Source organism: Natator depressus, chromosome 3 (assembly GCF_965152275.1).
Source record: "Natator depressus isolate rNatDep1 chromosome 3, rNatDep2.hap1, whole genome shotgun sequence".
Classification (NCBI taxonomy): domain Eukaryota; kingdom Metazoa; phylum Chordata; order Testudines; family Cheloniidae; genus Natator; species Natator depressus.
In genome coordinates this window covers 14059597-14636312 of record NC_134236.1, presented here as the reverse complement: position 1 = coordinate 14636312, position 576716 = coordinate 14059597, and the positions used below count along the sequence as shown (strand labels likewise).

The following is a 576716-nucleotide window of genomic DNA, read 5'->3' as shown; positions in this document are numbered from 1 at the left end:
GTTATGCCACTTGATTTCTCTGGGCCTGAACGCCCCTTGTGGAACATGAGGGATAATAATACTGCCTTCCTCCCACCCTTTTTCTTTTCATAGTCATAGATCTGAAGGCCAGAAGGGATCATTATGCTCATCTACTCCGACCTGCTGCATAACACCTGACATGGAATTTCCCCACCCAGTGATTCCTTCACGAAGTCCATAACTTTGTTGTTCAGAGCATATCTTGTAGAAAGAAACACCCGATCCTGATTAAAAGATCTCAGTTGATGTTGAATCCACCGCATCTCTTGGTGATTTGTTCCGATGGCTAATGTACCCGCAGTGCAAAACACTTGTCCCTTGTTTCTTACCTCTTTAGCTTTGGGACAGGTACAGTCACTCTTCTTCTTACAATGTGTATGCAGAGTAGTGTGACTGCCTAGCACAACAGAGTCGCGATCTCAGATGGTGTGTTTGGTGCAACGATCATAAAAATAAATAAATAATGAGTCAAAAAAATTACTAAATAAAACCAGGCGTTTTATCAATAATTATTTATATTGGGATAGCACCAAAAGGCCCCACTCAGGGATCCTGTGTGCTAGGTGCTATATTCCTGTGTCTTTTTTTGAGCCTCTCAAAATCCTTTATAAATATTAACTAAGCCGCACAACACCCCTCCATGGTAGCATTACTGAGTCCTTTTTACAGGTTGGTAGACTGAGGCAGAGTGATGGTAAGACAAATATTTTCAAATGTGGTTGCCTACAGTTAATCATTTATGTAAAAAAATGTTCAAACCTGGGTGCCTAAAATTAGATTAGATTTTTAGAGGTGCTGAGTGTTATAACCTGGCCCAGTTCCCTCTGTGGTAAGTGGGCCCAGCCACTGGGTCCCCTGTGTTTCTAACCCATCTGGGTAAAATCTAGGAATTGCTTTACCACAGTCACTTTATTCTTAAAGCACTAAAGAGTTGCAGATATTTGCAAAATAGCAAAAGTCCTGAGACATGCCTACCCCCTCCATATCTGATCTCACCCCTGTCTGTGAGTCTGAGACTAGGCAAAGTCCCTCCAGCTGACTTTCTCTCCAGCCCAGTATTCTTGTATGTGGTAACAGAAGGCCCTCCTCACAGAGACACTCCCCAGCTCTTAAGTCCCTCTCCCTTTGGCCCTGTGCCCTGCTGAGAAGCTGCAGATCCACTACCAACCATGCTGGTACCCCTGTGTAGAAAACCCATTGTTCCATGGCTGAGCCAGCAGTTGAGAGACAATCCAGGTTGATGGCCCCAGAGTGTTCTGTGATAGCTTCTCAGTGACAGTCCTTCAACTAAGTGTCACCCTCTCCTTGGAAGGGTGGCCGGCTGGAATACATCATAATAGCCTGGCCATAGGCCTGCTTAGACATGAGTTCAGCACATACCACAAAATAGATGCCCTCATGCAAAGTGGAAGCTACAGGACAAAAGGGAATTCACTATTTGACCCAGACATAGCCCAGCCTGTCACAGCGTACGCCTGCTGTTCCATGGAAACCAGCTGGAGTTGTGGATGTTCAGCGTCTCTGAAAATCAGGCTGATTTCATTTAGGCACCGAAATATGGATTTAGGTGCTTCATGTCAGGCACCCAAGTTTGAAAATTTGTAACCTAATTACTTTGGCCAAGGGAAACCATGCTGGGGTGGAATTAGAACTCCAGCTGTGTGGGAAACATTCTTCCCATTCAGTGAATAGTTTCAAGCTATCAAAAAATGTTCCCATCCTGAATCAGGGCAAAACCTCAAAATCTCCAAACTGTTCACAAACCAGACCCCAATCAGTTCAAGTCAATTGAAACATTTTGTTTTGAAACTTCAGAATGTTGCCTTGTAATTTGAACCTTTTTATTTTATTTTTTAAAAACTCTAATTAGCTAAACTGTCTAAATAAACAGCTCCTTTGAACTGGAAAACAGGAATTTTTTTCATTTCGGAACCATCAAAAAGGAATATTTCAACAGTTTCTATATGTTTTTCCAACATTTGTTTCAAGTTGAAAAATCAATCGAGTAACAGTTTTGTTTTTGACAACTTGGTATTTTTCAATGAAAAAAGGTTTTATCAAAAAATTCCCAAGCATCTCTGCTCTTGACTTTCAGTCTTTTCACTGTTAACCTCTAAGGCTATGTCTGCACTTAAATCACTACAGCAGGAAAGCTGCAGTAGTTTCTTCCATCAACCTAGTGCTGTCTACACTACAGGTTAGGTCAGCTTAACTACCTTGCTCTGGGGTATGGATTTTTCACGCCTTTGAGCAACGTAGCTGGGTCGATCTGACTTTTTAGCGTAGACCTGGCCTAAATATCACTCCCTCCATTAAACCTATGCATTTTAGGGGTTTCCATCACCATAATATCTATGCACGCTCCATAAATACTTAGGTCCATATTGCAAAATCCTTATGCAATGCAGGAGTTTTCTAATCTTCTCCCTTCCGTGGTAGAGAAGGATCTGCTTGGGATATCCTTGTCAATATTTGGAAGGGGTTTTTCCCATCATGCTCACTCTCTGTATATCTTTCTCCCTCCAGCCCTTTCATTAATTTGGCTGTGGTGGTAAATCTTTCTCTTGCAGTGTACCCTGAAAGTGGTCGGAGCCCAGATTCATCAGACCTCCTCCACTGAAAGCTTGTTTCATAGCCAAGCCCCTTCAACCGAGACCACTTTGTCACATGCTTCTGCCTGTCACAAAAAGTGGCCTTTACTCCTGAGATCTCAGTTGTAGGGTTGCTTTTGCGTGGGAGGGAAAAATTAGAAACCATCATCATGTCTCACATGATTTCAAGGGTAGCAAAAGATCAGGCACATCAACAGGAATCTCTGTTGAAGTGGCATTTTGTCTTGGGAAATGCAATTTGTGACTGTGAGCTAGACTGTCCCAGCCCTTACAGAGGGGTAAGAGAAGTAAGGCCCCCATTACTTCCCCACTCCCTTTATGACTATGTTGTGGAGAGAACACGATTCCCCCGCTGCAAGCAGGTAGAAAGGGAGCAGAGCCTGGTGGGGGAGTGGGAGGAGTCAAAGCTCTGGCCCCTTACTTGCCATGCAGAGTAAATGGCCAGAAGCTCAGAGGGGAATAAGTTCCCCTACGGGAAGAAGTGAAGCAATTTATTTGCCTCCCAGAGCAAGGGAAGTGGGCTGGATTGTGACTCTGAGTCACACTCTGTTCCCTGCCGCACTCCTGGGGCAGCACAGCTACATGCCATCCCTTACTCAAGGCAAACTGTGAAGTCCCCATCTAGCTCTGTGTGCGGGAGGAAGGCCGTCTCGCGCGTGTGATTGAAAACACAGCCGCCTAATCAGTACCACAACCTCTCTCTATTGAACCATTTCCAAACAATCATCGCTTGGCACTGAGCTTTTCTTGTGTTTCTGCCTCTTCCCTTTGCCCCGGCCTCCGCTGCTGGGATGAAGCTGCCAGCTCTCCAGTGACCCAGCTGAGCTGAGCTAGCCTATGATTGTGAGGGTTACCTGAATGCCCTTGACATACCAGGACATAGTCCTGGCATTATTCCCACAGTGCTTTTCCTTTCCTTCTGCATTCCCTGTCTGTTTTCTTAAGCACCTCCCTCTTTCCTTCTCCTCCAGGGTGCTGACTGTCCTTCTGTGATTCCACCTCTTCTTGGGTCTAACCCTGCTCCCATGAACCCAATGGCTAAAAATCCCTAGTTTCTTCTTTCCTTCCTGTTTAATCCATCTCTCTCTTTCCTTCTCTCTCACTTCTTTCCCTTTTACTTACTGTCCCTTTCTCCCTCCATCAAGATGTGTGTTTGTGTCTCTTTCTGTCTTTCTCAATATTTCCTGGCACCGTCTCCTGAACCGGTTTCATTTCTTATCTCAATATATTCTTAGGCTGTGTGTTCAACAATTATCTAGACTGGAACGTGCAATCGGAAGAAATAAAATAATATCCAGACATTGGAGTTAATTACTAACACAAACGGATGTTTACTAATATACATCGAAGGAACGGGCATCATTGTAGGAAAATATTAGCAGCCCCTAGAGGCATTTATTCCCCCACCTTATTTTTAAATGAGCTCAGGGAGGATTAAAGTCCTAATTAAACACATACTTTTTTCTGTATTTAGTTTTCACAAACTGCATCCTTTTAATGTAAAACTGTCATTCTAGCATTACTCATATGCCCAGAAGAATCTGATAATTGACAACAGTTTATAATAACAGTGGGCCAGAATAATTCATAAAGCATGGAGTTCAATAAACAGGGTGTGTGTTCCTTAATAATATAGTTAGTTTTGAGAGATCATATTCGCTTACTGGCTTTTTTTTTGGTAAGTCATGATCATCAGTACTGTGATTATTTATTTATGTATATTATGGTAGTGCCTAGAAACCCTAGTTACAGACCAGGACACCCTTGTGCCAGGTGCTGTAGAAACACAGACTAGAAAGATGGCGCTTACCCGGAACATCTTAAAGCTTTGTTCTCCAGTAGGTGAACTGAAATGGTACTTGATGCTGTCCATCTGCTCAGGGATGAATGACTGATTATTTATTAATTATTACTATTACTGTTTGCATTGTCGTAGTGCCTAAAGGTTTTTTTCAAGGATCAGGGCCCCATTGTGCTAGGATCCGTTCACACAGCTAATACAAAATTACCTGTCCCAATAGAAGGTTACTAGAGAGCTGGTCCATAAATGATTGTTGCTTCCATTAAAAACTGGGATGAAAACAAAAAACAAAAGTGAAATTCTTCTTGTAAAGTTTTCAGTTTGAATACATTTCAGCTAAAAGCTGATATTTCTCCTCTTTTGGCCAAAATGGTTTGGATTATGGTGGCAAAAAAGAAGATACTTTTGGATGAGATTTTTTTTCAGTTTTTGGTTGCCAACCTCCTCCCTAACCCCCCAAAAATCTTTTTTTTTTTTTGACAAAAACCTGAAAACATTTGCTGAGAACTGACATTTCCCATTGAAATGTCTATTTTCACAACAACAACAAAAACACCCCAAAACCAAAACAACCCCCACTACCTTTTTGTTGAAAAAAATTTTCAAATGAAAAATTTGAACTTTGTCTAGTTGCTGGCCCTGTGTAGAGTTTCTAATCCTTTGTATTGAAAGGGGCTATATAAATGTAAACTGTTAGTATTGTTACCCCTTTTGACCTGAGCAGTTATCTAATGTCTGGGGTTCTTGTGTGTTGTTTTCGTTAGGAAGAGAATCGATGATGAAGTCAGGTGTTTCTTTGAGGCAATCCTGTTTATTTACAAAAACTGCATACAAAGTCCCTGACCACAGTTTGAATCAAAGAGCAGGAGACAGTTTCTTTGCTCACAGTTCCAAAAACTCTTTCCATCCAGCACTCTGCCCCAAAAGCTCTCTCTCTTAGCTTTCTCTGAGGGTCAGACTACGAGCACATCTCTGGCTGTCTTGGCTTTCTGCTGCCTTCTCTGTCTGCTTCTGTGGTGTTTCTGGTTTCAGAGTAGCAGCCGTGTTAGTCTGTATCCGCAAAAAGAAAAGGAGGACTTGTGGCACCTTAGAGACTAACAAATTTATTTGAGCATAAGCTTTCGTGAGCTACAGCTCACTTCATGGGATGCATCCGATGAAGTGAGCTGTAGCTCACAAAAGCTTATGCTCAAATAAATTTGTGAGTCTCTAAGGTGCCACAAGCACTCCTTTTCTTTTTCTGGTGTTTCTGGCTCTGTCTGTTCACACACACACAAATACACACACCCCTCCACCAAAAAAAAAAAACAACAAAAAACCCCAGCCCTCTGTTTGCATTCAGCACCCAGTGAAACCCCCTTCATCCACATAGGTCCAAACTGACCTTGTTTATGGCCTGTGGTTTGGGTGGTGGCTCTTTTAGTTTCAGCTATCTTTCTCCAAAGGGAGCTTAATTGCTTCCTACATTTATTCAGAATGAAAGGAAGCTGTTATGCTCACCTGCTTTAACGGGATTTCACCCAACCCTCAACATAACAATATATTGATCATTGTGAAACCCACCCTGTAGGGTACTGATTGAAAACAGACGGATTGTAATGGGGCAAAGCCTGGGGACCTTCTCTTTGTCCCATTGCCTGATTCTGCTGTGGGCCACAGTAGAGAGCCTACACCTGCACCTTCCTGCAGAATGCAGAGTGCCATCTCTCCTCCATCCGCAGCTGGCAAAGACCTGAAGCAGAGATATTGTGCAAGGATAGGCACAGCAGGCATATTTAAAAGGTCAGGACATGGGTAGAGGATGCCTCCTAGGTAGCCTTTTGGTCTAATTTAGTCATCAAGTGTATCCAGTGAAGTCAGTGCAGTTACTTCAGATTGACACTGGTATAAGGGCCTGGTCCAAACCCACTGACGTCATTGGAAAGACTCTGAGGGTATGTCTACACTGCATTGGAAACCAAGGTCTGTGGGACCCAGGCTTGTGGATTATTGTTTCCAAGCCCGTGCTTGAGAAGCCACCGCATTGTAAACCTAGGTTACCATTGCTGGACCTGCCTCACCACCATGCTAACATGCTCATACTGCACTACACAGACCATCTGACTCAGATCTTTGGCTTCAGCTGAGTCCATGATGCAGAACGACAAGGTTTGGACCTGAGTCTCAGCAGGACTCGGGTTCCGACCCATCCTCCCAGCATGGTCCTGGGACCCAGGTCCTGAGTGCTTGCTGACCCTAGTCAGACTGATTTGTTTGTGGACAGAATGAGGTCTTGGGCTCAAACCTGAGTTAGAGCCCAGACGCGGGGTGCAGTGCAGACATACATACCCTCATTGACTTTGGATCAGTCCCTAACCAAAAGCACAATTCTGATCTCAGAGAATAGATAGGGAGCTGATTGACTTTTAACCTAACCCAAGGAGTGGGGAGAAGTAAATTCAAACACCTTTCTCTGGAAATTCCTTGCTGCCATCCCTCTCCCATTTCAAACACAGGACTTGCTCCTCGGGCACCCTAGCAAAGTATCCAGCATGCCCCCTAGCTTTCACACAAGCAGAAGTGTGGAATTACTAAAGGATTCAGGCTCCAAAGAATAAAATCATTCAAAAAATCCCTTCCGTTCTCTACTAATCCTTTAAAAATTCACCTGTTCCTCTCAGATTAAGCCACCTGAGTGACTAACTCAAAGCAACAATCCGAATGAAAAGCACTCAACCAGTGTGGACTAGGTTTTCACAGGTTGTAAATTACTGCAGCTCCATTGATTCAATGGAAGTTGGCTGATTTACCCAACTAAGGATCTGGAAGTCTGTGTCTGGTATGGAAACCCAAGGGGCATCATTTTGCTTGTTGTGATGCCGCTGCAAATCCGCTGACTTCAGCAGAATTAAGTCAGGATTTACACTGTGCACACTGAGATCAGAATCTGGCCCTGGAAGTGGGATTTGCTTCACGCTCCAACTTCATTTGATCCACCAACATCATCTACATTTCTTAAGATATTAGAGGAAATGAAAAGAACAGATCCTTTGTTGCTCTTAAATATAACTGCTAATGGTAACGTATAAGCACGGCTGTGCCAAGAGTCAAGGGATAAAACTATTGTGATGTAACAGGGAAGTTATTTTTAATCTACTTAATATTTGTGGTTTATTCCTGTGGTTGCAAGACATGGTCCATGTATGGCTGAGTTTTCACTTTGTTTCCTTAATGAGTGCCTCTTTTATCGTCATCTGAATTGAGCAGTTCTCTAAGCACATACTTTGTTCTAAAAGGTGAACAAATAACTGCCATGCTGAATGAAACCATAACCAACGGGTGTTTTTGTCACTACTAGTAGTATTTATTATAACTACTGAAGTATTGTAAACCACAGTTCAGCGGGTATAAGTCTGCTTCTTTCCCTGATCCACAGAGGATATGAATCTGTGACACTTAGCTAAAGGACTTAGGCCCACACCCTCCAAGGTATTTAGGGCCTACCTTCCACTGATTTCAAGGGGAGTTAGGTCTCTAAATATGTCTGAGGCCCTGTGTGTTAGCCCTTTGGCTCAAGCTGTAACTAACCATATGTTTAGTTCTGGAAGTCTTTGTTTTAGTCTCCAGTTGATGTCTCCTAAACTAGTACTTGGAGGCCCCAGTCAGGATCAGGGCTGTGTTATGGAGGGCATCAATGGCTGCCCCAAAGAGTTACTGTCAAAGGATCTGGTCTTGCCACTGAATACATGTAAGTGGCTCTGTGTGCTCAGGCATTTAGGTGCCTAGAGGGATTTTCAAAAGCACCTATGCATCTAACTCCCTTTGATTTCAATGTTAGGCATCTATATGCTTTGGAAAAATGGCTTTAGGTGCCTAATTAATTTTAAAAATCTTGACCTGATGCTCCTCTTATGCTGACAGCATTACAGGTTTGGAGGACAAAATGACAAGCAACATATGAACAGGAGAGAGGAATGCAGTCAAAAACTTGTTACCTCTTCTTTCTGTACCACTGTCCTATTTCTGGCTCCAGCACCAACCCTCTGCCAAGCAGTAGCAGTATTCTCAGACTTAGAAGGCTCACTTCCTAGGGGAAGATAAATCAGTGATGTGGAATTTTGGGTATACACTAAGTGTAACTTGCTTTCTTTACACATAGACACCAGTCCTGGAACAGAGGTGGTCACAAACAGTGCATAGACAATCCCTTCTTCAGAAATCTCAGGTCACACACCAATGCACCAGTTTCCAAGAAGCTACTCTGCCACAAGAACTGACTCTAGCTTGAGAGATTAAGGCAGAAAGTAAATGCTCTTGCTGCCTGCCACAACTTCTCTTGAAGGACCCTTGTATAACCAAACTAGCAACAATGCAGCCTCTCTTCAAAAACTGAACACTTGCTGGCATGCTAAGAAAAAGAACTCCTAAAACTATGTGTTTCAGCACCATCTGGTGACTCTTGTAAGAACGTTATATATCATCTTATATATATTATATTCATGTTTATATACATTTTAATTTAAGCAAACAAATCAATGCACATCGGCTACTCCGAGTGCCTTCTCCTATCCTTAATTAGCGGGTTACATGCATCGTTGTAATGGAAATAAGTGGATCTTGAGGAGTGGAGCAGAGGGAAATGCCCACAGAAGTTCCAGGATGTCATTCTATGCAGAGGGGGCAGCAATAGAGAAGGCACATGGGAGAAATGCCCAAGTGATCAGACTAGGCTAATATAATTGACAGAGAAGAGGAGACACAGGGCATGTCTACACTTTGAGCTGGAGGTGCTCCAGGAGACATACCCATGCTAGCTCTCATAGAGCTAGCAGGCTAAAAATAGAATGTAGCCACAGTGGCATGAGCAGCTAGCCACCCTGAGTATGTGCATGTTCAAGATGCTAGGCACATATGCAGTCAGCTAGCTCCACTCGATTTGAGCATGCTATCTCAAACAGAGCTCGTGTGGGTATGTCTCCTTCAGCTAGAATTTACCCACACACCCCCAACTCAAAAGTGTAGACACAAGCAGAGTGATGCGGTAAGAGGAAGAGCAGTGAAACAGGGGTAAAGGTACCTCCTCCGTAAAACACTCTGAGATCTACGATGAACCGCACTATGTAAGAGCCAGGTATTAGTAATAGTAGATTTAAACAAGCTCTAAGCATGCACACTAATGTATAGACTGGGGTCAGGATGTACAGGGAGACTTTGGCAAACCAGTAAAGTGCCTGAAACCACTATGGCTTATTGCTAAAAGCAGCCACGTCAGCAGGCTTAGCTTAACCAAGGCAGGAGGGGAGGGGGCTCTTTGGGTGCCACAGAGAGGGCAGCTTGACCCCCCGCCATCCTTCCTGATAAGAATTGTGTTGAAGTGGCTGATACATGCATTTTAGAAGAGCAGGATGTGCCCCAGGAATGTCTATTAGGGCTCCAAGGCTGCAAACTCCGGAAAAACCCACACCTGGTTAATCAATAATCAGAAGGAACCTTTTGCTGGACCACTGAAGCTGCTTGTAACAAGTTTTCTTTAAGGGATATGTTTAATGTATAAATAAGGGGGGAAAGTTTGAGGTAGAGGGACTCTTTTTGGACTCTCCCTCTGGATACATCTTGCAGTCCCCACCGGCAGATGGAGATTTGGCCACCAGAAGCCTGCCGCTGTGCCACTCGAAAGCCACACTCAGCTTTGGTAATTATCAAGGGTTGGGGGTGTTTTACTAACCTTTTGTGGCCATGTGCAAATGCTTGAGACTAAGTAAAGTTTAGCTTTAAATGAAAGCACTCTTGTGTTGTCCTGTTTGTGACAGCCATCGATCGGTCGGACGGCCGAGTCTCCCCTGATTTATTTCCTTACACCACCTCGCACAGTGTAAAAGTTACCAAGAGCTTTGGGTTGAAAGAACCCCGGATAACAAGGAGACCTTGTTTCTAGTCCCAGCTTTGCCATCTGATGTGTGACCTTGGGCAAGTCACTTTTCTCTGAGCCTCTGTTTTCCCTCCCACCCTTTGTCTATCTTGTCTGTTTCCATGGTAAGCTCTTTGGGGGCAGTGACGTGTTTTTCTAGTACTTAGCATGATGGTACCTACCTGATCTCACTTTGGGCCATTAGTTGCTATGCAAATAATTACCTGTATTATTATTATTATTATTTATTATTATTAAGTCAAAGAACAGGAGCCTTTCCACTGACTTAATGGGCATTGGATCTGGCTCTTAAACTTGATCTATTCATTTGATTCTGTCTTCAGTACATCCTTCCTTATGTTAATCCTGACGGTTGATCCGTCCTGTTATCGAGCTACCACAGGCTTTAAGAAATCACCACACACACACACACACACACACACACACACTACTTCTCTCTCCCACCTTACGATAATCTTTACCATTGACAGGATTTCACACACGTTTTTCTGTGCGGCAGCCTCCAACAGTGGTGGATGTCCGGCATGCTGTGAAGGCTTTTCCCTGCCTTTCATGGTGGAACACAATCAATCTGTCCTATTCTGATGATGGGCTGTTGTCCCTTTCAGTTCCTGCTGCACAATCTCAATGCATGCCACAGCTCCCCTGAATGAGCCTGTTGTCTGAAGGCGAGAGACAATGGGCCTTATTTAATGAGATTAGTTACAATAGGAAAACCAGCTTAAAAAAATGAGGCAGTTATAGCAATAGAACAGACTGTTAAACCATTCTTTGATGCAAGTTTGGCACCAGCCGTACCTTTTCCTGGAAACTTGCCAACATCTTTCACAGTTGAGGGTTTAGTCGTTGATTTTTTTTTTTTTTTGGTTACAGTTTCCGCTCCACTTTACAGTGGCATGGCCTATGGTGTAATTCATTTCCGTTGTGAAAATGCTCTAGTATATTAACACTTCTGCTTGCTTGTAACTTGATAAATGACAAAGTATTTGCTTTAATTTACTCTTAGCAGTTGTGTGGGTCTGTGGGGCTTTTATACATATATAGGTTTATTGCAAGCCATGTCACCATTAAAAATGGACTCTGTATTCTTGGGATAGAAGCCTACAGACACTGCACTGGCAAATGGTTAGTGCTAGGAAAACAACCTCAAATGTAGCTGTCACACATCACACTAATGCATCACCGGTCTTTTCTCCAAGTGCATGTCCACAGTGCACAAGCTGAGCTGTGCTCTACTATGGTTAATTGACAGAGCAAGGGACGTCTGTGTTTTTGCTAGCATAGGTTAGGCAACACAACTCTATAAAGGGGAAGGGATGCAAATTGGGGTAAGTAAAGAACACGCGAGAGATCTTCTGACCAACTGGAATTAATTCAAATCAGCAGGGCTGGATGCTATTCACCCGAGGGTACTGATGGAATTAGCTGAAGAAATCTAGGAGCCACTGGCAATAATATTTCCACACTCATGCATGACAGGAGCAGTCCCGAAGACTGGAGAAAGACTAATATAGGGCTCATCTTTAAAAAGGGGGGAAAGGAGAAACCAGGGAACTACAAACCAGTCAACCCTGACTTTGATACCTGGGAAGATACTAGAGCAAAGTATAAAACATTCAATTTGCGAATACCTGGAGGATGAAGGGGTGAGCACTGGCAGCCACCAAGGATTTACCAAGAACAAATCATGCCAAACCAGCTTGATTTCCTTCTTTGACAGGATAACTGATTTAGTGGATAGGAGGAATATGGGGGCCATAATATACCTAGACTTCAGCAAGGCTTTTGACACAGTCCCACATGACATTCTCATAAGTAAGCTGGAGAAATGCGGGCTCAGCAGAACTACCATTAAGTGGATACATATTTGGTTAAACAACCACAAACAAAGAGGAACTATTCATGGAATGCTGTCAGATTGGAGGGAGGTCTCGAGTGGGGTTCCACGGGGATCTGTTCTGGGTCTGGTGTTGTTTAACATCTTTGTGAATTACCTGGATGTAGATAGAGAGGATACTTATCAAGTTTGCAGATGAGACAGCGGTGGGGAGGGTTACCAATACACTGGAGGCCAGAGCTAAAACTCAGAGGGAACTTGATAAATTGGAGAACGGGGCTATAGACAACAAAATGAAATTCAACAAAGACCAGTGTCAGGTGCTTCACTTTAGGGAAGAAAAACCAACTGCACAAATACAGAATGGGGGGAAACTGGCTTGGTAGCCGCACTGCTGAGAAGGATCTGGGTGTGGGGGTGAATCACAACCTCAATAGGAGTCAGCAATGCAATGCTGTTGTAAAACAAGCAAATGCAATTTTAGATTGCATTAACAGAGATATAACATGCAAGCCACAGGAGGTGATAGTACTGCTCTGTTCAGTGCTGGTTAGGCCTCAGCTGGAGTACTGTATCCAATTTTGGTCACCAATGTGTAGAAAGGATGCAGAGAATTTGGAAGGGATCCAGAGGTGAGCAACAAAGATGATCAAAGGGATGGAATGAAAGCCATATGAGAAAAGGCTGAAGGAACTGGCTATGTTTAGTTTGGCAAAGAGGAGATTAAGGGGGGATATGATGGCGGCCTTCAGATACTTGAAAGCCTGCCGTAAAAAAGATGGAGAAAAGTTGTTCTCTTTTTCCACAGAGGGCAGGACAAGAGGCAGTGGGTTCAAACTACAGCATAGCAGAGTTAGATTAAATCTCAAGAAAAACTTCCTAACTGTAAGAACAGCCGGACAATGGAACAGACTGCCTGGGGAGGTTGTAGAAGCTTCTTCACTGGAGGTTTTCAAAAGGAGGCTGGAGAGCCAGCTGTCTTGGTGGTTTAGACACAACAAATCCTGCACCTTGGCAGGGGGTTAGACTAGATGACCCTTGCTATCCCTTCTAACCCTATGATTCTATTAATGTAACTTATTAAATGCTCGTGTTATAGATTAGAGTAAGAATAGGTAGTAAATTACATGCAAAAATTATGTTAAAAGTATGTTAAGGTTGCAAAGTCAAAAGGTTGGAAATGCCACAATTAAGAGTATTCATGCAACCTTAATTCACCCCCTTATTCATAATCATTATAACAGTCTTTATTTACATGACCACATGCTTCTTTTTCCATAAGCTCTCTGTCTGCATAGTTTTTTTTAATGTAATTTCCTAGGTTTTTTAAAACAGAAAACAGCAAAAAACAAAAAATTCATAACATGAAACTAATATTGCTCCTCAACATGGGTTATCATCAGGACTGGAACCTTTAGATCCTCAGCCCAGAACTCTTATCACTTGAGCTAATGGAATAACTGGCAGAAGATAATAGCTTGCTACTGCTATGTGGACCAGCAACTAGAAGGGGGTGAGAGAGAGAATCAGGATTTCTGGATTCAATACCAGGTTTGGAAGGGAGTGTTTCTAGTGGTTATAAACCCTTCTCCCTCTATACCTCTCCCCCAGCATCTCCCAGTCCTCTCTGTTCCTATTCCCCGTCAGCTCCTACTTCTATCAATCGCCGTGACTCGCCTTCCCTCAAATTCCTACATAGTTCTCTACTGCCCCTGTTCTCCCCAAGCCCTCAAGTTCCTGTATCAGTCCCACCCTCTTCCTATCCCCATACCTCTGCTCATGCCCTTGTCTCTAATTTTGCTCCTATCTCAGCATCCCCCCATGAGCTCCTGTCCCTGATCCCTAAACCTTATGTTCCTAACTTCTCTGCATTCCAGTTAGGCCACATGCTCTGTCTCTCCCACACCAGCAGTGGAGTCACTGGAGCAAAGGAACTCTATTCTGGTGCCCAACACCACAAAAAAACCCTGGTAGCTGTGAGGAGCAATTGCAAGCAAAGTCCTGTTCAGCTCCGCAGCCTGCCGGTGGACCATGCTCAGTTGTTCTGAGGGGATGTCATATGCAGTCCTGTGGGTGCAAAGGATCTGTGAAAGGCTGGAGCATATTCACTTCAGAACGAATCTTAGGAGAATTTAGCTAGCAAACTAACAATTCCCTACTGAGCATGTGTGAATTGCAATTCTTCAGAGGCTCACAACTTGACCAGATTTGGGCAGATTTCCACAGGAATAGCAAAAGGCACATCCCTGACACCAGTGCTTTGATTAAACCCTCTCCTTCAAAGCAGGGAGGCAACAAAGCTTCTCAAAGAAATGAATCCTTAATTTCATTCTTGGAAACAGAACAAGGAGCAATGGTCTCAAGTTGCAGTGGGGGAGGTCTAGGTTGGATATTAAGAAACACTATTTCACTAGGAAGGTGGCGGAGCACTGGAATGGGTTACCTAGGGAGCCCTAATCTTCTATGATTCTATGAAACAGTTGAACTGCTTTAACAGAAAGAAAGAAAGAAAGAAAGAAAGAAAGAAAGAAAGAAAGAAAGAAAGAAAGCCTGAGGCAGACACTAAGCAGAGAAAATTTCAGCCCAAATGGTGAAAGTTGTAAGCAATTGAAAACAGGGTCCTATAATGCTAGGCAACCTTACTATAGGAATTAGTACCAGCTCTGCCTATAAGAAAAAACACAAAGTAGTAAGGACCTAATTCTTTACCTTTATGTGCTCACATTAAATAGTGCCTGACCTTGCAGCTATCCCCATTGATTACAGTGGGACTACACTCTAAGTAAGATATTGCTCCATGTGAGTAAAGGTGGCAGAATCTGCCCCTAAATAAGAAAATCGTCTTGTTTTGAGGAACTGTGTTATAACATGGTAGCCTACCCGATCCTGTCATAATATGCTTCTCCTTGCTTGCGTAGATGACAACAAACTACATGATGGTTCTGTAACATGATAACAACACAGCTTGATCCTAGCTATAAAGGCAAGAAAAACAGTCAGGGAGACTGAATGTTAGAATATGATTTGCTCATTGTGGTAAAACTATGTTGTGAAGGGAGTTCACCAAAAACAAACAAAAAAACAGCCTTGAAATGTCTTCATTTTTAAAAACAATGATCTCTGTTACAGAAATAATAGTTTAGTCCGATGGTTGATAAAATTACAATATTAATGGCAATTTTAACCTATTTTTCTCAGTCTGTTTAATATTTCTTTGTGAATGTAGGGCTCACTGAAAGGGCAGTATTGACAGCCCTGGTGAATGATGTCTTCATTTTATCCACTAAAAAGATGCAGGGCAAACAATGACAGGTTTCAGAGTAGCAGCCGTGTTAGTCTGCATCCGCAAAAAGAACAGGAGTACTTGTGGCACCTTAGAGACTAACAAATTTATTTGAGCATAAGCTTGCTCTAAGGTGCCACAAGTGCTCCTTTTCTTTTTAGGACAAACAATGGTACCTTCATTCTGAACCAAAGGTCTAACTTTAAAAGGGGAAGGGGAGGTTCTGTCTCCATGTCAACAGATACTGGTATGAAATGGTAACATCATTCTGTCACTACTGACCTTACTGGATATGGATGATGGTCTCTCTATCCTATTGCTTATCCCCTAATCATGTATCCCTAATCAATAGTGGATGTTTTTTCTAAAAGATATGCTCTAGGCATTATTTGGGGGCTGTTGTGAAGGCCAAGACTATAACAGGGGTCAAAAAAGAACTAGATAAGTTAATGGAGGATAGGTCCATCAATGGCTATTAGCCAAGATGGTCAGGAATGCAACCCCATGGTCTATGTGTCCTTAAGACTCTGACTATCACATGCTAGGACTGGATGACAGGGGGTGGATCTCTTGAGGATTGCCTGGTTCTCTTCATTCCCTTCAAAGCAGCTGGCATTGGCCACTGTCAGAAGATAGGATACAGGGCTAGATGGACCATTGATCTGACCCAGTATGGCCATTATTATGTTCTTATGAAGTTCTGTGGCCGGTATTATACAGGAAGTCAGACTAGATTAACACAATGGCCTTTTCTGGCCTTGGAATCTATGAATCCATTACTCTATGAAACATGAAATACACTTACACATATATTTTATCAGCTTATTGTTCTATGCTATTTATTTAAATTGTTAGCTATAGAACGGGAAAAGATATACAAAGTAATGGATAAATTTGCCAGTAACATAAACATATGATTTATATTTACTTAGATTGCAAGCTCTTTGAAGCAGGGATCATCTTTTTGTGATGTGTTTGTCCAGCACCTAGCACCCCGGTTCATGACTGGGGTTCCGGGTTGCTTCCACAATTAAATAAAGGATGTTCAGTTCTGTTTGTTATACTATCTGGGTAGGACTTTCAAAAGCACCTCAGTTCCCAGTGATTTTCAGTGGGACATGTTCTTAACTCCCCTAGTTTGTGAAAACTCCTTCCTCTACAATGTAACATTTTCAATAATTAAAAACATAAATGGCCAAGATTATACATGTAACTCTGCTCAGTCCAGGTGCAAGAGGAATGGATGTGGCCTAGGATACAGGAATGGACATGGATAAAAACCCCTCTCCAAAGCCAGGTTTGGAACTGAGCTCCTAGATTGAGCACATCTCGCTAAGAGGGCAAATCCAAACATCACAAGTTCTGCATTCAAATTTGGTGGAAATGAGACCATTGCATCTGCTTTTGTGGTGGATATTAGAAGACATGCTGCACTGATCAGAGCAGGGCATCAGTGTGGTCCATTGGTACGAGAAGGGAAACTTAGTGTCAATTCAGGATGGTAGATAAAAAACAGTTATTAAATAGCGATTATGATAAGAAATGACTATTTAAAAATATTTAAAAATAACCACAGGGATTCAATAACAAATGACTTAAAACATCTGGAAATGAGGTGATACCTAGAACTGGTTTAAACAATTTAAATTTCAATGCATTTATTTATCTAATATATTTAAAATGTTACATTTTTTTGAGCAACTGTAATAATAACAGTTGAACAAGGCTGACTATTCCATAGTGGTGAAGGGCCTGTGCACCTTTTAGGATCTCAGAATAGGACTTAAGTAATGCACGGACTTCATGATGGCCCTCTGCACAGTGATGACTTTCACCCTCCGTGCAGTTTGGTAAGTGATGTATCATCACTGCAGACTCTGTATTTCTCTGAAGACACATGAGGGAGCGGAAATGTGGAGTTTATAGGATCACGCCATAAGGACTTTATTTCTATGTAATAAATTTGTTCATTTTTATTTTGTATTTCCCTTTATTGTTTTATAGCATTTATTGCTGGCAGTTTTATGACGTGCACATCAAAGCTGAGTTTGCATTACAGAAAGGCCCTGTTGTTTTCTTCAATGCAAATAAAGCACATACACACACAAATCAGGGCTTTTTTCTCAGTGCTCGGTCAGGAGAATTGCACAGTTCACAGCCCACCACTGACATCTCATGTGGCCATAGACAGGAGAATTCTTCTGTGCTGCACGGTGCTAAGTCTACACCAGGGATTGGCAACCTTTGGCACGCAGCCCATCAGGGAAATCCACTGGTGGGCCGGGACAGTTTGTTTATCTGCAGCATCTGTAATTTCTGTATGAAAGCATAACTTCCATTTGATCTATAACATATCTTTTAGAAAGTTATCTCATCTTGATTTAGACTTCAAGTGATGGAGAATCCACCACATCCCATCTCTAGGTAATCTGTTCCAATGATTAATTTATTTCACTGTTAAAAATTTGCACTTTATTTCTAGTCTGAATTTCTCCAGCTTCACCTTCCAACCATTGGATATCATTATGCCTTTTCCTAGTAGATTAAAGAGTGGTCTATTATCAGAAATATGTTTCTCATGTCGGTACTTCTAGAGCATGATCAACTCACCGCTTAACCTTCTTTTGGATAAACTAAATAAATTGAGCTTCTTTAGTCTCTTACTTGAAGGTATGTATCCAAGACCTTGAATTATTCTTGTAGATCTTTTCTGAGTCCTTTCCAATTTTGCAACAACCTTTTTGAAATGTGGCTGCCAGAATTGGACCCAGTGTTCCAGTAATGGTATCCCTAATGCAGTATTTAAGAGTAATACCCTCTCCCTTCCTCAGCTTATACAACCAATGGTCATATTTGCCCTCTTAACCACAGCATCACACTCTAAACTCATGTTTAATTAGTTATCTATCATGACACCCAAGTTCTTTTCAGAGACTCATTGCTTTCCAGGTTACAGACTTCCACCTTCAAAGTCTGAGCTACATCTTTTATTCCTTGTAGCTGGCTGTGTTAAAATGTATGTTGTTCAAATTAGTCCATCGTATCAAATAGTCCAGGTTGGTCTATATAACTGACTTGTCCCCGTCATTATTTACCACTCCATCAAATTCAGTGTAATCCGCAAATTTTACCAGCAGTGAATTTATTATTTTCTTCTGGATCATTGATAAAGATATTGAACAGCATCCTGCCAATAACAGATCCCTGCAGGACATTGGATGATGATTCCCAATTTACAAATTTTTTTTGCAATCCATCAGTCTTTAAACCATTTAATCTGGGCTGCATTGACTTTGCATAATTCTTTCTTCTTCTTTTTTTTAAAATAAGAATGTTGTCTGGGACTAGATCAAATGCCTTACAGAAGTATGTCAATACAGTTACCCCATCAACCAAACCTGTGATCTCATAAAAGAATCAAGTTTGTTTGATGAGACATTTTTTTTATAAAACTGTGTTGATTGTCATTAATTATCCTACCATCTTTTAATTTTTTTAATGATTACATCTCATATCAGCCTTTCCATGATTTTGCCCGGGACTGATGGCAATCCCAACTATCCAATAGTTTCCCTAGTCATCTGTTTTACTCATTTTAAATGTTAGCTTTTTTACAGTCTTCTTTAACTTCTCATGTGACAAGATTTGTTATAAATCAACATAAATAACTCAGAGAGATTCTCAGCCAATTCTTTTAATACTCTGGGTGCAAGTCATCCAGTCCTGCAAATTTAGCAGTTGCTGGGATGCTGTTTGTTCCTGATATATTTAAAACTTCCTTCTTATTGTCCTTAACCCTACTGACTGAAGATTTTTTCATTATTACCTTTAGCTTCCCTTATCAATGGTTCAATGCTACTTTGTGCTCTTTTCTATCAGCTTCCCCATATTTCCATTTGTTACATTTTTTAGTTATTTATTATGTTTTTTTTAAGACTTAAGGATGCGTTACCTTACTCACATGAGCAGTCCCATTGATGTTAATGGGATCTATCAAATCCTTAAAGTTATGCATCTGCAAATGTGTTTGCAGTATCGGGGCCTAAGTGTGCACCATCATACCCAGTAATTTGTGGCTGAGCTAGAGCAAGGGTTTTCAGCATGGGGGTCTTTAACAGGTTTCAAGGCATTTAACTGTTTTCTCTTTTTTTATGTCTAGATGAGAGGGGGATCCCAAAATTTTTCTGCTGTAACATGAAGTCATAGTATGGGAAAGGTTGAGAACCACTGAACTAGTGTGTAACTTTTAGAAAGACATCTAGTCTTAATTTAAAGAATCCAAGAGTCTGATCCATCTTGACAGAAGTGAATGGGAGTCTTTTCATTAGGGGTTGGGTCGAGCCCCAAGTGATGATGAATTTACCACTTTCTTTGTTTAAGCTGATCCAATGATTAACTAGCCTCCGTGTTAAAAAGTTGCATCTTATTTCCAATTTTGATTTTTTTCCAGCTTCCTATATGGAATTAATATAACTGACAGATGCAAAGCTTCCCTCCTCGGGACTGGTCTGGCGGTATTAGCCCTGGGTGCTGTTCCCCCTCCCAATCCACACTGTGTCCACCACAGCCAGTAAGGTACATTTTGTACATCCAGCTCTGCTTGAGTGTCACTAGTCTGGTCCTCAGACGTTCCTGTTAACTTCTGGAAATGGCTCACCTTGATTATCACTACAAAAGGTTCCCCCCCTCCCTTGCTGGTAATAGCTCATCTTAAGTGATCACTCTCCTTACAGTGTGTGTGATAACATCCATTTTTTCATGTTCTGTATGTATATAAATCTCCTCACTGTATTTTCCACTGAATGCATCCGATGAAGTGAGCTGTAGCTCACAAAAGTTTATGCTCAAATAAATTGGTTAGTCTCTAAGGTGCCACTAGTACTCCTTTTCTTTTTGCGAATACAGACTAACACGGCTGTTACTGTGAAAACTCCTCATAAGAACTCTTACTCCAAAAGGCATCAGGGTTACAATGTACTCTGAAAAGGAGTAATGTATTTCCTCAATATCTGCAAAATATTAATACAAAAATATATTTTTTAAAAAATACAAACCCATGCAGTTAGACCCATGCACTTCCCCCTACTGAGGCAGGGCTAGGCTGTGTGATCATGTGCATGCACCCTGAGTAACCCCATGCACTTAAAATAGGTAAAATGCTGAAACAATTATTTTAAAGAAACAAAAAACATTTTGATGCCAAGTCAGGACAGCTGCACTAAAGTAAACAGCCAGCGCCACTAGTCTGCTGCCTGAAAGACCATTATGGAAATGAGTCCCAATAAATTATTTGCTTTGACTTTTCTCATCCTATACAAAGTAACTGTTCATCATCCAACTAATAAAAAGAGAGAGGGATTTAGAAAGACTTAAATAGCCGGTAATTAACTTTCTATTTCCTGTTATAAAAATTGAACATTACTAAAGGACTGAGTCATTTTGTATCATTTTCAAGGGAGGAATTGTCATTTCTGTCAATGGTCCTCCCATAATTTGGTGCATAATTTTAGAATCTGAATGTATGGGATTGGCGTCATCACATGAAACTAAGAGGATGTAGGAAATGGGAGTGGAAAACAAAAATGCTCCCAATTTTGTTTGGAACGAAGGGAGCAGTCCAGAGAAAAAGTAAAACCAAAATGTGCAAGCAGGATAATTCTTCCAGGAGGCGACTATCCTCAGCAAGCATTGCCAGGCAGGCAAATCATTAATAACAACAACAAGGGTGCATTCATTGTTAGGTGGCAACATAACTATGTGGCTCCGCACTGTGCTGGGAGAAGGAATTAGGTTGAAAAAGCCATTTCTAATATTTCCCCCTTTAGTGGTAGGAGCCATCTGAAATTAATGAGTCTTAAATTGCATCACACTGCCAGACATAAATATCCCAATACCGAAGGGGCCCATTACCATTAACATCAGAAATGATCAACAAATAAAATTGTTAATGCCACACTATTTACTGGACAAATTGACTATGCTCTGAGAGAGGCTTGTGATTCTGTCTTCTGTTCAATTTCATTTCACGGCAAGATGCACTAATGCACCTTGTTAACTACAGCTGTGGCCGCTTTTCATATCAATACCTAATTAAAATGGGAAAGTGTTGGAATTTAACGTCATCACAATTTTTTGTTTTAGTTTTTGTCTCATTGATCTTTTCCAGACCGACAGGGGGAAACCATTGATTATTATTATAAGCGGGGAAAAAAGCAAAGTCAAAGATTTGGTCATCAGGGGGAAGAAAGAATAAGGATTTTAGCCAAGTGCATATACAGGTTCGTGGTCAATATTTATTTTCATGAATTTTTTTCATCAAAAATGGCCTTCTTTAAAAAAATTTTGAGAAAAAGTGTCAACATCAAACTTTTCCACTTTTCACTAAATTGTCTGCAGTGGGTTTTTCCCCCCGAATTGTTATAAAAATACTTCATTTACCAAAAACCTTGCTGTCAGTAATGGAAAATGAAAAATGTAGAAAATAATTTTGTTAAAATGTAGAGAAATTTTTTGGTAAAAACAATGGAAAATAGGTCCATTTTCAAAACCTATAAAATGGCAACGACTTTGAATTTTTTTGGTGACATTGTTTTCCTGGGTTTTCTATTAGCTCTATTTACATCTATAGAGTTATTTAAATTGTAAAGAATTTACCTAGATTGTAAGTTCTTCGGGGCAGAGACGATCCTTTTGCTCTGTGTTTGTCCAGTGCCTCGCACAACGGAGCCCTGGTCCATCAGTAGGGCTCCTAGGTCTAACGCGAACCTCATCATCAAAGCACCACAGCAATCGGTGTGAGCCAATCAAATAGCTGCATACTGAAAATTAAACTTGGGGGGAAATAAACTTTGGTGTCTTCTAGTCCATTTCCTTCTGACTGCTGTTTTTTTCCCCTTCTGTACAGTATTGCATAGCATTTCTGTGATGCCTTGGAGAGTGTGTCTAAAGCACCTGTGACTGCAGCCCGTGTAGACATAACCAAGCAATCTTTGGTCTACTTAGCTCAAATAACAATAACGGTGAAGCTGTGGCAGCATGGATAGCAGCATGCGCTGTACAAGCCCACCTGGGACTCTGGATATGTACTCCCAAAGGAATGGGATGCTCAATTTACATTAACTTTCAGTGGGATTCAGGCACTCTAGCAACCTTTTGCCATTCCCACCCCAAATATCTGTGCTTTCCCTTGTACTGTGAGGCCCTGTTACTTGACTATCTAATTGTATTAACAAGTGGGAATCCAGTCAAGAGAACAAAAATCTACTCCTCTGTAATAGCCAAGCAGAAATCCTGCTTTTCTCAGGCCTTTGCATCAGTATTACACACAATCTTTGAGTAATGACAGGTTTCAGAGTAGCAGCCGTGTTAGTCTGTATCCGCAAAAAGAAAAGGAGGACTTGTGGCACCTTAGAGACTAACACATTTATTTGAGTATAAGCTTTCGTGAGCTACAGCTCACTTCATCGGATGCATTCAGTGGAAAATACAGTGAGGAGATTTATATACACACAGAACATGAAACAATGGGTGTTACCATACACACTGTAAGGAGAGTGATCAGGTAAGGTGAGCTATTATCAGCAGGAGAGTGGGGGCGGGGGGGAAACATTTTGTAGTGATAATCAAGGTGGGCCATTTCCAGCAGTTGACAAGAACATCTGAGGAACAGTGGGGGGGGGGGGAGGGAATAAACATGGGGAAATAGTTTTACTTTGTGTAATGATCCATCCACTCCCAGTCTTTATTCAAGCCTAAGTTAATTGTATCCAGTTTGCAAATTAATTCCAATTCAGCAGTCTCTCGTTGGAGTCTGTTTTTGAAGTTTTTTTGTTGAAGAATTGCCACTTTTAGGTCTGTAATCGAGTGACCAAAGAGATTGAAGTGTTCTCCGACTGGTTTTTGAATGTTATAATTCTTGACGTCTGATTTGTGTCCATTGATTCTTTTACATAGAGTCTGTCCAGTTTGGCCAATGTACATGGCAAAGGGGCATTGCTGGCACATGATGGCATATATCACATTGGTAGATGTGCAGGTGAACGAGCCTCTGATAGTGTGGCTGATGTGATTAGGCCCTATGATGGTGTCCCCTGAATAGATATGTGGACACAGTTGACAACGGGCTTTGTTGCAAGGATAGGTTCCTGGGTTAGTGGTTCTGTTGTGTGGTATGTGGTTGCTGGAGAGTATTTGCTTCAGGTTGGGGGGCTGTCTGTAAGGAAGGACTGACCTGTCTCCCAAGATCTGTGAGAGTGATGGGTCGTCCTTCAGGATAGATTGCAGATCCTTGATGATGCGTTGGAGAGGTTTTAGTTGGGGTCTGAAGGTGACAACTAGTGGCGTTCTGTTATTGTCTTTGTTGGACCTGTCCTGTAGTAGGTGACTTCTGGGTACTCTTCTGGCTCTGTCAATCTGTTTCTTCACTTCAGCACGTGGGTACTGTAGTTGTAAGAATGCTTGATAGAGATCTTGTAGGTGTTTGTCTCTGTCTGAGGGGTTGGAGCAAATGTGGTTGTATCGTAGAGCTTGGCTGTAGACAATGGATTGTGTGGTGTGGTCTGGATGAAAGCTGGAGGCATGTAGGTAGGCATAACGGTCAGTAGGTTTCCGGTATAGGGTGGTGTTTATATGACCATCGCTTATTAGCACCGTAGTGTCCAGGAAGTGGATCTCTTGTGTGGACTGGTCCAGGCTGAGGTTGATGGTGGGATGGAAATTGTTGAAATCCTGGTGGAATTCCTCAAGGGCTTCTTTTCCATGGGTCCAGATGATGAAGATGTCATCAATATAGCGCAAGTAGAGTAGGGGCATTAGGGGACGAGAGTTGAGGAAGCGTTGTTCTAAGTCAGCCATAAAAATGTTGGCATACTGTGGGGCCATGTGGGTACCCATAGCAGTGCCACTGATTTGAAGGTATACATTGTCCCCAAATGTGAAATAGTTATGGGTGAAGACAAAGTCACAAAGTTCAGCCACCGGGTTTGCAGTGATATTATTGGGGATACTGTTCCTGATGGCTTGTAGTCCATCCTTGTGTAGAATGTTGGTGTAGAGGGCTTCTACATCCATAGTGGCCAGGATGGTGTTATCAAGAAGATCACCGATGGATTGTAGTTTCCTCAGGAAGTCAGTGGTGTCTCGAAGATAGCTGGGAGTGCTGGGAGTGTAGGGCCTGAGGAAGGAGTCTACATAGCCAGACAATCCTGCTATCAGGGTGCCAATGCCTGAGATGATGGGGCGCCCAGGATTTCCAGGTTTATGGATCTTGGGTAGCAGATAGAATACCCCTGGTCAGGGTTCCAGGGGTGTGTCTGTGCGGATTTGTTCTTGTGCTTTTTCAGGGAGTTTCTTGAGCAAATGGTGTAGTTTCTTTTGGTAGCCCTCAGTGGGATCAAAGGGTAATGGCTTGTAGAAAGTGGTGTTGGAGAGCTGCCTAGCAGCCTCTAGTTCATATTCCGACCTATTCATGATGACAACAGCACCTCCTTTGTCAGCCTTTTTGATTATGATGTCAGAGTTGTTTCTGAGGCTGTGGATGGCATTGTGTTCTGGACGGCTGAGGTTATGGGGCAAGTGATGCTGCTTTTTCACAATTTCAGCCCGTGCATGTCAGCGGAAGCACTCTATGTAGAAGTCCAGTCTGTTGTTTCGACCTTCAGGAGGAGTCCACCCAGAGTCCTTCTTTTTGTAGTCTTGGTAGGAAGGTCTCTGTGGGTTAGTATGTTGTTCAGAGGTGTGTTGGAAATATTCCTTGAGTCGGAGACATCAAAAATAGGATTCCAGGTCACCACTGAACTGTATCATGTTCGTGGGGGTGGAGGGGCAGAAGGAGAGGCTCTGAGATAGGACAGAATCTTCTGCTGGGCTAAGAGTATAGTTGGATAGATTAACAATATTGCTAGGTGGGTTAAGGGAACCACTGTTGTGGCCCCTTGTGGCATGTAGTAGTTTAGTGTCCTTTTTCTTTTGTAGAGAAGCAAAGTGTGTGTTGTAAATGGCTTTCTAGTTTTTGTAAAGTCCAGCCACGAGGAACTTTGTGTGGAAGGTTGGTTTTTTATGAGAGTATCCAGTATTGAGAGCTCATTCTTAATCTTTCCCTGTTTGCTGTAGAGGATGTTGATTGAGAGCATGTGGCACAAGCTGTCAGCATAGTCAGTGTGGTATGTAGATTGTAATGGATTTTTTACCTTCAGTCTTTTTGGTATGATGTTCATCTGTTTGCATTTGGAAAGGAAGATGATGTCTGTCTGTATCTGTACGAGTTTTTTCATGAAGTTGATAGGTTTCCACTCCATATGGCTAAATTCAGTGCCTTGCATAATGACAGGTTTCAGAGTAGCTGCCGTGTTAGTCTGTATCCGCAAAAAGAAAAGGAGTACTTGTGGCACCTTAGAGACTAACAAATTTATTTGAGCATAAGCTTTCGTGAGCTACAGCTCACTTCATTGGATGCATTCAGTGGAAAATACAGTGGGGTGATTTATATACACAGAGAACATGAAACAATGCCTGTTACCATACACACTGTAACGAGAGTGATCAGGTAAGGTGAGAAACCTCTCCAACACATCATCAAGGATCTACCACCTATCCTAAAGGATGACCCATCACTCTCACAGATCTTGGGAGACAGGCCAGTCCTTCCTTATAGACAGCCCCCCAACCTGAAGCAAATACTCTCCAGCAACCACACAGCACACAACAGAACCACTAACCCAGGAACCTATACTTGCAACAAAGCCCGTTGCCAACTGTGTCCACATATCTATTCAGGGGACACCATCATAGGGCCTAATCACATCAGCCACACTATCAGAGGCTCGTTCACCTGCACATCTACCAATGTGATATATGCCATCATGTGCCAGCAATGCCCCTTTGCCATGTACATTGGCCAAACTGGACAGACTCTATGTAAAAGAATCAATGGACACAAATCAGACGTCAAGAATTATAACATTCAAAAACCAGTCGGAGAACACTTCAATCTCTTTGGTCACTCGATTACAGACCTAAAAGTGGCAATTCTTCAACAAAAAAACTTCAAAAACAGACTCCAACGAGAGACTGCTGAATTGGAATTAATTTGCAAACTGGATACAATTAACTTAGGCCTGAATAAAGACTGGGAGTGGATGGATCATTACACAAAGTAAAATTATTTCCCCATGTTTATTCCCTCCCCCCCCACACACTGTTCCTCAGATGTTCTTGTCAACTGCTGGAAATGGCCCACCTTGATTATCACTACAAAATGTTTCCCCCCCGCCCCCACTCTCCTGCTGATAATAGCTCACCTTACCTGATCACTCTCCTTACAGTGTGTATGGTAACACCCATTGTTTCATGTTCTGTGTGTATATAAATCTCCCCACTGTATTTTCCATTGAACGCATCCGATGAAGTGAGCTGTAGCTCATGAAAGCTTATGCTCAAATAAATGTGTTAGTCTCTAAGGTGCCACAAGTCCTCCTAATCTTCAAGTAAGAAACTCAAGATCCTTTTGTCTCAGCAGGAAGCTGAAGGAAATAGAGATCATCTAGTTGTGCTAGACCCTCTTCTACCCTGTAGAAACCAAGAAAGTACCAAGCGATTTACTTCTAATAGAGGAATCAAGAGAGACTAATATATACATATAGTTTTGATTGAAAAGATATAGTTAAGAAAACAACCCAGATGAAAAGATAGGAGAGGGATTTGGACAAAGATACTGATCTGGATGAATGGGTCTCTACAGGAGAAATATATCTTCAATTTGTGTAGCTCATAAATAATTTTTTATTAATAATTACTGTATAGCTGGCGTCTGACTTCAGCTAAAATCCATCATATTTTTTGCTATTAGGAAGGCATTTTATTAGAGGCATAACAGGCAAATGGAAGCATACATTTGGTGGTTGTGTCCAGGAATTAGACAGTTCGGGAAAGAAATTATTAGAGAGATTAATTTTAGAACAAAATGCCAGCTTCCTAGAGATCCACTGACCTGCTTAATTAATGCTCCAGTAAAGTACCTAAATTTTAAACAGAACAACAAATTAATTTCTTTTTTATTGTTAGCAGCAGGACTTTGTATTGCTCATTACTGGACAAATGTGACATCTCCTCTGATGGAATCATGTCCTTGTACTGGAAAAGCTTTCACACCAAGTACTTATACAAGAGAAGCACCAAAGAGAAGATACAGGTATTTAAAAATTTGGTCACTCTTTTTAGTGCACTCATAGGAAGAGGGCTCCCTACCCAGCAGGCCAGAATCATTAGCCAGGTTCTTTGACTATTAAACTGATCCTGAATGAGTAATAAGTAAAGTACAATGTAATATGTTAATATTTTATTGTAACTGTGCCTTAATAAATAGCTTGAGAGAGAGAGAGAGAGAGAGAGAGAGAGAGACTTGCAGTGGTAAGAGACCCAGGCCCAGATTCTCAAAGGTATTTAGGGGTCTAACTCTCATAGATTTCAATGATAGATAGGCAGCTTTGAGCATCTGGGCCGAAAGAACTACAGCCAGAGGTGAAAGGATAGCTTAACAGTACACTTTAAATGGAGTGGCATGACCCCCCAAAAGCATCGCACCAATGACTGATTAAAGGCACAAAGATTCCCTTTTGCATCCTGAAAGCCCACCTGTAATATTAATAATAATAATAATTGCATTTTTCTAGTACATTCTCCACTCCACTTTTAAATTACTCGAAGAAAAGGGGTTCCATTACTCTGCTTGTGAGACTAGTTCACAATCAAATAGCTCAAAGTCATAACAAAAGGCTGTAGCAAAGCAGGGAATAGAATCACCAGGCTGAGTCCCCAGAGGGTGTAAATTAGCATAGTTTAGTTCAAGTCAATGGAGTAATGGCTATTTGCACCAGCTGAGGATCTGGCCCAAGGTCTCCTAACTACCTTTGTTTTAATCACACCCTCATCCTTTCTCGATGGAGCATGATACGTAGTGCTGCACAACAAATTACAACACGCAGCTATTGTTACTGGCTCCTCCAGTAATGATTGCAATTAGTTGCGGAGCAATTTTATTCCTGACTTATATATGACATTGGCACACTGTGCAAGAACCTTGTGGTCCAGTGACTAGAACAGGATGCGGGAGGTGAGAATTCTATTGCTGATTCTGCCACTGACCTGCTAGGTGAACTCAGGAATGTCATTAGATGCATGTCATTAGATAAAATCAGAAATGCTCTTGCTGGAAGGTTGCAATGTAACACTGCTTTATTTCTGAAAATCCAGAACACTAATACGTGAGAACCAAAATCAGAAAGAGACAAAGCAGGCTGCTCCCTAAGGCAGCAAGGACAACTCAACACATCCTGTTGCAGGCTGGATCTTTGCAGACTGACTGCACAAGATCCAAATTGCACACTTTCCTACAGAGTTAGCCTACAAGCACGACCGGGAAGCCCCTTACATTTAGAGTCATAGCTTTAACACAGTTTTGAATACAACAAAACTTCACCCTTCTGTGTCCCCTCCAGCCCTTGCCTATTTTTGAACGTAAACTCCTTGAGGCAGGGACTGTGTATTACTGTTTGTATAGCACCTAGCACAATGGGGCCCTGATCCTGGTGGGCGACTACAGATGCTACTGTAACACAATCATAAATATTAATTCTGCCTCATAACACCAGTTATGTAGCTCTGACGTTTTTCAGCCCCATTTTTCAGAGAGTTTAAGTGACTTGCCCTAGGTCACGCAGCAAGCCAGAATCAAAGTCAGGAATAGGACCCCAGAATGCCTAGTCTCCAGCTTTAACTACACTGCCTCTGTTTACTGGCTAGTTTCCATCTCTCCAATTGAACGAGCTCTCCCCATTTGATTAGAAATTCTGATATTTTTCTCATCTTTACTTTTGTTTGATGAAAATTTCAAGTAAGAAACTAGATATGAAATGCTATATATATATATAGTGCTTAATTCCTGGCAATTAAGCCTGGTGATAATGGGTTTTGTGCATTAGTCATAATCACTTTTTAAGCAGCAAAGCCCATTACTGCTGTAGTGTGTGTCTCAGATGCCCTCCAGATTTGAGTAATTTTGGGTAATGCAGCTGTGTGTGGTAAAAAGATTTTACAATGTCTATAAAATTTTGCCTCATGACACGTTCAGCAGTGTATCTGTGGCACTGTATAGCAGTTTCAGTACTGTTCATTAAATACCAGATACCGTTATATATTGTACGGTTCTTAAACAAGAGCCATCACCAGAGACTGAGGAGGGTGGGGCAGGGGCTGGCACAGGCGGGGTTGGAATCTGGAGGGAGTGCTGTGTTCGTGAGGAGCTGAACGGCTTCTGAGCAGCTAATTCAGTTTCTCCTTTTTACCATTCCCCTGGTTTGGAATGTATAAGGTTGGCTCATCCCTTCTCCCCCCCCCCAGAGCGATAATACGTTGCTGCTACTGGCATACAGCTTTATTACACAGCGAACCAGCTGAGAGGATGCTTGCAGAATTCAAAGATGGCTGCATTATATGCCAAATATGTGTCACATAAACATTAGGAAAAGACAGCTGGCCTGATGCTGGCCCCTGTCATAAGACCAGGGTATAACCCTGACAGGGGTAACCCTAACTCATGACATGTGGCTGGGGTCAAGCAATAAAGATCAATCTCTCACCAGTGTTCCTGCCTCTAACACCTTTACTACTTGGTGAGCCGAGTCTGAAGGAGGCGTACAAAGGGGTTGGGGGCCCTGGCTAGTTCCTTGCCTCCCAATGTCCTGTACCTACAATGGCCTAGAGGCTGTGGAGCACTTGCAGCATCTTTTACAGATGTAGGAAGAGATGCTGCTTAACCCACTTTTCCCAACACCTTCTGCCTCTGGCTTTCCACCAACCTGTGTCCTCTATAGGAAGAATGCCTGTCTTAGTTCAGCCACTGTAGTTTAGGCACAGTATTTGACTGACCTGGCTGGTTTTTTTTTATGGATTAGCCAGTTGCCAGAAAAATAATTTAATCTGCCCGGGATTTTTTTTTACATGGGTCTAAAGATTTGCATTATTATCATAATACCCTGGGATAGCTAATGTTAGACATTTCTGTGTCCAGCTAAAGATGCTGCAGTGTTCCCACTTCCACAGTTTAAGTAAGACAAGGCTGTTATCAATCTTATCTAGATGTATGATCTCACAATAAGGGGCTGTTGAAGGGGCGAGGGTTGCAGAGTTGTTTGGGGTTGAGGGTTGGAGTTGCAGCAGGCTTGCCTTGTGGTGGTGGTGGGAGGTGAAAACCCTACTCTAGCTCCAATGCCAGTCCAGCACAGTCAATGCTCTCAAAGTTATACTTTACTTCACAGTAAGGACTGCAAGTTGTGGGGGAGAGGTGGTTTGTGTCCTTTTGTTCTTTGTTATAATGAGAGCTGGACAAACAATGCAAATCATTCTCCATAAAGCTGCTTGAATTTTTAACTGAATTTGCGTCATGCGCCTTTTGTCCCCCCTTCCCACAAACATTTGAGTGCATCAGTGGAAATGGCTACCACTTGAGGAATGAGAATGGCAAAATCGCATGAGTGAGCTTTCATAGGCCCAGATTTTTAAATTCGCACATGCCAGGCTTCACATTGGCAGGGCTTCAGTCAGAGATTCCTAAGACATGAGTCTCCACTGCCCTGCTCCCTGTGTTGTCATTTACTCATGTGCGATGTAGGTGTGAAATGCTACCATAGGGCTCAATCTTGAGTCACTCAATACAGCCAGACAGGGCAGTATTGGGTCATCCAGTGTTCCCTCACACCTCTGTGCAGGCTGCCCGCATCACCAGTCTATATACAGGAAGGAAGAACATCCACCCCTAGACAGCTATTCCACCTCCTGTGCAGCTGGGTGGGGAATGGGTGGAGTCTTGGCTCCATCCCCACAATGCACTGGCCAGGATAGCTGAGCTAATGCAGTGAGAGAAGTAAGTTGGGCAGGAAAAAGGGACTGGTGCAACTTACTTTGCCTATAGAGGAAGAGGGAAGCAGTGACAGAATAATGACTCTGTTCCTGGACAGTGAAGCTATGTGCTGCCCCTTACTTAGGCTGGATCCCCATGTGCAGCCAACCCATACTGGTCTGGCAGTGTTTTACAACCATTTTGTACAGGTGTCAGTGACAATGTAAAGTGCAAAGCCATCACGAATCAGCCCTCAAGCAACTTATCTGACTGACCACAACTAAGCAGCGCAATTCAAACTTTGAATGTTGGGGCCTACTCTAGAGCCTAAAATACTTTTAAAGCATATCTGTTGGATAAATTCAGACAATAATGAATCTGAAGAACTCATGGGCTATTCATGCAATATCCCTCCTGTTCTCTTCCTGGGGCACACAATATTTTAATGTCCAGAGGGATGTACTACCTGAGTCTAATCCAGGTTATTGGACTCAACACAGGGGTAAATGGATTGGCATTAGTGGCCTGTGATGTACAGGAGATCAGACAGGTTGATCTGATGGTCTCTCCTGCCTTTAAACTCTAAGCAGCCACACTCAAACAGGCTTAAGTGGGTCCACCCAGGAAGAACTATGTGGACAGAGGGCTTTGCGGAGCATTATTTTGGGTAGCTGTGTATGGGGGAGGGAGCGAAGCAGGAGAGAGAGAGAGAGAGGTACACAAGAGAAGTACCACAGAAGCAGGACACTCCAGCAGAGCCTGAACAAGCACAAATGCATGATCCTGAGGAAAAGCCACCAGAGAGAGCTTTTGTGGAGGGCTGACTGGCAGAGGTTTGATGGTATGAGCAGGGAAAGGGTCTCTGGTGTGTTTGATTCCTCCTGTGTTCAGGAAAACGGGACTTTGTATATTCTTGTAAATAAACAGAATCGCACGGAAGACATCTGACTCCATCATCAATTTTGTCTCCTAACTGGAACAACCTGCAACACTCTGAATTTTGGTTAGGCTGCTCAGCGTAAAAGAGCTAACAGTCATAGTGGAAGGTAGAGTTTACAAAGACAACATTCCCAAGGACATGATTTACAAGTGTTTGAAACTGGAGAAGCAGTTGTCTCTTTCTAGTCTCATACCCCTTAGTGAAAAGAGATGGCTAAACACCAGCCATGCCATGATCCACTGAAATGCCACGAGTACCATGTCTTTAGCGATCTCTCAGCATCATGTCCTAGATAAGCCCACAGGCACAATTATTGAAAATAAATGTATTGCAATCATACTTCATTAGTTTCAATTAAACTGGGACTGAAACATCTTCCCTGATAAATTTTGCCTCCATAAAACTGATCACATCCTTCAGATCAGATTCCTACTGAACTGGAAACACAAGAAGGACCTTGTTTCTGTCATATCGCTCTGCCATTGTGGCTCATCACCATTCTGGAGGGAAAACCTCAAGGGATGAGAAGACTGTCCAGTCTCCATAACTCTGGAATCCAAGATCTCTTTGCTGGCTGCTAAAAAGGGGTGTCTATCAGAGCTGACTGGAAATGTTACAGTAGAACGATTTTCCATTGGAAAATGCTGATTCCTCAATATCAAAATATTCCATGGGAACGTATCAATCTCAATTAAACCTGCCAGCTTGCCCGTCCCCAGGCTCTGCCCGCTTGGTGGGCCATTGCAGAGCCAGGCCACCCCTGCAGCGCTCTGGGTCCCTTTTGTCCCTATTTGGGATTAAGGTTTTTTCAAAGATTTGAAATTTTTCATGGGAAGGAAAGACTGTTTTCCGACCAAATCTTAGTGCCTTTAGTTGTTGTTGCTTCTGCTGTTAACAGTTGTAACAATGATGGTTTCATGATCCGAACTAGAAGGTCATACAAGACACTGATTAATTTCACATACAATAGGTCCATCAAAGAACCATCTCTGTTCTGTTACCACTCATCTGTGCAGGATTTCAGGAGGTTGCTTATAAGTGCCTGAGAGAGACAGAGAGAGAGAGAGAGAGAAATTTCTATACAGCTGGGCAGAAAATCATATTTTCTGTCTTGGAAAAATGTTTGACATTAGAAAAAATCAATATTTTGATTTAGTTGGGGATTGGTCCTGCTTTGAGCAGGGAGTTGGACTAGATGACCTCCTGAGGTCCCTTCCAACCCTGATATTCTATGATTCTATGAAGAAGTCAAAAACTCAATCATTTTGGCAAAACAACATACCTCCAAAATTAATTTTGGGGTCAGTCAAAATCTTTCCATTTAGATCATTTAAAAATGTTTCATTTTTATTTTGACTTTTTTTTATTGTAATTAGGTCAAATGTTTAAACAACAAGACATTTTGGACCATAAAACCAGAATTTTTTGTTTCGAAAAATGTCAAAATGGGACATTTTGACAATCTTGAAACTTTTTTTCAAAACTTTTTTGAGTTGAGAAATTCATTGAAATCAGTCCTTTCCCACAACAGCTTTGGCTTCAACAAACTGATGCTTTTTAATGATAAAGAGTTCACTGGTAAATTCCTGACCTCTCCAGATTTCTAATCATCCCATTTCCATGCAGTGACACATCCTTTTTCAAAAAATATCCTGACTTGCTACTGTGGTTACTATGGAGTATTGCAAAGGCATAAAATCACTGGGCTGCAGGTCGATACTCCCAGCTGCCCCAACATACTGTCCTGAGGCCCAGCCTTGCCCAGCCTCCACCCTCTTGCATTAGGGGGCTCTCCTGAAGATGATTCAGGACTGGGTCTGAATATGATGTATTGCCCCCTTGCATCAGTCCTATTCTCCTTGGGCAGGACTTACCCTGGCCCTATGGCTCCTTTGTGCTGGCCTAGTCAATGCAAAGGTTCCATAGGACAATGGTGAATTAAACACACAGGGTGGGATCTGCCTAACTCCCATTGGGAATTTGTAACTCCCACACACAATGAATGAAGCTCACCGTTTTTTGACCTCACTATTAGGACACAGGCCCAGGTACCTAAACTCCTGTGACGGCTTGGGCCACAGTGTCTCATTTTAAGGGAGCTCCCAGTAATCAGAGTCACAAGGGTAGTTTGTGATGCCTCTGTTCCTTAGCAGCATTTGCTGACCATCACAATAGCATATGCCACGCTGTCCACACCTTGGCAATATCAGCCTTTCCTCATTTACTTTTGTTTACAAATTACTCCTAATTTTGTTCTTCAAAGCTAGTTAAGAACAAATGCTGGTAGGATTGATGGGGAACTAACTGCATGATTAAGTAATTACATTTTTAAAGCTTGCCTTACACCACATCTAATGATTTTTTCACAAGTAGCAGAAACTTGAGGTAATGAATGGGAAATGTTGACATGTACTTAATTTTTTCTAAGTCTTTTATCATGCTGGGGCTGGCTCCCTAGAGTGGATATAATACTTGAAGGAAGGAATTCCATCAGATGGTCTCAATATCCATTGTACAGCGTGCTGAACTCCGGTGTGCAATTTTTTATTTGATTTGTTTCATGATCAAAATACGTCATTATCTGGTGACTAGATAGCAAATAAATTCAGGCAAGGGTCTTCCATTATTCACACCACTGTAGCAGCTAGGGGCCTCAATCGAGATTGGAGTACAATTGTATTAGGCACAGTCTAAATACTTAGGACCTGATCAAAAGCACAATGAAGTCAATGGAAATACTCCCATTGATTTCACTGGACTCTGGATTAGGCCCCTCATGAGAGACAGTCCCTGCCCTGAAGCACTTACAGTCTAAATAGGGAAGATAGACAAAAGGCGGGAGGGAAAACAGGGACAGAGAGAGGTTAAGTAACTCACCCAAGGTCACTCAACAGGCCAGTGGTCCGCGCATGAACTGGACCTATTTCTGGTCCTTTTGATACACGTAGCAAATCAGATGCTGTAACTAAACCAACAGAATAAGTCATACAATTTTAGGCCATGTCATATGAATACTTTCCACCGGGCATAATAATTACTACTGTGGGTAGTCAGTCAGGCATAATTATTGCCGTAGGTAGTCTCTTGACGCAGAGGGACTACTCCTTGTAGTAAGCACTAGCACTGTGTCCCGATGTAAGCGTCTATAGGGTCAGATCCTTAATGAAGTGATTCACCTCAGATTATTCACCAAACAGTATTTTGATGGCTAGAATAGATTTCTGCCGGGTACTCATGGCATGACATTAGCCAACTTTTCATTACAAGAGAATCCTCATTTTTCTCAGGTGACAAAAGGTATTCCTTGAATTTCAGGATATTGCCTTACTTTTGTGGAGATGAAATTTGAGGGACAACTCCAAAATTTAAATATTATTCTGATTTTAATCCATAGCACCAACCACAGCTAAATCTGTTATCATCATTTTCTCTCTAGATTCACAAATTTTAAGACCAGCAGGGACCATTGTGATCATCTAGTCTGACTTCCTGGATAACACAGGCCAGATAATTTCACAAAGTGGATCCTGCATCATGCTCATAACTTCTGGTTGAGCTAGACCATATCTTTAAGAAAAACCTCCAGACTTGATTTAAAGACTCCAGGTGATGAAGTTTTTACCACATCCCTTGGTAATCTCTTCCAGTGGTAAATTACTGTCATTGTTAAAAATGTGCACCTTATTTCCAGTTTGACCTTTGCTGACTCCAGCAACAAGACACTGGAGCTCATTATGTTACCTGATGGATAAGTAGCAGTTTTATGGTAAATGCTCCATAAAAATGACTAACTGAGGAACTCTTTACGATCCTGATGAAATCCAGGAACCTAGGCATCCTGTTGTTTTCCTAGATACTAATAATCAAGCAATACAAAATACTTGCAAGAATGTCATCCTGACATCTTTAGAGAGGAAAGGGCAGTAAAGCAACACACCAAGTAGCAACGCAGTCCAACTCCGTGAGCTTTGGCTCTGGTCTTAGTATCTAGTCAGGAGTTCTTCGCTGGAAGTAGCATTGCCTTTATATTCTGTTGCTAAATGTTGAATGGAACATTCTCAACCAGTGGACCTGAAATGTTTAACAAGGGAAGGAGGGTGGGATGACATTTTAAAGCATGGAAGAGGTTTATCTATAGAGCTGGTTACAAATATTTAATTTTGAAATTTCAGTGAACATTTCAATGAAAAATGGAGGGCTGGCTAAATTAATGAAATGTTCATTATTTCTCCCCTCCCCCCTTTTATTTGATCAGCATGAATTCCAGCTCTCTATGGCTTTATGGTACTCATCACCTTAGTATCTGAGCTCCTATCTCCACTTATTGCCTAAGACTTCAAGAAGAAGTGAGCATGCTTTTGCCAGCAATGCCCCTCTGCCATGTACATTGGCCAAACTGGACAGCCTCTATGTAAAAGCATAAATGGACACAAATCAGACGTCAAGAATTATAACATTCAAAAACCAGTCGGAGAACACTTCAATCTCTTTGGTCACTCGATTACAGACCTAAAAGTGGCAATTCTTCAACAAAAAAATTTCAAAAACAGACTCCAACGAGAGACTGCTGAATTGGAATTAATTTGCAAACTGGATACAATTAACTTAGGTTTGAATAAAGACTGGGAGTGGATGGGTCATTACACAAAGTAAAACTATTTCCCCTTGTTTATTTCCCCCCCTACGGTTCTTGTTAACTGCTGGAAATGGCCCACCTTGATTATCACTACAAAAGGTTCCCCCCGCCCCTGCTCTCCTGCTGGTAATAGCTCACCTTTTCTGATCATTCTTGTTTCAGTCTGTATGGTAACATCCATGGTTTCATGTTCTCTGTGTATATAAAATCTCCCCACTGTATTTTCCACCGTATGCATCCGATGAAGTGAGCTGTAGCTCACGAAAGCTTATGATCAAATAAATTTGTTAGTCACAAGGACTCCTTTTCTTTTTGCGGATACAGACTAACACGGCTGCTACTCTGAACCCTGTTATGCTTTTTTTGAGATCTCAGCATGTTAAAATCAGATCTGCCTCGGAATTATTATTTATTTTATAAATGCAATCTAAAGGCTCCAAACAAGACTGGGACCCTATTGTACAGGAACTGAACAACATATGGTAAGAGAGAGTTTCTGTCGCGAACATCTTACAGACTAAAGGTAGGAGAAGAAACAGAAATAAAGTGACTCATGTAAGGTCAGTGGAATAACCAGGAATAGAACCCATGACTCCTACCTCCCCATTTAGTGCCTACTGTACACCACTAGCCCGTACTACCTTAGAAAGTATTGCTCTTGTTACTGAAGAGAAGAGACATTTGCTTGCCTAACCTTGCATCGGTGAAGAGTAATTAGCCGTTGTAAAACAGCAGCAGTTGCTGACAGCAATCATGGGGGGCATTTACTTGATGTTGTTGATGAAGGATTAAAAATAATCTAAACCTTAAAATACCCTACACAAAAGCACTGTTGTAGCTAGAAAAAAAAAGAACAAAAATGAAGAAGAAGCTTCTATCCCAGTGGTATTGAAACAAAATGCAAAATTGCTTTGAATGTCAACTGAAAAATTTATTCCTGTGTGCTTTTAGAATTCACCTCTTCCTACCAGCTACTCTTTCTAACACAAAGGACAACTAAATTGACATCAAGTAAAGTTAGTATTCCACTGTCATTTCTCTGGACATCATCTGTGACAGCTGCGCTTGCGGTGATTCAGTCCCTCGCACGTCACTGTTTTCATGTCAGCTCTCCATTTCACGTCGCAGAAATCCCTTCTGTCAGCTCCCATTCAGTTTGATAGGTCAGGCTTACACCTGCAAACTGGGGCAGTGCTTATCTGACAGGGTCTGTCACAGCGCAGCAGTCACCACGCTCGGTGAAACAGCAACTTCTCTCAACAGCAAGTTTGTGAGGATGACTTTTAGGGTTTGTTTGTTCCCCCCGCCCTGTGCCAGCTCTGTGCCAGTGACAAACACTGGGAACTACAGGAGAAATGACAACTTTGATCAGTGGGGAGAAACCAGAGATGTTTCTGGCACAGTCAGGGCAGGGTGATGGCTTGTTTTTCCTTCCTTGGTCTGTGCCAAATCCCTTCCAAGATATCACGGCCACTATCAGATGCTCCTTGGGTGGAGTGCAATTCATGCATTGTTTAGATTCATGCCCCACATTTCTAAGACGGCAAACACCTATGAGGTCATCTGGTCCATCCACTTCTGAAAACATAGGATTGTTCCCTATATACGCTATTGGCATGTCCTCCAGTGCTCTGTCTACTCAGATGTAATTGAAATGTCTTTAGCAAGAGGCCTTCCACCACTCCCACAGAACTCACTGTTAGGAAATGTTTCCCATGACTCAGCCTAAATTTTCCTTTTCTTATTTTCCTCCAACAGTTAGTGATACCCACCTATACCAGCCTAAGCAGTGGAGAGGTGCTAGACTGGGAGTCAGGAAACCTAGGTTCTTCTCGAGTCCTGCTATGTAAACTTTGATGAGTCACTTTTGTCTCCCTTCTTACCCTTTGTCTTGTAAACTCTTTTTGTGCAAGGGACTGTCTCTTACTATGTGTATGTACAGCATCTCGCATAATGGATTGTCTTGGTTGTGGTTTTTCTAGATGCTGGTGTAAAAGAAATGATAATCAGAGCTCTCTGGGAAATGGAATACCTTCCCATGAAAAAATTCATGTTTTTAAAAAAAAGTTAATCCTGATTCAGGATGAAAAGTCAAAAAAGTGACTTTTTCTGCAGAATGGGATTGCCAGAAGAATTCTGTTTTGAGAGAACTGAAATGGAAGTTTTCAGCTTGCTGGCCTGGTAGCCTCTTGTCAGTTTCAGTCTCTCCACAGGCAGAAAGTGAAACTGATAAGAGCCTTCTAGGCAAGCTGCTGGAGGCTGAGTACAGAGGCTTTCTTCCTTCCTGCTCCCCGACCCTCCCCCTAGAACTTGGCTCTCTGGCTACCTGCAGAAAGGGACATGGGTCAGAGGCAGTCATGGAGAGAGAGATCATTTTGTTTTTCCCAGTGGGAAAAAAATCGTATTTAGATTTTCTCATGGAAAATTTCACTTTTGTGAAAAGAGCCTTTCCCATCAAAAAATCATACCAACAGAAAGTTCATGATCAGTTCTAATAATAATTAGTAAATAACCAATTCCCCTTTGCCTTGGTGTCTGTACTCTCAGATGTGGTGCTATACATTATTTATTTCCTTGTTGCACACTTGAATAATTTAATCTTTCCTCATTTCATGACTGATTAAGCTAAGGAAGACAAAGCAGAGGAGTCTACACACCTCTGAGCTTTGGACATTACCATTTACCTTCTTAGATCACAATGGCAGGCCTACCATTTTTGCTCAATATGCCATACTGGAGCAGGCACGGATGGTGCTGAAGATAATGAATCCCAAACTTCACCCTCACTGCATTAGCAACATCACCACTAGGGTGACTCATGTTACGGTGAGGTTTGTGTAGCGAGATTAAGACATGAGAACAATATGATGACACAATATCAGGATGCCTTAACTCATTCATGAGGACATTATCTCAAAAAGCCCAAGATTAAAATGGTGGGAGAATACTAGACTTCATAGAATCATAGAATATCAGGGTTGGAAGGGACCTCAGGAGATCATCTAGTCCAACCCCCTGCTCAAAGCAGGACCAATCCCCAATTTTTGCCCCAGATCCCTAAATGGCCCTCTCAAGGATTGAACTCACAACCCTGGGTTTAGCAGGCCAATGCTAGGGCTTCAGAAATACTAAAACACTAGGATTCTCTCTGCCTGAGCACACCAGTGAACTGACCCCCTCCCTGACGCTGCACAGAAGCAGGTTACAATTACAATCTCTGCCATCTCTGTGTGCAAGGCACCTGAAAGGAGATGGCGGAGGAGGAGGTGTACAAAGGAGTCAGATCTGTGGCCCTTTCCTCTCGGTGTCTCTGGTAGTAGAGGTGGATGGCTGCATAGCACAAGGGGAGTAGCAATGCATACACTCCCCCTGCACCGATGGAAGCTCTGGGAGGGATTTTGCTGGGGTGGGGTGGGATTCCTATACTCCACCCTAAGGTGGGCTGGATTCTTGTGCCCCAAATTCAGACATGGCATGACTGAGAAGGGATGGACAGACAAAAAGAGGGGAGCAGTCCTAAGGTCACATAGTTACTCAGTAACACGTCCACATGTATTTATGGATCTGTTATGTTTTTCTTTGCTTAGTTATCCCGCACTTCCTTGTTGCTACCAAGAGGCTCAATCCTGTAATTTCCATAAACGTCAACTAGAACTGAGGGCACCCACTGGGGGTGCTTATCACATTGCAGTATCAGACCCAATGTTTTCACAGGTAGAGTCCAACTCATTAAAGACAAGAGGTCTATTAAAACTTTGAGGAACCCTTGCATGGCCAGGTAAAAGGGATGAAATGGATCAATACCAAAGGTCAGGGTGGGGGGGGGAGAGGAAAGTTGGTCTTGTGATTAAGCTACTAAACTGTTCCTTACGAGTCCTGAGTTCAACTCCTAGCTCCGCTACAGGGTGTCTGTGTGATGCTGGGCAGGTCCCTAAGGCCCTGATTCAGCAAAGTGCTTGATGATGTGTTGAGCTTTAATGGGGTTTAAGCACATGCTAGAATGCTTAAGCCTTAATATCTTTGTGCTTCTGTTCCCCAGCTGACAAACAGTAATAATATTGCTTTTTCTACCACCTCGTATCCATTTTTAGATTGTAAGTTCTTTGGGGCAGGGACTCTCTCTTAGGGTACATCTCCGCTACAGCTGGGAGGTGTAATCTCCAACTCAGGCAGCCATACATGCACTAGCTCTGATCAAGCTAGCATGCTAAAAACAGCAGGGTGGCCTCAGCAGCGTGGGTTATGAACCAGCCAAGTTCAGGCCCATCTGAGATCTTAGGTATGTTCGCCAGCAGCTAGCTCGAGTTGCCACCCATGCTGCTGTGATCACGCTACCTATTTTCAGAACTAGGCCATGTACATCTACTGGGAATTACACCTCCTAGCTGCAGTGGAGATGTACCGTTTGGGTACACCTTCATGGCAGAGTTAACTCAGGTGATCGTCACTGTTGTCCGATGTTTGGCCGCGCCTGTGTTTTTCAGCATGCTGCTGTCCCAGCTCTGCGCAGGTCGTGGAGATAACAGACTTTGAACTGCCCAGTAAATCCACAGACTCAGTTTTCAGTGAAGGAACGTGGCCAGGTTTATTGCCAACAAAGCAGAATATTGGTGCCCTATACTTGCTACAAGTGCACTCAGTGCATGTATGCCCACGACAATGGACTCACTCAGTGAACGGCGGGACTTTCCATTCTCCCCTCGGCCAGACAGAGACACTCCCTCTGAGACTCCATTTTATACATCAATACAAACAAGTTACTTATTGCCCCTCTGATGTAGTTAGTTGACACTCTCTTACGTAGCCGGTTACCACCCATCACCTTGTACAGCTCTATCCATCACACTGTCATCCTGACCTTATCTTTAGGATGGGTCAGCTTGTTCCTGTTCTCTTTAGGGAATGCGCTGGTGTCAAGGTGTTCTGGTACCACCCTTCTGGAATGTACTTTAGGAATGCGTGCTTTTGCAATATCAGCCCTGTTCTTGGCAGATTCTGTGAGCAGGGCCTGCTTTTAGCTCACAGCCTGATTTTGCTTTATATCAGCAAAGTTTTGACCACTACTTTAGCCCAAGCCTCATACCAGGCCTCTGATACAAGGGTTTATGTTTCAGGCCCTCTTACTACTGCAGTCACCAATGTCTGAACATCTGGGTTAGCCTAGATCTGGTGTGAGCTGCCACACTTCAAAGCCCAACTCGAGTTACTGGGTCTTCACTAGTATTGCACTCATTTGTGTGGGTTGTCGCTAGGATTTCCGGGGGCACATCCTATGAATCTTTGTGCTGCTGTATACTACAGTGCTGTATGATTCTTTCCCAGTGAACTGTAGAGGAACCTGTCTGTCCTGGGTACATGGGGGGTGGGGATTGTTGGAAGGCATTGAAGGACTATTAGCACTCAAATGGTTTAGCATGTGTCCTCACTGAAAAGTGGGCAGGTTGCCAGCCCAAGTGAAAGCTGCACCCGGGCTTTATCTTGTAGCCCCAGAAAAGACCAGCTAGCTTGGATTGAAAGCACCACTAAATTTGGGTGAGATAATTTTGCGTGTGGATCGAAGAGGGCTTAGGGAGCAATGCCCAAGTAAGAGTCCAGACTAACTCAGCATTGAAGACATACCCTTACCATGTGTTTGTATAATACCTAGCACACTTGGACCCCAATCTTGGCTGGAGTCTCTAGACACTGGGGGGATTTAGGCACCTAACTGCCACTTTAGTTACCTAAATCCCAGAATCAGGCACCATTGGGATTCACAAAGTCCCTGTTAGGTTCCTAAAGTCACTTGGTGCCCTATAGGTTCCTAAACTCCAAGCCCTATAGGTTCCTAAACTCACTTGGGGCCAACATTTTTGCAGTTTAAGTTCCCTCAGCCCTTACGTTTCTGCTTCAGGGCATGTGCACTGTAGCCTCACGCCTGGCTTCCAGATGCCTAGGCCTCAGAGCAATGCACAAACCAGGAGAAGATAGGAGGATAGAAAGCTGGTTAGATCATCAAGCTCAGTGGGTAGTGATCAATGGCTCGATGTCTAGTTGGCAGCCGGTATCAAGCGGAGTGCCCCAGGGGTCTGTCCTGGGGCCGGTTTTCTTCAACATCTTCATTAATGATCTGGATGATGGGATGGACTGCACCTTCAGCAAGTTCACTGATGACACTAAGCTGGGGGGAGAGGCAGATATGCTGGAGGGTAGGCATAGGGTCCAGAGCGACCTAGACAAATTGGAGGATTGGGCCAAAAGAAATCTGATGAGGTTCAACAAGGACAAGTGCAGAGTCCTGAACTTAGGACGGAAGAATCCCATGCACTGCTACAGGCTGGGGATCGACTGGCTAAGTGGTAGTTCTGCAGAAAAGGCCCTGGGGATTACAGTAGACAAGAGGCTGGATATGAGTCAGCAATGTGCCCTTGTTGCCAAGAAGGCTAACGACATATTGGGCTGCATTAGTAGGAGCATTGCCAGCAGATCGAGGGAAGTGATTATTCCCCTCTATTCGGCACTGGTGAGGCCACATCTGGAGTATTGCATCCAGTTTTGGTCCCCCACTACAGAAAGGATGTGGACAAATTGGAGAGAGTCTAGGGGAGGGCAACGAAAATGATTAGGGGGCTGGGGCACATGATTTATGAGGAGAGTCTGAGGGAACTTGGCTTATTTAGTCTGCAGAAGAGAAGAGTGAGGGGGGATTTGATAGCAGCCTTCAACTACCTGAAGGGGGGTTCCAAAGAGGATGGATCTAGACTGTTTTCAGTGGTAGCAGATGACAGGACAAGGAGTAATGGTCTCAAGTTGCAGTGGGGGAGGTTTAGGTTGGATATTAGGACAAACCTTTTCACTAGGAGGGTGGTGAAGCACTGGAATGTGTTACCTAGGGAGGTGGTGGAATCTCCTTCCTTTGAGGTTTTTAAGGTCAGGATTGACAAAGCCCTGGCTGGGATGATTTAGTTGGGGATGGGTCCTGCTTTGAGCAGGGGATTGGACTAGATGACCTCCTGAGGTCTCTTCCAACCCTAATCGTCTATGATTCTATGATCCTCCACCTAAGTCACCTGCAGAGCCTGATCCTGTAAGCATACTCAGAGTTTGCCTACTACATCAGTCCCCTATAGCAGTGATTTTGAACGAAGAGTCCAGGGCTCACTTGGGGGACCGCAAAGAGGTTTCAGGGGGTCCACCAAGCAGGGACAGCATTAAACTTGCCGGGGCTCCAACGCCTGCCACCCAGGACTGAAGCCAAAGACTGAGCAACCTAGCTTCCAGGGCCCCCTGTGATGTGGGACCCCAGGCATTTGCCCTGCTCACTACCCCATAATGCCAACCCTGGTTTTTATATGCAGAAAAACAGTTGTTGTAGCACAGGTGGGTTGTGGAGTTTTTATAGTAGGTTGGGGGGGCCTCAGAAAGAAAAAGGTTGACTGCCGCTGCCCTATAGGCAAGCTCACCCACAATGGTGGGGTGGGAGGAAGGAGGCAGACCTCCCTCATAATTCTAAACCCAGTTGTTAGGGTATGCAGCTGGGATGTGGGAGACCCCTGTTCAAGTCCCCCCTTTACCTGCAGGGGCAAAGGGATTTGAACAGGGGACAGTCACTTCTTAAGAGAATGCTCTAACCACTGGGCTGCAGGATAGTACGACACGGGCCTTTCTCAGTCTTTCTTGTTGAAGCTGTTCCACTCTGTATGAATAATGTAAAAAGTCATTGGAGTATGGGATCCTGGATCACCCACCACCCTGGTGATTGCACTAACCACCAGGCTACACAGTCAGACAGTCTGTCTTTCTTCTCTCTCCCTCTCCTCCTCACAATCACTATTTTAAATTATTGTTTCACCATGGAACAGCTTCAACAGGAGATATTGAGGGAGCTCCATATCCTTCCCATAGCTCAGTAGTTAGGGTGCTCGGCTGAGAGGTGGTAATTTCCTTCCGCCCCTCAGGTGAGAGAGGATACTTTCCGCAGGCGTCTCCCACATGCCAGAGAAGCACGCTACCCACCGGGCTAAAACTCATGAGGGAGGTTCCCCTTGGGTTCTTGCTAAACCAGTGCAGGCGCCTAACCCCAAGAGAGGGTTTGTAGCTGAGAATCCCAAGCAGAGGGAGGCACCACCCTTCAGCCCAGATTTAAACAAGTATCGCCAAAAGGGGGGCGGGGCTTGGCATCTCTCATTGGCTACCTTAGGCGAGGAGCTGCTTAGCTGGCTGTCTTTTGTAAATCCCATCCTGGGGCACCTGTCTCTCTTCATTCAGCCTACAGGGAAACTAAGTGCCGGTCTCAGGCTTTGTGAATGGTAGTGATTTTCCAGTTAGGTGTGTTCATGCTGAGCGTTACCACACCGACGTTTCTTTGCGAATCTAGCTGTAGAGCAACAAAAGCAAGAGCAGCTAGAAAGAAAAGGGGGAAGAAGAAAAAAACACTCCAGCTAAGGAAGCGATACACAAGGGGCAGGGGGAACTCCTAGCATTTGGCTTTCTCCAGGAACTTTAGCTTCTAAATAGGAGATCATTCATTTGGCTTTCACCCACCCAATTTTCCATTTCAGTGTATAATTTATTTATTGAGCATTACACTGATTATCCATACTTAGCCTAATGAACAAATAGCTCTAAAGTCCAATATATTTGGCTGAGGCAAGCCTCCGGACTTTTTCTTTTCCTTTTCAGTCTTTTTTTTCTTTTCCTTTTATTCTGAATGGTTAGGGTGATTATAGGGCGTGTAAGATCTTTAAAGGATTGGCAGGAGGCACAACACTCAAATCCTTTATCCAGAGGCTAGAGGAAGTGTGAGTTGCCAACATGCAGTTCCTCCATTGTCCCACCAGTGTCCTGGATTAACAGAGGAACCATGCTTTCTTTCCACTGAGAGAAAATCAGATTCTTTGCTTCTGAGGGCCCCTTTTCAGGAAACACATGTGTCTGTCCATCCCGCTTTAGGAAATCAGTTATGTACATGTTTAACTTTAAGCATGTGCCTATGTCTGGTTGACTTCAACAGCAGGTAAGTATGTGCTTAGGTGAACTCCGGAATAGGGATGGTCTCCTGAATGGGGAACTAAATCAGAAAACAGGCTGCTAGTTAGTCTTTCTGGATAGTGAGGGTAAGGTGCGCTTTAGACAATGAATCAAGATGTTGAAAGGAAAGTAATCTAGTTTTATAAATCAATGTAATCTCATCGGGGAACACAAACATATTTCTTAATCACAACTGTTTGGTTATTGGATGGTGTCACTACAGGGCTCAGTTTAATGTGACTCTGTAATATTTTTTGGTCTTTTACAAGTCACAGAGGAAGGATGGTTCAGTCGTTAGGGAACTAGTCTAGGACTTCAGAGACCTGTGTTCAAGTCTCTGCTTTACCCTAAACTGCCTGTGTGACCTTGTGGCAGTCCCTGAACCCCTCTGATTCCCCCATTCATAAACACCTCCTTCTTTCACAAGGGTGGTGTGAGGATGACTACATCACAGATTGTGAGGTGCTCAAATACTACGGTAATGGGTGCCAGATGCTATTGTACAGGGAGTCTCAAACACTGCTCATCACCATCATACCTGAGCGCCTTCCTGTTGTGCATTAAGCAATGTGACCATTTTCTCTCACTCTCTCCCCAGAGAGAGAAACATGATCTATTTGTAATTTAGTAGATACTTTTACTATCTATATCATACTTGCACAGAGAGTATTAATAAAGCTTAACCTCTCTGAGAAGCCACACACATTTCTTAACCAGCGTAATATTGAGATGTGTGTGAGAAAGTCTATGGATGCAGAGGTTAAAAGAAACATCAATATCATCAATTTAGACCCCTTACACTCACCTATGCATTTAGCTGCAGTCTACAGAATAATTTAAGATCCATCAGCATAAAAACTGACATATGCAGAAGTCACTGTTTAAAAGTCCCCTTTTGCCAGCAGTTACCCCACTCCAGGTTGGTATCTACCTACTCTTTCCCTCTATAGCTATCTACCTTATCATGTCCTCATGACTGCAGTATCTGATCACCTCACAAATATTCATGAATATATTGCTACAACATTTTTATTAGGGAAGAAAGTAACATTACCCCCTTTTGTAGATGGGGAACTAATGCATGGAGAGATTAAGTGACTCGCCATATGTCACAAGGGAAGTTTGAAACAGAGCCAAAGAATTGAAACCAAATCTCTATTACAGAGCTTCAACGACCAGATTATCCTTCCTACATATATTTAGAGTAACTGTTAGCTAATACTGTCCATTGATTGGATTCAACTGTACAGTACAGGTAAGATACAGAAATTGGTATTTGCACCATCAGTATTATTTCTCTGCAACCAGTAACCTTTAATCCTTGAAGCAGTGCAGGACTCATAGCCTCTTGTAATCTACCTGTCTATCTTAGATGTTGATATGGCCCCCATAACCATAGCACCTGAGAACCTCATAGTCTGTAATGTATTTATCCTCACCAGAACCCTGTGAAGCAGAGCAGTGCTATTGTGGTAAAGGGAAGAGGTGTTGCATTATCCATGAAAAATATATCCACTTGATCTGAGGTCGAGAAGGTGGTCAGAGGCAGACCTGTTGAAAGTCCCTGGGTAAAGCTAAAAGGAGGAAAAATAGGGGTGATGTCTTGGTGGGGGATACTATAAACCACCAAATCAGGACAAGGAGATGGATGAGGCATTTCTAAAACAAATAATAGAAATATCCAGAACACAAGACACAGCAGTAATGGGGGACTTTAACCACCCAGACATCTGTTGAAAAAGTAATACAGTAAAATACATTTCCAATAAGTTTTTGGAATGTATTGGAACAACTTTTTGTTTCAGAAAGTGGAGGAAATAAGCAGAGGAAAAGCTATTTTAGACTTGTTTCTAACCCACAGGGAGGAATTGGTTATGAATCTGACGGTAGAAGGCAATTTAGGTGAAAGTGATCATGAAATTAAAGGTTTAAAGAGTCTAAGGAAATGAAGGAATGAGAGCAGCAGAATAAGGACAATGGACTTCAAAAAAGCAGACTTCAATAAACTCAAAAAAAAAGGTAGGTAAGGTCCTATAGGAAAAAAATCAAAGGGATAAAGTTGTTGAGGAAATCTGGCAGTTCTTCCAGGAGACAATATTTAAGGCACAGCTGCAAACTATCCTATGATGAGAAGGAAAGATAGGAAAAGTAGTAACAGACCAATATGGCTCCATCAGGAGCTCTTTAATGACCTGAAAATCAAAAAGGAATCCTACAAAAAATGGAGACATGGACAAATTACTAAGGATGGGTACAAAATAATAATAAAAGCATGTAGGGACAAAATAAAAAAGCTAAGACACAAAATGAATTACACCTAGCAAGGGACATAAAAGGCAATAAGAAGAGGTTCTGTAATTACATTAGGAGCAAAGACAGATGAAGGAAAGTGGAGGTCCTCTACCTAGAGGAGAAGGAAAGCTAATAACAGATGACACCAAGAAAGCTGAGGTGTTTAATGCCTATTTTGCTTCAGTCTTCATTAAAAAGGTTAGTGATGACTAGAGACTCAACACAAATAATATTAATAACATGGGGGAAGGAACACAAGCTAAAATAGGGAAAGAACAGGATAATAATATTTAGATGTGTTCATGTCAGCAAGGCCTGATGAAATTCATCCTAGGATGCGTAAAGAACTAACTCAAGCAATCTCAGAACCATTAGCAATTATCTTCGAGAATTCATGGAGGATGGGTGAGGTCCCAGAGGACTGAAGAAGGGCAAACATAGTAACTACCTTTAAAAAGAAGAACAAAGAGGACCCCAGAAATTATAGACCAGTCAGCCTAACTTTGATATCTGGAAAGATACTGGAACAATTCTGGATTGTATTAACAGGAGTGCTGTATGGGAGGTAGCCTTCTCAACCTATTCAGCACTGGTGAGGCTCCCACTGGAGTAAAGCGTACAGTTCTGGGCACCACACTTTAAGTAAGATGTGGACAAATTGGAGAGAGTCCAGATGACTGGGTTAAAAAATGTGAGTATGTTTAGTCTTGAGAAAAGACTTAGTAGAGAACCTGAAAACAGTTTTCAAATATGCTAAGGGCCATTAAAAGAGGACAGTGATCAATTGTTCTCAATCTCCACTGGAGGTAGGACAAGGAATAAGGGGTTTAATCTGCAGCTAGGGAGATTAGGTTATATATTAGGAAAAACTTTGTATCTATGAGGGTAGTTAAGCTCTGGAATAGGCTTCTAAGGGAGGTTGTGGAATCCCCACGATTGGAGGTTTTTAAAAATACATTGGACAAACACCTGTCAGTGAAGATCTAGCTTTACTTGGTCCTGCCTCAACTCGGGGGGCTAGATGTGGTGATTTCTCAAGGTCCCTTCCAGCCCTACTGTTTTTTATATATATATTTTTTTAATTAATTTTCCCAAATACAAAAAATATACCAAAATACCAGCTTCATCGCAATATGCAAAATAAGTAATGAGGGTTAGGATAAAAGGAGGGGAAAAGACATCTCTCTCTTCAGGGTCTATATTAATCACAAACCTCTAAAAAGTCAGCCAAAAATTGCTTTGTATTTTTATGGCTTTCCCCTTCATTGGAATGCCAGTCATGCGTTTGCTGTGAGGTCAGCCGTATCACTGAGCCAGACATCAATGTGTGGTGGGGACAACTTTTCTATTTTTGTGGGATTCGTTTTTTAATGCTCACTAGAACCACACGGCCTTATTACGAGGTAAACTCCACGTATCAGGCCTATATCCAAGAACAATCTGAAGGGGGAAGGCTCCAAAGCCCTATGTGTCTATGATCGTCCTCTTTCACAGACGAGGAATCAAGGCGTAGAGAGACTACACAACCTACCCAACATTATATAGGAAGCCCCCAAAGTGGAGAATTGAACCATGTCTTTCAATTGCTACCCTAGCACCCTAGCCACTGGACCTCCCAAACTTGTGGGTTCAGGTTTTACCTGACTCATTCTGGGATCTCTCTCGATCTCTCTCTTCCCGCCCCCATAGACTTCCCTAAGCACTTTTGTTTAAAGCTAAGTGCTTTTTTGCACTTTGCATGCTCTTAATGGCTCTCCATTGCAACACACTCTGGTTTCTTGGCAGTCTCTCGACTCCTTTCCTAACCTAGTCAGCTGTATTGTCCTTCAGTGCATATGTGTCAACTGGTGTGTTCCCGTGAAAGGAGACAGGTGGTGCCCGGGCTGACCCAGGAGAAGGACTTCCTGTTGTCCTGGTGCTGCTCATCTTAAAAGCCCATTGTTGCCGGGACCCTATACCCGAGAGCCAGGGTCTCATTCCGCTTGCAAGCAGGAACCGTGCCATTGTAACAGATGGGCTCCAGTGCAGACAGCCAAGAAAACATGTATATTCATTAAAAAAAAAATGGGGACTGAGGGCATGAATACCAGCCAAGAACATCAGTATCTCTCTGTGTCTTCTCTTGAGTGTACACATCTATCGTTAAAGGGGTGTGTGGGCTCTGAGCTGAATTCATTTTTTAAAAAAAAGCATAAAATAAAATGCCTGGACGCATAAAGGGAGATTTGGGGGCATCTTGAAAGGGTGTCTGGATGCATAAAGGGAGATTTGGGGGCATCTTGAAAGGGGCACAGTGCCCTGGGAGAGGCAAGCAATAGTCTCAGAACACCTCTGGGCCAGCAAAGAGAGCGGGGTGCAACTAATGATCTTCCACCTCATAGACTCATAGACTTTAAGGTCAGAAGGGACCGTTATGATCATCTAGTCTGACCTCCTGCACAACGCAGGCCACAGAATCTCACCCACCCAGTCCTGTAACAAACCCCTGACCTATGTCTGAGCTATTGAAGTCCTCAAATTGTGGTTTAAAGTGACCCGGGCCCCACGCTGCAGAGGAAGGCGAACCCCCCCTCCCCGCCCCCAGGGCCTCTGCCAATCTGCCCTGGAGGAAAATTCCTTCCTGACCCCAAATATGGCGATCAGCTAAACTCTGACCATGTGGGCAAGACTCACCAGCCAGACACCCAGGAAAGAATTCTCTGTAGTAACTCAGATCCCACCCTATCTAGTGTCCCATCTCAGGCCATTGGGTATATTTACCGCTAATAGTCAAAGATCAATTAATTGCCAAAATTAGGCTATCCCATCATACCATCCCCTCCATAAACTTATCAAGCTTAGTCTTGAAGCCAGATATGTCTCCCCCACCTCTCCCCTTGACATGGAAATTAGGGTGGATACTAAGCAGTGTCCCTTCAGGGCTGGTTGAGGAATTGGGTATGATGATCAACCTTTCGGTATTAGGACCAGCAGAGAAACAGGTTGTTATCTGCTCCCTGATAGCCAGGCGAGTGAAAGGAGACAGTTCAATTCTTTGAATAACAGTTTGGTCTCTCTGCCATTGGCCCAGCCGGTAATGTCTTAGAACCCAGCCAGGCTGTAGAGATTTTTCAGGAGGCAAGTAATAGGAAAAGAAAATCTGTCCTACTGCCACCACACAAGGACAGTGATGGGGCAACACTTCTGCCAGCACCTGGACTAGAACTTTCTCTTAATGGTACTTACTCTTGATTAAAGTCCCCCCAGAGCATGCCTTTAGTGTCCTTCAGGTCACAACAGCTACTGAGGGGCAGAGTAGTCCAGTGGACACAAGCTGGGTTCTAGCCCTCATTCTATCAGTGACTTGCTGCATGAGCTTTGGCGAGTCACTTGATCTCTCTGTGTTTCTGCTCCCCTCCCAGACTTTGCCTATTTCAACCATAAGCTCTTCATGGGAAGGGCTCTCTCCCTTATGTGTATGTACAACACCTAGTACAATGAGGCTCCAGTCTCAGTGGGGGTCTCTAGACATTAGCATAATATAAATAATGATCATCATAAAAGGCTTACTCATTTAGGGCTAGCTTTTTGGCAGTTAATTACTGCCTCTTAATGAGCACCAGGGACAAAAGCAATGATGACTGCGTTTAGCCCACTAGAAAAACTCCTGGTGGAACCCCTGAACATGGCTGTGAAAGAAAGGTTATTAATTACACTATCACCTCTAGAAAGGTGCAACAGAATGTAACAGTTTCTAGAGGACCCGGTGGGTCCCAGAGAAATGTTATCTACCTTAGGTAGCTATATGACTCCAATTTCTGTAGTATCAGAGCACATTCACAGTCTTTAGTGTATTTAGCCTCACAGCATCCCTCTGTGATAGGGAAATATTATTATACTCATTTTACAGGTGAGGAACTGAGGCACAAAGAGACCAAGAACCAGATTTTTCAAGGTTTTTGAGCACCCAAATATACAACTAGGTGCCTAGTGTGATTTTCAAAAGCTCTTAGGGGGCCTAAATCCCAATGAATGCTTTTGAAAATCCCACTAGGCACCAAGCTCACACTGGAAATCTGTGATGGAAGGGAAGGGAACAGAGCCCGGTCTCCTGAGGCCCAGGCCAAACCCTATTCTATGTAATAGGGCTCTACAGAGATTATTCAAAAAGCCTATTGAATGTAAAAGAGCCTAGCCTTTCCATAGACCTTCAAAACCGTCACAGAAAATTCTAAAAGGAGGGTCGCACAGAATTCACTATTCAATGCTATGGGATTCTAACACCAGGCTATTCTTTATTTATGATAACGAACTTATGACTTAACACTGACAGAGCATTTTTTTCTTCCAGGCACAATAAAAACAGGAAGGGCCTGATCCAAAACCTGCTGAAGTCAATGGAAAGATTTCTGTAGACTTCAAAAGGTGCTTTGGATCAAGCCCTAAGTAATCTGATGCTAGTGGACAGTATCCATAATGTCCAGCCCACCCTGAACTCTCTCTTGTTTATTCCTGAGCTCTCCCCATTACATTATATGTTGAGCTCAGTTAACCTGTATCCCCGGCTATTGACCAAATTGGATTCAAAGCAGCTGTGATCTGAGCACAGAAATACAGACATATAAAAAGTCTGGTGAAGTTTTGATGCAAGAGGCTTAATAGGTGAGAGAGGAAAAGGAGTGGGTCGGGGGGGCAGAGTAGTGTTTTTGTTTTGCTTCTCCTGAAGCTACCGTGGATGTGCAGGAGTGCTAAGTTCCTAATAGTACAGGTGAAGCCTGCTAGCTTCTCCAAGTGCTTGATCCCTAACCTGTGTGCAGCCACATTAATGCAAACTTTTGTTCTTTTCCAGCCAGGACGGAATCCTGTTATTCTTCCCGGTGCCAAAAGTTAACGCTCTCTCCCTGCTGTGCGACAGCTTTTATTGTCGTTGTTATTCCCCACCTCCTGCCATCTCCTCCCCTTCCTAAACCAAGAAAAAAAAATCCAAATTTGGATTCTGCCCTCTCTAATTACAAATCACCACTTGTGGTAAAATTATTGAAAAACAGATGAGCATTTCATTCCAGCAATAGCCTTAAAACAAGCAGCAGTTCCAACTGCCAATGTGATGGATAGACACAATGCAGGGCAGATGAGGGATTAATTAGGTCTGTCCTTGCACATTGCCAGGGGAGCACTTCTGTAGAGGTGATTGAAAACTAGAGAGAGTGGCATTAGTCTTCATTGTTGGTTAAAGGCAACAAAAATAAAGATGCAATTGAGTTGACAAAGCTTCAAGGTATGTGGCTGAGTCATTTGGAGGTGTCAAAATGATCAAACTGTAATTAATTAGCTAAAGTGCTATATTTAATTCTTCAACTTTAATGAAGATTTTCTGCAGCTGAAAACCAAATGGCAGCACCATCCATTTCTGCAGCGAAGGGGTGCGGGGTGGGGGAGAGGTTGGTTGGGTTATGCTGAAGTTTTCTGTTGCCTTTATAATCAAACCCATGTTCTTAATCTTATTGTCACTTTCTTTTCGGCTGTAGAAGCACAGTGCTCTACTATGCGTTTGTATTAAGGATGCAAGTGCAAGGCTACAAACCCTCACATAACTCACAAGCCACATGCTTATTATTTGAAGGAAAGAACCAGAATACAGTCAATGAACCCTTTATACTTCCTAATATATTCTGGTCTTACTGGCCCGAAGGTGCAGTAAGTGATAAGATACCTTGATGACAGCTATCTTAACGATAGCCCTTGGGAAGGGGGAGGGGAGGGAGTGACTTGCTCCAAAAAGCAGAAGACTCAAGGGTAACAAATAGAAAGGCTGTGTTGGTTATGTCACTGGATTGGCACTTGCAGATGCTTGGTTCAGTTCCCAGGTCTCCCAGAGGCTGTGTGACTTCAAGCAAGTTACTAAGGGCTTGTTCAAACTTGAAAGTTAAGTTAGGGTGTGAACTTAATAGCCATGACAGGCAAGACAATAGCCATTAAACATCTCTAAGATACAGCCTTCTCCGTCCATCCACACCACTAAAACTCTTGTCCAGGCTCACATCAACACACATCTCTAATACTGCAACATCCTTCTCTCTGGCATTAACAAAGAGAGAGGAAGGACAGGCCAGTGGTTAGGCTAGTAGCTAGGCAGTCAGGAGATTTGGGTTCAAGCCCCTGTTTTGCATGTGCCCTTGGGCCATTTTTGAAATGGGAACAACAGCACTTCCCTACCTTACCATGGTATTGTAAGGACAAATGTTTGTGCAGTGCTCAGGTATTAAGATATACTCCAGAAATTATTCTGGAGAAGTTCTATGGCCTAAGGGTCAGGTGACTAAAGGATCACAATGGAATCTGTAAGAGGCAATCTTGCTCCACTCACATACATTCAGAATGAGGCTTCGAAGATCATTTTCTTAGCCTGCCACATTGACTGTGTCACCGCTCTCTTTGAATCCCTCTACTGGCTCCCTCTTCACTATCTTATCAACCATAAGCTACTTATCTTCACTTGCAAGGACCTTCGCGCCCTATCCCCACTGCTACCTACCCTCGCTTGTTCAACGGTGCCGGCCTTCATTGCCCACTGGTTAGGTTTTTAAACAAGCACGTTTGTGCTTTCTCCCACACTGCCCCTCTGGCTTGGGAGGATCTCCCTATAATCATCCACAAACCACCTCATGAGCCTCCTTCAAATGACTCCTTAAAACTCCCCTTTGCTGGGATGCCTACAAACAGCATGACAACAATTAGCTGTACAGAAAGCACTGCCTATCATGCGACCCAATATTGTCTCATTGTTTCCTTGTACTGCCCAGTCTGTCTGTATACGTTTGTGGTCTCATGCCTAGGGCCCTACCAAATTCACGGCTATGAAAAAAGCGTCACAGAAATCTGGTCCACCCCCGTGAAATCTGGTCTATTGTGTGCTTTTACCCTAGAGCAGTGGTTCCCAAACTTGTCCCCCCACTTGTGCAGGGAAAGCCCCTGCCGGGTCGGGCCGGATTGTTTACCTGCCGCATCCACAGGCTCGGCCGATCGCGGCTCCCACTGGCCATGGTTCGCTGCTCCAGGCCAATGGGAGCTGCTGGAAGCGGCGGCCAGTACGTCCCTCGGCCCACGCTGCTTCCCGCAGCTCCCATTGGCCCGGAGCAGCGAACCGCAGCCACTGGGAGCCGCGATCGGCCGAATCTGCGGACACAGCAGGTAAACAAACCGGCCTGGTCTGCCAGGGGCTTTCCCTGCGCAAGCGGCAGACCAAGTTTGGGAAGCACTGACCTATACTACACAGATTTAACAGGGGAGACCAGCCTTTCTCAAATTGGGGGTCCTGACCCAAAAGGGAGTTGCGGGGGGGGTCACAAGGTTATTTTAGGGGGGTTGTGGTATTGCCACCCTTACTTCTGCTCTGCCTTCAGCTCCGGGCAGCCGGAGAGGAGCGGCTGTTGACCGGGAGCCCAGCTCTGAAGGCAGTGCCTCGCCAGCAGCAGCGCAGAAGTAAGGGTGGTAAAACCAGACCGTGCCACCCTTACTTCTGTGCAGCTGCTGGCGGAGGCCCTGCCTTCCGAGCTGGGCTCCCAGCCAACAGCCGCCGCTCTCCAGCGGCCCAGCTCCGAAGGCAGCGCTGCTGCCTGTAGCAGTGGGGAAGTAAGAGTAGCAGTACCACAACCACCCCTGCAATAACCTTGTGACCCCCCTGCCCCTTCACACCTCCTTTTTGGGTCAGGATCCCTACAATTACGACACTGTGAAATTTCAGACTGAAATAGCTGAAGACATGACATTTACGATGTTTAAAATCTTATGGCCCCGAACTTGACCAAAATGGACCGTGAATTTGGTAGGGGCCTACTCATGCCTTATAATTAGAGTGCAAGCTCTTTGGGGAAGGCCTTAGCACAATGGGGCCCTGGTTCATGACTGGGGCTCCTAAGCGCTGGGATAATATAATCAGTCATCGCCACCCTGAATAACTCCACCTGTGGAATACCCTTATCCATTCCCCCTTGGTATCATAGGAATAACACTTCCTTTGTCTGTCTTGCCTATTGAGATGATAAGCTCCTCAGGGCAAAGACTATCTCTTACTACATGTACGTACCATGCCTAGCTGTAGGGCCCCTCAGTGTTTCTGTATACAAATAATTAATTAATAACAACACTAAGCAAAAGCTACATAGTGCCTCAAAGGCAAAGGATAGCGTTGTGAGTTAGGGCTGTTTTAGACGCCCTTGGCATTGTTGTAAATAACTACACCAGTACAGTGTGTGGCAACTGAGAGTTAGGCCCAAGCTCCTATTATGAAAGTTGGGTAGATGGAACTTTAAAGCTACTGCTCACCAAGAAACCCAGAGTAGGAATTTTCCCTGGCTGGAATGACTGCCCAATGCACATGAAGCATACGCTCAGCGATGCACTTCTGATATCCTCAAACCCACATCAACCCTGGGTGGTGCTACCTTCTCCCACAGAGGAACCCTACTAAAGTAACGGACAAGCAAGGGTCTTAGCAGGAAGACCAGGGTACTTATTTTTTTAGCTACAGTTCAAAAATGTAAGCAACGGTTTATCGATATTCTTACCATATAGCTGTTACCTCCACTTTAAGCCAGTTAAAACACCCTTGTTATTCCATTCAGTCAGCCCAGGTCTGTTTCCTGTGCAGTTGTCATCTCATTAATATATTACACCACTTCAAACTTTATTAGTATATTTGCAGTGCCTTTTTATTTTATTTTTTTATTGGCTAATGGGTTGCCTCCTTGCACTCCATTGTATTTCTCAGTCTTGCAGAGCGCAGACTATAAAACGGGCAAACATGATCCCATCTGGAAGCCATTAAAGATCAATGGAGGCGGAATCTCAAAAAGAAAAAAAGTCCCACTATCAAAACAAACGTGAACAAAAAGCCATCAGCTTCTGTTTTCAAATCCCAGAGTGCTAAAGCTCATCACACTTCCACCGTGACATGCAGCACCATGGGTTTGTTAACAACAGGAATGGCTAATCTAGTTTGAAAGGAGCATAAATATGATTAAAGCCCACCATCCCCTTGCTTCTTTGGGAAACTGGAAACTTTTTCCACTGTGCGAGGTATTTTTCAGAACGTGCCTTTAACGGGGCGAAAATAACTGCTTCTGTGCCAGGAATATGAGTTACAATGACAGGTCCTGAGCCCACTCCCAGTGACGTCTTCGGCAAAACTTCCATTGACTTCATTGTGGCAAGATCAGGTCCTTACTGAAGAGCCTCTAATAAAGACTTAAGAGTAGAATTTTTCAAAAGTGACTAAGGGTTTGTCTACCCAGCACGTTACTGCATGGCATGAATCTACAGTGCACCAGCATGCCATGCGGTAATATCCCACATGGACCCTGTTAAAGCACATTGGAAGTCCTAGAATGTGTCTTGATGTCAGTGCGTTGGACCAGGGCCGACACGGAACGTTACTGTGGGGCAAGCTGGTGTGCGGTAAATTCACACCTTGCCTTGTCATGCAGTAACAGTGTAGACAAGTCCATAGGGCCAGATTTTTAAAGTGATGCAAAACTGGCACTATCTGCATCCTTAGGCACTTAAATACCTTTAAAAATCTGACCTGAAAGAGCCCTAGTCTCATCGAAAATTGATGGGCCTTGGGCTCCCGTTATGTCATTTTTTGAAAATAAGGTGTAGGCTCCTAAGTCACTTAGGAGCTTTTGAAAATGTTACCCTTAATTTAGCTTTAAGTAGAGTTGTTTCTCCATGATATTAAATACCCAGGTAATCATCTGGATCCTGCTATTTCAGTTTATTCCATGAGTTGGAAAGAAGAAGTCAGAAAGAATAGTAAAAGCAAAATGGAATAGATAAGTGATGAATATTTAAGCTAAGATTTTGAAAACTGACTCACAATTCTGAGTTGCCTTAGAGGGGCCTGATTTTCTGAGAGTTCTGAGTACTGGCCTTTTGAGAACCAGTCCTTAATATTGTTTTTTTGGTTCCCAACTTAGGCACTTCGGAAAAATTTGCCCTTATCATGTACGTACCCGGCCTTCTAGGAAATGTAGCACTCATTCTTAAGCCAGTATTGACTCAGTCAGTGGAAGTTTGCACGAGTAGAAACTGATTAAAGTCCTGGAGAGAAGAAGGATGCTCTGGTGTTTAAGGCACTCAGGATATCTGGGTTCAGTTTTTAGGCTTCTTGTGTGACCTTGGGTAAGTCACATAAGGACAACCAATGTTTAAAGGTATTTAGGTACTTAAAGATGCAGATAGGTGCTTAATTGGATTTTCAAGAGCTTCAAAAGTTAGGCACCTTTGAAAAATGCCATTGTGTGCTTCTCTCCATCTTTAGGTACCTAAATGGCCTTGGCTTGAAATAACTTGCCTAAATTCACCAGCAGGCTAACCTCAGAGCTAGAACCCACATCTCCAAAGTACTCACTGAGTTTTCTATCCACTAGGCCACAGCTTGGCAGAACTTTGGGTTGCTGCTGCTCATATTGTTCCTCTTCTGATTCTGGTTGCGCATTGTGTGCAAATGGCTGGGTGGTGTTTATTGAGCTGTGATATTCAGGAGGTCAGACTAGATGACCACATGGTCCCTTCTGGTCTTGAACTCTATGGCAGGTCTACAGGCAGATTTTGTCAGCATTTGATTCACCATGGGGAAGAAAAGAACATTCCAGACATTGCCGCTCATCTTCTCCAGGGATGCCTTGGCATATCTGTGAGCCCTGCTGGAATTTTCAAACTTAAAATTTAACATCTTCCCCAAAAATTCCATGAAAACAACCAGCCTACACAGATAAGCCTACAGTTTGATCTTAACCCCCTTAAAAGATTAACTACCAGCAGTGAAGTAGGAAAGACAAAACCCTTAGCTCCTAATGAATCCAGTTGGACGCAAAAGGGACGCAAGTACCACACATAAGGGACAATGCAGATTTAATACATTCCAAAGTGACTAGCAGAGACCCAACCCATAACATTAATTAACAGTGATAATAACCACCCAAGAACTGTAGGAATTCTGATGAGCATGGCACGACAGAATTACATACAGCAGTGTTCTACTGGAAGACAAAAATGGGTGATTCTTAATTCTACAACAGCACCTAGATACCAAAGTGATGGGCACTTTAGGCAGAAAAAGACGGATATCCATCAGATTTTGTGGCAGGCTGCTTGATAGCTCAAGTCACCAGATTCTCCAAGTGAAAGGAAATATTTGAGAGCATTAATGCTCTGCCAGCACCAGAAGAAGCAATGCACAGTTTAAAAATACTGCCCCTCAATGGGAGAAAATGTATTTTTATTAAGGGACCAGAATTGTGCTATGCTTGTTGGAATTTTTGCTTGTGCACAGGAATTTAGCTCCAGGTCTATGTCTGTCACTAAAATTGACAACTGCCTATGGCTCTGTACAATTGAAACGTAGATCTTAAATTTCACATCATTATCCAAATAAAATACATCTGCCAAGGGGGACTGGTATTATACAATCCTGGTTAGAGAACTGTGATACCAGGTGTCTGATTAACATATTGAGAGGAATATAAGCATTTCTCACCTATTTTCCAGAGGGAGACTAACTGGGGAGCTTGTGGGAAAGAGACTAATTGAACATGTTCTCTCTGCTAAGTACGTAGATGCCCAGAAATGTGTCTGATCCATGCAAGCAGGTTTCCCCTTGTATATTACATTTGCTTTATAGGACATTTGGGAGGAAAATCATGAAACCAGTTTTAGCCCCCTCCGTTCCTAAAGAAAAAAAAAATTAGCCAAAGTTTCATGTTGTGCAGTGTGTACATAGCCACACACAGCTTTCATATTGCTGCTTAAACTAATACATGGAAGGAGACTGTGTCTTAAAGACAAATGGTAAAGATGCGTTTGGAGACAAGAAGGACCAGGTGCTCAGCTGACATCAATGGAACGCAGACCAACTGAAGATCTGGCCTGAACTATTTAAGACTGCAGAATAGTAACAGGGTATGTGTGTATGAACGTACACATTATAAACTGAGAAAGGCTGAAGCAAGGTTCAAAAACCAGAATCAAACCTTAGTGGTGTTTGGGTTCAGGCTATTAGAGAAAAAGTAGCCAGCCAATCATGAAGTTCACTATCAAATCTGGATCAGAATTTCTTACAGCCTTGGAGGTCTTCGGGCCTGAACTATTGGTCCTCTAATTGTAAATAAACACCTGTTAAAACCAAGGGAAAATCTATTTCTCCTTCACTTATCCTGACAAGGCCTGAGAAATACAGCAGCATGACTAAGTTTCCTTCAGAAAGGCCTTTCTTATCCATCTACACAGCTAAAACTCTCATCAAGGCCTTCATTTTGATTACTGCATAATCCTCCTTTCTGGCATTGGCAAATGACGTTTTGCTCCACTTGCATCTGTTTAAAATGCTGCTGCAAAGTATTTTCTGTCTCGACACTTCATACATCCCTTTTGTGCCTTCTCCTTGTCCACCACATAAAACTACCGGCCTCGCTTTTTAAGGCCCTTTATGGCGCCTAGACCTGCTCCACCTATTGTCTCTAATATACTACAGAGCTACTGACTTTCACCTCTGCTCCACCAATGCTATCAGTTTTCATTATCGTTTAATGTCAGATTTCCCAACAAGCACCTTTGCACTTTTACCCATACAATTCCTTATGCATGTACCAACAAGGGGTCAAATTCTGCTCTCAGTAGAAGAGATCACTGACTCATTGACTTCAGTAGAGTTATTCCTGATTTACTCTTGTAATGGAGAACAGAATTTGGCCCATGGACTCTCTCTCTCACACACATACACACACACGAATCCTGGTTTCAATCTGTGAAGGAAGGATGGAATGGGTTTAAAAGCTGGAGGATGGCACTGTACATTTGTCAAGGTTCCTTCCCCACTCTGATCTCTAGGGTACAGATGTGGGGACCTGCATGAAAAACCCCCCAAGCTTATTTTTACCAGCTTAGGTTAAAACTTCCCCAAGGTACAAACTATTTTACCTTTTGCCCTTGGACTTTTTTGCTGCCACCACCAAGCATCTTCTCCCCACCCCCCACCCCCCCAAATCCTCTCAAACCCTACACCCCATTTCCTGGGGAAGGCTTGATAAACATCCTCACCAATTGGTACAGGTGAGCACAGACCCAAACCCTTGGATCTTAAGAACAATGAAAAAGCAATCAGGTTCTTAAAAGAAGAATTTTAATTGAGGAAAAAGTAAAAGAATCACCTCTGTAAAATCAGGATGGTAAATACCTTACAGGGTAATCAGATTCAAAACATAGAGAATCCCTCTAGGCAAAATCTTAAGTAACAAAAAGACACAAAAACAGGAACATACATGCCATTCAGCACAACTTATTTTATCAGCCATTTAAACAAAACAGAATCTAACACATATCTAACTAGATTGCTTATTAGCCCTTTACAGGAGTTCTGACCTGCATTCCTGCTCTGGTCCTGGCAAAATCAACACACAGACTGAGAGAACCTTTGTTTCTCCCCCGCTCCAGCTTTGAAAGTATCTTGTCTCCTCATTGGTCATTTTGGTCAGGTGCCAGCGAGGTTACCCTAGCTTCTTAACCCTTTACTGGTGAAAGGGTTTTTCCTCTGGCCAGGAGGGATTTAAAGGTGTTTACCCTTCCCTTTATATTTATGACAACATTAAAGACACCACTACTAGTTTTAGAGTTATTGCTTACCACTTCAGAATCTTGAATGCATATGGATCAATGTGCTAGAAAAGTTCAGGACGGGATATTGGTGGGAGTCTGCTACAGACCTCCTGAATCACAGCAGAAAAGAGGATGAGCTACTACTTATGCACCTTTCAGAGTAACAGCCGTGTTAGTCTGTATTCGCAAAAAGAAAAGGAGTACTTGTGGCACCTTCTCTAAGTACTCCTTTTCTTTTTACTTATGCATCTGGCTTCAATGCATAGACACATACACAAAAACCCAGTGTTATGGAGGAGTTCAGCCTGGGAAATAAATGCTGGAGGTCTCATGCAGACAGTAGAAAACATCATTCGAGATTTTAAAAATTACAGACAATAAGTTTCTAACACAAAAGATATGGCACCCAACATGAAGCAACTCTATTGTGGACCTATTTTAGATGAATTAATCACTGACCTGGAAGTTAATGGTTGCCTGCGGAGTAGTGATCATAACTTGATAGGCAAAGAGAGGACAGTCCCCACCTGCTGGAGATTCAAAAGGGCTAATGTCCCAAAACTGAGGAAAATGATGGGCTAGATTGACAAAGGAACTTAGGTGTGGCAATGCTCAGTAGCACCACGCCTTGCATTAAAGTGCCTACAGAATCCCTGGGCTCCACAAAGCCTGAATTAGGCACCCAGGCTTCCTCTACAATGAATGGAGAGATGCAGGCATTTTAGCATGGACTTCACAAAAGCCAGCATGCTAGGCAACTCCCCAACTATGGTAGCCAGTGGGAGATGCCAAGGCCAGGGGTGTGTCCTAAATCGCACCCCTCTCAAGGAATTCAGCACCTAAGTCTGGGCTGGAGGAAGACTTCCCTCTGCTTGGGATTCTCAGCTGTAAACCTTCTCTTGCCAATAGGCCCCCATGCCATTTTTTCAGGAAGTGAGGAAGAACTCCCTGAAAACATTTAGCCCAGTGGCTAGGGTACTCAGCTTAGATGTAGGCAGCCCGCCTCCATTCAAGTTCCCCCTCCACCCAAGGGGTGGGGGATGGGATTTGAACCAGCTTGTGCCCCTTTTCAGGCAAGTGCCCTAGCCGCCTGGACTATGGTATATTTTAACATGGGGCACTCTCAAGCTTTCCTTTTGAAGTTGTTCCACTTTGAGTAAATAATTAAGGAATCATTGGGCCAGGTAGCAAGAAAGAGAATTCCTCTATAGCTTGGTGGTTAGAACACTCTCCCAGGACTGAGGAGAACCAGGGTCCAATTCCCCTGTTCCAAAGAGTCTTTAATTATTTATCCACAGTGTGGAACAGCTCCAACAGGCAGCAGACAGAGAGAGCCCCACATTAGAATATCTGATAGCCAAGTAGTTAGGGCACTCACCTGAGAGGCTGGATCCCTCTTCAAATACCTTCAGGCAAGGAGGGGAGTGGGCTTGAATCCACATCCCAGGTGAGTACCCTAATCATTGGGCTAAAAGTTATCAGGAAGGTCATCCTCTTCCTCTGATGTTTTGTATGAGCTCCAAGCACACTTACCAGATTGGGGCCTGCAGATGAGGTAGGCAGAGGAATGACTACTACCCCTGTTTCATATGTCTCACCGTGTCTCAGGTATCTGGATGCCTAGTGTGGAACCGGAGTGCACATCCCCCGAGGCAGAAACAGATGCCTCAGAAACTTTTACTGAAAATAAATTAATCATTGAGTGATTTTAGGTACCTTGCAGAGTTCAGCAGCAGCTGAGCTGTGGTTTTGTGAATACCACTGGTGTGGTGCCTGACCTTGGGATTTAGACACCTAAAATGGCAGCTAGACACCTAAGGCCCTTTGTGAATGTCACCCTATGAGTGAAATTGATTGGGAGGGGAAAAATAGACAAGAAATGTGAATGAAAATTGGGAGTTGTTTAAGAAGAGTTTATTAGATGGACAAAAAGCCACAATTCCACAATCAAGAAAGAGGGCAACTTTGGGTCAAATCCCATCATGGTGAAGAGTGGAAGAGAAGGCTGCAATTAGAAATAATAATTTAAAGGAAAAAACCCACAACATATAACAAAGAGAAAAAGGGGAAATCAATCAATATTAATTAGAATTTATGATGTGTAGAAAATTGATAAGGAAAGCTAAATATATAAGGGAAAACTCTCCCGATGGCGGGGCTAAGGAAAATAAGAAGTTTTTTAAGTATATCAGGAACAAAAGAAATCCTCACAGTGGTATAGGCCCTCTATCTGTTAACAATGATGCAGAAAAGGCAGATGTGCTCAATAAATATTTCTGTTCTGTATTTGAAAAGAATCAGGATGTTGTACTTATGTCACATGAGAAAGATGAACTATTTTCCTATCTATTAATAACTAAGAAGGACGTTAAACAGCAACTAATAGAGATAAACATTTTAAAAATCAGGAGGGTCGTAAAACTTGCACCCAAGGATCCTAAAAGAGTTTGCTAAGGCGATATCTGACCCGCTGATGTTAATTTTTAATCAATCTTGGAATACTCAGGTGTAACAGGGTGTGCTGAGGGACATCAGAAGCTCATAACATAACTCAGCACCCTGGCATGCTAATACCCACCAGTGTATATTAGCTGGGACCTAAATGAAAGAAAGGTAGCTGACAGAGGGTGTCAATTAACTGAGTTGAGCTACAGCTAAAGGGCTAATTGAAGGGAAAGTAACCTCAGCAGCTGGGATTCTGTAAGCAGACTGGAAGAAAGTGCTGCGGGAGAGCAGGGAGACTGAAAGAAGGCAGAGGTAGGCAGGACTGGTTGCTGTTAGTACTGTTCCCTTCGCCAGAGGCAAGCGGGGAAGCTGGCTATGGAATGTAAATACTACAGGCTGTGGCCTGCTGAAAGAATATAATAAAGCACCGTGGTGGTGAAGGAGACCTGGAGTGGCTGTGGTCTGTGATTAAGGCCTGAAAGGACTCTCAGGGGGACACAAGGAAATTTCAGAAGACTGGAAGAGTGCTAATGTTGTGCCAATATTCAAGAAGGGCAAGCAGGATGACCTGTGTAACTATAGGCCGGTTAGCCTGACACCAATCGCCAGCAAAATAATGGAAAAGCTGATAAGGGATTTCATTGCTAATTAAAGGATGGAAATATAATTAATACCAGGCAGCATGGTATTATGGAAAATAGGTCTTGTCAAACAAACCTGATTTCAGTCTATGATGAGATTACATGTTTGGTTGACAGACGTAACTGCATCACTGTAACATTACCTAGACTTTTACTATTACTTATACCTTTTGCCAGGCGTTTGCCTTAGTATTGCACAACATTTTGATTTAAAAATAAGCATTATGCAATATTAACAGAGCGCACAATAAATGATCAAATAACTGGCTAATTGACAGATCTCATAAAGAAGTCGTAAATGGAATCATCATCGTATGGAGGTGTTTCTACTAGGGTTCCACAGGGACAAGTTTCAGGCCAAATATTATTTAACACTTTCTTCGGTGACCTGGAAGTAAATATAAACTATTGCTGATAACATTTGCAGATGACACACAGATTGGAGAAGTGGTAAACTGAGCACTGGGCAGTCGTACACAACAATCTGGATTAATTGGTAGGCTGAGCCCATTCAAATGCAAAGTTGTACATCTAGGGAGAAAGAATTCAGGCCACATTGACAGAACAGGGGACTGTGTCACAGAAAATGACTCTAAAAAAATATTTAGGGGTCAGAATAGACAAGCATAGATTCCAAGGCCAGAAAGGGTCAGTGTGATCATTTAGTCTGACCTCCTGAATAAAGTAGCTATAGGATTTCCCCAAAATAATTTCTAGAGCAGATCTTTTAGAAAAAAACATCCAGTCTTGATTTAAAAATAGTCAGTGATGGAGAATCCACCACAACCCTTGGGAAATTTTCCAATGGTTAATTACTCTCACTGTTAAGCATTTATACCTTATTTCCAGTCTGAATTTGTCTAGCTTCAACTTCCAGCCCTTGGATTGTGTTATACATTTCTCTGCTTGAATGAAGAGCCCATTATTAAACATTTGTTCCCCATGTAGGTAGTTATAGACTGTAATCAAGTCACTCCTAAAACTTCTCTTTGTTAAGCTAAATAGATTGAGGTCCTGGAGTCTATCACTACAAGGCATGTTTTCTAATCCTTTATCCATTTTTCTGGCTCTTCTCTGAATCTTCTCCAGTTTACAACATCCTTTTTAAATTGTGGACACAAGAACTGAACACAGTAAACTCAGCATGAGTTCCCAGAGCCATGGTGGGGCAAAAGGGCGAATACGATTCTTGGATGTATAAACAAAGTAGTGATTTGGAGTAAAAAGGTGATTTTACCTCTGTATATGGCATTGGTGAGACTGATGCTGGAACACTGCATACAGTTATTGTTTCCCCATTTTAAAAGGATGTTGAAAAATTGGAGAGAGTGCCGAGAAGAGCTGCATTTTCTTTAAGTGAAAGACTTAAAGAGCTCAAACCATTTAGCTTATCAAAAAGAAGATTTGAGAGGTGACCTGATTAAGGTGTCTAAGTAGGGGAGAACATACCAGGTACTAGAGGGCTCTTCAGTCTCGTGGAGAAAGGTATAACAAAAGCCAATGGCTGTAAGTTAATACCAAACAAATTCAAATTAGAAATACAGGAACTCCTCACTTAAAGTCGTCCCGGTTAACGTTGTTTCGTTGTTACGTTGCTGATCAATTAGGGAACATGCTCGTTTAAAGTTGCGCAATGCTCCCTTATAACCTCGTTTGGCAGCCGCTTGCATTGTCCACTGCTTGCAGGAAGCGCAGCCCGGTGGAGCGAGCTGGTGGGGACTTGGAACTATGGTGGACCGGCAGCCCCCCCAGCAGCTCCCCGCTCCCCTAAGTTCTCTGTGGGGCAGCCGCCCAGCAGTCTGTCAATTGCTGGCAGTTCAGCTGCCCCCCCCCCCCCGCCATGTGCTGCTCCTGCCCTCTGCCTTGGAGCTGCTCCCCAAGCCTCGTGCTTGCTGTGCAGGCGGGGGGGGGGGATAGAGGGGGTTAATGTCAGGGTGTCTCCCTTCCCCCTGCTCCTGCATCCCGCTTACCCCATCTTCCATAGAGCAGGGGGGGACACAGACAGTCCTGGAGGCAGCAGCTGAGGTGGGTCTCAGCTTGCTGATCTAATTAACAAGGCAGTGTACTTAAGACAAGGATCAGCATACTTAAAGGGGAAATGCACATCTCTCTCTCTCACACACACACACACACACACACACAGGGTGTGTGTCTCTGTCTGCTATGCTGTCTCCCCTCCCTTCATTCCTTCTGCCTTGTAGAGTGTGAGGCTACATTAACAAGGAGTTAACCCTTGAGGGCTAGTTCACCATTTAGCAGTAAGGCATTCCCTGGAAAATATCCCACCCTCTGACTTCACCACCTCAACCAAGCTTCACAACCATCATTGCTGTGTACCAGCATTAAATTGTTTGTTTAAAACTTATACTGTGTGTGTATATATAATAAAATAGTCTTTTGTCTGGTGAAAAAAATTTCCCTGGAACCTAACCCCCCCTCCATTTACATTAATTTTTATGGGGAAATTGGATTTGCTTAACACTGTTTCGCTTGAAGTCGCATTTTTCAGGAACAGAACTACAACGTTAAGTGAGGAGTTCCTGTAAGGCACAATATTTTTAACAGAGATGGTAATGGAGTATTTGTGCAAATGACCAAGGGAAGTGATGGATTCTCCGTCTCTGGGTGCCTTCACATCCAGACTGGGTGCACTTCTGCAAGATATGCTTTAGCCAAAACAAGTTATTGGGGTCATTGGGTAACTGGGTGAAATGTAATGTCCTGTATTAGACAAGAGGTCAAACTAGGTAAATGAATGGTGGTCCCTTCTAGCCTTAACAATCTATGAAATACCTAAGGGTCAGATCCTCTGCTGTATTAGGGAAGCTTTTTGATGCTCCGCCACCAGAAAGCTGCTGGAAAATAAGGTGAGCCAGCCCAGGAGAAGCTCCTTAGCGCAGAGGGATCCTCCACTGGCACTGAGCAGCTGTAAGAGTAGTAATGCCATCCTTCTTCCCTGTAGCCAAAAATTGGAGAGAGAAATGGGAGTGGGCAGGATGGTCTTGTAAATGAGTGGTTCTCAGCTAGGGGTCTGGGGCCCATTGGGGGGGCCACAAGCAGGCTTCAGGGGATTCGCCAAGCAGGCCAGCATTAGACTCACGGGGCCCAGAGCAGAAAGCCGAAGCCCCACTGCATGGGTCTGAAGCTCGGAGCCCTGAGCCCCGTCATCTGGGGTTGGAGTCGAAGCCTGATCAATGTAGCTTCATGGGGGCCTCCTGTGGTGCGGGGCTCCAGGCAATGGCCCTGTTTGCTACCCCCTAATGCCAGCCCTGACTTTTATATGCAGAAAAACAGTCGTTGTGGCACACGTGGGCCATGGAGTGTTTATAGCATGTTGAAGGGGGCCTCAGAAAGAAAAAGGTCGAGAACCTGTGTTGTAAATTAACCTATAAGTCTGGGTCTCCAATTATTTGGATTGAGTTCTCAGCTCTGCCACAGGTTTGTTGCGTGAGCTTGGGCAAATTGTGCAATGTCTCTGGGTCCTCATCTGTAAAATGGGGATAAGAATCCCGCCATATCTATTGAGATTGGAAACTCTTCCAGGCATGGACTGCCCCTTACTACATGTCTGCATAGCCCTAGTCTCATTTGGGGGTGCTAGGCACTCATAATTTAGATAGTCCCTGCATCCCAGGGATTCCAGAACACTTGGCTCCATTTACATTAGTTTGCAGGCTGCGCTAACTTGTGCAGAGGACTCCAGCAGCATAAATGTTTCTTGCAACCAACTTTGCACTTTTGGGGTATGCCATATGTTAAAGGGCTTTCCCATCACCCTCTCCCCTGGTTCTTGTCACGCAGACAGAAAGCAGAAGACCAGAAGTCCGAAGTGCAGACAATGCCGTGTTTATTGGGGTTAGCTTCCAGCAAACGTGTCCCAAACTCTGACGCCGCAAAGCCTTGTTTCCCAGTGTTCATCTCCCCCCTCCTCAGCAGGCATAATTATAGCTGAAATACATGCCCACAGCCCCACCCTTTACAACTTATGGTCATGTTCCGTTTTGGGGGGTCGTCGGGCTGGGGTCTTCATTCCCACCCCTTTTGTACCCCATGGGAAGGGTAAGGAGTGAGGTTGTACTCTGGTCAGGGGCAGGCATTTCTCTGGTCTTTTAGTGTTTTACCTTCCCCCCCCAATCCCTCTTTGCCCCTCCTTACTGGTTGCTTGACCTTGCTTTGAAATAAGCAGTTGAGGCAGTCTTCAAGTGTGCTCTCACATATTACATTCCCACCATGCTCAGTAATACGTTAACTGCTCTTATCTGTTCCCATTATACTAACAAGCCCATTTGGTTTAGGCAAAAGCAACATTTACAATGTCTGTCTTTGTTTTTAGTAAGAATTGTTTGGTCACACATACTAGTAAAAATGTATTTATATCCAAAACCAAACAGGCAAGCAAAATTCAAAATACTGTCTGAGGCGAAACTACAGGCCTGGATCCTTCATTAACACTAATACTCCTAACACCATATCCTGTGAACTCACACCTACAACTTGTGTGCCTAATTTAAGGACCTCCATTGATGGGCTAAAATATTAGCCCTTTTAAGCCAAATAGCTGGTGTTTGGTGTGCTCTGCAGAGGGATCTGGTCAATAGTGGTTTGATTTTTCTGTCAGCCATCTGGCCAGCAGCACCTCCATGTGTGGAACAGTCAGAGTTGGGGGGAAATGAAAGGGGACAGAGGGCCAAAGAAGGAAAATATTCCACCAGGATTTGTCCCCCTTTCTATAACTATTTCTTCTCGTGAACAGCCATTTCCACAGAGAGCTTGCTTTGGTTTCAGCTGGATGAACATAGACAGTATCATAATGCTCAGCAAATTATTTTGATCTTTTTATCTCTCTAATAGCTTTTTAGTTTTTCAACAGCTCATTCAGTAAAGACAAACCAGGAACTATTCCCTTCTTGACATTATTTTCAACCAGAGAATTATTTCAGACACATGGGACTGAACTGTGGTCAGAAATCTTCATTTGAAGACACAAAAGCAATTCTTCTGCGCTTTGTATTCATCATTAGGGGTAGGTATGTGAACTCGACTTCCTGTGCAGCTCCTCCACGTGACAGTGAAATGTGATCAGAGGCTAATGCATGCAACACAAATTTGTAAGTGTTGAGATCTAATTAACTCATCTATGTTTTGTATTTGTTTTAGGAGAATTCAGTGGCAATATTATTATTGTTTATTAATTGTATTGCCCACCATGGACCAGGACACCATTGTGATAGGTGCAGAACAAAGAGAACAAAAAGTCCCCACCCCTAAAGAACTGACAGTCCAACTAGTTACAATGTTTCATGAGATCTACACCCAATGTTCCAAAATTTGACTAGTTTCTCTCTCCCCCATCCTCTGGAATCACGACCACAGGCCTAAACTCTCACCTCTCTACTTACCTGCAGTGTTTTAAATAGTCATAAACTATGTTGAGAGAAAAGGAGTACTTGTGGCACCTTAGAGACTAACAAATTTATTTGAGCATAAGCTTTTGTGAATGCATCCGTTGAAGTGAGCTGTAGCTCACGAAAGCTTATGCTCAAATAAATTTGTCAGTCTCTAAGGTGCCACAAGTACTCCTTTTCTTTTTGCGAATACAGACTAACACGGATGCTACTCTGAAACCTGTCATTATGTTGAGAGAGTTATACAGAATATACAACAGCGACCCTGGGATTGCTTGGTGATTGTTAATGGTATGTTGACAACATAATGATATTAGATCTTTTATAGCATTTTGATCTATAGATCACAAAGTGCATTGCAACGGATGATTGTTCCCATTTTATGCATGAGGAAACAAAAGCCTTGAAATTCTCTAAGGCGACAGAGCAGGTCAGTGGTGGAGCCAAGACGAAAACCCAGGTACCCTGCCCAAGGCATATTCCATTGGACTACACTGACTCTGTAATGCTGTTGATCTTCTATTTCACAGCTTTTGCCCCAAATAGCTTTGCAACCTTTTCAAACTAATACACAAACTCCACTCAGGGAACATTTCACCACTGTCATGTTGCCTTCTGTGAGGTGACGTGGTAGCTGTTTAACAGCACACAGAAATGCTTCACCAGAGCTCGGGATAGGCAGCAGAAAAGAGAACCTGTATCAAATAATGGAAAAACAGATTTGCTAATATATTCCTGGATAAATGGGTCAACTTCACTTCACTACTATTTACGGGGTCATATAATGGGTTATTCACAAATGTTCAGATGACTGATGTGTATTGGTAAAAACAATCACAAATTATTAAAGCATCACAAATTTTAGCACAGATGATTATTCATCTGCAAGTCTTATTTACTATGCACTGTAGTCATGTTTTAAAAGATTCAGTCATCCAACCAGGGAGCAGAAATTTTAATTCTATGTGACATAAATGACCAATCACACACCATGAACAGTCAAAGCGAACATTTTGCAAAAAAAAAAAAAAAAACTGCTGGAAACAAAAAGTTGTTTGGTCTAGATCTTTGGTAAATATTAAAAAAAAAAGATGTTTACAGAAATGAGGATCAATTCACAAATGATTTCTGAACAGAAAAGAAATGGGGGGAAGAGATTAAATTCACAACCGATATTGTTTACATTAAATAATTCAACAAAGAATCATAGAAACCTAGGGCTGGAAGGCACCAAAAGAGGTCACCTAGTGCATGCCCCACCCACACTGAGGCTGGATTAAGTACTGTATGCCCTAGACAATCCCTGATAGGTGTTTGTCTAAACTGTTCTTAAAAACAGTGCTCTGAGGAGCATCCAGTTGAAACTCCAGGGAGAATTTGGGTAGGTGGGATGTTGCACTGTGTATCTTTTGTTTTAAAAGGAAAAGGAATGTGCTCACAAGTTTGAGATTCAGACAATGAACCCCTTATCTCCACTGGTGAGCACTTACTCACACAAGTAGTCCCAACAGGCTACAGCCTCAACGTGTAAATCTGAGCAGCTCCATTGAAGTCAGCGGGATTACAAGTATGCAGATTTACTCCAACCGAGAATCTAGCCCTTTGACTTCAGTGGAAGTGCTCACAGTGCCAGATGCTCTTCAGAGTGAATAAGGGTATCACAATCTGGTGCACATGGCGTGAAACAGAGGAAAAATCAACAAGCATCATCTTTCTTCTTTACCTTCAGGAAAAAAATGAGTCACAAGAAACCTGAATTTAGATGTATGTAGCCCAGGAAGATGGCAATAAAGACAAAAGATATGAGCAAGAGACAGAGCACGTATTGAAATATTGTGCCCTATTTGCTGAATGCAGTCTTTGTGCAGAGCGAGGGATCAGAAAGAGGGGAAGCTGAAGTACTCTGTTTATCCAGAAGTAAAACATGGGATAGGTCAAGCAATCACAATGCAGTCCCCTCTCCCTTTCTCTGCATCTCAGCTTTGACCTGAAAAGACAAGCCTCTAATGTGCTGAAAGCCTTTGAGGGTCTCTCACTGAGCAGGGAAGTGGCAGTTTCCAATTTTTCAGAACCCACCACTGAACAAAAAATACCAATTATTCACCCATTTTTACTTAAGAACTTGCTGAAACAGGGTCTAAAGTAATAAACCTGTGTGCACCTGAGAGAAAAGTTCCAGTGGTGTTTTACATGAACATTTTCCGTATTTCACTTCTAGTGATTTTGTTTCCCGCAGGTTTCAGTTTTCTGTGAAATTGGCTTTTTTCTACTTAGAAGAAGAAAATCAAACTGAGTTTTGAAGCCACTTTTCCAGTCAGCAACAAGCTCATGTTCCCTAGGAAAGAGCTTGTTTTCGTGAAGCATCACAGATTCTGGAGCAGAATTGTGCCCATTTTTGAGCTCACAACAAAATTTCAAACAGTATAACCTTTCAGTGACAAAATTTCGCACAGCTCAGTAAAGCTGGCTGAGGCCATCAGCCTTGTTTCTCTTCAGGATGTTTACAGTTATCTTTTCTGACAACATGGATTTTCTTTCTTTCTTGTCTGATCAAAACTCATTTTCCATCTGACCTTGGAATTACGGGCGAATATCCCTTTCATTGACAATGTAAAAAGCCCTGATATTTTTGAACACTAGTATGTAGACAGAATGGAAGTGACAGGTGAACCTCAAAAGTTTCAGAAGTTCTCTTTGGATAAGCATTCAAAATGATGGCTTCATGTCCGACCCTTGGCCCAAATCAAGCAATGAGTTCACCAAGGTAAACACTTGTGCCCATGGGGAGATTAACTGCAGGACTGGGGACATGATTTGAATTATCCAAACCTCTTTTGTCGGCACATTTGGTATAGAAATCTCAACAGATCATGTGTTTTTTCGGTGGCATTGTATTTCAGCATTTCTGGTTCTAGCTCTGATGGAAACAGGAGATATAAAGATTACAGCTAATGAAAGTCAGACTCATAGAAATGTATGGCTGTAAGGGACCTTGAGAGATCTTCTATTTCAACTTCCCCATGGTGAGGTAGGACCAAGTATACTTCAGCCATCCCTCATAGATGTTTGTCTAATCTGTTCATAAAAATCTCCAAGGATGGGGATTCCACAATCTCCCCTTAGAAGCCTATTCGAATACTTAACTATCCTTATAGTCAGGAAGCATTTCCTAATATCTAATATAAATCTCCCTTGCTGCACATTAAGCTCATTACTTCTTTCCTACCCTCAGTGGACACAGAGATCAATTGATCACCATTCTCTTTATAACAGCCCTTAACACAGGGATCGGCAATCTTTGGCACGCAGCCCGCCAGGGTAAGCCCCCTGGTGGACCAGGCCTGTCTGGTAATCATGAGCTGGAACCTGAAGCAGCTCTGGTAGATTAGAATGGGAGGCATGCAGCAGTGGTGAATGGGGCCCAGTACAGAGACCCATCTTTGAAGATAGAACTTAGAATATCCATAGTAAAATCGCAAATTACCAGTACTGGTAGGAGTGTGAGTGGTTGAGAACAACTCTACCATTATACATGCTACACCATCTGGATTTACTTGTTTCTCTACCAAAGTTAAGCAAAGTTGTAAAAGAAAAATTGAACAAAGATTTTTTTAGGACTAGATCATCAGCTAGGGTAACTTGGTATAGTTTCTCTGATCTCCCTGGAATGACACCGATTTACACCAACTGAAAGTCTCACCCTTCCTGTTACTGTAAACATGGGCCTGAACCAAAACCCCAGATCCAAACAGCCCTGGATCCAGATATGAATTTTATGTCACCAGCCTCTCTCTTTAATAGGGACATGGGAAGCTCATTTTTCAAAGCAGATGACAAAGAGGTGGCACCTAGTTACTCACCTGCCATCCCATGCATTCAGATCCCTTCTCAAGACTCACTTCTTCTTCAATGCTTGCGAGAAGAGAAGCAAAATAAACATGCCAAAACAATAAATCCCGATTGGATGCACCTTTGTACAGGGGCTGCCTTCCTTTCTGTCTCATGCAGCACTGAGCGCATTCTCGGCTCTTTAAAAAAATTCAATAAATATGATGTCCAAAACCTGCATTTGGATGCTTACATTAACTGTCATAAAAGATGAAAATTATGTACCTACATGGGCATCTGAGCATACAGAGGAAGGATTTCCCTTCTAAGGCATCTACATTTGAAATATTGTGTCCAATATTATATTTCAGTGGGTCAGATCCTGATTGACAACAGGCCAAAGGCACGATCCTTGGGACCACAGCTATTTTAAAAAAAGAACGGAAACACCCCTTGGAGCAACAAAACTAATTAAACGTATCAGAAGGGTAGCCGTGTTAGTCTGGATCTGTGAAAGCGGTAAAGAGTCCTGTGACACCTGATAGGCTAATGGACGTATTGGAGCATAAGCTTTCGTGGGTGAGTACCCACTTCTTCAGATGCATTAAACATAGACCTCCTTCTCCCATGCCCCCCTCAAAGAAAAGCCCCTGAAACTACACTAGCATAACCCTGAAATTTCACTGACATAAAATGATTCACTCTAAGATTTCTGTAATGCTCGCATCCATGTTAGAACAAACGCACACGCAGATGATGAACTTAAAGCACAAAGACTTGAAATATTTAGGGTCTGATCCTTCTCCAACTGATGGAAGCTCAGGCACCAACTCCAATGGGAGCAGGATCAGGCCCTTTCATTATCTTGCAACCAGCTGATAATTAGTACCTTTCCTAACCACTCTGTCAGATGAGCAGTGTGTCTAGGGTGGGGGAATGGAATCTATTATGTTGCGTGGCCTTCTGTCTGGTAGATCTTTTAAGCAGATTGAAGTGGAGCAGCAGTCACACATAACAGCCTCAGGTAAGTTAGCATAGTCCTCCTGTGGGGTTATCAAACAGACAGGCCTTTCAGGCAGAGCAAAGCCTTCCACTGGGGAACTTCCTCCTAAGTGCTTGCGCTGCATCTCCAGGATTATCCCCACCACACTAACATATCATCTGGCTTTAAACTTCACCCCCTCTGGCAAAGTATATACTAAAAATTCTATTCCCCTCACCCCCCTTCTTATCCTTCAGCTCTGTCTCCCGATCCTGTTTCCTAGCAGCACTGGCTGAGGTCTGCACCTCACTGCCAAGCACCAGGCTAGATTAGCTGCAAGCCAATAGCTGGGGGTCAGGATTAAGAGGCCGGCATGCACTTTAATACAAGCTGCCTATAATTAATGGCATTATTAATAGCTTGACTGAAAAATTCATTAAAAAATCCATTAAAAATAAATACCCTTTTACAAAAGGCATTGCCTTGGGTAAGAAAAACAGAAAAAAAGATAAAGGAAAATTGATTGGTGGTTTTCAGTTCACAGAAAGACAGACCATAGTTCAAGCTGATTAAAATTGAACATTTTAGATTAAGCACCCTTGCCAAAATATTCTCTGTAGTTACCCAATATGAAAATATTATGAGATGTCATATATTACATTTTTTATATAAGAAGTTCTTGGGAATAAGACACCCACACGAGTGCACTTATACTTGTAGGTAACTTCCTTCTAGAGATGTTTTCTCCCTCAGGAACAGCGGGAATCCTCCCAAATCAGAGGTTAACTGTAAGCGATAAACTCTGGGACTCTACTGCAGAGAGACTTTTCAAAACCTGCTTAGCTTCCTGCCAGCACATTTCTTCACCTCTCTGTTTCCAAGCCTCATTGTTGCATCTGCCGGAAAAACCTTTCACACGGAAACCAGATTCTTTTCGATGAGTGGGTGTGAGTTTTGTTTCAGGCTGAATCTCCCGGAGTTCTCGTTTTCAGCCGATGGGTGCTGAGTGTATGGCTATTCACGTGGCATGTGAACAAGAGGGGGGAAAGATACAGAAAGGCATGATTCTTATTTACACGAAGGCCCCTTTGTACTGCTAGGGTGGTGCCAAGGGGTCTTGATGTAAATGAAAATTGGGCCCATAAATGGCCATGACCTTCCAAATCCTCCTTTCCTGAAATGAATCTACACTGCAGGCTTCCCTGCACGGCTCAGCACATATGCCTCATGTCTGGTCCTGAAGGAGCAGGAAATGTAACAGTGTTTTGCCCCTTTTAAAAGGACATTTATGTACAGTTCAACACTGTATTAAGACCAGCCCTTTGGGTTTACATGTACAAGTTCTAGTTCATCAGCCTCCTAGCTTTACTTGTCATTGAATAGTAATTACTCCATTCAAAATAGAATTATTTGTGGATTAAGGAACATAGGCACCTCCGGATGGGGTCAGGCTCAAGGTCCATCTACTTCAGTATCCTGTCACTGACAATGGTCCATACCAAATGTTTCAGTGTAAGAAATCCTCTGCAGAAGGCCATTATGGGATAAAGTACCCCAATAGCCAGAGGTTGGTTTAAGATCAGCCAAATTCCCATAGGCTTTAAGAGGAAGGAAGACTGAATTCCCCATGATTCCTACTGCCTAAGTAAAGGCTGAGCATAAACGGAGCCAGGACCTCAGGGTTTAAACTTGGGGAGAGGAAACTTATTTTGCAAACCTTTGGTGATTCACTCATCATTGCTATTCCACAGTAGAGATTACCACTGCCAGATTATAACACAGAAAACTCAGTTTTCATCACTGTTATGCTGGAGATGCAGAGGGTGACTCATGTGTAACAGTCTTGGTTGCTGCTCTGATGTGTTGGACGTCCGAGCTGGAGTATCAGTGAACTCCCTCACACTTCATCCTGAAAAGGCAGAAATATTACTCCTTGGCTCCAAATTCCTTCTTGGCTCTTTGTGCTGCCAGCTGTTACATTTAATGGCAATCAAACTGTTTATGCCTCCAAATTAAAAGGATCCTGGAGGCTATATTAGATCCCGCCCTATCTCTTGAGAAAGACAGTGAGCTGGGGTTAGATCGCCTTTGTGCTGTCTAATGAAGATTGCTATATTGTTTTCATGGCTACAGCAGTGTTTTCACTCCTAACCACATGGAACAAATGGCAGAATCTCATGCCAGGATCAGAATGTCCCAGAAGATACTAAAGGGGATTGGTGTTGTACAATCCCTGGGTCAGTCCTGTGCTCATTATCAAGTTTCTCTTCTGCTTCATGCAATGCCACTCTTACATAGGTTTAGGAAAGTGTGAGAACCAGTATCTTCAATCCTTCTTTTCCACCAGCAAGATCCCATCACTCTCCTGATTAGGATATGTATTACAGTAGCACCCCTTTGTATAGGGCAATGTAAAGACTTAATCTTCCACTCTAAGTAGGCCAAGCCAAGATTATTCCTTTTTCACCAATGTGGATCTGAGACACAGAGAGATTAAACGATTTGACCAAGGTCATATGGCATTCTGTGGCAGAGCTTGGAATTGAGCACAGATGTTCAGCATCTCCGGCCAGGGCCTTAGCCACAAGACTACCTATTCACTGCCAGTCACGCTTTATTGCATGACTAGCTAGCCATGCTAGCTCTCTTTCCTAACAAAACTAAATCAATCAAATTAAATTGGTCCAACATAAACTCCACTTGGCCCAGAGAATGTAAATGATAGTTTCTTACTGATCAGGAAAGGTTGGCTCATATATACCAGTCAACCATGCTAAAATATTTGATTTGGCTGCACTACATTGCCCTTCAAATATAATGATTTTGAAAAAAATCTCTCTCTCTCCCCATTAATCACACATGATGCACGCTTGGTCCTTCAGGTGTTACTGCCCTCTCCCTACATCTTTGTGTATGCCTCCATATCATATACTAATGTAAAATGTAGGACTGGAAGGGTCATTGAGTCTATCCCCTTCCTAGAATCACAGAATCATAGAATATCAGGGTTGGAAGGGACCTCAGGAGGTCATCTAGTCCAACCCCCTACTCAAAGCAGGACCAATCCCCAACTAAATCATCCCAACCAGGGCTTTGCCAAGCCTAACCTTAAAAACCTCTAAGGAAGGAGATTCCACCACCTCCCTAGGTAATCCTTTCCAGTGCTTCACCAGCCTCCTAGTGAAAAAGTTTTTCCTAATATCCAACCTAAACCTCCCCCAAGTTGCCGGTGTCCTCCTGACTCCGGCAACCCCATCACATAATCACAGATATCTCTCTGATGTATTCTTTGGCTATTCCTGGCTTAGCTCGTGATCACTTATAGAACAGAGGTGGTTGAAACTCAGAATTTTCTTTCTGCAGGTTAATTCCAACATCTCAAAATTCAATTTCTTTCCAAATCAGAACAAAACATTTAGACATTTCCCACCAAACTGATAGTTTTAACATTTTTTGTTTCAGTTCAATCAAATTTTTTGGTTTTGATTTTGACTTTGTTTATTGTGTACTGTAATTTATAATGTAAGATAAAATAAGCTTCAAAATGCAAAGTTGTTTTGAAATAAAAATTTGAAACATTCTGTTTGATAAGGAAAAAGGGAACATTTTGACCTTATTGAAACACTTCATTTCAAATTCCCCCCCAAAAAAACACTTTATTAAAATCAACACATTTGTGGGGAAACCTTTGATTGGGATCACACATCATTTTCTGATGGAAAGGAAAACATTCTGCTGGACATTTTTTTCAGAGTTCTTGCGGACGTCAGTAGCCAGAAGATACAATTCAAAGGTCCAGGTCAGTGGGCTAGGGAGGCAAAGTGGCAAGGCAGGGTCAGGTGAGATAGTCTAAACAGCAACCAGCAGGCGATGGTCTGTTGCTCAGACAGCTTCCTCTTTCTGTTGGGACCTTTGTATAGTCCAGATACCCAATAAGAGTTATGCTTGTCTATCAAGTCAGGGGCCTGGGGCACGATTGCTGTGAGTCTGTAGGCCTTTAGCACTAAGGCTGGTGGCCAGTGTGCTCCTATGGCACTGCTAACATTGCTAGCTATGGCACTGCTAGGGTTGGGTTCACTCCCAGGGCCCTGATACAATCAAAGGCTGTTAGTGGAGATGCAAAAAGAGGAAGTTTGTAATACTCTTAAACCTGTAGCAACAGAATCACAGGTTTATAGAAGACAGAGGTACAGTGCAAATATACCAAGGTACTGCAAGGATATATCCCATCTCCCAAAACTAAGTGCTTAAAATCTGACAAGAAAGCTTAGTCACACAAGCCTTTCAGACCAACAGGATTGGGATTAATTTGACTAAACATCCGAAATGTTGGAAGCGTCTCTAAATTTTGCAGGTTCACCCCCATCATTTCGGAAACTCTAGATTTTGATTAAATTTTAGCCATTTACATGTATAGTATGTGCCACATGGTATTACGTTTACGATCTTACCTTTGCCTTCCTTCCTCTAGCTGATCCCATAACAATTTACAAACTCTGACTAAGGCTACCTCTCCGCTTCAGGGAAGGGGTGTAAGTCCCCTGCTCGTGTACCCATATTCACACTAGTGTAGCGTGTAAACAGCAGCGTAGCTGCAGTAACACTGGTAGTGGTAGTGGAGACATGGCTGAGCCGTGCTCGGTACAAACCTGCCTGAAACAGGGGGTGGAGCATAGCTGGAGTTTAACAGAGCACGTTAAGGCAACACAACATTTCAGAGCAGAAAATGAAGGATTTTGTATTTATCTGAAACTACAAGAGTAATTTGAAGTCAGCAGAATAAAATGAGTTGGAATTTGGCAAAGATGCCACTACTCTAGTGAAAAGGGGCAAAGGACCTTTATAGGATCACAAGGAATCCAGAGCGTGGTTTTCCATGACATCCAAAAGATGGCAGCTCCAACAGCAGAGGCCCGGAGCACCATGTTGAGGCAATAGTTCAGTGCTGACGTTTAGGGAAGATTCCCACCATTGAATTCACCGAAACCCCTGCTTATAGCCTCTGGATTTTCCCACACAGTCTTCCAATCTTGGTTAATCAGACATTAACGATCTCTCTTGAATTTCGTTTTGTAGTTGATACTGTTCCAGAAAAATATGCTAAGGAGCTTTATCTGCAAAGGGACTTGGGACGGACTGCACGGCGTTCAGTGTACAGTAATATTAGAATAGATCCAAAAGGAATAGCACAGCTACCATAAAATAGGTGTGTCATTCCCATCGTAGATTTTAAGGCTTGCTATAAGGCTTGCTTTATATTTTCCGAGAGTTTTGTGTTATCGTGATATAAGAAAACTCTCTGATCCTCTACAACAGGGATCGGCAACCTTTGGCATGCGGCCCATGAGGGAAATCTGCTGGCGAGCCAGGAGGGTTAGTTTACCTGCAGCGTCCACAGGTTCGGCCGAGCGCAGTTCCCAGTGGCCGCAGTTCGCCATTCCAGGCCAATGGGGCTGCGGGAAGTAGTGGCCAGCACATCCCTCAGCCTGCGCCACTTCCCGCACACTCCATTGTCCTTCCCCTTGCCAGTACAAGGGGATCAGAGGGTCTCAGAACACGGTAATGGACCAGCATAAGAACCAGAATAGAATAGAGTTGTGCAAGATTATCCACTAGGGCAGTGACTCTCAACTTCCTACGTACCAGGACACTTTTTTCCAAATCAGGACCCTCCCCGTCCCATTTAGCAATCTAGGAAGGGCAAAGTCATCATGACCCCAACACCTGTTTGTGTCCCCCAGGTTGAGACCCAACACTCGAGAGTATTCTCCAGCGAGTGAGTTAAAGTATCCAGAATTGGGAGGTTCCACTGTTGCCTTTGGGAGTCTATTTCACTACATCATCGAATGACTTACAATTAGAAATGGAGCAGTTGCCATGCTACCATCCAGTCCAATGTCCTTTCCCTGATAGTGCTGTCTTCCAGTCGAACTTTATTATCCCAAGTGACAGGGCATCCACCACTTCCCATGGGAGACTATTGCACACTTTAATAGCTATCTGGTAGAACACTGTTCCTGCCATTCAGCTTTGGCTTTTCTCTTTCTTAATTTCATCCCAGTGCTTCTCAAGAAAGATCCTTGCAAACCTTTAAATACTTACTGGCCAACCTTGACATTTACATGCTTCAAATATTTACAGATTCTTATCATGTCCCCTCCCCTTTAATCAACCATGCACCAAGCTATTCCAATCTTTCCTAATAAATCAGCCCTTCCCATCATTGATCATTTTGTTATTCTTTCCAGAACTCCTTCCAATTTGTCAGCCTCTTTCCATTAATGTGGTACCCAGAAATGACTGCATATTCCAGATGCAGTGACCAGAGCTGACTATAGAAAGATTATTGTATTACCTTCTTCCTCTTTGACATGAAGTGTCTGTGAGGGCAGCCCCAAATCACATTGGCTTTGGTGCCCTATCACATTGCAGACTCATGCCTAATTTGCTATCTATTCATATGTCTCTCCATATCTCTTTGAGGTATTGTTCTGGATTACAAAAGGGAGAACCATAGCATGGGGTGGCTTAAGTGACTTACTCAGTGACACTACATGCATATGACAGAGCTAGGGACTGACCCTAACTCAGGTCTTCTGAGTCCCAGTCAGCTGCCAAATCCCTTTGAACAGACTTCCCACTTGCTGGACAAGTTTTCATGCAGGCTGGTGGCTTTCTGAATGTTGTTTTTCCCATGCATAAAGTGTGGCATGAGAGAAAGCTCAAGGGTGTTTATGTGGAAAGAAGGCCTTCAAAGCTGCCATTGTTGGTATGGGTCGACCTTACACTAAGAACTTAGATTCAGTCCAAGACCTGATAGTTGTGTGAATACCCCATTTTCTGTCATTAGCCAGAACTGCAGGTGTGGGGGGAGAAAGAAACATGCTCTGTGTAATTCCTGGGCTGGTAAATGGGAGTAAGAATTGGAGATACCCAGGCTATTGCACAACTAGGTCCAAGATATTTGGAGGTTCCTGTACAGTTATGTTACCTTTGTGACATTTCTAATTAGAATGGAAAATTCATCAAAATAACTTTTTATATATATAAAGTATATATATATGTATATATATATATATATATATATATATATATATATATATATAACATACTTTTATTTGAAGCCAAACATCCCTTTCAGCTATCCTCCCTTCCACTTTGTAATCTACTCTGCTCATCCCAGCACCAGCCAGTGAGACACATCAGTCTAACGGCATGTGTGCTATTCTGTATGCAAAAGATATCCATGAGTATTAACTAAGTTTGCAAGAGGAATTAGGATCAGTAATAAATGCTTTAGCAAAGAGGCTTTTGGGAATAAAAATGTGTCTTCAGGCAAAATTCTCATAAACTAGACATCATCTTTGATTTACAGTTTATAGTATTTTCTTCACTATATCCAATATCCCAGGCTTAAGGGCTCCTGCTCTGTTTGTTGTGATTGACTGCTCAAGGTGGGAGGGCAGCTCCCTCCTGAAGTTTCGTCAATGGAATGATGAACTTGGGAAAATATGGAACATTTTCAGCTTCAGTTTACACAAGCCAGGTTACTTGTGCTGAATTTCCCCTGGACCCACTCACCAATAAGGAACCCCAAATAGAGAACCGTCACAAATGTATTGCCACTAACTGATCAGATGGTCAAGCCCCATGATTTCACACCAGGTGTGAAATATGGGCACACATACAAATGATGGACAGAAAGTACAATGTACTGTTAGGCTGCCCGTCTACCTAAAAATACCAGTCTGCCTTGTGTGTGACTTTTCTGGGCTTCTGGGGGAGTTTTGCCCGAAAAACAACTTCAAGATGTAGCCAGTGTTTCTCATCCAACATTATAGATTTTAAGGCCCGAAGGGACCACTGTGATCATCTTGTCTGATTTCCATTCTGGCCTTAAAGTGTACTAGGACCCCAGATACTGAAGGATTGTCCCCTACAGGAGATTCTCTTCTGCTTTGTCCAGCCCAGTTTTAAATGACCCAGTTACTGAAACTCCCACCACTTCCAATGAGAGACTATTTCATTGTCACTATCAGGATTCTTTCCCTCCTTAACAATCAGCCTTATATGTTCCCACAGTTGCCAACTTTCACGTGGTAAATAATCACCCCAACTTTCACAGTAAGTCAAAAATCAAGCTAAAACACGGCCAAAACAAGCCAGTCCTTAAGAACCCCAACACTTGATGTGACTAGATTCCCCCCCGGCGAGCAGTCTGGGACTGTGGTGGTCCCGCTGTGCATCCCCTGACTCTCCCCTCCCCCCAACTTGCCCCTTGCCCCTATTTGCTGGGAGCTGATAAAGAAAAAAAAGAAGCAACAAGCTACAATAAGCAACCAGCTACAAGCCAAACAAGCAACAAGCCAAAAACTAGCCAACAAGCAACTCAAAAGCCAATTAAGCCCCAAACAAGCCCAATTTCTGCATTTTTTTATGGGTTTGGCATGTCTGTATGTTCCTCTATTTAATTTCATTCCATTGCTCAAAGTAATATCCCCACCCTAAATAATTCTTCTGCCTCCATGGCATTTAAACTCTTTAAGTAACTTTGGGCTCTTTTAGCGTTCCCCTTTAGTCATCACTTAGCCAAGCTGTATTAGTTCTTCAGCTCTGTCCTTGTAAGTCAGTCCCTCCACAGTCTCCTAATTGTATTTTAGTTTTGCTCATCTCTGATGCATTGGAAGCACTTCAATTCCTTTTGGGTATTAACCTCTCCAGAACCAAGAAGAACATGGGTTTGATCCAAAGCCCTCTGACGGAGATGGAAGACTCCTATTGACTTCAATGGACTTTGGATCAGGCCTTATATCAGGTGTGGTCCCTATTTCTGAGTGATATATGAAAATGAATTAGCTCTTCTCTGGGCAGTGACTCAATGGCTCTGAAAATATCACATTGGCTTTCTTTGCTGTCTTCACATATCGCCAGCTCATTTGCAACCCTTGCTCACCACGTACTTTCTCCCACTGTGTATTTGTTTCTGGGTTATATTCCACAGAAACTTTAGCTTGGATTATCCTAACTGAATTTTAATTTTTGTATTTCTTGCCAATATTTCTAATGTCTCTGGGTCCCTTTATATTATTTCTCTGTCCTCTTAGCTGACACTGATGGAACCCCTTCCATACCTGGCATGGTGCTGCGAGGAAGGGTTTTCTAATGCTTCAAAATCCTCATTTCCAGCAGATGCTAATTTAATATCTGCTGCAGATTTAATTGTAACATGCTGTTTCCAGTAACCCTCTTCCAGATCATTAATGAGAACTTTAAATAAGTGCTGGTATTACACTGTTCCCTGGGGTATCCAAACCGACCTCCCTATGGCACCTCAATAGACCTCCCTCTAATACAATGCACTGCTGGTTTTCATTATCTCCTTGCTGTTGACTTTCACTTAATATTTGGTCTATGTGCTAATGTTGCTTGTAATACAGGCCCATATGAATTAATTTGTTGAATAAGATTTTATATTACACTGTATCTGATTCTTTATATATGTACATGTATTCAATATGTAATATGTAAACTTACATCATTTGCATCCTCTCCATTGTATATACAGTAGGATGCATATAATAAAAGTATATGAAATAATGGATAGTCTAAAGAAGGTAGATTAGGAATTTCTGTTCTCCCTGTCTCATAACACTAGAATAATGGGGCATCTGATGAAATAAAAAGGTGACCAGTTCAAACCAATAAAAGGAATTTTTTCACAACTCACAATTAGACTGTGGAATTCATTGCCATGGGAAGTTGTTGAGGCCAAGAACTTAGCAAGTTTCAAATAGGGACTGGACATTTCTCTGACTAAATTACTAAACTGAACATCCACAGTTGTAATTGTAACATTAACTAAATTCTGGAAGGGATATTAAATCTCAGGATTTGGGGTGTAACCCATAACTATTAAATAACAGGATGAGACCAAATGTGAGGGGCAGATTATCCCACAATTGTTAATGTCAGGATCTGATCCCTTCCTCTGATGTATGTGATACTGGCCACTGTTGGAGATAGGGTCCTGGACTAGATGTACCCGGGGTCTGATCCAGTCTGGCAATTTCTATATCCCTACAACACATAAACACTGTTGTGTGTCAATTACAATTGATCTATACGTAACCTATCTGACACACAACCTCTAGAGCAAGGAGATGAAATGATAAGGCTACCACCAGTATGCACCTTATACTCCCCCCACCCACAGACACACCCGTCACTAGCAGCACAACCACCATACACCACTGACAATGCACCACAACCTTTATTCTGCCCCAAAGGGACGCCAGCCTCTCCCAAACACCCACAAAGAAACCAGACTGCCCTGGACCCCATCTAGTTCAGTGACCTTTTCAGAAAGAAACCCCCACACACCCAAGGACCCTCCTCCCATCTGGTTAGGACTCCCCTCCTTCCTAGTGTAAGCCAGGGAATGAGCTCTCCTCTGACATCTATTGATGCATTGGAAGAAGGGTCCGTCTGGAGCACACCGTATTTGCATTCACACACCTCCTTTGCCTAGGTGATCAGCAGACTTCTCTACTTTGCCAAAGTGATCAATGTTGGCTATATTTGGGTTAAATTCACTTATGTCTGGGATGCAGGGGTAATGAAATGTTATCCTTATTGTGTGTCTAAAGGGCAGGAGAACTGTACCAAATATGCCCTAACCGAGGGGCGTCTTTTTGCATTGCCTTAAGTATTGCCCTCTTCGAGGCACCTGGCGTGGTGGATAGTTTTCCTAGATTTCTGGGTGGGAGCACCAGACAGTTCTGTTTTGTAATGTTAAGAGGAATCCCTAGATACTCCACCCATCCCTTGTGGCTGCTGACGCCACCTAGCAGAAGGGTTACATTAGCAATATGAGAAGGGCAAAAGAATCACAACCTTAGGGGGCGGTTGACTCCTAGGTTCAGAAACTCTAGTTCATCCCCCTCCTCACCAGTGCAGGATTGTCCCATCCTGTGCTTTTTTCCAGTCTCGCTTTCAATGTCCTAAGCAAGCTTCCACCTGTTCAACTGGGAGCCTACTCCACAAGCCTAATAGATTATGCCATTAGGAAGATAATAGAAGGTCTTAGGATATAGATATTCAGGCCTGTCTGCAAAGGCCTGTATTTTAAGAATTTAGGGGTATTCTTATCACTTGGCTAGTTCTAGAGGTATAAAAGAAAGAATCAAAATCACTGTCTGCTGGTGTAAGGGCCTTCTCTTACTGTGACAGTCTGAGGCCCTGTGCTTAGGCTAAGGCCTTTGGCTAAGCAGCAGAGGCAGCCATAAGCTAGGAAGCGAACGGTCACATCCTCACATTCCAAACTAGTCACATTGAAATAAGGTGCTATTGGGCTGTTAGGAATACAATCCTGTCCTGAATACAATCCTGTCCTGATAATGCCTATCACCTCCAGAGAAAGGGAAGTGCCTAGAAAATGTAAAAGGAAACAGCATCCTGTCTGGCAAGAACTCACTTATCAATACTGGGATGTGAAATCCTCACTTCTGTATTGTTTTGTCATTATAGTTCCCACTTCGTTATTGTTTGTCTGTATAATCTCTGTCTGGTTCTGTGATTGTTCCTGTCTGCTGTATAATTAATTTTGCTGGGTGTAAACTAATTAAGGTGGTGGGATATAATTGGTTACATAATCATGTTACAATATGTTAGGATTGGTTAGTTAAATTTCAGGAAAATGATTGGTTAAGGTATAGCTAAGCAGAACTCAAGTTTTACTATATAATCTGTAGTCAATGAGGAAGTGAGTGGGCCTTGGTGGGAGGGGGTGTGTGTGTGTGTGAGGGAGAGATGGGAACAGGGAATGGGGGTAAGGAAATTGGAACCATGTTTTGCTAAAGGGGGAAATGGGAACAGGGAATGGGAGTAAGGAAATTGGAATAATGTTTGGCTAAGGGCAGGAATGGGAACAGGGACACAGGTGTAAAGCTCTGTGGTGTCAGAGCTGGGAAGGAGGATACTAAGGAAGGAAACTGGAATCATGCTTGCTGGAAGTTCACCCCAATAAACATCGAATGGTTTGCACCTTTGGACTTCGGGTATTGTTGCTCTCTGTTCATGCGAGAAGGACCAGGGAAGTGAGTGGGTGAAGGAATAAGCCCCCTAACAGAAGGTAACTTTCATTGCACATTGAGTGTTTTACCTAGCAGCAACAAACCATTTTCTGATGTAACAAACCTTGCTGTGGCATAATAAATCTTTAAGCTAACCACAACTCTAAGTTCCATTTAAATAACTCAGATAGCAATGACGACGAAGACGGAGCAACGATAAATAATGAGAAAGATGCTGGTCAATAAGGGCTTCACTTCCTGCAGTCACAAGAAAATCATCCTTCTATGTAGGTACAGCTCCACCCTTCATCTCTGTAGTATCGGAGGACCAGATCCTCAACTGTATTTGATTTCAAAGGGAGGTAAGCATCTAAATACTTTTGAGGATTTGAGCCTGAGAACCTCACCATCATTAGATACATGCTAGATCTCATGATTCGAGGGGAAGGAAGGAGTGAGGGCAACGGAATAAGGAAAACGGATTTCAAACAAGCAAACTTTAATAAATTCAGAGACCTGCGGGATAAGGTCCCCTGGGAAGAAAATTTAAGGGAAAAAAGATTTCAGGAGAGCCAGGAGTTTCTCACAGAGACCATACTAAAGGCACAACAGCAAGCTGTCCTGATGCAAAAGAAAGATAGAAAGAATAGGAGGAGGACAATGCAACTCCATCAGAGCTCTTTAATGACGTGAAAATCAAAAAGGAATCCTACAAAAAGTGGGAACATGGACATATTGCTAAGGAGGAGTATAAAAGAAGAATACAAGACTGTAGGGACAAAATCAGAAAGGCTAGGCATAAAATGAGTAACTCCTAGCAAGGGCCATAAAAGGCAATAAGAAGAGATTCTATAAATATTTTAGGAGCAAGAGAAAGATCCAGGAAAGTGTCGTTCAGCTTCGTGGGGAAGGAGTGCTAATAAGGGATGACATCAAGAAGGCTGAGGTGTTTAATGCCTATTTTGTTTCAGTGTTGACTAAAAATGTAAATTGTGACCAGATATTTAAGACAATGAATATGAACAACAAAAGGGAAGGATCACAATCCAAAATAGGGAACGAACAGTTTAAAGAATATTTAGATAAGTGGCATATACTCATGTTGGCAGGGCCTGATGAAATTCACCATAGGGCACATAAGAAACTAGCTGAAGCAATGTTGGAACCATTAGCAATGATCTTTAAGAACTCATGGAAAACACAGGTGGGCCCAGAGGACTGGAGAATGGCTAACTTAGTACCTATCTTTAAAAAGGGTAACAAAGAGGACCCCAGAAATTATAGACCAGTCAGCCTAACTTCAATACATATAAAGATATTGGAACAAAATAGTAAACAATCAATTTGTAAGCACCCACAGGATAACAGGGTGATAAGTAATAGCCAACATGGATTTGTCAAGGACAAATCATGCCAAACCAACCTAATTTTCTTCTTTGACAGACTAACTGGCCTAGTGAATATGTGGGGGGGGCGGGGGGATGATATATGTGATATATCTTAGTCTGCAGAAGAGAAGAGTGAAGGGGGATTTAATAGCAGCCTTCAATTACCTGAAGGAGAGTTCCAAAAAGGATGGAGCTAGGCTGTTCTCAGTGGTGGCAGATGACAGAACAAGGAGTAATGGTCTCAAGTTGCAGTGTGGGAGGTCTAGGTTGGATATTAGGAAACATTATTTCACTAGGAGGGTGGTGAAGCACTGGAATGGGTTACCTAGGGAGGTGGTGGAATCTCCATCCTTAGAGGTTTTTAAGGCCCGGCTTGACAAAGCCCTGGCTGGGATGATTTAGTTGGTGTTGGTCCTGCTTTGAGTAGGGAATTGGACTAGATGACCTCCTGAGGTCCCTTCCAACCCTAATCTTCTATGATTCTATATCTTGATTTTAATGAGGCCTTTTATGCAGGTCCATGTGACAGTCTGATAAGCAGACTAGGAAAATATGTCTAAATTAAATGACTCTAAGGTGGGTGCAAAACTGGTTGAAAGACTATAATCAAAGAGTAGTTATCAGTGATTCGCTGTCAGCTTGGGAGGATATATCTAGTAGCATCATGCAAGGATCTATCTTGCTTCTGATATTGTTCAATATTTTCATTAATGACTTGGATAACGGAGTGAAGAGTATGCTTATACAATTTGTGGATGACACTGAGCCGGGAGGGGCTGCAAGCACTTTGGAGGATCGGATTAGAATTCAAAATGACCTTGACAAGTTGGAGAATTGGTCTGAATTCAAACAAGATGAAATTCAATAAAGAGAAATACAAACTACTACTCTGAAATAGAAAAAAATCAAATGCACAGGAACAAAATGAGGAATATCTGACTAGGCAGTAATATTGTTGAACAGGACCTCGGGGTTATAATGGATCACAATTTGACTATGAGTCAACAATGTGATGCAGTTGCAAAAAAGACTGGTATCATCCTGGGGGGTATTAACAGGAGTGATATATGTAAGACATGGAATGTAATTGTCCCACTCTACTTCACACTAATGAGGTCTCAGCCAATTTCTAGTCTAGTTCTGTGTACCACACTTTAAGAAAGATGTGGGCAAATCGGAGAGATTTTGGCTTTTTGTCCTGATTCCGGGGACAACCATTTCCTGGCCATTTCCTGACCAGACAAATTTACACTCCTTGGGCTAACTTCAAGACCCGATATAAGCAAGCTATTGAAGTTAGTAGAGATGTAACTGATTGTACCAACTCTGTTTTTTCACTCCTTGAGTTTCAGGTTTGAATGAACCCAACAACCCAAAGTGAAACTCAGTTGAAAGGACCAAGTTGCATCAGAGAATTTTGCCTAGCTGAGAAAAGGCCAGTGAAACTTGGGGCCAAATTCACTCAAAGAAGGACCCAGGTTTCCTTGAAAGTGCTGTGAACCTTAACAGATCTTTCAATGACTCTGAGCTAAGGAAGCCTGAATCTGAGCAAGTTTCTTGAACATTTTGCACTGTTCAGATAGAGCTCCTCTACAGCCATCCTGTGTGGTTTACACTGGGGAAAAGCATTGCTGAGTGGCACCATACCAGGGAAAATCTGGTTGGAATTGCTCATCAGGGGCCACCTTTCCCTCCTGGAGTCCCCCTAGATTGTTCCAGGCTTCATATGGGTGGCACAATCTGGAAGCAAGGCTCCTGGAACCCTCCCTCATATCCCAATGCAATGGCAAAGCACATCCTAGCCCATTATTAGCAGTCAGTACTCTGGGTGCTTTCATGACTTTTTTCTGCCTTTTACTGGAGAATCAGATATTAGCCATTGTCAGAAGACCAATCAAGTATGTTCCAGTGCAATATGGCAAATCTTCTGCTTCTACATTCCTACGTTAAATGGTCACATTTTAAAAATGGCATAATGGGTCTGATATTCTAAGCATCCCATACATGTAAGTCCCATTGACTTAGGGCTTGCATCTGCACAAAGTTTTCTGGTGTATCTAGCTGCTTAGTAGCTAGTAAAATAAATAAAGCCAGGAAGCTGCAGCTCTGTTTAACTTCAGAGAAATGCTTAGCTCTGACAGCTCATTAAAGAAAGCACCATCTTTAAAGGAACTGATGCAAAAGAGAACATATGAAATCTAACCCTCAGGTGGATTTGGCAAGGCAGAGCAATGCCAAATGTCCTTTATGGATCACACTAAGAATGTGTGAGCAGGAGTAAATGCCAGGTCAGGTGTACCATGTCTATGGCCTGTGATGTGCTTGCAATAAATGGCTCCAGGATTATGCATATCAACTGATTAAACATGGAATAAAACATGTCAGGCTGACTTCATTGAACTAAAGCAAAACTACCATAGAGGAACATTAGGATACAGTATGTCAGACAAACTATAGAAGAAAGAAATAATATATTACATTTATATACATTAAAATATATCATATATACATGTGTATATACAATAGAACCCCTATTTTAAAAACTAGGAGTTCATAAAACCCTGAAGTTTATCAAATCAAAAATGCCAAAATGAGAATAGGCCTTGTGCATAAACTACAGTATGGTGCACTACATTGCTTTCTTCTTCAAACCAATGCAATTTCCAATGCATTGAAGGCATCAGAATAGGAAGGGATGGATGTTGAGTTGTTCTTCATCATCATCACGTTTGTTATGTGCTTTTTCTTCTGTTGGGAAAAATGGTTGGTATAATTGGTCATTCACAAGATTGGTGTTCATAAAAATGGAGGTTCTACTGTGGTGCCTTTCTAACTAATATCTCCATTAATCTGATACGTGACAAGGCAAGACACATCGGGTGAGATTGTCAGAGGTGTCTAAATTACTTAGGAGTAGAGCTGGGCAAAAGTTTTGAGCTGAAGCTCTCTTTGGCCAAAAAAAACCCCACCAAAATATGCAGATTCAGTGGCACCAAAACATTTTGTGAATTTGTGTTGGTTTCATCAAATTGTTTGCTTGGAAAAAAAATCTGGGGAAAAAAATGAAATGTTTTGATTTTTTTGGTTTGAAAACAAAATTTAGATTCAAAATGTCCTTGAATTTTATTTTTTAACAATTCAAAAATGACCAAAATCAAAACAAAACATTCTGATTTTGTGAAAACAAAACATTTTGTTTGACACAAAATGAATTTCTTTTGGACTTTTCAATTGGCCAAATATTTTTAAAAATTTCATTATCAGTGTGGCCCGATTTTTTCCCCCCAAGACTGCCAATGAACTGAAAAATATATCATTCACCCAGCTCTACTTAGGATCAAAAGTCACAGTGACTTTCAGCAGGATTTGTGCTCATAAATCAGTCGGATGCTTTTGAAAATCTTACCTTCACTTTTATGTGCTTCATTTTTCCCCTGCCTTCAAATGAGAATAATTCAATTTAGCCTCCTTTTAAAAGCACTTTGAGATGTGTGTACGAAGAGTGCTGTACAAGAGTTAAGACATAGTAGAGATAATAATATCTATCCTGTACTCATCACTGTGGTTTGTGAGTGTCTTTCATCCTGAAATATCCCAAACCTCATTGCAAAGGATGTGACATGTCAGAATACCACTGAAATACAGCCACATATGTGGCTGGCATGTGGCGGCTGTTTAACAGTGTTCAGCAATATTACACATCAGTGCAGGTCTCAAGGACTGATCTCTGGGTTTATTTCAATTTAACTTTATTTCTTTCTATGTGACCTTGGGCAAGTCACTTAATCGGCCCTGTGCCTCTGTTTGCCATCTGTTAAAAAGAATAACAGAATAGTACTTCCTTCCCTCACAGGGTGAGAAGATCTATGTTAATCATAGAAATGTAAGGTTTGAAGGGACCTAGAGAGGTCATGAGTCCAGCCCACTGCACTAAGGCAGGACCTAGCCTGCTGCTTTGAAGCCTATTTTCCTTATTCTGCTACTCTCATTTCTTCCTTTTGGAATCTATGAGGGATCACAGGCTTCAAATCCAGGCTCAGAGGCAGCACGCACACCATAACTGCCACCCAAGTAACCAGGAAAGGGTTAGCTTGCAGAGGACCCTGAACCCAACTGGCTGAGGAGTGCTATATAAACCAGGAAGTAACAACAGAAGGTTGTTTGAGCAAGTAAAGGAATCACTGGCTGGCTCCTACTATGGACCCGACCCCTCCTGCTTACCTGACTCTTGAGGCCTGCGTTCCTCTCCTCTTATCCCAGAGTCCCGTCTACGTCCTGTTCCTGCTGTCCTGCCCAACTCCAAGTCTCTGCTCTTCTCCTTACCCTGAAGCTGTCTCAGACTCCGACCCATGGCTTGGCACCTGATGCTGTCTTCTGTTTTGACTCTTGTGTCTGACCACTAGGACTGACCACCCATGTCCCGGACATTGCAGAATCATGAAATCTATCACTTTCACCCAAATTTCCTTCAATATGCCAGTGGGGTCAGAGGAAACCTTTAGATTCCAGTCTTGCAGCAAGTAGGAGCATCACCTCAGAGAGGAATTTTGATTCTGAGTCCTCTGTTTGCTCCAGGACTAATAATTAACTCCTTCCTCTCTGGGCATCACATGCCCACCCAACTCACTGGCTAGCATGCAGGGAGGGCAGCCAAGACCCCACCCACACCTTGGCCAGTTGCCTGTAGAGCTGAAGAATGGGCACAGGACTCCGGTTCTTCTACAGCAGGCAGGAAACAGTTTTCTTGTCCCATGAGAATTTTGGAGATTTGAAAAATGTCTAACCTTCTCAAATCAGGACAAAATGTCAAACTCTCAAAAATTTTCACAAACTGGAAATCCCCCCCCCCCAAAAGGTCAAATCAGGTCAATTAAACATTTTCATTTTGCTAATCTTAAAACATTTTGTTTCAGTTTTGACCGGTTTAGTCTATTTTACCTTGTTCTGACTTAACATTTTTCTAATCAAAAAACCCTTTGGACCTGAAAACCAGACCCTTTTCATTTAGAAAATGGGATGTTTTGACAATTTCAAAACTTTTGTGTTCCATCTTTTTTTGCAAAATGTGAAATGTGTCAAAATCAACCCTTCCCGACGAAGTTTTGGTTCTGACAAATCAGCATTTTCCTACCCAAAAAAAACAAAAAATTCCCAATGGGTTGTATATTCTTCCCTGCCCTGCTCCTAGACCAGGGGTGGCCAACCTGAGCCTGAGAAGGAGCCAGAATTTACCAATGTACATAGCCAAAAAGCCACAGTAATACATCAGCAGCTTCTTCCCTCCCCCCCTCCCAGCTTCTCCCCTCCCCCGCTCCCAGCGCCTCCCACTCACCGGCACCCCGCTGATCAGTGCCTCCCCCTTCCTTCCTGCACCTCCTGATCAGCTGTTTTGTGGCATGTAGGAGGCTTGGAGGGGGAGGGGGAAGGAACGAGGGCACAGCAGGCTCAGGGGAGGGGGAAGGAAGGGGTGGAGTGGGGGCAGGGCCTGTGGCAGAGCCAGAGTGAGCACAGTGAGCAGTGAGCACGCCCTGGCCCATTGGAAAGTTGGCACCAGTAGCTCCAGCCCCGGAGTCGGTGCCTATCCAAGGAGCTGCATATTAACTTCTGAAGAGCCACATGGGGCTCCGGAGCCACAGATTGGCCACCCCTGCCCTAGATCTCTTATTCCCCTGCATCACCACATTGGGTCAGATCACAGGCGTGCTCTGTGTTTGCAAACATGAAATCCAAAATCCTGCAAACACATTCTTAACTATACTCCTGTGAGTAGGTCCATTAGCTTCGATGGAACAGCGCACAGGAATAAAGTTTAGCATGTGCCTCTGGATCGGAGCCTTAGTTCCAAATCCTGTTCCCATTAAAATGAAGTGGAATTTTTCTATTCCCTTGGATGCAGCCAGGATCTGACGCTAGATGCACGTATTTATTCCCTTTCAATGGACTTGATCAAAAGCCGTTTGAAGCCAATGGGAGTTTTTCCATTGATGTCGATAGGCTTTGGATCATATGCTTTGTGCAGCGGTAACTAGTGAAAAAAAATCAACACTTATGTGCCTTTTTCCCAAATAAGTATTGGAAATATCATAAATGCCACAGGAAATCTAATGACCAGGGTCCAGCAAATGCTGTTATATTATTTTTTCCCCTGGTGAGCACTGCATGATCTTTAATTTATACATGATCATGTTAAAAACTCAATACATATTTTTTAAAACTATTAGTGGATTACAGTGAAAACAGTATTATTTGATTATAAAACAAAAGTTGAGTGACACCAAACCTATCCGTCCACATGCCCATCTGCTTGCTCCCATCAGCGCATTTGCACAGAGAAGGACAAAGGGCTTGTTTTTGATCAGTCAGGATCAGCTGCAGTGCACGTGCCACTTGCTCTCTAATTCTGTATTGTTCTCCCATGAACTGCGGCGGCCCCGAGCAGCAGGAGATGGGGACACATGTAGCAACTCTCACCCTCTGGCCCAGATACCAAACCCTTAATTGTTCCACCACAAACCCTTCTCGGAGCCCAGGCTTTGCAGTTCTGATCATTCTACCCATACTCATCTTTAGTTTGCATTCCTGTCCCTTTTAGCAATCAATGCCCCTCCTTCAAGAGGAGAAAACATTCACATGCTAAAATCTGAGCAACAACAGCGTGGCAAAACAGCATCGTTTTATCAGAAGGGTAGTAGTAATGTGGAACAAGGCAGACAATTGTTTCTGGGTAGCAAGGAGCTGCTGTATATACTCAGCATATTTGTGAAGTGATTTACATACATGATTGTCCATGAAGGAGAGGTATCCACTCGCTTGACCTTAGTAACTCAGGAGCAGATAGGTCACAACTTAAAGCTTACACCTATAAATACATAAAATACTAGCATAATACATAATACAAGCACTATAAACTTACTTGATAGACTCTCCTGCTTCTGTGTTTTAGTGGTACTGAAGCTGGACTAGCAACTTCCATTTCTATCCATCTCTGTTGAATGTAGAATGCCAGACTTTGCTGTTATACCAGCTTGAGTCCAATGAGGTCAGTGGAGTTATTCCACATTTACACTGTTGTCTCTGAGAGCAGAATCTGCCCTTCTTACTTAAACTGCCTTGTCATAGGGTGGCTGGGTTTTTTTGTTGGGTTTTATTTTGTCTTTTAAATGTTTTAGGGTGGCGGGGGCGGAAATCCAAATAGCTCTGTCTTCTCCTTGTGGGCATTTTAGGCATGATTACAATAATTTATTTTAAGCCATCAGATAGTGATTTGCTACTGAATCTATTCAAATAGGTGTAAATTCCCTTACGGAGCTCCAGTCTCCTGAGTTAGCAGGGCCCCGAGCTGTTTATGGGTGTCAGCATTAGGAATGTATTCGACTGCCTGCCTGAAGTAAACTGCAGCTATCTTTCCAATGGACACCTGATTCCTTTTGCTTTTTGTTTTGCCGGATCTCCAAGCAGGCTTGCATGCATCATGACAAAATACAGCGCTGCTCAGCTATGCAGCAGAAAACAAGACTTTTCAATCCACGACTGAGACGTTTTGCAAAGCATAGCTCCCTTATTGTGTGCAATGGTAAGCAATAACTGCAGCAGAATCTTACAGCTAGATTGTGCCCGACCCCTGACTGCAGGAGCGAAGGAGGCAATGAGGACTCCCTCCCTTGTATAAACCAGGATAAGTCCTGGTTACAGTTACAGCCCTGGTGATTCAAGGGAACTGAAGGGAGCTGTGTTTGAGATGACTCCAGTCAACTCCAAGAGTATCTCAACAGAAAGGGGTCAGGGAGAAAGGGGGTCAGGTGGAGCCATGGCTTCCACCCCACCTCACCGCTGACACACACACGTTGTACAACAGAGCTGGAAACCAGTATGCTGGACCTTTTAAAAGAGTGTAACCAAATTATCACCATCCCTGCTCAGCATTAATGAGGAGCCTATATTATACCTCGTTCTGAAAATAAAGATGAACTGATCAGAGAACTAAAAGATAATAGTTGCACAGGTGCAAGTGGTCATGACCTACTTTTATTTATGTGCAAACAGAATGTAGTCCCAATCAATAATTGTGTACACACACACACACACTGTGAAAAGGCCAGTTTCCCAAAGGTAAAATAATTGTAAGGAAAATTGAGTGAGCAAAAAAAGTTAAACACAAGAATGTGAATGCTAATTGTGAATTGTTTAGAAATGTGATTTGGGGGCATCTAATAAAGCAAATCAGCACTGAAGAAGGAGGGTCTCTTTGGGTAAAAATCCATTTCAGTTAAGGGGGAGGTGAAAGCAGCAATCTAGCTGTCTACATCTAAATCTGTATCTATATACCATAAATGGAAAAAAGGGGGAGCTGATAGGAAATGCAGACAATAGATAAGGTAAGCTAAAGGTATCAAAGAAAAATAAGTAGCCAATATGGTTAAGGACAATAAGAAAGAATTCCTTAATTATATTATGAACAAAAAAAAATCCTAGTAATGGTAGAGGTCCAGTACTAGACAGGAATGATTAAACCTCTCAATTGAGATGTAGAAAAGGCAGAGATGTTCAACAAATATTTCTGTTCTTTTCTGGGAAAGATGCGAGATGATGTACTCACTTCTTAATAATGAAATGCTTTCTAGTCCATCAGAAACTATGGAGGATGTTAAACAGCAACTATTAAAGTTAAACATTTTTAAACCTGCAGGATCAGATAACTAGCACCAAAGAGTATTAAAAGAATTAGTGGTGGAGTGATCTGAGCCATTGGTATTGACTTTTAACAAATCATGGGCTACTGGGAAGTTCCAGAAGACTGGAAAAAAACCTATTGTCATGCCAATATCTAAAAAGGGGAAATCAGAGCACCTGGGTAAATTGTAGGCCGTTTAGGCTGATGCTGATCCCAGGCAAACTCATTGAAAGTCTGATATGGGACACAGTCAGTAAAGAATTAAAAGATGACCGCATAATTAATGCAAATCAACATGGTATTATGGAAAATAGGGTCTTCTCAAACTTCTGAAATCACAAGTTTTGTTGATTAAAGGTAACTGCATTGACATAATATACTTAGACTTCTTTTGGATATGAGACTTAGTCTTGCCTGGCATTTGGGTAAAAAATTACTGGAGAGTCAATTCATCCCATATTAAATGGATTAAAAACTGGTTAACTCAGAGATCTCAAAAAGTAATTGTACACTGGGAATCATCATCCTATGGAGGTCTCTAGTGGGATCCCACAGGGATCTGTTCTTGGCCCTATGCTATTCAATATCTTTTTGAGTGATCTGGATCAGAACATACAAATATTGCTAATAAAATTTCCAGATGTCACAAAATTGGTAGAGTGGTAAATAATTATGAGAACAGGTCAGTGATACAGACTGATGTGTATTCCTTGGTAAGGTTAACTCATTTGAGAACATGTGTGTCAATACACACATATGCAAAGTCATGCATGTAGAAACAAAAAAAACAGGCCATATTTACAAGCTAGGGACTGTATCCTGAGGTGCAGCGACACAGAAAAGGATTTAGGAGTAACAGTAGATACAGCTGAACATGAGTTCCCAGTGTGATGCTGTAGCTAGGGGAGCTAATGTGATCCTTAGTTGTATAAGCAGGAAAACATCAAGCAGGAGCAGGGAAGTGCCGTATATGGGATTAGTGTGATAATTTGTGGGAAACTGTGTCCAGTTCTGATGGCTACACTTCAACAGAGATGTTGAAAAATTAAGAAGAGTGCAATAAAGAGCTGCAAGAAGGATTTAAGATCTAGAAAAGATGCCTGATAGCTTAAGAAGCTGAATCTATTTAGAGAAAGCTGAGGTAATTTGATCATGGTCTACAAGTGCCTACCAGAGAAAGAGATTTCTGATAGTGGGTGGCTCTTTAAACTAGTAGGAAAGGGCACAATGAGATCCAGTAGCTGGAAGCTGAAGCTAGATAAATTCAGACTAGAAATAAGGTGCGACTTTTTTTAACAGCGAAGGTAATTAACCACTGGGACAGATTACCTAGGGATGGGAGATGGTGGATTTTCCATCACTAGAAGTGTAAATCAAGACATGATATCTTTCTAAAAGATATTTGGTAACTCAAACAGGAGTCATGGGTCTGACGCAGAGTTTACTGAGTGGTAATCTTAGCTCTGTGTTATGCAGGGGCTCAGACTAGATGACTTCTGTCCTTAAAATCGAACAGATTCTGTTAATGACATAGGTGCTTGAACTAGGGTGTGGGGGGTGCTGCTGCACCCCTGAGCTTGAAGTGGATTCCTTTATATACAGTATTTACAGTTTGGTTTAATGGCTCTCAGCACCCTCACTGTAAAAATTATTCCAGCACCCCTGGTTAACAGTGTCTTTTGGGGAATCACACTGATGGCTAGATTAAGGCAAAGGCACTGTAGGCTTATGCCTAGGGCTCTGGATCCTGGAGTCACGTGATTGCATTGCAATTTGAACTTAATTTTTTAAAAGTAAATTACTAGCACTTATGGTTATAGAGAAAAGCTTGAAAAATTGGCACTAGTGTAACCAAACATAGAGACACCTGCCTGAGTAAGCAGAGATACTGCCAAATAGTGGGGCCACCCATGCTGACTGCCTCCCACTGCTGCTCCTGCTACTTCAAAGGAGACAGGGACACCTTCTATATCTCCTGGGAAGGCAAATATGGCTCCAGGCTGATGCTCCTGCTTCTCTGGGAGAGAAGGGGTCTTTCTGTAATTGACACTCCCAGAGGAATAAGCCATGCGAGAGTCTGAGTCATGTTTGTCTAGGACCCCAGTGTGATGCCAAGGTCCTGGTGACCCAGTGGAACACTGACAAACACGTAGCTGGAATCAGTCTGGCTCACCTGTGTGTTAGGATTGTTAAAATAGGTATTAGAATTATAAGACTATGTTGAAGTTAGACTTTATTGAATCCTTGTGAGTTGCTGCATGCACTAATCTCAGTTATAACCACCATATCCCCTAAGGTAAGGTAATATTTGAGTGACCCAATTGTAAGCCTCTGTGACTATGTAAATCACCAGACAGGAGAGAGACATTAACTAGTATGAAGCGCTGATCTGCAACACAAGATGTTACATCCTGACAAACCAACACCAGGTGGCCTGTTATGGGATGTTAAAGGGAACAAAAGACTTTGTTACTCTGCTCTTCCCCTCCATGAAGATGGGTCATGCATGTGGATTCCTCCTGTCAGCTGAGTTTTGCAGCTTGGAGCACATGGCAGGAGGGGGACAAAAACTCCATAGAGAAGGAACTGATTATCTCTAAGCTGCTTGGACTCTGGGAGGCAAAGTTCATTAGGCATAAGCAAGAGGTTTCCAGTGCTTAGCATGAGGATGTAGAGAGCTTGTTTTATTATAGAAGCTTCTATTATCTTTTGAAATTTAAGATTGTAACTCATTTATGCAGTTTACCTGCTTTAACCTTGTAAATAACTTTCTTGTTTCCTCTTCCTGTTAATAAATCTGTACATAGTTTATTATAGGATTGGCTACAAGCATTGTCTTGGACATGAGATCTATGGCACAATTGACCTGGGATAAGTGAGTGTTCCTTTGGGACTGGGACTAACCTGAATAGTGCTGTGATTCTTGGGGGTAAAGGACCATCTATGACAAAGATAGGCTCACCTGGACGGCAAGATAGATCGGAGTACCCAAAGGGGCAGTCGGTGACTCCATGGTTAGGCTGTTATAGCGCCTGAGGAGTTTACACTTGATACTTGGTTGGCGAAATCTAAGTATAGAACTCATAACCAGTTTGGGGTTTGTGCCCTGCATCCTAACAGTCTGCCCTGAAGTTGATACTCACGAGTCACTGCAGGCAGTTTGACACCCAGATTCCCTTAAATCTGACACTCCCCCCACCTTAGCAGTGCACTTCTGCCCCTTGCAATGGGCTCCATGCTAAAGTTTGCTGGTCTCAATCAGGATAAAGGCAAGAGCATCATTATGGGCAGCTCAATATAAGCCTCTGCTCAGAGTGCACCAGCACTGACGAAAAGCAAATGAAACGTTAGGATCCATAAGGAATAGGCTAGATGGTAATACTGAAAATATGATAATGTTATTAAATAAATCAATAGCATGAATCAATAATATGTCTGGTTCTGGTAACCATATCTCAAAGAGAACAGAGGAAAACAGAAGGGGTATAGAGACCAGGCGAAGAATATGGTTAGAGACATGGAAGGAATTTGGTATGAGAATAAGGAAAGTAAATCAGATACACACATGCACACACACACAGCGTTATATTTTGTAAGCTTTTAAAAAAATGCTAAGAGATATAACCCTCATGCTATAAAATATAAGCAAACCATCAACTGGAAGGAGATAAGTGTTTTCCCACTTGGGAGTTTCCCATGTCTTCTGAAACATCTGGTATTGGCCAATGTCAGAGATATTGGATGACATGAATTTCTGGTCTGATCTGGTCTGGCAATGGCTATGCTCCTAACTGTAATTACAATTTTACTTACTTAATCCCTATTAACTGTATTTTTAGCATCCAATTCTGAAACCCTCGCTCACGAGGTGTAGCAGGTACCTCTGCAAGTAGCCTCATTAAAGTCAAGCGAGTAAGTGTTAATTAACGTATGGAGAATTTGCCCAGTTCATTATTCATTGAATAATTTGTACAAAGTGAGATCAGAGCTGCTGTTTAAATCTCTGCTTAGAAGTGGGGAGAGATTCTGTGTGTGTGTGTGTGTGTGTGTGTGTGTGTTTGAAAGAAAGAGAGAGAGAGAATACGTGTGTGGGGGGGTGAGGTTATGGGATAGTGAAGTATGAATTAATGAGATTCTGCCATCATTGCATATGTTGAGAAAAAATGTAAAACTTGGTTGTATTCACTATGTGGTTTCAATCTTGGTAGGAGGTGGAAATAAATCGCTTGCTGTGGGAGCAGACTGAGTGTAGTTACAAGTGCCCTTTGGAGTTTGAAAACCATCATCTTTTATCTACTTGTTTTTTAGAGCTACTAATAAGGACTACAGAGAGCACATCTACAGGGTTGTTCTGCATAGCTGGTAGCTAGATAAAGACACATGGGTTAGGGAATCCGGGTCAAAAAGGAGAAAACAGTACAGACTGCCAGGACATGCACTGAGGAAGGTTCATAGCTGCAGGCAGTCAATGGTAAGAGGTTTCTAGGGGAAGAAATATGAATTGATCATTTCCAGACTTGTCAGTTTGTAGATAGTTTTACAGGGAAATGATAGAGCCATTTCTCCACTGGACAAGAATAAAAATAGAGATTTCTTTAATAGAAGAAACAAGAATTTCTAGCAGTGCAGTTACCGATACATACATAGTCCTTCACAGGACATTTTAGATACTGAGTGAAAAATATTTAAGGGACACTGTCAGATTAAAAATATTATATTAAAAATATACTTTCCTCACCCAGGGTCTGGTCCTACAAACAGGCTTACACTTATATGAGTAGCTCCATTGAAACCACTCATGGTGGTAAGCACTACACTCAATAATAAGGCCCCAGTCCTGCAAGGAGCAATGTACAGTAAACATAGGCATCTGAAGGCTGCTAGCCGCATTCGTAATTCCGCACCACCATGTTGAAATGAATAAATATTTAAATTACACAGCCAAAGTATCACAGTTTCCTCCCACCCTGATCCTCCCGACTTTTCTTTCCTGTATTCGGCCTTAGTTTTCTTTCATGTTTCGATTTTTTGCATCATTCCATAATGTGACCTAGACATTTGTGGGCAAATCATGCTCACCTTAGATGCATTACTTTACCAATGGAGCCCCGTAAAGTTAAACTCTCCTCCATGAGCTCCAAGAAACTAATGAAAACCAACCTTTTCAGTGAAGCATATCATCTACTGTTTTGTCAGTTTAGGACCCCAGTTATGCAAAGATCTACCCTCATACTTAACTTTATGCATGTGAACAGTCTGATTGGCTTCAGTGGCACTAGTTGTGAGCTTAAAGTTAAGCAGGTGCTTAACTTTTTGTGGAATCATGGCCTAAATAATCAAGGAAAATAGAAGAAGTGTTAGTATCTCATTTTTTAATAGGGGAAGTTAAGACAGAGAGAGCATGTGACTTGTCTATGGTTACACAGTGAGTCTGTGGTACATAAGGGAATTAAACCCACATTTCTTTAGTTCAAAGCCATTGCGTTGGCCACAAGACCAGCCTTTTGCTCCACTTAGAGTTAGATAGGCTTTGCTGCTAAGACCATTGTGTTGTTTGAGTATTTAACCTCCAATGACTATCCTACAGCTTCACCACACTCTCTTATTTGTGCTTGTTGCCTTCACTTAAGACCTTTGCAGCAGGGAAGTGTTGTCAGTTCAGCAATGACCTACCATTCTACAGCTCTGAGTAGATTTAAGATGCTGTACAAGGAAAGAACAACAATAATATGCCTTAAATATTTTTTTTCTTTACGCTCATCCAAAATGGGTGTCTTGCATGCTCACCGAGTGACCGTAATGGTCAATCAGTCATAAAGAGCTGGATTGCCACAGTCCTTGCTTGGCTGCACAGAGGGGTGAGGGGAAGTAAATCCCAGACTTCCCACTGTGAAGAAGTGAGTGGGGAGGGGGAGGAGAATGGGAGGAGCCAGGGCTCCGCCTACCAGCTCACCTACCAGATGTAGCTAGCCAAATGCATGGTGGGGAGTAAAATATCCCACAAAATGGGAGAAGATTTTAAGGCCAGAAGGACCACTGTGATTGTCTAGTCTGCCTCCTGCATAACACAGACCTTAGGACTTCCCTGCATTTTAATTTCTGCTTCAAGCCCAAGAGGTGTGTTTGAATGCGAGCCGATCTTTTCGAAAGACATCCAGTCCAGATTTTAAAATTGGCAATGATGGAGAACCCACCATAACCCTCGGTAAATTGTTCCAGTGGATAATTACTCTTATTGTTAAACATTTGCATCTTATTGCTGATCTGAAAGAGTCTAGCTTCAGCTTCCAGCCATTGGTTCTTGATATACACTTCTCTGCTAGACAGAAGAGTCATCTGATAGCAAATGTTTCTTCCCCACGTACGTACTTATAGACTGTGATCAAGTCACCCCTTAGGTGTGGCTATGAGTCATAACTGGAAGAGTGCAGAAACAAGCTGCCCCTCATGCAGGGCAGATTATAAGAGTATGATCTAGTCCAAATCCCCATCATTGGATGTTTTTAAGGACAGGTTAGACAAACATCAGCTGGGTTGGTCTCCATATACTTGGTCCTGCCTCAGCACAGGGAGCTGGACTAGATGCCTCTTGAGGTCCTTTCCAGTCCTGCAGTTTTATGAAATTCAGTGTTGATAAATGCAAATTAATGCACATTGGAAAATATAATCCCAACTATACAAATAAAATAATGAGGTCTAAATTAGCTGTTACCACTCAAGAAAGAGATCTTGGAGTCATTTTGGATAGTTTTCTGAAAACATCCACTCAATGTGCAGTGGCAGTCAAAAAAACTAACAGAATGTTGGGAATCATTAGGAAAGGGACAGATAATAAGACAAAAAATATCATATTACCACTATATAAATCCATGGTGCGCCTTCATCTTGAATATTGCATGCAGATGTGGTCGCCCCACCTCAAAAAAGATAAATTGGAATTGGAGAAGGTACAGAAAAGGGCAACAAAAATTATTAGGGGTGTTGAACGGCTTCCATATGACGAGAGATTAGTAAGACTGGGACTTTTCCGTTTGGAAAAGAGACGATTGGGGATATATGATAGAGATCTATAAAAGCATGACCGATGTGCAGAAAGTATATAAGGAAGTGTTATTTACTCCTCATCATAACACAAGAACTAGGGGTCACCAAATGAAATTAATAGGCAGCAGGTTTAAAACAAATAAAAAGCAGTATTTCTTCACACAACACGCAGTCAACCTGTGGAACTCTTTGCCAGAGGATGTTGAGAAGGCCGAGAAAATAGCAGGGTTAAAAAAAGAACTAGATAAATTCATGCAGGATTGGTCCCTCAATGGCTATTAGCCAGGATGGGCAGGGATGGTGTTCCTAGCCTCTGTTTGCCAGAAGCTGGGAATGGACAACAGGTGATGGATCACTTGATGATTACCTGTTCTGTTCATTCCCTCTGGGGCATCTGGCATTTGCCATTGTCAGAAGACAAGATACTGGGCTAGATGGACCTTTGGTCTGACCCAGTATGGCTGTTCTTATGTTCTTATGATGTCTATGATTCAATTAAAGGTGGAGGGCATGTTCTGTGGTATGGAAGAAAGTTCATAGAGGTAACAACTGAATGCATGAAGGAGCTGCCACTTTCTAGAATTTGAGGGAATCCCTAATGATATAAAGCAAATAAATAAACCAAGGGAAGGCCAGCTGAGATCAGTGAGGAGTCCTCCTTGTCTTCCAAAGCCGCCGATTGATTAACCATGTTATCCAATGTCATGCATAACAATACAGCTTTGTTTTGTATACAGAGTGCTGGAACAATGTGTATAGCAGGGATGCTGAGAGCAGTTGAACCAGACTGTAAACCCTGTATATAATGGAAACCACTTCAAGCCAGGGGATGCTGCAGCACCGTCCTTCCATACAAAGAGGTAGTACCTAATGCTGCAACTCAGTCAGTTACGTCAGTGATGCTTACTAATGTGAGTAAACCTGTCCACTTTGAGTGAGGATTTCTTATGCCAGTAAGGGCTGCCAGGCCAGGCCAATAGTTAATAAAATTACAAAGATAAAATTAGAAATGAAAGCAGAGGAAATTAAGGCAAAGCAGAAGAGAAATGGATTCAGATGAGGCTGGAAATGAAAACAGAGTCAGTAAGGCAGAGAGGTACAGAGAGGTTATTCCAGACGGCAGGAGCTGTAGGAAGAAGGGTTTTAAGTGGCATGACACAGAGAAGGAGGGACACCAGTCAAATGGAGGAAGGGGTCAGGTTGTGTAGAGCAACAAAGGTCTGATTCTGTGTCCCCCTACCTTCCAGATGTTTCCACGTCTATGGGGTTACTTCTGATTTACACTGGTGTAAAGTGACATGAGAATTTGGCTCACTAGATTCTTTCCTACTCATTCTAAACACAATGGAAGTGGTTTGTGCTGGTACATATATAACAATGAATCATTCTACCTTTGAAACATAGAATCACAGAAATTTCGGACTGGAAGAGACCTCAGTAGGTCACCTAGTCCAATTCCCTTCACTGAGGAAGCACTAAGTATTATCTAGACCATCCCTGACCAGTGTTTATTTAACCAGTTCTTAAAACCATCCAATGACGGAGATTTCACAACCTCCCTAGGTAATTTGTTCCAGTGCTTAACTACCTTGACAGTTAGGAAGTTTTTCGTGAAGTCCAACCTAAATCGCTCTTGCTGCAATTTAAGCCCATTGCTTCTTGTCCCGTCCTCAGTGGATAAAGAGAACAATTTTATCACCCTCCTCTTTATAACAACCTTTTACAAAGTTGAACACTGTTGTCATGTTCCCCCTCATTCTTTTCTTCTGCAGACTAAACAAACATCCTAGAACATTTATACCATTCATAAAAATACAGTTACAAATATTACTTGAATTATTTGTATGGAAACTCTGCCGCAACTTTTCTAGGGAGCACCTACCATCACTCCATAATAAGAAGCATGCAGATTGTGTGTCCACTTGGAAATATTTTCCAGAGGCTACTTTTGTTTTCTTGCCAGAACTATGGAGACAGCAACAGTGCTAAAAAGTGAACTTTATCGTGAGATCACTCACTGCACAAGAGGTTTTCTGTTTCCTTTTCCCAGTACCGATTTTTTTTCCTTTAAGATTTTTCCTATTAACAAACATGCTATTTTTTAAAGCACAGAATGGTTAAACCTTTCCCTGTAAAAGGCGGTGGGAAAGTATCATTTGATCATCTAATGACCTCTGGTGGATGAATCTAATTGGCTTACAGACACATTTTGTTACATACTGTTTTTAATTTGCAGTTGATCTAAAGATATACCATCCTTGACAAATTTTCCCTTGGTGGTCTCAGAGACCCTTTCCTCCCCACATTTTGCATAACACACTCAAAGCAGTATGACAGTAGACCAGTACCCTACTGCATATCCTGTAAAAGACTTTTTTCCATGTCCCTCTACCCACACTTTTATACCACGTGCACAAACTGAGAATCTGAGTACCTGATCATCCTTCTGTACTAAAACTATTTCTGAAAATACAGTAGGTTAGACTTTCTCCCAAACAAAACTTTGGCTTGCATGTAACAATGCCTGATCTCTTAATTTGCCTACAGGAGGAAATGTAGGAATACACTACAAGAAGAGAGAGACTTAAGGTGATAGAACTAAACCTGGGAGTAATATTGTTTTTAAAAGCAGGATTTAGGCTGAATAGCAGAGAAAAGTACAAATAGTGCAGCCTTAGATTGTCGAATAAGAATATGATGAACCCCTTCCCCAAATTAGACTGAAGTGCTAGAAAATATTCAGTAGCAAACACTCCTGCATTGACAGGGAGGTACATAAGATCCCTCTGTTCCCCCACTACCTGCAAGCCTAAGTCAGCTGATGCTTTATTGCTTAAGGGCCAGATTGTGATCTCAGCTATAATGGTTCAAATCTAGAGCAACTCCATGGAAATCAGCAGATTTACACCAGTGTAACAGATTACAGTCTGGCCCTATGAGTCTATGATTAGTTACAGATCAGCACAGCAAGGACCGAGTGAGTTAACAATGCAGAACAGTTACAACACTGTATAACAAAGAAAACCTCCTCTGAACTACAGATTTGTGAACCATGTCATTAGTCAACTGGGAAAGAATTAATAAAAAAGTCCCATTGCTTTCTGTTCGCTAAATATATAAAAACACTGTGGATGCTTTTTGGTCCTCCCAGATGTTCTTTACTGTATGTGAGGCAGCAGTCATTAAAAATATAAATCTGGACCTGATTCTCATTTACACCACTCTGGCAGTGTAAAGGGGCTATAAATTGGGTATAAATGTAAATTACACCTAGTTTGGGGTCCTTTTACACTGCCGGAACATTTAGTGTAAATGAGAATCAGGGCTAATTGATGAATACAATTCTATTGTTATAGGCAGTGTTGTTGTAGACATCTTGGTCCCGGGATATCAGAGAGACAAGGTGGGTGAGGTAATACCTTCTATTGGACCAACTTCTGTTGATGAGAGAAACAAATTTTCACTCTTACACAGAGCTTTTCTTCAGCTCTTCGTGAAGAAGAGCTCTCTGTAAGCTCGAAAGCTCGTCTCTCTCACCAACCGACGCTGGTCCAGTGAAAGATATTACCTCACCCACTTTGTCTCTCTAATACAATTCTAGACAATTTGGTTAACCTACTCTAATAGTCGTGTTTTCCCATTCTCTCTGCACATGCTTGTTTCTGCCAAATATATTTGATTGCCAGCACATAGTCATCTTTACACAAGATATTCTAATAGGGTGAAATTCACTCAGGTGTAATGCAGGACTCCTATACAAGCCTTTCCACTCCATTTACAGACCATGATGGGGCTGTGTCAGAGGGTAGGTTTGAACAGCAAAAGCTGGGAACAGCTTAGCCTACTCAACATATATTGAATCCAGCTAACCTGGGTAACAATAAAGGTGAAGACAGTTCAGAGGGGACTTCAGCACGGGTAGCACAAGCCCAGCAATGGACCCTGAGAACATACATATCTCCCAAGCCCGCTCTGAAACCCAAATCTTTGCTGGATTCAAGCTAGCTCAGGCAGGCTCACCCGCACTCAGCTTTTGCAGTGTAAATGTACCCAGAGAGCGTGGAAGTGTTACTGCTGCAAAAAGGGGACTAAACACCCTTTGCAAGCTGCATGGTAGGTCTCCATGCTGGTGCAGAGGAGGCCGTAATACGTAGGCCAGGGAAATCACATTGAGGACTAGATAATGATCCTCAAAACACCCGCAGAAGAGTTGCAAATTCCATTCCTCCACTTCGTTTCCAGCATATGCCTGAATTACCAGAATTTCACACCTAAAGAATTTCCCCCTAGCCTGTATCCTATACACTTTTCTCATTCTATCCCCTTTTATATGTTACATAGACACTGCTGAAAATCATTCTATCTAGATGTGGTTCAACATCCTGCACTGAGAAAATCCACCCCCTCACCCCAATCTGCATTACTTTCATTCTTCCAGCCTCTGCTCTTTGTCTTTATCCTGGCATTGAATCCTGGTGAGAGTTTGAGAGACTCCCTTGGACAGAAAGCAAAATCCTCCAGCAGCTCCAGAAACCTAGAAGCCTCAGCACAGACGAAATGGGACATCCCTTCCCCGGCACTCTTACTAGCCGCCGCTGAATCAATGAAGGTCATTATGTGATTCGCCCAAGAAGTCAAGGGGTCAGGAATGAGCAGCTTTGTTGGGGAGTTGCTCTAGCACGACGTTATGGATTTTAACAAAGGAAACAGAGTCGAATTGTGAGAACCCATATGATTTTATTTAAGGCAAGGTAAAGTCATTGTAACCGTTGCCATTGAAAATGAACTTTGGAACACTTATGGGCACCCCTCTAGCCAGTTTTTCTTTTTGGGGTTAACATATTGGGCGAGGGGGGGAAGTGATGCCAAGATACAGCTCCCAGAGGCCCTGAATTATAAGGAAAAGATGATCCCACAGGTGACAGCATGTTGATTGCTTAGAAGGTTGATTCCCTCATATCACTTAAGAACATTTGCACCTTGGATACATGTCCCCTCATCACTGACCGCCCAGGGCTGAAGCTGAGTCATTATGCACCCTAGCTTACTTCTAGTCTATGCTCATGGGGATTGATCATCCCCATGGCCACACAGCCATGTATGGGCATCCGTGGAGTAATCCCACCCTTCCTTTAAATCCCCTGTCTGGCTTCCCTAGACCTTAGCTACAGCAGTCATAAGTAGGTGGGCACTCTGCTCTCCCAGAGCAGGCAGGCAGAAGGGGAGGAGTTTTGGCTGGTCAGTACTGGGGGAGGGAGGAGGCCAGCAGCTAATTATTTCCACCCTCACTTCCCCCCATGCAAGGAGGGAGTAATTCCTCTCAGAGGCACAGCTCCTTCCCAGTGCCACTCTTGGACTAAAAGCAGAAGTAAAATCTAGGCCAGGGTTTCCCACTCCAAACCGCACCACCGTCCCATCTGAGGGGGGATGATGTTCCTGATGGACGGCTGATGGCAACAGAGGGCAGGTATGCTGCCCACCTGGCAGAGGAAAGTCTGCAAGGGGAAGAAGCTATACCAATGGAAAGTGGCTGCAATCTCTATTGCACAATGGCAGGGACCAGAGAGGGCATAGCTTAAACTGCTGATTGGATGGCCCCCTCCAGCGGTGCCTATCCTGTGGAGTGCCAGTGGGAGTCAAAGTTTCTGCTCTCTGTCCAGAGGGAGTATATGACTGGTCAGTGTGTGTTCTGTGTCCCACTCTGGGTCTGATCCACAGGAGATGGGAGTCTGTTCCCCAGCCACAAAGCCTGGCTCTTTAATCCTTGTATTTGGCTCTGGAGGTCCCTGAATCAATCCCTGGTGCTGATCACAATGACAGCGCTTATTGGTACCTTGTCCTCTCCCTGTTGGTTTTGACGTGCTTGTTGTCTCTCATTAGCTACTCATTCATAGTCCGATGAAGTGAGCTGTAACTCACGAAAGCTTATGCTCAAATAAATTTGTTAGTCTCTAAGGTGCCACAAGCCCTCCTTTTCTATTAGCTACTTAGTTTGTTAGCTCTTTGGGGAGGATCTTTTCTTTATATGTGTGTACAGCGCCTAGCACAATGGGAGCCCTGATCCCTGATTGGGACCTCTAGTTGCTCCTGCAATGCAAATAATAACTAAATTATATCTGTTCGCACCCACACATAACTATGAGTGTGAAACTGTCCCCAATATTCCAGAAAATTGTTGGTACAAAAATAGAGGCTGGGTTTTAAAAACGCTGGTCCTCAATTCATATGAGGGAAACTAAGAAAAAAGACAATGAGCTCATTAATGTAAGAGTGTTGTAAATCACTTTTGCTTTCACAGCCTTGTCTACATGGGACAATTTTTGCAGGATAACCCTAGATGTGAATTTAGAGTGATATAGCAATGCCACAGTAACCCCCTGTGCGGACACACCTATAAGCGTGGCCATTATTTGGTTTAGCCCATGATGCTTGAGAAGGGGTTTGTCCACAGGGCTTGTCCACACTGGAAATGCTACCGTGGCACCTCCCTGAGAGACAATAGCACTGTCTACACTAGGGCTATGTCTACACTACCCCCTATGTGGCAAAACTTAGATCCATCAGGGGGTGAATATTTCACACACACACACACACACACACACGCGCGCGCGCACACACACACACACACAAAAATGACAGTAGTTACACTGACATAACTGCTAGTGTGCCCAGTGCTATGTTGGTGGAAGAGCTTCTCCCCCAACATAGCTTATGGCACTCGTGGGGGTGGTTTTTTTATGCCGACGTAAGAGTGTCTTTACCACACGCGCTGTAGCTATGCCGCTGAAGCACTGTAAGTGTAGACATGACCTAGGACTCAGGTCAGCTTAATTATGCTGCTCGGGGGTGTGGACTTTTCACACCCCTGACCAACAGAGTTAAACCCACCTAATTTTCTAGTGTAGACCAGGTCTGTAGAACTATATCAGTATTAGGGGCAAAACTTTCCCACATAGACAAGCCCTCAGTCCATTACAAACCAATGTAAGCAAAACAGATTTAAGACAGTTTGCTAAACTGGTTTCTAAAGCCATGTTTACACTGTCACATATGTCAGCAAAAATTATGTCACTCAGGGGTGTGAGAAAAACTCACGCCCTTAGCAACATCCGAGGGTGCTAAAGGAGTTGGCGGATGTGATTGCAGAGCCATTGGCCGTTATCTCTGAAAACTCATGGCAATCCAGGGAGGTCCCGGATGACTGGAAAAAGGCTAATGTAGTGCCCGTCTTTTAAAAAGGGAAGGAAGAGGACAGTCAGCGTCACCTCAGTTGCTGGAAAAATCATGGAACAGGTCCTCAAAGAATAAATTTTGAAGCCTTTCAAGGAGAGGAAAGTGATCAGGAACAGTCAGCATGGATTCACCAAGGGCAAGTCATGTCTGACTAACCTAATTGCCTTCTATCATGAGATAACTGGCTCTGTGGATGAGGGGAAAGCAATGGACGTGTTATTCCTTGATTTTAGCAAAGCTTTTGTCACGGTCTCCCACAGTATTCTTGCCAGCAAGTTAAAGAAGTATGGGCTGGATGATGGACTATAAGGTGGATAGAAAGCTGGCTAGATCGTCGGGCTCAAAGGGTAGCAATAAAGGGCTCCATGTCTAGTTGGCAGCCGGTATCAAGTGGAGTGCCCCAAGGGTCAGTCCTGGGGCCGGTTTTGTTCAATATTTTCATTAATGATCTTGAAGATGGCGTGGATTGCACCCTCAGCAAGTTTGCAGATGACACTAAACTGGGAGGAGTGGTAGATACACTGGAGGATAGGGATAGGATACAGAGGGACCTAGACAAATTAGAGGATTGGGCCCAAAGAAATCTGATGAGGTTCAACAAGGACAAGGGCAGAGTCCTGCACTTAGGACAGAAGAATCCCATGCACCGCTACAGACTAGGGACCGAATGCAGTTCTGCAGTTCTGCAGAAAAGGACCTAGGGGTTACAGTGGACGAGAAGCTGGATATAAGTCAACAGTGTGCCCTTGTTGCCAAGAAGGCCAATGGCATTTTGGGCTGTATAAGTAGGAGCATTGCCAGCAGATCGAGGGACGTGATCGTTCTCCTTTATTCAGCATTTGTGAGGCCTCATCTGGAGTACCGTATCCAGTTTTGGGCCCCACACTACAAGAAGAATGTGGAAAAATTGGAAAGAATCCAGCAGAGGGCAACCAAAATGATTAGGGGGCTGGAGCACATGATTTAAGAGGAGAGGCTGAGGGAACTGGGATTGTTTAGTTTGCAGAAGAGAAGAATGAGGGGGGATTTGATAGCTGTTTTCAACTACCTGAAAGGGAGTTCCAAAGAGGATGGATCTAGACTGTTCTCAGTGGTAGCAGATGACAGAACAAGGAGCAAATGGTCTCATGTTGCGGTGGACGAGGTTTAGGTTGGATATTAGGAAAGCTTTGATCGTTAGGAGGGTGGTGAAGCACTGGAATGGGTTACCTAGGGAGGTGGTGGAGTCTCCTTCCTTAGAGGTTTTTAGGTCATGCTTGACAAAGCCCTGGCTGGGATGATTTAGTTGGGGATTGGTCCTGCTTTGAGCAGGGGGTTAGACTAGATGACCTCCTGAGGTCCCTTCAAACCCTGATATTCTATGATTCTATGACATTAGCTTCACTGGCATAAGTGGTAGTGTGCCCAGCGCTGTGTTGGCAGGAAGTTCTCCCACCGACATAGCTACCACCATTTGTGGAGGTGGTTTTATTATGTCAACAGGAGAGCTCTCTCCTGTCAGCATAGAGCATCTACACGAGCGATCGGCACAGCTGCATCGGTACAGCTGTGCCACAGTAAGCTCACTAGTGTCGATATGGCCTAAGCTGATTTAATTGAATAACTGACAAAACTACGGCTAGACAAGGTCTCATTTACACTAAAGTCTCTTTACACCACTTGGACAGTATAAATGGGCCTTCAAGTGAGTGAAAGTTAAGGCCCCTTTACCCTGCCAGAACAACGTAAAAAGTGTTAGCACCAGATCTATAAAGGTATTTAGGTACCCAAAAATGCAGATAGGTGTTGGGCAAAATTTGCAAAAGGACCTAGGTGCCTAACTCCCATGGGAGATGGGAGTTAGGTACCTGAAATCCCATGTGGTGCCTATCTGCGCCTTTAGGCACCTAAATCCCTTTACAGATCTGGCCACTAGTGTAAATGAGAATCAGACCCATCAGATTTTAGCCTCTGCTCCCATTGTTATCCAGAATTTGTTTTTGTTGCAAGCATTCTGTTGTAATAAGACAGGGAAATGAAGGAAAAGTTTAAAGGAATCAGAGGTCAATTTAATCTCTGCCACCAAGCAAACATATATATTGTTCTGTTCTTTTGTTTTCTTGTTTCATTTTTTAAAATTCCTGTAATTATGTGCAATTACCTATTATGTCGGAAATTGGTTCTCGAAGACACAGAACCTGATTATTTTTAACTGTACAAAATATGCAATTTAAAAAGTGAGCAGTTTGAGTGTGGAGAAAAATGAGGCTACAGCTGTAGGATTTTGTTATGCTTTTAGTACCAAATCACAAAACCCATTAAATTATTTATCCTACAGGCAGGCCTTGTGCTGCAAACGTTGAGTACAATTGCATAGCCTAGGAAAAGAAACGCGTGCATTTTAATTGCCACTGATTTGAACAATCCCTTCATTTCATCAGTCTTTTTTTTAATGCAAGAAATCAAAAAGGTGTATTTTTAAAATGTGGGTATGAATCACTATTTTTTTAAGATCCCAGTGACTGTGCTTGAAGCCATGTATATATGTACCTAAACCAAACCAGTTTTACATACAACACACGCTTCCATTATCACCATGTTACATACAAAACCAGACGAACAGCAACATACAATTTGATTCTAGGTCAAAAAATGGAATGTTGTTCCTGGATGTGAGAGTTTTTTCCGAAAAAATCCCCACAGCCACACTCTTTGCTCATGTTTGAAATACCTTGGCTTTGTCATAGGCTATAATTCAAACTACTGAGTCATAAAATTAAACTGTTTTGCTGTGAACAAATTGTTTAAATGCTACTTTACACCAGCTATTGGAAATCTCTAAATAAGCTGTAGGCAGGCGGCTGTTATACTTTGGGTGTGGGGGAATCTTTCTTTGCCTGAGTGTGTGTAGTTCTCTCCCGTTAACTCCAGTAAGATTACTGCAGGCTCATCATGGGATACACTTTTGTGTCTCTGGAATTATATTGTGTTGCATATTTAGGACTTTTTAATCTCAAACTTATCTGACAATAAAAATACAAATATTTCAAATTAGGAAATAACCTTTTACTCTCTCTGTGTGGGTTACTGCTATTGATTTAGTGTGCCTTTTGTGTTTATTGTGTGCATGCTGCTCTACGTGTGCATTTAGTGTGTGCTTGTGTTTCCCTATGTGTGTGCTAGTGGTGTGCTTTTAATATGCGGTTGTGTTTATGAGGTGTGTATGTGTGTGCAGTTACGCCTGTGCACATTTTCCTGTGTGATTGCTTTCGCATTTACGTGCATAAAGAGGGTGTTTGTATACACACATTCAGACACTTCCTTGGAATGAAAATTACAATACACAAAATCCTAGAGAAGAAAGTCTGCAAAACCAAACTTTAAATGCTGACAACCCCAAGTGCCTAATTTTAGCATGAACAACCAAGGGGCCAGTTCTGCCCCACAAAAATCACTGCAAGTTTTGCCATTGATTGCAATGGCAGCCTGAGCAGGCTCAAATATCACATTGTAATCGGATTATTTAGGTCAGAGTTTTACATTGAGCAATGGCGCTGCAAAAGTTCCTTCCATTTCAGAAGATTCGATGAGGTTGGCAGTGGAAAAGACCACATGAGCTAGCAAGAGCCATTCCATCAGTGTCATACTCCAGTATTTGACAAAATTAGATAACTAAACAGCGACAAAAAGATTTAGCTTAATTTCACCTTGCTCTGAAGAATCTGGCTATGCTTATGAAACATTTATTTTTTCTTTCACTCAATAGCATGTTTGTCTGAGATCCAAGGTAGTAAGGAAGCTATTTGGAGGGTTAAAAACAGGTTAAAACGGAGCTCTGAGCTTTGCTCTTTCTCCTTTCAAAGGGTTAAACAAAAACCAAAAAAAAAAAAAAATGGGGACTGGGGATGGGGGAGGGAAGAGAAGAGAAAAAATAAAAGGTTAGTGTTTTCTCTCCATTAAAGAGAGTATTCTGTTCTGAAACCAAATTGGTCATGCATTCCTATGGCGTTTCCTGGCAGAGGGGAAACTAACTGCAGCACCTGCCTGTCTATTGTGTGCAGGGGCTGGGCCGGTCTGAATCAGGCTTTCCTCTTGCTGGGCAGAATCTGTCACTTATTACACAGTTTGCTCATGGGCCCGAGAAGGGTCTCGGGAAGCTAAGAAGAGAGTTTCCTTAGTTAGCTCCATATGAGCTTTGTATTGAATGGAAAGGAAAGTTGTTGTTTCAATCTTTTTAACTAAGTGCCAAAGCCCTGCTCAGCTGGAGCTGGGTTCTGAAGAGCAAATGGTCAACATTTTGGGGCCATTTTTTACAGGGGACATTTTTGTTAATTTAACTTCCTCAAAATCTTTCATTTTCTGATGAAAATTTCCCCTCGTCTCTGATTTCTGCTTCTCGTTTTGAGTTACTGGGGTTTGTACCCCTCCACAACCAGAGCCAATATTGATTGGTCAGCTTAGTCATGCTGGCCTCTTCAGTGCTCTGCTTTTCCCTCTTGAAAAAAAAAGTCACATTTTCATAGACAAAAGTGATGGAAACCTGAATATTTTTGTCAAAAATGACATTTTTCAGAAAAAAATCCTTTTGCTTAAGCCTCATTTTTCAATGAACCTCCCCCTGCATCCATAAAAGTTCCTCTGACCGCTGTTGATTTCCTGGTGTGACGGTTTTCAAAATTCAAACATTTTCTCAAAACTAGAAAATCTTCTGTTTTTAAACTAAAATATTCCATTTTCAAATGGTTAAAAATGAAAAAAAAAATCTGCAGAACAGTTTAAGAAATTAAAAAATAAAATTGTGTCTGTTATTAAACCCAGTGGAACAAAATCAGTTTCGAAAATTAAAAATGTCATCATAATTTTGCTTTTTTTAGCCAGTCCTACAAAGAAGGGAAGAATCTTCCCCCAAGCCTTACCCTGGGCTGGAGCCCCTTTGTAGCCACTACTCCAACCTCAGGTTGTTACTACACAGCCCTAGCATCCTCCCTCTACGGTAGGGGAAAGGCTGCAGAGAAGAAGCTATTAAGCAGCCACACTTTTGTGGCTGGAAGTTCCACAGAGATGGGCAGTGTGCCATGTAGTTGGTGGGCACTCCTCCTTCCCCCATTGGTTTCAGTGGAGTTGGGTTGGCAACCAACCTGGCACAGTGGTATCACAATTGCACTGCTGCATAGCGGCATTTTGCATCTTCAGAAATGGGTAGACAAAGTCACTTTCTAAACTGCTGCGCGGCGCACACTGCCCATCCTGATCTGAGTTGATTTGAATGGGAAAGATAACTAATGTGGCCTGATAACTAGAGCACAAGACTGGGCCTTAGTTCTATTTCTAGCTCTGCCACTAGATGGCCTAGGCCGTTCACTTCACCTCCCTGTACTTCCGTTTCCCCATTTGTAAAATGGGGATAATAATTCTTACCTCCCTTGCAAAGTGCTTTGAGATCTACTGATGAAAAATACTATATAAGAACTAGGTATTGTGCTGAACAAGAAAAGCTGCCTTGAGTTTGTACAGCACCTAGCACGGTGAGGTCCTGGTCTGTGACTAGGGTTCCTAGCAGCTATGGCAATAGAAATAATAAAGAATAACAGTAATTAAAGCAGGCTACTGGCAATTAGGACTCCTGTGTTCTGTTCCCAGCTTTGCCAGTGTCTCTCCCACCCTTTCTTTGCCTCAGTTTACCCTTCCATAAAACAGACCTGTAGTATTATCCCTATCTCACAAGGATGCTGAAAGCCTTGATTGATGAAATGTTTGTAAAATACTTTGAGAAAAGTTCTGAGGAAATATTATCCTGTGTACCTTTGCAAGAGGACTGAGCGCGTTAGAATATTTGTTTGTGGAAATTAAGTGGCAGGCCAGCAAGTCAGCTGCAAGTGGATCCTATTAGCCCTATAATAACATATGTCAATAATCATGAATTCTGAAAGGATTCGCCCAGCGTCACAGCTGTGTTTTTCTATTTGGCACAGAATATCCGTTCAGCAGGTTTCTATCACGGAATTCCTCATTCCTAATGGTGGAGGAATATAGGCATTGAAGAGGGATGCTGTCTCCAGATGTGACATCCTCATGCACCACTAAATTTTCTGGCATGCTTAAACTAGTTAAAAAAAAAGTACAATAAAAATTCAATAACAGGTTGTTTAAGAGTAAAACACATTTGGAACAGCCTCTGTAACATGCTACTTAAGGGATTATCTGTGGCCTTTCATCTACTCACCTTTTCTTGTTTGTTTCATTGAAGAAATACTTTCTAAGCACACACACAAACCCCACCAAGGTTATTTAATGCTCATAACATTTCGGGTGCACTTTCTCTGATTAAATCCAGTTGCGTATGTTTAGGTGCTGCCATCCCGCCGGCTATCTGTTTAGATTAATGAAAAGTGCTCTTTGTAACCAAATCCCCTTTCCTCGGGGTAACCCATTCTCAGTCTCCAGAACCATTTTTGGGAGCGTACTAGACAGAAAGACAGACAGTCCTTAAATAATGTGGTCCTTGCTGCTCAGATTGATGTCTGTGAACAGATGTTAATTATAAGTAAAGCAATAGGAGAAATGCAGATGGTATAGAAAATGTCTGTTCAGATTCAATCTGTGTGTTTCTTTTTAAACTCAATACTGATTTCATTGAAATGCTAGGTCTGTAAGAAGCCATTGCAAGGCTTTAAACAGAGCACCCCTACCCCCTTGTGGCATAATGGCATTTCTGGAATAGAAATAAACCCTTATGAAAATTATTCTCACTGGTGATCAAAAGCACCTGAATCAGACTCGGGAGCTGCACGGGAGGATTGTCGCTCTCAGAGTCCCAGGCCTCAAGGTTTAATGCAGGAGGCTTGGCAGCAACATCAAGTTCTCAGTGCAGCTGTTCAGGGCATGTTGTAGATGGAGGGTTTGGCCCTGAGCTAAATGGATTAAAACAACAAGAACACTATGAACAAAGCTGAAGAGCCAGAGCGTTGATTTATTTCATAGATTCATTCATTCATAGATCGCAAGGCCACCAGGGATCACTGTGATCGTCTAGTCCAGGGGTCCGGCAACCTTTGGCACGCAGCCCATCAGGGTAATCCGCTGGCGGGCCGTGAGACATTTTGTTTACATTGACCGTCCACAGGCACAGCCCCTTGCAGCTCCCAGTGGCCACGGTTCACTGTTCCCGGCCAATAGGAGCTGCGGGAAGCAGCACAGGCTGCAGGGACGTGCTGGCCGCCGCTTCCCATAGCTCCCGTTGGCCAGGAACAGCGAACCCCAGCCACTGGGAGCTGCGGGGGGCCGTGCCTGCAGACATTCAACATAAACAAAATGTCTCGCGGCCCGCCAGCAGATTACCCTGATGGGCCGCGTGCCACAGGTTGCCGACACCAGATCCGATCTGATGTCCTGTACCACCCAAGCTATAGAACTTCCCCCAGATAATTCCTGGAGTCTATCTTTTAGAAAAACATCCAATCTTGATTGAAAAATTGCCAGTGATAGAGAATCCATCACAGCTCTTAATAAATTGTTCCAGTGGTTAATTACCTTCACTGTCAAAAACGTACGCCATATTTGCAGTCTGAATTTGTCTAGCTTCAACTTCCAGACATTGGGTCATGTTATATCTTTCTCTGCTAGACTGCAGAGCCCATTATTAAATATTTGTTGCCCACATAGATACTTGCAGACTGTGATCAAGCCACCCCTCAGCCTTCCTTTTGTTAAGATAAATAGAGCTCTTTGATTCTATCACTTTAAGGCATGTTTTCTTACCCTGTAATCATTCTCATCACTCTTCTCTGAACCCTTGCCAGTTTATCAACATCCTTCTCGAATGGTGGAAACCAAAACTGGATATGGCATTACAGCAGCAGTCACACCAGAGCCCAAAACAGAGGTAACATAAATTCTCTCCTCCTTCTCATTCCCCTGTTTATGCATCCCAGGATCACATTAGTTCTTTTGGCCAGAGCATCACACTGGGAGCTCATTTTCAGCTGATTCTCCACCACAACTCCCAAATCTTTTTCAGAGTCACTGCTTCTCAGGATAGAGAGCCCCATTTTGCAAGTATGGCCTACAAGCTTTGTTCCTAGATGTGTATCCATTTAAATTTAGAGGTATTAAAACACATACTGTTTTTTTGCACCCAGTTTACAAGCAATTCAGCTTGCTGTGTATCCGTGACCTGTCCTCTTCATTATTTACCACTCCGCCAATTTTTATGTCATCTGCAAACTGTATCAGTGATGATTTTATGTTTTCTTCCAAGTCATTGATAAAAATGTTTAATCGTGTAGGGCCAAGAACCGATCCCTGCAGGTCTCTACTGGAAACACACCACCTTGATAATGATTCTGGTTTACAGTTACATTTTGAGGCCTATCAGTTAGTCCATTTTTAACCTATTTAATTTGTGCTGTGTAAATTGCATATCATTCTAGCTTGTTAATCAAAATGTCATACAGAACTGAGTCAAACGCCGTGCAGAAGTGTTTTACGTCAACACCATTACTTTTTTCAACCAAACTTGTCATCTCACCCATAGGCGTGTCATCTCATCCAGGGCTGGAGCACTCACTGGCAGCCAAGCTCCCCACCCCACCCCACCCCACCTCACCTCACCTCCTCCTCCCCTTAGCGCGCCGTGTCCCTGCTCCTCCACCTACCTCCCAGCACTTGCTACTGCCAAACAGCTGTTTTGCGGCGTAAGAAGATCTGGGAGGGAGGGGGAGAAGTGGGAATGTGGCACGCTCAGGGGAGGAGGCGGGGAAGAGGCGGGGCCGGGGCGGGGATTTGGGGAAGGAATCAGAACAGGGGCAGGGACGGGGTGGAGTTGGGGCGGGGACTTTGGGGAAGGCATTGGAGGGGGGTGGGGCACGGATGGAGTCAGGGCAGAGCCGGAGGCAGATGGGGGGTCGAGCACTCCCTGGCACCAGTAGAAGTCGGCGCCTATGATCTCACCAACGACGGTATCAAGTTCGTTCTGCTGATTCCCTGTGCGTAGAAGAGGGAATCCTGATGCCTTGTGGTATAGTGTGCACAATGATCCCAGGGCATGATGTTTGTTGGAAAGGTTTGAGTGTCAACTGACTAAGGGCATCTCCATGTTGGATTTTTTCCAGCTTGACACACTTGAGTCCTGATTTGCACTGATCAGCCACAAACCCCAGGGGCTACAAATGGCCTTATAGCTGGGTGCTGTGAACTTTTGAAAATGAGGCCCAAAGCATATCAGCCTTAAGGCACCCAAAGTCACTGGCCTCTTTTGAATAGACTAGTTGAAGATTTTGGCTCATGCTCTTCTCCTCATTAAGGAACACTCGTTAATTGCTTCACAATTCAGTCAGTTTGATTTAAACATCACCGAACTCAATCACAACCTCAACCAGTGGCTGGTGGTGCTGGCAGTCTGCAATTCCCCAATGTTGTCAGCTCTCATGATTTTATGAATCACGAAAATCTCAGCTTTTCTTTTTAAGTAAGTTTCTAGCCCTCACAGTTGCAGAGAGAAGCATGAAAACATGACCCTTGAATAATCTAATGGCCTGGAAACCAAAAGATGAACCCAAAATGAACCAAAGTGAACCCAAACTGTAGTAGTTTTAAAAAATCTTGGCCTTTGCAAGCCAATTTCATGATTTGTTTGAGGCCTGACTCATGATGTTTGAATTCTCGGACTCAGCAATATTGTGATCTGCCAGGCCCCACTTCTGGAGATGGAGGATGACTTTTGGCCTCTTTAGCCATGTCCCCACATTCTTATGTGTCAATAGCAGTGTCTTCACACATGGCCCATAAGTCCAATTGCTCAGGGGGAACCATATCAAGAGCTTTTCTATACCTGAAGTATCTCAGCTCTGACGTCCAATATCTTAGCATCTTCCAGGGCTAACAGCAAGTTCTAAGTCCCACTGGAAATAGCAGAATCTCCACAAATGCCAGGGAAAATAAAATATATCAGAAGATCAGGTGAAATGTTCTTCTTTCCCTTCTTATGGTAACTAGCATGTGACACTGTCTCTCATGAGCAGAGTCATTTTTACTTGGTCAAGTAAAGGATTCTTATATCCCTCTGCCACCAGGATGAGATTAGTTTCCCTCTCTGTGTATTATATATCAGGCTAAATATGTCTGGGGTGCGGATTCTTTTTCACAGCAAAGCTACATCTAGGGATTGGATTGTAACGGGGGTTAGGAATGAAGCGGAGGTTCTGGGCTTGCTGAACAAGTTAATAGCAGAGCTGGGGGTTAGACAGGAAGATACTGGAAATTGGGCATAATGTTCCAAAGGTGGATGAACATTTGACAAAATTTTGAGGAGAAAAAAAAATCAGGAAAAGAATTTTGATACAATTTTTTAACCAGCTATAAAGAGAGTCAAAATTTGTGAACGTAATCTTTTTTTTTTTTGAGGGGTGGGAGGAAGGGTTGCTGTAGGGGCTTACTGGAGCTAGAAGATGCCAATGGAAGGCTGCCATGACAAGATGGATTGCCGGAAGGAGTGTCGCTTCTTTGGGGGGGGAGCACGTGTTTTCCCACTAATCAGCATTTGCTTCCATTTTATTTCTATGTAGGTATGTTTCATTGCCCATGAGGGCCATGTTGCCAAGGATCATCACACTGCCTGGTTTCTCATGCTTTGAGCATCATTATGCCCATTTTACAGATGGAGACACTGAGGCACTGCACGGTGAAGTGACTTGCCCAAAGTCACCCAGCAGGCTAGTCACAGGGCCATGAATAGAACACACCACCATAAGCAGGGAGTAGAGTACAGAGCCAAGGAGACAGGGTGGGTGGAGTTGAGACATCCAGGTAGGGGGGTTTGTACCTTATTCCTTTAGTTGTTTCCCCTTTCCTCATTGTACGTTCACACTACAAGCTCGGGGTGCAATTGGCCTACTTGTGTACACATACTCCAGCTAGCTCTCATTGAGCTAGTGTGAGTATAAATAGTATAAATAGCTGCAGTAGAATGAGTAGCAGCAGCAGGGGCCTGACTGAGCAGTGCTGAGTACTTAAGCACTCATTTCCAGTGGATTTGTACTTGGCACAGCTCAGCCATGCCTCAGCTGCCACTGCCCATGCGACCGTAGCTAAACTGCTATTTATACTTGCGCTAGCTTGATGAGTGCTTGTGCGAGTCTGTGTACAAGAGCAGGGGAATCACACCTCTAGCTTGAAGTGTCGACGCAGCCTCAGACTGCCAGACTCAAATATCAATTAGCTGGAGCTTCTGGCTTAGAGCCTGAGGTAACTTCTCATCTTTCCTGCAGTGGTGGCAATTGGCTACAAGAGGATTCTCTCTTTCAGTGGTGGCAGGAAGGAGGTACGATAGTCAATCTGAGGTTCCCACAGACTTTCTTCTCTTCACATGTGCGTGGGAGCCAGGTAGATGGAATAGCACAAGGCGAGAGCTGGGTACTTTCGCCTCAAAACAGCCACGGCAGGTGGACGGCTGTGACCAGCTAACTTGTTTTAAAACACGGCTTGCCCTGTTGACACCAGATGAAAAGGTCTCTTTAAAAATGTGTTAGCTGCCATGTTTTAAACCACATGCTACCTTGCTGGTCTAGGCTTCGGGCCTGTTTACACACAAAAACCATGCCACTGTGTAGATCAGTATAGATACCACCACCATCGCATGGAGGGATGCAGCTACACCAGCATAGCAGTGCTTCTACCAGGGTAGCCGTATAGAAAAAAGGAATAAAGGCACCTTTATACTGACATAACACCTTCCACACTAGGGGTTGTACCAACTGAACTATCTCTATAGAAAACCACACTCCTAATTATTGACTCAGGATAAGAATGTTGTGCCAAGCAGGGCCTTCGTCCCTTGAGGGCTGTGTCCCAGAACCCCTTGCACTGGCAATTTGAGTCCCAGGGCTATAAGCATCCCAATATATGTGATGGTCTTTGTCACAATTTCAGGGTAAATGCACCTGTATCCTCCCCCCACCCCACCTCCGCTCTATGGTCTACCCCAGGAGTGCCCAATCAAGCGTCAGGTTTCCATCCATCTCCTGTCTTTGGTCAGGGACCCTTGTCTCACTCCCTTCTGACCAGGGGTTTTAAGGCTGCACAGTCCCCTGCCTTAGACTGGCTTACTTTCTCTCTGAGAGCTATGAACAGTGTACTGCTAACAGTTACACGTTACCACCCAGCTCTTTCTGAGCAAGCACATTTCTTTTTAAGGTAAAAGCATTACAGAGAAAACATAATGCAAACAACACATTTACACACACTGATCATACCAGACATCACCCATCTTCCACATGTGGAGTCTGATAGGCCAACATCTGCAAGGGATGGAGCCTGCCCTTGGACAGAGAGTCATTTGCTGGATAAGAAAGAAGGCCCTGTGCTAGTTCATGCCTTTATATGCCACAAGCCCTTTCTTTGTCTGTTGGCTTCTGAAAATCCAGTTTGAACCTGTACCTGTGACCCTCCCAAGGTGATGGTACCTCTCTGCAAGTGTTTACAACCTACATGATTCACCTTATTCATCCACCACTGTCCTTGGTTCCTGGCAGAGCTGTGATCACCCTCCTGCCTAGAGTTGCATACAATCCCTGGCCCACCATGATATTTAAATTTAAGTTTTGTGTAGTGAGCTATAATTAAGTTCTAGTTTCAGGAGCTTTATGTGCTATGAGGAACAGCTAACTTGAACTGGCTCATAGTTCATAAAATTCACTTTTGTCTTTCAATAGAGCCTAGAAGCCATAATCATGGATCAAGACCCTATTGTGCTAGGTGCTGTACAAACACAGAATAAAAAACAGTCTCTGCCCCACGTAGCTTACAATCAAACATTATTGATGTATAACACAAATGCAACTTGTCATTGCTGTCCTGAACTCATAATGTCTATTCTCCCATCAGTGGTCTATCTCTCATTAATGTGACTGCGTAGAGCTGGTTGAAAGTTCAAATTTCAAGATTTTTTAAAGGAAAAATATTGACACTAGTCACAAAATGTTATCTGTGTGTCTTGCCCAAGTACAATAGGGTCCCCCAAGATAGTACATGGGATTGCAGTATCTGTCACAGTCCTGTTAACAATTCATTGAATGCAATTCCTTTTCCATTGTCCTTTTGATGTTACTTCTCAAGTGCACTTGCCCACTAGTCATCGTTCACTGCAAACATTTCAGCCATTAAATCAGGGAGCCCCAAACAATACCATGTGACTTAGGTGACCAGTCATACACCATCAACAAAAATGAGTACCCAAAGCAAAATTCTATGAGGAGCCTAAAGTTCAACCACACTATTCAGTTAAATCCTTATGAAGAATCAATGCATCTGAAGAAGCCCAGCTTGGTTCATGCATGGTTAGCAAACAGAAAAAGGGGGTAATTTCTTTCAATGATATGTTCAGCTCTAGTTAATAATGTCCCTGTGTGTAGCATTGTTCCGCACAACAGCTCCTGTATCCCACTTCAGAGATGGCTGAATTGCACTGATGGACAATTTGATTATTTAATACAAAGTCTTTAGGAGGGAATGTGGGATAGAAATGGAAGACATTTTTGTCTGCTGGAATATTCAAGAATAAAGTACGCCCAGGAGAGTGTGAATCAATCTAATATTTCCAACATTACTTGAGAACACATTTTCAATTGATTTCCAAATCTCTCTAGGGGTAGTTTCCTAAATTAAACTTAATGATGCTGTGTGTCAGTTGAGATCTATTAGATCTAAAAGACACGGGAAAATATGTGAAAACGATGGGTTTCGTGCCTGCACTGTTTATAAAGTTTAAACATAATTTTTCCAATTAAGTATTTTTTTTCTCCTCAGCAATGCAGAAACATTTAATAACCAGTGAAAAAGATAATGGGAAATCCCACTGACATATTCATAAGGATCTGTGCTTTTGGTTATTATGACACTTTGCTGTTGTAAATAGCATCTCATACAGCTATTGATTCACAACATGGCCTGCAGTTATACCACCTTGTGCGATGAAGCTGCCAGATCCTGCAGCTGAGCAGGACTGGACTGGTTTGATAGGAGATATTTATGCTGCGGGTAGCGATGTGAACGATTCAGTAGGGTGCTGCTGTCTCCTCTGTTTTGATGAGCCACTGGGTAGTGAATGGCCTGTGCTGGCAGAGAGGAAGCTATGAAAAGTCTAGATTGTAAACTCTCTGGTGCAGGAACTGTTTCTCACTATGGGCACGTCTACACTGCACTCTCCTTTTGGCAGCGTGTAAAGTACATATACTTTGCCAAGCCTTTCCCCGCTGCCTCCCTCTTGCCAGAGCCTTTCATTGGCACAACTACCTACACACCTCAGTGTGGACACAATCTGCTTTTCACTGCGGCGTGTAGTTCCACATATCCTACGCTCTGACACAGGAGGTGTGCAATGTAAATATAGCCTGCATGTGTTTGTACAGTGCTTGGTGCAATGGGCCCTTCATCTTGGTCAGGGCCTTTAATAATAAGATCCTGAAGCATGTTGCAAAGGAGGCAAGCACCATTATCCCCATTTTACAGATGGGAAGACTGGGAGATGAAATGATTTGGTCAAAATCACCTAGCAGTACAACCAGGACTTGTACCCAGGTTGTCGGAGTCCCCGTCCAATGCTCTTTTCATTAAACAACACTGCGTCCTCCACCAGGTGGGAGGAAAGATGCCCTGTAAATTTTCACTAGCAGAGAGCTGTTGGGGACACTGGTGTGCTGGCCAGCATACAGCTGTGTACGTACACATCTCTCTGCCTTTCAACATTCTCCATGTTGTATAAAAGCAGCCTCATTTCCTCACTTGCTTGAGTATACATTTCCTAGCAGAACTGGGAATGGGTGACAGGGGATGGATCACTTGATGATTACCTGTTCTTTTCATTCCCTCTGAAGCACTGGCATTGGCCACTGTCAGAAGACAGGATACTGGACTAGATGGACAATTGATCTGACCCAGTATGGTCGTTCTTATGTTATTAACTAGATTAAGATTATAAAAAAAAGCTAATAAGAGGTATAAACTCTTTTAGGGCATAAGCCACTCACTAGCTGATAAGGAAGCCTCACTCCTGTCTCAGAAGTATCTGGTACTGGCCTCAGGATATTGGGGTAGATGGACCTCTGTCTGCTCCAGTATAACAATCATCCCGGACCATTGGAAAAAGGCAAATAAAGTGCCCATATTTTAAAAAGGGAAGAAAGAGAACCCGGGGAACTATAGACCGGTCAGCCTCACTTCAGTCCCTGGCAAAATCATGGAGCAGGTCCTCAAGGAATCCATTTTGAAGCACTTGGAGGAGAGGAAGGTGATCAGGAACAGTCAACATGGATTCACCAATGGCAAATCATGCCTGACCAACCTGATTGCCTTCTGTGATGAGATAACTGGCTCTGTGGATATGGGGAAAGTGGTGAATGTGATATATCTTGACTTTAGCAAAGCTTTTGATACAGTCTCCCACAGTATTCCTGCCAGCAAGTTAAAGAAGTATGGATTGGATGAATGGACTATAAGGTGGATAGAAAGCTGGCTAGATTGTCAGGCTCAATGGGTAGTGATCAACTGCTCGATGTCTAGTTGGCAGCTGGTATCAAGCGGAGTGCCCCAAGGGTTGGTCCTGTGGCAGGTTTTGTTCAATACCTTTATGAATTATCTGGATGATGGGATGGATTGCACCCTCAGCAAGTTCACATATGACACTAAGCTGGGGGGAGATGTAGAAACACTGGAGGGTAGGGATAGGGTCCAGAGTGACCTAGACAAATTGGAGGACTGGACCAAAAGAAATCTGATGAGGTTCAACAAGGACAAGTGCAGAGTCCTTCACTTAGGAAGGAAGAATCCCATGCACCGCTATAGGCTGGGGAACGACAAGCTAAGCAGCAGTTCTGCAGAAAAGGACCTGGGGTTTACAGTGGATGAGAAGCTGGATATGAGTCAGCACTGTGCCCTTGTTGCCAAGAAGGCTAACAGCATATTGGGAGGCATTAGTAGGAGTATTCCCAGCAGATCAAGGGAAGTGATTATTCTCCTCTATTCGGCACTGATGAGGCCACACCTGGGGTATTGTGTCCAGTTTTTGTCCCCATACTACAGAAGGGTTGTGGACAAATTGGAGAGAGTCCAGGGGAGGGCAACGAAAATGATTAGGGGGCTGGGGCACATGACTTACGAGGAGAGGCTGAGGGAACTGGGCTAATTTAGTCTGCAGAATAGAAGAGTGAGGGGGGATTTGATAGCAGCCTTTAACTACCTGAAGGGGGGTTCCAAAGAGGATGGAGCTCGGCTGTTCTCAGTGGTGGCAGATGACAGAACAAGAAGCAATGGTCTCAAGTTGCAGTGGGGGAGGTCTAGGTTGGATATTAGGAAAAACTATTTCACTAGGAGGGTGGCGAAGCACTGGAATGGGTTACCTAGTGGGGTGGTGGAATCTCCATCCTTAGAGGTTTTTAAGGCCCGGCTTGACAAAGTCCTGGCTGGGATGATTTAGTTCGTGTTGGTCCTGCTTTGAGCAGGCGGTTGGACTAGATGACTTCCTGCGGTCCCTTCCAACTCTAATCTTCTATGATTCTATGTAGCTCTTCCAGTTGTTTTTCTTCCTCTTTTGCTCTCTTTTCTTCCTCATCTCCTTTAGCTCTTTTTTCTTCCTCTTTATTTACTGTACTTCTGACTGGAAGGGATAAAATATCACTTTGTGAGACTGAATAACTTCATAAACATACATTATATTCCAAAACCTTGACCCATTTAAAAATGAGGGGTGCCCAATAATTGAGGCATCCAAGATCACTAGTAACTTTTGAAAAATTAGGCCATTAGGTAGACCAAAGTTTTGTCTAGTGAAATATAATCAAGTTCTAGTTTCAGGAGCTTTATGTGCTATGAGGGACAGCTAACTTGAACTGGCTCATAGTTCATACAATTCACTTTTCTCCTTCAATAAAGCCTAGAAGCCCTAATCATAGATCAAGACCCTATTGTGCTAGGTGCTGTACAAACACAGAATGAAAAAGTCTCTGGCCCACATAGCTTACAAATGAACATTATTGACGTATAACACAAATGTAACTTGTTATTGCTGTCCTGAACTCATGATGTCTATTCTCCCATCAGTGGTATAGCTCTCATTAATGTGACTGTGTAGAGCTGGTTGAAAGTTCAAATTTCAAGATTTTTCTAAAGGAAAAATATTGACAGTATTCAGAAAATATTATCTGTGTGTCTTGCCCCAGTATAGAGCTTGTTGGAAAGCTTGGGACTTCAGGATTTGTACAATACTAACATTTCAAAATTGGAAAAAATTGATTGAAAAATATCATATTTCTTCCCTTTTTTGGACATCTCAATTAATGGGGATTATATATATGAATTAACGGGAGAATAACTTCCTCCAAGGTTCCACTGTAACTGGAAGTGTTCTATTATTCTCATCTAGTAGTAATCCTGGGTTGGTTTTGTTGTTCATTTGTTTTTAACGGATTGAGATAGATCATCACCTTGAGAAGTGAAGATCTAGAGTGCGGGGGCAACAAAATTTAAGCCATTAGAAAAGACAAAATCAGTCACGTGTCACCCACTGATCAATGTGTACAATGTCTTCCCACCAGTGCCCCACCTGAACTGTAGCAGCTGGGAGTCTGTGACAGCTCCCATCTACAGAGCCCGGCTTTTTAGGTCCAGTTGTATAGACTTATGCTTTCAGCTCGGGAGGTTCCTGGTTCAAACGCAGTGTTAGCCAAGATGGCGACCATCATAAACGGGATACAGCAGGCAACTCTACCACTAGCTCTTGATGACTGGGAGCTGTTGTTATATACCACTGAATTATGGAGCCTAGGTCACTCCCTAGGGTCTCAGGCACATCTCTCTCTGGTGGACATAGCCCCTCTCCATGATTCCAGGTGGTTCCCCACATCCTGCTCTCTGGGAAAAGCTGCTTGCTCCCTATGATTTGCAAGAGCTTCTCATGCATCACCCACTGCTGCTGGCTTCCTGCCACTCCTGGTCCCAAAATGAGCCTGTGCACCATCCATAGCAGATGGCTTCCCGCTCTGCCTGAGAACATGCAGGTCCCACATGTTGCCTGTCCCTGATTCTAACTAAACCCTCTGTTCTCATCACAGAGTGCAGCTGACCACAATGCCAAGCAGCTGTCAGGCACCATTCACCGCAAGAGGCTGCCTCCATCATTCCCCATAAACGGTCCATTTCAGGAGGCAGGCTACTTGCTGGACTACAGCAATAGCAAGTAAAACGCACAATACACATTACGGCTGGCTGGTCTCTTCTGTTACAAATAGAGCAGGGTGGCCAACCAATAATTAAAGAAAAAAATCAGTTCAGGTCAATCAAAATATTTCATTGCAATCGTTATAAATCATTTCATTTTGAGGTTGACCTTTTTATTCCTATCTTTCTTTTTACCAGAAATTAAATTTCTAAAGGAAAAGTTGTTTCAAACTTAAAAACGAAACTTTTCATTTAAAAATGTCACAAACTTTCGAAACAGGAAATTCGTCCAAACCTGCCCTTTCTCACCAAAATTGTTGTTTCCACAAATTGGCCTTTATCGACAGAAAAGCATTTCATCAAAAAATCCCAACCGGTACTAGTTAAAAAAATTAATTAATTAAAAATAAATTAGTTAAATAAATAAATTGGTTAGTCTCTAAGGTGCCACAAGTCCTCCTTTTCTTTTTGCGAATACAGACTAACACGGCTGCTACTCTGAAACCGGTACTAGTTAAGAGCATAAAATGGGGGATTTCAGCCTTGAAATCCACCACCACTCCACCTGTGCATTGCTCTCTGGGAAGGGTTTGTGCATCCAGACCCATTTTGCCAGGCAGAAGATCCACAGAACAACAAAAACTGTTTGTAGACCACAATCAACAATAATATTGTGTTCAAAGGCCCTAAGGAAGGTCTTATTACATTCAGAAAAGTTTTCTTGAGAAACACAAAGTGGCTGGCTCGAGTGCTGTGCAGCAGTCATCCACCGAGAAACCAAATTAGCACTAATTATATTATGGCGTGCTGTTGTGCGATCAGTGTGACTTCACTGAAGGAAATGGGCATCGGTGTCACTAGGTGGCATAGTTCTGACACATTTACAGATCATTAGCCAGCGCTAATATCATTTCGCAGTGCGCGTGGCTGGAGGAGGAGGGGGGTCCCCTTTAACATCACTCAGCTGTATGTGATCTGTGAGTGTAAACTGCTTATCGGCTCCCGATGGGTACGAGCTGCATGCTGAGCTTTTTCACCCGGGCTTGAAATTAACAACAACAAGCGGCTGCGCACCTCGCTGGAATGGCATTTAAATCCAGAGAGAACGAGGGGAGTAATAAGAGGAGGGCCCCCATCCTGAAGGCACTTATGCACATGGGCAAATTTAAGCCCTTGAATAACCCCTTTGAAGCCCTGGGTAATGGTCTGTAAAGGTAAGCAGGGCTGCAAGCGGTTGTAGGATCAGGGCCTCATTTGGGACCATCCTTGCTCAGCAACAGGTTAGTGCTTCTCTGGGAGATGTAGGCAGCATGATGGATAAAGCAATAGGGAGCAGATTTACAAGCAGTTAGAAAATGTATCTAAAATGGGGTTCATAATTACCACTTGACAGCAGGGAACACAGCCCCAGTCAATGGAACCAGTACTCATTGACACCAGGGATGATCTTGGCCCTGTTTCTCCATTGTGCACAAAGGGTCTTCCCTTATAATAACGTATGCTCGTTCTTATCACAATACTTAGCATTTCAGCCACATTACTGTTTCCAAAGGGCCTTACAGATCTCTGGGGAAATCCAGGCTCCTCTGAAGTCAATGGCAAAGCTCCTAATGGCTTCCATGGAGCAAGATTGCCCACCATTCACTTTCCCCGCCACATCCCCAGTGCAGTACGTCAGTTTTAATGTTCTCATCATAATGGTCTTACTTTATTGGCTGGAGAGGCAGAAATGCTAAATATTTAAGCCCAGATTCTTAAGTCCAGACAAGCTGCCCTTGGCACAAGAAGAGAGGTGGGGAGAGACACAGGTTCCAGAACCAGACGTGGAAACACCAGAATCTCCGAGGGCTCCTCGGATTTTTGGCAGCTGAGGATGGCTGGGACATGAGGAAATCCTACCCCGGGAGTTGGAAGGTGGAGAGGTGCAAAGCTGCTACTGTAGCCCTCTGCAAGAATTCCCCCTTCACCTGCCTGGTCCTGGATGGGCTGGATCCACTGGGCTTTTGGTAGCTTTGTGGTGCTCCAGCCATGGAAAGTAGCCGGAGAAGAGTTGAAAATTGGACCCTTCAAGCACAAAGCTGAGCTACAGGATTCTTTGAATTCTAACTCAGGATGTGAGGATGCAAAGGGAGCTGGTTGGGGGGCAGACTCAGCAGGAAACTAGCAAGAAATGAGAGCTCTGATGCAGTCAGTCGTCTGCTCCGAGACCTCTGAAAGCGAGGACCTGAATCTTGAATTTGACATGACAAGCAAGGAGAACCCTGTGCAGGGGGCCACAAAGTGGCATGGTGTGGTTAGAAGAGCAAAGGAGACGTTATTTTTTGTGACAGCAGCTGGAATATATTGAAGCAAAGAGAGATCAGAAGAGAAAGGCCGGAGAGAAAAGGAGGTTCCAGTAGGAGGTTCCAGGCAAGAAATGACCAGGGCATGGGCACCCCCCTGGGAGGGAGAGGAGAATGGGGTTTAGAGAGATTGCAAAGAATGATGCGGGAAGAGGAAGAGAAGGCAAGAGGGAGGTCAAAGGAGCACCATTGCCCAGGGGCTAATGCACTGTCCTGGGATGAGACTTGGGTTTTATTCCTAGCTCTATCACTGATCTATTGTGTGACCTTGGTCAAGTCGCTTCCCCTCTCTGCATCGCTGTTTCCAACTCTTGTCTACCTCAATCAATAATACTCAACCATCTTACTCAAGGAGCAGCATTATTAATTATTACTTATTATTTTTATTATTATTATGTATTTGTGTTGCAGAAGCACCTAGGAGACCAAGTCACGGAGCAGGGCCCCACTACGCTAGGTGCTGTACAGACAGAACAAAATGGCCCCTGCCCCAAAGAGCTTACAATCTCAGTATCAAAGACAAGATGCAAAGAGAAGGGATGCCATGCTCAAAGTGGTGGGTTAGGGAAATGATCTTTCCAACAGCCTGCTGAATGGGTCCAAGCGGGGCAAGATTGCAATTGTCAAGACCGTAAAGAAGGATGCGGCAGTAACAGCTGTGAGATGAAAACCTAGACAAGCGTTTTAGTGGTGCGGATGAATAGGAAAGCATGTATTGTGTGAAGCGTAATGTTTGAACATGGAAGGTGCTGTATAAAAGCTAAGTATTATTAGTTTGTAAAATGGGACCCAGATCTTGGTTGGGACCTCCAGGTACTAGTGTAAGGCAGATAAGGTTACATTAGATTAAATGAGTAGATTAGATTACATTAGATTAGACTAGATTAGATTGATAGATCTTGGATATATGTCCATCTCTGACAGGATGCTTATAGGAAACTTCCTGCATGATATTGTCATGCTTGAGGAATGACTTGAATATAATTAAAATTATTTATTATTTCTACATATATATTTTAACATAAAACTGTACATTCCTCGCTCCCCTGGTGCTTTGTTTACACACTTGTCTGTCTTTCGAGCTAGGCACTCCCTCAAGCACGGACTCTTTCTCCTCAGTTTGAAAAGCAGCGAGCACACTCCCGGAATGAAGGCATAATATATGTGTTTAGACCATTCAAAAGTGGAGGGGAGAGGAAACTATCCTAGCTGTCAAATCACTGCGATCACACTTTACTTAAGGGCAGCTTTCAGTGGTGTATAAAGGGTTAATAAATGATTAATAGACATTATAAGTCTGCTCCAGACATGAGAAATGTTAGTTATAGATGGTTATAAGATGCTATAGAGGGTTATTAGCCATCTAGCGACCTGTTGGACTCTATAACTGCATCACCCTTTATTAAAGCATTTATTCACCGTTTTAACCCTTTATAAACGATGCACCTTTAATATAAAGGATGACCCATCTATCCCGACATTCTTTACATTCCAGAACTGTCTGGCAGCAAAGGGGATATTTATCAGCAGTACTGCTACCGTTGGGGACCACAATTTTACCTCCAACCGCAAGGAAAGCATTTCAGTGCTGTTGGGCTCTAGTCCAAGACTGACAGCACAGCAGAAACTTTTGAACAGATCTATTTTTGTTCAATAACTTTCCTGGAGATGGTTGATGGACGTTAAAGAGCGGATGACTCAAAACTGCCACCTTATTTTGAAGGTTCCCTGATAACAATTGCATGCTCCAGGCTCTTATCCAATTAAAAAGAATTGCTGTCTAAGATTTGGTGTGTAATGACCATCATCTTCACCATCACCAGGGACTAAATTTAGGACTTTTAGTGATAAGAGGATAAGCCTCAGCAGCTTCAGCTAAAGGACTTAATCCCGCAGCTCTTGTCTGTCGTGGACTCATTACTTCTGTGGACCAGGCCCCAAAAGGGACACAAACACTGAGTTACACAGACAGTGTTTACAGATCTTGGGACATCCTTTGGAGACATAGGGGCACTTTCGTACAGATACACTGTTCCTCCACATTGCCTCCCAGACAGTGCTCCATCAGCATGGCTCAGGCTGCTGAAACACGCCTTGTTCATGGACAACAGGGAAGTGGCCAGCAAGAAGCAGGGAGGAACACTTTCCTTTCTACATGGCCTCACGTCCCAAGTGCTATTTTATAGAGAGACTAAGAGCTTGTCTACATGGCACCGCAGCCTGGCAGATGGGGATGTGAGTTGTAAGATGCCATGCTCTAACTGTCCCGTTGCAGGTTAATTCATGGGTAAATTAAAAGGTACCTCGTTCACATAGTCCTGTTTGAAACAGAACTACATCAGCATAAACTAGGTATCTCATAAAAAGAAAAGGAGGACTTGTGGCACCTTAAAAACTAACCAATTTATTTGAGCATAAGCTTTCGTGAGCTACAGCTCACTTCATCGGATGCATCGATGAAGTGAGCTGTAGCTCACGAAAGCCTATGCTCAAATAAATTGGTTAGTCTCTAAGGTGCCACAAGTCCTCCTTTTCTTTTTGCGAATACAGACTAACATGGCTGCTACTCTGAAACTAGGTATCTCATAGTTCACACAAGCAGGGTCTATATGGGGCAGATAGAGCAAAACACGGTGAAGTGTAGTACAGTTCACACCCTCATAGACTGAACTGTGACGCTGTGTAGACAAGCCGTAAGTGATTTGCTCAAGCCCACGCAGGAAGTTTGTAGTGGAGCAGGAAATTGAATCTCTATCTCCCAAATCCCAGTCGAGCACCCTTACCACTGGAACGATCAACCTTTCTCCTTACCAATTATACACAAATCAGCCCAGCAAACCTTTCCTGGATTTTGAACTGAATCTTTCTGGAAGTTTGAGAAAGTATTTTTTTAACTGGCTTTGGTGGCATTTCTGCAGTTGCAGGCACTGTGTGGAGAAGCAACACAACGTAACAGACAGACTATTCTGCTCAAACTTCATAGCTAGAATGAAGTTCACCCCTGGGCAGAGGAGGCCAGCACACGGTCCCACGTAGGTTTTACATGGGACTGAAATAAATGTATAGTTCTTATGCTGGTCTACTGCACAAGGGTAAATTAGTGTTGCCAACGCTTATGATTTTACAGTAACTCTCATGAAAGGTGGTGTTTTACTTAAACCCCCAGCTCCTGGAGTCATGTGATAGTTGAGAATGTCACCTTTCATTAAACATAAAATTTCACGCCTTCCTGGTTGGGAAGCAAAATTCAGAAACATGACCACTGGAGCCTTAACCACCGGAAAGCAATTAGAAAGAACTCCCTCATGCACCCCAGTTTATATTTTTAAAAATCTCATAATTTTTAAGCCAATCTCATGATTTGCAAGCACTTGAAGTTGGGGACAGGGACTGTCTTTTTGTTGTGTGTTTGCACAGCACAATGGGGGCCTGTTATGTTTCATTGCATACATCCATAGACATTAGATAAAAAAACAAAATACTCTTGCTGGAAGGTCACAACATAATAATACTTAGTTTCTTAGAATTCAGAACAATAACACACAAGAGCCCAAAATCAGAGTGAGAGAAAGGAGGCTGCTCCCTAAAAACCAGAGAGGCACAACTCATTCCACCTTACTCGAGGCTGGCTGGCTGCTGACTGACACTCCTAAGCCCAGATCCCATGCTTCCCTACAGAGCCCTCTAGGCTGCAAGCAGGACCAGGACAAAACACTGAGCAATTCAAGTGATAGCTCTACTATTTTAATACAGTTTTCCATACACCACAGGGTCCAGGTCCATGAGGCTCCTAGATACTACTGCACTACAAATATTAAATAAATATAATAGATTAGTTGTGAGTGGAGGGTGGGAGGAGAGAGAGCTGAGATCAGAATCCTCCTTCCTCCAAGGTTCAGAAATCATTTCCAGGCCCTTATACTTCACAACAGTCTTGAGCTTTCATTGACCTGACGTACAACTAGCTGCATCCTCACTCTCATTCCCTTTCTCTGTTTTCCTTATTAGTTTCTCCTTAATGAAAATGAAAGAGAGAGCGGGAGAGAGTGTTAAGAAAAAGGGGTTGGACTAAAAATAGTTACTGAAGCCAGGATATATTACAGCAAACTGCTTTTGCCTCTGGTTGTTAGTGGAGTTTCCTTTGTTGTCTTCTTTGATTGTTTCATTTATATGGCAGGTTAGACAGCAACAGACTCCTGTTATTGCCTTTCTGAGTGGTGGGTTTTTTTAAGGCTCAGAACCCCTCAGGGCAGTCACTCCCCAACCACAGCTGGTGACAGGAGGAGGGTTTTTTTTGTGTTCGATACTTAGAGCTGACTGGCGGGAAGATTAACAGCAACGCTATTAAGTGGGATACACTGTCTCCATTTTTAAATTGCTTGGGTCTTTAATAAAAGAAAGAGAGAGAGAGAGAGAGAAATCTAGACGGTGTAACATCTTCTGGATGTTCACATTCCATTGTGCCAGATGCTAAATTACTTTCTTTTTTCCCCCACACACTTTCCATGCCTTCATAAGTACATTCTGGTGCTTAATGCTATCTCTCAGTGCTCAGAACGAGTCCTTTAATCAAATTGCAATGGTGGTCCGTTAAAAGGGGAAGATTAGTGGGCCCAGGGTTCTGCAGTACAGTATGTCTGCGTGAATCAGAAATTCTCAGTCCTCAGGCTGTTTTAGAAAGTTCTTCCAGGAAACTTTGCATCATTAGTGACTTTCTTGCTTTCTATTAGTCTTTCAGCTAATACCATCAGAGCAGGAAGCTGGGCTGAGCAGATTTATAAAATGGAGGAGGGAAAATAGGGTTGCCAGGTGTCTGGTTTTCAACCAGAACGCCCGGTTGAACAGGGACCCACGCGGCTCCGGTCAGCACCGCTGATTGAGCCGTTAAAAGTCCATTTGGCATGGGGCTGGCAGGCTCCCTACATGGTTCTGCACGGCTTCCTGGAAGCGGTGACATGTCCCTCGGCTCCCGGACAGAGGAGTGGCCAAGGGCCTCCACGCACTGCCCCCGCCCCGAGCACCAGCTCTGCCACTCCCATTGGCTGGGAACTGTGGCCAATTGGAGCTGCCGGGGCAGGGTCTGTGAGCGGAAGCAGCATGTGGAGCCACCTGGCTGCCCCTATGCCTAGGAGCTGAAGGACACGTCGCCTCTTCCAGGGAGTCACCCGAGGTAAGTGCCGCCTGGAGCTCGCACCCCGAATCCCCTCCTGCACCCCATCCCTCTGCCCCAGCCCTGAGCCCCCTCCCACACCCAAACTACCTCCCGGAGCCCACACCCCAAACCCCCTCCTGCACCCCAACCCCCTACCCCAGACCTGAGCTCCCTCCCACACCCAAAATACCCCCTGGAGCCCACACCCTGAACTCCCTCCTGCACCCCATCCCTCTGCCCCAGCCCTGAGCCCCCTCCCACACCCAAACTACCTCCCGGAGCCCGCACCCCAAACCCCCTCCTGCACCCAAACCCCCTACCCCAGACCTGAGCCCCCTCCCACACCCAAACTACCTCCCAGGGCCCACTCCCTGAACCCCCTCCCATGCCCCTACTCCTGCCCCAGCCTGATGAATATGAGCGAGTAAGTGAGGGTGGAGGAGAGCGAGCACAGAGGGAGGGGAGATGGAGGGAGCAGGGGGCGAGGCCTTGGGGAAGTGCTGGGGGGAAGGGGCGGGGCAAGGGCGTTTGGTTTTGTGCCACTCGAAAGTTGGCAACTCTAGGGGAAAATAAGAGGCAAAACTTCTTCAGTGAAGGAGATGATATTATCCCAGGAATATGTTTGGCAGTAGCTCAAAAGTATAGAATCAGAATATAGACAGGATTTCAAATGTCAGGCCCAAGTCGCCCCTTTCTCACTCCTGGGCAAAGTAGGCATGATTCTCTTTTACCCTGCTCCTCATGTAGTCCTATATGCCAGTGCGAAGTGAGTATAAATAGCAGCAGTTCCAATCTGCTAGCATGTTATACCCACTTTGTTCAGGCCTCACTGGAAGAGAGGAAGGATGGTCCTTTGGTTGAGGTACTGGTTGAAGAGGGTGGCGCAAGTCCCTGCTCTGCCACAGACTTCCTGTGTGACCACAGGCGGGTCACTTATTCTCCTCGCAGCTAAGTTCCCCATCTATAAGAAGGGGGTGTTAGTATTTCTCATACTCACAGGGGTGTTGTGAGGATAAATACATCAAAGAACGTGAGAGACGCTCCGATACTATGGTGATGGGAGGGGCCACATAGGTACCTAATTAAAATAAAACCTGATTTGCATTTTCACTGCTCTGGCAGTGTAAAGGAGCCTTGGAGTAGACATAAATGCAATTTACATTCACTATGAGACTGCTTTGCACTCCTAGAGTGGGCCTGCTGCCTTAGCATAACAGAGAATTAGGCCCACAAGGTGCAAGGCTGTGGGGAATGGGCCCCCTGCTGGTAGTGGGTAGCATACCATTCCCTCTGTCCAAATCTTTGCAGCTGTCCCCCATCTGGTAGAACAAGCCTACTTTCTGTTCTTTGATACCATCGACCCTCTCTGACATCAGTGAGGCAGGTGACCCTAACCGCAGCTCCGGCCATTGCAGGAAGGCATTAGAGATGCAGACTGTGCTCCTAGCTTTCCTAGCCCAGCCAGCTGCCAGGTAAGAGGGAAAGAACTTGCCTCTAGCAGCAGATAGCCTTACCTGCAAGTTTGTTCGCGTGCTAGGTTTGTCAACCCTCCAGGATTGTTCTGGAGTCTCCAGGAATTAAAGGTTAATCTTTAATTAAAGATTATATCATGTGATGAAACCTCCAGGAATACATTCAACCAAAACTGGCAGCCCTAATGTGTGCATGTGTTTCATGGATGACCGGAGAACTGGGGGGGGGGGGGGGAAGAAACAGGGTTCAAATTTTTCACCCCATATTTTTGTCAAAATTCAAGATGTACCCTGGACTGCTAAGTTCCCATTTAGGCTCCTAAATAAGAGTGGCCTGATTTTTTCAGATCTTTAAGTGCCCATGTTTGAAAAGTTTGGCCTTGGTCTACGTGATGTTAGCAACTATTGGCTAACCATTATTCTCAGCACATAGCTGGCCATCTAAATCGCATGGTATTGTTTGTGCTCACTGATTGGATGACAAAACTCTAGCATGATGAGGCAAGCACTCCTATCACCAGTAGAGGATAGCTATATTCCGGGATAGCTGTGAAAACAAGTATTCGCACAAAGAGTAGCCTTTTGCCAAATGTTCATGACTATGGGTTTTTGACTGCATACCAAAAAACCCATTCCCATGAATGAACAGCAACAAAAACCTGATGGAGTCAAATTCCTGTTCAGAATTCCAATAAGCATTTGCAAACACTATTTTATTGTGTTGGCCCAGCTGTACATATGAGAACAGTGAAACAAATACTAGGCCAGATTCTGATCTCATTTGTCCGATTAGCTCCATTGCCCACAGAGGAATTACTCCTGATTTACATCAGTATAATTGATATAGAAATCTGGCCCACCGGCAGTATTTCTGTGTTAACGCGTAACCATTTAGCTCTCTTTTTTTGGTGGGAGGGGGAAATACATTCAAAGCAAAAGCAAATATATTCATGTACCATTATTATTGAGAATTCAAATGCATGGAAGTTATAATATTCAGACATGGTTCCCAGAGCAGCTGTCATTCAGCCACCATGCACATATATATGAATGTATGAATTTAACTGTATATATGGCAATATAAAATGCAGTAATACGTGCAGGCAAAGCAATATTAAATGTGAGGTTCCCCAGTTATGGTGGTTTTGGGAATTATAACTTTGAATTTCCTGATTTTGCTATGGTTTCGTTTTTGAATCATTGGAGACTGGATTGGGAACCTATTTAATTTTGGTACATATATGGCCCCCATTACTGTAGTATCTGACAGGTTTCAGAGTAACAGCCGTGTTAGTCTGTATTCGCAAAAAGAAAAGGAGGACTTGTGGCACCTTAGAGACTAACCAATTTATTTGAGCATACTGTATGCATCCGATGAAGTGAGCTGTAGCTCACGAAAGCTTATGCTCAAATAAATTGGTTAGTCTCTAAGGTGCCACAAGTACTCCTTTTCTTTTTGTAGTATCTGTGTGCATCACCCTGTTTAATATAGTGGCAAGATGGGTCAGGTAATATCTTTTATTGGACCAATTTCTGTTGCTGAAAGAGACAAGCTTTCAAGCTATACAGAGCTCTTCTTCAGGTCTGGAAAAAGTACACAGAGTCTCACAGCTAAATAGAAGGTGGAACAGATTGTTTAGCATAAGTAGTTAACACATATTCAAAGGTATTCACTAAATGCCCCAATAACGACTGTGCAGGTGACACCAGACAATCACTATGCTCTTGAATGGACTCACATAGGAAAATGATGAAAGGCTAAAGCACTCTATCAGCTGTGGGTGAACACTTTTCACAAAGCACTCACTCTACACCTGACCTATCAGTCCGCATCCTCAAAGGAAACTTGCACAACACTTTCCAAAGATGAGCCTGGGAGCTTAAATTCATAACTCTGCTAGACACTACAAATCATGGTCTTAATACAGACACTGGCTTTCTGGCTTATTACAACAATCTGTAACCCATTAATCCCCCTATTTGTCCTATGACTACAGGGGTATTAATGGGACACAACTTTGAATAGTCCCTTTGAATGTATGCTAAGCAATCTGTTTGATCTTGTATTTAGCTGTGACACTCTCAGTACGTTTCCCAGACCTGAAGAAGAGCTGCGTATAACTCGAAAGCTTGTCTCTCTTGCCAAAAGAAGTTGATCCAATAAAAAATATTACCTCACCAACCTTGACTCTCTACATATTCTAAGGGACCATTCAAGGTGAGGTGGCCCCTGCAGACATAGGACAAAAATGGGGCGGTTAGTGAGTTACAGATTTTTACAATAAACCATAAATCCAGTGTCTTTGTTAACACCGTGATTTTTAGTATCTAGCAGAGTTATGAATATAAGTTCCCAGGCTCGTCTTGTGAAGGTGTTGTGCAGGTTTCCTTTCAGGATGAGGACTGAGAAGTCAGGTATGAAATGATGGTTTTGTGAAAAGTGTTCACCCACAGGGGATATGTTCATCCTCTCAAACCCCCTGTAGCAAAATGTCAGTATCCCTATTTTACAACTGGGGAAGTAGGACACAGGGAATCTGGGGGGAAAACAGGAAAATGGACCCAGTTTTTCTGACTAGCATCCTAACCACTGGGCCATCCTGCATCTCTTAGCAATGGCCGATAGAGTCATTCAGCTTTAGGTGCCAGCTCCTAACCTACCCATGTTGGTAGAGACTGTGATGTGAAATGAATTGCGTGGTGTGAGACCATGCACAAGGACCACAATAGCAAATGGTACTTTTGCTGGCATTCCAAAAAGAGAGGTCATGGTCTGAGAGGGCTCAGAGAAGGAACTCTCCCTCATAGCCCTAGAAACCAAACCTTGATCTCTGGGCAATGCATGAGGGCAGACGAGTATTAGCACTGCGGCTGCCTGTACTGTACTTATTCAGGGCTAGACAGAGCCACGAAGGCACTGGGCCCTGCGAGGAGGTGGCGTGGAACCTCCCCATACCAAGGGCAGCACCAGGAAACGTTCTGCGTTAGAGAAACAAAACGCCTCCCTCGTATGCCGCAGCTGTACATCTGCTATTGCACCCATTCATGGCTGGACAACTCTGCTCTGCAGGAGAGCCTGACGAGATGAGGCAGAGTCATGACTCCATCAAAAGCACACCTCTTCTAGCCCCTTTTGGCGTACCCCAATGTGAGCAGCTAGTGGGCAGCCCTTAGAACTCAGGGACTGCCGTTTCAGCTGGCCCTTAGTTGAGGTATACAATGGCTGAGAAAGCTACCTATGCCCTTCCCGCCCCTTTCCACTGTGCACCTGCTTAAGAGCCAGGCAGAATTTGGCCCTATGTAAATACATAGAGAACATCACTTTCCCAACAAATTTCATGGCACCTAAGATGGTCTGGTAGTTAGGATGCCAGTGAAGCAATCTAGGAGACCTGTGTTTGACTCTTGTCTCTATCACTCACATCCTGTATGATTGGGAGTGTGGAAATTAGTCACCCTATATCTCACTTATAAAACAGCGATAATAGCGTGGTCTTTCTGTATGTACTATAGAGTACCCTCAACAGACACACTCCCGAATGATTTCAAAAGCAAAGTGGCAGCATGTCTATTTCAGAGTGACAAATGGCTGCTAATGTTTCTCATAGAAATGCTTGTGTAGCTTCACTGAAACTAATTTATAAAACCTTAACTACTGTAGCTAATTTAACTCCCCAATTTCAGACAATACACTGAATTAAAAACTGCACTTTAATGTATGTCAGTTTGTCTAGCTGCTGACAACCAGAACGTGGAGAATAATGGAAGCATAGCTATTGCTTACTCTATTCAAAATGTTTGTGGAATTCATCAAATGAATTATTTGATTAATTTATTCATGAATTATTTGACCAGCTTTATAAATAGGGCAAGTAATGGGGAAAACGGAAGTTGAATGTTTTGATAATTGTTTCAATTACTCATTTTGAACAAATTATTCAACAAATATTATTTTGGTCAGAAATACTGAGAGGCAGGATTGTCCAGTGGGTACGCTACCAACCTGGGACTTGGGTTCAGTTCCCTTCGCTGCAACAGACTTCCTGTGTGACCTGAGCCTGCTCATTTAGTCCAGGTGTGTGCCTCAGTTTTCCCATCTGTAACATGGGGAGAATAACACTGTGTTGTTAGCATAACTGCATTCAAAACTGTGAGTTGTTCAGAAAAGATGGCAATGGAGGCCATATAACTACTTTCGGTATCTAGCTGCAGTACAGATTTTGCAGTGTGTAGCTGCACCTATTTAACATCATTTTATTTATTCTTTGAAAAGAGTTTGGCCCAGATTCAGGGCCACTTAAGCAGTTGTTTGACTTTCAAGTCAATGACATTTACACATGTGCATAAGTGATTTTCTGAACAGGGGCTTAGACTAGGCATTTTTTACTTCATCTCTTCCAAACCTTAGTCTCGTTCAGTGATCCTGGCATGTTCTTATCTTTTCCCACATTAGCAGCCTGAAACCCAAGTCCTGCAAACTGCACCATGAAGGAAGAGCCCTGCACCTGTACAGAGGCCAATGGAGTTAAGGCGGGTACGACAGCAACTTGCAGAATTAGAACCTCAATGGTACATGCACCAATGACCTCTTCACAGATCCCCGTGCAGCCAATAACCTCCTACTCCGTTTCCCTGCTTTCTCCAATTTCCTCCCACCCCTAACTGTCAGATTAATTCGGTGTCCAGCCTCCATCCTGGACATCGTCTTGGCTCTTAGGGTATGTTTACACTGAAGCACGAGTGTGATTCTCAGCTCGGGTAGACAGACATACTACACAGGCTCAAGCTAGTGCATTAAAAATAACAGTGTGGATGTTGCAGCAGATGCGGTGGTTCAGACTAGCAGCCCAATCTCGGACTCAAAGTGTCAGGCAGGCTTGGACTGGGGTGGCTAGCATGAGCCACCAGCAGTATGGCAATGTCCACACTGCCATTTTTAGCATGCAAGCTCAAGCCTCACTAATATGAGTCTGTCTACCCAAGCTGGGAATCCCAGCTGCAGTGTAGACATACCCTTAGGTGCCTGCCCTGCTCCCTTTCAATTGTGTGCAGTCTAACATGCAAGGGAGGTTGGACCTTCGCTATCTGGAAGCTTGATGAACTGGCTGCAGTGAAAGTTTGCAGCAGCCCAAGATGAATGACACTAGATTTATGTATTTGTACAGCACTTGGTACAAGGGAGCCCTGATCCTTATTGGGAACAACTGTAATACAAATAATTACCAGGAATAACAAGGGTGACGGGCACACAATTGAAAGGGAGGAGAATGACCAGCCTGTTCTGCAACAGATTTGGAGCTGTTGTGTAAATCATTTCTGAATATTGTGTGTTGCCCAAGTTATCGGGGTGCTTACTGTATGAATACATTGGCTTAACTCAAAAGGGATCTACCTGAAATGCAGGCAGGAAGGAGAAGAATAATTCAAGATCATCATCCACCTATCAGCAAACTCTTCAGAGACTAAGTTGCTAAGGGACGATGCCAGAACTGTTAGCTTTGATGATTTTGTCTCCACGTCTCCAGCCAGCCTACAAAACTGAGTAGACCAGGACCTATGAAACACAGCGGAACAAAGAACTGAAGTAGAATTTAGAAAGGACTCTTTGAGGAGAACAAGAGGGAAAACCAGATAAAAATGAAACTCAGACACAGGAGCCCCCTGAGAGTGCGGGAGTGTCTGAAGAAGTTAGGCCCGTCTGGGTCACCATCATGGGATGGGAAGACTCTATGTAAGATAGACGTGTGTAGACTGTTTTAGAAACCTCTTTCCTCTAAAAGCTTTGCTCCTGTCGCTAAATAAACAATACTTTGGTCACAGACTCCTGAAGGGAAGAACCGCAGGTGTCCGAACTCAGTGGGACATGCAGGGTAAGCATGGTTTACACACAGGACACAGTAGCCAAGGGCCTGGCCTAGGAGTGTGAGAATTGCAGAAGTCCACCCCAGGATAGAGAAAAGCAGCAGGCTGACACGTGAAGGGGGCACTCAGAGAGACCACAGATGGGCCAGAGGTGAGGGAGCCCTGCAAGCGTGACAGGTTCAGAGAGACACCTCAACACAGAATTCAATATTAAGGGCCCCCGTAGGCCAACCTTTATATTATGGACTACTTATTGACCCAAGCTGTCCCGTTGAAGTCAATGGGACTCACATGAGAAGACAGAACTTGCTAATGTGAGCAGCTATGGGACAATCGAACCCATTGGTGGGGAGGGACTTTATGGTGAGGACTGACAAGTTAGGGGAGGGAGGGTAGCTGGTCCTAGAGACATACTATGGATGAAGCAGTACTCGAGAACCACTTTTCCCAGGAGGCCCTATCCCCTCAAGTCAGTGGTGTGATTCCTGTTAGCCTCTGAGGAAGTTACATGGGCATATAGAGGGTGAAACAGCTGCCCAACATGGCAAAAGTCTAGCCCCAAGAGGCGTGAACGCAGAGTCCTGCGTTGGGCACAGAGCCACACCATGCTGGGGGGGCGCAGTGGGTGGAGTTCAGTTCAAGACAGCCCTTGGAGCTTTTGGGTTCACAGTCATGATGCACTCGCTACAGAATCCCTTTGTGGGTTGCAGCAAACCCCCACACACAAAGAGCTGGCCACCTCCATTAGCCAGATGGAGGGCTGGAATCATGACTCTGCCTCCAACCCCCCCATGCAGACCCCTTTTGGGGCAAACTGCACCCTTGGAAACAGGGACAGATCAGCCCCAGACTACTGTAAATGCAAAGAGTGTCTAGCAACTCTGTCTAGCCACACAAGGGGTGGGCAACTCTCCTTATGCCTCAGAGAGGTCTATCTAAGGCACACTGCCTCCTAGGCATCCCCTGGGTAGTGTCCCAAGCATCCCTGAGGCTGTGCCTAAAGGCACAATCTAGCCCTTCCTGGTGATTTAACACTTTAAAGATGTAGAGTGCTAAATGAGTGCCATGTATTATTATTATGTAGGAGAATGATACAAAATGACTTAAAATAAAAACAAAGGCAGAGCACTCTTGGAAGAGTCACTTCTCAGAGGTATAGAAAGAATCCCGTCAAGCCCAGCCTTGTTTAGAGTGACAGAAGTTGAGAGTAATATCGGCAAGAAACACACTCCCACCCTTTAAACCAGATTCCAGCCTCTCTCTTCTTTCTCATTGCAAAGCCTTTGTCCCCTAGCCAGCAGCCTGCCTGCAGGCTACATCCAGCTTTCTAATAAAGCAGCCTCTTTGTCAATGACAGTAATGATTATCTCCTACAGCTGCCCGTGGTGTTGCATTTTGTAACACAATTTGGCCTCCTTTGGCCCCAGTTAGTTCTATTTAACATACTGCAGGGGTTCACTGTTTGATCTCTAATTGATATAATTGACTGGGAATAATCAGGGCGGCTTTACGGATTTTTATTGATAGCTAATTTTCCTTCATCCATTGTTTAATTTGATAAGAGTATAACCTAATTTATTGCCACTCCAATAGGGATCCATTACCCTTTTGACAAATGCTTCTGGGGCCTACTTGTCAGCAACTGATTTGAAAGAGCTGTTAAGCCTACAGAGCCCATCATTAGTTAATGGCAGTTTAGAAAGCTAATGGCATTATAAATTAAGATCAATAAGTACATGGAAATTACAGTTGTTCACCAAGACATCGCTATATTATTAAACAAACATAATCCTATACCTTTGCTTAGTACACATGCAGGGAGGTTCTGAATTACTTGCAGAGCCAGATAAAGCCAGGTGATTAGCAAAAGAAGAGCCCCTCCCCTGTACTGGAATTGCAAGACTAATTCCTTAAGGATCCTCACAGGCATAGAAAGAAGCCAGCGCTGCTTTATTTTCCTGTATAAGCAACCCGAGGCCTCACAACACACTTGCAGAAAACAATACCCCTCTTGCTTCATCGTGTGTTTGATCTGATCCAACAACACTTTCAAACGCATAATGCAAATCAGCAAAGGAGAGGCTCCTGGATTTATTACATGGATAAAGAAAAGCAAACATGGTCTCTCGGTAATCTCACACTGCATCTTCTTAATTCCTCACAAGGCTTGGCTGGCATTGAGTGATGTGTTATCACTGTGCATCTATCAGGGTAATGGAGAGGGAGGATAGGGCAAAGGACTGGGAGTCAGGAGACCTGGATTCAACTCTTGGCTCCGCCACTGACCTGCTGTGTGACCTTGGGCAAGTCACTTCATTTCTCTGTTCCTCTTTTCACCCTTCTCTGTATTGTCTATTTAGACTGGGAGCTCTCTCATTCTGTGTTGGTGCAGTGCCTAGCACAATGGGGCTTCCACCTCTGCCGTGTCCTCTGGGGCTTCTTGTAATATAAATAATAATAATGAAAATAATACTGTGGCATTCTGGCATCCATATGCATTTGTAGGCTTGATCCTGCACTCATGGAATTCAGTGACAAAGCTCCCATTAACTTCAATAGTGCATGATCAGGCCCTTAACTGTGATCAAATGCTAATCCCTTCAGTTACTGACAAAATGTTTTATTTCTATTTAATACTAAGGGTTAGAGTTTATGGGTTATAGCTGGTGTAAACCCGGAGAAACTCCAGTGAAGTCAATAGAGCTTTGCCAGTTTACATCATATGAGCGTCTGGCAGTTCAGTGGAGATAACTTACTTCAATGGAATTACTCCAGATTTACACCAATGGAAGTGAGAGCAGAATCACATCCAATATATAGACAAAGGATATTATTATTTTGGATTCACTGGTTATTGCATCCATTTCTACCTGCCGTACAGCAAGTATTTCCAAGCAGTGAATGTTGTGAACACCAAGGAAGGGGGACACTTGAAGGAAATAAGAGATCTGACACTATGTTCCATTCTGAGTACCTCACTATTAGGATTCATAGATTCGCATATTCCGAGGCCAGATGGGACAATTGTGATCATCTCGACTCCTAACACAAGCCCTAGAACTTCCCAAAAATAATTCCTAGAGCAGATCTTTTAGAAAAAAAACATCCAATCTTGATTTAAAAACTGCCAGTGATGGAGAATCCACCACAACCCTTAAGAAGTTGTTCCAATGGCTAATTACTCTATTAAATATTCACGCCTTATTTCCAGTCTGAATTTGTCTAATTTCAACTTCCAGCCAGTGGAAGGAGGACATGGATACACTGGAAGGAATCTAGGGAATAGAAACAAATGATTAGGAAGCTGTGGGGATTGATCTGAGAGGAAAAATAAAAGAACTAAGGATGGATCTACAGATCTTCGAAAGAAGGGAGAGGTTTTTATTAGGATGGTTCCATGGAATATAACTAGGAGCAATGGGCTGAAATTGAGAGAAACTGTGACTAGATATCAGAGAAGTCTTTCAAATAGGGTCATTTGTCAAGTGTCAGGATAGTCTCCCAAGGGGGTGATGGGAGACCTATCAGGTCATCTCAAAACATTTTTGCCATGTGGGGCTGAAATGACACAACAGCAGCTGATGGAGTTTAAGTGCCACTGAATCTGAACCCACATCCCTCCCTGGTTTCTCTTTGAACAGGAATCCCAACAGTACCTCTCCTGCTCATTCCTAACCATCTTTGGATGAAAACAATGGGCCACATTCACCCCTGATGGTAGCCCCAATGGAGCCCAGTAGAGTTCCCCAGGTATGGATTTGGCTCACTCTCTGTTCCTTGTCTGTTTTTCTCCTTCTAAAGTTGCACTTCTGGTTTTGACATAGCAACCAGTTTATTATTCCCACACTACCACTTAATTACCGAAAACAGGCTTAAAAGCCCCAATTCTCTTTTCATACCAGTTTAATTCTAGTGTAACACCCCTGGCTTCAATGGATCTACTCTGAAATTACCTGAGTGTAAAGGAGAGCAGAATCAGGTTCATGGCACCCACATTCACTGGTCTCTGAATCCATTGCTGCCTCCCAACCCCTGTCAAAATCTAGCACTACGCAAAAAGAAGCAACCCAGATATTAGCAATGACATACTGAGATCTTTCTGATTCTGTAATACCATTTTTAAGACACTCAGGATAAGACGAACTATTAAACTTGTCAACAGTTTGTCTGTCATGACAGTAAATTTGGCTGATTTCTAGATAACCAGTTTATTGGGTTGAGAGACTATTGGGATTTTTAGTTGCTTCCGTAATGAAATAACATATCTTCAGCCAGAAGTTATTTACGGTGGCCATATTCATCTATCAGTAGGCATAAAATATTCTGATACTGCAGGCTACATTCAAGTTTATTATTTCCAACAAAGTTTTGTCTCTCCGATTATTATTTATTGTACGTGCTATGTTAACACTAAAGAGCCCAAGCTGATACTGGGTCACTGTTGTGCCGAGCACTGGACAAACACCCAGTGAGAGACCCAGCCTCAAGGCCGACAAAGGGCAGACGGGATAAATAGAGGCACAGAAAGGTGAAGTGATTTAGCAAAGTTCAGCCAGCAGAGCAGTGGCAGAGGCAGAAATAGACCCAACATCTCCTCCAGCTGGAATCTAAATAGCCAGATGAAAAATAAAATATGGTAGGTGTGGTGTCATATCTGCTGTCAGGTGAAAAAAAATGAGTTTTTACTGCTTTGAATTCACAGTCCTGCAAAACCAGCACAGCAATGGGAGCACAAACCCAGTGTAACAGTGGCTTGCACAAGATCAACAGAATTCTGACCTACATGCCAAAGTTTGCTCTCTCCTACATCTGTGCAACCCCAGTGGACCAAATTCAGCTCCTATACCGGTGTGAAAACAGAGCAACTTCAGCGGCGTTAAAACTGCGTGAAGTGGTATAAAGTAAGAGGAGTAACTGTTTTTAACTGCTGAATTGTGTCCATTCACATGCTCAAAATGATAATAATGAGGTCTCAACTGCTCTTCAGCTCTCCTGTATTTACTACCTGTAGATTTACCAGAAGCTAATTTAACAAGTTGAAAAATTAAATCGATCCCAAAGTCTTTAGTTGCACCATTCCAAGTCAGGAGTAACTTAGGCAAACTCCATGGGCCTGATACTCCTCTCACTTATCTCAGTGAGAATAAGGAATAACTCTATTGAGGTCAGTGGGCCAGATCCTCAGCTGGTGTAAATGGGCAAAGCATCATTGGCTTCAGTGGAAGTACAACCATTTACACCAGCTGAGGACCTGGCCCATCAACTTCAATAGATTTAGTCCAGATTTACACTTTAGAAGAACTACGCACATTTACACCAGCTGGGGATCTGGCCCAGTGGAGCTATCCTCTGGCAAAACCAGGGAGAGTAAAATTAGGCCTTCCAGTAATTATTTCTTCACTTAAATTGCTTCCTGACACGGTGCAGATTTGTCCTACGCTGCTTGAAAATTGAAATAATCACTGAATTCATATTACTCCACCACCACCTTAACAGAGAAAAGCACTCACACAACACCAGTACTGTTGCAAAGAGAAATTTAGGGTGGAATTCACAAAGGCCAGATCCTCAGATGGCATAAATTAGCTCTCCATCATTGACATGAAAAGCCACAGGAGCACCACCCACTTACACCAGCTGAGGATCTGTCGAAAAGACACCAAAAAAATCTATTACCCTTCCAACCATTAATGGAATAGCACGAAACCAAGAGACAAGAGGACGAGAGTGGGGGAAGAGAAACTAACCAGGCAGCTTGCTTGGAATAAAGCTGGCAAGATTACGAGACACATGTACAATTCTCCACGGTCCCTAAAGTCTCTTGCGAAAAGGTAGAAATGAACTAATTTATTAGTAAAATCACATCAGGGGCAGTAATTTCATGTTAGTGAATTTACATGTAATAACATTAGGTTTCCAGCCCTCGGTATCACCACCGTGTGGCCCTGCCGGATGATGAATGAGCTGCCTAAAGAAAGATGATGGTTTGATTGTTTTCACAGCAAACAGATCAGCATTTTAATTTCTTGCCTCTGTGTTTATTGCTTATTTGGGCCCGTGCTCCGCTTGTAAAAACTTGGCTAAATGGAAATGAATAAATGTAATTACTGCAGGTGACAGTGGAAATCTGTGTGGGTTTTTCATATTGCCTTTGCCAACATTAATCTAATCACTGGAGAATATGTGTCACTGCACAAACACACTGACAGAAAGCAGAGGCCTCAGTGAGTGCCAAAGATACAGCAGCTGTGAAGAGTTCCAGCTGATGGGGGTCTCTCTGTGCACTGGCATATACATGCTTCCTACAGATACTACATAGTATGCCCAGTACAAAAAGAAAGGATTGCATATTACAGGGTGCTCGAACTGAAGGGAGGCATCACTGTTGTTTGTATCTGCCAAACCTCTGCATTATTCTCTTTTAAACCTCTCCCTAGAAACCACAGCACTCACAAAACACTTGACAATGGCTAGGCAGCTGGTGTGCTGCAAATGCTACTTATTACACTAGCCAGTTAGCTACTTATTACACTAGCTTGTCTCACTGTTACCTTGTGCTCCCCTCCATCTGTCGTAACCACCTGCTGTCTTCTTTTTATACTTTGATTGTAAGCTCTTTGGGGCAGGGGCTGTCTTTTCATCATACATGTGTACCGCCCCTACCCAGCACCTGACCCTGACTGAACCCGCTAAGTGCTACCAGAATACACATACATATTAGATAATAATAATTACATTACCTAGAGGTCTTCTTGCCAAGATCATGGCTCAGTTGTGCTAGGCACTGTGCAAAGTGATAGTAAGAGAGATGCCCTGCCTCAAAGAGCTTGTAATCTAAAGAAACAAGACAGACAAAGGGTGCAGGGGGGAGAAGGGGGAAGTACTATCCCCACTTGACAGATGGAAAATTGAGGAACAGAATGATTAAGGGCCAGAGCCACAAAGGAAATCAATGGAACTTTGGAGCCTAAGGATCTTTGAGGAGCTGTGCCTAAGTGACTTGACAAAGGTCACACAGGAAGTGTGTGGCAGAGCTGAGAAGTCAAATCAGACCTCCTGAGTCCCTGTCTAGCACCTTAACCACGAGACCATCTTGGATCTCCAAAGAATAATGTGTTATGGCCATTTTTCATCCCCAACACTTTTCTGTTGTTGATTTCCATTATTGTAGGTGGTGCATCTTGAAGTCTTTATGGAGACCACACTCCAACTGGTGCAGGGAGAATAGGAATTTTGTCTTGGTAAGAATGGAATCAAGAGTTAGTGAAAATTTCAGGACATACCATTTGTTGGGAGCTGACAGTCAGTGATGCCAGCACGAGAGGTGGCATCTAGGCCAACACCTGGGATTGAATGGGGGACCTCCAAAGCAAAAAAGATGAACTGCTTCAACTTGAACTAATGATCCAAGCCCACAAGGTGGCAGCTACAACAGACTCACATTCTCTGTGGATTGGGCACAGCGAGTAACACTGTTCTATTTTATACCAGCTCTTATAACACGCTCGTCAGTGTAGTTGTGAGTGCCTTCCCGTAGCACATTAAGCAACATGGCTAACACTGTATCTGTCATGTGTGTTTTGTTCTCTCTCATCCCCTATACAGGAAGAGAACTGAGCATGCAGGTAGGGTTTGGGGATTGTTTGGGGGAGGGAGTTTAGCTGTACATGCTGCTCTGTGTTCATAATAGAGAAGGCAGGTCAAAGAAACATGCCTCCCACGTGGAGCGGAAGGTGGGGACATCTGCAATACACATGACACACACTGACCAGGAGCTGTCGTGGGGGATGGAGAGGAACAGGATGGCAATAGCATGAGGTCTGTGCCTGCATTGTGGGGAGCAACCCCACGATAGTAAAAAGTTAGAGGCACATAGTACTCCCCAGTAGTTGCACCCATGTTGACAATCTTCCCAGCTTTCCACAAACTCCCAAGAAGCTTACAGTTTAGTCGAGACAAAATAAAGAGAGAGATGGAGTCAACAATCATATCTGATCCAAAGCCATCGCAGTTGGATTGGGGGATTCAAGGGGTCCATAATGCACTGTGTAGCCTTAATAACATCTCAGTTACGTGCTCGAATCTAGACAACGTGAGTAGTGATCAAAGACAGCATCCTACAAACCCTGACTCAGAGATGGCTGGCTTGCAACCAGCTAAGCCATAGATTGCAAGAGGAAGAAGCATAAAATTAATCTAATAGGTCTTTGGCATCTCTAATGTCTCTGGTTCATTAACCTGTCTCTTATTCCCTGAACTGCACTGTTTCATGGAGGTGAGGAAAGGAAGGAGATGGCTGTACTGCTTCTGACTTTAGAAGATAAGAACCGAGTAGAAACACGGAGCTTTGTTTTACTTTTTTAAATTAAAGTTTGGTTAGAAAGATTCTTGTGTGTCTCCAGAAATGATTGAATTTTGATGAAGTGCTTAGAGGTGCAATATGTGCTCGATAATTTTCCAGAGCATTTGATGGAGAGAGAGAGCGGGGAGCTTTTTCATGACACAATCAGTATTAACCCAAGGTTTGTAAAACAGAAAAAAAAAAAAAAAAAACCACCCAAGTTTTTAGTTGGGGAAATTGGTTTCCGTTTAACAAAATGACTTTGCAGCCTTCTTATAACGTTTAGATTCTGGCAAACTATACTCACTTTGTTTTCAGCATATGGCTTTTCAGACAAAAGTTGCTTATTATTTTTTATTACAGTAGCACCTAGAGCCCTCAGCTGAGATCAGACCCCCAGAGTGCTCAGTGCTATAAATGCACATGGTGAGATTCCGTGCCCGAAAGAGCTTACCATCCAAATAGACAAGACAGAGAAAGGACGTGTTTATCCCCATTTGACAGATGGGGAACTGAAACACAGAGAGATTAAATGATTTGTCCATGTTCACACAGGAAAGTCAATGGCAGAGCTGGGAACTGAATCCAGATCTGAGGCCAGTGCTCTACCTGTAAAGCCATTGTTCTCCATGGCATCAAGGCTCTGCACAGTTCTGTCCTGGCCTTCAGCTCTTCTTTCATCTCCCCTACTGCACCTTGTGCTCTGCCAATACGGCATGCCCTACCACCTCCTCTCACAAGTGGGCATGCTTTTTCTTGTGCCATGCTTGGAATCCAGTCCAGCCTATACCCTTACTCATCACTTTCTTATCCCTCCTCAGAGCTTATTTCATTCAGTCAGCCTTCCACAGCTCATGTCTACTCCTAACCAGATCTTCAGCTGGTGTAAATTACCATAGGTACAGTGAAGTTATGAGAGCTACTTTGATTTACACAAACTAAGGATCTGGTCCCTAATCTACACCTCAGCATTGTTCCTTCAAATTAGGCTATGTTAACTGATAATACAAGTAAGTAAATAACCAAACAAGAAACTATCAAGTTGTGTCTATGAATAGCGGTATGGGAAAACTCCTTATGTGAGGGTAGGTTGAAAAGATGGTGTTTTTAACTTAGAGAGCAGACGAGTAAGAGGGGATATGATGGAGGGACAGAACATAACAATCAGTGTTGAAACGGTAGATCAGAACACTCCTATTTAGTCTCTGTCTAAGAACAAGGCGGCATGCCATTAAATTTAAGACTAATAAAAGGAAATGTTCTTTTACATAGTGTGTGATTAACCTGTGGAACTCATTGCCACAAGATGGTCAGTGAGGCAAAGTGCAGATTCAGAAAAGCATCATTCATTTATATTGATTTAATGAGAACATCCAAAGTTACAATAGATTATATGAAAATACATAAGGGCTATGGACCCTGAGGCTTCAGAGAATAAGGCAAACTGCTTCCTGATGAGGGTTAGGAACAAACTTTCCTTGTGAGTGTGTTACTCCATAAATGTCCACTTGAGTGGACTCAGACTGAGAGCGTCTCACATTGAGTTATCTTGAGTTCAGGTTGTTTGGTTGGTTTTTTAGTCACTACGGCCTACTTTGTTGTCGACATTGGCACATCAAAGTTTTTTAAAAAAATCAATTTGGGGGTTTTGAATTTTTAAATAAAATTATTGAAGATGTGAAACAAAAAGTGGCTTTGAACTGAAAAACTGGAACTTTTCATTTAGAAAATGTCAAAGTGAAAGGGGGTTTTTTTGTTTTGTTTTTTTGGCTTGTGTTTTCAACATGAAGCATTTGGCAACGCCAACATGAATTTGCAACGTGTTTCATGGTTGTCAAATTTGCATTTTTTTGCCAAAAATGTTTTGGCTGAAAAATTAGGTCTAACTCCACTAGGGAGCATAAAACCCATTACCTTTCAATGGGGAATGACAGACTAACTTGCCTAAGTGTTGTGTTTTTTTGACAGTGCTACCCTGAATTCTCTCTCTCTCTCTCATACACACACACACACGTGTAATACTGAACGTCAGCTCAGTTTAGGTAGTATTTTGGTGTCATTCTTTAAAAAGAAGAATCATAAAAGACCTTTTAGCAAAACTTAATACAAATAGAAACATTTTACAGACAACATTCATCCTCAGAAAGAAAACAATTATTTCTGGATTGAGGCTAGGTCTATGCTGCATAGATTGTGGCACCATAGCCCCCTAGTGTAGACACAGCATATGCTGACAGAAGGAGTTTTTCTGCTGATTTAGGAATACTGCTTCCCTGAGCAGCATGAGCTACGCTGACAGATGCACTCTTCTGACGCCATAGCTGCATCGACACTGAGGATTTGTCGGTATAGCTATGTCCGTCAGAGGATGGTGTTTTCATGCTAGGGTGACCAGATGTCCTGATATTATAGAGACTGTCCCCATTTTTGGCTCTCTTTCTTATATAGGCTCCCATTACCCCCCACCCCAGTCCCGATTTTTCACATTTGCTGTCTGGTCACCCTATTTCACGCTCCTGACTGACAGACCTATGCCAAAATAAGTTTTAAATGTAGATCAAGCCTCAAATGTGCCCCCAGAGAGCTGTGAATTGCAACCTGCCAACATTGTAACAGTGCTTGAGAACCCCCCAACAGAGAAACCACTAGACAAAAAGTAAAGAGAAAAGGAGTACTTGTGGCACCTTAGAGACTAACCAATTTATTTGAGCATGAGCTTTCATGAGCTACAGCTTCCGATGAAGTGAGCTGTAACTCACGAACGCTTATGCTCAAATAAATTAGTTAGTCTCTAAGGTGCCACAAGTCCTCCTTTTCTGTTTGCGGATACAGACTAACACAGCTGCTACTCTGAAACTAGACAAAAAGTGAAATTCACCACTGTAGTTTTATCACCTAAAATGAGTGAAGTGCAGAAGACACACCCTCGTGAACATATCGAGAGTAGAAAGTACACTGGGTTTTTAAAGTTTTAATCATCTAGTTATTGAGGTTTTTCAAATTAATTTTGCTATGACAATGTCCTTTTGAAATAAATTCGTACTTCTACAACTGTGGCACCAATATCTTTGTTTTTGAATCATGGATGTTTTAAAATCAAATTTTCCTCTGAATTTTTAGTTTTTTGGGACTTTTCCCCCTCCTCTAGAGATAAATGATACAGTAAATTTGGAAAGTGCTTTGCCTATCCAATTTTAATTTTCTAGTATTAAAATTAAGTTGTTTTTGCAAAAGTATGTGAAGAAACGTATTCTTCTGTTAACAAAAAAAAAAAAAAAAAACGTTTGCTTGGAATAAATCTGGGCAATGGGCTTAAAAAAACAACTGAAAGTAATGTGCTCAGTATTTGTTACCAGTGGCCAAAAATGTGTTTTAATGCATTGAACTTCTGGTCATTCTCCCAGTTTGGACCAGCTGGTTTCAATAACAAAGGAGAAGCTCCTGATAGAATGAATCATTGGCACGGGATAGAAACTTTGTCATGGGAAAGTGGTTTCTACTTCTGAAGTGCTTCACAAAAAATAATTCATTCATTAGGATATCCCGTTAATGATGACGTGTAATAATATCTGGGATAAGCCTGCATGTGTTGTCTTGTTTACGCCTTTGCCTTGATGATTTGATATCTGTTTGAGCCTCAAAAATATATGTATATATTTTAAAGGAAATATTATGCGTGCTTCATAGAGCCACTTTGGATGAACAAGGGGTAACTAATACTGCTTAGATCAGTATGAACAGAACGCTGTAAATCACATTCTAGAGAGGGGTTGGTTAGAGCAAATACACTACCATTCTATACAAGTTCCTCTTATCTACTTATTAACTTCTTTCAAAATCTAGATAGTAAAGCAGGAGCTGATTGTGGGAAATGGCACATTTTTATTGAGTGTCCTGTTGGTGGCAGTAGTGGAGTTATAGTACATTTATTACACCAACACAATTAAGCTACTCTTTGACCCAGGTAGAGCCACAACATGCTGTTTAGCAGAGAGTCAATCGCCAGTGAAAATCTTCCAAAGCATGGGAGTTTGTTGGGGATTCAACAGTTAAGCTTACATCGGAGAGCAAGAAATGGGAGGGAATGTGAAGCATCAATGATCACTGATCCCCATAAAATGAGAATCTATATGGGGACCAACAAAGCTGGCTCAGGAGAAGGTAAAGTTAAGTACTCTGCATGCTGATCTCATCTGTGACTCTGTATGTGGGTGGGTGAGTGGCTGTGTGAGAGGGTATGTGTGTGATGGAGAGAGAGAGAGAAAGAGTTAAAGAAGAGGGGGTGTGGATTAAGCCTCAGTGTTTTAAAGTAATTTGTTTGTCATAAGCCTTAGAGAAAGGAATAGAGGGAGGGAGCGAAAAAGACAGATGAGGAGGAAGGACATGGTCTGAAAAGATCAGAAATCCATTCCTCTCTAAGTGCTTTCTTAGAAATAACTTTTTAATATATGGTTTCAGAGTAGCAGCCGTGTTAGTCTGTATTCGCAAAAAGAAAAGGAGTACTTGTGGCACCTTAGAGACTAACCAATTTATTTGAGCAAAAGCTTTCGTGAGCTACAGCTCACTGCATTTTCCACTTTATGCATCCGATGAAGTGAGCTGTAGCTCACAAAAGCTTATGCTCAAATAAATTGGTTAGTCTCTAAGGTGCCACAAGTCCTCCTTTTCTTTTTAATATATCTGTACTGATAAAAAATTATATCTGGCAGGGGGAATAAAATCACAGAACAAATTCAGAGCAAGAGCACATTTAAGTACTTTGCTTTGTTCCTAGATGTCTGTGGGGGAAGGAGGGGTTGTGGGATATTTTTCAGTGTGCTTCTATTTTTCCAAGAGTTACTAGTGACTTTGAATGCCTCTGTTTTTCAGTGCCCAAACTGAAGGGGCCTGGTTTTCATAAAGTGCCGAGTACCCGCCTTCTGGAAATCAAGCCCCTTTAAGATGCCCCAAGTTGGGCACCCAAAAATTAAACCTCTTGAAATCATTCATCACTTCTGAAAACCTAGCTAGTGTGAGCCTTGTAGAATTAACAGTCTTAATTATGGGAGAAAGAGAGGGGAAGGGTGCTGGTCCCTCAACAGGAGAGATCCGAAACCAGGATTCTTTTCCCACAGAAAATTTTGATGAAAACAAACAAAAAAAGTCATTTTCATCAAAATTTTTCATAGAAAATTTTGGCATTTCAGCAAAAAACTAAAATCAAACCACAAACTTCATTTTTTGGCTGCATGTTTTCAGCTGTTGACTATTCAGTGTTTTGAGAAACGAACTGAAAATTTTTGAGAAAAGCAGGTACTTTCTGTGAAAAAAAATCATTTTTGTCAAAAATCCAATTTTTCCTAAAAAAAAAAAAAAAAAAAAAGTTTTGATGGACAATTTTCATGCAGCCCTACCCATCAGCTCTGTGTTAAGGTCCTGGCTATGAACTGGAGAGAAGAACTCTCTTAAATCCAGACCGCAAAGAAAAAAATGAAGTGAGGGACCCTGTTCAATCCTTCTTCAAGAATGATCCTTGCCGGTGAAAAAGGAAGGAAGAGAGGCAGAGATCGGAGTTAGAAGGAAGATAAACTCTGTGTAAGAAAAAGGGGTTCTCCAAGGCAATATCCCATTCTTGGGGAGGGAGCGTGGTCTAATGGTTATAGCAGGAGTCTGGAACTCCTGGTTTCTAATTGATTTCTGTGCCTCAGTTTCTTCATCTGTAAAATAGGGATGATGTTACTCAGCTACCTTGGTAAAGTGCTCCAAAATCAATGGGTGAAGAGAGCCAGAAAGTATTATTACTCGCATCAGTTTAATCAGAGGTGACATTAGCTTTTGAGGGAACATCTACACTGGCAGGAAAGGTGTGATTGGGCATACCATGCTAGCTTTAATCTAGCTAGGATGGGTAACTATAGTAGTGAAGATGCGGTGGCACAGATTAGCACTAGCAACCAGAGTACAAGCCTGCCAGGGAGCCTGAGTACTTATTCTGGTTACTGGCCCATGCTGAGGCCAGTGTGGCCACATCTACACTATTATAGTTACCCATGTTAGCTAGATTGAAGCTTGCATGGCTAAGCCTACCCATCCGACACTCACACCTTCCCTTGCAGTGTAGCCATACACCCTGGACCCCACCGGTGAGGCATGGGAGGAGCCGGGAGGTGGTGGGGATGGAGGGAGGGGGAGCAGCCATTCTCTGCTGCATCATACCCCGAATGCTACAGGCGAGTTAATGGTGGCCCTGTGAGAATTCTGTGGTCCTGTGCAGCTCCCAAAGGCAGGACAGATACTGCACAGAGGAAAGGTATGGGCCCTGCCCCCATCTAATTTGTTGTTACACATGATCCAAGGGCAAACAGTAAGGAGGGCTGGAGGTAAAAAGGATGAGGCTTACTGCCACACCGTGCTGCAGGTCCCCAGAGTAGGTCTGTGCACTGCATGGTGATTCAGTTAAGGAATTAGTGCAGTTAAGAAACATAAAGCTGTAAGACAGGTAGCTGGTTCCAAAAATAAAAAGCCAGGGTTCTGGGTGGCAGAGAAGGCCCTGGGGGCACAGCCGCAGGAGCTGTGCATTCAAGTCACAAAGGTTCAGATAGGAGTCAGTGCATGGTTCTTCATGGTTGGTCTTGGCCTTTGCAGGTGTCCCAAGAGCTAGGCGGATCCAGTGGCTCTTGGACAATTAGTCCCTTACTGCATCTGAAGGGAAATGGGACAATCTCTCCCCCCACGCGCGCGCGCACACACACACACACATGCCTCCTCAATATAAGAATAAAGAGGAAACTTTACAGGCTTGAGATCTGGGTTGTGGGACTGGGACTTGAGATCTGGGTTGGGTTCATAGCTCTGCAGTACAAACTGTGTATGACCTTAAGCAAATCCCTTAATCTCTCTGTGCCTCAGTTCCCCTCTAATCATTTAGGGACAGACAGCACCTCTCAGATGGGGGGAAAGGGTCCATCATCCAGCCACAATGGCAGAGGGAAACATCTTGCTGGCATATCTGCTCCTCAGAAGCACCCTGTCCCCTGTCCAGCACAGGGAGCATGTCAGGGGAAAGAAGGAGTGTGGTGGAGCAATTACGGACCTTGCACCAGAAGCATAATTTAGAGCAGCCAGCCACTGTCTAAATCACCTCAGGGCTGGGGCCAGCTCTGAGACTCCATGATGCCTCCCCCGGCATGGATTTGAGCTCTGGCACAGGAGAGAACCTAGTCTCTTTGAAGAAATCTCTTGCTATGGAGGACCAGTGCCTGGCTTTTATGGGTCTGAGTTGATTCTCTGAAGAGGAGAACGGAGCTGTGAAGGGAGATCAGAGCTATGAAGGGAGAACGGGGAAGCGCATTGCACAAGTGAGTTGTAGAGACTTGTGCTTGAAAGCAGGCACTGCAGGGTGTATAACCTTACTTTGCTTAAACAAACGCTCTCAAAGGCAAAGATTTTTTTTATATATATATATATTTTTTTTTTACTTTTCCAGGGAGCCTAGAGCTTCCATAAGCAGCTGGCAAATCTGTGTTTTCTCTGTGACATTCAGCAGTAAAGCTCCTTGAAAGAAAAAGGAAGAGGAAACAACAACAACAACAACAAAAACCAGAAGAAACCTCATGATTCCCAAGTGACTGAACTGAAGTAAACAGAGTCAATGTGGAAACCAGTGTTGATTCCTGCCCTTGGATTCTCACTCACTTTGACCCCACGAATAGCAGCGACATTCCAGAGGGCAGGGCATGAGAGGCAAGAGGAGGCCATGTGAGATGCGTGTAGCAATGTGTCTGTTATAAACATCATGCCCTGAAGCTAATATCACAAACCACGTGCTAGTATTTCCACTCAGCTGCCATTAAGACCTTAGTAGTGGTTGATCTTATTTGTTCCCTCTTTATAAGAGCTGTAGGAAGTCACCAGCTTACAGGAGTGCGCACAATTGTTTTCTCAGTGCATATAACTGCACCCAGTTAGGAGAGTACACATCCATGGTAGTGACGGACTCAAACCAAACACCCATATCCAAACACCTGCACCAAGCAATGTGAGGGCCTGTAACGCAAATGAACCCCATCTTTACAAAGGGAAGAATCCAAAACCCAGTTCTGAAAACCTGTGAGTTTTTGGGTGTTGGAAATCTGGATCAAATCTCACAGTCCATGCCAATCTCTAAGCAGTTTAACATATAGGACAGAGTCTGATTAGTCCCTCCACTGTAACTCTGGAGTGACTCCATTGTGGTTACTGCACTAGTGTAACTGCGATCAGAACTGGGCCCACATTGTGGTAAGTGACAATGAATGACATGCTAAGGTACCAATTCTATTTGCAAAGTAGCTAATGCAGAAACTTGCAGAATATTTGAACTAATCATTTTAACTCTGGTAAATTCAAGAGTGGTGGTTTTGGTTTTTTTTAAGTTTCAATACCATGAGCATGGGTGTAAGTGACTATGCATGTGGGTGGGAATTGCATTTTACATTGATCAGTGACAGGCTGCATGCAGAAGGTTGGGAGGAGCACTGTAAAACTGGATGTTTATTATCTCCAGATTATCTGAGATCTGATATATTTAGAAAGAACCCTTTTTAATTTATATTTAAATGAATTCTCTAGCCTTTGACTACATTTTGTTTACATGCTAGTGTTGCCAATTCTTGGGATTTTCATTGCGAGTCTCATAGGGATTTGATGTGTTTTTCTTAAATGATATGAGCCAAATGTCAGGGGGAAGTGAGTTCCACACTGGGTCACCATAGCAAAGATTCACTAGCCTGCTGACTTCAGGTGAGATAGTGCAACCCCTATGCACTGGGTGGTAGGTGAGCAAAAAAACTGCCAGGCAAAGACTCCAGGAGGTGTTTGTGAATAGAATCACTACTAGTCCCATTCTGAGCTTTATAAATAGGCTTGGAAGGATTCGATTTTTATCTGTCACTGTCGATAAGCGTAGATTTCATTTTACACACACAAACTGAGGAAAAAATATTTCCAACCATAATAAATAGAAATCTACAGATACGTAAAGTAAGAAAAATGCTACTGAGAACGTATTAGAGTGTGATTTAAGACTATTTTACTTTGTATGTTATGACATGAGACATTGGCAATTCGTGTTTTAACGGTTATGAAGCTTTAACTCTTTGAATCTCAATGCCTACTGTCATTAACTAAGTATGGTCTGACCCCCCCCCCACATAACTTCCTGCAATTGTGAAAATTTAAATAGAAAAAAATACTATAAAATAAAACACTGATATATACCATCAAAGTTAGAAAAAATAAAACAAATTGAATTTATAAACCATTAAATGGAATACACCACTTAATAGGTAGCCAATATAAAAAGCCAAAGCAGGCTGATGACGATCACAATAGCTCATGTCCATGAGCAATGTGCTGCCGGTTGGGGTCGGTAGTACTGTGTCCAGAACATTTACCTATAATATGTTTTCATGTGTCTATATCTATTTTTTAAAACTCCCACCTATTCTTCATCACTTGATCATAATTTGTGTTACAGTTGTGTCTAGAGATCACAGCTATGATTGGAGCTCTGTTTTACTGGGCACCATGCAGACACCTGGTAAGAGACAATATTTTCCCCCAAGGAGCTTTTAGTCTAATAGACAAGACAAAGAATGAGACAAAAAGTATTCTTGTCCCCATTCTACAGATGGGGAATTGAATTACAGTGAGATTAATCCAACAAAATTCACCCAGCCCTGTGGCAGAGCCAGGAGTTAAACCCAGCGCGGTTGAGTCCCTATCAGTGTCTTAACCAGAGGACAATCCTTCCTCTAAAACATCTGCTTTTAGTCCAATTTTTTTTAAAGTATTCTGAAATGTGTAGGCTTTTTTAAATTTAAATTGAATTCAGCAATGTTTTATTAAACTACCATGGGTTCAGCTCCTGTTGCTACAGTTTCAAGCTGAAAAGACTGAAAATGACCTCTTTTGCTTTACTTATTGTGCCCGCAAGGGCTGGGGGGGAGATACCAGTGAAAGGAGGACACTCAGGCTTAAGAATAGTAAACTATGCTTTATTGAAGGAAGGAAGAACTTACGCTCCAATCTGCGCGGGGAGCCCCTAGGACGCGTGGAGGGGCTGCAGGGGACTCTGGCTGTTCGGGACAGCTGACCAGGCAGGACTCCGCCGGGGGGGAGTCCTCTGCGGCGCTACATTCTCCACGCTTATCTCGGGGTTACATGGGGTCACAGCTGGTTACATTCTTATATATATAATTTATGCTTATTACATAAACTGACTCATTTACAGGCAAAAATATGCTGAGCTATGCTACAATATCTTTTGGCAGGGTCTGTCGGACAAAGTTCATTGAAACTGCCTGCATTCTCCGCTTACATCCAGTCACATACTCAGTCCACCACTTAGCTCCTCGCCAATCTTCCGCAACCTTGCCCCTACACTTATAAACCCAATACACATTCACCACTCCTGAATACTTGTCAGTCTTATACTTCTGTAATCTTACAATTTAAATCTATTTAATATACATTGATTATCTATGAAATAGCAATTTAATTGACCATAATACCAAATAACACAGTGAAAAATGGATGCTAAAATGAATTAATTGGCTACAAATAGAACAAAAATATTAATTTGCCTTGGAAGAGGAATTCTTAAATTTCTGGAGCTGGAGAACGTGGAAGCCCTGATTCTGGGGTACTCTGCCTGGCAGGCTGCCCCAGAGCTGGGAAGTTTGAAAACACTGGCTTTGAGTAGCAGAGCAGCCATGCAGCTGGGAATGATTTTCTGACAGAAAACTCAGAATTTTTCCAGCAACATTGACATTTTCTCATGGAAAATTTTAGGGTTTTTTTTTTTTGTCAAAAAGCAAACTGTTTTGATTTGGATATGCTGTTGCCTTATGGAGTTATAATTTTGCTGCCTTGTCTCCTATGAGCCAAGCTCCATGACCAGACTTCTCCCATCATGCACCATGACCAGGGATTCCCATGTGCACCGCCTCCTTTCTCCAAGAGAGAAGAACATGAGAGACTTAGTTCGACCAGGGAGCCCGACCTATAGAAGAGAATGGGAGTATTAGGCACCCAAACTACAATTCCCATGAAGCATCGCAGCAGCACTTCCAAATCAACATTTTAAGTTTTCAAATTTTGACCAAAAAATGGAAATTTTCTGCAGAGGAAAAAAAATTCTTACAAGCTTTACCTACAACGTATATGAAAGCTTCAACGAGCTGGTCAAGGCAACCAATCATTCTTCTGTCTTAAACAAGCAGCTAAATGTATGAAAGGAGCTTCATCTGTCCCATTAGCCATCAGCTGCCTATCGCCCTAGGCAAAGAGAACATACTGGGGGGGGGGTTGTTCTATTTTCTTTTTCAGTTGGCTAGTTCCGTTTGAGTCAGTGGCTCAGATTAATTACTAGACGATAAATAACAAAGCATAATAAGAAGCGAGGCAGGGGTGAATCTGATTAGATAAATGAGAACCAACCCAGATTTTCTCCCCAAACTCAGACGCGGGTTTTTAATGAAGTTTGAAAAAGTAGAGTTAACTTTCTTTCACTTTTGCTCACCTGTTGGATTTCTGGGCTCAGCCCTCTGAGACACTAGCCAATCTCGATGCCAAAGGCAACAAAACAGAAAGGATTGTCCCCAGTGCACTATCCTAGGACTTAGATGACACAGGTTTGAGTCCCTGCTCTGCCACAAATCACTTAATCTTTCTGTGCCTGTGAAATGGGGATGATAGTACTTCCTTACCTCATAGGAGCAAGTATTGTGAGAATGAAGACTGTGAGGCACTCAGGTGCTAATGAGGGGCATGTAAGCATGTTAGATAGATAGGAGACATTCATTTCTTTTCAAGCTGAAGTCTATTATATACTCAAGGAAGCAGGGAGTCTCTGGGATTTCAGTGAAATTATTATTTCATATTTGTATTACCATAGGGCTTGGAGACTGCCCCCAAAACATTTGCAATCTAATTAGATGACAAGAGACAATACGTGGATACCAACAGTTGGGGGACCACAAAGAAACAATGAGACAGTATAAATCAGCATTACAGGCCATGGTCTCAGCACACCAGGAGCCCCACTGATGTCAATTTTTTTGTAGGCATCATGGCAAAGGAGAACTTTAAGGAGGGATTTGGAGGAGGACAATGAGGTGGTTTTCATGTACAGGGAATGCTTCCCATGTGTGTGTGTGGGGGGGGGGGCGGGCGTCATTTAATAACTACATCGACAATATAACAGATTAAACTGGCTGCAGAAGCTTACCCAGAGGTCCCCTGGAGTCTGCCTGTCTCCAGTTCTCTCCCGAGCTCAGCTCCTCTGAGGTACCCTCTCCACAAGAATGTTCTGGCTGAGATTAAAAGTAGAAGCACAACATTACCCCCAACATGGCTTTCCTCATATTTTTTTACTGGCCTGCCCCAGAACAGAAAATACCAAAAATCTCTCTGGAAAGCCCATCTCTTGTACAACATCCATCTGATTTTACAGATTCAAGCAGTTTGGATGGTTCCCTTAATGTTTGCCTCCTTAACAATATGAAAGGGAAAACACAGTAGGCACTTACCAGCCAAAAGAGTAGTAGATACAGCTGCTAGTGGTAAAATGGCTACTTAAGGGTAGCAGCTGATTGGTTTTGCCAAATTTCAAGGGCCAACACCAGAAAGGCATTCTGGGGAAAATGTCCAATGTAAGACAACACGGTGCAGGGAGGAATTAGTAAGACATCACTAAGGAAGATGTTTTTATAGAGAAGAGGTTGTTTTGGTCTTTCAACAATTAGTGTTGCCAACTTGTATGACTTAATTGTGAGTCTGATGGCATTTAGTGATTTTTCTTAAAAGACTCAGCTCCTGGAATCATGTGATTAGATGAGAATCCTAGCTTGCTTTCAAATGAAAGTTTCTAGCTCTTTTAAATGCTGAGTCAAGTTTCAAAAAGTGACGCCACCTCCCCCGCTGCCCGCACAAATCAAACACTGGAAGGAAGGGACCGTTACATGATTCTCGATCACTTGAGGTTGGCAATAATGCACCACAATACACCATTAGGATCAAAATCTGAATTGTGGGCACTTATGGAACCAAACCTTTTGAGTTTCCTCTAATAAACTTCCTACTCCCTCTTAGGGGCCCTGCAGCTGCTTTTGCCCTAAAACTGCTCTTTTGTTTTACAGTTACAGGGGGAGATGTGGGAGAGACCAAATTCCCTTTGTCCTTGTCTCCCTCTTCCTTTACCCACTGCCTGAAAAAACTAAATAGACAGAAAATATCTAATGATCTACAAACCCTAAAAATAAAAGGAAAAATGGAATTAAGGACATGTTTTTTTCCACCGCTCTCCCTTGATCATTTTTCTTATGTTTTGCATCCTCTTCCCCAATTCTTCCTCTGTCTTTTGTCATGTTAGGCCCTGATCCAGCTAAGATAACCCTGGGCCTGAGCAGAGCTTCACTGAGGTTCTATGTGAGTGTGAGTGTTAGCCCGTGTAAACCTTTTTGCAGGATCAGGGTCTGTGGTCTGTGACAGCTTCAAGGCAAGGACTATGTCATACTCTGTCTGTATAGCACTTAGCTTGTTTTGAGTATGTAACTCACACATCTCCTGGGTGTGGTGCTCTGTTCCCTCTAGCGGCACCGAGACCACTTAGAAATGAGTCTGCTACAGCCCTAGCTAAGAGCCATGTGGCTTTTAGCTCATGCAGTAGAGGTTCATGCATTTAGCTCCAGAGATCCCAGGTTCGATCCCACCCGCTGACGACCAGGGTCTGTCAGTGTTGCAGGTACAATCACAATATTGAGAATAAACTATCAAACGTGACTTCATCATAGAGTTTGGCTTCAGATCTAAATCTAAACCACCTTCCCCCCCAAACAAAGCTGGAGACATTCTGCATATTGATTCAGATGCATCACTAAAGAGAATAACTCAAGACATACAATGCAGAGTGAGATACCAACAAAGGGTTGCACTCTGCTGGTCCACTTCAAGCCATTTCTAATTAAGACACACTTAAAAAAAAAACTATTCTTAATTTAGCTTGTAACCTAAATGCCAACAAATGAGATGCTGCTGACATTGTTACAGCATCTGCAGAGATACTATCAAGATAATTCATGATCTTGGCTGTGAAACCTCATAGTAGAACCACTCTCCATTTTAATCCATGTGCCCAGATTTCTGGAAGCCTTTAATTAACATGCAGTGGAGCAAATTCAGGTAAGTGTAAATGGGTGTCCTTCCTGTTGAAAAAAGAAAAGGCGTACTTGTGGCACCTTAGAGACTAACAAAGTTTCTGAGAGAACTTTAGCTGTGATGTAAATGGTGATGTCAGATGTATGCGATGAAGTGAGCTGTAGCTCACGAAAGCGTATGCTCAAATAAATTTGTTAGTCTCTAAGGTGCCACAAGTCCTCTTTTTCTTTTTTCAGATGTGAGTGAGTCACAAGAGGTGTACATTAACTGGTGTAATTGCACAGACCTGGAATTCAGTAGGAGTGCAAAGTGAGTGTATTTTACACACCAAGGGGGAAGAATGGGAGAAATAAGGGACAGCAGGAAAGAACTAAAAGAGGGTGCAACTTACCACCACACCATTCACAGCACTTCTGGGGCCAAACACGGCCCTGGTGTAAGTGAGTACAACTTCCATTGATTACCAAACAATGCACATTACACAGAGTGCTAAATCGGTGCAAGTAACACTACTTTGCAACTTTCACCTGATTTCTGATCAATTTCCACCCAATATGTAGCTTATACCACCACTGAGTCAGGCCCTAAATTTCACTATTAAATTAAAAAGCAAGCAGGTTTATTGCCCACCTGTAACAAGTTAAAAATCTGATAAGCCTATACAATGCTGAATCCCTCCTGAGTCCCTCCTGACAGTGCAGACTTTCAGAGGAGATAGAAAATTAAGGTCCAGACTTTGTGGTCATTAAAGATTCCCCTGGCTGCAGTCCGTTTTGCTAAGACTAAGGGTGTTAATCCTAGAGTTTTAGCCAAATTCCAACCCATTAACAAGCCACTAGATGTTAACAACTGAGCGAGTAAGGAGTCACTTAATAAACTAACAAACAATGAGCCTGATGTCGCTCCCAATGGGAAAATTGTCCAGTGGGAGGAAGACTGGGGCTGGTATTTGAGGAGACCTGAGTGTCTCTGGATTAAGTTTAGAAGTGTGAGCAACAAGAGTGATGTAGTGATGGGAGTCTGCTATAGACCACCGGATCAGGGGGATGAGGTGGATGAGGCTTTCTTCCGGCAACTCGCAGAAGCTACTAGATCACACGCCCTGGTTCTCATGGGTGACTTTAATTTTCCTGATATCTGCTGGGAGAGCAATACAGCGGTGCATAGACAATCCAGGAAGTTTTTGGAAAGCGTAGGGGACAATTTCCTGGTGCAAGTGCTAGACGAGCCAACTACGGGGGGAGCTTTTCTTGACCTGCTGCTCACAAACAGGGAAGAATTAGTGGGGGAAGCAAAAGTGGATGGGAATCTGGGAGGCAGTGACCATGAGATGGTCAAGTTCAGGATCCTGACACAGGGAAGAAAGGTAAGCAGCAGGATACGGACCCTGGACTTCAGGAAAGCAGACTTCGACTCCCTCAGGGAGCGGATGGGTAGGATCCCCTGGGGGACTAACATGAAGGGGAAAGGAGTCCAGGAGAGCTGGCTGTATTTCAAAGAATCCCTGTTGAGGTTACAGGGACAAACCATCCCGATGAGTCGAAAGAATAGTAAATATGGCAGGCGACCAGCTTGGCTTAATGGTGAAATCCTAGCGGATCTTAAACATAAAAAAGAAGCTTACAAGAAGTGGAAGGTTGGACATATGACCAGGGAAGAGTATAAAAATATTGCTCGGGCATGTAGGAATGAAATCAGGAGGGCCAAATCGCACCTGGAGCTGCAGCTAGCAAGAGATGTCAAGAGTAACAAGAAGGGTTTCTTCAGGTATGTTGGCAACAAGAAGAAAGCCAAGGAAAGTGTGGGCCCCTTACTGAATGAGGGAGGCAACCTAGTGACAGAGGATGTGGAAAAAGCTAATGTGCTCAATGCTTTTTTTGCCTCTGTCTTCACTAACAAGGACAGCTCCCAGACTGCTGCGCTGGGCATCGCAACATGGGGAGTAGATGGCCAGCCCTCTGTGGAGAAAGAGGTGGTTAGGGACTATTTAGAAAAGCTGGACGTGCACAAGTCCATGGGGCCGGACGAGTTGCATCAGAGAGTGCTAAAGGAATTGGCGGATGTGATTGCAGAGCCATTGGCCATTATCTTTGAAAACTCGTAGAGAACGGGGGAAGTCCCGGATGACTGGAAAAAGGCTAATGTAGTGCCAATCTTTAAAAAAGGGAAGAAGGAGGATCCTGGGAACTACAGGCCGGTCAGCCTCACCTCAGTCCCCGGAAAAATCATGGAGCAGGTCCTCAAGGAATCAGTCCTGAAGCACTTACACGAGAGTAAAGTGATCAGGAACAGTCAGCATGGATTCACCAAGGGAAGGTCATGCCTGACTAATCTAATCGCCTTCTATGATGAGATTACTGATTCTGTGGATGAAGGGAAAGCAGTGGATGTATTGTTTCTTGACTTTAGCAAAGCTTTTGACACGGTTTCCCACAGTATTCTTGTCAGCAAGTTAAAGAAGTATGGGCTGGATGAATGTACTATAAGGTGGGTAGAAAGTTGGCTAGATTGTCGGGCTCAACGGGTAGTGATCAATGGCTCCATGTCTAGTTGGCAGCCGGTGTCAAGTGGAGTGCCCCAGGGGTCGGTCCTGGGACCGGTTTTGTTCAATATCTTCATAAATGATCTGGAGGATGGTGTGGATTGCACTCTTAGCAAATTTGCGGATGATACTAAACTGGGAGGAGTGGTAGATACGTTGGAGGGCAGAGATAGGATACAGAGGGACCTAGACAAATTGGAGGATTGGGCCAAAATAAACCTGATGAGGTTCAATAAGGATAAGTGCAGGGTGCTGCACTTAGGACGGAAGAACCCAATGCACCGCTACAGACTAGGGACCGAATGGCTAGGCAGCAGTTCTGCGGAAAAGGACCTAGGGGTTACAGTGGACGAGAAGCTGGATATGAGTCAGCAGTGTGCCCTTGTTGCCAAGAAGGCCAATGGCATTTTGGGATGTATAAGTAGGGGCATAGCGAGCAGATCGAGGGACGTGATCGTTCCCCTCTATTCGACATTGGTGAGGCCTCATGCGGAGTACTGTGTCCAGTTTTGGGCCCCACACTACAAGAAGGATGTGGATAAATTGGAGAGAGTCCAGCGAAGGGCAACAAAAATGATTAGGGGTCTGGAACACATGACTTATGAGGAGAGGCTGAGGGAACTGGGATTGTTTAGTCTGCAGAAGAGAAGAATGAGGGGGGATTTGATAGCTGCTTTCAACTACCTGAGAGGTGGTTCCAAAGAGGATGGTTCTAGACTATTCTCAGTGGTAGAAGATGACAGGACAAGGAGTAATGGTCTCAAGTTGCAGTGGGGGAGGTTTAGGTTGGATATTAGGAAAAACTTTTTCACTAGGAGGGTGGTGAAACACTGGAATGCGTTGCCTAGGGAGGTGGTGGAATCTCCTTCCTTGGAAGTTTTTAAGGTCAGGCTTGACAAAGCCCTGGCTGGGGTGATTTAATTGGGGATTGGTCCTGCTTTGAGCAGGGGGTTGGACTGGATGACCTCCTGAGGTCCCTTCCAACCCTGATATTCTATGATTCTATGATTCTATGAGAGTAAAAATTAGGCCTCATGGTGACTTGAAATATGATCATGAAAGCTTGCGCCATGGAACCTTTATCTGAGGATTGCAAAGACTTTTACATATGTTAATGAATTAATTTAGGCTCACAGCACCCCTGTCAGCTAAGGACCTGATGGTGGTAGTGTTATTTAATTTCTGGATCAGACCCAGAAGTTGAAGAGGTTTCAGATCTGATGTTCCAACTTGTTTAGTAGAGGTCGATGCAAGTTGAGAACTAGGGATCAAAATGCAAACGCTCCCAAAGGCTAAGTTGGGATCCAGAGCTTGAATTCATGACCATTTCTACAGAACACTAGAGGCCCAGAACAGAAAAGATGGTTGAGAAGTGAAAGGTCCCCTTCCCCCCTCAAATAAAAGTCATTGAAATTATTCTGGTTTTCACAGAAAAACAAAAATGGTAAATGATGTTTTATGTGTGTGAGAAATATTTAATCAAAAAGCCATTTTTCTTCAGAAATAAAGTTTAGATGCAAAGTTGTCATCCAGTGGTTGTCTTAACCACTCATTGGAACATCCCACACAGGTTTACACACACACTTAACTTGATGCACTGTCAGCTCCTAAGAGCTAGGCGCCTAAATACTTTTGAGGACCTGGGCCCTCATGTGCATAAGTCCTTCCCGGAATATGGCCTAAATTTGGAGGTTGGTTCTGAAGAATTAAAATTGGGCTGACAGAGATTGGCAACACCAGAGCCCCCTGATCTCTTTTTTGCCCATTTCATCCAACCCACATAGCCATTAATAGGTAACGAGTTTAGTTGATGGTGAACATTTTTATGATGGCCCCCACAATATTTTAGTGTCCACTTCGTCCCAGTGATATCTTTTCACTGGGCCTTTGTGACATTTTCTTGTTGTCTATTATTATTTGTTTGGGCCCAAACCAAATCCCAGACCCAAACAGCCTCAAATCACAGGTGCTAGGGCTTGATCCTGGAAGTGTTACACACTACCGTGAGATGCTTAGCACTAGAACTGGTTGAAAATTGTCAAGTGGGATTTTTTCTTCATTGAAAAATTGCCATTCTTTTTTGAAAAGGGAAATTTTCATAATTTTTTAAGAATTCTTTTGTCTAAAAAAAAATTGTGTTTTTGTCTTTTCAGGGTTGTTTTTCCTTTCCCCCCTACTTTTTCTCCCCTCTTTTCAGTGGCACAGTATGAAAAAAGAGGAAAAGAAAGCTTGGGTCAATGAGGAACAATATTTAAAAACTGAAATCTGGCAGTTTTTAAAAATGTAAATTTTCAAAACGGGACATTTTTCTCTTAGAATGTCCCTGGAAGTGTTTGGATGAATCATTCCTTTTTGAAACCCGTGGAACAACAACAACAAAATCATTCTGACTTTTTTTTTTAAATTTGATGTGAAAAATCGTTATCATTTTCTGGACAGCTCTGCTGAAACCCCTCAGCCCCAGCCAGCTTCTGTGGGAGCTGGCACATTCCACAGAACAGCTCAGCAGCATGTGGCAGGATTGAACCCTATGTCAGTAAGTTAGCCATCCCCTCTGTTTTTTTATGTCGGTTTTCTTAGGATATTATAAAATCACAAATATGGCAGAGGGACTTGGGCGCTGAGGGGCCAGTACCTCGAATAACATAGTTGTTGAAACTGACTAATGTTTAAATTGGCAATGCCCTTTCAATCTTCGTATCTGTGATGCACTACCTTGCTTAATGAGCTTGCAGACCCTTACACACACAAGTAGCTATACACATACAGTAGGCTGTATTGAAGTCAATGGAACCATTACTTATTATTATGAATTATTATTATTTATTACCATAGCACCTAGGCGTGCCCACTACTGGACCAGGAGCCCATTGTGCTGTACAAACACAGAACAAAAGAACAGTCCGTGCCCCCAAAAGCACCTAATCTAGATAGAAGACAAGAGACAACAGAGGGAGACAGACAGTCAGGTCAGTACAAGGAAGAATAATGGTCAGCATGACAGGCAGGGATCTCAGCACACCAACCGCCCAACCATTGTCAACTCATGTGACTCAGTTTACTCATGTCTGTAAGGGTTTGTGAGACCAGAGCCTTGCTTTATTATTATTACTGCATTAAACTGTAAGTAACCTATATATGTGTATGCTACACTGTTTGAGCGCCTGATTCGATCCCTCTCAGCAAAATCCATTGTCATCTTGATTAAATAAATTAAACCCAATGGGAGCAGTTAGGGGTCCTTTGTTAGAAGGAAATAGAACATGATTATTCCATAGGAAAACCATGGCTGGAATCCAAGCCTCCTATAAATCAGATTTTTTTTCCCTATGTGCATTTGTTTATTTAATGAATCCAATGCTGGTGAGAAGTGCCAGATTGATGGCTTTGGGGACCAGAGTCTTCTATTTAGCCACAGAAATTACCCAGCAGAGACAGGAGCACTGTAAACTATGCCCACACTACATAACCATGTCTTACCCTTGACCTGAAAGGACCATCTGAGAAGGTAGCTCAGTTTCCTGGCCTTTATATTCTGACTCTCTCGCTAGGACTGCCAGCATGGGAGGGTGTCAATTAGAGCTTATTTTAACAGACAACATGGGCATACTGTTAAGAGGTTCATTTAGGAGCTGAAGCTTAATTATAAAGCTTATTGGCCTTGAAATCTCACAAGTACAGACTCTCTCATAAGGTTACTTTTGGCATGACTGGAAATACAGCCCCTCTCTCATTTTTGGTTCTTTTTCTTATGAGCCTGGCTTAGACTGGGAAGGGCTGAGGCTAATGGAAATGAAAAAAGAAAAACCAAAAGGGAGAAGTTAACTGCAGGTTTTTTTTAAAACCACAATCCTTAAGGTTTATTCTTATCCAATCTGATTCATGCCTCTCTAATTGTTATTCCTTCCAAGAACTGACATGATCCCAAAGACGCCATTGGTTACTTAGACAACATCCGTCACCACTGTCTGGCTTGATCTCATTGCATCATCACTGTAATTTTGGGCAATAAAAATATTATGCAATTTCCTTCAAAAGATCAGAAACTTCACCTTTAAGAGGTGTCGTAGTTTGACTTTGGATTCCCTCTTGCTCATATGTAGAACTTGATATATGAGGGCATAAGGATCTGACTTTTGATGTTTCAGGACCTTATTGTGCTCAGCATTGTAGGTAACACCCATCTGCTGTCCTCTAGAGCAGACTGAAAATGCAAAAGACATTTTCATGAACATTTGTTCTAAATTCCTTTCTTTCAAAAATGTAATGATTGTGTTGTTGTTGTTGCTGAAGTTAAAAAAAATTCAAACTAGCTCCAGAGGTGGTTTAAAAACAGGCCCCAGAATTCGTGAAAAGTGCATATCGCTGAATTTTAACCTTTGGTTGAAAAATGTCATGGACAAATTGAATGTTGGACAACGCTGACTAGCTCTACTGTGCCGAGGGGAACAGAACTGTGGAAGTCTCTAGGAAAGCAGTGAAGGGACCCCCTGGGATGAAGGGAAAGGAGGATACAAAAAATATTTCAACGTCCCTGCTGTAGAGCTGCCAACTGCCATCCCTGCAAACTACACATATGGCCAATTTGCCACATGGGTAAAGGGAGTAGGCAGAAAGAACATGAGGATGGCATGTTCCCCCGGACATGGTCTCAGAACCATTTTATGTAGAGGAATTAGTTAATGCTACTTTAATTGTTCCTCTCACTCTCACCACCAGAGGAAGGAGCCACGGAGTGCAGCCAGCCATGGGGGAACCTAGAACAACACAGCATATTTGCTACTACTATTTCAGAGGAGGAGCATGAGGGATAACCTTCCTGTATGTTGACCTGAAACTCCTCAGGGTTATTATTACATGTTCACATGGATCCTCAAGTTATACAGTAAATGCAGGGCTCACCATCTGCATTAGAGGCCCCACTCAGGGGGTTTTGAACCAGAGCCTCTGAGATGTTAGCAGCCTCTTCTACTTGAGCTGAAGGGCTAATGCTCATTAGTGAGAAGCAGAAGAGTCATAAACAGCGTTTTTTGAGTTGTGCCAGGATGCTCTGGAACACAATTCCAGCGCTTTTTTGGGGAGCCAGAATGGTGTCCAGTGTGTCTGATCATGGTAAAGGAAATCAGTGATTATTCATATTAAAAATATTGGCCTTTTCAGAGTGCTGCATTACGCCCAGTGTTCCGAGACTTCTTCTTTTAGGACTCACGCACTGGTCATAATCCGCTTCTGCTCTAGCAGGAGAAAGACATTCACTTTCCCAATATGGATTATACCCACATGGAATTTCTGTCAGCCTCAAGGAGGCTGCTTTGAAAACAGTGCCCCAAATGCCACGCAGGCTATGAGATAAACGCTCCCCATATATGCCTTTTCAGGAAACGTGGAGACCTGACTGATCTCAGATTTCCAAGCATGCATCAATTTCCAACATCCAATGCTCTTTGTACCAAGGCGTATGGGGATCTAGCTATCTAGAGCTCCACTGATAATCCTATTCTGCGTGGTATCTGTGGAATCTTGTTATTAGAATGGCAAAATCATAGTTGCTACACTGTCCCCATCTTAATGTTCTTCTTTATTGGCTCTGTCAGGAGCATCTTCCATTTTAATATTTGATAAATATAAAGAGACAAGAATGCTTTAAAATACTGCCTCTACCGCTCGCAAACCAAACCTGTGCATCCTCCTCAAATTAATATCACGCCCCCCCCACCATGCCCCCCAAAAGAGAAATCAATTTTAAAAGACAGCAAATCTATGTTGTTGTTTATTATTATTATTATTATACCCTCAGGAGTGAAAAGTTGAGGAATTGCTAATAATCATTTGGCTCGAAAGACAATGTTTGGGATGGTTTTGTACCCATGCTGCAGCTTTAATTTTCATCTGTTCTAACATTTTTGTCATTAAAACTGCATGAATATCTTTTTTAAAAAGCCATAATACCTCCTCTCTGCTAGGCAGAATTTCCTGTGTTGGAGATTTCTGCATTGTCTGACCCCATTTCAGTCAATTTTCCATATCCTGCCTGTCTCGTATCCACTGAGGGAACACACTGATGCTGTGTTTATGCTAATTTTATGCTCTCTGAGTTGTGTCTGTTATTCAAAGCAGTTATTGCCAGTAATCTTATTTCTGCTGGAGCCCCCAGGGCAGACTAGGCCTCAAAATCGGGCCTGCAGACGGAGTCAGAGCCATCATAGCCTGCTGGTAAATGGCAGTTCTTTCCCGCAGAATCTGATATCAGTTACTTCGCAAACACAGTAATAAAATGAAACAAATCAGATTTTCAAGTAAATAAACCAGACTTCAATGGCAGCGACAATGGTCAGGACAACAGGATTTTAATAAGTGATACTGTACACGGGGAAAATATAAACATACCACATCTCCTTCCCCCGCACCACCAAAAACAGCTGCCTTAACTCCCATTAAGAAACAAACAAACAAAAAACCTACCCCTGGATCTCATCAAATCTGCTATCTAGTTTAGATGACAAGAGCTTTCACTGATGGTATGTATGGAAATTCCATTGAAATGGTATTCACAATGGACCAGGTAGCTGTGACATTACAAAGAGTGGGCAAAGAGATGGTTATTGTTTTTCTCCCTTACCATATCTACAGAAAATCAGGAGAGAATTTGTGCACTGAGGCACTGGTTGACAGTTTCCAGTAAGAGGAAGAAGTTGATGATCCTTTCTCTCACCAGGTCACTGACCTAGTATTTAGAAGAGCTGGGTTCCATTCATGGCTTTACCATGGTCTTTCTGTGTGACCCTGGGCAAGTCGCCCGACTACAGAAGGGATGTGGACAACTTGGAGAGAGTCCAGCGGAGGGCAACGAAAAGGATTAGGGGGCTGGGGCACATGACTTACAAGGAGAGGCTGAGGGAATGGGTTAGTCTGTAGAAAAGAAGAGTGAGGGGGGATTTGATACCAGCGTTCAGCTACCTGAAGGGGGTTCCAAAGAGGATGGAGCTCGGCTGTTCTCAGTGATGGCAGATGGCAGAACAAAAAGCAATGGTCTCACGTTGCAGTGCGGGAAGTCTAGGTTGGATATTAGGAAACACTATTTCACTAGGAGGGTGGTGAAGCACTGGAATGGGTTACCTAGGGAGGTGGTGGAATCTCCATCCTTAGAGGTTTTTAAGGCCCGGCTTGACAAAGCCTTGGCTGGGATGATTTAGTTGGTGTTGGTCCTGCTTTGAGCAGGGGGTTGGACTAGATGACCTCCTGAGGTCTCTTCCAACCCTAATATTCTATGATTCTATGAAGTCATTTAGGATCAGGTTCTCAAGCATTCATCACCCATAAAGGAGCTCATGATTTCAGAAGACCACATCTCCTATCTAGGCATCTACGCAAATGCCAGATACACAAAAGCAGAGATGGTCAGGAAACATATTTTGTTCTAGCAGGAAAAAAATGGTGAAAGTGAGTCTCTTCATTTTTGCAGAAGTTTTTCTTCAAAATTTTGCCGAAAAACTAATAACTGAACATATTTGGGTTTGGGCCCGAATTCTTCAGTTTTCAGTTGCAAAAAACTCCCCCGAAATTGTACCAAAAAATAACAAAATGATCTGATGGTTCTTTCTGGCCTTGAAGGCTATGAAACATTTCCCATGGAAATTTTTGGTTCGCCCCAAAATGCCGTTTTCATTTTAAATCAAAAAAGTGTTTCAAATGAAAAATGTCAATCAGCGGTATTCAAATGTGTTCAGTGAATTGTGATGTGTATGGCCATGTTTTCAATTTACTGGACTGTTTGAAAACCTTGGGGATTTATTTTGGTGCCTACGTGGAAGCTGAGGTCTTCTGAAAATTCAAGCCTTATTCCCATTTCGGGTGGGGAACTGAGGCACAGAAAGACCAATGATACTTCCTTTCTCTTGCCCCTTGTCTGTCTTGTCTAGTTAATTATACACTCTCCAGGGAAGGCACTGTTTCCTACGACCTGTATGTATAGCACCTATAACAATGGAGCTCTGATCTTGACCAGTAGTCTCTCCTTAAGTCATGCTTCTGATGTGAAGCCTGAAAACTCTAGCTTTTCTCCTGGAGTAACAGCATCCTAAGAGAAATTCTGTGAGAAACCACAAGATGCTCTGATTTCCAGCTAGATCACCCACATTATCTTATTGGTATAGCCTTTGTTCTCCTTTTTTCCTTCTCTCCAGTGCTTGTCACCATCTCTTGTCACGTCTCGACTAAACATCGAATCCAGACAACTGAAGTCAGTGGGAATCTTTGTATCGACTTCATTTGGATTTGGATCAGGTCCTTTCATTTAAATTGGGGCTGAGATACTCAGGTGATGCTGCCTTCAATCACACTGGTATAATTGAAATCAGTAGAGTTACTCTGAATTTACACCAGCGTAACTGAGTGCAGAATTTGACTCATTTTCCGTAAAGCATCACAGACACACCAACTCTGGTTTTATCTCAAATTCTTGGCTTTCACTGATCCCATGCAGTCTGGTTTTAGACCTCGGTATGGTGCAAGAGAGCACTGATCTGATTGGTGGCTTATCTTCTTTTAGTGATGATTAAAAGACCTGGGGTAAAATCCTGGCCTTATTACAGTTGTTGGAAGTTTTCCCACTGGCTTCAGTAGGGCCAGGATTTCACTCCTGCTCTGCAAGCTGATTCTTTTGGTGATCAGCTGCCTTGAGACCATGAGGTATTGCTGACAAGATTGGGGATCTAGGCAGGGAGATCATGCTTCAATGGGTCCGTTCTTTTCTCATATGGTGATTGCTCATCTGTCCTGTGGGCTCTGCTGTAAGGGCACCTCAAGTTTCCTCTCTTCAATATGACTATGAAGCCAACAGGGTAGATAACAAGATGGTTTGAGCTGCCATGCCATCCATAAGATCACAACATTCAGCTCTACATTGCTCTTTCATCAGACCCTGTCCAGGGGTGAAAGTAGGATGGGATGGGATGGGATGGGATGGCGTACCGGTAAGAAGCTGGTACCAGCCCGTGTGCAGCCGATGTTAAAGCACTGCTGTGCAAAGGACCCTCCTTAAAGCACTGCCACGGCAGCGCTTTAACATCGTTACCCCTTTTGTCCCCCCGAGGTGGCTGACAGGGGGCGGCAAAAAGGGCAGCTGCCCCGGGGCCGGCGATTTAAAAGGGCGCAGGGCTCCTGGCCACTGCTACCACAGCAGCGGCCGGAGCCCCGGGCCCTTTTAAATCGCCGCTGGAGCCCCAGGCAGTGCAGGCCAGGCCATGAGCTGGCTGTGGGAGGCTGACCCCCCAGTCCCACCCCTTCCACCTGAGGCCCCGCCCCATCCACCCGAGGCCCCGTACCGGTAAGTATTTAATATTACTTTCACCCCTGACCCTGTAAAAAGGAGTACCAGGCCCTTTGAGGCCCCCCTGCTGGAGGCTTCACGGTCCTACCATATTCCACCCCAGAAAAGGAGCAGTGAAAGTAGGTTCTCCATGCCTGCCTAGAAAGCCTTCAGGAAGCAGCCAAGTAGAGCCCAGCAGGCTCAATTAAAAGGAGCTGCAGGACCTGAGAAGACCTGTTGCTGGTGGGGACCAGAGGAGCAAGGAAGATGCTCCTTGCTGGAGCTCAAGGGAGAACCAGAAGATGGGTTCTGGGGACATTGGCATTCTGTGAGGAAGAACTTCAGCCCTGAGGCAAGGGTGAAGAGGAAGGGGCTATATGGGAAACGACCCAGGGAATAGCAGTAGCATTTATTAAAGGAAGCAGCACATGGCTGCTATATGTAGGGTCCCTGGGTCGGGACTCGGAGTACTGGGTGAGGCAGGGTCTCCCCACCAGCCACTCTCAGGGTGGCCTACGCCCCGAGAAGGGGATAAGGCTTGTTTAGAAGCCCAAGTGAAGGGCAGGACTTAACGGGACACTAGAGAACTGCTAAAGGCGAAGAGTCTCCATGGAGGAAGTCCTGGGGGCACTGCCCTATAACGGTGTAGGGACAGACTTAAAGGTAGCCCAGAAGGGGCTGAGAATTGAGCCCAGACACAGGGCTGCAGACATGAACATGAGCACAGTGATAACCCTTGTTGGACCTTTGTTACCCTGGAATGGGTTTCTTCATGCATGTGACTTAGAGGGCTGAGTCGCTGAAGACCCACCTGATGAGGGACACAGCCAACAGAGGGCGCCGTCAAAAGGAAAGAATGCAGGTTCATAGCCAGCCAACAGGGAGGTGTGCAGGAGAGGTGAGTGGCCTCCATCACAGGCTCCAACAGTGTAACCTCTCGGCCTACTCAATATGTAGCCAAGACTGGGGCTTGGATGGGAGCTGGTGATGGCTGAAGTTGACTCATAATCAGGCAGTGGTGGTGGTGCATGGGTGATGGGACAGCCCACAAGAGACAGCAGATCTGTGTTCTGTCTCTGTGTGGAGCTATGCCTTCCTTCTCTCAAAAAACCCACATGCTAGGTCTCCTATATTGATCCTAAGCTGCTTTTGAATGGTCCAAATAACAGCAGCAGCCATCAGAGCTTCACTGGCACTAGAAATGGTTGATTTTTCTTTTTTTTTTTTTAACCAAAACACACACACACACACACACACGGTGGAAAATTTTACGATGTTTCAACAAAACCTGGAAACGGAAAACAAGTATTTTTAATAAAATGTTTTGGGATTTCTTTACAAAAACTTTTTTCCCTCTCAGCTCATGGTTAAAAATATATATAGTTTGGGGGTGTTGAGCACCAAAATTATTTTAACTGAAAACCAAATTTGTTTCCAAGCAATGTTTTCAAAACAAACCAAAAACAAACAGAAAACCTCTCCCCAAAAAACAACCCCAAAACCCCCAACCAACAAAAAAACAAAAACCCCAAAACCAAGCAACAACAAAAACAGTTTCTGGTACCAGGTTTTCATCAAAAAATTTAAATATTTGACTCATATTTTAAATGAAAAAATTCAGAATTTACTGTGGTAAAAAAACTGGTATTTTTCAATCCTTTTGAATATAAATATGGGACATAGCATACAATGTCCCTGTAGTCCAATATCCCATCTCCCCCAGTGGCTAGTGCTAGAAGAAGGTGTAAAATCCCACATAACAAACATTTATGCAATGATATTCCTGTAGTAAAAGTTTCTCCCTAATCCATGTAGTCCTTTGGGAGCCACTGCCAATTGGAGCAAGGTAGAGCAGCCACCAGACCAAAGGCTGGGCAAGGCCGGAGCTGGGCAGAGAGTTAGGGAGCCATTACCTGCTCCCTAATGACCTCTTCACAGCAGAGAAGCTTGCCTGAGGTAACCAGAAATGAGCACAGTATTCAAGGAGAAGGCATGCTCTTCGCCAGTTTCCAACACACCCGAACATCTTTGCTATTTTCATTACCACTGTGCATGGAGCAGAGATTTCCACAACAATGCACCAGTTCTCTTCCAAAGAGGTGAATTTCAGTCATCATGATGTCGAGGTAATTCAGATTGGTCCTTCCATTATACATTATATGCTCAACATTACATTTAGTGCATTCTCCAATCAACTAGATTTCTTAGATCTCTCTGAAGTTCCCGACATTCTTCTCTAGCCTGGACTAAACTAAGTAACTGTGTCATTTGCACATTTTATCACCTCACTGCTCCAGATAATTAATAAAGATATTCAATAATACCAGTCCTAATACTAATTATTTGCAAACCCACTATGAACTTATTTCCTTGTGGGAAAAAAATAGGCCATTTATTCTTCTTCCTTTTCTACTTCTCAGCCCGTTGCTGCTCCTTGACCACATTTTATCCTCGCCTTATGTGCAATTGGAGTTACGTATTGAGGCAGCAAGCCCATGCCTGCAGAGCCTACACTGCTAGTTTTAGCAAGCCGGCTCAGGTATGCATATGTGTGCAACAATCACATCTCCAGATTGCAGCTTAGGCGTACCCTGAATGGAGGGAGAAGGGGGCTGCAGGATCAGCCCCTTGCTCACGTGAATCGAGCAACCATTATATTATTTCCCCTTTTTTGTCAAAAGTTTAGCCCCCTCCCCCACCCAAATCATGAAAAAAAATCAAATCCAAAATGTTTTCAACGGGAGGTGAAATTTTCAAAAGGCCAGAGTGACTTAGGAGCCTAACTACCGTATTTCAGAAATAAGATTTAATTTTTAAGAACCTGACCTATATTACTGATAACCCCATGGACTCGGTCAGTCCTGCTCCCACTGAAATCAATGACAAAACTCCCATTGCCTGTGACAGGAGCAGAATCAGGCCCCTTAACTTTATTGAGCCTGATTCTTAGTGTAAATAAGGCCCCTTTACACTACTCTGACAGTGAAAAGGAGTCTTAATGTGGGTGTAAATGTAATTTACACTTTAAAAGGGGCGTTAGTTTACATGAGAACCTGGACCAGTGTATGCACATTTATTTTAAAAATCTAATTTATTTTACAGCATTTATGACATAGAATTTGAAAAAGAAACATGCTTTTTGGCTCATATTTACTTTTATTAAACTTTTTTAAAAATTGTATGTCCTACATTTTAGTCGTATACTATTCGACAATGCTGTATAGTAGGTTGTGTCCATTAACAGAAAACTACACTCTTATATTAGAAAAAGTTGTTGAATTTTTTATCTCAAAATCCAAGGAAGTAAAGAAGAAGCTATCCACTTTTTCACATATTCATGTAATACATTTTTTTGGGGGGTGGGGGTAAGACAGTTCAGCTGAGACTTTGCATTGCCTCCTCCAACGAGCAAACTACAATTGCCAGTAGTGTGTGAATCTGCTAACATTCAAAGCTAATAAACCCCAGCACAAAGGCTTCTGGGAATTGCCGTTTCTTTCAGTGGCTGACTGAAAGGGGGTCCAAAAAGCAGACAACCTGTATACCGAATGGCGTTATTTTGTGGGTGGGGATGCAGCCAGGTCATGATGAAAGCTTTAGCAAAGATCTGGTGAAGGAGAGCATCTACTGGTGCAGATTGTGTATGCAAATGAGGGGCCCCATGTAAATTTTGTATCTAAGCAGGATCCTATCAGTATATATGTATGCTAGTGCATGGTCCTTATACCCTTCTGAAAATAGCTCTGCCCTCAGGGCTTGCAGGCTCCTTATTCATCTAGCAATCCTCTCTTCCTCACACTCTTCTCTTGGCTACAGGCTTCCCCTTCCTCCAGTCAGCTTCCTTTTCCCCAAACTCATAATCATGCTCTTATTTTCCCACCTCTCTGACCATGTCCCTCCCCTATTCACATATTGTTACTATTACAAAAGTGCTTTGGGTCCTAACCGTGATGGCCTCACGACCTTGTTAGCAGCTTTATGTACACATCGTAAGAGACAATGCTGCCCCCAGAACATTTACCGTCTAAGTAAACAAGACAGACAAAGGGTGGGAGAACCAGAATATTATCCCCATTTTACAGATGAGGAGAGGGACACCCACAGGATAAAAATTTTCAGAAGTACCTAAAGCCTGGTCTACACTTAAAACATGCACCCAGGGTTCTGTTGGTTAGAGGGTGTGATTTATTTCATCAGCATAGCTATGCTGTGTAAGTCCTAATGTTTACATTAGGACTTACACAGCATAGCTGTATAAGTCCTATAGTTAGGACTTATACAGCTTTAGGACTTTTTTTTGTAAGTCCTATAGTTAGGACTTACAAAAAAAAAAAAGTCCTTTTGCGAGTATAGCTTATTTTGGTCAGGAAACCAGTGTGGGCTGTGTCTGCATTCAGAGAGATTTCAAGTAGAACTATACAGTAATAGCAAACCTTTTCTAGTGACAAGGCCTAAATCACTTTAAAGCCTCAGTCCCGAAGTGATTTGTAGCTCGATTTGCACCAAGATTTAGGCACCTATGAAGATGAATATAAGTGGCTAGAGGGATTTTCAAAAGCATTTAACTACCACTGAAATCGTGGGATTTTCAAAATTGCCTATCGGTCTCATTAGGTGCCTAAACACCTTTACAAATCTGGCCAGTGGCCCCTGCCCTGAGGAGTTTACAATCAATGGGAACAGCACAGGAAGCCCCTCAGAGCAGTTTCCTGGGGTCTGTTTCTGCTTTCACTTACATCGGTGTTGCTTTAGTAAAGCCTTCATTACTTCAGTGGCGTTACTCCTGATTTCTGCTGGTGCAAGAGGAGAATCGGACCGCTTCTTGCTGGCCATATACAAAGAGCCATTGCCAAGTAATTGTGCTACAGAAATACTAATAAGAGATGGGCCTAAGCAAACCTCTGGGATATGGTCACACCTGATTTGGGAAAATTGGTTTCCCACAGCAAGACAGGCAGATGTCCTGACCATTAGTTAGACCATGGTGCCTCCCTGAAGGAAAATGGGATTTTTCAAAAGCACCAGAGTGGCCTAGGAGCACAAATCCCATGAATAGGTGATCTAGGCATTTGTGAAAATCCCATCCCTATTTCTTTCAAATCAGAAAATTAACCCTATCATTTCAAAGTAACAGCGGTCTCTTTGCCCATTGCTACACAGTATCTTGCTACATCAACTTACAGATGCTAGTTTATTGTAATAGGAACAGTTAAGATATACCAACTACAATGTATTCTCTTGCGTTTTATCACAGTGGTGCAAACGAAGGCTTTTGCAGGAATCACGGTGGGTGGGACAACAATCTACATAACTCAGCAACAGAATAGGTAGCTTTGACACTTTCCAAAGATGAGGCTGATTTCTTAAGTCTTAATATGAATTCCACATCCCAGAGATATCGAGTAAGAGCAAAAAGAAAAGGAGTACTTCTGGCATCTTAGAGACTAACAAATTTATTTGAGCATATGCTTTCGTGAGCTACAGCTCACTTCAGTAAGAGCAGTCCATCTTCCAGAGCGTTTTTCTCTTCCTTGCATTGTGCATGTTACATTGTTACCTGAAGCTTCCCCATAACCACACAATCAGGATAAATGGGTTGGGTTGTTTTTACATTGCAAATATCATTAAGGGAAGAGAAAATTTTCAGCCTCACCCATTTTCCTGCATTCTCCAATGTGCAGTCTAGATATGTATTCTTGGGTTACCTATGCCTCTGAGAACTACAGTTCTCTCCACCAGATGTCCATCAGCAGGTTGCTGCATGCTTCCCATGAAAAATCATACGGATTATAACAGCCAGCCGGTGTTCAACTGCTCTTTATAATCAGATAACTGTGGACACTCATTCAATAACTGAAAAATACTCCAAACAAATGAGAAAACCAATCTGACTTCATACCTGTTTGTTTGGTTTTTTTAAAGATACAAAGCGCTCATTTTAAGAGTGCCAGGAATTTGTTTTCACTAAACTTAATGAAGATTGATTTTCCCACTTCCCCCACCCCCCAAAAATTGCTAAGTATTTGTCCTAATCTGGATGCTGTTTAGAGGGTTTACAAATATTTTTCTTTTAATTTTGCTGGAGGTGCAAAGTTCCAGGTGGCTCAGATTAATGGCTTGCTGCAAACAAGGTTAATCATCTGCTTTACTGTAATGAAGCAGAAATATGTATGTATAGACACATACACACCCCATAGATACCTCAGCATATATACACACACTTTATTTTATATATATATACACACACACAGAGTATATATACACACATATACTATCTGAAATCCCAAATACTGTGTTCAAACATCTCTCCCTCACATATAGGCTTGGGAAGAATTTAGTGCTAAATAAATGCTGCCTCAAACCAGGCAAGATAAAACATAAATCATTGCATTAAAAACCTCTAACAAGTCTATCTGCTTTTTGAAATGACTGGGAGATGAAAGAGAGGAGTCTCATTTAAGAAGGCCCAGCGGAACAGTTCTGCATTTATATAGCTGTTATCAAAAGCAATTCATTTGGAGATCAAATAGACTGACAGATAGGACAAGCTGGGGATCACTGCTGCCTTCAGGCAGCCAAAAGCTAGGATGGTTTCCCAGTACCATCACTAATATTGGGTCTAGTCAATGCTCATGTCTATTACAGCTTGCAGTGACTGCCAGCTGAATGTTAATGTATGCTTCTTTAGACTATTATTCAGTGCCAATTTGCAGCTGAGGGAGCAAATAGTGAGCGTTCCTTGGTCAGCTTTTTTGAAGGTATCTCCTCCTTTGTGCTGAATGTGTGTCTGATTAATATTTACATTTTTTTTTTAAAAAAAGGGTAACAGCACTGACAACAGAAGACAATGGAGCCTTTCCTGTGTCCTGTGAGCAATGTGCTATTCTACTGAGATTAATAGCACCCAATTTGTCCAGGTGTTCAAGATGCACTATTTTGTATTTACAGTAAGACTCTAACACTGTTTGTTCACTCTAAATCAGGAGACAAATGCAATATATTGTAACAAATCCATGGCTGCCTGAGCCTTCACAGCTGCTTGCTCAGAATTCCACACCCTAAGAGGGACCAAGGTCCTTTTTTCTCCAAAATCACAGCCCCTCTTCTCCCCATGACTTCTTGAGCAAAAGAAAATTTTCTTTTGGCTCTTAGCAGTACAGGACCCAGGACACACTGCTGAGCAGTTCTGATTCCATCCAGCAGAGGGCAGTGGGACACGTGCACGCTAGTCCAGTTCCAGATGATTGAGCCCACCAAGGGAGCGGGTATCCACTTGTCTCTCTTCTGTTGTTGGTTCAGGAGGAAAAATGCTCCTCAGATGAATAAGAAAAGAGATGGAACCAGAGGTTGTGGCAGATAGCAATGGGGAGCTTTCAAATTATGGGGGAGACAGAGGAACTCTCTCAGGAAAATAATTGTAATTCCTTCGTTTTGTTTGTTATGCTAGTTTTTAAACTCTTCATGATCAGGTGAGGGCATCATAATGCAGGGTGCTGGAGGCATAATCAGTGGTGGACCACGAGGTGAAAAATGGGGAGTTGCAGGGGGGAAGCAAAGGTCCAACAGGAAGAAGGGGTGAGTGGAGGCTGCAGGTGGGAGGAAATGATGGAACATCATGATGAGTAGAAATGGCAGAGGATCGGGCAGGGATCGGCAACCTTTGGCATGTGGCCCATCAGGGAAATCCACTGGCAGGCCAGGACGGTTTGTTTACCTGCAGTGTCCACAGGTTCGGCCAATAGCAGCTTCCGCTGGCCGCGGTTCGCCATCTCTGGCCAGTGGGGACCGCGGGAAGCGGCGTGGGCTGAGGGATGTGCTGGCCGCCACATCCCGCAGCCCCCATTGGCCTGGAACAGCAAACCACGGCTAGTGGGAGCTGCGATCGGCCGAACCTGTGGACGCTGCAGGTAAACAAACCATCCTGGCCTGCCACCGGATTTCCCTGACAGGCCACGTGCCAAAGGTTGCCAATCCCTGGCCTAGAAGGTAAGGAGGACTTAGGCCCTGACTCAGTAAAGCACTTAGGTCAGGTCCTTAAAGGTATTTAGGTGCCTAACTCTCAATGATTGCAAGAGGAGTTAGGGGCCTAAAAACCTTTGAGGACCTGGGGCTTCAGCCTCAAATAACTTAGAGTCCTATAGCACCATCCCTTTACTACATCTCTCTCTCTCTCTCTCTCTCTCTCTCCAGTTCTCTGCTTGGCCTATTTTTTGGTGGTGAAAACAAATTGGCCTGTAGGTAATTTTGTGTACCTGCTGACCCAGGAAGGGTACCAATAGGTGAGAATAGCAAGGATACCGGGTTGTATCAGTTGTTCTCCCCGTGCATTCAGCTCTCTGGTAAAGAAATTCAGTGCCGCATGTGGACGTCAAACAAGAATGGATGAAATACTAATTATGGTAAGACTTTTTTTTAAAAAAAAAGCTATCTGCCCACATGAGACTCCGAGTCTTCAAGCAAGTCTCCTGTGGAACAAAAGTAAGTTTTCAGATTTGAATAATTTCCCTGCAACGCAGATAAATCTTCCATTTCTATGTTCTCCCTCCATCACTCTTCCCCCCCCCCCCACCAGCCCCGTTTTGCAAACAAGAAAAGAAACACTATGAGCCATTTCGCTGGATAACCATGCAAATGAAACAGAAGATTTAAATGTCTTAGCAAGGAGATCAGAGACACAGTTTGAAACAGCTCTAAGGGGCATTAGAGTTATTATAAGGTAATTGGGATGGGTGCATTACGTGGGTTGGTGACTTCATTACTAATATTCCGGGCCAGATCCTCAAATGCTGTAAATCGGCATAGCTCCATGGGAAAGTTGGTCCGCTTTACAGCAGCTCAGGATCCATCCCTTTGTCCTTAATATGAATGTTGACAATGATTTTGTAGAACATTGTAATTTAGTTTATTTTTGTCCTTGTGTATATGAATCCAAATAGCATTTTGGAGTTAGGGATTAGGATGTGAATTATTTTTTTGTTAAAGACACCACATCTATTTCTCTTGGGGATTTTGAGGTTGAATGTGATCACTTGCCCTAGAGACAAAAATAACAGGCCTCGACTGTATAATTTTGACATTGTCAGACCATTAATGAAATAGAAAGTAAAGCTCCTGTATCTTATATCTATAACTTATTTATTGAACTCTTGCTGTTCAAAATCAGCACATCCAAACAGAGATTCTCAGCCATCACACAATAGAAATAAATAAAAATCAATAGACAGCAATCTAATTACCAATTGAAAATTCATGAACGCACATCACCACCTCATACAATAAACTCAACGAGGCACATGGCCCAGTCTATACCTATTCTCCCTTATCTTCAGAACTGGCATTTGCATCAAAGATTAAAGGATTGGCCTACACCAAAAGACAGAGACCTGGCTCTGTGTGGGTGTGTGTTTTTTGTTTTTACCAGTAAGATCCAATAGCAGACAATAGAAAAAACTATGAAAATGAAACACTTTGGCTAAAAACTGCCCCCGTCCCAAAAAAAAAAAAAGCCAAACCTTTTCTTTTTCTTCAGTTTTAAGCCAAAAAAATGTGGTTTTCAAGTGTTAAATTTTCTGCTGCGAGATTAAATGTTTGAAGAAAGCAGACACTTTCTGCAAAGTTATTCATTTCGTCAATAAGCCAATTTCCTGGTAAAAAAATAAAATAAATAAATAAATGAAAGTATTGAAAATTTTCATCCAGTCTCAGTTACTGACTCAGTTGGAGACTAAGTTCCAGAAATCCGCTAAATTCCTCCAGGGGTTACTAGGAGACCTGTTTGCAAGTGTCGTCAGTAATAATTTTGGGGTGGCAGGGAAGATGGGGATTAAAAATACAAAAAATTCCAAAGCCTCCACCCTGCATGGGCACGTAGATGCTTTAGTTGAGGGATGACCTTGTGGTTAAACCACAGAGCTTAGACTTGGGATTCTTTGGTTCTATCTCTGACTGTTCCACAACCTTCGTGTATGTCCTTGGGCAAGTCTCCTCATCTTGGTTTGCTTTTGATGCTTGGGGGAATGTTGTGAGGCATAGTTCATCAACGATTACGAAGCACTTTGAGATCCTTGGATGGAAGCACTCTAGAAGAGCAGGGCTTTTTGTTAGCACTGCGATGCTACAGTGGTTAACCCCAAGAGAACAGTAGCATTGGTTCATATGGAGGGGGCAGGCAGCAGAGATCTGGTGTGGGGACTGGGGCTTGCATTTCATCCATACAACACGTTATTGTGCCATCGACATCACCTCATGGGGATTGGCTTGAAAGACTTTGGGAAGGGTCATGGGTAGGGATGTGTGGTTGGGGTGGACACTGAGGGTACCGCTATGCGAGGCCACTGGCCAAAACCCATCCAGAGGGGAAACTAGCCAAGGATGGCACTACATACTGCACACCGGACATGGGACTGTGGTGAAGCTGCTGCGTGGGCTGAAGACCAGGATTTCACCTCCCTGTGTCCCAGCTGGACTCCCCTGCACAAGGCCCACTGCAAGTGGATGTACTTTCTGAACAGGATTATACAACCGTTCATATAACGGTCCAGTCCCCTGTGATAGCAGGAGACTGGACTCAGCAACCGAGGACGTCCCTTCCAGTCCTCTGTCCTTATGATTTGGCCGATACTATGACACAGAAGTGGAATCATATCACAGTGGAATGTCTTCAGATTTTTTTTTTTTTTGGTCTTCTTCATGCAACCCAGCCTCCCGTTCCCCATCCCAGTAAGAGGTTGTTCAAGACAGGGTAAGTCTGCCTTGTAGCTTTTCACAGTTTTGGGAGATGGGGCCTGAGTGTGCTCTGCATTGTGTGTCAGTGTGTATTCACCTCAGACCCGACTCACTCAAACAAACCAGCAGGGGCAAAGTTTTCTGCTGTAAGGAAACCGAGAACAGGGTTCTAGACCAGCAGCCTCCTCTCTGCTTGCCTCATGCTCACCACTTCAGTGCTACAGCTTCCTTTGCGGGGTGAGCAGAGGGTATTTTCTGGAAGGAAGGATGTTCTCCCAACATGCAGCAGCTTGTAGTTTAAAACTTGCAGCTACCACTGCTGCTGCTGAAGGACAGGGGAGGTTGGGCTACATTAGCAATCAACACACATCAGTAAACCCTTTAATGAGCACGTGTGTGTATGGAAAATGCCCATGGTTTTAGGATTCTGCTATTGACCCTGGTTAACAAACACTTTTCTGACATGCCAATTTCAGGCTGCAGCCATAATGCATTTTGACTTACTTACATAGATTTTCTATGGCGTCCTCTGCAGGTATCATACGCACCATTTTCCAGTAGAATTATGTGGGTATGAAATTCATTAAAAAAAAAAAACCTGACATCCCTAGAGTGCAAGTAGAAATCCTGCATTATACAACCCAAGATGCTACACCAATAAATAAAGCTTGAGATGATGCATATTTGCCCCGTTGAACCAAATACAACAGCTGATGTCCAGGGAATTATGTATATGATGCTCTTAAGGGGCAGACTTGATCATCTGCTTGATTTTTTTTCATCTGAAACATACATGTGAGCTAAGATCAAGAGTATCATCAGCTTATATCAGCTACATTCTTTAGCGGTGGTGGGCAGTTGATTCTGTACTATTCAGGTTATTGTAATGTGCCCATCTCATTATGTGCTCTCTGAGAATCTTATATACATCATCCTGCTAAAGCAGAGGAGCGATTTGATGAACTAATGTAGGCAGCCCCCCTCTGCCCCAATTCTAACTACCAATCATCCTGAACCACAGTTGAATGTTTTCAGAATAAAGTCAGGTCTAAATTGTAAACGGGTGCTGTAAAAATGCAGAACAAAATGATGGTCCCTGCCCCAAAGAGCTTTTCATATAAGTATAAAACAAGAGGCAGATAGATACAGGCAGGAGGGGAATGCAAGGAAATTGGTCAGCGTGGCAGGCAAGAGCATGCTAGTGAATGAGAGGCGATAGGTAGGGTTGGGATAAGCTGTGTAAAGCCTTGACCATGAAGACAAGCAGCTTATGTCTGATATGATAGAGAAGAGGGAGGCAAAGAGAAGGGTGACATGTTAAAAGCAATGGACTAGGAAAATGCTCTTTGCAGTAACATTATGAGTGGGGAAAGATTGCATATATCAAGCCCAAAGGCTTGGATGTTGCAGTAATGGAGATGATGAGTGTTTTAGCTAGTGCTTTTTAGCTAGTGCTTCCTTTTCACCTGCACATCGGAACTCTTGGTGCTTAGCCAAAACCAACCTGATAGAAGGGGACATTTATCACATTGTAAGTCAGGCGTAACTCCACTGAAGCCCACGGAGTTGCCAGTATAAAATCTGTGTAATTAACCTCAGAATCAGGTCTTTGTCTTTTGAGGTCCAGCCATCAGTAATTTCTTCCTTCTGTAGTTGGCCAGTCTGTATTTTAAGGCTGAACATATGCCTGTGTTAGTCATTGTACCATGCAGTTCATTAAGGTGTTGTACCAGTGCATGTAAAAATGAACACCAGAACCCTTTCTCTTGTCCCCAAGGCTGTATTCAAATCCAACACCAGTTCATAAGCAGCCAGTGGCAGACACAATATGAAGCTGAGAGAGAGGTGGCCTAGTACAATGCTTCTCACGCTTTTTCATGGTGTGGAGTATCTTTTAGAACAGAGATTCTGTCCAGGTCAACTCCTGTTCCAGGATACCAATCCCACTTTCGCCTCTTCCTAGTGACAGATGAAGTGCTGGCTGCATTCATAACTACTATTATTATTACTCAGATTGTAAACTCTTTGGGGCAGGGACAATCATTTTCTTCTGCGTTTGTATGGGACCTGCTACAATGTGGTCCTGGTCCCTGACTGGGGCTCCTAGGTGCTACCACACTATGATTTATAAATAGTGGTAATTAAGGAGACAAAATGACCATAACTCCCTTTAAGGCCGCTGAAGTCACTGCCAGATCTCTAAGTGACTTGTCCCAGGTCACGTAATCTCTCTGTGCATCAGTTCTCCATCTGGAAAAGGGGATGAGAATCCTTCCTTTGTCTGTCTTGTCCATCTAGAGCAGGGATTGTCTCATCCTCTGTGTGTATACAACACCTAGTACAACGTGGCCCCAAGCTTGGCAGAGGCCTTTAGGTGTCACTGTAATACAAATTAATAATAATAGCAGCGCTAAGTATTTCACCGTCAAATCTTTGTAGCCAAAGGGGCGTTATTGTGGGCAGACCCAGAGGACTCTAAGGCATGAATGAAGAGACTTTGTGACAGGTAAATGTTCCTAGTTTCAAGTTCAAGCACCAATTGTGGATTTCTCTCCAAAAAACTACTGCAGTCTGGAAGGCCAGTGAAGTTATTTTATGCTTTGCTCTCTCAAAATCAAGACTGTCCTGTCTAGAAATCCAAGGAGGTCTTTCTCAGTCTTTATAGCAATAATTCTTTCATACAGCCAATGTTATTAGTCACAATGAGCAATCGGTTCTGTATTAGAATAGTAAAGAAGCCCACTGGCAGCGTGAAATGACTGATCTGCTGGGTGGAGATATCTAGAGCTCTGAGTCCCAATAGCCCTGTAGCTTGAGGCATGGGAGAATTTAAGTTGGCGAGGTGGAGGAGGGAATAGTGATATTAGGGGATCCGGTAATTCCTGTGATTTGACAGCACTTCAGCACAGAAGATACCTTTTTAATCTTGGCGCTTTGAAAAGGCAACAAACTTGGCTGCATATGTTGTTGTTATTTATGTGAAGTAGCGCCTAGTGGCCCTGATCTTGGTGGAGACTACATTGTGCTAGGCACTCAACCAGCACATAGTCAGAGATGGTCTCTGCTCTGAAGAGCTTACAGTCTAAAAAGAAACAACAAACAAGGGATGGAGAAAGGGAGTATCTTTCCCATTTTATTCATGGGGAACCAATACACAGAGAGATGAAATGACTCACCCAAGGTGAGTCTGTGAGAGTGGAATTGACCTGAGATCTTCTGAGTCCCCATCCAGGGCCTTAACTGCAAAAGCATCCTTCCTCGCCCTGTATTTATTATTGGTATAGTCTACCACACTTTTTTGTGTGGAAGGCATCTAGGACAGAGAACTTAGCACAGGGAGACAGGAGAACTAGGTGCTTTTTGCTTATTCCTTTGCCACGGATTCCCTTTGGTGACCTTTGAGTTACTTAACTTTTCTGTGCCTCTGTTTCCTCTTCTGTTATCTGGGGATAACTGTCCCGTGGGATGGGAATTCTGGAATTTCATTTTGGAAACTGTCAAAACAGCATTTCCGTTCGACCTTTTCAAATCATTGCCACTGCTCCCTGAGTTGGGAAGCCAGGTAGCTCAGGGAGCTTAGGATGTGAGTGTGACAGTTCTCAGGATACCCAGGAGTGAGCCTCAACTTGTTAACTGCTGTCTCCAGCTCCTTAGCACCCCCAGCCTGTCCGCCATTCAAGCCCTCTCCTCCAGGCCATCCCAGCCCTGTCTTTGCCTTGAACGGTAACAATACAAGCACCACAGTCCCACTGAAGTGTTCCCCTGTGTTATCCAGCCCAATACTGGCTACTCTTAGCAATCCCAGATCCTCTGGTCCCACAGCAACAGCATAGCCCTGTTTCCCAGTTTTACCTTACCTCATCGCTCCTGCAAAACGCAAAGCACTTGAGAGCACTCAGAATAAAACCAAAGAATGTTTATTCAGAAAGAGTAGAGGTTCCACTAGAAACAAGAGAGTGGTTACAAAATAAAACAAAATCATACAATGCGAATTAGGGGCCTATACTCATTAATAGTGACCTTTCCTATCTAACAATGTATATCGCCCCCAACCCCCTCCCAGAAAGTTCAGTCTGTTGCAGAGCTGGCTGGCTTCTCAGGAACCAGGATCCAAGCTTTCATGAAACACCCCTGCTTAAGTAGCTGTCTCCTCAGTGAATGGATGCAGAGTGTCTTTCTCCACCCTGTGATGCATTGAATCAGCCTTTTCTCTTTTCCCAGGCAGGGTCCTCCCCTCACTGTCCTGTCATTTCTTTTCACTTCCAAGTGGTTTTGAAGTTTATAGTTTGTCATTGATGGTTTTCCATTGACTTTTCTGGAGTGGTACAAAGGTAGACCACTGAGCAGTACATTTTGTAATTGGCTCGCCAGGGAGGGTGACAGTGCCCCCACAGCTTGAATGGGTCACCACTGAGACATGATTTACTGGTGATTCATTTTGACTCCAAGACCATAAGACATGATATTCAATATAGTTACATTGTCCCTAAAATGTTACGCATACACACATCTCGCAACGACTATGAGTCCTGATAAGTTACAAGCTCTCAGTGGAGACCGTGCATGCTACCCTTCATGAATAAATACCATGAAAGTGGTGAAATGAGTTTGTCAGGTCAGAGACAGGAGTGGCTTGTAAAGAACAGTGAAGACTTTGCAAGTTGGCACCACTGTGTCACTCCAAGGTTCCTAGGGCTTCCATGCTGCCCAGGAATACGAACCCTGGAAGCCCTGAGAGCCCGTCTCTGGGGAAGTCCACCTGGCGGTCTACTGATAGAAAAATCTAAATTCGCAGAAACAGCAAAGTCGGAATAGAGATCCTCCTTTTCTGAAAACACAGGCTTGAACACTGCAGCTAAAGGTTATGATGATAGTATAAAGCTTCTGACACACAGCTGAGCATTTTCGATTCCATCCAGTAGGTAGCAGCATTGCATACACCAATTCATTACAGTAATTATAATGCTATTTCAAATTAAAAGTATCAGAATCATCTCTGGACCTGCTACTAAGCCCCATGATGGACATCTAGAAAGTCCTGACGGACAAGACTTAAATGGGAGTTGCCATTTAAACTGAAGCTAATCATCATTGTTGGGTCTGAAAACAAGAAGAAAGCACAAGGCAGAACAGAATGAAGTGTAGTATTCTTTCCCTGAAATGCACATCTTTTTCTTTGGGATTAAAACAAGGTTTGCATTTCAAATTTTCATTTACTAAACAGAAAAATATTTTACTAGGAGGCCATAGTATTAAGGAGAAATTATTCTACATTTGCCCTCAGGCCTGGCAAAGACAGGATTTGATTTGCTATGTTAGGCTGGAATCTGGATTGATACAAAGAGATGAGAGGAGTGTTTAATAAAATTTACATTTCATTTTCTCACTTGACACCAGTCTCCTGTCAGTCACCAAGAGGAGGAAATACGACAAATAACTTTTGTCAGCACCTAGGCATGAAAAGACAGTAGTGGGAGGGGGAGCAAGAGTTGGGGGTGGTGGTTAGTATAATTTGTATTGTATATTGTATATATGTGTCATCTTCACTGTAGTCTGAAATTGACAAAGTGCATGGTAGGAAAAGCACATTCATCCAATCACACACAATCCAGTCACGGGGATGGACAAAATGACCTACTGGGAAATGAATCAGATAACCCAGGCCCCAGTCCTTCCAAGCATTTCAGCATGTGCTTCAAAGCTGGCATGTAATCATTCATATGCTTAAAGTTAAGTACGTGCTTAAATGGTTTTGTGGATCAGAGCCCTAATGAATGGTGAAATTTATCACAGAATAAGATGCAGTACTGGACAAGCAATTCCAGTAATAGGTAGTAATTTGCTTGGATGGGTGCATCACTAATATGAACACTGTTCGGGACTGGGCATGATTTTCTGAAGCGCTGACAACACATTGACTTCAGCTGGAATTGTGAGGACTTGGTCCTTCCGAAAGCCAGCCCTTCTCTCTGCCGGCAGCCTGGACGAAGGAGAGGTGCCCGAGAAAACTTCCACTACCAGGGGGCAGCTGGTTTCTTTCACTACTTCCTTCAGCAAGCAACGCTCTGGGTTTGAAAAGGAAAGTGTTGGCGGGAAATTCAGATTGCTTTGAAAACAATTGGATTATTTTGACTAAAAAATTGCCCCCACCCCAAAAATGTTTCAGTTTTCAAAACAGAAAACAAACATTTTTCCATTTCTGTTTTTTCCCCTCATTCATTGTTTTTTTGCTCCTTTTTCTCCCTCTTCTCTCTTCCCCCACCCCCCCAGTGGCAAGATGAAAAAAGGAGGAGGGGGGAATAACAAACCACAAAATAAAAACCAGAAACATTTCATTTCCCAAAACTGTTCAGCCTTTTTGTTTTGATTTGGGACTAGGTTTACACTGGCACTGAATATCCGTCGTTCCACCTGACGGGTACCTCTCCCCTGCCTGTGAAAGTGTGATTGTAGCTCGGGGAGGTATACTTGTGGTAGCTTGCTTTAAACCTAACTAGTTCAGGTAACAATAGCAGACATGGCAACACGGACTAGCAACCAGAGTACATACCCAGCTTCTCCTGAGGGCTTGACCTTCGGTGGCTAACCCATGCCGGAGTCCAAAACCATCAGGAAGCCTGGGTACGTACTCTGGTTGCTAGCCTGTACTGCCATGTCTACGCTGCTATGGCTACCCACTCTAGCTAGATTAAAGCTCACATGGGCATGCCAACCCATGCTACAGTCACGCCTTCACTTGCAGTGTAGACGTACCAGAAGTGTTACTTCTCATTTAAGACCCAATCCAGTGAGGATTTAGGTGTGTGCTTCATTTTACACCTAATGGAACTACCCACAATGAATCTTTGCAGGATCAGGGTCTTTGACTACAAGCCTGTCTCTGATTTGCCTGTAAAATACCATGCATACCCCTAGCACTGTGGAAATAACAAATAATCATAACAAATAGTTTTATTTGTAACAAAAAAGGGCAATGAAAGGGTTTATAATCTCACTGATGCTGTTGGGAGAAGGGGGAGTTGAAATTTTGTTTTAGGAACATGATTCTTTCAACCCAGACTGCAATTAATTTCACTACATCCCCAGTTATCTCCACTCCCTAACCAGCCTTGTCATTTTAATTTTTCACAGGCTCTCTTTTTTCCCCCCTCTCTCCACGTGTCTGTGCCTGTATCTTGGTGAAGTCTCATCAACTCTGGCCCAAAGCCGTAGGCTAATTTGTCTGGAACACGGCTCCCTCTCCGCCTCAGAAGTCAGGGGAGAAGGGAAAACCCACTGCCACGTAAGAAAACTTGCTCACGGCAGCATCTAGGGCTTCTCACTGGCCAGGCATTTGGGGCTAAAGTAACACACCAGTTCAGCTACCTTATCGGTTGCAACAGTGTCAGCGTTCAAGTGCTAGTGGGCACAGGACTCCAGGTAGCTGCTGGCATTTTTATTCTCCATGGGTGGAATCCTGGCCCCACTGAAGCCCGTGGACATTTTGCTATTGACTTCAGTGGGGCCAGGATTTTAGCCCATGTCTTCCAACCTTGCTCAGAGCAGGCTGTGGTGCTTAAGGCTGGGATTGTCAAAGGAGCTAACTGCCCAACTCCCGTTAGAATTCAATGGCAGGGGGTGTCTAGCTCTCCTAAGCTTAAATTTCCAAAAGAGCCTAAAACCTTGCTGGCACTTTGTCTACACGAGGGCTGCAAGAGAGGGAAAGTCCTAGTATAGAGAAGGCCTTTGGCTCTGATAATGGAATTCCCTGTACTTGAGCTACTTGAGCCTCACTTCAGAATCTTCCATCAACTTGACCCTTCCCCTCCAGACCCAACACCTCAACTTGGGCAACCCAATCACCTCCCAGCTCTCTCCTCTGGTCAGGCTGGCTTTTGTTTTCCTACTCAACGGAAAACTTAACTCTTCCCCGCTTCTCTCTTCCTCTGCCCACATCTTCCTCCTTCCCAGGCTTCATGAGTGGGCTGGTTTCTCCTCAGTGCTTTGGTCTTGCCTCCTCCGACTCACTCCTGCATCTGCTCCAATCTGGCATCTGTCCTCTCCATTCCACCAAGACTGCCCTCCCAGAAGTCTCTAATGATGTTTCCTCTTCCTTCCAAGTCTAAGGTTCTCCCTCTATTCTCATTTTCCATGATGCCTTTGACACCATGGCGGGTGCTTTTCTTGAGACTCCTTTTTCTTTTGGCTGCTGTGACTTTGTCCTTTTCTGGTTCTCTTTCTCCTTCGTTCACCATTCTTTCAGCATTCCCTTCGGTGGAACCTCTTCCTTCCCACCTCCCTTCTCCATTGATGCTCCTCATGGGTCTCTCCTTTTTCCCTGCATTTCCCCCCGTACACTCACTCACACCAAAAATTAATGGGGCAAAAGGCAAGCACAGAAAGTGGATCTGTTTGCACAGAATTCAGTGGTACTTTTATTTATGTGCACAGTGCTAAGATAACATAAGGGCATATCATAAATGCAGATACCACAGATTGTGAGTCAATGAGAGGAAGCATGATCTTATCCATCTATGCTAAGTACTTGTATAGCCCCCATCACCATAGTATCTAAGTGACTCAGATTGTAATAAATGTATCCTCACAATACTCCCATGGAGGCAGGGCAGGGCTATTATACCTGTTTTACAGCTGAGGAACTGAGGCACAGAGAAACTATGTGACTTGCGCAAGATTACGCACAGGAAGTCTGGGGCAGAGCAGGAATTCCATCTGGATCTCCCACAACCCAGACTAGTACTTGAACCATTGGACCATCCTTCCTCCTCGAAGTAAGGCCCTGGGCTAAGACTCAAGATATTTGGGTTCATTTCCAAGCTCTGCCACAGACTTCCTGTGTGACTTTGGATACATCTATTAATCTCTCAGTTCTTCCCTTGTAAAGCTGGGATGCCTGGGAGCTACCTTGATTTACACCAGCTGAGAATCTGTCCTGATGAAACTATGAACCTGGGGTGGTGCAGGAGTGAGTGTTGGTGAGTCTACATGTGACTGACTGTTCTCTGACCCAATCCTGAACCAGCGCCCCAACATGATCATAAGGAGGCCATGGTGCTTTGGTAAAGGTCTTCTTTCAGAGGAGACATACAGGAGGGGCCAGGACCACGTGTGGGCCTTTCTGTAAAAATAGGGGCCAGCTCTAGAATCCTAGATGACCTGGACTGACCCTGGGCAGAGTTAGCACCTGCTTCTAGCTCAGTTGCTTCCATTCGCTCTATTTCCTTTATGGCTAGTGACCATCAAAGTCCAGTAGCAACCTGGGCACTCTTAAGCCTCTTCTAGTCTCACCTAGTGAAAATAATACAATGTGAGGGTGTGCATGGCCGCGCATTGGGGATCCATCTAGTGAGATCTCTGCTAGCCAGCACCCTCTCATGGATGTTAAAGGTGTAACAGCATCTCTGCCTCAGTTTCTTCCCCCCCCCACACACAGTCCACCAACAGTTGCTTGGTCATGTTCCGAGCGGCTTCTTCTTCTAACTCCCGCCGACAGGTCACTTATAGTTTCTCCCCTTCCAGGCCAATAGCCTCTGATAGACCAGGAGTCCAATGACCCTAGCAAAGGGTTGAGAATCCCAAGCCTCTGCGGTGTCTTTGTTAGAATACAGATATTCAGGCCTGCCTGTAAAGGCCTATAATTCAAGAACTTCGGTGTATTTTTTTCACTTAGTTAGTTATAGAGGTATAAAACAAAGAATTAAAATCACAAGTCCGCCTCTGTCTGGGCCTTCTCTCTAGGATAATCTGAGGCCCTGTTCTTAGGCTAAGGCCTTTGGCTAAGCAGCAGGGGCAGCCATAAGCTGGGAAGCGACATTCCAAACTAGTCATACTGAAATAAGGTGCTATTGGGCTGCTAGGAAGACGATCCTGTTCTGATAGCGCCCATCACCACCAGATAAAGAAAATGGTTAAAGAAAACTTAGTTTAATAGCAAGAAATCTGTCTGGCAAGAAATCACTTATCAATGGTTGTGGTTGTGAAACCCTCATTTCTGTATTGTTTTACCTTTATGGCCCCCACTTTTCTATTGTTAATCTGTCTGGTTCTCTAATTGCTTCTGTCTGCTGTATAATTAATTTTGCTAGGTTAATTAGGTAGTGGGATATAATTGGTTAGAGAATTATGTTACAATATGTTAGGATTGGCTAGATAAGATTTCAGAAAAATGATTGGTTAAGGTATAGCTGAGACTATTACGCTATAAACTGGGGTCAAACAGGAAGTGGGTGGGAAAATTGGAATCATGCTTGCTGGAAATTAACCCCAATAAACATTGCATTGCCTGTGCTTCGGCCTTCTGGTCTTTTGCTGCTTGCTGTCGGCATGACAAGAACCAGGGAAGTGGGAGGGTGGAGGGAAAGCCCTCTAACAGTCCTGATCCCCTTAGTCTTAGGGGTTTTACTATCTCCTTTGCAGGAGAGGATAGAGGAACCCAGGCCCACGCACTCTTCTGTGATCCAGCCCAGGGAACCTGCATTAAGCAGCTGGGACAGTTCCTCACAATCCCTTACTGCTTCCTACCTTTCCTCTCCTGTAGACCTGTTCCAGACTCACATTCTCTGATTCTCCATGCCTGGAAGTCCAGCTGTCTGGTGCTGAAGGCATCTCCTCTGAATGGTCCCTCCCTCCTCTCCTCTGCAGCCTTCAGATCCCCCAGCTGTTCCTGGACCAGCAGTTAGCCAATGCTGAGGAGATGTAGCTAGCCTTCCTGTTAACCCCTTAGTGGCCATGGTAGAATGGGGTCTATGTGCACAATGACAGAATTCTTTCATGGCTAAGGTGATCGGGTTTGAATCCAGCTGAGACTGGCAGTGACAGTACTGAAGGTTGTTACCCTCTGATGGCTTTTCAATAGGCTATATGAAATGTGCTGGCAGGCAGCTGGCATTTAGTCTTAGCGGACAAGCCGCTGACTGAGGGGACATGGTGAATGAATCATTCTCTCACTACCAGAGAGGGTCCCTGTGGAGCAGGACAGAGGCAGAGTAGAAGGGCTGATGTGGGAAAGTGTAACTCACTGGCCACTGCGTGCTCTGAGTAACCTTCTGCGCCCAGTCCACAGAGCAGCAGACTGATCCAAAACCTCACTCTTGAGAAAGAGCTCTACACACTGATGCTTTCATCATGATTCAATCCCTACTGTGCCAGGCAAAATGGCTGCGGTCACATAACTTGGGCCTTGTCTGGAATTTGAACTGCTGTGAATCTCAGATGCTTGGGATGAGCTGCCTCTGCCTACTGGTCAGCATCCCTGAAGCTGGCTCTTTAGCATAAGCTGGAGACTCTTGTGTTTTCAGTTCTAGAGGTCCCCACTTTAATCCCTGGTGTTGGCCCAAATGGCAACCATGACACAAGCACATGCTGGACCTGTTCTATAGATGAATGGAAATAACATCTTGTGCTTGCAGAGCACCCTTCACCCAAGGATCCTGTGGTGCCATAATAAAGTCTCCCCACCCTCTTTTGAGGGAGGCAAGTATTAACACTCCCCATTTTACAGCTCAGTAAAGAGAGGGACAGAGAACTCCAGTGACCCATTGTAGAGAGTCACTCAGGAGGAGAAACCAGAAGAGGGGTCTGAGAAGAGCCATGAGAATGATGAAAGGATTGGAAAACCTGCCGTATCATGATAGATTCAAGGAGCTCAATCTATTTAACAAAGAGAAGGTTAAGGGGTGACTTGAACACAGTCTGTAAGTGTCAACATGGGGAACTAATATTTGATAATAGGCTATTTAATCTATAAGACAAAAGTATAACAAAGATCCAATGGCTGGAAGTTGAAGTGAGACAAGTCCAGATGGGAAAAAAGGCGTAATTTTTTTTAACAGTGAGCGTATTAATCATTGGAACAACGTATCAAGAAATGTGGTAGATTTTTCATCACTGGCAACTTTTAAATCAAGATGTTTTTTTCTAAAAGATATACTCTACTTCAAAAAGGAACTTATTTCATGGAAGTCCTATGACCTGTGTTATAAAGGAGGTCAGACTAGATGATCACAATGGTACCTTCTAGGCTTAGAATCTATGAATCAGACCAGCCTCCCAGTTCATTATTATTATTATTAACAATAATGGCAATGGTCACGATGTGCTAGGCATTTCCAAACATTCAGGAAGGGAAGGCTGCTGACCTGAAGGGGTCATAGGGTAAGGACCTAATTCAGCAGAGCACCTTCTGAGTTTTAAGCAATTGCTTAGATCCATCTCTATTCAGGAAAGTACTTAGGCATATGCTTAAGCCATAATGAAGTGGTACATATGCACCTACTTTTCTGACTAGGGATGGATTTAAGTACTTTGCAAAATCAGGGACTAAGGAGAGCGGGAAAACAAACGATAGACAGATCAGATTTATTGCTTTAACCACTAAGAACATGTCTTCACTGTAAACTATCCTAAAATGTTTGCAAGTGTCCAGTGCTAATATGCTTTTTCTGACCACACCAGTAGAAGAAGAGTCTCAGGTTCCCATGTTCCATTGGATTTCCTCCCAGAAAATGTTTCATGTTGATGGTACCACAGCTCATCCTTTCCCTTACACATCTCCTCAAGATCCCACAGCCGTCTCCTGCCTCTCTCTGTTCACATTCTGGGGAACAGGCTCCACTCCTCCCATCTCTTTTCCGTGGGTGCAAGCAAACTGCTGCTGATGGGTATCCTTCCAGTCACAGAACTCCTTGGGACCACGCTGCTGAAGTTCCAGAGAACCCCACAGAGCTGTTCTTCCATGTAATGGATGGCTGCTGTCATGTTTCCTAGCCACGGATAAGTTCTTTCTACTCGTCCTTTTATGTTCAACAGGACTTATCTTCTGCATTGACCTGGCTTTAACTGTCTGTTGGTGCAACTCCTTTATCTGTCTCGTTGTGTTTCCTGGTACTCCATTTGCTTCTATATCTGAAAGAGAAAATCCCTTTACTCTTTACCTTACCAGTAGGTCCCTGTCTTTTTCTTCCCTTCCTGTTTATGTCTCTGCCCCATTCTAGAGCCTTTTGCTAACTGAAGTGTGGTGGTCACTGGAAAACGACTGTTAAAGGAGAAATTGCACTTTAATTAGTAGACTCTATAACAATTTTTAAAGATATATTGCATATCTATTAGTCATCTATTAACCCCTTATAAGCAAGTTGTAAAAATATATTGATATAAAACATACCAGCAATTAAATATCTCCACACTTAACACAAAATTATTCATATGACAACAGTTTTCCTCACATTTTATATGAAGGTGCCATTCACAGATAGATTATAAAAGGTTAATCATTGATTAACAGATGTTTCAATATGTGGGATAAAGATTGGTATGGAGTTCAACAGGCTAATAGGTTGCTTATGACCACCCGTAACACATAGTATTCATGTCTTTAGCATGCAGCTATTAATAATGTATTAACCCTTTGTGCGCCATTTCTAAATGGAAGTTTACTATAAAGCATGACCCTTTTCCCCCTGCAGTGTTTGGAACTCAGACAAAGCAGCACGGGGGACATGAAAAAGAAAATGATTGAAAAACAAAAGTAATGTTGACTGAAAACACAAATGTGAAACCGGGTATCATTGATTTTTATTATCCAAAGCGGAAAATGCAAAAAGTAAGCATTCTTAATAACCTGAAGCATTATCAGGCACAGAGGTAAAGCAACTGGTTTTGTGACAACATATGACTTTTGAGCTGACATTGTCTTCTAAAGCTCCAATTCTGCATTGGGGTGCATGCAGGCAGGCTGCTTCTTACTCTTATTTTGAGTACTTTATACAGTTGCTAAAATCTTTGCAAAATAAATAAACAAACAATCCAGGTATATGCTTCTGATGCAGATCTAGGCCATGTCTACACGACCCGCTAAATCGGCACTGTTGTGATCGATGCAGCGGTGTTGATTTAGCGGGTCTGGTGAAGACACGCTAAATCAATGGGAGAGCGCTCTCCCGTCATCGTCCGTACTCCACCTCCCTGAGAGGCGGAAGCTATGTCAACGGAAGAGCGTCTCCCGTCGACATAGCGTGGTGTAGACACCGCCGTAAGTCAAGCTAAGTTACCTCGACTTCAGTTTCGTAACGTACATAACTGAGCTAGTGTAACTTAGATCGATTTACAGCGTTAGAATAGACCAGTCCCTAGTCTCATTTCACCTGCCCCAGGTGACATCTGCTTATTTTACTGATAAAGCCATGCCACCACTTTCCTTAACACTGCCGAGCTAGCACGGCTACGGATTCAATCCCACCTAATGTACCACTGGCAGCAAACTCCATCTGCAGAGTCTTTGTAACTGGTGATGATGGAAGACGCAGGAAGAGCCCAGCATGCTTTTCACATCCCAGGTGACAGGCAGAGTCTTGCAGTCCTTCCTCCAGTAAAGCTCCTGCTGAAGTCAATAGCAACTTTGCTGGAGTAGGTGCTGTAAGAGTGGACCCTGCGTTTGCAGGGCTGGCAGGAAGAAAAATCATTGTTTTATTTTGTAAACTGAGAAAACGTGATCCTGATGCCACGAGGTGAGCCAGTAGGGCTAGGGAAAGGGCACTGGGCTAGGAGTTAGAAGAAGCTGTTTCTAGTCCAAGCTCTGCCCCTGACCACGGGCAACTCATTTGTGTGGCCTTGGGCAAATCACTTCATCTGACTGTGCATCTGGCTCCCCTCCCTGTGCATCTGGCTCCCCTCTCCCCTTTGGTTTATTGAGGTTGCAACGTGCATGGGACAGGGACTGCCCTTCTCTATATGTTTATACAGTGCCTAGCACAATGAGGTCCCTATCTTTGTTGGAGCTTCTAGGTGAATGCATCCGATGAAGTGAGCTGTAGCTCACGAAAGCTCATGCTCAAATAAATTGGTTAGTCTCTAAGGTGCCACAAGTCCTCCTGTTCTTTTTGTGAATACAGACGAACACGGCTGCTACTCCGAAACCTGTCATATCCTGTTGCATTGCTTTCAGCATGCTTATAACCTTTGCAGCACAGCATTAACACAGTGATTGCAATCGACTCTCATGTTTCAGGATGCCAACCAGGAACCTGCAAGGGTCAGGAAGGACTTTTAACCCTGCTGCACAGTTGCCAGATGTATTCAGAAGGGGAAGGGGAGTTAGCCTTCCTCTGAAGCATCAGAGACTGGCCACAGCTGGAGATGGGACACCAAGCAAGGTGGGCCAATGCTCTGAGGCGGTACAGAACGTCGCCTTAGATGCCTGGCTGGTGGGTCTTGAACATGTGCTCAAGGTCTAAATGGTTGCTTGATTTGGGGTTGGGAAGGAATTTTCCCTCAGGTTAGATTGTCAGGGACCAGCGGTGATGCATGTGGGGGGGGTCACGTGCCCCCCAGATTTCTCAGTATGCCTCTTGCCAGGAAGCCCAGCAGTAAGGAGGCAGTGCCTCCCCTGGGTGGTGGTACTCCCTTTGTGTCCATGTGGCATGGGGAAAAAGGAAGCAGCAGGGCGGCTGGCTGTGGGCTGAGCTCCTAACCCCCATCCCTCCGGGCTACACCGGGCTGCTTCTCTTTCCCTGCTGCTGGAGTCCCAGCACTTCCCACTGTCTGCTTTGTAGACTGCTCGCGGAGGTGAGTCAAGGGGACATCTTCAAGACTGGGAAGGTGAGCTGCAATGGGGTGCTCAGCGCCAGGTAGCTCTGGTGGATCCCCATCCAGCCTGAGAGTCCTGGGGGTGAGTGAGGGAAGAAGGCTGTGGGGAAAGGGGGAGAGTGGGAAAGGGGTGGTGGTAGGGGTGCACTGAAACAGCAGCAGCCGCCAATATGCCTGTAAGGAAGAATGCAATTTAGGGTGTCATAACATAGGGTCCAAGAAAAAATGACTGATCATTCTCCAGCCTCTTGTTAACTGAGATGATCCAGTCCCAAGCACCATCCCACCCAGGTGCCACCCACCCTGGCGGCGAATGGGGGACGGTGCATCCCAACTGGGTTGCCCCTTTTGTTGGTCTTGTTTTGAACCCTTGCTAAATCGATTGGGGATAGTTCAGGCAGGGGGGGAGGGGGGGCTGCGAGCTCTGAAGGGGCTGGCCAGTCACAAGACAAAGACCAGGAGGAGGAGGTAATTGCTGGTGTATGTTGTCTACCTACCGATCCAGTTTCAGGGGGCGGAGGCAGAGGCAACACATGGGGCGGTCACGTGTCCCCACACAACCTTTCAATAGTGCCCCTCCCCACTATCCACAGTTACCTGGCAGGGACCCTGGGGACTCTTTTGCCTTCCTCTGTAGCATGAGGCAAGGATTGTCCGCTGGGATCATCTGGGCATATCCCACCCTGCCAGCGCATGGGCGTCGGGCTTGGTGGAGCCTTGGGCTCTCCTGGGCTTAGGCCTGTGGCACACAAGGGTTTAGGTTCCTGAGGACTGAAACGCTTTTTCTAACTGAAGTCGTTGGGCTCCCCATATAGGGGCATCCGGGTGAAATGTAGTGGCCTGCAATATACAGGTCGGACTCTGATGCACTTTAACCAGCATGATATATCCTTAGCAAAACAACCAGCCTACAGCACGTGCATTTAGTGCCCCCTCGGGTGTAGGCCCCATCCATGTTAGGAAAACGTGCTCGGTTATAACGGCATTGGTGAAGTTCCCCTGGCACAGACACCAAATGAAGATGTGCGACGCTGACACAAAGCGAATTAAGCCACAATAGTATAGAGGGCATTGGTCAGGGCCTTAGGCAGTCTAGTTCTGGCTCTGCCATAGACCTTCTGTGTGACCTTGGGCAAGTCACTTAATCTGCCCTGTGTCTCCGCTCTCTGTCGGGAAGATGGGGACACTGGTGCTTCCCTATCTCCCAGGGCTCTAGTGAGGATGAAATCTAGTTACAATGAAGGAAGCCATAGAAGTACATAAATAGAGAAGTGTAAGACCTGGTACAGAGAGAAAACATTAGGGGTCCTTAGTGATATAGTGGTGACACTGGTGCATGTTCTCTTCATATAGTTAAGTCCTTATGCTGTATTTGATTTATATCAAGTTCTTTTCAGACTGGCGATGTCCTTATCTCTTTTATGGCAAACAGGTCTTGTCAAGCAAACCTGATCTCATTTTTTGAGGGGATTACAAGTTTAGTTCATAAAGGTAATTGCGTAGATGGAATAGGACTTACATTTTTTTGTAAGATTTAGTACCGCATGACATTCTGATTAAAAAATGACCATTATACCCTATCACTAAAGCACATGATAAATTGATTAAGAACTGGTGAATTGACAGATCTCCAAATATAGTTACCAACAGGGAATTGCCATCAAATGGGGTGTTTCTAGAGGGTTCTGCAGGGATTGGTACGAACCCCAACACTGTCCAACACTTTCATCAATAAATGGGAATAAATTTAAAATCAGTGCTGATAAAATTTGTGGGTGACACAAAGTTTGGTGGAGTCGTACATAATCACAAGGATAGGGCAGTCACACAGAGCAAGCTGAATTGCCTGCAAGGGGGAATCATTCAGACAATGCATTTTCTTTTAATACAGCCCAATGGAAAGTTACACATCTAGGAACAAGGAATGCAGGCCATACTTAGGCCAGAGGAGTGCATCCTTGGAAAAAGTGATTCTAAAAAGGATTTAGGGATCATAGTGGACCTAGTTTCCAGTGCAATGGTGTTGCAAAGTGGCTAATGAAATCCTTGGATGTATAAACAGCGGAGTAGTGAATAGGAGCAGGGAGATGATTTTACTGCTCTATTTGGCATTGCTGAATTGGATAGTGGAATAATGCATGCCGCTCTTGTGCGCAACTTAAAAAAACATGTTGAGAAATTGGAGTGGGTGCAGAAAAGAACCATAAAAATGATTCAAGGGCTGGAGAAATGCCTTCCAGTGAGAGACTTAAAAGAACTCAGTCTGTTTAACTTCTCAAAAAGAAGACTGAGAGGTGACTTTGATTACAGTTCATAGGTAACTTCATGGGGAGAAATATTGGGCACTAAAGGGCTCTTCAATCTAGCAGAGAAAGGTAAATAAAGAGAAACTGGCTGGAAGCTGAAGCAAGACACATTTAAATTAGAAATAAGGCATAATATTTTAGCAGTGAGAGAAGGGAAGTGACGATTCTGCATCTCTTGATGTCTTCAGGTCAGGAAATTGTGCTTTGGTCAAACACAAGTTATTGGGCACAATACAGGGGTAAGGGTGAAATTTAACGGCCTGTGTTATACAGGAGGTCAGACCAGATGATCTACTGGTCCCCTTTGGCCTAGAATCTATTGGTATACACACCATCATCATCACTATTGTTGCACTGCGTAAGGCCCCAGTACCATTGTGTTGGGCCCTGTACAAATATATAACAAAGAGATGGTCTCTACCCATAAGATCTTGTAATCTTGAGTTGTATTCATTGTTAGGATATAGATATTCAGGCCTGTCTGTAAAGGCCTATACTCTAAGAATTTAGGTGTATTCTTATCACTTAGCTAGTTATAGAGGTATAAAAAGAATCAAAATCACTGTCTGCTGGTGTAAGGTCCTTCTCTTACTATGACAGTCTGAGGCCCTGTGCTTAGGCTAAGGCCTTTGGCTAAGCAGCAGAGGCAGCCATAAGCTGGGAAGCGACTGGTCACATCCTCACATTGCAAACTAGTCACATTGAAAGAAGGTGCTATTGGGCTGTTAGGAATACAATCCTGTCCTGATAATGCCTATGCTTCCAGAGAAAGGGAAGTGCCTAGAAGATGTAAAAGGAAACTTAGTTTGATAGCATCCTGTCTGGCAAGAACGCACTTATCAATAGCTGGGATGTGAAATCCTCATTTCTTTGTTATTCTATCACTGTAGTCCCCATTTCCCTATTGTTCGTCTGTATAATCTCTGTCTGGTTCTGTGATTGTTTCTGTCTGCTGTATAATTAATTTTGCTGGGTGTAAACTAATTAAGGTGGTGGGATATAATTGGTTAAATAATCATGTTACAATATGTTAGGATTGGTTAGTTAAATTTCAGTAAAATGATTGGTTAAGGTATAGCTAAGCAGAACTCACGTTTTACTATATAGTCTGCAGTCAATCAGGAATTTTCAGATAGCAGCCGTGTTAGTCTGTATTCGCAAAAAGCAAAGGAGTACTTGTGGCACCTTAGAGACTAACAAGTGTGTGTGTGTGTGTGTGTGTGTGTGTGAAATGGGAACAGGGAATGGGGGTGGGGAAATTGGAATCATGTTTAGCTAAGGGCAGGAATGGGAACAGGGCCACAGGTAAGGCTCTGTAGTGTCAGAGCTGGGAGGGGGGACACTAAGGAAGCAAACTGGAATCATGCTTGCTGGAAGTTCACCCCAATAAACATTGAATTGTTTGCACCTTTGGAGTTCGGATATTGTTGCTCTCTGTTCATGCGAGAAGGACCAGGGAAGTAAGTGGGTGAAGGAATAAGCCCCCTAACATTCATTATCACAGAAATAATAATAAAGATCCCAAAAATCTCATTGGATTAGAAATATGGGATTTTTTCACAGGGAAAAAAACGTAAGGCAGAAACTAAACAAAAATGACTGTAGCTTTGATTGTCTCTCGCTCCAAAACCAACATTATTTTAAATAAGGGGAAATCAAACATTAGGCATTTCAAGTCACACACATTAAATTCGCATAAGATATCGTTATCCTTGTTTAGGTTTGAAAATATCAGGGAATCTCTTTGTCTTGCAACAATTCCTAAAAGACGGTAAGTGGCTGGATTTCCTTTTTCTGACAAAAATCTCTCCATGAATTATTTACACGATGGCTCCAGTCAACACTGTATCTGTCAGCCTCCCCAGCTGAAATGAAAGTTCACTATGTAAAGGGGCCAAGGGAATATGGCAGCCTCCCACTGCGAGTTTATAGACAGAACTAAGTCAGCACACATTATGTGTCAGAGCCGACATCAGACGGAATCAGATCCTTTGATCTCAGACCTCCACAGGAAGCTTAGATCTCAGACAAATTAGATAAAAAATGAATTTATATGTATCCTAAGGCACACAGATGAATGCTGTATTTTGGAGAAGTATGGCAAATATCAAAACATATAAACTGCAGCATTTCCTCTCTCTCTCCCTCTGTTCTGCTTTTGTGATGGACGCTAATTAAAATATGAAGACGAAACTCAAACTAGCCTCTTATGCAATCCACAAAATTTAGGGGAGGAGGTGGAAAAAATGCCAGTGACCGAATACATGTGTGGTTCACTCAGGGTTCCAGGATGGGCTGAGAAATGGACTCCGATCTTTGCTCTTAGCAGGCGACAGCTGGAGGAGCCCATCCAAGTTTGTAAAGGTGGAAGCCAATACTTTCTGCTGTTTGGTGGAGCCCGGTGCCAGCTGCACGGCCCTAAATGTCTCTGCTTTGGCTGTGACCTCAGAGGGAGTTGTGTTTGATCAGTAAATCATTATGAGAAAAGATTACCCCACCCCACAAAAATGCTAGAGGAGCAAAACAAGGAAAAACAAGGGAATGGGACTGCTTTTTGACTTGTGGTTTTATATAGCTGGTCAAAACATTCAACTGTGAAAAGGCCTACAGAAAAGCGACAGCAGTGAACGGGTCTGGCGTGGACAGCTTAAATGTGCCCTGACTCACTCAGAAGTATGCAAAATGCATATTAGAGTAATCATCCCCAAATTAACTTACCTTGGTAACAATGGCTTTCATCCTGAAAGTTCCTAGAGTGCTTTATGATTAGTGTATACTAGCTATGCATATGTTCTATTATTTCTAATCACTTATGTTGCAGTAGCATCCAGAAGCCTGAAACAGGCTGGGGCCCGCTTGTGCGAAACTGACATTGGCAAAACGGACACTGAATTGAATGGGGTCAAGATTTCACCCATAAATTCTATAGACACTTAAAAGTTGAACCACACATTTACTCTCCTGTAAATTTTCAGTTCAGAGAGAGAATTCATACAGTAAATAGCAGTCCCTGTCCCAGTCTAAATGACAAAGGGTGAAATCACGGCTATGGCTGGGCAAATTACTGATATTTTTAGCTCACTGGCAATGTTGAAAAAAGGTCACAAAAATCTGTTTTGGGTCAGGCTGAAAATAAATTTTAAAAAAAATCAGCAAATTGAAAAGCTGAGAAAAATTTTTGTTTTGGCTCAAACAAAATCTTTCATTTTGATTTTGACCATTTCAAAATGTTTTTGAATTAAAAAAAAATAAAAGTAAAGGAAATATTTTAAAAACTCAAAACGTTTTGTCAACGTTGAAATCAAATGTTGAAGGTTGCATACGTTGTTTTTGTTTTCTAAACAAACAATTTGGTGAAACCAACACATATTTGTGAAACATGTCAGTGTCACTGAATCTTCATTTTTCACCCCAAAAAAGTTTTGGTAAAAATTTTTTTGCCCTGCCCTTATCCTGGACCCATAAACTAGCTGTGTGCACAATTCCTAGCCGATCAGCAGTAGCATCAGTCAGTAATCTCCAACATCCAGCTATTGGTAAATCTGTTAAAAACACCCTTGTGACTTAGAAGCCTACATCCCAGATTCAAAAGCAATTTCGGGCATGTCCACACTTCATCTGGGGATGTAATTCCCAGCACAGAGACGTACTCACTCTAGCTCTGATCAAACTAGTATTGTAAAAACAGACTGCAGCGGCGGTGGCTCGAGCAGCGGGAAGGACCAGCCACCCCGAATATATACCCATCCGAGGTGCTAGGCACGTACTCCCACTGCTAGCCCCTCCCACTGCTTGCATGGCTGCAGCTACACTTCTGTTTTTAGCACGCGAGGTTGATCAGAGCTCATGCAGTTATGTATCCTCGATCAGGGAATTATATTTCCAGCCGGAAGTGTAGAGGTACCTGTAGGCACTTAGGAGCCCAAGTCCCATTTTAGTGATTTTAATGAGATTTAGGAACTTAAGGGCTAGATTCACAAAAGACACTTAGGCCCTGCAATGGCTCAGCACTGCAGCACTTAAGTTTTAGGCACCTTGCTACCGAGTGGCATTCAGAACCCCGGTTTAGGGGCCCAAGCTCCCTACACAATGCGTGGGGAGAGATACACATCTGAGAGCGGGATTCACAGAAGCCAGCGTACTGAGTGGGGAGCCATCTAAACCAACTAATAGAAAATGCTGAGCAGAGGGGTGTAGCCTAAGCACCATCCCTCAAAGGGAACTGGGATTGTAATCTTTTTGGGGCAGGGATTGTCACAATGTTTATAACTTGTAAGTGCTGAGCACATTGACAGTGCTAAAGAGAGAATAAATAATACTGATATTCAGATCCAGGCTGACCTTTTTCAGGCAGGTTTATTTTTGACTTGTAAATGGAACAGATTTGGTCTGGATTATTTGAGAGGGACTAAACTTACAATGGTGATGGGAGTCATCAAAATATCAAGATAGAAGGAACCCCACAATGTCATTGTTACAGTTACCATTTTGCCAAGAGTCTCACTTCAAAAGTGACCCCTTGCAATTGATTTTCTGGAACACGGTGCCCATCAGGACTATCTGTTGCCAATATAGGCTGATTCTGTCACTCACATGTCAGTTTTGCCAATAACATAAACAGATATGATCTGAAAACACATGCAACACACTGTTTGAGCAAATAAAGCATTTTAACATGGCCTTTTTTCTGACTATAACCATATTTAAGCAATGTTTTCTCTTCAATTTTGGAAGAGAAGCTTGGAAACTGAGGATTTAAAAAAAAACAAACATCTTGGCTTCATTGAAATCAGTGGCAAAAACTGACATTGGGTGAAATCCTGACACCGCTCAATTCATAAATTCTATAGACATTTAAAAATTGAATCACACATTTACTCTCCTGTACATTTTTCAGTTCAGAGAGAGAATTCATTTGTAGTAATCAGCTCTATTAATGGTGCAAGTGATTCATCTATCTATCTAGGCCAGATCCTTAACTGGCAAAATTACAACTTCAGTCTACACAAGCTCATAGCTTGTAAGGTGCGTGAAGATCTTTTTGGTTGAAAGGGGCTTTAGAAATGTGAGTCATTCTCATTCTGCAGGCTCACCTCCTTCCATCCCAGCAATGTCTCTTTTGTTCTCTTCCCGGGCACGGTGCAGATCGGCACGAATTGAACGCTGCTGTGGCGGGATCTGGGAGGATTTCATATTGCTCTTTGCTTGTGGTACCTTAGCCTGTTCAATCTTTGTTTCTGTATTGAAATAAACAGTCACATTATTCTCAGTCCATCCATGGCTCAGAGCCAGATATAGTTTTACTTTAAGAAACAATCTATTGCTGGTGAATTGGCATCTAATCTTGTGTGCGTTCTCTCTGCCCAAAAGGGGGAGGCTTATTTTATGATTACACTTCATTGCATTTTACCTCTAGGGATCACATTTCTTCACTTCAGCAAAACTCTGTCTTCAGATCCTCACAGTATACACTGGGCATCATTAGAAACTCAGGCTGGTCACGGCCAAGGCTACTACACAGTGCAACTCAGGAGTGAGGCATTCAACCATTTTTGTGCTTCCCCATTCCTGAGCTATTTGCATACTGGAGTAGTTCCCCAGCATAGGTTAGCACACTTTGAAGGCTGCTCTAAATTACGCCATCTGACTATGACAGCATCTGGGGACTGCTGGCATTCAGAAAAGTCCTGGCCATGCTCTGTTTCTCTCCAGCCATTCCTCTTACACTGGCAACTCTCCACCCGAGGATATTTCTGCTCTGGGGCACTCCTCCTGAAGCTATGCCAGTTTTAGGGCCACAAGGTAGAAAGCATCCTTATGTTACAACCTGGGCCTTTATATTTGCCACACCACAGTGAGTTGCCGCATTATTTCCTATTATAAATACAGGGAAATACAGGGGCCAAGATTAAAAAAAATAGGAGCCTAAAATTAGGTTTCTAAATCCTGATTTAGACACCTAGGTAAGTGGCCTGGAATTTCAAAGGTGCTGAGCTCCCACTGACTTCAGTACTATTGCACCAGTACAAGGGAGAGGAGAATATGGCCTGATCTGATTTTTAAAATTCTCCAGTTTGGATAAAAAGAAAGCTGCAACATGCAATTAAGCTGTGGAGTGCTCTGCTTGGATGTCCTGTGCTTAAGGCACTGGACTAAGATTCAGGAGACCTGCGTTCAATTCCTGGCTATGCTCCCTGCATGACATCTTGGAAATACGACTTTCCAAAGTGCTCAGCAGTTCCCCCTGAAAACAGTGTTGACAATTTTGGCACCGTTGAAAACCTGGCTATTACTCTCTGTGTGCCTCAGCTGCCCATCTGGAGAGTAGGGATAATAATGCTTCCTTTGTCAGTGATTGTCAACTCTTTGGGGCAAGGACTAGGTGTCTTATTATGTGTATGCACAGTGCCTAGCACAATGAGACCACGATTTCTGCTGGAGTCAGCTGAGTTCCATTGAGTCAGGCCCAATGTGTACAAGAGATATGAACAATGTCAATAATACCAGCCCAGCCTGCCTTACCATTGTTACGGAACTCTTTAAGGGTTACTCTTTAGACACCAGTGAAATGGAAGAGACTCTGCAGATGGAGAGCTCTCCTGGGGATTCCCACTTACTGCTACTTTGGCTTTTCTTGGACCAGCAGAATAAAAGAAGACCCAGAACTAGCACCGAAGCCACTGAGCCCAACACAGCAGCAAGGACCGTGATGGATTTCTCTCCCATGGGGATAGGGAAGATGGTAAATGGCTGGGACTCGACAGTGAAGTCAGCACCTGAGAGAGGAAAATGTCAGATTATTACAACACGTGTTTTATAGCCAGAACACCTGGTTATGGCCACTAACACAGGAACTGATGTCTGAAAATACATTCATGAAAGGGCCTAAATCACAGCCCAATGAAGTCAATGGGAGTTTTTCCATTGACTTCCACAGGCCCTGTAACAGGCCCAAACAGAACATGTAACCAAACCTTTCTTGAACTGACAAAGCTGCTAGACGAAAGGCATGAACTATTGCTATCGGTTCCCGCCCAGCTGACGGAGTGCCGATCATCGGAAATTTGAAATTGTTCTCGGATATCAGACTTAAAGCCATGATCCAGCAAAAGGCACTTTGAGAATGTCTTCAACAGAACTATTCACATTCTTAAAGTTGAGCACGTGCTCTGCTGGACTGGGCCTAAAGAGCTGTCAATCTTCTTCACAGTGTTGATTAAAACGTTATAAACAAGCAGTAGGACTATCATTACTATTACTAGTGCAACTATTAACTGTCACATTTTGTACACAATGTATGTAACACCCTTTGTTCAAAGATACCAGATCATTCTATAAGCTGATTAGGAACCACTTCACCCACCACTTAAATGCAGCATTCCTTTGGAGTGTACAATGACGCAGCACAATAATATAAAACAGAATGTGAAGATCACTTTATCCAGTGTATTTTATTACACATATTGAATCTATTTCCCCATGTTAAGTATCCTCACACCTTCTTGTCAACTGTCTAAGTGGGCCATCTTGATTATCACTACGAAAGTTTTTTTCTCCTGCTGATCATAGGTCATCTTAACTAATTAGCCTCTTACTCCACCTTTTCATGTTCTCTGTACATCTATCTATCTATCTATCTTCTTGCTATATGTTCCATTCTATGCATCCGATGAAGTGGGCTGTAGCCCACGAAAGCTCATGCTCCAATAAATTTGTTAGTCTCTTAGGTACCACAAGAACTCCTGTTTTTTATCCAGTTGAAACTACACAAGCAAAACTGGGTGGGCAGAATGCAATCTCTTGGCTGAAATTTAGCCAGATCACCTGGGCCAACAAACAAACCCCTGTTATAACCTGATTTTGTCATCAATCCCAAATCTGCAACTCTATTGACTTTAATGGAGGTTTATTTAATGTACTTGTCTGAGTTGTATTTTCAATACAAATGTCTAAGAGGCTTATTTGCTGATTTATTTAAAACACACACACACACAAACATTGGCAAGTGGGGACATGAAGGCAGGTGTAGTACCTGAAACTACTTTTATTTGAACTTGACTAGATTTCAACTTGCCCTTGTCCCTTTAAACAAACTCAGGCTCCATCAGAACAATGTGGCAAGCAAATTGCAACTGACCAGAAGTGGCCTACAGACGTTTACACACAGGGACTTTTAGCAACAGCGGATCAAGGTTTCTCAAGGTACATCTACACTACAATTAAAAACTCATGGCTGGTCCATACCAGCTGACTCAGGCTCACAGGGCTGAGGCTAAGGGGCTGCTTAATTGCGATGTAGCTATTCGGCCCAGGGTCTAGGCCGCTGCAAAGTGGGAGGATCCCAGAGCTTGGGCTGCAGCCTGAGCCTGAATGTCTACATCAGAATTAAACAGCCCGTTAGCCTCAGCCCCATGAGCCTGAATCATCGGGCAGGGGCCAGCCATGGATGATTGAAGTATAGACATCTAGGACTCAAATGAAACCAGAATTTAAGGGCTGGATCCAACTCCTATTGAAGTCAACAGTAAGATTCTCATGGACTTAAAAGGGAGTTGGATCAAGCTCATATAGACCCATATCACTACAGGGAATGATACCCAGAAGCAAACAGCAAGCCTATGCAACACTGGGTATGTCTGCTCAGCAATCACAGAGGTGACTGCAGTGGCTGGCATACTCATGCTAGCTTTAATCTAGTTAGCATGGCTAAAAGTAACAGTGAAGACACAGTGGGGCAGGCTTCAGCATGGGCTGTACAAGCATCTGGGGATATACTTGCATTGCCAGCCTGCACTGAAGCCATACGACTACACCTTCACTGGTATTTTAGCTCTGCTAGTTAGATTAAAGCTAATGCATGTATGTTAGCCTGTGCCGCGATCGCACCTCTGACTGCAGTGCAGACATACTTGCCCGTGGAAATAATCTGCTCTCTCCAACCAATGCCACTATTCAGCTGGGGCCTCCACATTCAGCACCAGCAGCATCTTCAAGGATCGCCCCATCTAGGAATCCAAAAGGGAGGTCACAGGGGCATGAACAATTACGGCAGGCTGCGCATGCAAAACTAATGACAGAATTTGATCCCAAGTGCCTGGGAAATTTTGTTTTTTGTTAGTTTATCATAGATGCCAAGAAAGCATATGCTATAAATGTCCAGCATGCAGTACCCTCTCCAACAGGGTTCCCACTTGAGAATGCTGAAGGAGATTTAAAACGCAGAATTATCTATGTTACTCAGAGTGTATTTTTTATGATGCATGTTAAAAATGTACAGTATTCTGATTTAAATTAGTCAAAGATCATGCAAAATGAAACAGCTTTTCATGCTATGTCTGAAAAGATCTCTCAGCACAGTCCTTATTAGCTAAAAGTGTAACAAAAGGGATCCAGGTTTGACCTTCATTCAGCGGGAAGATCTTCTAACTTCACTGCAGTAGCTTTTGCAGTGAATTTGCAACATATCACACTTCCAGTTTATGGTCCAGAGCCTGTTGGGAGCTGAGTTCCTCCTGATGCCAGTGGGAGTGCAGGCAGTGGGAGCTGAGGGTCCTCAGGAACTTGCAGGAATGTACCCCATAGCAGAGCACAAATGCTCACAGTTTAAGGGGACATAGGTGAGTATTTTATGCACCACAATTTAGTCTTTCTAAACCTGGGGCCATTACACACCTGAGATATGTAGACACTAATTTGTGATTTCTTAACATTTCAGTGAAATATTCCAGGCTGCCATAGAGCTGGATTAAGGCAATCCAAGGTCCTGGCCACACCATCACATGGGCTCCCCATGGTTCTGCCTCTACACCGTGGCCTGAGACCCTCTGAGCAGAAACTCTTCCCTCAGGACCAACCAGGGTGCAACTGCTTCAGTGGGCGGACGGGGCCATCTGCACTCTCCTCTTCCTGCCACGAGCACTGAGTCCTCTGCTAGATGGTGTTGGCAAGCCCCCTGCCCTGCAGAAGAGTGGGTCTTGGAGTTAACACTGCACCGAGAGGGATGGGGCAGTTCAGAGCTCTTGTTTCAGGCTCTCTGCAATCTCAGACCGACAACACTGTGTTGGCTTCACTCAAGTCAGGTTTCCAAGCTTCTCTTCACAACCATCATGACAAGAGACTTACTTTAAAAAAAAAAAAAGGCTCAGATTCTGATATAATCACATGACTCCAGATTGTGGGGTCCTAGGCCCAGACTTGTAGGGCCTAAGCCTGAATCAGGCCTTTGACTGCCAGTCTCGCTCCCTGACTGTTGTGTTCCAGTACATTGGGGGGTGAAACCAGTGCTTTGAGATATGCATACACATCGATCTCATTCCTTTCTGTGTTGCCTCTGGTATGCTTTTAAAGACTTTTCCGTGACTAAGGTAAAGCAAGAACAATGTGGAGATATATAATGGTCCTTACCTGGAGGTGAAATAACAGTGAAAATGAGGTACCAGTTGGAGCCTGAATTGGAGATTGCCAGGTTCGTAAAGCTAGCCCGTCCATCTCGAACCTCTACTCTGGTGTGCCCTGAACAGCAATACACAAGGACACTGGGAGTTAACAACCTTCTGCTGAACATCACCAAAAGCAAGCTCCTAGGTTGCAAAGAAAACTCTACAGGCCAGATCTTCAACTTTTGCAAATCTGCACAGTTTCTACAACTTTAAGAGCGCTACCCCAATATACACTAGCTGAGGGGGTGGCATCATGATCTCTGACACAAGTAAGAGACGCACATTGTAAAATTCAGAACCAGGTCCGACCTGCCCCAGAGTTCAGAGCAGACCAGGTCTAGGGTTATGGCTTAGCTCGCTATAGATAGGGCCTACCTATGAAGCTCCATTTCAGGGAGACAGGAAGTATGGGCTATTGATTAAGGTGTTAGGCTGGGGCCAGGAAGACCTGAATTCAATGTCCTGCATTACTACAGATTTCCTGTGTGACCTTGGAAAAGTCACTTAATTCCCCATCTATAAAATGGGGACAACAGCACTGCCCTACTTTGCAAGAATGGTGTAAGAATAAATCCACTGAAGACAGTGAAGTACTACGGTAGTGGGGGACAGGTAAGTACCTTAGACAGATCCAGAACCTCATTTTCCCAGAACTGGGGGCTGCGTGTATGCAATGATTTGGTTTGATCCAGCTCTAGTGTTAACATATCTGAATCTGAGAAGAATGATGCCACAGGCACTGGAGCTCTTAGGGGATTTTTAGTGGGATGTTGATTGTTATCCAAGCCAAAGAGACAGCCTCCAAGAAGCAGCAGCAGTTTATTGTTTTAACCCCTTTCCTGCTTCAGCCTCTCAGCTGTACCTGACATATGAGGAAGCTCTATAGGTCTGTTTTGCCCTACCTGCGGGGTAAGTGAGTGGTATACAACTTTGAGTTAAGGAGGGGATTTCTGATGTGCAAAAAACAACCACGTAAGCTAATTCATTACAGCCAGACAACTGCAACAACCACTGGGGCAGAACATTTCTTCCATTTTCTGCAGTACATTTTGGCCAGAAAACTAATTGTGCATAACTAGTGTAGCATGGAAGAGAGCCCCTTGCACACAGGCTATTAAACAGTCATCAGATGGCCGTGGCTTTTGATTATTCCAAGTGCTGCCTTCCTTTCAGAAGCCTTGGAATGACTCAGGCCATGAAGTTTCAATGGGATGGTTGTCATATGATCAAACAAACAAGTGGATCTGTCTCAGGTAGAAACTTGTAAGACAAAAAATCGCTGTGAAATGATTTAAGACTAAACCTTGATTCTCCTGAGGCCTTCCACCTTGTGTTGTTATTTATACCTATGCAATATGGGTGTCCATTCTGACCCAGTAAGGTTTTACACCCAAATTTGCATTCACTATGATTTCTATCTCAGCGGGGTCATTTAAAAGATAGCCTGTTGCAGTATCAAGGGTATCTTCATTTTATTTTCTGAGCCTTTGAGTACCAGCCAAATCTTGGGCTTTGTGGAATGCTGGTCAAGTCTTGAGCTTCATGCAGGCTCATGGAATGAAAGTGGCAAAGTTCTCAAAGTTTGACAAACTTTCTAAATATTGATTCAGCTGAGGGTTAGAAATCAGAACGTCCTTAGGATGCTGGACTCAAACCAGAGATCACAAATAAAAACTCCCTTACTTGCTGAAAGCCTATATGCCATAAGTACTTTCTTTATGAAACAAGTGCATTATAGCTGTGATAACTTTGTATAACCATAAGACAACACAATATACCAGGTGAAGGTGCCTTGTTTGTTCACTTCTGGTAATTTTATTACTCTGGGGATGGGGACAGATCTTTACAACCATCTCTTGGACTCATCTTCAACAGGAAAGTTCATGCACACCACAAATTGACAGTACTGTTAAAGGGATGCAGGAAGGTTTTAAATTATGGGCCAGATTAGGATATCCTTTCTCCTACTTAGTCATTCATACTTCACAACACAAGTAGCCCAGCGGATTTCAATGGAACTATTCATGGTACAAAGTACTATTCAGTATGAACAAGGGATTCATAGTCTGGGCTTCAGCTAGTAAGAATCCTAATTCTAGTAATGTACACTTGTCAAGTATCAGGGGTCTCAGCCTTAAGCATTTCAGGTACATAATGCAGGCAAAACCCAGTACCAGCGCTGCCCACCTCACTTAGGACTTCTTTGAGAAGCCAATGCCCAGCAGCAAAGAGATTATTGAAATGGTACAATCACTGGTCAGAAGATAAACTTGGCAAGGGTTGTGGAACAATGAGGGTCCGATCCAGCCCAGGGAAGCTGCAGAATGTTGGGTGTGGAAAGAGAAAATGAACAGCAGTGGGAGTGCTGGGCAACTCCATGGCAGCCCAGCGACTGCTGCCTAGCAATCTCGGACAAGTCACTTCCCCTCTCAGTGGCTGTTTCCCCTGCTACCCACTGTCTGTCCTGTTCACTTAGATTGCCGGCTTTCTGCAGAAAGAACTGTCTCGTCATCTGTGTATATGCAGCACCTAGCACCAGGATCGGCAACTTTGGCACACGGCCCATCAGGAAAATCCGCTGGCGGGCCAGGACAGTTTGTTTACCTGCAGCGTCTGCAGGTTTGGCCGATTGCAGATCCCAATGGCCGTGGTTTGCCATTCCAGGCCAATGGAGGCCGTGGGAAGAGGCGCGGGCCGAGGGATGTGCTGGCCGCCGCTTCCCGCAGCCCCCATTGGCCTGGAATGGTGAACCATGGCCAGTGGGAGCTGCGATTGGCCGAACCTGCGGACGCTGCAGGTAAACAAACCGTCCTGGCCCGCCAGCGGATTTCCCTGATGGGCCACGTGCCAAAGGTTGCCGATCCCTGACTTAGCACAATGGAACCCAGATCTCAGCTGAGGACTCTAGCTGACACTGTAATATAAATGCTAATAATTAGTAACTTAGTCAGTGAATAGTCCCAATGATTTCAATAAGAATCTGGACCTTAACCTAGCAGTATGGATTTCCCTCATTGCCAGTGTCCGTTCTATTTATCTAGGTATTTATACGGCCCTCATGACCACACTATCTGCCTTGACTACCTATAGTGTTTTTGACTCTACCATTTAGCTCACTGTAACACCAGTTTTATAGAGGATCCTTTCAGCTGCATTCTAATGTTTTACAATTGTTATTCTGAGTCTACGATGAAGCCTTGAGTACTGTACTGTACTTCTCAACACAGACTATCTCAGCTTTCGGGCACATATGCTTCAAATCTCAGATTATTTTATATATATATATAGGAGTCTTCACAAAGATCTCTCAGGCAAGCTGGTATTTAACGCAGAAGCAAGCTAATTTGGAGCTAAACTACTTTACATGAGGCAGTTTGACTGCTGTCAGATGAAGCAGGCTCAATGCGCTAGACGGATCCATTTCGATTAAATGCTGCTTTCATATGCTTCAAAAGACGAGCGCAATAAGGACGTTTGTCAAAGGAAAAACTGCAGCAAACTATTACATGCAGAACATCTGTACAGCACAATTCATTCTTTGCTGGAGTTTATTGACTATTAATTTGATGCATGTATCTTTTAAAGAATGTAAAGTGCATTTCTTTTCGGTGACTATTCTTTTTTTGAGTCTTTTACTTCCATTTGTTTTTAATTTCTCTCTTTTTTTCCCCTTCACGATTTTTTTCGTTTCGAGTTGCAAAACGGGGAGGGGAAAAAAGTTGTTCTTTCCAAACGAACAGCAGATTTTTATAAAGCTTATTCAAAAGTCACGTGAAACAGAGAAGTGTGACACAGGGGATCTGAGGATTTCACTTCTAGGCTATTGGTTTCAATCCAGCCTAGATCGGTAGTGACTGAACCTTGTCGTCATTTGGCGGTTGTTCTGTGGACACCTGACAAAACCAACCCCACAACTGACACTGTGGATCATATCCTCAGCTGCTGTAAACAGCCATAACAACTTTGATTTCCATGAAGCTAAGCTAAACTGAGGAAATGGCCAGGCTTTTGACAATCTCAGCAGGTAGGCCAAGAAATTAATAGATTCATAGATTTTTTTTAAGGCCCAAATGGATCCTTGTGATCATCAATTACCATTTTTGTACATAGCACAGGTCACTGAATTTCACCCAGTGATCCTAGCATCTAGCCCAGTAACTGGTGATTGAACTAGATCCTGGAAACTGCCTGCCCCTTACCCTTTCCTGGAAATGGTCTTGGCAAGTCGAAGTTCAGGCACATTCAACCTGATTGTAAACCCAAAACCTTCCCATGGTAGGAACCCTGACTTTTCACCAGGGACATTGCTTGTTTGCCTTTTGAATTTGAGCTGGAAAAAGACGGTTTCAGCCAAGCTGAACAGAAGTCAAAATGTTTTGTTTTTACCAGACTCCATTTTTTTTAACTTTTCCATCTGCTGAAATTTTGTGAAAAATTTCATTTTTGACTCAACAGAAATGATTTTCTTTTCATTTTTCAGAATTGCCAGAGAACCAAAAAAAAAATCCATTTGCCCAGCTCTATTTTGAACCTCGCTCAGTTCAGTAAAGCTAGCATGGTCAATTTTATGCTGTGTTTATAAGCAGCTTCTCTTTCATGGTTTCATGCACCACACTGTGATGTCTGGGTTTCCAACTCAGCACAGTACTTAAGCTGGGGCCTAAATGTAAGCACGTGAGTAGTGAGCCTTAATAAGCCCAGAGGGAATATTCACTTAAAGTTAAACATGTGCTTACGTATTTTGCTAAATCAGGGCCAGAAGGGGAATGTTTAAATCTCCCACTAAAACATTTTCTCATTGGAATATACTACATTCAAAACAAAAACAGGTAGATATTTCTATTCATATTAGGCCAAATACTCTGCTGGTATAAAATTGATGTCACTCCATTGACTTTAATAGAGCTATGCCAACTAACACCAGCTCTGGGCTATATGGATTTATAATTCTCCATCCGTTCTCTTTTTTCCCCAGGACCTATATTTTGGGTCTTCTCTACTGGACAGTGTTTCTAAGTTGACAGGGCACGGAAACACATTCTAAAGCTGTTTTTCTCCTAACACCCATGTGAGCAGCCCATCACATTTCTTCAAACCCAGCCTTCTCTTTTTAGCTCAATGATGAGCCTTAAACCTGATTCTTTCTTCAAAAGAAACTCCTCAAATTATAGCCATCACTTCTAGTGGAGGCTTCCACCATAGCATATCCAAAACATATCCAAACCTTTCAACACAGCCTCTGAAGAGCCCTTGAGACAGGCTGTCATGACCCATGGCTCTGAGGGCAGACCTAATGTCTCAACTCTCCGACCCTGCGAAGAAGAAAAGAAAGGAATAAAAGGTTTGTTCAGTTTTTTTCCCAGAAAAATGGGAATCCTTTTATTTCTAAGGCAACTTTCATCTGTTAATCCCTAGCAGCAAGAACAGCATGTATTTACATACTACGTGTTACAAATCACATCATACAAAGTATTGTATTTACTACAGATGAGCCTAAACCTAGAATTGCCAACTCTCACTGTTTTATTGTGAGTCTTGCATTATTTGGTGCTTCCCACAAAGCCTCAGTTTCTAAATGAATGTGATTAGAAGAAAATCTCAGCTTTAATTTTTAAAAAAAGGACATTTTTAGCTTTCCTGGTTACAGGGAAAAACTCAAAAATGTGAACCCTAAAGAGTATGACACCATAAGACAAATAAAAAGGACCCCAAAATATTTTTTTTAAATGTCATGATTTTAAATCTAAGCTCGTGATTTTGGGGAGCCCAACTCATGATTTTTGAATGCCTGGGGATGGCAATGCTGTAAACCATGGAGTCCAGTTCTGGATCCAGACACAAACTTCCCCAAAACCTGTTTGGATTTGGTATCACAGTTCAGGACACACCTGATCTGCAATGTTCATATCCAGGTCTATGTAGATATTTGCCTACGATTTTCCCAAGTCAGGGTAAAGGGGACTGATTCATAATAGAAGCTAACTGCAAAGTAGCAACAGGAAAATAGGGAGATGTGGGATTCCCGCTAACTCCAACATACAGTTCAGTGTTGCCAACTCTAGTGATTTCATCATGAGGCCCACAGTATTTCATGTTTTTCTTTATGCCTCAGCTTCAGGGGTCAAGAGATTGCATGCGAATCTCAGCTTCAAAAAAGGAAATTTTTAGTCCTCATAGTTGAGAAGAAAGGCTTGAAAACATCACCTGCCTATACCCCAAAGAAAAAGAACCCAACATTTATTATTAAAAAATAAATCCTGCATTTCTAAGCCAATCTGATGAGTTTCGAATGCGTGGGGTTGACAATACTGCCCAGAAGTAATAGAATCATACCCCTGTAGGGAGGCAAATCACTACCTGCTTATCCAAAAAAATAATTTGTGGCTGAACAGGAAGCTCCTTCTCCATTTCTCCATCAGAGGGCTGTACCAGGACAGAGATATTATAGGGCCTCACATACAGGCAACCTCCAGGACGTAGACTGCTTCCGTTTCTTCCTCATGCAAAGCAACATGGAAAAAAAAGCACCATATTATTAAGGATGATTTTAAAACACCTGATTCCAACCCCTGAGGCAATTCCCTAGATACCCCTTCTAACTAGATATTGCTCTCCATTCGCAGAACTTCATGCTGTTTTCAGTCCAGGTGGAATGCTCAGTGTTTCATACCAATTTGAATTAACACTGCTAATAAGATTTAATAAGACACTGTCAAGTTCCCAGTAAGTTTCTTTAATATTACAGTAGGACTTTGAGACTCCAGGTGAGACCAGGGCCCCATTGTGCAAGGTACTGCACATACCCATAGTAAGAAACTATCCCTACCCCAAGGAGATTACAATGTAAACAAAGGATTCCCAATTTATCATCCTTAGTTTACAGATGGGGAACTGAGGCACACAAAGTTTAGTAGATTTGTCCTAGGTTCACACAGAATTGTGCAACTGAGGTAGGAATCAAACCCATAAGGCACTCAAATGCGATTCAGGAGCCCTGAATTCTGTTCCCAGTTCTACCACAGGCCTGCTGGGGGACCTTGGGCAAGTAACGTCACATCTCTGGGCCTCTGCTTTCCCTAGCAGTAAAATGGAGCTACTGATGCTGACCTCCTTTATGAAGTGCGTTGAGATGTAGGACTGAAAAGCTCTATACATTATCTCCTGAGTCCCAGTCCACTGCCTTAACCATAAGACCATCCTTCCTGCACATTCAAAAACATGGACTCTACAAAAACCATCCTGACTGGCAAGGTGCATTCATAGAATCATAGAATATCAGGGTTGGAAGGGACCTCAGGAGGTCATCTAGTCCAACCCCCTGCTCAAAGCAGGACCAATCCCCAACTAAATCATTCCATTGAGTATCCCTGAGGTCTTCTAAAAACAGACACTTGCCTTCTCCAGCATAAGGACAATATGTAAGGCTGCAGATCTGTATTGCACTCCTTTATTCTGAGACAGGGTGGATGAGGTAAGATCTTTTATTGGACCAACTTCTGTTGGTGACAGAGACAAGCTTTCTAGCTTAGACAAAGTTCTTCTGTGTAAGCTTGTCTCTTTCACCAACAGAAGTTGGTCCAATAAAAGATCTTACCTCACCCACCCTCTCTCTCTAATATCCTGGGTCCAACACGGCTGCAACTAAACTGTACATTCCTTTCTCCAGTGATTTTGTGCTTCTGCCACTTGTATCAAGGTATGTTAATGTGCAGAGATACACAGACACCCCTTTAAAAAGCCATTGTTATTCCAAGAGTGAAATTTAAATTCAAACATCCTGAGAGAAGGCTTCTGCAGTTGAATAAAGAAACAACACTTTATTCTGAGCCCATATCATTTCATTCCCTTCTCAGTGATTCATGTCATTTAGCATCTTCTTTTTACATACATATATACCTCTAATCTACCATTGCAGTGAAGGGAGGCGACTGGGGGGTTGACATTGTCTTGCAATGAAACTAGGAAAGCTATTCATTCAGCTCTCTAGTGTTTGCTTAAAAGTGGTTACAAACAAAAGATTTATTGAGGACCAATTCGCTTTGGTTTAACTCAATTTCTTCAGACTGTTTCTTTGCATTACAAAGCAGAGCTCCCCTGGGCAAACTGCATTTCAGCTTAATGCAAAGACTGGGCCAAGCCACAAAGCTACTAATAGTGGCCAAAGTTTTCAGGGGCAGTGGCAAGTGGTAGTCTAATGCATCGGGCCTCAGAGACCTGGGTGCTATTCTTGGCACTGACCTGATGTATAATCTTGGGCAAATCGTCCTCTGTGCCTCCATTTCCCTTTCAACCCTTTATCAATTTATCTTGGAAGTTCTGTGTGGCAGGGACGGTCTCTATTGTATATACAGTGCCTTGCACAATGGGGTCCCGATCTCAGTTGGGGCACTACTATAATGTTCATAATTACGATTTTCGTGGCTCAAATTGAGACACTTCACAGGGGAGGAATTTTCAGAGAGTGGGTGCCTGGCACGTTCTGAAAACCAGGCCCCTTTAATAAGCCCCCAAGTTGGGTAGCCAGCAATTGACAAGCTACTCGTAAACACCAGTGACTTTTAGAACTCGGTGAGAGGCAGGGTGGTGTATAGGGGACAGCATACTGGTTGGGGAGTCAGGACAAGTAATGACAAAGCTTTTATAGTTTCAAGGAACAGCCTCCTAAAACATAGTGTTGGGAGCAGCCATTGACACGTCCCGATGGCAGTAACACTCCTTCTGTGGATTCATTATTAGGAAAAAATCACCCATAGCTTTTTTTTAAAAAAAATATGGGTGGGTGATTAGGACCCAAACAACCCAGCAGAGATTGACATTATGTGCAGTGTGCTCAACCCTGATTCTTGCTGGGCTGGGGCCCTGAGTATGTGGCACAATGAATTTACATTCCTGCAAGGGATGTCTAGGACAGAGGGACAGCAGCCTGCTGCTCCCCTGGTGATTTGTGCCAGAAGGAAAATAGGCTCGCCAGCCATTCCTCTGCATCCCTTCCTCACGGCTAGCCTGCTGCTCCATACAAACTCCAACCGGTGGTGGAGTGGGCAAAGCTGCCTCTCCCAGTCTGATCAGTGCTGAGGGAAGAGCATGTTTTCCTGTCACAGGTGCTGGCAGGGAAGCCCGGTGCTGGCAGGGAAGTGGGCTGGTTTGGCATTCCCTGCTGACAAGGATTAACAGGAAAGCAGGTTAACCTGTCAGTCCCCTGAAGATCTCCATGGGGTGCATGGGCAAGATGGCTCTGCCCATGAAGTCCTGGCCAGTGGAGAAGCCCATGCCAGGTTCTGAAAGATATTACTCCACAGGGAGTGGTAGCACAGAACATACTGAGGCCTGTCGGAGAGCAGATGTCTCTTACGCAGAAGCAGGGAACTTAAGTGTGGCAGAAGGAAACTGGAATAAGCGGGGCACGTAGAAGGATGCATCATAAGAACTGAGGCGGTAAAGGGAGAAACTGGACTGCGCTGACAGAAAGAAATTAAGATGCTCTCGTAGTCACTGATCCTGCACCATTGAAGTCAATGAGTTGGCAATTGACTTCAAGGGGGAAAAGGTTCAGACCTGTAGACCTGATCCAAAGCTGACTGAAATCAATGGGCATTTTTCAATTGACTACAGTGGGCTTTGGATCAGGCCCAGGGGCAGGGAAGACAGGACAGGAAATTAAGAAGCATTCAGAAGTAACAGAGGAGATGGGGAAGCATTTGCGAGATCAGTGATATGTGGGGTGCAGCACATGTAGAACCCTAGTGTTTTCTGTTTGGAGTGAAACAACTGCAGGTGTGGGGAAAGGACATGGATGGGGAAGGAGGTGCATAATTCGGGTTGCCAATTTTGGTTAGAGGTATTCCTGGAGGTCTCATCATATCACATAATCTTTAATTAAAGATTAATCTTTAATTCCTGGAAGCTCCAGGACAATCTTGGAGGGTTGGCAACCCTATGCATAACAAAGGCAGGAGGAGACATGCAGACTACCCCTGATTCAGAGTCACATAATATGGCTCCTATCATTCAGCAAGAATGATGGGACAGTGGGCGCGTGGGCTCTCAGAGCAGCCTGGGGACAGGATAGGACCCCTCCCTAGTACACGGGTGCAGCCAATCAAGACTATGACAAAACAACCTTCCTAGATATACACACACTCAAACACACACAGAGCACAAAGCTGAAGAAAGAAATTCAGCTTGGAAGCAGGCTTCAGCTTTAGGTTTCTTTGGTTTTGTTGGCAGCAAAACAAAAGAGGTCTTTAAAAATAACATCAATAATGTCCTTTTATAAAGGCTGGGCAGTTGATTGAAGTGTGGTGTCGTGGTCAGAACATGACCCTGGGAGCCAGGCGTTCTGATTTGCCTCCCTCTTTGACACAGGGCAAGTCACTTAGGCCAGACTTCTAAAACTTGGGCCCCTCAATCCATACGCTAATTCTGCAGGGAGCATGTGCTGACAGTGAGCTATGAAAGAAGCCATGTGTCCCATGCCCTGGAGGTTAGAGTCTGTGAGGGCAGGGAGCTAAGCAGAGGAGATCTAATAGTTCAGGGGACTAAAGAGGAGGGGCAGGATGACAGTGTGAATTGGAATAATAAACAAGTGACTCCGTTAGCCTTTCTGAACCAAACTGGACTAAAAGAGGCAACTCCAATGACGAATTGTTTTGGGTTTCTCTACTTCGAAAGCAATGGAAACGTTCTGTTACAAACTGGGCATGTGGGGCAATCCAGTGTATGAGAAAGGATTGGATAAGCGAGACAGATTCAAGAACATGGATTAACTTGTGGTTCCCAGTCTTCTCAGGCAATTTATTTTTCTACAAATAAATCAAAAATAGCACCTGAAGACCCCAACTAACATCTGTGCCCTATCGTGCTGGGTGTTGTACATACACATTGTCAGAGACAATCCAAGCCTATGATCTAAACAGATGAAGGAAGTATATTACCCCTGTTTTACAACTAGAGCAAGGTCGCATACTTAAGAAGCCTGTTTCAGAGCCAGTGGCTGAACCCAGATCTCTCAAATCCCAGACCATAAGGCCAGCCTTCCCCTCTTGTCCAAGTGTTCCCAGTTGACTATCATGAGGCCCCAGCTGACCTGAGGACTGGAAGAGCGCAGCTCCCCATCGCAGGTGAACATCTGCAAACTGAGTGGTAAGCCGACAGCAGCAGTGCAGCAGGACTCAGCAGAGGGGAGTTAGCAGCTTTTCAGCGCCACGTGTTCTGCGGCAAGAGTGCTGCTTTTCTTTAAACAGGCACTCCGTGTTATTCAAGGGCATGCACCCTGCAGAGCAGGTAGGAGCTGAATGTTCCAAAACTTTAGGGCGGGGAGTTTAGAGCACCAGTAACAAACATCCTGAAAGCTCCCTGGTCACATCCATTATTAACTGGGAACCAACGGAAGTACCCCATTCATCATGCCGCCGACTAGTGGCTAGGAACTAAGTCAAGCTTCTTCCCTAACACACTCCTTAAGTTTACTGTTGGAGAAACATCTTTTATTAAATGTAAACAGCACCACGCCGAAGGTCGGAGTCTTGATGGTGCAGCGTATCCCAAGGTAATACCACTTTAAGCTCCATATAAACTCTTAAACAGTTTCTATCCTAAAACCAGACCGTAGGTGGTACAGGTTTTTACGATATGTTATAATAGTGCAATAAATCTGTTAGCTTAAAATCGAATCTCCGTGGCCTTTTAGAGAAATCATCATTAAATGCAAGGCCCTGTTAATGATGCCATCCCAGTGAAATTGTTTAATCTGCTAGGGGGGTGAAAGGTCACCAAATGAATTTTTTATAATACATCAACTTGACACGCAATAGGGAAAACTGTAATAGATAAAAGCAAAGGAAAAGGGCACTGTCTTCTTCTGATAGGTCAATAGCAGCCAAGAGAGTCACTCATCCACTTTTCCTTCACTACTGTGCTCCTTTTCCATTTAATATGGACACCCAATTAATACCTCAGCACCATAGACAACCTCATTTTAGGTGAATTATAGCAATTTCTTCCCCCTTCTCCGAAATGAAAGTGATCACAATACATCATAGCATTGTGCGAATTAACGTTAATTGATTTGAGTTACCAAGCACTGATGGGCCACTTCTATAACCTGGGCCTTATTGGGAGCTGGAAGGGATGGAGGGAAGATTAGATTGCACTGTCCGTTGCTTTGACGACGGCAGTCACCTGACGGCTTGTTAGACAGTTGTAAGGTTCTACTGCAGGCCCCAGTGGGGTCGTCAGTAAACTGGAGTGATGTCCAAACATCATTACACGCTGCTCCAATATTAAAGCAAAGGGATTAGCACCTTATTGCAAGCAACCTGGATTTGTCACTGCGCTGTCGTTATCCAATTTCCAGCTGATAATGTGACTGTGGCCTGCGGGCGTGAAGTCCTACAGCCAAACTAGGGTATACAGAAAAGGAACCCAAGTCCCCAGCACCCAAAAACATTTAACCCCTAACTCGCCAGCTTTCTACAAACAAGGCATGTGGCAAAAAAAATTTAATGGTACATTAAGCAACACTCAGAACAAAGTGAAATGGGGAAGCTACAATATTTAGGGCCTGATTCTTCCCTCACTCACACCGATTTGACTAGTCTCACTCCATGGAAGTGAATGGTTCAGCATGGGAGCAACTCCAATGTAGAGGAGGAGAAAATCAGCCCCTCCGAGCTGAGGCTGTCATGGTGCCACCACTTAGCTCAGCTGTACGCACGTGGGGACTGTAGAACATGGAGATCATTGTACGAGTTGCCATGAGAATCAACGATGACACTCCCTTCCTTTCCAAAAGCTATGTCTCCCACTCATTGTTAAGGGGAAACCTGGTCTGTGAGCAGCTTATGTAAAATAGGTTATAGTAGGAGACAGATCCCTTTTCAAATACCATAGAAAAGTGACACATGGTTTTAATCACCTGTGGTTTAATCCCTGAGCACGAGTGGCATTCATAACTCCTAAAGGAGTTGCTTCTTGCTTCTCAGGATCAGGCCCATTCATTTTAAAATGGGAGTTAGTAACAGACAATCCCTCCTCCCCCCCACACACACACTTGAGGAGCTGTACTGGTGTCATCAACTATCAGAGTGCAGCTTTATTGATCATATCTCCCCAATGGAGTTAGAACCCCACTTTTTCCCATACAGATCGGTCTGGTGTTATATGTGAGACGGAATTGACCCTCCCTCTCCTAGCTCCTTCCCATCCACTCCGCCCCTCCCCCTTACCTTCTCCTCCTCCTCTGCTTGCTCTGCTGCTACCCCTTCTGGTCCATCTCTCTTATTCCCTTCTCTCCCTTCTCTCCCTTTCTTTCCCCTTCCCACCCTTGCCCTAGCAGCTGATCTGGAATCAGCTGGCTCTTGGAGAGCTATTGCCTTAGCAGCTGCTGTTTCAGCAGCAGTTGCAGCCGGGGTACGACTTTAATTCTCATCCCCTGACTCTTGTAATTCACAGGTGTCACCCTGGAGTGTGATCAGTGCATTTCCATAGCTGCCAGGCATGGTATGACACTCTGAGTAAGGACGGCTTTTTAGATAGGTTTACTATGTACAGTAGATATTAAACAGAGGGAAGCTTCAAATAAGGCTCAGTCTGAGGATGGCTCAGGGGATTGGTAATGGGTAAAAGACCCTTTAACTCCTAAGTCACTGGAATGAATCCAGGAATAGTGGGACAGAAAACTACAGAATAAAGATAATGGGACCTCAAGAAGGCAGACTTAAGCAAACTCAGACCATGGGAAGCAAGTCTAGGGGAAAAAACAAGTTCAGGAGAGTTTGTAGTGTTTTAAAGAGACATTATTAAGGGCACAAGAGCGACCTATGCCAATGCATAAAAAGATAGGAAGTATGGTAAGAAACCACCCTGGCTTAACCAGGAGAACTTCAACAACCTGAAGCTCAAAAATGAGTCAGACGAAAAGTGTGAACTAGGTCAAATGATGAAGGATGAATAAAAAACAAAAACCAAAAAAATAAACTGATGCTTTATGATTGATGATTTAACTGGGAATTGGTCCTGCTTCGAGCAGGGGGTTGGACTAGATGACCTTCTGGGGTCCCTTCCAACCCTGATATTCTATGATTCTATGATACCCCACAAGCACGTAGGGACAAAATTAGAAAGGCCTAGGCACAAAATGAGATTAAACCAGCAAGGGACATAAAGGGTACCAAGAAAACAGCAATGAAAGAGTCTGAGCCCAGTGAGCAAGAGTCAGTTAGCATAGCCCCATTTTGTTTAGTCTGGAGAGAGAAGACTGAGAGGGAACATGATAACAATCTTTAAGTACTTTAAAAGTTGTTATAAAGAGGAGAGTGATAAATTGTTCTTCTTATCCACATGAACAGGACAAAAAGTACTGGGCTTAAATTGCAGCAAGGGAGATTTAGGTTAGACATCAGGAAAAACATCCCAACTGTAAGGGGAGTTGAGCACTAGAACAAATTACCTTGGGAGATTGTGGAATCTCCTCATTGGAGGTTTTTAAGAACAGGTTAGACAAACACCTATTGGGGATTATCTAGATCGAGATAATACTTAATCCTGTCCCAGTGCAGGGGACTGGATTATATGACCTATTGAGGTCCCTTCCAGTCCTACATTTCTATGATTCTGATTCTAGCCCAGGTTAGCAGCGGCCAGCAATTGTTGTCATCTGATGGCTGTTCCGTGATGATATGAAACTGAGTCAATGTTTTATAGACAGTGTTTTACACAGAAGTTTGGAAACTTAGAAGACAAGTATGTTTTCCTTCAAGGAACAAAGGCCCAGATCCTGAAAAGTATTTAGGTGACCCAATAATATCAGTGGAAGTTAGGCACCTAAATACCCTGGAAGCCCTGGTCTAAAGTAAAGGAAGGAGTAAATCATTTTGGGCAGGATTTTCCAAGGCACTTAAGGGATTTAGGCACCCAAATCCACTATCATCTGTATGTTGGTAATGCCCAGAAACCACAGCCATGGGTCAGAGTCCCATTGAGCTAGGTGCTGTACACATACATAGGAGGAAAAGAGAGTCCCTGCCCCAAAGAGATTACAGGCTAAATCAAAGTTCAGTGTGAGATGGACACCTAATTCTCTAAGGCTCCTCTGAGAAGCCCAGACTCTCATCCTGAACACTTCAGTGCTCAGCAATACCAGTGTCTGTGAAACGTGCTCCCTTGATGCTACTTGAGGAGTCCCAACGTTTCCTTTCACTGGATGGATCATTCCTAGAGAACAGCTGCCAGCTGAGCATCCAGGAAAAGGGGAGACGTTTTCTTCTGCCCGGGTCAATTTCCATGCTTAGTTGACTTTGAAAATGCAGCTAGCTCCAGTGGCCACGTGTACCAGTAAAGCCAGAAGGACTGAGCACAAACAGGACAACTGGATCTCATCTGAATGACCCAAAGAGCCCCTCAATGACAACTGGCAAAGGGTTTACTGTTCTGTAACAGCAACTCCTGACAGGCCTGACAAACTCACTACACCTAGCATGTTGCTTTCATAGTGTTTATCCATAAAGAATGTCATGTGAGGTATTCAGTACAAGCTGGGGTTTCAGCCAGACAAAGGATGTATGTTCACCTGTCTCCCTCAGTTCACATGTAAATTAAAAGCATTGTAAACCAACACGATGGTAGCCCAATTTGCATTAGAAAGCAACATGAGGATGTGAAGTCAACTTGGAGCCAGCACACCCCGGACTACGCCACCAGGGATCATCTTGACTCTGGGGACAAACAATGATGGTGGGGAATATAAGGGGGAGGCAAAAAGACACCACTTGATCCTGCCCCTGAGGAAGGAATTAGGCTCTGTGATAAGATTAATGAAAATGGGATCTCCGTCAGCCCTGGTTGGAAAAGAAATGTGTGGTGAGATAAGACTGCTTTTAGGCAGACAGTTAGCCTGTTAAAGTTAAGTTTAGTCTCTAGAAAGCATGTACCGATTTTATTTTATATGTAACCTTCCTCTTTCCATTATCCTTATGTAACCCACGCACCTCTAGGGTATACTGTTCTGTCCCATTGCGGGGGGATGAGGAGGCGGAGAGAGAGAGAGACAGGGAGAGGGAGGGAGAGAGAGAGAGTGAACGAGAGCGCGCGCACGCACGCCATTGGACTTTTAGCTCATGTGGTAGAGGCTCATACACTAAGCTCTAGCGGCCCTGGGTTCTATCCTGCCCGCTGACGACCAGGGTCTGTCGGCATTACACTTACTCACTATTTCTCAAATCTTAATCGTTGTCAATAAACTTATGATTGTTTTCACTATAAATATAACTCAGTGCTGTGGTGTTATACAAGAACTGATCCTCAGTTGAATCAGACAAACTGGTGTGTACACTCTGCCCTTGGTGATAGAAAACCTGGTATTTCTGTGAGTAACCAGTGACAAGGGCTGGATGTCACAAGGGAATGCTTCAAAGGGGGCTTGGGGACTGGAGTGCGCCTATTGTTAACCTGCAACGCAAAGTGATATTGTGGGATGCAGCAACCAGATCTTTCACTCCAGTCTAATTCCATCACCAGCCCTAGCCTCCTGAAAGGGGCGGGGAGGAATGAGGGTAGGGCCACGTTCTTTCTGCAGACCACACTGGGCAGCAGAGTTGGGACAGCACATGGGGGAGCGCACACCCCTCCTTTCCAAGGCTGTGGCAGGAGCACCCCGAATCAGGTACGCTATCTCTAGGAGCCCCTCCTAGGGCAGTGGGACTCCACTCCCCCCCTGGCCACATGCAGTGGCTTCAATCCACAATCTAACCCTAAATATTTTAACGACCTTTTCCCTCCATACAGTCACTTTGATGAAAGGCACTAAAATGACAGCGCTGGAGCCCACAGTCCTCCACGCATCCATAGACCTAGTGCAGCATGGGCAGCAGCAGGACAAGCATCCCCTACGCTGCCCCCACCACTGTGCCCCTGATCTGTGAAGACCAGCTTTAGTGGGGAGAGGAGGGTGATGGTTCAGGTGTGGCGGCCACTCTGTCCTTGGCTTTTCTGCTGAAAATGCCATCAAGGAAGCCAGTGAACATGGGGGGGGGGGGGGAAGAACATGGACGCTTGTCCAATAAACACTGGGCTGAGACCCCCTCCAATTCATTTCACACACAGCCCATGAGATGGTCACAGCTTTCAGTCATCACAGAACTGGGATGGATCTGAAAGGCTCCATATTTATTACAGCCGCTGAGCCATAACTTGAAGGTTTATTTTTTAAACTGTAACATTACTTCTATGGCTACTACGCCATTTGCCACAGCAATGTACTCTCTCTCTCCGTCTCTCTTCCATATTATAGGAATCACCTATAGTTAAGATTGAATGACACCTTCCATTATAAGACACTGTTTTCAGTTCCTTGTAACTTCACCAAACCAATGGTCTGTGCTGAAATTTCTCAGTCCGTGTGACAAAATTCTTACCGTTGTTTGGTTGACGTGCTATGTCATCTCTGAGCTTTGAAGCAGGGACCTAAATTTGTCCAGGGAGTTGCCTTAATGTCAGGGATTATGCCTTTTGCTGTCCTCATGAAAATTTGACCAAGCTGAACCCAGTTATGAGCCTGACTCCATCTGCGCTGAGCATGCTGTTGCTCAGGGCTGCAGAGGCTCCGCAGGAATTCCCCTGCAATTGCTCCTCCTGGCTATCGGAGGGTACTGTGGTGCCAGGCACCAGAACAGGGGGTAAGGTTACTGTCTCTCCCGCACTCTCCAGGCTCCCACTGCTGACACCCAGACAGTGTAGAGGAGAAGCAGAAAGCAGCTGGAGTCAAATGCACAGGGGTAAGAAGCTGGGCCTTGGGGGTGGTAAGAGAGGAGACTGGGGCAAGGGGCAGGAGGGTTGGGGGAGACTGGGATGAAGAAGCAAGGGGGAGGATTCGAAGCAGGAAGGGCTGGGATGAGAAGCCAGGCCAAAGGGGACTGGGATGGGGAGTCAGGGGCAGGGGTGGGACTGGGATGGGGAGGAGGCTGAGGCTGGGAGTTGCCTGAGGAGCCATGGGGATTAGGGAGGGAAACTGAGTTGTCAAACCAAGGTGGGGGGACTGGGATGAAGAGCTGAGGGGCGTGGGAGGGGCTGGCAGAGCCACGGGCAGAAGGGGGAGGTTTGGGTGGGGACACAAGTCGAAAGGTCTGTTAACCATTAACAGCAGACACTAAGCAGACACTCCCCTGAGAACTTAGAACGGAACCTCAGATTGCTGAGTCTCAGTATTCCTTCACTGTCAGCAAATAACTGAGAAACCCACTGGAAAAACGTGTGTCTCATCTCCCTCTAGTGGCTGGCCCTCATACAGGATGATAACCTACCACTGCTATCAGTAACGCCACTAGCTCAAGTGGTTCTAAACCTGCTAATGAACTATGTGGGAGTCCTGGTGGGTCCATATGATGGACTTTCCATTTTTGAAAAAAGCCTAAGAAATTACACACAGTAGGAATATAAAATATTAAATGGCTAACCAATAAGTATTAGTCTTACCGTTAATATATTGTAGCTAATGTTTAAAACAGATTGGCAGCAGCTCCAATCCCGGGCCTGATTGTACAGGACCGGACGGCAGCCCCGGACCCTGATCCCCACTGTGTGGAGCCAGGCGACGGCCCGCGACTTGGATCCCTGCCACATGGGGGCAGGCAGCAGACTCCGACCTCTGTGGTGCGGGGCCAGGCGGCAGCCCCCAACCTGGAACCCCTCCAGGCGGGGCCAGGAGGCAGACCCCTATCCCCGCTGGGCATGGCTCTGCAGCAGCACCAGCCCCAGCCCCCTGACATGTGGGGCCGGGCGGCAGTCCCCGGACCCGGACCCCTGGTATGCAGGGCTGGGCAGCCGCCCCGACTGGATCCCTGCTGCATGGGGCTGGGTGGCAGACCCCAACCCCTGGTGGGCAGGGCTGAGCAGCAGCCCCTGGCCTGGATCCCACCATGCAGGGCCGAGCTGCAGACCCTGACCCCTGCCACATGGTTCTGGCAGGAGACCCCGACCCCCCACAGGGGGTGGGCAGCAGCCCTGATCCCAGACCCTGACCCCTGTCATGTTAATAATTAATTCACAATGTGCAGATGCATTACGACACAGGCTTTAACTACATACTATTATTTCCACAGAACCCCTGCCTCATTCAGTGCCAAGGATTCATTGAATGAGCAGCTCTGCAATATTTTGCTTTATCCACTTTGCTCAATGAGTGGCCCCAGGCCTTATTTATTGTGCACTATGCAAACCCTGCTCTGAAGACAGAATAATTTATTTCCATGTGTGTGCACACATGCGCACACACACACACACACACACACTCTTGGTATACAAATATATTACTATTGTGCTTTCTCTGTCTTCCATGTAGCTATTAGCTGTCATCTCCCTCTCTCCTTGGTGAATCAGGAAGCAGCAGAATGAACTGACCCACATGCATCCAATGAAGTGAGCTGTAGCTCACGAAAGCTTATGCTCAAATAAATGTGTTAGTCTCTAAGGTGCCACAAGTACTCCTATTCCTTTTGCGGATACAGACTAACATGGCTGCTACTCTGAAACCTGACCCTAAAAAAGCAGTCAAATTGAAACCACATAAAGAAACAAGACAAATTATTTAAAAAAGGTCTTGTCAGTATGATAAACAGTTCTGCTGTTGTAACCCACACACCTCCTGGGTGTGGTGTTCTGTCCCATCGAGTGGCACTGAGACCACTCAGAGAGAGAGATTAATGAGTCTCCTCTACAGCCTTAACTAAGAGCCAGTTGGCTTTTAGCTCATGCGGTAGAAGCTCATGCACTAAGCTCCAGAGGACCCCGGTTCAATGCTGATGACCAGGGTCTGTTGGCGTTACACTGTTATGCAGAGCTGTTGCTGCTAGGGTCCCCAGGGCTTCCTTTAGCCATTTCCTTGTGGGTTGTGAACAGGGAGTCCCAATCTCTGTTGCCCAAAGCTTTGCGAAGCAGGGAGAACTGGGGGTCTGGCATTGCAGGGCTGTTGGCCATGTGCTAGTGTAGGCTGTTAAATCTGCCCTAGAGATCTCTGAATCTCATTTGTTTCTGCAGAACACAGGTGTGGAAGAAAATTTCCCCCGTTGTGTGGAAAAATACACAATCTCTCATTATCCCAACCCCATTATCTCTGCCTGTGCTGGTGTGTACTGTCTAGACTCTAATGAGGGACAGACAGAGGGGATATTACATGTCCCAACAGGAAATATCTGATTTAATTTTACAGGTTAGCCAGGGCCTTATTATATCACAAGTGTCAAAGCCACAAGTGATGCCATAAAGTCTAAGACTGATGGGGAGTAATAAATAACACTACAGAGGAACCCAAGTAGTGAAGGACAAATACTTTCCTTAAGTTTGATGGTGTTTGTGTAACCCACTGGTGAGTGTGTGTCACAGATCCCCCTCTGTAGGATCAGGCCCTAAATTAGGGCCTGTCCCTGAAGATCCTTATTATTGGATCTTACTATTGAGTAGTTCCACTGATGTCACTGAAATTGCCTATGGGAGTTAATACTGCTCCCACTAGTAAGTGTTTGCAGGAATGAGCTTTTAGACATAAACCTGAGAGGAAAATCTTACAGACTTTAAAAGAAAATAATATCCTTTCTATATGTGTTCTGAGTCATCCTGTAGAATTTAGTGAATCATCCTATAGAATTTAATAGTGAATTAAATCCTTGATCTATAGGCTGGTTTAAAAAAAAAACCAGTAACAAACACCTATAAAAAGGATCTCATTTTGTATAAAATTGTATAGGTTTTTAGAGTAATTTCTATAGAATCCTATCACATTTATATAGATTCCTACTAGTTAAAGCCCTGTTGCTTTCTACAGGTTCTATAGGGCTTGCACAGTGAGGGGTGGCAGTACAGAAACAGAATGGGGAGAGGATATGGGAGATACAGAAATGTATCATCATCTAATATGCTTTACCCTTAAATACACACCCTCAGAGATCTTCTTTGTTTCCGTTGCTGGTGGGTTATTTCAATGAAATATTACAATGGGCAAGCTGTGCCGCCCCAGGAGCACCCAGCCAAAGGAATTGTGATGCAGAGAGTTATAATTTCTTCTCTGCTCCACAGGGGGAATAATCTGTGTCAGACCATTACAAGGCCCAGATTACACCTTTCCTGCCCCTGGCTCAGTTCCATTGGCTGGTGTTTGGAAAGGAGAACAGCTGAGGTTCTGTTCCCCTCTCCCTACCCATGTGTGTGGCGGGGCAGGGGTGGGACTAGTGCCCACGCAGGGCCTGCTCTCCCTTCACACACACAGACAGGTGGTGTGGGTGGCATGCACATTGCAGTAACAGATGGGCTCTGTCTATTACAGCCCCAGCTAAAGACCCCTCAAGCTACAGTAGCTCATGCTTTTAGCTCTGGAGACCCCTGGTTCAGTCCTCAGTATGTCGCCCAAAATGGCAGCCATGACGTTTACGCGTGGGTATCCTTCAGACTTGCATTATGTTGGCGCTGTTCTTTCCACCCTGAGCAAACACAGCTAATCGGTCTCCTCCCAAGGCTCTATTCTACTCATGGCAGTCATGATAAGCACATGTATCTGTGTTTGCATCATCAGGGCCTAAATTTCTAAGCTTTTCAGGACAGGAGCCTGTCATTTTTTCCTCTATTACACACCGTACCCATCTCTGGCACTGTGTCAATACATGAATACCATGCATATGTTTAATAGATTATAAGGCTGGAAGGGACCATTATGATCATCTAGTCTGGCCTCCTGCAGAATGCAGGTCAGAGCATTTCACCTGGCAGCTTCTGCATCCAGACCAACTGCTTCTGGTTGGACTAGGGCATATTTTTAAGAAAGACATCAAGTCTTGATTTAAGACCTCTGAGTGATGGAGAATTTAATACCTCTCATGGTAAGCTGTTCCAGTGATTAAATACCCTCATTTAAACTATTAACGTCTTAAAATAATAAATAATCATAAATGAGCTTTGAAGGATACATACAAGCAACTCACTTACCCGGCACTGCCCCCTGGTGGCGATGACAAAGCAGACTGTGTCACCATTAAAGTATCAATTGGTAACTCCAGGGCTCGCTGAAGATCCCCAGTCTGCTGAGCGTTGATAACAGTGCTGGCCAAGCTCTTCAACCTGTCGCTCGACAAGGAGGGAACAAGCTTATTTCTGAAAAGGCCTGGTGGGTCTCCAATTTCAATGATCAACACTCTTAATGGGGTAGCTGCACGAGATGACTGCAGAACCCAAATGCTGGCTGCTCCTCTACGGGTTTTCTCCCAGCCAGCCCTGCTACAAAAGGCTGTGCAAGATGTCATGGGAGGGCAGTGACGCCTCCTCTTGCCGACATTGTCTGAGATAACCTTTAACGTGCTCTCGCTTCCTGATGCACTCTGAACTATTCTGACATGAACGTGTCCAATCTTCAAGAAATCAGCCAGGCGATGGACCACCCTTCTTTGACCCTCCTCTCCAATGGTCTCAGCAATGGTAAAAGCAGCGTGAAGGGAATAGCTGGTGTATATTTCTATGGGATCATCTCCATGAAGGAGGACGTAGAGAAGGTTGTTCTCAAAGCTGAAGGAGTGGGCGCCTGCCATGGCATTAGTTAAGAAAGCGCTGGAAGAAGATGAGGCTAGTGGAATGTAATTCCCATTCATGAAAACATGAAGGCTACGGGGTTCATCGTAGAAGATGGCTATGAGAAGTCTGGTAGAGTTTTGACCACTGATGAGGCGGAGTCTTAAGCTCGGAGGTGTTAGACCAGCGAAGCAAACCTTAGTCAGCTTGTTGGATGGCAAGATCGAATAGAAAGCCCTTGGATGTTCTGAAGGACAGCAAGATACATGTGAAACTGCATTACTGAAAGCCTCCACAAAACTGCCAGTCACCGATACCACTGGAGATGACCTCCTTCCGTCTGCTTCAGTGTCCAAGCTTTCTAGGATCACGAGTGCATGGTCTGTGTCTTTGCAGAAGTAGCCTTGCGTAGAGGGCTTGTAGATGCACTTTGTGTCTTCTCTGTAAATGCCTGTTTAACAACAAATAAATAAATAAAGGGGTGGGCTGATCTGCCATTTCTACACGCTGTGCTGTACCTGCTTATTTGCATGGTACACCTTTCTGTGTGATGCTGGTACGTGTGATGATGCAAGGAGCTGTTTCTCTCAGATGTCCTGGTTAGCAGGGCAGCAAACTTTGCCATGAATTTGGTATTCTTTGTGAAGCTCCTTTACGTTTGACATGAATAACAACCTTGTTTTCTCCTCTCCCCTCCCCAGCAATCCTTTCAACTGAGGTGGATTGTGTCACAAACATAGCCCATAGTAAGGGGAAGTTCATTGCTGTGCAATTCCAGGAGCATCCAAGGGAAGGAACTGTGGTTCCTGTTCCCTCTCTGCTACAGGGAGGTAGTAATTTGGAACTGCAGTAAATTATTACTCTCTTCCTCCCTGCTCTTGCACAAGGTAGCTGTGCATGTTGCCACGTGCTCTGGAGATGGGGTATGCAGTGACCTTTACTGAAGTACACCTGGATCCAACACTGTACCCTGCACTGGGCATAAAGATGGGAGTCTTCTTCCCCTTGGTATCCCTGTGTAAATGTGCAGTCTGAGCTACAATCTAGCCCACTGCGTTCAGCTTCCCGGCTTCTGGCTTTGGGGACTGGTCCGGCTTTGAGCACGGGGTTGGACTAGATGACCTCCTGAGGTCCCTTCCAACCCTGATAGTCTATGACACTACGATTCTCAGCAACATTACAAAGTTGGGAGGAAATAAGCTACTTATTAAGGAAAAAAAAAGTTTGTTAGAGGCATAAAATAAGAGGCTGAAAAAACTGGGGCAATTTAGCCTTAAATAAGATCTTCATTAAAGTATACAAAGAATGGAACAATGAAACCAACAGAGTGCTCCTCTTCACCTTCCACCACAGTATGAGAATGAGGCGACACCTGCTGCCAGGCCACAGGTCAAATGAAGAAAAGGAAATGGCACTTTGTGGTGTGAAAAGTAGCACTCCAGAACTCAGGGCTGCAGGATATCATGAATCCTAATCAAGTGGGGATTACCATATATCTTCATGTAGAAGCCACCCTTGATTCATTTAGTGGCTGCTTTAGGCCCTGATGCTGCAAACCCTTACATAAATCAGTGGGACATGACTCAAGTAAAGTTACTCAGACACAGGAGTGTTTTCCGGACTGGGCCCTCGCGGTGCACGCCATAGAGGAAAATGATGAAATTACATCGACATCAGCCTTGATTTAATGTGGTCAGGAGACAAGGTGAAAGTGAAATTAGAATCAGGCCCTCTGCATGGGAGCAGCTATTTTTAGATATCCATCCACCACCTTCTTTTCCAGGCTCATCAGCACAGGCGCTTTACCAACAACGTGTGGGGGGAGGGGGAGAACAGCAGCTTCACCGAGACAGCAGAAATAGAAGAGCTGCACAAAAACGTTTTTTTTTTTGTTTCCATCCCAGAGCGCAAGGAACATGCACTGTAGAGCTGGCAACCCATAAATCCTGACAGATCTCATCATTCACTCTCCTGGAAACAGCCGAGTCATCCCCCTCCTCCCTGGTGCCATTTCACTTGTCTACGAATAGGCCTTGCTTGTATTTTGTCATCCCCAAGACTTTCCCTTTGCTCTGCTCCTTTCCTGTGCGAGCTGGTTTGTGGCGTCTCGATTGGGTCCCCGCAAACGCCCTCCCTTCCTTTCTTCCAAATGGCCTTATCTGCCAGTCACAATTGCTGTGGCCTGCAATTTCGATCACTTTTAAATGAAACCCATGCTGGCCTTGGTAATCATAATGTCATTTACAATTTACCACAAAACACGTTTATTCAGTTAGTAGCACATTGGAGAAAGAGAACTCCATATGAACTCGCTGCTGACGGCCTAATCTGATTATTTCCTCATGAAAATCCAAGCAGGGGTGCTTGTAAAAGGGGGCTGAAAGGAGAAGGGAAAAGTGAGGCCTGGTCACAGCTGACTCTCATAATCAATGCGAATAGATAAGTGACACAGCGTGTCAAGGGCAGCAGCTAATCCGCCCTGGGGCTTTGCTCTAAAAAAGGCCAGAATGGACAAGACTTAATAAATACTGAGTGACCACTGAATATTGAGCTGACGTGCTATTTACATTGGAAATGAACAATAACAGTGATAAATTCCAGAAGCCCTCCTTCTTAATGGCTGATATTAGATATAGTGTGTGTGTGAGAAAGTGACAGACAGAAGTATGTGTTTCAGAGTAGCAGCCGTGTTAGTCTGTATCCGCAAAAAGAAAAGGAGGACTTGTGGCACCTTAGAGACTAACCAATTTATTTGAGCATAAGCTTTCGTGAGCTACAGCTCACTTCATCGGATGCATTCAGTGGAAAATACAGTGGGGAGATTTATATCCACAGAGAACATGAAACAATGCGTGTTACCATACACACTGTAACGAGAGTGATCAGGTAAGGTGAGCTATTACCAGCAGAAAGAAAAGGAGTACTTGTGGCACCTTAGAGTATTCCTTTTCTTTTTGCGAATACAGACTAACACAGCTGCTACTCTGAAACCTGTCTATTACCAGCAGGAGAACCGGGGGGGGGGGGGGGGGGACCTTTTGTAGTGATAATCAAGGTGGGCCATTTCCAGCAGTTGACAAGAAGTCTGAGGAACAGCAGAGGGGGGGGAATAAACATGGGGAAATGAAGTATGTGTGTGTGTGTCTGTATGTTATATAGAGAGAAGTCTGTGTGTGAGAGAGGGACAGTGGACACGTGTGTTTGTGCGCATGTGTGAAATACAGAGAAATCGGGGGGGTGGGGGGGTGCTTGCGTTGCCTATCTATTCACTTTATATCAGGCAGCAGATTCCCCTTCTGCAGATTCACAAACCATCGAATCATGTTGCTTATTGTATTTATTTATTTTAAACACTCAGGTTGCTTCCCGGGCTACTGACAAATATTAACTTTGTGTCAATATTTGTTCTTCCTGTCGTGAAATGAGGATTTTCCACCTCATTTCACATTGGAAAAGAAAAATACGCCAAGGGGGGTCCTCTTTGCTTAGGGAAGGAAAAAAACCCAACATCTCGTATCTGTTATTTAGAAAAATGAATTCAGGAGAGAAGGGGGTTTTGGTTTTGTTCCTTTTTTTAAAAAGAGTATTTTTAAAATAGATGTTTTGACTTGAAGGCACATTGAGTCCTTTGCAGCTCTCCTGTCCTTCCTCCATCTCCCAGTGCCAAAAAAATAAAATATGAAAAAAATTCTATATTTAAAATGGAATGAAATACAACAACATTAATGATTTTTCCCTTTGGGTTACCACCACCATTTCCTTCAAGAAGTTTTACCCATTTTGTGATAGATTTCACAATTCAGAGTACGAAGAAAATATAGGAGATTTTTGACCAAAACAAAAAAGGTGGCTTCAGGTGTTTTTTGTTTTTTTTTAAAATCAAAATACAATAAAACGCCTGCAAATTTATTTCTGGCTGACTAAATTTGCCCCGTATTATTTTCTAATTTAACTGCAATTATGGCTATGCAAATATAATGTGACAAAGTTCCTCCTCTGCCTGGGTGGGTCCTGTGCTTATTGGCGGATTTGCTCGCCTCGGAGGTTCACAGCAGCCCTCGGTTTGGCCACTTTTGTGGCTCAAATCTGCCGTTCACTCAGTTAGCCTCATCACTGGCCAGCAGGCAGAAAGGAAGAAGAACAATCCCCGCAGTCTCTGCTGATCCACCTAGTGGATCGGGGAACAGGCCAGAGACCTTCCCCTCTGGTGGTACCCACAGTCCAGTTCGACTCCCCCGGTAACAAGTAGGGAGTTGGGGGGATGGAGGGAATCCAGGCCCGCCCTCTACTCCGGGTTCCAGTCAGGGCCCTGTGGATTGCAGCTGTCTACAGTGGCTCCTGGAACAGCTGCGTGACAGCTACAGCTACAACTCCCTGGGCTACTTCCCTATGGCCTCCCCCCAGCACCTTCTTTATCCTCACCACAGGACCTTCCTCCTGATGTCTGATAATACTTGTACTTCTCAGTCTTCCAGTAGTACGCCTTCTCACTCTCAGCTTCTTGCGCCTCTTGCTCCCAGCTCCTCACACCACAAACTGAAGTGAGCTCCTTTTTAAACCCAGGTGCCCTGATTAGCCTGCCTTAATTGATTCTAGCAGCTTCTTGATTGGCTGCAGGTGTTCTAATCAGCCTGTCTGCCTTAATTGTTTCCAGAAAGTTCCTGATTCTGGCACCTTCCCTGTTACCTTACCCAGGGAAAAGGGACCTACTTAACCTGGGGCTAATATATCTGCCTTCTATCACTCTCCTGTCCCCCCCCACCCTCGACTGACCCCCTTCAGCAAGCTCCCAGCTTTGTCCGTTGCTACCTGCCCCATTTTGCCCCTTGAAGCCTTTTTTGCCCTCCCTTTTACCCCAGCACCTCGCTAGCTTCAGTTTGTTTGCCTGCCCCGCCCTTTTCCCTAAAAAAAAAAATCACTCTCCTGTAGCCATCTGGCCTGACCCTGTCACAATAAAAAGGAGTGCGGGATGGGATAGATGCCATGCTGCAGATATTGTGACTCACTAGCCTTGGGCAGCCCAGCACACATCTTTGCTGAAGAGGAAATATTTCTCAAAACTAGCTGGCCCCTTTTGACCTGCTGATGTCCAATATTGAGACAAAAAGCCCAAAGTTAGGACCACAGAAATGTAACAGGACAGGGAAGTGAAATTAATGGGGGGTTAATATTTTTTTGTTGCATAGAAACATAAATGATAGCCTCCTTTTCTTTATTCTGAATTTTCACTATCAGTAATTTACAAATTTAGGTACTGATCCTTCATTCTGATCCACACAGGCAGACTTTTATGCCTATCCAGAGTCCCACTGAAGCTAATGGCTACTGATCTTGTAAATCCATACCCAGGCAGGTGACTTTACTTATGTGAGTAATCCCATTGGCTTCAATGGAAGCATAAATTAGGCCAGTGCTGAGCCCTTTTAGAAAATCCCACTGTGTGTGTGTGTGTGTGCGCACGCGCGCGTGCATGGGAATCTTTGTGTGCATAAGGATGTGTGATCATGTGAACTTGGGTATGCCTGTTATTTGAATATACTAGAGTGACTAAATCACGGATCTGCAACCTTTGGCACGCAGCCCATCAGGGAAATCTGCTGGCGGGCTGGGATGGTTTGTTTACCTGCAGCGTCCGCAGTTTCGGCCGATCGCAGCTCCCACTGGCCGTGGTTCGCTGTTCCACGCCAATGGGGGCTGCAGGAAGCAGCATGGGCTGAGGGATGTGCTGGCTGCCACTTCTTGCAGCTCCCATTGGTCTGGATCAGCGAACCGCAGCCAGTAGGAGCTGCGATTGGCCGAACCTGCAGACGCTGCAGGTAAACAAACCGCGGATTTCCCCGATAGGCCAGATGCCAAAGGCTGCCAATCCCTGGCCTAAATGATTGTGCAAGTGTATGTATTAATGCATAATTGAGCGTGTGAGCATGAGTGAATGCATGTAATACACACACAGTCTTGCGCACACAAACACAAAATTATGTATTAACACAAGTACAAGTATTTATATACTATCTATGGTATTTATGCGACTCCCAGCACCACAGTATCTGATCACTTCACACTCTAATTGATATATCCTCACAACACCCTTGTGAGGTCAGGAAGTTTTTTTTTATCCCCATTTCACAGAGAGATTAACTTGCCCAAGGTCACACAGAAAGTGTGTGGCAGCGTAGGGAGGTGACCCTTACTTTCCCAAGACCTAGCCTAATGCCCTTACCACTGGACCACCCTTCCTCTCTAGTGAATTAATGAATACAAATATAATAATTGCTTTGGTCTGTTAATACTATATATTTTGTTTTTAAATGGGTGCATGCAATGATCTAGGCACACACATTATTATTTATGTTTTGCATTATTATTTGCATTATTCATATTATTAATTATGTTTGACAGCAACACCTAAAGTCCTTGAACCCATTGTGCTGGGCACTGTACAAAGAGGATAAGCAAACCACCTAAATTAAGGATAACAACAAATGTTACCAATAAACTGGCAACAAATTATAAACTTTCCTAGTTCCCAGTAACCCATCCAGATATATAAATTGCTCCCCACTTTGACCTAATCATACCCAGCCTAACTCACACTGTCCCAGAAAGCCTGGGAGAAGGGTGAGTCTGGACGTTCAACACATTTCAGAAGATGGGGCTTACAAAACAACAACAACAAAGAAATATTGCAAGAACACTGCGGCTGTTCCTTCATGCTACAGGACTCTTCCCTCATGCCATAGACTGAAATAGCACAGTGGGTCTGCATTTCACCTCCATGGCCAGCCCATGGGCTTGAAGAGTAGATTGTATGCTCGTTGGGGCAGGGATTATCTTTTTGTTCTATGTGTGTACAGCGCCTAGCACATCTGGGTCCTCGTCCATAACTGGACTTCATAGATGCTCCCAAAAAGAACAGGAGGACTTGTGGCACCTTAGAGATTAACAAATTTATTTGAGCATAAGCTTTCGTGAGCTACAGCCACAGCTCACTTCATCGGATGCTCCCGTAATGCAAACAGTAATAAGTATTCCATTCCCCCAATCCTGCTTGTTTTGCCACATACATCTCAAATAGTTGGGCATTCTGTGGGGACAGGGGAAATTTCAGCTGCAGAAAAAGATGCTAAAGAGGGAAAAATTCAAACAGAACCATCTTACTGCCTAAACTATCCTACCTTCGAAAAACAACCCTACAGTGAAAAGAACAGTGCGTTCCTCTTGTCTCTACCAATGCCTTTTCCCATTTGGTCTCCCCTCAAGTTATTCCCTCTTTCTCTTTAGCTGTATTTAAAGCCCAGAAGGATTTTTTCCCCTCCTCCTCACCAATAACCTTGTCTACTGAGCGTCAGACAAACGGATATCCATGGCTTAATTTAAAGGCAGGGGGCAGCAAACAGCATTCTTTATAAATACAATTCCAATCTCTGGCTCTCTCACCAAGGAATGATAAACCCATCACCTCTGCTGGAAAGCAGAGCGGTAATTTCATCAGATGCCAGACCTCAAAATGAATGCAGTTGTGCCATTCACTGCTCTGAGCAGTGGATATAATGAGATTTGAATGGGAAGTCCCGGACACAATAAATCTGTGCCATATGTGACCATTTCCTGTGTCAGTTCCTTTCTCACAAGGAGTGGAGGCTTCCCACCCCCCACCCCCTTGCTTTCCCTTTCATGACCCCACACCAGGACTCTGAAATCTTTCATGGCTGCTTATGGGCCTCAGGCCTTTCCACAGCAGTTGCATAAATAAATGAGGTTGACAGCAAACATCATAACAGTTGGTAGTAATGTGTGCTCACCACAAGTGCCTGTACTGCTCACTGGAGAAATGAGAGAGGAAAGGGCTTGTTTTGTTACCACAAACAAAACTATGTTCTCTGACAAGTGGTGAAAGTATTAGACAAATAAACCTGAACTCTATTAAGACCATTGTTGCCAGCTTTTATTATGAACTGAAAGGTTCTCAGCTTCTCTCTCCCTGCTTGGCCTGCAGTTCTTGCAAAGATAAATTGTCCTTTTCTTTTGCAAAAATAAAGTTTGGAAATAAAATGATCACTCCAAACTAAAATTGGAGGATCATTCCACTTGATTATTATTACTGTTTTCTAATTAGAAGAGTTTCTTGATCATGGGAACTAACTCCAGTGAAGGGTGAATTTCTCAGAAAAGGACTTTAATATCATGATTTTCCATGAAAGCTGAAGTACAAGCAAAACCTTTAATACAAACACCTGCAGCCTTTGGGGATGTCCAGGTTCGAGCTGGCTGGAAAAGGCCAATTGTTTTTGAGGGATACTTTGAAAAGCAATATTTTTTTCAAAAATTTCCCACAACCTCTTTTGGGTGTTTCGAAAACCAAATTTTTTTCAGTAACCAAATATTGGTTAATTTACCATTTTTCGCTGGGAACAGGAATTTTTTGCCCCAAACAAGACATTTTTAATTAAAAAAAAAGTATTGAGACAAAAAGTTTCATCTAGCTCTAGTTCACATCCATAACTGAACTTCCGTTTACAGATCTGAGTTTGCTGGCGTATAATGATTTGTTATGGACTCAATTTTCAAAAGTGACTATTAATTCTGGATGTCTCCATTTTTGGGTACCCACTTTAAATATTTTAAAAGGCCTAGTTTTCAGGAAATGATGAGCACCTGCCCATTGAAAATCAGGCCTTTTTAAGGAAGAAGAGGCTCAAGGAAAGAAACAGAGGTACCCACAATCACTAGTCATTTTTCAAATATGTAAGGCCTATTTGTATTGTGGTAGCTCATAGAGACTCCAATCAGGGATCAGTAGATGTAGATGTGTAGATGTAGTAGATGTGTGGTTTTATTTTTATTTTTTTTTTAACCTTAAAATGTTTCTCAGTTGTTTTGTCAAAATTGTTATTTTCCATGGGAAAATGTCAATTTCAACATAATTTTTCAATATGCCAATCAGGAGAGTCAAAATTTAAAAAAGTCATTTTGAATCAATATTTTGAAACAAAACATATTTTGTTTCAACAAGTCTATTTAAAACAACACCTTTTGCTTCAAAATGTTGATTAAAACCAAACAATATTTCAAAATGTCAAGTTGTTTTCCATTTTGACGTTTCCAATTCAAACTTTTTGAGGCGGGGTGTGCATAGGGACTTAGGGGAAGGGGTGGAGTGGGGCAAGGCCTAGGGCGGAGCTAGGAGGGAGCACCCCTGGGCACATTAGAAAGTCAGCACCTATTCCCTGGTGCCCTGGTGTGAAGGATGCTAGGGGTTTCAGGGTGAACCAGGAGAAGGTATTTACATCTAAATCTTAAGAGGGCCCTGCCCTACTGGTAACAGAAGTCACCAGCATTGGCAACCTCAAAATGCTCATGTCTAAAAATCATGAGCCCGCCTGTCATAAATATAAAGGGAAGGGTAAACCCCTTTAAAATCCCTCCTGGCCAGAGGAAATCTCCTCTCACCTGTAAAGGGTTAAGAAGCTAAAGGTAACCTCGCTGGCACCTGACCAAAATGACCAATGAGGAGACAAGATACTTTCAAAAGCTGGGAGGAGGGAGAGAAACAAAGGGTCTGTGTGTCTGTCTATATTCTGTCTTTGCCGGGGATAGACCAGGAATGGAGTCTTAGAACTTTTAGTAAGTAATCTAGCTAGGTACGTGTTAGATTATGATTTCTTTAAATGGCTGAGAAAAGAATTGTGCTGAATAGAATAACTATTTCTGTCTGTGTATCTTTTTTGTAACTTAAGGTTTTGCCTAGAGGGGTTCTCTATGTTTTGAATCTAATTACCCTGTAAGGTATCTACCATCCTGATTTTACAGGGGGGATTTCTTATTTCTAATTACTTCTATTTTTATTAAAAGTCTTCTTGTAAGAAAACTGAATGCTTTTTCATTGTTCTCAGATCCAAGGGTTTGGGTCTGTGGTCACCTACGCAATTTGGTGAGGCTTTTTATCCAACATTTCCCAGGAAAGGGGGGTGCAAGTGTTGGGAGGATTGTTCATTGTTCTTAGAATCCAAGGGTCTGGGTCTGTAGTCACCTAGGCAAATTGGTGAGGCTTTTTACCAAACCTTGTCCAGAAAGTGGGGTGCAAGGTTTTGGGAAGTATTTTGGGGGGAAAGACGTGTCCAAACAGCTCTTCCCCAGTAACCAGTATTTGTTTGGTGGTGGTAGCGGCCAATCCAAGGACAAAGGGTGGAATATTTTGTACCTTGGGGAAGTTTTGACCTAAGCTGGTAAAGATAAGCTTAGGAGGTTTTTCACGCAGGTCCCCACATCTGTACCCTAGAGTTCAGAGTGGGGGAGGAACCTTGACACCGCCCAAATCATGAGATTGGCTTAACTATAATGAGATTTAACAACAAAATAAAATAAGTAAGTGCTCCTTCTGATTTGCCTTCTGATTTTTGACATTTGAGGTTACACTCAGGTCACGTTTTCAAGCTTTTCTCTGCAACCAGAAGGCAGAATGAAAACTGAGATTCTCCAATGGCATGCCTCCAGGAACTGGGGCTTTATGAAACACACCAAAAATTGTGAGAGTTGGCCACTCTAAATGAACGTCTCAGACATTCTGTCACCAGCTGCCTTGTCTCACTTCCTTTTCCCTTGCATAGTGGAGTTATACCGAGCACTGTGACTTTAAAGATACAGTCCCACCAATTAAGGACCCAGTTATGCAACTCTTACTCATGTTGAGTAGCACTCACTTACATGAGTAGTCCCAGTGAAGTCGATGGGATGATTCCCATAAGTGCTACTCCATGTGACTATGGAGCGCGGAATCGGGATCTAAGGGGGTTTCAATCACTACAAGTGCAGGCAGCATAAAATGACATCTTGATGGTACTGACCTTTAGAGCAAAGGAAAGCAGGGATCTTAAGTTTCATAACTAGAAGTGGGCCTGAACCAAAGCCCAGGCTTTGAACACTCCTTGGATTACAGAGGGGAGTTGGAACCTGAGCCTGGATCAGATTCAGATACAAAGGACACTGTATAAGAACCTAGTAGGTAGATAGCTAAATCTGTAGAACTATAGAGGTAAATGATGCTACTGGCATTGAAGGAAGCAGGGGTGCTGGAACAATTTGTATAGTGGGGGTGCTGAGAGCCATTGAACCAAACTGTAAAGCCTATATATGATGTAAACCACCTCAAGTCAAGGGGTGCAGTCTCACCCCCAGCACCACTAATTCCAGCACCTATGAGAAGCCTTGGAACACTCCTGATATAATTTAATAATATTCTTTGTGTGGTAGGGAAAGTCAGCAAAGAGAAACAAAGAGCATGTTCAACTAGAAAATATTAAAGAGACCCCTACTCCTCAGGTCTAGCAGGGTGTCTAACTCAATGTCTGAATCCTCCAGTCCAAATAATTTCAGCTAAAGCTGGGTCTCAACCAACCCCCTGATTCTGAAGACCTTAAGCCCCTGGAAAAGTTCAGCCCTGGAACCAGACTTTGCCACTGGCCGCTACTGCTGCAATGGGCTGAACCAAAATCCTAGATCCAAACCCTGCTTCCCATTGGCAAACTTTAGGACAGACCCAGAACCAAACTAGGCAGCTCTTTATATCCATGCAAAACTAACCACATTCACATGAACTTATCAAGAGCAATATTTCTTATGGTTCTTATGTACTGATTGACACAAATGTCCTCTCTACTTCAGAGAAGTGTTAAGGATGGTTGCAGTAGGGAGTGGGCATCTCAGGGGAATGGAAATGGGATATGGAAAAAGCCTCTGACATCTAGACCACCTTGCTACTCTCTGATAAATGTTCAGTGGCCTGCATCAGATAAATTGTAGAGGGGGATTTATTCACTTCCAAGTGGAGAGGTATCCCCGTCACCGAACCCTAGTACCACAATTAACACTCATCAGGATCTTTGGGCCAGATTGTGGCCAGCGCCTCCATGCATATGCAAGGAGGAGAAAGAGCAAAGATGGTCCTGTTCTAGTGCACTCCAGGCAGAGGGTGACAACAACTGCTGACCACACCATTCGTACAAGGACTGCTTCCTGCTTGTGCCCTGTAGGAGACAGTCACACAACAAGGAACACAGAAGGACAGGCAGGAGATGAGGTCATGATCCCAACCCTTCCACACCTGCCAGTGGAGCTGGCCAGAGAGCAGATGATTAAGGGGTTAGCTTGAGTGCCTGGGCACTTCCCCCATAGCAGGGAAGCTCTGCACCATCCGGAACACTGAGCATCATCTAAAAGTAAACAATACAAATACATCACATAACTAGGCACAACTGAGCCCTTTATAAAAAGTCCTACTGAAGAAGCAGAGGACAGAACGGGAATGACAACAACTAGAGCTAGCCCCTCCAGAATAAGACTGAAGCCAATTGGCAGGGCAGCATGAGAAAGCTTGCTCTGACACTGCTCAGGTTGCGCCTTTCCTATGGCCGGATCAAGGACTTCAGTCTCCAGTGACTGTCATTTCAGAATCTTGCACCAGCCCTAAATCAGTGCCCTCCCCACCTCATTTTAAAGATGCCTGTGTGATGCCATGTCCAGTTTATTTAACACCTTCATTCATGATCAAGTTGGGGTGGGGAGGGGATAACAACCAGCCGTGTGAGTGAAATCTGCAGATGGCATGAAATTGGGATATGGTGCAAACATTCATGAGGAAGGAGAACTAATGCAGGAGAGACAGCCCTTATGGAGGTGAGAACTAGGGGCAGAAAATTACAACTTGGGCAAAAATGCAATCCAACATATCTGCGTAAAAGTAAAATGAAAAGCAGAGAGAGTATTCAGTGAGAAGGATATATCGGGATAACTACAGTGCTGAGTGTCTGAAACACCTGCATTTAACCTTTAGAAACTTTGTATGCTGGATCTGAGCAGCAGCTCCTGGAAAATCCAAGGGTCTGTTCAGCTAGATATACCAGGACCAAAACTCAACCCTGGTGTAAACCCAGTGAAGTCCTTGAAGGGTGAACTTGTTCAAACCAGGGCCACAATCCAGAAAACTCTTATGCACATAACTTTATGCACATGAATGCCTGTTTTCAGGATTGGGGCCTAAATAACTTCAAGCATCACTACTGCACATAGAGGATATAATACTTTGCTTAGATAATGGGACTAAGCTAGGGCTTGATCCTTCTCCTGGTGAAGTCAACTGAATGACTCCACTGGAGAAGGACTGACCTTACAGTTGTTTGAGGATCACCAAGCACCATAATAAGATGTCACTTTATGTCTTCAAAGAACAGTACATATGTTAATTAGTTAAGACTAATACTAAGGAACATAGGACATAGGACTAAAAGGGGTCTCCTGGGTCATCAAATCCAGTCCCCAGTTATCGCAGGTATATAATCAAAGTAGATGACAACATATATCTGGATTATGGTACCCAATTAATCTGAGGGACAGACAGGTTAGTCACACAGAAAGTTTGCAGAAGAGCAGGGCAAATTACTAAAGAATCTTGTTGCCCTTCCTCTAACTACTAGATCGCACTCCCTTTTAATTTTATTCTAGGCTTACTAGTGGGAAGCTTGAAATTTCAGACAACCCAGGAAGTTATTTTGGGTAGGGAGAATATATTTAAAACACATTGTGCCTAATGTTGTCTTTCTACAATTGAGAAGTAATTAGGAAAGACGTGAAATAAAGAGAGAAGCAAGAGGCAAAATGAAATATGAAGTGGCTAGAAGTAGCTCATTCTCTAATGTATTTTTTTCCAGTTTATTATTGTAAAAGCCCAGAGCAAAAGAATAGCTTTGAAGAAGTCTTTTGTTAATAGTGGTGAGGCTGGTTTTTCATTTTTCTTAACTTTTTATTTATTAACTGTGTTGCACAAGGCACCTCCCTAACGGATGGCTAAGTTTGGGTTACGTGGGTTTGTTTAGTCTGAAAATACCCCAGCCTGCAATGGGAAAGTTGAGTAACAGCCCATTGTATGGGGGTTGCAGGCTTTCAAAAACAAGGTCCATTTGTCCTCAAGTTCTCTGGGATCCAAAACACTCAGTTCGACCCTGGCATAGGAGAGGGTATAGGGCACACCACACATCAGAAGTTACACAGACAACCTCTTCCTTTATACACATTTACACATCACATTGCATTTCCTATACATTAAATCACACATTTTTGGAATGGCTTGTTCACTCTGCAGGAACCAATCTCTGGACAGCATGCTCTGTCCATGTGCTGTTCATGTGGAACCTGATCTTTACATTCCGAGTTTATCTTTTCCATAGTCCCTGGCATCAGGGTGCTGCTGCTTACCTTAGCTAGCTAGCACAGACATCCTGACTCCAGCATACTGTTTGTCAAGTCCCTATTTACAACTTAACCTTCCATTCATCTTCCCAATTACGCCCGCTAAGAAATGAAGCAGATTATTTATGTCAAGCCAGGCCTACACTGAGGTTTTTGGTTAGTTGGTTGAAATGCATCCCTGGGGGAAGGCATATCCTCAGCTAGTGTAAATGGTTGAAGTTACAGCCATTTGCACCAGCTGAGTTCCTGGCCTCATCTAAGGACGTGGTGAAGCAACAGCCTCAACACAGTGGGTTATGTCCTGTCAGGATTTTATCCTGCAAGGTGCCAAGCAACGCCCAAAGGATGTTGAGAGTGCTCAGCACCTTGGCAGATTTTGCTGTAAGTGAGTGGACATCTAACTTCAGGAGTCCAGCGCAGCCAGGTCTAGGTTCAGTTTCATACCTGTACTCTGGTTGTTAAACACAGGCATTGCCAGACTGGATCAGACCCATACTCCATCTGTTCTAGTCTCCTCTACCTGACAGTGGCTAGCACCAGCTACTTCAGAGGCAGGTGCAAGACACCCCCTCGTGTACAGTTCTGGAATAACATGCCTCAAGGCAAAGTTTCCTTCTAAACCCCAATAGTCAGAGATGCCTGAGAATTAATAAGCCTTCCTTCAAGAGACTCTTAGTTTTGGGGGATATTTTAGTATTTACTATAACTCTACATGTTGTTAACCAAATAAATGTCCACTCCCTTTTTGAACCATGTTAAGCCCTTCATTTCAAGGATATCTTGTGGCAGTGAGTTCTACATGCACGCCAGAGTAGGCAGATTAGTATGTTTTTAAAAGTATTTTAGTGGCTTTAGTACTAATGGAAGGAAAGTGCCAGGTTGACAGTTCCGGAAACTGAAAGTCAACAGGCAGAGCAGTGCAAGGTTGCCTCATACTGCCTGGTTCCTTTGTCTTGACTATATCCTGCAGCACTGCCTTCATGCATAAGAGGCTATTACAGGATCCATTCTCCATTAATGCCAACTTTGGTGGTGTTTTTGTGATATGGACACCAGAATAAAACCATTTATTATGTTATAAGGAATGGCCAACGTAGATTTGTCAAGAACAAGTCATGCCAAACCAACCTAATTTCCCTCTTTGACATGGTTACTGGCCTACCAAATGGGGAGAAGCAATAGACTGATATATCTTGATTTTTAGTAAGGCTTCTGACACAGTCCCACCTGACATTCCCATAAACAAACTAGTGAAATGTGATCAAAATGAAATACCTATAAGATGGGGGAACAGTGGGTTGAAAGACTGTAGTTATCAATAATTCACTGTTAGATTGGAAAGGCATATGTAGTAGGGTCCCACAGAGATCAGTCCTTGGTCCAGTACTGTTCAATATTTTCATTAATGATCAAGAGCAGCAGTTCTCAAACTTTAGTACTGGTGACCCCTTTCACACTGCAAGCCTGAGTGTGACGCCCCCTTCTAAATTAAAAACACATTTTATTTATATTTAACACTATTATAAACGTTGGAGGTGAAGTTGGGTTTGGAGGTGGAGGCTGACAGCTCCTGACCCCCCATGTAATAATCTCGTGACCTCCTAAGGGGTCACGACCCCCAGTTTAAGGACCCCTGACCTAGAGAATGGAGTAAATAGTATGCTTATAAAATGTGCAGATGACTCCAAGATGGGAGGGCTTGCAAGCACTCTGGAGCTTAGAGTTCAAAATGACCTTCACAAATTGGAGAAATGATCTACAATCAACAAGATGAAAGTCAATAAAGACCAGGGCAAAGTACTTCTCTTAGGAAAGAAAAAACAAAAGTACAACTACAAAATGGAGAATTATTGGCTAGGCCGTAGTACTGCTGAAAAGGATCTGGGGATTATAATTGATCATAAATTGAATATGAGTCAACAGTGTGATGCAGTTGTGAAAAAAGGCTAATATTATTCTTGAATATTGCATGGAAGATGCAGGAGGTAATTATCCTGCTCTGCTTGGCACTATAGAGGCCTCAGCTGGAGTACTGTGTTCAATTCCGGGCACCACACTTTAGAGAGAGTCCAGAGGAAAGCAACACATGTGAGAAGGTTTAGAAAACCTCACCTGTGAGGAAAGGTTAAAAAAACTAGGCACATTTAGTCTTTTGAAAAGATTGAGAACAAATCTTCAAATGTGTTAAGGGCTGTTATTAAAAGGGCGGGGACCAAATGTTCTCCATGTCCACTGAAAGTAGGACAACAAATAATGGTCTTAATGTGCAGCAAATAGGTGAGATATTAGGAAAAACTTTCTAACTATAAGGGTAGTTGGGCTCTGGAATAGGCTTCCCAGGGAATCCTCATCACTGGAGGATTTTAAGAACAGGTTGGACAAATACTTGTCAGAGATGACCTAGGTTTACTTGGTCCTGCTGCAGCGCAGGGGGCTGGACTTGATGACTTCTTGAGGTCCCTTCCCGCCCTACATTTCTATGATTCTATGTATCATGTGTATTCCAACAGTATCTGGGAGCACCATTTTGGTAGGTCCAGACACCTAGTCAAAGATGATCTGGACCAATAGTATCTAGATATGCTAAAATTTTGCATTATCCCTTCCAGATATCTTTGTGGGTTCCAGTTCCATCATGTCTGGACCTTAGAGAAAATTCTGGCTACTGCATTTACTAGTGGATTCCATGGGAAGAGCTTTCAGGCTTCAACCAAACCCTCTTCCCAAGAGCGAGTCCATATCAGGTCAACCACATATTTTCAGGTGTTTGAAAAGAACTTGGATTCACTCACGTTTTATTTTTCCCCAAGGCTGGAGGAGAATTAATACTTTTGGCAGAGCTGCATCCTGTAACCGCAATACCCCAGCAGAAGGATGTGACATGGAAAGGAGCCCAGTTCTGCCAGAAGACACTGGGGGTGGAGGAACATGTGGGAATCTTTCCATTTCTCTCACTCAGTATGGCCTGAATGGAACAAGCACTCAGACACAGAGGCCTCAGAAGTAAGTATCTGAATTTAATAAAGTTCTCTGGAAGGGGAAGGAAGTGGAGAAAAAAAGATCACAGAGATGAGAGACAGAGATAGGAAGAGAGGAAAAGAAAGACAATTACAGTGGATCAGTGAATGCTGCATCCTCTCAGGGTCAACAGGGATGTTTATTTAAAAGGTAGGAGAGCAAATTCTTAGGGAAGGAATAGAATTTGAGGAAAATAATATTACTTTTAGCAGATATGCACTAGCACAAGGCTTGTGATGTAACAATGCCTTTGAAAGAAAAAGGGAAATACAAAATATAGTCAATTAAAAGGGACAAAATAAAAATATGAAGCAGCTTGATTCCATTCTCCTTTCTACGAGTGTCAATCAGAAGTGAATCTATCGCACTTATACCCAAGGTAAAAACAGTGTGAGAACTGAATCAGACCCAAGTTTTTAAAAACAAATCCTTCTCTGTGTAACTATTAACTCCACAGAGGATGGAGCTAGGCTGTTCTCAGTGGTGGCAGATGACAGAACAAGGAGCAATGGTCTCAAGTTGCAGTGGGGGAGGTCTAGGTTGGATATTAGGAAACACTATGTCACTTGGAGGGTGGTGAAGCACTGGAATGCATTACCTAGGGAGGTGGTGGAATCTCCTTCCTTAGAGGTTTTTAAGGCCAGGCTTGACAAAGCCCTGACTGGGATGATTTAGTTGGGGATTGGTCCTGCTTTGAGCAGGGGGTTGGACTAGATGACCTCCTGAGGTCCCTTCCAACCCTGAGATTCTATAAGTCTATGATTATTAAACTGAAGGGTTTAGACATGTCTCTTCAGCACTTCTGCAGCTTCTTTACCATTTTCACTTGGACAATAAAATTAGGCTGGGGGCTCAATGTTTTCTCCCACTGAAGTCAATTAAGGGAGAGGACTGGGCGCATCTGACAAGATTCCCAGTCCGAACTTTTTTTATTGCAGTCCTGCTGATTAAAATGCTGATGAAGTTGTTCTGAGTTTTCCTTTACACTTTATACTAAACGTATTGATGTATTTTGCACAATGTGTAATTGCTTCTATTGCACGTGCGCCTAGAGCCTATGGGGAGCTGAAATTGAAATAAATAAGCAAACAAAAATAATGAACTAGAAAATCTCTGGTGGCATGGTAGATGGGCTATACAGCATTTTCACTAGCTAGAAGCTGAATGCAGGATTGCTATGATTGGTGATGATAGAGAAATTCATAGATTTTAAGGACAGAAAAGGGACCATTATAATCATTTGTCTGACTTCGTGCATAGCACAGGCCAGAGAACGTCACTCAATAGACAGACACACAGTACATGCGCACCCAGACGGGACCATATGTTCGGCTGGTGTAAATTGGCATAGCCCTTCAGTGGAGAAATATCTATTTAAACCAGCTGAGGATCTATCCCAAAGAGTATATATACACAGGTTTCAGAGTAGTAGCCATGTTAGTCTATATCAGCAAAAACAACGAGGAGTCCTTGTGGCACCTTAGAGACTAACAAATTTATTTGGGCATAAGCTTTCGTGGGCTAAAACCCACTTCCTCAGATGCATGGGGTGAAAAATACAGTAAGCAGTCTATATATTACATATTATATTATATTATTACGTATATAATATTACATATTATATTATTTTCATGTGCTGTAACATATAGACTGCTTATTGTATTTTTTACTCCATGCATCTGATGAAGTGGGTTTTAGCCCACGAAAGCTTATGCCCAAATAAATTTGTTAGTCTGTAACGTGCCACAAGGACTCCTCGTTGTTTTTATATATACACAGACTCTCTCTCTCTCTCTAACTAGCACACACACACACACACACACACGTTCTATACAGTTAATTTAGGCAGACTAACCACAGAATACATTTCAGTAACACCAATTAGATGCGCACTAATTTCTTCCCTGTGAAATAGCAGTGAGTAATTAATCAGAATTTTGATCACAACTCAGTTGGTAATTCAAATTGCATTTGCCATTTCCCCAGCAAATATGGAATCATTATCTTTTGCATGATTTCTCTCTTCCTAATCACCCAGGGTGCTAGAAGCAAAACATTTCCAAGAACCAGATATTGTCTCTATCAACCAGCAACCTTAATACCTTTGGACTGGGGGTTAGTGGGTTCAGTCCGTGGCTGTGTTTTATTTCAAGCTTCATCATAATTCTAAAGTGAACACTTAGTGGCAGGCTGGCTACTTGCCCGGGGGAGGGGGAATTCTGCCTTGTAAAATTATGAGAGAGATGAGAGCTAGCAACTCACGCCATTAAAAACCTTCTGGGAGGGAACTCAAGACATCTGACCTTTGCACAATCATCCAGCTTGCCTCTAAGGGGCATACGAGCATTGATCAGATCTGTATCATCCAGGCATACAATGCACCTTTGAGGTGCCTCAACCACTGTCCCATGATAGATGTTAAAATTCATCTCTGCATTAGCGAGTGGCCAGTAAGGAAGCCTCAGGATTCCATGTTTAATAATAATAGCTCTTCTATTGTCTTTGCTGATCATGAGAAAGGAGAGGTTTCTATTTAACCCCAAAGAGTTTCTATCACAAGCTTGGAAATTCAAGGAGATTATGATTGTTCACTTTCTAGTGGTGAGTGTTTAGGGGCTCCAATTGTGCTAGGCCCTGCGCAGGCAGAGAGTAAAAGAGTCCTTGCCTCAAAGAACTTAAATTCTAAATATATCAGAATGATAAAGGAAGTGCATTTTACTGTGTGGAAACTGAGGCAGAGAGAGAGTAAGTGACTTGACCCAGGTAACAAAGGACATCTTTGACATAGCTGGCAACAGCCCTCAGATCTCCTTAGTTCCAGTCTGGGTCCCTACCCTCTTTCAATGTCAGGAGCAAAGGCCTTCAAGGATCCTGCAGAACTAGAGGCAAGGTTAAAAATCAGACCCTGGATATCATTACAGCCCAGCAGGTAAGTGTTTTCCAGGGCGGAGCCAAAAGGCACAAGGCCAGACCAGTGAACAAACATCAAATTTAGGGTACTGATTCCACCTCGCTTACAAGCAAGTAGAGTGGCCCCTGCTGCATGCCCAGAATACTGGACATTCCAGTACTCCTGGGATCGGCATGGGCTCGCCCCCGCCTTCCCCTGGCAGCATGACCTGCGCAAGGTCACAACAGTGGGGGCAGAGCGGCGCACTCTTCCTAATGACGTGACCCATCCATGACACTGGCTCTACCCCATCCAGTTTTGTCTCAGTACCAGACAGGAGACGAAAACATAGAACAAGAGGACTGTCCAGTTTAAAACCAGGTGAATGGCATGTTAACAGGCAAGGCTTTCTCTCTGGAGCCTGTTAAGCCATAGCTGGATCAGGTGAAGGGGGCTGCCTGAGGGTAAGGGACAGGCCCCAAAAGGCCTGGGCTCAGAGTCCCCCTGGGTGTGACCAGTCTGACCCACCAATGGGATTTATCATTCTGGTCCTTTACCTCACGCCCCTCATGCTTTTAGATTCAGAGGCTCCCTGGTTCAATCACTAGGGGCATCAACATCAGTATTTCTGAGACTCCCTCAGCATCTCGCATCTTCCCCAGCCCTGCCATTCTCCCAGTCTGCTTTAATTACCGGACGTTCAGAAAGGAGAACTGAAAGGCATGGCTCAGCTATTTCACTTGCTTTCATTGTGTTTTTTATTAATGTTCCTGTTTCTATTACGTATTCAAGGGATCAATAAGAAGGGTTTGAATGAGATTGTAGCCAGTAAAAGTTCCCTCTCCTGCAAGGTGTTAAGCTTGTGTTAGCTGGTGAGTACCCTCAACTTCCACTGACACCAACTGGAGTTGAGGACACACGGCACATCAAGGGATGGAGCCATAAGCAAAGCAGAGTTCATACTGGAGCTGGATTATCCCTGAGTTGGTAGCAAATCCTTATCATTATCCTTATTACACCATGTTTTTGTTTTGGATTCACAGAGGACAGAATAATGAAAACAGAATGAAGATCTGAATCACCATGGAGACATATCTCCATCAGGGGCCAGGGGGAGCAAGGACAACATGCCAGATATGCTTTCTATTAAACAACTGAAGCGACGGTATTAACCCTGACATTGCTGGGTGTCTAGTCCAGCTTCCGTGCTATGGCAGAACACAGCAGTGATGCTCCCTTGATGTGCTGCCAGAAGGCTGCTACTTTAAAGGAGATACATCTGTAATGCCACAAAGGACTCTATTGGCTAAGGCTGTAGCAGGCACATCAAGTTCATTCTGTGGCCCGGCCATCAAAAGAAGGGGACAGAGCACTCCAGATTAGTGGGCGTGGTTACACATCTGTACTATGAAACAGCACATTTGAAGTACCAGATGTGTCTGGCAGCAGGTAATGGGCGAGCCGCTACTTCTCACCAGTTACAGATGGAAAATATCTATCTATCCCTTCCAATACAGAAGTTACCTAGCCCAGAGGTTCTTAGCCATTCCATTCTGTAGTCTCCTTGGTAAGAGAGATTCACTCATGGACCTATAACCTCAGTCCCCTGTTGTTGGGTTCTCAGAATGGCACATTCCGCTGACCCCCAGAACAGGATCTGTGCACCACTGCTGGACCATGGAGCTTTGCTGGAGGGGCACTGATCTACTGTATCTCCACACCAAGTCAGTGTGTACATAGCCCCCCTAGGTGGGGGGTCTCATGCTAAATGGAACCAGGAAGTTCCCAGTTGTCTTTAAAGAGGAGTGTCCAACCACCGACTGCACTTGAAGGAACCCAGGACCACTGGAGGCACAGCAGAGTTAAGGGCAAGCTGGATTCCTACCAGGTTTGTCCAACCGAGGGAACCTAGTTACACAATCCACTAACTCCCTTGGCAGAAATCTGTCTTTGTGAAGCAGGAATCCGAAGCCCCTTTTATCATACTACAGGCACAATTATCTGACAACTATGTTGTCTCTGTGTACACAGCCACCGATGCAGCACAACACAACAGCAGGCATGTAGCCAAAAGCCTGAAGAGACCTGTATGCACCCAAAAGCGAGGGAATGGAATCTACAGGAAAGCAGGTTGCAACACAGGATACGCCTTTCGTTCGATCACCACCAAGCTACCTCAGCTAGAACACAGATGCTAGCCCAGGGGCAGGCAAACTTTTTGGCCTGAGGGCTGCGTCAGGTTTTGGAAATTGTATGGAGGACCAGTTAGGGGAGGGGGGCGTGGCCTGGCCTCCACCCCCGATCCACCCCTCCCCGCTTCTGGCCCCCTGATGCCCCCCCCCCCAGGCTCCTGCCTCATCCAACCCCCCTTGTTCCCTGATGGCCCCACTGGGACCCCTGCCCCCATTCAACCCCTCTGTTCCTTGTCCTTTGACTGCCCCAAACCCTATCCACTCCCCCACCCCCTGACCACCACCCAAACTCCCCTGCCCTCTATCCAATCCCCCCGCCCCCTGCTCCCTGCCCCCTTATCGCGCTGCCTGGAGCACCGGTGGCTGGTCGCGCTATAGCCATGCTGCCCAGCTGGAGCCAGCCACGCACCGTGCAGCACAGAGCACCGGGTCAGGCCGGGCCCTGCAGCTGCACTGCCCCAGGAGCTCGCAGCCCCGCCGCCCAGAGCATTGCGCCGGCAGTGCAGTGAGCTGAGGCTGCGGGGGAGAGGCCGGGGGCTAGCCTCCCGGGCCAGGAGCTCAGGGGCCAGGCAGGAGGGTCCCGCGGGCCGGATGTGGCCCACGGGCCGTAGTTTGCCCACTTCTGTGCTAGGAGCTAATGCTAAAACAACCAATCTTTGGAGTCCAGGCACACTTAAGGACTGGTCAGACAGCGACAATGCAGATCTATGAAGACAATGAGTTACTTCTAAAATCAGAAACAGCAGGCAAATAAATAAATAAATAAATAACAGGATCAACCGCTTTAAAACCAGAGACAGCAGGATGGAATCAGACTACTACAAAGAGGAGAGACGACAATACAATCAAATATACAGCGTAAACTGATTGACAGTCCTGAAAGGACAGTTTTTTCCACTTTCACTACTGCCTTTGGAGATTGGTACTATGACCCTTGCTGTGATTGGCCAGATTTTTTTTAAAAGGGCAATCACACTTTTTTTCAAGTTCAATTTCTACCTGCAAAAAATTAATGGCTGAAACAAATCCCACCACTTAGACAGCTAACACCTGATTTGTACCCACCTACCCATGTAAGTGGTGTGATTTGCATCCACATTAATTGGATGCAGTAGGAGAACCCACAAATGAAGGGGACCAAGGACAAATGCCTTTAAATATCTAGCTTTCTATGAATATAGTTTGGTGAAGTTTCATTTTTTTACACTTGGAGCTTCCTATTTTGTTATGCAACACTTGAAAACAGTCAGTTTCCACGGTTTAAAGAGATTAAGTGGACAGAGTTGCTTTTTCTTCCCATCTGGAACATGGAGAATTCTGCAAATCTTTCTAAATGGGTAAAACCAGAATTCTGACATTTATGTCAACATGTTTATCAGGTTTGCAGAGCAGGGCACAGGACAAAGCTGCTATCACATGTGCCATACTGGCCCTATTATCTCAGGCCATGAACCTGGGTGGAGGGAAGGGAGGAGCTGATTAATATATCACCTCCCTCAGCTTCTGCAACAGATGACATTCAATATGGGCCTGATCCAAGGCAATGGCAATTCAGTGTAGTCTTAAGATTTCCATCAGTAGATCTCAAAGCGTTTTACAAGCTTCATTAACCTCCTTTTACAGATGGGGAAACTGAGTCACAGAGGGAGATGAAGAAATTTGCTCAAGGTCACACACAGGAGGCCAGTGGTCAAGCCAGGAATAGAACCTACATTTGCAGAGGCCCAGTCCACAGTTCTCTCCACTAGGCAACACTGCTGTTTCCCCTGTGATCACTTAGGTTTGGTCCCAATGAGATTTTAGGGGCCTGCACATGTAGGGTTGCCAGGTGTCTGGATTTTGATTGGAACGCCTGGTCAAAAAGGGATCTTGGCGGCTTCGGTCAGCACCGCTGACCAGGCCATAAAAGTCCAGTTGGCCACCTGCAGCAGGGCAGGCAGGGTGCCTATCTGGCTCTGCGTGGCTCCCAGGAAACTATTGGCGTCTCCCTCTGGTTCACAGGCTGAGGGGAGGCCGGGGGAGCTGTGGGTGCGGCGCCTGTGGGCGGAGGCAGCGCACAGAGCCCCCATGGCCACACCTCCGCCTAGGAGCCGAGGGACATGTCGCCACTTACAGGGAGCCCCCCGAGGTAAGTACCACACAGAGCCCACACCCCGAACCTCCTTCCACACCCCAGCCCCCTGCCCCAGCCTGGAGTCCCCTCCCGCACCCAAGCTCCCTCCTGAAGCCTGCACCCCACACTCCCTCCTGAGCCCCCTCCCACACCCAAACTCCCTCCCAGAGCCTGCCCCCCGTCCCCCAACCCCCTGTCCCAGTCTGGAGCCCCCTCCCGCACCCTGAACCTCTAATTTCTGGCCCCACCCCAGAGCCCGCATCCCCAGCCAGAGCCCTCGCTCCCTGCCCCAGCCCGGTGAAAATGAGTGAGTGAGTGAGGGTGGGGGAGAGTGAGCAACAGAGGGAAGAGGGATGGAGTGAGCAGGGGCAGGGCCTTGGGGAAGGGGCGGGGCAAGGGTGTTCGGTTTTGTGCGATTAGAAAGTTGGCAACCCTATGCGCATGTGCAGTAAGGCAGCCTGCTGGATTATGTTGCAGCGGTAGTGATCCCCCTCATCACACAGGGGGCTGAAGTATTCATTGGCCCAGCCTCTCACTTATGCACACAAATCATTGTGGGTCGTATAGTACAAGTTTTAGTGTCAGTGGCCTGACAATTGGTCCACTGGTGAATGTGGAGTGAGATGTCCTTTGCAGGTACCACCCTAAGCCAATAAATGTGAACACCAGCAATGACTGCTGTCATTTTGTCAGTTTGGCTTTAAACAGGAAGGACAGATGGTGGTATGTTGGAATTTACTTTTGGCAAGGCAGTTAAGAGGGACACAAGCATGCAGTGTCCCTACACAACAGCCATCACTAGACACAGGATCAAAAGAGCAAGCAGGGTGTAAGGGAGAAATTATCTGCATAGCTGTGTGCACAAAGAGCAACTTTGTTAGACAAATCCAGGTTGGATAGAAGCCATAGATTTTTAACAGTGAGGGCAATTAACCATTGGAATGATTTACCAAGGGTCATGGTAGATTCTCCACCGCTAGCAATTTTAAAATCAAGATTGGATGTTTTTTTTCTAAAGTTATGCTCCAGGAATTATTTTGCAGAAGTTCTCTGGCCTTTGTTATACACAGGCTTGGAAGGATTGGATGTTTCTTAGTAAATTTTGGTAAAGGTTGATTTCACCGTATGCGCACAAACCAATGAAAAAATATTTCCATTGATAATTCTCGGAATATACAGACAGGCAAAGTCAGCAAAATGGTGCTTGAGAACTTCTTAGGGTTTTGTTTAAGAATATTTACTTTGCATTTTTTTTTATGTGATGTTCGACAATTTGTGTTTTTACTGTTATAAAATGTTAACTTTTTGAATCTCACTGTCTATAAATAATTATTGTCTGAACCCACCCACATTGTCTGACCCTCCCATACTTTCCAACTGTGGAAATTTAAATCAATAAAAATAAAAAAGTAAAATAAAATTGATATCTGTCAAAATTATGAAGAAAATGGAATTCTGCCAAGCCTAGTTATCCACGAGGTCAGATAAGATGATCACAATGGTCCCTTCCAGCCCTAGAATCTATGAAAAACTGCAGAAGTAGAAGCAGAGATCAACTCTCACTGGTTACCCCCTGCAGAAATCCCTCTAGGGATGCTCCACAGATGGGTCAGGCTCTATGGACCCGAGAGGACATGTGCTGTTTGCAGCACTGTCCCTCAGCCACAGTGTGGACAGAGCAACCAAAGCCAACATTCACTTGCACAAGGTCCCCCTCCACCCTAGGGAACAGCAGAAGAGTGGGAGGACGGAGACAGGAAGGCTGGGGCTGTTGGGGTAGCTTGGTTGCAACCAGTTCCATGGCTCCCAAAGCAACACACCATCTTAGCAACTCACTGCTATACTGTTGTGTGTAAGGATGCTGCATGAGCTGGGGTCGGGGTTGTCTATAGAAAGACATCTAGGCCTTGTTATCTTCCTGCAGTGTGACTCGGAAGTGATCTATGCACCTGCAAAGGGGCTCGAGAGTCAGCATGCCCTGTTTCCTGAACTTACGGCATGAGGGGTACAGACAGCTTCAGGCTGCCTGACACTGGATCGCAATTCAGTCACAAAGAGCACTTTGCCTGGAGGGCCATCCAGCTGAATTAGAAAAAAAGAGCCATTAATTAACTTGACTTAAGCAAGGCTGATGCAGGGCAATGTGACCTTTTCTCTATGTCATATGCCACGTGGATTTCAGCCTCAGTATGATGCTTTGTCACCAGCAATCCCCATTTTTTAGATCACTGGTTTGCAGGGGGTTGTTGAGAGTGTGAGATGAGGGACGAAGGGCGGACAGAGAAAGGTGGATATATGACGTGCACACATCAAAGAAAGCAGAACCCGGTGTTACACTATACTACTGTCCTAGGCCACTTTTTAAAATCCTGGCCTTAGTAACTAGCATACTACGTGCAAAACTCAGAAAGTTCTTGATGCAGCAACTTCATCATTCTAGTCAGTGCACTTACGATGAAGTCTAATTGCATGTTATATTTCAAACCAATCCACACACCATCTGGGATGGAGCCTCTGCAGCACACCTTAAGAACTGCTGCATTAGATCCGGGAAATATTCCCCTACCTCAAAGTCATCTTGATTCTGAGGTTCTCTGTAAAGACTCCATTCTGACCCTGAGGGTGAAATCCTAGCCCCATTTTCTTCAAGGGAGCCAGGACTCCACCATCAGAATCCCGTCTCCTTGGTCTCCATAGCAAAAAAAACAAAACAAAACAAGAAAAAAGAATTTTAACATTTGTCAAATTCCACAGGACACAAAATGGGCACAAAAAGAAATGATCCTTTCAAAATTCTAGGAGAGCATTAATTGACGTAGAACAAAAAACGGCAACAAAATACTTTTAAAAGACTTTAAAAAGTAAGCCACCATGGCTTAAATTTAGAAGGCCTCACTTGAAACTTCCCTCAACTTTTATCTCATTGAAAACACTCCTTTCTTCCTAAATAAACATGATGTGATCAACAGTAGACCTCAAGAAAATCCTTTTGCATCTTGTTATCCCGCAGTTTAGATTAGGGCTTTTATAACTTGCCTGCGTAACTCAACCACAGGATCAGCTCTGTTACCCGCTGCTGTAACTTTTCAGTGCTAATATATTATTTCTGTAACATGAAGACCAAAGACAGAACACAACATTCTCTAGTAGTTGTGACTTAATTTCAATTTCCCCTTCCAATGCTTGAACTTCTGGGGCATTAACTATTCAGACTGTTTGTCAATTTCTCTTTTACTGGACTCAGTTATGCTCCTTGCAAAACGGAATCACACTAGAAGGAGGAAGAAAAGCACCAAGCAAGCATTAATCCCTGGAGTAATTACATCTCGGTAAGGCCAAAGGCCTTCCAGAGGCATTGGGGGGCTGGATGCCTCACACTTGCTAAAACTGTACAACAGGCCTAGCTAGCTCTCCCCACCACGCAGTCCTTCAGGAGAGCAGCAGGGAGGAGCCATGCCCCTGTCTTGCCAAAGCACTCCTGTCCGGTGATGCTAGCCCGCAGCAGCCACTTCATCAATGCAGTTTCCTATGCCTGCAGCCAGATGATGAGTGATTTCTGCTAGGGTGGGGAAGAGATCCCTGTGCTGAGGCTCATCAACTCGTCCATAATATGTCCTAAGAGAGAAATGGCTCTGCCACTGACCTGCTGTGTGTCCTTGGGCAAGTCACTCCAACTCTCTGTGCTTTTGTTTTCTTTCCCACCCTTTGTTTGTCTTGGCTATTTAGACTGTAGGCAACATGCAGCAGGGACCATCTCTCACTAGTGTTTGCAGTGCCTAGCACAATGGGCCTCCACTCCCACTGGGGCCTTCTAGATGTTACTGTAACACAGGTAATAAATAATAACAAACCCACATGCATGCAAATTTTTCTTTTTACATTCCTATTTATTTTGGAACAGTATCCAATAAGATCCCAATGCTCTGTCGGACTTTCACTTGTGCTATCCAAAAGACAGGATCCACCATATATATATATTTTTTTCCAGGATCCACCATCCGCCAAGTGTATATTTTATTTATTTTTCTGCCTTCAAGGCTTTTTCCTCACTTCTGACCTTTATACAACACCATTAATGTTTTCAATTAACTGGATGTATCTTGCTATATCTACTTATGGCAGATGGCTAGCTGAGATGTTGCCAGAAGGCATTCAGATACTATGGTGATGGGCAGCAGTATGAAATCCTAAGATAGAACTATCTATTTCACTTTTATTTTTGTTTGCAGTGTTGCTGCAGCCAGGTTGGTCCCAGGATATTAGAGAGACAAAGTGGGTGAGGTAATATCTTTTATTGGACCAATTTCTGTTGGTGAAAGAGACAAGCTTTCAAGCTACAGAGCTCTTCTTCTTCTTCAAGAACACAGTTGCGTTTAACAAGACCTCTTAGCTCTTCTTCGAGAGCTCTGTATCAGCTCAAAAGTGTCTCTCTCTCGCCAGCAGAACTTGGTCCAAAACAACATATTACTTCACCCATCTTGTCTCACTTTTATTTTTAGCAGTTCCAGAGTCTTGAGCAGTTCCCAGCCACTTTCCACACCCCCGCTCTTTAAGAGCCTTTTTCATTATGTTGCCAAACTTGGGGCTGGGACTTTCACAGAGGACTTTTCACATGTCTGGTGCCCAGCTCCCACAGAATGTCTACCATGGCACCGAACTCGCATAGAAGCTTTTGAAAATCCCAGCCAAGGTGCTAAAGTTAGGCAGCTAACTTAATATGCAACTAAATAAAAGAAACCTGCTTTTCAAAGGTGCTTAGCAATCCCAGATCCTGCTGGAGTCAGTGCAACGACAGTCGTATACTCCTAAACAGCCTAAAAACAAATTGACTGTAAAAATAAACATTTACAAATTCAACATTAAAAAATGAGAAAATAAAAAGCCTGGACAATGAGAATATCACCAGTGTTCGCTTTCCATGTCAATATGCATTTCTCTTTAAGAGTTTCCATTGCCCTTTAAGCGATTCTATTATTCACACATAACATTTCTAATCATTCTTTCAAGCATTGCTATGTAATTTACCAATGTTTAATGAATGCCAGAATAAGCACTAGAGGGAAACTGCACATAACTGGACAGTAACCCAATGGGTTTAACAAGGCCTCCAAACTTTTCTTTTTTGAATATAATCTTTATTCAAATGTTTTCTCCTTTGATGAGGGATAATGGCTTTTTTATTAGTAGTATTACTGACTTTTTCCCACACCACCTTTTCTATAACCCACCGTGTCATAACTTCTGAATCTTCTAGGGACACAATGAAAAGTTATTAGTTATATATATATATATATATATATATATATATATATATATATATATATATCTTTGGATATCCTATAAGTATGTTCCGTTAAAGAAACCAAAGTAAACAAATTAGCCTGTATATTACTTTCCACTGAATCAGAGCCATATTTTATTCTATTTACTACATGCAGACATGGTAAAATTGTTAGAGAAAACCTGATTCACACGTATTTCTGAGAATAAGAATGACTAGTTGAATCTGCTCTAATGTGGGGCTCAGTATTTGTTTTCAATAAAAATTTGCAGTGTTAGCCACTGTCATTTCCAATGTCTAGAGAAAATATACATTGTTTTGCTCGTGTTAAAAAAATCTGGTGAATTTTTCTTTGGAGCAACAACTTATAGGGGTGGCTTTTTTTTTTCCAGATGTGTGCCTTTTGCTGTCCCTGTGGAAATCCACCCCAATTTGGTCAAGTTATAAGCCTCTGAAAAATTGCAGTTTGCACATGCTTAGTAGAGATTTCAGGGATTTTAGCAGCTAAATTCTGCAAAAATTCCCTCCGCACAGGGCATGCTGAAGACAAGGGCTGAGCAGGGCTTTCCCTGCAATTACAGCTCCGAACTATTGCTGGGGGTGGCTTGGGGTGGTAGAGAGAACTGACAGCAGGAAGCCTGCTTCTCATGTGCCCAGACAGTGTGGAGAAGGAAGTGTCCTGATTCAAAAGTAGAGGGCCCAAGAGCCAGATCATGCATGAAAAGTTTGATTTCAGTGACTTTCCTCACATTACACAGGAACTCTGTGGCACAGGTAAGGATAGAATCCAACTGCATGAAACCTTAATTCTGGCATTTCCTAACTTGAGAGAGAGAGAATGAGAGAGTGTGTATATAAAAATTATAATCTAAACAGACAAGCAGGCAAAGAGTGGGAGAAAGGATGGGTTATCCCCCTTTTACAGATGGTGAATTAAGGAACAGAAAGATCAAAGCCCAGATTTTTAAAGGTACTTAGGCATTGCTGAGATCACCGTCACAACATCTAACTGACGGAAGAGCCTAAGTCCCATAGGCAGTTGATGGGATTTATACTCCTACGTGCCTAGATACCTTTTGAAAAAGATATTATATTTAGATTCCTAAATCAGTTAGGTATTGTGACTCTGAGTGCAGCAATGCTTAAATACTCAAAAAATCTGAGCCTAAGTGACTTGCCCCAAACCACCAACTGAATCTGTGGTGGAGCCAGGAATCAAACCCTGACCTCCTGAGTTCCCCTTGAGTGCCATCATCACAAAACTACCCTCCTGCATTGTTTAACATTTAATTCCTCAGAAATCAACACCTCCACTTACTTAATTCTGTGTTGCTGTTTGTTAATCTCTCTCTGGTACTAAGATGCAGAGAGCTGTATGTAATTGTCTAGGTGTGGTCTCACCAGCCAGGGATGATCACTTAGCTGCGTTTCTAAACTACCATTTTTCTACAGGACCAGAGCACCCTCTGTCTCAACCTCCTTTTCGCATTGTCCTTCTACAGGAAAGCACTCGTGTGCACAACAACTTAAAGATGCTTTTATCTGAAACATCCATGAAGGAAATCCTGGGTCTCTGATGAACCTGGCTTCCTCAATTTCCTGTTTGCAGCACAGCTGTCTGCATTGAATGGGTCTTGGGGACATTTTTGGGGAAATATTTGTCTACCTCTGTTCGAAGCCAGACTCCTTGAGTTAGAAAACAAGGATTTACACACACACACACACACACACACACACACACACAAAATCATAGTGGAAACAAAACGAATGAAAAGAAAACAAACCAATAAAGAACCTATCCTATCATAACATTTGAGGTTCTGGTCTTTGCTGGCTTTGGAGTGGGTTCAAAATAAATGAAGGAAATGTGCATTTCATTAAATGCTAATATTTGGAAGACAAGGGGGGGAAATGATGAAATGCTTCCAAATGCAGTCGCAAGGACACTGCACGCAAAAACAGATTCCCAGTTCTCCTTTATTTGTAATACTGCTACCTGGGAATTAATGCATGACATGGAAAGGAAGGAGGCAATTGCTATACACGTTTGTACCAAATTTTCCAGTGCCTTGCCTCATTTTTCAGCAGTTACAGTCAAATCTTTCTATAAGGACCAATTTGAGCAATCAGTGTTTTGATCTTTTGCCCAACCAGACACTGAATGTGGATCAAAGGAACAGCAAACTTCCCAAATCAGACGTGTGAGAGAAGCAAAATCTCTACCATATAAGGAAAAAATAGACCAGGGACCAGCAACCTTTGGGACACGGTCCGTCAGGGCAAGCCGCTGGTGGGCCGGGACGGTTTGTGTATCTGCAGCGTCCGCACGTTTGGCCGATCGCAGCTCCCACTGGCCGAAGTTCACCACTCCAGGCCAATGGGGGCTGCGAGAAGCGGCGCGGGTGGAGGCATGTGACCAAGGGATGGGATGGGACCAAGGGGTTTGGAGTGTGGGAGTTCCCGGCCAATGGGAGCTGCAGGGGTGGCACTTGGGGTGGGGGCAGTGTGCGGAGCCCCCTGGCTGCCCCTGCGCATAGGAGCAAGAGGCAGGACATGCCGCTGCTTCTGGGAGCCGCGCAGAGCTGCAGCACGCACGCATGGAGTGGTCCTTGACCCCGCTCCCTGGCTGCAGCACGGGAGCAAGGCAAGCCTCAGACCCTGCTTGGCAACCCTACTAGCACCCGTAGAGTAGAGATTGGCCTTAGAGTCTAATCACTCAGCCCACAGTCTCTACTCAGGCAAAATTCCCCTCTGACTTCAATGACACTTTGTCTTGAATAAAGACTGGGCAGAGTACACAGGATGATACCCTTAATGGGATCATCACATGCAAACACACATGCAAATGCAAAAAGATTCACCAGAACTGAAGTTCACAACACTCGAATAGGTTGTTTTTTAATGATCTAAATCATTATCTTTATGACAAACAGTCATTTCTGAGCTTCGGTTCAGCTAGTTAAACTCTTTGTTAAAATAGCCTCAAGTCAGTGAGCCCTGATTCTCATTTACGCTAAGGGCTTATCTACACATGGAGCTGAAGTTTTTCAGGAACAGCTGTAACTGGAAAAAACTCCATGTGTGGACACTCTTGGGCCATGTCTACACTACGGACACAATGGCAGCATAGCTCCAGTGCTGGCTGCTGTAAACCCACAGTGTAAAGGCGGACTAAAGCAACAAAAGGGCTTTTTCTGTCACTGTAGGAACTCCACCTCCCCAAATGATGGTAGCCAGGTTGACGGAAGCATTCTTCCATCGACTGGACTGTGTCTACACATGGCATTAGGTCAGCCTAGGAATGGCAACCAGGGGTGTGGATTTTTCACATCCCTGAGCGCCGGAGCTATGTCAACCTAAATTTTATGTGCAGACCAGGCCTAATTCTGGAATAAGAAAATCCACATATGGAGTTAATCGGGAATAGCTCTTCTGAACAGCAACATGTGTGGACAAGATTTAAGGCCCCTTTAGTGTAAAGTGGGACAAATTTACATTTACACACACTTGAAGGCCCTTTTACACTGGTAGAGCAGTAAACACGAATCAAGCTTGATGGAGTTGCAAAGTGATGTAAATCAGCACAGAATCTGGACCTGCATCTCTTTAGAAACAAAGCTTCTTTTAAACAAGTCATTCTTATTGATTAGCTGCTTCTGACCAGTATTATTTATTCTTTGTATTGCAGCAGCTCCCAGAGGCCTAACCTGAGATCAGGACCCTATTGTCTTAGATGCTGTCCAAATAGGTAGTGGGAGACAGTCTCTGCCCTGAAGAGGTCATACGCTAAGGACTGGAGTGGCACTTTATACAATCAGCCCAACTCAGGGGCAGGGCATCGTCACAAGAGCATGGGCAGCGACCCAATTGGGGCTCAGAGCTCATCCTCCCCTCTTTGCTCTATGGGGGAAATAAACTGCACCAGCCATTTCCCCAGCCAGCATACTGAGGTTGAAGGGTGGTAATGTGGAGCCACGGCTCTATTCACTTCTTACCCCTGGCTGTCCACCTTCACAGCGGGAGCAGCCAGGGCTAGCCCTAGACCAAATAGTGCCCCAGGCGAGAAGCATCTTTAGGACTCCCTTTCCATTTGTTAAACTTTCAAATATCGTATTTTTATTGCATTTGTAGCCTATTTCATGACTTTGATGCACTATGTGCATGCATGATTTACCCCTGTCATATAAGATGATAAATTTGCACGCTAGGATCTGTAAATCTGTATTTACCCATGCCATATACAAGCAAATACAAAAAAAATTGTTCCTCTAAGCTTATAGAAACTATTTAATTTTAAGAATAACTGAAATGTACTAACGTCAAGAAATTGAACTGTGCACCAACCTTGGGTGGACCAGTATTAAACAGTGTTACAGTAGGCACCAGCCTTAGAATGTTAACCCTAGTCCTTTAGCTCAAAAGGTCACTTTTCTCGCCTTCGCCCTGGCAAACTGAAGCACAGCGAAGGCATGGCTGACAACATTTTAGGAGGTTCAAGGAAAATGTAGTTCTCAAAAAGTCTGGAAGGTTCCATGAGATTCTACAAAGGTCCAGAACATTCTAGGAGGTTAGTGAAAAATGAATCCATATACAGAATACCTGAAATGTTTTACTTCAAACATCCTATTTTCCCTTTTCTCCCTAACAACAAAAACAGCACCCTGATCCCGGAGCCCCCCAGCCTAGCTGGTCAGTTGGCTCTCCTGCCCTAAATCCGGCCCTAGGAGCAGCAGCCTGGTGGTGGGCCATCTTCCCCCAACCTGCAGAGAGTCTGATGATATGTGGAGTCCATGCATATGTGGGGTCCCCATGTGGGGGTCCCCATATTCTTCCACATGGACACACTGCTGAGCATACAACTGCGTGCCTAATAACGTGTCTTTCAAATGTTACTATTTCAGGAAGAAGGAAAAAGCCCAGCATTGCTCTATCAGTCATTTCCAGCAAGCAGATCCTCTGATATCTTAAGTGTCATGGAGAAAGAAAGCAAAGGCCTGACCCTACAAATCTTCTATTCAGATTACTCTTATGGAAATCAATGTATGTAGAGACAGCTTGCAGTATCAGGCCTCAAACTGGTGAACTAGGCAACAAAATGCAGACAGCAGCCAAAGATCAATTGTATCCAATTAAGCTAAACTAATAAACATATGACATAGTCTTGCTGAGTTTGATATTCAGTGAAATTATAATAATAAAAGCCTGGGTGTACAAACCAATCACACAAATGAAAAGCCATTACTTCATCATAAAAACATTACCAGCACAACTGAAAGGACATGAGCTAAGCTCAAGTGATGTAACTTTCATAGCCTTGCCTTCAATTAACATGGCTGATGCAATGTACGAATGGCCCCCAAAGTAAAGGAAGGCGCTTGTCACTGCTCACCCCCCTTTTTTCTGTTTCAAACATATGCCAGGCTGGTAGGCCTCCATGCATTTTAATTACTTGGAAATTGGCCCTCCACATGTGAGAGCCCCAGGGCAGCTAGCCACAAGGGACTTTAGTTCTTTCTACTTTTACGAACTAATTTTTTAAATAAATATTAGGCCATGATTTGTTGCTAACTGGCATTTCCCCCCTCCATGTTCCTTCAAAGAGTTGTGACAACAAAAATATGTCCTCTTATTTTTGTTTTCCAGTTATTTTCTTGCATGTGAAATGCTGCTATCAATGGGTTGATTAAAAAATCAATCCACCACATGTCCTATCTCAGGAGACGTTAGCTGCTGGGTTACAACTTCTTATGGATTTTGGACCAAATTCTGATATCAGTTTCAGCAGTGTAAATCCAGAGTAGCTCTACTGACTTTACTGGACTCGCTCCGGATAGACACAGGTATAACTGAGATCAGGATCTGACCTGAAACATTTCTGAATTAACCAAGATCATTAGGGCTGATTGAAAATATCCTATCAAAACTATTTTTTCAACAGAAAATTGGAGTTTTGACTAAAATTTACATTTTCACAGGGTCTGCTTTCAGCGGAAAATTTCAGCTTTTCCTCAAAAAACTCAAAACCAAAACATTTTTGGCCATAAGCTTTTGAGTTTTTTCTTTTTTTCTTTTTTCCTTTTTAATGAAAACAAAAATTTCTCTGGAAAATGTTGACAAAAGTGATTTGCTTTCATTCTCAGCAAAATTTTCCATGGGACAAAAATCCCCTTCTTCCAAACAACTCTAAAGATTATGTGGAATTGAAGTGGATTAGTTAAACCATATTAAATCCCTGTGGGGAGCTGTTATTTGGAATTAAAGTGGCCTGAATTCGGTTTAGGGAAAGTCTACATTTAAAACACTGCACCGCTTTAGCACTTTAATGTAAGCCAATGGGAGAGAGCTCTCCTGTCAGCAAAGTTAATCCACCTCACCGAGAGGTGGAAGCTATGCTGGTGGGAGAAGCTCTCCCATTGGTTTAGCACTGTCTACACGTGGGGGGCGGGAAGGGGGAAAGAGAGGGATTAGGTCAATATAACTGTGGATTTTTCACACCCCTAAGTGATGTAGTTATACCGATATAGATCTGTAGTGTAGACCAGACCTGAGTTTAATTCACTTTGGAAGTGAACTAAACTATACCAAATTAAGGGCACTTTCATTCTAAATGAAGGTGTTCACACAGGAGTTTAAAGCGGTTTAACTAATCAACATCAAAGTGACACCTTTAGTTAATTTTAATTTTCCTGAATGTCACCGTGTAGACAAGCTCTCACAATGGGATCCTGCTGGATGCAGAGCTCTTTTGAAAACCTATATCCTATTGTGGGTGCTCTTTACTTGGGAATCTGGCTAACAGGGGGTGAACCAAAGCCCACTGAATTCGACAGAAAAAGTCTCATTGATGTCAATGGGCTCTGGATCAGGTCCACAGAGAAAGAGAGTGAGAGAGAGTGTGTTGGTGTTTATGCCTGCTTCTCTTTCATATGGAATTAATGGTGGTTTAATGGGGTATGAAAGGATGTTTTACTGGAAACAATAAGGAACAATTGTCTAGCTCACGTTTCATTTCACAGGTCATTATTGCATTAAGAAGTAAATCGACCAAGTCCGGTAAATAACAGTCTGTGTATTGCCGAGAGCTCCAAACCAACAATCTTAGTCACCAACTAATATCTTTGTCATTTTTAACCCTTGCAGGGATCTGCCAGAGGCTAAACAATTACAATCTTCACCCACCCCTAGCAGGTAAACATTATTCATTTGACTTCTCATCCCCTTTTCCTGCAAGCCCCATGAGGCTGGGGTTTTGCATTGTTGTTTTATTAGCCAACCTAGCCAACACCGTGCGTCTGGTGGCCTTGAAAAACAACACATATTTTAGAGACTGCTGCAGGCGTCTTTAAACCGGCTGCTTCCTCTGCAAAATTAATTGTTGCAAAGTGCACTGTTTCCCTTATAAAGCTCTGCAAACTAATAGTCAGCAGTTTGGATGGATTGTGGATATGCCTCAAAGATCTAGGGAAATTAATACAATTATGCTTTGAGATGCAGGTCACATTTGTATTATAATTGCAGGAACATAAGGATCTAGTTTCTCTTTGATGTCTGTGTGCAGCTCCCACAAATGCTTGAGAGGCAGCATGGCCTAGTGGATAGAGAGTCAGGATTGCTGAGGTCTATTCTTGGCTCTGCCACTGACCTGCCATGTGAGCGTGGCCAAGTCATTTCACCTCCCTGCCTCTGCTTCTCCTCCCACTCTTTGTCTTGTCTATTGAGATTGTAAGCTTTCTGGGGATGAGACTGCCATGTGTCCGCACAGTGCCTAGTAAAGGAGCCCTGATCTGGGTTGGGGTCTCTAGGTACTGCTGTGATTGAAATAATAATAAGACAACACTTGCAATAATAAAGACATGGCTGTTTGTAAGAGGGTTTGAGGACAGGTAAGGGGAACTACTCAAAGAGGTGAGGGGGAAGTTTCCAGATTAGGAGTCTCCCTCCACCCTGCTTCCCACCTGCTGCAAAACCTCCTCATCCCCACACACCACTTAAAACAGCCATGTAGACATTCTTGCTCAGGTTGGAGCCCAGGCTCTGAGACCCATACGTCTTGTCAGGCCAGGTAGGAACAAGCCCCATGAGCCTGAGTCAATTGATCCAGGCTCTAAGGTTTGCAGCCATGGTTTTTCGTTTGGTTGGGTTTTTTGTTTTTGTTTTTTTTGTTTGTTTTTTGCAGTGTAGTCATATCCTGAGTATGTGGGATCGGGGAGAGAATCTTTACAAACTAACTAATTACCCCTGTAGCTATTCTCTATCTTGTGTAGCGAGAGCCCCATCACCAGAATACTGGGGAAATTCCAGAAGACTGGAAGAAAGCTAATGTGTGCCAACTTTTAAAAAGAGTAAAGGTGATGACTCAAGTAGTCCCTAGGCCTGTCAACCTGACATTGATCCTGGGCAAGTTAACGGAGCATTTGACATGGGACTCAATTAATAATGAACGAGAGGAGGGTAATGTAACTAACACCAAACAACATGGGTTTATGGAAAACAGACTTTTTCAAACTAATTTGATATCTTCTTTGATAATTTTTTTACAAGTTTGGTTGATAAAGGTAATATTGTTGACATAATATACTTTGGCCCTGTCTACAATTACAAGCGTCCTGATACAGCTGTGCTGCTGTAAAAGCACTTGTGTAGCCGCATTATGCCAATGGGAAGAGCTCTTCCCTTGACATAATAAAACCAGCTCAATGAGGGGCGATAGCTAGGTCGGCGGGAGAACGTTTTCCGCCGACATACCACTGTGCATCACTCAGGGGCGTATTTTTTTCACCTCCCTGAGTGACAAAAGTTTTGCCAACATAAGCAGAAACCCCATGAATTAGCATCTATTGGGAGGGGAGCAGGAAGAGAAGAGAAAGGAGTATGATACATAGGCAGAGCTCTTCCCTTCTGTTTGTAGCCTCCCCTTAGCATGCAGACCCATGCTGACACTGTATGCCTCTGTCCCCATTTAATGGCTGGGCCACCTAACAAGGATTATTGTCCCATCTTAATGGAGCTGGTCCTATGGCTCAAGCAGTAGAGACTCCTGACTTTAGTCCCCAGGTTCCATGATCCACCAGGGCTGTTGTTAGACAAGCAAAAGCAATTCATCTCCCTTAGCTCACAATAGCAGGACACAGATATTTAAACCTTGTCCTCACTAGAGAACAAAGCGTACTAGCTATCAGTCATCTTCAAAGCTTGTTCTTAACATGAGTTCTGTTGGGATCTCAACCAGGGTTCTGTCAGAAATCATATGTTCATGACAATTACAGAAAACCATGGCAACCTTTCTGATCACAGCAGGTAAGTATTTTTTTAAGTAACTTTACAATTTCCCTTTAATTCTCTCCACTGCTATTTTCAGCACTGAAAAGCCACATCTTCCATGTGTCATTTGTTAAAACAAAAGGAAGTTTCTGTCTGGAAAAAAAAAACTGTGTTAGTGGAAAATACTCAAAATTTGGGGCTGATATTGTAGCTTTTTCAGTCCTTACAGATCCAGCAAACAGATGATTTTTCTCAAATTTAATACAGCTGCAGTATATGATCATGCATAGCCAGTATTTGTTTTGTATATTTGGAATATACTAAAAGAGCCACTGTCAGATTAAAAATAATATTTTTCAAACACAAAATATCTTCACCTGTGGCACAAACAACAAACCTGATTACTAACACTGAAAGATTAAAAAGAAGTTAACCGACGTTTGACAATTATGCTAATGTTTTACATTTCTCTCAGACTGGAGAACAAAAACAGAGTGGGTAGTTTCACTTTTGTTTATAAAAGTCAATTTCTCTGTCAGGTTCTCATGCATTAACACAATGCTACAATGTCTGGGTAGCACGCACTGCAGGGAAATGTCTATTTGTTTAATAAAAATACTGCCCTCATTAGATGTTTATTTAAATATAGAAACCCCTCCCCCAGTTTTTTTGGTTTGGTCTTAGATTTTGGGTAGCCGTATGTTTTCAGAAACTGGACTAGCAGCCCACTTTGAATCAAAATCCTGGCTCCAAATACCCATGAACGTCGGACTGTTTAAAATATAGAGGCTTGTCTACATGGCAAGTTACTGGGTGGCAAGCCAAGGTGTGAATCTGCAGCACACCTGCTCGTTGAGCAGTAACGTCCCAGGTCGAGACTGTACCTCATCCTGAAAATTATGGAATATAGTGTCCACGTGGGAGGTTATTCTGCAGCAAACTGGTGTGCTGTAAAAAGAAAAGGAGTACTTGTGGCACCTTAGAGACTAACCAATTTATTTGAGCATAAGCTTTCGTGAGTTACAGCTCACGAAAGCTTATGCTCAAATAAATTGGTTAGTCTCTAAGGTGACACAAGTCCTCCTTTTCTGTTTGCGAATACAGACTAACACGGCTGTTACTCTGAAACCTGTGGTGTGCTATAGATTCACACCTGCCTTGCCACACAATAACTCACCGTGTAGACATGGCCTGGATCTTAAGTTTGCATTTTAGTTCATTTTAAAGAACGCTAACACCCAAAGTAGCCTTGGGAAAATGGCCCCTACATTCAGAGATTTTGGACCCCAATCTTGCAAGCGGTTCAATGGAAAGTGAGTATTATTTTTTGAGAGGTTTATTATTTCAATAATTCCAGCAGTTTTAATTTTGTCATTTTTTGAGAGCAGGTTTATTATTTCAATAATTCCAGCAGTTTTAATTTTGTCCAAGTCAAAAATACTGAAGTAGAAGCCTTTCTTGGAATATGCAGGAATTTCTGTTTCTGGTTCTGGGAATCACAGAGCCATGTGAAAAAATAAAAATCAAACAAACATGTTTCCTGAACTTTTCTGAATCTCAAATGTAGTTTGGGTCTCATTCAGTTTGTAGTTTGCTTGTTCCTTATTTATTTAACACTTTTATTAATTTTCATTGCAAGTAACTCAAGCTATGTGCTATCTCTATCCTAACATCAAGTGGTTCATTCTACAGTGAGTCAAAATCTTTTAATTGAAGATTTTCTTCAACAAAACATGACTTTTTTAACGTCATTGAAATTTTTGCAAAATTTCCATTTTCTGCATTATTATTTTTTGATGATTTTAGGTTTTGAATGAAAACTCAAAAAAGCCCTACAAACATTTTTGATGGGAAACAAAAACAAAAACTAAACAGAAAATAAAAACACACTTTTTGACCGGCTCTAACTAATACAAGCTTACTTTTGAACTAGTCTGTGCAGGGCTCTATAGCTTTTAAACTAGGGGACTGGCTGTCAGGACTCCTGGTGTTTATGCAGGGATTCAATGCATGACCTTAGGCAAATCACAGCTTCTGTGCCTCATTCTGTACAATGGGTGTAAGAATACATGACTACCCCACAGGGATACTATAAATCCAACATGAATCAAAGTTTGTAAAATGTGTGGAGAATCTTTGAGGTTGTGCAAGGTTTTATTATTGCAATGTAGAAAACAAGTGTAATTTTTCTGAAGAAATTGATGGGGTTTATTAATGATGAGAAGAAAAAGGTAAAGAATAGCTGAAGCCCTTAAGGTCCTGATCGAGCAAATACTTACACACATGTGAGGGAGCTACTTAGGTGAGTAAAGTTACATCCATGTTTGTAGGATCAGGAGCTGAAACAGTTAAACTACTCGGAATATGCAAAGAAATTGCTCCCATGCAGCCATATGGATTTTTAAGCATCTCTTTACAAACCCAGCATGGAAGGCATTCTGGATACTCTGAATAATAAATAATAATAATTTAATGACATGGTGGCGGATTACTCTGCGTGCTGAATTTGGAGCCATGCTAAAGGGCAGAAATGAGGAACAGTAAGAGCTCCCTTTCGGATGTACAAAAGCACACCGAGGGCGGTCTCCTTCACTGCTCAGATGAGAACACTCAAAGGCACATATCCCGAAGATTCTAATATTTTCTGGGACTCCACTGAGCCTTTATGCTTTCATACCCTGACATCTGGAATGCTCCAAGTCTAATGTTTAACCATAAATATCTGCTGAGATTAAAGAGCCGTAGAGTAAGTTTCAATCTTTTGGGCCTATAATTGCTTGGGAAAAGAGAATGGTATTTTCCCCTCTAGCTAAAGAGAAAGAGAAAAAGACCTCTGCAAGCACAGATATTGGCAGACAAATTTTCTGACAACCATTTCCTTTCTCTGTTCCCCACCCCACCCCCTCATTTCTCCGTCTATAACACCATCTCACTGTCATTCCAAGGAGGAGAATGAAGAAAGTTTAAAAAAAAGTTTCTCAAGAGCTAGCCAAGAACATAAAGCCAAGAACAATTTTGAAGCCAGGCAGACAGCATACCCTGCTCACCACTGGTATTTGTTCTGTCATTCATCTTTGTGTCAGGTCGCTCTCACAGCCAGCAAGTGTGTGTTCACACTACTTTCATCAGTCTATTTTATTTCAAGTTCAAAAAGGCCCAGAGTGTGTCTTCAAATAACAAGAAGAAATAGAGCTAGAAGGATGGTCCAGTAGACAGGGTATTAGCCTGGGACTCGGGAAACCCACATTCAATTCCCTGCTCTGCCACAGACTTCCTGCATGACCATAGGCAAGTCACTTAGTCTCTCTGGGCCTCGGTGTCACATCTGTAAAAGGGAGCTAACAGCATTTCCCTACCTTACTGGGGTGTTATGAGGACAAATGGATTAAAGATTGGGAGGTGCCTAGATACGTTGGTAATGGAAGTCGTATAACTACCATGGATAGATGGCACTTTGGACACACACAATAATTAGATACACAAACTACATCGTGCCTGTTGTACAATCGCAAGACGTCTGTCGCAGAGCAGGGAACTGAATATAGGTCTTATGAATCCCAGGCTAGTGCCCTAGCTGTTTGACCACAGTTCCTTCTTCCTACATGTCAAATGGTGCTATGTAAGTTGAAGGTTTTGGTTAATGTCTGTGTACTATTTGTACATTATTAGCCAATGATACTGTTATTTATTGTTTCTATTAAGGCAGCGCCTAGAGCCTCGCCATGGATCAGGGCCCCGTTATGCTAGGTGCTGTAGAAACACAGAACAAAGAGATGGTTCCCATCCCAAAGATCTTATAGTCTGAGTGGATGCAACAAATGGGATGGGACAGCACAAGTAAACAATGAGATCCATGCCATGCCCTGCATTTCAAATATTTGAAGTTACTGAATGGATTAAATAAGAAATAGCATTAACCTCCCTTTGAGCCGTTCAATTGTATGTCTGATAAAGAGAACCCACCCACTCGGAGCCTATAGGGCTATTGCAGGAGGGGTGGGGGGAATATCTGGGTTGCATTCGTTGGGTCTCCTGACCTTGAAGGGTAAAGGAAGGGTATTTTGCCTTTAGCTTTCCTTTTACGGTGAGTAGGATCTTTGGGGCACATCAGGAACAAAGCTGCCTCCGGTCTCAGTTGCCTAGTAACCCAATGAGCTTTGCAATCACTAAGTGACTGTGCTCCCTGATTGGTCAGAAGAGCCAACAGACCATCATTTAAGCCCTGCAGCAACAGCACCACTGTGGCTGCTCAATGCAGTCCAGGCCTGCAGATGCACCAGACATGTTTCCTGTCCAGTCCTTGCTCCACCCCTTGCCAGCTCTGCTCCAGCCCTACAGCCTGCCTGCCTTTGAACTCCTGACTCCTAGTTCTGACCACTGGCTTGTCTCCAGTTCTGCCATCTGATTCTGTTCCGACCACTATTCCAGACTCCAGCTCTGACCACTAGGTCGTACCACCTGCATCTCAGTGTGTGACAGGCAAAGGCTGGGGCCAACATCTTCAAACTGGACACCTCAAATTGGAAGGTTCTGAAAAATTATGGCTGAAGGAGAAATTCAGAGGATGCAGAGGGCTAGCAAAGGTGTGTGCCACACTGCATGTGGGAAAGCACATATCCCTAAGCTGAGAGTGGGAGGGATGCTGCATATTACCTGATGATGCTAGCTCCTCTGGTTTGTGCTTTGAGCTGTAAACATAGGGTTAAAAGCTTCAGGGGAGCAGTATGGGCTGAAAGCCACTGGAGGTGAGCAGAATAACTGGGTGTTAGTTAAGTAACAGGTGAATATTAGTAGGAGGCACAGGGGGTGGTGATTAACTGAACAGTGTTAACTGCTGAGCTCTGCAATCTGGAATCAAGAGAGATAGAATTCCAAGAGCCAAATTCTATTCTTGGTTACACAAGCATAAATCTGGAATAACCCCATTTACTTCAGTGGAATCAATCCATCCTTATACTAGTATAACTGAGGTAGCATTTGGCCCAATGGGAGTTTTGTGGCCATGACCAAGGTCTGGATTTGACCGTAACTGTCTCATGTAGAAGCCTCCATTACATTGTCCAAAGTATTCTGTGTTACAGAGAACTATTAATTCACCTCCAAATGAACCTGTGCCTTTCTAAATGTCAGCCTGAAGACAAAGGGAATTGCAGTTTTGAAAGAGAAAGACTCAGGAATTAGGACTGGAATTGTGAAGGGAAAAAAAATGCCACTCACATTTGGACAGTGAGAAGAAAACACCACAATTCTGTTCACGCCTGGGAGGCAGGCAGCATTTACCATATGTTGTCAACTTCATTACATAAGGAGACAAACCCCGTGGAGGGCAGGTTGCACCATTAGTGCAGTGGGGTTTCCTGGCATTTATAACTACTATGTGCCTGAGTGTCTTTAAAAATGGTACAAATCTTAAAACTATGGGAACTATGTGCACACGCATGCTTTAATAAGCTGGTGCTAAATGGCAATAGATGCAGCAGCGTCTACTGAGAGATTAGCATTGGCTTGTGATTCATAACCAGGGCAGAGAAAGTGGGGTGGGGGAAGAGCATGTTTATGCCTAGACAATGTATTAATCAGCCTTCTAAGCAGCCAGTGAGGGAGGGATCCTTAGAGGAAAGCCTTTACTGGGTACACATTAGACATTTTGTTTAAAGATTAAAGTTCTTCTTGTGTTTAATCAGTTTTAGAGCAGGACAGAAAATGGGATTAATTACAGTCCCTCGCACGAGCCTCCCATACTGCCGGAGTCACAAATGATGCGACTTTTCTGCAAAATGGCTGCCATCAGCAGCAGGCTCGGGAAATGCTCATTGTAATTAAAGAGTTTATTTGGAATCACAGAGCAGAGTTTTAATCAGGATGAGAATGGAGCCTTGCTGTGTGAACTTTCAGAACGTGGTTACTGAGCAAGATGGGTCTTTTTAAACAAGAGAAAGTGCTCTCTAAACTGCTGGCCTGGATTTTCAGCCGGATACTCTCCTCAGCAGGAAATGAATAAAAATCCTCACTGGGACAATTATTATTATTATTTTGCACTCTCATTCAAGGATCCCAAAGTACTTTGCAGATGGGTAATATAATCACCCTTGTTTTACAGAGAGATCCGTTAAAGCACAGAGGGGCAAGTGCCTCACCCCGCAGAGGGTCAGACTCCCAAGCCCTTCCTTTGATCAATATATAAAGCAGCCTCCTTTAACGAAAAGTGCTGTGGAATCTAAGCCCACAAGGTGTTCAGGATCCCAGAGGATGACAACCCACCGGTATATCTCTGGTGGGTATACTGGTTAGTCTGGTATAGACTGGTTAGTCAATGCACTACCCAAGGTTTAGCAAGTGTTTTCAGATACTGCACAATCTTCATGTGCTGCTTACCAGCATGCAGACAGGACTCTGTCCATTCAAACTCAGACTTTGGGAAAACTGACACGGGTGGCTGTAGGCCCAGGGCACTTCCATCCAGATCCTTGAAGAGAGCCTTTCTTGAGCCTTCACATCTCATCTCAAGATATGCAAAGTCCTTGGATCCATTGCTGCTGATGGAGAGGAAAAGGAGTATTATTGCTGGGAAGACAGCAAGAGAAATCACATTGTACTGGCCTTCTGAAGTTATTTTCATCACTGGAAAATGCATTTTTTTTACATACACAAATTACCACAACGTTCATGTGAATTAATCTGCTTGTTAAAAAAGGGCGAAAAGGGAAATAAGGAATAACTGGTGAAATCTGATGACATCGAGCGGGTCTGACTTGCTCTGTCACCATGAAATTCTGCAGCAAAGTTTGTTTTCATCAGGGATGAGACAATCCACAAAAATGAGATCTGGATCCCAATCTCCCAAATGCTGGCAGTGATCAGACTCAGAAGCCTGCTTCTGCCCTCTAGGATATAGCTCATTCCCATTCACCTCTCTGTGGGAGGGGCAATAGCCCCTCAGGGGTTTGGCTCAGTTCATTGGACATAAAGACTAGCGACAACATTTGTATCCAGATCCAAGCATCCTCATAAATCTCAGGGATATTCTGATTTTGCTTCATCAAACAGTTCAACACTGCGGAGAACCATAGTGCCTCAGGAGCCACTCATCAGTATCCACAGGCTTGTAACGCCTGTATCATTCGTAGCAGGATGAAAATGGCTATGCCACGCAGTTCTAGCTACAGACCAAGAAATGCCCAGATCTTTTTACCTGTAGGTTCAGCTCTTCAGAACTGAATTAAACCATGCTTACATACATACATAAAGGTGACAGAATTCTACGGTAATGGCTCCAAACTAGAGTTTGGAGAGACTAACAAAAACTGAGAGTAGGCCCAAGCTGGTTTTGGATGTCCTTATGAAATGAATCCCAGCAAACTTGGGCTGAGTTTCAGGAGAGCGTGGGCCAAGCTTTGAGCGCACCTGTTGTTGGGAGGAAATCTTACGAAGGATAATGGCTCAAGAAGGAGCCAGGGAAATCCTGGTAGCTGGTGTGTGTGCCACTAGATAGCATCTTTTGGAGTACTTACTGCAGGGACATACAGCAGGAAAGGCAGGAAACTGATCACTAGGTCTGGAACTCTGAGTAGCCACACCCTTCCCATTATAAATGGCGGAGTGCAGAGTGTCATGGATTCTAATACCGCTCATCTCTATTATTGATATTTATTATTTGTGTTACTATTGTGCCCAGGAGCCCTAGTCATGGATTTCATTGTGCTAGCTGCTGTACAAACACAAAACAAAAACACGGTCCCTGCCCCAAGAGGCTTATAATCTTAGTATAAGACAAGAGACAACAGATGGATGCGGACAGATGGAAGAGCACAAGGAAACAATGCTCTGCAATCTGTCTGATTTCTTGATTTCTGTGGCACTCCCTTACGCAAAGCCCATTGATTGGTGTTTTGAACAGGGAGAACTGATCAGAGTCTTAATAGGGCAGAGAAACAGTTGGATCAAAGCTCCACTCTGCACAGCTCAAGAGAGATGGGGAATGAAGATCCCTGGGGCTGGTTCAGCCCTGGCATATCTTAGCACAAACATCATTCCAGCTTGTTACTGCCACCAATGGGCATTTATTCTGGCTGATGATCACCACAGCGCAACGTGCTCTCGCCATGCCCTGTCCTGCCTCCTACTCAAGGGTAGCTTTATGGCTCTTTTGCAAGGCAGAAGCAGCTCAATGAGGCCATAGAATGGGCCACAAATTGACCCACAGGTTTTAAAAGCGTCGGTTTAATAAATGTTTGCAGGTGATCCAGGAGCAACAGTAAAAGTCTGAACCTTACCCACAGGTTTAGCAGGATGCTCAGAAATCACTTTGTACTCTGTAAAAAGAAAAGGAGTACTTGTGGCACCTTAGAGACTAACCAATTTATTTGAGCATAAGCTTTCGTGAGCTACAGCTCACTTCATCGGATGCATACTGTGGAAAGTATGTGGAAAGTACATACTGTAGCTCACGAAACTTATGCTCAAATAAACTGGTTAGTCTCTAAGGTGCCACAAATACTCCTTTTCTTTTTTGCGAATACAGACTAACACGGCTGTTACTCTGAAACCTTCGTACTCTGTATGTCCATCGACCCATGTTTGATAACCATCCGCTTTTGCAATGCATTGTGTGCGCAGCCAGTCACAAACAGCGTTCTACTGTGGACTGGATTCAATAGTTACATATAATGGGAACTGACAAGCTGGACAGGTCACAGAAATCCACACACAAACTAATGCCCAGAGCAAGCAAAAAAAAAAAAAAAAAAAAAAAGCACTGGCAGCCCGCTTGAGGGGCTCTGGATTGGAGCAGCGTGGAACACCTCTGATTGGTTTTGACTGGCAATTGGGGTTCACGTTGGGCTTCAGTGTTGCAGCAAAGCTTTCGTGACAATGCCTGTGTACTCCGGTAGCCAGCTGTACAAATAAATAAACCAGCCCACATTTCCCATGGACTCTGCATGTTTGAACTGCTGAAACCTAACGTTACAGAGAAGTGCTCCTTCTTCCTGATCTCTCTGTTACTATGCTCAGCAGATATGCTCTCTGGGCATGAGTTAGACTGGCACACATCTGACATCTCACAGTTTGCCTGGTTCAACTCAGCGCTGCTGATGTGATCTCACAGGCAAAAATCAAACTCATTTTCCCATACAAAAAGGACACTTTAGCCACCTCAGGGCTTTTTGCTGGAGCTCCTGACATGTCCTGAGGCCTGGGGTTGAGGAGTCAGCTATGTAGACAGAAAATAAAGACACTGACTACCTGAAGCTACTTTTGTTACACGGATGCTAGCAATAGGAGAACTCCAGAAGGCTTCATTTGGAGAAACATCTAATGAACAATCCAAACTCTACGTCTTCAAATTTCAATAGGGAAAAACAACCATGTGAAAGGTCCAGGCTCTTCCATGTCTAGTCCCAGACAGAAACTGTATAAAGAGCAGACGGACAGATAGACCAAAAAAAAAATAGTTGTATCCAAAATTTTGATTTCAACCCACTGTAGAAATTAGGTTATTTTAGAACACTCAGATCTGCACCTGAGTTCAGGTTCTGAAAACCCTACATCTCCTAAGTCCGGAGGTACTGAATCTAGGTTTTGGGTTAGGCCCATCTTTAGCTTAAATTCTCATCCCATCACTCCTAATGAAAGAATGAATCTCTTTGAAGATAGATGTAACCAGTAATAGAAAGTGTAGATTTTGTAGTGAGGTATAGATAGATAAAGATATGACGAGTCATGTAATTAGTACTGCATATTCACTATAAACCTGGAGGGACGGGACTACTTATTAAGAACAAAGCACACTACCTTGTTTCCAATGTATGAAAGTAGAACTTATTCTGCTCATGGACATGTGACATCCTTGTCCTCTCTGCTGTGATTGGGTACATTATGCCCACACTGTCAGGATTTGACATGATGCAGACATCTCTGTCGTCACTATAGCAACTCTTCATAAAACCAGTAAAGGTGACTTCTGACAAAGATAAAAACACATCACACTGGGAGAGGCAGGGTGAATTTTCTTCAGGGATGGGAATCTGAGGCATGCATCGGAAGGCCTTGTTTATATTAGAAATGTTGCTCTGGAGTAAGTAAACCAGTTTAAAATCAGTGTACTTACATCAGTGCAACTCCTTATGTAAATAAGTTTAAATCTTGCATAAACTAAATCAACAGAACTACAGTTTAACCAAGCTTAAGAGTGTCTACATGAGAGGTTTGCGCTGGTGTCACTAGACCAACTTTAAATTGATTTAGTTGCACTGGGGCAACTTTTCTAATATACACACAGCCCGGCCGTGGCTCTGCCATGGACCTGATGTGTGAACTGAAGCAAGTCACTTCATCTCTCTGTACTCAGTCAGTATCCCGCTCTCTGTTGAACTTGCCTACTACATGGAGTGGTCAGGCGTATTACTTAACTCATGTCTGTAGAGTACCTTGAATGTGTAAAGGGCTATTTTGAATAAAAACAAGAAGTGCATTTAAAAAATGTATTTACAAAAATGTATTACAAAAATGTGGTTTCTCTCTTCTTTTTAAGTGAGTTTTAATGCCCATGAAAGTGAAAGACTAAATCAGAGCCAGGATTAATGAAGACGGGAAGGTAGTCACCCCTACCAACTCCAATAAAACATTTCAACCCTGACCTGGAAGAAAGTCTGGTCCTGTGGTTAACATGTGACTGGAAAGACCTACGTTCAAGTCCCTCCACTATCACAGACTTTCTGTGTGACCTTGGGCAAGTCAATTAGTCTCTCTGTGCCTCATTTCCCCACCTCTAAATGAGGATAACAGTTCCTAATAATCCCTCCCTCACAGGGGTGTTGTCAGGTTAAAGACTGTGAAAGGCTTAAATACTATGATAATGGGGGTGACATAAGCACCAAAGCTGGACAGATCTGAAACATATCCAGCTGCTACAGTAGTGCAAATAATAAAATATCATTTGGCATGTCCATTGCATTTAAACCAAGGACTCAAGGAAAGAAAGGGCGTAATAGTCTATAACAAGGGTTTTACAGCCTTCCTCTAAAGTCATTTGTTATTATTATTATTATTTATTATAACAACAATGGGCCTACATTTATCAGCTTTCATTAAAAAGGATCACAAAGCACTGCAAACTTTGAACATAGTAAACTAATTTTATAAAACCCTTCACTGACTTGGCATCCTTATCTACAAAAAGAACAGGGGTACTTGTGGCACCTTAGAGACTAACAAATTAATTTGAGCATAAGCTTTTGTGGGCTACATCCTTATCTAGACATAGATATCAATATATCAGACAGATGGATCAAATTGAGAAATCATTTCACCCAGCACTGAAATACAGATTTCTTTGGGGTGGAATGTGGAAGATTTTTAATAGCATATGGCAACACTGCACAACAGTTTGACCAGGAATTGCAGAATACCAGGTGATATCCTGGCTGCACTGAAGTCAATAGGAGTTTTGCTATTGATTTCAATGGGGTCAGGATTTCGCCCATTTTAACCATTTCAGATTGCCTGGGAGGGTGGATTTTAAGTAGGCAGAATGTAATTACCCGAGATGGGTTTTCACTGGGACACTGGGGTTAATGCAAAAGGAAGACCAACCTTGTAGCTTCATGATTCCTGATACTGCTGCATAATTTCTTATTTTGTGCCATGGATTATCAGGCCACTGGCTTGGTTCAGAGGTAAATGAAGGCCACAGAATCCCAATGCGACCTCTCTGAGGGTAATATGGAGCTCGATCCCTGAAAGTCAAATTAGCTGAAAGGGGCATGATCCTGTCTTTAATGCAGTCAAAAGTTGAGCTTGTTGCAATAATCACAGAGTTTCTAAATTCTATGTATTTTTTTCCCAAACGATGCTGCTTATCAGATGGGCTGTACACCACCGGCAGAACACCCACAGCATTGTCTACTAGCATCATATTGTCCATCACTACATTGCTTTCGAGCTGGAACATGACACCATAGTCGTAATTCTTGTAGGACAGAAAACCAGTGATTTTGGTGCAGCTTTGAAACCCATCTCCTCTGTATAAATGAACACCATGAAGGCTTGAATGAGCCACATTTTCAGCACAATACTCTCCAGCTAGGAGGCATTCTTGACCTCTGATGTGGAAAGCTATACGCTCCGAACCTGCCACAACATTGCCAAGCAGGTAAGAGCCATCTGTTTTGTTCACTTTGATGCCAGCAACCCAGTTTGGTAACCCCTCTGGCTGCTTGCTGAGAATGATAAGGTTCCTGATGAGAGAATGGGTTTGGCCTTCCAAGTCAATGCCAGGGCCAACCGTATTGAACACCACATTGTCACGCAATGAGATTCCACTGCTTGTCACTGCTTGAATGCCACTCCCACAGCTATGGTGAATGCTGGAAGAGATAATTGCGGATCCCAAAGATACGTTACTGAAGCCAATAGCAGGAAGCTGCGATGATCCAAAGTTCAGAATTTCAATGTTTGAGAGCCAAAGGTCACCTAGAATGTGGTAAACGAAGTGAGATGAAAGGGTGATTACAGGCAGATTGGCTTGTATGACCCCCTTTGTCAATAAGAAAATTAATATAATACCAAAACCAGGCATGTGTTTGCAAAACAAGAACAAGTGCTATTAAAATCTGAATGTTTTAAACTTATTTTTTACTGTTAATGTTTCTTATTTGCTGAGCACTCATTATGTGCTCTACATTGTACAACCCATAAAAGAAGTTACAACCCCTTCTCCTGAAAGCATCCTGATCTGGACTGGACAGGATATTTGCGATGGACCGATATGAATGGGACTGAGTGGGTGAGTTTCAACTACCTTCAAATTCCATTCCACTGGTATTTCTGAAGCGTCCCACCAGAAGCCTCCCAGAGCAAGCCGTGTCGGACTTAATCTGTATGTTGCGTGTTAGGAGCCCAACCTCAGCAGCCAACGGAACACGTATGCCATCTTCTAGGCTATGGGAACACCCTGTGGCATTTCAAGGAGGGAAAACAGGATGAATGTCTAGGATGTTTCAGTAACCAACCCTTTCGGGATGTCTCATCTGACAACTGATGTGTGGCTTCCTCTCAGAAGTTGCACTGCCTTTCAGGTTTGATTTTCCTCAGGGGCTCTCTGCAAGGACCAACAAAGAAAACCGGCTGCCTGCTTGCCCCTATTTGGGATGAGAGTGTATTTTACCAACATCCTTTTGTTCCCAGTAAAGGCGAGTGCTAAACCTGTTCACTGGGACCACCACATGCCAAACTGATGGACAGATTCCAACTCTGTTTTCTTGAATTATATCAGCTGGAGACATCATACCTTAGTATGTGCACTAAAGAACTGATCTCTTTCCTGGGGCTATGAATTTACATAGTGATCAGCCTGGTGATGATGTTAAAAAACAATTTACTATAAAAACCTTGTACTGAGATTGCATGTACAACACAATGCTCTAAGAACAGTCTTTCTAAGGAGGAAATTCACACCAATAGAAAAGGTCCACATAAGGCCCTAAACAATGCTTAATTTCCACTCAAATCCTTAATACAAGGTTTAAATAGAGTATAGTCTTTGTTTCTGTTGGGTGATATTCCCCCCAGTGCAGAAGACCTGCTCAATCTTCTTACGCAGGCAAACTTCCTTTGACTTATAATTAGCAATTTCAATGATGGTTTCATGGAACCTTAATTGCTTACTGCAGCAAAACTCAAAGGATGAAAGTCAATGACAAAACTCCCACCTACTTCTGTAGAGACAGCCACCTGAAGTGGCTTCAGTGTCACTTCTCCTAGTGTAAGGATTGCAGCATCAAGCCCACAAGCGGAGGTTCACTATAAATGAAACATGCGGCAATGCATTGAAACAATGGGGTCTTTTATTCTATCCAGCCAAAAGTGAAGTTTGGCTCTGCACGGGTTAACTACAAACGAGTTCCATGGTTCATTATCCTTTTTCTTCATCCTCCCTTCAATACTCTGTAATTCTAAACTGGATGAAGATTTTTGTGTGACACCAGAGGTGCTATCATTGACAGTATTTAGTGCACATTCATTGGAAAGTTTGTGTCAAATTATGGAAGTATAAAACTCGGAGGAGGCCCCCACTGGCAAAATATTTGTCAGGGGGCAGTGGTTGTTGCTACCAGGGAATGGGCCATTTCCAAGGGATATCCTGATACTGAAGTAGAAGTATATAAAAGATCAATCTTCAGAATTGTGCATGGGTTGGCCTCCCTATGAAACTAACTGAGATCCACCAAACACTAGACAGGAAAACACTAGACAGGAAAAAGTTAACCTGATGTCAGAGATTTTTGATCACCGATGAACGGATGGCAAACTAGAGATGAAAGTCTCGGTATTTATTTATTTATATTTCTTTTGAAAGCACTTATGTGGCTGAAGAAATCTTAAAATGCCCAAATAATAAGCATTATAATAAAAAGATCTGGCCACCTACTAAGATAAATCATAGCTATCTAAACTCCATCTTATCACAAAAAACTACCCTCATCCAACCACCCCATGATCCTCACACCCATCCCTTCCTGAAAAGTGAGACAAAAGAGATGAGTAGGAAAGATATAAGGAGGGCCAAATCGCACCTGGAGCTGCAGCTAGCAAGAGATGTCAAGAGTAACAAGAAGGGTTTCTTCAGGTATGTTGGCAACAAGAAGAAAGCCAAGGAAAGTGTGGGCCCCTTACTGAATGAGGGAGGCAACCTAGTGACAGAGGATGTGGAAAAAGCTAATGTACTCAATGCTTTTTTTGCCTCTGTTTTCACTAACAAGGTCAGCTCCCAGACTGCTGCGCTGGGCATCACAGAATGGGGAAGAGATGGCCAGCCCTCTGTGGAGATAGAGGTGGTTAGGGACTATTTAGAAAAGCTGGACGTGCACAAGTCCATGGGGCCGGACGAGTTACATCCGAGAGTGCTGAAGGAATTGGCGGCTGTGATTGCAGAGCCCTTGGCCATTATCTTTGAAAACTCGTGGCGAACGGGGGAAGTCCCGGATGACTGGAAAAAGGCTAATGTAGTGCCAATCTTTAAAAAAGGGAAGAAGGAGGATCCTGGGAACTACAGGCCGGTCAGCCTCACCTCAGTCCCTGGAAAAATCATGGAGCAGGTCCTCAAAGAATCAATCCTGAAGCACTTACATGAGAGGAAAGTGATCAGGAACAGTCAGCATGGATTCACCAAGGGAAGGTCATGCCTGACTAATCTAATCGCCTTTTATGATGAGATTACTGGTTCTGTGGATGAAGGGAAAGCAGTGGATGTATTGTTTCTTGACTTTAGCAAAGCTTTTGACACGGTCTCCCACAGTATTCTTGTCAGCAAGTTAAAGAAGTATGGGCTGGATGAATGCACTATAAGGTGGGTAGAAAGCTGGCTAGATTGTCGGGCTCAACGGGTAGTGATAAATGGCTCCATGTCTAGTTGGCAGCCGGTGTCAAGTGGAGTGCCCCAGGGGTCGGTCCTGGGGCCGGTTTTGTTCAATATCTTCATAAATGATCTGGAGGATGGTGTGGATTGCACTCTCAGCAAATTTGCAGATGATACTAAACTGGGAGGAGTGGTAGATACGCTGGAGGGGAGGGATAGGATACAGAAGGACCTAGACAAATTGGAGGATTGGGCCAAAAGAAATCTGATGAGGTTCAATAAGGATAAGTGCAGGGTCCTGCACTTAGGATGGAAGAATCCAATGCACCGCTACAGACTAGGGACCGAATGGCTAGGCAGCAGTTCTGCGGAAAAGGACCTAGGGGTGACAGTGGACGAGAAGCTGGATATGAGTCAACAGTGTGCCCTTGTTGCCAAGAAGGCCAATGGCATTTTGGGATGTATAAGTAGGGGCAGAGCCAGCAGATCGAGGGATGTGATCGTTCCCCTCTATTCGACACTGGTGAGGCCTCATCTGGAGTACTGTGTCCAGTTTTGGGCCCCACACTACAAGAAGGATGTGGATAAATTGGAGAGAGTCCAGCGAAGGGCAACAAAAATGATTAGGGGTCTAGAGCACATGACTTATGAGGAGAGGCTGAGGGAGCTGGGATTGTTTAGTCTGCAGAAGAGAAGAATGAGGGGGGATTTGATAGCTGCTTTCAACTACCTGAAAGGGGGTTCCAAAGAGGATGGCTCTAGACTGTTCTCAATGGTAGCAGATGACAGAACGAGGAGTAATGGTCTCAAGTTGCAATGGGGGAGGTTTAGATTGGATATTAGGAAAAACTTTTTCACTAAGAGGGTGGTGAAACACTGGAATGCGTTACCTAGGGAGGTGGTAGAATCTCCTTCCTTAGAGGTTTTTAAGGTCAGGCTTGACAAAGCCCTGGCTGGGATGATTTAACTGGGAATTGGTCCTGCTTCGAGCAGGGGGTTGGACTAGATGACCTTCTGGGGTCCCTTCCAACCCTGATATTCTATGATTCTATGAGTCTTTCTTTGGGCAAACAGTAAATCCAAGCTCTGCTGAACCAAGGCAGTGAATGGCTCCAAGTCAAGCATAAGTCACTCAGGGCTTGTCTACACTACCCACCGGATTGGAGGGCAGCGGGGGTCGATTTATCGCATCTAGTATAGATGCGATAAATCGACCGCTGAGCTCTCTCCCGTTGACTCCAGTACTCCACCGGAACAAGAAGCGCAAGGGGAGTTGACGGGAGAGTGCCAGCTGTCGACTTACCGCAGTGAAGACACCGTGGTGAGTAGATCTAAGTACATCGACTTCAGCTATGCTATTCACATAGCTGAAGTTGCGTATCTTAGATCAACCCTGCGCGGTAGTGTAGACAAGCCCTCAGAATGCCTTGGTATCACACATAGAAAGAATTTCCTATCTATCTATGCCACTATATTTATTTAGTTATTCATTCTTTCTTACTTCTGACACTAACCCCTTATTGCCAAACAATACTTAGATATTGCTGCAATGCTCAGGATGAAGATGGATGTAGATATAATGCTACAGGTTTCCCTGGAAACATTCACAAATAGTTCTGATCCATTTCATTTATTATTGACTTGAATGGAAGTTAGCCTGAGTAAGGACTAAGTAAAAACCAAGGGCCCAGATTTGCAAATACTTATTGCCAGGCATAAAACTTACTACTAGGAGGAGTCCCATTGACTTTATTATCAGTGGGCCAAATCTTGAGATCCTTATGATCTTGATTTTAAATAGCATCTATACAAATATACTATAAAATGCTTTATAGAATTAATAATATGAGTAGGTTGTATGTTATAACAAAATGACATATAAGTAAACTATGAACAATACATTTCTCTCTGAAGGTAGATACACATTTTACATATGTGTATATATATAACATATACGTGTCTTTTGTAAACATTCTAGAACTGATCTAAATTTTTCAAGGTTTGAAATTTAATTTCAAATTTTTTTTTAAATGAAGTTTTTGTGAAATGTTCACCCTGTTTTTAAACTAACTACAGTGGTGGTCCAAATTTCCTGTCATTTCAAATAAAAGAAATCAACATATTTTCCCCTTAAAACCACAGGTTTTTTTCTATTTTTATTTCAACCATCTCTATTACACATACACCCAAAGAACCTGGGATTTTCAAAAACAGTCATTATTGGCCTAATTCTGCTCCCACTGAAGTTAATGGTAAAACTCCCCAAGCTGAGCAGTTTTGAACTTCCCACCTGCTACATAAGGCAAGCATGAAGCAGCATGTAGAGAAAGAAATGAAGATGCATGAAGAAGGGAGTGGGGGTCGGGAATGTAGGTTCACAGGGAGATCTAAAATGGGCAGTTAAGGCAAAGCCATGCAGAAAGTCTGGGCCAGATGTCACGGCTGCAGAAGCAAAGGCTCTCACGCCATGAGTAGTAAGAATGTGGAGAAGGATAAAGGGGAGGCAGGTTATATATAACAGATTTCTTACCAATATGCCTGTGGAGGAGACGTTCCTGGAATCTTATGCTGTGACCATTTATTTCTTCAAGTGTGACTACCTCAGCTTGGTGAGCATCATAGGAGGAAGAACTGATGACAATGTTTCCACCAGGACTCCAGTCCACTTCATCCTCCACCCAAATCCTGTAACCCCACAAAAGTTAAGTGACATCCTGTTTAAGCTATGAGAAAGACTATGTTCGTGGAATTCCTGAAAGAGATCAATAATCTTGTCACGGCAAAACTAGCAAAGAATACCCAGTGAGCTACATAAACCCACCTCCTTTAATGTGTGAACATATACATTTCTAAGAAGTTTGATAAGTGGACTACAGAAAGTCAGATGAGAAACATAGCCTGCATTAGCCATCATCTCAGCCATTAATCTGCTGAAATACTGAGCTAGACAGCTAGGCTTTCATTTTCTCTCATCTTAACTAATTAAGAAATTCCTCCTTTTAATTGTCAGCTCTTCTCTGACTCATTGCTGACTCATGGTTGGAAATTGAAATACAGCCTAGAGTACTCAGAAACCTACTGTAACTCAGTTTATTCAATATAAAAACCCTTCCCCTAGCTTAAAGTTCTTCCATTGACTTGCCCATCTCCTGTATCTAATCTAATCTTATTTCTTCCTGGCTATCTAGGTTCTTATTAGAACTGCTCAAAAATTTTATATGAAAAAGTCATTTTTTGACAGAAAATGGCTTTTTTGTTGAAATGGGAATGTCTTTTGGGGTTTTATCTACCTTAGGTATTTACAGGGCCCCATTACCATAGTATCTGACAGCGTCATAAACTTTACTGTGACAACCCTGTGAGGTATAGAAATGATTTTATCTCCATTTAACAGGCAGGGAACTGAAGAACAGAAAGGCTAAGTGACTTGCTCAGGTCACACGGGCAGTCTGTGGCAGAGCAGAGACGTGAACCCTAAATCCTAGTGCCCTAACCATTGGAATCATCCTTCCTCTCATCCTTTTCTTCCATCGAAAAATGCCAAAACTGAACATTTTTCTCTGAAAACCAAAACAATGTTAGGTTTTCATATGAATCTTTTTTGGGTGTTGATTGTCAAAAACATTTTAAAAAAATCAGGTTATAGTTCTATTACCACAATCTGAAAAATTTCAAAGAAGTTTTTTTTTTTTGCTCTTATAGAAATTTTTGACAGAGGGAAAAACAAAACAAAAGTTTGCTGACCACCTTTAGTTCTTTTACCACTACCATCACTATGGTAACTGAGGCCTGTTCTCTGGTGCATTCTCTATGTGCCTAAATAACAAGATTTCCTTCCTCATAGTGTCTCCTCAGTGGGTAATAAATCCTGTACCATGGCCAGTATCAGGAACAGTTTCTCTGCATCCACTGTAAGGGATCTCCATCAAATCTTATCTGAAAACCCATGACTTTTCCTGGATCTCAGCATCCTCTTTCATAAATGACCCACTTTGATACACTGTATCAGCCTTTACTAACCTGCTTTACACTAAAGAAAGGCAAACGTAAAAGACAAAGTATGTAAATGTGTGGTTACGGCATTGGATTGAGACTTGGTAGATCCGAGTTCAATTTCTTGCTGTGCCATGTTTTCCCTGTATGACCATGGACAAGTCACTTAATCTCTTTGTGCCTCTGTTTCCCATCTCTAAAACAGGGATGATAACACTTCTTTCTCCAACCCATGATCTGTCCTGTGGTCACCTGCTGAGGCTGACCAGGGAGTCACCTGACAGGAGACCGGTAGGTAATACAGGACACAAGTTGCTCTCTTTGTTCTCTCTTTGGCCATTTTCACTAGCTTATGGTGAAGGAAGCTGCTGCAGAAACCAGATGAGGCTGGGGTGGGAGGGCTGGACCCTGCCTTCCTGAATACAGATGGTCCCCCACATACTCCCAAGGGAACGGTGAGCTGCAGTAAGGGGAAATGCAGATAGGGTTTATTATTTTTGTATGGACCTGTGTATTTCTATGTAAAGAGCAGCAGAAGTTGTAGACCTCTGTGCAAAGTGTCTGTGTGCATGATATGTCACAACTACCATGTGCCTCCTGAGAGTCCCAGAAGGCTTGCATCTTCAGTGGGATTCTGGGAGAGGGTGTGTTTAAGTTACAGGGGGAGTCACAGGAACCAGCACTGGTTCCAGAGGCTGGACAGCTGGGCTGTCTGGTCACAGCTCTCAGGAGGGAGCATTAGACAGAGAACTCTGCACTCCAAATGTGCTTAGGGAACCCAAGACTGGGACACTGCCTGGGCTCTGTTCAGAATCTGGAGGCTTAAAACACCCAGGGATCCAGAGGCTGTGATTCCCTTCACAGCAATCTGGTGAGCGGCCAGAAGGGAGAGCCCAACTGGATCTGTGACACTAGCACAATGGGCCCTTATTTCAGTTGGGGCTTCTAGACGTGACCACATCAGAAGTGAACACAGAAAGCCAAATTCATTACCTGGAGGCACATCTGGGCAAAAACTCACCTTTCATTGCCGGGTGCAATGTCACTTCCAAGACGTGTCCAGGATTTCCTAGGATAAGCACTATGAATCTGCACCTTCCCATAAACCCCTGGAACAGAGATATAAAGCCAAAAGCTAAGAAAGGAGCAAGACTTCAGCTGAACTTAGAGCGCTAATGGCTTAATGCAAGGAAAAAATTGTCAAGTGTGTTCAAAAAAGTTTTGAAGATTTCAGTACATTTTACACCTGGACTAGACCTGAGAGAATCCCATGAACATTCATTTGAATTTCAAAGTGAATACTGCCCATATTCAGGACTAGAAATAGGTAATTAGTAAAATAAGGTTGTGGATTACAAAGACAAGTAGACAATTTCATCACAGAAGTCCCATGAAATTAAAGGTATGTAGCAAAACACCTAACTGACTTTCAAAATCTTAACTTAAGTAAATAAGTAAATATGAGGGCTGTCAAGCAATCAAAAAAATTAATCGTGATTAATCGCGCTGTTAAACAACAATAGAATACCATTTATTTTAAATATTTTTGGATGTTTACTACATTTTCAAATATATTAATTTCAATTACAACACAGAATACAAAGTGTACAGTGGTCACGTTATATTTATTTTTATTATAAATATTTGCACTGTAAAAAACAAACAAAAATATTTTTCAATTTACCTCATACAAGTACTGTAGTGCAATCTCTTTATCATGAAAGTTGAACTTACAAATGTAGAATTATGTACAAAAAAACCTGCATTCAAAAATAAAACAATGTAAACCTTTAGAGCCTACAAGGCCACTCAGTCCTACTTCTTGGTCAGACAATCACTCATACAAACAAGATTAGTTACAATCTGCAGGAGATAATGCAGCCTGCTTCTTGTTTACAATGTCACCTGAAAGTGAGAACAGGCATTCGCATGGCACTGTTGTAGCTGGTGTTCCACAATATTTACATGCCAGATGCACTAAAGATTCATATGTCCCCTCATGCTTCAACCACCATTCCAGAGGACACCTTTTCATGCTGATGATGGGTTCTGCTTGATAATGATCAAAAGCAGTGTGGACTGACGCATGTTCATTTTCATCATCTGAGTCAGGTAAAACAGAGCAGGAGACATACAATTCTCCCCCCAAGGAGTTCAGTCACAAATTTAATTGACACATTATTTTTTAACAAGCATCATCAGAATGGAAGCATGTCTTCCGGAATGGTGGCCGAAACATGAAGGGGCATACATATGTTTAGCATATCTGACATGTAAATACCTTGCAACGCCAACTACAAAAGTGCCATGCGAACACTTGTTCTCACTTTCAGGTGACATTGTAAATAAGAAGCAAGCAGCAGTATCTCCCCTAAGTGTAAACAAACTTGCTTGTCTTAGTGACTAGCAGAATAAGAAGTTGGACTGAGTGGACTTGTAGGCTCTAAAGTTTTACACAGTTTTGTTTTTGAGTGCAGTTATATAACCCCCAAAAAAATCTGCATTTGTAAGTTACACTTTCACAATAAAGAGATTGCACTACAGTACTTGTATGAGGTGAATTGAAAAATACTACTTCTTTTGTTTATCATTTGTAGAGTGCATATATTTGTAATAAAAAATAATAATATAAAGTGAGCACTGGGCACTTTGTATTCTGTGTTGTAATTGAAATCACTATTGAAAATGTAGAAAAACATCCAAAATATTTAATACATTTAAATTGGTATTCTATTGTTATAAGTGTGATTAATCACGATTAATTTTTTTAATCACAATTAATTTTTGAGTTAATTGCGTGAGTTAATTGTGATTAATTGACAGCCCTAGTAAATACTACCATTTTTTTTAATAAAAGATAAATAATACCACTGAATGAACACCAGAATTTCTGTCATCGGAAATTCTGATATTTCAACATTTGCTTTTTGTTCCAAATCAGGATGAAAAATTAAAATACTGAAACTTTTCAGATAATGAAACTTTGCAAAATATTTCAATTTGGAAATGGTGAAACATTTTGTTTCAGCACATTCTACTGAAAAGAAACATTTCAGTGTTCCCAAATTGAAATGTTTTATTTTGGTTTGTTGAACTGACCTGAAATATTTAAAAGAGTACTTGTGGCACCTTAGAGACTAACCAATTTATTTGAGCATAAGCTTTAGCTCACGAAAGCTTATGCTCAAATAAATTGGTTAGTCTCTAAGGTGCCACAAGTACTCCTTTTCTTTTTGCGAATACAGACTAACACGGCTGTTACTCTGAAACCTGAAATATTCAGAGTCAGTTCAACCTTACACTGCATTTCCCTATGATGGCACACTGCCTCATGGGAATTGCAGTTCAGGTGCCTGATGCCCCCATTATCCCCTATGGGCCACGCTCCTTTGCCAAACTACATCTCCCATGATGCACCATGTCACTTGGTTATAGGGGAGACTGAACTGCACCATGGGAAATGTAGTTCTGTCAGGGAACCCATGAGGCAAAGTGACACCACAAGGAAAAACGCAGTTTAATGTGAACTGACTCAAAATGAAACTTTTTGGACCATTTCAACAAATTGAAATATTTCAATTCAGGTCAAACCACTGGTTTATTAGATATTCCGATGCTGGGCTCCCCTGTGGAAGCTGTTCTACTTTGGATAAATACGTAAAGAGTCAATGAGCCAGAGAGAGAGAGAGAGAATATCACTCTAGATCCTGATGGTTAGAGCACTCAGCCAAGATGTGGGAGAGCCAGGATTCATTCCTCTTTCTCCATTGATTCTTTATTAATCCAGAGCACAAAAGCTTCAACAGGAGAGACTGAGGGAGCCTAATATCAGAATGTCCCATAGGCCAGTGGATAGAGGACTCACCTAAGAGGTTTCAGGTCCCTGTTTAAACCCCTCCCACCCTGAATCAGGGGATCTTACCTACCAGGTGAGTGCCCTAAACATTGGGCCAAAGGAGGTTGCTATCGTTGCCTGCAAAAAAAAACAAACAAACAAAAACAATATAGGCACCTAACTCCAAGAGAGGACTTGTGACTGAGAATCCCAAGAAGAGGGAGGCACCTCCCTTGTGCCTGGATATAGATACTGAATTCCTTGAGACTGGTGGGCTATCCCTCTTGTTGGCATCTTGAATTGGCTACATTACGCGGGGAGCTGACTAGCATGCTGGCTTTTGTAGAAGTCATTCTTAGGCACCTAGGTCCCTCCATTCATGTGAAGCCTGAGTGTGTAACTCAGGCTTTGTGAATCCCAGTGATTTTCTAGGTGCCTAAGTTCCTTTGTGAACATAGCTCATAACCCAGATTTTCTGTTGCCCATTTTTGTGCTTCAGAGTCATCCATCCTCCTTTCACCATAAGTAGGCACGTCTGTACAGATAACATTAGAAAATGGGGTCTATCACCATCAGAAACATAACAACACTATGAAACCAGGAGATCAGGTGGATTTGGATGTCTGAAAACATCTAGGTTTGGAAATCTGAAAACGACGTGTGACTTTATGAAGAGAGATTAACCCAACGTGAATCTGCATCCTTTCAGCTTTAGCTTTGGTTTCCCAAATGACCCTAAGGAGTCAGATCCTGCGGCCCTTAACTCAGGCAACCTCTCACTGACTTCAGTGGAATTTTGACTGGAAAAAAATATTGAATAAGGTCTCCAAGATTTGGCCTTATAAGGGTAGAATGGGAAATATTCTTGTTAGCGTCATCTTAAAAACCTGTCTCTCTCTCACTGAGGCATTTTTCTGCAAATGGGTGGTGGGTCACTACCGAGTACCAGGCTCAACTGCAGTAAATTGGTTATTCCACAATGTGCTTTTTCCATGACAAAGCAAATATGTTTTTCATACCAATAGTTCCTGGGTGGACACTTATTCCATCCAAACGATCACAATAAACTCCCTCAGATGCCCGAAGAAGGATCAATAGCTTCATTCCTCTTTCTAGGGGATGTTGAAAAGTACCTGTAATAAAGAAGGGGGAGGAGGGTTTCAGCAGCCATTGTGATGACGAAAGGAAGAGAAGAGTATATATTAGAAGAATTGAATGTTTTTTTTCTAGAAGATATGCTCTAGTTCAAACAGGAGTTAATTCAGGGAAGTCCTTTGACATGTGTTGTCCAGGATGTCAGACTAGATGATCACAGTGGTCCCTTCTGACTTTAGAATCTATGAATCTATGAAGAAGGCTGAGTTTAGTGATATATGCCTCAATTAAGCAAACTATGTGTGTATCCTTCATCGTATGATATCTCACAGATAGAAGATAATTTCACGGAACTCCGAAACATGCTGAGGAAGAAGAAGGTCTAAGAGATCTTCTCAGAGATCCTTCCTGTCCCAAGAGCAAAGGAATGTAGAAGATTCTGGAGGTGAACTGTTAGATAAGTAAGAGTGTAGGGTGCAGGGTTTTGGTTTTGTGGAACATTGGTCCACCTTCTATGGGGAGAGGGGGCTGAATACTTTGGAAGGCCTCCACCTCAGTGAGGACAGGCTAGCTAGAATAGTCAGGAGAGCATTCAACTAATAACAAAAGGGGAGGGCAAAAAAAGGGAAGATATGGCCACTCAGCACAAAATTGAGATTTTGATAAAATTAATCAAGGAACAAAAGGAAACAAAGCGAAGAAATTCTTGAATTGTCTGTACACCAATGGTAAAAGCCTGGGTAACAAACAAGGGGAATTGGAATGCTCATTTATGAGCATAAACTAAATCTAGTTAGTATTATTGAAACCTGGTTGGATGGGTCCCATGATTGGAAGGTTAAAATTAATGATAATACCTATTTAAGAAGGATTGAGTGGACAAAAGGGGAGCGGGAATGGCACTTTATTTCAAAAATGGCACTACCTGTTTCTGAGTCACTTATAACTTGGAACGACCCTGGATGCCCCTTTCCGATAGAGAGCTTTAGCCACACCCTGGCACGAGCACCTAGGGAATGTCTCACATGTGGATAACTTGGAAGAAAATCAACTTGAATGCTTATGGATCAACGTCCAAACAGATAAAGCACAAGATGGGGTAGTAGTTGGTGTCTGCTGCATACCTCCAAATTACACTAGGGACAGCATAACCAGTGCCTTACGTATCTATCTATAATGTGTAGGGGAAAAGCTGCATGATCATGGGGAACTTCAATTTGAGTGACATAAGCTGGAGTTCTAATGCTGTCAGGATTAAAACATCCTTGGAATTTCTAAATATTATAGATGATAATTTCCTGACTCAAAAAGTATTGCATCCAACATGGGGGGATTCTATATTAGACCTCATCTTGACAGACAAAGAGGAACTGATCACAAAACTAAAAATTCATGATAACTTTGGTAGACGTGATCATGACTAGATCACATTTATAATATGCAAACAGAGTAAAATCCAGAACAGATATATATATATATACACTTGGTGCTTTTAAAGCCAATTTTATAAAGCTTAAAACAATTATGAGCCAAAGCAACTGGGAGGAAGATTTTAATCAGAAAAATGTGAATGATAATTGGGAATGTTTAAGAATACTTTACTAGATACACAAAAACCTGTAATCGCACTATCAAGGAGGAAGGCCATATTGATTAAAAAATGTCCTTGTTTAGAGGGGACGTGAAGGCACCTATAACAATTTTAAAAAATAATATATAATGAAAGAAAGGAAAAGTTGAACGTAATGAATATAAATCAGATGCTAAAAATTGTAGAAAAGGGATAGGGAAAGCAAAGGAACACAAGGTGAAATCTATGGCCTTCAGAGTTAAGGACAATAAGGAGGAATTTTTTAAGCATATTAGGAACAAAATGAATCCTGACACTGGTATTTGCCCATTACAAGATGAACATGGTAGCATTAACAATAATGCAGAAAAGTCAGAAATGTGCAATAAATATTTATGTTGTTTATTTGGGGAAAAAAACGGATGATGTAGTCATATCCTATGATGGCACTCTTTCAATTCCACTGGTGTCTTGGGAGGATGTTAAGTAGAAGCTACACAAGTTAGATATTTTAAATCGGAAGGTCTAGACAACTCACCTCCAAGAGTTTTAAAAAAGCTGATTGAGGAGCTCACTGCACCATTTATGTTGTTTTTCAACAAGTCTCAGAACACTGAGGAAGTTCAAGAAGACTGGGAGACAGCTAATGTAAAAAAGGCTAAATGGGATGACCTAGGTAATTATAGGCCTGTCAGTCTGACATCAATCCCATGCAAGATAATGAAGCAGCTGATACAGGACTCAATTAATAAAAAATTAAAGGAAGGTAATATAATTAATGGTTTCAGAGTAACAGCCGTGTTAGTCTGTATTCGCAAAAAGAAAAGGAGGACTTGTGGCACCTTAGAGACTAACCAATTTATTTGAGCATAAGCTTTCGTGAGCTACAGCTCACTTCATCGGATGCATACTGTGGAAACTACCAATATATATAATTAATGCCAATCAACATGGGTTTATGGAAAATAGATCCTGTCAAACTATCTTGCCACCCTTTTTTCTTTTTGATGAGGTCACAAGTTTGGTTGATAAAGGTAATAGTGTTGATGTAATACACTTAGACTTGGTATCACAAGAGATTTTGAGTAAAATACTAGAAAGATATAAAATTAATAGGGCACAAATTAAATGGATTAAACACTGGCTAAATGATAGGTCTCAAAATGTAATGTAAATGGGAAATCATCATCAAAGAGGTGTGTTTCTAGTGGGGTCCTGCAGAGCCTGGTTCTTGACCCTATGCTATTTAATATTTTTATTAATGGCCTGGAAGAAAACATAAAATCATCACTGATAAAGTTTGCAGATGACACAAAAATTGGGGAAGTGGTAAATAATGAAGAGGATCAGTGGCAAAGACCAATCTGGATTGCTTGGTATGCTGGGTGAGAGCAAACAACATGCATTTTAAGATGGCTAAATGTAAATGTGTACGTCTAGAAACAAACGATGTAGGCCATCTTTACAGGAGGTGGGACTCCATCCTGGGAAGCAGTGAATCTGAGAAAGATTTGAGGGTAGTGGTGGATAATTAGGTGAACATAAACTCCCTGTGCAACACAGTGGCCAAAAGGGCTAATGCGATCCTGGGATGCCTAACCACGGGAATCACAAGTAGGAGTAAAGAGGTTATTTTACCTCTGTATTTGGCACTGGTGCAACTGCTGCTGGAATACTGTCTCCTGTTTTGGTGTCCATCATTCAAGAAGGATGTTGATAAATTGTAGAGGGTACAGAGAAAAGCCACAGGAATAATTAAAGGAATAGAAAATCTCTTATAGTGATTGATCTCCTTGAGTCTATCTATTTAGCTTAACAGAGAGAAGGTTACGGGGTGACTTGATTACAGTCTGTAAGTATCTACAATGGGAACAAATATTTAATAATGGGCTCTTCAATCTAGCAAAAAAAAGATATAACATGCTCCAATGGCTGGAAGCTGAAGCTAGACAAATTGAGACTGGAAATAAGGTGTCATTTTTTTTAACACAGAGAAATTAACCATTGGAACAATTTACCAAGGGTTGTGGTGGATTCTCCATCACTGGCAATATTAAAATCAAGATTGGATTAAAAAAAATCTCTCAAAATTATTTTGGGGAAGATCTATGGCTTTTGTTATACAAGAGGTCAGATGAGATAATCACAGTGGTCCCTTCTGGCCTTGGAATCTATCAACTTTAAGAATGTGCTTATGTTCATCTTTAGCCATCAAAGCATTTAAGCACGTGCTTAACTTTAACTTCACATTGACTTCACTGTGATTAAGCATATACTGAAGTGTTTTGCTGAATTTGAGCTATAAAACAGACTTTATCCATGGGTTATGTACCCATGTTTAAAGTTAGAGGTCCTTGAAAATAGCCTATCTAAACTAAAACTAAACTGGTAAGGTTTGATAATACATGAAGCCCACACATAATATATTGAAACCTCATTAAAAATACTGAGAACACTTACTAGCCCTCCGTATCCCATAGTTACAATGAAATTCCACATCAAGGTCCAAATGTGTGAGCTAATGGAGAACATCTCTGGCTGGGAAGCAGCAAAATATTAGAAGCTGTAAATACTTTAACCAGTTCTATGAAAATATGTTCTTGAAACCAATTTATGTCCAGCGCTGCCAGATTTATCATGCAAATTAAAATGAAAGAGAATAAACCATGTAGCATGCTTTGTAGTTTATCTTCCATGCAATGCATATCAATTAAGCAAAAAGAGTTTGTTCTACAAAAGCTAAATACAGCTAAATATCAAACCTAGCATGAGCCCTGGCCAACATTTTTTGGCACCTTATTTTCAGAGGTCTTGAGCACTCACAACTGCCACTGGAGATAGAGGTACTCAGTATCTGTGGCCTACCAGTAAAGACATGTGAATCTCATGAAGTTATCTGATCATGTTATGAGGTTAATTCTTACCTTATGGCTCTGGTACTTATATAACCCCCATTAGCATAGTATTTGAGCATCTCATGATACCCCAGGGAAGTAGGTATATACATTCACATGGGGAACTGCGGCATACAGAAACTAAGTAGCTTCCTTAAGGTCACATAGAAAGTCAAAGGCAGGGCTGGGAATTGAACCTGAGTCTCTCAAGTCTTTACTTAGCACTTTTAACCACTGGACCATCCTTTTTCTCCCTCCATCCACATGCTTTCTTTTCTGGTGTAATATTATCAGTTCTAAACCACACCCCGTAAAATGCTCTTCCAGGTCAACAGAGAGATGTTAATAGAGCAGAAGAGAGGAAAATGTTCAGAAAATTTTGGTGTGTGATGTTGCTCTTATCTTTGTGGTGATAAGTCTATACAGTAAACCGTATTCCAACTGTGACTTCATTTATTTCACCAAGGGTAGTTTACAGTCTCAGAAGAAAATGGCCTAGCACTAAACAGATACAAGGGAGGAAAAAGTAGGACAATTTGTGCCCTAGAGAAATATATGCAGAGTCCAGTAAAAGAGTTCAGCGTTCCTCTAAAATTAGAGATTAAATCAATTATGCAACAGAAAACCGCAGCAGATGTAGAATAAAAAAACCTCTGCAAAATTAGCCAGCCTGTTATGTTCTTTTCATATTTAAAAATTACAGTTTTGGTGGAATATATATATACAAATGAGAGAGAGAGAGAGAGAGAGAAAACTTTGTATCCTAAAGAAACTTTCAGCCACTAAGAATCTAAGCCTAAAGCTTTGTATCCCGTTCCTAAATCCCCCAAGTCATCCTAACTTCCTTGAATGATGTTCTCAGCCACTCTGAGACACCACACACCATGTTGGAGCCTTTCAGTTATTCCTCACCCATTACGAAATTTTTCTAACCACAGCCGTACCCCACCAAGTTGGGGATTTATAATTTTTGGTGAGATATTTTTTCCTGGTGGTTATAAAATGTTTACCTTTATAAATGTGTGTGTGTGTGTAAACTGGTTGGCCAGCAAAAAATCATTGGAAAGGTCCATGTGAATACAACCAAATCTCAGCTTACTTTTTTTTTAAAAAGAAGTACATTTCTAATGGTTGTGGAGAAAAGCTTGAAAGTGTGAACCCTAAATGCTCCAATCCCAAAAGGGATACTTAAAAAAGAACCCAAAATGAATGTCTTTAAACCATGATTCTTAAGCCATCCTCATAATTTTTAATACTATGTGTTGCCAACACTATAACACTTGTCAACTCTGCAGGGGTGTTGGGAGGACTGATCTGTTATGTCTGTACAGTGTTCTGAAAGACCACAGTGTTAAGGATCATTGTAATGATTCACCCACGTGGGTAAGTATTTGCAGGCTCAGGAGATCAGGATTAGCATGCATGTGAGAGATGGTGTTAACTGATCAATAGGGCCCAGTGAAGGCACATCGTTTCACTCAAGCACTTTTTGACTATGGGACTGTCCTCACTACCCAGTTAACCTGTGAGATTGGCACCCGGATATTGACCACTGCAAAGCCCTATCTACATTACTATGTCCTCACTGTTTTTGCACTTGCCCATGTGTGCCTGGGGACATATCCCATGATTCTTTGTGAGGAGATGCTCTAGGATTCTGTCCCAGTCACTTGTGGGAGAACTGGTCAGTTCTTTGTGGGACTTGAGAGAAGGGCACTGGAGGATTATCAGCATTCGAGTGATTTTGCTTGGGTCCTCACTTTGATGTGGGCAGGTTCCAGCCCCAGTGAAAGCAGAGCCCCAGTTCTAACCCATCCTCCCATCTGGGTAAGGTAGCTCAAAGCGCCTCCTAATTCAGGTCAGAGACTTTTCTGTTTGGATGGTAGCGAGGGTCAACTAAACCCAGGTGAAAGCCTGGCTCAAATGTGCAGTGAAGAATCCTTGCTATGGAAAGCCTAGTTAAAACAATGCAGGGCTGAGCAGAGAAAAAGCCAGTTGCACTCTCTCTTGGGCCTATTTGCAGACTGCAACCTGGACCTTATTTTGCCATTTGGCTTGAAAAGTACTTTCCATTGTTGTCACATTTCAGTGTGATTCTAGCTATGGTTGCTGACATTGTTTCGTTTTCCATAATAAGCCCTATCAATTCTTTCCCAGAATTGTTGGTGTCTCCCTTTTCTTTGCAGCACTGCTGCACAGCAGTGGTTGTAAAAGGAAGCCAAGTAATGTCTTGTGCTTAGAACTTTTTGCGTTCCATGGGCAAGAGTATTTTGCAGAATTAAGCGTAGTGGCCACACCTGTCAGTTTGATGTGTTATCTGAATCCAAGCCTTCTTGGATTTTATTGGGTCAGCTATTTGTGAACTCTGGTCAATGGACACTCAGTCTGCAGAATATTTACTGGTGGTCAACAAAGAGTTGACTTGTCACATAGTGCTGGCTTCTTTTTCTCCTTTCCAGTTGCTTCATCAGATGTCCAGGCTCTTCACTGTAGAGAAGAGCCCAGAAGCCTGAAAAAGCAGCTGAAAACAGGGAGGAGCCAGACAGCTGCCTATGTGCAAAGTATTCCACTTAGGAAGGGACAATCTATCAGTTGCACACACACAAAATGGGAAATGACTGCCTAGGCAGGAGTACGGCAGAAAGGGGTCTGGGGGTCATAGTGGATCACAAGCTAAATATGAGTCAACAGTGTAACACTGTTGCAAAAAAAAAAGCAAACATCATTCTGGGATGTATTAGCAGGACTGTTGTAAGCAAGACACAAGAAGTAATTCTTCTGCTCTACTCCACACTGATTAGGCCTCAACTGTGTCCAATTCTGGGAGGGACACATTTCAGGAAAGATGTGGACAAATTGGAGAAAGTCCAGAGAAGAGCAACAAACATGATTTTAAAGGTCTAGAAAACATGACCTATGAGGAAGATTGAAAAAAATTGGGTTTGTTTAGTCTGGAGAAGAGAAGACTGAGAGGGGACATGATAACAGTTCTCAAGTACATAAAAGGTTGTTACAAGGAGAAGGGAGCAAAATTGTTCTTCTTAACCTCTAAGGATAGGACAAGAAGCAATGGGCTTAAATTGTATCAAGGCAGGTTTAGGTTGGACATTAGGAAAAACTTTCTAACTGTCAGGTAGTTAAGCACTGGAATAAATTGCCTAGGGAGGTTGTGGGATCTCCGTCACTGGAGATTTTTAAGGGCAGGTTAGACAAGCACCTGTTAGGGATGGACTAGATAATACTTAGTCCTGCCATGTAGGACTAGATGACCTCTCAAGTCCATGCCAGTCCTACAATTCTATAAATAGCTTCCTCCATGGACCAGTGCCACCAGTGGAACTGGAGCTGCTAGCTGCTAGTGGGAGATGAATATCCAGGGGAACGTAAAAGAAGGAAATGATATGGCCAGGCAGTGTGCCCAGGAGGAAAGGAACCAAGCGACAGGGTGAAAGCAAGGACCAAAAGTGAGGGAAAGGGGGAGATGAACTACAGAATCGCAGCAGATCGTGTTATTAGCTTTTTTTTTCAAAAGCGACAAAACACTCATCACATTAACATGAGCTAGAAATGCATTAAATAGTTTCTTACTATTTCTTCTCTGTGTAAGCAGCTGCCCTAGTTACCACAAGGATATTACATGACTGCACGTGGGCTAGGAAGTGGGCTCATGAGACAATCTCTCATGGTCCACACTACAAAGAAGTTTGAGAACTTCAAGACTGCCTATGCAGTAGAGCGGAGTCATGCATCCCTCAGATGTCCTGACTACACCCCGGAGGCTGGGTGCTAATCAGCTATACCACATGGTCTGACATGTCATATTGCCTAATTATCCCATGAACCTTTGCCAAGTGCCAATTGGGAAGACAATAAAGCGGGATATTACTCTATTTGATTTTTTCCAATTATATAAATAATATGGAAGTTGGTGCATTACGGTTTTCACACCAAAAACAACAGAGACTTCAGAAATGTCTGGTGCTTCATCTCCAGGCAGTCAAGTCATGAGTTAATAATGACCTTAGGCATCTTGCCCAGAATGAGAGACAAGACTGACAAGCAGCCATCACTAGAGCCAAGACAATATGTGACAAGTCTGAGACTAAAAAAGTCTATTTAGGTAATTATTCAGTGAGCGGTGTTGCCCTGTTTTACTCTGGTGTGACAGGCAAAACCAGATAGCCTGCCAGTAATGAACAGCTGAGTACTACAGAGTTCAAAAAGGATTTCAATGAGCCCATCATGAAGGAATAACTTCAGCATTTTGGTGCTTCCTTATCAGAGATGTGTGAAACCTGGTGGCTTTGCTCAGGGATGGAATTCACTTTTTTTTTTCCGGTTTCATTCCACTGAGATTTGAACCTCAATCCTGAGTTCTGGGTCAAAACGAACCCAGTAATCCCAAAGTGAAACCTAGCAGAAACTGCTGAGAAGTTGAGGCCAACATTTTTGAGTGTCTCCTTCTGACACTGACTTGCTAGTTCCATTTGCAAGTCACCTCACTTCACTGAGCCTCAGTTCCCCTAGCTGCAAACTAGGAATGATGATAATTTCCTACTTCATACCACATGGATGCTGTAAGGTGTAACTAAACAATGTTTCTAAAGTCTTGTGTGACCATCATTGAACCAGGGAAATCCAGAGCTACAGGTCTAAACCCAGTAGCTGGTAGCTGTACCAGATTGTATCCCCCGTGAATCAGGTACAGAGGGGACTCACAGCACACGTTGACCAGTGGATTGCACTGTACATAAAAGCAAAATGTTAGTAAGGCCCATCAGAGAAGTCTCAGGAGTTCTGTGCTCTTAGCCCTGACATGCATCTCTTTATGCCATGTAGCCTCTAGGAGGCACAGACTCATCTAAAATGCACATCCCTGTTTCATTTCAAGCTAAAGTTTTGCCATAATTGTTGGAATATCATTGACGTTTCAGAAACTCTGAAATCTTCCTTTTTTTCTTGCAAAGAATATTTCTCCTATCTGTATTCCTACTCTCACTCCTGTGCTTTAATCAACCTTCTCCCAAATAAAAGAACCGGTGCTCTAATGTACAGCAAAGCTCAACTAAGCATTACTTATAGACTACAGAATTATGATCCTGAGGTTAAATATGCCGGACTGAGAACTACGAAATCTGGGCCCAAGGTCCTATTCCTGGCTCTGCCCTAGAATGTGTGTATAGTCTGGGAAAGTCATGTAGCCACTCTGGGTATGTCTTCACTGCAACTAGACACCCCTGGCTGGTTTGTCCAGCTGACCTGGGCTTGCAGTGCTCAGGATAAGAGGCTGTTTAATTGTGGTGTAGACGTTCAGGCTTGGGCTGGAGCCCTGGCTCTAGGCCCCTGTGAGGTGGCGGCCTGAATGTCTACACTGCAATTAAACAACTCCACAAGCCTTAGCCCCACACGCTGAATCTGCTAGCCCAGGCCAGTCGCAGGTATCTAACTGCAGCATAGACATACCCTCTGAGCATCAGCTTCCCCATCTGTAAAACAGAGTCAATGATATTTAGTCAATAATGGCTGCACTGGAAGCAGGACACTGAGAAGTTACATTGGAGAGAGCGTGTTGGTATGTGGATCAGATGGTGTCAATTTCAGATCCTACTTAGGCATCACTCAGTGCTGATGTCCACATCTATTAACTTTGTTTACTAAACTGTCTCATTATCTGTTTTGTGTCAGGATTTCTTCAGGGTGTGGTGGAATAGGACAGATGGGCTGAAAAACCTTCCTTTGGGCATGGAATACACACGATTGGACAGATGGGCTCCAAGAAGCTGCCTTCAGGCCTGGAACACGTGGGAAGAGAAGGGGGGGATATCCTCTCCTGTTTTTACAGCCAAGTGTAAAAGCCAATGGAGAACACTGTGGGCAAAATGAAGAATGTGTATCCAGCTACCCCCTTTATAGCAGAAACTGGAACAAGAATCTTTCTCCAGAAGGTGCTGTCCAAAGCATCTACAGGTGTAGCTAGCTACCTGTTTGGCTATTAATGCCAGCATTTCTCCATGGCTATATGCTTAAGGGGAGTTTATGTAGCAATGAAGCACATCACTATTTCAAAATAAGTGTTTTAGGCAGCAGAGCACACTTATTTTCCTAATATATATATTTAAACTGCAAAAAGGTGGGAACAATAAACTGTTAAGAATATGTAAAGGTACACTGACCTCCATTGTTACCTGTAAAGCCTTTTTTCAAAGCAAAACTAAAGGCAATAAAATATCTCTTTTGCTAAAGCTTATTAACTTGCCAGTCCCCTGAGATTAACAACAAAGAAATTCCAGGGTGGACTTCACAGGAATGTGATTACTCAAATAAATTATCATTTTAAAGTTCATAAAACCAATCTTGAGAAAGGGCAGGGAGTGACCAACACACTGATCTGAGCATCCAAATGATTCCTGTAAGTAAAAAAAAATCCCGGCTTTATGCAGCTTCATGTTTGAAGAGAATTATGGGAGTAATTACTTTTCTGGGGAAAGGCATTGGTTTCTTCATTGTGAACAGCAGGTAACAGACCCAGTGACATTGGAGACACTTTTGGCATAAGAACTAGCACCTCATGCTATATTCCCCAAGAGTCCCTGCACCCCTCTATTCTGAGGTACTGGCAGAACATTCCAGCTGGACCAGTTTTATGTCAGATCAGGATTTCTATGCCTTGTGGGAAAACTTAGTTGGCTTCTTGAGTTGGTGTTAAAGGCCCTCCATGCCACTTACTTAAGTGCTACTGACTTCAACTTTAAGCACACAATGTTAGGGATTGTTCCCACATCTAGGATGACTCAGTCTTTGTCTTGAAGCGCTTGCAATCCAAGAAAGCGAGTGCCAAAGGAAGTGCAGGGAGATAGATACAATCCACATGCGTGGGTTTTATACACATTGAGTAAAATCCTGGCCCCAGTGAAATCAATGGGAGTTTTACCAGCTTTTCACTACTTATATACATTTAGTTCTTAAGTATGCATTAGCTGTGTTAGATTTTCTCCTCACCCGACCCATTCTAAACTGGCCTTTTTCTTGTATGCATTACAGAAAAAGCAACGACCTGTTTGATTATCAGGCCTAGCATCACCATGAATGATCTCATAGTATTTGTCGTTAATTCTTGGGTTTTTTTAAAATCAACAAATAAAACAAAATCCTAGCTTTAAGAACACCCTCTGGTCGTCATTTCTCTCTTACCCACTTTCAGTTCACCACCTGCAACCACTATACAGGTGGCACTAAGGACATTGCTGGAGCTGACTGGGAATTCCAGAGTCCCCAGAACATAGAGACCTCTCAGAGGAGGAAGAGTTGTATCCACCAGGATGGTCCTGTCTGAAAAAAGAGGAGAGAGAGAGAGTAACGTCAATATACCGACACTGTGATGTGAAGATGGAAAATGAGGGGAAAGCTCTAGAGATCATGGCCACTTAAGCATGTGCTTAACTTTAAATTTTGCTTGACAAATTCAGACTGGAAATAAAGTGTAAATTTTGAATATTGAGAGTCATTCATCATTGGAACAACTTACCATGGGTCATGACGTTCCGCACCAACTGGCCATTTTTTAAATAAGAGATTGGATATTTTTCTAAAAGATATAGGTCTGTAAAAGTCGTAATATTACAACAAAAACACTTCAAAAACAGACTCCAATGAGAGACAGCTGAATTGGAATTAATTTGCAAACTGCACACCATTAAATTAGGCTTGAATAAAGACTGGGAGTGGATGGGTCATTACACAAAGTAAAACTATTTCCCCATGTTTATTTCCCTCTCCCCCCCCCCCCACTGTTACTCTCACCTTCTTGTCAACTGTTGGAAATGGGCCACTCTGATTATCACAACAACAGGCTTTTTTCTCCTGCTGATAATAGCTCACCTTAATTGATCGCTCTTGTTATAGTGTGTATGGCAACACCCATTTTTTCATGTTCTCTGTATATATATATGTATATTCCTACTGTATTTTCCACTGCATGCAACCGATGAAGTGAGTTTTAGCCCACGAAAGCTTATGCTCAAATAAATTTGTTAGTCTCTAAGGTGCCACAAGTACTCCTCGTTCTTTTTGAAATAAAGAATTCAACCATGTGGACCCATATTGACCCCAACTTAGGTCATGAGCGGAGGTCAGACCTTGAGACCTACAACAAATGGTCTATAAACTGAGCCAATGGAGTAACTACTACTACTAGTAGGCTGTTATCCTGCATGTGAACCAGCCACTAGACGAGTGTGAGATACACACTTTGACAGTGTTTCACAGCAACTTGCTGACAACAGAGAATGGTGAGACTCAGGGTTCCTGGATCCAGTTCCAGGTTCTGGAGGGGAGCGTTCTCTAATGGTTGCAATCTCATCTAACACTGGGCCCCAAAGCCGGACCCCATCGTCCTCTCCTCCTATGCGCTCACCAGCTCCTGACTCCTCCCTGCTACTCCACAATGCCCAAATCCGCTGAATATTGACCCACACCCCTATCTTCCTATCTACCCCTCTAGTTACTGCCTCTATTTGCCCCCCATCCCATCTCCTGACCCCTCCCACTCTGCTCCATCCAATATCCACCCCACCCCACCTCCCCACCCCTCCCACTCGGCTTCCATACAACCTCCACCCCACCTCAGCTCCTGTCCCTTCCCCTCTGCTCCCATCCAACCTCCACCCCATCCCAGCTTCTGACCCCTTCCTCTCTGCTTCCATACAACCTCCTCCCCATTCCAGTTCCTGACCCCTGTCCCTCTGCTCGCATCGAACCTCCATCGCACTGCAGATCCTGACCCCTTTCCCTCTGCTTCCTTCCATCCTCCACCCCACCTCAGCTCCTGCCCATCCTACTCTGCTCCCATCAAACTCCCACCCTGCCTCCTGACCTCTCCCCCTCTGCTCCAATCTGACCTACATTCCACCCCAGCTCATCTCCCTCCCCCTCAGCTCCCAGCCAATATCCACCCCACCCCAGCTCCTGAACTCTCTCCCTCTGCTGCTATATCCCCCCAACTTCTGCCTTCCTTCCCCCCCTCTATCCCCACCCTTCACTCCCCAACAGTCGCATCCAGTTGTTGCCTCCTTGCTGCCTGGGCATTAGCAGGAGGAGCCTTGAGAAGGCGGGGGAGGGGATCTCTCTGCTCTCAGTTCTTGAGCCTGCAACCACAGCAGCCTCTTGCTGCCCAGACAAGCAATTGCACTGAAAGTCATCTTCAGTCCCTGCAGCCCTGGGCTGGAGCATGCTCAGCACAGATGAAATCTCCAGTGAATTTAGCTGCCAAACTGGAACAAGTCTCTATTGAGCTTGTGAGCAGAGGCTCACAACTTGGGCAAATTTAGGAAAAATTTAACTGGGATGGCAAAACAACTGTGTTCAAGGCCCTTTCACTGAGGGACAGGGTCCTATTCCCTGAAGAGCTAGCTGTCATAATCAGTCGGAAAAAACACAATACCGAATGAAACAAAGCAGAGGGAAGAGGATAAGGGGGGAGATATTGTTAGAATGGAAATGGCTTATATGAGGAAATCACGGCTCAAGAATATGAGAAAATGCTGCAGTTGACAAAGGCCGTAAGTATAGTCATCAAGCATAGGGCGAAACATTTTTACAAGAAGAAGAAAGAGAGCTCCTAGGCATAACATTTATATGTCAAGTTTAAGCCTGGAACAGATTTTTTGGTTTTTTTTGCTGAGTTGCACATCCTTAGAAATAAGGGCTTATAAATGAAACACTGATTGCTCTGTAAGTAGAGAGTTTCATGCATGTGACACGAGAATAATAATGGGAGGGAGAAATTCTGACCTGCGCGGACCTGATGTGGCTTCATGGGTGCAACTGAGAGCACGTTCAGTGGATGTGTGAGGAGACAGACATATATTCTGCAGAAACAGCAGGGGGCTCCATTGTAGAGTTAATCTCCTTCCACACTTGAGGAGAAAAAGGAACTGATGGGTAGAAGACTGTTACCACATGTGATACATTCCTTGTGGCACATACCTAACTGCTTCATATGAGCAGCTCTGCAGATTACACAGTGAGGTGACTAGTCAGTGCCTAAAATCAGCGACTTTAGGTCAGATGGCTCAATGAAATTTATCTCCAGACAAAGGAGAAACTGCATTTGTTTTATCCCTTCCCCCAAGAAATTCACATTGCCACAAGCAACTGCATTAAGAAAATAATTCAAATCTAAGAGGGCTACCTTTCATTTTATGTGTACTTCCTGCAGACAAAAGCTCACAGCCTTAACGTTCGGGCGTACAACGCTGAGAATTCGCTAATGACTCCAGCAATGACATCAAATGCCTTTGATCAACCCCATTGCTATATAAAACACCATAGCATGTCACTGAATGGAAATCAGCCACAACAGACACGCTATTATATGAGAGACAGTACTCCAGCATTCATCTCTTCAAACAGAAAAAGTTCAAAGAAAATCAAAATCAGAACATGAATAAGAGAGTGGATTCCACCACTAAAAAAAAGAAAAGAAAAAAAGGCCAGGGGCTACATGATATCATATCTAGACCTTTCAAACCATTGCCTAGAATTATAACACGTTCTCCTTCCACCCAATATGCAATGTGTCATACTGAAAACCCATCAACCAAAGTATGGGAAATCTCAGCATTTGAGGAGCTAATGCACTCCATGATCTGGCCTGGAACGAAGACGACTGCTGTTTGCTGATGGAATGGTATGAATCAACTCACCATTCATGCTTTCCAGTGTTGTGCAATTGGTTTTTAAATGAGGGAGTCCCAATTTAGGCAATGAGCCTGATTTGCAAGCCTTATTCATGTGATTAGTCCTTATGTGATGGGCAGTATCTTGGCTAAAACACCAGAGACTGAACCAGAGAATGCCAGAGGTAAAATAACAAGCTGATAAACTCAAGCTACTCTATCTACATAGCCTCGATCACCACAGCAACTCATAATCATTAATGGAATTAGTTTCACAACACCCCTGTGATGAAGAGAAGCACTAATATCCACATTGGGAATAGAGGCACAGGGAGCCTAAGCAACTTGTCCTAAGCTACACAGAAAGTCAATGGTGGAACAAGCAATTGAACCCAGGTTTTCTAAGACCTAGGTTAGCATCCTAACCACTAGACCATCTTTCCTCTCATACCAAAGCACTCCCTCTGGGACTGTAACAGCCTCATGTCCTCTGCAGCTTGGGCATAGAAGGGGACCCATAACACACACCCTCACCAGTGAGCTACCCTTGCATGAGTAGTCCCACTAAAGTTATCATTACAGGTGAAATCCACCCCATGCAGGAGTTTTGGATGATCAGTAAAGGTTGTCTCTCTTCTAGCCTGGAGCTCATTTATATCCTTTTGGACTAAAACCAAAGAATGCTTCTCATGGGAGACTTCAATCACCCTGACATCTGCTGGGAGAACAATACAGCAGAGCACAGACAATCCAGGAAGTTTTTGGAGAGTGTTGCGGACAACTTCCTGGTGCAAGTGCTGGAGGAACCAACTAGGGGCCATGCTCTTCTTGACCTTCTGCTCATAAACAGGGAAGAATTGGTAGGGGAAGTAGAAGTGGGTGGCAACCTGGGCAGCAGTAACCATGAGATGGTCAAGTTCAAGATCCTGACAAAAGGAAGAAAGGAGAGCAGCAGAATACGGCCCCTGGACTTCAGAAAAGCAGACTCTGACTCCCTTAGGGCACTGATGGGCAGGATCCCCTGGGTGACTAATATGTGGGGGAAGGAGTCCAGGAGAACTGGCTGTATTTTAAAGAAAAGTCTTATTGAGGGTGCAGGAACAAACCATCCCGGTGTGCAGAAAGAATAGCAAATATGGAAGGCGACCAGCTTGGCTTAAAAGTGAAATTGTCAATGAGCTTAAACACAAAAAAGGAAGCTTACAAGAAATGGAAACTTGGACAGATGACTAGGGAGGAGTATAAAAATATTGCTCTAGCATGCAGGGATGTAATCAGGAAGTCCAAAGCACAATTGGAGTTGCAGTTAGCAAGGGATGTGAAAGGCAACAAGAAGGGTTTCTACAGGTATGTTAGCAACAAGAAGAAGGTCGGGAAAAATGTGGAACCCTTACTGAATGGGGGAGGCAACCTAGTGACAGATGATGTGGAAAAAGCTGAAGTACTCTTCAATCTTCACAGACAAGGTCAGCTCCCAGACTGCTGCACTGCGCAGCACAGTATGGGGATGAGGTGAGCAGCCCTCAGTGGTGAAAGAACAGGTTAAGGACTATTTAGAAAAGCTGGACACACACAAGTCCATGGGGCCGGATGCAATGCATCCAATGGTGCTGAGGGCGTTGGCTGATGTGATTGCAGAGCCATTGGCCGTTATTTTTGAAAACTCGTAGCGGCCAGGGGAGGTCACGGACTATTGCAAAAAGGCAAGTGTAGTGCCCATCTTTAAAAAAGGGAAGAAGGAGAATCCAGGGAACTACAAACCGGTCAGCCCCACCTCAGTCCCTGGAAAAATCCTCAAGGAATCAATTTTGAAGCACTTGGAGGAGAGGAAGGTGATCAGGAACAGTCAACATGGATTCACCAAGGGCAAGGCATGCCTGACCAACCTGTTTGCCTTCTATGATGAGATAATTGGCCCTGTGGATATGGGGAAAGTGGTGGATGTGATATACCTTGACTTTAGCAAAGCTTTTGATACGGTCTCCCACAGTATTCTTGCCAGCAAGTTAAAGAAGTATGGATTGGATGAATGGACTTTAAGGTGGATAGAAAGCTGGCTAGATCATCAGGCTCAATGGGTAGTGATCAATGACTCTGTGTCTAGTTGGCAGCCAATATCAAGAGGAGTGCCCCAGGGATCGGTCCTGGGGCTGGTTTTGTTCAACTTCTTCATTAATGATCTGGACGATGGGATGGATTGCACTCTCAGCAAGTTTGCGGATGACACGAAGCTGGGGGGAGAGGTAAATATGCTGGAGGGTAGGGATAGGGTCCAGAGTGACCTAGACAAATTGGAGGATTGAGCCAAAAGACATTTGATGAGGTTCAACAAGGACAAGAGTCCTGTACTTAGGATGGAAGAATCCCATGCACTGCTGCTGGCTGGGGACTGACTGGCTAACCGGAAGTTCTGCAGAAAAGGACCTGGGGATTACAGTGGATGAGAAGCTGGATATGAGTTAACAGTGAGTGTGCCCTTCTTGCCAAGAAGGTTAACGGTATATTGAGCTGCATTAGTAGAAACATTGCCAGCAGATCGAGGGAAGTGATTATTTCCCTCTATTCAGCACTGGTGAGGCCAGTTTTGGGCTCCCCACTACAGAAAGGACAAATTGGAGAGAGTCCAGCAGAGGGCAACAAAAATTATTAGGGGGCTGGGGCAAATGATTTATGAGGAGAGGATGAGGGAGCTGGGCTTGGTTAGTCTGCAGAAGAGAAGAGTGAGGGGGCATTTGATAGCAGCCTTCAACTTGCTGAAGGCGGGTTCCAAAGAGGATGGAGCTAGGCTGTTCTCAGTGGTGGCAGATGACAGAACAAGGAGCAATGGTCTCAAGTTGCAGTGGGGGAGGTCTAGGTTGGATATTAGGAAACACTATTTCATTAGGAGGGTGGTGAAGCACTGGGATGGGTTACCTAGGGACATGGTGGAATCTCCATCCTTAGAGGTTTTTAAGACTTAGTTTGACAAAACCCTGGCTGGGATGATTTAATTGGTGTTGGTCCTGCTTTGAGCAGGGGGTTGGACTAGATGACCTCCTGAGGTCTCTTCCAACCCTCATCTTCTATGATTCTATGAATAACACCACGACTAATGGTACCTGTGACCGATTTTTAGGACCCTGTGTGAAGTTGCACGGTTAGTCACCCTGACAGTTGCAACTAGTGGGTCTCAACACCCACTCAGGAGGAGTGAAGATGAAGCGTTTCTAAGGCAAGAGAGGGTAAAGGTGAGGCAGGTGATAAAACAGCCAGCTTGGGAGGAAGAGCAAGGTAGAGAGTTTATTCCTGTGGTTCTTATATTAAAATAAAGGAAAAGCATGGGAAACAGGGTGGAGTAGGTTTTGGACACTAACCAAGCATGTGTGTATGTGCACCAGGCTGAATCCCAAGAAGGGATTATATCTATTTACAGCAACATGACAGTTATTTACGACACGTGGAATGCAGGCAAACAGAAGGAACTGCTCTCTATAAACTAACACACTGCACTGAATTGTGCATGGCCTAACATGCAAACACTCCTCTTGTTTGTTTCTTTTTGCTTATAAAATGTTTTGCTTTGGTTTCCCCCTTCGATAAGGTTTTTAAAGGGTGGAGATGGCATTTTTGCACCACTGTGAAGCAGCATGTTCTAAAGAGTTGAACAGTAGGACTCAGAACTAAGGATTCTTGAATTCTAATGCTGCTCTGGGGTCTAGGGTATGTCACTTATTTTTCTCTGCGCTTTACTTTCTCCATGTGAAGAATGGGTATAATACAGCTTTATATACCACACAACAGAGGTGTTGTGAGGATTAGTTAATATCTCTGTTCTTATCTTCAGGCCGCAAAAAAGCTTGGGACCAGCATACCTAAAAGAGCCTAATGCTGCAGGATGAAAATTGTGGTCAACAGCTCTGCCCTGAGCCACAGTGGAACTTTTTTCCATAAGGCTTAAGATCATCTGTGCAGGAGACAGAGCTTTCTTGAGGGCCAGTTCATGACTTTGGAAGGAACTCCTCCAGGAACAAAGCACCATCATAAACGTCACCGTCTTCCGCTCCAACTTCAAGGTGCACTTCTTCAGCTTGCCTTATCTAACATAAACACAGAGCAGTGGGGGGAAAAAACCTATCAAAAGAAAACACTCCACTGCACATATAATGAACCGCATGTGAAAAGACGTTAATCCTGCTGCTCAATGCATAACCGGAAGGCGCTCAGATACTACGGTGATGAGGGTCATACAAGAACCTAGGTAGCATAGAATAGAAAAGACAGCACTTTTTCTGTTTGTGAATTGTAACTGAATAGGGCATGATTTTTAAAAATTTGGTCACTATTTATATTTTTTACAATTTTTTGTGTCACTGCTAGAGGTTTTTTTGAAAAATTACTGCGTCTTCATCAAAATTTGAAATATTTCAGCCAGCTCTACAGTTAGTTGAGAAACTGTGGGGGGGAGGGGGGAGACATGGGAAAACTTTATCAATTTTTTATCTATATTTGAAATTTGAGTGGAATTCTTCAACCCGATCTCGTGAAAGAGGTAGATGAGTCAGCGTTTTGTGTACTGGCCTATCACTAGGCTACCTGGAGTCTCTCTTCTGCCCAGAATCCCTTGAGGAAGTCACTTAGCCTCCCTGTGCTTTTCTTCCACATCTGTAACATGGGGATAATAGTGCTTTTCTATTTCACCGGGATGTTGTGAGGACACAGACAGTAAAGATTTGGAGGTAATGGAGACATATAAGTATTTTAGATAAACAGAATGTTTTCCAGTCCTGTTTGTGAACGTAGTGATCTGATCATTGTCTGACTCATTTGGGCTCTGACCATGCAAACACCTAGGCATCTGTACACATTGTAGCCAATGTGGGTCCAGAGAGAAGCAAACTTATGTAGATGCTTATGTGTTAGCCAGAACAGAGTCCTAATTATCTGTGTCAGAAGTCTGACCAGGGGGTTCTGGGAGCAGCTGTGTCTTTCCCCCATCTAATATACAACTCACACTACTAATTCTCTCTTCAACTAAAGCTGATTTTTACTACATCCATAATGTGTTATTTAATTATTTCTCATTTACATGTGGGGCCAATGAAACACTTCCGGGATGCAATAAAATAAAATGCAAAAGTAATAATCTCAGCTTGCCCTAGAGGTAAAAAATGACAGCAGAAAGACCTTCCAGCCCCCACAAGAAAAACAGATGACAAAACCCAGGTCCTCAGAGTAGGTCTGAAACAGGCCTTCCAGAAGGATCAGCAAACTCAGGCTCTGTCAGACCAAGTTGGGGGGGAAATTCAGAGTTCAGGACACTTCATTGAGAGTGCCCTGCATCCACCACCCAGATATACAAGTCTAAGGACTGCCAGCGTTATAATTAGTACAATATATTATTTGTATTGCTGTAGTGCCTCAAAGCCCCAGCCATGATCAGGGCCCTGTTGTCCCAGGCACTGGACATGCATGCATATAACACAGCGTCCCTGCCACAAAGGACTTACAATCTAAAAAGAGAAGACAGGCAAAGGCTGAGAGAAAAGAAGCTTAATTATCGCCAACATTTAGAAGTGGAGCTGGAGCACCCACACTTGCACAACCTGACATATGAAGTCTTAGCAGAAGCAGGATTTGTACCCAATTCTCCTGAGTCACAGAATAAATGCCTTATCTAGATAACCATATGATATCAGCACTCCAGCCAATCTCCACTATTGGGGTAAAGTCCAAAGACAAGGATGGCCTCCTGAGGTCCCTGATATTCTATGATTCTATGACTCAATGATACTTAGAAACCTAATCCATAAACAGATTTAGAGATCTAAATGAACAGTTGGACAGGCAACCAGAAAGCAAAATGGAAGCCAGTACAGTCTTGGGAGCTCGGCTGAAATAGCTCCCCGTGTGAAACACTGCTAGGTAAGTGGAAAGAGACATTCTGCATTAGCTGTGATATGGTACACCTGAGTTTACTTAAGAAAAAAAAAACACCACAGAACCGTGTGTATATTTGTGCAGTAGATGAGGGTGTGTGAGAGAGAAATATAGAGAAGTCTGCTTCTGGGGCAATGTTTGTTCTAACGTGTACGCATTCATGCTGCAGTCTAAGGTCATATGTTTGTGTCCTGTGTACACTGGAATTTACAGTTGTGTTAATTAGCACGTGTTAAAACTGGACTAACATTTCCAGTGTAGACATACCCTTGGTATTACTGGGAGAAACTCAGAACTGTACTTCCCTTACTTACTAGGCAAGATGACGACATCCTCACCAGGGGCTGGAATGCTGTGGTTGTATCCACCCCAGCCTTGTTTCACTCCACTCCATGATTCAGGGAATGACCATTTCAAAATTACGTCAGAAGGAGAGACTGGAGCTAGAACACAGGATGGACAAAGAAAGATGTATTTGGAATTGTCATTTGCCCCACAAAACCAAAACTTGCCCAATGAGCAAAACCCTACCCTACCCTACCCACAAGTGTCTGCTCTCATTTTGTGCCTTCCTACCCAAAAGCCAGGAAGCTAAATGGATTTTGTAATATGTCCTAAAGTTCAAAGGATCTAGGCTACGTGAAAATCAACTAAGCTCTTTGGAAGCAAGGACTTTTTTACTGTATATCTGTGCAGCATGTAGCATAACGAAGGTCTGGGGTGAAATCCTTGCTCCAGGGAAATGGTAAAATCCCGGTTGACTTCACTGGGGGCCTAGATTTCACCCTTGATCCAGACTGAGGCTTCTAGGCATTTCTGCAATACAAATAAATAACAATTATAATAATCTTGTGAGGTAGGTAAGTTTTATGAACCCTGTTCCATAGTATAATGAAGGCCAATGAAGTTGAGCCCAACTTAGATTGTGAGCTCTCTGGGGCAGGCTCTGTCTTTCTGTTATTTGTATGTACAATGCCTACCACAATGGGACCCTGATCCCTAGCTGAGGCCTCTAAGCTCTACTGCAACAGAAATAAATAGCAGTAACAATAGTGGACTACATAGCAAATCTGTGGCAAATCCCAGATTAGAACTCTGTAGGTCTTCCTTGTTTCCAGCTCTATCCTTTGGTCTATTATGCTGTCTGGCTCAATGTGTAACTGTATAATAATGTCATGCTATTATCCTAAGATCACTGTGTAGCACTAAAATATATTGTAGTCTTACATTCTCCATGATCTTTATGATCTGATATGGTATTTCTTAACAAAAGTTTATAGTCTTTTATAATGTGGAATCACACATTCATCCCATGCAATGGTAGATGTGGCTCAATAAAATGCTTAAATGAATGCCAAGAGCCCCTTTTGGGCTGACAGATGTACAAAAAATAGAGGTGATGTACAGCGACATTTTCCTGCACACCTAGTAAAAGGAATTGCTGTGGCTGTTAGACCAAACCAGTCAGCCTGAGACCACCACATACCTGGTGTAGGTAGAGTGACTCTTTCTTTCTCTTTGAATGTTACTTGGACTAGGTCTTCACCTGTAACTGAAAAGAGAGGGTGCATGGCTTGTAGACAAACCCCATCAGCAACTCAATGGAAACTAACAAAAGTAATTAGACAGTAATCTCTGATACAAAGTTTTCTGATCATTCACATTTCTAACAACAAAAGGTTTCCCAAGTACCTAGCCTTGCTGATCCTTTTTCAACCATTTTTCTTACAGTGTTTGTATAAATAAATGAATACATTTTTGTTTGTAGGCACTGAAGGGCTCCTGGCACCTTATCAAAAAAAGCTAAGAGCAGATATACAATAAACAAAAGCTACAGTTGGCATGCCAACTTCATTTATCCCATTGTAAAACTAGAGTAGCTCTATTGACTGCAATCACTTTACACTGGTGAGTTACTTTGGATTTACAGTGGGGTAACTGAGATCAGAAAGGGAACAGTAGCTTTTGTTCATTGTATGTATGTATGTTCTTGGAATCTAAGTCAAGACTGGATGCCTTTCTAAAAGAAATGCACTAGTTCAACCAAGATTTATGGTTAGAGCCAGGAATTCTATGGCCCGTGGTATGTAGGCGGTCAGACTAGATTATAATAATTGTAACCCCCTCTGCTAGGTTTTGCCAACAGCAACAAGGGCTCGGTTCATCTATTAAAATTAATACCCCACTAGCTTGAGCTCCTAGCCAGCATTTCTGGGATCACTAAATACCTTTATTGGGAGCCCTTAATAGGCAATACTTCCTACTCACAAGCACTGAGTCGGTGTATGAGGAAAGGAACACTTTATTGGGGGAAAGGGAACACAGCATCATCTTGGGGAAAACAGCAACAATGTATCTAAATGAATGACAAGTAAAACACTCCCCCATGTTTGTTGTTGGCATCCTTTCTTCTGTGAGAGATGGTGGGAATTGCAGCCTATGATGTAGATGGTTTGCAATGTCTCATGTGACTGAATAGGCCAATCCGAGATTTGCATGATCTTTGGCAGTTATTGCAAATGTCTGTATCTTGCTTACTTCCTGTGGGCTCTTTTCTCCTCAAGCTGTAGGAGCCAGCTCCTGTCACTGACTTTGATACCCTCATGGAGACGATGGCACCACTTGTTACGGTCACTTGCCAAGATTTCCCATTGGTCAGGATCAATTGCAAATTCCTTCAGATCTCACTTGCATGTGTCTTCATATTGAACCTGTTGTTCTTGTTCACTCTGATAGCTCTCTGTATAGCATGTCCTTGGGTATGCGTCCATCTTCCAACCTACTCAGATGGCCCAGCCAGCGCAGTTGTCTTTGCTTGAGCAGGATTGTCACAGTTGGTAAATTTGCCCTTTGAAGAACCTCTGTGTTGGTGACTTTATCTTGCCATTTGGTGTTGAGTATGCAGTGTAAACAACATAGGTGGAAATTGTTCAACATTTCTCCTGATGAGCATAAGTTGTCCATGTTTCCCCACCATACATGAGAGTGATGAGGACATAAGCTTGGTACACTAGTATTTTGGTCTTGACGGTAAGCTTTGAGTTCTTCCATGCTCTTTTAGTTAGTCTGCTAAAGGTGGTGGCAGCCTTTCCAATGTGAACATTTAGTTCTTTATCCAGTGAGAGGTTGGTGGTCACTGTAGAACCTAAATTACTGAACTTTTGGACTACTTCTAGCTGGTTTGCATTTAAGGTAATTGAAGGATCTTGTAGAACCCCCTGTCCTAATACAACCATTTTCTTGATGCTGATGGTGAGAGCAAATGCCTGACTAGTACTTGAAAGCAGTCCATGAGTTCTTGTATTAGATCTTCACTGTTGGCTATGAGGGCAGTACATCAGTGAATAGAAATTCCCTAATTATCAACTTTTTGACTTTGGTCTTTGACTTAAGTCGGGACAGGTTGAAGAGTTTCCCATCTGATCTTGTGTGGAGATACACTCCATCTTTCATGTCCTTAGATGCACAGTTCAGTATTACTGAGAAGAAGATTCCAAAGAGTGTAGGGGCAAGAACACATCCTTGCTTCACTCTGCTTTTCATCTCAAAGCTGTACGAAGTGGACCCATCAAACTGGACAGTTGCTCTCATGTTGTTGTGGAATGAACGTATAAGACTTAACAGGGTTGGTGGACATCTTATCTTTTCTAACATTGCAAAGAGATTTGCTCTGCTGACTGTGTTGAATGCTTTGGTTAGGTCCACAAAGGTGATGTACAATGGTCAGTTTTTCTCTCTGCAGTTTTCTTGGAGTTGATGCAGAGAAAATATCATGTCTATCGTTGATCTTCCAGCCCTGAATTCGCACTGTGATTTAGGGTAGACATGATTCACCAGCTGTTGTAGGCGCACTAAGATGACTTTTGCGAAAGCTTTTCCTGCTATGCTTAGTTGCAAGATACCCCTGTAGTTGTTGCAGTCACACTTTTTGCCTTTATTTTCCATACAAAGTGATGATGTTTGTGTCGCACATCTCTTGTGGTACCTCACCCTCTTTCCAGCATTTAAGCAGCAGCTGATGGAGATGTAGTAATAGGCTGTCTTTCCCGTACTTGAGGATTTCTGCTGGGATGCCCTCTTTTTTCAGGAGCCTTGCCACTTGGCAGCTAATCAATGGTCTTGCTTAGCTCTTCTACAGTGGGCTCCAGATCTAGCTGTGGCATGACCTGTCGAGTTGGTATTTGGTCCACTGATTCACTGGTGATGTTTCTTTCTTGTGCGTATAGCTCTGAATAGTGTTCAATCCAACAAGACAACTGCTTGCTTTTATCTGTAATGATTTCACCGCTGTGCGATTTGAGAGGGGCAACCTTGTTCACAGTGGGACCTAGAGCTTTCTAAATGACTTACAAGTAAAACACTGCCCATGGTAACTTTGGCAATAGTCTTAACTTGGTTCCCTAGTTGCCAGTGTGAATGTCCAGTAGGCAAACAGCCCCTTTACCACATCACTTCTCTCTTCTCCCTCCGCTAAACACAACTCATGGTTAGGTGTCAATGGATAGCGTAGTCCCAGAGTCCTGAGGTGTACTTGGGCAGACCTGCCTCCAATCCCTTGCAAAATCCTACCTGGTCCTGTCCTGAGGCTCCACTACTTAACCCAGCTATAGTGATTTCAGCTTTATTTGGTGGCTGGGTAGAAACAACCAAACCAGAATTTACTCACCTCTGCTGCTATCCTCAGTGGCTTCAACAAAGAGCCCTCTTTGCATTGCATCCCCTCAAGAAGCTACCTTGTGGGTTTCATCAAAGAACTGTCCCCACAGTATAGGCTCCTCAATGAAGGGGAATCAGTAGTAATGTAGGACCCTTGAGAAGACCCTTACTAAAGATGTGAGCCCTTTCCTCAGTTCCAATTCTGAACCAATTCTGAGTGTGTGTACAGTTATGGTGACTCCCAAGTGTCACTGGAGGAATTTTGGGTAATGAACTTATGCAGATGAAGCTCTCACTGTAGCCACAGTTCCCACTATTCACCAACAGAGTGGGGGGGCAGAGAGCTTCTTCTCCTCTGGAACTTCAGTCCATCTTGAGTTCTGAATAAATAATGTATGCAGATGAGGTAGCTGTGTGGCCATTCTTCCCCCATTCACCAGATAGGAGCAGAGAGCTCCTTACCTTCTAGAGCTTCCGGCCACAGGGCTGATCATAAACCTACCTCCTGACCTTAAAATTGGTGAATCTAGAACAGGGGGAAGGTTCCAAGGCTACATGACTATGCTCATAGCTCTACAGAGGCAATGTTACAAAGGAGAAGTCTTACTAGCTAGCCATTCAAGAACACTCTTATCTTCTCCACAACATGCACCTTAACCTGCCAATGGGAGTGCATATCACCTTGTACTTTACTTACATTATATTTAAACAAACCTTTGTCCTTTTAAATTGTGAAAGCCACTCCTCCTTACCTCCCTTCCCATCTCCCAGTACAACCAAGCTAATTTAGAATGTCTGAGGTCCATTAATTTTAAGTGTCAATAAATTAGTGGGAATAATCAAAATACTTGATTCTTTCTGATAATTACTATCTGATGTCAGTTTAAAACACTAGACTGCGTTAGTAGCATATGCTCCTATGCCGAATGAGGCTTCCACAATTAAACAGAATGGGATTCCATGTGGGTTTTCTCATGCCTGATTAATTTGTAATCAGGTGCCACAACCCTGCTCTTCAGCGACACCTTGTTTCCCAATAGTTAATTACAGTCTGGTGCCATAGTTACAAAAGCCACTCTGAAGTGCAAAGTCACCATAGGGGGACTCCACTTAATAGTGCCATGGAGTTGGGTCTGCCACACTGCTTCTGTCTCTTGTTGAGATGGGTGTAGTGGTTAGGGTGCTAGCCTGGAGCTCTGGAGCACTGAGTCCAATTTCTTGCCCTGCTGCAAACTTTTTGTGTGAACTTAGTGTCTGTATGCCTCAACTCCCCATCTGTGAAATGGGGACCAGGGCACTTCCCTAACTGCCAGGATAAATGGATTAAAGATCATGAGACATTATGGTGCAGGGGCAACATGAGTACCATGGAGAGATTAATGCTTTTCTTGTGGTACTGTTTCACCTCAAAACCTTAACAGTAGAATTAGTGCCAGAAAGATAAAGCTGGCAGTGAAAAGCCTGAACAAAAATATGTTCTTTTCATAAATTTCTGAATGATGCCAGACTGAGGCTTAGTTCTAATTCTGTCAGGAATGAACTCAACAGGTAAAAGGGAGGCAAAGGGTAATTTGGGTATAAGCGATGACACAATCTATCATAATTGGAGAGAGCTGAGAAGTAGGAGTACCTGAAGTAACTTATTGTTTCAGGAGAATGGTTTAGAACATCTGCTGTAGGCCAGTCTACTCACTATTCATTTTCCTCTCACTTATGTCATGGCAAATCAGAAATAATCCTGTGAAATCAATGGAGTTACACCAGAGTATAAACAGTTGCAAGGGACAGGAGAATCCTACAACCGTGCTTTTGTAACAAGGTATGAGACATGCTCATCTGACTTGGCTACACACACACAGCTTTTTTCACAGTATAACCCGGTTTGTCCGATTACTTCTGTTTGGAAAAATGCATTCAGGGAAAATCTGGCCAGCTATGCCCATACTGCCTCAGCAGGAAATAGAATATCCAGCAGACATTCAGAATGGCACCAGCAACACATGAAACAGAGAACGCTGGGATTTCCCACCACACAGAGAGCTCAGCACAATGAGGTCTGTTTGTTGTGGTTACATAGAGCTGATGGAGGGGTCCTGTTTATACAGCAGATAACACTATTGCAGCCTGGTTACATGAAGACAACCATATTAGGCCAAGACAATGACAAAAGCAAATCCTGGTTAGCTGCCATGGTAACTACTCAAGTGGGGTGTTAATTGTAACTATGTTTAGAGCTAACCACATCACTAACTTATCAGCTTGGTTAAAAACTGCAGGGTTTGATTCTCTACTGTTTGGCACTTAATGTAATTATTTATGCTAGTGCAAGGCAAAGTAGGTGTAAAGCACAACCATGCTGATTGGGAAGCATTTTACACCCACTTCATTCAGGTGTAAGTGCCTACACAAGGTCCGATTCAAGCCCAGAGAGTGGACAAGAACATAATTACCTAGTTCTCTGGGTGGTTTTGTTTATATATTGAGTATATTATCATCATTTAAGCAAGGAACAGGAAGAGATACAGGCAACACAGATAAAGGATGTCATTAGGAAACACTGGATTAAGGGGCCTCTTCGCAACATGCAGTTATAAGGCTCCAGGTCCTAGTTGTATAAAAACTTTACCAGGCCACCAATTTTCTGTCCGATTACAGTCCTTCCTGGATGCTTGGGCTGTGAATCATACATAAAGGCCTTCGTGAATTCAAACTTCCTGGCATCTTCCTTCTCCTGGTTTAGGTCTCTGAGTTGATGTGAAGGAGGAGCAAAACAGTCTTTCATCAGCTATGTAGTGACAGAAAACTTGCCTGTGGTTATTAGAAAGTGCTGAAACTAGGATAAATGCTCCAATGCTCTGAGTTACAAATAACAAACACCACCATGCCATTCAACATCAATAGAGCCAACATACATCATGGGAAACATCAAAACTTTTAGAAATCACACTCAACTACAAGGCATCTGCAGCACTACACATGAGACAGATCTTCCAAGGCTGGGGAGATGGAGATAGAATATTTGGTTAATTAGTAGAAGGTGCCATATACTAGGGTGCTCAGAACTGTATCATCATATGGATTTGGATACCATGCTGATCGGCAGCAATATAAAACCTTAAGATGTGGCAAACCAAGACTGACTTCCTCTCTTAATGGATTAATAATGGCTGCAGCAAAGACTGAGGCAGCATGAGCTTCCTCAATCTGCCATACTAATGGGCAACAATCCAGAATTACAAGGACTATCTCTAAGAGTGAAAGAGCGCAGTTTAGTCTTCATTTTCTGATCACCACAATCCACTCACTCTTTGGCCTCTCCACTGAGGCTGCCAATGAGGATGACAATTGGTGCTGTGTGTGAGGGTGTTTTTCCGTGGGTCGGTGATTGGGGCACATGTCCGCTAGGAACTGAAATGAGAACACTCAACTCATTTCATAGAAGTAAGGGTAAGATTTTGTCATGGTTATTTTTAGTAAAAGTCACGGACGGTCGTGGGCAATAAACGAAAATTCACGGGCGCTGTGACCTGTTCATGATTTTTATTAGCAATGACGGCGGAGAGAGGGCTGGAGAGGGTAGGGGGGAATGACAGCTGGGCCCCATGGTGGGGGACTGACAGCCACAGCCCCACTTCTATGGAGGAGGCGGGACAGCTCTGGCTTCAGCCTCGGCCAAAACCATGGGGCAGGGGCGCACAGCAGCAGCTCTGGCTCAGGCCCCAGCCAAAGAGGTTGGGGGGTCACACACAGCCCCAGCTCCGGCTGAAGCTGCGGGTCAGGGATGCACAGCCCTGGCTCCACCCCCACCGCCGATAGCTGACGCTGAAGTCACAGAGGTCCAGTAAAGTCACGGAATTCGTGACTTCCGTGACTAAATCATGTCCTCACATATAAGCCACTGAAAAGCCTTCATATAATACTGTGACCTTTGGAAACTACTTACCCGATCGGAATTCAAACTGGCTAGAAGTTAAAGGCTTATTATTGCGTTACCAATCTCCTGAGCCATCCAGCTTCCCACTTCAAATCTTTCATCCAAAATGCCCCTTGAAACTTGGGCAATGAATATGAATGAAACATCTTTGTTTTGCTTATACAGTAATTTTCAATGTAAAGAACAACTCTTTAGAGGCCTGCTCTTCTCCTGCTGAGATCAATGAAAACCTCCCTTTGACTACAATGGAGTTTGGATCAGGCTTTAGGTATTTACAAGAAAGAACGATCAAAATAATGAAATTCAAGTTTCTTAAGCTAATTAAACAGCAAACCTGGTTTGATGCAGCACCAACACAATGCTAAGCCTTGATCCTGTGTAACTTTACATGTGAGTAGTCCCATTGACTTCAAGGAGACAAGGCCCATATTTTAAGTTCATTGGAAAATGGGTTGGGAGTAAATGAAAAAGTTCAGTAACTATGTTAATAAAGTTTCAATCATGTTTTTGACAAATATTTCAACTAAAAATGTTTCAATTAACAAGCTTACTTGTCTTCATTTTCAAGGCCCTTCATGGCCTATCCCCACCCTACCTATGCTCTCTTATTCACTACTGAGATTACAACCTCTTATTCACAACCTCCACCTTCACTCCCCACTAACTAAATTTTCAAACAAGCACCTTCATTCTTTCTCCCATGCTGCCCTTATGTCTGGGAGTTGCTCCCATAAAGATCTGCTAAGCCACCTCATTATCCACCTTCAAATCTCTCCTCTAAACTTTCTTTTGCAACAATATCTGCAAAAAACCTAACAGCCACAGTCCGTTTGAGACCACTGTTTATCATGTTGGCCAATACTGTCCCATTGCTTCCTGGTACTTCTCCGACCCCACTTGTCTATTTATCCATCTGGTATGTCTTGATTTATACCTAGATTGTAAGCTCTTTGGGGCAGGGGCCATCTTTCAGTTGTACATTGGTGTACAGTGCCTACCACAATGGGATCCTGGTTCAAGACTCGTCTCCCAGATATTACCACAATGCAAATATAATTAATAATAATAATGAAAAGGTCATAAAAATGGAAAAACAAATGAAAAATGGTTCCACCTTGAACTCTTTGAAACGAAAACAACTTTGTAATTTCAAAAGGTTCCACAACACTAGGAATGTAAAATATATGCCACTGGTTATTTATATGGTGGTACTGCCCAGAGGCCCAAGCCAAGGATCAGGGCCCAGTCCTGGTAGGTGCTGTACACATACATAATGAAAAGACAATCCCTGTCTCAAAGAACTGACAGTGCAAAAAAAGTCATTACTGTAGTTTGCATAGAATACCTCAGACTTAAAGATGCCATTGTCTGAGTTTGCCCCAGTATGACATTTACCTCCCCACACTGTGACATGAGCTCACCGTGCCACAACGTGGTGATGTTACGTCAAAACACAGTCATGACATGAGCCTGTGTCACAGTAGGTTAGCATTTCATAGGGCCAGACAGTGACTTCAGGACCCACAAGCGCTTCGAGAGCATTTCTTTTGGGACACAAGACGTCCTGGAGGAAAATAGCACCTTCCCACGTACACAAGGATACATAGCAAACCTAACAGCATAGTTAGAGAGGTATGAATGAGAGTAGCCCCCAAATTCCTTCAGCACAGGAGGCTACAACCCTCTTCCCCCAGCTCCCAGCAGCGAAGGGGAATAATCTGCCTGTGAGCACCTTGTATTTTGAACTTCTGAACAGATCCTTTTTCAAAGGGCTGCATGGGAGTTAGTTAACAGGATTAACGTGCAAAGGTAGCAGTCAGCACCTTGGTTAACAGGATCATTGCATGTGTCCTCCATGCATTTGAAACATTGGATCCTGTGGGTTCTACTTATCGCCCATTATAATTATAATCCCTCCACATTAGGAGTCTTCTGCATTGTTTGTGCCACGCTCTAATTTCCAAACAAGTAAAGCACCGGGGCAGCTTAACCACCTTGTTCCCAACCTTATATTTTCTCATCCTTTGTGCCAGAGAGTTTCATTCCCTGAAGACGAGAGCTTGCAGGATGCTGGTCAAATTCCGTGACCGATCAGACAAGGGGGGCGTAGAGAGCATCTGAGCTGAACATGAACAGTCCCCAGTGCTGGCTGAGGCAGATTCATTCAGCTGTTTGGCTTTTTTGAATAACAATATCTTCCCAGTTGTTGGGTCTTTTTAAAATTTCCATTGGGGCTGAGCAAAGGGCTGTGTGAATTTAGGAGCCTGCCTCTGAATGAGCTGGCATCTGATCCGTATTTACTGACGTTAATTTTGAATTTAATGCACCCCTGCCACTACCCAACAGTTTGCCCTAAAAAGCCTTTTAACTGGCACAAAGGGAGAGGGTCAAAAGTAAGTTGACCCCTGACAGAATGTACAATTATTAGAGAGAGGCGATACATGAGCAGCTGCTGGAACCCCACCGGTACAGCAAAGTGCTTCCAAAAGTCAGAATATGAATAATACACTCAAGGTCTTCCCCCAGCTCTATGAGGGCCTGCTACTTTCTCCAGGAAGAATTATAGCCCTCCCTAGCAGCTGCAATAATTGTGTTCCTATTATCCTAGGGACCTCCCCCTGACCACCCCCTACAAGTGTCCATTGTCAAGACGGAGTCAAGTGATTATATGCTCTGGCTGATGCTGTTTGGGCCCAGCTGCCTAACTGCTGACACACGAGCACCAAGAGCGCGGACTCGCGTCTGCAAGACGGGACTCTAACATACCAGACCTTTTACATAAGTCAAGCAGGAACAAATGATGCTTTATCAGCCCTGCTGACGGGGCAGCCCCCTCTTCCTTTGAAGTGGCGGCTGCTTATAGGCCCTTACAGCTTTTCCTCCTTAGCACAAGCAAACATCCTCCTTTTGATATGCTACATGCTCATTATCTCTGCCCCATTTAATGATTTTTGATTGAAGGGTGGCAGCTCAGTTGCCAAGAGAATAGTTAAAGAGGCTCCACACAGTCAGGCCTACAAGAAAGGCTTTCCTTGTGCAGCAGCCTAAATTTGGAATTTCTTAACAGTGTGTTCTTGTTCTTAGCGGCAGATAAGGGCTGAGCGTGAAATTCTTAATTAAGCAGTAAATAGAGAGTAGGGTGTCAGCAGATGCAGCCAGTAGCCATGGAGACCAAGTCACATGAACAAGAGAACTGAGACTAAACACAGGCCTCAGGCTTGGACGTGAGTGACAGCTGAAGAATCCTACAAAACGTGTAAACTGGATTAATTAGTTGACTAATTATTTCATATAGTTAAATGTAACAAAAATAAAAACAGCTCCCAATGTTAAACAGCAGAGCGTTCCGAGGGCTAAAACCAAAAGCGCCATTCTCTCTGTTTCAATTTACAGATTCGTCTATTTTAAGGCTGGAAGGGACCACTGTGGCCATCTTGTAGATTGTATTAGTGGTCTCCCAGTTATAATGTAAGTAAAGCACTAGTTGCAGTCTAGTCAAAAGTTTTCAGCATGGATTATAAATGTGAGATGGAGATGTTTTAATTCATTTGAATGCCAAATATGTGATTCTTTCCCCCCGTATTAAAAAACCAATGTACTAAATGCAACACAATTAGAATGCAAACAAGACGAAAGGAGGAATAGAAATGTAGCCATTCTGTTTGAGACTGCTGCGTGCTAAATGGTACATCATAGTTCACTACTGCTGACAACATTAGTCAGATCGATTTCTTTAATGTCAATAACGTGCCAAGAAATACACCACAGGTTTCCAGCTTTCCCAGGCTTCCTATTTCAAGGAAAATTTTATGCAGGGTATCCAAAGTGCCCAACTGTTGACATATTTGTACTGGAAATAATAGGTCTTCAGTGGGGAATTATCTTCAGATTTGCATGTAGCTGTATGTGTCTTTTCCCCCTCCTTACTGTTAGTAAATTGCAAAGAAATCAAGATTTTTTGCTCTGTGATAGATGTGTAGCACAACCTTGGGTGAGTCACTTAACTTCTCTAGGTTTTACTGCAATCAAATCAGTGCAAATCAGAAGTAACTCAATAAAGCCAATGAAGTTGTACGAGTGTCAAAATGGTCTAGCTAAGTCAGATTCAGTCCCTCTGTGTTTTAGCTTCACTAAGGGTATGTCTACACTACCGTGAAGTACCTATCCGGGGGCGTCAAGTGGGCTTCTATTGCCTGAGTTGAAGCCTGAACCACTGTGTTCTCTCTGCTGTTTTTAACCATATAGACTGGACGAACGGGAGTGCAAGTACATACATCTATGGGAGCTCCAAGTTACACCCATGGTTGCAGTATAGATATAGCATATGTGTGAAATGACAATGATAATAGCTGCCTCTCAAGGGCACTGTGAGGTCTAGTGACTTCCGGTACTGCCATTATTAATCATGGTCCTAATCATTACTTCTCCTTTCACAACCAGAATTTAGCACCAGAGTGACTGATTTGCTGGAGAAAAGGATAAAGGGGTGAAAGTCCCAGGTTTTGAAGAGGTTGTCAATGCCAAATTGCAATAAAGAACAGTCAATAAATCACAATAAAGAACAGTCAATAGCCACAACATTTAGAAATTATCTCTAAAAAGTCAACATTTTCAACCTATGGGCCTACAAAGTCACTGAGTTCACGATGTAAGGACCAACTCTTCATATTAGTAATCCTTAGTAAAAAAAAATAATAATAATAATACTCCCATGACTTTCAGTGGGTGCAGGATTGGACTCACAGCAAATATCTCCTAAGACATTTAAGGTGGGGGATTCAAGGGATTGATAATGGACTCCAAAGCCTTTTTACCTCCAAAGCATCAGTTGCCAAGGCTCATACTGTACCTTCCTTTGTGGATAACTAAGAGATTAAGGCCCTGACCCTGAAAAGGCTTGGGCATGTGCATAACTTGTTATTTGAGTAGTCCTACTGACTTAAAGCTATGTCCATGCCTAAGACCTTGCAGATCAGAGCCTTTAATTGCAGATTGGCCGCTCCAGCACTGCTCATTTGCACAACGTTACATATATTACTTGCATTGCACTTACCTAAATAGGTTAGTTTCCCCAACTTGCTGTTGAAAAACCAGTCACAGCCCTTGTTATGACTGTGTGAAGGAAGTGACTGGAGTGGCTGACCAGGCCTTGTCCCACAGAGCAGAATGACCTCAGCATAGGATGGGAGGTTCTCATGTTCCACCAGTAAGTAATTCCCAGCAACGAAGTTATCGAATGTAGCTGAGTACTAGATGGAGGGAAACATAATGAACATGCATTTTCTAGAAGTGTAATGCATTCTTTTGTGAATTGGCATCAGAAGCATAGAATGTTAAAGACTATGTATGAGAGGTGGGAAGTGGACGCTAAATCAATCCTCCTGACCACATTAAAACAAGGGTAGAAATTAGGGGCCATCAAGACCAAGCTTCAGTGGGTCTTAAGTGGTTCACAGGTCTTGTTCTGGCCCTCTGCACTGGGGCGAACATTCACCAATAGTGCCCAGAATGCTCTTCCAGCTCAAAGCAATTTCATAAAGTTGCCGGTGTATGTGATCTGAAGACTATCTTGTGTTCTTTTATGTGCACGCAGTACTTTTCCTCCTTTGTTTGCCCATCCAGAACAATGGGAGGGTTTCTCTTCCTTTGTTCCTTGATATAGTTTTGGTGAATGCTGTTCATCCATTACAAAAGCCATTTTATAAACAAACAAAACACACAGCATTACCTGCAGTTGTTTGCTGACGAAAGGGTTACCAAAAGTCAGAGTGTAAGTCTCCTGGTCCAAGAGCAGAGCCATCCAACCATAGGGGTTTGATAAAGTATCAGAGACGTAATGGACTGTGGTTGTCTTATTATAACTATCAGTCACGGTTAAATTATAAGGAAAGTCTGGAGCCTCTTTTCTAGGAAAAAAATACATTAAATCTGTGTTCAAACCCTTCATTTAATAATATTATTACATTTTACTTTTTTTATAGCAGCGCCTACAGGCCCCATCTGGGATGGGGGTGCAGGCTCTGCCCTGGGGAGTTCATACTGCAAATAGATGAGAAAGACAAAGGGTGGAGAGGAAACAGGTGAAGTGACTTGCCCAAGGTTCCACAGAAGGTCTGTGGTAGAGCTAGGCCTGTTTGCTATCGGCTAGACCAGTGGTTCCCAAACTTGTTCCGCCACTTGTGCAGGGAAAGCCCCTGGTGGGCCGGGCTGGTTTGTTTACCTGCCGCATCCGCAGGTTCGGTTGATTGCGGCTCCCAGTGGCCGCGGTTCGCTGCTCCAGGCCAATGGGAGCTGCTGGAAGCGGCACGGGCCGAGGGACATACTGGCTGCTGTTTCCAGCAGCTCCCATTGGCTGGAGCAGGGAACCGCGGCCACTGGGAGCCGCGATCGGCCGAACCTGTGGAAGAGGCAGGCAAACAAACTGGCCCGGCCCGCCAGGGGCTTTCCCTGCACAAGCGACGGAACAAGTTTGGGAACCACTGTGCTAGACTATACTTTCCAAAGCAGGGAGAGCTGGGTCTCTCACATCCTAGGTGCATGCCCTAACTGCTGATCTAGCACAGGTTGGGTCTCTCTCTCTCTTGCTTTGTCACACTCTCATGCTTTTTCGTGAAAAATGTCTAAAGGACCAATCTGGAATGAAAAGAAGTTCCCAAAACTTCAACATTCTTCACAAGTCCTGTCTCCAGCCATACCCAAAGATTACTCAGTTGATTAACAGGCCTTCTACACGGTCAGTTCCTAAAGCCAGAACAAGAATATATCTGAATTGTGTGACATCTCGGACTTTACCTCAGATTTTTTCAGTTGTTAGGACCTGACCCAAAGCCCACTGAAGTTAGCGGGATTCTTTCAATTAACTTCATTGGATCCTCAGAAATATGGCCTGGAAACTAAGGGTTCTATTCCCAATTCTGTCACTTAACTTCTCTGTGTTTCAGTTACTCCATCTCTAAAATGCAGATAATACCTAATTCACAAAGCTGGCATGAAGCTTAATTTACTGGTGTTTCTACCACCCTTTGAGATATTTGGATGGAAAGCACTACCGTCTATAAGTGCAACACATTAGCATTACATGTCTTTCCACAATGTTAACTTCTCGGGGGGGGAGCAAATATATGAATAATAATCTATAAAATGGCCATTAAACAATGGGAAGCATATGTCATTTAAGCTCACAAATATCTTTTTCAGCTCCTGCACAAAGGAAGAGACTTGAAAGAGTGTGTGTGGATTGCATCATGGACAATTGTTTGGTTAGTCAACTCCTCGCAAAAAAGGTGATGATTTCACAGAACCATTTATCTGATCATCCAAAGAAAAACTCAAAAAACTACTTCTTCTCTAATTTCCCATTTCTCACCTATCTCCAGTCCAGTCCATCAAAAACTACTCAACAATGTACAGTAATAATGACAACATTCATGTGTGTGAGACACATTGTAGTTAAGATAACTGAATTCCAGTACTAAAAAGAATAAAGTACAGCTGGAGTTACTAGATTCACCCATATTGATTACCCCAAAGCTTTTAAACAGCTATCACCACAGGACAGCCCGCTCTTCCCCTTATTGTCCCCCAGACTGTAAGAACATAAGAGCGGCCATACTGGGTCAAACCAATGGTCCATCTAGCCCAATATCCTGTCTTCCAACAGTGCCAATGCCAGGTGCTTCAGAGGCAATGAACAGAACAGGCGATCATTCAGTGATCCATCCCCTGTGATCTACTCCCAGCTTCTGGCAATCAGAGGCTAGGTACACCCAGAGCATGATGTTGCATCCCTGACCATCTTGACTAATAGCCATTGATGGACCTATCCTACATGAACTTATCTAATTCTTTTTTGAACCCTGTTATAGTTTTGGCCTTTACAACATCTCCTGGCAACAAGTTCCATAGATTGACTGTGCGTTGTGTAAAATGGTACTTCCTTTTGTTTGTTTTAAACCTGACACCTATTAATTTCATTGGGTGACCCCTGGTTCTTGTGTTATGTGAAGGAGCAAATAAGACCATAAGAATGGCCAGACTGGGTCAGACCAAAGGTCCATCTAGCCCAGTATCCTGGCTTCCGACAGTGGCCAATGCCAGGTGCCCCATAGGGAATGAACAGAACAGGTAATCATCAAGTGATCCATCCCCTGTCAACGACATTCCCAGCTTCTGGTAAGCAGAGGCTGGGGACACCAACAGAGGCTAGGGACGCCAATACAAATACAATATAAAAATAATACTTCTTTATTCACCTTCTCCACTCCAGTCACGATTTTATAGACCTCGATCGTATCCCTTCTTAGTCATCTATTTTCCAAGTTGAAAAGTCCGGGCCTTTTTAATCTCTCCTCAGATGGAAGCTGTTCCGCACCCCTCATCATTTTTGTTGCCCTTCTCTGACCCCTTTCCAGTTCTAATATCTCTTTTTTGAAAATGGGGTGACCAGAAATGCAACAGTATTCAAGGTGTGGGTGTACCATGGATTTATATACTGACATTATGGTATTTTTTCTGTCTTATTATCTATCCCTTTCCTAATGGCTCTTAACAGTCTGCATCTGACGAAGTGGGTATTCACCCACGAAAGCTCATGCTCCAATACGTCTGTTAGTCTATAAGGTGCCACAGGACTCTTTGCCGCTTTCATTATTATAGATGACTATGCAGATTTCTGGGAACTAGCCAAACTGTCAGACACTACTACAGTGATCATCACAGACCAAGTGTAACCCACACACCTTCTGGGTGTGGTGTTCTGTCCCATCTAGTGGCACCAAGACCACTTAGCAAGAGAGAGTTAAATGAGTCTGCTCTGCAGCCTTAGCTAATATCCAGTTAGCTTTCAGCTCATGTGGTAGAGGCTCATGCATTAAGCTCCAGAAGTCCCAGGTTTGATCCCACCTGCCAATGACCAGGGTCTGTCAGTGTTACAAGTGGGGGCTCATCGGGGATCTCAACTAGGAAGTCTCTGAAGCTCGGGACATGTTTCCTTAGCTAGGGGAAGTATAGAACCCACACAGCTTCTGGGTGTGGTGTTCTGTTAGCCTTAGCTAACAGGCAGTTGGCTTTTAGCTCATGCGGTAGAGGCTCATGCACTAAGCTCCAGAGGTCCCAGGTTCAATCCTGCTGACGACCGGGGCCTGTCAGCATTACACAAGCAGTGAAGCATTTCAGCACAAGTGATATCTCAAACTGTGTAGTTTTAGAGAAGAGACCCCAGTTTACTTGCAGTGAATTTGTATAGTTTACCCAGGAGTGGGAATTCAGTCATACCAGGCAGTCACATGGCAAAGCCTAATCAGCAGTTAGAATTGCTCAGACTCTATTAAAGAAACCTGTAAAGAGCAAAGAAAATGTTTCTTGATTGGAGAAACACTCCCACAGAAGGCTATAATAGCAGCCTGGTACGGTGTTTAATGTCAAGATGCACATATCCATTGGTGCCTACAGCCCCAGAATCACTGCAGCTGGCAGGAGTGGAAGGAGAAATAAGCAAAAAGGAAGACACACACGTAAAGTCTAAAGCCTGCTAAGTCCTCCCAGAACTACAAACGGAAGACCCTACCTCGACAAAATCATGCACTTGGAAGCAAGCTACATGTGTTGATCAGATAAATCCTTGTCCATATAAAGCAGCAATGGACGGGCATACTTAATTGAAAGTGCAAATATATTAGCCCACTACAAATACAAAACATAACATGGACATGGGGGGAGTCACGATCAGCAGGACACAGGAGAGACATAGGCCAGCGAGCGACTGATAAATACTGGAACAGATTTTCAATACCATACCCCACCAGAAGAATCAAATGCAAGACAGTCTCTTGTCATCAGAAGAAAGACTTGCACTCATTCCAACATCAAACCACTTTCAAAATAAATACCAGATTTGTACCCACTGCCCCCTCAATATCTGACCGATGAAGGTTATCAGACTGTTTTTTTTTTACAAGCTGCTTCTTAAAAAAAACAAAAACACCTCTCAGTGTTCTCCACTGTTAGCCAGCTCCTAGCATAATGAATACTGTAACAACACTTTACACTGCTTGAAGACAAGCTTAGCCTTGTACCCAAGCTGGGATTCTTGTACTTCCTGACCTCTTCCCTCCACCCCACCAAGTCAGTACTTTCTGGGAAGTTAGTTAACCCCTCTTGTTTCGTCACATCTAGAATTAGATTGTGTAGAAAGATGTTGCCCAAACAGCTTACACACTACAGAGAACCTAGCATACTTGTGTGCACTGTAAAAATGACACAGCCTTCCATGCATTTTGGAAGAGTTTCATGATAGAATCACACAATTTCCATTAAAAGTCACTAGGAATTCTCCCTTTAATGGCAGTGGGAGAGGTGAGGCTAATTCCTTTGTAGCTCAAAGTATTATACACTATCCCAGCTCTGTATTGGCAAACAAAGGGTGTAGGAAGGGGAGACGGCACAACAAGCCTTCCCCGGTTGCATCCTTGGGTAGGGACCTGGCATAATCCCTTTGGGGATACGTGACATTGCTCTCAGCCGGGAGAGTTTATCCAACATGGAGGGAAGCAGACAGAGCTTGCTTTCAAAGGGTGGTCAGGATGATGCGGCACTGTAGTGTACATTCCCCCAAAGCTCCAGGAAGGATTCTGGCTGAGTCAGCCCTGCTGGGGCTCACACTACAACATAGCCCTTCCCTTATCACCAGTCACAATCATAGTTTCAAAGACATAATCTGGCCCATGTACGGAAAGGTTTAGGGCAGGAGTGGCCAACTACAGCCCACAGGCTCTTCCCTGGATCCTTAGTACAGAGGTACAGTTGTTTGGGGTTACAGGTCTCAGTATAGCAAGCCCCATCCTGACCCAAAAGGAGCCTGGCATGCTAGGGCCTGAGCTATCTATGGGCCATGCCTCTGTAGTGAAGATGAATGTAGCTTCGATCAGAAACTTTTAACATGAACTAGGTACAATGCCAGGATTATTGCCTTTTACAGAACACTCAGCAGCAGGATAGTGGGTGGAGGGGAGTATGGAGAATAAATCAATAGAAACTGACTGGAAGGAGCTTAGAAGGGTTAAATGGGTGGTTCACTACTAATAAACCTCCCTTTGTAGGCATCAGATGGGCCAAGGTATTCACACTAATTAAGCAAGCAACTGACAACCACTATGGTACTGTCAGGTTGTGAGCACTTTCGCACCTGCTCAGGTATGGAGGAAAATCTTCATACGAGGATGTGCTGGCTGCCACTTCCAGCAGCCCCCATTTGCCAGGGACGGTGAACCACGGCCAGTGGGAGCTGCGATTGGCCAAACCTGTGGGCACTGCTCGTAAACAAACCATCCCAGCCGCCAGCGGATTTCCCTGACGGGCCACTTGCCAAAGGTTGCCAATCCCTGTGCTACAGTGATGGAAAACCACAGCAAGTGAGAGGAGATTCAGGGCCACAATTCCCAGCTTCAGTGCAACATGTCACTTTTGTTTTTCTATTTTCACAGTATCTCTGCATTATATTGAAGCCCCACAGGCAACTGTGTGTTTGAGGCAGTTTTTCTATGGGAGCCAATAGGTGTAAAAGTGGACAGGAAATTCAGTCTGCGCAAACCAGTCTGGATACAATCTGTCAGTCATACAGTTTTGCACTGCTGCCCATCACCGTAGTAGGAGAGTGCCTTCCGTGTATCATCAGTTAACAATGGAAAAGTTCCTAGTTCTCTTTATGGAGTCACTGGCATTTCTCCCGTTTTGGCCTAAAAACTCCATCTGGGATAAGGTTTGGGTTTTTTTATTTTTTCTCTTTAGGTTTTATTCATTTACTCTATGTTTTAGGTTGATTGGTTTTAGGGGCTTGAGGGTTGTTTTTCTTTTTGGTTGTTTGGAGCTTTTTGGGTGGAAGGGGTGTGTGTGTCATTTTTGTGGAGGTAAGGCCTTTCCAAACAGGAAGGTTTTGCAATGCTTCCTGAGGACAGTCAGACTCCACGTTCCCTGAATAGCCTCTGGAAGTTTGTTCCACAGCTGGATCCCCTCAACTGGGAATGTTTTTTCCCCAACTCTCCCACACTTTGTCCTGCTCTTCATTCAGATATTACCCCACCCACATGCACCCTAACCTGGCATCAGCACCAAAAAAATCAAACCATGTTTTGGGAGGGTTGAAAAAGCCCTGCCACTTTATGAAAGAGTTAGTTCGTCCAAGTTAACCCTGACTTTGATACCACATTCCCTTCAAAAGGATGTTTCTGTGCTTGTTTCTCATATTCTTGCCAAACTAACTCCAAAATGGGATTAGACGGCTAATGGAATTTACCAGCCACAATTAGCACCATTTTATTTGCCCTAAATAGCCAACAATTTCACTGTGCCCTAAATAGCCACCAATCTACCTCTCTTTAATGTTAATGAAGCAGAGGAGCACAGGCTCGAGTATTTCTAATTCAAAGGAGCCAAGGGAGCCTGCATGGATCATTAACATGAGAGAGCTTCATTACCAAAAGAAAGAGCCTTTCCCTGAACTTCCCCTGGCTTTATTTGAAAGAAACCAGGAGGCAGTGGTCTTAATGCAAAATTAACCCTTGCTTTAAACAGTTGGAAGCTTTTACAAACTGTATCAGAAAAAAATGGATGACTCATTGACAGTGCTGTATTTTTATATTGAAGTGGAGTAATTCAATTAAGGAGTAATTTGCTTTAGAAATATGGCATAGTTACGAGACAGAACTTTACAATCTGAATCACAATTTACCATTGCGGCTGTACAAACTGTTATGTAATTTAGCTCAAGTGTACTGTGTAGAGCTGTTGAACATAGATGGCCCACAAAGGATTTGCTGAACCAATCAACAGCACCAAGGAGAACAAATATTAACTCTCCTGTTTATGTTTACCATTAGCTTTCTTATCCTAAGGCTCCATATCTCTGCGTATGGTGGCAGGCGCTGTGTTTATCTCTAAACGCATTCTGTTTGGTACATTTGTGAAATAACCCATTATGATTATCCATCTCCTTAAAACAGGAAATCAAATAGCAGCTCACTTCAAATGGGGCTGCAAACATTTGTGTCAATACTCTAATTTACTGTTGTACAAATGGAGGTTAAATGCAAACTCTGACTACAGCAAACTCTTATAGTTTAGGTGGTGGACCCAAGAACATTTTTTTTTTTAATTGTGGAGGTTCAAAATCTTTAGATATTGTCACTAAATCTGTGTACTCAAATCCAAAGACTGCGAATGTGATTCTTGATGTAACTCCTATCTTCTGTGGATATTCTCCTGATTTATACTGGTATAAGTATGAGAAGAATCCGGCCTTTTGTGCGTGGTTTTCAGAGATGCTGAGCAGCCATTACGGGAAATACAGTTCTGAAAATCAGACACAAGGTGTTTCAAGTTGGGCATCCAGAAACCGAGGCAAAAATTTGGAAGCATGCATTTTGGGACTGCCATAATTTACCTCACATCTGTACTGCCATCGTCCATGAACATTACGCTAAAACTCAATTCAATCTTAGGACCAATCAATTATGTAAGAAATACAGTGTAGCAAGCCGGACACAGGTAGGAAATTCAAACAAGTAGGCTTGTTAATTGAACAGCCAGCGTCCAGCTGTTAAATGCTCACCAGCTAAACCGTGACCCCTCAAGGCCAATTTAAGCTAACAGAACAGTGTGTGTAAGTGTAGGAAAGGAGTCTGTATGTGTGAATAAGTCTGTGTATTTAGTGAAGATGTGTGTACAGAGGGCAACAGTGCATGTGTGTAGTGAGTGAAAAAGTGTGGCTTTGCATGTGTTTGACGCGGGAATTGGTACACACATAGGCACCAAGATAAGTAAAGCTCAAAGGAGAAGCAAAACTAGAGTAATCATTTGAACTCTTCTCTTGAAGTCATAGAAGTACAGGGTACACGATTCCTTTCACACTGGAGAGGATATTAGACCAGATTTAGGAATTAAGGTAATCAAAAAGTGAGCTAATCTTTTCATCTCCAGCAAAATAAAGGAGTGAAGCAATAAAAGGCTCAGCTGCAAGGCTGGAGCAGGGCAAAAATCCTGGCTTTCAAAATTCCGCAGTGGAGGCAGATGAAAATGAGTGAGTTGCAAAGTTACTCCTGGACTGTATAAAGTTTACTAAGTGTTTTTAGAATTCCTTGGGATGGAAGGTGCTGTGTAATGGAGATTATTCTAATGCTTTCCTCTTGTAAAAATCATGCATGAGGAGAAGAAACTTTTAAAGTCACTTAATCACATTATGACAATTTTTTAATGAGAATTTATTTTAATATTAATAGGGACTCACATTTCCAAGATAATATGGTTAGCAGTGGCATTTTGAGCGGCCGTATCTAGCCTGCAGCCACTCAACACTGCATCACGGCATACGCTGTTCTTCACAGCACTCAATAACTTTCTTGCATGTAGATTTATAAAGACTTTTATAAGCTTCAATTATATTTTTACAAGATGTAAAGAGCCCTTCGAGGGCAGTTTAACTGACACATTAGTTTAAATTTCAACTGGACGTGATAGAAAACGCTCTTTTTGAGATATGTCCAGATCCATATTTCCCTCAAAGTTCTTGGGGTTTTAGGTTCAGATAGAACTGATAGAAATTATTCTGTCTACTATTTGTAACAAAAAATAATGATTTTTTTGACAAAATAGAAATGTTTTTGCAAAAATGTCCGGGGGCGGGTATTTGGGGGAATATTTTTCAATTGGGTTTCAATCAAAAAACTGAAAACCAAAAAAATCAAAGATTTCTGGGATTTTCAGAAGCCAAAATTGGATTTTCTTTAAAATATTGTCAAACTCCCTACATATTCTGAAAGAAAAGGCGCTTTTTTCCCCAATTTTTCATGGCAGTGGGGGGGGAGGGAATTAATTCTTTACTAGTTCTATATTAAGGGCTCAAGTTTGGCTGACAGTAGGAACAGCAGGCAGCTGTGAATTTGAGATCCTGATCCCAACCTCCCTAAAGTGACTCCCTGGAATGGATTCATTTATATACACAATCAAAAAGGCTCATTTTCAGGGAGTGCTGAATTCATCTCTCTCTTCCCTCCTTAATATCTCCTGCCAAGTAACATCACGACAAGGAAACATGGTGCATTTGGGTTAACATCAACATGACACGAAAGCAAAAAACACAGAATTAAGATTCAGACAAACAGGACCAAATTCTGATCTTTTACACCAGGGTAAATCTGAAGCAACTCCATGTCAATCACTCTGCATTTACTGCAGTGCAACTGACCATCTGTTCCGTTCTCTTTAAACAAAAATGCACAGTACTTCCAACACTATGGAATCAGAGTGAGATTCTGATGGCCGGACTCTAGATTGTTTTGTTAGCCCCAGAAAACTTCTGGCTGCATAAGAAGAGAAGGATAGTCTTGTGGCTACGGAACTAGACTAAGATTCAGGTGATCTGGGTTTGAGTCTTAACATTTGCCATCAGGGTCTTTCCCCAATTTAAGATACAATCCACTCTGACAGCATTAACAGATAAGATAGAAACCTTGCCTCCTGCATGACATGGCTCTGAGGAAACACCAGTGGTACTATGATTATAGATGGGAAATTCCACCAGCTATAAGGCCATCTGCATCATGCCCAGAGAGGCTATGCAGAATTATTCCCTGCAGTACATGTTTTGTGCTTTGCCCAGTCTAGTTTTAAATTATTCAAATGATGGTACTTTCTTTCACCATTCTCCTGGGAGATTATCCAAGACCAATAGACTTCATTGTGAGGAAATTTTCCCCGCTGCCCAGTTTTCCTTTCTCAACTTCTTTCCATTTTTCCTAGTTACACACCCTGGCACCAATCATAAACCATTCCCTCGTTCTTGTTTACAACCTTCAATACCTCTGGATGAAATCCACCTTCCCCCAAGACATCTTCCAGTTGTGCTGTAAAAATGTACTTTATTGTATCATTCTCTGTAGCCCCTTATTTACTTGCCTCCACATTTCCCTGATGAGTCAATTTGTAGAGCACTGCCCCTGTCCATGAAGCCTCTTTGACCTATACTTTATTTGAATGCACATTATGTGGGCTGATGTTCCGGGCTGCAAGCTGATGTTCTTTCAACTTAACATGAAGGTGATTTGGCTGGTGGCGCACACCCAGGAGAGTGAGATCTAGAAATAGCATAGAGAAGATTCTCTTGATCTCCATGGAGGAGGGTTACTCAGTTCAGAAAACATTCCACTGGGGGACAGGCTAGCAGCTGGCCTTGGGAAGTAGTGCTGCCGAGTATCTTTGGCATCAGCTGACTCCCTGCTCTTGGAAAGAATGGAAAGAGGAAGGAGGCTAGCCTGAAAGGAAAGGAAAGAGCAAAGGCCCTTGCTGCGACTAGATTAAAAGTATTAAGCCATCTACCTGCAGTGAAGGGCTACGTTGAATGCCAGATTCAAACTTTCCCAAAGTTCATAAGTGCTGGGATCTAAGGTTCTAATTCATTGTTAGTTCTGCTCACCCCCCAAGACCCATTAGCACTGTGAACTGGAAGGAAAAAGAGGGATCTGAATATTTGTTAGAGAAGTGCACCACCATCTTTTATGCATTATCATCATTTATATTCTGGGGGTGCCCAGAGGCCCCAATCAAAACTGGGGCATCACTGAGCTAGGGGCTGTATGTATATAGAATAAGAGAGAGCCTCTGCCCCAAGAGCTTGCAATCTAAACAGGCAAGACAAATAGACAAGACAATCTAAATAGACCACACAAGTTACTTCTTCTCCCAAAGAGTGGGAGGGGAAGTAACTTGCCCAAGGCCACATGGCAGAGCCAGGAATAGGACATAGATCTCCTTACTCCCGGTTTAGTGCCTGGTCCACTTAACCGCACAACTCCGTAATCCCACTGATTACAGACTTTTGGTTTAGTGGAAGTGAGTATTTGCTTGGGAAGTTTCTATGTAGCTGAAGGCTACAGGAAATGTCCCCCAGCCCTGCAATTATACAGCAACTTGTTTTTTTCCTATTTGGAAATGTTTTTCCTTCTTCTAAAACATGAATAATACGAAGGCTCTGAATTATTTACATCCATCTGACAGCGCTCTTCAGCACTGCTGCCAGTGTGCAACGAACTTGAAACAGCAAAATCGGAAAATGGTACAGATTTGTACACTAAACATAAAATGAAATGATGGGGGACTTGGGGAGGGGGGAATCAAAAAGCTGGAGTGATTTTTTTTTTCACGTGTTAAAACACTCTCTTCACTTAAGAGAGAGCAATTCTAATGTATCCTTCCTCTATGAGCAGTAGTGGTAATGTTTGGCTACGCAACATTTCTCCTTTAGCTGCCAGCAACTCAAATGCAGTAGCCAGCCCAGCTCACATAAGCAGCGGTAGCAACAAGAGGTGAACTGGAATAGCACATCGCAGCTGTATGTCCGTCAAAGCTGAAGCGAGATATTTGCCTCTTCCTGAGCATTGTAAGAAGAGCCTGACACATAGCAGTTCGGGTAGGAAACTGAACTTTCTGAGCCTGACAGTCATTTACCCTCAGGTTACGTCTACACTGGAGTGGAAGTGTAATCCCCGGCTCGGGGAGATGTACACCTAGCTAGTTTGCATTGAGCTAGCTCTCTAACATCGCAGTGCAGCCAGGGCTCCACAGGCAGGGGAAGGGCCTCGCCGCCTAGAGATTCCTGTCTGGACCCTAGGTACCTACTCGGGGTGGCTAGCCCGCCCTGCTGCCTCTGCAGCTGCAGTGACACTGCTATTTTTAGCATGCTAGCTTGATCAGAGCTAGCAGGTGTATGTCTAGGCAAGCTGGAAATCACATCTCCAGCACAGACAGACCCTAAGGCCTTAGGCCACCAGCACACTGTAAAGGGGCCCAAACAGGTGTTTACACTACTACTCACCACCACAATATATTTTCCTCTATATAGAGCAAACAGGAGGCAGAACTAAAATGACAGGGGTACTCAGGGTTTTTACAATCACATGACCCTTCTTCACCTCATGTCACGTGACTGAGCTTAGGAAATATAAGGGCCTGTGTCTCATTTACATTTCTGGTAAATCTAGACAGCCAATGAAGATGCAATTGTAGCATGTGTGAGTATACCCATCCTAGCTTTAATATAGCCAGTGTGGGAAACAACAGTAGTGACCGTGTGGCGGCAGGGGCTTCAGTACAGGCTAGCCGATCCCGTACGAGCCCGCTGGGGACCCTGGGTATGTAGTCGGGTTGTTAGCCCACACTGAAGTCTGTCCTGCCACGTCTTCACTACTAGAGAGACCCATGCTAGCTAGATTAAAGCTAGCATGGCTATGCCTAACCTTGTTACAATCATACCTTCACTTGCAGTGCAAAGAAAGAAGCAGGCTGGCAAGGAGAAGAGTATAATAGAATAGGGAGGGTAAATTCTGCACCTTAATCTGGAGGGTGATTCTCAAGGAGAGAGACAACACATCATCTATTTTAGGTACTTACGTGGCCTCCATCACCATAATATCCGAGCACCTCTCAATCTTTAATGCATTTATCCTCACCACACCCCTATAAGGTATTATCCCCATTTTATAAATGGAGAATTGAGGCACAGAAAGGCTATGGCCCAGATTTTTAATGGTATTTAGGTGTTGCAATGCTCAGCATTGCAATCCCTAACTGATTTAGGAGCCTAAATTTTCAAATTTTCATTTTCAAAAGGCATTTAGGCAGTTAGGAATCAAAATCCCATTGACAGTCAATGGGATTTAAACTTCTAGGTCATTAAAAATCTGAGCCTAAGTGGCTTGAGCAGGGTCACACTGGAAATCTGTGGAGGAGCAAAGAATTTAAGCAGGTCTCCAGTTCTAGGAAGTGCCCTAACCATTGAACCATCCTGTCCCCTAATTTATTTAGAATTTCTAAAGGCTTTTGGATTAAGTGCCTCATGAGATGCTATTGGGAACCTTTATATTTGAAGGCTGAGACGTCCTGTTACAAAATAAAAAGTGGTATTCTCAATCAGGGATCTGAATGTGCTTTCCAAAAGATAACTCATTACCTGAGCTGCTCAAGGAAAAAAAAGGAATGTTTGTTATTTTTGTCAAAAAAAAATCTTTAAAACATTTTTTTTAAACAAATTGTGGGTTTTTTTGTGAAAATTTTCATTTTGTTGAGAAGCCATTTTTCATCCAAGAAATAAAAAATGTGGAGAAAAGATCTTCGTCCAGCTCTATCAATTATCATAATCCCCTTTTTTCGATGGGGGCATAAGTGGCATAGAAAGTAGTTGGTTTGCCCAGTGTTAGTGGCAGTGGTTACTACAAAACCCAGGTCTCCTGACTCGGAATCCTCTGCTGTAACCACTAGACCACAGTGCAGTCAGCGGGAGTCATGTCCTGAGCAGGTGTAAAGATTTGGCCCAGGAAGAACAACATAATCAACTGAAATCATAGAGGTAGAATGTAATTCCCCAGGGATAGTGGGGTTAGTTTGGCTACTCTTGTGAAAAGTGCCATGGACTCTTCAGTGATGAGTGGTGAGGACTTGGGTTGGACATGTGCAGAACCACCGTGCTGGGGAATCAGTATAGTGCTGGGGAATCAGTATAGTGTTGATTTAAAGGGTAGAGTGCCAGCTGCTACATTAACAACAGGCAACAGCCAGGTCTCTTATCTACCTAGACTATGTATCCTTATCCTACATTCATCATTGTAGTATCTGAGTGCCTTACAAACTCTAAGGGCTTGTGTGCATTGGATCTGGAGGTGTAATTTCCAGTTCGGGTAGACATACCCACGCTAGCATGCTAATAATAGAAGTGTAGCTGTGGCAGCGCAAGTGGCAGATAGGCTAGGTGCCCAAATACGCACCTAGGGTTTCAGATGGGATCGTACTTGGGGCACCTAGTCTGTCTCACTGCAGCTACACTGCTGTGGCTACTCTGCTGTTTTTAGCAAGTTAGCTCAATCAGAACTTAGTGCAGGGACATCCACCTGAGCTGGAAATTACACCTGCAGTTCCAGTATAGACCTACTCAAAGAGTTAACACATTAACTGAATTCTACGCACCCCACAGTCAGTAGGCTTTTGTCTTAGGTTTGTCTATGGTGTCCAGGTCAGGGAAATGGGTTTTACATTTCTGTCTGGAGGTGGTGGGACTCTAAGCTCTGCCAGGAGTGAAGCCACAAGGGATTTACCAAGAAAACTCTGTTTCCCACAAACACCCTTGAGGATGGTATATGCTTTATTCCAGTGGCTTATTCCCTTGCTGTAACAGGAATTCATAATCATGTAAAGTGAGGAAAGACCCAGTGGTGAGCTGGAGCCGGTTTGCACTGGTTCACTAGAAACAGTTGTTAAATTTAGAAGCCCTTTTAGAACCGGTTGTTCCGTGAGGGACAACCGGTTCTAAAAGGGCTTCTAAATTTAACCGGCCCAAAGTGGCACCTTAGGCACCGACTCTATGGTCAGGGGACAGGGGTGGATGGGGCAGGGGCCCTGGGGGGGGGGGGCGGCATCAAGGAACGCGGGGGGGTTAGATGGGGCAGGAGTCCCGGGGGGCGGGGGTGAGCAACGACCCCCTCATGGGGTGAGGAGGAACCAGTTGTTAAGATTTTGGCAGCTCATCACTGGAAAGACCCGCAGGGAGCTAGGACCAGTCCGAGAAATAGCTTTGAAGATGAGAACTACAAACTCTGTTCTCAATGCAGAGCATAGGAGCTGCTGTGAGATTAGCTGGCCATTGTTGCTGAGTAAGGGGACTGAGTACTGACCTAGCCTAACCCTGTTTAGTGAGGTCTGATGGGAATCCCCATGCAAGATGCTTTACCACCTCATGGCAAGAGAAGGAAAGTTTATACAACAGGGTTGCCTGCCTTAGCAGGGGACTTGATTTGATGACACAGAAGGCACCTTCCAGTCCTATGTTTCTATGAAGCAGGGACATGAAAAGTTACATAAATCCTAACGGTGTCAGCAAGAAAGACACAACAGAAATAGAATTCCAGAAATTAATCTATTGTAAAGGGGTTTTTTTTGTTAATTAAATAAATCAGCGTACTTAATCCTGCATCGTGGCAGGGGGTCAGACTAGATGACCCTTGCGGTCCCTTCTAAGCCTGTGATTCTAATACCCTGTAGAAACAGCAGGCTGCTGATCCAATGGTAGCTCAGCCTGTGTGACCATGAAATGCTGGCTCCAATATTAATAGTATTATATGAATCTGAAAGTTCATTAAATCAACATGGAAAATGAATTAGATGGAACTGAAGTGAGTTTGCCAGGGATAGGTGTAATCAGCCATTACCTTCAGAACAATCCACACTTGGGGAGCTCTTCAGGGAAAAAATTGTAAGAACATTCTCCTTGGTTTGAATCTAATGTAATTCCAACTTTTTTCTTTAATCCTCCATTACTTGTGATTGTCTTTATTGTCTAAAAATATCTGGTGGAGGCCAGAAATCTGGGTTCAATTCCCATTTCTGCCATAAACTCTATGACCTTGGGCAAATCATTTAGGCCAAAAGTGTCCACTAGTTTTGGCTACCTCAGTTTCAGGGCCCATCTTGAGATGCACAGAGGCCTGATTCTCATTTACACTAAGACCCATTTACACCACTCTGACAGTGTGAAGGACTGTACAAGTGGTGGAATTTACAGCTACATCCACTTTAAGGCCCCTCTGCACTGCCAGAGTTATGGGAAGGGACTGCAGAATAAATAAGAATCAGGTTTTTAATGTCCAACCTTGCCCTTGGACAAGCTCAGCTTTTACAGCTATAGAAACCACAATAATAAGGGTAAGTGATTTGCCTAGGACCAGAGAGAGAGGCCATGGAAGAGCTGGGATTAATCTTAGTCTTCCTTAGTTCCAGAACTGTGCCCAGACCTGATACCTCTTCCCAATATGGAACATAAAAGCCCAGGCCAGACCTGAGCTTGCAAAGATGTAATTGCTACTTACAAACCAATAGACATACGGTGAAAAATAACGTCCCTTCCACAAACACTCCCCCTGGCAGCGTGACTGAAGTTAGCACTGGCCACACAGGAAGCTGAAAGTGTGTCCATAGAAGCAAGAAGGTGACTTCCTTCCTGTCCTGTGAGGGAGCCATCCAGATCTTCGAGGATGGCCGAATGGGGAAATGGGAATGACGCCTGGTTGGGTGAATTCAGGAATCCCAACCGTTCAGCTCTCACTGTAAATCCGCCTGGGGAAACAAGCAACCATTCAGAAATGCAACGTCACACCTTTGTCTGACTGGGCGCAGGGGCACTACCTACTCCCCCCTTTCCCCCCGCACCACCCCCACCCGGTGAACAAGGGGTTAACCTCAACTCAGTTTCCTGTCAGAGAAATGGCTGCTTGGGACAGAAAGGGGAGCCTACAGGCCTCCACACCCTGGGTCTGCGGTGTGGTTGGTCACATACGTCACATGTTATTGGTTCTACCTACTGACTGGATAATGAAATATTTTAAACAGAAGAATCATAACCAGATGGGAAGCATGGTCATAGGAATGGCCTTACTGCATAGACCCAAGATCCACCTAGTCCAGTATCCTACCTCTAACAGGTCTTTTGATTCGAGCACTGGATTCAGATGCAGCAGTAACAGTAGGTTGGCCCCAAACTAACATCATCAAATAGGCTCATAACTACACACACCCACACACCCACCCCCAGCCTAGGACCCAAAGCAAACCAAACATAGCACTTTTGTTCACTAGTCACTGTTTGTTAATATAGGACCTTCCTATTGCACAGCTGAAGTTGCTTTGGGGGCAGATTTTGCCCTCCTGGTGCCATTTGATCTCCATTGCTGAAGTATTTTTCACCATTTTTATAGGAAAGTGTATGGTTTTATATAGTTTATAAGTACACATACACACATATTTAACAGTTAATTGCAGTTGGAACTTTCTTCAAAGAGCCTTTGGGTAGCTCCTGAAAACTCAATATAATTCTTCGTTTACATACATTATCTCAGGCAAATTCACCTAAGATTTAGGGTGGCCTGAGGTACAACCTTGCTGGAATTCTATGAGGATGGGTTGCAGTGATTAAAGAATATGCCACTATGTTGAAGTATTACCCCCCCCCCGAAAAAGGAATATTAACAAATGAATGTGTTAATCTCTATCCTTATGTCCCAATGGGGCTTCTGAATAATTGTCCCAAACTCAGAGAAATAGGAAAATTAAATCATGGTTGGGAAAAAAAACACCTTCATCTGAAATCTATGCAGCATTCATGTCTGTCAGTTTAACAGCCCAGATCTTCCAGGTAGAGAATCCATGTGCAGCATCTGCACCCAGAGCCCCAGACAGGGGTGAGCGCACTGCAGTAAGGGGCTGGCAAGGCAGCAAAAAGGCTGTAAGGAGATACCCATGCGTCAGCCCACCAGTGATATCAGAACACTGAGGACTACTTTCAAAAGCACCCTAATGAACACGTATGTGTCCAAGGGATGGAGTTATAATGCTCCCACCTAAAATTATGGCCCAGAGCTGGCCCAGGTTACCAGAGCCGCATAAGACAGGTGTTGATTTGCAGGACAGCTACATTAAGTTTTTCTATGACCCTCCTTCCCACAGCATCTGAGCACCTCAAAATTTTTAATGGGTTTATCCTCACAACACCACTCCGAGACAGGGAAGTGCTATTACCCCATTTCATAGAGGGGAAACTGAGGTACAAAGAGACTAGGTAACTTGTCCAAAGTCATACAGGAAGTCTGTGGAAATGCAATGAATTGAACCCAGATCTTGTGAGTCCCAAGGCAGTGCCCTAGTCAGTGGATCATCCTTCCTCTGGGATACAGGTAGCAAACTCTAGTGATGCCTCTCGGTGAAAGAAACAAAATCACAAGGGTAACACCAATCTTTACAGAACTCAAGGATTTTTCAGACTCTGCTATGTCAGAGCATCAGTGTAAATGTAACTTACCCTGGCCTTGGTAACAGCCAGAACAGGTGCTGATTGCAGTGCAAGTGCTAATATCGAAGTTCATGAAAGATGTACTGGAAACCAACAGTTCGTGCCTTTGGGGAGTTTTCAGCCCTGCTGACATACAGCTACTGTCCTGCAAGATGAAAGTAAAGAGCACAGCCGAACACATCAGCATTTGGGTCTCCCGAGTGAAATAAGCCCAGGGTCCAGATCCTCAGCTGCTGCAAATTGATGTAGCTCCTTTGAAGTCCACAAAGCTGGGACCAATTTACACCATCTGAGGATCTGGTCCAGGCTGTCCAATATATTCACAACAAAACTTGGAAGCACACAAAGGATGGAAAATCAGAAAGCAAATAAATATGGAGAAAGAAGAAAAGATAAGGGTGAAAAAAAAACAAAAACAAAAAACTTAGGCAAAGAGGCAAAAAACACGACCAGAAAGAGAAAATGGACAGAAACAAAATGACAGTAGCTCTTCCAGGACATAGCACACAGAGACATGGGGGTGGCTGGTCCCATCTCCCAGTCCATGTGCTGCTGCTGGGAGCAATCGTAGGCACAGAGATGGTGGGGAGAGTGGAAGAGGAACTGGCATGACCCCATCTGCTGATGTCGGTTTGGGGCCCACCCACTATCCTGGAAAGACCCTCATCAGCAGGAAAGCACAACCAAAGCCCTACACAAACATTGTACCAAGGAACTTTAAACACATGAATCAAAAATGCAATTTAAAGGTACTCTATAGCAACAGGATTTTTTTAATTAGCCATTAAAGATGGCATTGTCCCTTTAAGAGACAGGGGCTCTGCCATTTCCCTTGAGCCCTCCCCAAGGAGGGAAGTTGGAGATTCTCTAGGTGAAGAACTTGGTTCCAAGTCACTACTGAGCTAATGCCTCAACATGGGGTTCCACAGACCAGACAGATTTAAATCTTCGAATGTTTTTTCCTACCTACTTTTTGCTTTATTTATGTCCATCCCATCACCCCCAATTATATCCCTGTGCTTCACATTGTACAAGCTGTTTCCTTTCTTAATGTTTTCACCCTTCAAATATTTTTAGAAGACTGTTTCACTCTTTCTTCCTCCCCAAACATGCATCACCTGTCTTGGACAATCTGTCTTTGCCAGAAGTTAACGGTTTCTTTTACATGCAATGCATATGCATCTGGTTCACTGACTGAAAAATGCAAAGGCTCTGATCCAAAGCCCACTGAAGTTAACGGGAGCCTTTTTGTTGACTTCCGTCAGGCCCAGATACTACAGCACTAAAAGACTGAGGACTCAATTTCAATTTTCCTAATATTTCCAAAAATAATAATCTGCTTGCAAGGCATCTTTTAAAAAACAAAACAGCTGGCAGAGCAGAATAGCCAATGTTCCTGTTAAATTCATGTCACAAAGTTTTAATTGATGTTAAAGAGACATCATTATTAAAGGGAGAATTACATAAATTAAGATGTAAATGATGACAAGGCGACTCTTATCATGAGATAATCAAAGATAATCACACCCTTGGGGGGCAGTGAGGAACAACGCACAGCTGAGCGCCTCTACTTCTCTTAACATGTAAAGCGCTGGAGTTCTCCCATGGATCCTGTAACAACACAGAGAGCCATCCCTTCAAGTCTGAGAGCAATTCACTGTGCAGCTAGAAGATTAGTTGTTTGGGGCTGTAGCTTTATTTGAGCTCTGTACTCCTTATGGATCAATCCACTACATTAAAATGCTGTCTTCCCCGGGCTTATAAATTAGCCTTTTAAAAAAATATATCCATCAGCCAATCAGATTGGGGCAATGTACCCCAAGCAATTCAGTAAGCTGAGCTAGAAACCAGAGCAGAAAAATATGAAAAAGAAAGCTGTGGACAGCTGTTGCTAAGATTCTATTATTAATTAAACTGTTTGCATTCCAGTACCACACAGAAGACTCAGTCAGGCAGGGATCTTATTGTACAAGATGCTGCACAAGCACATAGTGAGGGAAGATACAATTTACTGTCATAAATAATAACAGTTAGCACATGATCATATTTTTCATCTTCAAATATGACTTAATTCTCAGAGCCCCAGTGTGAAACACTGATTTACAGAGTGAGGAATCAGGACAGAAAGGTTAAAAATATTGCCCAAAAGATCACAAGGGGTATCAGTGTCAGGACTGGAATTGTGTACCCGAGTCCCAAACTTGTGCTCAGGCCGCTAGACTAAATTTTTCAGTGATACCTGATTATACGCTGGCTGGGCATTTTTGTAAAAGGTTAAAACTAATGATGGTTAGAGCTGGTCAAAATATTATCAACAGAACAGTTTTCCATCAACAACTGAGTTTAGTTTAAATCTAAATGTTTCACAGGAATGCGTCAATTTTTGACTAATGGAAAAAAATCAAAATATTTCACTTCAGCAGTGTCAAAATCTGTCATTTTTGATACTGTTAAATGTTTCATTTCAAAAGTGTCATTTCAATTCCTTCCGTTTAGTCTGTTATACTCTATTAAAATATTAATTTTGATACAATATTTAATATTATGTGTATACAACCTATGTTTAAGAATTTAAACAAATGTCAAATGAAATGTTTCGATGGTCTCAGATCAACATTTCTGAATTTTTTTTCTGTGGGAAATTTCAGCTTTTGACTCCAAATTGGACTTTAAAAAAAAAAACTGGAATTTCCCACAGAATGGAAATTCTGTCTCTGGCTCAGTTTTAGTTTTTGTGTTTGGATAGAGCTTGTACTTGGATATAGAGTAAAACCTGTAGAACCTGGTATGTGAAAAGTGACATTATATCTAGTTTTATAACCTTATTGTACTTCCCTCTACTACCATCCTAAAATAGAGGTAGCTAATATTATGAAACCACTGACTTGGAAGGGTAATGTTGCTGGCACACTTCCCTCTCATTCAGTACCGAATTGGTGCCCTTGCATGGTATTAGGGGCATTGCGCTGCTGGAGTGCTGTTTTTCAGGTGGAATGGAAGAAACGTAGGCCCTTATTATTCGAGTTATGGAGATTTCTCAAAGCTCAGAGATTAAGTGAAGTTGGCACTGAGAAAACAACTAAATCTTCTGGAGAAGCTGGCTTTTGTATTTCCTTCTGTTGGGTCTGATACTAGTCTGTAAGAAGGACCGTTTTAAAATAGACTGGGCTGAAGAAGCAGAATGAAAACAGCTATTGGAGTTCTTACCTTTTGACCAAGGTGTCCAAGTAATAAGCTGTTAGCAACAGTGGTGTTTCCAAGGCTTTCTACGATGTCAATTCCAAAATCTTTGCAAGCATAGATCTGGAAATTTCGGAGTTCCAGGTTGCGGCTGCTAAAAATCTATTTAAAAATAATAATAAATTCAGAAAAGTTCTGTGGATCATTATTATCCTTTCACCACTGTGTAGCAGAAGAGGGAGATTGTCAAAAGCACAAACAGAAGTTGGGCATCTAATTTATCTTTGAAAAGCTCACCCTTAATTCTTTATTCCTGTTTGCAAGGATTCAAAAAAATAACAGGTTATTTCCACGTTGATACAAAAACTGCACTGGAAAAATGAGACTAAATAGTCAGCAATATCCAGGGTTGAAGATGCTGTAAATACTATTTTTGTAATTATTGGAGAGAGCAATAGCTAAAGACGACAAGGGGGGAAAAGATGTATTATAAAGAGGCATTCCTTGAACGTAATCAAGGTACTTTTTACAACCACATGATTATGGGAAGATAGCTACCAGTGGGTAGCACATTCAGGGAACACAAAATAAACCTATTATGATGCGGTGGGGCAATAAGGTACAAAGAATAATAAATTGAGTGGTTTGGCAGCCTGGCTATCTGAGTCAGCATGACGGATAAAAGGTCACCAAAATTGGAAAACACTGGTCAACTTTATGTTGTTTCATACAAGTAAACATTTCCAGAACGAGCAAATTCCATTCTAGGATGTTGAAAAATTCAACAGTGTACAGAGAAGAGCCACAGAAAGGATTTGAGACTAGAAACATGCCTTACAGAGACTTTAGGAGCTCAATCCCTTTAGGTTATGAAAGAGAAAGTTAAGAGATGACTTGATCACAGCCTATAAGTACCTATATGGGAAGAAGGTATTAGATACTATAGGGCTCTTTAGTCTAGCAGCCAAAGGCATACCTAGATTCAATGGCTGGCAACTGAAGCTAGACAAATTCAGACTAGACATAAATGCACATTTTTCACAATTAGGGTAATTAACCATTGAAAGAATTAACCAAGGCATGGTGGTGGATTCTCCATCATTTAGAATCTTTAAAATGAGCTTGAATGTCCTAAAAGGTCTGATCTAGTTCCACCACAAGATATTGGGACTGATGCAGGAATTACTGGGTTAAATCTGGCCTGTATTATGCTGGAAGTCAGACTAGATCAGTGGTTTTCAACCTGTGGTCCACAGACCCCTAGGGGTCTGCAGACTATGTCTAAGATTTCAAAGGGTCCCCACCTCCACTCAAAATTTTTTAGGGGTCCACAAATGAAAAAAGGTTGAAAACCACTGAACTGGATGATCACAGTGGTCCCTTCTGCAGTACCAATTGACCAAAGTGGGTACAGAGGAGCTGCACCTTTGAGGATTACATTGAAGTGTCCTGAACTACCAAAATACAATTAAAACCAATTATACCTGAACCCCGCCTTGATTTCTCCAGGCTGTGAAGCTCTGGAACAGAACTGGGCCCAGGCCATCTACACGTTTTGGCTGGTATTCTGGATACACCAGGAGACCATACCTGTGTAAGAAGAAGAATGAAGGAAGAGAATGCCCAACTTTCTTTCTGTATATTTATTTATGTGTAGGTTTTTCTATTACACTTATCATGGTATCTTAGTGCCCAAGCCTGCACTAGCTCTCTGCATCGGCACATTTATTCAGAAATAAAGAGGTTTTGTACTCAAATATTTATATTTGTATATATATCTCTAACAATCCTTGTCCAGAAGTAGTTCTCTAAAACTCATGACATTTCTCTTGCAAGTGCCTCCAGAATTTGCCACAAGAGGGCTAATGCTCAGGCTGAGACAAGACAGCTATGTACTCTTACCATCCATCAAACTCTGGCCAACTTTGCTGCCTCTGAACTAATTGGATCCAGATAGAAAGTCCCTTACAATTTGGAATTCAACAACGTAAGGGTGAGTTTTGATTCCAACAGTGCCAAAGTTTGGGTGTTTCTGCACGCAACAATTTTGGTTTGACCAGTTGGAGGGTTTCTATCTAGATCATGGTTCAAACTTCCTGAAGTTTTAAGCATGTGAATAATCCCAGTTCTATTCAGTAAAGCACTTAATCACATGCTTGTATTTAAGCATGTCCTTAAAGTTAAGCATATAAGCACCTGCTTAAGTGTTTTGCTGAATAAGGATGGGATTACTCACAGGCTTGAAGTTAGGCAGGTGATTAAGTGCTTTGCTAATTCGAGGCCTTAAATCTACAGGGATCACTTCATCTGGTACTGAAATGCAGCACCTCTGGGGTGAAATGCATCAGCTGTTAACAATACACATGAAGACTACACAATAGTTTAGGACAGGAAATGAAAAGGGATGTGTCTAATTGAAACTTGAAATGGAAACTATTTACAGATAATCCATGAGAAATAAACCAAACTGAATCGTTATCAGATGACTTCTTTCTGCTGTGGAAAAATCCTTTTATAGATCAGAGAAGATTTTAAATGAACACAAAGCTCTGAAGCTATATTTAAAGGGACAGAGCCTAATTATCTATTTCAATTAATGGGGGGAAAATACTTAAGCAATTCATACTATTGAAAAAAAAATCTTTAGCAAAGGGAATCCCCAAATACCTTGTGCAGGAATGGGCTGTGTTCTTACTGAAGGCAAGAAGAGGAGTTTGTGACGGTCCCTCAGGCGAGAGATGAAAGAAATAGCCATAACCAGCGGCACACACTGTATTAGCCTGCAGACAAGCATGCACTACAGTTAGAAAAGATTCCTGGCAATTAAAAGCTTTGTTTTTAAAATCACTTTGGGCCAAGCCCTCTAGTCCTACGCCTTTAACTTACATAGTTCTCCTAAGTGCTTTAGAAGAGCTAAGTATTTATTTATTATTATTAATTTATTATTATTGAAATCAGTGCAAATTCTGCCAAGTACATACTACAGCATCCTCACTCCTGCTTTCTTTCTCACCCAGAGCCACTCTCCACCCTCAAGCCATGCAACAGTATCTGGCAGACAAGCAGGCATATCACATAGCATCTCAAGTTCCATTCTGATCTGTAAATTCCACAAAATTCCAGGCTGGCTAAAATTTCTTGTTCACTGAACATTATTTTATACATAAGTGGGCTGATTAAATCTTGGTCTACCAATTTCTGTCTTTCTCAACATGTATATTTTTCCATGCAAAAACAAACAAACACTAGAGTTAATGCAACACTAGAGTTGAGATATTGAGCAGAACATGCAGAATTAAGGTTTAACGGACGAGTGATTTGTCAATGGTTGGAAGCTGAAGCTAAACACATTCAAACTAGAGACAAAGGACGGGGTTTTTTTTTAATCAGTGAGGGTTATTAACTACTGGAAGAAGTGACTAAGGACATGGTGGATTCTCCAGCACTCAAAGTCTTTAAATCAAGACTGGGTATCTTTCGAAAAGATATGCTACAGCTCAAAACAGAAGATCCAGGCTTGATGTAGAAATTGTTGGCTGAGGTTCTCTGGTCTGTGCTATGCAGGAGGTCAAACTAGAAGTCATAATGGTCTCTTCTGGCCTTAAAGTTATGAGTTTATTAAATAAGTGAGTAGGGAGTGGATTATGCAGGGATATAAGCAATGGGATAAGGAACTTTTCAACGCCAGCAGTGAAATCCTGTCCCATTGAAGCCAATGGGAGTTTTGCAATTGATTTCAAAGGAGACAGGAGTTTATCCTAATCATAATTCAGATCTGCTCTGTGTTGGCAGTGGCCAGAATTAGTTGTCATTAGATGGTGTCAATCGTCATGGTGTTTTTATGTGGACACTTTTCCACTAGGACCTCCAACTCACTTCGCAAAGGTCACCAGTCAGCTTTAAAATGGTAATGAGTAATGACCCTAATCAAAGCCACACCAGTGACCCAGAGGTGAAAGGCTCCATATTCCATTGCCAGTCTCCTGACCCTGTTAGTTCCCTGCAGTCGTGATCTTTGACATCTTTCAAAAAACAAAAGGATATCAATGTCCAAAGCATTGCCTTATCTCCCATCTTGCAGAGCTGCAACAGTTTAGAACATGCTACCCAATACAGATCCCTTTCCCTTAAAAAAATGCTTCTGCAGTCAAGTCACAGTATTCTAGGATCTTTTACTTGCAATTGCAATTGTGCATTCTACAGAAGATTCATAAGGAAAAACTGCACATTTATTCAGGCAGCCAGTGGCTTGAAGGCAGCAGTTTTAAGCAGGCAGGGAATTTTGTGTGGAAATCAATTTTTTGTGAAGTCAGTGTATTACGGACATCCATGCAATCAAAATTCCAGAGAGAAATTAATTGCCAGTGTATGCCAGATACCTGAAGGTGTGCATCTGAAGTCACTGGAATAAAATCCAGTCAATGTTTTAAGTGCCTTTTAACTGATAATGTAACTATTTCATGAATACCTTAGGATGAACAGTGATGGTCCTTTAAAGCTCTGCTTCCTCTTCTCCCCACCAATAAAATACAACACTGAAGGCATTTCTAGCACTATTCCCCAATGCCAAAGCCCATGAGAATGCAGCAAGTTGTCCTAATGGGTCTATGCAGCAAGCACTCACATTGCAGTAGGTCTCAGAAAGCGCCATGGTAGGGAAGCAATGGTGGACAATGCTTAAAGGCAGAGGGTGTGCCCTCTCCCCGATGTCCAATAGTCTGGGAGTTGGCTAGTTCAGATGATATTGGTAAGGAGCTAAGGAACTTTTCATCAGCAACAGTGAATTCCACTGAATGCATCCGATGAAGTGAGCTGTAGCTCACAAAAGCTTACGCTCAAATAAATTTGTTAGTCTCTAAGGTGCCACAAGTACTCAAGTTACTACTAGACAGCTGTTTGGTGAGCCAGGTACAATTGTTGATGTCCATCCATTTTCTGGTGTACAGGAGACCACAGACACAAAAAGATACCTCTAAGCACTAATTTGTATCCCTGTGCTAAGGTGCAGCAAGAGGCTAAGGACTGAATAAGCATGGAGAATAAGTTGCCTTCTTGTGTTAAAGGAACTCCCTCCCTGTTGGAGCTGATGTGCGCTGGAGAGGTGCCTGTTCCGAGGATAAAGAGAGGTCTTCATTCTCCAGGGTTGTCAATGCACTAAAACCACAGAGAAGTACAGGCCCAATTCTCCTCATCTGGATGCAAAATAGAAGTAGGTATACTGAAGCTAATGGAATTACTTTGGGGTAAATGAGGAATTCTTTAATGGCTGGTTCTGTATGTACCCTGATTCACTCAAAGTGACTGAAAACGACTGATTACGAACAACAGGATTAGGACTTCAAATGAGGAAGGAGCTGCAGGAGTTTATGAACTGCTGTAATGGGACCTGGCCCAGACTCTTTTCTCAGTTTCACTGGGATAACTGAAACGATGGGACTACACTGGTTGTGGCAAATCTGGAGTAACTGAGATTAGAATCTGGTTCCAGATGTTCAGGAATAATAAACGGGGGATGATAAAAACCAGAAAATGCATGATCTGTAGAAGCAGAATTGTTTGTAGACAGAATGTTGATTTTCTAAGTCCTTCAGGAGGCAACAGCAGTTTCATAGAATCATAGAATATCGGGGCTGGAAGGGGACCTCAGGAGGTCATCTAGTCCAACCCCCCTGCTCAAAGCAGGACCAATCCCCAACTAAATCATCCCAGCCAGGGCTTTGTCAAGCCTCACCTTCAAAACCTCAAAGGAAGGAGATTCCACTACCTCCCTAGGTAACCCATTCCAGTGCTTCACCACCCTCCTAGTGAAAAAGTTTTTCCTAATATCCAACCTAAACCTCCCCCACTGCAACTTGAGACCATTACTCCTTGTTCTGTCATCTACTACCACTGAGAACAGTCTAGATCCATCCTCTTCGGAACCCCCTTTCAGGTAGTTGAAAACAGCTATCAAATCACCCCTCATTCTTCTCTTCTGCCAACTAAACAATCCCAGTTCCCTCAGCCTCTCCTCATAAATCATGTGTTCCAGTCCCCTAATCATTTTTGTTGCCCTCCGCTAGACGCTTTCCAATTTTTCCACATCCTTCTTGTAGTGTGGGGCCCACAGTACTCCAGATGAGGCCTCACCAATGTCGAAGAGAGAGGAATGATCACATCCCTCGATCTTCTGGCCCCTACTTATACAGCCCAAAATGCCATTAGCCTTCTTGGCAACAAGGGCACACTGACTCATACCCAGCTTCTCGTCCACTGCAACCCCTAGGTCCTTTTCTGCAGAATTGCTGCCTAGCCATTCGGTCCCTAGTCTGTAGCGGTGCATGGGATTCTTCCGTCCTAAGTGCAGGTCTCTGTACGTGTCCTTGTTGAACCTCATCAGATTTCTTTTGGCCCAATCCTCTAATTTGTCTAGGGCCCTCTGTATCCTATCCGTACCCTCCAGCGTATCTACCACTCCTCCCAGTTTAGTGTCATCTGCAAACTTGCTGAGGGTGCAGTCCGCGCCATCCTCCAGATCATTAATGAAGATATTGAACAAAACCGGCCCCAGAACCAACCCTTGGGGCACTCCGCTTGATGTCGGCTGCCAACTAGACATGGAGCCAGTGATCACTACATAATGCAAGTCTAGTGACTTATGAGGAGAGGATGAGGGAACCGGTCTTATTTAGTCTGCAGAAAAGAAGAGTGAGGGGGGATTTGATAGCAGACTTCAACTACCTGAAGGGGGGTTTCAAAGAGGATGGCTCTAGACTGTTCTCAGTGGTGGCAGATGACAGAACAGGGAGCAAAGGTCTCAAGTTGCAGTGGAGGAGGTCTAGGTTGGATATTAGGAAAAACGATTTCACTAGAAGCATGGTGAAGCACTGGAATGGGTTACCTAGGGAAGTGGTAGAATCTCCATCCTTAGAGGTTTTTAAGGCCCGGCTCGACAAAGTCCTGGCTGGGATGATTTAGCTGGGGTTGGTCCTGCTTTGAGCAGGGGGTTGGACTAGATGACCTCCTGGTCTCTTCCAACCCTAATCTTCTATGATTCTATGAAGTGTAAAAGTAAAATTAGGCAAGCCAAAAAATAATTTGAAGAGCAAATAGCAAAAGACACAAAAACTAACAGCAACAACAACAAAAAATTAAGTACATCAGAAGCAGGAAGCCTGCCAAACAATCAGTAGGTCCACTGGATGACCAAAATGCTAAAAGAAGACAAGGCCACTGCAGAGAAGCTAAATTAATTATTTGCATCGGTCTTCACTGCAGAGGATGAGAGGGAGTTTCCCACACCTGGGCCATTCTTTTTAGATACATATTGGAGGAATTGTCTCATACTGAGGTGTCCATATAGGAGGTTTTCGAACAAACTGATAAATTAAACAGTAATTAGTCACCAGGACCAGATTATATCCACCCAAAAGTTATACAGGAACTCATATATGAAACTCCGCAACTACTAACTGTGGTATATAAACTACCACTTAAATCAGCCTCTGTACCAGATGATTGGAGGGTAGCTGGTGTAATGCTGATTTTTAAAAAGACTCCAGAGGCAATCCTGGCAATTGCAGACTGGTAAGCCTAACTTCAGAAACAGGCAAATTGGTTGAAACTGTAGTAAAGAACAAAATTATCAGACACATAGATGAACAACATATATTGGGGAAGAGTTGGCTTTTGTAAAGAAAAATCATGCCTCACCAATCTATGAGAATTCTTTGAGGAGGCCACCAAGCACGTGGACAAGGGTGATCCAGTTGACATCGTGTACTTAAACTTTCAGAAAACTTTTGACAAGGTCCCACACCAAAAAGCTCTTAAGCAATGTAAGCAAACATGGGATAAAAGGCAAGGTACTCTCATGGATCAATAACTGATTAAAAGATAGGAAACAAAGATAGGAACAAATGTTCCGTTTTCACAATGGAAAAGGTTAATAGCAGGGTCCGGCAAGGATCTGCACTGGGACCTGTACTGTTCAATATATTCATAAGTGATCTGGAAAAAAGTGTAAACGGTGAGGGGGCATTTTTACAGATGATATTAAATTACTCAAGATAATTAAGTCCAAAGAGGACTGTGAGAAGTTACAACGGGATCTTACTAATCTGGGTGATGTGGCAATAAAATGGCAGATGAAATTCAGTGTAGGTAAGTACAAAGTACTGTACACTGGAAAAAATAATCCCAACTCTACATACAAAATGATGGGGTCTAAATTAACTGTCACCGCTCAATAAAAAGATCTTGGAGTCATTGTGGCTAATTCTCTGAAAACATCTGCTCAATGTGCAGGGGCAGTCAAAAAGCTAACAAACTGTTTGGAAACACTAGGAAAGGGATAGATAATAAAACAGAAAATATCAGAAATGTCACGCTCTAAATCCAGGGTACACCCACACCTTGGATACTGCACGCAGTTCTGGTCACCCCATCTCAAAAAATATGTATTAGAATTGGAAAAGGTACCGAGAAGGGCAACAACAATGATGAGGCGTATGAACAGCTTCCATAGGAGGAGAGGTTAAAAAGACTAGGACCGTTCAGCTCAGGAAAGCGATGACTAAAAAGGGAGATGACAGAGGCCTATAAAATCATGCCTGGGGTGGAGAAAGTGAATAAGGACATGTTATTTACTCCTTCTCGTAACACAAGAACCAAGAGTCACCTAATGAAATTAATAGGTAGCAGGTTTAAAACAATCATAACAAAGTACTTCCTCACACAACGCACAGTCCACCCGCGGAACTTGTTGTCAGGAGTTGTTGTGAAGACCAAGGTTATAACAGGGTTCAAAAAAGAATTTAGATAAATTCATGGAGGAGAGGTCCATCAGTGGCTATTAGCCAAAATGGTCAGAGATGCAACCCCATCCTCTGGGTGTCCCTAAATCTCTAACTGACCGAAGCTGGAATTGGAATAACAAGGGATGGATCACTCAATAATTGCCCTATTCTGTGTATTCCCTCTGAAGCATCTGCTACTGGTCACTGTTGGAAGACTAGATGCTGGGCTAGACAGACCACTGTCTGACCCAGGATGGTCATTCTTATGAACCCTCATGATGTGCAGATGCCTAAACTGATTAACTGCAAGAGCCTAGTGCTGTGGCTAAAATCCTTCCTTCCCTCCCTGCAGTTCAGCACTTCTACTTTTTATATTAGGATAGAGTCTGACGGCCCCAAGTGAGATTAGGCACCATACAGGCACATAATAGGAGACTGTCCCTAACCCCAAAAGCCTACAAATATATTGTGGTCTTTTCTACACTGACCATGTCTTTCCTTTTTTTTTTGTCAAGCACTTCTGGGTGCTGTACAATAATAAATACCCCTACTAATAATGTAGATAAAGGGAAGTAGATTCCTCGTTTTCTTTTAGACTTCAGTATCCTGCTGTTGCAATGCCTTATATGCCCATCCCCTTAGATGGCAGCTCACAATGGAGACTGCAATGAGCATCTGCTGTGCCACCCACACTGGCTTGCAGAGGACAGGCCGCAGTAGTTTTTACCCCAGTGGCTGGTTACATGTCCATGGCCTCAACTTGTGAATAGATCTCTGAATTTCTATTATAGCACATGAGCTAAACAAATGTGTTGAAAACTGACTGAGTTAGCTTCACAAGTACATTGACAGATAAATGTAGCAAGCCCTTTAACAGCTGAACCATTGCTACTGAGTCAGACAGCTCTAGGCTATGCCAATGTACAACTGTGTAGATCTCTCTGTGTTTAGAGGCCCTGAAGTCATGCTACTCTGCCTACATTTTTAAAAAACATAATAGATGCCTCCACTATATTCTCTAAAATGGCCGGTAAAGTTGGGTATATGCCCTGCAGGGAATTAAATCGTAGTTCTCTCTTTATTCTCAGGCAAACTTGTCAAGAGAGTAACACAGGAAACCTGTTAGTCTGTTTCTCACCTTCAAAGTTAGGTGCAACTCTTTGAGGAGCAGAGAGTGAAGGGGAAATCATGTCCTCATATGTAGTTCCTCGTTGGTTTCAGTTTCTATGGCTTGGCAGTCCCTGAGTTTTTCTTGAGTTTCGGGTACAAATCCAGGTGGAATTCACTTGAAACTGTGGAATTGTATTTGGTTTGCCATCCAGATCAGGAAAAACTGAATTTTTTAAAGTTTGATGGAAACAATAAAACTGGACCAGAATTGATCAGATCTGGGCCTAGGTTTTTTGGCAAAATTTTGTGCGTCTTCTGATGAACCCAAGATGACTTTGGACTTTGTAACGAAACATAAAAAGCTTGGAAGTTACATAGGGAATGGAGTTTTGTTGCAAACATTTTACACCGTATGTATGTGAGAGAAAGAGAGATTATGTGGGTGGGTGTGAGTGTGTGTTTATGTATAGAGACAGAGACAGAGAATATTATTAGGGAATATAGCATTGTGCACTTGTATTACTATCCTGTTTCAGTAACCATCCTTATTAAAACTTACTCAGTAAGTGAACAACCTGTGTTTGCGTCACTCTGAGAACCATATTTCAGACCAATCTGTTGTTCTTGGATACAGTGTTGTTTTTTACCCTTACCTCTACCTGGTTAGCCGGAGCCCTGATATAGATCCCTGCTGGTGATAACGTTTCTATGTTGGAAAGTCCATCCGTTCCAGAAAGGCCAATCACTGTGTTGTGACTGACTTTATTCCCCTCTTCCAACCACCCTCCTAAAATATAATCAGAGGCACAAATTCATCAAATACAACCCAACAATCACCACCCATGCAGATCACATATTATTTTCTCGGTGTTATTCCCCACCTACAGTGTTGTGCAAGGCACTGTGCGCTGGTTGGCTGCAGCTCTTCACCATAGAGGTGGCTGCCTTTCTGCAGTGCTGTATTTGTACTGTTTGCAAAGCACGCTGGAATCCATGTTACGCCACAGAGGGAAAGCTGAGAGTGGGGCAGGGTCAATTTAACATGGCAGGGGTCTAAATATCAGGGGTGAAAATTATTACTGGGGTGCATAATTGAAAGATCAGATAATTTCCACAGGATGGAGAGGGAACTGTTGTTATTAATCTGTACTATGGTTGTGCCAAGAGGCCAGAACCAAGATCAGAGCCTCTTGTGCTAGGCACTGTACAAACACAGAGTAAGACAGTCTCTGCCCCGAAGAGTTTAGAATCTAAACAGAGAAGACAGACAATGGTTAGGAAGAAGAGATATTATGATACACATTGTACAGATGGGGAACGGAGGCACAGAGAGATGAGGTGAGTTGCCTAAATTCACCCTGTGACAGAGCCAGGAGTTAAACCCCAAATCTCCTGAGTTCCCACCCAATGCCTTAACCATGTAAACAGAAAGATTAAAAACACATCATGCAACCATGTACCAAAGTGCCTTGGGTTTTCACTTGTTGTTGTTTTATTTTGGTCGTTGTTGGTTTTTTGGTTGTTTTTTTGGTTTGGGATTGTTTCTTTGTTTTGTTTTGTTTTTTGAGCGATGAACTAGACAATGGGCAGAAGACAACAATGGAGCCACCACTCACAGCAGCACACACGCCCCCTGCCTGCAGTAACTGGGTCCCCAAAACGGCATGCACCGTGAATTGGCACAGAAAGGAAAGAAAGGCACCCTAACCTCTATCCTAAGGAAATGCCAGCCATCATCTACCTGGAAAATGGCAAGCCCTATCCAGGGAACATGCAAGTCAACCTCACCCTTCCTTTTCAAGACATATGGTTCTTACTAGGGATAACAGACGGCAACGCTCCCTCCAATTCTTCCCTGGACACAGATACCCTCCCCCATATTAACCACCCTAAATTCAAGCTGATCTCCAAAAAATATATATATGCGTAGAGTTTGGGGCTTTATTTTTTCACACATCATGCAACCTCTATGGCATTTACCTTGGAACTAGATCCTGCTGAGAAATATTTCCTTTTCAGATTGTATTTATTTCAATCACAGCCATTATGAGAGCAAAAGTAGGATTGTACACTAGTGCTTTGACAGCCATACAGGTTTGAAAGGAGGCATAAAAAGTCTTGGCTTCCAGGCCGGGATCTTGTTTGCCAATTAAGTTTAAGCCCAGAGCAACTTTTTATGACTGTCCTGCAAAATCCTAGCGAATAGGGGTTTAAATGAAATCATTGAGAGATTTCAATTCTAGAGCAGAAAACAGGCAGCTATAATAAATATGCCTTTACAGGTAACAAAATGATATATAAATTCATCTTTCAGACCCTCTGGAGCTACTGACATTGAAGCCATTAAAGACGTCTTGAGGATAGAGAGTATTCAGCCCGAAATTTCTGAGGACACATTTAGTTCAGCCCAGAGATTGGAAAGTCAGAATTATGTCTCAGCATGAATGATGGGAGGAACGGATTTCCAAATTAAGACCTGGACAGGTTGAGCTCTGCACCTGTTTATAGTCAAAGTGCTTTCAGTGGGACTCCAGTCAAGCGGAAGGCCTGCATGTGTGCACTGGATTGCAGGGTTGGGGCCTAAGGCTTTTGTTTGTTTGTTTAAATTTAAATTGCTGTTTCTCATCCATGACTGGCGGCAGCCAAAACTAAAGTGATATCATGACATACTCAGGCAGTATGGGATGCCTGTGGGACAGGCTGCAGACCAATCTCCAGCTTGCTTTAATGGTAGATAGGAGAGAGATTTTGATTTTCAATATTTTTGTTGTCTCAAATCAGTCAAGTACTTAAGCCTGTGCTTGACTTTAAACATGTGCTATCATCCTATTGTTTTCAATGTCACCTGATCAACACTAATGGGAAGTATGTGCTTAGGTGAATCAGGGCTATAAATATTACATCATAGAGTTCTTTCCATGACAGGTGAATCAGATTTTTTTTTTAAAAAAAATCTCTATCTACTGTTAGATTGTAAAGAAAAGAGGTGGTGCAGGAGAGAAGCACCAATAGGACTGAACAAGCTCCATGCTGGTCATAAGAAATGGACCCAAAGCATATATGGTTACAAGAAAACAGGTCCTCGGCATCTGCATGAGGAAGTTGGAGAGTGATATACAGGATTCCACAAGACTAGTGCCAGAGAACATGAATCGAACCTTCTTCCGCCCAAGGAAGTTTTGATTAACTGTATCCTTGGCATAAAGAGCCACATATAGGTTGATTGAAAATCCTCTGCTTCACTTACCCAGTAGAATCCCATGACCTAAAATGTTATAGAAAACATTATTGTCCACTCTTAACTCTGAGATCCTCGACAGACTGAGTCCCCGACCAAAGGAATCCCACACTGAGCAACCGCGAATGTAAGAATCTGGAAAGAAAAGGGTGGTGTCAGAGGAAAGCAGGGATATAACTCCAAGTTGTCTCCGTTAAAGGTGACGTTTTTGTACAAGATGTTATTCATCAACTCTGATGCTGCTTGGTTAATCCAATTTGCTGTGATGCTCCGATGAGACAGATCACAATTTAAGCTGTTCACCCAAATTTTGCAATTTTTACTAACCTGCAAGTATTGCTTATATGATGAATTTTACCCCCTCAGCCCTCAAATGATTTCCAACGGGTAAAATGTTTGCAACATTGTGACATTGTATCACAACATAACGAGGTTTTAAAGCAGCATCATAACATTGCAAAGCCATGTGCAAATTAGCAGACATGACTAAGGACAGGCCAGTGTGGGCTACATGCCAGGACAAAGGCAAAGCTTTCTCAGCTGATGTTCATATCCCAGACTTGATCTAGCTCCCTTTGACACCAATGGAAAGACTCCCACCGGCATGAACAGGAGTTGGAGGGTCCCTACAACCGTCACCAGACTTTACTCGCAGTCTGCAGTAGTGATGGACAAACCCTAAAAAACTGATATTCCAAGTTAATTAAACCTCCCCCATGAGACTACAGTGGGGGAGGTCTAGGTTGGAAATTAGGAAACACTATTTCACTAGGAGGGTGGTGAAGCACTGGAATGGGTTACCTAGGAAGGTGGTGGAATCTCCATCCTTAGAGGTTTTTAAGGCCTGGCTTGACAAAACCCTCATTGGGATGATTTAATGTGAGCTGGTCCTGCTTTGAGCCGGGGATTGGACTAGATGACCTCCTGAGGTCTCTTCCAACCCTAATATTCTATGTTCTATGAATTCTATGATGCTACAAAGTTTGGCTAGGAATATCATGAGAACCAGCTTTACCCATGAGCTTTCCAGCTCTTCCTGCTTTCCAATTGCTGGACTGAAACTAATGAAATAGGTTTCAGAGTAACAGCCGTGTTAGTCTGTATTCGCAAAAAGAAAAGGAGTACTTGTGGCACCTTAGAGACTAACCAATTTATTTGAGCATAAGCTTTCATGAGCTACAGCTCACTTCATTAGATGCAGCTCTAACTCACGAAAGCTTATGCTCAAATAAATTGGTTAGTCTCTAAGGTGCCACAAGTACTCTTTTTCTTTTAATGAAATAGGATCATTCTTAGTATTTTACTTCTGTTTCCAGTGCTGGCCAGCCCATGATTACACAGAGAAGCAACAAAAATGAAATATAATTTGAGGCAGGCTGCTAGGCAGAGGGGAAAAACAACTAAATATCTTAAAACCTTCAACAAGATTCATTAGGGGTCGAGTTCTAGGAATGGATAAAACTTAATGTGCATTTCCTATTTAATCGAACCACCCCTAGTCCAAAACACATTTCATGGAGCACAGAGAGAGGCCCCTAAATACAAAATTTGGTTTGGTTTGGAATGTGGATTTTGAAGAAAACAGAATCATAGAATTATAGAACTGGAAGGGACCTTGAGAGGTCATCTTGTCCAGTCCCCTGCACTCATGTCAGGACTATATTATCTAGACCATTCCTGACGAGGGTTTGTCTAACCTGCTCTAAAAAATATCCAATCATGGAGATTCCACAGCCTCCCTAGGCAATTTATGCCAGTGCTTAACCACCCTGACAGTTAGGAAGTTTTTCCTATTGTCCAACCTACATCTCCCTTGCTGCAATTTAAGCCCATTGCTTCTTCTCCTACTCTCAGAGGTTAAGAAAAAACATTTTTCTTCCTCCTCCTTGTAACAACCTTTTACATACTTGAAAACTGTTATGTCCCCTCTCAGTCTTCTCTTTTCCAGACTAAACAAACCCAATTTTTTCAATCTTCCCTCATAGATCATGTTTTCTAGACCTTTAATCATTTTTGTTGCTCTTCTCTGGACTCTCTCCAATTTGTCCACATCCTTCCAGAAATGTGGCACCCAGAACTGGACACAATACTCCAGTGGAGGCCTAATCAGCGCAGAGTAGAGTGGAAGAATTACTTCTCCTGTCTTGCTTACACCACTCCTGCTAATACATCCCAGAATGACGTTCGCTTTTTTGCAACAGTGTTACACTGTTGACTCATATTTAGCTTGTGGTCCACTATGACCCCCAGATCCCTTTCCGCAGTACTCCTTCCTAGGCAGTCATTTCCCATTTTGCATGTGTGCAACTGATTGTTCCTTCCTAAATGGAGTACTTTGCATTTGTCCTTATTGAATTTCATCCTATTTACTTTAGACTATTTCTCAAGTTTGTTCAGATCATTTTGAACTTTAATCCTATCCTCCAAAGCATTTGCAACTCCTCCCAGCTTGGTATCATCCACAAACTTTATAATTGCACTGTGTATGCCATTATCTAAATCACTGATGAAGATATTGAACAGAACTGGACCCAGAACTGATCCCTGCGGGACTCCACTGATTATGCCCTTCCAGCATGACTCTGAACCACTCATAACTACCCTCTGGGAATGGTTTTCCAACCAGTTTTGCACTCACCTTATAGTAGCTCCATCCAGGTTGCATTTCCCTAGTTTATTTATGAGAAGGTCATGCGGGACAGTATCAAAAGCTTTACTAAAATCAAGATATACCATATATATACAGATATACCAAGATATACAGCTTCCTCCCTGTCCACAAGGCTTGTTACCCTGTCATAGAAAGCTATCAGGTTGGTTTGACAAAATTTGTTTTTGACAAATCCATACTGACTGTTACTTATCATCTTATTATCTTCTAGATGTTTGCAAATTGATTGCTTAATTATTTCTCCATTATCTTTCCAGGTTCAGAAGTTAAGCTGACTGGTCTGTAATTCCCTGGGTTGTCCTTATTTCCCTTTTTATAGATGGGCACTATATTTGCCCTTTTCCAGTCTTCTGGAATCTCTCCCATCTTCCATGACTTCTCAAAGAAAATCGCTAATGGCTCAGATATCTACTCAGTCAGTTCCTTGAGTATTCTAGGATGCATTTCATCAGGCCTTGGTGACTTTAAGACATCTAATTTGTCCAAGTAATCTTGTTCTTTCCCTATTTTAGCCTCTTCTGATCCTACCTCATTTTCACTGTCATTCAATACGTTAGATGTCCCATCAACCTTCTTGGTGAAAACCAAAACAAAGAAGTCATTAAGCAACTCTGCCATTTCCACATTTTCTGTTATTACTCCCCCCCACCCCGCTCCTACTCACTGAGTAACAGGCCTACCCTGTCCTTGTTCTTCCTCTTGCTTCTAATGTGTTTGTAGAATGTTTTCTTTTTACCTTTTATGTCTCTAGCTAGTTTGATCTCGTTTTGTGCCTTGACCTTTCTAATTTTGGCCCTACATGCTCGTGTTATTTGTTTATATTCATCCTTTGTAATTTGACCTAGTTTCTCCTTTTTATAGGACTCTTTTATGAGTTTTAGGTCACTGAAGATCTCCTGGTTAAGCCAGGGTGGTCTCTTGCCATACTTCCTATCTTTCCTATGCAGTGGGAAAGTTTGCTCTTGTGCCCTTAACAATGTCTCTTTGAAAAACTGCCAGCTGTCTTCTATTGTTTTTAGACTTGCTTCCCATGTGATCTTACCTACCAACTCCCTGAGTTTTCTAAAGTCTGCCTTCTTGAAATCCCTTGTCTTTATTGTGCTGTTCTCCCTCCTCCCATTCCTTCGAATCATGAACTCTACCATTTTATAATCACTTTCATGCCCCAAGTTCAATCAGTTGAGTCTTGATTCATGGTATTTCTTGGGCCTATCTCCGATCTATAATAATAACCAATAGCACCTATTTATTATATAGCATTTTTTATCAATAGATCCCAAGGCACTTCACAGTCTTTAGCTTCTCTACCCTGACTATACCCCTGAGAGCTGGGACAGTGCTATTGTACCCATTTCACAGATGAGGAGCTGAAGCACAGAGAGGCTAAGTGACTTGGCTGAGTTCAGAGAGGAAGTTGGTGGCAGAGCGGGTAATTGAACCGAGGTCTCCCAAGTGCTAGACAAGGGCCCTAAACAGTCTCTCACCAGTCATACGGGCATCCCCGGCAATGGTCAGTGCGCTCAAGTGGTGCTGGAATGCTTGGCCCACGTGCTGGAATTGAACGCCTTCCAAACGGATGCGACTGTCCTCACCCTGGAAAGCTTGCACAATAACAACGGCCCCCATATCCCGGGATCCTAGCATCCTCTCGCTCTTCTTGTACAGACATGCCGAAGCATCTGAAATACAGCAGAGAGAGTCTGTCAACGGCACAGCTCCACAGTGACTCTATGCTCCATGCAAAGTCCTAAGCCATGCCTTTCCATGCATAAGAGCTGATCCTTTTTAGAGGGATGTATATTGAAACCCACAGGAAGCTGAAGTCATTTTATGCTTCGGTAAGCTCCTTCTGTTCAGTTCTAAATAGATCTGTGCCTGGGAAAGATGACTTTGACATTGATTTACTTTGGGTCAGATTCGTGAAAAGGCAATTGGGCATGGATGTATTTGAATTAAACTGCAATGAGAACACTTCAAAATTCTTTATGAACATCAGCTCTTCACAGTACCTCTCGGAGGTGTAAGTAAGGACTACTACCCCCACCTGGCAAGTGGGGAAAGTGAGACACAGAGGTTAAGTAGCAACTTGCTCAGGGTCAAAGATGGAAGCAGGGCTCCGTGACTGGCACTCAGATCACACCTCTCTCTTGTTGGCAGAGGTTAGAGAGGATTGAAATGGGCATTGAGTATGAACAATCCCCATGCCTCTAGAGATGGCTCTTCCACGTCAGACATGAGGCACACAGGTGGGTAGCATATGGAGATTTGTACTACCACTCCCCAGGCTGTGCCTGTTCTGAGGCTAGAGAGAGAATTTCAATCTCCGACACTGTCTGGTCACTTTTAACAGCACTATTTTATTTATTTTCTTTTATTTTTAAGACAGAAATGTAACAACAAAATCCCACTGCGACGCTGGCAACCAAGGTGCCAGCTCATGCCAGAGCCGCAGGGCAATTCACTTGTGTAGTAGTATAGATAAAAGTGGCTAGTAAATGTAGAAGAGTGTATTTGGTGCTTAAACTTCATGAAAACGAGTGGGATGTTACGTGCATTGTTTTCACTTATCTGTATCCCGTTATAATGGAGTAGCAAACATGTACATTGCATTCACCCCTGTAACTAAGTAACCCATCAAATGAGCCATCAAATGAGAAAGAAGCCTTGTGCGATTCAAACAAAGAACTTTAACAGAAAAGAGCTCATTTAGAAGCAAGTGGGCATTGTGTGTGATGATCGGAGGTCAAAGACTCAAAATGCATTCCTCTCTCCTTCATCAGAGGAAAAGCCCACATGGCTTCTCATAGCTTGTTTTCTGTGAGAAGAAGCTATAAGTATGGATTCCAGGAAAGACCCTACATCTCTGGACTGTTTGGACTCTTACAGGGAAGTGTACCAGATGCAAAGCAGAGATCCCCAGAGACTATCTGGGAACCATGAAAAGCCTTTTGGGAAACTTGCAGTTTATTACATCCCTGCCACCATTCGGAATTAGAAACTGTGACTCACCTGTGCATATATTTTACCTGCCTTAACTTCTGAAAAACTCTCATTTCCTTTTCTTAACTAATAAACCTTTAGTTAGTGTACTACAGTATTGGCTACCAGTGTTGTCTTTGGTGTCAGATCTAGAGTACCAATTGATCTGGGGTAAGTGACTGGTCTCTTCGGACTGGGAGCAACCTAAATGTGATGTGATTTTTGGTTTAAATGACCTTTTATCACAAAGTCCAGTTTGTCTGGGTGGCAAGATAGACTGGAGAGTCTAAGGGGACTGTCTGTGACTTTATGATGAGACTGGTATAAGTGATCCAGGAGTTCACATTTGTTACTGGTTTGGTGAAATTGAATTATAGAACACACCACCAGATTGGGGTGTCTGCCCTGTTTTCTGACAGTCTGCCCTGAGGTAGGCACTAACAGTCATGAGCCGCTCCAGACAATCTGACACCCACCCAAATCATCATCTTGTTATTCCTCTGACAACCACAGCTTCACTCTAACACAAATAAAATCACTCCCACTCCTAGTGCATATCAGTGACAATAGTCCTGGGTGCCAGAGTAAATTCATGGGGCTGTACCAGCAATTGGCTGTTGAATACCAAATGAAGTCTTGTGTGAAAAGTTTAAAGCAGACAGAATTTTAGTTTTAAAGGAAAGCATAGGCAGTCAGCAGTCCTAATTCTCAATCCAAATTACAGTCACTGGGTATGGTTCTGCTCTCTTTTACGCGGGAACCCCTGGGTGAATCAGGAACCCCTCCCTGGAAGTCAGTGGAGTTATACAGGCATAAAACCACTGTAAGTGTGAGGAAATCAAACCAATTATCGTTATTTGACCAGGTTTTCCAAATGCACTTAGCAACATCCCAGTCTTCTACAATCAAGAGTACAAAAAGGATTGGGAGATTTTCTTTAAGTCACTAACTAGTAAACACAATTAAAAGTTTAACATAATATGTACATGGAAACATTATTTTCAAAAGATATCCTCTTTTGAAAGGTGGGGGGCGGGGTTTTCCGAAGATGGCTTACAACAACAACATGAGGCTAACACATCTGCAAGATAACAAGGAAATTCAGCTCAACCCCTGAGAGATCATACTTCCATGTCAAACAATGTCCGGAAAGAAAAATTCACTTTCCTGGCGCTGAGTGGGCTTCAAAGTTATTCTGTTAAGAAGGATTTCTAACAAAATGATATACCATAATGTGATGTCAAAGTAACAATACTGCCTTTATTTATTTCTTTTCCTCCAAACATGTCTCTACCCAAAGACTCTTCTCACCTCCCGACACACCTGCTTTGGCACACTCCCTTAGGTGGGACATCCTCTCTCTGGTGAGGTTTCCTCGGACAACAATTCTCCGGCTAAGCAATGCCACAACAGCTTTCAGAGCAAAGCGATTCCCATGCACCCACTCTTCTCCAGAGCTGTGAGGGTACCTATACAAAGCATAGAAACAGACACAAGAACATGACTGCCGGAATATCTGCAGGAAGCATCCGTTCATCCTGAGCTTGAAGATGGAAACTTCACAATTCAGAGCTGGGTCCAAACTAGTTTTGTTAAGTTTCAGGGTCTAGCTCTGAGTCCATCTCTATTTCATAACTACAACAGCAAATTCCTGTGAAATATAAAAGGGGTTGGGAGTACGGAAAGACTCTGGTTGGTTTAAAAAGGTTTCAATGGGTTCTATGCAAAAAAAAATAACAATAATAATCAGAATGAAATCTGAATCCACCAGGTTCCTTCATTATGATCCTAAACTCACATCAGGCTCATAGAAACGTTCACCAAGAGTGAACCCAGGCTGAGCTTCAAGAGTATGAGCCAAGTTATGCTCTCAGGCGGCACCTGCATATTTCAGACAGTTGTGGTACGGGGCCCAATTCTATTGCCATTGCAACCATTGGCAAATCCTCACTGGCTTCACTAGTTTAGTAATATTTTTGTTGCGGTTTTATATGTTTGAGCTTTGTTCATTTATTCCACCCTATCTCTATCCTATTCAGAAATACAGCTGGTCAAAAAAAAAGGGGCAGGGTGAGAGGGGAACAGAAAATTTTTATTTTTGGTGGAAATTCAAATAATGAAATATTTTAGCCAAAACCCAACATATTTCTAGTTGGAAACGTTACCATGGTATTTCAGGACAATTTTCGTTTGAGTGCCTCATGCTCCTATTCTCTTCTATAGGCCAGGCTCCTTGGTTGGACTACATCCCCCAAGCTGAAACGTGGTCTTCTCTCTCAGAGACAGGAGGTGCTGCATTACATGAGTCCCAAGCCATGGTACATCATGGGAGATGTAGTTTGGCCAAGAGCCCAGTGAATACAGCAGATTAGGGGCAGGAGGCAATCAAACTACAGCTCCTGGGGGGCCCTGTAGGGGCATTTCCAAATCAAAATATTTTGGTTTTGGCCATTCAGTTAGTCAACAATATCAACAACCACCACAAAATCAAAATTTTCCACAGACACTTTTTGGAAAAATTTTCATTTAGTCAAAAACCCAATTTTCCAGTGAAAAATAGTTTCACTGGAAAATTGTTGACCAGCTCTATTCAGAATATATTGGGCCCTAATGACCTCCAAATATTGGTTTTCTTGGCCAGCATTTTTCAGGCAACTAGAGACCAAATATAGGACTTACAGATACCCACCCTTACCACACATTATTTTATTCTGTGCTCAACTTTAATAATTAAGGGCATCAACCTCTAGTAACCTGAGTAATCTGTAATGTTATCTCTATCATGGAAGCCTAGAGTACTGGTACTGGGCAACCAGGACCATCTCAGAAACCACTATCCAAAAAGAATGAACATTTTTATTATATTGGGGTTGTTTTTTTTTTATTTTTGGAAATGCCCCCGCTGTATGTGCCCTGGCAAAGAAAAGGAAAATTAAACCAAAACAAATATGCTCAATATCCAATAGGGTCATTCTACTAAGAAATAAATGTTACCTAACTCAGCTTTGCAAATTCTACTCTCCTGCTCAGAGTAAATTTTTTTTAAGTGGGTTCAGTAAAATATCATCAGAGGGTTTTTTGGGGGGAGGGTTCATTATCATAAATAAGGGTGAGAAGCTGGTTTTGTGCCTGACAGTTTTGAAGGTTTAATTGCTATGAAAAAGCTCTCCACAGATTGTTCGAAGTCCACTGGCTGGTTCTTGGTTTGCTCTTGATGCACACCAGAATGTATCACTACAGGGTGATGTCACAGTTTCTGTAAAACTTCTCAAAGAAAGATATTTATATAGTATCGTCATCATTTTTTATCGGAATTGCTGCAATTCCTGATCCTGACTCCCATGCTTTACTGACTTCTTTTTTCTACACATGAAAAATAATCTGTAATAATTTAAAGTAGATTAACTATTCTGGAATAAGAGCATCTACATAGGCAGTTAACCAGAAACACTTAATTAAGAATAACTTCCTATGTAGACAAGCCCCAAGTTAGCTACCTGTCGTTGGGATCCCCCAAAACCCACTAACCTGAGAGGCGATCTAAGGTAGAGCTCAGTGTTGTTCACTGCCTCAACTGTGACGATTTCCTCTTGCTGATACGTATCTCCAGGACCGGTTCCACTCACAATAATTTCATCCCCAGGCTGCCAGTCAACAGGCTCCTCTAGGAATAGCCTAGTGTCATTAACGCAAGCTGCTGACTTCAGGTGTGTGAACACCACTTCTGGCACCCAACCTAGGAATGATACATGAAGAAATGAACTGGGTAGTTATCAGTCACAAAAGGGGACTCGACAAATCACATTAGCTGGTTGCTCTGAAAATACTGGGTAGTCATTCTGACTATGACCAGGAGTACACTAAAAAGTTACATGGACTCAGCTACGTTCCTCAAGGGGCGTGAAAAATCCACACCCCTGAACAAAGTAATTAAGTGTAGATAGTGCTAGGTAGGAAGAATTGTTACCACTTCTCGGGGAGGTGTATTGACTACAGCAATGGGAGCACCTTTCCTGTTGCCTTAGTGTGTCTACACAGAAGTGCTGCAGCTGTGCCACTGTAGCAGTTTAAGTGTAGACATAGCTTTTCCTACTGTCATTCACTGACTTGCAGCTATAGCAGTGGCTAGACTAATGCTACAAGAGAGTATCTGTGATCATTTGTTGATTAATAAAACAGAAACACTGTCACAGCAAATTCATGGTTTTCCCACTCCATTGATTTCATTTGCTGCAAACATTAGAACAAGTGTAGTTGGTTGTTCAAAAGGATCTTTGTGGAAAGTGAAAGCCTTGTGAAGATGCACAAAAACGAGTGCCTGTGCCAGATGCATTTGCACAGCCATCTCTAAATCAGAGAACAGAAAGAATACCATGGCTGATATATTCAAGAGACTAGTGATTGCCCCCCAACTGGGAAAATCTGGCCATTTTAAGCTATAATTAAAAAAATACTGAATTGTTAATGATATTGCAGTGCTATACACAATTATTGTAGTTTTCCTGAACATTTCTGTTGCATTGTTTTGTTTTTCATTTTACACATTTTTATGGAAAATGTCTCTCCAAATCCCAATCTACATTATTACAGTCGAACAATCTTAAATGCCTCATAAGTTTCCATTTCATATCATCTGCTTTCTTGCTTCCTGTCCTGAACTGCTGTGCAATGTAGTGCTGTGCTGTTGAAGGGTTGCCATGTTCTGCGCAGGAGATGGTTGCACATGGGTGTTCTGGGATCCTTCTGGATGAAATGCACCCGATAGGGTACATAACAAATATCTTGATCATTCTGTCTTTTAAAACCATTTGAAAAAAGCCTCTGGCCAGAATAATCCTGTCAGGAACTGAATATGGCTTAAATAATATGTTGATGAATAACTATTAAAATAAAGGTTTCAGAGTGGTAGCCGTGTTAGTCTGTATCAGCAAAAACAACGAGGAGTACCTGTGGCACCTTAGAGACTAGCAAATTTATTTGGGCATAAGCTTTCGTGGGCACTCCTCATTGTTTTTATTAAAATAAAGTGAGGTATTGCCTTTCTCTCTTGATTATAGCATCTCTCCACACTGCTTTGGGAATCCTGTCTCAACCCTATAATATGGATCCTTATCTAGACAGAACCTTAATGTGGATATGACTTAAGTTAAAATTGACTCATCAAAGAAACGTTGAGAATATAGTTATAGTACAGGGGTCGGCAACCTTCGGCATGTGGCCCGTCAGGGTAATCCAAAGGTGGGCCACGAGACATTTTGTTTACGTTGACCGTCCCTGAGGCCTGCCGCTTCCCGCAGCTCCCATTGGCTGGGAATGGTGAACCGTGGCCACTGGGAGCTGCGGGGGCCATGCCTGCAGATGGTCAATGTAAACAAAATGTCTCGCGGCCAGCCTTTGGATTACCCTGACGGGCCACGTGCCGAAGGTTGCCGACCCCTGTTATATTACAAGCATCTCTCTGAAGATGACATCTAAGGACTCATCTACATATGAAACACTACAGCAGCTGTGCCACTGTAGCGCTTCAGTGTAGACACTGCCTATGCAGATGGGAGGACCCCTCCCGTTGGCGTAGGCAATCCACCTATCTGAGAAGCAGTAGCTAAGTCGCCAGAAGAATTCTTCCATCCACCTAGTGCTGTCTACACCCGGGGTTAGGTCGGCTCAACTACATTCCTCAGAGGCGTGGATTTTTCACACCACTGAGCGATGTAGCTGGGTCAACCTAACTTTTTAGAGTAGACCACGCGTAAGGGAATGGAGATGACCTACTGAGGGTAATAATACTCTGAAATCCTTGGTGAAAGGTTCTGCATAAAGTCAATGGGGAATGTGTGGCCCCATGGAAATCAATAGGCAATTTGCCATTACTTCAGTGAAGCCAGGATTTGACCCAATATACCTAAACAAAAGACCTGGTAGAAACCTTTTTTTTTTTTTACTAAAAGGTCTTGGTTTTGTGATTGTTGTTGAAAATAAGATTTCAATGACAATGACATTTTTGGTCATTTTTCAACAAGGGCAATTTTTTGACAATGACTTTTTTGTCTTTTTTGCAAATAAAATTTGGAAGAAAAATTTTCAACACATTTCTGAATGTTTTTGAAATTTTGAAAACGTTCCATTCCAAGCGAGGAGAAAAAAATCCCATGTTCTCACTTTTTGTAGTTAATTTTATTTTTCTCACTTTTCCCTCCTGGAAGTCAGTAAATAAGTGACAGAAGGGAGGTGAAAAAACATTCAAAATTCGTTTTTTTAAATGAAATAAAAAACTTTATTTAGAAAAAATGCATTTAAAACCTTTTGTCCACAACATGGGGGAAAATCATAAAATTTTTCACACAAAAACTCTTTTCCAGGAAAAAAAATATGTTAAGCTCCACTTAATACACTTATTTACAAATCCTCACAGTAGCTTGCTGAGACAGATCCTAGAGGTATCCCCAAGTAGAAGGGTAAAAGGAGACACAGGGTATGTCTACACTACGAAATTAGGTCGATCTTATAGAAGTCGATTTTTAGAAATCGATTTTATACAGTCGATTGCGTATGTCCACACTAAGCACATTAAGTCGGCGGAGTGCGTCCTCACTACCCTGGCTAGCATTGACTTACAGAGCGGTGCACTTTGGGTAGCTATCCCACAGTTCCCGCAGTCCCTGCCGCCCATTGGAATTCTGGGTTAAGCTCCCAATGCCTGATGGGGCAAAAACATTGTCGCAGGTAGTTTGGGGTACATGGCGTCAGTCGCCCCTCCCTCTGTGAAAGCAACGTTAGTCAATCGTTTCACGCCTTTTTTCCGTGCAGACGCCATACCACAGCAAGCATGGAGCCCGCTCAGCTCAGAGTCATCACTGCTGTTGCGACCGGGGTGCTACTGTCAGCAGACGGTGCAGTAGGACTGCTAACCGTCATCATACACCGCTTCTGCTGCAACTCTGCTCTCCTGCTCCGCAGCGACGAGCTCGGGGGATCCATTCTGGTCCTCTTGGGTGCTGTACGACTGCTAACTGTCGTCATCCACTGCTTCCACTGCAACTCTGCTCTCCTGCAGACGCCATACCACGGCAAGCATGGAGCCCATGCAGCTCACCGTCACCGCTGCTGTTGTGAGCATTGTAAACGTCTTGCGCATTATCCTGGAGTACGTGCAGAACCGAGCTAAGAGACGCCAGCACGAGGAGGATTTTGATGAGGACATGGACACAGACGTTCCTGAAAGCACAGGCTGTGGCAATTGGGACATCATGGCGGCAGTAGGGGTGGTTGACACAGTGGAACGCCGATTCTGGGCCCGGCAAACAAGCACAGACTGGTGGGACCGCATAGTGTTGCGGGTATGGGATAAAAGAAAAGGAGGAAAAAATAGCCAGAGCTTCGCGAACCAGCTGAGTGGCGGCGAACCAGCTGAGCAGCGGGGGACAGCAGAGCAGCACACAGCAGGAGTTTGCCTGGGAGTTCGCCTGGAGTGAGCCCAGTGAGGCTTACATTTTGTCAACTTCTCTGAGGAAACTCATAGTAGGAAAGTGATATGGAAGGGGGGGGGGTTCAGCTGTTGTGACCTGCACTGGATGTGCAATGTTTGTCTTTCTTCCACAGGACAGAAGCGACTTTGTCTGTACAAAGTGCAAGCTGGTCTCCATATTGGAAGAGAAGATTGAAGGTCTGGAGCAACAGATAACGACCCTGCGTTGCATACGAGAATCTGAGGATTTTCTGGACAAAAGTCAGGATATGCTTCTACGGGCGCAAAGCTCTAAAGATTTAGAGCAGGTTGCACAGTGGAGCCAAGAGGCCAGTGAAGAAGCTTGGCAACATGTGACCTCCAGAAGAAGAAGGGGGAATGTCCGGGTTCCAGCAATGCAGACACAGGTAACTAACCGCTTTCATGTTCTCTCCACAGGTACCATTGCGGAGAGTGGACCAGACGATACGTCTGGGGGGAGAAAGCAGAAGGAGACTCCGCTGGTTGAAGGCATGAGATGCGATGTCCTGAGGTTGGGGGTTCCACGACCACCACTCCCAAGAGAAGGAGGCGGGTGGTGGTGGTCGGGGACTCTCTCCTCCGGGGGACTGAGTCATCTATCTGCCGCCCTGACCGGGAAAACCGAGAAGTCTGCTGATTGCCAGGGGCTAAGATTCGCGATGTGACGAGGAGACTGCCGAGACTCATCAAGCCCTCGGATCGCTACCCCTTCCTGCTTCTCCACGTGGGCACCAATGATACTGCCAAGAATGACCTTGAGCGGATCACTGCGGACTACGTGGCTCTGGGAAGAAGGATAAAGGAGTTTGAGGCGCAAGTGGTGTTCTCGTCCATCCTCCCCATGGAAGGAAAAGGCCAGGGCAGGGACCGTCGAATCGTGGAAGTCAACGAATGGCTACGCAGGTGGTGTCGCAGAGAAGGCTTTGGATTCTTTGACCATGGGATGGTGTTCCATGAAGGAGGAGTGCTGGGCAGAGACGGGCTCCATCTTACGAAGAGAGGGAAGAGCATCTTTGCGAGCAGGCTGGCTAACCTAGTAAAGAGGGCTTTAAACTAGGTTCACCGGGGGAAGGAGACCAAAGCCCTGAGGTAAGTGGGAAAACGGGATACCGGGAGGAAGCACAGGCAGGAACGTCTGTGATGGGAGGGCTCCTGCCTCATACTGAGAATGAGGGATGATCAGCAGGTTCTCTCAAGTGCTTATATACGAATGCACAAAGCCTTGGAAACAAGCAGGGAGAACTGGAGGTCCTGGTGATGTCAAGGAATTATGACGTGATTGGAATAACAGAGACTTGGTGGGATAACTCACATGACTGGAGTACTGTCATGGATGGTTATAAACTGTTCCGGAAGGACAGGCAGGGCAGAAAAGGTGGGGGAGTAGCACTGTATGTAAGGGAGCAGTATGACTGCTCAGAGCTCCGGTACGAAACTGCAGAAAAACCGGAGTGTCTCTGGATTAAGTTTAGAAGTGTGAGTAATAAGAGTGATGTAGTGGTGGGAGTCTGCTATAGACCACCGGATCAGGGGGATGAGGTGGATGAGGCTTTCTTCCAGCAACTCGCAGAAGCTACTAGATCGCACGCCCTGGTTCTCATGGGTGACTTTAATTTTCCTGATATTTGCTGGGAGAGCAATACAGCGGTGCATAGACAATCCAGGAAGTTTTTGGAAAGCGTAGGGGACAATTTCCTGGTGCAAGTGCTAGACGAGCCAACTAGGGGGGGAGCTTTTCTTGACCTCCTGCTCACAAACAGGGAAGAATTAGTGGGGGAAGCAAAAGTGGATGGGAATCTGGGAGGCAGTGACCATGAGATGGTCGAGTTCAGGATCCTGACACAGGGAAGAAAGGTAAGCAGCAGGATACGGACCCTGGACTTCAGGAAAGCAGACTTCGACTCCCTCAGGGAATCCCTGTTGAGGTTACAGGGACAAACCGTCCCGATGAGTCGAAAGAATAGTAAATATGGCAGGCGACCAGCTTGGCTTAATGGTGAAATCCTAGCAGATCTTAAACATAAAAAAGAAGCTCACAAGAAGGGGAAGGTTGGACAAATGACCAGGGAAGAGTATAAAAATATTGCTCGGGCATGTAGGAATGAAATCAGGAGGGCCAAATCGCACCTGGAGCTGCAGCTAGCAAGAGATGTCAAGAGTAACAAGAAGGGTTTCTTCAGGTATGTTGGCAACAAGAAGAAAGCCAAGGAAAGTGTGGGCCCCTTACTGAATGAGGGAGGCAACCTAGTGACAGAGGATGTGGAAAAAGCTAATGTGCTCAATGCTTTTTTTGCCTCTGTCTTCACTAACAAGGACAGCTCCCAGACTGCTGCGCTGGGCATCGCAACATGGGGAGTAGATGGCCAGCCCTCTGTGGAGAAAGAGGTGGTTAGGGACTATTTAGAAAAGCTGGACGTGCACAAGTCCATGGGGCCGGACAAGTTGCATCCGAGAGTGCTAAAGGAATTGGCGGATGTGATTGCAGAGCCATTGGCCATTATCTTTGAAAACTCGTGGCGAACGGGGGAAGTCCCGGATGACTGGAAAAAGGCTAATGTAGTGCCAATCTTTAAAAAAGGGAAGAAGGAGGATCCTGGGAACTACAGGCCGGTCAGCCTCACCTCAGTCCCCAGAAAAATCATGGAGCAGGTCCTCAAGGAATCAATCCTGAAGCACTTACACGAGAGTAAAGTGATCAGGAACAGTCAGCATGGATTCACCAAGGGAAGGTCATGCCTGACTAATCTAATCGCCTTCTATGATGAGATTACTGATTCTGTGGATGAAGGGAAAGCAGTGGATGTATTGTTTCTTGACTTTAGCAAAGCTTTTGACACGGTCTCCCACAGTATTCTTGTCAGCAAGTTAAAGAAGTATGGGCTGGATGAATGTACTATAAGGTGGGTAGAAAGTTGGCTAGATTGTCGGGCTCAACGGGTAGTGATAAATGGCTCCATGTCTAGTTGGCAGCCGGTGTCAAGTGGAGTGCCCCAGGGGTCGGTCCTGGGGCCAGTTTTGTTCAATATCTTCATAAATGATCTGGAGGATGGTGTGGATTGCACTCTCAGCAAATTTGCGGATGATACTAAACTGGGAGGAGTGGTAGATACGTTGGAGGGCAGAGATAGGATACAGAGGGACCTAGACAAATTAGAGGATTGGGCCAAAAGAAACCTGATGAGGTTCAATAAGGATAAGTGCAGGGTCCTGCACTTAGGACGGAAGAACCCAATGCACAGCTACAGACTAGGGACCGAATGGCTAGGCAGCAGTTCTGCGGAAAAGGACCTAGGGGTTACAGTGGACGAGAAGCTGGATATGAGTCAGCAGTGTGCCCTTGTTGCCAAGAAGGCCAATGGCATTTTGGGATGTATAAGTAGGGGCATAGCGAGCAGATCGAGGGACGTGATCGTTCCCCTCTATTCGACATTGGTGAGGCCTCATCTGGAGTACTGTGTCCAGTTTTGGGCCCCACACTACAAGAAGGATGTGGATAAATTGGAGAGAGTCCAGCGAAGGGCAACAAAAATGATTAGGGGTCTGGAACACATGACTTATGAGGAGAGGCTGAGGGAACTGGGATTGTTTAGTCTGCAGAAGAGAAGAATGAGGGGGGATTTGATAGCTGCTTTCAACTACCTGAGAGGTGGTTCCAAAGAGGATGGTTCTAGACTATTCTCAGTGGTAGAAGATGACAGGACAAGGAGTAATGGTCTCAAGTTGCAGAGGGGGAGGTTTAGGTTGGATATTAGGAAAAACTTTTTCACTAGGAGGGTGGTGAAACACTGGAATGCGTTACCTAGGGAGGTGGTAGAATCTCCTTCCTTAGAAGTTTTTAAGGTCAGGCTTGACAAAGCCCTGGCTGGGATGATTTAATTGGGGATTGGTCCTGCTTTGAGCAGGGGGTTGGAGTAGATGACCTCCTGAGGTCCCTTCCAACCCTGATATTCTATGATTCTATGAGGACTTGTGGAACCTTAGAGACTAACAAATTTATTTGAGCATAAGCTTTCGTGAGCTACAGCTCACGTCATCGGATGCATGCAGTGGAAAATACAGTGGGGAGATTTTATATACACAGAGAACATGAAACAATGGGTGTTACCATACACACTGTAACAAGAGTGATCAGGTAAGGTGAGCTATTACCAGCAGGAGAGAAAAAAAACCTTTTGTAGTGATAATCAAGCTGGGCCATTTCCAGCAGTTGACAAGAATGTGTGAGGAACAGTGGGGGCGGGGGGGGGGATGATTCCCAGTGGCTGCGTAAGGACACTTTCCTGGAACTCTGTGAGTTGCTTTCCCCCACCCTGAAGTGCAGGAATACCAAGATGAGAGCTGACTAACAGTTGAGAAGCGAGTGGTCATAGCCCTGTGGAAGCTTGCAGTCTGTCAGGGATCAATTTGGAGTGGGCAAGTCTACTGTGGGGGCTGCTGTGATCCAAGTAGCCAATGCAATCATTGACGTTCTGTTATCAAGGGTAGTGACTCTGGGAAATGTGCAGGTCATACTGGATGGCTTTGCTGCAATGGGGTTCCCTAACTGTGGTGGAGTGATATCCCCATCTGGGCACCGGACCACCTTGCCAACTAGTACATAAATCACAAAGGGTACTTCTCAAGGGGTACTGCAAGCACTGGTGGATCACAAGGGACATTTCACCGACATCAACGTGGGATGGCTGGGAAAGGTGCATGACACTCACATATTTAGGAACTTTAGGAACTCTGGGCTGTTCGAGCAGCTGCAAGAAGGGACTTATTTCCCATACCAGAAAATTACCATTGGGGTTGTTGAAATGCTAATAGTTATCCTTGGGGACCCAGCCTACCCCTTGCTCCCATGCCTCATGAAGCCTTACACTGGCATCCTGGACAGTAGTAAGGAGCAGTTCAACTATAGGCTGAGCAAGTGCAGAATGGTGGTAGAATGTGCCTTTGGATGCTAAAAAGCTCGCTGGTGCTGTTTGCTGACTAGGTCAGACCTCAGCGCAACCAACATTCCCATTGTTATTGCTGCTTGCTGTGTGCTCCATAATATCTGTGAGAGTAAGGGGGAGATATTTATGGTGGTGTGGAAGGTTGAGGCAAATCGCCTGGTGTCTGATTTTGAGCAGCCAGACACCAGGACAATTAGAAGAGCACAGCAAGGCATGCTGCGCATCAAAGAGGCTTTGAAAAACAGTTTCATGACTGGCCAGGCTTCGGTGTGACAGTTGTGTGTGTTTCTCCTTGATGCAAACCTGCCCCCTTTGTTGATTTTAATTCCCTGTAAGCCAACCACCCTCCCCCCTTCGAAATAAAGTAACTATTGTTTTGAAACCATGCATTCTTTCTTTATTAATTAAAAAAAATGAGATAGCGGACAAGGTAGCCTGGGTGGGGTGGGGGAGGAGGGAAGAACAATGTTACATTGTTTGAATGACAGCCTTCTGTTGCTTGGGCCATCCTCTGGAGTAGAGTGGCTGGGTGCCCGGAGCCTCCCCCCCTACCCCAGCATTCTTGGGCGACTGGGTGAGGAGGCTATGGAACATGGGGAGGAGGGTAGGCAGTTATACAGTGGATGCAGCAGGGGGCTGTGCTCTTGGCTTTCCTGCAGCTCCAACAGATGCTTCATCATGTCCGTTTGCTCCCCCATTAGTTTCAGCATCGCGTCCTGCCTCCACTCACTTAATTCTTTCCTGGCCTCTGCCACTGAATGCCTCCATGCCTTAAGCTGTGCCCTATCAGTGCGGGAGGACTGCATGAGCTCAGAAAACATGTCATCACAAGTGCGGGGTTTTTTGCCTTCTAATCTGTGATAACCTCAGGGACAGAGGTGATAGGGGGAGCGTAGAAACATTTGCACCTTGAGGGAGTAAAACTGGGTTGGCTTCTTACGCCTTCATAACATGTGGGAATGTTTTCAAACTGCAGCACCCCCCTTTCCCAGAGCAAGCAATGGGTTGGGTTTCACATTTAAAAGGAGGGGCTGCAGTATTCGGGTAGACGTCCAGCACACACCTACCCCCACCCCACCGAGTGGCTATTCTCTGGGATGATCCCTTCACCCCTCCCCTGCGCCGTGTGGCTATTCTCTGGGATGATCCCTTTTAGCCAAGTGCAAACAGTCCAGCTTGAACGGGGTCCTTTTACTGTTCCCTTACAAAAATTCCCCTATTTCAACCAGGTGACCATGAACACTATTGCTTTTAAACCCTGTACTGTAGTTACAAATGTGCACTCACCAGAGGTGCCTTCTCCGGCTTCAGGGTCGGGGATCCCGCCTTGGGAGGGTATTGGCTCCAGGGTGATGAAAAGGTCCTGGCTGCCGGGGAGAACGGATTCACCACTTGCCTGCTGCGCATTCTCCTCCTCTTCCTCATCCACAAAATGCTCCTCCGTGCAGCGTGAGACTCCCTCCTTGCAGGTGTCCATGGACAGTGGTGGGATAGTGGTAGGGTCCCCCCCTAGAATAGCATGCAGCTGTTCATAGAAGTGGCATGTATGGGACTCTGACCCGGAGTGACCGTTTGCCTCCTTTGTCTTTTGGTAGGCTTGCCTGAGCCCCTTAACTTTCATGCGGCACTGCTGTTTGTCCCTGGTGTAGCCTCTCTCCAACATGCTCTGTGAGATTTAGGCAAATATATTTGCATTTCTTCTTTTGGATCAGAGTTCGGCCTGCACAGATTCTTCTCCCCATACAGCGATCAGATCCAGTGTCTCCCTTTCGGTCCATGCTGGAGCTCGTTTGCGATTCTGGGACTGCATGGTCACCTGTGCTGCTGAGTGCTGCTGAGCTCACCACACTGACCCAATAGGACATGAAATTCAGAAGTTCCCGAGGCTTTTCCTGTGTACTTGGCTCGTGTATCGGAGTTGAAAGTGCTGTCCTGAGTGCTCACAATGGAGCACGCTGGGATGGCTCCTGGAGGCCAGTACCGTTGATTTGCATCCGCGCTACCCCAAATTCGACCCAGCAAGGTCGACTTTAGTGCTACTCCCCTCGTCGGGGACAAGTACAGAAGTTGATTTTAAGAGCCCTTTAGATCGACGGAATGGGGTTGGTTGTGTGGACACGGTCATTTTTAAATTGACCTAACGTGGCTAAATTCAACCTAACCCCATACTGGAGACCAGGCCATAGACCCAAACCCTGGGCCTGATTGTGTCAACGACAAATCTTCTATTGACTTCAAAGGAAACATGTTTGGGGCCCTGGAGAGGCAAAGTTACACCACCCTTAGGCCACACATCAAATCAGCGATAAAGCTGGGAACAATCTCCTGGCTTCCAGTTCCTCACCCTCATAAGTGGGCACACTCCAAAGCCCGCAATCACCAACACCTTTACTTTGCCCTTCTTTCTTCAATAGATGACGTTTGCTCTAACTTTTTACATTCCCTTTTCTCCAGCTGACATTCAAACAGACGTGTCCAGTGAGATCCGACTTGTGCAACAGCACCAGGGAGAGCATGTGGCACATACTGAACCTCCTATGATACATTTTCCCTCACTCCTTTGCAATAGATCATAATTTACCATTAGCCCACAGCGAGTTACTGTCCTCCCTGGTTGTACTAAAGAAAAGTAATAATACCGGAAATCACCAAGGGTAGATATTGCATCCAATAAATCATTTTCCAATTATTTTAAGCAAGCTTTCCTCTTAGTTTACTCTTTTGTTTTCTGAGAGCCCCGTCTGTTGGCCTGACTTTTCTCGCACTTGCACTAGGGTAAGCCAGGAGTAACTGCACTGAAGTCAATAGATTTACACTAGCATGACAGAAAACTCAGGCATTTACATCCTGTTATTCTGAACCATCGTTGAATGCCGTCTGAAGGGGACAGTATGTTTCCAGCTTGGGTTACTGTAAGGACCAGGGAGTGGGCAATCAGGCCTAACCGTGCAGTCAGGAGCCAGAAACTGGAGCCAGGAGGACATAGCCTGAGACAGAGTCAAGGGTCAGGCCAAGGATCAGAGGTAGGGCATGTGAGCATGGACCTGGAGCCAGACAGGTAAGCAGGAACCAGCAGCAGATGGATATCTGGGATAAGGAGGGCAGGAACAGGATGGAAGGCAGGGCTCAGGATGCAAGCAAGGATGCAGAGTCTCAAAGCAGTAGTCAGCCATAAATTCACCTAATTGCTCAGACAGCTTCCTGTGCCTTCTTCTGGCTTAAATATTGCATTTGAGCCAATCGGTGGAGCCAGACATCTCTCCCAATCAGGAGCTCTTGGCCAGCTAGAGTTTTACCTGCCCCTTTTTCCAGTAGCTCTAAAGAGCTGCAGGGTGGCAGCTGCCTGGGATACTGCAGGCCTGGGTTCAAAACCCAGAACTGGTTACTGTTTAAAGTTGTTTTGTTTCCACATGGAGTCAAGGATTCCATAATTACACCAAAGCTTTACTTAAGATAGAAATCAACACATTAAGGAATCATTTTATCTTGTTTGTTGTTTCTTTTTTAATGTTACTTTAAAAACAAAATAACTTACTAATTATTCTCCCTCCCTACTAGCGTGCTCATGGGAGAAGTGGACTAACAGGCAGTCAAGGTTAGTATCATTGGTGGAGCAGCAGGTGAAGAAAGGGACACAACATGATAAGATATATGTAACGGCCTGGAGGCCTCAGGCTCCTACCACACTCCGTCCCAGAGAGGAGCAGAAAAGAAGTCCTCCAAATGTCCTAGAGTGGTTATGGGGAAGCAGCCAATGAGGGGGTGCAGGGAGCAGCCAATCAGGGCCCAACAGGCTAGTATAAAAAGAGCTGCAGGACCCTAATGAGTTCAGTTCCTTGTTGGAGCTGGAGGAGAGTTGATGGTGTGGACCCAGGACAGAGCAATGATGGCAGAGACGGGGGGGGGGGGGGGGATGGGACAAGAAGGAGCTCTGGGCTGACTGATGGGACTCAACCAGGACAAGGCCTTGAGGTAAGGTGAAGAATGTGTTGGTGCTGTGGGGAAGTGGGCCAGGTAATTGTAGCAGAGATGCAGTTTATGTAAAGGGGTGTGACAGATGACTGCTATCTATAGGGTCCCTGGGCTGGGACCTGGATCTGTGGGGGGGGGGGGGCCTGGATTCACCCCAATGGCAGAGGAAATGTCTTGGGCTTTGACACACCCCAGAAGGGGAACTGAACTTTTAGTGGCCCAGCAGAAGAGTTGGGGCCAGAAAGGTCCAAAGAGGGCAAAGACATTGCCTCCAGGAGGGAGTCCTTGAGAACTGCTCCATATCAGAGCAGGGACAATTTGAGAGAGCCGAGAAGGGGCTGAGAGACCGCTTGAACCAGGGTACTGTGATAGGCCCTGTTGGACTGAGTAAAAATCCAGCCCAGGGATAGGGCTGCAGATAAAAAGACGTTACAGAGGGCACTGAGATACAGTCCAACAAGGGGCCTAACTCAGAAAGGGTTTGTTTGTTTTGCACATGGACAGAGTGTGACTTGGCCAAAGGACTGGGTCACCGAAGACCTGCCTGACAAGGACAGCAGCTGACAGGGGCACCATGAGTGGAGGAAATTGAGGGGGAAAAAACTGAACCTACATTCAACCTAGGGGTGGGTGCTCATTAGAGGTGAGTGCATGCCATTTACAATACAGAACAGAACTGACAAAATAATGAAGAAACAAAATCACAAATCTGTACAACACATTGGAAGGATGGCTGATGTAGTTAGGACAATGGAGTGGGACTGCAGACAGCTAGACTCAGCTCCTGCCTCTGCTACTTACTTCCTGTAAGACTTGGGCATGTCACTTGACTCTCTGTAAAATGTGGGCTGATAATCCTTCCTTTGTCCCATATATCTAGTGTGTCAACCCTAGATTCACTTATGTGTTTCTGCAGTTCATAGCACAATAGGACCTTAATCTCTATGGAGACCTGTAGGCTCCCTGTAATACAAATAATAAGTAATCACGTTACTTGAGTATTCAGATGGCCATCGTACATTTGTAAAAATATTAACAAATTTCAAAAGTTTTTTGTGTGCTAAAATCCAAGATTATTGACACACACTGGGGGGTCTGCGTTTCTTCACTATTTGCCATCCACACAGAGAGCAGAAAAAAATACCAGAAGACAACTTACACATCAAGGATTATAAACAGCAAAACTCACGAAGGAAACAGTTTGGGAAGAAACTCAGACTAGAAAAGAAAGTGTCTGAACTATCCAGTGAATACTTATGAATAATACAAATAAATCTGCAGAAATCAGGATGGATTTGCAAACTACCTGCAGACAGAAGCGCTAGAAGTGGCAGGAGTTTCATCTGCAATGAATAATCTGACCACTGGACAAATCCATTGCAGAAGAATATTGGGGAAAGTGTTGCAGGGTAATCCTGCATTGCTATTGCTGATGTACTTCCTGCTTGGGAAATAAGTAGACAGTTTTCTCCCCCCCGCCCCCCACTCTCCTGGTAATAGCTCATCTTAAGTGAAGAGCTCTGTGTAGCTCAAAAGCATGTCTCTCACCAACAAAAGTTGGTCCAATAAAAGATAATACCTCACCCACCTGGTCATTCTGTAGGGCTGTCAATCTGGCACCTTTCACAACTGCTGACTTCACTTAAAAGAAATTTCCTCCAAGCCCTGATCCTGCAATATCAGCCAATTACATTTTGCAGAGACAGTGCCCGGGACAAAAATACATTATAAAATGAAGACAGGTAGCAACTGTCAATACACTAAAAACTAACTCACTAGTCCACACAGTAAAATGTGGTTTTATACAGCACCTCTCATATTCGATGCAATGTGACTTTGTTTGGTCAAGCATCTTTCATATAAAGTGTTTTTCCAAATCGGGGCCAAAGACTCTCATGATATGGGAGTGTTCTCCTGTCCTTCATATGAAGTTCCAGGAGTACTGATAACGCCAACATGAAGGGGTCTTTGATACAACATCCAACTGATTCAAAGCATGTCACCCATTATCATAGCATCTCCTACAGTACTGTACCAAAGTGCCAGCAGTCAGTATTTGCCCTGATGGGCCTTGGGCTCACCATTTTCCAGAGATGGCTCGGTTGCCAAACTTCACACCAGTGCAAGGTGGGTGTAAGATACTACCGTTAGAATAACCATTTTCACAAGGATCAGGGGCAATGGAGAATCTGGCCCACTGAGCCATCCTGTCTCGCAACCATCAGCTGCACTAGGAAGCGTTGTCAGCATCTGCCTACTTCCATTCTTTTATTGGCAGCAGGATCATTATTATTCATTTTCTTTCTTTTATTGAGTGAACCTCATGAATTTTTAGCACTCCCATAAAAGAGAGCCTGACAGCAGCTGACAGAGTGCAAAGCCTTGTGTGGTGTTTTTGGTTTTTTTTTTTTTTTCTTCCCTCAGCACGCTGCAGTCTTGGCTCGCAGCAACTCCGTGTCTGTATGTATGTCCGTGTATCTGCCATGTTTAAATACCACAGAATCTTGTAGGGAAACATTCCAAGGGTAAGCAATGTTGATACTAAGTGGAACAAAACACTTTTTTTTTTTTTCCCATTCAAAACATTTTTGATGAAAAATGCCCTTTCTTGGGAAACAGTTTTAAACTTCTTTTTTTCCCCATAAAATCTTCTGACTTTTTTCTGGGGCGGGGAGGGGACCAAACTGCAACATGTTTTTTGGTTTGGGCTTTTTGCCCCTTATTTTCTCTCTTCCCGCCCCCACTTTTGTCCCCATTTTTCCTTTTTGTCACTGGAAGATGACAAAACTACGGAAGAAAGGAAAGGAAAAAACACAACCTTAAACACAATGTTCTTCTGGATTTCAAATATATACTTTTTTAAAAAAGTTAGTTTTTCAAATTTTTTTTAAACAAACCTTTTTTTAATTTGGGGTGGCATTTAAAAAAATTGATTTGACATTTTTCCCCACAAATCATACTTACCATTTTCCTGTCAGCTCTATTAATACACAGGCCTGGCTGAAAAATTCTTATTGAAACTTTTGCTGACTGAAAAATTGGGTTTTGTGGAAAGTGTCTAGTTTTTTGAGAGAGGTTTTTGATTTTACATTGAAAAATTGATTTCCCCGCCTCAGGTTTTGCCTGAAAATGTTTGGGTTTTGAGTTTTCTTTTTTTTTTTTTTAATGGTGAGGTGAAAGTTTCCACTGAAAACTTTGCCAAAACCCAATTTCATTTTTAGCTAATTTTCCACTCAAAAATCCCATTTTCTGACCACATATTCTATTAATTATTACACTCATTCATATATTATATATATTTCTTGAATTGATGACACAGTAGTGGTATAGTAGTTATTTGTACATTTGGTACATTAGGAATAAAAGAGCAACTAGGTACAAAATCTTCTACTTCTAACTTTAAAGTGTTGGGTGGGGGGGGGGATTCCTAATAAAAGTGAGATTAAACATAGCAGATTTTCTCTCCCTCCCTCCCCCCATGCACAACTCAAAAGGTGTGAGACCTGATCCTTAACTCGCAGAAATCAACATATCTCCATTGGCATAAACTGCACCACATCAGCCCTCAGTGGACCAGGATGAGAGGAGCAGAAAAGGGACAGAGTTTCCTTTCGCCCCTCAGCTGTATCTAGTGTGAGGATTGAGCCAACTGGCTTCAATAGGGTTAGTAGATTGGCACCACTGTAGCTGAGAGCAGAGTATGACTGCTTGCATTGGTAGAGAGCGAAACAGTAAAAACCAAACCTGACCATAGGGAACAACGTTAAGTGATGTGGATGTCCTAACATCTCTGTTACAAAGTAACACTCTGGGGCTCAAACAAGAAAAGGTTTTACTACCTGGCCTGCTATTTGACTTTAAAATAGTTCAGTTGTTGATGGCCTGGTAGGTTTTTTTTTTTTTTCCACTCCACGGCTCAATCAAAACCAGGGAAAGAACTACTCTCTCCTTAAACCCAAGAGCAATTGTTGGGGTGGGGGGGGGGGTTAGGACCACTTAATGTATAGATTCTGGTGCTATCAAGGAATTGGGCCCAGATGTACAGCAGAGACTCTGTAGGTCAGTAGCTGTCTTTGTTCAACTTTCAAGGTTCCCTTCAAATTCTTCCATGGGGTTAGCAGGGTTTGCCCTCTGTCTGCTTGGGCCCCAAATCTTATGGATCCCCCTAAATCCACATGGGTCTTGGAGGCACATGGCAATCTGCACATCAAGCCTGTACCTCTGTACTGCCTCCCTTGTCCCTGTAGACCTTCCCTGGGCCCTGGTTAGCACAGCTGAGGGTGGATCTATGCTGACATGGCTTCTCCCATGGGCAGCAGTCCCACAATCACCTTTCAAATGGGGACTCCACTACGCAGATGGGCTACCTTCTGCTGGTAATACAGTATCAGGCAGCATTAATTCCTGAGTAGACTCCCTGCAAAGTGGGGAGGGGACGATGCGCATCTCCCTAGGCGCTATTCCCTTCAAGCCACCGATCCCCAGCAGAACTCCCCATGAAGATCAAGAATGGGTGGTGGATGGTCCCTTGGAGATACCTGAGGGCTGTGTCTGCAGGCCCATGAAAAGATCTGTGCACAGAGAATTCCTTCAGCATGCTGTCTTTCTGCCAGCACTTTCCTTTGACAACAAAGCATATGACAGAAATATCGGTGATAGGGAAAATACCTGTTTAATGACTGGGTCTCACTGATAGAAATAGGTACATGTGCTTTTTGAAGACAGGAGGATACTGATTACAAAGCCGCTGTGATTAATCAAAAGTTCTTCTTCACCAGAAGGACTGCACTACAAACACTCAAAAGTGTTGAAAAATAGATGACTCTGTAGAGCGCCTTAATTATTTAAATTCATTTTTAATAATTAACTGAGCTCAGGAAAACAAATCTTGAGATTTGAAGCAACAGCTCCACAGTTAAAAGGACAAACAAAAAGGATACTTTAGACCCAAAATTTAGACTTGGGTAAAGAGGGAATAAAATATACTACTAAACTAATTAATAGAAATGTATTTAAATACTGAACCCTGAAGAGCACAGCACGGTGCTACTACAGGTCAACCTGGGATGTAATTCATTCTAAAGCAGCATGTTAAAGTGGATTAAATCCTGAAGCTAGGCTCTATGAACAGTTTATCTCCAATCCTGGCTCTGTTACCACCTCACACTGTGGTTTTCAGCAAGTCACTTCACCTCACTGTGACTCAGTTTCCCCACCTTCAAAAATGGGATAATAATACTAAGAGTCAGATCCTGTGAGTACTGACCACACTAAGCTCTTCTTGAACTTAATATCCGTTTTGACTATGCACAAACCCTTAAATTTTGCACAGGACTCTCAAAATGTAAACCATCTTATAAGCGCTAAACATCATTACTGAAAACAAAGTGATACTGACCTGTTTAGATTCACTCTCCTATGTAAGTGAAATGCAAAATGTAGACAGAGTATAAATGGTGACAAGTAGGTAGGGGCCTGATTCTCCAGTGGCTTGCAGTCTTCTACAGTTGTACAAAGTGAGTGTACCAGTTGGACTATGTTAACATTTAAACCTCAATACGCCATTCTCCTTTCCTACAATACCAACAGTATCCTATAGGTAAAATCCTCATCACCTTCAGACAATTAGACCCAGTAAAATCATTAGGTCAGATCCTGGCCCCACTGAAGTCAATAAGAGCTTTTCCACTGACTTCACTAGAGACGTATTTGGTCTTTACAGAAATGTCTTATAGTACAAGACCTAGGCCCCAATGCAGCAAAGTACATAAGCATGTGCATAACTTTAAGCAGGTGATTAAGTCCATTCTTAAGTGCTTTGCTGAATAAGTATGTGCTGAACTCAGGGGGCTTGCTCACCAAGGGACAGCTCAGTGGTTTGAGCATTGGCCTGCTAAACCCAGGGTTGTGAGTTAGGGATCTGGGCCAAAAATTGGGGATTAGTCCTCCTTTGAGCAGGAGGTTGGACTAGATGACCTCCTGAGGTCCCTTCCAGCCCTGATATTCTATGATTCTAATGCTAAATGAAAGACAATTTGGGTGAGAGAATCTCTTTTAATGGACCAACCTCTGTTAATGGAAGGGACAAGCTTTTGAGCTGCACAGAGCTCTTCTTCAGGTCTGGAAAAAGTAATCAGAGTGACACAGCTAAATACAAGACAGGACAGAATGTTAAACATTTGGGGTTAACACATGTTGCAGGAAACCAGTTAAAATGAAGTGGGAAATTAACACCTCTGCAGTCATAGGACAAAGGAGGGTGAGTAAGTTACAAATTGTTGTAAGGAGCCATAAAGGCAGTGTCTCTGAGCCATGATTTCAGGTGTCCAGAGAGTTATGAATTTAAGTCCCTACACTTGTCTTTTGAAGGCGTTGTGCAGGTTTCCCTTGAGGACAAGAACTGAGAGATCTGATATGGAGAGATCGCTTTGTGGATGCTTTTTGTTAAGCACGTGTTTAATGGCTTAGCTGGATTTGACTTATAATACAGTATTAACGTTACTTCACCTTATTTCTAACACCTAGTTCCTGAAGCAATCTGTTGAATACTATAAAAGTGTGGAAAAAATTTAAAGTCAGCAGTTCTGTGTGATCATATTGACTGAAATAGGTTGAGGTGGCTTCTTGAACTCCTTAGAACATGGAAAACATTAGTGCTGTAATTTTTTTTTTCAAATGGGGGTTCCTAAAATTAGGCAATTGCATTGATATTTAAGCATCTAAATGGCCAGATTTTCAGGGATCTGGAACATCTGCAGCTCCCATTAATTTCAAAGGTATTTCTGTGGCATCTTGTGAAAAAATCAGGCTGCTTGAATTTAAGTGCCTAAATAAGGTGCCTGAACAACCCAGCTCTGAACATGTAAGCCTCCGGCAACTGTAAAGTATTTTCAAAAGGGCCTAAATAAATCTGGAGTCATCACTGCCTTTGGGACTTGACTTCCTAAGTCATTTAGGCACTTCTGAAAATTCTACCCCTCCTGATTATTAATTGCATCCAACAAAAGCTGCGTCTCCTTTAGACGAAGAGCAGTGATAGCAGTGTGTTTCCTTGTACCATTAATTCACCAGCCACATCCCTGGCCTCAGTTATAAAACTGATCACATGCCCAGCCTTTCTACCAACCTCTCAGCATGCCAGAAAAGAGAAAGGGGGGGGGGGGGGGGAAGCAGTATTGATCTCGACTGTGAAACACAGTACCAGAGCCCACTTTTCCTCCCAGTGAAAAGCTACACCAAATAGAAGAACTCTTTTAAAGAACCTTCCCTTTCAGGGAGGGATGTCTGAGAAAGAAGTTTGTTTTTATTTGTTTTTATTATTATTAACCTAGGGGGATAAATCCGTTTTTTTCTGACCTAAAAAAATAATCTTCTACTTAAAACAAATTGTGACCACTAGGAATGCCAAAAGAGACCCGGACTGATACCAGCAAATCAGGTATAGAGTTTGATATGCCTTATTTATAGTAAAATAAGACATAATGGCCCCACCTGAGATCAGGGCTTCATTGTGCCTAACACTGTTCACACACAAAGAGCCTGATCCAAAGCTGAAGTCACTGGGAGTCTTGCCATAGAATTCAATGAGCTTTGGATCAAGCACATAGTGAGAGAGAGTCCTTCCCTTAAAAGTTTACAAAGAGGCTCTGATCATGCAATTCACAATGCACTGGCATACTGGTGCAGGGTTGGAGTCAAAATACACAAGACAAAGAATGGGAGGAGGAAATATTCTCCCCATTTTACAGATGGGAAGTTGAGGCACAGAGATTAAGTGAGTTGCCCATGATCATTCAGGAAGTCTGTGGCAGAGCTGGGAAGTTAATCAGATCTTGTGAGTCCCAGGCCAGTTCCTTAAACACATAACCATCCTATATTACAAGCAGTAGTCTGACAGAGTATCTGCCATTAAAAAGTCAACACTCACTTTGCATTTATATAGCATTGTATAAATTCAAAGCACTTTATACAGACATTAACCAACTGATTCTCAGAAGTAGGTGAGAAAATAGTATCACTATTGTTCAAATGGGGAAAGTGAATCCATTAATTTGGGTGGAGAGAGGCACGAAGGAGGAGTTGCAATAATATTAAAAAAAAAAACTTGTCAGCAGCATACGCAGGTCTGAGTAATCTTCCCATCACCACCGAGCACAGCCATGGGTTGCAGATAGTGGAACAGCCTTTAGATATGATATAAGCATGGAGACCTGTTTAATTAAGCAGTCTCAGACAATCTGACAACAGTACTAACATTGCGTGGTGGAGCAGATAGTGGCACTGCTGGCCATATAAAATACCACGAAAGCCCAAAGATGGTACTGTACATGCAAACGTAGGCCACGATTAAATAAGTCTGCAACAATCCCAACAAACTACAGAATATGAGTATTGCAGCATCAAGAAGGTTTACACCAAGGTTTCATCCTTTTCCCGCAACTATTCGACTTACACACAGAAGGAAAAAGTTTAGAAGACACCAACTAGGGTATACAGGTCAATGGCATATACAACAACATAATAAAAACCAATGACCTAGTTGGCATCATTTTTACTAGGAAGAATTTCAGAACATGCTTATTGCTGTGGATAATGCCAGCAAGAAATATGGAATGACTATTAATGTTGTGAAGACAAAGTATGGTAAGTAGACTAGACAATATTTACATCTAGACAGTAAAGTGGTGAAACAAGTGAATTGCCTCCCCTATTTAGGGTGTTAATAACATCAGACAGAAGACACAATGAAGAAATCAAGAGAGAGACACAGCTTGCAGAAAGCACATCCAAAGATTTCTGTGCTGTTGAAAGTTAAAGTTACACATCCGTGCTAGATTGCTGAAGTGCTACATATGATTAACCCTCCTGTATGGAAGTGAGAGCTGGACACTTTAAAAGGACACAGAGACCCAGGTATGTTTACACTTAACCTGCTACATCAGCACAGCTGCAACACTTCACTGTAGATAGTATCTATGCCGACAGGAGGAGTACTTCTGTCAGCGTAGATAATCCACCTCCCCAAGAGGCAGTAGCTAGGTCCGCGGAAGAATTCTTCTGTTGTCCTATTGCTGTCTACACCAGGGGTTAGGTCGGCATAGCTGCGCCTCTCCGGGGTGTGAGTTCCCCATGTAGATCAGCCCTCAGACATTAGCCTTTTGATGTGAAGAGAAGAATGTTACAATTTGCTGGATAACCAGCCTACAAATGATGAGGTGATAAGGATAAATTTTAAAAGAGCACAATTACTTGAGACCCGAGATTAGAGAAGAACATCCTTCTGTAGAAGTAGTGCCCGCCAATCACTGAGCGACTCAATCTGGCATTCAGACTATCAGGCAAGATTGCAGGCAAACCAGGAAGATCAAGAAAGAGATCCAGAAACATCACCAGAGGAGTGGCATCCAAAGGAAACTGAAAGTTTTGCAACTCTGTCACAATTGCAAAAGATGGAAGACGGTGGTCGACAACCTCCCTATCACTTGAAGAAGAAAGTCAGTTTAAATGGTTGGCTAATTTCCCCATGAGTAACTCTCAGGACTGTGCTCACTCTTCAAAACCATGTTGAGGTTTGCAGAACAAGAAATAACCATGGTGTCACAGAATATACACTGACTGTTTAATGATGACCACTGCCATTTTGGAATGCACCAACAGGGGTATCATGTCACAGAAAAGGGAAGTATGTCTCTCTCTGGAATTCACTGTTCAGCTCTGGGTCCCTTAAAAGCAGAAAAATCTAAAGAAATTGATCAGGGCTGGCAGGAATACTGAAAGAATTAACAAATAGAGCTGGCTGAAAAATGCCAATTATTTTTGAGAAATTTCACAAACATTTCATGTTTTTGCAATTTCACCCAAAAAAGTTTTGGTTTTTCAACAACAAAAAAATGAAACCAAAAACTGAAAAATGTGTGCTTTTCAGAAACCATTTTTAGTACACAAATTCTTCTTTAAAAAAATTACCTAAAACTGAACTGAAAAACCTATTTTATTTTACTGAAAACTCTTTTTGGTAACAATTTTCATTTCCAATTTAAAAAAAAAATGGAACATTTTTACCAAGCTAAAAAAATGAAAGATTGCAGAATTGTCTTCCAAGGGAAGTGAAGGAAACTTTAACATTTAAAATGACAGCATATAAAATACTAGCAAAGGTCATACCTGAACTATGGGTGCTATAGCAGCACAGCTATAGGGCTGTAACTAGGCTGGTGTAGCACCGTAGTGTAGACCCTTCCCAATTCAATGGAAGGGGGTTTTCTGTCACTCTAGGAAATCCACCTCCTCGAGCAACGGTAGTAAGGTTGACAGAAGTATTCTTCCATCGACCTAGCTGCGTCTACACCGGGGGGGGGTTGATCGGCATTTTTCACACCCCTGAGCACCATAGCTACATTGACCTAATTTTTGCATTTAAACCAGGCCAAATACACAGTAGGGAACAGCTCTTCATTGGCTACTAGGGATGGTAATCTCAGTAAGTCATTCCCAGAGTTTATATTACTCAATGCATAATTTGGGCCTGATTCTTCTTTACAGGTCTCTTTGCATTGCTCTGGAAGTGTAAAGTGGCCCTACCAAAGCAGATTAAAAGGGATTTAGTGTAAATGAAAATCAGGCTCTTTGCCTCCCATGTACAAAAGCCAGAACTTGCACATTCAATTAAGGAAAAACAACAAGGAGTCCGGTGGCACTTTAAAGACTAACAGATTTACTTGGGCATAAGCTTTCGTGGGTAAAAAACCCACTTCTTCAGATGCATCTGTTAATCTTTAAGGTGCCACTGGACTCCTCATTGTTTTTGTGGATACAGACTAACACAGCTACCCCTCTGATACTTGACACACTCAGTTAAGGTTACTTTTATTTTATATTCTCAAACAAAGAAAACTTCATTAAAGAGAGTAATGGTTGAAAATGTAATTCAATAGATTCCAGCTATCGTATAAAAATCTTTCCAAAAGTTACACATCTTAATTAATTAATTAATTAATTAATAATAATAAAAACAGTGTTAAACTGTCTGGAAAGTAATGCCTAAGAGATCCAACCTGTCCCCCAGAGACATGTAGTAATCTTTCATTACTCACTCTGACCCCATCTAATTTACACTCCCTACCCAAACTTAACTTTGCCCTTCCTAAAATTTGGAAAGGTCAGAAACAGCAAATGACTAAGCAGCCACTGGGAACACATCCCTTGAAAAGGAGATGGGATTTTAATTTGTTGTTAGATCTCAGCTACCGCTGCTCCATAGTTAATATACAAAAACAGCACACACACATCACACCTACATACCCCACTTCTCTCATGCAGCTGAAGGCATGGATCTGAAGAACTAGTCCTCAGCATTCACTAACAGCCTACTAATTCACACCCCAGACTGAGGTATTGGGGGAGTTTTTTCCCCCTCATTTAATTTTAATCCTCAGTCTAGTCTGTCTTTGCACAAAGTCTCTACCCTGCATCTGAATTAAGGGAGCTCTCTGCTTTTCCTGCAGCACAGCTTCTAAAGACAGGGAACAGTTTTCTGCTCTGAGAGAAAGTGGGCGATATTTTTCCACCCGCCTCTACTACTCCGGGCCAAATTTCTGTGTGTGGGCAGCTCTCACTGAAACACAGCTGCTTTTTCTGTCACTTGGACACCACAGCCAGCGCAAAAAGCTTTTCATTCGTGCCCTGTGGGGTCTTTTCTTATACATAACTGCTTAACTGCGAGGACATGAAGGAGGAGTATATCCATCCCCAGTATCCTGCCCTGAGGAACCTGTATTGCCCCATTCTCCTGGAAGCTCCCTGAGTGAAAGCCCCCTCCAGCTTCTCAGTATCAAAGAAAATATGAGACAGCAGCAGGGGGAGGCATGCCTACTTCAAGAAGAGAATTCCTGCTGCAAGGGAGAGACAGATGGGGTTGGGATTTTGTTCTTCCCAGTAGTTACAACCCAGCATCATCTGCCAACAGCCACAGGACAAGGCTGGGGCGTGGTAGGGAGACTGGGCCAGTGAGTTGGGCAGTGGCTTATGATTCGATCCATCTGGCTTCAGATCCCTGCTCAGTCCTGTGTGACCAGCACAAGTTGCTCAAGGCACAGAGCAGATTAATGTCCCACGGGTACCATGGGGAGAATGCATTCCCAGAGGACGCTGTGAGGATAAAATCCACTGATGCCGCTGGCTGAAAAATTGAAATGCTGACATTTGTTTTCACTCCGAATCTGAACAAAAAAATCTAAATTTTGAAATTCACCATAGAACAAAAATCCCCCCAAAATTTGATTTGGAACCATCAGATGTTTTGTTTCAATAATGTCAAATTATTTAATTGATAAGGTTAAAACATGTTGTTTGGATAATGCTGAAACATTATAACACATTACTCATATGATTTTATATATATAAAAAATATTAAAATGTATAAGTCAAAATGACATGGTAAAGTTGAAACTAAATGTTTTTTACCTTATCAGAATAAAATATTTCTTCATCACTGAAATGAGAAAGTAAAAAAGAATTGTGTTGCTGTTCTTCCATTGAAAATTTAATCAGAATAGACACATTCCCATTAAATGTTTTAATGTTGATGAAACTAATATTTTTGATCATATCTATCTATTCATTAATGATTGAGATTGCTCAGATGCTATAATGATGAGGGCTGTATAAACACACATATATAGAGAAACCCTCTTCATTGTTCCTTACTAGCTACAAAACATCCTGGAGAACAGGCATTTTCCATGTGACATTCCCTGGATGCTAGTTACTTTCCAAAGGGATTCCTTTAATCAGTGTTTACCTGGATATTATACTAACTTAGTGTCACTGTGTGTATATTAAAAAAAAAAAAGAGAGAGAGAGAAAAGGGAAAAGATGTCTCAGCTCCTGTGATCCCTTTGCATAAATGAATGAGCCAATAAGTATCACACAAAACACACAATGTGCATAAAAATATCGCATAGCCAAAGGTATGATACAGGAAAACCTCCTTTAAACTGACATGGTGTTACACCATTAACAAACCGCTTCAAATACGGCAGCTAAATACTGTACATGCTCATCAATAGTTGCGCACAGCTGTTAACATTTTGCATTATTGCCAGTTAATCTACAGAGCTGTTACTGAACGAGACAGGGAATGTCTGCCTGCAGGAATGAGAATGCAGGGCAGAATGATCATTTAAATGCTAAGATCAGTTAGCTACATCCTCACCATGTGAAGAAAGGGAATTAGACACATCGATTCTGTCACTGTCAAGGGAGCGGGTGAAAGTTAGAGATGAACAAAATGATCTGGATAAAATAAAAGCTATATGATGGGTCCTAATCAGGACCTCAGGTTAGCACAGCCTGGGGCTTTTGGACAGTTCTGATCTAGACCCAGACTCTTCAGCACTGCAGACTTTGCCAAACTTTCTCCCATCTCCATCCAGAGCCTGAAATTCAAACCAAAACTTTTGAGATTTGAAAATTGTTGCTTGACTTTCATTTTTTTTGCTGTGCACCTCCATTCTTCCTGATATCTCGGTTGCAGTTGGAGCCAGAAGTAGAAGCACTGAAATACTGGGTGCTCTGATGAGATTTCTAAAGGTTTTTAATGTTTCTCTACCTCCAAAGCCCTCATCTACAGAGACCCCCAAGGCTCAACCTTCTTACCCACTGTGGTAATCATGAGAGAAAACATAGGAAGACATGCCAGAAGCATGCAGACAATACCCATCTCTAAGTCCCAGTCTACACTAATGAGGTAAATTAATCTAAATCACGCTAGTTAAATTACGTAAATTATGTAATTTAAGACTATGTAGTTTGATTTACAGCAGTGTCTACGGGAGATGCTCTCCCATCAACATAGCTTCTGCCTCTTGGGGAGGTAGAGTACTGAAATCGTCAGGAGAGCACTCTCCCATCAACTCAGCACGTGTTGACCAGACCCACTAAATTGACACCGCTGCATTGATGGCAGTGGCGCCAATTTAGCTGGTAGTGAAGACAAGCCTTCAGTCTCCTTACATCAGATGCAGATAACGTCACTTCCTTGTTTTCACCATTCCTAAGTAAGGTCAGCATCCAGATGAAGAGCAACTGGTTTAAGTTCAAGCCAGCCAAAACAGAAGGGTTCTAACAAGAAGGAAGAGCTAGGAAGAACACAACTCCAGCTGTCTGCCAGAAAACTGCATCCAAATTCTACTAGGCACAGATCTCACCACAGCGATCCATGCATTCATGAGCTCCAGCCTTAATTATTGCAACTCATACCAGAAATGAACCCTCACACCCTGCAAAAGCTCCACCAAGTGCAGACAGCAGTCTGTTTGCTAAGTAACACAGGCCTCCAAGAGAACATCCTACCAGCACTCTATGGTCTGCTACAACTCTCCATTGAATACAGAGTCCAACTCACACTCTCTGTCCTTCTATTAAAAAGCTCCCATTGGATTGTTCAACTGGAACGAAGGAAAATGTAGAGTGCAGGAGACATGGGACCCGGACCTAGTCTGGTGAACTCATGACTAGCAGAGACCATGAATCTCACTGCATTTATTTTGTATGGTGATTAATACAGTGTATTGAGAACTGTGATGGAATAGTAAGCTATCACTTTAAGATTGTGGGGAGAGGGATTCCTGGTTCTCCTTGAGGTTCCCTAGGGAAGCTGAGTCGAAACAGTCAGCCTGGGAAGAGCCAGCCTAAAACAAGGTGGGGTGAGCTGGGTTTGTCTGCATTAGAGAGCAGCCTGATTTGTCTCTCTAGGTTTAGGTTCTTATGCGTTATCATGCTGAATTCTAAGAAATAAAGGGGTGTTACATTGCAATCTTCCAGAAAGAGTATTTTATTTTTTGATCAAATTTCTTTATGTACATGCTGGGACCATAACAATAAATGAGTATCCTATTGAATTTAAACTCTCTGGGCCTGATTCTCCTTTGCCCTACACCTTGCGTAGTCATTCACACCAGTATACAGTGGGAGTAAAACTTTACTACACCAAAATAGTAGCATTTTGCACCCACTTTCCACACAGTGCAGGGAAACAGAGAATTAGGCCCCTCTCTCTTTCTCTCACCTGCACACACACACACACACACACACACAACAGACAGATCCCATGAATGGAGCTAATGAACAATATCTTCTGAACTATAAATGATATCTTTAAAAGATATGTAAAATCCTCACAGGCCATGAGAAGGACACTATTAAATCATTAAACACTGGTCTGTTTTCTAAGGGCCAGATTGTGAATTCCTTTACAGTCTGCCTGTGAAAGCAGGTGGCAAATATCTTTTAGCAGAGAAGGGGTAGGTTGGTTCCATAGGCAGTGTGCCCACCTGCCTTGTGCTGCTTGTGAACACAGCTGTCTGAAATGCTGAAGGTTCACTCAGAATCCACAGTGTGGGGCCAAATCAATTTTGCTGAGAAAGACAAAGACGCAAGTACAGCCAAGGCCAACGAGCTAGCTTTCTCTTAGGGAACTTGTCAGAGTTTTCTGGGGAATTAAAGTATGAACGGTGCCGGAGACATTGATAAATTTCCCTTCTGAACAATCAATAAAACTCCCTCAATCCTGCTCAAGATTTCAATGTGGAAGCAAGGGCCATAATTACGTTGTCAAAAATCCTAGCCACCCCAGCTGACTGAGACCCCCTTTAACACTGACATGTGATTGGCAGGTGGTTTATGGGTGGCATGCTCTGATTGGCAGGGGAGTTGGCTAAAGCCAAAGGCAACAGTGAAATTTCCCAATCTGTTGTGACCACCAGAGCACAGGACTGCCACTCACGGGGAATTCTGGGAGACCGTTAGTCATATTAACATATCAAAGCGAGCTGCTGACAGCGCTTACTAAACAAGCTGAACTCAACCATAGCAGCAAAACATTCCCCAAACTTTCCAGTCTTAAAAAGAAAAGAAATTAAATGGCACTCAGTCCTGTCTTCGCTGAGATGGCTGAACATTTTAAAGCCTGCTTGTTGAATGACTGATTGCGATAACATATATAAGAGGAGAAGGAGAGCTGACATGCACCCTAATTTGTTCTAGACCATGGGCTAGGCTAACGTTTAAATTGGAGCCAGAATAACATGTTTCTGTTTGATGTAAGTGGTGTCAAGCCAGCACAAACACTTTCCTTCCCATTTTATTTTCTAGCAGGCTTCCACCGCTTCAATGCGAAATTGCGGATTACATGGTTCCAGTGAACTTTAATTGAAGCCATGCATGGGGACTGTATGTTACAGAGTTTAGAAGTGACAGCACAGAAAGTCTGGATGTCTTGAATCGCCAGTGAAAAACTGAAACGCAGAGTGTTTCCGCTAATGTGCCAAGCCACTTTTGCCTTCACGTTCCACCACATAGCTAATGTCTTTTGACGCCCAACCCTCCCCTCTTGCCTATGCCTACACTGTAGAGCTACCGCACCTAAACAATGCCATGCACATGGGCTTTTGCTATCTCCCATCCACCTCCATTCAGTGGGGCTACTCACTTAAAACAAACAGGCTTTCCCCATAAGTTAGACAGCATTCAACTGGGCTCCATGAATGTGTGAGGGAATCAGGATTTGGCACTGAGATTGTAGACTCTTTGGAGCAGGGACCTTGCCTTCTTGTTTTTGTCTGAAAAGCAGCACCACTTGGAACTTTGGCAGTGAATAAATATTAACCGTGCTTCACTGGCCTATGCATGAAGAGAGGAAGGGTGGTCCAGGGGATGGGGTGCAAGTGTGGGACTCTAGAGACCCAGGTTCTATTCTTTATACTACCACAGACTCCCTGTGTGACCTCTGTCTAGTCACTGAATCTCTCTGTATCTCAGTTCTTCATCTGTGAAACGGGGATCATAGCACTTCCCTAACTCACAGAGGTGCAGTGAGGATAAACACCTCAAAGCTTGTGAAGTACTTGGATACTACAATAAAGGGGGCCACAGAAACACCCAAAATTGAAGGATCAATAGAAGATGCAATAGAAATTATTTCTTCCACTAACTATCTGAAATGGGAAATGACTTAGGAGAAAACAACAAAAGGAAAATGCTCTGTGTACGAGTGAGAGGAGAGGCAACAATTCTTCAAAAAACACGTCTCCCAGCATGACACTAACTCAGGAACGGCTCCTTTCTGTATCGCTCTTCATCAAAGCCCTGCACTACTCTGCTCCAACCTGTGGTCCAAAGGAATGTATCCGTGCTGTAGCTTCACTTACATCAACAAAGTTTCACCCAGCATGAGTTTGGCCCTAGGTCTCTACTCTCAACGCTCCTTGCTCCATCCATTCTATTCAGTAACTTCTCCCTTTCCATGATGTGGAACACTCACCTTCCTCAAAACACATGTGCTAATTTGCCTCTCAGAGAAATGCTCTTGTTTACTCATGACCAAGGAGCGGGGTGGGGGGGAACCTGCACCACTTTGTGTTGAATCCAGCCTCCTAACATTTTGCGTTTCTGAAGCGTTGTTTAGAGTGGCATCCTTGGATCATCACAGGGACTGAACCCATGACCTCGAGTGCTAAAAGCATGCACCCAGAGGAACAACTTCTTCAGCTGGTAGCTACGGCAGACTCATAGTACTGTGGGACAGTGGGTTACCTTTGCCTCTTGATTTTAAAGCTCATTGGGGGCAGGTAGCTTTTCTCCTTTATGTTCTATGTAATGCCAAGCACACTCTTGAAAATCAACAAATAATAAAAATAATGGAAAATAACACAAAATGGAGGCATGGTTTAAAAAAAAAAAGACCCTGAACTCACCAATACTGTGAAATCTGCCCTAGACACACATACCTTAATGTCGAGACTATGTCAGCATTTGAATGGCTTGTCCTGAAAATCCTTGAACTTAATTGAAAGCATTCATTGGTGTGCATTTATCACACCCTCAATCCACCCAGTCCTTTACAGCCATAGAAGGAAGTGCTGCCCTGACATTAACCTTCAGCTCCTGACAAGTCTCAAGGTGACAGCACAAGCTTGAGGGAGGGAATCTTGGTGCCTTGTTTTTGCTTTACTGAACAAGTATGTCTCAAGGTAGGCAAATCATTCCGAGCCTGATCCAGTGAGAGCAGGAGGCCTACAGCTTAAAAGAAGCACTAGATGCCATCTAAACAATGACTGCATTAGACTGACTGAATCCAAATCAAAACTGAAAATGGAAGGGTCCTTTAATGTAGCTGAAAAGGCAGAACTAGAACTAATGGCTGGAAGTCAAAGCCAGATGAACTCAGATTAGAAATTAGGCACACATTTTTAAGAGTGAGGTTGATTAACTGCTGGATTCTCCATCTCTTGACATCTTCTAATTATGCTTTAATCTAACACAAGTTTTTGGACTCCATACAGGGGTAACTGGGTGAAATTCTCTGGACTGTGTTATACAGGAGGTCAGACTAGATGATCTAATGGTCCCTTCTGGCCTCAAACTCTGTGAATCTATGAATAAGGAGATTTTGTGTGTGTCACCCTAGGATACAATGTGAGTGTGATAGGATGTTATAATGACAAAGTCCCTCTGTACGAAATGGTGTAGAAATACATTGCTCTTTTATATGGCTTGTCAAACGCCAATCTTAAAGCACTTTACAAGCATTAAATAATTCAATCTCACAATACCCAGACAAAGTGGTCAAGAACACCTCACCCAGCTTTGGATCTCAGCTGCAAGTTGGCACCTCCAGGTGTAGCAGAGCACCCTGTTCACCCCAATGCAAATTCTACAGGAACGGTGTAACTTCCTGAATCAACAGCACTACTTCCTGTTGCACTCCAGCATTCATGTGTGGTCTCCCATTCAAACACTAACCCCACCTAGCCCTGCTTAGCTCATACGAACTGACAGGATCACAGTGTAAGCAGGGGAATAGTCCCGCTATTGTGGGGAACTTTCCTGGCTTCTGCACTACCTCGGTGAAGTGGGCTAAAGAAAGGACCTGAGTCCTCGCTCCCACTTCCTTTACCCAGTGGCCTCCCTGCCCTTGAGGATTCCCCTTCCACTCTCCTGTCTGGCAGAGTCCTCGTAACCCCAACAAGGCTGGACCCAGGATTCCTGGGGGGCTCGACCCCCAACCCTGCTGTGGTCACCTAGGACAGGGGCTAGGATGTCCCCACTCCAGGGTACTCTCTCTGCACTGGGCACTTCTCTGACCCACTGACCATTACATACAAGTTAAAGCAAATGCAAGTTATTTAATCAACAATTAGTTTTTAAAAGAATAAGGAAAAATGGGAAAGGTTAAAGGAAACACATCACCCCGCTCTGTGGCAGGGAACATCACAAACAGTGTCTCTGGAATGTCAGGGCAGTTCACAGTCTGTTCCTTGTAAGTCCCAGGCCCCCCGCTCAGGCCCTGGCTGTGCTGCAGGGATGCTGTGGGTTGGACACTTGCTCTGGTGGCCACACGCTCTCAGGCTTTAAGTGGTAGGACCCTTCTTCCCAGTGTCGCCCCCGCCCTGTCGGGGTTACGATCCAAGCCTGGCCTGCAGAGCCTCTTGGCTGAGGCGTCTCCCTGTGCTGGACCCGCTGCCCAGGGTCCCCCTCGCTCTCCCCAGCTGCTCACCGCACCCAGCTCCAGACTGCTCCAGCCCCAGCTCCACCACTCTGTCTCCACACTGCTGCTGGTGCTCTGCCTCCAGCTCCCTGGGCTGCTTCTTTGGCCCCTCTGGCTCTGGTTGCTGTAGCTCTGCTCCCAGGACAGGGTCTGCTCTCTCTGGGCTGCTTTTCTGGTCCCTCTGGATCTGGCCCAGCTCTGCTCCCCAGCTTAGCTTGGGCCCCTGCTTTCTCCTTAGCTCGGCCCCCCTCTGTCTGACCCAGGCAAATCCAGCTCACACAGAGGACGGCACTGCCCAGGCCTCCTGACTCCCCGATTAGCCCGCCCGCCCTGTCATTCAGGCTGACCTGGAGCATTAGCGTCTCCCCATTGTTCCTGGGGACTATCAGTCTCAGGGTCCTGGTTTCCCATAGACCCTTCCCCCTTTTAGTACTGGGAGTTGGCCAACCAAAACACCCCCACTGAATGTTAGTAAGGGGGCAACAGTCCCCTTACAACAGCACAGCAGCAGAGCTTGCTCCCAGCCCAGGCAGACAGCATGGCCAGAGGCTGCCTGGGAGAGTGCATTAGTGGCTCCACATGCCAGGGGGTCTGGAACAGAGCCACCCCCGCCAGGTAACGTGGGATGGGGAGGGGACGGGGAGAGCGCGGGGCCCCCAGGCTGGGTGCGGGGTGGGGACGAGTCATAATGGGGGGGTCACGTGTGGAGAGGGATGGGGAGGAGTCATGTGAGGGGGTCATATGCGGGGCGGGGACAAATCACGGGGGGGGTCACATGCCCCCCTTTAGCTGGTGCCCCCTTTGCGTCCCTCCCTCTAGTCGCTCATGGCTCAAATTGTACCCCTTGGTGGCTTGCATTGTCTTTGACTGAAAGCCGTGCATGTCAGTCAAGCTCAGATGAGAATGGTCCTGCCCATGGGACAGGGGATTGTAAATTCAAGCCCTGCTGGAGGATACAAGTGCGTACCCAATGCTAATGTTGGCATGCTATGATGGGGGGAGAAATGAAGCACCATATGTGCTAGGTTACACACACACACACACACACACACACACACACACACACACGCACACCTTTGCTAAAGCAAATATTGCATTTGAAAATTGCCTGTTAGTTTTCAGAGTAACAGCCGTGTTAGTCTGTATTCGCAAAAAGAAAAGGAGTACTTGTGGCACCTTAGTCTCTAAGGTGCCACAAGTACTCCTTTTCTTTTTGTCTGTTAGTTAAGACTTTGACTTGGGGAGCAAGGGGAGCAGAGCTGAGCCATTTGTGCTGCTGACGCTGGAGGCTCTCTGTTGGCACAGGACATAATGGCTCAGTTCAGACGTGGGCGTGGAGGGAGGAGGGGAGCGTGCTGCCCTGTGCACTTTAGTGCCCCTTTGAAAAGAAGTAGCATGTCTGTTCCAGCTGGTATGAACTGATGACCATGGCATGCTCGGCATGGGCCTGGCCAGGATTCTCAGCTGGCATTCTATACTCCTTTGAAGCTGGGTGAAGCGAGAGCCCTGTCCCGAACCTGAGCATTCTCCTGAGTGCTAGGTAGAGACCCTGTCCTGCTGTTCTACAAGGTAGAAGAGGAAAAAGACCCCCTGTATCATCATACCCATAGAGCAGACCCATGCTGTGCACAGCAAGAATGACATCCCAGAGCTCAAAGGTCCAGTTTCCAAGTACTCAGAACTCATGACTGGGGACAGATCTGCAGAAGTGCTCAGCTGTCATTTAGGCACCCAACTAAGGGCCAGATTTTCATGAGTGCTTGCACCCCGCCACAGCTCCTGCTTATGGACAGATTTGCAAAAGGGGTCAGCATCTAACATGTTATGCTCTTCGGAAATAGGGCCACTTGGAGCGGAGAGTAGAGATCTAGGGCCAAACTCATGGCCAAACTCCCACCCAAGTGGGAGCTCAGTTTTTTGGAACATCTGACCCTGACGGTAGGTTCAGAACTCTGTCTGAAAATTCCATCCCAAATGACTCATGTTGTCTCAGTCATTGTCTTAACTAGAAATACAATCAACACTTTTTTTAAGGGTAGAGAGAGAGCCACACTGTACCCTCTCCAACTCACCATGCATGGAAATGGTCCCGTTCCTCACAGCCAGGAATTTGGCCCCATATGGAAAGAAGGTTGCAGAATGAAAGCTTCCGTAGAGATGGATGTGTGCTTTGTCCCGGAGAGGTTTATCTGGGGATCCCACCTGGAATTTCCCACCATCAGATACCAGAATATAATGAGCATGGATTTCTATGGGTCCAGGGCCAGCCAACAAGAGCTTGCCACCTAAAAACAACAGAAGAGCAAAACATAACTGGTCACTCACATACAAACTTGCTAGTTCATGTCCAAAGGTGCTGCATATAACAGATGCAAGAGATGAAGGAATAAATGGTCTTGTGGGTCAGCCACTGGATTAAGAGTCAGGCAGTCTCAATTCAATTCCCAGCTATTCCACAGACTCCCTGTGTGATGCTGGGCAAGAAATAGAGGCTGGGGTTTTCAAGTGAGCCAAAAGAAGTTGCGCTCCCAGCTCTCACAGAATTTGAATGGGGGTTGGGGTCCCTTTGACAAAAACACTCTTAACTTCTCCATGCCTTTGCTCCACAACTGTAAAACAGGGATAATGATTCCTCTGTATGTATTGTCCCTTTAGATTATAAACCATTGCATCAAACATAACCTGTCTTCACTTTCAAGGCCCTTTAAGTCAATCCCCACCCTACCTATCACCTCTCCTTTGCTATTGAACTGTCGACACTCATCTATGCCCATGATGCCAGCCTCTCTTGCCCACCTGTTACATTTTCTAACAAGCATCTTGGTGTTTTCTCTCATGCTTCACCTTGGAGAAGATTCCAGTAAACATCCACAAACCTACCTCATTATCCACCTTCAAATCCTTCCTTAAAACTCTCCTTTGCCATGGTGCCTTCAAAACATTTGACAATGGTCAGGCTGCTTGTGTGCAGAGACCACAGACTACTAAGCTGACCAGTATTGTTTTATTGTTTCCTTGGGCTCCCCTACCTGCCTGTATCCAACTGTTGTCTCTTATCTTTTATTTAGGGGCAGGGACTGGGCTTTTTGTCCCATATTTGTGCAATGCCTAACACAATGGGGTCCTGGTCCAGGACTGGGACTCTTTGGTACAATGGCAATACAAATAATTATCATAATTAAAAGAGGGGCTTTGGAACATAGGAATTTCCAGACTGGATTAGACTAGTGGGCCACAGAATCACAGAACTGTAGGATTGGAAGGAACCTGACTAGGTCATCTAGTCCAGTCCTTTGCACTCAAGGCAGGACTAAGTAACAACTAGACCATCCTTGACAGGTATTTGTCTAACCTACTCTTAAAAACCTCCAGTGAAGGAAAATCCACAACCTTCCTTGGCAACATTTTTTCCAGTGTTTAACGAGCCTGACAGGAAGTTTTTCCTAATGTCCAACCTAAACCTCCCTTGCTGCAATTTAAGCCCTTTGCTTCTTGTCCTAGCCTTAGTGGTAAAGAGCACAATTTCTCGTCCTCCTCTTTATAACAATCTTTTCTGTACTTGAAAACGGTTATGTCCCCAGTCAGTCTTCTCTTCTCCAAACTAAACTAACCCCATTTTTTTCAATCTTTCCTCAGAGGTCATGATTGCTAGACCTTTTACCATTTTTGTAGCGCTCCTATGGACTGTCTCTAATTTGTCCACATCTTACCTGAAAGGTGGCACCCAGAACTGGACACAGTGCTCCAGTTGCGGCCTAATCAGCGTGGAGTAGAGTGGAAGAATTATTTCTTGTGTCTTGCTTACAACTCCTGCTGATTCATCCCAGTATTTCCCTATGTTTGCAATAGCAAATAACTGAGGTCTCTCATACCACTGTAGTATCTGTAGATATGGGGGTTTTAACAGCTACCACTGTGCCTGGGACCAGCTGGCTTTCCTTCTTCACAAGCTGCTCCCAACAATTTTCATGCTAAGAGTTATAAAGGGCAAGGCTTCATGTTATTGTAGTTTAAAATAGCACGTCCTGTCCTTTCAGGGAAGAGAGAGACAGAGAGAGAGAGTGTGTGTGTGTGTTTTTAAAATGAAAAACAAAACAAAAACATGCACTGAACTGCCTGACGCTTTCTTGGGGAGGTGGGAGGGTTGAATGTTGTAGTCTACTTAAAAAGAAAAGATAAACCAATTAAATTCATTACTGGAATATTAGATAGGGCTTTGACCTTGAGAAGCTTCTGTTCAGAGAAGGGAGCTCAGTGATTTACAGCCAATATTTTAACAAGGGCTACCTACTGTTGACCAAACTAAGCCAAAGCCCCATGGTGCTTTGCAGCCAGGCCAAAGACAAACTGGAAAAACACTACTTGCATATTTAGTTACATACGCTGGTTAATGCTGCGGGGGCAGTTACCAGATAAGGAAAAAACTTGTGTCAAGGTTTGTGAAGCTGACTTTTGCAAGCAGACTGGGAAACCAGGTCTCACAAACAGAACTATTAGCCAGGCATATAAATTGCTTTTGTGTTAACTACCAGAAAACAGATGCATTCAGCTCTGACAAGCAAAATGTATCAATCAAAGCCTGGGAGGAGTTGTAGCTATAAGTGTGATTAAAAAGGAGACATTTATGTAACCAGAATAAGACAGTAGCTAATAGAGAATAAGTACAGTACATGCTAGTTAGAATGCTTTATTTCCATGCTGAATTGTATAACCCTAAAAGTGTTCTATAGTTAGATGCTGTAACCTTTGCATGACTCCACTGTGTATAATATAAGAGAGCGTCACCAGTCTAGAGAAATATACTTAACCAACTAACCTCTAGGTATACATGCTATGCCTGGCTACTATGGATCCTCTGTCTTGCAAATGTGTATGGAGCCAGATAACCAAAGTCTCTCAGGTTTGTGTGTCACTGTTAGCAGGGTGCAGGGGACTGGACTAGATGACCTCTCGAGGGCCCTTCCAGTTCTATGATTCTATGAATATCATATACTATGACATATATATTACATGTTTTTGTAGAACTATGAATTTTATTCATGTTAAGTTTTTTCCCAGATGCTTTTTACTTACGTTAAGCTGTTTAACCAAAGGGAGACATGAAATGTTGTACTTCAGTGTTAGGTGCAGTCATTCCAGAGGGACAGGACAAGACAAACAAGTTTGTGGGTGCTTAACTAACATGCCCTCTATACCCAACTATTGCAAGTGCAGGATGTCACTGAAATTTTGCAAAAAGAAAAGGAGGACTTGTGGCACCTTAGAGACTAATCAATTTATTTGAGCATAAGCTTTAATGAGCTACAGCTCACTTCATCGGATGCATTCAGTGGAAAATTTCTGGATTGCTATGGTCAAATAAGATAAAAAACTTGTTTTCAATTGCTGTCCTGTTTATTGTAGGGTCTGTGTAAGCATATCACAAAGTGTTCAAAAGCATGTCAAAGAAGACAGATAAAACTAGCTTTAAAGTAATGCAAAGAAATAGTGAGACCCTCCTCTATTGTATATCGTATATAGAGAAGTAGAATGAAGCTCAGATTTTGAGACAGTTGACCTGCTGCGTTGCTGTCTCCCAGATGGGTTGGCAATGTATTGGCCTTCCTATCTTTGACTAATCATCATTGATTAGTAAAGTTGATTAAGCCTAGCTACTTGACACCTCGCTATTGAATTAAATTGAACCCACAACACTACCCACGCCATGTTTTTCCTCTCAGACTGTGATAAATCCTGCGTACTCAGGGCAGGTGTGCTTCTGCAGTGGGCTGAACAGACTGGTGAGGCTAGCCCTTTGTTCTCTCATCTCTAGCCCCTGAAGTCAATGGGACTACTCATATGAGTACCAGCTCACTAGTGCGAGAAAGGGGGTTTGCAATCTGGCCTTTTCACAAAAATGGCTTTCCCATAATCTGATGGGAGCAAGTACAATTCCAATGGCTGGAAGTTAAAGATATACAAAGGCAACACTGGGCTAGGTGCCATATGAATATAGAAGAAGACACAGTCATTGCCTCAAAAACCTAAGACGACAAAGACAGACAATGAATGGGTGACCTGAAGCAGCTAAAAGGTGATGTGTTCCAAAGTGCGTTGATAGGCATGTCACCACTTTTGAATGTGTATATTCTATGAACAATCCCCAGCGAACTTTCTAACAATTCACAGTTGGTTTCTTCTAAAAATGTGTGTGCGCGCGCGCTGTTACAGGGTCGGCCGCATCCCAAGCACCACTCTCGTCACTTGGAGTCGCTCTGTGGCTCCCTGCCTCAGTTTCTCCTCTTCAGAAACCTTAATAAACTCTGCACAATCCTTTTGTCTAATAACACTCCCTTCTCTCACAATCTATTTTGTTTATATAACATTCAAAACAAAAGTCAGTCCTGGAGCTTCTCTTCCCCCTGTTCTCCCCTGAAGTCTGCTCTCGCAGCTCTTGCCTGCCTTGGCAGGCCACTCTCATCCCAACAGAGCAGAACTGAACCCTAACACCTGATATTTTCAAAACTGCGGAGCCACCACACCTATCACTGAAGCCAACAGAAGCCAAGTCCTTCTGAAAATCAGTCCAAGAGCAGAGACAACGAATCCCTGGGAGTTAAGAAACAACAGCTTAATAACAGTTAAAAGCAAAGATTGGCAAATATTCAGGCTCAGTCATTTGAGTCATTTAATTATAACCTATATACAAACTTACAAGCACTTATGCCCTTACTTTGTTTGTTATGGCTGCACAAGAGAGCCTGGAATGTCCTACAAGGGACCTTGGGGTAATTTTATAAAAATCAATCAACTATTGTTATGGTAGCCCCCCCACCAATTCAAATAAATACAATTAAACCCATCATCTCTTCTGTGCTGTGATATGGAGACCAAACACATCTCTTTCAAATGGGAGAGAAAAGAAACATTCTGAGGCTATTTGATGTTTGGTGAGAACATCAAAACCATCACTTGTCTTGATTGAACCAGCAATTGGCCTTCACCTCCAGGCCTGGAAAGAATTTTTTTCCCATCCTCTTTAAAAAAAAACCAAAAAACCCAAAACTAAATCTGAGGCACTGCCCCCTTTCCCAGAGGGAAAAGAAATCCAACCAACAGCTAGAAAAATTGATAGAACAGTAAAGAAAACAAACCAGAAAATAAGATAGGGTCCACTTAGGTACTCTTCCACTTGAACCACCGACTGCACCAGAAGAATGATGAAGGGACTGGTGCGGGATAGACGGATATTTCTGCTCTGAAGTCTTATGTGAAACAAAGGAAAACAAGAGCAAATGGAGAGGAGGTGGAAATGCAATATGATACCTCTTCATTTCATAGAGTGTCTTGGGCTGGAACAAAAGAATACCAAACTGGCTCAGTCTCAAGGTCCGCCTAATCCAGTATCCTGTCTCCAGTAGATGCTTCTGAGGAAGGTGCAAGAACCTCCAGAGTTGGAAGTGATAAGATAACCTACCCACAAGGAAAGCTTTGACTGATCCCTGTTAGTTAGAGAATGAGTTATGCCTTGTAGCATGAGGCTTTTTATCCCTTCCAAAATGTTTGTCTGTTTTTAATCCTCATGATTATGGAGATTCTCATTGTCCATACACAGGGTGTTGAGTTCAACCCCATCTTTCTCATTAATATTTAGTTTGTGGTAGCATTCCAAATGTTTTAGGGATTTCCCAAACACAGAGGAAAGCACTCATTGAGGACCCTGTTTTGCTTTGATGTTATAAGCAATCAGCCTCAATATTATACCTTTAAGAGAAATATTGTATTCTTTAAATGAAATGTCTCATTAAAATAAGTACCATAGTTAAAATAAGTTTGGACATAAATGCCTGTAAATTTGGATGTAGGTTATAATTAGATTGTGCAGGGAAAAGGATGAAAGTGACTTTCACCAGATCCAATCCAGCTTCCCTACACAAGCTGAGTGAAGTGCTAAATGTAAACAAAAGATGTAAAGTAATTTTTAAGAGAATTGTTTTTGAATCAATAATTTCAGAGTCACACAGGAAAGGGGTGTGTGTGTGTATACACACACACAAATACACATATATACAGACACACACAATTATATCAACTGCATCCTCTTAACTATTGTATAAATGAAAAATCCAGTAGAATGCCCTTTGCCTAATGGAAAAGCATCTGCTGCTATTTGAAAGGTCACCTCCTCAATGGACATGTCCGCTCTCTTCTGCACAAGGGTTGTATCCTACCATCGGTATACGAGAAAGGAGTTTTGTATCATAGGCTTTGGCCCTATATGACCAATGTTCCTGGACCCCTTGACTTGTTATTCTCAGCTCTCTTCACCTTTGTGTTTTATGATGATCCCACTAGAACCCCCTTGAGATGTGCTGAACCTCACAAATTATGTTCCTGGCATGCATCCCCAAATGGCAAACAGCAGGAGGAAATGGCTAGAGCTAGAACATCTTTCTTCAAACAACTGATCGTGCATAACAAGACTGCAGCGTGCTGGCAATCCATTTGATATGCTTGTTCTCAGCCTCCAAGGGGGTGCCTGCTGGGAGCAAACTAGAAGGAAAAGAAAGATCCTGCTATGTAGATCCTCCTGCGCTCTTTTCATAGACTTCATTTATCGGCCTTAATTAAGGACAAGATACTAATTTTATGAACCCTGTTGCGTGCACCCTTTGGACATGCTCACATGAAACACGGATGAGCAACACAAGTTCACTGCATCCTGGGCTCCTACAGAGCAAGACACAAAGGAGTGAAGTGCTCATTACATTGACTCTGCCCCCAAAGCTGTCTGAACCAAAAGAGGCCAAAACTCACTGTACATGCCACAGAGTGCATTCTCCCCACACGCATTTAGGTCCCAATCCAGCAAAGCACTTGAATATATGCTTAGCTTCAAGTGCATAGGCAGTACCACTTAAGTCAATGGTACTACTCACGTGTTTTAACATTAAGTGTGTGCTCAAGAGCTATGCTAGATTGGGGCCTTAATCCAGCCTTGAGCTAGAGAGAGGCAGCTGCTTGAATGTTCTCAGTTAGAAATCATCTCCCAGGACTGATGCCCATGTTTTCTGGCTGGGTGCATTCATGCCCATCTGTTCAGATGCCATGTGCTCCTTGCAAGCTGGGTGGCCTCTTTCCTTGAAGTACAGGTGCCAAGCAATGGTGATTTGGATCACCAGCCTGCATAACACTGCAAGCACCATCTCGTCTAGAGGAAATCCCCCTACTCTGCCAGCACTGAAATGGCATCACAGATACTTGATCACATCTACAGTATGAGCCAAAGAAAGAGACAGCCAAACAGGGAGGAAGAGAGGTTACAATGGAGTGTGTGGATATTGCTGGTTGCACCAGAACAAGGTATGTTACAGTAGATGCCTTGGAAATCTGGATGAAAGTCACTCAGCTGTATACGTCACAATCTGTATTACCCAAGGATACACAATGCAGCTACTCAGGGAAGGCCAGTCAGACCAGGAGACAAAATAGGTGAAGGTGATAGTCTGAGGGGCTTCCAAATCCCAACACCTGAGTTCCAGAGGAAAGACATGTTTGGCTCCTGTGGTAGGATAATGCTTTGGGGAAAGCCTCACAAAGGCTCCAAGGTAAAAAAAAAAAAAAAAAAAAAAAATCACAAGAAGGGAACTGATGTGAAAGGGGTGTTTGATCTGCAGAACTGAACCTGCGCTCATTTTATAGAATCATAGACTCCGAGGCCAGAAGGGACCATTGTGATCTCACCTCCTGTACAACTCTGGCCATAGAACTTCCCCCCAAATAATTCCTTTTGAACTACAGCATATCTTTAAAAGAAATCCAATCTTGATTTTACAAAGGTCGCGATCCAGAAAAGCAGTTATGCACATGATTAGTCCCCCTGAAGTCAATGTGACTACTCTCACTCAAAAGTTAAACCTGGACACAAGTGCTTTGCTGAATCAGAGCCTTAATCCAGCTCTAATCTAGAAACAGGCAGCTGCTTGGACATTTCAACCTGCTGGAGACCAGCTCAAGCAAAGCAGTTTGCTTTTAGCAAGGGAGGATGGTCTTGTAGCAAGTGCCCTGGACTGACTCTGAGCAGTCAGTGTTCAATTCCTGGCTCAGTCACAGACTGCTTGTGTCATTGTGGGCCGAGTCACTGAAGTTCTCTGTGCCCCAGTTACTAATATTCTGTTTGTATCCATTTCTGCCATGCTACATTTGTCTCATCTATTTAAATCGTAAGCTTGCAAGGGCAGGGAAGGTCTCTTACTAAGAATCATAGAATATCAGGGTTGGAAGGGACCTCAGGAGATCATCTAGTCCAATCCCCTGCTCAAAGCAGGACCAATCCCCAATTTTTGCCCCAGATCATTAAATGGCCCCCTCAAGGATTGACCTCACAACCCTGGGTTTAGCAGGGCAATGCTCAAACCACTGAGCTATCCCTCCCCCCAAGCATTTTGCATAGTGCATAGCACAATGGGGCTCTGATCTCAGGACCTAGTGTAGGCCATACCTTAATGCATCGTCTTTTGCCTACAGATTAGCAAGGTTTAACGCTTGAGAGGAAGAATGGTCCAGCAGTCAGAGCACTAGTTTGGTATTCAACAGACCTGGGTTCAATTTCTTGTCCCACCACAGACTTCTTCTGTAGCCTTGAGGAAGTGAGAAAAGGAGAGTGGGGTGGGAGGAGGTATTGTTTCATGGTCTCTGTGTATATAATGTCTTCTGCAGTTTCCACAGTATGCATCCGATGAAGTGAGCTGTAGCTCACGAAAGCTTATGCTCAAATAAATTGGTTAGTCTCTAAGGTGCCACAAGTCCTCCTTTTCTTTTTGCGAATACAGACTAACACGGCTGTTACTCTGAAACCTGAGGAAGTGAGAGTCTCTCTGGGCCTCAGTTCCCCATCTGTGAAAAGGGGCTAGTAGCACTGCCCAACCTCACAGGGGCTTTGTGAGGACAAATGCATTAAGGATTATAAAATCCTGTGGGAATGGGGGCAATAGAAAGACCTAGGATAGATCTAGGAGGACTCAAGAGAGCTTTCTCTCAGATAATTAGCAGCAGCATCTTCTTGCAGAGACTGGACTTCTCCATGCCAGTGAGTGGAGGAAGGAGGGGACCATGCTGCCTAAACTTCCAGTCTGATCTCTGCAGGAGCCATATACAGTTCCTTTTGTTAGGAGAACTGGGATTAGCTTCCACTGATCTGCTGGAGTTCAGCCTGGGAAGCCTTGGAGGAGTCTTGGCAGCTATCAAACATGCGGAAAATCAATTTACTTAGCGAACGAGCGCCCTAGGAGTCTAATATACATGCTGCAATCCCAGACAAAACAGGGGTTAAAATAGATGCATGTGCCCTACACTTAGCCACAAATCAGGATTTACAATTAAGGGAAAGAAATAGAAAAGCTGTCCAATTGCTACAGTTGTAAAGGCCTCAAAATTCCCCTGCAGGGAATTTCTTGTCCTACAAGTTGAATTCCATTGAAAAACACTGAGTTCTTGTTAAAAAAAAGAAAAAGAAAAAATATGTCCCTCCTTTCTTCCAAGACAGGTGGAATTTTATGATCCATTGACTATAATTAATCCAGACTTGATGCACATCATTGTAACAACCTAGAGATCTCATCACAGAGCAATAAAGAGAGACAGGACTGCCTTTCCCCCCAGTCTCTTTAAAACTCAATTAAAATATACATTGGATGCAACTTCCCATTAGCTGGTACTATTTGTACATCCCATGTTCTTTCTTTAATTAAAAAACATGCTTATTGCAATACTGCTAGAATCACTTTTACGGTATTTTAATTGTAATGTCTCTGTCTGATTAAAAAAAGAAAATATGAACTAGAAACTGCCTGCAAATAGTATCATCATGCACAGCCCAAATGGACCTAGCATAACAAACAATGGCTCAGATAACCAAGCATCGCAGTCAGTCTATAAACAAGGAAAATAATGGGTATGAGGGGGATCTGCAAAAGGTGACTGGATGACACAGAAGACTGGACAAAGATAAAAAACTTGCCACTTCTAGGGTACCAGTTCAAACTCATCCCATATCAGCAATGACTGCAGTGGCTGTTGGCTGATGTGCCCCTGTATGTGCCTCAACAGGATCCTATGACTGATGGTATTGAAGGCCAGAGGGAGGATCACTGCAAAGGACTCCTGTCCAAAGCCAAGAGAAGGTTATCCAGCTATGTGTGTAGGGCCAGGTTGATGGGAAGAGGTGCAAAAGGGAGACAGAAGAGCTAAATTAATACAAATGAAAAGGCCTCCTGATATAACACCAGAACTGTGTTAACCTCATGCCTGGTAAACAAGTTAACACCAGTTAAACAAAATTGGTTTGTTGGAAATTAGACCTAATTGGTGGACAAAATAATAGGGGGATGGACTATTCCACCCAACACTTCCTTGGCAGTCCTCAGGAAAAAACTTTTTGGAGAAGGTGATGGCTACCGTGGCCACGGACTGACTGAAAGAAGGGGAAGGAGCGAACTTCACCATCATGGCTGCCACCCCTGCTGTCTCCTGAGACCCTGGGATCCAGTGGGACATGATTGTGCCTTCTTCATCCTGAGAAAACCGGACAAGAGAGAAGGACCTAGATGCCACCTCCACCAGCTAAATCCCAAATGCCATCTGGGATGTAAGACCATGTAATCCCTTCCCCCATGTGTGTTCTGTTTAATAACGCTCTGGCTTAGCCAGCCACCACTATATTTTGCAACACTGCTGTAAGCCTGTCACCCAAGAGAGGTATTTAAAAGCAATGCCCCAAATGGCCCAACGATGGCACAAGTTTGCCAGGTCTTATCAGCCACTCCGAGACTGTGTGCTGGGCTTGTCTTTCTCCAGCTGGGCTTGTGTTTCTCCAGCACTGAGTCTGCAAGTGAGAGTCAACACCTGAGAGAGAAGCTGCATTTTCTCTTTGCTGTTTTTTCCATGTCCCTCTTGTGTGTGTGTGTCTTGTTTTGTTTTCTAAAAAACAGGATCAAACCTCAACAGCAACAACAACAGCTCCAGCCCATCTCAACTAACTTCTTCTCTTTATCCCCAAAAGTACAATTATCACCATCTGCGTTTCTTGCATGCAGCCACCGGTGGATTTTTTTGCAGCCACCAAAGCATGGGCGGAGACTGGGGGGCAAAGCAGCAGTCCCTCCCTGCAGCACGCATCTGTTGCTCCTGAACGGCTGGCATCAAGGGCAGTCAGATGCTCCGCCTTGGTGTTTGTGCTGGTGCTGCCAGCAGGGATCGGCGCCCTGCACCATGGAGCCTTCTTGGGGCCTCCAGGCAGTGCCTCTGGAGACACGTGCATGGCATCAGAGGCAGCTCTTGTCAGTGGAGATGGCTGCGGCGTTTGGTCACCAGGATATTTCCCTGGGCAGCTCCCCTGCACCGGGAGTCTGGGACGCTGCAGACGGCCGGTGAGTGCCCAACCCACCTTCCTGGGGCAGTCTTTCACTGAATGGCCATGGGAGACAGGGACAGAGATGGATCAGCGTTTCCCGCACCTGGGGCTGCACTCACTATTCACAGTTGCTCTAGCTACTACAGCAGGTCAATGACTCTAGACTGCTGCTGGTCTTGGCAGCTCCCCATCATGGTGAGGGGCTCCCACTCCATGACAAGCTCTGAGCACGAGAATAGGAGCAAAGTCCGGGTGAGCTAAATGGGGATCTCTACTTCCTACCACCCAGCCCCAGTGGTTTTTTCCTTATAAAATCTCTTTACAGCTAATGGGAAAGGGAAAAACGGACCTGATTAAAATGAAAGCCTCACATAACACTTTACATTTCAAATGCTTTAATTGTTTTCCCTTCTTTTCTGTATCATTCATAAAGAACTTAAAAGATTTTTAATGGTATGTTTGCCATGGTACTAAGCAGGCTGAGGTATCTGGTTATAAAACCCTGAACCCTGTTTAAAACTGTTTAATGTTGGATAGTTTCAGGGTCATGTTAACACCTGTGACTCTTTCAGCCCATTTATTCCATCTAAATTACTGTAATACAAGAGAACCAGGTGTGTTTGGTATCATAAATGCCCTTCTCAGAGTCACTGGGTCTAAAATAGTCTAATGTTGGTTTAATAACTGTACCGTACCTACCATATTGTGTGGGTCAACTGAATGGGCTTGTTTGAGAATGAAAAGGAGCATGACGGAGAGGGAAAAAATTGCTTTTGAATATGAGTCCAAGCCACAAAGACCCTGATTCCAAACTTCACTGAAAACAATGGAAAGACTCCCATCAAATTCACTGGGCTTATGGATCAAGCCCATGGTTCAGAGTTCTGTCTGACCTTCCTTTCTTATTCAGTTTCTTGCTCTGGATCTATTTCATAGATTTGGGCTGAACCACAAAGTTTAGACCCAGATTTGGATCCAAACTTGCTAGGACTTTGGATTCTGCATTCTAGTTCAGACCCACCTCATACTTGTGACACAGATATGCATTCCAGCAGGATAATCTCATTTGGGCTGAAAACGACTCATTCATTACCAAGAACCTATTTTCTGAGGCTTAGAACTTTCAGCAGGAGGTTGGTGGGGAGGAGGGGAGGATTTGGCTAAAACATTTTCATGCTTGATCTCGCCCCCAGATTGATTAAAATATTTATTTTCTTTGTTCAGGTGGAAGAAAACCTGATAAAATTCCACCCCGCTATTCTGGGAGATCGCTGATCAAGGGATAGAAGTGGGAAGGAAAGTTGTTTCCATTTTCAGATTTCTTTATCGTCTGTTAACTCAAAACTGAGTTAAAATACATTAAAATATCACATTCCTTGCGTCTATAGTCCTCAATGAAGATTTAGCCACAGATCCTCAAAGATATTTAGATGCCCAACTCCCATCGATTTCAATGGGACTTAGGAGCCTAAATGCCTTTGAGGATTTGGGCCTCAATACCTATGACATTTGTTAAGAAATCTCTTTTACAGACCATTAAGTGTAAGCATTTAAAACACAACACAAAGTCCTTTGCTTACTTTTTAGGCCCCAATCCTGAAAACATTTACGCATGTGCTTAAACTTAAGCATGTGCAGAAGGGTGTGCAGGATTGGGGCCTTCATTTTGAGGATGGAAATGTTTCTACTGGTGAATGGCAGGTTATTTTTGTCCTTAATTGTGTATTGACGCCAACCGAGCTGCATCTATTTACACCAAATCTGAATTTGACTCGGGGTATGTAAGTACTACAGGCCTGATGCTTTCTCTCTTAATTGTGCTGTATTATTTACACAGCACTAACAGAGTGCTAGGATCATGGATTATTTATTACATTCTGTAACTGTAGCCTATAATTCTGTAACAACATCATTAGTTCTGTAAAGGCTTTTCCAACACACTTGCATCAAAGATACCACACAAGACATAGGTGATTATTGTTACCAGTACCACTATTATCCCTGATGGCTGTGCAGAAGAGCTCTGCTTTCAGTAGTCCTACTCATATTGTCATTATGCCTCAAACGGCATAAACGATGCTTTCTGCATACAGAATAATTAAACAGATCCCTCCCCCCATCCTCACTATGTTTACCAAACACTGATGCTCTGTCTTTGACGCTCCTGTCTGACCAGGTGCCTTGGCACAGTTTATTTGATTGGGGGGCGGGGGAGGAGGAGAGAATGAAACGCTACAGCCTGCAAGAAACAAACAGACAAAAACCTCCTCAGACCTTTGACGTGCAGAAAGTTGAGGATGCCAGTGGTGGTATCCAGCAGCAGCGTCTGGCCTCTTTCTACTGTGACATTAGCGCCATCTTGTGGCAAGTGCCCATCAAGCCAGCTGGAGTTCTTAGACCATCGGCCGCAGAATTGGAAGGGAAGGTGCCTCTGAAAAAGAAAATAAGGGTCTTAAAATTGACCTTAGATTTTTTTTTTAAATTATGAAACTGGAAATAACTTTAAATCAAATTATAAGTGTGGTCATGCAGGTCCTTGTCCCAACCTCCTGTTGTCACCAAGCATGGAAATACTTGTCAGGGGAGAATGGACCCAAGTTTTACCTGGCATACCTTAAGTGAAGTTCATTTACTCCAGTCTTTTCTGCTAGGCTCGTTGCACTGTATATCCCCCCCCCCGCCCCCAATATCCAGCCCACTCCCCCTTCTATATAACAACAGGGAGAGGAGGGAATCCAAGTTTTTTGGTGTGTGTTTTCTCCACTACAATATCTAGACTCAACTCACAGTCTACTTCAAAAGTGGATCTAGACTCACCGCAAAGGTTAGGCCTGGATAGACCTTAGAGGAAATGCTAGATAGCATGTCTAGCAATAGACCTACCTCAAGAGGTACTGCAAGGATTAGTCAATATTTACAGGCATATGCACCACAGTAATCCATGTGCTTGTTACCATCAGACTGGATTAGTGCAACACAGGATATATGTGGCTTCTCTAGAGGGTGAAAAGATTGATGTAGTAGACAGGGCATGACAAGGACTCAAGAAACCTGGGTTCATCCACAGACTCCCTGGTTGGCTTTGGGCAAATCACAGTCTACCCTTGTCTCAGTTCCCCAGATGTGAAATGGGGATGATACTTCCCTACCTCACAGGGTGTTGTGAAGATAAAACCCTTTATGACTGTGAGGGGCCCAGTTACCAGAGTGATGAGGGCCATGTACCCTGGCAGATTCAGCAACACCAGCGAGTGTGAAATGCACCTGCCTGCTTCCTTACTGATGATTCTTCTCTGGAGCACATTACACCTGCTTGCTATAGATTGCACCCATTTGTTTCTGAGTGAAATTCAAAACACTGATTCTGATCAATGAAGCCCTATGTGGCTTCAGTCCTGTCTACCTCAGAATCTCTCTCCCCATATGCTATCTTGATAAATCAGATGGTCTGGCATGGTCCTGACAACAGTTCCCAGATATCAGTAGTAGGAACTAGAGGCAGGGCATTCTCCAGGGGACAGGGATGGGGTTTTGTTTATTTCAATGGCTCAACAAGGCCCAAATTTCCAGGGCACACTGGGTGTTCGCCCACGAAAGCTTATGCTCCAATACGTCTGTTAGTCTATAAGGACTCTTTGCCACTTATTCACTAAAGATTTTGCTAGACCCTTGAGTGATTCAAATGTAGTTTGTAGGGTAGAAGTAGGGTTTTTTTCCCAATTGACTTGCCATCAGTTTTGTTTTTTGCTGAACAATGTTTTATACTGACTGTTCATGCACCACTTCGAGACTGGCAGGGGTGCATTTTGGAAAACAAACATTTAGGTAGATAAGAATTTGCTACACTAGACAGGACTAATAGTCCATCAAGTCTGCTATCCAGTATCCACAGCTTGGATCCTTATCAGAACCAAACCTTTTTCGGGCTCCTTGCTGGTGGGAACATTAGAAGTGGCTAATGTTGACCAATATATGCTACCTAGCATATAGATCATATTAATATGCATCACCTGCACCACACGTATATTAGTGTGCATTAAGCACAAACAGAATTAAATACAAACCGTATAGTAGTTATATAACCTAAATTGGCCTCTACCTTTACTATAATCCTATTCTCTTATGCTAAGTATCCCATAACACCTTGCATTACCCGAAGTAAGCTTTGGCTTAAGTACATAGGAAAATTGTCAGGATCAGGACATATGATTATTTTATCATAGCAACAGGTAGGGAGTTATTCTCCCAGGCCAGTACTGGAATCTCCCAAAGGAAGAAGACAAGACATATAATTGTTTTGGCCTAATACAAACCTAGGAGATGCCTTTAGTACCTGGAATGCATGTGTTCAGAACAAAGAGATAAGGGGTATAGCATAGTACCAGAAAAACAAGGTAAAAAACTGATTGGTAAAACGCTAGTTTCAGGTGATGTACGCTGTACCTTTTACTTATAAACTGGTAGGGTACAAAAAGATGGCTTTAGAGGTGTAACTCTGGGTGCACACCTTCTGCGTAAGGTTAATGTAACAATGCTGCACAAGACAGCTTCCCGGAGATTGGTATCATATAGAATCTTTCTCCTGTACAACATTATTATTGGCTTTTAGTAATAAACATGACTGACATTGGTTATTTAGTCTCTTGAGTATATTTCATAATGAATTAAAGTGTGGTCAAGCAATTGACTATACAATTTGTCAACACTAGATAGTATTATTTATTTACAGTAGCACTAACAATGTGCTGGGTGCTTTCTACACAGTCACAGAAATCACAGAAATGTTGGACTGGAAGGGACCTCAGTAAGTCATCTAATCCAGTCCCCTGCACTTAAGGAAGGACTAAGTATTATCTAGACCATCCCTGACAGGTGTTTGTCTAACCTGTTCTTAAAAACATCCAATGATGGAGATTCCACAACCTCCCTACATAATTGTTCCAGTGCTTAACTAACCTTACATAGGGTTGCCAACTTTCTACTCGCACAAAACCGAATACCCTTGCCCTGCCTCTCCTCTGAGGCCCCGCCCATGCCCTGCCCCTTCTCCGAGGCTCACTCCATCTCCCCCTCCCTCTGTCGCTTACTCCCCCACCATCACTCACTCGCTCATTTACACTGGGCTGGCTCAGAGGGTTGGGTGCGGGAGGGGGTGAGGGCTCTGGCTGGGGGTGCGGGCTCTGGGTTGAGGCTAGGGATGAGGGGTTTGGGGTGCAGGAGGGTGCTCTGGGCTGGGATTGAGAGGTTTGGAGGGTGGGAGGGGGATCAGGGCTGGGGCTAGGGCTGGGGCAGGGGGTTGGAGCCTGGGAGAGGGTCAGGGGTGCAGGCTCTGGACAGCTCTTACCTCAAGCAGCTCCCGGAAGCACTGGCATGTCCCCTCTCCGGCTCCTATGCTGAGGCGTGGCTAGGCAGCTCTGCGCACTACCCTGTCCGCAGACTCCTGGCCAACGGGAGCTGTGGAGGTGGGGCTTGGGGAACGGACAGTACGTGGAGCCCCCTGCCTGCCCCTACATGTAGGAGGCAGACGGGGGACATGCCGGCTGCTTCTTGGGAGCCGCACAGTGCAGAGGCTAGCAGGGAACCTGCCAGCCCCACTGTATGGCACCACTACCTGGACAGTCAATGGCCCAGTCCGCGGTGCTGACCGGAGCCGCCAGGATCCCTTCTCGACCGGGTGTTCCGGTTGAAAACCGGACACCTGGTCACCCTATCCTTACAGTTAGGGAGTTTTTCCTAGCATCTTGCCGAAATCCCCCTTACTGCAATTTAGGCCCATTCTTTCTTGTCCTGTCCTCAGTGGTAAGGAGAACAATTTATCCTCCTCCTCTTGAAAACAATCTTTTATGTACTTTAAGACTGTTACCATGTCCCTCCTCTGTCTTCTCTTCTCCATACTAAACAAACCCAATTTTTTCAATCTTTCCTCGTACATCATGTTTTCTAGACCTTTAATCATTTTTTGTTGCTCTCTTCTGAACTTTCTCCAATCTGTCCACATCTTTCCTGAATTGTGGTGCCCAGAACTGGGCACAATGCTCCAGTTGAGACTTTAACAGTGCTGAGTAGAGTTGATGAAATATTTCTCGTTTCTCCTGATAATACAGCCCAGAATTATGTTCACTTTTTTTTTTTTTGCGCATTACATTGTTGACTCATATTTAGTTTGTGATCTACTATAACCCCAAGATCTTTTTCTGCAGTACTCCTTCCTAGGCAGTCATTTCCCATTTTGTGTTTGTGCAATTGATTATTCCTTCCTAAGTGTTGTACTTTGCATTTGTCCTTATTGAATTTCAATTTCAAACCACCTCTTCAGTTTGTCAACATCACTTGGAATTCTAAACCTGTCCTCCAAAGCACATGCAACTCTCCCAGCTTCGTATCTTCCACAAACTTTATAAATGCACTCTTTATGCCATTATCCAAATCATTCATGAAGATATTGACTAGAACCAGACCTTAGACAGATCCATGTGGGACCCCACTCAATATGCCCTTCCTACTTGACTGTGAACCACTGATAACTACTCTTTGAGTACAGTTTTCCAACCAGTTGTGCACCCACCTTTTTCATAGGTTTATCTAGGTTATATTTCCCTTGTTTGTTTATGAGAAAAGCATGTGAAGCAGTATTAAAAGCCTTACTCAAGTCCAGATATATCACATCTACTACTTCACATCATCCATAAGGCTTGATACCCTGTCAAAGGAGGATAGTGAGTTGGTTTGACATAATTTATTCTTGACAAATCCATTTTGACTGTTATTATCACCTTATCCTTAAGGGGTGGTACTACAAGGAGAAGCTCACAATGTAAATACAGACTGAGAAATACAGGCAGAGGTTAGGAGAAGGGGAGCAACAATATGCAATGCACCTACAAGTCAAATCTTTTCACTGTTGGCACCATGGAAGAAGTGGGTCTTAAATAGGGACTCAAGTATGGACAGGGTAGATGCCTTGAACCTTAGATAAATACTCATCTCTTTAAAGAAAATAAGGTTCTCTCAGCAACAGAGAAATGGAAAAAACAGATAGGTTGTGTGAGGAAGCAGGGTTTTCAGAAAATCAAGCCTTTCACGGGTCCTTGCTAAAGTAAATATTTCATTCTTCATGAGGAATCTCCAACATTAAAGGAACTTTTGTTCAATGGGGAACAAGCAAAGGAGGAGGTATAAAACATCTTCATTTCTTCTCCATTGCTTTGCAGTATGTCTCAGCAGAACAAATGCTGCTTTGCTAAATGGCAGGGTAGGCCAACCCACGCAACAATATCCTAATGTTTATAACTACCTGTCTGACGGCGTCTCGGCCACTCTGTGTAGTACATTAGGGGTGATGGCTGATATATGGTTACCATCAAATGGTTTGCCTCCTCCTAGCTAGGAGCATTCCTCTGAGACAAGGTTCTTATTGAGCCTGATACAATACCCAGTGAAGTCAAGAAGGGTCTTTCCACTGACTTCAACAGGCCCTTTATGTTGTGATAGGCATGGAAAAAAGTGGTTGCTCTTATTGTTTAGTACTTGTATCACTTTTTGGGTAGGTAGGCCTCTAGAGGAATCAAGAAGAAATGGTCGCTTTGTGATTTTGGCTTCCTGAGAACAGAAGCTCATCATTGGACCTAGGGTCTCACACAGGGTGCAGATGTAACCCACACACCTTCTGGGTGTGGTGTTCTGTCCCACTAGTGGCACCGAGACCACTTAAAGAGAGAGATATAAAATGAGTCTGCTCCACAGCCTTAGCTAAGAGCCAGTTGGCTCTAGCTCATGCAGTAGAGGCACATGCACTAAGCTCCAGAGAGCCGCGGTTTGATCCTGCCTGCTAATGACCGGGGTCTGTTGATGTTACACAGACTCCTCAACTCTTTTCATTTATGTCCTCTCTTTCCAACATGAAATGTGTCTCTCTTTTTTCATCGCTCCCCACCCCCCGCCCACAAACACAAGTACAATCCCCCTGGGCAGAGGCCAGCTACTATTCCCAATGCCATCCCATATGACGCCAAAAACCCAGATGTAGTGATGCTTCCCAAGCCAATTATGGATGGGAACAGTCCACAAAATAAGACCCTTCATCCATCCTAAGGACCAAACTCAGAAAAGGCATAAACCACCCTACTAGACTTTACTTTTCATTTATTTGTATTATGGTAGCACCTAGGAGCCCCATAGTGCTAGTTCCTTCCCCCAAGGAATTTACAGTTGTGACAAAGTTCTTCCTCTACCTTGGTGGGTATAGCTGTGCGACAGCTACAACTCCCTGGGCTACTTCCCCATGGCCTCCTCCCAACACCTTCTTTATCCTCACCATAGGACCTTTCTCCTGGTGTCTGATAATGCTTGTACTCCTCAGTTCTCCAGTGGTACGCCTTCTCACTCTCAGCTCCTAATGCCTCTCGCTCCCAGCTCCTCACATGCACACCACAAACTGAAATGAGCTCCTTTTTAAACCCCGGTGCCCTGATTAGCCTGCCTTAATTTATTCTAGCAGCTTCTTGATTGGCTGCAGGTGTTCTAATCAGCCTGTCTGCCTTAATTGTTTCCAGAAAGTTCCTGATTGTTCTGGAACCTTCCCTGTTACCTTACCCAGGGAAAAGGGACCTACTTAACCTGGGGCTAATATATCTGCCTTCTATCACTCTCCTGTAGCCATCTGGCCCGACCCTGTCACACAGTCTAACTATCCAAGGCAGAATAAGGAAGTTTTATCATCTGAATGGCTCTGAATCTTTGAAGTGGAGTTTAAAAAAAAAAAAACCTCTAAATATACAAATAGATCAATACCAACCATCCAGACAACCTCAAGGCCTAGCTCTGGCCAGCTGGCAAAATCCTGTCAATGTCATGGCAGGAATGGGTCTGAAGAAGGGACTTGAAGGGGGAAAAAAAAGGATGGATCAGTTCAAGGAGCATGCTCCACCTGCAAAGGGCAGCATGAAAGAAAGCACAAGATGCTTGTGGGAGAAGCAGGCAGTCTAGGCTAGTACCCTTGGAGGAGCTGAGAGGCCATGAGAGACTCAGTAAGAACCATGAGACGATAATAGGGAGGAGTAGAGCTACAAAGGGCCTTACATGGCAGTGTGGCCTAGTAGATAAGCACTAGCCTAGGAGTCAGGAGAGTGGGGTTCTGTTCCTGGCTCTGCCACTGACTGATTTGTAACCTTGGGCCAGTCACTTCCTCACTCGCTTGGTCTTGTCTATTTAGACTATGAGCTCTTTGGAACAGGCATTCTCTCATTTATGTGGTTGTATAGCACACAGCGCAATGGGACCTCTTGGCACTACCATAATACAAATAGTGGTCAAGGCAAGGGGGCCTTACGTATTGTTCTGTCCTATGTGACAACAGTACTCCTCCACCTCACGAGGGTGTTATAACTGATGTTAGTAAGATTTGTCAAGTACCTAGAGCCCCTCAAAGGAAAGCTACTACCTAGCTGCAGAGTAAATAGCAGGGTAGCCCTTTTTATCAAGTATTAGATGGGCACAGGAGCCATCCTGGCTCATTGTGTCACAACTCCATGTTCCTCCCTTTTCCCCCATAGCAGGTCTCAGCCTTCCCTCCCACTCCCGGTTTGTTCAGTGATGGCCACGAAAGGCGAAGAATAGCCGCACACAGTTTTCCATAGAAGTGAGACTCTTTTTTTGGTTCTAGTTAGAACCCAGCACTCCTGCAATGTCATTCTATAAACAGTTCCTGTTAACACTGAAGAGCAGCAGCAGCTGCAGTGGCCGAGGTCATGGCTGACTGCCTCTCCGGACACGTTTGTTTGATGAGCCTGTAGAACCAGTGGGAGGGGAGGGGAGGGGAGTGCATGGGGCCGAGCGCTGCTTATGCTGTCTTTTGTTCTTTCATTTCATCCGTCATCAAAGGTGGTTCTGATCCAACTTTTCTGCGAGCGGAAGTGATGTGGGCCCAAAACAGAAATCTGAGATCTGAACACACCCAGACCTGGATCCAGAGCTGACATTTGGGCCACTGCCAAACAGAGGAGGAGTGCAGGTTTCATGGAACTCTACTTATAACCACTGGCTTGTTTGTGAGCTGCTTCCTTTCCTGTAGATACATATCTTCCCCTTCTGCCCTTGTCTTTACATTTACAGATATGCCAGTGCTATAGGTCAGGAGCTGTAACCACGGCTGCTCATTGTAAATGAGGCATGTAAAGAAAAGTACAAAAGGATCCTTGTCTCAGTGTACAGAGAAATCAATGCAGTCCCTGCTGCACTGTCTGATGTAAACATTAAACTCACACATAACCTAGAGGTCTCAAACAACTGCTGAACTAATAACGATAAATGGACCCAAAACACAAAAATTCACCCCAGACCCAGATTCTAAATATGCTAACATGTTTCAGTCCTGTTTTTACTTAAAGACATTTTAAACCCCCCACACCACCACCACCTTTATTGTAGCTTCATGGTATCCCACTACCAGGGATGATTGGGAGTGGTGAGCACAAGTGATTGAGAACCAACTCCATATTCCGGCTAAGAGCCTGTGTAGCTGCAGGTAGCAGGGATGGTTCTCCTGAGGACATGCTGGTGACTTTAAAAAAAAAAAATCTTCAGTACCACAGGTGACACTAGGCCATCGAGTCAGTAGTGAGCCAATGCCCCATAATATGCTATATGCAGTATAATGTCAAAGATGAAGTGAACTCCTGACCATGTGTGGCCCTTGAAGAGCTTGTGACACTTTTTTTTGACAACAAAGAGTGAGGCGTGTCTGGTTAGTAGGAATCCTAACTTCTATTCCCACTAACACCGACTTGCTGTGTGATTTGTTCAAGTCACTTAATGGCTGTGCCTCAGTTTCTCCACCTGTTAAGTGGGGATAGCCATTCTTACCTCACAGGGTTATTGTGAGGATTAATTCACTTCTCATAAAGCAGATAGAGATCCTGGGACAAAACGTTCTATAGAAATGCAAAATATTAACCACCCTGTTGCTCTAGCCCCGCTGCAGTTCAGCTGATTACATCCTGCACACCATCTGTAACGTCTTTCTCCAGTTTCAAGTAGATTTCTCTTCTTCATCCTCTTCACTGTTAGGGTGGGTTGCTGCTGTGGAGCAGCCCAGCACGGTCTCTATTTCAGGGCATGTCCACACTACAAAATGAAGTCTGTTTAAGTCAACGCACAGCCACCGCAGTAATTAAAGCGGTGAGTCACGTCCACATTATGCGCCTTCTTCGGTGGTGCGCATCCTTACCAAGAGCGCTTCCACTGACTGAAATGGGCATTGTAGGGCACCGACAGCTGGAGCTCCACCACCCTAGGGCTGACAGCCAGAGCTGTGAGCCTGGCACGGGGTTCACAGCTGGAGCCCCTCCCCCTCCGCCCTGGGGCTGACAGCCAACGGGTGATGTAAATAACGCAGTGTCTACAGAGACACTGCATTGCCCTAACCATATCGACCTAAGTGCGACGCCTCTCACAGAGGTGGAGTTATTAAGTCGATAGAGTGAGTGACTTACATGGGCGGGAGCCCCATTGTAGTGTAGACACTTACAGAGTTAGGTCCAAATAACTAAGCTGCCTTACGTTGACCTAACTCTGTAGTCAGGGACAACCTGTGCCTGCTGATAGTGGGGGGGGCCAGAGTGAGGGCAACCAGCTGCAGCAGTGTTACGGAGCATGCTCAGTCCATGTGAGCATGCTCAGTACAAGCCAAGCAGCAAATTTGTGGGGGCATGTGACCCCGCACGCCCACCCCCCATGCATCTTCTCTGTCTGTAGTGTAGACCAGGCCTCAGTTGCAGGTGAAGTGATTGCTATAGAGCATAACCTTAATCTCACTTAATCTCAGATACCTAATAGTGTTTTGTTTTTTAAGGAAAATGACTGCCACTCCCCAAAAAGACAACAAGCCTGATCCTGTGATCAAAGACGACCAAAAGCTTAAATGCTAATACAGTAAATAGCCATCATAAATTTAACTAAAGCGCATTGCTTGTTATTTTACCCAGAGTCTATCCTATATATTGTGAATTTAAACTAAAGGCTCTTTGGGACAGGGACTCCAAGTGAAATCCTGACTCTACAGGAGTTTTGCTTTTGACTTCATTGGAGCCAGGATTTCACTATCTGACTTTAGACATGTCTTCAAGGTGCTGAGCACAAAGCTAATACTATATACCAAAATAATAATCACTACCACGTTGCTTTCCTGCATGCAAAAATATCCTTATAACCACTTATCTATTGGGGGAGGGGGAGGGAATACACCTTTAAGTAATGTAGCCATTACCCGCTGCTGGTCATGAAGCAGTGAACAAGCAAAGGTTGGAACACTACAGCCATATCAGAGAGATTGACACACATGAGGAAGCCTTTCCTGCAGTAGTGACAGATTGCCATTTAACCAGCAAGTATAGAGCAAGTGTTTTTGTTCCCAGTCACTAGTGAGAGACAAGGTTAACATTTTAAGTGATGGAATACAGTGTATATTTCCCCACGCCATGGACCCAGGACTCCACACCACATTTGAAAACACTTAATTTCAGTGATGGAATACATGGGACCTCACTTTCCGGGCTGTGAACTCTTGACAGCTCCTCAATTTAATTCACCAGGGAAACCATTTCCTCCCCCATCCCCCGCTTCAATCCACCTGAAGGAAAGCAAAGCACATATTTGGAGGAGACAAAGAAGTGGGTTTTTATTTTATTACCCTAGATGTCTTTTAGATGGGAAGTATTCACAGCCATCTGCTCTAATTATTCCTCCTGTATTGGCCACCATCTTCATGCAACAATAGAAATAATTATCTCCTCAAGGGCAAAAGAAAAAAAATATTTACAGAAACAAACAAAAGTGGATTATTTTTAGCTCCTAGGGGAAAAAAAGAAACAACAAGCTACTTCCTAATGAAGAAGCAATTAGGAAGGTGGGTAGAGCATCTATAATTAAATCGGACAAATTGGTGCAGGGACCTCCCTCCCACACACATGCTGCAAAATCTAACTCAATGCAGGTATGTGGTTAACATACAAGATATTCTCCAGGCTGATTGAACCAAATTTGTCTTGTTACAGCCCCTGTAGTCAGGTGCTTCATTCACACTGACATATAATTGATCCATCCCAAGATGCACCTGTGTGGCATAAGACAAGGAACACTCACCATGATTAATACAGGCGAGAGATGTAGCAGGGCACCATGGTGTCTATTTGACCTTGCTCTCCCAGCTACCTAGATGCTCATATAGCTCCCATCATCATGGTGTGGTAGAGTGGACTTCTGGCTACGCTACCTAGGTCTAATAATTCAGTGGAAGCCTGACGCATTCTTCTTTACAAGTGTAAATCAGGCTGAATGTATTTAGAAAACTCTTTCCATAGTTCAGAGGAGGAAAACAGATGGGATTTTATTCTCATTTCCACTAAGGCCTCTTTACATCACTCTGGCAACATAAAGGGGTGTTAGCGTCAATGAGAACCAGTGCCTTTGAGTACGGTTCATCTCCTCGCAGCTTCCTGTAAGCAAAGGATTGAGGATTTCCCAGGTGGGAAAGTGAATACTATGTGTTGTGCTAGAGAACAACATGGACATCAGTGTAAGCTCACTGTCAAGGTGCTCACAAGTATAATGTCAGAGCATAACACAATATCATCTGCACATGAGCATCCAGTCCATGCACCAATGGTCAAGGGTGCTGTTGCAAAGGGCACTACAGGGCAGGATACCAGACTTACTGAGTAGACAAACAGCTTACCGGGTAAGAGAAATAAACTAGAACCTCCAAGAAAACCTGTCCGAGCTAGGTCACTGCCAGCCCCTGAGAACCACACTGCAGGGTTCAGTTAGTGAGCTACTTTCTGAACCAACCCACCCACCCCTTCCACCCCACAGGGAAGTGAGTTAGTCATTTCCACTTGCTCTACAGCTGGTTCAGAGAGAACAACACGGCCAGAACGGGCATATTTTCTTTTTCCCCCACCCTAGACTTTCTTTAGCGTTTCCTGGGAAAGATCAGAGCCTCTCCAGGGAAACCAACCTTCCAGCTCAAGAAGGACTGTACCCAAGAGTTCTCACCCAATATGGACCTTAAATGATACACTGCGCCCCACTCTGCTCCACGTGATGAGAATCTGAAGGAAACAAGTCTTCCACGGAGGGAAGGGTCTCACATGTTGGTGGTCCAAATTCAGACATCATATTCGGGGCAGTGTAATTTACATGTGGGTAACACCACCTAGCTCCTACTTAGTGCTTTTCATCAGTAGATCTCAAAGTTCTTTACACAGGAGGTCAGCATCATTATCCCAATTTTACAGATGGAGAAACTGAGGCTTAGAGAGGAGAAGTGATTTGCCTAAGGTCACCGAGCAGGTCAGTGGCAGAATATAACATCAATTTTTTTAAAGGCTCCATAAGTGATCCTGGCAATTACAGGCCAATAAGCCCAACTTCAATACAGGTAAACTGGTTGAAACTACAGTGAAGAACAAAAATGCCAGACACACAGATGAACATGATTTGTTGGGGAAGAGTCAGCACAGCTTTTGTAAAGGGAAATCATGCCTCTACTAGAATTCTTTGCCGGGGGGGGGGGGGGGGGCGAACAAACATATAGACATGGGTGACCCAGTGGATATAGTATGTTTAGTCTTTCAGAAAGTTTTTGACAAGGTCCCTCATCAAAGGCTCTTAAGCAAAGTATACAGTCATGGGATAAGAGGGAAGGTCCTCTCATGGATCAATAATTGGTAAAAAGATAAACAAAGTGTAGGAATAAATGGTCAGTTTTCACAGTGGAGAAAGGTAAATAGTGGGGTCCCCCAGAGGTCTGTACCGGGACCAGTACTGTTCAACATATTCATAAATCATCTGGGAAAAGGGGTAAATGGTGAGGTGCCAAAGTTTGCAGACAATACAAAATTGCTCAAGATAGTTAAGTTCAAAGCAGACTGTGAAGCATTACAAGGCGATCTCACAAAACTGGGTGACTGGGGAACAAAATGGCAGATGAAATTCAATGTTGATAAATGCAGAGTAATGCACATTGGAAAACATAATCCCAACTCTACCTACAAAACGATGGGGTCTAAATTAGCTATTACCACACAAGAAAGAGATCTTGGCGTCACTGTGGCTAGTTCTCTGAAAACATCTGCTTCACATGTAGCAGCAGTCAAAAAAGCTAACAGACTGTGACGAACCATTAGGAAAGGGATAGATAGTAAAACAGTAAATATCATAACACCACTACATAAATCCATGGTACACCCGCAACTTACTGCATGCATCTCTGGGCACCCCATCTCAAGAAAAATATATTAGAAGTGGAAAAGGTACAGAGAGGGGCAACAAAACGATGAGGGGTATAGAACAGCTTCCGTAAGAGGAGAGATTAAAAAGACTGGGACTGTTCATCTTAGGAAAGAAACAATTAAGGGGGATTTGATAGAGATCTATAAAATCATGAATAGCGTAAAGTGAATAAGGAAGTGTGTTTTATTACTTCACATAAAACAAGAACCAGGGATCCCCCAATGAAACTAATAGGCAGCAGGTTTAAACAAACATATGGAAATACTTCTTCATACAATGCACGGTCAACCTGTGGAACCTGTTGGAAAGTAAGGGATGTTGTGAAGGCGAAAAGCGTAACTGGGTTCAAAAAAGAATTAGGTAGCTCATGGAGGATTGGTCCGTTAACGGCTAGTAGTCAGGATGGTCAGGGACGTAACCCCATCCTTTGTGTGTCCCTAAACCTCTGACTGGCAGATGCTGGGACTGGAATGACAGGGAATGGATCACTTGATAATTGCTCTGTTTTGTTCGTTCCCTCTGAAGCATCTGGCACCAGCCACTGTCAGAAGACTGGGCTACATGGACCATTGGTCTGACCCAGTATGGCCATTCTTATGAGACTCCAGTTTGAACTAGTATAGGTGCACCTCTTCAGGAGGGTGGCTTTGCTGAAGATGTCACAACCTGAGTGAATTTGCCTAATCACCCTCTGCTGCTTTCCTATTTACCCTTCTCATGGAAATACCTACAATTCCAGAACAACACACATACACAACTGCATTTGCAATACAATGGACCCCAAAGTTACTAACCTAATTCAATCAGGTTTCAGAGTAACAGCCATGTTAGTTTGTATTCGCAAAAAGAAAAGGAGTACTTGTGGCACCTTAGAGACTAACCAATTTATTTGAGCATAAGCTTTCGTGAGCTACAGCTCACTTCATCGGATGAAGTGAGCTGTAGCTCACGAAAGCTTATGCTCAAATAAATTGGTTAGTCTCTAAGGTGCCACAAGTACTCCTTTTCTTTTTGCTAATTCAATCAGGTTCAACTTCACTCAGTAAAGTTCATTCAGGATAGTGCAGGTAAGTGTCAGTATGTCACACTCAGCTCTTCCCAGGATTTTATCCACAATAAAAGGAGAAGGGAGATTCTCTTCAGCTACCCTGAAGCAACCTCATTGATTCCACTGAATTGCACTGGAACAATAGTGGAAGACTTTGGCCCAGTTCATTTACGATGGAACTGATAAATGATGCCGTCTCCCACCAACTATTACGGGACAAATCTATTTACACACACAAAATTGACCTGGGCCAGTGAGGTGGGACTGGAACCAGGAAACTGGCAGGTCCCAAAGGTAAAAATGCATTTCCATCCAACGGCATTAGTAACTCAAGACCATAAACAAACAAAGCTATCATTAATTACTCAGACAGGGGCAGCCGCAAGAGCAGTGAGAAGACCCAAAAGCCAACTGCGAATAGTTCATCTAGCTGATTAGTTTGGGGCAGGGGGAATGAGTGGGCAGTTTAGGAGGTCAGAGCCCATGGCACAAGCCAGTCTGCAAGCCAATTTGCAGCTGGACAATGGCACAATAGAGAACTTGAATCCTATAAAAAGCTTTTCCAGCAGGGGAGTAATCACTGCAATTTCTGAGCACAGAAGGTAAGGCTCTTTGCACCAGAGGTAATTAATTAAGGACACGGAATATTGGTTTGATCAAGTGGTGCTTTTGCAGGAAAGCTACTGAAAAGATGGCAACGCACATGTGTGTGTGTGTGCGCACCTCAGTTAAGACACCAGCCTTAATAACCTCCCTTTTACCTACTGAGGCAATAAAGCCCAGTTGAGAATAGTAAGGCTCAAAGTCCTAGTGTGAAATAATCAACACTAAACCAATCAGTAATTAAAGGAACCATGCGAGTAAAGTTCATAAACGGAAAAGGAATCTTAAACAGGTATGTACCTGTGTCCTCTTTAATAAAACAATGTTCCACAATCCCAGAATCCTGGAATGCAAATAGAGTTGCTTTCAATTCCAGCCACCTGGCTACAACAACAAATAATGCATTGCTACTCAGTGGGCTGGCTTTTAGGCATCGTCACCCATTTACAGAACACATGTGGTCTAGAAGAATATAAACCACGATGGGCAGAGTTAGAACAGAACCTTCCCAAAATTTAGATGTTGGGTGAAACCCTGGCCCCACTGAAGTCAATGGCAAAATTCCCACTGACTTCAGTGGGGCCAGGATTTTATCCTTCGGAGTTTTAGTTCAGCCCATTACAGGGAACTTCAGAGAAGGAGCCACATTATAAGAAGCTGAGACACAGGTCCAAACTTTCCCTTTGTTAACTGAGTGCAAATGTATTGTCTTCTTCCTAATGTCCATTTCTGGCCTGATTTTCAGAGATTATTCATTTTAGTGAAAGCTGTCCAGATCTAGTATTTTAAACCACAAGATCATCTTGCATGGAGAGAGAGAGAGCGCGCACATATGAATGAGATAATGGAATGTAGTTCTCCAGTTTCGACACATCTTGGATGTTGTTTTCCAACCCACAGTTGAAAGGCACACATGATTTACACAGCAATGTAAATCACCAACTTCTCAGAGGCATGTCAACTAATGGTAAATGTCAGGTTAATGCTAACAAGCAAACTGAAAGATTCAATTGTTTACACAAACAATGTCCCTAGCCTACAGCCTGGGCTGGCCATCATAGACCGTAGTCCATGCTGTATAAACCCTTTCACTTGATTACATCATCTTTACTTCCTGCAGTGTGTTTTCTCAGTTTTGTTGCAAACACAAATATTAACATTACTGTCATCCAGCCACCTGAAGAAAAAATATACAACATGTACCAGCAGGGAGGATTTCTGAATGATTTCAATAGTAAAAAGTGCAGAAAAGGGGTCTGATCCAATCCCAGTGATGCCAGTATAAAACCATTGACTTCCTTGGAAGTTGGACCAGGCTCCAGAATAACTCTCGCTTTAGTATTCTGAAAGACGTATGTTTGGTTTTTTAAACTTTCTGGAGTCCTAGGCCCCACCCACTATTGAGTGAGCGGTGTAGGATAGTGGTCGGAACACAGTATTGGGAGCCAGGAACTGCTGACTTCTGTCTGATACTGACCCCTTGGTGTATTTGGAATTTAACCCAGCTGTGTCTCATTTTCCCCAAACTCACCTCACAGCCAGGAGTGCTGCAAAGATCCACTGGCTGATAAGTGGAACGTGCTTTGAAAATTAAAATTTCTGCACAAATGCTGTGTCGCATTTTCTTCTATGTAAAACAGAAGGCACATAAACAAGCATAGTCAAAACATAACCAGATAGGAACTAACACATTCTACACATTGAACTTAAACACATGCATCAATATCCTTAGAGGCAGGGCTGAAAGGGATATTGCATGTCATTACATCCAAATGCACCCCCTCTACTATTAAGAGGTTTAGCCACCATGTTTTTCAACACTCCTGTGAATGGTGCCTCCTTCCCCTGGGGTCAGCCCATTCTCCAATTGTTCACATCAATAGGAAGATTTTGTTTTTAATCTATACCTGTGCTTTAGTTTAAAACCATCACATCTTGTACTATATCCCACTGGCCCATCTCCACCATGTCATTTCTCTTGTGACTGAATAAACCAGTGTAATATGTTGGACCTCCATAGCACCTTCCAGCCATAGGCCTCACAGAACTTTACACACATTAATGAATGAAGCACTTCTATTACAGTAACTGCTGGTAAGTATTATTATCCCTATTTTATATAAGGGTAAACTGAGGCACAGACGCTTACTTGACTTAGAATTGTAGGGTTAGAAGGGACCACAAGGGTCATCTAGTCTAACCCCCTGCCAAGATGCAGGACTTTGTTTAGACGCTGTCTAAACCAACCAAGATAGATGGACATCCAGGCTCCTTTTGAAAACCTCCAGTGAAGAAGCTTCCACAGCCTCCCCAGGCAGTCTGTTCCATTGTCCCACTGTTCTTACAGTTAGGAAGTTTTCCCTGAGATTTAAGCTAAATCTGGTCTGCTGTAGTTTGAACCCACTGCCTCTTGTCCTGCCCTCTGTGGAAAAAGAGAACAACTTTTCTCCATCTTTTTAATGGCAGCCTTTCAAGTATCTGAAGACCACTATCATATCCTCCCTTAATCTCCTCTTTGCCAAACTAAACATACCCAGCCTTTGCTCATATGGCTTTCATTCCATCCCTTTGATCATCTTTGTTGCTCACCTCTGGATCCCTTACAGTTTCTCTGCATCCTTTCTATACATTGGTGACCAAAACTGAACACGGTACTCCAGCTGAGGCCTAACCAGCACTGAACAGAGCAGTTCTATCGCCTCCTGTGACTAGGGTGACCAGATGTCCCGATTTTATAGGGACAGTCCCAATATTTGGGTTTTTTTCTTATATAGGCTCCTATTACCCCCCACCCCCGTCCCGATTTTTCACACTTGCTGTCTGGTCACCCTACCTGTGACTTGCATGCTATGCCTCTGTTAATGCAACCTAAAATTGCATTTGCTTTTTTTGCAACAGCATTGCATTGCTGACTCATGTTGAGGTTGTGATTCACCACAACTCCCAGATCCTTCTCAGCAGTGCAGCTGCCAAGCCAGTTATCCCCCATTCTGTATTTGTGAATTTGGTTTTTCTCCCCTAAGTGTAGCACCTGACATTTATCTTTGCTGAATTTCATTTTGTTGTCCATAGCCCTGTTCTCCAATTTATCAAGATCCCTCTGAGTTTTAGCTCTGTCCCCCAGTGTATTGGCAACGCTCCCACCTTTCTGTCATCTTCAAACTTGATTAGCACACTCTCTATACCTACATCCAGATCATTAATAAAGATGTTAAACAACATCAGACCCAGAACAGATCCCCGTGGAAGCCCACTTGAGACCTCTCCCCAATCCAACATCATTCCATTAATAGTTCCTCTTTGTTTGCAGTTGTTTAACCAATTCTGTATCGACTTAATGGTAGCTCTGTCAAACCCACATTTCTCCAGCTTACTTATGAGCAGGGCCGGCTCCAGGCACCAGCGAAGGAAGCAGGTGCCTAGGGCGGCACTCCGTCCGTCATCGGGGCAGCACTCCATCCATCATCGGGGCGGCACGTCCAGGTCTTCGGCAGCAATTCAGCGGTGGGCCTGCAGTCCCTCTCTTTGTCTTCAGCAGCAGCTCAACCAGGCTTGAGTTGTTGGGTTTTTTTCCTTCACTGTTTGGGGCGGCAAAAAAGCTGGAGCCGGCCCTGCTTATGAGAATGTCACGTGGGACTGTGTCAAAAGCCTTGCTGAAGTCCCTGTATATTATGTCCACCGCATTCCCCCCAGCCACCAAATCAGTCAGCCTGTCAAAGAAGGAAATGAAGCTGGTTTGGCATGATTTCTTCTTGGTAAATCCATGGTGGCTGCTTGTGATCACTCCTTTATCCTCCAGGTATTCGCAAATTGAATGTTTTATACTGTGCTCTCATAGCTTCCCAGGATCAAAGTTAGGCTGACTGGTCTATCGTTTCCCAGCTCCTCCTATTTCCCCTTTTTAAAGATGGACATTACATTAGCCCTTCTGTCGTCTTCTGGAACCTCTCCTGTCATCCATGAGTGTGTAAATATTATTGCCAGTGGCTCTGAGATTTCTTCAGCTACTTCCTTCTGTACTCTCAGTGAATAGCATCCGGCCCTGCTGATTCGAATTCATTCAAATTGGTCAGAAGACTGCTGACATCTTCTTTACTTACCCCAGTCTGCATCCCTTCCCCTTTATCATCTCATCTATGGTAACCACACTAGTCATCTGGTGACATGTTATTTTTTGAGAGAACACTGAAGCAAAGTAGGCATAGCGCAGCTCTGCTGTCCTATCATTTTCCTATCTTGCCTAACTGGAAGGGCTTCAATTTACTATCTTTGAGGGCTGATGGTTGGGGCAGTCACCTGGGAGCAAGAAGATCTAGTTCAGATCTCTGCACCAGGGTGGGATTCAAGCTTTGGTCTCCTACAGCCCAGGACTACTGAGGGGAGGGAAGAAAAGCCTCCTCCTCCAGGTGTTTTGTGAATGGCGCCTAACTCCCCTTGTGAATCACAGAACTGTAAGGGACCTCAAGAGGTCATCTAATCCAGTCCCCTGCACTCAAGGCAGGACTAAGTATTCTCTAGACCAGGGATCTCAAACTCGAATCACCAGGAGGGCCACATGAGGACTAGTACATTGGCCCGAGGGCCGCATCAGTGACCTCCCCCACCCCGCTGCCCCTGCTCCCAATCCACCCCTTCCATGAGGTCCTGCCCCTGCCCCGCCTCTTCCTACCCCTTCCCCGCCCCCATTCCAACCCCTTCCCCAAAGTCCCCACCCCTATTCCAACACCTTCCCCAAATCCCCGCCCCTGCCCCGCCTCTTCTCCGCCTCCTCCCCTAAGGGCGTGGCTCCCCGCTCCTCCCCCCATCCTCCTGGAAAGCACTAAGCGCCTGGAGGTAGGCAGAGGAGCTGGGACACGGCGCACTGGGGAGGTGGAGGGGAGCTTTATAATAACCCTGCAGGCCATGTGTTTGAGACCCCTGATCTAGACCATCCTTGACAGGTATTTGTCCAATCTGCTCTTAAAAATCGCCAATGGTGGAGATTTCACAGCCTCCCTAGGCAATTTATTCCTGTGCTTAACCACTCTGACAGTTAAGAAGTTTTTCCCTAATGTCTAACCTACATCACCCTTGCTGCAATTTGAACCCATTGCTTCTTGTCCTATCCTCAGAGAATCTAGCCCCCAATTTCTTTTTGTCCAAAACGATTCAGCGTATTCATGTCAAATTCGTGAATGCTTTCAGAGAACCCTAAGCTGCTTTTTTTTTGGAAAATAAACCATTTGTCTGAAAAATTTCACTCAGCTCTACTGCTAATCCTTCAAGATCAAGACCAAGGAGCAGGGTAAGGGAAGTTTGCTTGGCCACTGTCTGCTGGCTCTGTTCCGTGGTTAGGCAGAGGACCTCACTCTCCAGGGCTGTCATGCTGGTTAAGCAAGATCTTTAAGGGTTTGTCTACACAGCCCATGGCAGCCAGTCTCAATGCCCGGGATGACAGACTCGGGCTCGTGCTACTGTGCTAACAATAACACTGTAGACATTGCCACTTGGGCTGGAGTTTGGGCTCTGAAACCCACCACCTCCCTAGGATTCCGAACCCGAGCTCCAGTTCGACGGCAATATCTGCCGTAATATTTTTAGCGTGGTTGCTCGACCCCATGTCTGTCGTCCCTGGCCAAGAGTCGCTACCCACTCGCTGTGTTGACGTATTCTAAGTGCCCCTGTGCCTAATCTGCAAGCTTCCAGAGTCCGCTTTCAAAGGCAATGTCCTGTTTAGCCCTAGCCCGTCAACAACATGCTTTCTTAGCCTATCTGTATGCATTATCTACTGCTGTAATGTATCATTGTACTGAACTTCAGCATCATTACAGGTAAATACTCAGGTTTAAATGCAAACATAATTGCATAATGCTGTACAGCCAGGAAGAATAATGCAGGAAATAGAGCCAGCTCCATCTGATAGTGCAATCTGCCTGGAACTCTGAGTGTTCGGATCAAACACACAGCCCAGCTGGGTTGCAAAGAATAAAAATGCTTGGCAGTATCTTTATTGTCATCATCAAAAACATTTATCTGCCAGAAAGGTAAAAAGGTGAAGAAGGAACTTTCAAAAACGAAGCAGCACCAGCGCTTGGATGAAACTGGTTTACTGGGCGGGGGTGAAGTTGTGCCATGGTTAAGGTTGCAAGAGCACATTTTGTTAAAGCTGGATTTTTAAGTGCTTTAAACAGATTTGGAGGATGTTCACATGTTTCAAATAGTTAACATGAAAAGCATGCACCAACAGAGTCTACACAGAGCTGCTAAAGCGCTCTACAAACCACCCCCACCCCCATCTTGTACACTTTGCCCTTCTGTGCAGACAGGCCCTAAGTGACTTACTCAAGGCCACACAGGAAGTCTGTGGCAGAGCAAGACCTTGAATTCAGGTCCCCCAAGTCCTAGGCTAGGCCCCTAACCACTGCATCATCCTTCCTCTCCCTCTTCAGCAGCACTAAAATCCATTAAACCCTTTCTTAAATCAATATCACTTGCATCAGGAAATTATCAAACCAAACTAAACTGATCTAAGCAGAGGTTAAACTAGTTTAAGTATATCTGCATTAAGCATTTAATTACATTACCAATTTAGTTAAACTGGTACAAGTTTTCTAACATACATCATGCCTGAGGACCTAATCCTGCAAAACGTATACACATAATTAACTTTAAGCACCTGAGTAGCTTCACTGCAGTCAATGGGACCAAGCATGTGCTTAAGGTTAAGCACATGCATATTTGCAGGCTTAGGTCCTAAACAGGGACCAAAATGCGTCTGATGGGTGTAGAACACGGAGGAGGAGGAGGTTAGTCAGAAGACAAGAATGAAAGCAGTAGGAACACAGGGCTGCATGCATGAGCTATGAGGGGGCTGGATAAGTGTGGGGCTGCAAGGTTTAAATAATATATGTAAGCAAGAGAGGTTAATGAGGCAATGAGGTCATGATGCCAGCCTACCACTTGCCTGGCCATTATCATTGGTCAGGATATTGAATCCAGCATTCTCTGCCCCAGGATCCTGCTCGGTGCACTCTGGGCCAGATTTTCAAAAGCGTTTAGGTGCCTATAGATGCAGGCAGACATCCAGTGGGATTTTCAAATCAGGGTTTGACTTCACTAGGAATTAGGCATCCAGGTGCTCCTGAAAATCCCATTAAGCACCAATCTGCATCTTTGGGCACCTAAAGACCTTTGACTATCTGGCCCTCTATTTTTCCAGTTTAATGCAAGCTGCACATAGAATCATAGAATCTCAGGGTTGGAAGGGACCTCAGGAGATCATCTAGTCCCACCCCCTGCTCAAAGCAGGACCAATCCCCAACTAAATCATCCCAGCCAGGGCTTTGTCAAGCTTGAACTTAAAAACCTCTAAGGAAGGAGATTCCACCACCTCCCTAGGTAACCCATTCCAGTTAACCACAAGTAACCACATCATAGAGAAAACTCTGCCAACGTGTCCTAAGTCTCCCTAGGTTGGGGCATTCTGACGAAAAGCAGAAATGATTCCCAACCCCCAACTTGCGCTAGCCCTAATTAGCAGCAAAGGACCTAGCTTCTTCTTAAGGAAAGGCAGACGTGCTCTTTCACTCAAGAGAATAAACCATGGAGCTCCCGACTCTCCAAACGCCCTGCATGGAAACTAGCTCTGTATTGCTGGCACCGAATTCTGCAAAGACTGTGCTGGCAAAGTGCATGCAGAAGCAGGGACCATTTTGCTTACCCATAACTTGTGTCCTTGTTCTAATGGTCCTTCTGGAGCTTCGCTGGGGTGCACTACTGCTTGGGCCTGGTCAGCATTGGCCATGCCTCCTCTTGGTCCCAATTCACTTCTTCCCTCCTCTGGCCCACTCCTCACCACAGAATCTTCCGTGTTGGGGAAGGGACTCCTGGCACTGCTGACAGATGTAACTGTATGCCTAGGGGCCCCCTTTGCAAGGAGTATTCTCTAAGGCAACCTCATGTCTGCCTTACAGCTTCTTTGCACCTGTCCAGCTGGCACAAAGGGCTCATACAGCAATAACAACTCCAGCCCTGGATCACAGACGTAGCTAAGCAGAGAGGGAAAGACCTATTACGGGGTATCGTCTGATCCCTCCCCTTGGCCAGTACAGGACTAGTCTCTGAACTATATTTCATAGCATTTCGTCTGGGTAGGTAAATCTATAACGTTACATGGATTCTGTGTTTCCTTATAGCTATGTAATACTGTGTGCATGTGTATCACTGAGCTCAGATGAAAAGCAACTTCAAGAATTCATCTCCAAATCACCTAGTATTCACAGGGAGAGTGTTAAAGGACAAGGCCAATTAAAGAAAACAGAGATGATCAACTAGAAACCCAATGTTGGGAAAGCTGAGAATGACCTCTACCAGAACCAGAGAGAGAAGGTGCGGGGGGGAGGGGGAGAAAGAGGGAGAGACTCAATAAATAAATAGAAACAAAAAACAATGATGTCTTCCCTCAATTTTATTTGAGGAAGTTAAGTTTGCACAGCTCCTCGCAAACTGTCTTTGGCTAAAATCACCACTAATGAGCTCTGACATTTGAAATTTAACTGAGCATGAGCTAACAGCTCCCAGCTCTGAACCACCCATGAAGTCAACTGGAAATATTTTGCTAAAGCCGTAGACCGGCTAACAGCCTGTTTATTGAAAAGACACAGCTTTCAAGGGAAAGTGTTTATAGCCACCACTTTACCTGTCGCTTCCCTGCCCTATGCCGTCTGCTTTTCTTCAGGGGGTCTGCAAGGAACTCAGTCCCTCAGCTCCTTCTAGCCACTATTCCATTTGCTTTTTTATTAATAATAATTATTATTAGGCAGCCTTACAAACCCTTAATGAAGTCCTTTTCTTTGCAGCAATTTACAAGGACAGATTGGAAACTACAGGCTTCCATATAGATGGCTGCTTACAAGGAAAGCATGCACTGCACCAAGCAAGCAGTTGTTATGTCAGAGTATCACCTAGTTATTAGGGAGGCATTGGAAAAAGGGTAGGTTTTACTGGCAATCACATAAAATTAACCCTTTCCTTAAAGAGAAAACAGAGACTATAATAGGTTAATTATGGTGTAGATATTTAACAGTCTGGCTTTTCCTCCTGCTTCAGCAATTTACCAGTTTACATTTTATGAACTGATACCATGTGGCGATTCAATCACCCATTATCTTTAACTCCAGCTAATTTTGTTTAACCTTACAAGGGTTTCTCCATTGCATTAGCAGATACAGAAAAAAGAAACTAGGCTTGTGAAAAAAGGAGCAGTGCCAGTGATTTCAATGGAATTATGTCGATGGGCCATGTTACTGCCATGCATAAGTGATTGCAGGATCAGAGCCTATATATGGTCACTTAAGAAAGTGGCCTGATTTGCAAAGGTGCAGAGCAGCACAAATGCTATTGACTTCAATGGGAATGCTCGAAGAGTCAAGTCCATCAGCCCCAAACCTGCCAATCATTATGGATGGTATTAGCTCCACTGACCTTAATGGGGGGCTACATATATGCCTAAATTAAGCATCTGCATGAGTGTTGGCAGGATTGGGACCTTACTATGGCTTTAGGTACCTAATTTAAAGCATCTGAATTTGAAAATGCTGCACTTGGATATTACATGAAATGGTGATTAAAGGGTGACAAAACAGGTGGAGCGGAGTGGGCAGCTGTACCTCTTCTGTGGATAGAAGGCCAGATTTTCAAACTGGGTTATCACCCCTTTATGTCACTCCAGGAACATAATGGGGCCATTATCTAGCTACAAATGGTCAGCAGAGAATTCCCCTGGCAGAGGGGACTCTCTGCCCATGGATCTGCATGACAGCCTGACCCTGCAGCTCCATCTCCACCCCTTCCCAGTGTAGGTGGCAAGGCTGGAGTATGGAGGGGGCCACAACAAGCCTCCAATGGAGTAGGATCCTATGTCAATGATGTCATTTAGAGCCACCTGAAAGCTGCTCTAGCTCACATCAGGCTGAGGACAGGCTGGAACCATCTCTCCAATGGCCTGTCCATGTCTCCTGAGCGGAGCAGAGTTCCATCATAGGACACAATCAAACCCAATCTATTCTGGTCTTTAAGGGTATATCTACACAACATTTTGGCCCCAGCCTCCCAGCCTACGTCGACAGACTCAGGCTTGTGGGGCTCCCACTAGCACTCTGGAAATAGCTGTGTAGAAAATGCTTTGAAGTTGTGACTTCAGGTTAGAGCTCAGGCTCTGAAGCCTAGGGAGAGGACTAGGTAGCTAGTCTCTACAGCTAGTTTTAGAGCACTAGCATGAACCCCACAAACCAGAGAGTCTGCCAACCAAACCTGGGTAGGTAGGCCCAGAATGCTGTGTAGACCCTAAGTGACCCCAACTGTGCTATTGATGAATTCGGGGAGGAAGAGAGGGGCTTTGGCTTTGACTTCAGTCAGAGCAGGATCCAGACCCAGCACCTGGCACTCCAGCACTTGACACAAGCATTAAATAAATGCCATAAATAAATAAATTAATGTGCAAGGCTAATGGACTGAGAATCAAAGCCACGTTTTCAGACAGAGGGTTCTTTTTTTTCCATTTTGCCTTAATGCCTAACGAGTCAATCAGAATTTCTGTCACAATTAAATAGCAAAACCAGCAGCCGCAATGAGGCTCCATGCAACAACCTCAGAGCAAAGTGAATGCAGATTTCCCCCCACCCCCCTCCAGCCCTTCAGACCATTTCCTGAACCCACGTGACCCTAATTCAGCTTTCTCTTCCCAAAGAAGGGTAAAGTTTTGCTTTCCGCTCCCTAGAGGAAGTGCCTTTTAATAAAGAGCAGCAGTTTCTACTCTGCATCTACATGCCTCTGGTTGGGGGAGGAGAAGTGGTTTGTTTATAAGACTAGGGGCCTCATTCTGAGCTCGCTTAGGGTCTGATCTAACACCCTTTTACAATCAATGGGACGGTTCAATGGGCTTTGGGTTGCTAGTGGGAGGAACCCCAACCTGTAACTAACTCCACACCGGTCAACCTCCATGCAGCAGCTTGAGGCCTCATTAGTCAATGAGGCTCCAGAAGGAGTCAGGTGCAGGATCAGGGCCCGTGTAGTCAATGGATGTGTGCTTGTGAAGGACTGTGAGAGCAAGACCCAAATCAGCCCTTGGCTTTTGCTCCCGGAGGAGAGAAGAAAGAGTTAAGGCTGTACATCAGGCTGCAAAAAGTTCTAGCAAAGAAGAAAATAAATCTTCGGCACATCTCCTAAATTTCTCATTGCAGCCCAAGGCTCATCCCACTTAAAAAAAAAAAAAAAAAAAAAAAAAAAAGCAATTTCACTTCTTTTCCCAAACACCTAGCAGCCACTTTTATTATTTATTTACCTCCCCTTTTTGTGCAAGGTCTTTTTTTCTTCATTTAGTCCGACAAAGATTGTCCTCCCGGAATGACCTTTTTCTTTTTCTTTACTCTCTTCCTCTTCCCACTCCCTCTGGGCTATTGCCCTCACGCCACTAACTAGATAACACACTCGATCAGAGATTTTTTTAAAAAAATCATTGCAAAGGCACTAGGGCTGATAGTGGCATCAATCCTAACCTGACACGGGCTAGGGTCAACCATTTATCTCTTTACATTGCCTGTGGTTACTGCGGCAGCCATCTTGGATCTCTACAGTTTAACAACCTTGCAGAAGGTACCTCTGTCAACACGGATAACATCTGCACCCCCCAAGACTGGCTTATTTTGGTTTGGGTTGTTTTTTTTTTTTGGTTTGTTTTTTTACAATAGACTTTTTTTGTGACTTGCAAATCTTTTAGGGATTAGTGGGCCCCTCAGAGGGCAACTCCATACCAGGTTAACAGGTTACAGAATGTAGAAGTGAATAATCTTGGGGGGAAGGGAGGGGCCGAGATTTACAAAATAAGCTTAGGAAAATATGTCTTTTTGTAAACAATAATAATAATTAATCAAAAAACAGTTTCAACCAGACCTACTCCTGAGTCTCAAGCCAGTGTGTTAATCACAAGATCATCCTTCCTCAGTTTCATTGATTTTTTTGTGTGTGTGAGTGAAAGTCAGGGAGGGAGAGGAGAGGGAATGGGATGTGGGAAGAGGTTGAGGGGAAATGGAAGAAAACCTATAATATTTATGTGTTATGAGTTTGGGGAGCTTGTTTGTTTTCATATCAATATAAACTGGACGGGGTTGGTTTGGAACCCACATTAATGTCTGCTACTTAAACACAGCAGCATTGGGTACTGCATGAGAACCAGGCTGCTGCTGCTGAATACTTCTTTCCATGGGCAGAGCTGAAAAGCAGAGAGGTGTCATTAGACCCATTTCACAGGTGGGAAAGTGAAATGCAGATTTCAGGTGACTTGGCCAAGGTCATACAGGGAGCCAGTGGGAGAGCCTCGAATAGAACTCAGGTTCCCGACTAGCTTCTCGTCTCCCCCGACAGCTGTGGACAGAGAAGCCCCCAGTCCTTGTATAGCGTCCTCAGTAGGCCTCCATTCCCTTACAAGAGCTGGACCTTGCTGGGAGAGGAAGGTTTGTCCAGTGTTTGGGGCACAAGTCTAGGACCTTTGAAACTTGCATTCACATCTTTGCTCTGCCACAGGCTTCCTGTGCGGCTTTAAGCAAGTCACTTAGTCTCTTAGTCTCAGTGAGAGGTGGTAGCTTTGTTGGTGGGAGAAGCTCTCCTATCTACATAGCGCTGTCTCCATGGGGGGGTTAAGGTCAGTAAAACTACATTGCTCAGGGGTGTGGATTTTTTACATCCCTGAGTGACGTAGTTATACTGAAGTAAGTGTGCAGTGTAGATTTGGTCTTAGACAGACAAAACAAGGCAGCCACAAATTCTCCTTGATTCTCATTGTAGACTGCTGTATTTAGAGGTATAGAAACAGGTGGGTTGACACTGGGGGGCACGCCAGGAAAATTATTATTTGTATTGAAGGAGCACCTAGGAGCCCCATTGTTCTAAGCACTGTACACACACACGAAAAAAAAATGGATGTGCCCTCCCCCAAAGAGCTTACAGTCTAAGTACAAGAAAAGAGACAACAGATGAATGCAGACGGGTAGATGGAGGAGTACAAGGAAACAATGAGACAGTGTTGGTCAGAATGATAAACAGTGACCTCAGGACACCTGCTGCCTAACCACGGTCAGGTCTTTTGTAGGCATCATGGCAAAGGAGAGTTTTGAGGAGGGATCTAAGCAAGGTCGCACTTTGTGCCAGGGTTAGATTTTTCAGGCAAAAGGGACAGCGTGAAGAAATAAGAAGAGGATGGAAAGGGAGTGAGGAAGCAAGAGGGCTTGGTGGAAGAGAAAGGGCATGGGAGAAGCCTGAGAGGACGGTGTGGCTGCGAGAAGCTTTGCTGGCAAGAGGGAAATGCTGAGCATTCCTAGCCATTAATAATGATAATAAATTTCAACTATTAGGCACCAGTACCTCACAAGGACTTAGGCACACACAGAATGCAACTGAAAACACAACCGACCACAAAATGGACGAGAAGTGTACGAGCAGGAGTGACAAAATGCCAACATCTCATCCTTAACATGCAACAGGCAGACACCCCCCTGCCCTCCACACAATGAGTAGCCCTAAAAAGGTCTTGCCTAGAAGAATATCATGGATCTGTTCTGCTGAATGAGGAGGAAGAGTATTCCAGACCTGCAGGCCCTCAGTGGAGAAGAGCCCACCTCCCATTCTTTCTAGTCTGTATAGTATGCAGGGTCAGCAGGCCCAATCTGAGTGGTACCATTGGAAACAGTTCCCGGGGCAGAGCCTTGTCCTGCAAGGCATTGAGTGCACTCAGTTCTCAGTGAATTCACCAGGAGTCAAAGGTGCCCAGAACCTCTCCGGAAGATCTCACAGCATCTTGTGTGACTGGACCCACAGACTGGTCCCACAATGGTTTAAATAGACAAGGCCATACTGGGTCAAAACAATGATCCCTCTAGTCCAGTATACGCTCTCCAAAGGTGACCGATACCAGATGCTTCACAGGAAGAGGCAAGCTATCCCAAAAATAGACAATTGTGGAGCTGCCCAGAGTGGAAGGTTGCTTCCTAATCACTGGCAGTTAGTAGTCTGCTTATCCCCTGAAGCATGAGGGTTAATATCCCTTATAAATTTTTGACTTTAACTAATGTAACTGGGGCTCTTCTTATTGCTCCTATACTAAAATACTCCACTAAGAGCCAGATTCTCTGGTCTGGCCAAGCTATGCTTCGTACAGGAGTGGGTGGAAATGGGATGTAAGACAAAGACCATCTTTGCTCTATCCTGAAGCCCACCTAAGAGAAGTGAAAAAGAGAGTAAGAGGAAAGGGAGACAATCAAATAGAGAAAATTGTTATAGCTATATATAAATTTGCACTTCCCTTCCTGGTCATTGTTATAGGGGAAGCAGGTAGCTATATTATAAATCATATTTATAGTTAATATATATTACATAATAATTTTAAAGTCAGACCAACCAGCCTCCAATGTCTTCCCAAGTGACTGAATGCCAACTCAGGTGGCTTGGCCATCTGCTTCATATGCCAGAGTCCATGCCAGCCTGCCAAACTATGTGTTTGATCCAACAAATTGGGATGGAGAAGACCTCACAGCTGGCTTCACACACTGGAGGGATGTCATGGCTTTCAACCTCACCCACAAGATAGAGCAGGCCACAACACTGGCAAGAGACCAAGCTCCCTGGAAGTGGGTGACCCAAAGCATGCACTCTATTCTCCACGAGCAGGAGAATGAATGAAATGAATAAAAGGTAGTTATAGAAGGTTGCCTTATACTGTATCCAGGCCAGTATGTGGGGAGGGTGGATGGCAGGTAAGGTAAGCGTAAATCAAAGGCAAAGACCATAGCTAAGATTTTCAGACCTGTCTAAAAGATTAGGAAGCCCAATTCCCATTCAAATTAACAGAAGTAGAGCATCCAGATCTCCTAAGTAGGTACCGAAATCTCAGCCATAGATCTTAAGTGACTAATGTAGGCACCCAACCTGTGCAGAGACACCCACAGTATTAATCTTTGGGCTAAGAAAAGAAGATCTTCAACTTTCTAAGCCATTCCTTAAACCTCACATCCTTCCCGTATTCTCATCTTTAAAAACAAGTTAAAGGAAGCAGAGTTGACACAGGCATAGCTGTAATCCTGTATAGCATTTTTATCTAGCATGTTATTTTTATTACCCTTTTATTCCTTAATGGGATCCCCTCAAGGGTTGGGTTGTAACAAATTCACTACCATACCAGTTAGGTTTTCCAACGATTGACTTAATATATGTGGCATGTGCCCAGCAATATACATTATACCACACATCTGGGCCAGAGGAGGAGAGTAGTCAGTACAAGGAAAACATTGCTCAAACAGCATGCTTGCATGATGATTAGGTCTGGTCCAGTGATCTGGAATAATAATCTGAAGGCTCACTAAGCATAATAGTTCAGAGACGCCCAAGTCTGGTCAAACCTTCCCATGAGCATCCTCTCCTTGTGTTATCAGCATGTTTTACACATCTCATCAGTGTCACGGTGGCTGACAACTCATTATGCACCAGAGGTAAAGTGGACGGGTAGTGACTGCGCATTAGAACATTTTTTTATTTGTATCTTGCCATGACTCAGTGTATCATGAAACCGTGAGCTAATTAAGTCCTGTGGGATAGACAATCAGAGCTTTTTATTATTATTTTAAGTGGGCTAAATTGCATTATATACAGATATAAAAAAAAAAAGATTCCACAGCTCTTCCCCAGTTAATAACGGAGCAATTTACAAATGTTAATAGAATGCTGGGGCAGAGGCTTGTTACTTCACATGCATGACCTAATTAAATCATATGGTGGCATGTATTTCAAACACAATACAGATGAAAAGATGAGAGTCTGAAATAAAATCCCCATTTTCCAAAATCTCTGGCCCCATCCTCAGGAACATTCAAACACAGATCTTGGCTTAGTGGCTGGTTCTGGTTGGGGGGAGGGATAGCTCAGTGGTTTGAGCATTGGCCTGCTAAACCCAGAGTTGTGAGTTCAATCTTTAGGGATCTGGGGCAAAAATTGGGGATTGGTCCTGCTTTGAGCAGGGGGTTGGACTAGATGACCTCCTGAGGTCCCTTCCAACCCTGATATTCTATGATCTCTATAAAGGGCCAAGACAACAACATGAAATTTGAGGATCAGAATGTCACAACCAATGAGGTAAAGTCTCCACCTCTGAACCTGCTTTGGGACATTAGAAATATGCAGCTAAATCCAAGACTGATTTAAAAACAATAGGTTAGAGATTAATCCTGAAGGGGCAAGTTATCAGCTGGAGTAAATTGTCCCAGCTCCACTGAAGTCAACAGAGCTATGATAGTTTACATAAGATGATGATCTGCCCCACAGTCTTCAGTGGGAATTTTGCTTGAACAAGGAATTTAGGATCCTGGGACTGACAGAGCTTCTGGCCAATCAGAGAGCTCCAGATCAGGGCCAATGGGAAGTAGCTGGTCCCCCAAGTCAGTCTGATTGACCTGGCAGCAAGGCCAATCTGGGAGCCTCAGCTCAAGTCCCAGCCTTTGTGTGTGCTGGGGGAAGGGGAGACAGTGAGAGCAGCCCCAGCTGGGGTGAGGTGCTGTAGCTGGATGCCTGGAGGGGAGGAGCCGCACAAGAGCCAAGGTGTGGAGCGAGGGTCGGTGCAAAGACCGGGGACCTGCACTGATAGGGTTGCCAACTTTCTAATTGCACAAAACTGAACACCCTTGCTCTGCCCCTGCCATGCCCATACCCCAAGGCCCTGCCCCGCACCTTCTCAGAAGCCCAGCCCCCATCCCTCGCTCTCCCCCACCCTCACTCACTTTCACTGGACTAGGCCAGAGGCTTGGAGTGCGGGAGAGGGTGACAGTGAGGGCTCTAGCTAGGAGTTTGGGGTCAGAAATGAGGGGTTCAGGGTGCCAGAGGGGACTCCAGCCTGGGGCAAAAAGTTGGGGTGCGGGAGAGGGTGAGGGCTTCAGCTAGGGGTGCAGGCTTTGGGGTGAGGATGAGGAGTTTGGGGTGCAGGAGGGGGCTCTGGGCCAGGGTCTAGGGGTTTGAAGTGTGGAAGGGGGCTCACGGCTGGGGCAGGGTGTTGGGGTGCAGGGTCTGGGAAGGGGGTTCTGACCCAGGCCAGGGGGTCAGAGTGTGGGCTCCAGCCGGGCAGTGCTTACTTCAGGCGGCTCCCAGTCGGCGGCACCATGGGGCTAAGGCAGGCTCCCTGCCTGCCCTGGCTCTGTTCTGCTCCCGGAAGCAGCCAGCATGTCCAGACCCTAGGCAAAGGTGCAGCCAGGCAGCTCTGCTTGGTGCGTGCTGCCCACACCCATAGGTGGTACCCCCACAGCTCCCATTGGCCACAGTTCCCAGCCAATGGGAGCTGCAGAGCTGGCACTCTGGGTGGGGGCAGCACACGGAGCTTCCCTGGCCGCCCCTGCGCCTAGGGGCCGGACATGCCGGCCGCTTCCAGGAGCAGCGTGGAGCCAGGGCAGGCAGGGAGCCTCCCTTAGCACCACCAACCAGACTTTTAACAGCCCGGTCAGCAGTGCTGACCAGAGCCACCAGGATCTCTTTTCAACCGGGCGTTCTGGTCAAAAACCGGACGCCTGGCAACCCTACGCACTAAACAAGTGACAGGCCCAGCAGAGGTGAGTGAACAACAGCACCAGAGATGGGGAGCTGTAGGGAGTGGACAGGGAGGTCAGAGACACACAATAAGGGAACGAGAGAGAACCACAGAGAGCCAGCAAAGGCAAGTGAGTGGAGTAACCCACCACCACACAGTCCTGAGATCAGCTGCACAGGGAGCTATGAACAGCTTCAGCCTGGGGTGTTCCTGGCACCCCCTGAGCCAGGGAGAAGGTGGCAAATACTGTGGGGTAACTGCAGTTGGTTGTACGGAAGATTTTCCGGTTCAGTCCTGGGGCAAAGCCCTGTGTGAGCAATGCACAGCCCAGATGACGGCGGCCCTGCCTTGCAGCAGGCAGAGTAGTGCGGAGCTCAGAGGTCCTACCCTTGACTACCGCTTCCCTAGTGCATTCACCCGCTTTGGAAATGGGTCTCTTTCATTCACTCAAGCATACTGGGGAGCAGCATCTAGTGACCTTTCAAACCAGGGTCTCTGTAGGAGAAGACTTGGGGCTTGCACAAAAAGAGGAAAGGGGGCTCAGAACACTGCTTTGATCATTTGTGTGGAAATCTGAGTGAAGCCATAACCAGGTGGGCAGGGCATTATTCCTATCAGATACCCTTCTGGAACCATCAAACCAAAGAGCCAAGTTTCACCACCCCACAAAAGAGACTATTACTGTTAAAAGTGTTTTTGTATGTGTGTACTCATCTAGAGTAAATACTTTATCATGTCTGTCCATCTGGGTGTGGGAAGTAGTGTAAGGATTGCTTCAGTATATTTTACCATCTTTCAACTGCTTAGTATATTTTGAAACCTGCTAAGTTTTCTCCCATTTTTAGGCTGTTCTTGAGAAAGATAAATCTGTTTTGTTCGATTTGATGTTTTGCATGTGCACCCTTTTTAACAATTTAATTCAGTATAAAGTTACTACTCCAGTTAGAGATATGTTACTTATTGGGAGTCTGTCTAGTAGTGAGTAGGAGCGCTCCACCTCACAGATAGATCTGACACGGTTAAGAGGAGTAACTGGGGAGGAGGTACCGTGAAGAGAGCGCAAAGTGATTTGGAAGCTTCTTCGTCATAGTTTCCATTGTTCAGGCTCAGTCCCAGGATCTCAGGAGCAGCTGTGAGATCCCTCAGGAGGGAGGATAGTTGGGTTGCAGCCTTAAACCCAACCCCAGAGTATTCTGGAGACCCAGTAGGCAGGGGCCTGCAGGTGTAGTCTCACTAGGTAGATCAGGAGAAGGAAGTCCTTTGGAGTTACTATCCCAACCTGCCCTAGAGGCAGGGAACTAAACCTAGCCTGTTCCTCTGGGTAATGCTGGGAGCAGGGAGACACAGGTTGCATCTCATGCCACCAAGATAAGTTAGGGTGGATTAGGGTCCCATTTAAAATACCCCTGCCCCTAACCCCATTACACTTGGAATGCTCCTTTTGAGCTGATCAGTAGGAACTCCATCCAAGACTACATCAAATCTCTCTTCAAGGCCATCCCTGCTGTGACACCTACATGGAGTCAATCAATCAATGACTGTTTTGCTTATGCATCAGTAGAACTGGTAGGAAAACACTGAAGCTTTTTCCAGGAAGGATGCCTGATATTTTTCTCCCAGCTTCATGCAGGATCAGCTGATTTAATTTACCAATAATTTTACAAATCTCTCCGGCACTTACATTGCCCCCATCACCATAATAGCAGAGCACGTCACCGTCTTTAACGTAGTTCACCTTGCAATGCCCCTGTAAGGCAGGGTGCTGGGCAATGCTATTATCCCCATTTTAAAGATGGGAAACTGAGGCATAGAAAGGCTAAGCAACTTACCCAAGGCACAGGAAGTCTGTGGCAGAGCAGGGACTTGAATGCAAATCTTTCAAGCTTGTACCCTAACCACTAGACGATCTTTCCTCACTAAAGAGATATTTGGAGCCATCATGAACTACCAAATTGTTTAACAGCTACCCCTGCAACCTCATGACCTTATTTTTATTGCCCTCCTTCTCCTCCCTGCCTCTGTTTGTCACGCTTATTTGTTGCATCTTGCCTCATATTAAATTCTAAGTTCTTTGGAGCAGGGACTGTCTCCTACTGTGTGTCTGCCGAGCACGCAGCACAATGGGGCCCTGTTCACAACTGGGGCATCTAGGTATTCCCCACAATATAAATAAGATAATTATTATAAAGGGCCAGATACTCAGCTGGAGTACATCAGCAGACCATGAAGTCAGTAGAGCTACACAGATTTCCAGCAGCTGAGGATCAGCCCCAACATCTGCTAAGTGTTTTGAGATCCTCAATTGAAAGGTGCAATGGAAGCGTAAGGTCTTACTATAAAGCGGCAAAGTCCTGTTACTGCTCTGGTATGTTGTGCTGCTTGTTAATAGTGCCATTATCCAAACACACAGGATGCTGTTAATGCATTTTACTGTCTGGTATTGAAGCTGGGGACCATTATTTCCAGTGGAAAGGCAAGGCCAGTTCACATGACATGATTTAAACCTCTATCGTGAAGCATGCATAAGCTGCAGTGGGTCATAAATCTTAACAGGATGCTGTCAACTAGAAAAGGACCAAAATTAAAACCATTTATCTGAACTCCCGCCCCCCCCTCCCCCCCATCACCCCACGAATTTGGGGGAGATTGATAAAATGAAGCTTACTTCCAAAACACCACTGGATTCATTAAGCAGAACCAAAACCCAAGCATTCCTGTTTCTGCACATCTCCCCCCTCGGTTTGTTCAAGCCACCCAGGACTTCATGATTTTCACTATGCTGCACAGCACAGCCACTTGCTGTGACAGAACTTGGATCCTCCTCTTGCTCCCAGAGCACAGGCCTCAAGCACTCCAGTTAAAGAACCATGTGTTCTCAGTGTTGGGACTACAGAGTCTATGACACACAGTTGAGTGCGTCATGGAGCAGGTCTGATGCCATCCAGTAGCCCCCAGTAGCTCATATACACCGTAGCCTGTGCTTTATGATGCACTTGGGAATGAGTTCTGCATTTCATTTAGGGGAGGGGAAAAAAAACAAATAAAAAGAGTAGCAGCCACGTGGACAACCATTGGTTCGAAGAGGTCACCCTGCTGGCCCCACAGCAGTGCTGACCTAAAATGGTTTCCCTTAGCTGTGCAAACTACTGATATTATGATTAGTCAGGCTGATTAACAGCCGAGGAAGTAAACAGAACGACAAAAAGGGGGAGTCATCCTGGCCATCGCAAAGGGCTAGAAGCCCAGGGAAACATGGTTGCCAACATGAAAGTGGACATCATCAATAGGGACAGAAAGGTTTTATGTAGCCTTCTAGAGGCCAACACTATGGGCCTCGACTGAGTCTTAAAACAAACAATGAGCAATAACAAAATTAAAATGTTTTAAGGGAGTGAAAAGTAACAATATCACTTTAAGAGATTCAGCAGTAATAATAACCCTAGCACCCTTCATCCAAAAGAGCATTACAAACAGGCCAAATTCAGAGAATTTTGACCCAATAAGGACTTCAGAATTTGGTTCTATATACATACAGGAATCAGTAGGCCATAGCAGTGCAGCTCCTTCTGGGGTGGAGGATGGCACAATGCATAATGATAGGGGAGGTGGAAATCTCAGCCAAGGACACCAGGGTTAAAAGTTACCACAAAATCTTTAATATCAGCTCAGAGCAAACAGGACCTCTGTTTTCTAGGTCTCATCCATGCTCAGTAGATTACATGATACTCTGTTTATCTGAGGATTTATGAAGCATAAAAGGCACAGCTGATGTTGCTGAGTGGATTGAGGGGTCTGCCTCCTCTCACACCAGTTTTTACATGGCTATAACTCAACCGACTCCAAAAGACTTACTCCTGTATTACACCAGCGCACATGCAAAGTGAATCAGACCAATGTGTTGCAAACGTGCTTACACAACTAAGCCATTCCCACTATCATGAGAACAGCAGCTTTGAACGCAGCCTGACAGCCCCATGCAGTCTGTTTGGGAGATTACAAGCAAATAACATTCAGGGTGAGGGTAAGGGTGAGGAGACATTTTACATTTACCAAACTCTCCACCTGCACTTCAGCAGCTATGATGAATTTGTTTCATCTATAGTGTTCTCTACCACTTCACACCCTTGAGATTTTGAAGGGAGATCAAGAAAGTGGCTCACAGGTTTGCAAAATTAAAATTGAGAGAGTTTTTAAAAAGGGCAGAAGGGATAAATTTTGTTCCCTGATTAGGACACTCTCTCTCTCTCTCTCTCATACACACCGACCCATCTTTCAAATAGCAAACGGGTCCAAACAAATGCATCAAAAGAGATTATTTGGACCGAACCACTGCTTAGTGTTCAGGCTCCAAAGGCAACTTAGAACTCGTAGTCTCCTGAGCTGGGATCATTGACAAAGGGATGTAGATAAGGGGAAATCTACATTAGGAACAGAACTGGCATTTGTACATAAAAAGGAGAGTCTAAAAAAAAAAAGACAAGCTATAAAGGAAGTTAAAGGAAACAAGGCAGCCCTCATTTATATTTGATCAATATGTGATTAACCATAGTTAACCATTAATTCATCTGCTGTGCATTAGAACTGCTATTCAAAGTTGGAGCGCATTTAATATTATATATTGCCACTGCTCAGCCTAAATTGTTTTTTCCCCCTTTAAATGTACACAATATTACAAATTTAATTTTAAGCTGTTTGAATCAGTCTGTAAAAAAGATTTGATTATACCTGAGTGTTCTGGCCCCAGTTTTTCCATATCTCAGTAATCTTGGCGGTAATTGGCTGATTAGCTCCCTCACACTCCATCTCTGCCTCAGTTTCCATGGTAATGTTACAGGAGCTATTATAGATGAGAACTTCATCTCTTTCCACTTTAGGGCTGAAACGAGAAGGGAGGTTAAATGGGGTGTCATCAATCTTAATGAAATGCAATTATTTTTACTCTTATTAATCATTGCAAGCCATTAGCTTGTGGCAACTCCTGCCCACCATTTGTCAAACTTTGCAAATTTCTGTAATTTTGTTTCCATTCTTTTATTGTTTATTTGTTTCCCCCCACCCTTTATCTGCAAACCCTCCTGATGACAATACATGCAGTAAAGATCTCTCAGTGATGCCTTTCAGCTTCACAAAACAGTTATAAATGCTAGCAAATGCTCTACCAGGACCAAGGGAAGGAGATAAGTGCAGACAAGGACTGAGAGAGTCAAAGATGGAAGCATACACCGAGTAGGGTTTGTCTGAATTCCCCCACCCCCCTTTCCCTTTCTTATTCACACTTAGCAATGGGGAATGAATAACTTGCTACTCCCTTAGGGCAAGCGGAGAAATTGGAAAACCACACAACTGGCTAACTGGTCCCTAATTCCAACTGTGAAAAAATGAGCTCATTTAGGGTTCCAATTCCTGCTCCCCAGCTGATTGCAATGATGCTTTGTTGCTAGCACTGGAACATTAACTTAGTAAATTAATTAAACTTACTTAACAGCCCAGACTAAGCAGATTCGATATATGTGCCAGTTATACGAAGACACTTGCTCCAAAGGCTTCTGTCACACAGAGAGAAGAAGGAGCAGCAAAGGTAATAGGTAAAGGGTGTTCTTCCTGGGTCTTGCTGCTGACAGCTGCTCACTTTGGTAGCTTTTACTATGGGGAGCTGTGAGTGTCTGACCCAAAGTCCCTTGAAGTCAATGGAAAGCCTCCCAGTTCACTTAACTGAGCTCTGGATCCGGCCCAGGAAGCAGACGTCCCATTTTCATGTCTGGCTGCAATTTGCATTCCTTTCCCCAACTCTCCCCGCTTTCCCAGCCTTCTCTCCCAAAAATTTCAGAGACTGTGTTTGTGGATTTGTGCGTGAATTTAGATCTGATTTCAGAAAAACGAAGTCCCCAATTTATCCACAAACCCATCCCAACACAGGCAGCAGCACTAATCAACCTCAACCCAAAGGCAGTCTATTTCAGGTACCATACCTATTCCAGAGAAGACAACTCAGTCTCTGGGCCTGATTCTCCACCCCCTTTCACCTTGTGCAGTCTTTACACCCGCTCAAAAATGCTTACCACTCTGAATTGGTCATATCATAACCGATTGTACACAGGTATAAATGGTGACACAAGGTACAAGACAATGGCAAATCAAGCCTGCTAAGTCGATTCAATCTATTTGGCAGTGGTTTTTGCGATGTGGGTATCTAGTCCCTGGGAATTTGGATGGAGACAACCAAACTCTTTTCTCATATCTAATTCAGAAATAACAGGTAAGGGTTTAAGCTGATGTAATTTACAGGATGGGGGGCTAAAAAGAGATGAGCTACTACATTGTTCTACGATGCACCTAGGGCCAGACTGACAAAAGTGCCAAAGTGGGTTAGTGGCTTACTCCAAGTGAAATCAACCCATCTGAAAATCTGGCCCTTCACTGGCTTGGGAGTACCCTGATCCCAACCAACTGATGAATCTGCAGTTTTCAAACCATGCCATAGTGCAAGGAGACATCAGCCATGGCAGGGGGTTTGGGGGATGTTTGTTTTATTGCCATTTTTTAGCACAATAGGTGGTATATTAAATACAGAGCATGTTACCTCCAACCGTTTTTGTTATCGGAGCCATTTTAACAATGATTTTGTATTTATTTATTTAAATAAATCTTTCCCTCCACCACATCAACAACAGAAAGTCAGCCTTAAGGAACAGCATTAGCTTTGTGATAGCAACAGTTTGAGAGCTATTCTTGTGCTGTACAGTAATCCAGTGGGCTGGGGGTATCTTTCAAGACTGCATCATATTTTCTGCTGCAAGGAAAAACTTTATCCTTTAAATAGCCAATATTTTTATGGGGAGATGTCTATATCCAATGCTATAAACAAAGTGAGGGCTTGATCCAGCTTGCATGGAAGTCAATGGGGCTCTCGCAAGAGACAGGAATGGGAGTTTAATCTGATTTTACATTGGGAATTAATTTATAGGTAATGGACACACTCTGTATAGTCCTGGGTTAACCACAACGGTAACAGTTACTTCATTTCTGAGCACCTCACTGCTGGACAATGATTAACGAAGTGGAGAGCTTAAAGAAGTGCAACAAAAATAATCAGAGCTGGAGGGACAAACTGAAAGTTAAGGGTCACATCTTGATCCCACTGACATCAAAACTTGCATTCTGGTCAATGAAAGCTGGATTTGGCACTAAGAGTTAAAACACATATAGGTCGGACAGTCCTCATGGTTACACTAGTGTAAGTCAGGAGTAAGTTCATTGAAGCCAGTGTGAAACTGGGGTGTGAAAAGAAGCAATCACTAGAGGAAGACAACAATTAGAGCTGGAGAGGAAATGGCTATCAAGTCCCACAAACATTTTCACAATTTTGAATATTTTTCTCATCCTGAATCTGGATAAAAAGCCAAAATATTGAACACTTTCACAAACAGATAATTGTGGGGGGGGGGGAGAACAGATCAGGTCAATCAAAATTTTTGGTTCATTAATTTCAGAAGCTTTTGTTTCAAATTGTGACCTTTTTTATTTATAACCTTTTTTAAAGTATAAATTAAAGTTGAGAGACAAAGTCATTTTGAACAGGAAAATGAAACTCTTTTGTTTTGAAAATGTTGAAACGGGTCATTTCAACAAATTGCAATTTTGGAATTAGGAGATTCTCCATAACAGACCCTTTCCCACACATAATTTCAGGTTCCACAAATTAGCATTTTCCAACAAGCCAAGTTTTTCCAGGAAACACTCAACCAGCTCTAATAACAAATCTATAATATTGGAAGAGTGTAAGTGTAACCCACACATCTCTTGGGTGTGGTTTTCTGTCCCATTTAGTGGCACTGAGACCACTTGGAGAGAGAGATTGAGTCTGTTCTGCAGCCTCAGCTAACAGCCAGCTGGCTTTTAGCTCATCAAGTAGAGGCTCATACATTTAGCTCCAGAGGCCCCAGGTTCAATCCCACCCAACAACAACTGGGGTCTGTCAGCATTACAAGTGGAGGCTCATCCAGGATTTCAACTGGGAAGTCTCTGAAGCTCAGTACATGCTTCCTCAACTACAGGAAGTATGTAACCCACACACCTTCTGGGTGTGGTGTTCTGTCCCATCAGGTGGCACCAAGACCACTTAGAGAGAGAGATTGAGTCAGCTCTACAGCCTTAGCTAACAGCTCATGCATTTAGCTCCAGAGGCCCCAGGTTTGATCCTGCCCACGGACGACTGGGATCTGTCAGTGTTATATAAGCACCAAATGGAGAGAGGAACTATTCAGCATAGTAAACAGGGATGTGAACTTGCAGCAATGGGATGAAATGAAGGCCTGGTCTACACTACAAAGTTAGGTTGGCTTAACTAAATCACTCCAGGCTGTGAAAAAATTCACACCCTGTGCGGTGCAGTTAAGCTGACTTCAGCGGTGACATAGACACTGCTGGGTCGATGGAGATGGCAATAACGGTAGCCCCACCTTTTGGGACATTTACAACTAGACTAGACAAAGCATGCCATAAACGAACTATATGAGTTGGCAGGGAGAGGGACTGGATGACCTCAAAGGTCTTTTCTCCCTTTCTGGATTCTATGAGCCAAACACTGAAGCCCTGACTAAGGACCTGATACTCCAGTGCCTTGTGTGGGCAAACCCACTAAAGTAGGGATGGTAGGCTTAATTCTTCTCTGACGTCACTGTAAACCAGGCATAGAGCCACTGGAGCATTCACATCGATGGAATTACCCAGGTGCAAACCAGCTATAAGGGAGAGAAGAATCAGGACCCTATGTATTTATTTTTGTCTGTTAAGCGGCTAGAATAATCTCATGCTATGTAAATCAGAAATAATAAAAACAATGGCACTGATCCTCAGCTGGTGTAAATGAGTAATAGCTCCAGGATCTGCCCCAAGAAATCTGATTCTCTTCTGACCGCACTGACTTTATACAAATGTAAATCAACTGACTCCAGGGAAGTTACTCTGATTTATACTGATGTGAGCAAGAGGAGACTCAAAGCCCAGAAACCTCAAACCAGGCTAATTTCATGTGGTTTTCGGGTTTTGGAAAAACATTTACACAATGGCAGTCTTGTCCTCCTTGTTAAATACATACTGTAATGCCTGCTGCTCTCACCACAGGGTTTAAGTAACTCCCATTGATTAACTTGTATCTCGCAACAGGAGAACATGGGGCCAGATCTTCAGCTGGTGTAAATCAGCATAGAGCCTCTGAAATCAGTGGAGTGATGCCAGTTTACATCAGCTGAGAGTTTGGCCCATACTTTACAGAAAATCTTGGGCCAATAACCTGGTTATGTTCTGTTTATCTATTTGGTTAGGAAGAAGGACTTAAAAAAAAAACAAATGGGAAAGTTTCACTCTTATTCTTTTCTGTCCACCACTCCCAACCCCCACCACAACCTTATAGGACTAAATTATTTGCAGGTGTAAACTGGCATAGTTCCATTAACGTCAATGGAGTAGTTCCAATTTACACCCGCAAATTTGGCCCATGGTTTCCAAAGCCTAAAGCTACAGTAACTGTCTGTGCACCCTTGTTGAGAAAACAGCATACAGCCTGCCAGATCCTCTGTGACTTTTTACCCATGAATCTCTTTGGAGAGGTGAAGGGGGGAAAAAATCCCTTCTGGTTTTCATAATGACTAATCTTTTCCCCCCTTTGGCATTCGCCAGATGTTGCTTTGGATCAGAAGATAAATATTAAAATCTAAAGAGGAACAAAGCAGGCTGTTTACTAGATGGATTTTCTCAGGTCTCTTGAATGCTTTAAAAGATGTGGGGGGCAGATGCTTTGATATGCACGCTGAATGGATTTCACAACCCAGTGGAGCACACCAACCTAGGAAATAGAAATCTACTTTCTCCATAGCCCAACTCTGCAAACAAACACTAAGTGTCTTCTGGGAGACACTGAGCAGCATCAGGCCCGCACTGCTGTGGGATAGAGTCAGGGCTAACCTGAAAAAGAGGCCAGCAAAAAGCGGCTGGGATGAGTTGACTTTTGTCTTGTTCTCCAGCCGAGAGTCATCGTCACACAGGTATATGTAAGGCCTGGCTCCTGCTAGGCTGTACGCTCCTGCTGTGATATGGACATCGCACTGAATGTATGTGGCCCCAGCTCCTCTGCAATCTTCTGAAGGATGGGTCAGGCCACAGAGAACAGCCAAGGATGCTGAAAAGACAGAAGGAAAAAAATACTCACCCACATAAGCTTTGGCACTGATGCAAGTTAGAACCATATGCTGTGCCACTGAAGTCAATGGGAGTTTTGCTATTGCCTTCCATGGCAGAAGGGTCATGATTATTTTCCCAACCTAACCCTTTGGAAACCACAACCCTCCATCCTCATGATCAATATGATCTATTTATTACTCTGCACGTTGGGTTTGATCTCTTATCTGTGTGGATAATTATGATCCTTTGTGCAGTATCTATCCAGATGCTCTTTAGAATAAAGTGACCCCTTGTGGGAGACAAAAGCAAGCCAGTGATTAGCTAAGGGGACGGGCGCAACTGCTGCCTGTAGGAGATGGGCCATTGTTTGCTTGCTTCAGCACAGCAGTACAGTATGTGCTCAGATCCTTGATTGTTCAGCTGAAAGGGAAGAATCTTGACACTATTGTTCCCGTGGCTGGATCTGCACTTCACGAAGAGAGCGTTGTGCTCAACACACTGGGGGTCTGAGTGGGCTAATGCAATTAGCCTTTCACCATTTGGAGACCTAGGTTCACATTGGGGAAAGCTGTTGGGATGGAAAGCACAAACTGACTGTGAACCTTTCACCAGGAAATGTTGGCTGGTGATAAAGTTCATTGCAGATTTGAAGCTCAGCCCTGGTTCAGTGAAAGCATCAACAAAGCTTTGCAGGCTTTTCAAAGGAATGGATTTGCAGTGGATTTGGAGCTTTTGCTTGGAATCTGTTTGAAACTTGAGGCTTTACATGACTTTAACTCAATGGGTTTGGGAGGTTTATTAATTTGCTTTAAGAGGTTGGTTGGTTTGTTTTTTAAAGGATGGGTTTTGTGAGCTGAAAGTCAGGTGGGAAGAGGTTTATGGGCCTACAGGAATAGAAACCAGAGAACAAAATTCATTCGAAACCCTGAGGGTTTCATATAGCTCTGGGAGGAATTTCACCTGGCTAGCACTCATCAAACAATGAATAGCTGAAAGGAATGATGGTCTTGTGCCAGTGATTGTTGTATGTATTTCTATGGCCCTAAGAAGTCCTCATCAGGGATCAGGACCAGAGCTGGTTGGGAATTTTTCAATGAAACTTTTTTGTTGTTAAAAATGCCGATTTGTTGAAAGTGAAACTTTTCACGTGAAAGGGCCAGTTTTGACAAATTTCTTGAGTTGAAAAACATGTTGAAAAAAAACTTTCCAAGTTGTCCCCTTCTGGTGTTTCCAAAACAAAAAAATTGTTCAAAAGGACTTTTCAGTACAAAATGTCAGCTAATTATACTACAAATAATTATTTTAATTAAAAATGGTTGAAAGTGGACCATTTTGAAATATCAAAACACAAACACTTGATTGACCCCCCAGAAAATTCAGATTGTAAATTCGCAAATGTTTTTGAAATTTTGACTTTTTAATCCAGAGTTGGGATGAGAAAAATTTCTAAAATCTGAAAAACATTCATGAGACAGGAAAAGCATTTTCTGCCCAGCTCTAGGCAGGATACCATTGTTCTAGGACCAGTTCAAACACATATAAACTAAACAATCCCTGCCTCACAGTTTATCACAACCCAGGCATAAAACAAGAGACAACAGGTAGATAAAAGCATTGCCAGCAGATTGAGGGACGTGATTAGTCCCCTCTATTCGGCACTGGTGAGGCCACATCTGGAGTGTTGAGTCCAATTTTGGGGGCCCCACACTACAGAAAGGATATGGACAAATTGCAGTGTCCAGCAGAGGGCAACGAAAATTATTAGGGGGCTGGGGCATATGACTTACTAGCTGAAGGGGGGTCCAAAGAGGATGGAGCTAGGCTGTTCTCAGTGGTGGCAGATGACAGAACAAGGAGTAATGGTCTCAAGTTGCAGTGGGGGAGATCTAGGTTGGATATTAGGAAAAACTATTTCACTAGGAGGGTGGTGAAGTACTGGAATGGGTTACCTAGGGAGGTGGTGTAATCTCCATCCTTAGAGGTTTTTAAGGCCCAGCTTGACAAAGCCCTGGCTGGGATGATTTAGTTGGGGTTGGTCCTGCTTTGAGCAGGCGGTTGGACTAGATGACCTCCTGAGGTCTCTTCCAACCCTAAGCTTCTATGATTCTATGAAGACAGAGCATAAGGTAGCAATGAGAAAATACTGATCAGCATAAGAAGCAGTGGTCAAAGCACACCAGCTGCATAACCATTGTTGACGTTTTTTCAGACGTCATGGCAGAGGAGAGTTTTCAGGAAGGATTTTAGGAAGAACAATGAGATGGCTTTGCAGACTTTACACGGAAATCTTCCACAGGTGAAGGGCAGCATGGTAGAAAGCACAAAGATGCTTGTTTAAAAATGTACTAATGGGTGATGGTCATTGGCAGAGTAATGAAGTGGAGATGAGAGTAATCAATGTCTTGATACTGTTTGAGAGACGATGGGTAGGGTGGGGGAAAAATCATAGGTAAGGGTTGCAGACCAAGCTGGATGAGCAAGCACCTCAAACAGGTGAGTAAGAGAAAGCAGAAATCCTACAAGGAATGGAAGATGGGAGGGATCAGCAAGGAGAGCTCCCTCTTGGAAGTCAAAGTGTATGGTAGGGGAAAAGTCAGAACTGCCAAAAGCCAAGCTGAGTTGGACCTTGCAAAGGGAATTAAAACCAACAGTAAAAGGTTCTATAGCCATATAAATAAGAAGAAAACAAGGAAAAAAGAAGTGGGGCCACTAAGCACTGAGGATGGGGTGGAGATTAAACATAATCTAGGCATGTCCCAACACCTAAACAAATACTTTGCCTCAGTTTTTTTGCTTATGAGTAGTAGCAGGATGGCTAATGGCAACAAGGATGTGGAGGCAGAAATTACCATATGTGGGGTGGAAGTCGAAGTCAAACTCAAACACAAGCTTAATAGGACTAAATCAGGGCCCTGGATAATCTCCATCCAAGATTACCAAAGAAACTGGCACATGAAATTGCAAGCCCAATAGCAAAGGTTTTTTAAATGAATCTATAAACTCAGGGGTTGTACCTACGACTGGAGAATTGTTCATATAGCTCTTATTTTTAAGAAAGGGGGGGAAAGTGATCCAGGAAACTACAGGCCTGTTAGTTTGACCTCAATTATATGCAAGGTCTTGGAACAAACTTTGAAAGAGAAAGTAGTTAAGGACATAAAGGTGAACGGTAATTGGGATAAAATACAACATAGTTTTACAAAAGGTAGATCATGTCAGACCAACCTGATCCCCTTCTTTGAGGGGAACGGTGACCCGTGGCCACTGGGAGCTGCAGGGGACCGTGCCTGCAGATGGTCAACATAAACAAAATGTCTCATGGCCTGCCAGTGAATTACCCTAATGGACTGCCTGCCGAAGGTTGCCGACCCCTGCTCTGGACAGACGAGCGTGAGGGTGAAGCAAGAACAAGAGGCAGCACTGGTTCCTGAAACCTCAAAATTTTCAACAATCCCCACTGAAGCATTCTAGGAAGGCAATGACAGGTCCTGGCTCAGGGGGTGTTGTGGCTGATTGGGCCCGAAGCACATTGTTCTCTGCACAGAGCTGATGGACTTGCTCCTGCAGTCCTGGATTCTCAGCAGCCAGCTATGCTGTTTTATGCTTTGTTGTGTTTTGATCATCTGCCCTACAAGATATCACTCCAACACAGGGTTAATTTACAAACTAGTTTTATTGTGGCTGCTTACAATAAAACTTCAGCCTCATGGCCTGTCAGACAGTTACCCAGGAGGTGTCACTTTCAAGCAGTTCCCCTCAGGAAACACTATTCTGCATGAGAGTGTCTGCGAGCACTTTCATATTGTTACATCCCTTCTCTTTTAAAGAAAATTGTCAAACGCCCCAGGAATAACTGATAAGGTAATCTAATGTATTCCTTTCAGATGCTGGCCATACTTGCAGTTATTGTGTTCACCACCTTAACCATTTGTCTAGCTATATCATGTACAATTTGGAAGTCCATCACGCAAAATCCCTCAGATGAGCAGGTATTTTAACAATACACTCTCCTCTAGTACAATATGGTTCAATAGTGCCTCCCTGGTGCTGTTTTCCTCCAGTCTGGTCAATCACAGTCTCTATGTTTGGTGTTGCTGGAATCTCCATCAAAACACCCTCTTCCTCCTGTCTTTCCTCTGGTATGCCCCAACATTGCCCGCTTCTAACAGCTCTGGCTTGGGATCCTCCTGCTGTAGAACCCTAAGATGTGTGTTGTTCAGACTGTCCTTAGAGGTTTGTTTTATTTTCCTGAGGTGCCTCTAGTTTTGCATCACTATCTATTCATTGTCCATTTGTACACGATATGATCGTTGGTTTCCTGGTTGCACCACTCTAGCTTTGTGTCACAGCTTAGTCTGTTTTGTTAATGGTTGTATATGCACTCTGTCACCCGGCTCCAGATCTGGCAGACCTCTTGCAGATCTGTTGTAGTAACACATTTGTCTTTTCTGTTGGTTTTTCTGTAGTTCACCATGTGAAGTACCTGCATACCCTGGCTCTAACAACCTTCTGCTTGTTGGCAACAGTATCTTCATTCTCTGGCTCATCAGTCTTTGGGCCGGATTAGAATGTAGGCCTTTTGAGGGAGTAATTTCTGTGATCTAGTCGTATTAAGTATGGGTTAGCCTCTGCAGCTTTTGCTTTCTTCCAGTTTCGTAGCAGTTTTTATGGCTGATTCCACTTGGCTGTTGCTTCGAGGATACCCTGGTGAAGATGTTATGTGATCAAAATCCCAGTCCTTATTGAACTTCCAGAACTCTCCTGAAACAAACTGTGATCCATTATCAGACACACAATATCCAGTTTCCCACACCATGCAAAGTGTGCTTTTATCTTCCATACGACTATTCTGGATCCCATGTCTGGTAAAAAGCCTATCTCCTAGAAACTGGAAAAATAGTCTACAATTATTGTGTATCCTTTGTCTTCAAAGGTAAACAAATCCACTCCCACTTTTGCCCAGGGTCTTCTAGAACTTCATGTTGCCACAGAGTTTCTTTCAGTTGATGGTCTTCCCAGGATCTCCGTACATCATACTTTTTCATGAACGTTCATAATTGCTCATTCATTCTTGGCCAGCATATAGTCTCTCTGGCTCGCCTTAAGCAACCATGAATTCCCAGATGTGATGAATGAACTTGGTGCATAATCTCATTCGTAAAAGCTGCTGGAATAACTGTTCTTTCTCCCCCAAAACAGTGTGCCATTCTGTGCACATAACATTCTTGCAGATAAGAGATGAGTTATCTCTTTAGGTGCTTGGTCTTTTGTTGCTGGCCATCCTTGAAGGATCATGAGTTTCAATGTCTGAAGCATTCTTTCTTGCTCTGTACCTCTCTCAACCTTTTGTGCAAGATATGTAAGTACTGTACTATATTTATTGTCTCCACCTCAGCCTCTATGGACTCCTCCTTCCAGGTCTCTGGCAGATATGCACAGCTCAAGGGTCCACCAACACCAAGTCTCTGTCTGTGCAGTACTGCAGTCACATCATCATCCACTGTAAGTGCTTTGGTTCATTGAGCAATGGCTTTCTCCAAACACTTTTGAGAGGTTTATGGTCAGATTGTATCTCCACAGTGTGATCATAAATGCATTGGTGAAATTTTTCCATTCCAAAGAGTATTGCTAACAACTTTTCCAATATGAGCAGAGCCCTTCTCTGTCATGGACAATGCACTGCTGCAAATAGAACAGATTGTCCCCCTTGCAGCATGGTATCTCCTGGGCCCGACTTGGATGTGTCATACTGCAGCATCAGGGGTTCATCTGCATTGTAATATTTCAAAATGGGAACCTTCCCAATTATCTTTTACTTACTTACTTGACAATAATCTTTTTGACCCGTCCACTCCTATGAGGTGTCTAATGTGTCAGCTGTCTCAGGATCTCACAAATCTCAGACAGATGGTTGAAAAGCTTTCCCAAATAACTGACCATTCCCAGGAGTTTTTGGACTCCTTTAACATCACTGGGCCTTGGCATTTCTCTAATTGCCCTTATTTTCTCTGGGTCTACTTTAAGGCCTTTGGAGGCCAACAAATGTTCAATGTATGGCACCTCAGTTACTCTCAATTTGAGACTGTCCAAGTTCAATTTAATATTGTTTTCTCTGCATCTCTGTAAAAAAAATGTAGCAATGTGTAGTCCTGATCTTATTGAGCTTGTTCTGGATCATCATCCTCTCTCACTATCAACACAACTGCTATTGTGCAGGTTCCCATCAAGCCCTCCAATACTTGGGTCAGACTGCTCTGGAATACCTCTGATGCCGAACTGATTCCCATTGGCATCCTTAATCATCAGTATCTCCCAAGTGGAGTTGCACAAGTTGTCAAGTAACTGGATTTTTCATCCAATTTAATGTGCCAGAATCCATTTTTCATATCACATTCTGTAAGAAGTCTCTCTTTAGACAGATCTGTTAATATGTCCTCAATTGTAGGCAGAGGGGAATGGCTCCATTTCAAAGCTTTGGTTAAAGTCTTTGGGTCTATGCATATTCTCAGCTTTTCAGATGGCTTTCTTACCACCACAGGACTGCTTTTCCAGTTTGTGCTCTTCTCTACAGGTTGAATAATTCCACAGTTCTGTAAGCGCTACAGTTTGTCTTTCAGTGGCTGTAGTAATGCAATGGGTACTTTCCTTTTTTGGCAATTTGACTGGCTTCACACTGGTGTCAATCTATGTTTTATAAACACTATCTAACTGTCCATCTCCCTGAAACGTATCTTGATACACCCTCTGTATCATCTCCTAGTCCAAGGTAATATCATCCAAGGTATCTTAGTCATCTTGCTATCCACTTTCATTATGTTCTGGAACTGTACTTTTATCCGGTTCCTGGCTTAGACAGTCTTGCTGCCCAGAAGCAATACTGCTGTCTCATCACCTGTGACCACAAAGTCCAGTCTGTATTTTTTTTCTTTGGATTTCCTAATTTAATTTTACATTTCCCCAATGGGTTTTAATGTTATCTGGTTGTACATTGTTAACAGCTGGTTGGTCTCTTCCAACCATATGTCTGGGTTCACCAGACTGTGGCACGCGTTGTAACATCATCCCAATCAATCTAATTGAAATTGTATCACTTTCTTCCCAAATAACCTGGCTGCATACAACTGTTTCTGGTGCTTACGAGGGTCTTCTTGCACTGTGTTTACCATCTGTTTGGTCACTCATACAATGTCCTCATACTCTGTTGCTCTCTTTAGTTACTGTGTGTACCTTGAATTTGTTTTTCTTCTCTTTGGGGGAAAAAAAACCCACTTGGCTGCAAAATGATTAAATTTTGTCAGAGATATGGCATTTTTTCCCCACAAGCTAGACACTTTTCTTTCTGTCTTTCATGTTTTCTCCCACAGTATTGGCACGTGTCTGTAGCATTGTCATCTACTGATGTTGCATTTGGTTTTGATTTCCCTTTCTGATGTATTGCATGGACAAAACTTTCCCGCAAAGTCAAGTCAGCTTCCCTCAGCAACCGCTCTCATACTTGTGAGTCTCATATCTGGTCACACTATCCAGTCTCTTCTCAATGAAGCTTTAATATTTCCAAAACTGCATATGGCTGCTAGCACACTTAAATCAGTGCTTTATCTATCTATATCCTCTCCAGCTGCTTGATCCCAAGTCAAGAAATGATATTTTTCCACCATTTCATTCTTCCTGGGGTTAGAGAGAGTACCAAAACAGCCCGTTATTGCTTTTTAGGTGTGCGGAGCTCAGGAAATTTCCACGCAGAGTCTCACTGACCTCTCTCCTTTTTTCTCCAATAAGGTAACGAAACAGTTTTATTTTCACAGCATCTTCTTTATCTTCCAGTGAGGTTAAATTCCTCTTTCCAGCTCTTCCACACCTGAGTGAAATTCTTTGCTTGCAGGTTTAATGTCCCCATAGGCTTCAGACCCTCCATTTTTCTGTTATCAGCTGTGTCTTATAAAGCAAACTGTGTACTCACAGAAGTATTCTGCCCTCTGCAGTGCTGCTCTGAAGGGCCTCCCCACTGTCTAGGACTTGATTACCCCTGCCACCATGTTTTAGGCTTTGTGGTGTCCAGATCATCTGCTATATAAGATCTCACTCTGACATGGGGTTAATTAAACTCAGCTTCTCCAGCCTACTGGCTTCTCAGACAGTTCATTTTCAACTGTAGGCTGCACAAACGTGTCTGCTAGCATGATAAACTTACTCCTGCAGTGCCCGATTCTTGACAATCAGCTGTGAATCTGTGCTGCACGGCTTGGTTATCCATCTGGAGGGGCTTAATGGCTCATGCAGAGCCAGCACTCCTTGGCATAAGGAGCCAGACCTGCTCAGAGAGGTTGGTTGTCCAAGCAAACTGCCATGGACTGGGATGTAGGGAGTCAGTCCCAGTGGTCAGAGCAGTGGTGGTCAGATGTAGTCACCAGATCAAGAGTCAGAGCCAGAGATGGAGCCAGGGGTCAGGCCAAGGGTTGGAACTGGAGACAGTAGCCGGAGGGTGGGGGGGGGCACAGAAGCAGGAATCTGTAACAAGGCAGGAAGGCAGGAACCAGGCAAAGATCGGGAATCAGGTGAGAGGGCAAGGTCTCATGTAGCACTCAGCTAGAGATTCACCTAGTTGCTCCAAGAACTTCCTGTGCCTCCTTCTGGCTTAAAGAGCAAGACCGAGCCAATCAGAGAGGCCGGGCCTCTCCTCCAATTAGGAGCTTTGTGGTCCTTGCTTCTGGTGCGCTGGGACCCACCAGTCCACATTCCCTGCTGGTACCGGCAGTCCGAGGACTGCCTGGGGACCCATCAACCCACATTCAAGACCCATTATCTCTCACAAATAAGTACCTTAGATAGATAAGATTTGAGGACTTCAATAGCTCAGTCATAGGTGAGAGATTTATTGCAGGAGTGGGTGGGTGAGATTCGGTGGCCTGCATTGTGCAGGAGGTCAGATTAGATGATCATAATGGTCCCTTCTGACCTTAATATCTATGAGTCTATAAGCAGCAAGAAAAATATTAAAAATAAAATGAAACTCACATGCCATGACTTAAAAAAAAATATTTGCAGTTGGTGGAATCATTCAAAGGCACTTTTTTTGTGCTTGTGCGGTCTCATATAAAAATACATGGAGGGGAGGTATTTCTGCAGCAGGATGTGACGTAACAGAGGAATACATCCACTTCCCCTGTCCCAGGCACAGAGCACAGCCAGGAAACATCAAACATGCTTCTAATCTGTGTGCACGTGCCTCTGTACTGAAGTGTAGCAAAGGCCCCAGAATCATGTCCCCTAGGCCTCTGTACACAGCTTGTCTCCCTGTACCACTGCAGTAGTTAGGAACCTCTCTGCTGAGCGAATTAGGCTAGTAAAAGGGAACTCTGCATGTCAACAGCTCACTAGTCTAGCTGGTAGAGGCCAGCCAGCACATCACAGATGTAAAACTCCCAGAGAACAGCACAAAGTAAACGGCAGATGTGAGGCTAGATTAAAAAGATCTTTGGCAGGCCAATTATCTAAAAATATAACCTGCAAATACAATTCTAATGAAAATATGAATATCAAGCTATTTTACCATTTGTGGTATGTTTGCGAGAGATGAACGCATTTGAGTTTGTGTCTACAAACATTTTATATATTTATGTTTATGTGCCTATACCAGCATTGCAAATATCTACTTCCCCCTAAACTAGCGTGAGTTTGTTTTTTAGTTTGTTTTGCTTGACCAGAAAAAACAAATATTTTTCTAAGTGTAACAGACCATCACTGGTAGAGGGTAGGTGAGAGAGAGAGAGAAGTTAGCCTTCTCAACAGCATATTGGGTACAATATGAAATAAATATCGTCATTCAGGAAGAGCCGAGCAATAAACAAGGAAAGGTCTTATTTGTCTGTTTAGAGGGAAGTGCAACCTACCCAACTCAATTCCCCAAACTAAATGACGAAGAAACTCTTTGATACAGTCACTTGCTGACATCTAGTGCCCATTCGAAGTATTGTGTGGACAAGCATATTCTTTCCACCTCAGCCATGGTCCAAAGCACAATAAATTTAGAAACACCATTCTTCATGTTTTCACAGAATAAAATATAATAAAATGATTGAGACTATTTCTTTTTCTTAAATAACCAGTCTCCCCCTTCCCTCATTCAAGCACTGAGTCTTTTAACATGAGATATCCCAGTTCCCAGGACAGAGCTTAAAGGACAGTTCCTAGGACTGTTCCCAAATCCTGTTTAAATAAGTGATTATTTACAGTATCTCAGGTTCATCCCACCCACATTCAAACACACACAGTTTTGGTTTGGTTTGTATTTTGAGATTGCTTATAGAGAAACCCAGAGGATGAGGCAAAACGGCAAGTGGGAATTCCACAGGTTGGTAGTCACAGATATTCTCATAGCATCACCCCATAGGGTGGGAGGGATTTACAGATCCATGGAGGAGCAGAGGCCATGGACTTTTGACCTCAGGAAGGTCTGTAGTATTTAAAGAAATATTACATGTAACCCACACACCTCCTGAGTGTGGTGTTCTATCCCCTCTAGTGGCTCCGAGATCACTTAGAGATTAATGAGTCTGCTACGGCCTTAGCTAAGGGCCATGTGCCTTTTAGCTCATGCAGGAGAGGCTCATGCATTTAGCTCCAGAGATCCCAGGTTCGATCTCATGCCCCGATGACCAGGGTCTGTCAGTGTTACAAGTCAGGGCTTGCCCAGGATATCAACTAGAAAGTCTCTGAAGCTTCGGACACGCTTCCTCAGCTAGGAAAAGTATGTAACCCACACACATCCTGGGTGTGGTGCTCTGTCCCCTCTAGTAGCACGGAGAGCACTTAGAGATTATTGAGTCTGCTACAGCCTTAGCTAAGAGCCATGTGGCATTTAGCTCCAGAGGTCCCAGGTTCGAACCTGCCCACCAACGACCGGGGTCTGTCCATGTTACATACAGATCTCATGGTATTCACTTAGCCCCTACAACCTACTCTTTGGGCTACCCTTAGAGTAGCTTGGGGGTACTTACATTGTAAGCCCCTCGGGGCAGGACCATCTCTTTGTCATATGTTTGTAGACTGCCTAGCACAATGGGGCCCTGGCCTGTAGAAGCTACTGCAGTGCCAATAATAATACCCTGCATGCCATAGTCTCCTCCCACCCCGTTCCCTACCTCCTGACACAGAGAAAAGGAAGGTGCAGGTGCTTCTGCTGGCTTGTTCCCAGGGGAATGATGCTGCAGAGACAGGCTGTCATCCAGCCACATACCATCTCTTATCACATCTCCCACACACTCACAAAGCTGGGAGCATGTGGTGTTTCCAGAGAGGCCTGACCCAAGCCCACTGACATCAACAGAAAGACTCCCATGGACATCAGTGGGATTTTGGAGGAGGGTCAGGATGCGGTGGCCACTGCCATGTTGGCGCCTCTTCCTTCTCCATGGCAGTTTTTGGGCCATCAGAGGTGCCCCTGCCTCTCCTAATTCACGCTGGGATTTTTTGCAATGGGAATCCAGGACATGTTGTTTGAGGTCGGGGATAGATTTTAGGCGGGTTCATTATCCAGCCCAACATGGTAACTGACCGTCCAAGCGTGGGGCAAGGCAGCTCACATAGGTCGTTGTGGTGTCACCTCGCATTTCACAGGGAGCGCCACAGATCGTCACGGAGGTGTTTCCTGGGGCAAACCCAGTGCCGTGCATGCACATTGCCCCTCCACCCAGGCCACCTAGGAAGAGAATAGAGAAAGGGATTGAAAACAGAGCTTCATGACTGGCCATTAACGAGACCAGCCTGGAACTGCAGCCTCAATTTACAAGGGCTTCAAAATCTGCCTTTACACTCTGCATTATGGGTAAGGGAAAGGCCATCACAGATGTGCCTCAGTTATCCACAACTAATACTTGGAGCCCGATCATCTCTGGCCACTGCATCTTGCACGGCTCTACAGAGGGTGAGGGGTGATTGCGATGCTGCACTACCTTTAACACCCCACTCCGAGACAAAATTTAAGGACTGCTGGTTCGTCCATGTACCCTGGGGGATGAAGTACACCCCCAAAGGGAGCTGGGAGTAGGCAGGTCCATAGCCCTATGCTCCAGACCAAGAAGATAGCAAGGCATTCTGGGTAATCAGGCTACAACACCCACAGGGATCTTGCAAGTGATATGCTTCTCCTACATTCCTTGGAGCTCCCACTTGGGTAATACAACTCCACATAACCCCTAGTGTAGGGCAGTGACTTAATACCACAATCTGATGTAACACCTGACATCTTGGTTACCACTGGAGATTGGACCAGGGGCCTTCACAGCTAAAAGCGTGAGCCTCTACAGCTTGAATTAAAAGGAGTAGGTCCCTGTGATGGAAACTATAGCCGAGCAATATTGTCCAGAATATCAGGGTTGGAAGGGACCTCAGGAAGCCATCTACTCCAATCCTCTGCTCAAAGCAGAGCCAACCTCAACTAAATCATCCCAGCCAGGGCTTTGTCAAGCCTGACCTTAAAAACCTCTAAGGAAGGAGATTCCACCACCTTCCATAGGTAACCCATTCCAGTGTTTCACCACCCTCCTAGTGAAAAAAAGTTTTTCCCAATATCCAACCTAAAGCTCCCCCACTGCAACTTGAGACCATTACTCCTTGTTCTGTCATCTGCTACCACTGAGAACAGTCTAGATCCATCCTCTTCGGAACCCCCTTTCAGGTAGTTGAAAACAGCTATCAAATCCCGCCTCACTCTTCTTTTCTGCAGACTAAACAATCCCAGTTCCCTCAGCCTCTCCTCATAAGTCATGTGTTCCAGCCCCCTAATCATTTTTGTTTCCCTCCGCTGGACTCTTTCCAATTTTTCCAAATCCTTCTTGTAGCGTGGGGCCCAAAACTGGACACAGTACTCCAGATGAGGCCTAACCAACGCTGAATAGAGGAGAATGATCATGTCCCTCGATCTGCTGGCAATGCTCCTACTTATACAGCCCAAAATTCTATTAGCCTTCTTGGCAACAAGGGCACACTGTTGACTCATATCCAGCTTCTCGTCCACTGTAACCCCTAGGTCCTTTTCTGCAGAACTGCTGCCTAGCCACTCAATCCCATGCACTGCTACAGACTAGGGACCCTTCCTTCCTAAGTGCAGGACTCTGCACTTATCCTTGTTGAACCTCATCAGATTTCTTTTGGCCCAATCCTCTAATTTGTCTAGGGCCCTCTGTATCCTATCCCTAGCCTCCAGGGTATCTACCTCTCCTCCCAGTTTACTGTCATCTGCAAACTTGCTCAGGGTGCAGTCCACGCCATCCTCCAGATCATTAATGAAGATATTGAACAAAACCGGACCCAGGACCAACCCTTGGGGCACTCCGCTTGATACCGGCTGCTAACTAGACATGGAGTCATTGATCACCACCCATTGAGCCAGATGATCTAGCCAGCTTTCTATCCACCTTATAGTCCATTCATCCAGCCCATACTTCTTTAACTTGCTGGCAAGAATACTGTTGGAATTCACATTATGAATTCCTGAAAATCAGGAGAATTTAGCATGTGAGCAGCTGACAGACCCCCAGCCAGGACACGTGCTCATAGTCTGTGGAACAAACAAATCAGGCCACATTCACTCCCCCGATACTCTAGCTTTTGGTGCGTTTGTCGAAGGGGGAGGGGGTCACTACTGATTTCCTTTCTTACAAACTCCAAATACAAACTGTGACATCTCTGTCACTGCTATTACCCAGAGACAGTCATCCAGAGCCACTCATGCACTTACCCCAGTTGTTGCATGTGGACGTGACAGTAAGCTGAGAGGTGAATGTCAAGTTTGACGAAGCCCAGCCTCGGAGGAAGTCGCCGCCAAAGACCCGGTATTCTCCAGCAGGAAGCCGGGGAGCCGAGCACTGCAAAGTGGTGTGATTGCCAGTGATGTTGGTGCAGGGGGAGTTTCCAATGGAAACGTGCATTCTTTCCACCCCTGTGATCCGTGACACGGTCATTGTTAAAAGGAGACCCACCGGAGGCCGAAGGAAAAGGAAAATGGGGGTGAACTCTTCACTGTAACTTATTTCACCAAGGTGGTAGGAGATGCCATCTATTTCTAGAGCTAAAGCATGGATTCCATTGCCCAGAGGAACAGAGCACCGGAGAACCACATAGCTGACATCTGTAATGAGGCAGGGTCGGTTCCCAACAAGAATGGAAGTGCTGTTCCTTCCTTTCAGTGCTGCCCCTTGTATAGAAAGAAGGCCCCCACCATTGGTACTGAAATTTTGTGGGTAAAATTTGAGCACACAAGGAATGACGGTGAAGATATGGGAATCCCTGCTGAAGCAAGCATGCCCTCTTCTTCTGTTGGACACAGAAAGGCTGTGCTCACCTGGGGAAAGGCTGCCTGTCTGGCATTTTATGGTGGTCTCATTCCAGAAAGTTATGTTACAAGAGGCACAGTTGTCCACTTGTATCACAAGTTCATCAATTGCCAAAGCTAATCTCTGGCCTCTGATCAGCAGAGATGACAATGTCCCATTGATCTCCCAGACCACAGCATCTACTCTAGGGGTCCACTCTTTCAGAAGGTGGAGTGCACAGTCTGTGAGGCAGACGCTGTGGATTCCATTTACAGTCACTGTGACATTAAGGACTTGAGATGCATCAGGCAACCACCAGTCACCCAGAGGAGGTTCCCTTGGAAGAAGAGCACAGCTGATCCTATTGTAATCCACACTGTGGATTTCACAAGTATAGTTACCCGTCAGGCTCACATGAACTGAATTCCTCCTGGATTTTAGAGCAAGACCGGATATAGTGAGCAACAGCCCACCACAAGCTGAGCCTTGTGATGGAATTATGGCCTTTACCTTTGGGACTAATGTAAAGTTCGGCAGTGCTGCCGTCACGTTGGCATAGCCCAGCTGCTTCTGGAGAACTCTGATGGGATGGATCCCAGGTTCCAGAGTGCTCAGTGGGAAGGAGCATTGAGAAAGGGTTGTGGATTCATTGGCGCATTGAAACTCCAGCTCACATTCAGAGTCTCCCAGCTTAGCCACTGAACCAGTTATATTTATTCCTTCTATGCCCAGCCACAGGCTGTCATTCTTCATTTCTACTTCCACAGAGGTAACTACCGGAGTCAAAGCCATCTGGTAAGTAAAGGTGATATTCCTCTTTGGGAAGCTCCAGGAGGGAAGGAGTGGAGAGGATCTGTTACCAATGAACACCCCCACTAGTGCTGAGATGTCCTGGGACTCTATATTGGAGAAGTCAGCAGCCGGTGGGCTCTGGCACCATATTGTCTCTTCCACCAAGCGGGTAACATCACAGGCTCGCGTGCCTATAAAGACTAAAACCTGGGAAGGGTTTTGGCTAAAGCCTTTTCCAGAGATTGTGAGGATTGTTCCGCCTAGGGGTACAGATCAAATCAAATGGTTAGCACCATGGAATCAGCTCAGAGTGAATTCTAATATGGCGAAACTCCATTTAGATTTCTACAGCTGCATTGTCTCAGCCTCTTCTGCCCTTAAAACGAAGTTCATTGGCACCTGATCACCACAGTTTATATGACACTGCTTCCTACATCGAGCCCTCCCGCACCACTGCAACCCAGTGTGTAACATTTAACAATTTAACATGGGGAGAGCAGCGAGAGTTTGAAAAATTCTAATTCCTGCATTCTAAGGACAGGTTTGCAGAGCACAGGATTCTTCAAAACTGGGCACTTTACCCTGTGATCACTGTTTGCCTGGCAGCTGCATTCCAGCTATACATCCCTGGAGTATGGGCTTGCCCCTCCTCCTTGTGCAGAGTGGCATGAACTAACTTGCACATGAGGTTGTGATGCAACACCATGTAGTGGTGGAAAAATATCAGACTGCAGTGCAGACATCACCAAAGCTAACCCTTTGTCTGCTAGGAAGAGGATTAAGCAAATCAGTGGGGTGAGCTCAGACTTTCAGCTGCTATAACGCAGGCCTAAATTCCTTTATTCCAAGCCTAAACACAGCAAGATCTTTGGCAAGTGCTTCAGCAAGAGAGCTCTCCCTAGGAGCTATATAATTTGTTGACAGCTCCATTAACATGACAGTTTTTGGAGGACCCAATAGCAAGGTGTGCCCAAATCTTGCCCAATTCAAGGCTGTATTGGTAACCTGCCATGACATCAAGAGGCCACATGTTGATGGCATAAAACTGAGCAGATTGCCACTACTGTCATCTTTAATACAAAGATACACTATGTGAAACTCCATATCCCAGCTTGCAATACTCCATCCTGAGCCAATCAGCCTCCACTGACTTCAAAGTGGTGCATCCCATGCTGCAGCCTGTAGTTACTGTGTGGGATATTCCTCCAAATTAAAGAAGGTGGCCCTGGACTATAGACTATTCACTGGCTATCCTATGCGACTTTCTAGAAAGTTTTAATACATCTTTTCGTCAAGTCACTAAACCCCGGTCCTCTCAAAAAACAACAAAGTGGAACTAGTATGACTTGGCCAGCTTTCTCGCTCAACACTGGTTCTGAGGCATCCCGATCCCAAGATAGTACACTCTATGGGGTAGTATCCCTGTCTCCACATTCGTCAGTAACGTGCCTGGCATGCAGCTGGAGCTGAACAGCATTCGTAACCAATCAAGTTTTTCTTAAACCTTGAATTTACTTCTAAAAAGATAATTATTCTACAATCCATGTTTTTAATGATTTAACCTTCCAGTTTGATGGGCTTTGCTATATCTAAGTTGGCATCAGCTCTCAAAGCTGAATAATATTTGACACTTTAAATAATGAATCAACACAGAGCCCCTCTATGATTATGGCCAGCAGAGGAGTTAAGTGATTTGGCTAAGGCAATCCATAGAATCCATGAGTTTCTAGCTCCCAGTCCTGCACTTCAAGCACAAGACTATGCATTCCCTCCCACCCACTAGGGCCAGATTCTCCTTTTCCTAACTCCAGATTTACACTGGAGGAGCTCCACTGAGTTCAGTGGAGATACTGCTGATTTACACTGGTGTAAGACAGAGCAAAATCTACAACTTAATTGTCTACAACTTAAAATGTTCATTGTCTCCATATCTGCTACACAGCAGAGCAATAGAGACACTCCATGACCCTGCAAAGATTTATGGTCAGCTTTAGTCCTAGTGGGACTCCTCGTGTACTTCAAAGACGTGTGCACATTTAATGTTACACCCTGGGATCTGCGGACTGAAAAAGCCAGCACCAGTTATTCAGATGTGAGTGGTTTTTGTTCATTTGGTTCATTCACGAGGGGAAACAAATTCAGAGGACAGGGGACCTTGTCATCAACCCTATGGCCAACTTGTTCCAATATTAGCCAGACAATCCACAGGTGATCTGCTCAATACACTCACACACACCCAGAGAGTCGCTGGCAGGCAGCTGCTGCCTGTCAATACAAGTCCACATAATAAGGGTTCACACATTTACAAATGCCGTCATCTGAACAGATGTGAAATTGGACGTCCTTCCCAGTCACAGAGGGGAGAGGAGTCCTTGATCCCCTGATGGCCCCCAGAAGTGGTGATGCTATTTATCCAGTGCTTAATTTGTGCCAGGGCTAAATCCCGGCACCTCCAAGCTCGGCAGTTCATAATTCCAGCACCTCTGGGCTTGCCGCATAAATTATGAAAGTAAAAAAAAAAAAAATGCTTGAGCCCGGCACCTCTTCCGTTGCAAATTAAGCGCTGTATTTACCCAGAATGGAGCCACAGCAGGGCTCTATGCTGAGGATCTCAGTGGTGTACTGGATGAACGGATCAACTCTGCAAAACACAAACACAGGATCAGTCCTTTACTTTTCCTTTTTGTCCCACATGCTTTTCTCCCCTTGCCTTTCCTGGCCAGATCCCCGAATAGCCTCCCTATGTCTCCTGCTTGGTTCCATGCCATCTCCCAGGTGCCCTCTTACAAGTCATTATCATTCCAGTCCACAAAGACTCTCTCCCCTTGGAGCCCAGGCATGTAACTAGCTGGTCAGGGTCCCTACAGAGCAACATGAAGGGACAGGTATTACGAATACTACTGAAGCAGTGCATAGTGCTACTGACTGCAGGGACTAAAGAACAGGGATTCACTCCTGAATCAGGGTCGTAGTAATTGCTAATAATTTATAAAACATACAGCAGAGCTCTTTGTTAGCAAGCAGGCTCTCTTACCGAGCCCACGTTATCTTTGCTTTTCCGTTAACCCTACAATCCCAAGTAGAATTTAGCTAATGAAGTTCACATCCTCGAGGATGTGGCTCACTCACCCATGTGAGCCAATTGCAATGCCATTGATGATGACAGAAAGGTTGTACCATCCATCTGCCAGAGCAGGCAGTTCTACATCGACGCCATAGGCTGTTCGTGCTTGGATCTGTGCCACTGTGTCCTCAATTTTGACCTGTACATCCAGGCCCGTACAATTTGCGAATGATGATATTCCAATCTGGAGCGACTGGTGCCCTGTGGAAAGGAGAATACATGAAGCAGTCGAATTGTTTGTTGATACCGTGAATCTAGTGCATGGGCAAGTGTCAGAGCAAGAGAAGTCTCTTCACAACACAAGCTGTGGCAATGCAAGTTTCTTCGGCACGCTGTCCCGCCCCCATTCGCATCAACCCTGGGCTAGAGGGCCTCTTCTAGAAAAGTGAACATTAGTCTCCATGGGCCCCCATCCATCCCTTTGCCTCTCTAGTCAAGTTGCCAACTGGGGTGGCAGTTTTTCGAGATGTTGGCACCTTCCCACTGCACTAGCAACTGGACTGTGACCACCAAACCTACCTCACAAAGGCCACTTAGCCGATAGTCTTGCCTGGGTTGGGGTGTGGAGGTTGGTTGAGTTATGTAAAATTGAAAAGTTTAATATTCCATTAACATTCTTCTGCGCTATCCAGCTCCCTTAGATAAAGCAAGTCTGATTCAGATAGTCATTGTGTCTACTGATGGGTAGCCCAGCCCACTTAACTAATAAACACAGACTTCCTAGTCAGGCACTGATCTTTCTGTCTCTGCACATGCCTCTCCAGTGCATTACCACAGCTAGGATTCAATCTGGGGGCTTTTATAACCTTCTTTCTAAAGAGAAGCCACTCCCTTTAATGAGGCAGTAGGAACTGGACTAAGCTTCTCTCAGCCACCGGCCCCTCTGAGCAGAGTTTGAAGCAGGTACTTTCCAATTCTATATGTAAATGTAACTCTTCTGCCAGATGGAGTCAACAGCAAAAAGAGATTCTTCTTAACAAAGCAAAACAGAACCAGCTCGAGCCCCTATCCAGTAACCTGGAAAAACTAAACACCACTCTTGGGCGCCTCAGAGGCCACATCTACACTGCAAAATTAAGTCGCCCTAACTTACATCGGCATACAGCTGCCTCAGTAATTACGCCACTTGTGCATGTCTACACTTTGCTCCTTGTGTCATCAGTGCGCATCCTCACCAGGAGCGCCTGTATTGATTGTACTGTCGGCGTGGGGCATGGTGGGAAGGATCTTGAAAGCCAGTGACAGTCGACATGAGCAGCGCAGTGTCTACACTGACACTGCATCGACCTAACTACATTAACCTTCACTCTAGGCTGCTCATGGAGGTGGCGTTATTAAGTTGGCATAGTGGGGTAGTTAATTCAATGGGAGCAAAATTTAAGTGTGGGCGCTTCCATAGTTAGGTCAACATAAGCTGCCTTTCATCGACCTAACTCTGCATTGTAGACCACAAGCACTGAATCCGTGTATAACAAAAGAAAACTTTTATTAAAAAGGGAAAGGGAATCCAGCATTCATTTGTGAAAACACCACAACTACAATTCAAAAGTATGTAACCATAATCAAGCACCCATCCATAGTACATTGGGCAGTGCCCTTTGCTCAGTTTTCCACCTTTCAGCAGGAAAGTTCGACAAACAAATATCCATTTAACACACCACTCCCCTTCTCCTCCACTGCATCCCACTCACAGTTGGTTGCCTTAGTCAGCGAAGACCCAGAGTTCAGCAATGCATTCACATAGGTCCACCTCCCACCCCTGAAAAAAGGGGAAGGGGGCATTGAGTAATGCCTCTGTAATGCCAGCAGATGCCAGTTGGCGGCAGCCAGGATCAAACCTGGGACCTCTGGAGCTTAATACATGAGTCTCTACTGCCTGAGCTAAAAGACACATCTCTCTTAGCCCAGGCTGTAGCAGGCTCATCTCTATCTGGCCTAGTCACTACAAAAGGGGGACAGAATGCCCCCCCAAGCAGACATAGATGACACCTCCACCTCTGCAACTGGCTCAACACAGCTGCCGCTGTTATCTCTGCCACCCTTCCCTGGCTGCTCGCTGCCACTTCTGTGATGCCGTATTCTGAGGTTCCCCCACTTAGCCTCGTTCTGACTGAGTTCAACTCTTCGTGATTTCACTGGGTGGTGGGCAACCTCTGGGCAGCTGCCTGTTCATTGTCTTTTACTGCAGCACTGTCCCCAGACCAGGTCTAAGCCTTAGCCCCTAGACCTGCTCATCAGGGATTTCAGCTCTAGTAATAACTGAACAGAAAAACGGTTCCATCAGCTCTGTCTTTAGGGGAGCAGAGGGTCAAATGTTGTCTAGGATTCTTTATGCAGAGTCCATACCACACCACAGGAACATCTGTCCCAACCCCCTCTTGTTCTCACTGGGATTTGGCATCCCTACCCCGCCCCCCACTTGGCAAGTGAGGTTCAGTTTAGGCGACCCCTTCAATCAGGGCAGGCTAAGTACCGTCCTGCTGCCCAACACTCATACAATAAGGATAACAACACTTCATTAGCCCTGTATTCAATACTAAAGTGAACTGTAACCCAAAACTGATCACTTTGGCAAAGCAGTCCTGGCTGCTGAACACGTAGGCAGAGTCGGTGTGTCTGTGCAAATACAATCTGCTCCCGAGGTCTTTTCTCCCAGTGCATCGCCAGATGTCAGGGAAGAGCTCACTGAAAACCTGTTTATGGAACACCAACAGACCCCGGTCGTCGGCAGGCAGGATCGAACCTGGGACCTCTGGAGCTTAGTACATGAGCCTCTACAGTATAAGCTAAACGCCAACTGCCTGTTAGCTAAGGCTGAAGAGCAGACTCATTTAACTCTCTCTAAGTGGGCTCAGTGCCATCACAGTCAAATAAAGTTTGAAACTTTAATATATACAACTTCACAGACTTTCAGTGACCTGAACTCTTTGGACTCTCGGTCAATTGTCAGCTTAATCCGAAAATGCCTGGAAGGTATTGGTGTCATTTATTTATTTTTATGATAGGAGGAAAATTATATTAAAAGCTGACTTCTGAATAAGAGGTTAAATCCCCAGTACCGTCACCATTCATGAGATTCTATGACATTAAGAAGTTCCATACACTTGTGCTGCCTGCGGCTAGAAAAATCTCCCCTTGGTGTTATCGTAGCTGAATAATATTCAGACGATAAAGGACACTTTCCCTTATTTAGGCATTCTGCAGTATTAGAAAATGAAAAGGGGAGAGGGAAATGGAACAGAAACTCTGTGTGTGCAGTAAGGAAGGTGATCAGCTCGCCTCTCGCGTTGGTGCTACATCCAGCCAGGGTGGTGAGCCTAGAGGGAGTTTTATTACAGTGCATGGTGGAGAGATTGGATAGGCTCGAAAGACAGATGAGAAAAGAAAAAAACTGAAAGAGACAGGACGGTGTGGGGATGGGAGGGTCTGTTCTTCCTTTCCCCCTCCCTGTTCCACCACTCTTCAGTCCTGTTCCCTCTCTCTGAAACGACACGTTAGGGCTGTCATGATTGTGAAATGGTTGGGTTCCGGTTCTGCTGCGGACAACGTTCTGCCCGGGCTCCTGGAATGGGGTCCCACATCACATGGTCTTCTGGGCAACCTCAAGGAGTGAGGTCAAACTCAGACTCGTCCCCCTGCCCAAGAACGGGATCTCAGACCACAGGTATCTTCTTGGGCTGGCAACACGTGGCAGTGGTATTTATATTACAGTACTACCGTGAGACCCCACTGAGATCAGAACCCCATCGCCCTTCGTGCTGTACAGACACATCCTAAGAGACAGTGTAACCCACACACCTCCTGGGTGTGGTGTTCTGTCCCAGCTAGTGCCACCGAGACCACTCAGAGCGAGAGATTAATGAGTTTGCTCTACAGCCTTAGCTAACAGGCAGTTGGCTTTTAGCTCATGCTGTAGAGGCTCATGCACTAAGCTCCAGAGGTCCCCAGTTTGATCCTGCCCACCGATGACCGGGGACTGTCGGCATTACAACAGCTCCTGCCTCAGAGAGTTTACAACCTAAATACACAAGACAGGTAAAAGGATAGGAGAGGTGAAGTGACTTGTCAGAGAGCAGCTCAACAACAGAGGTGGGACTGGAACCCACCTGACTTCCAGTCCAGCGCCCTATCTATCTATCAAACACAACACCGCCTGCCCATTGCATTTGGGCTGCAACCTCACATGCCAAATATCTATAAGCTATTGCTTGAAGTCTGTAAGCTATAAGGCTGTCTCTAACCTTTGTCTGCTAAACTAAGCTCGCTGTGTTGGCTCTGCGGTCAGCAACTGATTCCCCACTCTCCAATTTCCTCTTGGTCCAGATCATTCAGTCCAACCCCAATATATAACCGTGGCAATAACCAGGCTGCTGCTGACTGGCAATACCTGTCCCCTCAGAGAGAGAAAGGAGGTGTTACGTTCTAGATATAGTAGGCTGGCGTGAGCACCTTTAATGTTCCTGGACCGGGAAATATTTGCTAAAAACAAAAGGCTTCAGCATCAGGAAACTACTCACTTAAGATAACTGAAAAAAAGTGATAATGGGGGCAGAAGATGAAGTTAGTAAATATTTACATCCAATGGGCTAAGTTTTCAGAGGGACATGGTCTCCACTATTTTATTTTCAGTGAACTGCATATTTGCAGAAGGTGTTGGAGCTGGCCATGGAGCAAGCTGCCAGAGGAGATCAGGCAAATCCAGAGCCTGGCTGTCGGCTGCGAAACCTTTCCCCCTTCAGAAATGCCTTCCACAATAAAAGTGACACTCACACCACTGACACCCCATGTAGCCTTCAACTCTGAGCAACCAACAACATTTAAAGAGAAGAAATTCATAAAAGATAAATTAAACATGCAAACTCTACCCCAAGCAGAGTTTTGGCCTTGAAAATGGAGATGCTAGAGAGTCCATCAAGTTCACTAGGGACTTCGCTACAACAATTAATTTTACATGGAATGTGCTCAGATGGGGAACAGTATGAGGCTGGCTTGAGAATTGAAGCTTTCTGAGAGGCAATATGGCCTAAGGTATAGAGCCTGGTACTCAGGAGACCTGGGTGCTGCTCTGGCACTGGTCTGCTGGATGACCTTGAGCAAGTCACTTGACTGCCTTGTGCCTCAGTTTCCCCACCTATAAATTGGGATTAATGATACTTACTAGGGCTGGCTAGAAAACAAGAATTCCATTTACTGAAACATTTGGATGTTTTGACAGTTTTGTTCCATTACAGAATGAAAATGAGCCTATTTGAGATTTTTCATTAAAAAAAAAAAAAGAGAGAGAGATAGAGAGAGAAAGAGAAAGGACACCCAGAAAAGCCAATAGTCTAGTCATTCGGTCAGTCACTTAGCAGACAGAGGACCCATGTTCAATTCCCCATATCATACTGAGTACCCTAATCACTGAGCTATTGACTAATCTGTGGGGGCTTCTCTCTCTCTTTCCAGAAATTCGATCCTGGCCTGAGATACTGTTTCATCAGAAACTTTTCAGCCAGATCTCTTTTCAAAAGTGCTTTGAGATCTACTGATGAAAAGTGATGAGAGGTGTGCTGTTATTACACCCTCTATTACAGGTATAGTATGGACAGTAGCAAAGCAAATTCTTCCTCATTCCTGGCCCCACACTACACACATGCTACTATGCCCTGAATTTGGATTACCTCAGGGACGCAAGGATAGGTCTGTCTCTGTGGTCCATTCTCATCCCTGGACTGCTCACCATGCCAGCAGGACACCCAGCTGTGATGATGGTTTATAAATATGGACACCCAGCTATATTAAGCTGAAACCAACGACTCTTCTCACATGGGCCACAGGGGCACTATCAGATGGCAAGAGTCTTCACGACTGAACAAGGCCATACTGGAGCTGGTGACCTGGGAGTAAAAGGCTCCATGTGCAAGCAGCAATCCCCAGCCCTCTTGGTCACCTCGTGCCTCTGCCCTGCCCGCGTTGTTGGCAACAATGGAAAATGAAACTTTTTAGAGCAGTTAGATTTTTACACCCGCCATCTCTTTGCATCTCGAGACTCTGGCTTTGTCACCTGCTGTGGTGCTTCTGTTTCTGCTCAGCGATACAACGGCTGGATTTAAAGAAGGATCATACTTAAACACCTCGGGGAACGTGGCAGACTGGGACCCAGCAGTTAGTGTCACAGGGACAACATAGTCTTCATCCCCCTGGAAAACAGAGTTTTAAAAAAAAGAGCAGAGATTAACATGTCTTAGTAAAATACAAGTACCTCCTTCCCTTACATGCAAGATTAAGTTTCAGAGTAACAGCCGTGTTAGTCTGTATTCGCAAAAAGAAAAGGAGTACTAGTGGCACCTTAGAGACTAACCAATTTATTTGAGCATAAGCTTTCGTGAGCTACAGCTCACTTCATCAGATGTATACTGTGGAAAGTGTAGAAGATCTTTTTATATACACACAAAGCGTGAAAAAATACCTCCTTCCACCCCACGCTCCTGCTGGTAATCCTTGATTATCATACACATTGTAAGGAGAGTGGTCACTTTAGATAAGCTATTACCAGCAGGAGAGTGAATTTGTGGGGGGGGGCCCGCGGGGGGGTGAGAAAACCTGGATTTGTGCTGGAAATGGCCCAACTTGATTATCATACACATTGTAATGAGAGTGATCACTTTAGATAAGCTATTACCAGCAGGAGAGTGGGGTGGGAGGAGGTATTTTTTCATGCTGTGTGTGTATATAAAAAGATCTTCTACACTTTCCACAGTATGCATCCGATGAAGTGAGCTGTAGCTCACGAAAGCTTATGCTCAAATAAATTGGTTAGTCTCTAAGGTGCCACAAGTCCTCCTGTTCTTTATGCAAGATTAAGGGCATTAATGTCCTGACCTGAGCTTATCAGCTAGAGAAGCATCCATAGAGCATAAGTAGAACCCAAGACGGGTCATGGCAAGGTGCTGACTAACATGTATGGCCACCACTGCCCTCTGCTCAAGTGTGTGCAATTATGATGCTCAGTCGTGGCTGCCTCCAGAGAAGATGAGCCTTAACAATACTACAACAGCCAGAGAGTCTCCTTTAGCTCAAATGGCACGGACATATGTTGCTGGAGCCAAAAGGCTGTAGTGCTAGTCCCACTTCTGTTTGTGTGAAGCTTCACAGCTGAGCCTGGTGTTTGCAATCATTGACTTGGAACAGCATTTAACCACTTGGACACATGTAGCCTGCAAGCAATCCACCGGTGATGAACATATAGATACAAAAGAAAGGGCCACATGAGCCTCTCCCACGCCCCTGCAAATTGATTCTCCCCAGATGGGTGTAGCCTGATCTTAGATTATGTATTAAGTATATTGATTACTTAAGAATCCCCAGTTATCACTTTGAGGGTTGACAGGTTCTTGCCCCAAGATCAAGCCCAGTATTATTTAAATTATTATATAGTTGGGAACCCTGATGTGTACAGTTGCAACACTCACAATACAGGAACTCTTTTATATTTACAAATATAGTTTATTAATACATTTAGCAGAGTCATAAACACCCCAACTTAGTAAGGTAGATAGAGATTCTACAGAATGTACATCTGCACATCCATATACTCACATCAGCCCTTGCAGAACAACCTAAAATGTTAGCCATCATCTTCCTCATCATCACCCTCCCCATCATCACCAGTGGCCATCATTCTGGCACCTCCCAAGGACTACTTCTCTCTCTCCTACTGCCCCTAGGCTGGGATGTCTCTTTTATAATATGTTACACTGACACCGTCATGTTTGATGCATATTCAGTAGGGGATTTTTCCCTTCTTCTTATTTGTATTTCCTCACCTCATTGATGTCGGAAAGTCTTTTTCCTATAGGTTAGTATATCAATGATCTCAACTTATTACATAAGTCAATTCGTTACCATGGCCCTTTTGTGGTTAGGAATCACATTTGCTATTTCTGTCCTAACTGGTTATTTCAGGTCTTTCCACACTCTACGTTGTGGTGTACCTGTTACATTTAAAAGGGTCTAAATTTAGAAAAGCCCCTATGCCAATCTATTTCAATGCATCCTCTATGTTAAAGGTTGCAGTCATATATGGACCTTATGCTTTAGCTCCATTTATCTAGGTGAAAGGTCCCAGACACATGTATGCTAACTTTGCCTTAGCTCACCATACAGGATGTGGCCTGCAGGTCCCTTGTGTTACAGCCAAAATATACCCTAACATAAACCTATTATAAAAAAACAAATAATCAAACCTATAAGAAAATAAGAAACTTATACGAAAAGGAATACATATAGGCAAGCAAGCAGGCTAGCCTTAAATGTATCTCATGTAGCTATTATGTACATCAGTTCGTTGCTAGGACACTTCTGTGGCTGAATTATTTACCTGTGGTCAGAATTTTCCCTTAAACTCTATTTTCAGCTCCCCAAATACTTGGGGTTTTTCCATTGGGCCGTTTATCTGTTCAAAGATCAGAGGTCTCAAACCTTATGCCAACTTGCTGACGCTAATGTCTTACAGTATACAGGCCTGTAGGTTTCTTGCATTACTGCTGAATATAATGCAAAGCAGAATATAGTGCAACACAGTAAATATAATGAAGGCAAGCTAGCCCACTGGGCTACATGGACAAGTATGAAATGCTGTTTCTTACCCGAGAGGGAACTTCACATTCAATCCTCACTGAGTTGCTGGTGTTGGTGTTAATTGGACAAGGTTGAGATCCAAACAACACCAGGCTTACCCCGTCAAAACCAGTCCCTCGGAGGATCACTGTGCACCCTCCTACAAAACCAATGATTTCATTGTAAGTGCAGTGTACAGAAAGGGTTATATCTGACATTGTGTGCTAGCAATGCCCCTCTGCCATGTACATTGGCCAAACCAGACAGTCTGTATGTAAAAAAATAAATGGACACAAATCAGACATCAGAAATGGTAACATACAAAAGCCAGTAGGAGAACACTTCAATCTCCCTGGACATTCAATAACAGATTTAAAAGTAGCCATCCTTCAACAAAATCAACTTCAAAACAGACTTCAAAGAGAAACTGCAGAACTAAAATTCATTTGCAAATTTGACACCATTACTTTGGGCTTGAACAGGGACTGGGAGTGGTTGGCTCACTACAAAAGCAACTTTCCCTCTCTTGGTATTGACACCTCCTCAAATTATTGGGAGTGGACCACATCCACCCTGACTGAATTGGCCCTGTCAACACTTGTTCTCCACTTGTAGGGTACCTCCCTTCTCTTCATGCGTCAGTATATTTACGCCTGTATCTGAAACTTTCACTCCATGCATCTGAAGAAGTGAGGTTTTTATCCATGAAAGCTTATGCCCAAATAAATCTGTTAGTCTTTAAGGTGCCACCGAACTCCTCATTGTTTTTGAAGATACTCTGTAGCCTCTCCCTCTAGAAGTATGAGTTTCCTGTGTTTACAACAGTGGAACGCAACTCAAAACTTAAGCCAGGTCTCTCCTGTGGGGGCTGCAGGATAAACAGCCCCAAATTAAGCGTACACTATTCATGTGTACTTTATATCCATTAATGCTCATAAGTTTTGATATCTGCACTGATATCCATATGCAAAATCATGTGTGCATATTTTATGAGAGAATTGGAGAGGCATTTTAATGGAAGAAATTAAAAACACAGATGGAAGCTGTAACTCTTTCCAATTACAAATGTTCAAAGCATGTGTAATGTAGGATGACAATATACTTGTTTTTCTTTTTAATGAGTGAAGGATCATTGCAATCAGGAGAGGAGTTGGATTACTGGGCGTGTAGCGAGAGGAAAAAAACAAGGCCAAAGCTTTGTACCTACTTCTTTTTAAATGATATACAGCAGCAATTCTCAACCTTTCCCTCTACCAGGACCCTATCCATGTAAGAACAGAAACATCTGGGACCCCCACTCCATCTAGCCATAAGGAAAGGGGGTGGGGGTTGTGAACCCCTGAAGCCTGTTCACAACCCCCAGGTTAAGAACTCTACAGCAAGGTGACTTCCAACTTCATCATAGAGTGGACCACATTTCAATAGACACTGCATCTCCTGGACCCATCTCCCTTCTCATTCACTGCCATGTGGCTCAGCTCCCCTGCCAATCAAGCCTGCCCAGGCCACCTCCTCTCCCACTAGTGGTCAAATAATGTCCTTGTGGCCACTCCTGAAGTTCTTACATGGCAGTGTAACATTAGGGAAGCACTGAATGCATTTTTAGCAGCTTTTAAGGCAATGTAGCAGCTGGAAACCAGGAGAAACTGACACCATGTGACCAGGCAGCTCTCCAGGGACCAGTAGGAAGTGTTTTGCAGGCCACTGGTGATCCATGGACTAGCTTTCAGAAAATAGCTGCAAGAACAATCTGAGGTTTGGAAAGCTTGCCTTACATTGAGAGATTACAGGCTTGTCTACAGATAAGTGTTGTACTGCTTTAACTACAATAGTATAGTTTAACTATACTGGTATAGTCAAAGCTGTACAACCCTCCCCCCAGTGTGGAGCAGTTATACTAATAGAAAAGTGCTTCTGTGACTGCTGTCTTTATGGCCAGTACACCAGGGATTGAATGGGAGACCCCTACAGATCAATGCATGAGTCACTATAACGTGAGCTAATGAGCCAAACCTCTGCCACTGGAGGCGGCAGCTACTCACGTCCTTTGTAGATTAGCATCGAGTGGAACTTATAACACACACCAACCAGTGGGCTCACTTATATCAGTGTAGCTTATTTCGCTATAGAGAGCGATCAGCTATTCCAATATAAGGCACCTTTATACCAGTATAACTGCATCCAAAATAGGGCTTGTCCTGGTATGATTAGGTCAGTAGAAAGAAACCAGACCCCTAACTGAAGTTGATATATTGGTCAGCTTTCAGAGGTGTACCAGACTTTAGGAAACAAAGAGACGATTAAGAGGTGACTACAGGTAACTACACAAGGAGAATATCTGATAGTAGCAGACTTTTCAATTGAGCAGACAACGCTGTAATGAGATTCAATGGCTGGAAGCATAAATGCAGGCTAGAAATAAGGTATAAATGTTTAACAGCAAGGGTGATTAACCATTGGAACAATTTACCAAGGGATGTGGTAGATCCTTCACTCAAGTTCTTTAAAACGAGATTGGACACCTTTCTAAAATATTCTCTCTATAGGTCTCCAACCTTTTTACGCCCAAGATCACTTTTTTAATCTAAGGGCCAACCCAGGATCTACCCTGCCCCTTCCCTGGGCTTGATACAGGAGTCACCTGGTAGAATTCTCTGACCTATGTTATGCAGGAGGTCAGACTATTTGATCATAATGGTACCTTCTGGACTTAAACTCTATGAATAGCTTGGGAATGTTTCTTTTTCAGAAAGAGGAGATAGTGCCCTCCTTTTTCCTCTTATATTTTAAAGGTGAGAGGGAAAATATTGGTTTGGGCTTTGCTTTTTGAGGTTTTCTCAGTAGATTAGGTAGCTAGCCAGAGACACAATTTCCATTTGGTCACTCAAAGTACACAATGTAGTAATTTATTACACTTCGCAGGCCGCATTCAAAATGACATGAGAAAATTAGCCATGAAACTCTCACCACTATCCAGAGCTGTAGCATACATCCATATCCATCCGCACTGCAAGACAGCTAGCCAGGAGATGTAGCACCCCCAGTGAAGAGCCAGAGCCAGCTGCCACTCTTCCTAAGAAACACTGCCCCTAGAAATTAAACTTTACTCCATTGGGCACATGTAATGTGCATGGTCACTCCCATGTCATGTGGAGAGATGAGCCGCTAAAGCCCCATATACAAATGTTGAAAAAACACCCTATTAAAAGCAATAATGCTAAAGGCAGATATTCATGTGACAGCTTATATTGAATTCAGACATACCAATCTCTGAAGCTGTTGGAGGTTCAATAGCTTCCAGCCTGGGCTTAACTCTCAGGTAGATGCCCTGTCCTTTGCTGGCATTGCGAGCAAACCCATACGGTCTCACCAGTAATGTAACCTGGTACAGTCCCATTGGTAACACGTTCATCCAGCAAACTATACCAGTTTGATTTGAAGTCATGACTTGGCAGGTCGTGTGGTTCACCTCTATCTGCAGTGCTTGGCTGCCCCCAGCAAAGCCAGACCCTGTGATATAAACTCTAGTGTGGAGTCCGTCAGCTGGAAGGATAAATTAAAACAAAATTACAAATCTGTTGCTAAGTGATGACACCCAAATTTGCTTCCCAAGAACAACGAAGCTGCTTAGGCTAACTGTGCCTAAGCATTTACGGCAGTCTCATCACCCTAGTTATACGAGTGCCTAGCAAAACTATCGTCATCACAGTGTAAAAAATTGTTTCCCTCTGCTCCTCCCGAGTTGGTCACATTCACCTATTGTCTCTTTTCTTGCACTTTTACTGTGATCTCATGTGGTGCCTAGCACATTGGGGTCCTGACCCATGATGGTTCATAGACACTACCACACTACAAACAACAAGAACAGAGGTCTCCTATGTTTATCATTTTCCTCCATCTCGAATCTATACCTTCCTCTGGCCTCCGCTAAAGCTAGGTGAGTGCTGCAAGACACTATGTGAGAACAGAGTAGATCAGGAATTTTCTGTCTGAATGTTTTTCTAACAGAAAATGCAGTTCCCACAAAACTTAATTTTTTCCACGGGAACATTCAACCCAAATTGGAATATTTCATTTTCATGAACTGACCCAAAACATTTCATTTTGAATCCCTTCAGCAGGACATTTAGCTGCATTTCCATAGCAACACATTGCCTCATGGGAGTTGTAGTAGGAATTAGGAACAAGATTGTGTGACTTATGTGACCAATCACACACCATGAGCAGTAGATTGGTTGCAACCAATCTATAGGCTGAAATATGTTTGCTTGGACAGTGCATCAAACAGATGAACAGCACACACAATTATCTGTTGTCAGACAAACTGAATAAAGAGGTAAATTTTTTCAGATAAATTGTTGGCCATCTCTAGTCCTGCTTTTGTGATACTCGGTCCATCTTATATATTATATTCTGGGATAAGAAAGCTATAAAATTAAATGGCCTCCATGAGTTTAATTCTATTGGACTAGATCCCGGTGTGATTTAACATAACTCGGTTGACTTCAGTGTAGTTATGCTGATGTACAACAGCTGAAGATCAGGCTTTGTCATGGGGCAATGTGCCTGACCACACCCCCTTGTGGTCCCGTGTGGCCCTGCAAGTACACGGCTCTCTGCTGTCAGGGTTCAGAAATAAACCACTCACACCCAGAGTCTTTAAACAACAGTCCCCTTCTCCTGGGGTCCAATTTAGTTCAATCAGCTTACCACAAAATAGCTCCCCTTTAGGTTCAGGGGTCTTCCCAGCCCTGCTGCTTGGGCCGGAGGGGACTTCATAGATTTGAGACCAGAAGGGACCATTGTAATCATCTAGTCTGACCTCCTGTACAGCGTAGGCCATTGAACTTCCCCAAAATTATTCCTAGAGCATCTTTTAGAAAAGCATCCAACCTTGATTTAAAAATTGCCAGTGGTGGAGAATCCACCACAACCCTCCCTAAACTGTTCCAGTGGTTAATTACTCTCACTGTTATAAATTTACGTTTTATTTCTGGTCTCAATTTGTTTAGCTTCAACTGATAGCCATTGGCTCGTGTTGAACCTTTCTCTGCTAGACTGAAGATCCCATTATGAAATAGTTGTTCCCCACGTAAGTACTGATAGACTGTAATCAAGTCATCCCTTAACCGTCTCTTTGATAAGCTAAATAGACTCAAGGAACTCAATCTATCTCCATAAGGCATGTTTTCTAAACATTTAAATCATTCTCGTGGCTCTTCTCTGAACCCTCTCCAATTTCTCAACACCCTTCTTGAATTGTGGGCTCCAGAACTGGATCCAGTATTAAAGCAGTGGGTGCAGAGACAGAGGTAAAAATAACCTCTCTCCTGATATGTAAACAAGGGAATCTTGAGTATCCCAGATCGCATTAGCTCTTTTGGCCAGTGTCACACTGGGAGCTCACGTTCAGTTGATTATCCACCCCTACCTCCAAATCTTTCTCAGAGCCACTGTTTCCCATGACAGAGTACCCCATTCTGTATATATGACCTACATTTTTTATTCCTATAGGTACATATTTAGCCATACTAAAACTCATTCTTTGCTTGTGCCCAGTTTATAAAATGATCCAGATTGCTCTGAATCAGTGACGTGTCCTCTTCATTATTTACCACTCCCCCCAATTTTTATCATCTGTAAACTTTATCACAGTGATTTTGTTATTTTCCCAGTCATTATTAAAAATGTTAAAAAAACTAGGGCCAAGAACTGACTCACTGTAAACAGACCCACTTGATGATGATTCTCTGTTTACCATTACATTTTGAGACTATCAGTTAGCCAGTTTTTAATTCATTTAATGTGTGCCATGTTAGTTTCATATCGTTTACATTTTTTAATCAGCATGTTGTGCAGTACCAAGTCAAACACCAAAAGTTAACAGAAATCTAAGCTTATGATGTCAACGCAGTGTAAAGGGAGTGTGGCAGGCTCCTGCTCAAGTCTACAAACTGCTCAAAGACCTTTTTGCTGGTAAAACATGACGTGCAGTTTATTTACAATATTGGTTTCCACCACCCTTAAACTCTATACAGTGTTACTCCTACAATCCCAGGGAGACCTCAACTCCTGAGAGAAGCAGGGAAAAGCAATCTCTCTCTCTGCTTCCTCTGATCCATTTCTCCACTTCCTTCCTGTGCTTTTTGTATCATCTGCCTAATGGCTTAATTATTAGCCTCTTGGTTCTCCTCAGCCTATCAATTAGGCACAGCTCTTCTTAATGTGGTCTTCTCTGGAGTAATTAATTAGAGCTGCAGTGACCGGAGTGCTGGCCCAGCTGCTGTTGCCCAGCACTCTGTCACAGGGAGCAACAATCAGAATGGTAGTACTGTAAACAACCTTTGCAAAGCTGTACACAATTCCAAAAGCTGTAAGGGACACAGTTAAAAGAGATGGATCTAAACTACAAAATTCAGATCTGAACGCAGATTCCAAAACACCAAGTTCATGGGTTTTCCCCCCATAACTAGGGTTTTATTTTAGCCCATTGTAGAAATAGGGGCCAGATGCAAAATTCAGATCCAGAACTGGGTACAGATTCCAAAATGTCCTAAGTTCCGGGGTGGTTGGACCCAAGATATTTGGTTTGAGCCCATCTCTAATGTCAGAGAGGCCCTTTTGACCGTGTAATGGCTCAGTCATCCCATGAAGTGCAAATACTGTTACCTAGTGAATACTCCACATGGCTGACTAAAGGAGTTGCTTCCCGAGAATATTGAAAGGAACATGAACCAGAGCAGTTAGCTGGGACATCATTCACCACAACCACCACCTGAAGAGAGGGAGAAGAATGTTATTCCAAAAGAGGGAAGGGGACCCAGGTTGTTAACAGGGCTCTACAAAATGTTGACAATTAAACCCAGAATCATGCAAAACTTGCCTAGTTTCATTTCAAATTTGGCCCAAGTTTATGGTAGTTTGCTAGGGTTCACTGTAGGCAAGCCACGGCCTATACTGATAATCTCTCTAGGTGCCTGTTAGATCATTTCTCGCTTTTGACTGATATTCACAGCTCCTCCCTGCTCCAATCCTCCCAGTTGATCGAATGCTCGGATTTACCCTAAACTCATCTGCTATCCTATATGAGAGCCAGAATAAACTGCTGTTACACTCTGAAAAGTACTTTGTGGGGTCTCCTATTTATAACAAATTCCAGATCAAGTCTGATCAGCGTACAGGTCCAAAGGTAATTTTTTTTTTAAGCTGCTTGCGCTGCAAAGCTCCATTTGGGATCTGAAAACCCCAAGTACTAGCAGTACTTCACCCCCGTGAAAAAGCGTGTGCATTCTGAACTGGCCTGGTGAAGCACAAGGTGCAACAGAACCTGCCTCCTTCTCCCACCACCCTGCTGGTCCCCCGGGCCAACAGAAGGGAAACACTGGACTGTGCAGGTAGCAAAAGTAGATTGTCAAAGACATACAGGAAGCAGCTAAGAACTGGCATGTGCAACTTCTACATGCCCTTTTTTTTTTTAACACTATAACCACACTTTAAAATCAGAGGGGAGTTTTGGTATTTGCTATCAGAATCAAGCCAAGACAATGCTTCAAATGAACAACAAACCTGAGTGAGGAACTTTCTCCCATGTGTAAGAAAACCATAATGTTCTATCTCACTAGGTATATCCATGGCCCCAAGCACTGCAGCATCCAAAAGCCTCACAAGCTTTAATGTATTTATTCCTACAATGCTCCTGTGAGGGACGGGAGTGCTATTGTCTCTGTTTTACAGATGGGGAACAGATACATTGTGAGACTAAGTGACTTGAGCACGGTCACACAGGAAGTTTGTTGAAGAGAAGGGGACTGAACATGGATTTCTTAAGTCCCAGGCTAGGACCCCGCTGTGACACTCTGTACCTCAGGGGAACGCCCTGCACTCCCATGTTCATCCTTATACTATGATTGTATAATTTCACGTATATAGCTATGAGGCTGAAAATGTGTCCTTATGGCTTAAAAAAAGCCCAGGCAAAACTCTCCAGGAGCAGAGGGGCAGTTCACACCTCATCAGGGCATGTATGGGTCAAACCCAACCTAGCCTCACAAGAACAAAGGACGCTGGCCTAGCCAGCAACAAAAGAATCTGTTGGGCTCTCGAGTGAGTCACCACCCTTCCCTTGGTCAGTTTGGGACTACGATGAGGTAATGCTCACCTGAATCTAAACGGCGGGGGGAGGGAGCCAAGAGGGAAGAAAGGACATGATAAAAGGGAGAGAGCATGGCAAACATCTCTTTCTCTTCCACCTTCATCTACAGACACCACATTGAGCGACTGAAGTACTGATCAAAGGGGAGAGCTGAAGAGCAACCAGCAGGCCTGTGGTGAGAAGCATCTAAGTTTGTAAGGGCACTGAAAGTGTTAAGATCAGCTTAGAATGCATTTTGCTTTTATTTCATTTGACCAAATCTGACATCTTGTGCTTTGACTTATAATCACTTACAATCTATCTTTTGTAGTTAATAAATTTGTTTATTCTACCTGAAGCAGCGTGTTTGGTTTGAAGCATGTCAGAGACTCCCCTTGGGAGAACAAGCCTGGTACATATCAATTTCTTTGTTAAATTGATGAACTCATATAAGCTTGCAGCGTCCAGCAGGCATAACTGGACACTGCAAGACGGAGGTTCCTAGGGTTGCGTCTGGGACTGGAGATATCCGCTAGTTGCACAATCCAAGCAGTGGCTGGCCAAAAGTGCTCACTCACATCGCTGGGAGCAGTTTATATGCCAGAGGCTGTGCGTGAACAGCCCGGGAGTGGGGGTTCTCATAGCAGAGCAGGGTAAGGCTGGCTCCCAGAGTCGAGGACTGGAGTGACCTAGCAGATCACCGGTCCAGATAACACCAGGGGAACGTCACACCCGCTCACTAGGTCATCCTTCCTTAAACCCTGCTAAATAATGGCCCCCAAACTGCAGTTTAATATAGCGTTGCTATAGTGTTTGGAAGTTATCACTATAGAACCCAGTGTCCGTTTGGTTTAATGGCATAGTCATAGATATATCATTAGCTCTAAGCCCCTGCCTCACAAGGAAAAATCCCACTCCCTTACTCATGGTTAGTAGTATCTTAATCTGTGCTGAGTCTCATTGATTTAATGCCTTACTCATGGAGTGCAGCACTGTTCAGCAAGTGTAGGGTGGCCGGATCTGTCTGTCAGACAGCAAGTCACAATGAGTCTACGGAAACTGTGGTCAGCTGGTGACCTACCTGGGTGTGGTTATTGGCCGTAGCTAGCATGTCCCCAAATATTGGTCCAATAAATACACCGCCATCATAAACCACACGAGCTGCAATGGTTGGGTTAAGTCCTGTGAGGTTTTCAGCAGAGACCTAGCATGGCGTGAAAGAATGAAGAACCAATTTTTTCTCAGATTTATAAAACCTTTTTTTCTTATACACGTTGTGCATCATTTCATAAGCAACTCGAACTCACATAGCTAAGGGCTTCAATGAATGAATGGGAATGTTCTCTGTATCTGCTAATATGGCCCCACTGGCACAGCACCCAAGCCCCTCACAATCTTAGTGTATGCATCCCACAACACAATGTTGCAGTCTCCATTTTACAGGTGGGAAACGGAGGGAAAAAGATTAAGAAACATGGTTTAAGGTCACGCAGGGAGTCTGCCCTGAAGCACAGAATTGAACTCAGTTTTTCCATCTCCCAGGCCCGTGTCTTCAGCACCAGACCACCCTACCTCCCTAGCTATGGCTTTACATTGGCAAAGAAACATACACAGGATTCCCTATATAGCAATGCTCCATCTCAGTCTAATACGCTGTCTCTGAGAGGGGCCAATGCCACATCCTTCAGAGGTTGGTGTAAAAGCCCAGTAATGCACCTAGTCCCTGTCCAAACGACCATGTCTGAGCAGGTTTGTTGAAACAGGACTTGGACAGAGGTGACACATATTTCTTGATTGGGGGGGGCATGATTTAAAGGTTCTGGGATGGCACGTGACCGCCCCACATGTCACCTCTGGGCCCTTTCCCACTCCCCCCATGCCTTCCACGCCTACTCCAAGCCAGCACCATGTTGCTCCCTGTCATAAATTTAAAGGGAAGGGTAACCACCTTTCTGTATAGAGTGCTATAAAATCCCTCCTGGCCAGAGGCAAAATCCTTTTACCTGTAAAGGGTTAAGAAGCTCAGGTAACCTGGCTGGCACCTGACCCAAAATGACCAATGAGGGGACAAGATACTTTCAAATCTGGAGAGGGGGGAAAGGCAGAGGGATAGCTCAGTGGTTTGAGCATTGGCCTGCTAAACCCAGGGTTGTGAGTTCAATCCTTGAGGGGGCCATTTAGGGATCTGGGGCAAAAATTGGGGATTAGTCCTGCTTTGAGCAGGGGGTTGGACTAGATGACCTCCTGAGGTCCCTTCCAACCCAGATATTCTATGATTCTATGTCTGTGTGATACCTTTGCCAGGAACAGATCAAGGATACAAGTCCTCCAACTCCTGTAAAGTTAGTAAGTAATCTAGCTCGAAAATGAGTTAGGTTTTCTTTGTTTTGGCTTGTGAAATTCGCTGTGTGGGAGGAAATGTGTATTCCTGTGTTTGTGTCTTTTTGTAACTTAAGGTTTTGGCTAGAGGGATTCTCTATGTTTGAATCTGACTGCCTGTAAGATTATCTTCCATTCTGATCTTACAGAGTTGTTCTCTTATCTTTTTTTGTTCTTCTAATAAAGTTCTGTTTTTTTAAGAATCTGATTGGGTTTTTTGGGGGTCTTAAAAATCCAAGGCTGGTCTGTGCTCATCTTGGTTATTCTCAAGCCTCCCCAGGAAAGGGGGTGTAAGGGTTTGGGGGAATATTTTGGGGAAATAGGAACTCCAAGTGGTCCTTTCCCTGTTTTTGTTAAATCACTTGGTGATGGCAGCATTTACCTAATCCAAAGGCAAAGACTTTGTGCCTTGGGGAAGTTTTAACCTAAGCTGGTAGAAATAAGCTTAGGAGATCTTTCATGCAGGTCCCCACATCTGTACCCTAGAGTTCAGAGTGGGGAAGGAACCCTGACACTCCCACTCCCCTCACAGCTCCTTCCCCACTTCTCCCATCACCTCCCCGCTGCAGGCATTGTACAGGCCAGCGCAGGGTTCGGACACCTACTACCATCGGTAACTGCGGCTGCGGACGAGGAAGGGACAGGACTCAGCAGGCTTCCCCAGGCCCCCTCTGGCAGAGCTGTGCTACCAGCCTGGTCTCTCTTCCCTGCTCCAGGTGCCTCCTAGCAGAGCTCAATGGGAGCGCTAGGTGCTGGTGCCTTTCCCAGGCATATATCCCTCAGCCATGCGCAACCCAATACCCACCCTGGGAGAAATCTTGGGGGGCACATCACTCCGCATGCCCCCCCTACACATGGCCTCTCTCTCAGGGTTTCTCTGACCAGCATGGACAGGGACTTTTGTCTGAGAACCACGTGAGACTCAGGTAATAAAACCCTGGGGGAGCGGGGGTTACTCCATAGTAGAATTCTCAGAGACAAAAACCCTGTCCATCTTGGTCAGAGAACCATGCCAGACGTCTGCCGGCAGCAACTATGTTTAAACATGACTGTGACTAGCACAGGTCCAACCCCCACGTCAGTGGGCTCTTCCTCTGCAACACTGTGGAACACGGGGCAGTTAAGCCTGAGGTCAGGCTTATGGTTCAAAGCATGAAGGTTGGTGGCTTTATATTTTTATCTCTTTGACTATAACTGCAGTTCCTTTTCTTAACCATCTAACCACTCTGGAACTTACTGAGTTATTGCTCTCAATAATAGCCTTTGTCGGGAGTCTCCCGAGAGATCTAGGTGAATAAAACCTTTGTGAAAATGAATCCTGTCATCACAGACATACTGGCTGGCAGATTTAAGGGTGCAGCAACAATTGTGTTAAAAGAAAAGATCATCGTACATTGATGACAATGGGCAAGTCACCAGTCATGGAGTTCCAGGTCAGCGTCCATACGTTTTGGTAACAAGTGCTCATGTCCTTGGTCACCGTGAAATCACTGGCGTTGAGGTACTGGCCTGTCGAGTTATCGGGGTTGCTTTGCAGGAGCTCACGGAGGTGATGGGAGGAGACATGCACCGGGACACCTGGGAAGTTCATTATAAAACAGAGGTATCAACAGCTGTGCAGCCACAGGTCCTCCTGGACCAAACCCGGGAAGGTATAACAGCAAGGGTGCACTACATACATATACATAGGATCTAATGCTTTAGAGAGGTATCACTGTCCTATAATGTACCTTAAGTGTGAAAAAACCCTCTGAGGGTCTGAGCTAAACCCCATAGAAGTCAGTGGGTGTCTCTCCATTCTCCTCAATTGGGTTTTGGATCAGTACCTAAAGCCATCATCCAAAAATATCCCTCCCCGCTTTGGGGGGCAGATAAATGTGAAGAACTAGCAGCTGCCCCCCAAAGGGGCAGTCTGACAGCACTGCCTTTGCAGGAATGTTTCTGGGGTGATGTCCCGGCTCACCTCCTTTCAGCTCCCAGAAAAACAAAGTTTCACTCTCCCTTTACCTGCTATCACTGTACTGGTAAGCAGGATCTGGAAAGTCCCGCCAATAGGTGGGGATGCAGCTTGCAGTCTCTGAACTGTCAGAGTGACACTGGTACCTTCCATGGACACAGCCAGGTGATCTTCTTCTTCTGAGCCCTCCGTGGGCAAAGCTCCCCTGCGGGAGAGAATTGAACCACCTGAGTCAGCAGCTCCAGTGCGCAACGCACAACTCCACTCCAACGCAATCAGCAGGAGTGGGAGATTGCAAGCAAAAGTCAGCTGATTGCAATCTCTCGAACCAGCTACTGTTCTCCATACAGAGCTAGGCAGAACAGTGTGACGGGCCTGTGAAAGGAAACGGAAAGACCCTCACAAAGGCTGGCCAAATAGCTTTTGGGCCTGTCCTAGTCTGAGTCTGCTGAACTGAACCTCCGCATTTCAACACTTGGCACTGCGATGCGGCAGCATTTTCATAGTGCTGTGACGTCTGCACTCCAGGAGCCCATCCTTGGAGCTTCAGTAATACTTTGTCAAACACTTTGGGCTACTGAACTTTGAACGGTAACAAATTAGGGCTCCCAGTAACCTTTCTGTATTATCATTCCCAATCTGGGACAACGGGCACAGAGAGGGGACATGACTTACCTGAGGTCATACAAGAAGGCAATAGAAGAATTAGGAACAGACAACCCAGGTCTCCCAACTCTTGTCTATCTTAGGTACTTATCCAACTCCTATCACCACAGTGTCCCAGCACCTGACAAACTTAAACGTGTTTATCCTCCAAAGACCCCCCTATGAGGTAGATTAGTGCTACTATCCCCATTTCTGATGGGCACTAAGGGCGAGTCTGCCCTTGTGCCGGAGATGTAATTTCCAGCTCAGGTAGACATACACACACTAGCTTTGATCAAGCTAACATGCTAAAAATAGCAGCGTAGCCACAGTGGCACAGGCCGTAGGATGGGATAGCTGCCCTGAGTACAATCCCACCCTGGACCCTATGTGCCTGCTCAGGCACTGGGGGGAGCTACACTGCTATTTTTAGCACGCTGGCTCTGTCTGAGTTAGCACAAGTACATTTATCCTACCTGGAATTACACCTTCAGCTTGACTGTGGGCATATTCTAAATGACTTCCTTAATGTCTCGACAAACTCTTTGGGGAGGAGGGGACTTGACTGTGGGCCTTTCATGTCCCAGGTTAGTGCTCTAACTGACACCCCCACCCACAACCCCCAAATCCCAGGTTTTAACCACAAGGACATCCTGCCTAGTTTTAGCCAATGGTTGTACGGTGTTTTGAGATCCCCTCATCGGAGGAGCTGCAGAAGAGCAAAGCAATATCAGACACTTTCACAAAAATGATCTCCAAACAAGGAAGCCGACTGTGATTCAGATGTGCTTTGAAAAGCAACATGGCGCCTTATCATTGTAACTGTTATTCTTCAAGATGGCTGCCTACAAGGATCCATGCTGCAAGTGATGTGTATGCACCCCTGGGAGTTTAGATCAGCAGCATCCTTTGGAAGTGTTTAAGGACCTAGGCAGGGAACACTCACAGCCCTGACAGACACCATTATTCCAAGTTCACACTGTCATGGTACGTGCATCATCTACAGCGGGGGACAATGGAGGTGATGCTTAAAGAACACTTTTTTTATGCTTCACAGTTATAATCTCATCTTATTCTTCTTAGTGGTATTATGGTAGAACTTAGAAGTCCTGGACCTGGACCCCATTGTGTTAGGCACTGCACAAAGAGAACAAAAGGACAATCTGTGATCCAAAGAGTTTACAAGCTAAACATGTTTGCTATGCCAAAAGGAATAAATAAAAAGTTGGAGTGATAAGTAGCTTTCACAAACCTGCTCAGCGTCTCAATGCATCTAATCATGGCAAGGACGAGTTATCTATATTGCTTACAATATAGACTGATTGGCCTGCAACTTTAAGATTGTTTTCAAAAATTCACCACTTTAAGTGCAGTTGGGAAAAACAAATGTCCTTGGTGGCACAAGAGTGTCACTGTGTGGTGACTTGTATGAATGTCAACTATATAATTCCCTAATTAAACATGTTTATTCTAATCCATAGATTTTAAGACCAGAAGGGACCATTAGATCAGTGGCTCTCAATCTTTTCAGACTACTGTTCCCCTTTCAGGAGTCTGATTTGTCTTGTGTACCCCCAAGTTTCACCTCACTTAAAAACTACTTACTTACAAAATCAGACATAAAAATACATAAGTGTCACAGCACACTATTACTGAAAAATTGCATACAGAAAAGTCATTGTCTGTATGAAATTTTAATTTGTACTGACTTTGCTAGTGCTTTTTTATGTAGCCTGTTGTAAAACTAGGCAAATATCCAAACGAGTTGAGTATGCCCTGGAATACCTGTGGGTACCCCCAGTGGTAGATGTACTCCTGGTTGACAACCACTGCATTAGATCATCTATCTAGCCTGACCTCCTGTACAACAGAGGCCAAAGAATTTCCCCCAGTTGCCCCTGTATTGAGCCCAATAACTTGTGTTTGACTAAAGTACATCTTCCAGAAGGGTATCCAGTCTAGACATGAAGACATCAAGACTGGAGAATCCACCACTTTCCTTCATAGTTTGTTCCAATGGTTAGCAATCCTCACAGTTAAAATAGTATGTTACCTCAAATTTGAATTTGTCTGACTTTATCTTCCAGGCACTGGTTCCTGTAATGCCTTTTTCCACTAGATTAAAGAATTCTTTACTACTCCCATAGAGTCTCCCTGTGTCAGTACTTGGACACTAATCAAGTCACCGCTTAATCTTCTTTTTGACAAATAAATCGATTGAGCTCTTTACATCTCTCATTGTAAGGCATTTTCTCCAGTCCTCGAATCATTTTTGTAGCTCTTCTCTGCCCCCTTTCCAGTTTTTTAACGTGCTTTTTTTAAAATGTTGACACCAGAAATGGACGCCAGTGTTCTACCATACAGCTCACATACAAAAGTAAAATCCCCTCTCTGGTGCCTGTCCACTACTCCTCTGTTTATATATTTAAAAAAAAAAACACAGAATTCAGACAAATCTGAATTTATCCACTCAGCTTTGCCCATGCCACAGAGATATGGAACTTCTCTTTCTCTCTGTAAAAACTATCGGTGATCTACTTACAAGTGAAGTCACATCTATGCTGTACTAATCTACTGTGCTAGGAAGCTTGGCTGGTTTTGCATTGCAGACAGGGCTGAACTGTGTTTTAACCACGTTACCAAATCACCTGACAGCCTTGAACTTTGAAGGACTGCAGCAGGAAGTACTTACACTGAACAGATGAGGTCTTGGGAGTCCCCGTTAAAATATAAACTGGATTGTTTCAGTTTCTCTATTTTTTCCTCCTTGCTGACTTGGGCTGCATTTCTTTAAAATCCTCAAGTCTGATTTTTTCAGAGGCGCTGAGCACATGCAGCTGCCATAGATTTCAGTAAGAGTTCTAGGTGCTCCTTTCTTTGTCTGTGTGACGGGCTTCAACTCACCACCACTGGCGCCTCTGGCTGGTCGCTCCGGGAATTAGCTCTCCACTGCTGCGGAGCGCCAACGCGTGGTATCTCGCCCATCATCTACTCTGCTGCCCTGGGACCCACGTTGCTCCCTGCTCAGTGGCATCCTCTTCCTGTCTGCTTCAGGACACTGCCCTCCGGCAGTGCCCACTCCTCTGGTCTCACCCCCTTCCGGGGGGGAGCGAGGGTGTTAACAGCAGTCCTTCTGGTTGCACCTGCTTTGGCGGCCAATTACAACCCTATAGTCTAGCCCCTTGTCTCAGGGGCAAGTTGCGATCTTCTCGGCCCCTCTCCTCGATGGCCAGGTGCAGTGCCAGGGGGGAAAGGGGGAACCCAGGCCCGGCCGCTACTCTGGGTTCCGACCCAGGGACCCTCTAGCGGTAGCTTCCCTTGGCCCTTCTTCTCTTCCCTCATCTGCCTAGTTTCCCTGGGCCACTTCCCCTTTGGCCCTATGTACCTTCTCGACCCTTTTTAGCATGGGCCACAGCCTGGCAGGTAATGGGCTGGAGCTCCGCTCTGCTCCCCCAAGCCTGCCCAGCACTGCTTTGTCCAAGGTGCTGCTCCTTACCTCAGGAGCCAGTCCTTCTCCCTTGCCAGTCAGGGAGTGACTGCCTTCTTCTCTGCTAGGCAGCCTTTATATAGGGCCTCGCCCGGCCCTGATTGGCTGCCTCTTCCTTCCACTGATTGGCCCTCCACAGGCCTTTACTGATTGGCTGCCGGTCTGCACAGCCTCAAAAGGCCTGTTCCAGCCCTTTTCTCAGGGGGTGGGGCAATCGCCCCACCACAGTCTGTCTATGATTTAAATAGACAAAATTCTTTGGGGTAGAGACGTGTGTGTGTGTGTGTGTGTGTGTGTGTGTGTGTGTGTGTGTAGCACCTACCACAATGGGACCCTGATCTCAGCTGGGGCCCATGGGTGCCACTGGAAATACAAATAATAGTAATTAGCTGATTCATAATCACACAGAGTGCTAGCCTTAAAAAATAACATTAAAAAAAATAAATAAGAACAGCCCTTCCCTCTGAGCTGTGAAAACAAACCGCACTGCTACATAGGACCCCAGGGTGAACTGGACCTGGGAGGTCGTGGAGGAGTTCTTTGTTGTGTATGTAGGGTGGCCTGGGATGGAGGGTGTTTGGCATGTTATAAGAGAATGAGCCCCAATCATAAAATCCAAATCTAAACTCCCTCAAAGTTCCAGGCTGTTCGGACTCTGTGCTCTGGGTCAGTATGGAGATAAACCAGGCACAACATTCCAGTCTGGGTCCAAATTCTCCCAAAGTTTGGGATTAGAAGTTGGGACTTTTTTTTTTTTTTAAATCTAAAATCTTATAGTTCTCTGTGTTCAAGTTAGTGCAAGGCCCTGCCTTACTGTTAACAAGCGGGGATTTCCGGTGACATGGGCCTCTGTCTGGTCCCCTTCAAGAATGGCTGAGGCAAGATGAGACCCTCTAGCAGAGGGTCTGATGGAAAATGAACAAAAGCAGAAACATCAAGCACTTGCGTGTGAAAGAATAAGAATTCCTAGGAACAGCAACACAGGGATTGCCAGACTGGGTCAGACCTGAGTTCCATCTAGTCCAGCATTCTGAGCGGCTAGCACCAGCTGCTCCAGGGGACGGTATGAGAATCTGTACTAGGGACATGTGGGATAACCTGCCTCCAATTCCTACCTCAGTGACAGAAGAGGGAGATTGCTGCCACAGCCAGCCACCAGAAAGGACACGTTGTAGGTGGGGGGAGACCCCATCACAGACACTTCTTGGATAACATTTCCACCCGGACGAGCTGGTCTGGGATCCCTTTGAAAAACTGAAGGGAAAATATTAGTCATTAGAGATAGTCACTGTTTTTTATTTCAAAATTTCAAAGTCGTTTCCATTTCAGAATTGGAAACGGACCCACTTGTTGGTGTTTCTTCAACATTTCTCATAACGTTGGCAACTTCTTATCCAAAATGTCAGTGAATTGCTTCATTTACTGAAAACCCAGTGTTTTCAGGGAGCTAAAAAGGGTCAACCACTATGTTTTATATGTTTCAGAGTAACAGCCCGTGTTAGTCTGTATTTGCAAAAAGAAAAGGAGTACTTGTGGCACCTTAGAGACTAACCAATTTATTTGAGCATAAGCTTTCGTGAGCTACACTGAAGTGAGCTGTAGCTCACGAAAGCTTATGCTCAAATAAATTGGTTAGTCTCTAAGGTGCCACAAGTACTCCTTTTATGTTTTATATGGTAGACTCTCAGAGTTACAAACACCTTGGGAATGGAGGTTGTTCGTAACTCTGAAATGTTTGTAACTCTGAAAAAAACATTGGGGTTGTTCTTTCTAAAGTTTACAACTGAATATTGACTTAATACAGCTTTGAAACTTTACTATGCCGAAGAAAAATGTTGATTTCCCTTTATGTTATTAATAGTTTTACATTTAAACACTCTACTGTATTTGCTTTTTTATTTATTTTTTTTTTCTCTCTCTGCTGCTGCCTGATTGCATACTTCCGGTTCCAAATGAGGTGTGTGATTAACTGGTCATTTCGTAACCCTGGTGTTCATAACTCTGAGGTTCTACTGTAGATGTTTTCAATGAAAACAAAATAAATTTAAGTTGATGATTTTTCATGAAACCTTGTTTTCAGAAAAATGCAGGGCGGTTTTTTTCTTTGTATTTTTTGAATGAAAAAAAACTCTCTCTAAAAGCCAGCTCATTGATTGATATTTTGTAAGGAAGGTAGTGCCTAGAACATCATCAACAAAGAGAAAGGGATTCAATTACCAGCTACGTTTCTATCCGAGATGATAATTTCATCAAGGTAAAACCAGCTAGATGTCTCCTCCTCTCTCTCAGGGATCAGCATGTCGATCTGATGCACAAACACTGGTGAGTTGGCTTCAAGGTCCCGGAGGGATTCAGAGCCATTCACACAGCCCCTCCAGAGATCAGCACATGTGAACTTCCAGCTGAAAGGCATTCAGAGAACATTTCACTCATAGCCAGCTTAAGGGATAGGTGAGCTAGGCAGCTGCCTAATTCTTATACCCAAGTGGGTACTAATGCAATGGCCACCATCTTGGCTGACATACTCAGAATTGAACCAGGGACCTCCAGAACGATAAGCATGAGTCACTACCGCAGGAGTTAAAGCACCATGGCTTCCCCAGGTGGGGTTGCAACAGCCTTGTCTTCTCTGTGGATCAACACAGAGTGGGACCTCTTACGCACACTCACCAATGGGTTACACAAGGACCGTGCCTCTCATGTTCAAATTGTTTTAAACAATACTAAAAATATCTAGGCCTGTTTGGCATGCAGCCCAAGCTCCTCCCATATGCCCAGAGCGCTTTAATGCTAGAATTCCAAGCCTCTGTAACACAGAGAGCTGTGTTATCACCTTGCCAGGTACTCAAGGGCTGTACCTAGGAAATCATGGATTTCCAAAAATAAATGCAACAGCACAGCCATGCTATTTGCTCACACCTCTCTGCCTTGAGAAACAGAAACCGATTGTTGCTTAACTTGACTAAAAGCCTCCATTAATCAGCTTTTCTCTTACCCTGCAGATACACAGAGAAAGAGTGGCCCACAGCTGCATTTCATGGCAAATTTATCTTCACTTGTCGTGCTACATATCACTTGCCCATGCCTTAAACCTTCATGCCAGCTGTTGCAATCCCCACCACCGCTTTGGAAGCACTGTTGAAACTATGCAAAGGATCCGGAGGGGTTGTGGGTGTATAGCAGATGTCAAATGCTCTTAATGTGTATGGCAATATTCACCTAGGGCCAGTCCTGTCAGCTAGTGCAAAAAGGAAATCTGGGTAAGAATCTTGTCTCTACTAAATGCAAAGAGGACTTTAAATTAACAGCCAGGTTCAACCCTTAATCATTATAAAAGCTAACGAGCACAACAAAATGTGCCGTACTAAACTAGACCACTCGTCGACCTAGGGCAGTATTCTATCTTCAAAAACGGCCAATGAATTATCTTAAGACTAAATAAGGGTGAGCATTATGTCCAAGAAATATCCTTGCTGAGTTCCTGAAAAGGACTTTTGTTTGCCCCAACAGGCCCCTGAAGAACAAGTCTCTGGCCTGGCACAGGATACAGTGCATGCTGACATAGCACACTTGCCAATAATTAGTCAGTTCCAACGCAGACCTCCAGCCAGGTTGGATATACCCAACGTGGCTAGCCCTGTATAACTCAGCATTAACATAGTGCATTGACTCCAACAATCATCCAGGACAGAGCAGTGGGTTAAAGGCGGAGTAGCAGCAGCATGCATTCTAAATACTTTGTTGAACTCAATGATACAGGAAAGTATGGAGGGAAATTGCTTAAAACACATCAAAAATAATTAGACATACCTAAGAGTGGCATCTGCAGGTACATGTGTTAGGATAAAATCACAAGGGCTAGCACTCCCTGTGTTTGCAGGAATACACTGGCTGACAGATGGGGGTCAAGAAGAAATACTGTGAATTCCTAATGGTTTCTGAGATTAAGTGTTGTGCAGCCACTACTCTGAGTCTTCTCTGTTACAGCAACTGGTATACTGGCTTGTGGCATTCATTGTCAAGGCACCAAGGGATGTCTACTCTACAGTTAAACACCCGCAGCTGGCCTTGGCTTGTGCTCACTGGGCTGGGGGTGGCAGGACTGTTTAACTGCAGTGTAGACATTCAGGGTCAGGCCTGGGACCCTCCCTCTTCGCAGGGACCCAGAGCTCCAACACGAGCCCAGATTTCTACGCTGTAGTTAAATAGCCCCACAGCCGGAGCCCCGCAAGCCCAAGCCAGCCGACGTGGGCCAGCCATGAGTTTTTAACTGCAGTGTAGACACACCCCTAGAGGCCTTCAGGGAGTGGTATTATTACGATTATCATGTCCGTGTGTAACAAACTGGTTAAATGGCTTGTGACTGGTCAGTCTCCAGTGGTAGCCCTGCAAAGAAGATAAAAGTTGAGGCCATCATACCACATGTAGCCTTGTACTGGGTACCTTTCTGGGCTGGTCTCATTCAGACTCCACAGGCAAGTAAGATTCTTCTTCGCTGTATCTAGAAAGGTGTTGATATAGGACACTAAAACATAAAGCGTATCGCTCACGTAACCTTTATATGCAAAGCACACCTGAGAAAGGAGAAGGAAAATACATTATTACTGAAGAAGGTTTATATTATGGTCCAAATCCAGCCCACACTGGTAGCGACCAAATGCTATTACCAGCTGAGGTCTGTTTCGTGACTCATGTGAAAGGAGTTGCTGCTTTTAGTCCGATTTCTCATCAAAAGAAGTTTACACTGTAATGACTATCGTGACTGATAGTAATTGGTACTGCTGCTGCATCTCCAACATAAAAAAAGACTAAAATGGGCATTGAGAACGAATTGTCCCTTCCCACCCCACAGAGACTGTCATCATAATAATAATACAACCGCCCAGCTTTTATATAGCATTCTACCAAGGAGGTCAGCATCATTATCCCCATTTTACAGATGGGGAAAATGAGGCAGAGAGGAGTGACTTGCCCAAGGTCATCCAGCAGGCTAGTGGCAGAGGTGAGAATAGAACCCTGGTCCTCTAAGTCTCATGCCAAGGCTCTACCTAGTGTGGTGCTGAGAGGGGAGAGATCACTGGACTGGGAATCAAATGACCTGAATTCTATTCCCAGCTCTACCACTGCCTCCTTATGTGACCTTGTGCAAGTCACTTAAACTCTTTGTGTCCTAATCTGTATAGTGAGGATGATGCTTACCTGTCTTTATAACGTACTACGAGGTCTATGGGTGCAAATCACTACAAGTGTTAAGCATTACATTAGTAGAGGCAGTCTCTCTAGGCAGGGTGGCAGCACATTAATGAAATAGCATGGAGTAGTTTGGACTGGCACTGACCACAGCACAGCCTCTGGTTATCTCCAGAATACATCAGTTTCCAGGACTGTCAATCTATCACCTTTAGTAAGCAATACAGTTTATGGATAAATAAGCTTTGTTTCTTCGTGGCCCAGGAATATATCCCTAAAACACAATCTTGCGTGGGTTTGGGGAAAAGGGCAGATGACCTCAATTTCCTGATATGCCTTGTCCATCTTTAATTTTATTATGTTATTTGTTCTCTGTACTTTCCTCCGTGTTTTGCCCTACTCAGGGAGGCTACTTACATGTGTGTACTCAGTGAGGTTGTATCTTGGTAAGGTTGATGGAGACATTTGTACAAGATGTTTTGGCCTGTGAATACTGAACCTTCCACAAAAAGGTTCTGTCCAGCTGGCAACATGTCCCACAGTGGCAGAGTCTCCCTGGCCTGACAGTAGTAAAAATGAAAGAGGTTAGATGTTTGAAAAGGATTTTCAGGAAGCCATGGAGGGGCTGGACACTCGAAGGCTGGTGAATGCAATCTTGTGCCTAAGTTTGCCCGAGCGAATAAATGATGCACACTTGCAAAGCAAGCATTTGCATAGCAAGCATTTGCATACGCATGTGCCCAATGAAGCATACCAAGGAGGTGCATTCACTTTAGATACATGAGTACAACGGATACCATGACAAACTGAACCAGGGATCTTGACAGCTGAAAGCATGACTCCCAGCAGCTTGATCTAAAGAGCCAGTCATTGTAGGTGAGGGGAGCACCAGACGCACCTCCCCAGTGGATTAGGCACAGAGAGTCACATGCAACATACACACCTTGACAAGTGAATTACAGATGCAGATCAAGCATGTTGTGATCATTGGAGCTCTGTATTTAACCTAATTGTGAGCTCAACTGAGAAGAGAGAGTGAAAGTTCATAAAGTATCACAATAACCTAAAAATATTGATGGGGAATGGTGCAGAAGGGAGACAGAGTGACTTTGTCTATATAAGAAATATCTACTGATAGATCTCAAGGCCTTGTTAAGCTCATGCCTGGAGCACAAGAGAAGCGTGGGACTGGAATTCAGTGGCCAAAACTGGTGTTTCGGCATTTAGGACGAATTGGTGGACAAAATAATGAGGTGTTGGGCTATTCCACACACCACTCCCCTTTTGGGGGCGTCAAAAAAATTTGGGGCGGGGTCGAAACTGATGGATGGGAAGGCTGAGTGACTGAAAGAAAAGAGAATGGGTAGGAGTGAGCATCATCATCAGGACTGCCCCCCCGTCTTCTGGGACCTCAGGATCCAGCATGACACAATTGTGCCTTCTTCATCCTAATCCTGAGAAACTTCCTGACTAGACCAGGCCAGAGATAGGGACCCAAATGACACCACCACCTCAACCAACTCTGGCTAAATCCCAAATACCATCTGGAATGTAAGACTGTCACCCCCACCTCCCGTTCTGCGTCCTTTTCCTTCCCCACTTTATTTCTTTTCCTTCCTATCTCTCTCCTTTTGCCTTCTGTTTAATAAGAGTCTTCCTTCGCCAGTCAAAACTGTATGTTTTGCAACAGTGCTGTGAGCCTGTGACCAGAGAGACAGTTAAAGGCAATGGCCTAAGCAGCCTGATGCTAGTATGCAGATCTCAGAGTGGCTGATAAAACCATGTGGCATGCCGGTGTTCCTTCAGCAGTGAGGTTGCAAGTGAAAGTCAACACCAGAGACAGAGGCAGTGTTTTCTATCTTTGCTGTTCTTTTCTTTCCTTGTTTGTGTGGGTCTTGTTTTGTCTTCCAGGAAATGGGATCAGACTAGAACAGCAGCAGCTCCAACCCATCTCAACTAACTTCTTCACTTTTCCCCAAAAGGACAGTTATTACCATCTGCAATACCACCCAAGGGACTCTCAAACAGGGCATTTTCCTTTTAAAGCCTTTCTCCAGCTGAAGGGAAAGGGAAGAAGGGATGTTGTTAAAATGAAATCCGTATTTAATACTTTAAATTTCAAATGCTTTTTCTTTTCTGTATCTTTAATAAAGGGTTAAAACAATTAATGGTGTGTGTTTGCCATGATACTAAACAGGCTGATTTATCTGAATACCAAACCCAAATTTTCTTTAAAACTCTTCCATACTGGGCAGTGACTGGGTCATCTCAATACCTTTGACCCTTTGGGCCCATTTATTCTAAATTAATACAAGAGGTATCTCATAGATTTGTAGACTTTAAGATCAGAAGGGTCCATCGGGATCATCTCGTCTGACCTGCTGTACATTGCAGGCCACACAATCTCACCCACCCACTCCTGAAATAGATCCCTAACCTCTGGCTGAGTTACTGGAGTCCTCAAATCATGGTTTAAAGACCTCAAGTTACAGAGAATTCACCATTTACACTAGTTTAAACATGCAAGTGACCAGAGCCCCATGCTGTAGAGGAAGGCAAAAAAATCCCGAGGGTCTCTGCTAATCTGACCCAAGGGGAAATTCCTTCCCGACTCCAAATATGGCCATCAGTTAGACCCTGAGCATGTGGGTAAGACCCACCAGGCAGACACCTGGGAAAGAATTCTCTGTAGTAACTCAGAGCCCTCCACATCTAATATCCCGACTACATTAGAAACATGTATGCGCACATACCTACCTTTGAAAATATGATACTAGATAACTTCACATGACTGTGGAACCTCCATAATATGGCACTTTATGTCCCTATAGTAAACTATCCTTATACCCCTGATATTGTGAACATACAACTTGGTTTGATATTGCAGCCTGCTTATATTTGTGTAATAAAACAGACTGGGGGTGGGGAGAGGAATCAGTAATTAACATATTAGTAATACTGTTTTTAATATCAATTCAACAATTAATTCCTCCCTAAACTCCATCACCATAACTAACACACATTATTAATAAACCAGGAGGAAAATAAATGTGTAAAACCATTAATAGTATAATACCCCCTGCACCATGCAAAGGTCTTGTTTAGTACATAAGGAGAAACCCACTATTACAGTAAGTTTCACCTAATTTTTTTAAAATACGTTACCTTCCTCAAATCCATTCCGGAGAAGGAATTTAGCAGACAATGGCTCAGTTTCACATTTTACTGAAAGAAGCTCCTCTATCACTGTTTGGATCTACAAAAAAATAAAAAAATAATATTCACAAGGTGATCGTTTTTGTTTAAATTGTGCAGCCAAGAAGGCTGAGATGCTCGTAAAGTGGTCACTATGTTTAGTAAACTAGCCAGTGATAGAAACAGGGTTGATATAATGGGTAGCCAGAAAGCAGAGGTGAAAGGTCCATCTTCCCTTTGTCAGCACTTCCCATTGTTCCAGCCAGCCCTGGAGATGGAGGGAGTGATTAAGTCTCCATAAGTTCTATGAGCCAAAACCAGATTCAATATTAATAGGCATGGAAGAACCAGCTTAGATATTTAAGAACTATCTATATTTGACCAAAATTGAAACCAAACCCTAAATACAACCAAGCTGGCTGTTTGAAGAAAGACTTCTCGAAACTTTAAAATTCTCGTAACGCTGCATTTTCAAAGCATCGCTACACTTTTACATTCCAGCTGGGATCAGAAGGAGAAGTGATGAATACTATGAAGAATGTTATTCTCAAAGGGTTCCTTGGCTGGCCAGAAGCAAGTAGTACAAGAAATATCATAGAAAAGCCGATCCTCATGAGCCTTGCCGCCCAGTCAGGCAGACTCGAGAGGCAGTGGCAACCAAACATATATATGATGTATAGCAGAACAAGAACCAGAGGCTGGAAGTTAAAGCCAAACAAATTCAAGTCAAAATAAAGGCAATTTTTTTTTTTAAATCAGTGAGGCTGGTTAACCACTAGAACAACCAAATCACACTGCCAAGAGAAATAGTGGATTCTCCATCTTTGGATGTCTTCAAATTAGAGCTGCCAAGTGATTAAAAAAATGAATCACGATTAATCACAAGATTAAAAAATTGCAGTTTTAATAGCACTGTTAAACAGTAATAAAGTACCACTTACTTAAATATTTTTGGATGCTTTCTATATTCTCAAATATAGGCTCTGGGCTGGGGGTTTCACCCCCCTCGAGGCTCCAGCCTGGCTTGGAGGTTCAGCCCCCTGCCCCACTGCCTCCAAAGCTCCAGATCCCACCCCAGATGCATGCAATTAATGAATTAAAAAATTAACGTGTTAATTTTGCTTCCATTTAATCACAGGCGTTAACTGCAATTAATTGACAGACCTACTTCAAATCAAAACCAGATGCCTATATGGAAGACACGCTTTAGTCAAACACAAGTTATTGGGTTCAATAGGGGAGTAACTGGATGAACTCTGTAGCCTGCATTACACAAGTCAGACTACATCTAACGGTCCCTTCTGGCCCTAAAATGTATTAATCAAAGCAAACTTCCGAACACCGAGGTTCACCCATCACTTTTTTCTTTTTTAAGAGATTACTAGTTACAGTGAGGGCTAGACTCTATTCGAGTAACAAGAATTATTTCAGGAAGCTCCCTGGCCTGTGTTATGCAGGAGCTCAGGCTAGATCACAGTGGTCCTTTCTGGCCTTAGAATCGATGAACATTTTTTGCAGTGTTGTTGGAGCGGTGCTGGTACCCGAACATGAGAGAGACAAGGTGGGTGAGGAAATATCTTTTACTGGACCAATGTCTGTTAGTGGAAGGGAAAAGCTTTCAAGCCTCCCAGGGGAGGTAGGAGAGCACTTAATATTAAGTGTTAGGGTTAGATTTTTAAGTGCCCTCCGACAGCATGTGTGAACCCCTTCATGCTTAACAATCCGTTCCCCTCCTTATAGTTAGCTCAGCCATTCTGTTTACCTTCTCCAGACCTGGCGCAATAAGAACTATTGCCTCACCTACCTTGTCTCCAGTCTACGAGCACAGCAGAAATCAATGGCTTTGAAGAACCCAGTTCCAAACCCTTGTCCGAGGGATGTGAGGTCCCTCTTGGTGTGTGTTCCTGGGTGGCAAAGAACCTATTCTCAAGCGTCCGAGTCCCTCTGCTGATCAACACGTATCTGCACACTGCTTGTGTTTCATTTTGAATGTATGGGGGATCAAATCAGATATTGCGGGATTTCAGAGGCTCTAACTAGGGGTTAGTCCACCAATATCCTTTTGAAAAGCACTCCCAATAACTGTAAAAGTACCTGGGATTACAGCAAAAGGTCTCAGTCTCCAGGCCAGATCCTCAGCCTGTGTAAGTCATCATGCCTCCATTGATTTTATTGGAGCTACGACGTTTTACACCAGGTGAGGTTTTGGCCCTCTGATACAGACCTGATCAGCTGTAGCATTTGTTGCCATCATGTTGCTGGATACATTGTCCCAGGAAATACGGAACCATCCTGTGCCAGATAAAGTCAGCATCTGACAGGTAGGAAAAACAGGAACAAACGATGTGAGCTACATACAACTCAAAAAGTGTCAGATGATCTGCTAGTTAAGGGGATCTTTACATCAGCAGTATTCTGCCCTTCTGGTCTCTGCAAGACAACACCAAGTGTCACTTTAACCACCCATCGCTCTACGTGATATGTTGCAATTTACTCTGAAAGTCTTGGTTCTCAGATTACTGGGGCACAGAGGTTAAGTGACCTGCCCAGGGTCACACGCAAACCAGTGGCAGACCCAGGACCAGAACCTCAGACTCCCAATGCCCAGTCTTGTGCTTTAGCCACTAGAATAAGCGTTCCTCTAACTACTGAGAAATTCTTTTTCCTATTATAAATCTCTTTTTATTAGGTCATTATGAATATCAGTTGATTCAGTTCCCAAGTGACACACGTCAGATCCATGTTTGCTAGGAAAAGAGACGTGGTCCTACCTTATGTTTACTAATATAATCAAATTCTAGTTTTAACACATGTTAGCAGGTCAAGGTAAAACTAATCTGCTAACTCATGTTAAAACTACAAACTGCCTTGTCTTCACTAGGATTTTACTCCATGTCAGTTAACTTGCCTTAACTAACAAAACACACCATTTTTCTTTGCTAGTGAAGACAAGGCCTGTACAATAAGGGTTTGCTGAAAAATAAGTGGAGTAAATAGCTCATGAAGCATTCAAGGCACAGGATCACAGATGTGGCACTGACCTGTATCTCTGGAAGCCGGTGGGCACTGGCCCGGATTTCGTGCCTCTCTCTGCGATAGGTGTTCACCACATCAGGGTTTAGCCAGGTGTTGTGCAGTTGAACCCCAACTTGCATCCCACTGCTTGGTGCCTTCCCATGATGCAGCGCTTCCAGGTAGTACTTTGAGCCACCCATCAGCTCAAATTTCTGGGATTTTGGCTGCCAACTCTTGCTCCAGTTCTTCTCCCAGCGCTCAGACCATTCAGAAGCACCAGCAGGAATAGAGGCAACTTTCACCTGCGTTCAAATCAACAAAAGCAACAAGGCAATTACACAGCAGTATCTGGCTCCAAAATAATACATGAACCTGACCTCTTTGTAATTTAAAGGTACACTCTCTCCAGCTAAAGAGAAAGTAGACCACATTCACAGCTATGAGCAGATGTCTGCAACATCCCTTCCTTTTTGTAAGGGAAAATCCTGTCTAGCACAGAGTACTGTGATCAAGGGGTCTGAGCTGAGTGCCAAGAAGAGGTGATTTCTCATATCTCACCCCAGCCCTATAACAATTCACCCAGTGGCCTTGGATAGGTCACTTAGGTTCCTCCTCTGTAAAATGGAAGTTGTGTGATCTACCTGTCTCAGATGGGTGTTGTGAGAAACAGTCAGCTTCCACTTTTAAGCTGCTTTGAAGGTTAATAGAGCTAGATTTTATTTGATAGAGGCCCTGCTGAGTCTTCTCCTTACACTCCTGTTGAGAAATAACAGCGGCCCATGAGGAATCATCTAAACCGAGCATCTTTCATTCATTGGATTTGAAATGGAGTCTTCCCCCTCAATTCCGTGGAATCTGAGGTAACGGTGGAGGCCACCTCAGAGAAGCTGTTTGTTAGGGGGAACCCTTTCAAGGTGACAACAGGAAAAAGACACTAAAAAGAGCACCACAGCTTAAAATCACGAGAGGGAACAAAACCAGTGAGCTAATTCCCTTTCCCAACCCGAGGTATTATAAGCTACGCAAGTAACACTACCTGTAGGTAAGGCTGCAGTCCCAATTTTAAGTCCCAATTTTCATTTAAACCATTCAAGCGGAAATTTTTCATGCTGGGTGTCAGTCTCAGGGTGGATTTTTTTTTTAAACTTTCAGTTAAACTCGGTCAGCAATTTAATTACAGGATTACATTCTAATTTTTCCATAGGACTCCTGTCTCATTCAGTGCACAGGATGGACTGTGCGCTGGGATGAATCAAGGCTGCATGGTGAAGATGGCTGCTGTCCAATAGGGCCCCTGCCTCACTTGTTGCAGAAGCTGGAAAGCAAATGAGGCAGGGAACTGGAGAAAGAGAAGGATGGTCTCAGAGTTAAGTTGAATGCTGCCCTGGAGAACTGGAGTCTATCCCTGCCTGTGCCATAGAGCTCCTGTGTGGTGCTGGGCAAGTCTCTTAAGCCAAAATATTCCACAAGTGACCACTTGTGAAACAAGTGACCACTTGTGAAACAAGTGGGATCCGCCGTTTCTGGTTGCCCAACTTGAGATACTTGGGGTCTGATCTGCAGAAGTGCCGAGCACTCACAACTGCTACGGAGGTCAATAGCAGCTGTGCTCTCAACACAAGTAGTACTATAAAATGTTGAGTCTGCTTAAAAAAAATAATAATAAAAATGAGGCACCAGGCTTCTTAAACTGAGCTCCCAAATTCGACACTTTGGGTTTTCTTCTCTGCCCCTCAGTTCCCCATGTATAAAATGGGGCTAATAATACCCTCATCTCACAAGAGTGTTACAGAAATAAATGCATTAATGTGCATGAAGAACTAAAATGCTATGACCGCATCATAGAAAAGCCCTTAAGGAAATTAACAATTCCGTATTCAGTGCAGGGTTTGGATGGAGTGCAGTAAAAATGGCATGGGGCCACGCACTGAATGAGGAGGATGAATCAAAATATTGGATAGCGCCTCATTCAGTGACACTGACTGAGGCAGGATTCCTGTGGGAAAACAACAGTACATGATCACGTCATTAAGGACTGTATCATCATGCATTTGCACACAAGGGGGTTAAATTAAAGTTGCACTGGCAATCTTAATTCTAGCATTTCTGTTTCCAGAGGCAGGTTTGTCAGTAAAGAAGGCACATGACTGTCATTAACAGCACGTGCACCGAGCTCTGACTGAATATGCTTAGGGTTCTGGAAACAGCTGGTTCTCACTGAGCATGCTCATCTCATTTGCATAGGAACCTCCTTCCTGCTAACCTGATACTCATTCTTTTATGGTAGGTGAGATCTTCAGGGGTAGCAGAGGGAGACTTTTCCCCTCCAAGGTAACTGGGGACCAGACAAAGAGCCCTTGGAGTCTGCTCTTCCCTTGACCGTGACCTGCCAAAGGACCTCAGTCTTGAGCTAGGAGCCTCGCTTCCAGGGAGGAAAGGATAATTGAGTCTCTAAGGCTCATTTGGTTCTCGGCCTCTTAAGATAGATGCCAACAAAGGTGCCAACTGTGACTGGGTTTTTACTCGCCAACCAAACACTCCATCCACCTCCTATCAGACACATTCTAAGGAGTCACTGAAACACCATTCCCTGGCATGGGACAAGGACCCCACGTTGCAGCTGAAATTAGAACAAGGGTAGCATGTACCACCCATCCGCATTACAACACCTTTCAAAGTGCATCCCATTCTGCCAGAGGGAGAGAAACCTGCAGCAAGCAGAGAGCATTTGGAAAGCTGGACAATCAAGGGGCCTGAGTCCCCGCTGGGTTATGCTGGGGTATGTGATAGAGGCATCCCTTGCAGGGAGTTCGCTCCAAACTCCTACCCCTCGCCTCGGGGAGGCAGGAATTCACCCAGGAGTCAGTCAATCCAGCACTGCTATCAATGACAAACAAATCAGCAACGGTCCCCTTTATCAGCAACCAAACTAGCTCAGTGACCCCCAGCATCAGTCCTGCAGTCTCCTATCCCTTTGGGCTCTGGCTGATTCTCATGTGCCGTGAACACTTACAGTAGCCATACACACAGGCTGCCTCCTAGGCCCGTCACACTGCCTCCTGGCCCACTGCGTCCCTACCGCAGTACATGCTCTCTCCAGTAACCCTTCTTGAATCGCAATCCCATCCTCCAAATCAGAGAGGGTGGGCACCAGGAAGAAGGGGTGGGATTTCCTGCCACCTCTCAAGCCATCGGGCACAGGAGGTTCCCGCTTTGCCTCTTTGCTCATCTCCCCCACCATTCGGGGTTGCAGAGCATGCTTTCACAGCACTGTTGCTGATCTGTGTAGTGTCATCACGCTAGGGCAACTCCACTGAAAAAAATCAACACAACAGCTGGAGAATCAGACCCAAGGAATCCTACTTGCATGAAGGGAAATCCCAGTGCTTGATAACTGTAAATGCAACTCTTCCATACCCTGCACGTCCTATTTTTGCTGCCCTAATGACATACCTTTTTCCCTGGGTCTTCTGACAGGCTCAGGTGCAAGGAAGCCCTGCCATCTGCCTGAATCCAGAAAGTGTAATTATTTGTCTGTGGTGCCACAAAGAATCCACGTAGTCGTGAGCTAGGCAGCAGAAGAATATCCATGTCATATAAAAGCAGTGCCAAATCCCTGACAAACAGCTGCTTTCTCCCATTTATTAACAGGAAGAGGGAAATATTTGTACTCAAATTCAAGAGCTTTTACCAGTTTTTAGGCACTCAAAATCTGACCTGTTTTCACAGGGAAAAAAATTATGACATCGCACAAATATTTCCAAGAAAAAAAAAGTGAAAATAGACTGGGGTTGTTTTTTTAAAGCAGAATCATCCCCATTGCTGAGTAGGAAAAAGCGTTCAAGTTGGAAACCTACCCAAGTTCAAAGGAGAGGCACGTGAAAATGTCAGAAAGGTGAAAAAGTTTGTATTTCTGCAAAACAAAACACAGCTCTCAATGGATGAATCTCAAAAGGATCAGCTCACGTGCACCCCAAATTTCTAAGGGCCAGCTCCTCCGCAGGAGTCTACTGGTATTGCTCCATTAACCTGGAGCTAAGCTGCTTCCCACCAGATGAGGATTTGGCCCTACATGCCTATTCCTACTTCTGGTGCACACAGCTCCTCTCCAGATGCAATACTTTCTGCTTCTGGCTGCGCTGGTTCTATCTCAAGAGCACTCTCCTTTGAGAGATTTCGTCACCTCTGCCTCTAGTCCTGGGCAAAAACCAAGAAGTGCAGCAATACGAGCCAGCTGGTGGCCCAGGATCACGCCCCTGGAAGTCAGAAACTCCTCCTACACCACTCTGTTCCGGGTTCTCCATGCAGGGCAACTCAGTGACGATGAAAAATACGGGATAAAACATTTCATTGCATTTTTTTGAATTTCAAAAGGCCCTAAAAACTCAAATACTGAGCAAAGATTTGATTGGAATCATGAGAGCTACGCAATGAAGCTGGTTACAAAGGACTGGTATGTGCTATTGTTACTTCTACCACTGCTAAAGGTGCGTGCCAAGTTTTCATCTCCCTTTGAGACCACGGAATACCTGAATGACTGCTGTGCCTGAAAGAGAAATCTTTCTGGAGAGCTGGCATTAGGAACAATCTGCCATCGATACCCAGGGGCTGCTTCAGTTAGATCAGTGCCTGCTGCATCATCCCAGACTTCAAAGAGAAGCCCTCTGTTTCCTGGGAAGTTAAAAAAATATATATATCAAGAATCTAGTCAGCAGCGGCTAATGGAAAGTCCACAGCACATGAGAGAATGAATAGCAAAACAATGAAAAAGCTGCTGGCATAGTCTATGGGTTGCTGGATAATAATCTCTGAAAAGAGATGTTTGGGGACCTATTAATGGGATCAATGTTAGTTCCAGGCTAGGAACACAGGAGAGACAACGCCTTGATCTATAGAGTCCCCTCCAGCAAATAAAGAAAAGTACCAAAGGATAGTGCCTCCAGCACTCCCCAACCAAGGTGCGATGGTCAGTACATTGAAGCGAAAGGAAAAATAATTGGGAGAATCCTCAGGGAGCTCCAAAAGGAATCCGAAAACAGACTGGAAATAAAGGAGATTTGTCAGGAGGGGCAAACTCATGAATATCGGGGGCAAAACTGAGGAGTATCATCGGGTTAGTCCAGAGTTCCTAGGTTCAGATATTACCCAGAAATCCCAAGAAAACGAGGAAGTTTGGTCAGCAAACCCAGAAGAGGCTACCCTACTACTGAAAACCCATGTGATGTGACATCAGGATAGCCCCGTTTTTGTCCATCCCACTACCAAACACAGAATGAAGTCTCTACCCCATTTCCAAATGGCAGCAGTTTGCCAAGCAGGGCCTTTGCTCTTAGAAATACTGTACCTGCTTGAGGTGCAGCAAGTCTTCTGGCCTCATCAATGGGTCCAGTGGTGCAACTAATCTTCCGGGGAGAACAGTGCTTGATTTCACAGGGAACTCCTGGCAGTGGGAAAAGGAGAAGTGGGTATATGCAGAAGGAGACTGAAGAACATAAACCCAGGCCTAAACTTTTTAAGGGATGAGCGCCCTTTGTATCTGAAAGAGATTAGCAGAGCTCCCCTGCATCACCTTCAGACAAGGGCAACATCACACCGAACAGAGGGCTTATATCTTTAGCCAGTTATTCATTTGAATTCACAGCAGTGAGGGCCTCTCATACGGCAAGTATCATGGTTCCTATGTCCACTACCATGGTACTTACCTGTACGTGGAGTCCCACCGACTTTGACTCAGCTTTAGCAGGAGTTGCTGGAGCAAGTGCTATTAGAGAATCAGGCCCTAAGGGAGCTGGCTCCTCTGAACGCGTGTCCAACTGGGCATTCAATATGGTGGCACAGGTGTAACTGAAGGCAGAATTTGGCCTGTGGTCTTCATTCCGTCACTGTAGTATCCCAAAGTGATTTGTACATTGTTACCTGCAACTGTGACCTGCACGGGCTGGTCAAAGAAGTCTCCTGTGATCGTGAGGTCACTTCCTCCTCGTAGGCTTCCCGAGACAGGAAACACAGATACTATCTCTAGAGAGGAAGGAAAAGGAGACTCAGAGAATGGACCTAGCTAACATGCATTAGGAAAGGTCCATCCCACTCCTGCTTCCATTAAAACTAAAAGCAACACTTGCACTGACCTCAGGGGGAACAGGCTCCGAGAAACTAAATGGCCCAAAATCATCCCTAGCCCGAATTCATCCAGGAAGCCAGTGGAATTACAGCCAGAATTAATTTGATCCTACATGTATAGCTCAGCTAAAGGACAATTTAAGGAGGTATATAACAACTCTTACAAGCTGGTGTAATTCACATCCCGAGGAGGCCAAAAGCAGGTGAAATTAAACTATTTTTGACAAGTGGTTCTCAACCTTTCCAGACTACTGTACCCCTTTTAGGAGTCTGATTTTTCTTGCACACCCCCAAGTTTCACCTCCCTTAAACTATTTGCTTACAAAATCAGACACAAAAATACAAAAGTGTCACAGCCCACTGTTACTAAAAAATTATTACTTTCTCGTTTTGTCTGTATGAAATTTTACATTGTACTGACTTTGCTAGTGCTTTTTATGTAGCTTGTTGTAAAACTAGGCAAATATCTAGATGACTTGATGTACCCCTGGAAGACCTCTGCGTACCCCTGGTTCAGAACCACTGTTTTAGGCTGTTTGGCTTGCCTCTGAATTTAACCCACAGATTTGACTGTTTTGAACTTTCTGTCAGCAGTGTTGTTATATCCTGGGACCAACATGGCTACGAGAGACAGGTAAGATGGGTGAGCCCAGACCTGAAGAAGAGTTCAATGTCAGCTTGAAACCATCTAAAGTTGGTCCAATAAGAGATATTACCTCATCCACCTTTGCTCTCTAATTGAACTTTCGAACAGTTGAATACAATGCTGTTAATCCTTAGCGTTTAGGGCCAAATCCTGAGAGGTGCTGAGCCTCTGCAATTGCCAGAGGTATAAATGGAAGTTGTGAATGCTCAGATTTGACCTCTAGTCTCCGTTTGCATGGACAATGTGGTTATTTTTCCACTAGATGGCAGTGTGGTGTTTAGCATTTCTCATCTCTCATGCACACACAGGTACTGTAGCTAGATGGGGCAACTGCAATTCTAAACACTGAATCACACTTTTGTAATCCTTAAAATGGGCTATTTGGAGAGATGACCTTAGCTTTCCCAAGTCTCAAATTTTTCTAATCCATCCATTTAAGGGCCATATTAATCTTTCATCCGTCAAGAGGGTCCCTCTAAATCAGGGATTAGCAACCTTTGGCACGCAGCCCGCCATGGTAAGCCCCTGGCGGGCCAGGCTGGTTTGCTTACCTGCAGCATCCGCAGATTTGGCCGATCACAGCTCCCTCTGGCCGCGGTTTGCAATCCTAGGCCAATGGGGGCTGCGGGAAGCGGCGCGGGCCAAGGGATGTGCTGGCCACCCTTCCTGCAGCCTCCATTGGCCTGGGACGGCGAACCACGGACAGTCAGAACCGTGATCGGCCGAACCTGCGGACGCAGCAAGTAAACAAACCGGCCCAGCCCTCCAGGGGCTTACCGTGGCAGGCCGCATGCGAAAGGTTGCCGATCCCTGCTCTAAATCCTTTGAACCAAGTCCTTTATACATGTGCACATCACAGATCATCAGTCCATTAGTTACAGTAACTACAATCAATGGTTAGATCAGGCCTTCGTGGGAAAGATAGAGCAGGCAAGCCCTGAAACCTGTTCAGACTAGATGAGCCAAATGGTCTTTCCTAGCCTCGTTCTATCTTTGTTAGCAATCAAAGCCAAGTGCTTTATGGTCCATGAAACTTAGACCTGTGGTTGTACTTTGAGTTTTAGACCCAGATTCTTCTTAAAGATCATTGACAGCAGCTACTGAGGATTTAATTTTCTATTGTCTAGAGAGCTGGAAATTGCATGCCAATTATTGTGAAACAAAACAATTGTTATACAATACAATGCTTTACTCAGTACAAGACAATACTACAGTAGTCTGTGATATATCTTTGCTCAGAACTCTTGACTCTCACACTGGAACTCAAGAGATACAATACAGTCAGCTAGGGGATGGGGATGAAGTAATTTTCAGCTGATTCATCCTATCCAAAGCCCTCTGCATGTCAAAGACCTCAACTCCCACCAACTTCAGGAGGATTTGAGGGGGCGGAGCAGGGTCAGGCACATAGTGTAGGTCTGGCAGGAGAAATAGTGGGGTTGCTTGATCACCATCCCATTTCCAGACCTGCTGATTCTCCTGTTGTTAGGGTTCACTTGCTCAATACCCTTTCGAGATTTCAGAGCCACCCACACCCGGAAGCTGGAGACAAAGGGTACGTCTACATGAGGGGGGCTTCCCAGAGTGGACAGACAGACGTGGGCTAGCTCTGCTTGTGCTAGCACACTAAAAATAGCAGTTCGGGCTGGGGCTGGAGCCTGGGTTCTGAAACCCCACAAGGGGAGAGGGTCTCAGAGCCCAGGGTTAAGCCCGAGCCCCAAGGTCTACACTGCAATTTCACAGCCCTGCAGCCTGAGCCCTGCGAGCCCAAGCCAGCTGAATCAGGCCCCCCATGGGTGTTTTACTGCAGTGTAGACACACCCTGAGTGATAAGGCCCCTCTTGAGGGGTGTTCAGTTCAACATGCAATGAAAGCAGGAAGAGAGGGGAAATCTGGACACTTCCCAACCTTAGCTCATAAAAAGATAGAGGGCTAGATTTTGTATCTCATCCTGAGGTCCTTTTTGGGCTCTCTGTCTACACGAGAGCAACTCCCACTGAATCCAAAGGGAAATGCACACAACGATTGAAGGCACAGTAACATTGGGAAGAATAGTAGAAAGATTTTCTTCATAGGCCTCTTTGGACTTGTCATAGGACAGGGCAGTCATCGGGGAAGCAGCGAACAGCACCTGAGAATGTTTGATACAAGAAAAGCTCCTGTTTGGCACTGATGAGCCAAGCATCCTTGTGCACCATCGACCTGCAACATGAGAGAAAGGCCTGTGAAACTCCTTGGAATCTGAGCTGAGGATGGATCTGCCCACAGTACCAGGGAAGCTGAACGGAACATCTCAGAATAAACACAGGAGAACACAGTTATTCTAGGATAACAAATGCTACTTTTCACCCATATATAGAATCACAGAATCACAGAATATTAGGATTGGAAGAGACCTCAGGAGGTCATCTAGTTCAATCCCCTGCTCAAAGCAGGACCAACCCCAACTGAATCATCCTAGCCAAGGCTTTGTCAAGCCGGGCCTTAAAAACCTCCAAGGATGGAGATTCCACCACCTCCCTAGGTAACCCATTCCAGTGCTTCACCACCCTCCTAGTGAAATAGTGTTTCCTAATATCCAACCTAGACCTCCCCCACTGCAACTTGAGACCATTACTCCTTGTTCTGTCATCTGCCACCACTGAGACCAGCCGAGCTCCATCCTCTTTGGAACCCCCTTCAGGTAGTTGAAGGCTACTATCAATATTGCAGCATTCATTCAAGCATCCGAATTAGAGCTGGTCAAAATTCTTCAACTGAAAAATTTTGCCATCATCAAAGGCAGTTTTGTTGAAATCAAAATCTACTATCTCATACTTTCTTACAGGTTTTCCTACTTTTTGCAAGTGTGTAACAGTAAAAAGGGGGGTTTTCCCCACTTTCAGATACTTTGCCTTTTCCCTTTTCTTTCAGTTGGAAAGGGTAGAAAATTAAAAGAAGGGAGAGAAGGGGGAGGGATTCAAAATCCAAAAATGGAAAATTGAAATGTTTTTGGTGTCCAAAAAAATGAAACGTGACATTCCAAGTCAAAAGAAACAAAAGAGTTCCCAAAACCCAACATTTTGCGTCAAATTTTCAGTGATTTTTCTCACAGAAAACTCAGCGGGGAAAATTTCGGTTTTCCAACCAACTCTAACTGAAGTGTATTGTGGGATAGACGGTAGCATTTAACCACTGGCTTACGGATGGAGTCACCATACCCAATATGTGCCTCCCAGAGTTCCAGCAAGTGCAGAATGGATAGCAAACCATGGATTCAACCAACTAACTCCAGCACTGAACACATGAGTCTCTACAGGTTGAGCTAAAAAGCTAGATTCCAGAGTTGATACCTGGGACAGACTCATTTCCTCAGTGAATCGGGCATGGCGTGGGAAGACCTATCACATACTAGACCAGTGGGTTACACACAGACTGTATCATCCTTTTGAATAGACAAGCATATTCCCCTGCCACAGTTTGTATGTGGGGGGTGTAGGTCATGGTGCACCTTGTTCCCACACCCTCTGGGGCAGCTTGCAGTCTTGGAGACACATGGAAGGAAAAGGAAAGTGCAGAGACTGTCCCTAGCCTTTGCATAGAAGGGGTTGGACTAGATGACCTCCTGAGGTCCCTTCCAACTCTGATATTCTATGATTCTATGCGAAGTGCCTTCGACCCTGGACAACACTCCCTGCACAACCTGTTGGAGTTGTGGGGGCCCTTTATAAGCATTAAGTCTCAACACCATGGTGAGGTAGAGAAAACGGGTACAGCGAGATTAAGTGACTAGCCCACGTGTAACCTGTGCCTGCTTGGTGTGGTACTCTGTCCCCCTCTAGTGGCAGCCAGACCAGACAGAGATTGATGAGTCTGCTACAGCCTTGGCTAAGAGAGATGTGTCCGTTAGCTCATGCATTAAGCTCCAGGGGTCCCAGGTTTGGTCCCATCTCCTCGCGACCGGGATCTGTTGGTGTTACACCTGCTCACCGAGGAAATCCGTGACAGAGTCAGAAGTCGAACCCAGCAGTTAATAAGGAAGCTGCCACAATGAATACGCTGATTTCTACCAACAGCTCAGAGATCTGCGGTTGACCTTTTTTGTCCAAACAACTGATTCATGAGCAAGGACAATGAACAGCACTGATAATCAAGCCACTGGGAGCAAGGCTCTTCTGCTGTGTAAAGCAAAACCCGCATAGAAATCTCACCGGGCATCAGCTGCCAGGCACCCCTTCTGACACTGCATTTGGACCAGAACCAACCCCTTCCTCCTTCCCCACCCCTAACATTCACAACTGAGGTTCTGGTTTTGGCCCATCTAAGAGAAATAAATGTCCACAAGTCACTCAGCCACCCTGCACATGTAGAAGAGTGGTGATAGGGAATTATGCCCATCTGTATCTAATGGATACCCCTGTTCTGTCCACTTAAACAATGGCAAAGAGACCCCCAGATCCTTTCGATAGTCTCTAGGGAACTTTCTTCTTATTGCAATGATGATCAGTTCATCCCGTTGAGACAGCAAAGGGCCATGGCTAGATACGTATATGCAAGTTCTATTAAATGTATCCAGGTCCTCTTTCTGGACCCAGAAATGCAGCTGTGCTACCATAGGAAACCACAGATGAACGAGGCAGCGTTTCAGTTACTCACTTTCCTTTGTTGAACACTGAAAAGCTAATGTTCTGCGAACCTGTTGGAAGAGAAAACACACACAGTTAATGCAGGAACATGGGGGAGTCCGTAGAAAAAGCACACCAGACTAGGATCTACACTAAGGGCCTGATTCTCCTTTCTTCACTGACTTTACTCCAGTGTATCTCCATTGACTTCAGGGGAGCTATTCTGATTTACTGCAAGAGGACAAAGTGCATCAACTAGTTATGCTATGAGATGGCACAGAAGCTCGAGAACCACACCCCAAAAAACCCAGTGGAGTGGTCACACCAAAACCAGATTGCACAGTCTCCAGCTGACAGAGGAGCCTGCCACATTATTATTATGGGAGCACCTAGAGACCCCAACTGAGATCAGGACCCCGTTGAGCCAGTCGCTGTCGCATTTTACAATCTAAACATACAAAACAGAGTCAGGGGAAATGAGGCACACAGAAAGCTTCAGAGTAATCTTCTCAAAAGCCTCTAAGTCCTGTTTTCAAACAGGACTAAGGCTCTTAGGAAGTTTAAGTCTCACTGAAAGTCGGTGAGATTTTGGCTCCGAAGCCACTTTTGAAAACAGGACTGGAGCACTTTTGAAAATATCACTCAAAGTGACTGCCCACAGCCTCCTAGCAAATCAGTATCCAAGCCAGATCTCTAGAATCCCAGTTCAGTGGCTTAGCCACCAGACCTAAATAACTCTGGGCTTCCACCAGGGCAAACCCTTACACATTGGTAATCATATGAAGCAGCTTCCCCGCCCCTCCACCTATTCTCCTAGGAATGGCCTGTATCAAAGGCCTACAACTCAGATGACAAGCATAGCAGAAGGGGCACCTTCACAGCCCTAGTAACACAGTGATGTGAACCAATGAGCAAGTGACACACTGAGCTCACAAACACCATCAAAACTCAGCTACTCCAGGGACAGGGCCGTAAAAGTACATAGCTGGGGACAACTCATTCTTGTGCGCCTCCACTTAGATACGAGGAGGAAAGTTATCATGTAAAGAAAGGTGAAGGTCAAAAAATGGGTGAGGGAGGGAAATGTTTACAATAAATAAGTCATTAGGTTACAGTCATAAGACCAGAGTCAGAAAGGGCAGAAGCGTTCCAGGGACTCGCTCCCGACCCTGGGTTTCTGATGGGACAGCTGTACACCCAGGGGGGTATTTCATTAATCATGCCACCTTTCGAGGCAGAGACCAGAATTGTAGGTGTACATGTTCTCCTCTTTCCACTGACCAATATAGCTGCCTTCGATATGGCACTGTAAGGTCCCTGTTCCATGATCCATCTGAATGGGATAGCTGTAAAGAGACAGCGAAATTGTGAAGCCTTTAGAAAGGAAAGAGAACACAAGAAAAACATAGCCATACCATTCCAAACAAAACACAGCTTGTCCCCAGTCCCAGGGCTTGATCCTGATACTGGAAGGATGCTTGGACCCTCAGCTTAAATGGGAGGTGAAGGCAAACAGCATCTCACAAGACTGGGTCACTGGAGAAGGTGCGTAGGAGGAGGGATGTAAGGAAGAGGTACAGTCCTGAGGTTGCTGTGATGCAGACTAGCTACTGGCCAGACCTTTCTGGGCATGTCTACACTGCAAAGTAAGCCCAGGGTTCAAACTCAGGCTCAAGACTCAACCCTCTTCCATCTGCACACAAATCACGCTAACCCAAAGCTTGGACTCAGGGTCCCAGGACCCTACAGGGCTGGAGGTTCCGAGCCAGAGTCAAGCTGGGAACCAGGACTCAAGCCTTATTTCTGTGCAGTATAGACGCAGCCCCACTGGACTCATGCTCTGGGAGCCCACCAAACTTATCCCGCAATTCCACGGGCTGACTTTCTTTGTCCTCTGGAAAGTCAAGTTTGGTGGACAGCCAAGTTTTCCCACAACGCACCATGAACAAAGGGCTAGAGCGGCCACATTTTCGGAGAGCAATAGAAATTCTGGGATATGGGTGGTTGGACTTGGGCCTGCATAATGCAGTGTAGACACTGGAGACCCAGGATGGGATGGGGCCCAGGATTCAACAAGTCCTAACCTGGGGCTACCACTAAGTGTAGATGCTCAAGCCATAGGTTAACAAACCTGTCCACTAACTTGAATTCTACTGACTCTGGGCTTACTCTGTAGTGTAGACATACACTCTATGGCCCCAAGGTATGAGAAATGCAACAATGGCTTAAAGGTGGACTTTGTCCCCTGTCACAATGTGGACTGGGCCTCTTTAAGGAGCCCCCAGCCCAATGGTGCCTCATTAATGGCCCCTAAATGGGGCCTGATAGACAGCAACTGACGCCTCTAAAGAGCCAAAGGGAAACAGAAAACAAAGGTTTCAGAGTAGCAGCCGTGTTAGTCTGTATCCGCAAAAAGAAAAGGAGGACTTGTGGCACCTTAGAGACTACCAAATTTATTTGAGCATAAGCTTTCGTGAGCTACAGCTCACTTCAATGCATCCGATGAAGTGAGCTGTAGCTCACGAAAGCTTATGCTCAAATAAATTTGTTAGTCTCTAAGGTGCCACAAGTCCTCCTTTTCTTTTTGAGAAAACAAAGGGAAACAGAAAACCGTGACAGAGACCAGAAGACTTCTGAAGAAGACCCTTGATCGGGGAAGGGTTTGGGCCAGGAAGTCAGAGGGCTGAAGATAGCTGAAGGCCAGAAAAAGTGGAATCCAGGAAAGAAGGGGGGAACATTCCAGCTAGGAAGGGCTGGGAGTTGCCTGCTGAAAGCAGGGAATTGAGTTGAACTTTGTAGATTTTATTTTGGGACTTTGAGTTTTGTTCTGAACTTTGATCTTGATAAACCCAGCCCCTATGGAGGGGTGGATTGCCTGTATGCACAATTTATTAAGGAGTCCTGAAGAGGGAAACAGAGGTAGGAAGCTGCAACACCCCTGACCACAAGGGGGTGCTCAGGAGGAGGCAGACCCGGATTATTCCCCCCACCCCAAACCACAGAAATGGAGAAACTGAGAATCAGGTCGTGTGTGTCTTTCCAAGAAGAGAGGAGCCTGCACATTGCAGTATTACCAGAACAGTTCTCTCTCAGAGGGGTGGTTATAGATTGCTAGCAGGCAGGCTAAGAATGTTGTTAATGTTGAAACTGCTTTGAAAAAATCAATGATGCCAAGGGTAGGTTTGTAAAAGTTTAAACAGTAATTTGACAAACCGCTTAAACCCTTAGCAGTTTGGCCCTGCCACTCCCATATTTTAAACAAGGACCTTTTCATCAGCAGCGGAGAAGGAATTTATGATTTAAGGGAACTGAGATAGTTTATATTTGGCTAAATAAGTAACGCAAACAGGAAGGCCACTGCCAGGAGCTGCTGTCCCAGGGGCATGAAAACTTCCCCCCCATGGAGATCCACTCTGGCAACTTTCCTATTACACTGCACTTAATCACTTACACCTGTATTTAAAGTGAGTGATGATACTTCCACCCTCTGTGTCACTTAGAAGAGTCAAGCGCCCGATCCTCATCTGCAATGAACTCATGCACAGCTGACATTGTCTACACTGGGAGCTTAGTCACTAGTGTCGCCGCACCAGTGCAAGCCCTGGTGTGCTGCGTTGGTGGAGATCTTGTCTGCAATCTCTATTGGTGCAGCTGGCCCCAATTTAACCCACATGGGGAAAGGGGGGTTTAAACCATGCTGTGTCACTGCTTCCAATGCTGGGGCTTTGCACTGGGGGCGACTATCCGCAGCTAAAATCCCAACAGCAATCAGGCCTAAGCCGTTCTATGAGCCCCGCTGACCCTGAGATCCACTGGTCTCACTGGTACCAGTAGGGTGGGTCTGTTCTGCCAGCCAAAGCATCCTGGAGAGTGCTGTGCATTCTAGCTCTACCCTCTGCTTTCCCCCTGCGCATTCCTAATACACCTCCTACACTGGGGTGGAGTGGGCAGTGCAAAGGCAGCTATGCTGGCCCACTCCCATGGCATAAAAGGACCTTAGCTGTCAGGAACTATGGGCTTGAGTTCCCTCAGCTGAGCCTGCGGCTAGCCTGCTCAGCCCTCGGGCCAGTTAATGAGGCCACTGGGGCTGGAGCAGAACCGCCTGATTGGCAGGCCTGCCCAACTGGCTGCCGGCAGCCCACAGGTCTGCATTTAAGCTCAGCAGCAGCGGCAGGTTGTTGGCTGCTCAACGCTTACACAGACAGCTGCATTCTCCTATCCCACTCCCCTGCTTGGTTCCTGACTCAGCTCTGACCCTTGGCCAGTCTCCGCTCTGACCCTTGGCCTAGTGGTTAAAGCCTGTTCCCGGCTTTAATCACAAGGCCAGGCTCCAGCTCAAACCACTAGGTCAGATCTCCCACATCCCAGTCCCTGACACTTAACAAGGAATATGGAATCCGTCTCTTGTCTTTTGTTCAGTGCACATTTCCTAGCATGCCACTTATACTCAGGTTGGCAATGATTAAAGCCAAGGGACAAATTTTTGATGGACCAATTTTCTACCCGAAGACCCAGTATCATCAAAAACAAAATGTTTTGTGGAAAAGGGACAATTTCATAGACTATCAGGGTTGGAAGGGACCTCAGGAGGTCATCTAGTCCAACCCCCTGCTCAAAGCAGGGCCAATCCCCAACTAAATCATCCCAGCCAGGGCTTTGTCAAGCCTGACCTTAAAAACCTCAAAGGAAGGAGATTCCACCACCTCCCTAGGTAACCCATTCCAGTGCTTTACCACCCTGCTAATGAAAAAGTTTTTCCTAATATCCAACCTAAACCTCCCCCACTGCAACTTGAGACCATTACTCCTTTCAACAAGTTGTTCACTGGAAAAATTCTCAAAACAAGTTGTTTTGACTCTCATTGTTTCAACTTTGATATTAGATTAAATTATTGATTTAAATATATTTATACACATACTACTTTTATGATTAGATGTATTGTATTTGGTGTTTCATATTATACTATTTTGACACTATCAAAATGATCCAACGTTTCTGAATCTAATTTTTTCTGAATTTCTGTTCCATAAGGAATTTTAACTTTTTGTTCCCATTTGGAACAAAAACAAAATTTTGAAATGGCAGAATTTCCTGCAGAACATAAATTCAGTTTTCCAAGCAGCTCTAATAACTATGTTGTTGTCTAACAGGATGCAAGAGAACCAGGAACCTAAAACCTCCCCTGACTGTGGTAATCTAACAAGATGCAGGCAAACAACGAAAAAGATGAAATTTAATAAAGGCCAGGGCAAAGTTCTGCACTTAGGAAGGAAAGATCAAATGCACAACTACAAAATAAGAGGGATAAGAGGTTAGGTGGTAGTACTGCTGTAAAGGATCTCGTGGTTATAGTGGATCACAAATTGAATGAGTCAATGATGAAATGCAGTTGTGAAAAAGGAGTGTAGTAACAGGAGTGTTGTAAGAAAGACACAAGAAGTAATTGTCCAGTTCCACTCAGCAGTGAGGAAACCTCACTGGAGTACTGTGTCCAGTTCTGGGTGCTATGCTTCAGGAAAGATGTAGACAAACCGGAGAGAGTCCAGAGGAGAGCAGCAAAACTGATAAAATGTTTAGAAAACCTGACCAAAAAGTTAAAAAAACAAAACAAACAAACAAAAAAAACACTGGGCATGTTTAGTTTTGAGAAAAGAAGATGGGGGGAGCTGATAACAGTCTTTAAATATGTTAAGGGCTGCTGTAAAAGAGGAGTGTGATCTATTGCTCTCTCTGTTCACTGAAGGTAGAAGAAGTAGTAATCCGCTTATTCTGCAGCGAGGGAGATTTAGTTTAGAAATTAGGGAAAACATTCTAACTATGAGGGTAGTTAAGCTCTGGAATAGGCTTCCATGGGAGGTTGTGGAATACCCATTATTGGAGGTTTTTCAGAACAGTTGGACAAACACCTGTCAGGGACAGTCTAGGTTTACTCGGTCTTGCCTCACTGCAAGGGCTGGACTCAGTGACTTCGAGCTCCCTTCCAGCCCTACATTTCTATGAAAATCAACCATCTAGAACCCCATGCACTCCAACAGTTTACCCAATGAGCTGACTTTTCAAGAGCCCCTCGAAATTGTGACAAAGCACCTGCCTGTTATTATCAGAACCGAGATGGACAGATGATTCTCTACAATCAATCATATGGAGATGTCACAGCAATATGAAATTAGCTACAACCCAAAGCAAAAAGGAAGATCATAAACTAACATGCTTCTCGTTTGCTTGTTGGCAAAAGAACAGAGGCTGATCCATCCATCTCCTTCCGCCTCGAGGATAACAGGGCTAGATAGGAAACAAACAGGAAAGATGTGACATTAGGGGAAGCCATTAAGCTCAAGGGTGAAATTCTGGACCGACTGAAGTCACTGGCAAAACGTCCACTGGCTTCGGTGAAAAAATAAATTCCATATTTTGGAACTATTTGACTTGACAACCCTGGAAAGCTGTGTCCCATACACCTTATGAAACATGCATAACTCTTGCAAACCTAAGGAGCCCTAGCCTCATTCACTGGGCATTTTACAAGATCCATGTGAATGAGGCAAGAGCTCATGTGAAATCCTGCTCCAGTCACTGCACATATTCACTAAAGGTGAGCATAGCGGTCCTATAAAACTATAGGCTGAATCTATTCAGTCCGTTGAATTTTCTCGAGTATGCTCACCAGTGTTTTGAGGTTATATTGTAAATAAATGAAACCAGCATTTCAGTGGAGGATACCAACACACCAAAGCTACACTGAAACACATTCCAACTTTCCATTTCATTAACCACAGCACTTGTAGTTCCCATTGAAGATGGGTGAAACAATAACTGGTACTGAATGCAGGATGTTAATCAGTATCCAGAGGCTAGGGTTGTTGACTCTGAATCAGCTGGTGTAAATCAGTGCAGCTCTACTGACTTATGATTAGGACTCTGTGTCATGGACGTCGTGGATTTCATGACTTCCTGCAACCTCTGTGACTTCTGCAGCGGCCAGCATGGCTGACGCTGGGGCTAGCTGCTCAGGTGACCTGGGGGACAGCCACGCTAGCCATTGCTGGAGCGGCTCTGCAGCCAGCTGCTCGGGTGGCCCCGCAGCCGGCCGCCACCCTGGAGGCCCCGGGCAGCTGGCCCTGGTGACTGCCTGAGCAGCAGTCCTGGGGCTGGCCAGAGCTGCCGCAGCTCAGCAGCTCCTGGCAGCAGTCCCAGGGTGGCTGGAGTAGCTGCTGGCCCCCCAGAGCTCCCCCACCCCGGTGGTGGCCAGAGCAGCTCCTGGGCTCCCAGGGATCCCCCCAGCAGTGGCTGAAGCAGCCACCTGCCCCCCGGGACGTCTCCGCAGCAGCAGCCAGAGCAGCTGCTGCCCGGCTGCCCCCACAGCAGTGGCCAGAGCAGCCGCTGGCCCCCCTGGGGCTCCCCCCATCAGCACCCCCGCCTAAGATTCAATCAGGGGTATTTATGGTATAAGTCATGGACAGGCCACGAGCCATGATTTTTTGTTTCTTGCCCGTGACCTGTCCATGACTTATACCATAAATGCCCATGATTAAATCCTCGCCTTACTTATGATTTATATCGTCTGAGTTCCCTAACTGGAGAATTTACCTGCGACCCACCAGAATGCTGCCTCCCCTGCAGCAAAAGTCTGTTGCTTCAGAGACTGGTGAATAAAACACCCTAGGCAAACGTGCAATGGGAGAATATTTCTTCCTGACCCCTCGGCTGAGCAGTGAAATTCTTGAAGCATGAGGTCTGATTACCCTTCTCGTCACGTAAATTGCTGCATGACCAAATACTTTAAAGGAACTGTAGACCCTCTGGGCCCTGACTCTCCACAGCCTTGCACAATCATGCCTACACATGCCAGTTCAGAATCCGCCAGTCACTTAGCCTAGTGGTCGCATTTTATCCCCACTTTGAACTCGCTGGGCCTCTGTTACCCTCCATTTTGTGTGACCATTCACACCAATGGGCATTCAGAATGGTGGCATTTTACACCCACCTGACCCTGGTGTAAATGACCACTTAAGCAACAGGGCAATGGAAAACCAGGTTGCCACTCTGTGGAAGTGCAAGTGACTCTATGAAGCTCGAGGCACTGGAGATTGAGGCACACAGCCCAGATCTTCCAGGGTATTTAGGCATCTATCTTCCAGAGATTTCAATGGAAGCTAGGAGTCTAAATACCTTTGAGGATTTGGCCCACTGTTTCTTAAGAGCTCTGCTTTAACTTTACATTTGCCATGAAAATTACTCTCCCCAACCAAGCGAATAGAATTTCTAAAAATGCAATTGGAAGAGGAAATTTATTAACTTGTAGTTTCCTACATTTGAAATTAGTTTCTTTTAATCTCTTAACCCAAATAAAACCTCCAACATCCAGATGCAATTACAGTACAATTCACACTGAGCCACAATTGACTGTGCAGACGCTCAATCAACGGACTAGCTTAATGGACCAGTTGCAATTAGATTAACAAAGTTTGCTGGAGCCCAACTCGTGAGCTGCAATAAACCACAACAAGAGGAAACCAGCAGCTCTGTGCCAACTGGTTGCAATTTATTGCTGTCAAGGAGGCTGATCGAAGAAATGCCCAAAAAAACAATCACATGGACAGAGCCAGAACATTAATATATGTAATTACCCATCAATATAGTCAGCGTTAAAGTCCATGGTTTCGTATTTTCCAGCAATGATCTGCCCACAGACTTGTATTACGTTTCCTGTTTAAATGAGAAATAAAATAAAGGGATTATTTTTAAAACAGCATGCTAATGTTTGTGGTGTGAGGCAGCTGGCAAAGTGGGGGTTAAGGGCCAGATTTACTAAGGGGTATTTAATAATTATTATTATTTGTATTACCAGAGTCCCTGGAAGTCCCCAGTCATGGCCCACTGTGCTAGGCACTGTACAAACACAGAACAAAGAGACAGGCCCTCCCCCGATGAGCTTACAATCTAAAAAAAGACAAGAGAGACAGCAGATGGATAAAGACAGGGGAGCATAAGGAAACAATACAGGTGCCTAGTGGGACCTACAAAAGTCCTTAGACCAGCAGCTCCCACTGACAGTCAACAGGAGTCAACTATTTCACTGACTTAACTGGAAACTCATTTTTGGTACTAAAAAGAGAATTCCAATTTCTGGTTTTTCCAACAGACACCAACAATTTTTGACAAAATGAAAAAAAAAAAATGTTCCTCTAGTTTTTTCATTGGTTTTTAAAAAAGTGTAGAATTACCTGGCCAGCTTTCCTGCCGAGTCATTTCAGTTAGCCAAACGGCATCTTTCGGACATTGTTTTTTTATTTTGGAGACCTGAGATTGTGCTTTTATGTTAATTACAGACCTGAGTCAGCTGAGCACTTAACCACATGCTTAACTTTGAGCTGATGAGTAGCCCCATCATTATTCAGGAAAGCATTTAACCCCTGCTTCCCATTAGGCATGTGAATTTCCATTAGACTATCTGCAGGATTAAAATTAGGCATGTTCTTTAGCACTCCATTGAATTGGGGCCGTTAATGCAGTACTGAGACTGAATAGGTAAAAACCACAACAAAAGTCCGTGGGTCAAAATCTGCTCTCTTTGCCCTTAACTCCAGATTAACACCATTGATTTCAGTGGGCACATTTCACTTTTACACTGGTGCAACTCAGATCAGAATCTATCACCATGCATATGAATTATGAGCTGGAAAACACGGTTATCCCTATTGGACAGGTGATTGAACTGAGGCAGAGAGAGGTTAAAGGACAGATTTTTAAAGGAATTTAGGCACCAAGTTGGATTTTCAAGTGTCCAGGGCCCAGATCCTCAAAGGTATTTAGGTTCTGAACATCTATTGATTTCAGTGGAAGTTGGAAGTCTAAGGGCCTTTGAGAATCTGTGTCTGGGTGTTTAACTCTAAATTAAATCAATGGGATTTAGGCACTAGACACTTTTGAAAATCCCAGTAGGCTCCTTTCTGCATCTTTAGCGATCTAAACACTTTTAAAAATCTGTCCCTAAATGACCTGCACAAGGCCACCCAGAAAGTCTACGGAAGAGCCGCAAATAGAACCCAGGAGTCCTGATGGTCAGTCTTCTGCTCTGAACGAGACAACACTGCCTCCCCGTTACCTCACCGAGGTCAGCGCCAGTAGGCCTGCGCCAGGTAAGTACGTTTTGCATCACGCATTGGTGAAGCATGGCTCATCAAAGCCCTGAACTTCTGCAAAGGGCAGGGTCAGCTCAAGGGGTCAGAATCTGGCTTTTGTTCCCTGAGGGCCAGCCGGCTGTTTAACTTTGCAATAGATATAAATTGCAAAAGGACAGGATTGTTAACTTCTTGTATCAATATGACCCTAACAACATTTACTCCTCTTCTCCCCTGGCTTTTGATTGGTAACTTCAAGGACTTTTCAATGAAGCAAGCGGAATGGTGTGGAAAGGAATTGCTGAAGAGCAATTCCTGCTTTGAGCAGGGGGTTGGACTAGATGACCTCCTGAGGTCTCTTCCAACCCGAATCTTCTATGATTCTAAGAGCAGGTTTCTGGTGTTCTCAGCAGCAACTCATTCTATAAAAAGGGTGGGAGAGGAGGCAGTGCAGGGTTCACACACTGGAGGAGATAGACTTTGGAGGCGGGGTGACTCACCATAACACAGCTGCAGTCATTAGAACAGGTACAGGGTCTGACATCCAACACAGATCCCGACAGTGAAGGATCACTGGAACTGGGCTTTGTGTGTTTAGAGAGATTTTTAGAGGCGCCTAGGGGAGTCAGGAGCTCAATTTCCACTAAATTGCCCTGAGACTTGGACACTTAACTTTCAAAATCCCAGCTCAAATAAAATACATTCAAATAAAAGAACACACAGACACTAGGGGCCAGATTGACAAAGAAATTTCAGTGCCTAAAAGATGCAAATAGGTGCCTAGTAGGATTTACAAAAGCACCTAAGTGAGTTAGGTGCCTAATTTCCATTGACTTTAAATGGGAATTAAGCACCTAATCTGTGTAGGTGCTTTTCTAAATCTCACTAGGTGCCTATCTGCATCTTTCAGCACCTAAATACCTTTGTTAATTGAGCCCTAGGACACTTGCTTTCAAAGCACTTCAAAGTCCAAAACAGTAAATTATACTTAGATGATCTTCCAAAGTAGCTCAAAAATGTCAGTGGAATTATGGCACAAAGAGACCAAGTCCCTGAATCCATAGCTCACTGTCAGACAAACCACCAGTGAGATACACATGCCAAAAGAGAAAGTCATAGACACCTGAAACAGACAAGCATCTATTCTGATCTGAAGTCCTATACAAGTGTTTACTTCCTCCTGCTTGACTCTCACAGAACCAGGCTTGGGCTTTGTCTACCACTTTTTTTTTGCTGATTGAGGCCCTGATCCAGATCTGCTCACGCAAAGCCCCTTTAAAGTTAGTGAGACTCTGTGTGGGTGCAGCGGTTTGAATGGGGTTGCAGAATCAGGACCTAGGACTTTAATCCCTTTAAAACTAATTACCTCCCCCCCCAAAAAGGATCCAGGAGATCACCAGAAATACAGATAACCAAGGCATGCACTATTGTTCTACAACATCCTCCTACTCAAACAGCCTTGTGCAAAGGCAGTCAAGTGCCCCACTCCTACAGACACCAAATGCAAGTGTTACCCACTAGTCACTGCATGCTACTAGGATTGCCAACTTTCTAACCACACAAAACTGAACACCCCCACCCTGCCCCCTGCGTCACCCTTTCTGAGGCCCCGCCCATGCCCTGCCCCTCCTCCAAGGCCCCGCCCCCACTCGCTCCATCCCCCTTCCCTCCATCGCTCGCTCTTCCCCACCCTCACTTACTTTCACCGGGTCAGGGCAGGAGGTTGGGGAGGGAAGGCGGGTGGGCAGGCTCTGGCTGGGGCTGCAGGCTCTGGGTTGGGGCTGGGGCTGAGGGGTTCGGAGTGTGGGAGGGCGTGTGGGCTCTGGGGTGGGGGCTCCAGCTGGATGTGGGGCCAGGGATGCAGGACAGGGCTCTGGGCTTGGCCAGGGAGTTGGGGGGCCAGGGGGCTGAGGGCTCCGGGGTGCGCGGTGGTCCTGGCAGCATTTACCACGGCTCTGAGGAAGTGTTCGCCAGGTCCCTGCAGCCTCTAGGCGCATGGGTGGCCAGGTGGCTCTGCGCGGTGTGTGCTGCCTTTACGCCCGCAGGCCCCACCCCCCACAGCTCCCATTGGTCATGGTTTCCTGTCAATGGGAGCTGCGGAGCCGGTCCTGAGTATGGAGGCAGTGCATGGATCCTCCCTGGCTGCCCCAGTGCCTAGAGGCTGCAAGGACCTGGTGGCCGCTTCCTGGAGCCACGTGGAGCCAGGGCAGGTAGGGAGCCTGCCTTCACCCCAGGTCCTGGCTGTGTCACCGATCGGACTTTTAACAGCCCGGTTGGCGGTGTCAACGGGAGCCGCCAGGGTCCCTTTTTGACTGGGCTTTACGGTTGAAAACCAGACACCCGGCAACCCTACATGCTAAGCATCCTCTCTGTGCCTGATCCGGAGAATATGAGTCTTACTAACTATAGAGCCTTGACTTCATAGCTCAAGCTATAGTAGCTCATGCTTTCAGCTCTGTAGATGCCTAATTTAATCCCCAGTGTATCAGCTAAAATGGCAGCCCTTGCCCGGAAGATGAAAATATGTAACATCAAAGCAGTCTCCATTTTAAAGGAAGATCCCTTACCTGGGACGCCAGATGGTGGATTAATTTGGTAAACCACAGGTGTCTGTGCAACAGAAAACTGCAAGAAGAATTTTGTTGTTAAATAAACAAGCTTCCACAGCAGCCCTACAAGATCTGATTATGCATCATTCGCAACACAGCTGGCAACCAGCATTTCAGACACACTTATTTTGGGACTTGTCTTTAAAGTGCATTTCTACTCTGATGAGTGACTATGTAAAACTGCCCCCTTCTTATAGGCAAATTTGCTCCCAGTGTGTACTGAGTCAGATCTGCCCATTTTAGTGATGACAATAGGTGTCTACTGCTGGTTACTTCTGCTAGCTCTGCAGAACCAGCACAGCGAAGAGAAGAGAGAGCTGCATTCGTCTCCATCTTGTGCCTCACCAATAAAACTGTTATTAAGTTGCTAATCAGTTACACCGGTGCATCCCCACTGAAGGCAACAGGTCTGTAAAGGGGTCACCAAGGATCTAATTCAACCTGCAGGATAGAAGGGCAATATGATCTCATGCTCCAGAACATAATCTGATTGTCAAGTTTCCTTCCCCACTCTGAACTCTAGGGTACAGATGTGGGGACCTGCATGAAAACCTCCTAAGCTTACTTCTACCAGCTTAGGTTAAAACTTCCCCAAGGTACAAACTATTTTACCCTTGGACTTCCACTGCCACCACCAAACTTTATCTGGGTTCCTGAAAAAACGTAGTTTGGAAACGTCTTTCCCCCCAAAATCCTCCCAACCCTTGCACCCCACTTCCTGGGGAAGGTTTGGTAAAAATCCTCACCAATTTGCATAGGTGACCACAGACCCAAACCCTTGGATCTTAGAACAATGAAAAAGCATTCAGTTTCCTTACAAGAAGACTTTTAATAGAAGTAAAAAAGAATCACCTCTGTAAAATCAGGATGGTAAATACCTTACAGGGTAATTAGATTCAAAACATAGAGAATCCCTCTAGGCAAAACCTTAAGTTACAAAAAAGAGATACAGACAGGAATATTCATTCTATTCAGCACAGCTATTTTCTCAGCCATTTAAAGAAATCATAATCTAACGCATCTCTAGCTAGATTACTTACTAAGTTCTAAGACTCCATTCCTGTTCTGTCTCCGGCAAAAGCATCACACAGACAGACACAGACCCTTTGTTTTTCTCCCTCCTCCCAGCTTTTGAAAGTATCTTGTCTCCTCATTGGTCATTTTGGTCAGGTGCCAGCGAGGATACCTTTAGCTTCTTAACCCTTTACAGGTGAGAGGATTTTTCCTCTGGCCAGGAGGGATTTTAAAGGTGTTTACCCTTCCCTTTATATTTATGACACTGATCATTGTAGAAGTTGGAAACTAGGGCCAGATTATAACTCTGGGAAGAGAGTGGAGATCCCAGACACAGCCCCTCTGGAGTGGAGAGCATTCCTGGCAGCCCTAGTCTTTCCCTCAGTGCTCCTGAAGTCCTATGTCTCTGCCTCTTGAGCAGTGTCATTGCATGCAGGAAGGTGTCACTACAGTGTCTCTCCACTAGGGCACAGTCCCACATGTTTCCTCAGTGCATTGCATTGCCCAGTTGACCACGGGTACCATGGTACAGAGCTGAACCAATCATTCTTAGCAAAAAATCGAATCAATGAAATTTCTCTTTCTGCTCCTCATTTGTTCACGAGCAGCCTGAGATTGTCCCGAATTTCTTTGTACCTTCACAATTGCTGGCTGAATCATTTCTACAAATGATTCCGGGCCTGATGACCATTTGTAGCCAACGTCTGCAATCTAAGCATTAGTTTTGATTGGAATTACAGCTCACATGGCATCACTTGTTTTACCTGAACGTAACTCTTAGACTCAAGTTCCTGGTGTGTGAGTTTCAGTTTGAAACCCTGCTGTTTTCTGTGAATATTACTGATGTTTGTAGCATGCCTATCTGTTGCTCTGGGGGTTGTTCTCCCATATGCAGTTAACACTCCCTGCAAGCATTCCTGCCAATTCACTCCTTCTCTAGACTGTTCTTGGAAAGCAAACATAGGAAGAATGAATACAGAACCAGCTCCTCCACTGGGATAAACTGTCATTGCTTAAGTCACCTCCAGCCAAGGATCTGGCTCCCAGAGCTTTACACAAGCCAGTATCAGCGGAGTATTGTGGGAGGTATTTACCCTTCTCCAACTGTAGAAAGGAAGGGCTGGAAGGAACTCCAAGAGGTCCTCTAGTCCAGCCTCATGTGCTGAGGCAGAATTAAGTGTATCATGGGGGGTTTTTTGGCTCCTTCTGCGGCTTCAGAGACTGTATAGCGTTAAGAGTCGGGATACTGGATTAGATGGACCAATTGCCTGATCTGATCTGACAACTCCTGAGTTCCTAGAAACGTGCAGCATTTGGGATTTTCATGAGATGTCATCCCAAAACTGGACAACGTGTGAACTGCAGTTTCAGCTTCAGTAGTCAGAGCATGGTAAAGAAGCCTATCTTTGTGTTCTTGGGAGGCAGTGGATAGACACTGGATTGGGAGGCTGGAGATTTGGGTTCCGCACATGGCCTGCTGTGTGACTGTGTCCTAATCACTTTGCATCTGTGCCTCACTTTCCCCATCTGTAAAATGGGAAGGATGATACCTATCTCACTTCGTGAAGCACTTTGAACTCTCCAGATGAAAAGCAACATGTAAGAGCTAAGAGCCAGCTTCACAAAGGTATTTAGGAGCCTCGTGGGATTTACACTGACTGTCAGTGGGAGGTAGGCACTTTTCTAAATCGTACCAGATGACTATCTGCATCTTGAGGCACCTAAATACCTTTGTGAATCTAGACCCAAGTATTATTAATGGGCTAAAGTAAATCCTGATTCCATTTACATCACTGGCAAATGCCTATTGATTTCAATGGGACCAGGATTTATCCCTATTAAAAAGTAAGTGGCCCTCCTACACTCTCATTCTCTTGCCCCATGCCCACTATCTCTCTCTCTCTCTCAGATCCTAGCCATCTCTCCCTCTCCTTTCCCGACATGCACTTATATTCTGGAGTCAAGCACTCGGAGTATCCCCTTGAGCAGCCTAAGACCTGGCAGAGCCGGGGTCAGACTTTCCAGGACTTCACAACATTGATTCCATCTGAGCTGTCATGTGACCCAACATAGCTTTGCACTCTCTGATAGATTCTGGCCTCTGCCTCCCTCTCGGGCTGGAGACATGGCAATCTAAAAAATTCATGAACATTAGCATCAAGCTCCCTTCATGCCAGTCATCGCAAAGGAGAGAGATCAGCACCGGCCCACAGCCAACCAGACTGGCTGGAGCAAGGAGCGGATTAGAGCAGCGAGGCAACAGCCACCAGCTGATAGGAAAACCTTCTGTGAGCAGTTCAGACTTGTCACTGCCTGCAGCGGGTTTTGCAGTCTACTGGAGAGGCCAAATTAATTTTTTAATACTCATGGCTCACAGGTTTCCAGTCCCAAAACAAAGAGACGCATTGTGGTTTATTTCGCTTGGAATGTCTCTCATTAACAGCATCCCCTGGTGATTTTTCATCAACTCTCTAAGCTAGCTGAACCGCCCAATGACTTGTATGTGTTAATGTGCCATTTGCTGAAAACTTCAGGATCTCCTGCTCACTCCTGGAAAAGAGCTAGACAGGACTGACAAGCACAAATGGGCTCGTTCTCTCGCAAACAGCGATGGCTGAGGGTCCTGCTCTGCCAGGGTTAAGTGATCTCTGTAACCCTAGAATAATTTTAAACCCATTGCTCTTATAAATCCTGATCCTGCACCCAAAAGAGTCACTGGTGCTTTTTTTCATTGACGTTAGTGGGAGCACAATTGAGGGTTTTAAAAAAGGAGCCAAGTGGAATCATCCTTATTTTACAAATGGGGAACTGAGAAGGTAAAATGACCATTGCAGGCTGCCACAGTAATTCGCAGGTAGCGATGGAAAGAGAACCCAGGAATCTGAGCCTTCTTCTGCCCTTCCCAGAGCCTCCATTGCTGCACTGGATATGCAGAAAGACAAAACACGGCATAATGCATCTTCGTCTGCATTTCCTGGCTTCACCCACAAGTGGAAACACACCCCGAAAAGTTCTGCTGGAGAGGGGCATTTTTAGCAACCAGCCAGGTGCTCAAGTTATTGGGATAGAATATGGATTAATTTGTGTATTGGCAAAAGTAGCACCGGTCAGGCCTTTGTATGAGCCTTCTCACCACCAAGGCAAAGCCGGGAGAGAAGGGGGACAGTGATCATGAGGCCCGAGTCTGATTCTATGTCCTCTCTGATATGCTGAGGTAAGGGTCTGTGAAAAACAGGAAGTCTACCCATATTTGACTTCTGGTGTGTGTATGTGTGTGTGTGTGTGTGTGTGTGTGTGTGTCAGGGCCCACGAGACTGCAGACTCTGCAAAAACACATGTGTATAACTAACAGCTTAAATAGGGCTTGCTTAATGGTTTTTCTTTGATTGACATGCTGTTGACATAATTGTAGCAGTTACTAACATAAAAGGGGTAGACAGGTCTGAGGAATTTGTATTTGATCTTTTGGATATCTCTTGAAATCCAGTGTGACAGGCAGGTCGCTGGCCACTTGAACCTTGTCGTTTGACAACTCGAGACCCCTCCAGATCATGGGTAACTATTTTTTGGGCGTGATCTATAACCTATTATGTTTGTATGTGCTTGAGACTAAATAAAGCAAAGACTTTGAGTAAAGGCATTCTCGTGAAAGTGCTGGAGACTAATAAAGCGAAGGCTTTAAGTAAAAGCATTTGATTGTGTGTGATTTATGCCAGCCCTATAGGAGACAGAGATGCTGCATCTCCCTTGGTTTATTTCCTGATACCGCCTTGCAGAAAGTAAAGTTACCGAGAGCTTTGGCTTTAGGGAACCCCAGGTAACACTCCCAATAAGGCCAAAACTCACAAAGAACTGCAAACCTTGAAGGCAGAGCTGATCTCAAGATTTCCAATAGAATTTCAGAGTGACAAAGTTCAGAAATATCTGGATACGTGCCACGGGGAGCAGTGCCTGACTGCACCCCTTCCCTGATGAACCCATGGTTTTGGTATACCGACCTCTTGGGTTATCATGGGCTTCATGCCATAGCCCATAGGCCTAGCTTCCTTTATTATATTCACTGCCTTGCCTTCAGTTCTACATTTATTATATTTAGCAGTAATGCAAGGAACCTACAGGCCTGTACCCTCTAAGACATTAGCTTTAGGAGCTAGTACAAGGCTTGAGGCCTATGAACTTTGGCACAGATAACCAGCTCAAGGGTAAGCCCTAGCTACTGGGGAACTGGAAGTAGAGTGTGTAGAGGGGAGTTTTCTCCATAATGACATCAGCCAGCCACAGGAACACGAGCTAACATCAGCTTCTGGATAGAACATTCACAAATGTCTAACCACAAGAGTGTCATGGCAACGAATTGACTTATATAAGTGGAGAACAATATTCTAAGGACACCTTGTGCGTGAAAAATTGGGATCGGATGGCGGGGAAGGGTAATAGGCGCCTATATAAGACAAAGCCCTAAATACCGGGACTGTCCCTATAAAAATCGGGACATCAGGTCACCCTACCTGGGAACCAGTGCTAGATTATTCCTCATCCCCTAGCACTTTGTCAGGGCTAGTTTTAAATGACTCAAGCAATAGCTCATCCACCTCTTCCCAACCTAGGAGATAGCACTGTCAGAATTTCCTCCCGCCCCAACAGTCAACCGAAGTTCTCCTGTCTCAGCACCCAGGGCTTTGGAGCTATGCTCTGGCTCCACTCCAGCTCCAGGCAAAAACCTGCAGCTCCACTGCTCCGGGCTCCAGCTCCCAAGTCCTGTCAGCATCAGTCTGTTACCCTGAGTTGCAACCCCCCTTTGGATTACCTTTAGCCATTTCCTCCCATCCCTCCTTGGCATTTACCTTGAAAGTGCAGTTGTCACAAGGCATCCCACCCGGGTTGCTGATCACCTGCCCATTAGCAATCACCTCCAGCTGGTACAGCCCCTCCTGCTGCGAGGACCTTCAAAGGAAACAACAGCTCGTGTGTTTTAAAGTAAAACATGGGCCAGATCCTCTGCGGATGTAAATCTGTGTAGCTCCATTGACTTTAATGGAGCTACGCCAACCTCACTGGTCACTCCTTAGAAGAGGAGAGGAGACACAAAACACCGAGGTTGACACAAATGAACAAGCACAGAACAGGGACGTGGGGACAGGGACAACAGAGTTAGAGGGGGACGTTGTGCCATAAACCCCAGACAAGGGGCACTGCTCCCCAGAAGAGGGCTCTCCAACCAGTATGACAGCCTGGCAAAGGACATAATAGCAGGTATAGCCTGGGCAGCAGCTGTGGAAGTTTTCCATTGCCAGCCAGCGTGCCCCAAATTGAACCTAGAAGGACCACCTCTGGGGGGCAAGAGTGGAGTTCAGCTGTCAGTCTAGCCACCCGAGTTGGATTTCAACACAACAAAACCTACATGTGTGGCTCAAAATACATGAGCGCCCCTTTCAGAAGTATTGTTCTTGCTAGCTTTAGAGAGCATACGCCCCAATTTTCAAAAGACTCCCAAAGCTTTGCTTAATCCCGCCGTGCCTAGGTGTGGGGATAATGAGTCTTTCACTTGGATTAAGAGCTTTTAGGACCAGAAGGGAACCTTTAGAGTCGTCTAGTCTGACCTTCTGCAGAACACAGGCCTGAGAATTTCTCCCCCCATGATTGCTGCAATGGAAGATTTATTCTTCCCACTACGTACGAATGCTACTGAGCCCAGTAACTTGGGGATGAGCAAGATCATATCCCTGAGAAAGGCATCTGGTCTTGATATAGAGATCTCAGATGATGAATTTACCACGCCCCTGGGTGAATTGTATCACTGATCAATTACGCTCACTACTGAAAATCTGTGCCTTATTTCCTATTTGTAAAAAGAAAAAAGAAAAGGAGTACTTGTGGCACCTTAGAGACTAACCAGTTTATTTGAGCATGAGCTTTCGTGAGCTACAGCTCACGAAAGCTCATGCTCAAATAAACTGGTTAGTCTCTAAGGTGCCACAAGTACTCCTTTTCTTTTTACGAATACAGACTAACACGGCTGTTACTCTGAAACCTGTTATTTCCTATTTGAATTTTTCTACCTTTCCAACCATTGGATCTTGATAGGTCTTTTATGCTAATGGTTCAAACAGTAATTGAAGCTAACACACATTCAGAAAACAACAAGAAAACGTCCTCACATGTTTTCCTACAGCATCTTCTGCCTAGAAAGTCATTTCTGAACCCCTTTATTAGAGTGCCATACCTCGTTTTGCATCTGATGATGGATAAATCGAAATATACAGGGTGGACATCACACCGTACCGGAGGCAGAATGGGATTCACTAGGGACACTTCCAGCGAAGACTCACTGGTGGGGTAAGTGAACTGTAACTGGGGAGATGTCAGACCTAAGCAATCCATTAATGACAAACATTTTGTAAGTGCAGGATCGTGACAACAACATATTAAAACGTTTACAGGGTGCAGTTCAGATCGTGTCTAACAACAGTGCCAGCCCCTAATCAAGGATTTTTAAACCAAGTGTGGGGCGTTGTCCTTCATATTAAAACACGGTTCATCTTCCTACTCAGCTATGTATCTTCTTTGGGGGTGAACTGCTTTTAGATACTTACCAGGCAACCTCTCCCATACACATTCTCTTACAGAGCATTCTGCTTGCACTGGGCCTGATTCTCCACTACCTTGCACCTTGGCATTTTACACCCCCTTTCCACATATTTTGCACGGTTATACATGACTAAGCCAAAATGTTCAAACTTGGGCACCAATGGCAGGCACCGAAATTCATATTTAGGCAAGCACAAATGGCCTGATCTTTCAGAGATGCTGAGGAATTGCAACTCTTCCTGAAGTCAGTGCTCAGCACCTCTGAAAATCAGGTCATTTATTTATGGCCTAAAGAACAGAGCACTGGACTGGGACTCAGGAGACATGGTTCTATTCCTGGCTCTGACACTGGCCTGCTGGGTGACCTTGGGCAAGTCACTCTGCCTGCTCTCTGCACCTCAGTTTCCCCATCTGTAAAAATGGGGATAATGATCCTGACATCCTTTGTAAAGTGCTTTCAGATCTACTGATGAAAGGCATATAAGAGCTAGGTAGCATTATTTATATGGATAATTTGGGGCAAGCAACTTTGACAATGATGGCCTATGTGACTAACTATGTTGGCAACTCTTATGATTTTATCACAAGTCTCACAATACAATTGATGGTTTTCTTAAAGCCTCTGCTACTGCAGTCCTGTGACTATACAAAAATCTCATCTTTCATTTTTGAAAAAGGAGTACATTTCTAGCTCTTATGATTTCAGAGAAAAGCAGGTCAGTGTTACTGAAGTGCACCCTAAATGCTCAAAATCCAGAAGGCAAATAAAAAGAACACAGCATTGATTATTTTTTTTAAATCTAATGATTTTTCATGATTTTGGGGGGGCTGATTGCTGTGTTGTTGTGTGGGGTTTTTTTGTTTTGTTTTTCATTTACAGTTGCCCATACCAGAATGGCAAATTAAGAACATAAGAACGGCCATACCGAGTCAGACCAAAGGTTCATCTAGCCCAATATCCTGTCTTCCGACAGTGGCCAATGCCGGGTGCCCCAGAAGGAATGAACAGAACAGGTAAGCATCAAGTGATCCATCCCTCATCCCAGCTTCTGGCAAACAGAGGCTAGGGACACCATCCCTGCCCATCCTGGCTAATAGCTGTTGATGGACCTATCCTCCATGAACGTATCTAACTCTTTTTTGAACCCTGTTACAGTCTTGTGTTTCAGAACACAGCTGACCCCTTGCAATTCTTCCAAGTACTCCATTTTATCCAATGATTTCCACCAATTACTAGCAGTCTCCTAAAACTTACCATCCAACGTCAGGGTGATCCATGTTCCTCCAGCAAGGCTGCCCTCCTGGGGTTCAATGAATAACTTTGCAGAAGCCACTGCAAAAATAACCCAGATACTTCAGGATGAAATGTAATACAGCAGCAGAATCAGTCGTGTGCAGCATGTATCTTTACAATGGCATTGGCAATGCTTGAGACACATGTCTGCATGGAAGGTATTTAAAAGGTTCACTAGCAACATGTTGCGACCCAAAGTATATCTTCCCTAAATAAACAAATCCCAAACAGCATAACTGGAGGAACTAAAATAGATTAGAAATACATAATATGTATACACACGCATATATAGAATGAATACAAATGTGAGGAGATATAAAGTCCAATGAGACATAAGCTCCTAGGTGCCCAAGACCCTCTTGAAAATGAGACTGACATCTAGGCCTTGCTATGCTGAGCTTACAAGCCTTCCTGCAGTCACTGCTTTGCCCAAGCTTTGCTCCACTTGTAGAGTGTTCTGTTCTGCAGAGGGATTGGTGATAATCCACTCTAGTTAAACCATGAAACATCCTCTTGGAAAACTATATAGAGCCCCTACGAGCAGATACAAAGGGGTCCTTGCCTAGTGGGACAGCCAAATGAAGGAGCTGTGTTCCACACCATTCAGAGATTCTGACTTGTGTTTAGCTGGATTTAGCAAACATAACGGAGGCTAGAAACTAAGAATGACGTCTCCTAGTTATTCACAGCATAGACAGCAATGGAGTAAGCTTCCCTCACCAAAGAATGACCTTATGGGACCACCTATGAACCGGAGAACAGTGCAGTTCCCATTCCAACAGAGGACATCGGCTGAGGCTATCAACAAGAGCAGTAGTTATAATGGTTTGAGAGATATGGACATTTTTCCTCTAGGAACTAGACTGGGATCCAAATATGTTTCACCAAAATCCTCAACAAAACCATCAAATGACAAAAACTTTTGTCCACTACTGGCCTGAGCTAAATTTGAACCAACAACCTAGAGGAGATAATCGTTCACTGTAGTGAGAAAAAAAAAAATCGCCATCACGTGTCCCAGCATTGGAGTATTGGGTAGGTGAAATATTGCACTGGACATTGCTGGTCCATGGTTGGGTCTGTAATACACAGTGTATAGAGATCACTGGCAAAGTGACACATTCTGTATAACAGCTACAGCACTGCATGAAATCCTGCATGCTACCGCCAGTGCCCCATGGCATCGAACTTCGTCCTTACCGCAAACCACTTCACAAGCCTCCCACGAAGGCAGAGCCCCTTGCAAAGCTGCTCCCAGCCTCCCAACAATCCCACTGCCTTCCCAGTGGCATTCGTTCCTTTGTCCTGCTGGCCCCATAGATAATTGTTTGAGAGCCCCTGCCTTCTAGCACTCACCTGCAAAGAGCAGCAGCTCCACGTTCAAAAAGGGCGGTATCAAAGTGTTCATCTCTGGCCCCGGACTTCAACTGCATGGGAGATTTTCCTGAGATCGCTCACATCTTCACAGGTCTAGCATGTGGCTTTAGTACCCGCGTGCCTTCGCTGTAACATAAAAAAGCCCTCTCTATTCCTCATTCACATGACAAGCCTTCAGGGCAGGCCATGCTGCTCTGAGTCATCGTTCTGCCAGGTAGGGAGGGCTGTTTCCTGAAATCAAAAAGAGCCTCGGCGAGAGAATCATTTAATCTCATTCACTAGAAAAGATTTGAAAAACACACAGCAAACAGGGCCGATAACAGCAAACGAAGCCTCATCACTCCAAGAGCCAGATCTTCAGGTGCTCAGCACCCAGGGCCGCGTTTTCCCAAGCCCTACTCCTATTTTGGCACCGAGCGAGGGACTGTCGAGAGTGCTTAAGGGATTTAGGCGCGCCCTTCCTTCGGAAGGGCGCCGTTAAACTCTTCTGGCTCTTCAGCACTCTGTGCAAAAAGCATCTGTGAGCTCAGTCCACCTCCTAGGGAAGGTGTCCAGGGTCAGATCCTCAGCTGGCACTGCCGAACGCCCAGCAAAGCTAATGGCGGGCACGGAGGGTCGCTTCCTCTGCTTGGCTGCTCCAGGAGTGCTGCAGTAAGGCTCTAAAGAGAGGCGTGTGCATAGGCTGCTCAAGAATAATTTTTTCCTCTCTGTACTCTCTGTTCCTACTGCAAAACAAGCAACACAACAGCCGACCAGGTGGCCCTGCGCACCACTGGTCACAGACTGCCAAAGGGAAGAACCACGGGTCGGACCGGCCAGATAAGCACAGTCCGTGTTTAATTTGTAATGAAAGAGGAGCTGGGGGGGGGGGGTCAAGCCATTTTTTTATATTCAGAACTGATGCGGGAAGCCCAGAGGTGCCAGGGCTATGACTTGCCAAGCCTTGAGGTGCCATGGCTCAGCCCTGGCACAAATTAAGCCCTGAGCGCAAGAGATACATAGGATTCTGCAGCCTAGGACCCGCTCTAGGAGCAGGAGAACTGTGGGATTTCACTCCAAGATAGGAAAAGGCAAAAGGCTGACACCTGAGGGGGGCACTCAGAAAGGCCACAAACGGGACAGAGCTGCGGTTAGACGGGGAAACCGTGACAGGCACACTGGAAACTTTAAGCCTTCTGCTGGTCCTATTGAGATCAACAAAGTGGATTGTTTGAATGACATCCCCCTTTCAATCCGGCAGCCATGCATGGCCATTAATAGCTTACAGGGCACTTCATCCCAAGGTCCCAACATGCCGCACACAGTTCAGTTAGTTCATTGGGTCTCCGAACATCCCTGCTTGAAGCAGATACATATTGTAGCCTCTCTTTTATAGATGTCACAGAGAGATAAGCATAGGTGCTGGAACTAGGGTGTAGCCACATCCCCAGCTTGAAGTGGTTTCCTTCATATACAGGGTTTACAGTTTGGTTTAATGGCTCTCAGCACCTTCACTATACACACTGTTCCAGCACCCCTGGAGGTAAGTGACTTAGTACAATGTCCCACGGTGAGTCTGTAGCAGAGCAGTGGCTAAAAATCATGAGTTTTGTAGCCGGCCCTGGTAGGTAAACAGCAGAAAGAGAAAACAGCCAGGTTCTCTCAACTTAAGTATACAAATGTTCAGGAATATATATTCCCTTCCCTCTGCTCCTCCTGCTTCCAGGTTCTGATGGAGATTAGATATTCATATGTGAACACTATAGTCATGGAAAACATCCACAAACTAGCTTGCTTCTATCTTTTGTGGTACGAGCTCTGCCACTTTACAATGCAATCAGTGGTTGATGGCTCCTCCTTACATTTCTCAATGAATGCAACTGCAATCACTACTGACCAGATTCTACAACCTGTACTCACAGTGACCTCGCATTTGAAGAGATACACAAAGACACACACACACACAAAGAAGAAGACAATACTGCTTACCTTTTCCTGCGTGCTTTTCTTCCATTGCTCAGATGAGAGATGCACACAGGTACCTCTGGTTTCAGAATAACTTTTCTGGTTTCACCCCTTTGGAACCTGACAGCTTGGTTCAATTTTGTTGCTGTTCTGGGACAAGGGTGTTCCAAGCACTAACTCTAATTGCTCTGCAGGTAACTGAATCACGTCGTGCTGTAACTTACCAGACTAGTTTGTGTGCAGGTTGGGTGCCTATCATAGTAAAAGCTCAGAGCTATCCATAGGGCAAGCTTAATAATTAACCTAAGCTCCTTATGCTATTAACCACTTTGCTCCAAGTCTTTTGTTAATGACCATGGGGAAAGCAACTTGGAATTTTTCTCCTCTTGAAATAGGATTTTATACGTGCAATGAAAACAAGCACATTTTCAAAATCAATCAATTTTGTATTTTTGTTTCTTTCCATTGCTTCCATATGAAAAATAAGCAACACATCAGTGTTCCCCAGAACACCAGTCAATGGAGTTGGAAGTAACTTTCATAACAAAACCCCCAGCCCAAGGAGCTTGGGGTTTTCTGGCAAACCTCAGTCCAAATTTGCCATGGTTTCACAAAGCATCTCTGAGTTTGCCAAGAATTTTAGCCAAGTTTCAAGCAAGGCTGGGGTTATGTTTATGGTGCCTAGTGAAATTTGGTGGTTTCTTGGGACTTCCATACAAAACCAGGTGTGGTCATAGAAGTTTTCATTAAGATCCACTCTGACGTTTTGGGCTACTGGTGCATCATTACCCACCCAAAGTAAAAATCAGAAAGAGGTTAAGACAGACCTCTGAGCTGACACTACAGGATTTTATACAGCTCTATTGGTCACACATCAACGGGAGTCTCTCAAGCATGAACAGCCCCAAGTTTCACTACCATCTCAAAGACCTGCCTTAAAAATGAGGTTTTCAGATTTCAAACGTCTCTCTAATAAATAAATAGAAAAGGAGGACTTGTGGCACCTTAGAGACTAACCAATTTATTTGAGCATGAGCTTTCGTGAGCTACAGCTCACTTCATCGGATGTATACTTCATCGGAGTATGCATCCAATGAAGTGAGCTGTAGCTCACGAAAGCTTATGCTCAAATAAATTGGTTAGTCTCTAAGGTGCCACAAGTCCTCCTTTTCTTTTTGCGAATACAGATTAACATGGCTGTTACTCTGAATCTCTAATAAATATTTGTGTGTAAATTGTCAGTCACAGGATCCTCACGCAAATAGTCCTAAAATCCCAGCTTCTAGGATGGGTGAAAGCTAGCCACAGACATGTTAAATACCCATGCACAATCGATGTGTCTACACCTGGTGCTATTCCTTGCATCCCCTAGCCCAGTGGTTCCCAAACTGGGGTTTGGGAACCCCTGGGGGTTCACAAAATGTTACAGGGGGTTCTTGGGAAAAAATTCCCTAATGGCGGACAGAACTGTCCCTAGGGACCCCGGGCAGCACAGGGCCAGCAGCCCAGAGTCCCTGGACTTCCAAGAGCTCAGCAGATCAAAGCAAGCATATCTATCACACTGAGGAGATTTAAACTTCAAGAATCCTTATAAGAAATGGAAAGGGAGGTGGATATTTTTTGCTGTTTTTAAAATTAAATAGGCAGCTAGTGTGTTTTTAAAATTATTACGAAGAACAAGTTTAAGCTTTGTTGTAACGTGTGTTGTTTGCCTGGACTGCTCAAGACCTGAATGCTTGTGTAGGAGGAACTCTCTGAGTTGGCTTCTTAAATCCCTTCATGCTGTTTCACATCTGATACTCCTTGATGAAACATAGGAGCCTTGTCTTATAACAAACAGGCTTATTCAAAGTGATACAAGCTACGAAAGTGAGATCTTGGAAGAGTGTTGCCGTTTTCATAATGTAATAAAAATACTGTAATGATAAATAATTAATAATAAATAGGGTGTAGTAAGCATGTCATAAAAACAAATTGTATATTTCCAAGATCACTGCTTTTAGAAGTTAAACTTGACATTTTAGTGAAAGGGGTTCACGGGTTGTTCAAGTTTGGGAACCACTGCCCTAGCCCGACGAAGCACTGGCTGGTCTGCATTCTTCACCACTGCCTTCTGCTGGATGAAATCAGAACTGCTCAAGTGTTGGTGATCAAGCTGCCACCTAGTGGCTTGGTGCCTGTAAATAAAGAATGAGCATAAGACTTGATACTATTTGCACCTACAGGTGGGCCTCTTTTCCACACAAGCAGTAGAGACCTGGGGCTTTGGAGCAGAGGCTCCAAGATCTAGTCTACATGTTCTACCTGTTTTGGGTGAGCTGCCCACATGACAGTGGCCTGGCTGTAGATTCATTCCATATTCTTATGACCCACCAGCAGGGGATTGAAGCTATGCAACTCACTTGTGCTTAAGAACGGCCATATTGGGTCCCACCAATGGTCCATCTAGCCCAGTATCCTCTCTTCCGACAGTGGCTTAGAGTGCAGTGTTCTTATTTACCCACATCTCCCTGCTCCTGGCTAACTTGAATGGAGCTTGCCTGGAGACCTGGTAATAGGAGTGTCTAGCCAATGGGTTAAGGAAAGGGAATTTTAAACATGGTTACTACAGCCCTAACATTTGAAAAGCTGGTGTTTTTTCCACTACTAGGGAATCTTACTTTAAACAGCAAGTGTCACTTTAAAAGAAGGTCAAATTTAAATCCATCAGCCCTGCTATTTCCATCTAATTCTACCTAAGGCCTTGATCCAGAGACAAACACCGCTGGGCGAAGTCACAGGAGGTCAGTTTTCAGGAGAGTTCTGCAACATTGCTCAATAGCAGCATTGGCTACATGTGGTTTCTTCCTGAATCAGAGCCCTGCATCTCAGTTCCTAACAGCCAGCAACAAGGGAAGCCCAGCAAAATTTAACCCTAGCCTGTCCTACCACATTTTGTCTGTCTTTAGTTTAATAATTCATTTCACGGGATTCCATGACACTGATGTGCAGAACCAAGGACCGCAGGGGGAAAAAATATGCAACATGGAGAAAAACTTTAAAGATGCAGATAATTTGTGGCAAAAATTAAATGTGGTGCTGGTGTTGTTTTAATCCTTGTCTTCTTGCCACTTAGCATTTTGTTCTCCGCAAACGGCTCTAGATTCAGACACCAACAGCAGCTTTGGCCTCGGATGCTAATAGTGTTACTGGCATTTACTCCAGCAGCAGTGTGATCCAGCGGATAGGGCAGCAGTATAGGATTGCGACAGCCTGTGTCCTGTTTCCAGCTCCGCTGCAGACCTTCGAGTGTGCTAAGTCACCTGACCACTCTTTGCCTTGGTTTCCCAATGTGAAAACTAGGAATACTTATGTCTGTCCATCTTCATAAATCATTGTGGGCTCTAAGCATGACAAAGTGCCAGAAAGATGAAAGTCTCACCAAAACAACCTAGATTTGCAGGTTGTGGCAAATTGCTGGTACGATTATGATGGGTCCCAAGCTTCCTCTTCTTGGGGGTGTCAAGGTTCCTTCCCCACTCTGAACTCTAGGGTACAGATGTGGGGACTTGCATGAAAGACCCATTACACTTATTCTTACCAGCTTAGGTTAAAAACTTCCCCAAGGTACAAACTTTGCCTTGTCCTTGAACCCTATGCTGTCACCACCAAGTGTGTTAAACAAAGAACAGGAAAGGAGCCCACTTGGAGACGTCTTCCCACCAAAATATCCCCCCAAGCCCTACACCCCCTTTCCTGGGGAAGCCTTGATAAGAATATCCTCACCAATTGGTACAGGTGAACACAGACCCAAACCCTTGGATCTTAAGAACAATGAAAAAGCATTCAGACTCTTAAAAGAAGAATTTTAATTAAAGAAAAGGTAAAAGAATCACCTCTGTAAAATCAGAATGGTAAATACCTTACAGGGTAATCAGATTCAAAACATAGAGAATCCCTCTAGGCAAAACCTTAAGTTACAAAAAGACACAAAAACAGGAATATACATTCCATTCAGCACAACTATTTTACCAGTCATTAAACAAAAGAAATCTAATGCATTTCTAGCTAGATTGCTTACTAACTTTTTACAGGAGTTCTGAAGAGCATTCCTGATCTGTGCCCCGCGAAAGCATCTCACAGACAGACAGAGCCTTTGCCCCCCCCCCCTCCAGCTTTGAAAGTATCTTGTCTCCTCATTGGTCATTTTGGTCAGGTGCCAGTGAGGTTGTCTTAGCTTCTTAACCCTTTACAGGTGAAAGAGTTTTGCCTCTGGCCAGGAGGGATTTTATAGCTCTGTATACAGAAAGGTGGTTACCCTTCCCTTTATATTTATGACAGGGGGGGTTCAGGGCACAGTTTCCTGCCCCTGAACTAGGGTATCTACTGTCCCACTAGTAACCCAGAGTACGGTAGTGGAGAGGAAGGGACCTGGGCCCGCCCTCTACTCTGGGTCCCAGCCCAGGGCCCTAGGGATAGTGGTAAACCACTTGAACTAGTGCTTCCTTCCCCTGGGCTACTTCCCTCTCCTGCTCTTCAGCTTGTGGGGCTTCCTGCCCTCTCTCTCTCTCTCTCTCTGCACAAGCCGCGTGTCTCTTTACCTAGGGTCTTGGTCTTCTAGCCAACCACGGCACTTCTCCAAATTCTCCTCTGCTCCAACGACTCATCCTGGGACTTACATTTCTCTCCTATGTCACTATCCTGCTGTCTTCTGGCCATGCTGTATCACAAGGTTCAGAGGAGAGTCCTGAAGTATATATACTCTCTGCAACAATCATAACTCAGGTAAGGCTATAGCCATAACATATTCAGATCCCTCATACTGCAAGGCCTTTAACGCTAGAAGAAAGGAGTCAGCTAAAGAATAACATTGACCAGAAACTTGGGCTCCTAATTCTTTCCTACAAAGAATCATAGAATATCAGGGTTGGAAGGGACCTCAGGAGGTCATCTAGTCCAACCCCCTGCTCAAAGCAGGACCGAACCCCAATTAAATCATCCACAGGGGCAATGGTGGAGTCACAAACGGGGTTCCCCATGTAAAATGTAATGGGTCCCCAATAACAGACTGACTAGTGTGCTTGGATGCGACTGCCCCCTACTGAACAGGAGGGCAGGCTAAGCAATCTTTTTTTATATGCACGGCTATCTGCTCGGGAGCAGGCTGTCACCGCTAGAGGAGGTGATGCCATGGTCTCCCCTCCACTAGCTTTAACTTGCAGCCACGGCTCCAATGAGCGCTGATAGCAGAGGCTTCCTTGTGCATTGAATCCACACATCCTTCACCCATCCCCGATCCTCGTCCCACCCTTATCCACTCCTACAGCTCTCCCTACATCCAGGCAGAGTTTCCATGGCCAAGAGCTCCCACAGCCCCAGTGCCAATGGTGGGAACCAAGTGAATTGGGGCCCATAATTCGTCCCTCCCCCACCTGCTCTTCTCATCACCTCCCAAGAGCCTCTCACTTTTCTGCGGGGGGAATCTGCTGAGTGGCAGGAGGATCCAAATCCATTTCCCGGCTACGGTCAGCTCCCCCTGCACAGCAATGCCCTCAGCTGCTGCTGCCTGTTGTGTGACCGGCTAACCAGCCGGCCCGTTTGGAGTGGCAAGTGAGAGGAGCGCACTGCTGTATGTGGGGGGACAGAAGTCATTTACAGAAGCATTACTGCTTGCCACATATAGGGCTGACCCCCATAGCACATCCACCATGCAGAAGCACCTTGGGGGGAAACAGTGGAAAGTTGCTGGAATGTCACCACTAAGCAACTAAGGCCCTTCACCAATGACTTTGGAAGGTCCCTAGATGTGTGGGGCACCACACCAGCCATGGGAATAAAGGGCAGGGTTTCCACAGCTGAAACTGCTGAGATGTGCAGAGAAGGGGGTGGTGGAGGAGGCATGTAACCCCCTGCAGGATCTCCAAGATCTTCTGCAGTGCCCCGAGAGCTGCTCCATGAGGATCTGGGTGGGCATCAGCAATCTCCTGTGAGATCTGGAGAGGACCACTGCAATGGCTGGCAGTTGAAGCTAGACAAGTTCAGACTCAAACTAAGGAAGGGCAATTAGCCATTAGAATGACTCGTCAAGGGCCCTGGTGGATTCTCCCTCACTGGCCATTTTTAGTCCAGGAGGTATGTTGTAGTTCAAACAGAACTATTTTGTGGAAGTTGTCTGTCTGCCTGTGCTATAAGGAGTTGGTCATCGTGATCCCTTCTAGCCTTAGAATCTATTCATCCCTTGAGGGCTGCTGAAAGAGACTGGCATGTGGGCGGTCATGCCCAGTAGTTAGAGCAGTACTTAGGAGTCAGAGCCAAAGTTAGAAATCAGAGCCAAGGGTCAGGACCAGGTCACTTGGAGTGAGGCAAAGCTGGGAACAAGGAGGTACCAACACTAGAAGCAGTCACTGAAGTGGTGCTGCTGGTAGGTGTAAGAGCTGGTCTGCTGACTCTTCTAACCAAGCAGGAAGCGTAGCCAATTAGGCAGCTTACTACCAGCTAGCTGTGCTCGTAGGTTGCCCAGAGAGGGGCTCTGCTACAGGCCAGATTCCTGACAGCTGTTCCCAGAGGCTGGCTATACACCTGATTCCTGGTGGTCTGGCTGAGCCCCAGATTCTGTGTCTTGGGGAGTTCAGTGCTCACATTGCATCAGCTTGCCCTTGTTGGTAACAGTGTGTTTCTATAGGGTGAATTGTTCAGGTGCTCAGGGTCTGAGAATAGGTGCATCAAATGCACTGAAGCCAATAAACAATGAACCTATGTGGTTAGAAACTGATCACTTGGGATCCCAAATGAATACATGTCTTTAATTTAAACTCAGTTGCTTTCAGTTTCATTGCATGAGTTAAAAGGGGACACACAGAGATTAGAGATGGCAAAGATGTATTTACTCTATTCACACCCCTGCAAAAGTAGCAAGGGGTATGTTAATTGAGAATACCCTGTGGCCTAAACAAAGAGGGACCACAAGCAGAGACAAATTTAGCACAGCAACATCACACTGGACACCTTAGGGAAAGTAGGTTTTTTGTTTGTATGTTTTCAAAACTCACCTAGTAGAGATGCCAGCTCTGGGACATGGGCATCCATATTCAAGTCTGCACTGTGGTAACTTAGAAAAAGTCCACCCATGTGTTGGGGTATATACAGTATTTGCAGTTTCCAAAGGGTTAAAAAAAATCCTGAATTGCCATCTGATTTTGCACAGGACCAGCAACTCATTCTGAAGTTCAGGGTTTTAGGTTCAGAAGTAGAATGGGGGACAGTGCTTCATAAAAGAGTTCTGGATCTTTGAACAAACAGTCCTGGGCCATTTCTGAAGCAGACCAGAAATAATTACAGTACAAGCACGGAGGGTGAACAGTAGCTGTTTAGCCACTGGGTGGCAGTGCTGAGTGGCTGCAGAACTGTACTTCAGTTGAAAAGTGAGGATTGACAATAAACCAAGCGGTCGCCCATCTGCAGGCTGGTGCCGTGTAACACTGCTTCAGTAATAATGGTTACTAAGAGTGCACGCTTGAGGGAGGCAGTATAGACTGGTGGCGAGAGCAGAGGCGTAGGTGTCAGGAGACCTGGGTTCTAGTCCCAGCTCTACCTTGGGTAAATTGCTTCATCCCCACCTATAAAACAGGGACAATATCATCATCATCATGGCAAATCCCACAGCCTCCTTGCAGATCAATAGCCCCCTGGATCGGTCGCTAGCTAGGTTCCAAAGACTTTCTGCCTGGATGTTCGGTCTGCTTCCATCTTTGACAATCTTATCACACCACCAACATTTCTGGTGCCCACCTGATCGCCAGCTCCCTGTCCGCATTCCTCGGTAAACACACTTCATAGGTCTCCCAGCCTAATCATCTCTCTGTACCAAGAAAGCCTCTGAAACCAAACCAGTGCTGACAAAGGCATTTGCTGGCATCAGCTCTGAATATCTTCCTAGCTGAGCTTGTCCTGCTGCTTAATGGGGAGCAGCTGATGAAGATGACAAGAACTGAGAACGTCAACCCATCGCCTTCCTTGGCACCCACGTTTCCCTGCTGGCCAACTGAGCTGGGACGACAACATCCTCAGGCAAGATAGGCAGCAACCCAGGGCAGCAGATTCATGGCAAGCTGGGGTGCGGACCCTGCACACGTTAACAGTTTCTCTATGTGCTTTGATCTAGTCCCATTTCAAAGAGAACTTGCTCAAAGTACATTAACAAACTGTTAACGCACATAAGCAGGGTGCACATTGTGGACACCTCGTGCATATTTACACATGCTCGGAGACCCTGGCATGGACCACGCGGCTGGAGCACCTGGCCCAGTGGAAGCGCATTGCCTGGCCCAGCCCCCAGCAGCCTCTTCCTGGTCAAGTCCTTGGCTGGGCAATGACTAAGTAAGTGGCACCCTCAGCCTGCCCCCCACTCTAGTCCTCCTGCCCTTCCTCACCCCCCATGTTCTACACCCACCCCAGCTGGCCCTGTCCCCCTGGGGTCCTGCCCTGTTTCCTGCTGTGTCCTAAATCACCCTGCCCTAGCCTTCCTGCCCCACATATCCCCTCCATTTGCCACACAGGGTCCTGCCCCCCCCCCAAATCTACTTCCCACCTCAGCTAGCAAACAGGAGCGGCTAACAGGGGAGTTTTGCGAGGGACTTCTCCAGGTGAAGGAGGAGCAGTTACGTGACCCTCGGGGTAAGTGTGTTGTCTGTTGTGTGTGTTTGTGTTTGTTATGGTGTACTTGCTGCTGGACTGAAATATACCGTGTGGTCTGTTTGTTTGAGGGACTGTGTGCTGACCGTGTGGGTGCTGAGCCTAGCGGCCTGCTAGGCAAGGCTAAGAACTGAGAGCTTCTTAATGAGGCTTTGATCCCTATGCCCTTTAGCACCCATTAACCCTTAACCAGGGGACAGGGCTACTCAGGAAGACCAGGAGCAGCTAACAGGAGAGTTTTGCGAAGGACTTTACAGGGGGAGCATGTAGGGGGCACTACATACACTCAACATTCCTTAAACTTCTTTACGCTTAAAGCCAAAAACACCCCCTGATAAAACACAAAACATCAACAAAGGAACAAGCTGCAGGAGTAAAAAGAGAATTCAGGCAGAAGTCCACCAACAGAGTGGGAACTACCCGGTTTATTGCACCCAACGCAGCATGTATGATTATCTGCCCTATGGGCAGGGGGTGGATGTGTGCACTCGGTTCAAGGAACTCCTGGCTCTCATAGACCGGGTATGGGCTTTGGAGACCAGGGTGGCTGAGCTGGAGGAGCTAAGGGAGACAGAGAGATACATAGAAGAGACTTTCTGGGACACATTAGTATGGTCCCACCCTCGGTCTGACAGCCTCTGTGCTGTTGGGGAGGATGAAAGCCTCAGGGAAGGAGAACATCCAACTGGAGCAGAGGGAAATGATCCCATAGTTGGGACACTCCTTCCAGATCATGTTGTGGTATCCTCTCACACTGTGGATACTTCCCCAGAGGAGGGGACTCCAGTTATTGGGAAGAGACAAGTAATAGTTATGGGCGATTTGATCATTAGAAACACAGATAGCTGGGTTTGCGATGACCGGGAGAACCGCATGGTGACTTGCCTGCCTGGGGCAAAGGTTGCAGATCTCTCAAGACATCTAGATAGACTTATGTGTAATGCTGAGGAGCAGCTGGTGGTCGTGATACATGTAGGTACCAATGACATAAGGAAGGATAGGAGAGAGGTCCTGGAGGCCAAATTTAGGCTGCTAGGTAAGGATTGAAGTCCATGACCTCCATGGTAGCATTCTCTGAAATGTTTCCAGTTCCATGCACAGGGCCAGTTAGACAGGTAGAACTGCAGGGTCTCAGTGCGTGGATGAGACGATGGTGTAGAGAGGAGGCGTTTAGATTTATTAGGAACTAGGGAAACTTTTGGGAAAGGAGGAGCCTATACAGGAAGGATGGGCTCCACCTAAACCAAAATGGAACCAGATTGCTGGTGCTTGAAATTAAAAAGGTCGTAGAGCAGTTTTTAAATTAAGGGCTGAGGGAAAGCCGACAGGTGCAGAGGAGCACGTGGGTGGGACAGAGACATCCCTTAGGGAAGGATCTACTAATGGAAATTGTCTGTGTCCTAGTAAGGAGGAGAGGATGGAAGATGATAAAATACAGGTAGGATCTGATGAGAAACAGTCAAATGAAAGAGTCCCATTCAATTACATCATGTAATGGGAGACCGCTAAAAGTGACAAGTTTTTAAAGTGCTTGTGTACCAATGTTAGAAGTCTAAATAATAAGACGGGTGAACTAGAGTGCCTCATATTAAATGAGGATATTGATATAATAGGCATCATAGAAACATGGTGGAATGAAGTTAATCAATGGGACACAAGTATCAGAGGGGTAGCCGTGTTAGTCTGGATCTGTAAAAGCGGCAAAAAGTCCTGTGGCACTTTATAGACTAACAGATGTATTGGAGCATAAGCTTTCGTGGGTGAATACCCACTTCATCGGTAATACCATGGTACAAAATGTATCGGAAGGTCAGAACACGTCGTGCTGGTGGGGGAGTGGCACTATACGTGAAAGAAAGCATAGAATTAAATGAAGTAAAAATCTTAAATGAACCAAACTGTACCACAGAATCTCTATGAATAGTAATTCCATGCTCGAATAATAAGAATAGAGCAGTAGGGATATATTACTGACCCCCTGACCAGGATGATGATAGTGACTGTGAAATGCTCAGGGAGATTAGAGAGGCTATAAAAATAAAATACTCAATAATAATGGGGGATTTCAACTATCCCCATATTGACTGGGTACATATCACCTCAGGAAGGAATGCAGAGATAAAGTTTCTTGACACCTTAAATGACTGCTTCTTGGAGCAGCTAGTCCTGGAACCCCCAAGAGGAGAGGCAATTCTTGATCTAGTCCTAAGTGGAGCAAAGGATCTGGTCCAAGAGGTGAATATAGCTGGACTGCTTGGTAATAGTGACCATAATATAAGAAAATTTAATATTGCTTGGCAGGGAAAACACCACAGCAGCCCACCATGGTAGCATTTTATTTCAGAAAGGGGGACTACACAAAAATGAGGAGGTTAGTGAAACAGAAATTAAAAGGTACCGCACCAAAAGTGAAATCCCTGCAAGCTGCATAGAAACTTTTTAAAGACGCCATAATAGAGGCTCAACTTAAATGTATAACCCAATTTAAAAAAACGTAGTTAGAGAACCAAAAAAAAGAGCCACCGTGGCTAACCAACAAAGTAAAGCAGGGAGAGGCAAAAGGCCATCCTGTAAAAAGTGGAAGTTAAATTCTAATGAGGAAAACAGGAAGGATCATAAACCCTGGCAAATGAAGTGTAAAAATATAATTAGGAAGGCCAAAAAAGAATTTGAAGACTGGCTAGCCAAAGACTCAAAAGGTAATAGCAATTTTTTTTTTAACTACATCAGAAGCAGGAAGGCTGCTAAACAACCAGCAGGGCCACTGGATGATCGAGTTGCTAAAAGAGCACTCAAAGATAAGGCCATTGTGGAGAAACTAAAATGAATTTTTTGCATCGGTCTTCACAGGTGAGGATGTCAGGGAGATTCCCAAACCTGAGCCACTCTTTTTAGGTGACAAATTTGAGGAACTCTCCCAGATGGAGGCATCATTAGAGAAGTTTTGGAACAAACTGATAAACAGGAATAAGTCACAAGGACCCAGATGATATTCACCCAAGAGTTCTGAAGGAACTCAAATGTGAAATTACAGGAGTACTAACTGTCATCTGTAACCTATCATTTAAATCAGCTTCTGTACCAAATGACTGGAGGATAGCTAATGTGACAGCAATTTTTAAAAAGGGCTCCAGAGGTGACCCCGGCAATTACAGGCTGGTAAGCCTGACTTCAGTACCAGGCAAACTGGTTGAAACGATAGCAAAGAACAAAACTGTCAGACTCATAGTTGAACATAATTTGTTGGGGAATAGTCAACATGGTTTTTGTAAAGGGAAATCATGCCTCATCAATGTACTAGAATTCTTTGAGGAGGTCAACAAACATGTGGACAAGGGGGATCCAGTGAATATAGTGTATTTGGATTTTCAGAAAGCCTTTGACAAGATCCCTCACCAAAGGCTCTTAAGCAAAGTAAGCAGTCATGGGATAAGCAGGAAGGTTCTCTCATGGATTGGTAACTGGTTAAAAGATAAGAAACAAAGGGTAGGAATAAATGGTCAGTTTTCAGAATGCAGAGAGGGAAATAGTGATATCCCCTGGGGTCTGTACTGGGACCAGT

At 43.9% G+C, this 576716-nt stretch overlaps 1 protein-coding gene across 1 annotated transcript; it reads right to left on the bottom strand.

Annotated features, from left to right (window-relative positions):
* Positions 1-195231: 195231 nt before the first annotated feature.
* On the bottom strand, positions 195232-564758 carry PKHD1 (PKHD1 ciliary IPT domain containing fibrocystin/polyductin). The gene is made up of 66 exons (XM_074947443.1): positions 564509-564758; positions 562520-562666; positions 561125-561202; positions 559505-559649; positions 558126-558225; positions 552226-552283; positions 548165-548243; positions 545745-545819; positions 540819-540883; positions 539569-539608; positions 537065-537135; positions 534084-534185; positions 533512-533607; positions 532697-532838; positions 531621-531735; positions 528194-528469; positions 527377-527466; positions 525123-525213; positions 522375-522517; positions 521211-521341; positions 518985-519169; positions 517883-518021; positions 512686-512840; positions 512072-512256; positions 509381-509503; positions 506838-506943; positions 503433-503711; positions 500198-500328; positions 497614-497749; positions 491573-491768; positions 491017-491084; positions 487078-488703; positions 484894-485037; positions 473124-473337; positions 467886-468036; positions 430903-431059; positions 417311-417523; positions 382823-383030; positions 380606-380763; positions 377800-377994; positions 373654-373779; positions 371060-371193; positions 363187-363299; positions 362004-362109; positions 360547-360681; positions 357349-357484; positions 355364-355610; positions 339193-339370; positions 338518-338713; positions 326361-326426; positions 325189-325317; positions 315474-315611; positions 303743-303856; positions 299910-299997; positions 297426-297580; positions 292340-292492; positions 291133-292011; positions 289333-289501; positions 285916-286076; positions 239969-240995; positions 224360-224495; positions 223227-223314; positions 217968-218075; positions 214181-214339; positions 212657-212800; positions 195232-202578 (listed from the first exon to the last, which is right to left on the bottom strand). Exons 2-66 carry the CDS (start codon positions 562569-562571, stop codon positions 202229-202231), a joined length of 12153 nt encoding a protein of 4050 aa, XP_074803544.1. The 5' UTR covers positions 562572-562666; positions 564509-564758; the 3' UTR covers positions 195232-202228.
* Between the last annotated feature and the right edge of the window lie 11958 nt (positions 564759-576716).

Bases quoted from the DNA above. Each gene is read 5' to 3' on its own strand.
- PKHD1 (XM_074947443.1), bottom strand. From the start codon at position 562,571: ATGAACACTTTGATACCGCCCTTTTTGAACGTGGAGCTGCTGCTCTTT. The intron at 292,493-297,425 runs GTAAGAAATCTG...GAAATGCCACAG, and splicing joins TCTCCTCCACAGGCATATTG to GGTGTTCCCATAGCCTAGAA. The intron at 212,801-214,180 runs GTAAGTGGGAAT...ATTTCAATACAG, and splicing joins CAAGAAAAGCCAAAGTAGCA to AAACAAAGATTGAACAGGCT.